The sequence below is a fragment of the Peromyscus californicus genome, unplaced genomic scaffold, assembly GCF_007827085.1.
Source record: "Peromyscus californicus insignis strain IS unplaced genomic scaffold, ASM782708v3 Scaffold_9__1_contigs__length_137607984, whole genome shotgun sequence".
Taxonomy (NCBI): Eukaryota; Metazoa; Chordata; class Mammalia; order Rodentia; family Cricetidae; genus Peromyscus; species Peromyscus californicus.
The window spans coordinates 47,476,520-48,038,934 of record NW_026294617.1 but is presented as its reverse complement, the minus strand read 5'-3'; the positions used below and the strand labels follow the sequence as shown (position 1 = coordinate 48,038,934).

General features: G+C 42.9%; 3 protein-coding genes and 2 pseudogenes across 7 annotated transcripts; 3 read left to right on the top strand and 2 right to left on the bottom strand.

Moving 5' to 3' along the window:
* Positions 1-54,032: 54,032 nt before the first annotated feature.
* Positions 54,033-85,154, bottom strand: Nmd3 (NMD3 ribosome export adaptor). 3 transcript variants are annotated; one of them, XM_052729873.1, is made up of 16 exons: positions 85,026-85,154; positions 84,650-84,703; positions 82,470-82,604; positions 80,182-80,278; positions 77,801-77,881; positions 76,644-76,772; positions 76,078-76,168; positions 68,728-68,806; positions 67,521-67,617; positions 64,194-64,311; positions 62,597-62,742; positions 60,426-60,538; positions 59,107-59,179; positions 57,551-57,657; positions 55,977-56,047; positions 54,033-55,485 (listed from the first exon to the last, which is right to left on the bottom strand). In XM_052729873.1, the coding sequence occupies exons 2-16, from the start codon at positions 84,691-84,693 to the stop codon at positions 55,355-55,357; spliced, it is 1,512 nt and encodes a 503-aa protein (XP_052585833.1). In that variant the 5' UTR covers positions 84,694-84,703; positions 85,026-85,154; the 3' UTR covers positions 54,033-55,354. The 3 variants fall into 3 exon arrangements, 2 of the variants coding, with proteins under 2 accessions (XP_052585833.1, XP_052585834.1); XR_008216180.1 differs by lacking the exons at positions 54,033-55,485; positions 55,977-56,047 and adding an exon at positions 58,072-58,274 and having other exon boundaries at positions 57,550-57,657; XM_052729874.1 differs by lacking the exons at positions 80,182-80,278; positions 84,650-84,703; positions 85,026-85,154 and having other exon boundaries at positions 82,470-82,583.
* Positions 85,155-168,130: 82,976 nt separating this feature from the next.
* Positions 168,131-170,242, top strand: LOC128106579 (COMM domain-containing protein 6-like; annotated as a pseudogene).
* A 49,060-nt stretch (positions 170,243-219,302) lies between these two features.
* Positions 219,303-249,000, top strand: B3galnt1 (beta-1,3-N-acetylgalactosaminyltransferase 1 (globoside blood group)). 3 transcript variants are annotated; one of them, XM_052731967.1, is made up of 4 exons: positions 219,303-219,434; positions 225,587-225,749; positions 243,965-244,030; positions 247,154-249,000. In XM_052731967.1, exon 4 carries the CDS (start codon positions 247,255-247,257, stop codon positions 248,248-248,250), a length of 996 nt encoding a protein of 331 aa, XP_052587927.1. In that variant the 5' UTR covers positions 219,303-219,434; positions 225,587-225,749; positions 243,965-244,030; positions 247,154-247,254; the 3' UTR covers positions 248,251-249,000. The 3 variants fall into 3 exon arrangements, with proteins under 3 accessions (XP_052587927.1, XP_052587926.1, XP_052587928.1); XM_052731966.1 differs by lacking the exon at positions 219,303-219,434 and adding an exon at positions 219,560-219,876; XM_052731968.1 differs by lacking the exons at positions 219,303-219,434; positions 243,965-244,030 and adding an exon at positions 219,560-219,876.
* A 4,714-nt stretch (positions 249,001-253,714) lies between these two features.
* Positions 253,715-551,046, bottom strand: Ppm1l (protein phosphatase, Mg2+/Mn2+ dependent 1L). The gene is made up of 4 exons (XM_052731965.1): positions 549,982-551,046; positions 346,132-346,306; positions 266,158-266,319; positions 253,715-261,944 (listed from the first exon to the last, which is right to left on the bottom strand). The coding sequence occupies exons 1-4, from the start codon at positions 550,378-550,380 to the stop codon at positions 261,598-261,600; spliced, it is 1,083 nt and encodes a 360-aa protein (XP_052587925.1). The 5' UTR covers positions 550,381-551,046; the 3' UTR covers positions 253,715-261,597.
* On the top strand, positions 422,743-426,625 carry LOC128105838 (NEDD8-activating enzyme E1 catalytic subunit-like; annotated as a pseudogene).
* Positions 551,047-562,415: the final 11,369 nt, after the last annotated feature.

Genomic DNA, 562,415 nt, shown 5'->3' with positions numbered 1-562,415 from the left:
ATAGTTATGAATGTGTATGGAAGAGGAAGCTGTATGGAGATTGCAGGGTAGAGCAGGGAATGGTAATTTCCCACTGGTCATAAGTATGGTATTTTGTAAGAAGTTGTTGCTTTGCATTGGATGTGGATCAGTGGGCAATTTATCCTTCAGGACCCTGTGGTGCCACTGTGGTTCTCAAGGTACACTAGTAAACCTGGTCTTTATGGTTGATCTAGTCCCTGTTGTAAGAGTAGGAAGTAAGGAAAGACACATATATTGTCATGAGAAGGGAAGACACCACTCATTTCTGAGAGAGTGGAAGAGGAGGGAAAGACAGATGTCATACTTTTAGTAGGAAATAGACTGTGGAATAAGGCCCAAGAGTTTATCCACTCTTTGTCTTCTGGGGTCCCTGTTACATTCTCATCGAAAACTGGGGGAAAGCCATGAAAAGCAGAAATGACATATACATCAGAGATATATATGCACTCAATACGAACAGCCTGGAAACATTTCACCATACCCCAATATGTGCCAACAGCTTGAACTTTACTTTTTGGCTCCTATTATTTTGCCAGAAATCCTACTAATTAAGAGATTCATTTCAGATTCTTTGCTTTGTGTTTTAAAATCACGGGTTTTTTTCTTTTAAAAGTGAAGAGATGGGGGAAGGGATAACTAACATTAAGGATGTTTGAAAAAGCCATATGGAATACTACTACTTTATAAGCCTCCTATATATATATATATATATATATATATATATATATATATATATATATATATATATTTATATATACACACACACACACACACTTAAATATATATTAAAATATTTTCTGTGATATTCATTTCACTTAAATATATACATTCATACATTTATACAAATATATAATATTCATATATTATGTTTATTTTAAGTGAACATATATATTCACTTAAAAATTTAGTTGGCGTTGCCCTACACAGGGAATGAAGCTTCCCCCAAAACTCGTAAGTTGCCAGCTGTTGTTGGTGGAAGTGCTCTTCACACTCCCCAAAACTCTGAAGACCTGGACTGTTGGCATCACACTCTTACTGGATTATTTATGTTCCACATAATGATGTCTTCAATCATTTCATCGCACGCAGGTCATTTAAGAGTAATAAAACAACACAATTTATGCTTACAGGCATGAAGCAGTACCACACACTCAGCCTGCTCCTGCTGAGCTTCGTGGGGCTTTTCACTTGCAGCTTGAGTACATGATCATGACACAATAATTCAGTTAAGTAGATATATGGAGCCATTAGGGCTGTGAGAATGAGAAACCCTGTGCATCTCACAGCAAGGGCTTGGTTTCTTGAACCCTTTCCACCTGTGACCAATTAATCTCTGCTCTACCTCAAATAGATAATAGGGCTGCAAACCAAACATCTACTGATAATAAATCATAAAGAAATGTCTTTTAAAACAATTCTTTAGTGTAGATATAATCTTGTCATTTATTAAAGAGGGAAACAAATTTGTATGCCAGTGAGATAAACATTGTTTATTTTCTACAAAGAATTAAACACTGGCTCAGCATTCAACACTGCAGGGCATGCACACAGCATCCTCAACATTTTTCAGCGTGGACAGATATCTTGATTCTGCAACTATTAATGCCAACAGTGCTACTCTACATAAATATATAGTACCAAATGACAGAAGTGTGTTTGGGGCCATTTCAGAAATCATTGGCAACTCTATCCTAATCCCAAGCTAAAATTCATTTAACAGGGTTGTTTTTTTCTTTTTTAATGAAACTCAAGTAAGCTTCTCGAAAAGCAATTTTTGAAATTAAGCATTCTACCACCATAGAATCCAAGAATATATTAATTTGATACTCACATGCTAAAGACTGACCACAGGGAGTTATTAAAAGTCCTTGTCTTCATTATTAAACTGTTATGTTTCAATAAGAGTAGAAGCTTTGTGTATGGAGGAAATAAAAAAGGCTACAGTTCATGATGTGGTAGTCTCGAGTCTGAGCCGAGGTCTTTCAGGCAGGACTCGGTGGTGCTGTGAGGGAGCCAGTATGCACCCTGCAAACTGTGCCCATTGCTTACTCAGAACCGAGGCCGCAGTGAAGTCAGAAGATGCAACACGAGCTGGCATACCAAGAACACCTTAGACTCATTATGAACTTGATCTTGAAATAATTTTTGGTTGTTGCACATTCAGAAACCCTTCCCTCTTGCCAAATTTTTCATGAACCCCATATCCAGTTACATGACCCCCAATGAGGTCCTGATGCACAGCTGTGTCACAGGCATCTTAGAGATGAATGACTGCATATTTCTTCCTTTCTGCTTATATATCATTGTAGCTAGATATCTTTGACATGATATGTATGGACACACATTAGTATAGTGTAGTGTAGTGTAATGTAGCCAACCATGATAATAAATATTATGATTTGCAATGATAGGATAGAAAAGCATTTTCATGGACTAAATCTGTAGCTTCATAATTTGCTGAATGAACCAAGAAGTCTAGAAATGGAATCACGATGTTACCAGTGTGTGATAATATATTCTAACTCAAATACGGGAAGAAGAAAAGATTGGGGCAGACTTCAGACAGCAAGGAGGCACCAAAGTCACCTGGAGGACAAATTAATTCATCTTGTCCTATTCAAACAAAAGTTTAACAGTAGTTGGAAACAGGAAATGACTGTGAGAGACATGAGTCATTATACTATATGATAATTCAGATATAACGATATAATAGTACCATCCAGGAAAAATGTGGATGTGTGATGTGTATCCACCTATGCGCTAATCAGCCTATAAAAGTTCATTACTAGAATATTACTATAATTATAAAGGTATATGGAAACAGGGGTGGGGTTTTTTTGGTTTGGGGTTGGGGGGTTGTTTTGTTTTGTTGGGGTTTTTTTGTTTCAGTATGATTTAGGCATATAGTTTCATATTACATTAATTGACCATAGGCCCCCAAAAGAGCATATTATTAGAGAAAAAATAATAATAGCACTTTTTTAAAGAGGGGCTGTTGTCCTCCAACTGAAAATGACCAAATCAACAAGTGAAAAATAAAATGTTTTCTTTTCATTAAATCAAACGTTCAATAATTTTATTTCACTAACATTCAACTGTATTTCATTAGGACCAGCAAGTTAAACTTTTCTTCTGATGCTTTATGGCCCATAACTTACTTTAGTTTTAGGGCTGTATGCCGTCTGAAAGGAACAGGGAAGTATTATACATGTAATTAAACCAGTGTATCATAAAATGTGCAAGCTCTTACAAAAATAGTGGTCTGAAGTGAAAGAAAAATTACAAGGAAAAGAAGTTAAAGAAAATCCTAAACTGAATGGCCCCACTCTCAATGAATGTCCAGCAGAAACAGGCCGTGTGCGTCAATCACCTTCTGGGAGCCTCAGTTTTACTGTTCTGTAAGGAGATGGAGCTGTGGACATCTCTACATTCCAGTCTGCAAATGCAGAGAGAAGAGCAAGCTGGAAGGCTCACGCCACTGCAGAGTGCTGAATCCTCCGCTCAAGCTAGCCTGCAGGCTGCCGGGAGATCCCACAGCCCACCCCTGAGGAACGGAGTGTTGGGAGACAAAGGCAGAAAGGACTGAGTGGGACTTTATACTCCACAACATGACTCTTCATGTAAATATACTCACCTAATAAAGCAAAATATGAAGGAGATTGTGTAAATAAAAAGATCATGGAGGTGAGGCTGTATGTGGCTCAGTTGTATAACAGTCTTTTAGGGCTTGAACGGCCCTGGGTTCAATCCTCAACACCAACAAAAAAAAAAAGAAAAGAAAAGAAAGAAAGAAAAGAAAAGAAAAGAAAATCAGTAGATTGCTCAAGTGGTGAAAATGACATTTTGCCTTCTGGAAACTCAAGACTAGACTCTGAGGCCAAGGCTTCTTATGAGCTATGGAACTGTGGACACATCAAGTTCTTACACCTCAGTTTTTCAAACAAAAGACAGTCATGGTATTAGCTGTGAAAATTTTTTAAAAAAGAATGTGTAATGCCCATCTTCAGAGGCATGTCTGGTGCATAAACCAACTGGTTTTGTGTTTGTTTGTTTGTTTGTTTGTTTTTGTGTTTGTTTTTGAGAAAAGGCCTTGCTATGTAGCCCAGTCTGGCCTCAACCTCTGGAGTCCTGGGATTACAAGTGTTTACCACGACATGACTATTCATATCATAATCTGCTTTGTCCCTTAGGTCCAAGCCTCCTCTACATCTCTGCCTTGGGAATGGGGCATTGATGACCTGTATCCTAGGCCTCCTGGGTTTGAGATTGTTCTTGCCAATGAGCCAGTGAGATGGTAGGAAGAAGAGGGATCAAGTAAGAGAAAGGTTGATACATACTCTCACAGCTCCCTCCTCACCAGCAAGCCATTGCTCAGCTGATCCTGGTATAAAGTCGTAGCCTGGGTCCTCTGTAGTGGGTGGCTGTTTGAGCCATGCCCTGAAGCACTGCCCCTGGTAAGGTAGCAGGTAGCTGCTACATCTGCCTATGACCTTCAGGTACACATCCTAGGGTGTGGCCGCTGGGGGACCCTTAAGACCTGGGATGCACTTACACTCTCTCTCTTCGCTACCTCATGGTTTGGGATGCTGGTACAGACCAGGGCAGAGCTCACCAGAGAACTGCGGTGGACCCTGCCTCACCCTTCCAGGATCCTGTGACAAATTCCTTTATTCTGTCTTGTGAGTTAACCCCCAAATAAATTCCCTTGATCATTAAGATGGCTCCATGGACTGCTAGTGATATAATCCCATTATCTGGTGCCCAACATGGGGCACCAATGTAGTGGTAAGTTTCTCCGGTCCGGTCCCACCCTACCAACAGACTGGTAACACCACAGCCACATGGCAAAACATAGATTAATAGAAATGGGTTAATTTAAGATGAAAGAGCTAGCTAGCAAAAGCCTGCCATAGGCCATACAGTTTGCAAATAATATTAAGCCTCTGAGTGATTGTTTTATAAGTGGCTGCAGGACCGTGGGGCCAGGCAGGACTGAAGAAACTTACCACTACAGTCCTTGGCCCAGTCTGGGTTCTGGAAGCCCTTCCTTCCATTACCCTTTCAGGTGTAGGGTCACCAGGCCTCTCTAGGGTTAGCTTCCGGGTCCTACACTTCCCCCTATTTTCCTCACTCATGAATACTGCTTAAAATCCTCTGACTCCCCAACTGGTGTTCTCATTTGTCTCCCCTCACCCGCCCCCCCCCCCCGACCAGTGCCCACTGTTAGCTAGCACCAGGTCAGTGAAAACCAGCTCTACAGAGATGACTCAATGCAGGAAATTCCGGCAGAGCTCAAGAGACCCACCTAGTGCTTCAGCAACATGGTGAGAATGTAAGGTTGTGTTATTTGAGGGACATGGGAAAAAAAAATGCTTTCTCCTGCTGGCCTAAAATTCCACCACAGATACAACTATGGCTGATTCACCCACAGTTGTAAAGACTAAAGCTTTCTAGTCACAGGGAGTAATTCCGAAGTGGCCATTCATGACTGTGGAGTCTCCATAGGTGTCAGTTGGTCACGGGTGTCAGTTGGTCACACGTGCCTCTGTGAGTTGTGCGGCAGCTGTCAGTTCGGCACACCTTGGCTCAGGGAGCATCCGGGCTGCTCGACTAGAGCAGAGCCACCAGCCCCGCTCTCTTTACAGCCTCCCCCAGATGCCACGTTTCTGTTCAAAATCCTATCGCGAATACCCACTGTATTTGATAATTACTGCTGGAGAACTGACTATGTGCTGGGTTCTGGTCTAAGACCTTTGCAAATACTGATTCTTCTGGCTGTTGCAGAGAAGCCCAGAGGCACTAGATGAAGCATACCCAGGTGACACAGCTGGAAAGAGGAAGCGCTGGCTGAAGCTCACGTAACTTTTGCCACTCCACTCTAACTTCTCACTGCCTGACTGATTCTTACTAACGTCTCACTAGAGGTTCTCATTGCCCAGTTTGGGTAGCAACCTCCCCATCCCCCCGAGATGAAATACAAACCCTGGAGAAGCTCATGAAAACCCAAGAAGTTCTAAAGGGAGGCTCTTAAGACTCAGGATGTCAACAACTCAGAAGTCCCAGGAAGTCCCCAAAACTGAGGAAGCCATAAGGCTCTTCTTTCCCCAATGTTATATGGGCTATAAAGACTGCTAAGGAGACTCAGACCATTCAGGCTGCCAGGAAGAGTCTCTCAGTGCTGGCTAGCTGTCTTCCAGCAGTGCAATGAGCTTCAGCATTCCATCTTTTGTGAGTTGTCAAACCTTTTGTGAGTTGTCACCTTGCAAGGGGAAGCTTTCAGTGATGTAGTTGCCTTTGAATCATCTATGCTTCTGTAAGTAACCTCTCACCCACACTCTTGTTTAAGTGACCCCCATAAACTAATTATGTCACTGAGTATCATAAGAGAATATATTTGTGTCTCATCTCTGTTGAAAAAGTGATACTAGATATGCTACAATATGGACCCAATTGCTTTTTAAGCATTCTCTTACATACAATGCTTTTATGAGCCCTACTCTGTAGCAGTTCACTCAACACAATATTTCAAACAACCGGGGTGAAGCCATAGACTAGATAAAGAAGTAACACTAATTTACTATTCACCAACAGTAAATTGTGGCAAGTCTGCACAGTGGAATAATAGATAACAATGAAGGGAACAAATCACAACCCCAGACAAAAGCCTGGTGCAGTCACCGAAGGCTAAGCCTGGTGCGGTCACCAAAGGCAAAGCCTGATGCAGTCACCGAAGGCTAAGCTACCAATGCAGGAATGTCAGCTGAGTGTGACACAATCTGCACAGGGCAGGGGCTGCCTTGGTGTTCCCAGAGGACTCCCAGACCCCCCCCCCCAAGGGGAGGGGATTCAGTGTCCCCATGGCTTTACTCGATTGTGTGGCCTATTACTACCTCTCTATTGGTTGAAATATTAAGGAAACTCCATGTAATTAAAAGGGAGGTTTATTTTGTGGGGTCACTTACAAGTGAAGGGATAGGTTACAGGGTCTGGGAAAGGTGAGGCGCAGTCTAGCAGTGTTCTCTGGAGAACTCTGCTAGGTCTACCTCCAGTGTTCAGGATCTAGGAACCAAGAGAGCCAGCACATCCAGATCTCGGTTCTTGTGGGCTCCTGTCTCAGCCCTGCCTTGTAGGCGTGACAGTCACCAAAGCCTCAATGGAGGTAGTACTTCCAGGTCAAAGCTGGAATGGCTATTCACTACATCTCCCCCTTTTGTCTAAATAAGAAGGTTCTAACCTAATACACGACTGTATACAACAGAAATGATTGTCAAATATTGTCCAGGAGTAATAAGGGATAATGACCTAGATAAGATGGAACTACAACCAACACAAACAATATCAAACAAGAGACACATATTAAAATCCAGAGAAGTCTGGAGCATAGATAAATGGCATGTTACAAAGATCATTCCAAAAGGTATCCTATCCTAAAGAACCTAAATCTAATACTTAATATGTTCTATCTAAGATATTATATATATACTAAGTTGTAACTGTAACTGCTAGTCTTCAATCCCATCAAAGACCTGAGAAGGAATATAATGGTACCTGAGAAATGGAAGATGGATGTAAACAATTTTTGGGAGTCTTGCAAGAGTAGACAGAGACAGCTGGCAGCCTGGACAGTCACCTAATGTTTCTCAGCATTGTTGGTGCATTCAAATTGGCTACAGGCCTAGAGTATCTGACAGACCATTTTCAGAAGCAGGAATTCTGAAAGACCATCTTACCCTGTCTTGGCAGAGTTCAGTAGTCCCTTTTCCTTGTGTCCCGCTTGTCCAGAAAGGACAGCATTTGTACTGTCAGCAGTCAAGGCAAGGGCAGTTCTTTGCCCAGTAGGCCATTTTGTGCCAAGAAGGCAAACTTCCAAATGAAAATGTCTTAGAAGACCAACATTCGCTTAGGATCAAATTGGTGCTGCCCAGAGCAATTGTGTCTCACATCAACAGAATTCTAAGTTATTTAAATGCCATATTCTCTAGGTCTATGAAGTGTTTGAAAATTACCTGTCTATCTGACCTATGTATCTGTAAATCTGGATAACCTAATTAATGTAACTATAGAGATGACAAGCATAGGTGACTATAAATCTATAAGTCTTATCTACTGAAATAACCTAAGGACTAAGGCTTCATGTAAACAAGGTAAACAGTCTATAAGCAAATGTATGGTAAAGAACAATGACTTTAAAATTGTGACAATACACAAGATATTTATAACAGAGGTAGGAATATATAGTGTAATATGCAATATGATAATAGTCTTAAATATATATATCCTAAACAGAAGTAGAACATACATAAAGTATGACAGATATAAATTTACATTTGCATCAATATACAAATATTTCAAATAAGAGTAGAAATATATGTACATTATAACAAATATAGTTCTGTATTTGTATCAATATACAAATTATCTTAAACAGGAATATAAAAATAGTTTACATTTGTATCAACATATAAGAATCCATAACAGTGTAAATTACAGTGTAAATTATCGAAGGCTGTTATTTTACTAAATTTGTTTACTAGTATATACAATAATCTACCATAATATCTTATACCTATCCATTCCATTTCTTCTTTTCTCTTTTTTTCTTTCTTTTTTTATGGCAATACTGAGTCTAATATTTTCTTCCACCCCCAACCTTTGATTATTAAATTTTTCAGAACTTAGTGTACTCTCCTGACTCTGTTCTGAGTTTAATAGATAAAATCTAAATATTTAGAACACTTCCCAAACTGTTTCTTTGAACCTGCACATCTACAAAAATGCTCTGTTAACTATACTGTTCTTCAAAAAGAAAAAAACCTTAAGCATAAAGGGATACACAGTACATTCAGGTTCCACTCTTCAGTTCCACAAACAAGCAAAATTTTTGTGGAAAATGATGAGGAGAAAGCATGAAGTCTTTAAGGGTCCTGGTGATGCTCTGTTGTTGAACTGGGTGCCAGTTACAGGAAAATGTGTCATTTCTCAAAACTCATCAAGGGATGTAGTAGAGCACTAACCCAGCAAGTGTAGGGCCCAAGCTTGATCCCCAGCACACACACACACACACACACACACACACACACACACACACACACAATCAATCAATCAATCAAGCCATACTTTTTTTTAATTTATTTTATGAGTGTTTGCCTTGCAAGGTCAAAAGAAGGCATTAGGTCCTCTGGAACCCAAGTAACAGACAGTTATGAATCACTATATGGGTGCTGAGAATTGAACCTGGGTCCTCTGCGAGAGCAGTAACTGCTCTTAACCTCTAATCCATCTCTCCAGCCACACATAAACTTTTGATTTGTGTCTTTTCCTATTTAAAGTAAAAGCTTATGTAGAAACCACAGAGTCTTCCAATTCTAAATTTTAGAATCAAATGATTTTGAGTGCCAAATGTATGCCAATCACTGCACAGAGCTCTTCACATCCATGGTCTTTACAACACCTTCCAAGGTGGGCACTGTTACAAGCATGTCTCTCCTCTCTTGCTTGTCCTCATGTTCTCTACACAGTAATGCTTATTTTCTTCCAAGGATCAACACAATAGGAAATTATTGTACTTGATTATTTTCTGTCCCTTATGAGCAAGTAACTTGATTGTTTTTACTGCAATTCTTATTTAGGGGCTGGAGAGGTGTCTTTGGTATTAAACGTACATACTGCTCTTGCGAGGGAGTGGGGTTCAGTTCCCAGCTGGCATGCCAGACCACTCACAACCACATGTGATGCCAGCTCCAAGGGAACTGACACCCTCTTCTGGTCTCCATAGGCACTGCACCACTCCTGTGCACAAACCCACACACAGACACACATATACTCTAAAAAAAAAAAAATCTTAAAAAGTATAAATTGTGAGTACTACTCAGCAGAGAAAAACAATGACATCATGAGGTTTGCAGGCAAATGTATGGAACTAGAAAATATCATCCTGAGTGAGGTAACCCAGACTCAGAAAGACAAACATGGTATGTACTCACTCATAAGTGGATACTAGATGTAAAGCAAAGGAAAACCAGACTGCAACTCACAACTCCTGGGAAGCTAGCTAGTAAAGAGGACCCTGAGAAAGACACAGGGATCGCTCAGCGATGGAAAAATGGATGAGATCTACATGAGCAAACGGGGGGGGGGGCGAGTAATGGAGGGCAAGGGTTGGGGGAAAGAGAGCTTAAGGGAGCAGGAGGTCCCAGCTGGATCAGGAGCAGAGTGGGAGAACAAGGAAAGCGATATCATGATAAATGAAGACCCCAGGGGAATAGGAAGAAGCAGAGTGCTAGAGAGGTACCCAGGAATCCACAAAGATGACTCCACTATAGACTGCTGGCAATGGTCAAGAGGATGCCTGAGCTGACCTACTCTGGTGATCGGATGGCCAAACACCCTAACTGTCATGATAGAACTCTCATCTAGTGACTGATAGAAGGGAGCATGGGACTGGGATGGGCTTGGCTCACTGAAGGAAGAAGGGTATGGAGCATGAGAACAGGGAGCCAATGTTCTATTCACTTCTGGCCCTATGTCTTTCTTCCTACCAAGCCCTCTTCCTAGAAGGAAAGCCTTTAAAAGTCTACCAAGCCTTCAAACCTCATCCCAAGTTGGCATCCTCTCACAGAAATTCTTTTGTGGACCCCAGTCATGAGCTAGGCACAATAGTGCCTACTTACTTCATGTCCATACAAAGATCCCTGAGTGACCTCACTTCTTGTGTGACATTACCTTTATTCTACTTTGTGTTGTGATCATCCATACATACAGCTAATTCTCCCATCGATAACAAGAAACCCACAGATTTTTGTTGTTGTTTTTGTTTTCTTTCTTTTTCTTCCTTCCTTCCTTTCTTTCTTTCTTTCTGTCTGTCTGTCTTTCTTTCTTTCTTTTTTTGAGACAGGGTTTTTCTGTATAGCCTTGGCTGTCTTGAAACTAGCTCTGTAGACCAGGCTGGCATTGAACTCACAGAGATCTACCTGTCTCTGTCTCCCAAGTGCTGAGATTAAAGGAGTGTGCCACTACCGCCCAGCCAGAAACTTAAAGATTTTTTAAATGTGTCTTATTCATCTTCGTGGGATTCCCAGTGCAATGTTAGCAAAATGCTTGCAAATGTTGCCCAACATGAACTGAATTAGATTCATGGCATAATTCAGCAGATGTGAATACAGAAATAGAGAGAAGCACTGCACTCGTATGAGTGGCGGTTCAGGAAGGGAAACGTCTCAGAGATGCTTTTAGCTTTAAGCAACAGAAAAGCTGAGTAGCCATGGCTTATATTAATATAATAAAGGGTTTCTTCACACACACACAAACCTTGTCATTTCTAGCAACTGATTTAGCTCCCCAACCACACCTAAGGGTCCAGATTCTTTTTTTTTGGGGGGGGGAGGGTGTTGAGACAGGGTTTCTCTGTGCAGCTTTGCGCCTTTCCTGGAACTCACTTGGTAGCCCAGGCTGGCCTCGAACTCACAGAGATCCTCCTGGCTCTGCCTCCCGAGTGCTGGGATTAAAGGCGTGCGCCACCACCGCCCGGTAGGGTCCAGATACTTAATGTGTTTCTGCTCAGTGAATTTCACAAGTTGGCTCTTGCCCTTGTGGCTGTCTCTTGGTGGCACCCAATGGCTATTGCACTTCCGGGTAACTTGTTGACTCCAAGGCATGAATACAGGTAGAACAGCCAAGGGCCAACCCAATTATACAATAGGAATTCCTCAAGTCATCTGTATGTGCTGCTGACATCTCCTTGGGTACCTGACCAGAAATGAGGGAAGCTGAGAAATGTTGGCACAACCTGTCTCTGGGCAGCTTTGAACAATAGGAATCTTCACCTGGAAGTCTGGATTTTAGGGTACGAATTATCTCAGCCTCAGGGGGATCTTTGTCTAAAGATGAGATCTAAGTAAAAATCGAACTAGAGATCTAAAATATAAAGTCTGCAAGGAATAAATGAGTAAAGCAGGCAGGTGAATTCTGTACTGATATGTTTGATGTGGGTATAAAGCACTGAATACCCTTTCCCCCTATGGAGAAATACACCTTCCCATTGTTCCTGGATGGTGAAACATCTTCCTTTACAAGTATTTTATTATCCAACATGTATGAATGTTTTGACTGCACGGATGTCTGGTATGTGCCTGAGATCAATTCTGATGCTGGTAAAGGTCAGAAGAGGGCTTTGGATCTCCTGGAACTGGAGTTACAGATGTTTGCGAGCTACTGTGTGGTCGTTGGGAATTTCCCCCCAGTCCTCTGCAAGGCAAGGGCTCTCAACTTCTGAGCCAACTCCCCTGCCCACAGTGCAGCATCTTCCACTCTTTTTATTATGTTGTTGACATACATAAAGTAGGAATAAGAAATATTCCAATATATTTTAACACTATAATACAAACATCTTGTCACCTAGCTTCTGTCTGAAGAAAACATGCGGTGAGGGCAGTAAATTAGCTTTGTTAGAAATGAGCAGCTTCTAGTCAGTTCCTACTGCTACTTGCTATGGTGGAATGTCAACAGATTTGTCAAGAGATATCAAAAACGAGGACCTTTTTTGTGACATCTCATCATTAAATGTCAGTAGTCAATTTGGGACCCTTACGATGTTGAAGAAGGAAGGACAACATGGCTTACTGGGAGAAAGTCCTTGTCTGATGACCTGAGTGCAATCCCCAGGTCCACCGTGTAGGAGGGGGAATCTACTCACATAAGTTGTTCTCCAGCCTCCACCTGAGGGCGGAGGTGTCTGAGTTCCCCTGCGCTCTGACTGCAAGCCTGAAAGCTTTTACCACAGACCAAGCAGCGTCCCCTCTGCAGCTCAGCATCTTCCATACCGTGTCCCTGTCCTGCTTTCTAAGATCCTATATTTTCCTGTCAGTCTTGGCAAACAAACAAACAAACATGTTTGTAATGAGGACATTTTTCATTCTAAAGCTGGAGATCACTGTAAGAGCGAGCTTCTGTTTGGAGATTCTTTCTGTTCTTTTTTTTCCCCCTAAAGGTCAAATAATATTTAATCACTACCATATATACCACTGAGATGGAAAGAAACAGAAGCAGGTTTTGCTGGTTACTGACTTCAGGCACACCCATTTCTTTATCCACCCTTTCATGGTGCCTTTTCATCAGGAAAGGATGGTTTGTTTCACAAGGTCTTTTCAGCTCAAGAACAAGCTGAACTTGTTACTTTCCCAGTTACCCCAATGTGTGCTGCCAAGCAGCTGGAGTTTTGCTTTCTCTTCTCTTGTCTCCCCTTTTCTCACTTCTCCCTAGCTTTTGGCCTTTGGTAAGTCCAGAGCAAAGTCAATAAATAATTTGGTAAAGAAGCTCTCAAGAGATGGCTCAGAGGTTAAGAGCACTGACTGCTCTCCCAGAGGTCCTGAGTTCAATTCCCAGCAACCACATGGTGGCTCACAACCATTTGTAATGAGATCTGGTGCCCTCTTCTGGCCTGCATGCTGTATACATAATAAATAAATAAATCTAAAAAAAAAAAAAAAGAAGAAGAAGAAGAAGCTCTCGCTTTGTAGAACAGTGTCCCTGATGGTCTGTGCCACTGCAGCCCTGGCCGCGCTCAGATCCAGCAGCACTGGCGGAGCTCAGACCCCACCCTCTGCCACCATGAGAGAGCCGTACCCTTCACCCTTCAGACTCGGCTATAAAACCTCGTTGTTACCCCGGTCTCTCATCTTGCTTTTCACTGGGCCACTGTGCTGCTTTCTCACCAGGTTTATGATATTTCCCACCACCCGCAGGAAGCCTTTGGATTTTCTTGTCCTTTTGTCTCTCTCCAGCGTATCAAAACAACAACAACAACAACAAATGACCAGATGTAAGATGAGTTTTGCCCACACTCAGTTTCCCCACTTCATATTATTCATCAGTAAACATCAGCTGTATCCACTTTCTCCATAGGAACACATCCATTTGCAGGAAGCATGGTTCATTCTGAATAATCCCTATTTGCTTTTTCTGTTCATAACCACATACATATTGCCTCCTTGTAACGCCATTGTGCCTCTCTTTTTCTTATCATAGGGTTACATTTGCCATGGTGAAAGGCACTGATTGGGTCTTTCCTCTACATGAGTCAGGGATGAGCTAAATGTTGCCAATTGTATTTGTAATTTATCCCCATGGTATTTCCAAAAAGCATTTGAGATCATTTACAGTGAGAATATGTATTCAGGTTAATTCAAAGAAAAAATAAAACAGAAACAAATACTTAGAATGGAATCAGACAGTTATTGTCACAGAGCATCGTCTGTGGCTTTGATGTTTTCTGACATGCTGGATGGGGGTGAAGAACAGTACAAAGCTATTATGATGTGATCATACAAAAAGCATCTGAGTTCTTTCAGTAAATGAGCAATTGAATCTACTTAACTGTGAAGGACTCACAATGCCGCAGAACACACATTTGTTTGTAGACACAAAGCAGCTATGAAAATGACCCAAAATGCAGTAGGACCAGTAGAGCGGGCAGGCACACCAGCAATGAGCATGAAGAGGAAGTACATCAGGGATGGGGGGGCGGGGGGGAGAAGGGAGAAGAAAATAATGGGTGAATATGATCAAACTACATTATTTACACGTATGAAGTCATGATGAAACCTATTCTTTTATAGACTTTATATATGCTAATAAAATGTCTTAATGCTTTTAAAAGCATTAAAAGCAAATAAATAATAAACACATTTTTAAAATGATGACTATGGCATGGATTTGGTTCAATAATTGCAATAGGCACAGTTTACTCTGGGAAACTTCTCTGGAGTCAGGAGGAGCAGGGACCTCTCCAGAAGTGATGGATGTGCAGACTGAACTCCTGCCTGAGGTCCCCACGCACCAGATGCTCCAGCTAGAGCACACCACATATCCAGAATACTTGGGGATTTGGGTGTTTTAGAATTAAACAAACAACTTCTATTTGTATAAAATGTTAATTATTTCCAATTTGGGACGTGGCATTCTATTTGGAAGATCCCATGTGCTAGAATCCACTGAATTCAAAACGGATGACAAATACCCAGCATAAAAATATATTCCAGGTGATGTCACAGATCACGGAGGTGGAGCCAGAGACATGAGTCAGCAGTAGCGATGGCTTGCTCTTCTTCTGGCCCCCATTTCAGGCAACTCACAGGCAGTTGGATCTCCAGCTCTAGGGGACCCAGGCCTCTACCAGGCCTTCACTTGTGTTGCCAAGCCCAAACATATATACACATAATTAAAATTAAAATATTTTTTTAATATTATAACTATGGTAGTTAATTTTGATCGTCAGCTCGGCAGATTTAGAATCACTTAGGAGGCAAACCTTGGGTGCCTCTGGGAGATTCCTGGGTGGATTGAACAGAGACGGTAACACACACCCTGAATGTGACCAGCGACACTTTGTGCCCTGGAATCCCAGGTGGAATAAAAAGCAGAAGCAGACAGCAAGCTGAGCCCCGACCAGACCAGCATTCGTCTGTGCTGGCTGACTGTGGATTCAATGTGACCAGCGGCTCACGCTCCTGCTGACATGCCCGCCCGCTGACATGCCTGCCCCACCGTGATGGACTGTGCCCTCAAACTTCCATCCCAAACAAGCCCGCCCTTCCTTATGCCGCTTTTCAGGGGTTTTGTCACTGCAGCAAGAAAGATAACTTCTTCAGTGGCCCCACTCTGCTCTGCTGCGCAGTTCTTGAGAACCATGGTTTTAAAATTTCATCATGGCTTGATGTTTGTATTAATCTCACATACCCGGGCAGTTACTCAGGAGAACTCAGCAAGCCTAGGAAGGGGCCCCTTAGGTAGTACAAATCCATTCAGTGCTAGCCTCTCCCTTGAGAAGGGTAAGCGTTAACCCACACAGAAAAAGCAGCAGGGAGTCTTTTGCCCAATTCTGTTCGGGATTTTGTTTTGTTATGTTCCCTTTGGGCAGGGTGTTTGCTTTATTTTGTTTTGATGAAGTGTTTTAAAGATCCATTTATATTTTTAAGTATGTCTGTCTATGTGGAGGTAAAACGTACGAGTGCAGTTTCCCACAGAGGTCGGAAGAGGTCCGTCAGATCCTCTGGGGCTGGAGTTACAGGTGGTTTAAGAGCCACCCAACGCAGGGCTGGAAACCAAACTTGGGTCCTCTGCAAGAGCAGGGGAGGCTCTTAAGCCCTGAGCCATCTCTCTAGTCCTGTTGTTGAGTTTTGAAACAGGGTCTTGCCAAGTAGCTCAGGCTGGTCTTGAACTCTCAGCAATCCTGCCTCAGCCTCCCTCGTACTGGGATTACTGACGGCCAGCAATTTTCAAGGGAAACCAAGATAGCCAAGCGTATACTTGTTGCTCCAGGGTGATCAGAAACTGCTGAGCACTCCTGGACACTGAGTGGTACTCTCCTCAAGGGAAGCCTGCCAAACATGGTGTTCTGAATATTTCTCCCTCCAAAATTCATGTATTGAAGTCTAATCATTTAAAGTGTTGGTTAAGAGGTTGGGACCCTTAAACATGATTACATAAGAATTCTGCTAACAAGGGTGAATCCATGCCCAATAAAGAGACAATTAAGAGGATCCTGGTGGCCGCTTCCACCACATGAAGACACAGTAGGAAGACACCAAATCTATTGGCATGATGATCTTAAATTTCCCAGCCTCCAAAATTGTCAGCGATGCATTTCTGTTGCATATAGATCACCCATTTCAAGGTATTCTGTTCTAGCAAGGCAAACTGCCCAAGACAATAGCCTTGAATGAGCTGAGAGCCAGGGGAATCCCGGTTTGCTCAGTTACTCTTCAGTCTCTAATCCCTGTGAATAAGTCACTTAATCCTCCCATAAGCCACGGGTGTTGAAATAAGGGATAATTCTAGATTATCCAGGGATGTCCAGTGTAATCACAGCGACACCTCTAAGAGGACACAGCGGGGGACGAGGGTGAAGAGAGAGCAAAGCGATGTCAGCAGCAGAGACTGGAGCGATGTGCATTAAAGGCGAGAGAAGGGACCACACGACAATGTATAGTTCCTCCCCAGGGACCCCGGGAGAAGCCGGTGCTACCAACACCAAGCTTTAGCTCTGTGATTCCCCCTGGGGATTTTGATCTTAAGATAAACTTGTATTGTTTTATGCTGCTGTGTTTGTGGAGATTTATTATAGCAACAGTGAAGAGTGTACACAGCTTCTTGTCTCCCCCTCCCCCCCCCCACCATCTCACTCTGGACCACCATATGTCCTGTGGGATAAAGGACAGGCAAGCCAGTGGGTGTGGCTTTCTGTCCTGGAACAAAACAGCTACTGTGCACCTGTGATAAGAGCTGAGCTGGGAATATAGGCTGAAGGCAGCTGGGTCCCCTGAGCCGCATCAGTGCTCAGAGCAGAGAGCCTCCTATCCAGGGCTTCATTCTGTAATCGAGAAGGCATGGGACAGACCGTGAGTGTGGAGCACAAATTCACATTGCTAGCCTCCAAAGGAAATCATTTAGTCTGCCCTTCATTCTAGCAGGAACAAAGCAATTGGACTCCCATAGTATGGGAGAGTCCTGCCAGTAGGATGTTTTCACAGAGCAGCGGTCTCAGAGATGCTCCTCCAACCCCAAGAAAAGAGGAGGGTGCACCATTCCATCACAGCCCAGAGAGGGCAACTTACGTAAGAGTAAAGCAAGCTGACGCAGAATGTGCTATCTGTGGTAATCCAACTTAATCAGAGCATGTGTAGAGCCTGGATGAATTACCAAAACTGATTCACAGACCCCAGACTCCCACCTGAAGAAACAATGGCTTTATATCTCAGAATGACAAAAGCCACTCTTGGGAGATAGCTCAGTCAGAAAACACTTGCCTTACGTGCACAAGGACCTGTGTTGTTTTTTTTTTTTTTCCCCCCTCAGGACCCATATGGACACAGGAATGGCGGTGCTCCTTTGTAACTCCAGTCTCAGGGAGGCAGACGCCAGTGTTTTCCCTGGCATTTGCTGGCTAGTAAAGCCCAGCTCCAGGCTAGTGAGAGAGCCTGTCTCAAGTAAAAGTAGACAATACCCATGAAATGGGACCCAAAGCTGTCCTCTGGCCTACACACACACAAAGTCATAGACACACACACACACAAAGACACATACTATATATTTTCTCTTATCTGTAGTTCCTAGATTTTACATAGCCACATAAAATAACGTACGGTTATGTTTGATAGAAGCAGATACGAAACTTCCAAGAGGAACAAAGGTCACTGAGGGAAGAGAAGGATGTACGTGCAAAGGAGAGCAGTGGGGAATGGGGCAGAGCTAGAGAATATGATATATGTATGTATGTATGTATGTATGTATGTATATATATATATAATATTCATACCTTGTATGACATTCTTTTTAATTTAAAAAAGCTGAAAAGAGAAAAGTTAACTTTAAAAGCCATTGCATTAGTACCAACATCTTGCAGTGGGCACATAGTTTAGTTTTTATTGTGACAGAGGAATTTCTGTAGCCCAAAGTAGCCTTAAAGCAATCTTCCTGACTCCACCTCAGTGCTGAGGTTAGCAGTATACACCACAACACCCTCTTGTGTCTGGATTTGTAACCCTAAGTAGTAAATCTCTTGAGCATAACCAAGAGATTTGAGAAGTCTCTTGGCAGTCAGTTCAAACCTCACTTTACAGAATTTACTCTACTATAGATACCACTATGTTTAGTGAGGGGATTGGGTTTTCTCGTTTGTTTGCATTAATCAGTGAGTAATTATATTTTCATACCATTTATTAATTTCTAAAATGATATACTGCAACCATGCATTTGTCCACACCCACACAGAATTACAGCAGCTTGCTTCTCTACAAAAATGGAAGAGAATTCTGATCTGTCCAGGTCTCCATCTTTAGCAGCCTCAACATCCAAGTATAAGACAAATTGCTAGACAGTCTTATTAATAATAATAATTTTTTAAAAATAACCTGAAACCAGATACCAGGGTGAAAACTGAGATCAGAAGAATAGAACAAGCCACAGCCAACCTCACCTTACCAACTCCTCAGCCTCCAGAGAGTCACTTCCTGTATACTCACGCCTATATCTTTTCTGTGCCCTGCCATCTCACTTCCTTTCTCCACCCAGCTATATCACTTCCTCTTTCCGACCATCTCTATCACTTCCTGTCTATCTGTACAGACATCCAGACCTCTATGGTTAACTAACACTGGGATTAAAGACATGTACTACCACGCCTGACTCTGTTCCCAGTGTGGCCTTGAACTCCCAGAGATCCAGATGAATCTCTGCCTCCTAAATGCTAGGATTAAAGACGTGTGTTATCACTGCCTGACCTCTATGTTTAATATAGTGGCTGGCTTTTTCCTCTGATCCTCAGATAAGCTTTATTTATTAGAGCACAAATAAAATATCACCACATCCAAGGTTCTCCTTTTACAATGCTCTAAAACTAGGGGCAGAAATGGAAGGTGACCATTGGGGCTTTAACCTCGGCCACCAGCCACGTAGAGAGTTCTTTCTAGCCACACTTCACTGAGTAACCAACTAGATCTCAATCCACAATGCAGTTGCATAAAATAGTTCATCTCTATGTGGTTTTTAATTTTTTTGTGTTACAGTCTTTAGTGTGTGTGTGTGTGTGTGTGTGTGTGTGTGTGTGTGTGTGTGTGTGTACACATTTATCTGTCTTCCTCAGTGTTATTGTTAAGTTTTTGTCCACATAACACAAGCCTAGACACACCTGGGAAGAGGGAGCCTCAAATAGTCAGTTGTATCCATCAGATTGGCCGGTGGCAAGTCTGTCAAGCATTTTCTTGATTAATGACTGATGTGGGAGGACTCAGCTCACTGTAGGTGGTGCCACCCTCGGGCAGATAGCCCTGGCCTGTATAAGAAAGATATCTGAGCAAACCAGGAGCAGCGAGCCAGTGAGCAGCACTCCTAGTTGGACTCTGCATCAGTTCCTGCCTTGATTTCCCTTGATGATGCACTGTAATCTGCAAGCCAAAGAAAGCCATTCCTTCCCAAGTTGTTTTTGGTCAGAATGTTCTATCATAGCAACAGAAACCAGACTAGACTGCTCAGTTACTCTCCATCTAATTTTTTGAGATAAGGTACCTCTGAACCTGGAGCTTGCCAGTTTGGCTAGACTGGCCACAAGCCCCAAGGATCCATCTGTCTCCATCACCCCAGCACTGGAATTACACACTGTAGTGGTTTGAATGAGAATGGCCCCAGAGGTTCACATATTTGAATGCATGGTCCCCAGTCAGTGGAACTGTTAGGGAGGCACTGGGAGCTGTGGCCTTGTTGGAGGTATCATGTCACTAAGGATGGGCTTTGAGGTTTCAAGAGCCTGCACCATTCCCAGGGTTCCCCTCTTGCCCTGCTTCCTACTTGTGGATAAGGGTGGAAGTTCTCAGCTACTGCTCCAGCACCGTGCATGCCTGCCTACCTGCCTGATGCTGTACTCTCTGCCAAGATGGTCATGTCTTCACCTTCTGGAACTGTAAGCCTCCAATAAATCCTTTCTTCTGTAAGTTGCCTTGGTCATGGTGCTTTGTCACGGCAATCAAAAAGTAACTAAGACACAGACACACACCATTAAGCTTGGCTGTTTCTGTGGGTACCGGGGATCTGAATTTGGTCCTCATACCTCAGCAGCAAGCATATCATTAACTAAGCCATCTCTCCCTTCCTCTCTATCCCTTTGATTTAACTGAATTTCTATTTTGAGATTCCATGCTCCTGGACAAATAAAAACAACCATGGGCTTTGCCCTTTCATTGAGTCTGTGGACTCCTCATCTCAGGCAAAGGCAAGTGTCAGGGCTAGATAGCTCCCAAGACACCCATCAACTCAGGTGAAGGTACCTGGAACTTGAGGGTCTGCCACTGCTCATGCAATCTACATGGCAGTCTCTGGATGCCTACCCCCACCATTCTTTCAACCTGGTGTCTGCCACCTTCCCAAAGCCCGACCTAGAAATGCAGCATAGCACAGCACAGCAGTTAAGAGACATAGAGCCGTTCTGTTCGGGTCTGCATTTTAGTTCTGCTGTTTACTACCTGTGGGATCAGAAAATTGTGGGGCCTGTCTATGGCTTACTTTCTTCAATTGTGAGCTAGCAACAGAGCACCTAACTCCAGGGGCTATTGTGAAGAAATACATGTGGTATTTTTAGAACGGCGTCTGCACGAAAGAGTTTCATGTTGCTGTCACGAAACCTTCCGTGAAGGGAGGATTTTTGTCTCTTTGTTCGCCTCACTTAAAGCCTGGTGGAAAGGGAGTCAAAGAGTGTTGAAAGATTCAGGGAGTGTTTTCTCTCTGCCCTGAGACTTTGGAGCTCTATTTATGTCCCCACCTTCTGGCTCTGGGCACTCTCTCTGATTACAAAAGAATCTTTTCTCTTTGGGTTTCTGGCCAACATGTTATTGGTGTGCTTTCTGGTCCATACCCCAACACCAATGCTCCCAAAGCCAGGAAGATGTGGAGCCCATTTCTGCCTATTCTCCTAACCAAATCACCTCATAGAAGTAAAACAAACAAACCAACAACAACAACAAAACCCTACTTTTATCTGCTTAAATGGACAGAAGGAAGGAAATACAGAAGAAATGCAAATGTTTAGGGGGAAAAATCTCAAAATAGAGGTTGGGGAGATGAGTCAGTGAATTAAGTAGTTGTTGCACAGCCATAAGGACCAGGATTTGGGTAAGGTATAAAGCTAGGTATGACCATGATGGAGCAAACCTATACATAATCCCAGCACTGTGGAGGCAGAGACAGGTGAATTCCTACAGCTCACTGGCCAGCCAGACTAGCCAGTGAATTCCAGGTTGAATAAAAGACCCCTGTCTCAAAAATGAGGTGGAGAGTAACTGAGGAAGACTCATGTCAACCTCTGGCCTACACACACATACACACACACACACACACACACACACACACACACTATAGACAAACATCTCAAGATATTATCCTATCACCCCTAGAGCTTCAGCTCATGATTATTAGAATTCTGTTTCTAGGTTTGTATTAATGAATGCTATAATTGTACAGAATTATGAATATTTTTCTCTTAATCATAATATGAAAGGCAGTTCACCTCTGCTCACCTGTCAATTGAATCTAATAAACCTGTGACTAATGACCCTACCATCATATTGGCTATGCTAGTCAGAGTTTCCTCCTGGCTCCCTTACAAGGATGGGCCTGGCCATGTCATTGGGGTCCTCTCCATGAGACATTTGCCTTTGATAAGGGCTCTGCTATTGTTCTGTAACACAGCCCACATCCAGACATACCACACCCAATTTCTGAATAGAAGTGGGACAAACAGATCTTGGAAGTGTTTCCTGTAGGTGGAAGTTTCTGTCCCTCCAGCAACTCCTAAATACACAGCAGCCACTTCCCAAATAGTTGACTTAGAGGTTTAATATTACTTAGAAATGCTCATCCTGTAGCTCATGCTTATTACTAACTAGCTCTTACACTTAAATTAACTCATAATTCTTTTTTTATTTAAGAAATTTTTTTATTTATTTTGCATACCAACCACAGATCTCCTTCTCATCCCTCCTCCCACTCCCCCAAACGGGTAGGGACTTCCATGGGGAGTCAGCAAAGCCTGGTACATTCAGTTGAGGCAGGACCAAGCCCCTCCCCACTGCATCCTACCATAGTTAATGGGCTCCAGAAAGCCAGCTCATGTACCAGGGATAGATCCTGATCCCTATGCCATCAGTCCTTCAAACAGGCCAAGCTACACAACTGTCTCCCTTATGCAGAAGGCCTAATCCCATGCAGGTTCCACATCTTTAGGTCTAAAGTTGGTGAGTTCATACGTGCTTGGTTCAGTTCTCTCTGTAGATTTCCACATCATGATCTTCCCTCTTATACTTCCTCTTCCTTCTCTTCATGCTGACAGTTAGGGTATTCACCAATCTGATTACCAGGGTAGACCAGTTAAGGCACAACCTCTTCACTATGGCTAGTAGTCTAATCTGGGGTCATCCGTGTGTATTCCTAGGAATTTCCCTAGCACCAGGTCTCTCCCTAATCCCATAATGTCTCCCTCTATCAAGTTATCTCTTTCATTGCTCTCCCACTCCATCCCTCCCCCACCTCAACCATGCCATTTCCTCATATTCTCATTCCCCATCCCCTCCCCTCTATTGCCCCCCTCTCATCCCCCATTTACTTATGGAGATCTCATCTATTTCCCCTTCCCAAGGCAATCCATGCATCCTGCTTAGGGTCCTCCTTGTTACCTAGCTTCTCTGGAGCCTGTGGCTTGTCGTCTGATTATCCACTTATGTGTGAGTACATACCATGTACTCTAAGTATCCACTTATGTGTGAGTACATACTATGTTTGTCTTTCTGAGTCTGGGTTACCTCACTCAGGATAGTATTTTCTAGTTCCATTCATTTGCCTGTAAATTTCATGATGTCATTGTTTTTTATAGCTAAGTAATACTCCATTGTATATATGGACCACATTTTCTTTATCCATTCTTGGGTTGAAGGGCATCTAGGTTGTTTCCATGTTCTGGCTATTATGAATAATGCTGCTATGAGCATAGTTGAGCAAGTGTCCTTGTGGTATGATTGAGCATCCCTTGGGTACATGCCCAAGAGTGGTTTCATTGGTCTTGAGGTAGATTGATCCCCAATTTTCTAAGAAGTCACTATACTGATTTCCAAAGTGGCTGTACAAGTTTGCACTCCCACCAACAGTGGAGGAGTGTTCCCCTTGCTCCACATCCTTTCCAACATAAGCTGTCTTCAGTGATTTTTATCTGAGCCTTTCTGGCAGGTGTTTTCAATTTACATTTCCCTGATGACTAAGGATGTTGAGCAATTCATTAAATGTCTCTCAGACATTTGAGATTCTTCTGTTGAGAATTCTCTGTTTAGCTCTGTAGCCCATTTTTAAATTGGATTATTTGGTATTTTGATGTCTGGTTTATTGAGTTCTTTATATATTTTGGAGATCAACCCTCTGTCAGATGTGGGGTTGGTGAAGATCTTTTCCCATTCTGTAGGCTGTCATTTTGTCTTATTTACCATGTCCTTTGCCTTACAGAAGCTTCTCAGTTTCTGGAGGTCCCATTTATTAATTGTTGCTCTCATTGTCTGTGCTACTGGTGTTTTATTTAGGAAGTGGTCTCCTGTGCCAATGTGTTCTAGGCTACTTCCTACTTTCTCTTCTATCAGTGTAGCTGAATTTATGTTGAGGTCTTTGATCCACTTGGACTTGAGTTTTGTGCATGGTAATAGATATGGATCTTTTTGCAATCTTCTACATATTGACATCCAGTTTTGCCAGCACAAATTGTTGAAGATGCTTTATTTTTTTCATTGTACAGTTTTGGCTTCTTTGTCAAAAATCAAATGTTCATAGGTGTGTGGATTAATGTCAGGGTCTTCAATTCAATTCCATTGGTCCACGTGTCAGTTTTTATGCCAATATCAAGCTGTTTTTATTACTATAGCTCTACAGTAAAGCTTGAAGTCAGGGATGGTGATGCCTCCAGATGTTGCTTTATTATAAAGGATTGTTTTAGCTATCCTGGGTTTTTTGTTTTTCCATATGAAGTTGAGTATTCTTCTTTGGAGATCTGTGAAGAATTGTGTTGTGATTTTGATGGGGATTGCATTGAATCTGTAGATTGATTTTGGTAAGATTACCATTTTTTTTTTTTTTTTTTGGTTTTTCGAGACAGGGTTTCTCTGTGTAGCTTTGCACCTTTTCCTGGAACTCACTTGGTAGCCCAGGCTGGCCTCAAACTCACAGAGATCCACCTGGCTCTGCCTCCTGAGTGCTGGGATTAAAAGCGTGTGCCACCACCGCCCGGCAAGATTACCATTTTTATTATGTTGATTCTACCTATCCATGAGCATGAGAGATGTTTCCATTTTCTGATATCTTCTTCAATTTCTTTCTTCAAGGACTTAAAGTTCTTGTCATACAGGTCTTTCACTTTCTTGGTTAGAGTTACCCCAGGGTATTTCATATTATTTGTGGCAATTGTAAAGAGCGATGTTTCTCTGATTTCTTTCTTGGCCCATTTGTCATTTGTATATAGGAGGGCTACTGATTTTTTTGAGTTAATCTTGTATCCTGTCACATTACTGAAGGTGTTTAACAGTTGTAGGAGTTTCCTTAACCCATAATTCTTATCTATGTTTAGCCACATGGTTTGGTACCTTTTCTCAGTATGACATTCTTATCTTGCTTCCTTTGCATCTCGCTGGTGACTCCTGACTGCCTTTCCTTTTCCCAGCATTCTTAATTTGGTCACCCCACCTATACTTCCTGCCTGGCTACTGGCCAATAAACATTTTATTAAACCAGTTCAAGTGATAAATCTTTACAATGTACAAGAGGACTATTCCACAGCATTTCCCCATTTTTGTCTAATTAAAAAGGAAGGTTGTAACTTTAACAGTTTCCTGCCAAATCAGGTCTTCTACAAACCTGCCATTCTCCACCCTCTCTTCCCTCCCAGCAATTGGCAGCCTCCTTCCAACTCATTAGCTAAAGCCTTCAGAATTTCTTAGCGAAAAGACACACATGGGAAGGACTGTTTGCTCATATCCAGTTACACCAGCCCTTTCACCTGCAGGAGGATCTTCCTCAGCCTTCACCTCCCTAAAAAGAGCCTTAAAATCTGAACACAGAAGTAACGGGGCTTCTAGGACAGCAACATCAGAGCCTACAACTTGGTACAAATGTTAATGGCAAAATGGCTGAGCATTCTATTTAAGTGAGATGCATTTTCTTGTTGTTAGTTTGCTCAGTCATGACTGAGATTAGGTTGTCATCTACCCTGTGCTACCCAAGGAGGAAGATGGTGACCTCCTGCTAGCAAAGATGCCCACCCCTCTGTTTAAATATGCCTCAGGTCACAATATTACATCACTCACATGGTATTATATGATATAATGCTGATAAAATTTCCTGGATAAAAGTGCTAATATCTACTTTCTAAATCAAGGCCCATGTGCTGTTTTCCCTTGGACAAGTCAGTGACCCTTGACTGTATCCACTTTCCAAGCTCCTCCCCCAAAGATGCCTCTCTCTCTTAAAAAAAAATCAGATTAGTTCTGTTTTGTTTTATTTTGTTTTGTTTTTAAGGCAGGTTCTCATGTATCCTGGGCTGGTCTATAAACTCCCTATGTAGTCAGTGATGCTCTTGAATTTCTCATCCTCCTGCCCCGCCCTCCTCGGTGTTGGGATTACAAGCATGTACCACCACTCTCACTTTTACACAGCAAGACAGATTAAACCCAGGGCTCCATGCATATGAGGCAAGCCCTCTACCAATGAGGCTACATCCCCAGCCCGCAACACCTCTTTTAAAGCTCCGCACTAAAGCAATAAGGTTGGAGTCGAAAATATTCCATCTACCTTTTCATAGCAATCGCACTGTGCCCACAGCTTTCCCAGTTGTATGTGTTGTGAGCTGTTCAAGTGTGCTTAGCCCATGTGGCGACATAAACGATGAAGCATTCAGGAAAGGGTCAGCTTTGGCTACTGCCTGACTACAGCCTCTGGAGACACCATGAGTGAGACTGACCACCCCGACTCATCATCACATGAGTGACACCCAGGCTCATCATCACATCTCTAAGTCGTGTGACCAACACCCTGATTTGCCTGCAGGTAGGAAGGTTCTTGAAGAGAGGGCCTTTTCCAAACACCACAGAGGCGATGCAGCCTTGCCTAGGCCAGGTTTCCTCATGCAGCATCCTTGCACCACACGGTTTCCATTGAGGAATCACAAAGCTTTGCTGATGGACAAGGGAAACGGAAAGAGTGCAACAGAATTTACAGGCTTATTTGAAAACCACCACAAAGATGAAGCTCAAGGAGTTTTATAGAAAAAGAAGGAAGGAAGGAAAGTGAATTTTCAGAAGAAAATGTGTTATTGATTACCGCCAAACTTCCCTAGGCCAATAAGATCTCAGGCGCTGGTACCAGACAGGTCAGGCTCCAAAACTTGAAAAGCTGTTGTCCCTTCTGGGAAAATGTCATAACTTAGGGTGGTATTTCATAAAAATCCTTCTGTGTAAGAACTGGGTGCCAACGGCAGAAGGTACCCAAAGGCCAAAGACAGACAGACCCAAAACTGAACCAAGTGCACTTCAGTAACAGCCTTCAGACGGAAGCACACCTTGGACAGCAGCAGGACAGTGGCTTCCCACACCCAGCGGCAGCAGGAAGAGATGCTAAGCTCACCAGAGTGTACCTGGGCTCTGCCCAAAACTGTTAATGTAAGCAGGTAAGATGACTCCGAAGTTAGGAGCACTGGCTGCTCTTCCAGAGGACCAAGTGTGCCTCCCAACACCCACATCAGGCAGCTTATAACTATACAACTCCAGCACCAAGGAATCCAACACCCTCTCCGGCCTCCTCAGACATTCACAAACATACAGTATATGTGTTCATGCACATACACACAGACTCATGCTCATAAACACACACACACACATATACACACAAATAAAAGAATAAAATAAATCTTTTTTTAAAACACTTAATATGGTCAGATGATACAGGTCAGCATGGAAAGCCATTATAGAACTTCTGACCTGAGTTTCATCCCCAGAAAGTAGCAAGAAAGAATTAACTCCTGAGAATGAACCATGGCATGCACCTGCACTCACACACAAACAAATAAATAAATAAATAAATAAATAAAGACAATTAATGTACCAAACAGTCTGGACATCAGTGGCCAGCCAGCCAGGCTCAACTCACCATCCTAACTACTTTATTTATCTATAGGGTCTGCCATGGGTACCAGGTCATCTGGTAGCTAAGATGGCAGTTACAACCAAAACGGCTGTCGTCCTTTGATGTTGGGGTGACTAATACATGACCACAGGAAACTGAAAGTGGGCAGCACAGAGTGGTCAGAGGGCCTCCTTCCATAGAACTGTGCCTGGTTATCAGGAGGCACAGAATGGATGTAGCAGTTCCCACTTGCACCATGAAGGACATGAGAAGGAAGTGTTTTTTCGGGAGGGGGTGGGGAGGAACACAGCACTGGTGAGGTCATCCTGAAGAACCTAAAGATGAAGGTATCAGAATCCCCCAGACTCAGGGAGGAAGAACAGTAGCAATATAGGAAACTGAGGGAGGCTGAGTCTCTAGGAGGGACCTCTGGACCAATTGAACCCAGAGAACAGACTGAGTGTACCCCAGAGGCAGGATGGCCAAGTGCCCGGAGTCCCAAAGCCTGCTAGACTGGGGAGCATGACCATGGAGCTAGAAAACAGTTGGACAGCTGAGTCTCTGTTCTCCCCACCACCCTGAGGTCAGGTGAGCTCCCCAGAACCTAGAGAGGAGTGGAAGAGAAATAAATCTGAACATGCTCTAAGGATCAGAAGACGAAGAGGGGGGGGCTAAAAATGAAATCAAACATATTCTAACCAGGAAAGTCTACAGAAGAACGGGTTGGGCGGGCAAAGGGGGGTAAGGAAACATTCATCGGAGAAATAAATGACCTTCAGACCCGGGAAAAATAGGAGCAAAGCCAATTTAATAGAGTAGTGAACACCTTGATCAGAGGTGACATTTAAGATAATGTCTGAGTCCAGCATGGTGACGCGTACCTCCAATCCTAGTACTTAGGAAGCTAAGGCAGGAGGATTGCCATGGGTTTGAGCTTATCTTGAGCTGCACAGTAAGAACCTGTCTCAAAATACCATTAAAATTAAAAAAAAAAAAAAAAAGAGTTGTGAAGGATACTCCCGGTAGATATTCCAGGTAGAAGAAACCACAGTTACAAGAAAGATGTAATTATGGGAAATTATTAGTTTATTGGCAAGTTTAAAGACTTCCTTCTTTCTCAGCTACTGTGAGAATAATCAGGTCAGTTTTATGTAGAGGAAAAAATCAATTTAATCAATTTTTTTTCCTACAACCTGTTGCTGGCTAGTTTTACAGACACCACCTTAAGCATCAGCTTCAAAGGGAGACCACCGTTTACTGCCCATCAAAATGACCCCACTCCTGTTTGGTTTCTGACTTCTGTAGTCTACCCCCCTCTAGACTTCCTCGGGTCATGGTATTACTCACCTTCTCAAGCCAAAACCCCCTGTCCGTCTGGCTGCACTCCCATTTGCCTCCGTCCCTACATCTAATCCAACCATAACCCTGGTACTTCCCAAACATCCTAAATCCATCCCTCCTCCTGCTCCCCTTTGCCCTATCCTAAGTCAGTGGCCCCAGAGCCACCCTCCATTTCTGTTATCTCTCTATGTGCCATTCCATGTCACAGCAAATGTGTTTTGAAATATAAATCAGATCTTTCAACTCCTCCCATTAACTCTTCAATAGACTCAGAAACCTTCCCCTGTACCCTCAGGACCTTCAGGGTTAGCTGACCACCCAATCGCACTCCTTCTCCGCTGTATGTGAGACCTGCCTGTTGCCTTCCTGACCCAGGGCTTTGCGACAGCCTTCCTCCAATCCTTAACATAGTTGTTTCCTTTTCATAAACCTCCTTCCCTCCCAACTGACTCCCTTCCCTCGTCTCCTCTTCTCTCCACCGTGTATCTCTATGATGAAATAGCTAGTCCATCTGTTTTCTTTCTATTACCCAGTACCACCTCCACACGTGTACTTAGGTAAGGCCCCTGAGAGCAGATGCATGTATTTCCAGCACTCAGAACAACATCCCGCTCCCTCCCAAAGCACCAGGCAACTGACAACCAGAGGAATAAATGAACACCACGGAATCCACCTGTTTTCTGGAAAGGAACATTTTCTTCTGCTCCCAGTTTCCTCCCCTGTGATCTGAGGCCATAGCATAAGCAATCTCTAGGGTTCCCTTCAGTCTGTAATTGAATATGCCCTCTAATAGTTGGCTTAGTCAGGAAATCTTTTCCACACAGGTACTTAGGGCCATTTGAGTCTTCTGCTGAAGTATCAATTAGTGTCTCCAAGGATGGGGTGAGACTTCGTTAGTCATCCAGTCGAACCTTGCCAATAAAGTAAGGCACAATAAAGGAAAAGATAGAATTCACTTGCTACAGCAAACCTCGGCACGAATGGCCTGTGTGCAGGGTTTATTTATAGCTGGCATTTAGTTTTTCTTTTATTTGTCTCTTCCGAGTCGGAGCACCAAAAGTAAATGCAAGAAAACAGAATGGAGACGGTTCACTTCAAATGGTTTGTTGTGTTCCTACTTGAGGCAATATTCTTTATTGTCTGCAGTACATGATTTTCAGTTTCCTTTCATTTTTCCCATTTCTTCCTGGCCCCAAACTAAAAGGGCAGAAGAAATACTCTTGATTTTGGCAGAGTTCACATCCACATGAATTCAGCTCACTGGGTCCTAGCAAATGACTGCAGGACTCTGGCTGTACAGCAGAACCCTCCTCCCCCAGTGAGAGACTGCCTTTGAAGATCTTGAAAATGAAGAGACTCTTAAGCTCTCTTTTGAGATCCATAACAGGCTTGCTCCAAACCAGGCCTGTGGTCCATTTTACTGTATGTAAACGCACTGGCTTCAGAGCCGAATGGCATGAAACATTAAGCTTTGGGAAAATGTGGAACTTTGATTAAGAAGATACTAACCAAAATGAACCCCAAAGCATTTGTGGAAATTTCCCTGACACTCCCCTACACTTGCACAATCTAGCTACCCCAGCCACTAAAATTCCCTTCTAAATGCATGCATATCCTTAGACTTGGCAAGTTCTTGTTTAGATACACTTACCTCCTGGGGGCAAACCACCTTTCCTACAACCCCAAAACACAGAGAAACTGAGTCCTTCTTACTTACCAGAATACTCAATAAAAGCTAGGCAGTGATGGCCCATGCCTTTAATCCCAGCACCGGCAGAGGTAGACATCTCTGAGTTCAAGGTTAGTCTGGTCCACAGAGCAAGTTTCCAGGGCAGCCAGGGCTACACAGAGAAATTCTGTCTGGAAAGACAAAAACAAACAAACAAAAAGAATACTCAATAAAGCCTAATATCACACTTTTTTTCAAAGTCATTATTGCTCCACGCAATGATAGATACTTTGTTTTTGTTTTTGTTTTTGAGAAAGGGTATTGCTGGGCAGCCCATGCTGGCCCTGAACTTGGCAATCCTGCTGTTTCAGACTTCCAAACTTCTAGATATTCTTAAAGAACATTTTCAGTCCCCACGTTGATTTTTTAAAAACTTTTTCATTTTGAAATAATTATAGATTCACAGGAAGTGCAAAATATCCAAATTTATTATACATATCACACAGCCCTCCTTCAATGGTAATATTGCAATACCAAAATAAAACAGTGGCTTTGAATAATGCCGTAATCATAACCCTTGGCCTTACTCGGTTTGGGGGTTTTCACAGGCACTCATATACTATCTGTGTGTTTGTAGTTTTGTGTGGTTTTATCTTGTGTGTACAGTTCTCCTTCCTGTTCCCATAACAAAGCAGATGAAACGATCAGCTCTCAAACTGAGGTTTATTTTGACTCAGGGGCTCAGTCCCCACCTAGTTGGCCCTGCTGCTTTGGAGCCTGTAGGAAGAGCGTGTGTGAGCAAAGTTGCACACCTCACGGAGAGGGGAAAGAGTCTGGGTCTCACAGTTGCCTTCAAGGCCACCTTCTCAATGGCTGGAAGAGTATGTCTCCTCAAGTTCTACTGCCCTTCACTAGTGCCCCGGGAGGGACTAAACCCTTGAAATGGGGGACATTCAAGATCCAAACGGTAGCACCGTGTGTATATTTATGCTCCCATCAGCACAATCACGGTGCTGGACCACACTGGAACCTCCACATGCCCCTTTGTGTATTCACACTCTCCTTGCGCTTGCCTCTGCCTCTTTGGAACCATTAACGGCGCCATCTTCATTTCAAGAACGCCACATAATTGAATTATACAACATATCACCTTTTGAGATCTTGTATTCCCCTCAGTATAATGCCCTGGAGAGCTATCCAGGCTGTTGCCTATGTCAACAAGTCATTCCTTTTTACTGCTAAATAGTAGCTCATGGTATAGATGTGCCAGAGTTCTGCCTATTCCGTTTTTTGGGCTATAACAGTAAAGCTGATTTCAATATCCATTTACACGTGTTTGCGAGAGCATGAATTTTTATTTTTCTGGAAGAAATGCTGAGGTGTAAAACTGTTGGCTCTCTCTGCTACGTACAAATTTAGTTACATAAGAAATTTCCAGGCTGTCTCCCTAAAGCGGCCGTGCTCCTACCTTCCCAGGAGTACCTGAGCGATCCAGTTTCTCTGCATTCTCCCCAGCATTAGGCATCCACCACCCTAGCTCATCCGACTGGTAAGTAGACTCTTACTTAGTGTGACTTTAATTAGCACCTTCTTAATGACTGTTAATAAGCATCTTTTCCTGTGTTCCTTTGCCATCTGTAGCTCTGGTGAAATAGCCTTCCGTGTCTCATGCCCGTTTTCGAATGGAGAGGCCTGGTGTTTCTCTGTTGGCTTTGAAGGGTCTTTGTCAGTCAGTTTTTGTCTGTCATGTTCTTAATGAGGTCTTCGCAGCACGGATTTGAAGTTTGATGCAGAGCCAGCCACTCGCCAGCTTTCTGATGAATGACGTCATTGGTCTCCTCTCCAGGAACTCTTCACGGCGCCTTCAGTGCAAACAAGTCTTCCTTCTGGTTTTCTCCTGGGAGATGTTCTTACATTCTTGTGCACAGCGGGCATGGGGAAAGCAGAGGACAGCAGAGTTGCCTCTCTCCTTCTACCCCGCGGGTCCGCGGAATCAAACTCGGGCCCTCAGACTCGGCTGCAGAGCCTTTACCCACTGAGCCATCTCGTCAGCCCTTCAAAGTTTGTATCGCTCTACCTGCAAGCCGGTGATCCGTCTTTGAGGAATTCAGATTTCAGGGTCAGATCATGCGAGGCCGGCTCGGTCGCTCGCTTGGCTCTGGGTGTTGCTCTGCCCCAGTGCATTTGTTGAGAACAGTCCTTTTCCGCCCTTGAACTGCTCGGCCCCTCTGTCTCATGTCAGGTGGACAGTTCTACCGGCCCGAGTTGAAGCAGATACTCCAGCAGGCACATGCGCACTGAAGTTCACAGTAGCCAAAAGGTGAGAACGGCCCAAACGCCCATCAACAGAGAATGAACACTCGTGGGCACCGCTCTGGAGGCCCAGGAAGGATAGATGAAAAGATGCAATGTCATGTGACCGTAAAAAGGAAGAAAGTATTGACTTATGACCCCCAGAAATCTATGCTTAGTGAAAGGAATCAGACACAAGGGGTGACAGGTTGTACAATTCCATTTATATGGAGTATCCACGAGACATGCTCCATGGAGACAGAACAAAGACTGCGGTCCAGTGGGCCGGAAGCAGCCTCCAGACTTCCTCCCGGATGATGAAAATTTGGAAGTAGGGACGCTCACAGCACTGTGAGTGCAGTAAGGGCCACTGGATTGTTAAATTTGAGCAAATTTCATTCCATGTGAATTTTACTTTTAAAAAACCATTTGAGTAAATGTGTAGGGAGTGACAGGGAGTGACAGGGCCTTCAGGGTGGTAGGCATGCCCTTACCATTGCGCTCTTCACACTCAGGCCCACAAAGGAGAGCTGAGTGAGTGTGAACTTACACTTCACCTGTACACTTCCTGTATGGGCAATTTTATCTGAGGCCCAGATCCCTGACACCAACACACATTCACGAGCCCCTATAACACTCTGGTGGGGTTGGCTGGACTGACACTATGGTGTACCATTGTCATCCCACTGACAGGACGATAGTGTAATGTCCAATAACTGGGGCTCAGGAAACGAAAGATTTGGCCAAAGTCAGTTCCTTTGATCACTTTTCATTTTTCTGCTTACCCCCCTTACTGTTAAAAAAATCTGCTCCATGGCCTGGCATGGTGGTGCATGCCTTTAATCCCAGCACTCAGGAGGCAGAGACAGATGGACCTCTGTGAGTTCAAGGCTAACCTGGTCTACATAGTGAATTTTAGGACAGGCAGGGCTATGTAGAGCAGTGAATTCTCAACATGTGGGTTGTGACTCCTTTGGGGCCTGAATGCCCTTTTAACAGGAGTCGCCTAAGACGACCATTGGAAAACACAGATATTTACATTATGGTTCATAACAGTAACAAAATTACAGTTATGAAGTAGCGACGAAAATAATTTCATGGTTGGGGGTCACCACAACATGAGGATCTATATTAAAAGGTTGCAGCTCAAGGAAGGTTGAGAACCACTGATGTAGAGGGACCCTGTTTCAAAAAAAAATCATCTCCTCCAAATACTAAAGGTACTGTTTGCATTATTTAAAATTGTATCCATAGGGGCTGGGTGTGGTGGCACACGCCTTTAATCCCAGCACTCGGGACATAGAGACAGGCAGACCTGTGTGAGTTTCAGGCCAGCCAGGACTACATAGCGAGACTGTATAATAATAATAATAATAATAATAATAATAATAATAATAATAACAATAATAATAATAATAATAATAATAATAATAATATCATCAAACTGTATGCCTGAAACAAGTGGGAGAGGGGAGCTTTTCATCTTCCCCTAGCTCTCTAGAGATGTTCTGATTAGGATTTCATAGCTTCCCTTCCTTCCAGTTTTGACAGTGAGGAGGAAACTTCCGGAAGGCATTACCAAGACCCGCATGAATGCTCACCATGTTGCCTCTGCAGATCTGCAGGACACATCCACAGCATACATCTGCAGCACACATCTGCAGGATACATCTGCAGGATACATCTGCAGGATACATCTGCAGCACACATCTGCAGGACACAGAAGGCTGTGCCTGTGATTTGCTTTCTTCACTAGACAGACTGGAGGCTAGCTGGGGAGGACAGCCTCATCTCGTAGCCGTTATCTGACTCAAGAGCTTCGAGCATCACACCATCAATTCGCTGATGTCATGGATCTGACGCGAGGGTTGATTTTTGCTGCCCTGTCCTTCCACTCAAACACTGACAGTGGGCCGATAAGAGAATCTGCTCATGTCAAACTCCTGCTTAGAGCCCTCCAGTGGCCTCGGGACACGTCCCCACAGCCGGTGTCACGTGAGTCCTTGGCTTGTAGCTTCCTCTGCTCCCTTCTCCAGCCCCAAGGCCCAGTCTCCCATCATTGCGGGATACTTACCTTTCATGACAAGCCCCACCCCCGCTCTTTGCATGGCGAATCTCACACGTGCTGTCCACTCCTCTTCCTTTCCCATAAGACTAAAGACAAAAATTATGTCAGGAATATGGCAGATGCTCCGATGTTGTTGTTGCTTTTAAATAATGCAATTATTAATTATTTATTTTCTAAGAAGTTTGTTGAAACTTTGCTTTACACCACCAGACACTGCTCTCAGTATGAAGGCCCAGCAATCACTAATAACGCAGTCTCTGCCCTCTTGGAGCTTATAACAGAACAAGAAAAGGGAGAGACAATGATCCTGTGTGTGTGTGTGTGTGTGTGTGTATGTGTGTGTGTGTGTGTGTTTTCAAGCGGTGCTAAAGGATACAAGGATAATAAAAGCAAATTGATGAATGAGTGAATGAACTCAGAGCTCAAAGTCAAGTAGCTCAGCCCATGCTGCCATAGAGGCCCATTGAACTGCTACAAATTCAAAACTTGAAAGTGTGTGAAAGCTGAGCCTGGTGACTCAGGCCTGTAATCCCAGATATTCAAATGGCTGAAGCAGGAAGATCATGGTTTCAAGGCTTGCTTGGGCTACAAAGTAAATGCAAGTTCCTCCTAGGAAATTTGGTAAGACCTGGTCTCAAAATTAAAAGTAAGCATAGGGTTGTGGGTGTAGTTCAGTGGTAGTGTGCTTACTCAGCATCCACAAAGCCCTGGATTTGATCCCCAGTACACACACACACACACACACACACACACACACACACACACACACACACACATATGGATTTACTTGTAACATATATAATCTATAAATACTTGTCAAGTGTTTCTAGGGCCAGCTAGTGCTGTATGTCCAGGATAGAGCAAGATCAGAAAAGAAAACTTGTCCTTGTGGAGTGTGCCTGTCAGTATGAGCAAGCGAATATGTACTATGTTAGATGGACAATAAGCAAATTAAGGGAAAATTAAACATGGAAAAGGGAGATAAAATTTTTGGATGTGTCCAAAGCAGGGAATTATTCATATCGTAACTACTCAGGAAAGAATTAACAAATAAAGAACATTCTCCCACCCCCGGCCATTCCCAGAAGGCCATTTCTTCCACCACCAGCAGCAAGATGAACCTCCCTGAGAAGGTTGGTCTAGACCGCATGGCCAGTCCTGTAAGACTTTAGGGGTTGATTTCAACTCCATCTTTCAGGAGAATGGAATGCTGACCATCCCAGAGAACTCTGCGCTGTCCCAGTCAAGGACTTGAAGTCAGCACGGAAGGATGAGCAGGAACAGGCATTTCACAAGTGACCCTCTCACGTACACACCCTCACACTTCTCCAGGCACCCGGCCCAAAAGACTCCTTTCTCTTTACCCAGGATTGGTTTAGTCAATAAATGGACAGAATTGGAAAATCACAAATGAGTAAATATTTGAGCGAGAGGTATAGGAGGTGAGAGGAAGAAATAAGCACACAGCAAACAGCACTGAAGAGGCAACAGCACGGTCCCGAGGCAGGTCGGACTTCTGATCCTGAAACCTGCTCCCAGGATGCAGCAGCACACCTGATCAAAAGCCACAGAGACCCAGGTGAGACTCAGGAACTTACTTGGTGATTGTGCGTTTCTTCTCTCCTCCCCAGCGCCACAGGAAAACCTGAACTTGAAGGACTGTGCTATGCTGTGGCCGAGAGAATGGAGAAATAGGAATCCTTGTTCTGCTCGGTTGGGCTGACCCATAGCTTTCCCCAGAACCGGGGCAGATAGTCTCTTAGTTCTAAACCACTACGTGCTCTGCATTTTCTTTTAAAGTGTATTTCTGGCTAGGTGTGGTGGCACATACTTTTAATCCCAGCACTCAGGAGGCAGAGGCAGACAGAACTTTGTGAGTTCCAGGCCAGCCTGGTCTACATAGTGAGTTCCAGGTCAGCCAGAATTATACAATGAAAGTCTGTCTAAAAATAAAATGTATTTCTATTCATTCATCTCTCCCTATTTCTAGAAGAATATGAGGGGGCTAACCTGACCTTTCAAGCACAATCATTAAAAAACAAAAGAGGGGCTGGAGAGATGCATACAATTTAAGAGCACTGGACGGTCTTTCAGAAGACCTGGGTTCAATTCCCAGCACCCATGTGGCAGCTCACAACTGTCAATAATTTCAGTTCCCTCTCTGGCCTCTGAAGTTACAACCAGACACTCATGTGGTACACAGACATAAATGCAGGCAAAATGCCCATACACATAAAATAATTTTTAAGAGAAGAGATGAGTCTTTAAATACCCAATGACCATCGTAAAGTCAAGCTCTGCAATCATTGTCCACAATCCAAAATTTATTAGGTTGAAATAAACCAGCTGCTCAAGGCAAACCCAACTACTGTCCAACTAGAGGATCAGACGAGCATTTTCCCCTAAAAGCAAAGTGGCAGCCTTTGTAACAGGATGAGCAATCTTCATCAGTTGAGATGGCAGCAGACTTTGGAGCCAGGCTGTCTCCACACCTTGTACAACCTGTCTGGCCTCAGTTTCTTCTTCTGTGAATAGGAAATGAGCAACCCTGGAGGGTTCTATGAGATAATGGAGGGCCTTTCTCACAGTGTCTGGCCAGCAGGAGGACCCTGCACACACAGGTACTGATGCTGTCATTGGCCTGCTTCTGAACAAGCCAGGCACCTCCTGCCTCAGGCCTCTGTATCCAGCATCCCACTCTCACAGCCTGGCGTGCTTTCTCCATGATATGCCCGTCTGACTCCTTCTCCTTTCTCATCACGGTTTTTCGACAGGACATTTAAAACCAAACTGCTTTGGGACTGGGGTGATAGGTCAGTACTAGAGTTCTTATCCAGCATATGTTAACCTCTCGGTTCAATCCTTCGTACTGCCAAAAAGAAAAGCACAGATGTCTTTTCCTACTCGCCTGTCCAAAGTGGCAGTGACCCTCCCCTGCCCTGGCTCACTCTTCTCTGTAGCATTTGTCATACCCCAGTAACCAATTGCTCCACTTTCTTTATCTGTAACAAGGCCCCTGACCTGAGTAGGCCCCCAGAACTAAGCACAACTGACTCCCTGACGGAAGTACCAGTCACGCCATAAAACTCAGCACGTAGACTGCATCACCTGCCAAAATGAAAGCAAAGACCTAGTCCATCAAAGTCCATAGTTCTGGGAAAGGCCCTAAATGCACTATAACCTTGCTTTTTGGCTTCTGTAGTTCTGCTTCTGGCTAACTGTTCTTGTTAACTTCAGTATGTCAACCCAGGGCGTGGTTTTTGTGCTTAAAAGCTCACCCTGAGAAAGGCTCAGGGCTACACTGAGATCCTGAACATCCAGTGTAGTAGTAGCCTAGCTAGTAAAAACTTTCTATTGGCTTAGTTCCATGTCCGAGAAGTCTTCTCTGGTGAATACCCCACACCATCATCTACCTCCGTCCATTAAATGAGAGCTATCTCTGTCTTATACACTGCTCTATTCCTAACAGCTAAAACAGCAGGGCAGAGTAGAGGCCTCATGAATGAGTGAATGAATGAGGGAGTCAGTCAACAAACTTGTTACTTTACAGCTTTCTACAGGATCCCCTTCACATACTTACAGGATTCAGTTACTCAGAAGGGGATCCAGCAAGTTTCTAGACCTTTCCATCCTGTAGTAACAACTCCAAAAGGCTTTGGAAGTCTCAGAGAATGGAATGGTGGCAAAAGTCATTATGTTGAGATTTCTGCTGGCAGATATCATTTTAGTTTTCCAGTGAGCTTAGAATTAGTGATTAGACATCACTTCCTGTGAGGGCAAGGCTGTAAGGATTACTCAGAATGAAGAGGAAACATCAGAATCAAACCACTACTGTCAATTATGCCAATTAATGTTTTTAAATTTAAACTTTCCTGTGTGTGTTTGTGCTTGTGTGTGTGTGTGTGTGTGTGTGTGTGTGTGTGTGTGTGTGTGTGTGGTGTATGTGTGTTCTTGCCCTCAGAGATCAGAAGAGGTAGTTGTGAGCTGTTCAACATGTGTGCTGGGTCCTCTGCAAAAGCAGAAAGTGTTCTTAACTGCTTTATTTTTTTATTTTATTATTATTATTTTTTTTGAGACAGGATTTTTCTGTTATGTAGTTCTGGCTGCCTTGGAACTCGCTCTATAGACTAGGCTGGCCTCCAACTCACAGAGATCCACTTACCTCAGACTCCTGAGTGCTGAGGTTAAAGGCACATGCCACCATGCCCTGCTTAAATGTATTGTTTTAACAAATACAGAAAAGCAAGAAAATTGTGGGGATTCATGAAGAGCTGCCAATTCTTTATCCAGCTGGTCTGAGTGATCACAAGCGTTGGTTTGCAGCTCTGTCATGACACCAGACAAAGGCAGGACAGCAGGTCCCTGGCATGTTGCTAGAGTTTTCCTGCCTGGCCCACAGTCAGGGCAAATCTCTCTCACCCGCTAGTCCCAAGCTGCTCAAACCCGATCAAGTAAACACAGAGACTTATATTGGTTACAAACTGTATGGCCGTGGCAGGCTTCTTGTTAACTGTTCTTACAGCTTAAATTAATCCATTTTTATTAATCTATACCTTGCCACGTGGCTTGTGGCTTACCGGTACTTTACATCTTTCTTATCCTGATGGCGGCTGGCAGTGTCTCCCCTCCCCAGCTTCCTGTTCTCTCAATTTTTCTCTCTGTTAGTCCCGCCTATACTTCCTGCCTGGCCACTGCCAATCAGTGATTTATTCATTGACCAGTCAGCAACACATTTGACATACAGACCATCCCACAGCACCTCCCCTTTTCTTTTCTTAAAAAGGAAGGTTTTAACCTTTACACATCTCCAAAGTCAGCTTGGTATATTTGGGAATTTGGGCGTAGCTTCTCTTACTACTTCCTGCTGGAGGGGGGCGCTGAATCTTCTGGGGAAACAAAGAAAATTTTAGGATCATGGAGTAGTCCGTGAGGCTGTATCATCTGAGCTAGTTGTCTTGAAACGGTTCTGGATGTTGGATCATCTGGGCCATGGTGTCATCGGAGACCTTTCAGGGGGTCTTGGCTGGTCAAACCTGATGTATCTTATTCTGGAACAAATCCATAGCCTCTTGCTTTCTGTGGAAACAAAAGAGACTCTTTTCCAAAGCAACATATCCTTACATCCAAATTTTGAAGTCAAAGTATCTTTAAAATATACGTACTGGTTTAACTCAGCTTCCTTTACAATCAAACATCTCTCTGTAGTTAAGAATCCCAAAGACAACATAATCCAGACTCTCTGTGTAATAGTCATCTCTACGTGGCTTATTTTTTATATTAATTTTATTGTCTCTTTAAAGACTTTATTTTTTAAAACCATGTATTTGTTTCTATACTGTATATATCACCTTTTTTTGTCTCTTTCAAGCCTATGTATATTTTACATACATTTTAAACTATTACATCTGAATCTGTCTTATTGTGAATCTATTGCTTTAAGCTGCAGCAGCTGTGGCTGCTGGCTCCGCCCACCGCAGCTTCCCAACATGGCCTGGTACTTTACCACCAGCTCTGGGAGCTATCGTGGGTCTATGCTTTTATCCAAGCAGCGTGTAGCCCAGAAACCTCTTTTTTTGTTTTGTACTAGCAAAGGCTAAATCCACAATGTAGCTTAATGTGCCACTTGCAGAGGCCTCATTCCTGCCATACTGCAGGTCGAGCGCGCACGCCAGCAACCCGCCAGTAGCTCAAACCGGCAGCTGCCGCTCATTTGAGAGAGACAATTAGGAAGCTGTTTTTAGCTCCGTTTTAGAATCTTTTTTTTCAGATTTTAGGTGGAAACTCTTGCCACCACGTTGGACGCCATTTGTTGCTAGAGTTTTCCTGCCTGGCCCACAGTCAGGACAAATCTCTCTCACCCGCTAGTCCCAAGCTGCTCAAACCCGATCAAGTAAACACAGAGACTTATATTGGTTACAAACTGTATGGCCGTGGCAGGCTTCTTGTTAACTGTTCTTACAGCTTAAATTAATCCATTTTTATTAATCTATACCTTGCCACGTGGCTTGTGGCTTACCGGTACTTTACATCTTTCTTATCCTGATGGCGGCTGGCAGTGTCTCCCTGACCCAGCCTTCCACTTCCCTGCCTATTCTCCTTCTCCCACCTATATTTCCTGCCTGGCCACTGCCAATCAGTGATTTATTCATTGACCAATCAGCAACACATTTGACATACAGACCATCCCACAGCACTGGCACCTTCTGTACTCTGCACCTTGGAGACACTCAGAATCCCTGGGTCCTGGGTGTGAAATGCAGGAACTCGGGAAGGCTCGTGGTCTGGAAAGGCGGCAGGAGAGGTAGGGCTCTGTTTATCAAGGAGAGGTACATGCCTGCACAGGCCACTGGTGAGAGGTCATCTTTTCAGCCAGTGAGGGGCAACCTCGCAGAACAGAAAACGTGCTCCAGAAAGAGCATCAAAGGCATTCAGAGTGAGTCAGACCGCAGGTGGAGCTGAGGGACTCGCCCAGTCACTCCCAAGGCCAGTCCATGTGGTGGAACGTGACCCTCTCAGAAGCAGCAACCATTGCGCCTCCCCCTCCCTTACCAAATAGCAGGGCTTGAGGAGCCGTGTGCTTTCCCATGTGTAAGTATTTGAGCCTGGAATATTCCCCAGATAACTACTATTTTTAAGATATTTAGAAGGAGAAAATTTAATCAAATATGAAGCTGCCTTCAACTAAAGAGTCTAGCGTCGATCATCACCTTTGTGTGAACTGTGGCCAGAACACAGGGATCCCTGTGGTGTCTGTGTACTAGGGATTGCTGGCTGGGAATCCGCGGGGATTTCTGAACTCTGCTGCTGCAAAGCCCCAAAGCCTTCACACCCTTTTAGTTTTCACGGACTCAACCCTTTCCCACAGAAGCCTTCATTCTAGTCTTCTAGTTTCTAATTAAATCCAAGTTCACCCTACTCTGTTCTTTTAAAAGATGGGATTCCTCTCATAGCTAGGCTACACGTTCTTACCAGGCAGAAGTTGGTTTTGTTGTTGTTGTTCATTTTGGGGTCTTTTGTTGTTGTTGTTATTGGTGGTGGTGGTGGTGGTGGTGGTGGTGTGTGTGTTTGAGGAGAGGGCTGAGCCACTCACAAAGAGAGCTGAGATGGACATGATGGCACAGCATGCAATTTCAGCACCCAGGAGTCGGAGGCAGGAGGATCACCAGTTAGAGGCCAGTGTGAGCTCTATAGTAAGACCCTATCTTAGCCTAGATCTTACCACTCTCCATGTGTGTCTGTCTCCCTTCCTCTCTGTTTCTCTCCCTCTCTCTATCCAAGCTTTAGCTCCATCCCTACAACCATAATTCCATCCCTGTCTGAGCTTTGAAAACTGTCCCTCATTTCCTGTCCCACTGGGTTAGAAATAAAACCAGCTTTACGATCCCCCTTCACCCTTGCTCTGTCCAACCTGGGCACTTACTCCAGGAGATCCAGTCTATGTTCCCGGGACCCATTAGGTAAGTACATAAGGCCACCACTGGGCTCATCACAATTACAAGCCATCGGGGAGAGCTAGATGTACTACAGCCATGTTGAGCGTGTCAGAGCAGGCGCCGTTCTGCTCTCTGCTGGAGCCCAGCAAGAGCACCTGTCGGGTGAGCAAGGATGAAGGTTCTGGGTCAGCTCACCATCCCCTGAGGTGACATCTGTTTTTATCAGGGACAGTGAAATGAACTGAGGAAACAAAGTATAAAAGTGGACAGGTCCGCAGGTTCCCTGAAGTTAAGAAACATGTCTTATTCATACGTCATACTTAGGGCAGACAAGTGTCTGGATAGGTGGCCCCTGAGATACTAGTTGAAATAATGAATTAGGAAAGTAGCAGTCTTTGGCCTTCATCTTGCTGACCTTTGAGGGAAGTTAATAAGCTCGTTATTCTATTCACAACAGAGAGTCTGCAAACATGGGAACAGGTGAACAGGGTACACTGGGGCTGCAGAGAGACTTCAGTCCATAGAGTGCTTGCCACTCAGGCACAAGTACCTGGGTCCCACCCACAGAACGGAAAACTTAAAGGCAGGCATGGTGATCCTGGCTTGTAATCCCAGTGCTAGACAGGCTTGCTGACCTGAGGCTTGCTGACCAGCAGCTTAGCCTACTTGGCAGACTCCCGAGCAATGAGAGACCAACCTTGTCTCAAAAAACAAGACGATGGTGCCTGACAAAAGACACTAAAAGTTGACCTCTATCACACACACACACACACACACACACACACACACACACCACTCAGAAGAGAAAAGCAACTCTTGCTCTTGATAAGCCTATAGCTCCTTTAAAGCATACAGGCAGACACATTTCAGATGCTTGTGGCTTGTTTGAGCAGATATACATATATTAAATGCTATGACACACGGACAACACAGAGTAATTTATTCTACTGAGAACCTATAGAAAAAAAATGTGACAGCTGAGCTGGGACTTGAACTAGGCAGTATTTCAAAACTGACCTCATTACTAGGACTAAGGCCAGCCCTAGATTCAGCAAGAGCGCCCGGTGCTGCTCAGATCCAGTTGCTGACTGCAGTCTTCTACCACAAAAGGTCTAAGATCCATCAGAGAAGCCCCAGCAGAACCCGAGGGACAGTGATGGGGAGCAAGTGGCCTTATGATCAGCTTTTCCCCAGGGTCTGCTGATGACACACAGCTCAGCTGAAATGTGCCTCCTTATTCTCAGGGCACCTCTAGGGATTCCCAAGCTGCTCTGAGTGAGCCCTGGGGACTTACTGTGGCTTTCTGATTTCGAATCCTGGAGTCTGGAACCTCAGGGAGGGCCTAGAACTACCTGAGGCTCTAGAGTGACCAGAGTCTCCTGCAGCATTCCCTCAAGTTCTTAGGTGACCAAGAACAAAGGTTCTAGGAAGAGCCAGGCTGGTCTGCACACATGGGTGGTAGACATAAACCAGGGGATTCTCTGACCTGCAGTCACGTGAGCAATCTGTAAGCTACAGACTAAGACAAAGCCTGTATGACAATAAGTCTATCCATGCACGATCAGGAAGAAGCTATGGGGACACAAGAAAGCCAGAAGGTCAATTCGTAGAAAAAGGTATCGACTTCCCTAAACAGTGTATTAGTTATGTAAAGTTGAAGAGGAAGGAGCTAAGGGTAGTGTTGCATTGAAAGTTTGAGACCAGCCTGGGCTAGTAAGACATTGGGAGAAGGGAAAGGGAGGAGAGGATGAGGAAGAGGAAGAGATGGGCAAAAAGGCCATCCTTGTTCAGTGTCTGTCCACTGGTCCCTAGCTACTCCAAGCACTCATACTGTACCTCAAGGCAGGCATGTGCCACCCTTCCCCACTAGGTGTTTCAGCTGTGGCGTGCTTTGTCCAAATTCCACCAATTCTCTACTATTGCATCTCGTCTCCACTACTCCACCTCGTCTCTACTCCTCCACCTCGTCTCTACTCCTCCACCTCGTCTCCACTACTCCACCTCGTCTCTACTCCTCGACCTCGTCTCTATTCTTCAGTCCAAGTTTGAAGGCACGGGCAGGCCTCCATGTTGGATGGGTAATAAATTTATATTATAGTCAAAAAGACAAATAAAAACCCAGCAAATCGCTTACCAAAACATGGCAGCAGGCATCAAATAAACATGTTCTATTACGAAATAAGTTTAGCTATGGGAGAACTCTCTAGACTTTTAAATATAGTAGCTCCCAGATTTACCAGACCCAAAGCATCCTTGTAGTAAGCCATTTTTTAACACCTTAATTACTACCTTGAAATAAAATTCAAATAAACTCTGTATCAGTCTAACTTCCAAAATAGGCAACAACAGTTTAGTTAGATCATTTCATCTGTATTATCACCACAAAGGTGACAGCTACAAATGTAAGCTAAGCTACACAGCTACGCTCAATCAGTCACTCAAATGCCAACAGCAGTGTTGACGGTGGTGAGCAATTTCAGGAAAGGTCCGAGTAAAGTAAGTCTTTACTTGATTTACATAGTCATTATATTAAGATACTCAGTGTCTATATAAAATCTCAACTACTACTCTGTATTTCAATGTAAACAGACTTAGGCAGCAGTCTTAATTATATACTGCCACGAGACTTAACAAGATGAGCCAAAATCCAAGGGGAAGGGGAGGGACACTTGCTTTTGTGAGCCTCTTTCGGGGACAGCATGCTACCCAGCATCCACCTGTGGTTTCCAGGACAAACACTCTGACAACAACTTGGGGGACTATTGCTTCACTTGTCACACTTGGAAAATGTGGGTATAATTTTTCAAAATGTAGTCAACAATGAGAGTACCAAACCAGAGGGATCTGGAGATTTCTCTTCCATGAGTGGGAAGCCATTAGTCACCTGTGCCTCTCAGTGCACCAGTAATACAGAAGATGAACTAGTTAGGAGGCTGTGGGAGCTGATGGGAACCTTCCCAGGGCAATAAAACAGACAGCCTGGCTCCCACTGGTGCCATGGACGCTCCATGGCCTTTTGATTATTATTTGGAGTGGAGGTGGAAGGTTATGTTCCTTGGACATATTAATTCATAATGAACTTATCTTTTCAAGAGCCTCATCTTTATGGTCTTTTCCCAAGAGAAAAGAGGATTTATAGGTTAGTCTAGTAAATAAGGTAAGCAATATTATCAATTCAATTTATAAAATTAAGCAATGTTTAATTCCAATTTTTCTGTGAACCTGTAAAATTTATATGAGTTCCAACAGAAACTTTTTTTTTTTTTTTTTTTAAGATTTTGTAAGTGTTCTGCCTGTAGGTATGGCTGCAGGCCAGAAGAGGGTACCAGACCTCATTATGGATAACTGTGAGCCATCATGTGGTTGCTGGGAATTGAACTCAGGACCTCTAGAAGAGCAGCCAGTGCCCTTAACCGCTGAGCCATCTCTCCAGTCCCCTCAAACACAAACTTAAATGGGAAATTCTACACTTTAAATTTTTTCTTCTAAGCCTAGCTTTAAATCATAACCCAAAAGTCACTTCAAGAAAAAAATCTAAAATGTCTCACTGTTCAAAGCCTAACCTAGTGAAACTGAACACGTTCTGCTCCTTACCTCAAGTGGTGGAGACTCATGTAAATAGAGAAATCAGGGAGTGGTGGTAGCCACAAAACCAGAGGAAAGACCCTCCCCCGCCCAGGAGCCTCACATGGAGTTTCTTGAAGAGTGGTAGCATGCCTTTCAGTATTTGTCAGGTATTAGTGCCACCTGGTGGACATTTGAACTAACCCTAAAACTACTGCCTAATCTTAAAACTTCACTTAAAAACAAAAGGTAGAAAACCTTTCTATTATCTGGTAACATACTTCATTATCATAGCTTCGGAGACTTAGTTTCAGAAGACCAAAACCCATGCCAACCACTTACCCAAAGGCTAACCCTCATTTAATCCAGCCCGTGACTGGTTCAAATTACATTATTTATAAAGCACTGGGCAGGGGTGTTGAAAATTCAGCCAAGACAGGGCTTGTTCAGGGTGGTATGTCTACAAATGAAAACAGACAAAATAATCAACCACACAAGTCATTCAACAATTTTATTTATTATTCATATTTGCATGATGTCCCAGGAATCAAATTCAGGACATTAAGCTTGATGGCAGGAGCCTTTACACCCACTGAGATTTCACACCATCCCGCCCCCCTTTTTGGTTTGTTTTGAGACAGGGTCTTACTCTGGAGCCCCAGCTGGCCTGAACTAGCTATATGGACTGTAGACCATCCTGGAACCCACAGAGACTTGTCTGCCCCTGCCTCTCCAGGGTGGATTTAAAGGCACGCACCACTGAATCTTGCTTCTCAACAACTTAAGTTTTTTATTTTATGTATATGGGTGCTTAGCTTGCACATACTTGTGTGTGCCACATGGGTGCCTGGTGCCCTCAGAGGCCAGAAGGCGGCAGCAGATCCCCTGGATCTGGAGTTCCAATGTTGTTACAGAGTTGTGAGCTGGGAATACAGCCAATTCTCCTAACCACTGAACCATCTCTCCAGCCACATTCTCACCAATATTTAATACAAAGACCACTGGATTATTTGAAAATCTGAATCTCAGATGTCAGTTGTCCTGCCTAGTAAGACACAAATCTTAAAAAAATGAATGTGGCTATAACTACGTCAACGTGAAACTTATGTGGCAAAGGACAGCAAACAAGCACACCTCAGGGCACTTTCAATATCCAAAACCACTTATATACGAAATGTCTTCTAATCAACAAGACAGAAAAATAAATATGAACACTAAGAAATGGAATCTCAAGTATCTAGTTAAATAATATGAAATGCTATTCAATATGCAATCAAATAAATGTAATTAAAATGAATACCACTGTTACCACCTACCAGGCTGGCAAAAAAAATTAAAATGGAAAAGTCTAGTATTATCAAGTGTGTGGGAAAGTCAGTAAAGAGAAACCCTTGTATAATGACAGTGAAAAAAGAACACTGTAGACCTCAAGGGTACATATAATAGTTACCTATTGTTAGCCAGCAGATAAAGCAGCTCCACCCCCATAGATATGATTAAAGTAACATTTTTCATCTTAGCTCCTGTGCCCAGACATGTCTTGCTTGAGTGCCTTCAAGTCTAAAGACTGCGGTTTACGGTTAGCTGGGGTTGCAATCTTAGGAAGGGTCAAGTGCTGTGTAAAGCCTCAGAAATCAAGTTAGGACAGTTATGACCCTCTTATATCAGGACATACATGGACTGTGACTGAACAGGATGTCTACGTTTAATGGTTGTTAAGGGTCGGAGAAATTTATCCCATTATTTAGAATGGAGTGTGTAGCTCAATGCAGGTAGGGGGCCCTAGGTTGCTAACAGGTTGCAAGGTAAATTATTTGGGTGGGTGGGTGAGTGAGTGAGTGAGAGTGAGAGAGAGACACAGAGAGAGACAGACACAGAGACAGAATGTGTGTTTGTGTGCGCGCGCGTTACACACAGATAATAGTCTTAGGATGCCAGGTGTGTTATTAAAAGAGGGGTGTGTGCATACCCAAGCCAAGTGTATTATTGTAGTAAGCATACCTATTGCCTAGATAATAATAGTTCATTGAACTTTCCCGTAAGTAGAATAAGATCTGTGGAAAATGGCCAACTCAAGGGAGGTAAAACACAAGCTGAGCATAGGCATTTAGTAATTCCAAAATGAAAACAGATGCTCAGTGCAAATGCATTATGCCAATCAAAAGAGCACAAGTGGTAACCGAATGAGTTCTCAATGGCCGAAGCTAGAATAATTCTAAGATGAAACAGTGTAAGATGATAATACAAAGTATAAAATAAATACCCATGAATCAATCCATACTGAGTTAAGTGACTGAAGAGTAAACAGGATAATTCTCCCATGCAAATGAATCAAAGAGTTTATGTACCTCACCCTCAGGGTTGAGAAAAACTCACTACCTCTTAGCTATGGGCTGTATGCTGTACACAATGATGTTCTTCTGAAGGAAGGGGAAGGGGAAGGAGTTACTTTACAGGATAAACACAGATCAGTAAGAATTTCATCTAGCATGCTTGAGGCTCTAAGTGCTATCCCTAGCAAAATACACATACACACACGCACGCAGAGAGGAACCAGATACTCAAAGTATCTGGCTATTAAGTGGAAGTAAGAGGACTCCAAACTGTTTCTTTTTCTGTCTTGTGGAAGTGGGGACTGAAGCAGAGCCTCAAGCATGTCAGACAGGGGATACACCACTGAGCTACATCCTACTCCCACACCCCAAACATGCCATTATTTCTCTATCTGCATCACAAGGCCTGCCTAGAAGAATTGCTTATTTAGCACTTCAGGAACTAATGCTAATGAATGCTATCTCAAAATATTTCCCAAGAATGCTCTAAGTGCCAACTCACAGGACACTGACAGAATCCTAACTACAGTGCTAACCCCAGCAGGTCAAATGCAAGCAGCATTGCTAGAGAAACATGTGGCTACCCAAACTACTCCTCAGAGAACAGGCATGGAGACTTAAGCCTTTCCCCTAGGAAACAGGCAGTTCATTCAAAGTCAACATCATTACAAGAATTCAAGTCAAAGAATTAAAGCTCAGTATTTTCATCACACTACTCTGCAGTAAGAAGAGATACCTAGACAGATCTCTTGCCTTCCTGGAACTGGTCGAGTTATTTGAACATGTGACAGAAAGCCAGGCATGACAGTACACACCTTTAATCCCAGGATTTGAGAGGTTTGCAAATGTGGGTCTGCACCTGAGGCCAGCCTGGTCTATATAATAAGTTCTAGTCTAGCCAAGATTACACAGTAAGACCCTGTCACAAACCAACAAAAACCCAACATGTGACAAAACTGCGCCGCTGAGAATCAACCCTTACACATATCTGACTTTTTATGAAACTCTTTCATGAGTCCTTAAAACAGATGGCTCAACAGAGCGCTGTCCTATTTCTAACTAACGGCACAGCCTCATGAAGCAAAACAAAGCAATGATATAATGGAGGACCTGATCAAAGGAAATCCAAGAGCACACCACCCTTGAACAAGATTTTATGTAGCGAAAACACAGGTATCAAAGACAGAATCTACCTTGAAGAGGCATCCACTGGTCGGTTCTGGGATGTCAGAATGAAATTTAAAAATTAACTGCTCAGCGATAAGAGCCAACAACCTTCTATGCACTGAATGCATGGTCCCCAAATGTACATGATAAAATCTAATCCTAACATTAACATTAGGCAAGGCCTTAGGGAAGTAATTAGGTTGTGAGAGCAGCACCCTTACCAAGGGATTAGTGCTCCCAGGAGGTGACTCAGAGAGAGCTTGCTCTGTGCCTCTGAGGACTCAGGGTCTTTGCAAAACTGGAAGGCCCTCCTAACCTTAATGGAACCCTAAACTTGACTTCTAGCCTCCAGAAACATCAAAGTTTATAGTGTTTATGTAGCCCAGTCTATATTATTCATAGCACCCCACACTAAGATTCAAAATCATTTTTTTAAAAAAATAGACAAAAGGAACTACAGACAACTGACCAAAACTGGGAGCTGGAGATGTGGTATTCCCCAGAGAAGGACACATCAATTGTTTGTCCAGTGCCAAACAGCCAGCCCTGAAAACATACATGCAAGTAACATTATATGGACAGAGCAGGTTGTATTTAGGAATATATGTGTATATAAATTATACATATATGCATGCAATAGCAATTACCAAAAAAAAAGCCAAGTATTTAAAGGAAAGTGGGGAGAGTATATAAGAAGGTCTGGAAGGAGGAAAGGGAGAAATGTTCTAATTATAATCTCAAAAAAAAAAAAAGGCTAAAGATTTGAATGAACATTTTATCCAGGAGACACACAAGTAACCAGCACATGAAAAGAAAGTGCTATGAAAGTGCCTATAAAATTACACTAGAAGGCTGGAGATATAGCCCAATGCTGGACTAGTTCTCTAAAGTGCACAGGCCTGGACAAGTCCTCAGCATCATATATATATATATATATATATATATATATATATATATATATATATATATATATATATATATATATATATATATATGTACACACACACACACACACACACACACACACACACTCAAAACAAGTCACAAAAGATACCACCATCACCTACCAGGCTGTCCTTAAGAACACTGACAAGGATCAGAGTAATGAAGCTCTCATCCACTGCTGGTCTGAAAACTCAATGGCACAGCCACTTTGGTGAAGCCCGGCAGATTTTTATAAGCTTAAACAAACATTCACTATAGGATGCCACAATCCCATTCTTACTTGCTATTGTTTTTCTCTAGTGTTGGGACCCAAAGCCAGGGCCTCACACATGCTAAGCAGGTACTCTACAACTGAACTATAACCACAGATTCCTCTTACCCCCAACTTCTAGTTCTTTACTAAGGTAAAATGAAAAAACTAAAAACAAAAACCTGTACAGAAATGTTCATACCAGTTTCACTTAAGAATCTAAAGCTAAAAACAAATGTGCCTCGACAGAGAAATAGATAAATCCATCTATACAGTACAGTATCAGAAATACATGGAAACTCTGGACATAAATAACTTGAGAAACTAAAGTGAATATGTCACACACACACACACACACACACACACACATACATGCTGTGGATATTTCTCTGTATAAATAAAACACTGATTGGCCAGTAGCCAGGCAAGAAGTATAGGTGGAACAAGCAGAGAGGAAAACTCTGGGAAGTGGAAGGCTGAGGCAGAGAGACACTGCCAGCCGCCACAATGAGAAGGAGATGTTAAGATACCGCTAAGCTACGAGCCACGTGGCAATTTATAGATTAATAAAAATGGGTTGATTTAAGATATAAGAACAGTTAGCAAGAAGCCTGCCATGGCCATACAGTTTGTAAGCAATATAAATCTCTGTTTACTAGGTTGGGTCTGAGTGGCTGCGGGACTGGCAGGTGAGAGAGATTTGTTCTGCCTGTGGGCCAGGGAGGACCAGGAAAACTCTAGCTACACATACATTATGTTATGTCATTCATTTACTTTAGAAGAAGCAAACTAAGTTCAGAGTCCAGATTAGATATTACCAAGGGAATATAGGTACAGCTTAAAAACAAAGAATGAGGGGATATTTAATGTGTTTGTGTGTGTGTGTGTGTGTGTGTGTGTGTGTGTGTGTGTGTATGTGTGTGCACACGCGTGCACGTGCATGCTTGCTTGCATGTGCTGACCTGCATCATGACTGTAATTACATAATCTGCACATGTAAAACTTCAGACCTATATATCAGAGAGAATTTGTCTACATGTTGAAAATGAACTTTTAAAAGAACAAGTAAGCCGGGCAGCGGTGGTGGTGCACACCTTTAATCCTAGCACTCGGGAGGCAGAGCCAGGCGGATCTCTGTGAGTTCAAGGCCAGCCTGGTCTACAGAGCGAGATTCAGGACAGCTACCAAAAACACAGAGAAACAGTCTCGAAAAACCAAAAAAAAAAGTAAAAATAATGATTGTACACAATTAAATCATACTTTATGATATAAAAAACAAATGAATAAACAAATACAGAGAATGAGAGCTCTTCCTCAGATCAGGAAGGCAAAAAAACAATGCCAGGTTTGGGAGCATCTGGACTCATGGGCAGCACATGCATCCTATGACACTGCACCAAGTTTGACATCTCTTTAGGGCAGTACCACCAAAAGGACATAACCTAAATCCAGTCACAGGAAAAGAAGACAAAGCCAAACTGAGGTCACTTTATAAAATAACTGTCTTGGACTCTCTAAAAATGTCAATTAAATAAAACCTACTCTTAAAGGACTGGTCCAGATCAAAGAGGTATGAGATGCTAATGTAACACACACTCTTACATGTTCTGTAAAGGAGTTCATGGAGACAAATGGCAAGACCTCAGTATTCTACTGACTGGGTAAAAGTTTACAATCAGTATTAATTTCTGAATGGTACATTAATTATTATTAAAGAATTACTTGTTTTAGGATGAAAATACTAATCTGTTACAGGATTGTCCAACCTTTAGATACTGCAACACAATGTTGTTGGGCCACACAGCTATCATGGGACACACACAGCACCTGGGTGCCGGCTGGGCATGCCCAATGCTTAATTAAAAAAAAAAAAAGAAAAAGCATCGCCCTTCTCATTTTTTGGTGGGGTGCAGGGTGGTAGTGGAGAGGAGTGGTGGTGCTGGGCATTTAGGGTTTGACCATGCTAAGCCAGTGCTCTCTCAAATCCCAGCCATTCTCTGAAATGGCTGAACTAAAAACTAGTAAGAAAGGAAAGACAAAGCCAACAAGGTCAATGTTTCACTCGGCCAAATCCAGGTAAAGGTTATCCAGGAAATCTCTGAACTATTCTTGTACCTTTCTATAAGTCTGAAATTAGGGGGAAATGTTATTTTTAAAAATGCCCCTTGGGCTAGAAGTAACAGACCAAGAAAGCTGGGAAAAATAAAAACAACAAAATACCAAGCCATCTAAGAATAGGAGTCAACATGCATACTGCTGTGGGATGTTCTGTATGGCAAATGTGTTGCTGATTGGTCAATAAATAAAACACTGATTGGTCATTGGCTAGGCAGGAAGTATAGGCGGGACAAGGAGAATAAAGCTGGAAAGTGGAAGGCTGAGTCAGAGAGATACTGCCAGCCACCATGATGACAAACAGCATGTGAAGATGCCGGTAAGCCACGAGCCATGTGGCAAGGTATAGATTTATGGAAATGGATTAATTTAAGCTGTAAGAACAGTTAGCAAGAAGCCTGCCACGGCCATACAGTTTGTAACCAATGTAAGTCTCTGTTTTTACTTGCTTGGGTTTGAGCAGCTGTGGGACTGGCAGGTGAGAGAGATTTGCCCTGACTGTGGGCCAGGCAGGAAAACTCTAGCTACAGCATACATTTATTAAAATTAAGAACCGTGACTCACACCACCTAAGGAAGCACACCCTGGAGTCCCTAGACTCCCGCATTCTACCGTGGCAAGGAATTCGCTTGACTCTGCTAAGCATCTCAATTGCTAAAGCAACTCTTCCCTCATCTTCTTCCTTGCTCATCAGACTTCTGACTACAAACCAGTAGCTTTCAAGTGTGTATCCCATTACATACAATGATAATCCCAGACTTTCAAAGCTGATTATAAACAACTTCTTGGGAATTGGACTAAGATTAGCTTCCCAACCACTATCAACCCTGGAACAGCACTCAGAGCACCATGGGACTCACTGGAATCCTAGACTTAGCAAGCTGCTTCACCCTGCAAGCTCTCAGATACCTTTATTCAAGAAAGACCAAGGTTAGAGGGAAACTAAATTTTTAACTGGGAAAATCACTTCAGTATTTAAATTAACAACTCCACTTGAGAAAACTGTGTAAGATACTGCCTTAAAATCTTGATAAACCAACCAGAGGCAAAACAAGTGAGAACTTGTTATGGTCATACTCATCTCTGAAGAACAGCCGTCCCCATCCGTCTACCACCAGGACGACAAATACACACAGAAATGGAGGACTGCAGGATATATGAGCCTTTATTCCTAACTTCAAAAACTAGGACAATGAATACACATACAGAAATGGAGGACTGCAGGATATATGAGCCTTTATTCCTAACTTCAAAAACTGGGACAATGAATACACATACGGAAATGGAAGACTGCAGGATATTTGGGCCTTTATTCCTAACTTCAAAAACTGAGGAGTCAAGTCTTAAAAGACAGTGTTGCACTGAGCATTTGGCTCCATCTACATATTTAATGGGTATACAAAGACCAGATAGAGTATTCAGTAAGCTGTTTAGCAAATCTTGCTTATAGAACAAGATCACAAAACTTCATTTTCAAAATGCTTAAACCCAAGCCAACTCTCTTCTTTCAGAATATGGAAGGCATTATTCTTGGTTTTATAAAAGATTTTCCTATTCCATCATCTGCAATCATATTCTTGCTGATGGTAGTGTGTTATGTTCAATGATACAAACTTACAGAAAAAGTAAGTCTTCCAAATTTAAAAACTATATCCTTGATACAAGGGGCAGACATTTTTATAATATAAGCAAACTATCACCCTAAGCTGCTGTCCAAGGTAGAATCAATACAGAACAAATTTTTATTTAACCTATAAAACAAGTCTGTGTTCCCTACAAATCTACATACATTTTAAATACATTTCATTCTACTGAAATAAAAATTAAAATAACCCTCAGTTACAAGTTTTTTTGTAGAGCTAAAGTTGTAGCTCAAAGATAGGACACCAACTTTGCAAGCACAGGGCCTTGGGTATAATCCCAGGAAGGGAGAATAGGGGTAAGGATACTACTTCTATGTAGAACTAAAATTAACTTCCCAATTGTCCAGTGATAAACTGAACCTTCACTTCCCAATCCCAAAGATATAAGTGATTTAAAGTGGACCAAAGTGCTTGGGTTTATATTAAAAGTGCTTCATATGTATTTTTATATGTTAATAAAGCAAACAATATAAAACAAATGTAAAAGGTTGGTTTATATTCTATTATTTGGTTAATAGCCAAAGAATCCTAACTTTTTCATTTGAATCCAGAACTAAAGTAGTAAAACTACTCCAGTTCCTCTGATAAAATTGCATAAAATGGCCTAAATATCAGTAACAATTACATTCCATCTAATCTCTTATTTCTTACTATCAAATTATGAAACCTTTCAATACTTTAAGTGAACAATCAAAATAGTCGTTTATTCAAGTTTAAGACCAAATTTCTCCTCTCACAAAATGAGGGAATACATGCACTATTCAATAAAGGTTCTTTGGCGGACTTCCTGAGGTGACTGGTGTGCAAACACATCTAACGTGACTCATCAGGACATCATTGACGCACCCTCTTCACCAGTAGCATCTTGAGAAATGTGAAGGTCTTCAATCATCTCAGCCAGACTAATTCGAGGCGCTCCCTCATCATCTGTGTCACTTTCCACAGGGATGGTGGAATCTAAGAAGCCGAGAGAGTTCACATACACAAATGGAAATGCACAACCACAACCCTTACCATCAGCAGTACTAAGTAACTATGCTGTAGTAAAGCTCTCAGCTCCTGTATACAGCAGGCTTCCAGATACTTACAGAATAAATTAGTAAATTAAATATGCAAGAGCTAGCAACTTAAGGAATCAGGCTCAGTTAACAACCATATGCATATAGCAAACGATATTTAGTAAATTTTACTGCTCCTTATTTATCTGTAGGTAAAAGTCTGACTACAATAGTTTATAAGACAAATAAATCACTTACAAAAAGTAAATACCAAATATCCTCACAGATATTATCTACAACATGACTTCAATACACCCAAAACACCAACCTCTGTAATATCCTCACAGATACTATCTACAACATGACTTCAATACACCCAAAACACCAACCTCTGTAATATCCTCACAAATACTATCTACAACATGACTTTAATACACCCAAAACACCAACCTCTGTAAATGTTGACATTTTTTCTAATTGCCTCATCTTCTTCAAGATCTTCAAGGAAATCTTGATATTGCCTGCAAGAAAAAGAAACTTTGAGCACTCTATCAAATATTATAATATTCACAAAGGTCAAATATGGATGCTACTTAATTAGTCAGGCTGGAAAACAAATTTCCTTGCAATAGTACATAACTGCTAAATATGAAGGTGATGATGTCAAATGCAAGACAATGAAAAGATACTTCTCACCTCCATTTTATCCATACAAGCCAATTCTTATGGACAAGTGAAATATATAGCCTTTTAAGACTACGGTTAATTTGGGTTATTCTGTTTTGTGTTTTAATGATTTACTTTTATTTATCTCTGTGTGTGTATCTATTTGAGTGTGTGTGTGTGTGTGTGTGTGTGTGTGTGTGTGCGTGTGTGTGTGTGTGTGTGTGTGTGTGTATCTATTTGAGTATATGCCAAGAGTGTGAGGGTACCCACTGAGGCCAGAAGAGGACATTGCATGCTCTGGAAATGGAGCCACCCCATATGGGTGCTGGGAACTGAACTTGAGTTCTCTGAAAGAGCAGGAAGCATTTCTTAATTACAAGAGACATCTTTGCAGCCCAAGAGGCAACACAGAAAATAATGCTGTAGAGTCAGTTCTCTCCTTCAGACTTTATGTTGGTTCTAGGGGCTGGAATTCTGGTCACAAACCTTGCACACAAGAGCCTTTGGCTGCTGAGCCATATCACCAGGCTAAGACTACAGCTGAAATAGTCAAGTATGTACTTCTAAACAGTTTAACAGGTTACATATGTATATATATTTTAAATCACACTATGAAATGCTATTGCTTCCCAATAATGTAAACTCTTCATTTTTTTTTCAATTTTTTTTTTTTTACCTTCTTCAAGAATTAAGGCCACAGACTGAAGAGATAGCTCAGCAGTTAAGAGCACTGGGTCCTCCAGAGGACCCAGGTTCATCCCCCACCACACCCACACCCACATCATGGCTCAAAACCATCTGTAACTCTAGTCCTAGAGGATCTGACACCTTCTTCTGGCCTCACAGGGACTGGATGCACATGGTACAGATATAAATTCACACAAACGCTCATACACATAAAATAAAGGTAAATAAAAATATCAAAAAAAGAATTAAAGTCACATCTTAATTCATTTAATACATATTTTTGGAAAACATTATTTTCACTTCTGCTTAAGTTATCTGAGTAACATCTAATGTCAATAAACTAATTTTGTTAAGCTTAAGACATAAGCAATCATCCATGATATCCACATGGTAATTATTCATTATATTTGAACTTTTTAATGAAATTATTTACATCAACACTGTAATTATAAAGACAATAACCCAGGCAACAATTACTGTATAATAATTGCTTATATAATGTCATTACATTCTTTCATGGATTCTCTTATGCAGATTCCATTCATAACTTCCTAATCCAAAGTTAATTTTGAGTGCAACGATCTACTGGGTAACAGTAATTTCTTTACAATGTAAGGCTGATTTCTAAGGGTTTCCCTTGAAACAACTTTAAGGCTTAAGGAAAGCAGGACCTTTCATCATCTGTGTCCATGTCTTCTCGGTCCCTCGCAAGCTCTTTCAGTTTCCAGTTTCTACGGCGCTGGCGTTTCGTCCGGTCATAGCTCTTCTTAATTAACACCTGTTACAGAAGTATCTGCAGTTACAGCACGTCAGACACACACAGGAGGAAAAAATTCAAACCTCAGGCATGCCAAGGAGTCCAACTGAGGGCAGAAGTTACTCTTCAGAAGGGTGTAGAGATCAAAAGACAGTGTCAAGAGGACTTTAAACTTTTACCATGTATTCATTAGGATGCATTAGAGCATTATGTATCTAGCTGTGAAATTTTCAAATGACTAAATGTTAAATTTTTAATCCCAAAAACTTGCACTGTTTTTCCTAAATTTTGATTTTCACTCACCATTCATACAGCACATTTTGAAACATTACAGATACTCAGTTTTTCACAGTAATAAGCACTTAGAAAATGTACATGAATTTTATAACATTTAATAACTGTGTAGTGAAAATTTTAGAAAAGAGAAATAAATACCCATCCTGCGGCTGGAGAGATGGCTCAGCAGTTAAAAGCACTTGGTGCTCTTGAGAAGACCTGGATTCAGTTCCCAGCGCCGACATGGTGGCTCACAACCATTTGTAACTCCAGTTCCAGGGGATGTGACACCAGCAGCACTGTACACACGTGGTGCACACGGATACAGGCCAGCAAGACACTCACACATTAAAGAAATAAATCTAAAAAATAAATGCCCATTCTGACTCACACCAATTTTTTCCCCTACTTTATCAACTGAAGACCAACCAGATGAAATAGGAACCTCTATTACCAGGACTTCATTTCTGCTCACAGTTAAAGCAATTCATGTTTATTCTAAAAAGATTAAGCAAGTGAGAGCAGAGTATTATATTTATTCACTGCTGTTTATGAACTTCAAACTCATCACGGTACAACTCTACGGGCTTTTCAAAAGTCAGTCTTTCTCCAAGAGGTGATACTATGAAGATTACTTTCAATTCCAATTTGTATCTAATACTGAATAATGGTCTTACTTCTAAAGGGCCTGCGAAATGGAGAAAATATATAAAACAAGCTGAGGCTAACCTGAGAGTGAGTCTGAATAAATCAGAAGTCATCATTTCCAGGTATAAACTTGGCTCCAGTCTATCAACAGTATTTTGAGTTTTGTTTGGCAGCACTGGGGCCTGAGGCTAGGCTTTATGCATGCTAGGCAAGCATTCTTCACTGAGAAACATCCTCAGTCATCTTGTCCGTGTTTGCTTTATTGAGACAGGCTCTCATTAAGTTTTCCAATCTGGTCTTAAATTCATTTACACTCACTCTCTAGCCCAGGTAGGTCTTGAACTTGTGATTGTCCAGCTCAGCCTCCTGCATACCTGAGATTGTAAACCTGTACCACCAGGTCAGGCACTATCAAGGTTTTGCTAAGAATATGAAAATTTGATTATTGGAGGTGGGAGTGCCCTGAATAAATCCTCAGAATCACACCAACCCTTTATTGTAACAGGAAAAACAACAACAACAACAACAAAAACCTTAGAACCTTACCACATCTGGAACTCTATCTGAGTTCATTTTGTTGACATGTTCATCGTTTAAATTACAGTTGGCCAAATCAAATCTGAAATATAAATAGTGAAAAGTTTAATGAGTATCCTTTTTGTATAATTCGATTTTATATATAGCATCCCTATACATGTGTGTACACACACACACACACATACACACACACACATACCCCTATCTTTCTAAGTAAAAGATTTCATATGCTCCCCATTTTAAGTTTTGAAATTTGGGGCTGGAAAGATGGCTCAGTGGTTAAGAGCACTAGTTGCTCTTTCAAAAGACTTAGGTTCAATTCTCAGCACTCACACGACAGCTCACAACCATTCTAACTCCAGTTCAAGGGGATCCAACGTCCTCTCCTAGGTTCTGTGGGCACCAGGCACATATACTCATGCAGGCAAAAGATATACATAAAGTTTAAAATTTTTAAAAATCAAAATAAATAATTAAAGGTTCTGAAATACGCTATGTGGTGCACATGCCTCTGCAAACAGGAATACACTGCACTCTAAGTTTTCACTGTCCACTGCGGACCCTCTTCCCAAAGGGCAGACTGACACAGCAGCCTTGATTTCAGAACACAACTGAATGAGTCTGCGCAGTTTATAAAACAAGCAACAACCTTTCATTCTCTTGTAAACAGAACTCAAGACTCTGGAAACAAAGTCCATGTCTAGAGCACACTGATGAGCACAGGTATAGAGACTGTTACTTTTATGGGAGCTGTCTGGCATACAGAGCTGTTGTCTTTTTAATTTTTTTTATTAATTATGTGTATGTGCCTACATGCATTTATGTATACTGTATGCATGCAAGTGGGATCAGAAGTATCAAATCCCTTAAAACTGGAGCTACTAAGACTTGTGAGCTGACTGGGAACTGAGCCTGGGTCCTCTGCAAGAGCAGTGTACACAACCTCTGAGCCATCTCTTCAGTCCTGGCTCTTTCCAAAAGGTGAAGTATTATCACAGCCATTAAACAACCCACTCCCACTAAGAAGCATAAATATCCAAACTATATAATTCAGTGTTCAATTACCAAAATCTTTGAATAAATGAATGACTCTTTCAGATGATGGCCCAAATGGAACAACTATTAGCTTCTGTCTAATACATGGGTTTATAGTTATCAATAATAAAATAAGCTAGAAGGCTTGTAAGAACTCTAAAGCTAGAAGGCTTGTAAGAACTCTGAAATCTTTTTTTGAAATTAACAAGTTTAGTATTTTAAATATTTATTGGCTCCTGAAGAAAACTTGCAATGCTACCTGGCAGGCCAAAACACAACAAAATGAAACAAACCCCAGCACCAGGTCTCCAGGATTTAAAAGATGTCCCAAGTGAGTCCGACAAAAATACTGTTTATCTGTATTCATTTCAGATGTCTTCTGGACCCAGACTTCCCCAAGGGTGTGCTTTAACAGAAATGAAAAAAGATTCAGGAACAAAACAATTCAAGAATCATTTCATGAAAAAATTAAGTACAATACTGACTTTTTTCTCATTTAATATGCATTTAAAACTGCTTACACTTTCCAGAATTCTAAAACACTGTCAAAACTAATGAATTACCAAATAAGAAATACATAAAATGACTTCAAAGGAAACCATAAAAACAATCTAAAACTTGTATGAAACATTAACATTGCCCCCTGAAAAAACAAACTCGCAACATATACATCTAGTGTTTTCAAAGGAAATGTCTTCGTAGAGACTGGTTAACTCAGAGTGAGCACAAAAGTGACCGGAAGAGTAAAAGAATCTTAGAGCAAGAAAACAGTCTAAGCAAATTCCTGTAAGACCTAAGACTTAAAAAAACAAAAACAAAACAAAAAAACTAAGACTTCAGAAAAACGGACAAATTACCCCAGCACTAACAATGAAAACACACAGCCCACATTGGACTGGAAGGATAGCTCAGTGGATAGAGATAACTGCCACCAAATCTAACGACCTGAATTTGCTCCTCAGATGCAACTCCTTCAAGGTATCCTCTGATTTCTATATTTAGACATGTGCACATGGCACAACTTCCCCCTCCCCAAATAAAATTTGAAAATACACGTCATCACCAGACGGTGGTGGCGCATGCCTTGAATCCCAGCACTCAGGAGGCAGAGCTAGGCGGATCTCTGTGAGTTCGAGGCCAGCCTGGTCTACAGAGCGAGATCCAAGACAGGCACCAAAACTACACAAAGAAACCCTGTCTCAAAAAAAACAAAACAAATACACGTCATCTCTTAAATATGTTCATAAAAAAATATTTGTTTGCCAAAATGTAGGTGCTCTTCTAATTTAGAGGAAAGACATAAAATCAAGTTAAATGGCACTAGGAAGCAAACAGTAACAGAGATCCAGAAGGCAGCATATTATTCTACAAGGTTATGTGCCCTTTCAGTTTAGGAAGTTGGTATCCTAACAACACAGGAAGGCATTACCACTAAAGAAAAGATTTAAGAATTACAATATTCACATAATTTAATGTGTGTTCCCCAACTAGATACCAGTCTGAGCAAACTCCAAGACACTTCTGAGACAAAGGAAGGAATCTGAATGTGGACCAAATGTAGTTCTCCTAGTGATAAAAAGACTGACTCAAAGGCTTCCTATGTTGTATAATAATGTATGGATGATTTCATATTCAATAATGATTTTGAAATTTAATGTCCACTGGTTCTCTTCCACCAAAATAAAGGGGGAAAATGACTTTTTAAAAATAGAGCAAATTAAGCTGGGCGGTGGTGGCGCACGCCTTTAATCCCAGCACTCGGGAGGCAGAGCCAGGCGGATCTCTGTGAGTTCGAGGCCAGTCTGGACTACCAAGTGAGTCCCAGGAAAGGCACAAAGCTACACAGAAAAACCCTGTCTCGAAAAACCAAAAAAAAAAAAAAAAAAATAGAGCAAATTAAAAAAAAAAAAAAAAAGCCTTTTCCCAATACAAAAAGAAGACAATTAACTTACCAGACTATAGTCCTGCAACCTTTATCACAATGACTCCATTCAATTTTATGGACAGGGTCTCAGTATGCAGCCCTGGTACTTGACATGTAAACCAGGCTAGCCTCAAACTCAGAGATCCAAATACTTCTGCCTCCTGAGTGCTAGGATTAAAGGGATACACTACCACACCAGCCATGACAACTCAATTTTAAAAGAATTATAGGGGTATGTGTGTGTGTGTGTGTGTGTGTGTGTGTGTGTGTGTGTGTGTGTGTGTGTGTGTGTGGATGACAGGGGATGGCGGCACATGCCACAGCACACATCTGGAGTTCAGAGGAAAACTTTGTAGTATGGATTCCAGGGATCCAACTCAAGTCATCAGACTTCACCTTTACCTGCTGAGTGATGTCGCTGACCCTCACAGCTAACCTCATGGTGTTTTTCTTTTGGGGGGGAGGACTCCACATTTTATAATTACCAACAATTGAAAACCAAAACTTTGTAAAGAGTAAGAATGGGTAGATGCTGATTACCTTTTTTGATATGACTCCAGCCCCAGCACTTCGTTTCAGATCTCGGACTATGCTGCATTCCATCACGATAAACTCTTCAAGCTGTTTAGGATGGCATAAACTATTGAAAGGGTGACTCCAGAAAGTGTTTCCATCAATATCTGCAACTAAGAATAAGCATAAAAAACAAGATAATGTGTTGACCAGAAAGATGCATATAACAAGCAGGAAGTCATCACTTATGAAGCCCATACATGAGCCCCAAACCTCCAAATGGAATAAGGGAAATATCGGGTATCAAAAATATTTACATCTTATTTAGTTACTGTTTTTTTTTTTTTTTTGGTTTTTCAAGACAGGGTTTCTCTGTGTAGCTTTACACCTTTTCCTGGAACTCACTTGGTAGCCCAGGCTGGCCTTGAACTCACAGAGATCCGCCTGGCTCTGCCTCCCAAGTACTGGGATTAAAGGCGTGCGCCACCACCGCCCGGCTTATTTAGTTACTGTTAAGCAGAATGCCACAGAACAAATTCAATCAGTTTTATGGTGATTTCACGTGCTCACATTTTATGGTAGAAACCTATTGGTCATCATAGCTACTTAAAAGTTATAAGCCATAAAGCCTACTTTTATCTGAAAAGTATCAAAATAACAGAAAGCTTATTAGAAACTTAAGAAAAAGATTAAAGAGACAATGACAAGACTTCTATCACTATTCAGTCTTCCTTTTATAAAAAATGATTTATATAAAGATATGCTAAAAATGACCCATAATAATGATAAAAAGTTAAAAATTCTTACTTAAATTAGTTGTTCCACTGGATCATAGGTCAAATATCCGAAAATTTAAAATACTTGTTTAAAAGACATATAGTTTAGCATCAGAATCTGTCTAGTAGGCAAAGGGCTCTATGTCCAATCCTCACACTGGAGCACACACACATTTGGCAAAAGACTTAGTCACCAAAATTGTATGAGTCAGAAAATTTTCAGAAAAATGAATGGAATAAAACTGAAATATCTAAAAGTTCACAGAACGGTTTCTTGGCGCACGCCTTTAATCCCAGAACTCGGGAGGCAGAGCCAGGCGGATCTTTGTGAGTTCGAGGCCAGCCTGGGCTACCAAGTGAGTTCCAGGGAAGGCGCAAAGCTACACAGAGAAACCCTGTCTCGAAAAACCAAAAAAAAAAAAAAAAAAAAAAGAATAACAAAAAGCTTTATAATTCCTGTATTTTTAAAGTACTAAACTATTAGTCTTTCAAAATAATATTATCAAGAATGACATTTGGGACTGGGGATGTAGCTCACTTAGAAGAATGCTTGCCTAGCATCCATTCAATGAGGCCTCAGGTTCAATCTCCAACAGCATGTAATTTGGTTTCATAGCACACCTCTATGATCCCAGTACTGGGGAGGTGGAGGGAAGAGGGTCAGGAATTGAAGGTCATCCTTGACCTCATGTAGAGTTCAAGGCCAGACTAGGCTACATGAGACCCTGTCTCAAAAAAACTGAAAGAAAGAAAATGAGAGTGGGGGAATAAACAATATAAAGGCAAGAGTGACTACTGTTTACCACAGAGGACAAAATTGTTAAAACAAGTGTAGTTCCAAAGCTTACCTTGTAGGGTATTTGGGTCTATGAGATGGATGGCACTAGTTACTCGAATACAAATACATATCTGGTTCATATTTCCAAGACTCTGCGCCAGTTTTGGTGACAGGCAGACAACATTATCCTAGGCAAAAACAAGTAACATCTAAAACAAGGCAAATTCTAAGTTAGCAGCCTTTGATAAACACTCATGAATAAACCTGACTAAACCATTCTTCCCCAAGCAAAACTGTCTGCCTGTCTTGTCTGAATGTGTCTATGGGCTGGTGTAGAATTATCAAGCCTCATGATTCAGCCTATAGGATGCTACCATGCCTGGCTCCACAACATTATTTTTCTTTCTTGGGCCAATAAAGGACCTGCAGATAAGAGTCACACCTTAGAGAAACCGAACACTTCGTACCTTTTAAGAAGGGTCTACTTGTCATAACTGTAGTATTTTTTAAGAATCTTTTTTATAATCAGCCCTCCACACTCATGTTTGCTAAATTCGTTTCAATTTAATTGTAACATAAATACTTATCATTCTGTATGTTAATATGGTACATAGTCTAATCAAAGTATAACACCAAGAATAGAGTAACTTTTTAAATCTCCTTGTGACTTCTGATTGCCAGAAAACCAAATTCCAATGGGAAACACATTTCTCTAAAACAGTTAAATGTTTGAGTGTGTAATCCAAGACTAAATGACTAAAAAAGTCACACCTACATGGAAGATGCTATATTAACCAACAGTGGTACTCGTCTGTTTGTTAACTGTACTAAAAGATAGAAATGGCTGGGAGGCAAAGGCAGAGAATCTCTGAGTTCCAGTCCATCCAGGATTTAAGGTTAAGACTTTACCTCAAAAAATAAATAACTAAATAAAATTAAAATTAAAAAAAAATCTGGGTCATACATAAAGCTGTACCAGAGCACAGTCACAGAATTTTTAACTGAGGTGGACACTATTCATTAGCACCTACTCCAACTTTTGGTTTTGAACTCAGGAGCTCCCAAAGACAAACAAAAATATAATCAGCCTTCTATATCCATGTGTTCCATACCCTCTAGTTCATACAATTGTGGCTCAGAAGTATTTTTTTAAGCACTACACCTATAGTGGACAGGTAGAGTCTTTTTCCTTCCCTACAAATACAGTTCAATTAACAACCATTTACATAGCATACACATCAGATTAGGTTAAAGTAATCTATAAAGGAGTAACATATACTATACAGTCTTATGAGGGATTTGTACATCTCTGGAGTTTGGTGTCACAGGGAATCCTTAATTACCTATAGGTACCACAAGACAACTACAGCCCTTCATTGTATTTAATACACAAGGCCTAATTATGTCGTTATATCTAAATTTATACTACCCAGGCTTTTAATGTATTTAATGAGGACTAGCAAAAGTGGTACTCAAAGTAACTACTTTTAGCTAGAACACAGCTATGGTCATGTGTTTTCATATTACCATCCATGGCTAACCTTGTCAACAGTAGAGTCGAACAGTTACACTAAAGTGATGGACCGAAAGCACAAAATATCTACTAACAGAAATATTGTTACAGGAAGCCTGCCGACCATATTTTAGGCTGTCCTTTCATCCCTGGTACTGTACTATTATGTAATTCACTGTTGACAACTTTAAAAGCTGTAGTCACCAACCTAGGTACAAAGGGTAGCTTATCACTTTGTGGTTACATTAACTTTGGATAAGTCATCTATCTAAACTTTCTAAGCTTCAATATCATCTTTAAAATTATATACCTCATCTCTATTAGTAAGACATAAATCTAAGGGAAAATAGTGAAATATATAGATATCAGCTTAATGTAGAACAGCCACAATAAATTATGACAGTGATAACTTTTAATTATTCAATATGAACACAAGCTTCTACATGGTAAAGAGCTATAGTTACATATTCATTAGTAAAACCTTTTCTTTCTTTTTTGAGATAGTCTCATGTAGCCTGAAACTTTATTTGTAGCTGAAACTGACCTTTAACTTCTGCTCTTCCTCTGTCTCCCCAGTGCTGGAACTGTAGATGTGTGCTAACACATCTGATTTCACATGGTTATGAAGACTGAACCCAAGGCTTCAAACACCGAGGCAAGCACTCTATCAACTGAGCTATATCCCCAGCCCAGTACAACCGTTACTACTATTTGTTCTAATTTTTTGGTTGCCTGTTTTTTTGAGACAGGGTCTAACCATGTAGCTCTGGCTGTCCGAGAACTCACTGCCTTTGCCTCCCAAATTCGGAGATTAAAGGCAGGCGCCACCACACCCAGCTATTTGTTGGGTTTTACTCATATCTTTTTCTTTTTAAATGTTTTATCTTAGTACATGTAAATGAAATGATAATGCATGCTTTAAATGTTTTATTGATATTATGTTCACAAGTAAAGATGACTCTGTGATCTCATTTCCATTAATAATGTAGTCAAAATCCTGTTGGCCAGGCTACAGACAGCACAAGCCGTACAAATTCCGAGCACTCGGGTGAAAAAGCTGGTAAGCCTAGAAGTGGGGAAGCAGAGACAGGCGGATCCCAGGGCTCATCAGCCAGCTAATCCAGCCTCATCAGTTGCTCCAGGTATAGAGAGAAACTCTCTCCAACAATAAAGCGGACAGCCATTGATGAAGACACCTAATACTGACTTCTGGCCTCCACAGGTACACATCTATGCATACATGCACTCACATGTGCATACACAAAACACTTAGCCACACATATTCTAAAGTGGCTCACTCATCTTTTTAACTACCATTTCCTATAAATGAAAGTTTCATAAAATTATTGTATGTCCATTAAGATTCCAATTTTTAATAAAATTGGATTATAAAATTTCACAATCAATTTGTTTTAATGTTATTGTTTATGTGCGTGGGTATGTGTGCACACACTCGTGCAGGTGTACATGTGTTCAAGTGTACATGTGGCTATCAGAGGACAGCTGTGTGGAACTGGTTCTCTCCTACCTTTACTTGGGCTCCAGGGACCCAACTCAAGTTGCCGAGCTTGCATGGCCAGCACTGTGTAAAAAGGCTGAGCCTTCTCACCAGCCCAAACTTTTCATCACAACACACCAAAAGGAAGGGCATTCCAATTCATAGTTTTAAACACATATTTTAAATCTTTTTTTTTTTTTTTTTTTTTGGTTTTTCGAGACAGGGTTTCTCTGTGTAGCAAAGCTGAGCATGTCAGAAATCATTGAAGGAAGTTATTCTTAATTTCTAGCCAGTATAGGAGTAGGAAACCAGGAGCAATAAATTACATACAACCAATTAATTCCTATTCTCTTACAGGCATTAATTAATTACATGAAAAGAGGTACCTTGCATATTGGAACAATTTCCACAGAAAAAGTGCTCTTGTAATTGTATGTGTTACTATGGATATCTTGAGAGATCAATCTTTGTGATGCTTTGTATCTATTAAGAAAAAAAATTAGTATTAACAGAAAGGGACAGGTCCTTCCTTATATAAAGTTGGGGGCACCAATTTTTATCAAATCCAAGTCCAATGTCTTCAAACAGCTTCCTGATGGTGTGGTTAGCTTTAATTGTCAACTTGACATAACGTAGAAGGACTGTCTTAGGACTGAGAAAAACTGTCTCAGTACTGAGAAGGACTGGGTTCTATGAACATGTCTGTGGGGGACTGTCTGAATTAAGTAAATTGATGTGGGAAGACCCAGCCCCACAGTAGCACATTCTCTAGGCCAGCAGTACTCAGTCTGTGGATCCTGCATATCAGACATTTTACATTACGATTCATAACAATAGCAAAATTAACAGTTATGAAGTAGCAATGAAATAATTTTATGGTTGGGGTCGTCACCATGAGGAACTATATTAAAGGGTCCACAGCATTAGGAAGGATGAGAACCACTGCCCTAGGCAGAGGGTCCTGAACTGTTTTAGAATAGAGAAATCTAGCTGAGACAAGCAAGCAAGTGGACAGGCATGTCCACATCCATTTCTCTCTGCTCTTGATGTGATGTGATTCACTGATTTGATTTATCCATGAAGATGAACTGTAACAACTGTAAGCCCAATAAACCCTTTCTTCTAAGCTGCTTTCTGTCAGGGTGCTTTATCACAGCAATAGACACGAAACTAGAACACAGGGCAAAGTCTAATTTTATCCACTTATATTTCAAACCTTCATCAGAATGACTCTACTCTAAGCCACACTAATGTACCTCCTGGGTCTTTGTTCCTGCTAATCTCATCTTTCAATATAAACTCAGCTTATGAAAATTTCTCCCATCCTGAAGTCCTAGTTCTTCTACCCATCTTCTATGGCTCATCATTACAGTGCTTACTGTTATGGAGTTAGGTTTAGCTATCAAAAGATTCTTCAGGACTCTTGGGCTAATATAAAATGGTAGGTCAATGTTTCATGACTGTTGAAATACTCATACTAAAATTTTAGTTTTAACAAAGTTAAGTTATCTAAGCCTGAAGACCAGATGTGACCTATATTTGGATAGCCTATTCCCAGATCCATGGACTTACACATGTAGGTTCACAACATACCTACAGGGAACCGTACCCTGAAGAAACTCCACCATCTTCTGAGCATGTTGTTTGGAAGAATAGTAGAAATCCAGACCATCTAAAAAAATAAAAATAAAAATGACCACATCACAAATTAAACCCATAAGCAAAACATATTATTAGGAATTACAGCCAAAAAAGGTTGGGGAAATCAATTAAGACCTGTTTGGCAAAAAAAACAGACAAAAATTAGATAAGAGTAGTGAAAACAAGCTTCACATTAATTCACAAGAACAAAATTCAAAGCCAAGAGAGAAAAGGAAAGGAATATTTTATGTAATAAATGGAACCATCTACCAAGATGATGGCATGAGTCCATGTAGTTAACACACATGAAAAAAATTACATGCCGAGGCTGAGCATAGTCACTAGACACCATTATCTGCCAGTATCAGTTAACACTATCAACAAATAGCCAAAAGCAAGTCTACTGCTAAGAAATATTTATGAGATACCTAATAAGAATTAAATTTACCCATAATTGCCAAGACAGTATTGAGGGAAATGAGAAAATTAAAATTCACAGGACTTACATGAAATTAAGACATTATGAGACTAGCATAAAATTATAAGTTCATGTAAACTTGAGATTGCAGAAACAGGCTACTACATTTAATCAAAAGAACTTAACAGAAAGTCATTGGCATTTAACAGATAAAAGATGAATTTAGGCACTTCACACCAATTACAGAGTTAAGACCTAACTATGAATTAAAATTATAAAGCATATAAAAAATAGGATATTTTTGTGACCTTAATTAAACAGTTCTCAAGCATAAGAAACGTATGCTTGACAAATGAAAAAATTCGATTAGATGGTGCTGTATACAGTTTCCTCAAGATTGATACATTTCATCCTGCAGGAAGGGAAACGACTCAAAAGAGCTTCAGGAGGTCCCTAAACTAACCAGATTCACTAGAGCCCTGCCTGCCACGGGTAGCAGAGGTAAGCTTCAAAAAAGACTCTGAGATGAGACCAGCTGCCTGGAAGAGGTTTAGACCAAATGAGTCACTTAAAAAGGACGCTCTCCAACCTGTTGCGCTGCCTGCAGGCTTGAGTGCAGTCTGTTCCTGGATCCCAGCTTTGTGAGCTGTCGCCCACACTGAGGTGGGCTTGGGTGATGCAGCTGTCTGAGTTATTCCTGCTCCTGTAAGCAACCTCTCACCCATACTCCTGTGGTAACCCCAATCAAATACACTGGTTTATCAAGTTGGACTTTGCTGGTGTCCATACCTTTGGTCTGTAGTGAGATCCCTATCTGGGGTGAGCAGACATGTGTGTGCTGCAAAATGCCCCCAGGAAAACTTCTGTCACCCAACAGCTGGACTTTATCAGACTTCAAAAGTTGGGGCTGGAGAGATGTCTAAGCAGTTAAGAGGCTCTTTTAGAGGACCTGGGTTCAGTTCTAGCACCAACATGGCAGCTCACAACCCTCTGTAACTCCAGTTCTGGGGGAGGGGGTCTAATGTCTTCTGGTCTCCGTGGGCACTGTATACATATGGTGTACTTATATACATGCAGGCAAGGCATTCATACATAGAAAATAAATAAATGTTTAAAAGTTAAAAAAAATTAATGTCTGCAAAGAAAGGACAACATTGAGAAAAGGAAAACAGGCTACAGTCCAGAAGACACTGCAAATCATACAGGCAGTAAGAGATTTATTTATATGTCGAACATGCCTCCTTCTCATTAGTCCTTAGTGTTCTATGTCGAACATGCCTCCTTCTCATTAGTCCTTAGTGTTCTATGTCGAACATGCCTCCTTCTCATTAGTCCTTAGTGTTCTATGTCGAACATGCCTCCTTCTCATTAGTCCTTAGTGTTATATGTCGAACATGCCTCCTTACCATTAGTCCTTAGTGAGAAGGAAATTAAAGTCACAGTGAGACACCAGCACAGACTTCCCTCTACAAAGATGGTCAGCAACTGCAGTAGAGAACTGGAACCTTTCAACATTCTGTCAGGAAAGTGAAGACCACAGCCACATACACTGTGGCTGTTTCTCAAACATAAACGCCAACCTAAATTTCCCATATAACTCAGCAGAGATGGCTGAAGATGACAGATGTTCCCTAACTTCCACACATGGCATGGCATATGCCCCAACAAACAAAATTAAATACATAAATAATGTAATGAAATGGTTCACAAGGAGAACTAGCTGAAAGAGATCAATGTCTTAAAGGGAAATGATATTGCTTATGCCCAGGAGATACCTCACTAAATGGCTTAATGGACAAGTTCTTCAAAAGCAGTTAATAAACAATGAAGAAAATGAAGGCAAACTTTGTAACTTTCTTCAGTGCTAATGTAACTGACAGCAAAATTGGTCAAAGCGCAGAAACACATTTATATATGTATGTACATACACACACCAGCACATGTATCAATCAGAAACCTCAACCACTGCTCACACATAAAATCCCAGAACTAAGGAGAATGAAACAGGAGCTCTGAGAGTCCAGACAGCCTGGGCTACGGAGACCCTGTCATTCAACACAAACTGGTCTCCGTATTTTTTATGTGTTTTGAGAGGGTTGGGGATTGGGGAGACTGGTGGTTTTTGTTTTTTTCTGAGAGAGAGAAAGAACATGAAGTTGGAAGGCAATATCTGACAGGAGTTGGGAGAGGGGAAGAATATGAATAAAATGTATAAAATTTTTTTAAAAATTTAAAAAACATGAGAAAGGGAAAAGAAAATGTAACTTCAACAAACATCATTCTTAGCACTGGAAGGTAACCACCATCCTAAAAACACATACAAAACTAGACAAACAGATACATGAGTGAAGGATAACCAACCACAGATGACTCACAAGAGAAAGAAAATGACTAAGATGCATAAGAAAACTGTTAGCCTTCATCACTCATCAAGTACAGATTAAAACAATAAGCCATTGTCATGTCTAAAATTTAGAAAGGCCAATACAGTTTTTAACCATTACCAGCAAGTGTCTGGAAAAATGAAAGCTTACTAGTGCTGGGAAAGTATACTAGCACTATTGTGGGACATCAAAATTTATATTTGGATTCTCCTGTCCAGTAATTCCAATTCTTCAAATCGATTCCCAAGAAAAACCACTACATATGCACAAAGGTGAACATAAGTATAATTATTTAGTGCCGTTTTCAGCAGCAAAAAATAAAATGTAAGTCCACTAATAAAGAAATCAATTTATATATCCACTAAGGTCTATCAGACAGCAATTAAAAATGATTAAATGAAACTATATATACATGCACTGTTGCTAAAAGTCTTCCAAATGTGTTAAAGGTGTATCAGAGTCACGGAGCACTCCATGAAAGCAACTACTGATACATACAGAGTATATTTTGTCTTAAGGAACTATACTGTCTCCAGAGATGACAGACAGATAAAGGCAAAGGAGGAGGGGCCCTTGATTTATACATGGTTTGAATTTGTAGAATTATTTTTAAATACGGACTTTATTTCTATTAAAGTGTGTGTGTTTATGTACCCATGTGCACAAGGTGCCTATAGGACAAAGAAGGCATTGGATTCCCTGGAGCTAGAATTACAGGTTGATTTTGAACCACTGAAAATGGGTGCCTGGAACTGCTGAGGGCCGCAGGAATATATTATAAGAACTCAGCTGGTTATAGCAAAGCCACTACCTGGAGGAATCAGGGAATTCCTCCAGAGTAAGCCGAAGCCAAATCCCAAGGAGTTTTTGGTGTTACTTGGCTTGTTATATATCAGCTGTATTCTGTTATGAAAATCATGTGTGCCTTCATAGTTTTCCCAATTGACTTTTCCCTAAGAAGGGCTAACAGTGTGGACTGATCACTCTCTGGACATACACATTTGGAGAACAGCCTCAGGAAAGACTTTCTCTGGAATCAGATATCTCCCTTGGCCACTTTCAAGGACTAGCAGTAATAACAGTCTACATGCAAGTCTCTTGATTTAAGATAAATTCCACAAGAAGACACCACCTAGGTCAGGTGCAATTCAGCTCGGACCCTCCTTTCTTACAGCCTTACTAACTTTATAGACCGCTAACTCCTTACCTAACCATTTCTAGGAATATTTAGATAACCTTCTGCGCTGACAGCAATGCTCAGCCAGAACCCCAGTTCAAGCCTCCCTGTAATTATCATCATTAGCAGCATCCAGCCAGGTCCATCCCCAGATGGAGGAGAATACTTTATCAGAGATACCTCTGTATTCTCTAAGAACAGACTTAACCATCCAGGCTACCTGTTTGAGAAGGCCTGGCGGATGTGCCAATTAAGCTTTACTTCCTCCTTTTCCAAACCTTACCTCTGGTTCCAGATCTCCCTTTAACTATCACCAGAGGCATCCAGCTGTACACAGGTTGCCCAGCGACTAGCACACTTTCCCCCACCCTGCAGAAAAACGGCAGATAGCTTGGACAGATAGGAGCCACAGGAAAAAAGAAGACAGTTTTATTTTCTCCCATTGACCTAGCAACTTATAGATTCTTAACATTTTCTACTAATCACGTTTAAGACTATAGTTGAGCACATAAGATTCCCTCTTCTTAGATATTACCCGAATTTAGCGTTTAGTTAATTCATTTCCCCATTGGTCACTTCCCTTTGTGGTTGTAAATGATAATTAACGGTTATTGGCTCCCTATGTGATTCTTATCACCCCTCCATTTGACCCTGGAAGCCTGGCTTTATATACCAGGACTTCCAGGGCACGAGGAGAGAGAAGAGAAAAGAGAATGGAAGAACTAGATGGGTAAGAACTTGAGAGGAACAAACTGAGATGGGGAAGAACTAGATTGAAGGGCTAAAAGAGAGGACAAGAGGAAAGAGATGGAAGATGAGGAAGAGCCAGATGGGGAAGAACAAGATGAGGAAGAGCCAGATGAGAGAGGAGACGAGAGAGGAGCTGATAGGGGAAAGAATAAGATGGATGAGGACCTAGAAGGGACAGAACTAGATGAAGGAATTAAGATAGAACCTAGAGAGGACAGTAGATAAATATAGAGAAATCAGGCAAGAAAGGAGCTAGACATGAGAGCAGACTAGAAGCTGTGTAGAGAGAGAACTATCACAGAATAATAAAGTGTATGAACTAAGGAGTTTCGTGTACATAGATTCATTTCATTTCATCAAAGATTAATTATCAGCTGGTTGTAGATTCTTCCCGGACCCTGGGAGGGGACTGTCGAGGGGCTGGACCCCCGTAGTCCCCGATATGGAACCAAACTCCAGTCCTCTAAAAGAGCAACTAGCACTCTTACCTGCTGAGTCATCACTCCAGCTCCAATTACATTTTTGTTTAAATTACTAATATACAAGCTAAGGAAAACACTCATTTAAATCAAAAATTAGTAATGAAAAAAGACTTTAGCTGGAAGAAGGGTTGTTAAATCTGCAGCATTGGGGGTTTGGCAGTAATTTTAAAATGTATCCACTCTTTTGGCAACAAAACATTCTGTGCAGATAATTTCTTCCACAGTCCTTAGCTAGAATATGTGTTCCTTGCCTCATACAACTTAAAACAACAACAAACAAACAAACAAAGCAGACTCTCATGCTGCCCAGGCAGGCTTATATAGAGGACAACCTTCAAACTCTCGCTCCTCCTGTCTCCAACTCCCAAGTACTGTGATTACAGACATGCAACAGCACACCCAGCTTTGACTTTCTTTATCAGGCCTTACTCAGCACACTTTTGCCTAGGGATTAGCCAAAAAAGGAACCTTATACACCAGTGTGGTGGTCTGGATGAAAATGGCCCCCATAGGCTCACAGGGAGTGGCACTACTAGGAGTCGTGCCCTTGTTGGAAGAAGTGTATCATTGGGGGAGGTCTTTGAGGTCTCAGATGTTCAAGCCAGACCCAGTGTTACTCTCTTCCTCCTGCCTGCTGATCCAGAAGTAGAAATCCCAGGGAGTTGGGGATTTAGCTCAGTGGTAGAGCACTTGCCTAGCAAGCATGCAAGGCCATGGGTTTGGTCCTCAGATCCGAAAGGAAAAAAAAAAGAAAAGAAATCCCAGCTATCTCTCCAGCACCATGTCTGCCTGCAAGCCACCATGCTTCCCATCATAACAATGGACTAAACTCTCAACTGTAAACTAGCCCCAATTAAATGCTTTTTTAAAAATAAGAGTTGCCATGGTCACAATGTCTCTTCACAGCAATAGAAACCCTAACAATGCATCACTAAACTGTTTCATGATATAGACCACCCTATGCCTACCAGTAATACACCCAACCTAGAGGCATAGATTAAGTTTTCATGTAACTGATATTTTCTCATTTAAGGAATTTGGCCATTTTTTTCAAGAACAGTCACCACCAAGTAAATCCGTACTTTAAAAAGTGACTTAGGAAAACAATTCGTCTAAAAATAACAAGCACCAACTAAGACCTATTACTAGCAGGAGTCTTGTGTTTGCTTCAAAACATTTGTATTTTAAATTATTAATCTCAAAACTGTGGCATCTCCATCAAACATATGTAAGCAGGCTGCCTCTACAGCGAATGCTACGGGCCTGCAGTGTCACAGAGAGGCAGAATCCTGTAACGCCCAGATGCCAATCCCTACCACCATCAAAGAAACCAAACAAACAAAAAACAGCAAACTCTGAGGCAGACTACTATGAAACTTTTTAAAACTCTATTAAGACATTTCATTATTTATTCATCCCTCTTTATTTACTGAGTTTACACTGAATTCTACTCATCACAAATACTTCTCAGTACATGAAATACAGAGAAAAAGTACAGAAGAATTTGGAGATTTTCCAATCAGAGCAATCTCTCCCATAGCAAACAAGGTTTTATGAGTTTCTTATTACAGAACTTTACACTGCATTAATGGAGTCACTGGCTTAGTCTTCAAGATGAGCAACACATAGAGGACAAGAACTAATATTAATATACCATTATATTCCAAGCACAAAGAATGGCATCAATCATAAACTAAATGGTTAATAAATGAACTAGGACAGACGAACATCACCAAAAAAAAAAAAAAAAAAACCCAAAAAAAAACAAAAAAACAGTTCTAGATTTGTACTATCCAGAGTAGCCACAAACGACATGTGAGTTTACTATCAGCTAACAGAAGAAAATTCAAAATTCAATTCCTAAATTATAGTAGCCACATTTCAATACTAGCCACATGTGGACAGTCATTACCATATTGGACAATGTAGACAGAAAATTAAGGTTGTTTTCTTTTTACACATGTACATATATGCACATGAATTTTTTAAAGAATTTTTGCAACTGCTTCAACTTCTGAGAAAGATAGGTTATTTAGGATAACAGAAAGAAAATTCTGATATTGTTTCAAATTCTTTTAAATTTGAACTTACCATGAATCTCTTTGATACGCAGTGTATTCTGATGCATTCCATATTTCAGAATCAACTGTTCCAGATAGTAGAAAGTTTTCTTGTGCAGAGTCTAGATATCCATGCATTATACAATCAATAAATTACATGCCAAAAAAGCATTAATAAATATATTACACATATATCATCTACAGACATAGCACATTGATTTTTCAAACAAAAACATTCTTTAAAAATTAACTAAAACATAGCCGGGCGGTGGTGGCGCACGCCTTTAATCCCAGCACTCGGGAGGCAGAGCCAGGCGGATCTCTGTGAGTTCGAGGCCAGCCTGGACTACCAAGTGAGTCCCAGGAAAGGCGCAAAGCTACACAGAGAAACCCTGTCTCGAAAAACCAAAAAAAAAAAAAAAAAAAAAAAAAATTAACTAAAACATAAAATAATGATGTATTTCCAAAGACGAATGTTCCAGGACCTAGATTCTGGTTATACATAAAGGACTTAGGGAACAGAGAACGTTTTATCAGCTATTTATAATGGACAATAAGTTCAAGATGCAGGATTTACTCATTATCTGTTTTCAGTACCTTCTGCCTGACTTGAATCACAGCCTTCCAGAAGTCCTTGGCTTCTACTCTATGGCAATCTCCACACATCTGGGACTGAACAACATAGTCCACCACAAACACCTGCTGAAGGATGGCACCATTCATCACCTGGGGAAGAGAGCAATCGCACTCCTTCACTCTCACAGTTCTGTTCAACAGTGAGTGCTTTCTTGATTAAAACAAGAAACTGTAATAAGGAATTTAAAACTTTGTTCTATGAATGCATTAAGGACAGCAGTAAGATAAAGTTAAAATTACAAAACTAAGTTACACTACCTCTTTTGGAAGGGGGGGGGGGCACAAACAAGGACGACTATGGAGCCTCGTGCGTGCTGGCCAAGCACTCTCACTGAGCTACTCAGCCCAGTGTAAGTTACACTGTTTACAAAAAGGTACACAAGTACCTTTCCCACAGATTAGATTACTACTTTAAGTTTACCTCTAGAAAAAGTGGTTGTCAACATATCCTTCTAAAAATCTGGGGGTAGGAAGTGGCCTGACTAGGAGTGCTTGTCTGTCACACCTGAAGCCTTGGGTTTGATTCCCACTGCCACAAAAAGCCAGGCATGCTGGCACACACCTATAATCTCAGGACTTGGGAAGTAGAGCAGGACGGTCAAAAGTTCAAGGTCTTTCACAGCTATATACTGAATTTGAGAACTCAATCTAAAAGTAAATTTTTCTAAGTTTATACACATGTACATGTTGTATATTATATACACATGTACATGTTGTGTATTACAGGCACCAACAACATATGGCTGAGAAAAAAAACTGAGGGTTGGGCAGGATGGTGCACACACCTTTAATGCCAGCACTCAGAGGCAAAGGCAGGAGGATCTCTGTGAGTTCCAGGCTAGCCTGGTCTACTCAGTAAGCTCTAGGCAAGCAAGGGCTACCTAGTGAGAACGTACCTTAGAACAAAAACAAAATCTTTAAAGAGACGACTGAATCCACTAATTTTGAGCAATGGTAGCTACTAGTGACCTAGTCACACATCAGATGATTAATAACAAGATTTAGACTGTACTCTTCCTTTTAAGCCATTTAGTCCATCAAATAATTTAACACTAGTCCCTCAGTCCCACTACTTGTATTTTAAACACATTTAGCGGGAAAAAAAATGAACAGCTTACCTCTTTCTGAACTGTCAATTTGACTTTCAGTCTCTTGGAATGGGGCTCAGTCCAAACAAAGCCTGCATCGACAAGGCGAACCTTCAATAAAACATTAAAAAAAGAAAAGAAAAAGGAAACCTAAGTCTCCAGCTGAGGGATGGAAAGATGAATGAATACCTCACTAATAAACAGACTCATAAGATCTTTGAAGGAACATGTGATGAACACCATTACATACCATTCACTACAAAAAGAGAAAAACATTTATCACTAAAGCCATGCCAACAAAAGCAGCAAATAAAAGGGCAAGCCAGTGAACCAAGAAAGAATTAAAGTATTTTTCACGGGTGAAAAAATTATTTGAAGGGAAAAAAAAAGTTACCGCTCTTCAAGCAAAAAATATACTTTTTAATAAAATGAACTGGTGACTTCATTACCCAAAAGAAACCGCACAAATAAAAGCTACTCAAGTTATTATCTTTCTATGTTGGTCTGTAGCTTCTTTTTTAATTTATATTTTCCTTTTAAGAATGGACATTCAGGGGCTGGAGAGATGGCTCAGTAGTTGGGAGCACTGTCTGCTCTTCCAGAGGACCCGAGGTCAATTCCCAGCACCCACACAGCAGCTCATACCGGTCTGTAACTCCAGTTCCAGGGCTTCTGACACCCTCACAGACATATACACTGGCAAAATACCAATGGACATAAAATAAAAATAAATTAAAAAAAAAAAAAAGAATGAATATTCATTTGAGAACTATTCGTGTCCAGGCTACATACCTGTAACACTCACTACATACCTTTAACACTCACTGATAGATAAGAACTAAAACAGTCTGCTCTTCTTGATGAACTGACTATAACGCAGAAGGCTAGAATGAGAGCTTTGGAACAAAAAGACTGAGAACAAGAACGGAAGTTTGTAATAATCGGGGAGAAACCTCAACAAGAGGTACCAGAAATAAGAAAAGCCAGAGCAGCTTCCTAGGAGAGAATTCTACAGGATTGAATACCTATATATTAGAAAGAGGAAGAGAACATACTCTAGTACAAAGCCCAAGCAGCTAGGTAATACCAATGTTTTGACACAAATAAGCAGCAGATTTAATGGATGGAGAAAGATCCCTTCATGACATCTATGACATACAGAAGTGGACAGTATGATACTGGTCTAGAGGTGCATGGAGAAATCTGTTCACAGACTGAAATGTGAGCAAGCAGATTACAATTCTATCAAAGATTGTCTGCTGAGAACAAGATAGTACTAAAGAGTAAAACTCACCTAACATGACTGGTAAGCTACAACAAATCCCAGTAGTCAAGAAATCAAGTCAGATAGAGTGATAAGCAGCTTCCTAACCAGAACCCTTCCTCTCTAAACCTCATAGTCCTCTCCCCCATCTCCTCCCAGTTTCCATCTGCAGGAGTTAGGAGGAAATGTACACAGCACTAAGTAAGTCTGTCTGCTCTTCCTAAAGCCTCTAATCTCCATCTGCAGGAATGGCGAGACCTTGACATCCACTTCAGCACTCAGAGGCTCTCCATACTTCTCCTTAGATAGGCAATTGCCAATTTTATTCAGTCCTTTGTCCTTTACCGTAATTACAGACACCTCAGTCATTCTCTCATTTCCTACAATTTCCGTATGTCTCCTGGCCCCACCTAACACTCTTTCAAATCCTAAAATCCTTTTACTATGCTCTCTATTCACAACAAAACCTTAAAAAAAAAGGGTGGGAAGGGGACAAAAATCAATGGAGCATCCCTTTCCCCTTCTAGTTATCCTGATTATATTGCTTCCCTTCGGACAATTAAAAAAAAAAACACCCAAGAACAAAATGAATCAAGAACTTGAAAGATTCCAGAACTTAAAAATATTACTGCTAGAGCTGGAGCAATGGCTCAGTGGTTAAGAGCACTTGCTGTTCTTCCAGAGGTCCTGAGTTCCACTCCCAACACCCACAAATCAGATCACAACCATATGCAACTCCAGTTCCAGGGGATCCAACAACTTCTGGCTTCCAAAAGCACTGCACACATGTAAAGCACAGACATACATGAAGGCAAAGCACCATATACATAAAATAAAATAAATCTCCCCCCATTTTTCTAATAAACAAAAAATATTACTGCTGAACAAAGGTCAATGTAAAAATTAAGTAGAGAGAGAGAGAATATGAATCAAAACATTGCAATGGGACTAGCAAAACAGCTCAGTGGTAGAATACCAGGCAAATATGGGTAAGGCCCTTGGTTCAATCTCCAGTACCAAAAAAAAAAAAAAAAAAAAACAGAAGGAAAAGAAAACAGGAAAAAAACAAATAGTCACCCAAACAAAACAAACCCCACATGGAAGGATTGTCTGAAAATGAGTGTTTTGTTTTAACTATTCCACCTACCTTACTCAGAGGTGCTTTAATTTTTTTCAAGCACAAAGCAAGAAGCTCCCTGGATTCTAAAGCACACTGTACCCAAGATGCTGGTGGCTGAAAATATCTGAAAGAAGATAACACACTAAATCTGCCACTTCTCAGGAAAAAAACCCAGCAATTCCTATTAGATATGCAGAAATTATACTGACTATTAACCAGGAGTAACCCAAAGCTACTCTGAAACCTTAGCCCAAAAAAGATTAAAAAAACCTATGAGACCACTATCTTTAGCTCAAAACTGCAATTCTGAAAAAGCCCATCTGAGCTATTATATATTTTATCACTTCATTAGTAAAAATTCCAGTTAAGAGACACTGACAATAGCTCAGAGGGTCAAAGAGCTTGCTGCCAGGCCTGACAACCTGAGCTCACACAGTGCAGGAAGAGAACCAACCCCTACAAGTCATCCTCTGACCTCCACATGTACAGCATGGCTGCCAGGCCTGACAACCTGAGCTCACACAGTGCAGGAAGAGAACCAACCCCTACAAGTCATCCTCTGACCTCCACATGTACAGCATGGCTGTCAGGCCTAACAATCTGAGCTCACACAGTGCAGGAAGAGAACCAACCCCTACAAGTCATCCTCTGACCTCCACATGTACAGCATGGCAAAGTGCACACACATACAAAATCAATCCACAATTGTTAAAAAATAAATAAAACAAAATTCCAGTGAGGAGGCTGGAGAGATGGCTCACTAGTTAAGAAGACTCTACTTGGGTTTCCAGCACTCACTATTGGCAGCTCACAAATGCCTGTAACTCTAGCTCTAAGGGGATTCAACGCCCCTGGCCTACAAGGGCACTGCACTCATGTGTACATACCCACATACACATAAATAAAATAAAAACAAGTTTTTATAAAATTCCAGTAAAAATGGCAATATGCCCAAAATTTCCTTGAAGCTATACTGTCGAACAGGTTAGAATCATCACAAAATGACACTCAAATTATTTATTTTATACTTCTAAAATGTTTGAGAAATATTTTCACACACACACACACACACACACACACACACACACACACAAAATGGAAACTTAGTACATCACAACAACACTATGTATCAACAACAGTTTGCCATCAAGTTCTGTTTCAATTTTTAAGCTGAAAAACACAATTTTCAAAATAGCCTCATTAAGCCAAGTATTGCCTTTGATCCCAGTACTCTACTCAGGAGGCAGAGACAGGCAATCTGTGAGTTCAAGGACAGCCTGGTCTACAGAGAAAGTTCCAAAACAGCTAGGGCTACAGAGAAACCCTGTCTTGAAAAGCCAAAATTAATTAATTAAACATCATTAAAGTATAAATCTTTTCTGTATATTAAAAAATTTTAACCCGGTCTTCCAAGGACTAGTACATAGTAGGTATTTATTAATAATGCTTGTTAAATACTCTCAAATGAGTTATGTAAATGCTTTCTTGCCATAGTTATTAAATGGTTAAACAATTTTGATTTTCATCCTTCAAGTTTCAATAAAAACTATTTGTTTATTAAGTACTTTCAAATGGTGTTTCAAGTATTACCTATCATCTAATAAAATTCCTTCATTCTCATAAGAAAATTCAGACTCTGACCATATCTAAGCATTACAGATAACCAGTTGATAAGAAATCCAAGATAAACTGGGGGTCCCAATTCTTTGTCTTGTAAAACCCCATCGTGTGTATAATAATAAATATTTATAATAGATCAAAAGCCCCATACTTACCAGGTTCACACGCTGTAAACTCCCCAAAATAGTACATTAAGTACATGGATTAGTATATGTGCACACAGAGATATTATTCTGGGGAGACACATTTTGAATTCTTGGGGAGGTCCAGACAACCTCCCACATACACAAAGCTAAGTGCTAAACCTACTTGGGAAATTGCAGGCATATAATTTTTTATATTCACTGGCAAGTTTTATGTCTCTCAATGGACTGATGTAAATAGCATGTGCCAACAACTGAAAGAACAAAACTAAAGAAGAAATGAAACATCAGCTCTCAGAAGGCATCTTCTACTGTCAAATTCAAACTATTTCTACAAATACGTTTACTATCTTTACCAGATTAGAAGAACAGTAGAAAGCACACTATAAAATGGCAAATTATTAAATCCTTGGTACCATCAACCTAAGTAGAAATTAAGTCTCAACTGCACATGCTTCCTTCTGTGTACTGGTATAATCTCAGCACACCACAGTGGCTCTCTGAATGATTATCAACTTAAGAAATCTAAACAAGTAATGGACTGTACTGTACCTTTGACACTGTTTGCAGAAAGAAATGGAGACCTGCTTTGGAACACCTTGGCTGATGTCAACTTTACTTCGTAAACAGGCCACACAAACATTGGCAGGATTTGGACTAATTGGGACACCACATTCACAGCACAAGCTTGAGAAAATAAAGTATAAAAATTTTCCAATTAGATTTTATAAATTCACTAGTCAAATAAAATAATATAAAAAAAAAAAAAAAAAAAAAACTACCAAACCAGAGACCCAGGATCTGTTTCTAGCACCTAAGTGGCAGCTCACAAGCATCTGTAACTCCAGTTCCGGGAGATGAATGTTTGAATCAACCATCTCCGTGGGCTCCTGCATGCACACAGTATACACACATACTCTCACAGACCACTCATGAGACAAGGTGAGCATGGTAGGAAACCCCTTTAATCCTAACAATCAGGAAGCAGGGAACATGTTTCTTTGAGTCCCGGGCCAGCCAGGACTACATAATGAGACCCTGTCTCAAATAGTGGGGGGTGGACAGGGACAGGATGGAATTCTAAGGCAGAAAAAAGCAATCTTAAAAAAAGAGTGAAGAAGAGTCCTGGGACATTGATCAAAAAACCAAGGAGGGTTACAATTCTGTGCACTGTGCCACAGGACTTCATGCAATGATAGCAATATTCTAGTCCTTCATCATCCCTTCTTTAAAATCGGAAAACTAAGAAAAAAGAGATGAACAATGCAAATAGCATAAGATCAATGGCAAAAACTGAAGCACAGTCAGGCGATGGTGACACACACCTTTAATCCCAGCACTCGGGAGGCAGAGGTAGGAGGATTTCTGTGAGTTTGAGGCCAGCCTGGGCTACAGAGCGAGATCCAGGACAGGCACCAAAGCTACACAGAGAAACCCTGTCTCAAAAAAAAAAAAAAAAAAAAAAAAAAACCAAAAAACCCTGAAGCACGTTTCACATGAACAATATGTAAGACAGCCAAGTGCGGTGGTACACACCTTTAGTCCCAGCACTTTAGGAGACAGAGGCAGGTAGATCTCTGAGTTCCAGGACGGCTGGATTTAATGCGGGGAGACTGTCTCAAAAGCAAAACTAAACAAAGAAACAACTAAAAACAAGCAAACAAAACATGCAAGAGCAGTTTCTCTTTCATCTAAACACTGACAGGTTTAGGACACATCTGGCCAGATGCCTCTCTGTTCTGAGCACTGTCTCCACATTAGGAACAGTTCATTTACTGGGACTCATATAACATGAAAACAAAAAGGAGATTCCTAGGGGCAGGAAGGGGATCAGTGAAGGGGGGCAGGGAAGCACAGCAGTAGGGTAAATACGAGCACTGTACACACTGTACAACGTTAAATCTATGGATACTCATATACATAAAAATGTCCTAATGACCCAGCACTCGGGAGGCAGAGGCCAGCCCGGTCTACAGAGTGAGTTCCAGGACAGCCAGGCCTGTTAAACAGAGAAACTCTGTCTCGAAAAACAAACCAACCAACCACACAAAAATGTCATAATGAAACACAGTAATTTTTATGTTAAAAATTAACTTTAAAAAGAAAAATAGACCAAAATACGGGACAGGAAGAGTATCTATGTCTACTGACGCTCTAAACGACAGGAGTCTAACTCTAGTGTACTGGAAGCAGAAAAATGTTGTGAACTGGGCTGGACATATCTCAGCACTTGGGAGGTTAAGGCTGGAGGAACAGGCCCTCAAGGTCAGTCTTGGCTACAGAGTGAATTTCAGGCCAGCTGGGGCTACATAGCAGGACTCTATCTGAAGCAGATTAAAAAAAGAAAAAGTTTGTGAACCACTGACATTGTTGCCCAATGTTGCCCAAAAGAAAAACATAATAAACTCCCAGTGGTAGCCACTAGCTCTATGGAGGAACTGAGTTATATACTTAAATATCCACGTGTGGCTAAAGACTACACAGCGCAGTGCCTCTCCTAGCAGGATGTCTGGTAAAAACCCTTCTCAAAGCATGCATTTTCTAGATCGAATTTAAAATGAACCGAATAAATTAAAATGAATTAGATTTCCTAGGGGACTAAGACAATTTTTTTTTTCAATTGAGAGACAGGCTTCCGCCACTAAGAGTTTTCTCAGGAGTTTTAGAAGGCTCATCTTACGATCTGTAAACTAAGGAACGAAAGTGGGGGGGGGGGGGGGCTCGCAACTCACATGTGTCCCGGGCTGCGATCCACGGCTTCTGTCATGTACTCCATCGTTCGAGACCTATTGAAGGAAGGGGAGGAGCGGGGAGATCTCAATCCCGTGGAGTCTCCCAGAGCAGGCCAGGCTCCGGGGACTCCGGAGGTGTCCGGCACCCACGACCCCGGGGCCCCGCGCGAGTCGCCGTACCCCGCGCTGCCCTTCCGCCCACCCCAGCGCCGCGGCTCCGCGTGTGGCCGGCCTCCGCCCCGCCCCGCGGCCCAGAGCCCACGCGGTCCGCTCGCGGCCGGGGTGCACCGCCCGGCCCGCTCCCTCCGCCGGCCACCTCGCTCCTCCGGCCACGGCTGGCCAGCGCCAGGAGCCAGACCTCGTCCCCAGACCCTACCAGCTCCTTCCTGCGCGACAAGCCGAAGTCCAAGCACACGCCACACTCCGGCGCCCTTCCAGTTGCCTTAGCGGCCCAACGCCACTAGGAAGATCTCGCGATAGGAGGACCGGAAGTCCCGCGAGCAGAAGGACTCCGGGGAAAGGGGCGGGTGGGCGGGTCAAAGGACGCACGTGCAGCCAGGGGCGGGGCCTATGGAAGGAGGGGATGGGGGAGGCGGGGCGAGGTGTGCCGGCCGGGAATGCTGGTTACCGCCCCTTAGCGGATATAGTCGTCCGTCCGGTTTTCACCGGTCCCATACCCTTAAAATGCGCGACGTAGGGCCTGGAGCGACGGCCCACCGGTTGAAAGCAGTTGTTCTTACAGAGGACCTGGGTTCCATTTCCAGCACCCACGCGGTGGGCTCAGCCATCTGCAGTTCCCGTTCTAGATACAGGCTCTGGCGCCCTGTTCTTAGCCACAAACGTGGTGCACATACATTCATGCGGGCCAAAAACTCATATACATAAAATGGATAAACATTTCTTTAAAATACCCAATAAATAAATATCACCATGGGCAGCCTAAGACTATCAAATCACTGTTTACTGAACAATTGATATTCAAAAAAAAAACCCTGAAAACTTTCTCCTGTATTACAAACATTGTACTTTTTTACGTGATAAGTAGAAAAAAATAAAACGTTCTTCATTAAAGAAAATTCTTCTTAAAGAAATAACCCGGACTTAGTTATCTGAGAAGTTGAAGGGCCCCAGCATACTTGCTTAGCCTAACGCCATTTTTGAGCAAGGCCTGAAAAGTAACTAGAGGTCAGAAAAACAACTTGTACCCTGGATGAGAGCCAAGTCAGCAGGCGTGTCGAGCTCGGGGGGGAAAAACCACGAGCTGTCCTGAGTTTGAACCTGGCCTCATACGAATAGTCCAATCAGAACCCTGTAAACTATACTTCCTGCTTCTGTACCCGCCCTTCCGCTGCCCAACCCTATAAAAACCCTCCACTCCAGCCCATGGGCGCGCCAGTCTCTTCAGCCTCTGGAGGGATTGTATCGCCCCGGGTACCCGTGTTCCTGAATAAAGCCTCTTGCTGTTTGCATCTGACTTGTGGTCTCGGTGTGATCTCTGGGCGAGGGTCTCTCCAGAGGGAAGACTCCAGACGGGGGTCTTTCATTTGGGGGCTCGTCCGGGATCGGAGACCCCCGCCTCGGGACCACCGACCCACTGTCAGGAGGTAAGCTGGCCGGCCACTGTCTGTCTGTATTGTCTCAGTCTGTTTATTTGTCTTTTGTTTTCGTTGGACGTCCTAAATCAGGTCTGAGTCGGTGGGGGCTGAAGGAGCTGACGAGCTCGGACTTCGCCCACCGAAACCCTGGAAGACGTTCCACGGGTATCTGAAGTCCCCTCTGGGGCACGGAAAGTCCCCTCTGGGGCACGGGAAGTCCCCTCTGGGGCACGGGAAGTCCCCTCTGGGGCACGGTTTTTCGGGGCCACCCACGCATCAGAAGGATACGTGGTACTGGCAGGGGACGGAGAATTCAAACACTCCGCGTCCCCATCTGAGTTTTTGCTTTCGGTTTTACGCCGGAGCCGCGCAGCGAAAAATTCTGTGGTCTGTCTTGTCTGTTTGTTTCTCGTTGTGTGTCTAACCCTTCTTTATTTGGAGACCATCATGGGACAGGCTATCGCCACCCCACTGAGCCTAACCACGGACCACTGGTCCGATGTTAAGGCTCGAGGAAACAATGAAGGTGTCATTGTCAGGAAGAAGAAATGGATCACCTTCTGCAAGGCCGAATGGGTCATGATGAATGTCGGCTGGCCGCGAGAGGGATCTTTTAACCTCTCTCTTATTTCGCAGGTGGAGGGTAAGGTTTTTGCCCCTAGCCCTTATGGGCATCCCGACCAGGTCCCATATATCGCCATCTGGAGATCACTGGTCGAGAACCCATTTCCATGGGTTAAGCCTTTCCTTCCCCAGCCCCCTCCAGTCTCTGGGCCTTCTGCGCCCCCCAACCCGGACTCCTCCCTTCACCCCGTGCTCCCTCACAAGGAGACTCCTAAGCCTCCAGTCCTTCCCCCAGACCCCAATACCCCCCTTATAGATCTCCTGACGGAGGACCCACCACCATATCGAGCCGGACCACCTGGAGAGCCGGCCAAAGCGGCCCCAGCCGCCGCCCCGGTGGCGACGTCCCCGGCCGTGCCCGTGGCAGATCCGGAAGTCACCTCGACTCGCAGGACCCACGGGGCTGGAGAAGAGGACGCAGCCCCGTCCCCCATTGCCGGCCGCCTCCGCGGCCACCGGGATGACCCCCCTAATGAGTCCAGGGCCTTCCCGCTCAGAGAGGGGCCGAATCGCCAGTTGCAGTACTGGCCCTTTTCAGCCTCAGACCTCTATAATTGGAAACAACATAATCCCCCTTTCTCTAGGGATCCTGTTGCCTTGACTGGCCTAATTGAGTCCATCCTAGTGACTCACAGGCCGACTTGGGACGACTGTCAGCAGCTCCTGCAGACCCTCTTAACAGTAGAGGAGAAGCAGAGAGTTTTCCTGGAGGCCCGGAAGCAGGTTCCGGGCGATGATGGGAGGCCAACCCAACTCCCAAATATCATCGATGCAGCTTTTCCCTTGACCCACCCAGACTGGGACTTCAATACACCTGAAGGTAGGGAGCATCTACGTCTCTATCGCCAGTTGCTCTTAGCGGGTCTCCGAGCGGCCGCCAGAAGGCCTACCAATTTGGCTCAGGTAAGGAATGTGATACAGGGAAAGGAAGAAACACCCGCTGCATTTTTAGAGAGGCTGAAGGAGGCTTATAGGATGTACACTCCGTATGATCCAGAAGACCCAGGGCAAGCACCAGGTGTCATCCTATCATTTATCTATCAGTCTAGCTCAGATATCAGAACCAAATTGCAGCGGCTGGAAGGTTTACAGGCGCTAGGGTTGCCAGACTTATTGAAGGAAGCAGAGAAAGTGTTCAATAAGAGAGAAACTCCTGAGGGAGCGTGAGGAAAGGAGATGGCAGAAACAAGAGGAAAGGGACAAGAAACAGCATAGGGAGATGAAAAAGGTTTTGGCCGCCGTTGTGTCTCAGGGACAGCGGAGAGAGGGAGATAGGTCGGGAGAGCGAAGGAGGCCACCCCTTGATAAAGATCAATGTGCTTACTGCAAGGAGAAGGGACACTGGGCCCGAGAGTGCCCCAAGAAGCCACAAGGACCCCGCCGGCCCAAGCCAAAGACCGTAGACCTCCTTAGTCTGGAAGACTAGGGGGGTCGAGGCCAGGAGCCCCCCCCGAGCCTAGGATAACCCTCAAGATCGGGGGGCAGCCCGTGACCTTCCTGGTTGATACTGGTGCCGAACATTCAGTCCTAACCCATGCCAGAGTGCCTCTTAGCCGGCATTCTGCACTGGTGCAGGGGGCAACTGGAAACAGGAGGTATTATTGGACTGCTGAGAGAAAAGTCCAACTGGCATCAGGGCAAGTAACTCACTCCTTTCTGCACATACCTGAATGCCCCCATCCGCTGTTAGGACGGGACCTATTAACCAAATTGAAGGCACAAATCTATTTTGATGAGAAGGGACCGAGGGTCACGGGTCCTAAAGGAGACTCTCTACAAATCCTTGCCCTCAGTTTAGAAGAAGAATACCATTTGTTTGAACCAGAACCCCCGGAGAAATCACCTGAGGAACTACAGAACTGGCTGAGAGAGTTTCCTCAGGCCTGGGCAGAGACTGGGGGCTTGGGGCTGGCACACGACCAACCACCGCTGGTGATCTCACTAAAGGCCTCCACGACTCCCGTTTCAATTAGACAATACCCAATGTCACGGGAAGCTCATGAGGGGATCAAGCCCCATATTCGAAGGCTCCTGGACCAAGGGGTGCTAAAGCCCTGCCAGTCCCCTTGGAATACCCCTCTCTTGCCTGTTAAGAAACCAGGGACAGGGGACTACAGGCCGGTCCAGGACTTGAGAGAGGTCAATAAGCGGGTGGAGGACATACACCCCACGGTGCCCAACCCCTATAACCTTCTGAGCACCCTCCCACCGACCCACGTCTGGTACACTGTGCTAGACCTGAAGGATGCCTTCTTTTGTTTGAGACTGCACCCTCAAAGTCAAATGCTATTCGCTTTTGAATGGAGGGACCCAGAAAAAGGGCTCTCGGGACAGTTAACCTGGACCCGGCTCCCTCAGGGCTTCAAAAATAGCCCAACCCTCTTTGATGAGGCCCTACATGCAGATCTGGCCGGATTCCGGGTCGAACACCCAACCCTGACTCTGCTCCAGTATGTGGATGATCTACTCCTGGCGGCCAGGAGTCGAACCGAGTGCCTGGAGGGCACTCGAGCCTTATTGGCCAGACTTGGACAAAAGGGCTATAGAGCCTCAGCCAGAAAGGCTCAAGTATGCCGAGACAAGGTTACCTACCTGGGCTACACCCTGAGCGGGGGGCAAAGATGGTTAACAAGAGCGAGGAAGGAGACGATAATCTCCATCCCCCCTCCTCGGAACCCCCGCCAAGTTTGAGAGCTCCTGGGTACGGCTGGGTACTGCCGCCTTTGGATTCCTGGCTTTGCCGAACTGGCAGCCCCATTGTACCCCCTCACTAAACCAGGGGCCATGTTCCAATGGGAGGAGAAGCATCAGAAAGCGTTCCAACAGATCAAGAAGGCCTTACTCGAGGCCCCGGCTCTGGGTCTGCCAGATCTAACCAAGCCCTTTGAGCTGTTTGTGGATGAGAACTCAGGTTTTGCCAAAGGGGTACTGGTGCAAAGACTGGGACCTTGGAGGAGACCTGTAGCGTACTTGTTCAAGAAATTGGACCCGGTGGCTACAGGATGGCCATCATGCCTCCGCATGGTGGCAGCCATTGCCGTATTACTCAAGGATGCCGGGAAGCTGACTCTGGGACAGCCGTTGACTGTGCTGGCCTCCCATGCAGTGGAGGCCTTGGTCCGACAACCACCGGACAGATGGCTTTCTAACGCCAGAATGACTTACTATCAGGCCTTACTGCTGGACTCAGACCGGGTAAATTTTGGGCCGACAGTTTCCCTTAACCCTGCCACCTTGCTGCCACTGCCTAGCCCCTCCGAGGAGCATGACTGCCTCCAGATTCTAGCTGAAGCACATGGCACCCGCCCTGATCTGACAGATCAGCCGCTTAAGAATCCAGACGCTGTCTGGTACACAGATGGGAGCAGTTTCCTGGAGGAGGGGAAATGCAGAGCCGGGGCAGCTATAACCACCGAATCGGAAGTGGTATGGGCATCGTCACTCCCGCCCGGGACATCGGCCCAGCGCGCAGAACTGATTGCGCTCACCCAAGCTCTCCGGATGGCAGAAGGTAAGAAGCTCACAGTTTATACTGACAGCAGATATGCCTTCGCTACTGCGCATGTCCACGGGGAAATCTACAGACGGAGAGGCCTGCTGACATCCGCGGGTAAGGAAATCAAAAACAAAAAAGAGATCCTAGACCTCCTAAAGGCCCTGTTCCTCCCGCTTCAACTCAGTATTGTCCACTGCCCAGGGCATCAAAAGGATGACTCTGCGGTAGCCAGAGGGAATCAGCTGGCGGATCTGACTGCCCGAACAGTGGCTTCCCAGCCAGCAGGGAGCAGCCAGTTGATGGCCATACAAGAACCACAGCCTGAGAGAGACCCCGTGCCATATAGCCCAGAAGACCATGAGCTAGCAAAGAAAATGGGGGCAGACTGGGAACAAGGAAGACAAGCATATATACTAGGGGACCGGATGGTCATGCCAACCTCCCATACCCGATACATGCTGAGATTCCTCCATGCATTGACCCATTTAAGCAAAAACAAGATGAAGACCCTATTGGACAGAGAAAACACCTGGGCAGTGCTGCTGAACCAGGATCAGGTACTCCAGCAGGTAACTTCTACCTGCCCAGCCTGTGCTCAAGTCAACGCAGGAAAGGTTCATCTAAACAAGGGGGCCCGCCAAAGAGGCCATCGTCCTGGTGTTCATTGGGAAATAGACTTTACAGAAGTAAAACCCGGACTCTACGGGTACCGGTACCTCCTGGTCTTCGTGGACACTTTTTCCGGATGGATCGAGGCATTTCCAACCAAGAATGAGACGGCTAACGTGACAACAAAGAAACTGTTGGAAGAAATCTTCCCCAGGTATGGGATGCCTCAAATATTGGGGTCAGATAACGGGCCTGCCTTCGTCTCTCAGGTAAGTCAGAAGGTGGCCAAACTATTGGGGGTTGATTGGAAACTCCATTGTGCATACCGCCCCCAGAGCTCAGGACAGGTAGAACGAGCTAATAGAACAATCAAGGAGACTTTAACCAAATTAACGCTTGCAACTGGCACTAGAGATTGGGTGCTCCTACTTCCCTTGGCTCTCTACCGAGCCCGAAATACTCCTGGCCCACACGGCCTAACCCCTTTTGAGATCATGTATGGGGCCCCACCTCCTGTTGTAGACTTTCTCCATCCTGATATTTCCTCCTTTGCTACCACCCCTACTTAAGAGGCACATCTTCAAGCCCTCCAACTGGTGCAGAGGGAGATCTGGAAGCCCCTGGCCAAGGCCTATCAGGAGCAGCTAGACAAGCCGGTGGTGCCCCACCCCTTCCAGATCGGGGACTCCGTTTGGGTCCGACGACACCAGACCAAGAATCTGGAACCACGGTGGAAGGGGCCCTACACTGTCTTGCTGACCACCCCTACTGCACTCAAGGTCGACGGGATTGCTGCATGGATCCACGCCTCGCATGTGAAGGCTGCCAGGGAACCCGACCCAGCAGGATCCAGAAAGTCAACATGGACAGTGCGCCGCACACGAAACCCCCTAAAAATAAGGTTGGCCCGCGGCTCCTCTTCCTCCCCCTCCTCTTAATCTCTGCCTACCCCCAGGGGACTAGGGCGGCAGAGAGCCCGCACCTAGTTAAGAGGCTCACTTGGCAGGTTATCTCACAAACTGGGGAGACGGTCTGGCAAACGGCCGCCCTTCACACCCCCTTCACATGGTGGCCTAACTTGCATCCAGATCTCTGCCAACTAGTAGCAGGGTCAGAGGACTGGGACATCCCTACCACTGACCCCATGAACCCCAGAGCACCAGACGTCTGTCAGGATGGTAAGGGGACTTGCAAATGTAGTAACGGGAGATATGGATGTGGTCACCCTGAAACCAGAGCAGCCCTGTCACAACTATCCTTTTACGTCTGCCCCCGGGATGGTAGGGACAGAAAGATGATTAGACAATGTGGGGGTTATGAAAGTTACTTCTGTAAAGCATGGGGATGTGAAACAACTGGTAATACCTATTGGGAGCCTTCATCCACTTGGGACCTCATTAGGGTAAAAAGAACTACCCAAAGAGAAAGCCACTCATGGCGTCCTCTTACTCAAGGACGTTGTTGGGGAACTGTCACGTCAGGAAGAGATAACACTTACTGGGAAGGGGGGGGGGGCCCTGTGTAAATTTCACCTGCAACCCCCTGAATATATCTTTTACTCAGAAGGGAAGGGAGATACACAAGACTGGATTAAAGGTAAAACATGGGGACTTAGACTTTACATGACGGGATGGGACCAGGGAGTCGTGTTTACAATTAGGCTTAAAATCACGGAGCCCTCCGCCTCCATAGGTCCCAACCAGGTTCTCTCTGACCAAAAGTGCCCCTCTTTACCCGCTCCGGCACCCCCGAGGGCTACCCCCCGACCCAATTCAGCCATTCGCCCAAGCACGGCTCCGAATGCTACTGTAACCCCAGTCACCCTCCAGCCACCCAGGCCCGGTACGGGAGACCGGCTATTGAATCTTATAGAGGGCGCTTACTCAGCCCTCAATGTTACCAACCCAAATCAGACTCAGGAATGCTGGTTATGCCTAGTCTCCACACCCCCCTATTATGAGGGGGTGGCCGTAGTCGGAAGCTTCACCAATTCTTCTTCACCCCCGTCAGGATGTGCCTCGACACCTCAGCATAAGCTCACAATCTCCGAGGTGTCAGGACAAGGACTATGTCTGGGGATAGTACCCTACACCCACCAACACCTGTGTAATCGCACCCAGGCACTTGTTCCAGGACCCCACTATCTCGTGGCTCCCAACGGAACTTATTGGGCCTGTAGCACTGGACTTACACCATGCCTCTCCTCCTCAATACTAGCCAACACGGCCGATTATTGTGTGCTCATAGAACTGTACCCCAAGATAGTCTACCATGCACCTGAAGATATCTATGCCCGATATGAAACAGGGGTCCCCCGTATAAAAAGAGAGCCAGTCTCGCTAACCCTGGCCCTGATATTAGGTGGATTAACTATGGGAGGAGTCGCTGCCGGAATAGGCACAGGTACCACTGCCCTCATGGAAACCAACCAGTTCAGACAACTCCAGGTTGCCATGCATACCGATATCCAGGCACTGGAGGAATCCGTGAGTGCCTTGGAAAAGTCACTCACCTCCCTGTCTGAAGTAGTTCTGCAGAATCGGAGGGGATTAGACCTCCTCTTCCTGCAGGAGGGGGGGTTATGTGCCGCCCTTAAAGAAGAAAGTTGCTTCTATGCGGATCATACTGGGGTGGTGAGAGATAGCATGGCTAGATTAAGAAAAAGATTAGAACAAAGACAAAAACTCTTTGAAGAACAGCAGGGATGGTTTGAAGGATGGTTCAGAAGGTCCCCCTGGCTCACCACCCTCATCTCCACCCTTATGGGACCCCTTCTGATTTTATTGCTCCTTCTGACGCTCGGGCCCTGTATCCTAAACAGACTTGTCCAATTTATCAGGGAACGCGTTTCTACTATTCAGACCTTGGTATTGACCCAACAATACCAACGACTCAACCAGGTGGAAATGGAGTCACATCCCTATTCTTCCCCATGAATGGAGGATTCCATTCCCTGAGATAAGAAAATGGGGGAATGAAGGGCCCCAGCATACTTGCTTAGCCTAACGCCATTTTTGAGCAAGGCCTGAAAAGTAACTAGAAGTCAGAAAAACAACTTGTACCCTGGATGAGAGCCAAGTCAGCAGGCGTGTCGAGCTCGGGGAAAAACCACGAGCTGTCCTGAGTTTGAACCTGGCCTCATACGAATCGTCCAATCAGAACCCTGTAAACTATACTTCCTGCTTCTGTACCCGCCCTTCCGCTGCCCAACCCTATAAAAACCCTCCACTCCAGTCCGTGGGCGCGCCAGTCTCTTCAGCCTCTGGAGGGATTGTATCGCCCCGGGTACCCGTGTTCCTGAATAAAGCCTCTTGCTGTTTGCATCTGACTTGTGGTCTCGGTGTGATCTCTGGGCGAGGGTCTCTCCAGAGGGAAGACTCCAGACGGGGGTCTTTCAAAGTGAACTCACAAAATAGATGAAAATAGGTATATCAGCAACTGTTACAGTGTGGTTTCAGAAACTGGTGTCAAAAGGAAGATCCTAACATTTTTACGAAATTTTTTTAGGTTTATTCTCCTTTGAGTGTTTCGCCTGCATGTGTGTCTGTACTAAATGCATGCCTAATGCCAGAGGAGATCAGGAGGCGGTAACTGGTTGGGAGCCACTTTGTGGGTGCTGGGAACTGAAGCCATGTCTTCTGTAAGCATAAGTGCTCTCTTAACCTCTGAGCCATCTCTCAAGCCCCAGTAAAGACATTTTCATCTAATGTACAGTGTGCTGGATAGTTTTATGTCAATTTGACAAGAGCTAAAGTCATCTGAGAGGAGGGAACCTCAGTTAAGAAAATGCTTCCTTAAGACTGAGCTGTAGGCTCCAGAGAAGCTAGGAAACAAGGAGGCCCCTAACAGGGACATAGGGATGCCCTCTTGTCAGGGTCGTGGGTGCAGGACACCTTCGGAGTTCCTGGGGCCCCACCTGCTTGGATTGAAATCTCCCTGTTCCTTCCCTTCCTTCAACAGGTCCCGAACGATGGAGTATATGACAGAAGCCGTGGATCAAGGAATGGGGGATGAGGACATGAGGGAATGGGATGATCGAGCTAGGGGAGAGACGGAGTGGGAGAGCGATGAAAGAGATATCTTGATAGAGGAAGACATTATGGGGTAGGAAAGAAACCTGGTGCTAGGGGGGTTCCCAGGAATCCACAGGATGACCCCAGATTAGACTACTAGCAACAGTGGTGAGGGTGCCTGAGCTCGCCCACCCTGGTAAGCAGATTGGTGAATACCCTGTCATCTTAGAGCCTTCATCCAGTAACCGATGGAAGCAGATGCAGAGATCCACAGCCAAACAGCAGGCCGAGCTCCAGGAGCCCAGTCGGAGAGAGGGAAGAGGGATTCTATGAGCAAGGGAGGTCAAGATCATGATGGGGAAATCTACAGAGACGACAGAACCAAGCTCGTAGGAATTCACGAACTTTAGACCAACAGCTGTGGAATCTGCATAGGCCGGACTTGACCTTCTGCATAAGTGACACAGTTGTATAGCTGGGTCCTCTTTGAGGGGCCCCTGGCAGTGTGATCAGGATCTATCTCCAGTGCATGAACTGGCTTTCTGAATCCCATTTCCTGTGGTTGGACACTTTGCTCAATCTTGATGCAGCGGGGAGGGGCTTGGTCCTGCCTCAACTGAATGTACCAGGCTTAGCTGTCCCCCTATGGGAGAACTTACCCTTTTGGAGGAGGAGATGAAGGGTGGGTTGGGGGGGAAGGGGTGCAGAGGAGGGATGAGAGGGGGATCTGTGGTTGGTATGTAAAATGAATTTAAAAATTAAAAATAAATAAATAACTAAAGACTGAGCTGAGGCGGGCCTGTGGGGCATTTTCTTAGTGATTGATGGAGGAGGGCCCAACCCATTGTGGGTGGTGCCATCCCCAGGCTGGTGGTTCTGGGTTCTACAAGAAAATAGGCTGAACAAGCCATGGTGAGCAAGCCAGTAAACAGCACTCCTCCATGGGCTCTGCATCAGCTCCTGCCTCCAAGTTCCTGCCCTGCTTGAGTTCCTGTCCTGACTTCCTTTGATGATAAGCTATAATGTGGAAGTGTAAGCAGAATAAACCCTTTCCTCCCCAACTTGCTTTTGGTCATGGTGTTTCATCACAGCAATAGTAACCCTAACAAGGACACAAAGTTACATCCTTCTGAAGATGTTGCTAAAGAAAATAAACTAAGAAAAAGGAAAACAGAAACAGTTTCTGGAAATTATCACCAGGCCATTGTAGTAATTACATGGCTGAGAGAGACTCCATCAAAGAAACAAAAATTAACATCTGTAATGTTTTGGAACAGCTTCAGAAGAAGATATATAAGCAACTGGCGAAGTTTCATATTGATGAGGGACTTCTGAAATCAATCTACACATATAAATACAACAACTTGGATGAAATAGACCAATTCCTTAAATCCACCAACTAGCAATGCTCACTTAATACAAAAGCATTTGGATCATTCATTAACTACTAAGGAAATCGAATGTGTGACTTGAAAAGTCTTCCTGCCTCCAACCCACCAGGTCCAAATCATTTCACTGGAGAACTATCCCACGTGTTTAAAGAACACATGGCACACACTCTGTGCACTGTCTGCCAGGAAAGAGCAGAGAAAGAAACACATCCCAATTCTTTACAGAGCAACCACTATCTGTATACCCAAACTGAAGATGGGATGAAGAAAGAAAACTGCACAGCAGTATATCCCATAAACATGGATGTAAGAATCATTAAAACCTGGAGGCATCAATTCACTAGAAAAACAGATGCTCAGCCTGTGTGAGGCCCTGGGTTCAATACCCAAGCACCTCCCCCTCAAAGCCCTCATGAAATACCAGTCAATGTAGTTCAGTAATATCATAAATTATATACTATGACCAACTGGGATTTATTCTAAGGGATGCAAGACTGGATTGATATTATCAGTAATAGAGAATCAACACATTAACTCCATTAGCCAACATAAGATCCTAAAATAGCACACAATCACACCAACTAACAGAGAAGCATTTGACAAATACAAAATTATTTCACAACAAAATTCTTTAAAAAAAATAAGAATAGAGGAAATTGTCCCTAATTTACTAAAGAATATGTACAACCTATACTCTCCTTTAAGACCGGAAAGAAGTAAAAATGTTTACTCCTCCCACTCTTGGTGAACATGGTAGAAGTCTAGTCCAGTGCAATAAGATAAGAAAAAGAAATTAAAAGTATGTTCATAAAAATTTAAATGAGAAAGGAAGGAAACGGCCTCTGGCAAATGGCATTATTGTTTACATGGGAAATCCCAAGAAAAGTTCCTAGAACTAACAAGTGAACTCAATAAGATATCAAGATATAAGAGAAACATACAAAAATTGCTTAGATGTATTTATATTTGTATGTATGTGTGTCTGTGTAGGTGTATTCCATATGTGTGCAGGTGCCTGTGGAGGTCAGAAGAGGGCATCAGATCCCCTGGAGCTGGACTGTCAGGTGGCTTTAAGCTGCCCAACGTGGGGGCTGAGAGAACAGCAGATGCTCTTAACTGCTGAGCCATCTCTCCAGCTCCATAAGTCATGTATACTTTATGCACTTACAATAAACATTGCAATTTAACTATGATATAAATCATAGTTACTTTTTAAAAGATATACCTAATTTCTACTAAAACAAACAAGAGAGTCTATGTTCTCCATTTTCAATATAATATTGGAAGTTTTAGCTAGAGCAGTAAGACAAGAGACCTAAAGAATACAAATAAGAAAGGAAGAAATCAAAATACTCTTATTTGCAAATGATAAGACCCTATACATAACAGACCTAAGGACTCCAACAGAAGCCTTAGAACTGGAGGCTGGGGAGATGGCCGAGTCAGTAGGGTGCTTGCCATGCGGGCATGAGGACCTGAGTTTGGATACCCAGCAATCACATAAGAAGCTGGGTGTGTGCCAGGCGTGGTGGCACACATCTTTAATCCCAGCACTCGGGAGGCAGAGCCAGGCAGATCTCTGTGAGTTCAAGGCCAGCCTGGTCTACAGAGTGAGTTCCAGGACAGGCACCAAAACTACACAGAGAAACCCTGTCTTGAAAAAAGAAAATATTAAAAAAAAAAAAAATAGGATGGTGTGGGCTGGAGAGACGATTCAGTGGCTAAGGATGCATAGTGTCCTTGGAGAGAACTGGAGTGCAGATTCAAGCACCCATGTTGGCAACTTACAATGGCTTATAATTCCAGCTCCAAGGGGATCTGATGATGCCTGTAGCTTCTGTGGAATCCTGCACTCATGTGCACATACCCACACTCAGATCCACACACATAATTAAAAATAAAAATTAATGCCGGGCGGTGGTGGCGCACGCCTTTAATCCCAGCACTCGGGAGGCAGAGGCAGGTGGATCTCTGTGAGTTCGAGGCCAGGCTGGACTACCAAGTGAGTTCCAGGAAAGGTGCAAAGCTACACAGAGAAACCCTGTCTTGAAAAACAAAAAAACAAAAAAAAAATAAATAAAAATTAAAAATATTTTTAAAGGCTGGGCGTGATGGGGTGTACCCGTAATCCCATGGTTGGGTAAGAAGAGACATGCTGGTCTCAGGGTCCTACTAGCCAGCCAATATAGGCAAATCAGTGAGCTCCAGGTTGAGCAAAAGAGCCTATCTCAGACAAGAAGGTTTGGGGTGATCGAGGAAGACATCCAAAGTCAACCTCTGACCTACACAGGAATATGTGCACCTGCACACATATACATACACACGAGCAGGTACACACACCAGGAAAAGGGATGGGGAAGCTCTTAGAATTGTTAAGCACTTTCAGCAAAGTGATGGTACAAAACTAACACATATATCACAAAATTCAGTGCCCTTTCTATATACCAATAACAAACACGCTGGAGAAGAAATTAAGAAAAAATCCCATACACAATTACCTTAAAAAAATACCTTGGAATAAATCTATCTAAAGACATGAAAGGCTGTTGCAGGAATCCTAAATTATCTTACAATTAAAAACCCAGAGCCAGATATCAGGGTTAAAGCTGAAAGATCAGAGGAAACAGGCCACAGTCACTCCTCACCTCACCAACTCCTCAGCCGAAACAAGAAGATCCTGTCTCCATAAATCCTCAGACTGAATGCCTGGGTCCTCAGCCGAAAAGCCCAAATTCCTGTCTCCTCCTGCTTTATATTCCTTTCTCTGCCCAGCCATATCACTTTCTGTTTCAACTTTCCTAGTGTTGGAATTAAAGTTATATCTCTCAAGTACTGCGATTAAAGGTATGTACTGGTTCTATTTCCCTTTTAAACTGGATTAATCTTGTGTAGTCCAGGGTGGCTTTGAACTCACAGAGATCCAGACAGATCTCTGCCTCCTGACTGCTAGAATTAAAGGTGTGTGCCACCACTGCCTGACCTCTATGGCTAACTCTATGGCTAGCTCTGTCCTCTGATCTTCAGACAAGCTTTATTTCTTAGATTACAAATATATCACCACAAAAGGCCTCTACAATGAAAACTTAAAAATATTCAAGAAAGAAATTGATGGGGAGATACCTCATTCTCATAGACTGAAAGAATCAATATTGTGAAAATGACTATATAGGCCCCATCATCCTTTTGGAGACTTCACAGGTCACTGTCAGGAATGGTCATTTGTTCAGTGCAGAAAACTTAAACATTTTAAATGCCATGTGTAGCAGATCTCAGAGAGGTTAATGAATCACAATCTACTAAATACATCTGGGGTACACAAGCTTAATTCCTAGTTACCTGCTTCAGACTCAAGCCCAAACTTGCATACAGGAAGCTAGATGAAGCCTATTTCTAGAATAAGTTAGTACTTTATATGGCCATTAATATCACAACAAAAGTTTAAATGTATATATATATATACATATATATGTTAATCTTATAAATTTTTAGATAATATTTATACCTTTCCTACATGGGTCTTAAATTATTTACTCTGTGTGGCAAAATACCCATTCTAAAATATCTTTTCTCTGCGTAAGAATTCCTATGGGAGAATGCATAGAAGATAAAATAACCTGAATACAAGCAAGCTCCGGATCCAAGCAATTCACATGTGCATCCTGTAGTCCTTATCACCTTGTAAGGTTTGAAATAAACTACTTAGCTCTTGAATTGTTAATCCAATTGTGAGCCATAGCCAGTTAATAACTCCCAGGAATTTTTGAAAATCATTAAGAGTTCATAATTGATCTTTCTTGATTTGTGCTTCCTGTGGTTGAATTTTTTGTAAACCTGTCTTATATCCTAAATAAGTAATAGACTCTCCTCTTTGTGTTTTTTCAGGAGCACCTTGGTGTGATCTAATAATGCCAAGCATTGGATGCCAGATGCAGTGTTTATATTCATTATTCTTATATCAATAAAAACTTGAGAGTCAGATATTAGGGTCAAAACCCGATAGATCCACAGAGCAGTGGAGAAACAATCAGCTGATCCTGCCTCTCCATCTTCTCAGATTGAAAAGGCTCACGAATCTTTCTAAGCCCCTCCCTATTCCTTCCTGTGTCGATCCAAATCTAGGTCCATCAAAAGCCGAGCAGCAGTGGTGCACACCTTTAATCCCAGCACTTGGGAGGCAGAGGCAGGTGGATCTCTGTGAGTTCAAGGCCAGCCTGGTCTACAGAGTGAGATCCAGGACAGGCACCAAAAACCACACAGGGAAACTCTGTCTCAAAAAACCAAAACCAAACCAAAACAAAAACAAAAACCAAAAAACAAAAAACTCTATGGCCAGCTGTACATGGACTCCACCCTCTGATTCAAGGTTTAACTTTGTCAGTCTCAGAGTGACAGTGCAAACAAATCTCCCACAACATCTATCTCCTCCTATCAGCTTTGGGTAACATTTGGGTCCAGAAAGAGAATATATAGAAAAATACTTCTAATAATGAGATTATGTTATCTTTTATTTTAAAATGTATCTCATAATATTATGGTATGTGTTCATCCTCCTTATTTCTTTATGACTGGAAAAACTATTTGGAATCAATCTGAAGGATATGTATCTTGTTCCAATTGTTCTTTATTCCTATTAATTTGAGTTCCCAGAGCATTTAGGTACTTTGAGCCCAATTTGGACTTTAGAAACCTGTACAGAGAGATCGAGCCTGGGAAGGATCTCTCTCCATGTCTGTGCTTTATCACTATTGGACTAAACGAGGAAAAAGACTAACAGAATGGTTAGACCAATTATTACCATCACTACCACTGCCGCTACTCCTGGAGTGGCCCTGCATCAAAGCAGTCAAAATGTACATTATATTTAAAAATGGAATTCTGATTCAGAAAAATTATGGAACACTCAAAGACATATGGATAGTAGGCTGGATGTTGGAATCACTGATTTAGAATCAGCTGTGGTTATGTTAGGTGATTAAGTTGTTATCTTACAAAGACAATTATCATTAAGATGTAATTGGAATGTGACTCAATTCTGTGCTCTGGAATCAGACCTTGTTCCCTTAGAATAAGGTTAGAAAACAATTATTAAATCATGGTAACATGACTCAAGAAATATTGAAATTACAGTCTGATACTAATCACATGTTTGCAGAACAATTGCGTGGACTATCTGGTGACAGAATATTGGAGGGTATTGCTGATGGCTTGGAGAAGTTAAATTCATTTTAATCAGTTTAAGATTGCAAGCTCCTCTTATGCTGCTATGTTTATAATGATTGTTTGCTTGGCTTTGGCATTTTTAATGGTCTGGGGAAAAAAAACCTCTCAATGTCAAGAAATGACAACATTGAGCAGCTGTATTCAACATTATGTCACAAAATATAGCTTAAAAAAGAGGAGGGAAATGAAGGAGGGTTGCTTATCTGATGTCAGGCCAGAATAATGCACTTGCCAGACATCCCTTGAGAGCAAAAGGATGTTTGCGGAGTTTGGGCAGAAGGGTGCCTTCACACTCCAACAAGTATTTCCTTGTCCAGGTGTCATGTTCTTCACATTTATCTCCTGGAAGAAAGGTTCAATTAGTAACATATAAAAAGCTATTCTTTGTCCAGTAAGAAAAATTTTAGCCAACATTACAGATTGGTATCTTATTTACTATGTATTTTGTAATCAAAGCTGCAACAGTATAGTATGGTTAAGAATAAGGACTCTGCACTCTGAGTCCCACATAAGCTGAGTCCTCTGCTGTTCCTTATTTCAGTGTCCATGGTCTTGACCCTGACCTTTCAGGAGAAGATCCAGATTTAAACCTACACAACGGCAGCCAAAATACATCTTTTTACAGAGATGCCCAAGATACACATTGATAAAAGACCAACTCTTTAACAATGGTGCTGGAGAAATTGAATATCACATGTAGAAGAGTGAAGCTAGATTTCTATGCTGTATCCAGCACAAAAATCAATTCCAAGTGGTTCAAAGACCTTAATGTAAAACATGAAACAGAGGAAAATGTAGTGAGTACATGAGGAGATTATAGGCATGGGTAAAGACTTTAGGAATAAGAGTCCAACTGCTCAGAATATAAGATGAGCAGTCAACAAATAGAATCTCATAAAACTAAAGTTTCCATACTGCAAAAGAGACAATTGGTCATATGAAGACACAGTCTGAAGAATAGGAGAAAATCTTTGCCAGCTATAAATCTGACAGATTAATAACTAGAACACACAAGAAATAAAAACAAGAAAACAAAAACCCAATAAATAGTCTAATGAAATGAACCAATACTTTTTTCTTTCTTTTTCTTTATCTCTTTTTTCCCACCTTCTACACAGCTCCTTTACTCACAGCCCTTTGGTTTTTCAGACAAAATTTTAGAGCCCTCATAAAGCCATAAGTATTGATTACCCCTCGATGCACCTGAAAGCAACGTTCAGTCCCTTACAAAGGCTATGTTCCATAGACTCCGTCCCTATACACTTGTCTTATGGCTCAGTGAGTGGTAAGGTGGCTGTAGAGATGAACCGATACTTAACAAAAAATGAAATAAAAATGGCCAAAATGAAAAAAAGAATGTTCAATCTCACTAGCGATGAGAGAAAGGTGAATCAAAACTCCATTGAGATTCCATCTCACCCTAGTCAGAATGTCAGTCATTAAGAAAACAAGCAGCCGGGCAGTGGTGGCGCACGCCTTTAATCCCAGCACTCGGGAGGCAGAGGCAGGTGGATCTCTGTGAGTTCGAGGCCAGCCTGATCTACAGAGCGAGATCCAGGAAAGGCACAAAGCTACACAGAGAAACCCTGTCTCAAAAAACCAAAAAAAAAAAAAAAAAAGAAAAAAAGAAAAAGAAAAAAGAAAGAAAGAAAACAAGCAAGAAGTGCTGGCTAGGACCTGGAACAAAAGGGACCCTAAATACACTGCTGGTGAGCATGTGAACTCTTCCAACTCCTACAGAAATCAGTACAAAGCGTTCTCAAAAAATTAGGTCTACCAAGTGACCCAGCTGTACCACCCTTTGGTATTTGCTTGAAGTCAACACACCACATAGCACACCACTGTTTTCTGAAGGTCCAGTCACAATAGTTAAGTTATGGAACCAATTCAAGTGTCCAACAGCAGAGAAGCAGATAAGAAAAATTTGGCTTATGTGCACAATGGAAATGCTTTTTGGCCAAAAGACGAATGAAGTTATTTGTAACAAAATGGATGCACCTGAAAGCAATTGTATTAAGCCAACTGAGCCAATTGCAGAAAGACAAATCTGAGACGTTTTCTCTCATTGAGACATGATGATCAGCAGAAAATGGCTAGAAAAAAATCATTGTGCCAGTCTTCCAGGACAGCTTTACCATTGTCACCCAAAAGGCTTAGAATTACTGAGTTTTGCTTAGACTATTCCATGTCCTTCTGATTCTTTTGAAGTCTGAAATACAAATGTGATATCCAGAGAAGCAGCAGCCATGAGACATCTATAAAGGCAAGAAGCAGTGAGAGTGAACAGCTGCATGCTAAGACATACAGCCTGAGAACTGGTGTCTTAGCAGTGTCGTTATTCCCAGGCATAAATCCTGGGCTCCCCACATTCACATTATCTCTATGTCAGGGGATAAAAGACTTTATTTCCTTAAGTCACTGTGGCCAGTCTTTCTACTTTTTTTCCCCCAAATATATTTCTAACAGATTTGGACACTCATGGGGGCTTCTCAGAAGAGTTACTGTGCTTTGCCTATATTACATCTGTCATAGGGATAAATCGCATGATACCTGCCCAATATTCTTTGTGCGTTTCAGAAACAAAATTTCAAATTGGTTTTTCCTTTAGGTCCTCTCAAGTCATTATTTTGTGTTTTTCTTCCCTTTTTAAAAAATGTGTTTGTTTTTATTTTTATGTATCTAAGTGGTTTGTCTGTATGTAAGTTACGTGTACCATGTACAGACCTATGGCCCTTAGTGGTCAGAGGAAGACATTAGATCCTCTGGAACTGGAGTTACAGATAGTTGTGAGGCACCGTGTGGGTGCTGGGAATCAGACTGTCTCCTGCAAAGAATAGCAGGTGCTCTTAAAAAACATCGAGTCATCTCTTCAGATCCTATAATAAAAATTCAAAACACTCAAGGAGAATAAGAAACACAAATGCAGGCAAAACTTTCAATTTCAACTTTTTTTTTTTTTTTTTTTTTTTTTTTTTTTTTGAGACAGGGTTTCTCTGTGTAGCTTTGCGCCTTTCCTGGAACTCACTTGGTAGTCCAGGCTGGCCTCGAACTCACAGAGATCCGCTTGGCTCTGCCTCCCGAGTGCTGGGATTAAAGGCGGGCGCCACCACCGCCCGGCAATTTCAACTTTTTTTAATCGAAAAAATGAATTTGTTATAATCAGACTTATGACAGTCACTCTCTGTCCTGCTGGTTTTATGCCAACTTGACACAAGCTGGATTTATCTGAAAGGGTGAAACCTTAATTAAGAAAATGCCTCCATAAGATCTGCTGTAAGGCATTTTCTTAGTGATCAATGGGGGAGGGCCCAGTCCATTGTGGGTTGTGCCATCCACGGTTGGTGGTCCTGGGTTATTTATAAGAAAACCAGTTGAATAAGCCATGAGGAGCAAGACAGTCATCAGCATCCCCCACCCCCACTCCCCCACCCATTGCATCTGCATCAGCTCCTGCCTCCTACTTGAGTTCCTCCTCAAGTTCCTTTGGCCATGGTGCTTCATCACAGCAATAGAAACCCTAAGACACTGCCCTAATTGAATCAACCTTTTAAAAAATGATCTTTACAAACAATTGCAGCCCACACCTCTTCAATCTCGGCAACACTTACTCTCTGCATGTACCCATTGCCAATTCAGCATGTGCTGGCTGGTGATGCTTCTCATGTGGAATAACCAACATTCAGAACTGAAATAACTCAGACATCATATATGAGCCTATGGAGATCATTCTTATTCAAACCACCAAATAATGGGTTTTATTATGACATTTTCACTCATGCGTATAATGTACTTTGATCATATCTATTTCCATTACACACCCTTCTTCTCCCTACTGGTCCCTTGTTGTCCCTAATAATCCTCCACATATGAGAAAACATTACATATTTGTCATTCTGGGTCTAGCTTATTTTACTTAACATGATAATCTCTAGTTTTCACCCATTTCCCTACAAATCACATTATTTTCTTCTAAATGGCTAAGTAATGGTCTATTGTTTATACATACATTTGCTCTATCCATTCAACCATACATGGACATCTAGACTGATTCTGTCACTTAATTTGTGGATAGTGCTACAATAAACATGGGAATGAAGGTATCAAAAAGGTATGTCAACTTTGATTCCTTCAGGTACATACTCTGGGTGATAGATCTATTTTTTGGTTTTTTTGAGGAATCTCCAAATGAGTTCCACAGTGTCCGAACTACTTTACAATCCCAGAAGTAGTGTTTTGGGTTCCTTTTTCTTCACATCCTTGCCAGCATTTTATTCTGTTTTCTTGATGAAAGCCATTCTGATTAGGAGATTGTATTTTGTTCTTGAAGTATATAAATAATCTCTTTATTATTAAAGGCATAATTCCACACTTCTCACTTTAAAAACAATTGGGTCATAATTTGAATTACATTCTTCTAATTAACGTACCTGCATCTGTCACCCTGGGGAGCATATCATTCCCTAATCTGTTTATTTATAACATCCTGATCGTACACTGCTAGACTTGAGATAATAAAGTGAATTCCAATGAAATAATAACTCCAAGGGTGTGGCAGTTAGGAATAGGTACATAAACTAATGCATAATTAAACCTCTTGGGCAGCATGAAGCTACACAGGACTTAGCCAGGTGAATTTAAATGACTTTACCTATGGACTACAAGTTGCAGGGGATGAGGGCTACACTTTATACATCTTTAAATCTAAAAGGCCCAGTGAAACACACTTGAACAGTGAATGAAGGAGTGAATGAATATACCTCTTTTAAGGGTAGTCATATGACCCATACTTCTTTGAGTATCTCTAGGTTGTTGTAAACATTTATAAACATTTGCTGATCTGTAAGAGTGTTAAAGAAGAAAAGGGAAGAGATTCCTGTCTCAGTTAGGGTTTCTATTTCTGTGAAGAGACACCATGACCACAGCAATTCTTTTTTTGTTTTGTTTTGTTTTCTTTTTTTAAATTTTATTTTATTTTATTTTACAATATAATTTAATTCTACATATCAGCCACGGATTCCCTTGTTCTCCCCCCTCCCCTTCCCCCCAGCCCACCCCCCATTCCCACGTCCTCCAGGGCAAAGACTCCCCTGAGGATTGAGATCAACCTGGTAGACTCAGTCCAGGCAGGTCCAGTCCCCTCCTCCCAGGCTGAGCCAAGTGTCCCTGCATAGGCCCCAGGTTTCAAACAGCCAACTCATGCACTGAGCACAGGACCCAGTCCCACTGCCTGGATGCCTCCCAAACAGATCAAGCCAATCAACTGTCTCACCTATTCAGAAAGCCTGATCCAGTTGGGGGCCCCTCAGCCATTGGTTCATAGTTCATGTGTTTCCATTCATTTGGCTATTTGTCCCTGTGCTTTATCCAACCTTGGTCTCAACAATTCTCGCTCATATAAACCCTCCTCTTTCTCGCTAATTGGACTCCTGGATCTCCACCCGGGGCCTGGCCATGGATCTCTGCATCCAGTTCCCTCAGTCATTGGATGGGGTTCTAGCATGACAATTAGGGTGTTTGGCCATCCCATCACCAGAGTAGGTCAGTTCAGGCTGTCTCTCGACCATTGCCAGCAGTCTATTGTGGGGGCATCTTTGTGGATTTCCGTGGGCCTTTCTAGCACTTTGCTTCTTCCTAGTCTCATGGGGTCTTCATTTACTATGGTCTCCTATTCCTTGTTCTTCCTCTCTGTTCTTGATCCAGCTGGGATCTCCCGCTCCCCCAAGCTCTCTTTCCCTCGACCCTCGCCCTTCATTACCCCCACTCACATCCAGCCTGTTCATGTAGATCTCATCCATTTCTCCATCATTGGGCGATCCCCGTGTCTTTCTTGGTGTCCTGTTTTCCAGGTAGCTTCCCTGGTGTTGTGAGTAGCAGTCCAGTCATCCTTGTTCCACATCTAGTATCCTCCTATGAGTAAGTACATACCATGTTTGTCTTTCTGAGTCTGGGTTACCTCACTCAGGTTGATTTTTTTCTAGATCCATCCTTTTGCCTGCAAACGTCATGATGTCATTGTTTTTCTCTGCTGAGTAGTGTTCCATTGTGTATATGTACCACATTTTATTTATCCATTCTTCAGTTGAATGGCATCTAGGTTGTTTCCAGGTTCTGGCTATTACAAACAATGCTGATATGAACATAGCTGAGCAAGTGCCCTTGGACCACAGCAATTCTTATAAAAGAAAATATTTAATTGAAGTGTCTTACAGTTCAGAGGTTTGGTCCATTATCATCATGGTAGGACATGACGACATGCAGGCAGACATGGTGCTAGAGAAGGAGCTGAGAGTTCTACATCTTGATCCACAGGCAATAGGAAGTGAACTCTGTACTACACTGAGTATAGCTTGAGCATAGGAGTCCTCAAAGCCCACCCCACAGTGACACACTTCCTCCAACAAGGCCACACCTCCTAATAATTTATGGGGGCCAGTTACATTTGATCTACCACAGTTTCTTTGTCTTCCTTAAAGCACCCTCTCTCCCCTCCCCCAGGCTGCACTATTATTCTCTTCATTATGGAACAAGTATTTTCCTGCCCGCTTGTCACGGGTACTGTACTGTGAAATTTACAAGATCTTAAACTAGAATTTGGAGTGGACTATATGCCTGTAAGACAGGCACTTGAGAAGTGGAGGTAAGAGAATCAGAAATTCGGGGGCATTTTGAGCTACATCTAAAACCAAAGTTGGGGAAAAGACCTTAAACTAGAAGTTGTCTGTGGACTACCTAACCCCTGCTTTCCCCCTGAATTACAGAGCATTTGTAAAACATAATGACAAAAATAAAATGCCACTTCAAAAAGACATTGCTTCAATAACTAGTGGGGGGGGGGGAGGTAGGGAGGTAGGATATAGCTGGAATGGGCTCCAGTTGTGTTTTTTCTTCCCCAGCTTTATTAATTTATCGCACAGGTCTCAATTCGATATACAACATACCAAATCTAGTTCATGAGATTTTTCTTGGTTAGACCTAACATAGGCTTTGTTGGGGGATATTCGATTGCACTATGAACCCCAAGTTTGCTTTTGTGTTAATTAAATAAAATTAAGCTTGGATCAAGAGGCTGAGTTAGCAACCAGTTGACAGGAAGTAATCATAGCGCATCAGAGGACATCCAGGAGAGAGAGAGACACACACACACAGGAAGTAGTAGGCTGGGGTTTGGAGTAGCACAGCTTTCTGTAGTTTAGCAAAGCCAAAGCACAAGTCTTCCATTGACACCAGCAAGGAGAGAAGGTCAGCTAGTTGCTATTCAGCCTCTCTGAGCTCTCAAGTTTTCACCCCAGCCTTTGAATCTCCAGTCTTATTCATAAATAGAATGATAGAGATTTAGTTAAAGCTACCTTTAGCAGCAGTAACAGGCCCGGCACCTGCGAGAGCAGAATTCCCACCAGGCTGCGGCCTGAGCAGCCAGGCCACTGCTAGAGACACAGGCTGGTACTGTGAAGTTACAATTGCTGGCTGAGATGGCAATAGACTAATGTGCAGCCACTGTGCCAAAGGTAAAACATCAAGGCTTCTTAAAACTTCAATTAGTTATTCCATCATCTAATGCTCTTATTTATAAGCAATAGAAATGGACCCTGGTTTATTTAGCAGAAAAACAAAACAGAACAAATTATGAATATAATTTTAGTGGATCCCAGAATCCAAAGAAGGAATGGGAGTGGTGGACCAGGCTTAGGGTCCTGCAACCAGGAACACTAGCCAAAATCATGCAGCTAGCCAACTCCCCACACCCAGCTCACAGTTACCATGTGTGATGGTTTGAATAGGTATGGCCCCCATGGACTCATGTGTTTGCAAGCTTGGTCCATAGAGAGTGGCACTGTTAGGAGGTGTGGCCTTGTTGGAGTAGGTGTGGCCTTGTTGGAGTAGGTGTGGCCTTGTCGGAGCAGGTGTGTATAGTGATATTTGTATTGAAATGTGATTTTATTTGTATGTTAATAAATAAAGTTGCCTGGGGGTCAGAGCTAATAGCAAGCCATAGCAGAGCTGGGCGTTCATGGTGCATGCCTTTAATCCCAGCACTTGGTAGGCAGAGCTAGGTAGACCTCTGTGTGGTCAAGGATACAGCCAGCATTGGAGCCACATGCCTTTAATCTCAATACCAACCATAGAAAATCTGGAGGTCTGTACAAACAGGCAGTGACGAGGCGGTCATGTGGTTGGGTTTACAACCAATGAGAAGGCAGAACAGAAAGTCTATATAAAGACAAACACAGGAAGTAGGTCTCTCTTGGCTGAAGAGGCTAGCTGCAGCAGGCGGGTAAGGCTCTTAGCTCTGATCTCTTAGCTTTCTTCTTTGCATTGGTTCTGTGTTTCTTATTTAATAAGATGGTTGGTTACATCTACAGGTGTGGCCTTGTTGTAGGAAGTGTGTCACTGTGGGGGCAGGCTTTGAGGCCTCATATGCTCAAGTTATGCCCAGTGTGGGACACAGGTCTCTTCTGATGTCGGCAGATCAAGATGTAGAACTCTCAGCTCCTTCACCAACACCATGTCTGCCTGCATGCTGCCAGTCCTGGCATGATGACAATGGACTAAACTGCGGAAACTGTAAGCCAGCCCCAGTTAAATGTTTTCCTTCATAAGAGTTGCCATGGTCATGATGTCTCTACACAGCACTAGAAAGCCCAACCGAGACACTGTGCTTGTGTAATCCATGGGTGATGGGGCTTACTATAGAAAACAGGCAGTGTTGCAACCCCACTCAGGGCCAACAGCACTCAGCTATAGAGCCAGCCAAGGGTTTTCTTTATAGTCACTGCTTCTTTGCATCATTTTTTTTTTCACTCGTTCGGGGGAGACAGATCTAATCTGCAGAGGGGAGACTATCTGAGCAGAGGAAGGAGGTTGGCCAGAAGAGGGTGAGTTGAGCCACCACTTCCTACTTTTCTTCCTGTCCTTTCCCTTGTTGATTTTTAAACAACTCCTGCTACTCTGACACTTCTTCCCCTTTCAAGTTTCAAGTCCCTAAGCAAGCATAGAAATTGGCACATTCACAGCCAAAATTAACACAGTCGGAAGCACTAAGTTAAGAAGTCTAATAGCTGGCTGTTCTTGGTAAATATTTATTAGTCTTCCTTTTAGATCCTGGCAATGTGTCTAATAAATATTTATGAATGTAAAATAGAGAACCCTAAATGGCCATGACTACTCTCATCAAATATTTCTTTAAAATTCAAAATTAGCTCCTGAATAGAGTCTGCAAGTGCCTTGAGAAAACCAATTAAAGCCTTAATCCTGTATGTGGAGTGATTTTCCTTTCCTGCTTTATTATGAGCTCTCCGTGTTTGCTGGTCCATCAACTGCACAGCCGACTGTGACCCCTCTCCAGTAACCCATAATCCTACAACAGTGAGCAATCAAACAGCTCAGGGAAAATGGACTGCATTCAACCAATTCTTGGGTAAACTCATTAATTTTCTCCGAAAGCTTCTAAGAGGATAAGTGGCAGCCTAGAATTTGAGGTTTATTTGTCAGTGGCTTGGCATGTAGTCACAGCTTTGATTTCATATACAAGGAAATGCTTTTAGCTGCAAGAATTATTTGTCCCTAATTCATGGCATAACAGACTTGACTTATTCTGGAATCTTAACAATTCATTTATCACAGAGATTCAGTTTTCTGCTTCTTTGAGAATAAGACTCATTCCTGGAAGGGAGGGTGGCAGAGCATAAATAATTTTTGCACATACTATATTCCAAAGGATTAAATCTACCAAATTTATACTCCATTGATGTTGACTGAACACTCACATACTTTAGACACTGAGAACTTAAATCTGTTCTCTCTGTGAAGTCCCATCTACTCTGAGCTTTGCCTTCCTCATCAATAAAGTGGGAATAAATAGTCACAGCACAGATAATGTTTGTAACATTGGTGATGGCAGGGAAGAAAATATTTGTAGCTGTAACTGCTAAGACAATGTTTATACTTGCCTGGAATAGTGCTTGAAACAGGTCACTGTTCAATAAGTAACAACTCCATTTAAACTTGGCAGATTTCATCCTTTGGAATATAGTATGGAGAACGGTTGTCTTGTTACTATACAATTAGATAATCAATTACTATTGGTTGTCTTGTTACTGTATAATTAGATAATCAATGACTAGGGAAAACATTTTTTCATTCTTTCTAATGCACTCCTCGCCAGCTTAAGTATATAGGGATTAGTTAGTGTGTTGTCATTTTGAGTTACAACTGCCTCATTAGAATCTCTGAGTAACCTTGGTCTGTTTCCCCCACATAGTGTCCTCATCACACTAAGAACACGAAAAACCCTTACAGTGGTCCAGAACTGTACGAACAGGCTTTTACCATCAGCACTGGTAATCTACCTTCATCCTTGATGTTAGCTTGAGATCAACCAGGTAAAGAGGCTTAGAGGAAATCGAACCATTATATAATAGCTTTCTCCTTCTGGCTCAAATTGCAGTAGTCCAGCTGTGTTACAACTGTCAAGACCCCTCTCCCCAGTAGATTGCACTATGGTATATTGGATTCTTCTGTTTTTCCTTCCCTTTCCCTTTTTCTCTCTCTCTCTCTCTTTTCTTTTTTAGTCTTTAATTATAGTCTCATATGGGGACTGGATTATCCCCAAACTCTAAGTCTGGACCTGTGGATTAAATTTACAGCTCTCCCAAGGGTGACCTCCAGAGCTGACAGACCCTTGCTCTAGTTCCACAACATGAAATTCAAGATGATGTCTGGTCCAAGCTCTGTTAGCTTGGAATGTTTAAGAATAAGAAACAAAGGGCCACCTCCATGGGTAAAGACACCTGTCACTAACCTGGCAATCTGAGTTCAGTCTCTGGGGCCTGCTGTGGGATGTCTTTCTGTATGCTGTGAATATGTGTTGCTTTGATTGGTTGATAAATAAAGCTGCATTGGCCTATGGCAGAGCAGGATGGAGCCAGGTGGGAAAATCCAAGAGAGATAGGAGGAAGAGAAAGGAGAAGCAGAGAGATGCCATCCCGCCGTCCAGGAAGTAGCATGTAATGGGATGCAAGTAAAGCCACAGAACATGTGGCGATACATAGATTAATAGTTATGGGTTAATTTAGGATAAAAGAGCTAGCTAGTAAGAGGTCTGCCATAGAACATACAGTTTGTAAATAATATAATTCTCTGTCTGTTTATTTTGGACCAAGCGGCTGCAGGACGTGGGTGGGAGAGATTCTTCCCTACCGCAAGGCCCAGGCAGGACCGGAGAAAACTTCCAACTACAGGGGCCCATATGACAGAAAGAGAGAGTTGATTCTTACAAGTTTTCTCTGACCTCCTACACACCCACACGCACATGCCATACATGTACATACATACATGCATTCATAATACATACACATGTGTAATAAAAACTTTAAAAGAGTAATTAACAAAAGGCTGAGAAGCTGGCTCAGTCACATGCAAGCATGAGGACCTGAGTTCCATGCCCAGCACCCATGTCAAACTGAACACATGCACTCCTGTTGTTCCAGTACTAAGGAGGCAGAGACAGCAGGAGGGGAGCTTCCTAGCTAACCAGTCTAGACAAATTGGTGAGCTGCCTGAGTGAGTGACTCTGTCCCAAAAAAATGAGATGGACAGTGACTAACAAAGACACCTGACATTGACTCCCAGTCTCCAAACTCATGTGTGCATACATGCCCAGGCACTCTCACAAAAGTGTGCACCCACCACACACATACACACATCAACACAGGCAGTTGCGTACCAACGGGCATGGGTGCTAGGAACTGAACTCAATCCTCTGGAGGAGTAAAATCCTCTCTTAGCCGCTGAGCCACCTCTTCAGCCCCATTTTCACACAGTCTTTAAGTTCTGCAAAGCAACTCAGATGGATGGAAAGTCTAGGACAAAACAGGCATTAAAATTTATGAAATGTGCTGGAGGAATAAAGCTCCTAGAGGGGCTCATGATGTAGCCATAGCAACTAACGTTTGAGTGAAATAGTTTAATATGCGGTATATGGAGGGAAAATCCCTTTGAAACTGCTGTCATGCTGATTTGAAGGCTTGGGTATAGATGCATGAGAATTAATCATCCCTGGGAAACATTTTTATCCGCAGCATATAATGTTCAATTACCTTTACTCAGCAGAAAGCCCTTTCTTTCCAGTAGACACATATACGGCTGATGGATCCTCCACTTTCCAACCACTCACTCAACCGTTTATCCAGATCCTTCTACTGAGAATCCCTTCGTTCCTCTCTGTTTTGTTAGCTTGCAACTGATAAAAATGGACAGGGATGATGTTTTATCCTTGACAACTTACAAAATGCTTACCCTATTTTCATTTTACATGTATGAGTGCATGGACCTGCATGTCAGTGCACCACATATGTGCTTCATACCCTTGGAGGTCAATAGAGGGTTCCAGAAACCACAAATTAGAGTCACCAGTTGATGGTAAGCCATCATGTGGGCGCTGGAAACTAAACAGGTCCTCTACAAAAGCAGCAGGTGCTCTTAACCTCTGTCCTTGTCCCTCCTCTCTAGTCTCTGTCTCTTTAAAACTTTTAATAGGACCACTTCTTTCTTACTAAGTCATATGGGGACAATATAGAACTCTATTTGGATATAATGCAATTGACACAATTTAGTTTCATGAAAGAGTTAGCTGTTTAAGTTTGGTACAGATACTTGGTAAGGTTTCTCTTTCAGTCTTTTGCTGATTTGTGTAGCCCACCAGCAATGCTGTTTTGTAGTAGAAAGGACCGACTCACAAAAGGAATAAAACTCTTGGTGCAAGACCCTGTGGTTGAGATGATGGGCCTCTATTACTCAACCTACTGGCGTCTATGTCCCAGCCCCTTCAGAAACAATTAAAGAAACCAATGTGTTATTATTCTGGAATCATCATTTGGGTCAATTTGCTCTTAAAATCTAAGGAATGAGTGTTGTAAATTATTAAAATTCAACACGCACCAGAGAGTGCACAGATCTTGTAAACTTTAATCAATTTTTCTCTAAGTGGAACACCACACACCCCAATCAAGCAAGAAAAAACAAAACAAAACAAAAACAAAAACAAAAACACATGGCCAAGATGCTAGATTCCCCCATTGTCCCAACCTCAGGAGGTCACCACTTCTGGGACTTTTACATTACAGATCGTTGTTGCTTGTTTTGAATTTTATGTAAATATAAACATATAAACTCAAGGATCTGGCTTCTTTCATTTAATATTTCATTTATGAGGCTGATCTATGTGGTTAAGTGTAATGATAGTTTGATCATTCTCATTAAATTCATCATGGTTTGTTTTCTTTTATTATTAATAAATTTCACACTTGTTTCCATGGTGGGCTGTTATGAACAGTGCTACTATGAACACTCATGTAATGTCTTTGGTGAATATACATGCACATTTCTGTTATGCAGAGATCTAGGAAAGGAATCATTCGTTCATGGGATTTTCTCACTATTGATCCCTTTTTCTCCTGGCAGGTTCAGTGGTATGCTGGAATTATGCCATGATACCTCTCAAGAATTTTGAAAGTTGGTGGTTAAACACAGTCATTTAAAAAAAAAAATTAAGCCACATAAACTTAAATACAGTAAGTGAAAACAAAGATAATACTCAAACACACACTGCCTACTTGCAATATTCACCTACTACCTGTGTTCTTCCCTGGGTGGTAGAAATGCAATGCAATAATGGATCACTATGCATCTCCTCAGGTGTACCATGGAGATAATGTAAATTGGTTACAGAGGATATTTATGCATGGGAACTGGGAAATGCTACCAATCAGGGTTCAGCTTGCTGCTTTCTTGGGTTACATGGACTTCAAGTGTTGGAGAATATGTCAATAATGCACATTAAACTCAAATAACAAGCCTTGTTTATTGAATGTCAGGAAAAACAAAAACTAACAAAGCTTGTTTGAATTGCCACTTTAGATATGGACACACGAGTTTAACAAAATCAACACAAACATTCTAAAACAGTCAATGAGGTATTGGAGAGTAGTGTATATTAAAATAATATAAAAATAATATTATTTACATGCTTGTGCTTCATACCTGTGCCTGAGTGGTCATTTGCATACCCTTTCCTTTCACTTCTGGGAAGTCTATTTAGCAACATGTCTAGTTGTAGTGACACAGTGATCCTCTGTACCAGCCCTGTATTGAGTGCATGGACATGTGGCTTGGGTCCTGGAACCCTGACTAGGGCATCAAGGGCATGAAGAAAGGACAGACACAAGAGATCTGGCTGGAGTTTTCCAACCCACTGCAACCTGGAACCTCAGCATGTTCATTCGGTTCAGCATAGGAGGACAGTGTCGGAGTCTGCTGACCAGTAGCATACTGCGGATTGTAGAGACAATGAAGAAGACAGAAAAGAGTCGAGAGATCTGCCAGTCAATGCCGGACAGTCCCAAGTTTATTTCACAGCCAGCTTGTATACAGTTTTGAAGGACAGAGGTAGAACAATGCACAGCACAGGCATTCAACCACTATCTATTCTGTCCTTGAGTCAAGGAGCAGGCAGTTTCATTTTCTATCTCGATGTACCTCAGCTGGCATCAGCAGCCTGTGTCTAGATAGATAGTATGTTCCTTCCTGTGGGCTTATCAGGACTTTCTCACAGCCCTTCAAGGAGACTATGTGGGCTAACCAGGACTTTCTCACAGCCCTTCAAGGAGACTCTGAGGGCTAACCAGGACTTTCTCACAGCCTTGGAGCAAGCAAGCTTAAGCTCTATTGACTCAGAATAGAAATTCAGAATCAAACTGGGAAATTGAGTCAGTTGTGGGCCCCCACAGGAGGGGTCTCAGTTGGAGTAGCAGTTTTAGTCTATAAACATCCCAGAAGAGGAAGCTATGGTGATATTTTATTTGTATTAAAATATTATTTGTATGTTAATAAATAAAGTTTCCCGGGGGTCAGAGCTATTAGCAAGCCATAGGAAAGCAGGGCAGTGGTAGCGTACGCTTGTAATTCCAGCACTTGGTAGGCAGAGCTGGGTAAGTCTCTGTGTGTTCAGGGATACAGCCATTATTGGATACACATGCCTTTAATCTTAATACCAATCATGGAAAACCTGGAGGCCTATACAGACAGGCTGTGAGGAGGCGGTCATGTGGTTGGGTTTACAACCAATGAGAAGGCAGGACAGGAACTCTATATAAAGACTTTAACACAGGGGTAGCTCTGGTTCGGAGAGGTAGGACCACTGCAGGAGGAAGGGTAAGGTTTTGGCTCTTGGCTCTGACCTCTTGGCTTTCTTCTTTGCATTGGTTCTGTGTTTATTGTTTGATGGGAAGGTTGGATACATCTACATTTGGCGCCCAACGTGACAAGAATTCATTAAAAACCGATTGGCTTGGCTTGGCGGCAGGTCCGGTTTCCAGCCTGGGCGGCCCGGCTGCCTAGCTTGGGCCCAGGCCTGACTCAGACCTGCCCCGCTGAACAGGGCCCCTGCCTGTAAAGCCAAGGCTTGACTCGGCTCAAGCGGCTACACTTTCTCTCTCTCTCTCTCTCTCTCTCTCTCTCTCTCTCTCTCTCTCTCTCTCGCTGGATTCACACCTCGAACACCAGGTGGCTGTGAAATTCCCTGGGATTCTACTGTTCTACCCAGACTTGGTAAGTCAATTAACATATCTATTTAAAAGAGAATTTTTTTCTACATTAAAAAAAAAATGGGCTTTATGTGTACATTGGAAGAAAATTGGGCTTTGTTTGAAATTTTAGGCACTCTGACAATGGAACAACTATATGAAAAGATTAATATTGATCGAATTATTCAATTTATTACTTTTCTTATCCTCATTTTACTATTTAAAAAGATCGTCAACTTAAGTGCCAGGATAACAGTCTTAGAAAAACTTGTTAAACCGGTAAAAATGAATTATAGAGAAATTCAAATTCAGACAGAAGAAATAAATAGTGAAGTTGTTTCAAAATTGGATCGTAAGGTTACAGAAAGAAAGCCAGTTTTCACACAATCACCCTTAATTTATCCAGTAGCCGTACAGCAGCTACCTGATGAAGAGAATGAACAAAATACTTGGGTTCCAGTTGAAATGTTAGACTTACGAAGATTTAAGGAGGCAATAGCATCTTATGGCATGCACTCCCCATATGTAAAGCAAATGTTAAACACCTGGTCAACTTGTAATAGGATTATACCAAAGGACTGGCGGGAATTGGCACAGGCTGTTCTTGAACCCGGACAAAATCTCCAGTGGAAAATGTGGTTCAGTAATGAGGCTAAAAATATAGAAAGACAATGGAGGGATAGCGGAATACAAGTCTGCCAGGATCAGCTTATTGGCGAAGGCCAATATGCTTCAGTACAAACACAATGTTCATATGATGTCCAAACCCTACTTCTATGTAAAACGGCAGCTTTGAATGCATGGGACAGAGTTGAAGAACCAGGAAAAAAAACTGAGTCATTTACAAAGGTTATACAGGGCCCCAAAGAATCTTTCACAGACTTCTTACAAAGATTGACTTCAGCAGTACAAAAAATGGTCCCGAATTCAGAGGCTAGTCAGATAATAATTGAATCTTTAGCCTTTGAGAATGCAAATGCAGCGTGCAAAAGAATAATTAGGCCGTTAAAGGCAAGATCTGCACCTTTGGAAGATTGGATTAGAGATACAGTTAATGTAGAGGCTTATGACCATGATGATATGTGGGTAGGAAAAGCAATTTCAAAAGGTTTGAGCAATGTTAGATGTTTTGGATGTGGAAAGCAAGGACATTTGAAAAGGGATTGTAAACAGGTCATTCCTAGAAATAATGTTTATTCAAGGAACACTGGCAACAGAATGCCCCTTCCTTCTGGAGTATGCAGAAGGTGTGGTAAGGGAAAACACTGGACCAACGAATGTAGATCAACAAGGGACAGACAGGGTAACCCTCTGCCTCGAGCTTCGGGAAACTCCCAGAGGGGCCTCAGGCAGGCCCCCACAGTAAATCCAGTTCAAACCTTTCCTGCAGTTGTAGAGGAAACCCCTACTCAAAGCAACTAAATAACCAAATGTCTATTGGAATAAATCATGTTAGTCGAGATGATGAAACAGAGAAAATAAGAAATACAGGAAAAAACATAAAGAAAATTTTTTGGCAAACTTCTATTAATGAACAAAGACCAAAACTAACAATAAAAATAAATGGTGTTTTGTTGTCTGGTCTGGTAGACACAGGTGCTGACATTACCATAATTGCACCAGAATTTTGGCATCCAACTTGGCCTCTTCAGGAGGTAAACATTCAACTCTTAGGAATTGGGACATTATCTAGAGTGAAACAAAGTGTAAGATGGCTTGAATGTATAGGTCCAGAAGGACAGAAAGGAAAATTAAAACCATATATGGCTAACATAGCTATGAACCTGTGGGGTCGAGACTTGTTACAACAGTGGAATACTCAGATTAATATCCCTCCAATCTCAGAAACAAATCATAAATTAGTACATGTTTCTGAGAGAAATATTAAAAGATATTATTCTAATGAGTGCTCACCAGCCATCCATGTCATACAAGAACAGGGCACAACAACTGATAATCTTCCAAAAACACTAACAGCTCTACCTTTAAAATGGTCAACAGACAAGCCTGTATGGGTTCAGCAATGGCCTTTAACAACAGAGAAACTCCAGGCTTTACAAGAGCTGGTGGAAGAACAGTTAAATGCTCATCATATTGAAGAATCAACCAGCCCTTGGAATTCTCCTGTATTTGTTATAAAAAAAAAAATCTGGTAAATGGAGAATGGTAACAGACCTTAGAGCAATTAACAAAGTAATTCAGCCAATGGGCTCTTTACAATCTGGAATTCCTTTACCTACTCTGTTACCAAAAGGCTGGCCTCTCATAGTTATTGATTTAAAAGACTGTTTCTTTTCAATACCCTTACAAGAAAAAGACAGAGAAAGATTTGCTTTCACAGTGCCTACTTATAATAATTCTCAACCGGTTAAAAGATTTCAATGGAGGGTTCTCCCACAGGGAATGTTGAATAGCCCAACTTTGTGCCAATATTTTGTAAAACAGCCATTAGAAGTGGTACGTAAAAAATTTCCTAAATCTATAATTTATCATTATATGGATGACATTTTATTAGCTGATTCAAATGCAGATACTTTAGAAAGAATGTTTGAAAAAGTAAAGAAAATTTTGCCTTGCTGGGGATTACAAATTGCTTTAGAAAAGGTACAAAGAGGAGATTCTATTAATTATTTAGGATATAAAATAGAACTTCAAAAAATTAGACCTCAAAAAGTGCAAATTAGGAGAGATCGACTACAGACTCTTAATGACTTTCAAAGATTATTTGGAGACATTTCTCATCTAAGAACTATTGTTGGGGTAAAAAATGATGAACTGAATAATTTGTTTAAAACCTTAGAAGGTGATAAGGACTTAAATAGTCCAAGAGAATTATCACCTGAAGCTGAGAAAGAATTGGCCTTGGTAGAAAAGAAAGTACATGAAGGGCACGTAGATCGTATTGATCCAAAGCTGGATTGCATTTTGGTTATTTTACCTTCTAGGCATTCCCCAACAGGAATATTAATGCAAAGGGAAGATATTATATTGGAATGGATATTTTTACCAAATAAACCAAATAAAAAATTAAAAACTTATGTGGAAAAAATCTCTGACTTGATTTGGAAAGGAAAATTGAGACTTCGTCAATTAGCAGGAATAGACCCAGCAGAAATTGTCGTACCTTTAACTAAGGAGGACATTGAAAAATTATGGATAGAAAATGAAGCTTGGCAAAAAGCTTGTAGTAATTTTTTGGGAGAAATTAACAGCAAATATCCCAAAAGCAATAGAATTGATCTTATAAAGAGAGCTGATTGGATCTTGCCTCAAATTGTGAGGAAAAAACCCATATCTGGAGTTCGTACATTTTATACAGATGCCAACAAACAAGGAAAGGCAGGTTACAAATCAGAAAATTTAAGTAAAGTGGTTCAAAGTCCTTATAATTCAGTTCAAAAATCAGAATTGTATGCTATTCTGTTGGTATTAATGGATTTTTCAGAACCTCTCAATATAGTAACTGACTCTCAGTATGCTGAAAGAGTAGTATTACATATTGAGACTGCAGAATTTATCCACGATGTTTCAGAATTAACTTCATTATTTATTCAATTACAAGATACAATCAGAAAAAGGAGTCATCCTTTATATATAACTCACATCCGATACTGGTCTGCCAGGCCCTCTAGCACAAGGCAATGATGAGATTGATAAATTATTGATAGGAAATGTGCTGGAGGCCTCAGAATTTCATAAAAAACATCATGTAAATAGTAAAGGTTTAAAAAAGGATTTTTCCATAACCTGGCAACAAGCCAAAGAAATAGTAAAGAAATGTCCTACTTGTTCCTTCTACAATCAAACACCATTACCAGCAGGATGTAACCCAAAGGGTACTCAGAGGAATGAAATCTGGCAGATGGACGTGTTTCACTTTGCAGAATTTGGAAAACTGAAATATGTACACCACACTATCGATACTTATTCAGGATTTCAATGGGCAACTGCTTTGAGTTCTGAAAAAGCTGATTCTGTAATCACTCATTTGCTAGAAGTTATGGCCATTATGGGTATACCTGCACAAATCAAAACTGATAATGCTCCATCATATGTCTCTGTTAAAATGAAACAGTTTTTTGCCTATTATAATATAAACCATGTTACAGGTATACCACATAATCCTACAGGTCAAGCAGTTATAGAAAGATCAAACAGAACTCTAAAGGATATGCTAAATAAACAAAAAGGAGTAACAAAAACCCCCAGAAATAGACTACATAATGCTCTATTAACTTTGAATTTTCTCAATGCCAATGAGAAAGGAACAACAGCTGCAGAGAGACATTGGATAATAGAAAAAACTACAGAATTAAATCAACCTATATACTTTAAGGATGTGCTGACCTCAGAATGGAAACCAGGGTATGTGTTACGTTGGGGACGAGGTTTTGCTTTTATTTCTACAGGAGAAGATAAGCTGTGGGTACCATCAAAATTGATAAAGGTTCGATTTGAACAAGAGAGACCTCTTAATTAGAGGAGGTGATAGTTCATCAACTATCGTAAACATCCAATTTAAACTAACTTACACCAGTAACACATGCCTTTTCATTTAATCAGATAACTTGTCAAAAAGGAACATCCCCAAAAAACCTTGGGGAAAGGTTTTTGTTTTTGTCTTTTAGGAGAATGAAGGTTAAGGAATTTGAAGAACACTGGACAAATGAGACAACTGAAGAAAAGGAACAAATCATCTATCCTAAGAAACAGAGTGAAATGGCGTATGGGTATGTTATCTAAAAAAAAAATTTATGTCTTCCTAAATGTTTGTTTCTGCTCTTCTTTAAAGATTTAACACTATTTAACTTCTAATAGTCCCAGTTCAATTAAAATTTAAAGCTGACTTTGGAGTTGGAGAATGGCTCTCTCCTTCTTTAAACTCAAGCATGTTGTTAAAAGGAAAATGCAAACTCCCTGTATCATGCCAGAGGAAAAGAGCCATCTTCTGCTATGGGACAGGAGAAAAGCCAAATTAATTAAGGGACTATTCTATTACGAATCTCAACTCTTTGATTCTATTCTGATTCTTTAAACTTTTGTTAAAGTATGAATTTTATATCAAAATTTACAAGATCAATATATATAGATATATATACATTTTAAACTTTGTTAAGATATAAATGGTCATATAGAGTACTAACTAATTCTAAAAAGTCGCATATATAGTCTTTGTGTTCGAGTCTCTTATCAGTTTTTTGCAGGAAATCACAGTCAGGCCTAACATCAACTGAAGTCTCCAGGAAGAAGATGGGGCCCCACAACAACAACAATTCCACGTGGACAATAATAACATCACTAAGCTGACAAACATCATCTACAGATCAGCTTTGAACTACAAAGTGCTCAGAGCAATTTTGAGAAGAGCTAGCTGAGATGATCCAGTCTCAAAGACTACTTGAATAAGGATTTGAGATAAACCCTGAATTTTGGCATTATACACAGACTGGATAACGAAGGATATATTTACCTTTCCTAGAATTTGACAATTAACCTAAAATTTTTCTTTCAGGATAAAGATACCTTCGCCCATACCCAGCAGGAAGCAATTTCAAGAATACGACGCCCACATTCCCAAAGAGGTGGTGTGGGGCGGTTGGTTTTTTTGGTCTTTTAATGGGTTTTGGGTCTGGGATAATTTTCATTGATTAGGGGGGTTGGTTACAAGTTGTTGTCAAGGGTTAGGAAAAAGGCTAAGCAAAGGAGATTAGATTTAAGGTTCTTATTAAAAAAAAAAAAAAAAAAAGAAAAGAAAAATGTAAATACTTTACATTGGATTGGATTGTTTTATATTGTATACAAATTATATATATTGAAATTGATATTGTTAGAAAATGTTATATATATTTTTCTAATTGTACCGTTCATCTAACAATGTAATGCAATTTTCTGATCCTTGAATGTTATTACCAACTATTAGGATATAAAGAAATGAAAGTTAGTAGTTAGATATTATAATAGAACTTGTAGTTATATTAGGTATGTTTTCAAGATTGAGTAGATATATTTTAGATAGACAGGTTATCTTCAAACCCTTCAGAGATCTACAGAATATGGCATTTAAAATGTTTTAATAACTTAGAAAATTTTTCTTTTTTGTTATGACTATGAGACATGTCGGCTCCTGGCAGTACCAATCTACTTCAGAGAAAATATGGGCATTGAAGAAACTGCATATGGAGTTAACTTTCATTGTGGCAAAAGTTAGCCACTGGACAACAAAGTATCCTCGAATCAACAGGACAAAATGGACAGACAGGACATAAAACAAAGGATTACTGATTCTTGCCAAAACAAGTGTGTTTAGGGCTTTATCAAAAGGCATCTTCAGAGGCCAGGACAATATGGCACCATCCCTGAAGTGGCCTTCGCAATTCGAAAAAGGTACAGTGCCCTTTTCTTCGAAGGCAGCTGAACAGGCAGTGGGCCGATGGCCTCTGATGTGCAATGGAACAGCAGCTGAAACAGTTATTCTTGAAGAGTAACTAAGCTCACGCCTCTCAATAGTAGACTGGCATTTGATGGAGGGATATGGAGAAGAATGGGATGCTGAGATGAAGCCATATATACACAGTCAAGAAGAATGGACAGCTGAATTAAAAAATCATCAACAATTTCCAGAATTTAAAATCCTGAATCATGACATGACACTAGTGGAATTCAGGTGTTTCTGGTACATGGACTACTCTCACTCAATGTGAGGTTGAACTGTTGACCTTGTGTACATCCTACTTCACAAATGAGTCTGTCAGATATGCTAAGCCTATAGGCTGAAGATGATGCCCCAGCACTTCGGAGAAACCTCAGGTGACTGTCCAGACAGCTGTCTGTTTCTGTCAACTCACAAATTTTTTGGAAGTTGCTTATGTGCACTTCCTGTTTTTATTTTTGTTAGTTAATATTATTTCCTTCTTGGGTCTCTGAGGGAGTTGAAGATTAGTTAGTTATAGTTGAAGTTTAGTTAGTTATAGTTGAAGATTAATTAGGATACATTTTGGACTTACAAAAATAGGATAGATAATGAAATTATTTTCTCTGAATTTGTCAAATACAAATGGACTAGACATTGTTTAGGTATTTATTACTTGTATATATTGTATATAGTTATTGTCCTTTTGTATATAGTTTTTCTTATATTAGTTATAAGCTTTTTCTTTTTTTTCCTTTTTATTAAAATAGAAAAGGGGAAATATGGTGATATTTTATTTGTATTAAAATATTATTTGTATGTTAATAAATAAAGTTTCCCGGGGGTCAGAGCTATTAGCAAGCCATAGGAAAGCAGGGCAGTGGTAGCGTACGCTTGTAATTCCAGCACTTGGTAGGCAGAGCTGGGTAAGTCTCTGTGTGTTCAGGGATACAGCCATTATTGGATACACATGCCTTTAATCTTAATACCAATCATGGAAAACCTGGAGGCCTATACAGACAGGCTGTGAGGAGGCGGTCATGTGGTTGGGTTTACAACCAATGAGAAGGCAGGACAGGAACTCTATATAAAGACTTTAACACAGGGGTAGCTCTGGTTCGGAGAGGTAGGACCACTGCAGGAGGAAGGGTAAGGTTTTGGCTCTTGGCTCTGACCTCTTGGCTTTCTTCTTTGCATTGGTTCTGTGTTTATTGTTTGATGGGAAGGTTGGATACATCTACAGGAAGCAGCAGTTGCTAGTCATTGCACACACTACTCAAGTCATTCATCAACACTCAGACTTCTGAGGAGAGCTTTGCCATGTCTCTTGGGCCTGGCCCGTATGGGGAGCCAGCTTTGTCAATGTCCTGTGGGTCTGAGGCCTTGGAGCTCTCCCATGGCTGCGCCCAGATGAACAGTACACATTCACACTCAGGACTTCACTCACTCAGGGCACTCAGGCATGGGGGAAGGAGTGCACAACACCATGGAGGGGGTGGGGGTGGAGTGATCTGAAGATTAGTTAGTTATAGTTGAAGATTAGTTAGGATAGAAAGTGAATTAGGTACATTTTGGACTTACCAAAATAGGATAGATAATGGAATTATTTTCTCTGAATTTGTCAAATACAAATGGACTAGACATTTTTTTAGGTATTTATTGCTTGTATATATGGTATATAGTTATTGTACTTTTGTATATAGTTTTTCTTGCATTAGTTATAACTTTTTTCTTTTTTTTTTTTTTTTTTTTTTTTTTTTTGGTTTTTCGAGACAGGGTTTCTCTGTGTAGTTTTGCGCCTTTTCCTGGAACTCACTTGGTAGCCCAGGCTGGCCTCGAACTCACAGAGATCCGCCTGGCTCTGCCTCCCGAGTGCTGGGATTAAAGGCGTGCGCCACCACCGCCTGGCAACTTTTTTCTTTTTATTAAAATAGAAAAGGGGAAATATGGTGATATTTTATTTGTACTGAAATGTGATTTTATTTGTATGTTAATAAATAAAGTTGTCTGGGGGTCAGAGCTAATAGCAAGCCATAGCAGAAGTCTGGCAGTGGTAGCACACGCCCTTAATCCCGAGCACATGACAGGCAGATCTCTGTATGTTCAAGGATACAGCCAGCATGGAGACACACAACTTTAATCTTAATACCAACCATAGAAGACCTGGAGGTCTGTATAGATGGGCAGTGACGAGGAGGTCATGTGATTAGGTTTACAACCAATGAGAAGGCAGAACAGAAAGTCTATATAAAGACAGATACACAGGAAGTAGCACACATGCTGAGGAGGACAGCAGAGGCAGTGAAGGGTAAGGTTTTTAGCTCTTAGCTATTGCTCTGACCTCTTGGGTTTTCATCTCTGCATTGGCTCTCTGTTTCTTACTTAACAAGACGGTTACATCTACAATGATCAGATGACAACTTTGGGGAGTTGAATTCAGGTTGTCAGGCTTGCTTGCCAACCTGAATATTAGAGAAGCTCCTAATTTTGACTTGTCCATTATTCTCTCTTGTGCTCAGTGCTCTCTGTTTCCTATTTGAGAAACATTTGCTGACCTCTAGATTGCTGTTTTTCTCTCAAAGCTTGCTATTTTACATCCCTGAAAGTTTTAAGTACTGCTCAGATCCACAAGACCAATAAATAAATGTGGTACCCAAGTAGCTTAAGCACAACAGTTCTTCATTTATGGCTACAGAAACGTCTTGCCTCATCCTCAATGACAATGTCAAGGGTCATTTGCTATGGCACACGTAACTCCATTGCAATGTTCTTCCCAAATGGCAGTAGCCCATTGTTCAGAGAATCTCTCCAAACAAGATATTATTGCGACTTCTTTGATATTTAGATCTGCAATCTTCCTGGAGGGAAGAGGCAGGATTAAAAACCAAGATTTTTTTGCGTTTGTGTCTATGGCTATTCAATTGACTCAGAGCCACTTTTTGGAAAAGAAACACTTTTGCTCTTGTGCATACTTTGTCACAACCCAAGGAGCATGGTGAGTCTTGCAGGACTACTTATAGCCAATAAAGCATAGGATTTTCAGCATTTTACAGATACTTGCCACCCTAATTATCTCAATATTTCATCCAAAGGGGATTTTCTTTCCAACAGTTAGAGAATAACAAGTTTCATCTCATATTTGCAATGCTTATTGATTCACATTGTTTCCCATTGGAAACAAGACTCTGGGTCTCTGAGGGTACACACCTCTCATCAACTGTACACAGTCTTTCTTGAGCACACTGAACCTAGAGGTCATAAAATAAACATTTCTATCTTCCTTTAAAGACATATACCATCAGATTTCCTCACGGTTTTGCAAAATATTTCTTAACATTAAAGCAATTTCATTCATAAAAGTAGATCTGGGGATTAGTTATTGGGATCAATGGTAAGAACACTTGCTACTCTTGCAGAGGGCTTGGGTATGATTCCCAGCATACATAAGGCAGCTCACAATTGTCTGTAGCTCCAATCCAAGGGTATCTGATAACCTCTTCTGGCCTCCATGGGCACCAAACAGGCATATGGTGTACATGATATAAATACATACATTCAGGTACGTCGGCAAGTAAAACAATAAATAAATCTAAAAATATTTTTAAAAAAAATTTTCAAGTAGATTCTGAAAACACTCGATTCCAATTATCCATGATACAGCAATATTTACTTGTGTAAGCATACCAGAAAGAGTAGATTGAGTGATAAATACTATTTTTTAATTATAGCATTTAAAAATTTAATATTCTTTTCTAATTTTTAAATTAAATATATTTATCTGGGAGGTGTAGTCAAACTTTCCTTTGTAGGACTGCCAGCCCACAAATAATGACATAGAGATTTATTATTAATATGAAAGCTTGGACTTTAGCTTAGGCTTGTCTCAACTAACTCATAACTTAAATTATCCCACTTATATTAATCTACATTCTTCCATGTGGCATTACCTCTCTCCATCTTGTACCCCCTGTTTCCTCTCTGTGTCTCATTGGCAAATTAGCCTTTCTTCTTCCCAGACTCCTCTCTGTCCCTGGAAGTCCCACCTAATCTCTTCCTTCCTAGCTACTGGCCATTCAGCTCTCTATTACACCAACCACAGCAATACATCTTCACACAGTATACAAATATCCCACATTTCCCCCTTTTTGTCTAAATAAAAAGGAAAGGTTTGAACTCTAACATAAAAAAAACTATATACAATAAGAACAATTATCAGGTAAGAATTACATTCATAATGTCTAGTCCATTTGTATTTGGCATATTCAGAGAAAATACTATATTATCTATCCTATCTTAGTTAGTTCAAAGTTCTACACCTAAACCATTTTCTATCATAACTTGTTTTACCATGCTAAAAATATCTTTTTAGACCTAAAAACATTTTCTTAGATAAACAACTTAAGCTTTAATGTCTCTCAACCATATCCATTTTACATTTCTTATGCAAGTTTCTTTTTTGAATTTGGTAACAAGGAAAACTATAACTATAACTATCTAGTCTTCAACCCCATCAAAGACCCAAGAAGGATATATTATTACCTGAGTAAACAGGAAATAAAGAGCAAACAACTTCTAATACTATAGAAATGACAGAGACAGCCGGTTGCCTGGACAGTCACCCAAGGTTCCTCTGCAATGTTGTGGCATCCATCTCCAACCTACAGGCCTAGAATATCTGACAGAATTTTCTCTGCGAATCAGGAGTTTTAAAGGACTGTCCTACCTTATCTTGACAAATTTTTAGCAGTTGCCTTCTTTTATGTCCTGATTGTCCAACTGGACAACATACTGTCAAGAGTTGAGGCAAGGGCAATTTCTTTCCCACTGGCTAACTTTGCCACAATGAAAGCAAACTCCATATGGAGGTTCCTTTTATGAAGTAGATGGGTGCTACCAGGAGCACATGAATCTCACTGTCATTAAAAGCCTTATGTTATTAAAACACCTTAAATGCCATATTCTGTAGATCTCTAAAGTGTTGAAGACCATGTATCTATCTAAAATATATCTCTGTTTGACCTTAAAAACATACCTAACAGGACCACAGATTTGGTTGTTAGATGACTAACTACTAACCTGCATTTCTTAATTGTCCTTGTTTGCAATAATAACTTTCAAGGACTAGAAATTTATACTACATTGTTAAAAGAGGTGCAAAGTTAATACCTTAAGCAAGAGTAGAAACATATATACAGTATAATAAAAATAATCTTAAATTTGTATCAATATACAGAAATAGCTTAAACCAGAGTAGAAACGTATATACAGTATGTATTTTCTTCTATGGCTCTCTATACCCATTTTTCTCTTTTTTCTTTGGCATCTGAGCACATTTTTAAGCAGACTCTACCTGTTCAGAGGTTTCCTTGTTCTGGACCCGACTTTCCTAAGAGTCTGCAGCTGTGTACTTGAAGTGTTCTCTGACTGTATGAGCCAAACTTTAAACTGCTAAGTGGCAGCTAGGCTACCTCTGTGGGGCTCTGGTGGCTGGCTCCACCTCCTTTGGGTCAATGAGAGCTGGGCTTCTTGCCTGCAGGGCCCAGGCCTGGAGCCAGTCTATCTGCCCCAGCTCCAGTAGGCATTTCTACCTAGTCTCCCATCACCGAGTAGCATGCTGTCCACTGCTCATAAACCCCATTCAAGTGCTCTGAGCAGAACCTCTTAAAAGAACCGCTGTGCCTCTGCAATCCATAAGCACTGAGCCTATTTGGAATGTTTTTTTCCAGCTTTTTCAGGCCCTATGTGGATTTACATGCCTCACATTGGACACCATATGTAATCGGACTTTCCTTTATGGAATTGACAGCCCGCAAAAATGACATAGAGACTTATTATTAATTATAAAAGTTTGGCCTTTAGCTTAGGCTTGTCTCAACTAGCTCTTATAACTTAAATTATCCCATGTATATTAATCTACATTCTGCCATTTGACATTACCTCTCTTCCATCTTGTACCTCCTGTTACCTCTCCATGTCTCACTGGCGAATCTGCCTTTCTTCTTCCCAGAGTCCTCTCTGTTCCTGGATGTCCTGCCTAATCTCTTCCTGCCTAACTATTGGCCTTTCAGCTCTTTATTACACCAGTCACAGCAATACATCTTCACACAGTATACAAATATCCCACAACAAGGAAACACTATGTGGCTCCCAGACATTAAACTCAGGTCCTCAATCTTGGCAGCAAGTGTCTTTACCCACTGAACCATCTTGCTACTCCACAAATACTTTTTTGAAAGCCGCAGATTTCAGTGACATGACAACTTATAAGATGTTCTTTTTGTAGAGTAATGCATCTTGGAGTAATTAAAATAAATAAAATTCTTTCAAGAATAGATAGTCTGGGGACCTGGAGGGTTGACTCAGCAGTTAAGAGCTCTTGTTGCTTTTGCAGAGAACTCAATACCCATATGGTGGCTCCTAACCTTTGTGACTCCAGTACCAGAAGATTCTGACATCACTTTTGACCTCCTCAGTACCAGGCACACAAATGGAGCCCTACATACAGGCAGCCGAAACACTCAAACACATAAAATAATAAATATATCTAAAATGATATTTTAAGAATAATCTGTGAGGACCTTAATTTCTAATTCTATTGTTGGTTCTGTTGTTCATAGCAAAGGCCACAGTTTCGCATCATAGCTGCTTTATGAAACAAGGAACAGATTCTCATTCTTCTAATTCAATTGTGAAGAGAACCCAACCTTCCACAAGGGGGCATCTTTACACCATTTGGTCTCTGGGAAAAACAATTTTTTTCTTTAGTGTCATTTTACCTTTTAACTACACCTGGATGGAACTCAGAAATAGAGGCAGTGACATAACTCAGGCTCAGAAAAACAAATAGTATACATTCTCTCCCACATGCACATCCCAGTTTCTAATTTTTTTATGGGTGTGTTTATGTGGGAAGGAGTAAAGTCATGAAACTAGAAAGGAGCCCATGAGAGGAAAGGAAAGAGCTTTCAGGAATAAGGGCAGGAGGATAACCGGACACATATGACATTAAAGTGGAAGGGGATCCTGCAGGTGGAAGAACGTAAACAGGGATGGAGGGCAGGGAGATGGGGGATGCGTCCAACAGAACAAGTATGTATGAAAATTCCACAAGGAAGCCTGTTACTCTATATGCTAGCTAGAAACAAACAAACAACAACAAAGCCCCGGCAACTACAGTGTGAACAATCCAGACAACCCCTTGACCATGGAAACAAAATTAGAGTCACAAAGGAACACAGACTGCATGCCTCTGGGTGTGATCCCTTGAGGCCAGAACATGCTGTGTGAACTCGTCTGGTCAGGACGAATGGTCTGAAAGCAGTTGTGAGAAGATACTAGACAAATGCAAGGTAAAGACTGTTCTAACTGTGTAAAAAAAAATGTTAATTTTTCAAAAATGTATGTCATAAAAGTCAATACAAGCCAAGGAAAATTTTCATATTCAGACAAAAAAGACACGATGGCTAAAGATAATACACTACTTGATCGTAGTGGGGATCTTGTGCTGGGAAGGGGAGGAGGGTAAAACTATAGAATATACATCATTGGACCAATGAACCAAGTTGGAAAATGGGTGGTAGAGTAGAAAAAAGATTAGGATCACTGGGAAGTCTAATAACGTTGAACTGCACAGTGTTTGTGTGAAAGACTCAACCCTGTTTGTAATAAATACAAACTAAAATGATTAAGAGTAAATATGGCGGGGATTGAAAACAGTTCACAAAACACATGTGTGTTCTCCAGGGACGTAAAGAAAGAGTCTAGATATACTCCCCAGAGCACGTCCCATCTCACCTGATCTTGGAAGCTAAGCAGGGCTGGGCCTGAGCTGAAGGTGCACAGGAGAGAGAGAGAGCAGCAGAGAGACTGACAGTTCCTGGGGCTCAGAGAATGATGCCTGAGAGGACAATGCTGGCCGCGACCTTCTCCTATCCCGACCACACCTCTTGCCTCTGTTCCTTTCCCGAATCACAAGAAGGTACTCTCTCTGATGTCCCCTCAGCTACTTAAATGCTGTATCTCCTACAAGATTCATTTACAAGGAGAGGGGACTTGACAACACACTGCCTAGGACCTATGTGAACTTGGTCTAAGATCATTGCCAATTCTTCAGTTCCATCTACCACCTTTAAAGGCCAGCCCTTGTCTCCAGTTGCCTACAAAGCTCACTTCTCTGCTCCCTGTACGTTGACACTTCAACCACCAGGGCCTTCTTTGAGTTTTACACTGTTTGACTCTTGTACAAATGAATAAACCTGTGTGCCTCTTTTCCTGGTAATTGTTGATTGTACTTTCGTACAGCTCGAAAGGCTGGAGCTTCAGAGGCTGGGTTACTTTAAACTGAAAGCTTCTGAGTTCCAGAGATGCAGAAGGAAATCGAATCTGACCTTCAGCTGACTGCAGCTAGCTACGTCGCGAAAGCCAAATGTCCCATGATACGGCTTCCTCAAAGAGCGTTTCCTGATTTCTTCGGGGAAGCACAAATTCAGCTGCTGTGGACCTCTAGGGGAGTTTCCAAACAGGATGGGAAACTACACATTCCCATTAGTCTCTAAGAACTTAGAACTTGCCAGACTTGCTCACTGGAGCCCTATAAATGACAACCTTGCTCCCAGCTGTCTGCTGTCTGCTGCATACTTCCAGGCATATACACAAACCCTTGTCTTTGCTTCTGTTAATTACCTGGCAGTTATACGCCAGGCCCAATCACTTAGGTTAAGCTGTGTGTGTTGTAGGTGGGGAAATGATAACATTTCTCTTTTTTTCCCTCTGGCCCCGAACATGTAGTAAGTGGGTTATTTCGTCATCGTTGTGAAATTTGCAGGCTGTACTTATGTGAGTAAGATGGCTACATCACCAGGTGACCACAGTTAGATACACCGTCTATTGTGGGCTGAAACATCATTGTGGGTTACATGATTAGACTCACAGCCCAAGATAGAAGATGTTCGTTGATATTTTAAGGAAAACAGATGAAGAAAAAAAAATGGGTCTTACCTAGCCTCTGTGAGATTCATATAGATTCGGCTCATTTCTATTTCCAAAGGAGCCTCAAGGGACCTTTCAAAAGGAAAGGGACAGACATTTTGTAGCAGCTAAGGACTTCATCTTAGGTAGGATGCCAGCCCTGTGACCAACCTGAGACTGTTAAGACAATATCAGGAATTCCAGGAATGCAAAAGGTCTGGATGTTCTCTTATGCACTCGCACTTATGCACTTAAGCACACTTAAGCAAGAATAAATTGTGGCCTTTGCCTTTAAAAAGCAGCCTTCCCTCTTTATCCAGGCGTCAGTTTCAAGTTGGGCCCTGGGAACTGAGGACAGCAGCAGCTAAAAATAAAAATTACAACTTGATAGAGTTCGGGTTGTCCCTCACTGTTTTCTAACTCCGTAACAATTTCCCTCTGTTGGCAGGCAGCATGTGCCTCAACTTTCCTGGCTACAGGGGTGATGGACGTGAAGGGTGGGACTATGCAATACCATTGCCTGGCTAACAACCAAAGCTGAGCTTTCAACAGCCTCGTTGCTAAAGTCTTGCTGTGACTCATGGGATGGATTCCCCACAGGACACCACTCTCAGTTCAGGCTCTGGCTTCTGCTAGGGTTTCTTGTTACCTTTCCAACTCCAGACTCCCCATTTTTCCTCCCTTGAACTACTGACTGTTCAGAGTACTTTCAATCCCCAGGTTCTCGGGCCACAGACACAGTCCTGCTCCTAGCCCTTTCAGAGCTATAGTTATGGCCATGATTCCAGATCCCACTCTTTCCTCGAAAAGAAAAGCCTTTGGTATTTGAGTCCTGTGTCCCCTCTTTCTTCCCCAGCACCACATGTGGAGAAGGAAGAGAGATGCTGTCACGTCACTAACGGGAGCTGTACCCACCTCCCATCTCTACCCCCCTTAGGAAGCAGAAGGGGTTATAGTCAGTTTGGGGATGATCTTGGGATTTTTTTTCTTCTCCATTCTTAAACCTTTTTCTCAGATATCTATTTTTGTTTATACTTTAACTGAAAATCAAGGTATGAGCAAGTGGTAATTACGAACACTGTTACATTAGAGGTTAACATGGGAGTTAGCACCGTGTAGCCAGAGGCATTGAAAATGCACTGTCTGTAGCTCGCTGCGTTTTAAATGGGCATTGAGAAGCACATTCGAGGTTGAGTTTTAACTTGAACGTGGGGTCCTAATTTTCTTGTTATTACCAAAAAGTATGTACCTGAGGAGTGCAGAGATAGAATTGGAGAAAGCCAATGTGTGCTTCATGAAGTAAATATTAGGCACCACAAGCAGAAGCATGTACAGAAAGCTGTCACTCTTGTTGTTATTACCATAAGTACAAAATGACTGCCTGTCACCTACCAGAAAATGCTGCCCAAATACTATACAATTATCAGATTTCTTCCCCTCTCTGTAAAAATAGATTATAGAGTTTTCAAGGCCAGGAGAGGTTGGTTCTGAGTCATTCATGGGTTATGGGACTCTATCACTAGACATTGACCATTCGGTCATAAACTTCTTAATTTTAAGAGCTTTTTATCATCCTTCAAAATGGACTTTAGTTAAGGAATACAATAAAACCCACAGAATAAGAAATAAGAAACAAACAATTTTCTTGATAAGCTGTCTACAACTGTCTGCTTAAAGGCTTCTCTTCTTGTTTCGTTGCTGCTACAACACATTATCTGAGGTTGGGGATGTCATAAAGAAATAACATTTACTTAGTTCATATTCCTGAAGGTCTAAGAAAATGACACCCTCATACTGGTGAGGGTCCCCCTGGCTGCATCGCAGCTCAGCAAAGTACCAGGGGCCTAGGCTACATGCCCACGGAGCCAAAGTCATGGGGTAGTCTCACTCTATTCCTGAGGAAGCCAGCTCACTCCATGAGGTCTCATGTTAAGGGTTCAAGGGGACAGTGAGGCAGATTCTCTCTCTCTCTCTTTTTTTTTTTTTTTTTTTGGTTTTTCGAGACAGGGTTTCTCTGTATAGCTTTGCACCTTTCCTGGAACTCACTTGGTAGCCCAGGCTGGCCTCGAACTCACAGAGATCCGCCTGGCTCTGCCTCCCGAGTGTGGGATTAAAGGCGTGTGCCACCACCGCCCGGCCAGATTCTCTTTTGTGTAAGCAGTTTATTAGAATTACTGGCACCATAGATAGTAGTGTGACAGGGCCTCTGAGAGAGCTCAGGCCCATGACGCAGAGTGGGGGTCCATTTTCAGTTTCAGAGGCAGGGAGAGCGGTCCCATGCAAGGCACTTCATGAGTAGCCCGTAGCTCTCATATGCCTGGATTGCAGCAAGAGGACAAACTTTTGATCCTTTGGTTAAATGTATGTCTATTCCTCTGGATGTGCCAACCTGCAACCCCTATGGTTTAGGATCTTGATAAACTTCCTTTGAGGAAGTAAGAATTACAGATTCACAGGTAGATGCTCTCATTAGAATACCTGTCATTTCCCAGGGTCACAGTTAGGATTTCTGTTACTGTGAAGAGACACACAGTGACCATGGCAACTCCTATAAAGGACAACATTTCATGTTTTGGGGAATCACTTACAGTTTCAGAAGTTTAGTCTGTTATCTTCCTGGTGGGAAGCATGGTGGTACACAGGTAGACATAATACTAGAGAAGGAGCTGAGACTTCTACATCCAGATCAGCAGGCAGCAGAAAGAGAGAGAGACACTGGGCCTGACTTGAGCATTTGAAACCTCAAATCCCACCCCCAGTGACACACTTCCTCCAACAGGCCACAGCTACTCCAACAAGGCTAGACCTCCTAATAGTGCTACTCCCTGGTGACCAAAACTTTCAAACACTTGAGTCTATGGCAGCCGTTCCTAATCAAACCACCACACCCAGTAACGGCGGGGAATTGCTGAGCCAGCTACGAACAACAAGTAAGCATGGCCTGAGTAGCCCTTTGCCCAAACCTACTAGCATACCCATAACCTAATTACTTTCCATTATGTTCATCCTCTCACAGATTCTACTGTCAACACTGCCAGACTAGGGGCCAAGCTTCCAAGACGCATCCAATCCACATCCCAACCATATCAGCTGCTAAAGAAATCCCTATAGGAGAACATGATTTGTTCCCCACCATGTCTGCATGATGATCTGCAGGGAGATCTTAGCATTCAAAATGTAAGAAAACGCCTGCCCTTTTCTGCCACCTTGGAGCCTACGAAGGTCTCTCCCGAGAACCGGATGCCTAAAAAGCAAGCATAAGCCAGGCATGATGGTGCACACCTTGGGTCCCAGCACTCAAGAGGTAGAGGAGGCGGGTCTCTGAGTTCAAGGCCTGCCTGGTTTACAGTTCCAGTTCCAGGACAGCCAGGGCTACATAGAGAAACCCTGCCCCAAGAAACAAAACAACAACAACAACAATAAAAAGTTAAAAAACAAGTATGTGTGAAAGACTGTGTGATGCAAAGCCATTTTAACTGACTATAAGCAGCCTGTTCAGAACCAAAGGGAGCCTACTGCATTTCTTAAAATCAAAGGTGTTTATGTCTGGAGCCAAATTCTACTTGGGCAAAGGTATGCTTATACACACACACACACACATACACACACACACACACACACACACACACACACACACACACACACACACACACACACACCACCGTAGCTCCTGGTAGTAAATTGGACAAACCAGAGGAACCTGGAGAGAGAAAGGTAATTTTAAGCCCATGAAAACTGTGGCAGGGTTCATGCCAAATTTCAAAACTGTCTTCTTGCCAGTGCCACAGGACACAGAATCTGTGTGATGCTGTACCTCTCAAGAATTTAAACTAATGAAAAGCAGGTAATTAAAACTGGGTTAGATGTGTGTTCTGGTGGAGGAAAAAAAACCATAAGGAAGTTCAGGACTCAGATTTCAATAGCAATGCTGAACAGAAAGGCCTTAGTTATATGGCTATCCTGCATTAATTTCCTGGGGCAGCCTTAGCAAAATACCACAGGTGAGGGAACTTAAGCAGAAGAACTTGATTTCCTCAGAGTTCTGAGGAATAGCAGTCCTAGGTCAAGGAGTCACCAGGCTCAGTCTGCACAGACGTCTCTCCTTGGCTTGCAGATGACCACTTCCTCAGTACGTATTCACACAGTCGTCCTTGGTATGTGCTCACACATTTCCCCTTCTCCTTCATACCTTCCCTTTCCTTCTCTCTTTCTCACTGTTAGACTCACTCCCCTACTTCTAAAGATACTAGCCATATCGAATCACAAGCAACTCTAGTGTCTCATCTCTTCAGGCATCCTCTAGACACAGTACCGTTCTGAGGTGCCAGAGGGTGGGCTTTAACACATGAATTTGAGGGGGAGGAAATTCAGCCTACAACATGCATGTATTGAAAGCTAATATGCATTCGTTATGAACTATCTCCTTCATCCCAAAGACCTTTATTAACTTATACAGACTCTGACAACACCTGGTGAATAAAGTAATAAATGTTGCCAAAATTAAAAAAAAAAAAAAAGGTTAAACATAGAATACATTGCTTCTGGACCCTCCGGTTGCTGACCTAGCTGAAGTGACAGATAACCCTTTCAACATGGACTTCCATTCAGTGTTTTCTCAGCTGGTTAAGCACTAAGTTGTCCCGGCCAGCGGGATCTTCAGCAGAGACCCTAGAAGGAGGAATGGCGAATGATGGGACAAGAGACACAAAGAATTGACAGCAAGACACTATTCTGATCAAGCTGCAAAATTTTATTTTTCTCAGGTGGGTTTTATAGTAAGCAGACCAGGAAACTTTCTTTGGGAAAAGATCAGGGCACTGTTGAGTTGCCAAGCAACCCAACCAAGCAACCTAACCACAAAACATTGTTACTAATGGTCACTATAGCAGAAAGATAAGGAAATATTAAGTTATCTTCTAATAACTCAGGACTTGTTCAGGCATGTCAAAAGTTTCTGGTTAGTGGCTCAATACTGGACAACAGAAACTTAACTCAGGCAGGCAATATGGCATGGCTCTTGAAATTGTCCTCGGCACTAAGCCATAAAGTAAGCCACTAGATTTCCACAGAAAAGTGATCACAACCCCAGTGGAGTATTTTTTCTTGGAGAAATTAAACTACAGAGACTGGAAATGTCAGTAGGTGGTTGATTGAGGCCTTGAATGTGCACAGCCTTGGCTTCAATGCCCACTCCCATCCTACCCAAAACAAACGAAATATTTACATAGCTTTGGCTGTATGACTGAAGCCACATTATAAAACTTTAAGCATGTCAAAGTACAAAATTGTCTTGATTTTTCAATTCTAGAATCAGGAAACTCTTTATTCCATAAAATATAAGATGTGCACCCAAATAATAATGATAATAATGAGGGGGGAGAAAGAAACAAAACAAAAGGAAGGAAGGAAGGAAGAAAGGAAGGGAGGGAGTGTTCCAACAAGCTGAGCCGAAGTTGGTTTCATAAATGGAAAAGGATTGAAGAAGAAAAAAAGAGCAGTCATTTCCTTGGAAGGCAGGACCAGAGATGGAGAACATTAGGAAAATGACTGATTCATTACCTCACAATAGGAAAATGACTGGTTGGTTGGTTTCCTTTTCTGCAAAAGGACAAAGCAGGAAACTTATTTATCAAGTTGAGAGAAAGTGTTTTATCATTGAAATCTGGCTGTTTTCCTAGAGGCCTGTTTCCTCAGACTGCCAAATAAATGATTTAATTCAAGTTGGTGTGTAGCTAGAGTTTTCCTGTCTTGCCCACAGTCAGGACAAATTTCTGTCACCAGCCAGTCACTTAGACCCAACCAAGTAAACACACAGAGACTTACATTGCTTACAAACTGTATGGCCGTGGCAGGCTTCTTGCTAACTGCTCTTATAGCTTAAATTAATCCATTTCCATAAATCTATACCTTGCCATGTGGCTCGTGGCTTACCGGCGTCTTCACGTGCTGCTTGTCATGGCGGCAGCTGGCAGTGTCTCCTCCCACCTTCCTGTTCTCTCAATTCTCCTCTCTGTTAGTCCTGCCTATACTTCCTGCCTGGCCACTGGCCAATCAGTGTTTTATTTATTGACCAATCAAAGTATTTGACATACAGACCATCCCACAGCATTGGTGGTTTCCAACTTTATCATGAGTGACTCCACTTTGATATTTAGCCTCCTGGTCTATTGGAGCCCCAGGAGGAACTTAATACAAAACAATGCCCTCCTGTAATTTTTATTTCCCAAACATGACGTTTGTTCATAATGCTGGCCTCCTTATAGTTACCATGCACTGGTTTATAGAACCTCTGGACATGTGCAAATAATGAACTTCTGATATGTTCTTCTCAGAGACAAAGCTTTCCCTGGAATGAGTCTCTCTCTGTTCTGCCAGCCAGCTCCCAAATAACAACACACAGAGATTTATTAATTATGAAAGCTTGGCCTTACCTTAGGCTTGTTTCTTACTAGCTCTTATAACCTAAAGTAACTCATTTCTATTAATCTATGTATTGTTACATGGCTTGTAGCTTTTACCTCTCCTGCATATCCCACTTCCTCTGAGTCTGTCTGGTGACTCCCCCTTTCTTCTTGCTAGAGCTCTCTTTGTCCAGAAGTCCCAGTTATACCTCCTGCCTAGCTATTGGCCACCAGCTTTTTATTATACCAATCTCAGTAACATATCTTTACACAGTGTAATCAAATATCTCACAGTATTTCCCCCTTTTGTCTAAATAAAAAGTAAAGGGCTTTAACTTTAACACAGTAAAACTATATACAATAAGAACAATGATCAGTTAAAAATTACAGTTACAATATCCAGTTCATTTGTATTTGGCAAATTTAGAGAAATTACTCTATTATCTATCTTATCTTGATGAGTTCCAAGTTTTATACCTAAACTATTTTTTGTCATAACTTGTATTACCAACCCAAAACTATCTTTTTAGACCTCAAAATATTTTCTTAGATAAACAATTTAAGCTTTTATGTCTCCCAATTCTATACACTTTATACCTCTTTTGTTAGTTTCTTTTTGAATTTGGTAACAAAGAAAACTGTAACTATAACTATCTCATCTTCAACTCTATCAGAGATCCAAGAAGATATAATACTACCTGAATATACAGTAAGTGCAGAGCAAGCAACTTCCAAACTAAAGAAATGACAGAAATAGCTGGCTACCTGGACAGTTACCCAAGATTCCTCTGTAATATTGGGACAACCATGTTTGGCCTGCAGGCCTCAAATATCTGACAGACTTTTCTTTGAAGCAGGAATTTTGAAGGACTGGCCTACCTTGTCTTAGCAAAGTTTGGCAGTTGCCTTCTTTTGTGTCCTGCTTATACAGTTTGGACAGCACACTGTCAGCAGTTGAGGCAAGGGCGTTTCTTGCCCAAATGGCTATCTTTGCCATATTGAAAGCCAACTCCATATGGAGGTTCTTTGATGTCCATCATCCTTTTTTGAAGTAGATTGGTGCTGCCAGGAGCAGATGAGTCTTACTGTCATGAAAAGCCTTATGCTATTAAAACATTAAAATGTCATATTCTATAGGTCTTAGAATTGTTTGAAGATCACCTATCTATCTAAAATATATCTCTGTATAACCTGAAAACATACCTAACATGACTACAAGTTTGATTGTTATAGAGGACTGGCAACTATCCTGTATTTCTTTATTATCCTAAATAGATTTCAAGGACTAGAACTTTATATTACATTGTTAAGTGAGGTGCATAGGTACAATACCTTAACCGAGAGTAGAAACATATACACAGTATAACAAAAATAACCTTAAATTTGTATCAATATACAAAAACCACACCAATGTAAAATATTTAAGACTAGTGGTTGTTCAAAAGTAGACTCAACAATCAACCCTTTTATTCCATCATTTTTATACTATATGCCCCCTTTTTCCTTCAGAAAGTGATCCATGAATCTAATCTGCTTTGTTCAGCTTTTTTCCTGACCATGACCAATGACAAATTGAAAATAACCTCCCTAAATGATGGCAAATATTCATAACCCACCAAATGACCAAAAACCACCCACCCTACCTCTTGAGAATCTGGGCTTCATGTTCTCTAAACTGATTCCTGTTGTCTGGGGGTGATGACATCTTTAGGGGATCCTAATAAAATTGGGATAATGGTCAAGTTTTGGGAGAGCAAGTTGTATTATTTTTTGTTTAGTTTCTGTATGGTGGGAAAATGTAGAGCTTATCTGATGTCTTGGCTGGATAGTCTGTGTGGCTGGACCATGTCAGCTAGCAGCTTTGAAATTGTTCTAGATGCAGAATTTTGAGGAAACTGTAAGAGAGACATTCTGAGAGACTGTGTCATTTGGGCTACTTGTCTTTATTGGTGCCTGGATCTTCTCTTTTTTTAAACACACACACACACACAAACTTTTAAAGATTATATATATATATATATATATATATATATATATATATATATATATGTGTGTGTGTGTGTGTGTGTGTGTGTGTGTGTGTATGTATTTCTGTATTAATACAAGTATGGAATGTGCAGTGTATACAAGTCAGCTAAAGATGATATTTTGTTTTATGTTTGAGCAGGTAAAAGGTATCTGTCAGCTTTATAAGTCTGTTCGGATTGTATAACCAAACTGTAATATAAATCTCTATCCATCCATATGAAAGGATGCCATGTAATAATAAGTCATGAGGACTCTGTTGCCAACAAGATTTATCATGTCTCATCCAGTCTCAGAGCTGTTCCCATGTCAGGGGATCAGCTTATACATCACCTGTCTTATGGTCTTTCTTGGCTTTTTCTCTCATGTCTGTAGCCAAGATCCTCAGGAGGTCTCCCCTGGTCAAATATGATCTCTATTAACTTTGAAGGAATCCATAGCTTTTCATTTCCTGTAGAAACAAAAGCACAACCTCTCCCCCAATGCAACACATTGTCTGACTTCCATTTTGAAACCAAGACATCCATCCAAAAGTATCTAGGTTGGTTTAATTCAGCAGTCCCTTCCACAATCCAGTGTCTCTCAGCAGGTGCCATTCTCTGTTCATTAGCATTCAAATGATTCAAAACCAACAAAGCACCATACAGGATCTAGACACCCTGTGATTTCCCATCTTTATGTGGCTTTCTTTTTATATTACTTTACTCTCTCTTTAAAGACTTTACTTACTATTTTTAAACTATTTATTTTTGTCCCTATGACTGTCTATACACATCTTATATTTTTTCTTCAGCATCTAAACACATTTTTGAACATACTGTAATATTTTAGAGGTTTTCTCTGTCTGGACCTGGCTTTACTAAGCACTGGCAGCATTCTCTGTCTGCATCAGACAAATCTTAAACTGCCATGTCAGCCTCTTCATGGTTCAGTGTAAGGCATGGTGCAGGCACATGGCAGAGGCAGCAGTTACAGCTCACAGGCAACAGCAGGGAGCCATGTCTCTATACAGCACAACCTACCTGAGAGACTGCAGACCTAGGAACCCATGTCTGGCTCCATGTTTGTGTGTTTGTAACTTTTCTTTCTCAGGTTCTATGTGAAATATGTGCCCACATCTTGGAAGCCATATGTAACTAGTCTTTTTCTGTCCACCAGCCAGCTCCCAAATGACGACACTGAGTAGACTTCTTATTAATTATGAAAGCTCGGCCTTAGCTTAGGCTTGTATCTAACTACCTCTTATAACTTAAATAAACCCATTTCTATTAATCTGCATGTTTGCCACATGGCTGTTTAGCTCTTTTATTTTCATTAAACCAATCACAGTGACCTATCTTTACACAGTGCAATCAAATAGCTCACAACATTTCCCACAAAATAATGCCTTCAGTTTAGACACACGGCTTCTTTCTTATGTTGGAACCTGCAAGATGACTGTGACCTACACATGTAATTTATTTGCTCTACAATGTTTCATTTTTAAAGACTGAAGCAGAACTAAGAGTGTAGCCTAGTTGATAGCATGCTAGCCTAGTGCTCCTGAATCCCGGGCTTGGATCCCTAGTACACACAAACCAGGAGTGGTCAGTCTCACGGGCCTCTATCCCAACATAGCACTCAGGAAGACCAGAAGCTCAAGGTCAAGATCACAGGTTGAGGCTAACCTGGGATACATGAGATCCTGTCTCTAAACAAAGTAAAACATGAAAAGTTCCCTCAAATTTCAAAAACACATACACAAAAGTCCACATTTCTAGTCTTCTCTTAAAAAAATTGAAAACTCTATCAACCCAGGATTCAAATTCCTATCTGAGAACACGGGGTTGGACTGAGGGCATGGTTAAAGATCTGGCTTCTGCACAGCTGGGTCCCTTCATTTCCCCCACCTGCCCTGCCCTAGAGTCGTTAATGGGAGGCATAGGTGCCATGGGAACTTTATTCACCAAATACGTGTCCAGGTAAAGTTACTATAAAATGCAGAGATGGTCAGGAGATCAGGCTCACGTATAAGGGACTGTAAGAGCATCAACTCTATAATCAAACCCTTACAAAGAATACACGTACTTCTGCTAAAGTAACTTGTTATCTTATCCACCACAAACCATTATTATTCTGTATTCATCTTTTCTTTGCAGTGCGGGTTCATATTTTTAAAACATTATTTATTTTTCCTATAATATCTAGGAAATTACTGTGTTTGTCAATCATGTTTCTAATGTGAATTGAAAGTTGAAATGTAATTCTCACGGGAAGAATAATGGGGGGAAAATGGAGAAACAAAACAAGAGGTGAAAGTTATCAAAACATCAAAAACTGAGTTCAACAACAGAATAATCCATATACTTTTTGGCCAAAAATTCGATAGACAAAAACTAATGATAGTTTTATTTAGCTGTTATTTGCTCTCATTTAATCCTGTGAGTAGATTATATTTTAGCTATCTTTTATTTTACAGGAAGTTACCCCAAGTTTAATGGTACAAAGCAATGAGCATAGTGTCTGATTAACTGTAAATAAGACATGGGGAATGTGGCGAAACAATAATATGGAAACATCTCATCCGTTCTAAGAGACTGGAACTTTATCTGAACCTCACAGCCAAAGTTAATAATATACCTTGAGGTCACTGAAGACTGCTCTCCTACTGTGTACTCAGACTCTTTTGCCTGCCTTTAAGGGAACAATGCAACAATCGACCTTACTTGCCTTGGATGTCCCTCAATATCTACAACCTAAGCTTATACATAGCTATAATCTTAAATCTTGGATGCCCCTTACCCAGAAAATGCAAATGTATCATTTGCTGAAAGCAGCAAATGCAGAGGTTAAAAGCAGTCTTCTAAAATGAATATCCACTTAGGGATTTTGGTTGATAAACAATGATGTTTGTAGTACAATTTGTTGTCTAGGTTAGTTGGAGTCAATGACTTAATCCACTGTAAAACTCTGTTAAAGATTTCTGTGAAGAAATGTCCCATTCCTCCCCTGTGCTTTCTATGCTATTCAATAAAGGCAGAAAGAAGCCTTCTGTGAGGGACAGACAGACACACAGACATACAGTCACATAACACATAAAAACATACAAGAACAGGAACAGATGCAGGGACAGATTCAGACTCACATAACCAACAGACAGAGGGAAGACACAGGGAACATGAAGGAGAGAATTCAAATCTGGACTCGCTCTTGGTTAAATGACTCCAAGGGGAAGTGTTTGGATTACTTTCCTTCATGTGACTCCAATGCACTGTTGGTAACTCGGAGTTAATCACTAATGAGTTTAATCAATGCAGGGAAATCTCTGTGATGACTGTTCGCAGTGAAGAGAAAAGCTCCAGGCTGTAACCCTCAGAAGCCTTGATGAGTTCTCTTAATCTCTTAGGGAACTCCTCCCAGGCCAACTCAGGATTCACGGCTTCATTCACGCAGCAAAGAACTTCAGGACCAGCCAGGATGAAGCAGAGTTGGGAAATTCTCAAAAATAGAAAGAAAGTTGCTCCGGAAGAGAATAAAAGTACCTACTCAGGTCTCTTGAGTGAGAGTGGCAGTCTATTTATTTATTTTTAATTTAATAAGAGTTTTTGGCACCAGGGTTAAGGAAAAATGGAGGTGCTCAGAAAAGAGATACACTAAAGTATGAGGGCTTCTCAAAGGGGAACCACAATTTTCTTACCATCGGCCATAGATATCATACGGTGTCTCTCAAATTACACCTCAAAGACCGCAAAGAAACGGTGTGTGTGTGTGTGTGTGTGTGTGTGTGTGTGTGTGTGTGTGTGTGTGTGTGTGTGTTCCTTTTCTCTCTTGATAGGTTGTGTACTGACTGCAGACAGAGATGCCGTGGGTAGAATTATAACCCCACTAGGGTTGCACACGGTGTTTGCTGTGTCCTTTCCCCGCAAATGTGGTTCCCGGTGAGAGTCCCAGGAAAGTGTGTTGACAGCTGGAAAGGGAGAAGATCTTAAACCGTTGATGATTGTGCTGGGATTCCTGCTTCTTATCTGATTAAAGATTTCAACTAGACTTTCAGGGTGGGAGGCCTGTTGTTCTTCTCCTGCCTCCAGAATTTTCCCACCATGCCCGTCTTAGTCAGCGTTACTATTGCTGTGATAAAACACCGTGACTAAAAGCAAGTTGGGGAGGAAAGGGTTTGTCTGGCTTACATTTCCACAATCATAGTCCATCACTGAAGGAAGTCAGGGCGGGAGCCTGGAGGAGGAGCTGATGCAGAGGCCATGGAGGGGTGCTGCTTACTGACTTGTTTGCCCTGCTCCGTCAGCCTGATTTCTTACAGAACCCAAGACTGCCAGCCCAGGGGTGGCACCACCCACAGTGGACTAGGGCCTCCCACATCAATCACTAAGAAAATGCCCTACATGCTTGCCTACAGCCCAATCTTATGGAGGCATTTTCTAATTAAGGTTCCCTCCTCTCAAATGACTTTAGCTCGTGTTAAGTTGACATAAAACTATCCTGTACACTGCCTCAATTACAAAATTTAAATACATAAAATACATATAATATATTATATATGTATATCCTGCCATTTATCCAAATCTTCTGCAAAAACCATATGAATATATGCATTAAAATGTAATATATATCTATATATAAGGTATAAATAGCACTATGCTAGAAAAAAATCATATTTTCCATGTGAACTTATTCTCCCATGCACCACAATCTTTTCTTACAGTGGGTCTTGTTCTTTGGCAAGCTGAGAACTTCATTGCTCAATTACTTCCCTCTCCTCTACCCTTTTTTGTTTCCCTCATTCCCTCTTGAGGGAAAAAAAAAACCCTCACTTAAAAATAATACTTAAATTTTATGACTCAGTTGTGTTCTTGGGGTGCCCTATATGAATTGGAAAATAAAATGCATTCAATTTTTATGCTAACATTTTGGAGGAAATTAAGACCACCATATAACAAAACTTAAATTGCTATTACAGGCTTTTCCATATTACAAATTAAATAGTTGGCTGTAGTACACATAAAACATGTGCTCACTCAAATTAAAATGAATGAGAAACTAAAGTAGAATTGCTTTTCCCATTTAATCATATAGAAGACAAAACGTATTATGAAGGAAGCATGAGCAGTGTTCTCAAGGTATTGCCATTAGTGAGCTTGGTACAGTAAACTGAAACAATCACTAAATCAGTATCCTGGGGATTCGAAGGAGTTGATGACTGTGGTTGCCTTGGTGCATAATTATCAGCTGGATAAAGCCACCAGAAAAGACCAACCCAATAAAACAACGAAAGGCGCAGAGTTGTTCGTGATCTCTACCCAATGCTGCGGGGTCCTTTACTTGAGTTGAACCATTTTCTGTTCCCTTGATTTACTCACCTTATCAACTATATTATCTCAACATGCACATAACATAGCAAGGCAATTTAAATATCATTTCTGAAATCTGGATTCGAGACTCTCTATAAGAAGGGAGAATATCCAAATAATTTTTTGAAACATCTCATTACCAAAAAGTTGAAAGCCAGAAAGGCAAAATAGAACACCAGTTCTTGTTGCTTGTGAGGAATATAGCCAACTACCACCCCTTTCCCCTCCCGTGGTTCTCCACACAGACTTTTGTAATTATCACCAAGGTGACAGTATTTGCCAAGTTTTGGTGATGTGGTCTTGCTCGTTTTGAATCATTTTGATACACTATAAAAGAAAAAAAAATCCTTCCTGCCCCTTTCAAAAACAAACAAACACACTGCTACAGTTGAGATATGAAATCTGCTCTCAAAACTCCTTGGTTCCCAAGGCAATGCTCAGAGGTTAGGATCTGGGGAAGTGATTGAACCATGGGGGCCTTTGGCTAATCAATGTGTTATCCAGTTATGGACTCACGCTTTAACAATGTTCCTAGGAGGTGGTGCCTGGTCAGCGGAAATAGATCCACCAAGGTGTGTGACTTGAAAGCTGTGTCTTGTCCCCAGTCATGTCATTGCTGTTTCTTGCCAACAATGAGCTGAGCTTTGTTCCTCCTGCTCCGTTAACCCAGCACACTGGCTGCCTTCCCACGGGCTCAGAGCGACTGCGACTGGTAACTTTTAAGTCAAAAGAACTCTTTCTTTCTTTCAAGTTTTTACATCACGTATTTTGTCACAGTAAGAAAAGCTGACGGTAGAGTAAATTGCAAATCCTGGATTATCTTCACCCTAAACCCAAAATAATACCAAAATCATCCAATGATTCCACATGTTTCATTACCAAAAATTAAAGGAATGATATATAGCGGTAAAGTTATTTTCTTTTCTTTTTTTTTTTTAATCTTTTTAGAGCTTTATTAGGATGGGGAAGAGAGAGGAAGAGAGAGAGAGAGAGAGAGAGAGAGAGAGAGAGAGAGAGAGAGAGAGAGAACAGATAGAAGGGAGGAGTGGAAAGGAAAGGAAAGAGACAAGTTATTTTCAATGACATGCATATTGATATAATTATTTACATTGTATTGGTTAATTTCTGGATTCTGCAGCACAATACCTAACTAAAAGCAATTTAAGGAAGGGTTTTTCTGGTTTACAGTTCAAAAGCATCCATCCCATTGTGGTGGAGCAGGCTCAGTAGCAGGAGTGAGAGGCTGGCTGGTCACATCGCATCGGAAGTCAGAAAACAGGGTTGAAGAGGAAACTGAGATACACAGCCTCCTATCCCGCCCTCAGTGACCTGTCTCCTCCACCAAGGCTCCGCATCTCCTAAAGGTTCTAAAGCCTTCCCGAACCGCGTCACCAGCTGGGGACCAAGTGTTCCAATGCATGAGCCTATGGGGAGACATTCCACATTCAGGACTGTCCTAGTTACATAGTTAGTATTGCTGTGGCAACCGAGGCAACTCATATAAGAAGGCATTTAATTGGGGGCTTGCTTATAGTTTCGGAGGTGAGGCCATTGTCATCATTGCAGGGAGTGTGGCAGTGGCATGGTGCTGGAGAAACAGCTGAGAGTTCATATCAAATCCACAGGCGACTGGGCCTGGTGTAGGCTTTCGAAACTCCTAAGCCCATATCCAGTGACACGCCTCCCTCCAAACAGGCCACTCCTACTCCAGCAAGACCACATGGACTCCAACAAGGCCACTCCTAATTCTCAAATAGTTCCACTAACCTGATTGGGGACCAAGCATTCAAACATTTGAGTCTATGGAGGCCATTCTCATTCCAACCACCACAAGGACATTCCATATTCAAACCACAGCAATGTTTTAAACAAACCAAAGTTACTGTCTCTTGATTCTTCAACAAGTAATCAAAGATTAGATAGCTTTCTGCTCTAACATTAGGAAAATACAGTTTTCATCTTTATGAACACTTCAGGCTACCCAAATAGATGCATCTCCTCTGACCTTGCTTCAGTATTCTAGGGAAGAATAACAATATGGAAAAGAGACCAAAGGGAGGCACTAACGTGGTGAGGTTTTTTGTTTGTTGTTGTTGTTGTTTTCTTGAGTGCTTCCTTAAACCTCCCACAGAACAGATCTCTCTATATATATATCCAGGGCTATGTCAGGTGTCACCCTCCAGCTTAACTAGGTCAGGTTTATAAGCTGTATTCATTGCCATCAAATCCAAAATGAAATTCTATTAGGAAGACAAGAGAAATTTATTCCAGAAGGCAACTACTACCATCTCCCAGCCTGGAAAACAGAAATACTTGAGGATGTCATAATGAATGTAAAGAAAGGCAGATAGGTTCAAATCACTCCAAAGAAGCTGGTAAAATGAGTAACAGATAAAGATAAGCCAACATAAATGTGGTGGTTTAAAAGAAAATGTCCCCGAAAGGGAGCGGCACTATTAGGAGGTGTGGCCTTGTTGGAGGAAGTGTGTCACTGTGTGGGTGGGCTTTGAGGTTTCCTATGCTGGGAGTACTACCCAGTGAGTCAGTCAACTTCCTGTTGCCTGCAAGATGTAAGACTCTCAGCTATTCCTCCAGCACCATGTCTGCCTGCATGCCGCCATGCTCCCCACCATGATGAGAACGGACTAAACCTCTGAAACTTTAATCAAGCCTCCCCAATTAAATGTTTTCTTTGTAAGAGTTGCTGTGGTCATGATGTCTTCTTATAGCAACAGACAATAAGTATAGCTGATATCCCAGAGGAAATATCAAGGATCAAAATAGGAAATGCATTTCAAAAACTAAATACAGGGCTTGAGAGATGGCTTAGTGGTTAAAACACTTGCTGAAAAAGTGAGATGATATGAGTCTATATTGCCATAACCCATATAAAACCAGGCATGTAGCACATGTCTGTAATCTTGGTGCTCCTATGAGGAGATGAGAGACAGGGACAGAAGACTCTTTGGAAGATAATGGGCCAGCTAACCTGGCATATGTAGCAGCAAACAAAAAGAGACCCTGCCTCAAACAAGATGGAAGGGAAGGGCTGACAGCTGACACTGTCTTCTAACCTCAGCATGTGTATCATGTCAAATGCACACACAGATTAAAAATAATTGCTTCAGTGTGCTGGCCACCAGACTAGCAGTGAAACACTGTCTCAGAGGAATGTTAGAGAATGATGGGTCAGAACACATAACATCCTCTGACCTCTACACACACATGGACTCACACATGCTTACACACACGTCTACACATAGACCATACACATATGTGCTACACACACACACACACACACACACACACACACACACACACACGGGCATGAGATGCTATAGCTTGCTTTCTACACAAGCATAGAAGTAGGCTGTGGAAAGGCAAAGCAGGACAATTGCCATTTGCAAGCAAGGAAGAGAGCTCTCCCCCCAAATCTAACCTTGGTGGCACCTTGATCTTGGGTTCTGATCTCCAGAACTATGAAAAATAAATTTCTGTTTTTAAGCTACCCAGAGTTCCCTGATTGTGTGTGTTGGTGGTGGTGGTGATGGGGTTGTGTCTGTATGTAAGTGTGCATATGTGTGAGATGATAGCTAACTTAGACTAATGGAGATATCTAAAAACTCTTTGTAAAAAGCTTCTTGATCATGAAACCTAGTCAATCCAGAAACAGATGAAGATTGTAAGTCTCAGCATTGAAAAGGCCACAATAAAAGGGGAAGTGGTAAACCTTGTCTCGATTTAAACCAAAGATGAAAGATAGTTGATGCCCTAAACAAGACATTTACACCACCCTGTGAGGCTCAGGAAACTCAGGAAGAAGGAGTAGAAAGAACCAGGTGTGAGAGGCAGAAGCAGGCAGATTTCTGTGAGTTCGAGGCCAGCCTGGTCTACAGAGAGACTGCCAGGTCAGCCAAGGATCCATAGTGAGACTTTATTTTGTTTTGTTCTGGCTTTTTTAAAAAGAGGGGTAGAAAGAATGTAGGAGCCAGAAAGTAGGGAGAAGGGCTGTGAGGTGCCATCCTCTAGACCTCACACGGCCATGGCAATCCTGAACTCACAGAAACGGCTGTGCCAGTTACTGGCACTGGCTCCCCACAAGTTAGGTCCACCCAACAGTCAGCTGTGGATGGGGAAGTTGCTTACAAGGCCCTACCACTTCCTGTTGATTTATTAGCAACTAACAGGTTACACTAGGGAGAGGTCTACTGACCAGTTGTATACCCATTAGTGAACACATCACGATAGTTCCAGACCCAAGGTTACACTGATGGCCCTGGTTAAACTCTGTGGGACACAAAACAAAACAAAAATTATGGTTATGGGAAAGAAATGTGTAAGGAAGAAGGTGAGCTGGTAGGGGCGGGAGGGGAAAGCCGAGAAAGTGGCTAACCAGAATGCATTATAAACCTGTATGAAATTGTCAGAGAACAAAATTGATGAACAAAAAGGTGAAGAATCAAATTATGAGCGTGAAGCTGGGCGGTGGTGACGCACGCCTTTAATCCCAGCACTCGGGAGGCAGAGGTAGGCGGATCTCTGTGAGTTCGAGGCCAGCCTGGACTACCAAGTGAGTTCCAGGAAAGGCGCAAAGCTACACAGAGAAACCCTGTCTTGAAACCCCCCCCCCAAAAAAAAATTATGAGTGTGAAAAGAATTTAAGCCATATGAAACGTGGAAGAGGATGAGAGGCAGCACCAGCTGGTATAAATTTAGTGCCGACATGATGTAATTGTTAAGACTTCAAACTCCTCATGGTTCTCATAATCTTCTGTCTTCTTCTAAAGGGATCTAAGATATGTCTCCATAGAAACGAAAGTTTATCCAAAATCCACTACTCTTTTGAAGTTTTGCTTTTAAAAAAGTTCTTACATGGATGTAGGTTTAGGGTCACATAAAAGATAATTCAGAGATAGTTCTGTACTTTAAAAATCAATGATCAATAATAAAAGAAATGAATAACCAATAATCAATTGACCTATGTTGTGCACAGAGGGCTGTGAGGATCATGTTTAGACAGTATGGTGTTGATAGAGATATGCAATATGGGCCAAGACGGCTAATGCTGGACATCTTGCAGGGCTCAGAGTGAGCACAAAATGGCTGACACTAGATGTTGGGGAACCTGGAAGTAAACAGTGATGCAATCTGCTGTACAACTATTTCCGATGGAATGCCACTTTTGTGTGAGTTCTGTGAAAACCTGCCCTGGGGGTCAGAGGTCTGCATCTGTGCCTTCACCATCATCCACCTCTGTGCAGCCTGTGCACTGGCCTGTCTCTCTGCCAATCTGTGTGTGGCCATGTGTGACAACGATGTGTGCCTGGGTGCCTGATGGCATCTACCTGCCTAGGAGCCTGTATGCCAATAAATAAAAAGTATGTCTTATTTGTCCACAGCTCCTCATGATCTCCAACCTCCCAGCCTCCTGTGACTCTCCTCCTTTCCTAGAATCAGAGGTTAAACACCACAATCACAATCATTGAACTGAACCATTATCAGTTCAATGGTTCTAGTTCATTTCCTCCTTGAAAACCTAAGTTCAGCTTATATTATATTATATTATATTATATTATATTATATTATATTATATATTATATTATACCCTTGTATGATGTCTAGGGCGTCAATGACAAATCAAAGAGGCAGTCATCCCCACGTCTATCTTGATGAACCAACTAAGTGACTGGGGTTAATATAGGAGTATAGATGACTCACAGGCAACCTTGACACTGAAAAGCCCACCCAGCTTTAATGATGAATCCTGAAGTCTGTAGCCCTGAAGCTCCCACACAACTTGCAGGTGGCTCCAAGGAAGATGCTTTTCCAGCAATTGGCTGCTGCTACGTAACCTTGGGGAGCAGCCTCCATAGACTCAGAGGTTTCAAGCTTTCAGTCTGTGGTAAGTTATCTGAGCTTCTGGAGTCTAATGGACCTTCCTCCTCCCTGTAAGAGGGAATATTCTAATTCTGAGGAAATGACACATTTATAAGCTGTAAATTTGAAACTGTAAATGTGAACTGTTACTCACAGAGATCCGCCGGCCTCTGCCTCCCGAGTGCTGGGATTAAAGGCGTGCGCCACCACCGCCCGGCTGAACTGTTACTTTTAATGGCCTCCAATTAATAGCTGGTTTCATTTTCAAACTGAGTTAATTAAAATGTTGTGTTTTAACCTGAATTTTCTGAATAACAAAATCTTCTTAAGTAATAAAGTCATTCTTTCTTTAGTGTGTTTATTCATTTTTTTGTGTCACGCCTTTATTTATTTATTTATTTTTTGAAATACAATGTCTTTAATCAGTAACAGATTAAGAGAACTACAAGTAATCTGTGATGAAGAATTTGGAAGGGGTTGGTAGGGTGGTGGTAAATTGAAACGATTCTCTGTTGATTTTCTACATTTGTAATTGGCTTATAACTTTTTTGTATAAAAGACAGCCAATGTCTCAGAAATTGTCCCTTCTTCTATTTTACTTATAGATTCGCTTATATTGTTTGATATCCTAACAAATCAGAGAAATTCAGAAAGATGACTGTGGTTTATAATAAGTTTTGGTTTTACTCAATTACTGGGCAAGCCTCAATGAAACATTTCACTATTAGGATAAGAATTTATACTGTATCAAGCTGATAATAGAAAAACAAATAAATAAAAATGGGAAAAAAAGAATCAGACGGACCCAAAAAAAGAATAAAAACAACAAAAAGAATGTAAAAAATAAAAATAAAATAAATAAAGTCATTCTTAAGAACTAAATTAATCTAAAGAATATGGTAAAACTCAAGGACTATTTAGGCATTCTAATACTTTATATAAACAGTAAAATTTCTACTTAAATTTATAAGTACAAATCAATCTCTCACTTCAACATTGTAAATTGGACTTAATTCAACAAACCAAACTTATATTCATATTACCAATATATGATACTAAATATTTTTTAGCAAGATAAAAATATGGATACAACAAGCATTGTTGTTCTCTTAAATACTAATTACTAATATTAATTCTATAGTTCTATGAATAATAAAATGATATATAACTGAATTTCAGATGTCTGTTTTCTCTAACAGTTCATCATAAATTTCTAAGATATTCTATTATTCCTTATGATAAATTCAAGTAAAATAAAGTATTTTTTACACACTTGGATTTCTCTTCTTCTTCTCATGAGAGTGGGTGTGTATGACATGTGTATATGTGATTTTGCTCCATGTATTGGAGGATGGTGTCTGTATATTGGCACACACTTGCGTGAGTGTGTGTCCACGTACGTATGGAGCAGCAGTAGGAGAGAATGACTCTAAATATTCTCAAGTGAACTGTGGAATAATGTTCACCAAGAATAATACCAATTATTTCAAGATGCTGGGATTTAGACATTAGGCTGCTTTACTTGAAAATATTCCCTATTATTTAAAAAGGCACATTCATTTTTAAGAGAAAATAGAAAAATCTATAAAATTAATTTTAATTACATTTATCTACTTATTTCCTTATGTATTTAGTTATATATTTGTGTGTGTGTGACAGAGAGAGATGTATGCATCTCTCCTTCTACCATTTGGGCCCTGGGGATTGAACTTGGGTCACAGGGTTTGGCATCAGGCACCCTTACCCACTGAAACCTCTTGCCAGCACTAAATGCTTAGAAAAAGTATAATGTGGTATAAACACAGATGGGTCTCAAGAGATTCACACCAATATTAAGAGTGTTGAGCTGGAGAATTAGCTCAACAGTTAAAAGCATTTGTTGCTCTTTCAGAGGACTCGGGTTCAGTTCCCAGCACCCACATGGTGGTTCACAACCATCTGTAACTCCAGTTTCAGGGATATGATGCCCTCTGCTGATCCCTAGTGGCAGATGGTGCACATATATACATGCAGACAAAACATTCAATACACATAAATAAGTCTGAAAAGTAATTTTAGCTGGGTATGATGGCGCTTCACCTTTAATCTCAGCACTGGGGAGACAGAGGCCAGAGGACCCCCATGAGTTCAAGGCCAGCCTGGTCAACATATCAAGTTCCAGGACATCAATTGCTACACAGAGATTACCCTTTGGGTGGAGCTGGGATGGGAGTCAGGACATATAATTTAGAAATGCCTATAAAAGAAAGACGAAAGGAAAATGTTTTTGCTCATAGGTCAAGCCCAAAGGAAAGCTGTCTAGAGGGGACGGGACCTAAGGGTTCCAGGGTTTCTCTAGCTTTGTTCTCCTTATGGGTGTTTTCCTTATCCAAAGTCACAGGTTGCCTTCAGGAATTCTCTCTAAATATAACCATAAAAAAAAGAGAAAGGAAAGAAGGGAGGGAGGGAGGGAGGGAGGGAGGGAGGGAGGGAGGGAGGGAGGGAGGACACATAAAAAGAAAATAATGTGGGCCTGAGGTGCCTGTCTTTTTGTCGGAAAAGAAGTAGCTCTTCCAAGAGCCCCTCTCAGCAGACTTAAATCTGTACTTCATTGACCAGAATTAGGTTGTGCAGCCACACATGGTACATGGACAGACAGATGCCCCAAAGAAGCAGCACTATTTTATGTTGAAATGACATATGGCATGTATGCTTCTCTGTATTGTTACCATTTTCTTAAGACTATCCTTATGTAACATGTACTGAAAAGAAATCTTGTGTACAGCAGATAAACAGCATTCCAGAGAGCAAATAGCTCAATTGATCTAAAACCTCTAAATAGGTGATAATATTTAAAATATAATTGTCCATAATTATATATTTAGTTTAATTAAAAATTAATTGCTAAAATGATACGAACTGTTCCATTTCCTATGTGACAGGATTCTGTTTCCAAGACGCACTGTTTAAACAAGCTTCAGGGTAGACCTCAGGCAAATCTTCATACAGGAAAAAACGGGTTGATTTCTGTTATGGCATCCACTCACCTCTAGGTAGATGAGGAATAAATTGCACAGGCTCAAATGGGAACGAGTGGAAACAACACAGGCTGGTGTTAGTTCCTTTTCTGCTGTTGAGATAAAAGACCACTATCGAGACAACTTGCAGAAGAAAGGGTTTACTTGGCTTAAGGTTCTAGGGGATACTAGTCCGTGATGGCCGAGCTCCACAGCTAATCACAGACAGGAAACAGAGAGCTCACTTAAAACGGCACGAGGCTTTTGAAACCTCAAAGCTTTGCTCTCTACCCCCTACTTCCTCCAGCAAGACCTCCTAAACATACACAGCTAGCATCACCAATTGATGATGCTAGCCTGAGAATGTGGGGAATGTGTCTCATCCAAACCACTGTGGGCTTATACTTTATTCTCAAATTGCTTTATTTGCACTTTGAACTAATGTTGCGGGAGAAGCCTCCCTTCAACAATCACTCCACAGTCATTTTTTATTTGAAAGGATTTCTGTCATGTCAGCCCCCAGTTTTCCATATAGGCTTTTTACTTCACCTGTTTGTAATCACAAATGATTTCTACATTGTGAACTAGAAACCAATAATTACCAAGGGAAAGTAATGCAAACCTTTTCCTTATTTGTGTAATCAAATAAAAAGACAGCATTGAGGTCTGAGAGAATAAATAGTGCCATGTGTTGTCTCAGAGTTGTGTTTGAAATTCCGGATTTGAGACTAACATATTTTCTAGTTTTGTTTTTAACTTTCTATATTAAAAAAGTGTGTGTGTGTGTGTGTGTGTGTGTGTGTGTGTGTGTGTGTGTGTGTGTGAGAGAGAGAGAGAGAGAGAGAGAGAGAGAGAGAGAGAGAGAGAGAGAGAGAGAGAGCGAGAGCACATCACAGTGCATGTGTTGGCGTCAGGGGACAAATGTTGGGAGTTGGTTCTCTCCTTCCTTCTACCACATGTATTCAAGGCCAGCTTGGGTTACATAGTGAATTCCAGGCCAGCCTTGGCTGCAGAGTGAGACCATTTCAGAAAGCAGCAACAAAAAGACATCTACTGCTTTCCAGCTCCAAAGAGGCCTGACCATCTTCCCGCCAGATGTTCTGCGAGACTTTTGTGCATCACTGTCCTTCATATAAGCAAATGGAGTTAAAATTGTCATCCCCTACACCTAAGAGATCTCATATGAATACACTTTGCATTGTGCTTTGCTCATTAAATGCTTATTATATTGAGCAAATATACAGTGTTATACTGAGGAGAATTTCTTTGAGCCACGCTGGGACCAAGTCCCTGGATACAGGATATCAGTGTTCCCTGAATGTCAGCTGCAAAGTTGTCACCATTGAGCTCAATGTGTATGCAAGACAATTATTTTCCTAATGTTTCATAAGTGTTCTATTAAAAAATCAAGGGTTATTTCTCCAGAGTAATATATATTTATTACCTTGGCTATTAAAAATGAATGATTCAATATTTTATATCTTTTCCCAGCTTTTCAGTAATCTTGGGGTCAACTTGTTACTGATTGATGAAATAAAAGCTACATAGAAAATATTTACCAGCAAAAGCCCGTGGACCGAATTAGTCACAGGAGATTCGATTAAGATGTATGGAACTTTGTAATGATCTTATGTAGGGCCAGCACGGAGCTCATGCTACAACCAGACCTGCATAACAGATGAGAATGAACTCATGGGAAAAGTTGGCCACTACGGAGACAGTCCATTTCTGAAAACTTTTCTGGATTAGAATGAATTACAAACTCATCAGTACTGAAACAAGAAATACTTTAAGTATGAAATTGAGTTTCCATACCCCATAGAGGCTGTAGCCAGGAACAAAACTTAAGAGCACTGTTCGTTATGACTGTCACCTTTTGGGATGTGACGTTAACTGCTCATGTGCACAGAAATGTAATATAACTGCTGTGCAGTACCGGTGCCATTAACCTCAATGAGGAAAAGTCAGAGGACAGTTTTATTGACTCTTTGAAAGATGGTATTTTCTCTTCTTCCCTCTTTCAAGTTTACTTTCTTTTTCATCTTTTTTCTTTATTAATAGTGTGTGATGTGCCTACGGACACACAAATGTCATGGTACACGTGTGAAGGTCAGAGGACAACTTTGTGGAGCTGGCTCTCTCCCTTCCATCTTGGGAGGCTTTGATGGATGGAGCCTGGGTCATCAGGCTTGCACAGTAAGTGCTTTTATACCCCGGAGCCATCTCACTGGCCCTCAACTTTATTTTTCACGTGGGCATTTGTGCAGTTACTTGTGCACAGTACATTGAAATGTCGAATCCAGGCCATTCAGGCCAATACACACACACACACACACACACACACACACCATGTTAAGGGTCAGCAAGATGGCTCAGTGGGTAAAGGCACTAGCTGCCACCTGTGCTGGCCTATGTTTGATACCACATGGAAGGAGGGAACTGACTCCTGTGAATTATCCTCTGAATTCTACAAGGGCTCCACAGCACATGTGTATACACACACACACACACACACACACACACACACACACACACACATCCATATGCATATAATGCATTTTTTTTTTTTTTTTTTTTTTTTTTTTTGGTTTTTCGAGACAGGGTTTCTCTGTGTAGCTTTGCGCCTTTCCTGGATCTCGCGCTGTAGACCAGGCTGGCCTCGAACTCACAGAGATCTGCCTGCCTCTGCCTCCCGAGTGCTGGGATTAAAGGCGTGCGCCACCACCGCCCGGCCACAATGCATTTTTTAAGAATAGAAAATGTTAGCTCTTCTCTATACCGTTCACCTCTGATGGAGAAAATGAGGAAATCGAGAAATGGTATTATATTACCTTGCAGAAGGAGATTACATAAATATGCACACATAGAGACATCATCTATGAAGAGCAATAGGGGTAAGTGGTGTGGGAGACCATTTTCAGGTTCCTCGTGGCTTTACCCATCATAGAGAGGATGATTGGACCATGGGCCTGAGTGCAGGTGTCTGAGAATGGTCTGCACTTGGCTGTCCTGCGGGAGGGGGGTCTTTTGCTCCACCCTTTGGCGTTTCTATAAATACCTTAGGGCCTAGACAGTCGGGCGTTGGAATAGGTACCTGGCCCTCTCAAAGCTATCCTGTATTTTCTATCTGTTTATCTCCTCATTCTAAATCCTTCTATCTAATATTTCCTGCTGCTCTCACTCAAGAAAACTCTGGGGGAACTGTGGGGTTGGTGGATAAACACCCCACAAAGTGGTGGGGACTTTAAAATGAAAAGAAAAAATAAATAAATGAAGCAACAATGTCCTGGTCTTTTTGAATCTTTCCCATCAGCTCATCTGCTTCAAATGAAGCAGAGCAACCAAGACTGATTCCTAAAGTGTCAAGTTCAAGCGTCAGTGAGATCACACGGGGCAGTGGAATCTGGGTCCAGGCACTGCCCTCATTTGCCAGCCAACTCTCTCCTTGCCCGTGGACTCTCCGTACACCACATCTGGTCAGAAAACTGTGTTCTGAGTAACTGAAGTGTGTGACACTTCCCATTGAGAACTCATGATGCTCTGGGCTAACGCTTCAACTAGATTCATTATAAATGAATCAGAAAAGGGATCTGGATGGTTAAGAACTGATAAAAATTATATTTAAGCTACTGTTGTGTGACTGACTTTTCCTAGGGAGATATGAATGACCCATTTATTCACTCCAGATAGGGCACCAACGACAGACCAAGAAAACATTATTGCGGGTGATTTAAAGGGGCATAGCTGATGCAAAGACAGATGTATTGTTGTGCCCTTACCGCATCTCCAAAGAGGCCACCGGAGACTATAGGTACAGAATGCAAAAGCAAGGTTTATTCTGTTTAAGTTTACAAGCAGGGAAGCTCATTCCAATGCACTCACTGGTAGCAGAGGAGCTTGCCCTTTCTTTGTGAGGCTAGTTCTTAAAGGCACAGACCACATAATTCATTCCCCACAACCCGCCTCCCTCTCCTTGATTAGTATCAGTTTCCTTTTTTCAGTCTTTCATGTTATCTTTATCTTTCGTTTGTTCAGCAACCATGTTAGGAGTTTTATGAGCTGTCTCTGGGGTTTGAGAAGTTTGGGATGTTTTATGGCCAATTAGCCCCTACCAGTTGGCTGAATATCCTGACTCTGTGATTTTAAGTCCCTGTAGCTGATATCACCACCTGGGAACTTGAAAGGGGTCTAAGTTCTTATCTATACTTAGGAATCCTGGTTTAAGCTTCTCTTTGTCTGTAGGGGATAGAGTGGGGCTTTTTACTGAGGTTTCACAGTATCACTAACAAGTACATGCTAATATGGATGACAGCTCAAGAAACCTACATCCTGGCATTCCCTGTCCAACCTACAGGCAGCTCCAAAGCAGAGTCTTCTCTTCTTAGTGTTTGCAGCTTATATAACTCTAGGAAGGAACCTCATGAGTACTGTTACTTTCTGAGCTTCCTAGACCTTATTTCCTTAGCTGTCCATCTTACAAGATTTCTCCTACTTCCAAGAGGGGATGTTTCAATTTAGAATAGCTATACAACAAGCTGCAAGAATATATTATTAGAGACTCAGTTGTATATAAGCTATACCTTGATGGACCAAGGAGTCCAAGAGGAAGCCATTTATCAAGGAATATTTGGTGTTATTTAGCTTTTAATACATATCAGCTGTCTTCTGCTATGAAATTCTTGTATGCCCATATACTACTAGGCCATATGGCAAACAGTTAAGCTTCTCAGACCTACTGCTGATCCACTGGGTAACATCCCTGTAAAGCCTAGGAGACAGGCAGGCTATAGATGCATACCTTTGTTTCTTGTGCAAATGAAGCTCAGACCATCCCTTGCCTTCAGGCTTAGTAGCATCCAGAGCTATTGACTCAGGACAATAGGGCTTTTTGCATAAACCAGGTGCAGTAAAGACTGGAGCAGAAGTCCGGGCCAGGCAGAGCTGCTTGGCTAGAGAGAAGAGAAGAAGGCAGAGTTTCTCAGAGCCAGGGGTAAGGAGCAAGGAAGGAAAGATGGAGGACGAAGGAACAGAGGACGAAGATGAGGTCGAAAGCATAGGAACTTAGTTAGGACTATTGTTGTTTTTTATGTGGCGCTGTTTACCCTGAGAGGAAAAGTCACAAGGCACAACAAAACCCACTATGAGAGTTTATTAGGAGAAGGAACAGAGGGCATCGTGCTTTTTAGGCTTATGGAAGGTTGTGCCTGGAGAGAGAGGAAGGAGAAGGGGGAAGAAGAAAGGAGAGGAGTCTGTGACCCACTTTTTATGGATTCCCCTGCACATGCACATATGGGCTCACACAGCTACACCACACATGCGCATAGATTGCATGATCATGCTGCGCACAAATTATGCAACCACACAGTACACTGGTTACACAGGATGAAAGACACTGAGATGACTAATCTCATGCATGGTCATGTAGCTGGGGGAGTGGCCAGTGACCACGAATTCCAACAACTATGACAGGGCAGGCCCAGTAGGTACTGTAGTGGGTAGCTGTTCCAGCTTTGACCTTGAAACACTGCCCCTAGAGTGACAGCAGGTAACTGCCACACCTGCCTATGACCTGCCCCTGGGGCGTGGCTGAGAGGGAGCCCCTGAAGACTCGAGGTGCATGTGTTTGGCCCTTCTGGATATCTTGTGGTCCTAGGAGCTGGATGGGACACCAAGCCAGAGTTCTCCTCTGGATGGTACCTCATCTCTTCCGGATCCTGTAACCAACCCCTATTGGCTGTAAGTTATCCCAGAAATAAACCTCTCTTGATTACCAGATAAATTACGTGGAATTGCCTTGTTAATTGCAGTAAGAAGGTACGGAGAGGAACTGAGTGTCAGGACAGAACTGAAGCTGTATAGATAGAATTTTGTCTTAAATAAATAGTGTTAATGGATGAAAGAGCATGGTATACATAGATTCTTTTCCCTCAGATACCCACCCCCACCCACCCCTGTAGCATCTTTCCCAGGACCCTGGGAGGGATTTTCTCAGGGCAGGTCCTTGGGGGAATTCTGTTATCTGGCACCTTTGAACATGGTACTCAGGACCAGGGGAAGTTGCCTAGGTTGGGCGGGGGTTGAGGTTGGCGGAAGGGGGGGGGGGGGGAGTGGACCTAGGGGTTCCAGGTTTTTTCTAGCTTTGTTCTCTATGTGGGTGTTTTCCTTACCCCAAGTCACAGGTTGCCTTCAGGAATTCTCTCCAAATCTAACCATAAAAAATGAAAGGAGAGAAGAGAGGAAGGAAGGAAGGAAGGAAGGAAATATCTTATTTCCTTAGCTGCCCGTTTTACAAGATTCCCTCCTGCTTCCAAGAGGGGGTTTTTCAATTTAGAATAGCTACATAACAATGACTAGATATCTACACTTGTAATTTTTCAATGTGTGTGTGTGTGTGTGTGTGTGTGTGTGTGTGTGTGTGTGTGTGTGTGTGTGTCTACACACACTCACGTTGTCTGTACACATGTGAGTGTGTGCATGAGTCCGTTCGGAAACTAGATAATGCCGGATGCCTGCTCTCACTTCCCGCCTTACTCTATGGAGACAGATCTCTCAGTGAAGCTGAAGCTGGAAGCCGCAAACCCAGTGGTCCTCCTGCCTTCACTTCTCAGCGCTGGAATCACAGGTACGCGTGACTATTTTTCACATGGGGACTAAGGATTCGAACTCAAGCCCTCTCGTTTGTATAACATGTGCTCTTACCCAATAAGCCAACTACCCTGTCCAGCTCTGTCTTTTTTAACGTCCACTGCTAATTTTGATCTCACTGCAAGGTCAGCTGATTCACCAAATGGGAGAGGGGGAGGCTTTTAATAACCAACCACCTGTATACGAAACTCTTTGGAAGGCAATCATCCTTTTTCCTCAGGATATTATGTGTGTTTTTAGTTCTCTGACCAGAAAAGCTCCAACGGCTGCTTGCAGAGATGGTGTATCTATGATCTCCACACAGGATTTTCTCTCGTGAAGACCAACCCTACCATGGTTAAGTACCTAAATTTTCACAGGATAGCAAACCTTTACACAGGGTGGCATCATAGCTCCGGGGTCCTAATAGGTAGTTATGTCACTAGCCTTCTTTTATGAGGCACCTTTCATCATGTAGTAGACCATCAGCAGGAATGGATGCCTACTTTCACATTTACATGGGCTTCTATTTTCCTACCTAGCTTCCGCCAGTACCAATATCATAGCTCCTGCATAGTCTGTACATCACTATGCTTTTCTTAGTATTGTCTCCAAAGAAGAGCTTATTTAATTGCAATATATTTAATAGCAATCTAGCTGTCAGCAGGTAGATAAATAGGTAGGGGAAGATGGATGACAGATGATAGGTAAGAAAGCCAGATAAAGAATGATTTAGGTCTTATGGTCCTGTTGGTCTCTGCTGCATTTACTCCAGCACGTACTCCTTCAGAATGTGATTCACAGCTCCGGCCTCCCCTACAACTATTTACGGAACTGAGCCAAGTGGACAGGAAGTAGAAGTGATGGACTTAGCTCCTGGGTTGTGCCTTCCTCATTCTTCAAACTTCTGCCTGGCCTCTTGGCACAGTGCAGCAAGGCTGAATAGTTAACTACACTCACTACCTTTAAAAAAATAATTCACATCATTTCTTTTTCTTTCTTTCTTTCTTTTTTTTTTAAGAAGAGGTCATGAATTTGAGGATGGGGTCGTGGGAAGAGTTGGAATGAGAAAAGGGAAGATGGAAATGATAAATACAGTATTTGCTTATCAAATATCCAAAAACAAAAAAAAATAAAGAATAATAAGAGGGAAACAGTATATTTTCTTTGCTGTGGTATTGCTATTCCCAGTGGTGAAAAATTAAACTTCTCCTATAAACTAAAATATTACAGTAAGACAAATAAATATTATTGCTATCATGGAAGATTTCATTAATCTTAGGACCTATTGGTCCTTTAAATGACTAAAGGAAAACATGGTTGGATTTCACCAGGTCTTAAGCCTGAGTTTGATTACTTTAGAACACTTTGTTATGAGCTGAAGCTGGTGTGGAGTCAGTTCCCACTCTTCATAGCAGAGGCAGTATTTGGATGACACATGTGGTCTCAGGATGTCACCTTGAACAGGAGTGGCAACTTCAGTCACTTGATACACCCTGTTGCCAGTCACAGCACGCCACTTAGCCTGGTTTACAGCTCCCTTTTCACTTACCAGCAGTTTTTCCTCCAATAATAACCATTGTCAAGGATGACTACCCGTGGAACTTCATTCAGAAGGAAACTCACATTACATGGTAGGTATTAAAAAGAGGACAGGGAAAGTCCATGTTTCCCCTGGTTTGCATTTTTATATAACAAGTAATATTAACACACACATCATGACTGCTATAATAAGAGAGCTATGAACCAGAAGCTATGTATGTGTCCACACACAACCAGTGATGTGATTGATCATGGCGCAAGTGTTGGTAAGGGGAAGGCCCTCAGAAGCTATCTTCAAAACAACTCCTAGATTTTATTTTATTTTATTTTGTTCTAATAACTCTTACTGCAAATAAAGTTATATTTAAGAGAAACCTGGTTACACTGTCAGATACACACCATTTTATAGTGACTTCAGAACAAATTCACTTACAATTAGTACCTTAGTGTTTCTATTTCTGTGATAAACACCATGATCAAAAGCATCTTAGGGAAGAAAGGGCTTGTTTTGTCTTGCTCTTATCAGCTCAGATCACACTTGATCACTGAGGGAAGTCAGGACAGGAACTAGAGGCCGGAACTGATACAGAGGGCACAGAGGAATGATGCTTACTGGCTTGCTCGTCATGTCTTGCTCAGCCTGCTGTTGTATACAGTTTAGGACCACCTGGCCAGGTATGGCACCACTCACAATTTCAACAAAAATACACTTTGTCAACCTTCAGATTTCTTTGCCCGGGAGTCTCCAGAAGAACTTTCAAAATATACTATATAATTTTAAGCTAACTAAAATTTTCAGCACAATTTTATGTGGCTATAATTTGTGATATGCAATAACTACCGAGAATTTAGACTAAAATGTCCTTGTTTTAGATTAATTAAATATAAATAATACAACCGCTGTTTGAAAGCTACCAGCGTCTATTAAAAATACCAGCAGATGTTTAACATTTGAAAGTTTCATATAACTTCTTTCTCCTTGAACTTATATTTGTATTCTACTTCCACTGCCAAGCTTAATTCTAGTATGTTTTATTTATATGACTGAATGTCTGCTATTGATCAATCTCTCACATTTCTGTGCCACAAAAATTATGTAAACAGATTGAAATTAACTTTTAAAACTCCGCATGTATATGACTTTAAGGTTGTACAACATCATCTATATTGATTATAACTAATAAATGAATGCAAATGGCCAAATAAACATAAAATAATTTTATAAATTTAAGAAATAAAAATACTCATTGGAAATTTATCTCTTATTAAACTACATGGGGTTTTTAAAACACCGTATTTCAGGGTTGGCAGGATAACTTAGCAGGTAAAGGCAGTGAAGTCTGATGATGATGGAATTTAATCCCCCATATCCACAAGGTGGAAGGAGAGAAACCTTCATTGAGTCACACAAGATTTCTAAGGCATCATCTATACCAAAAGTTAATTCAGAACAAATAAACTATTAGCAGTATGTGTGTGCTGAGCTGATGACAATGTGTACATGCAGGTTCCTTTTTGTCCTCTGGCACACAGATGTGTCCTTCTATTATGGAAAAGTGACCTTATCTGTCCCATCATTTTCAGACACACACAATGATGATGATGCAAAAACACAGCTGTCTTTAAAGGGAGAGAGAGAATTTATTCTGGAGCCAAATATGAATGACCCTGGCCTGGGAAACACAGATTCAGTTTGCTCCCAATACTGTGTTCCAATATGGCAAAAGTTTCATATGGTTTTTGTATTAATAGAACAAAGTCATAAAACAAGGCACATTTAAAACATATTGATCCAATTGTTGGACTTTAAATGCTACAACACTGACCTGACAGACAAGATATATCCACTGGTGTAACAGTGGCAGGAAGGTTATGAAGGTAACCACTTTCTAACCAGATTTGAGGCCTCCTCCACAGGAAAGAATTTCTGCTGTACTGTAAGCCAGGTCAAAAGCCCCTGGCTTGAGAAGGCATAGGTCCTAAGGGCATGTGTGTACGGGGCACTACCATTGTTTTGCTCAATGGACATGTTGTCTAAATGTTTTTGAAATATGCAGAGACTCCTAATGGGATAAAGTGATGAGACTACTACCCATTGAGTGCTCATCCCTCTATCAGCCCTTCCACCAAGGCTTAGGGGACATCAGGGCAGCGGAAACAGAAGGAAGGTAAGAACCGGAAGATGAGGAAATGCATTGGACATAGCTCTTGCGCTCATGAACTCACTGTGGCTGTGATTATATATACAAAGAAGCCGACAAGATCAGTCAGCATTCCAGAAGGCAGAACTAATTGAACTCTGGGTTACAAAAAAACGAAGTGGAAAATGGACTTGTGGGGAGCTATGTAGGAGGAGCATGAGGAAAAAGCTGTTGGCATGATCAGGATACATTGTACACATGTATGAAATAGCCAAAGAATATATGAAAGAGACTGTTGTTCTAAGAAAAGAACAACAAATACATTAGTGGGAACATCTGGCAGGTAGGTAGATCAAACGGGGCATCTCTGTGATGACATCTCTCGGATATTATCAGATAGATGAGGATGGAGACAGAAACCAGTCTGGGAGTTTAGGGCCAGGAACTTTTCTTTTTGTCCTTAGTTCTAGTGACAGTTCTGTCCTTGCCAGAGGCCAGAAATGCCAGGAGCGTTAAGGGGAACTTATTTGTGCTTTGGTTTCTCATTATGTTTCTTCTTTTATGCATTTGAAAGGAACTCAACTGCCTGGAAGCTAAGAGTCTGGACGGATTAGCTCACACCCACTGCTGTGTTTGTATTAGGGTTCTCTAAAGGAACAGAACTGATAGAATGGATGTATAAACAAAGGAGATTTTTAGATTGATTTAGAGGCTGTAGTCTGAGTACTCCAACAATGGCCACCTCACACTTGAGAGGCTGAGAATCCAGTAATTGTTCAATCCAGGAAGTGAGATGTCTCAGAGTCTCAATCTGGCACTGGAGGCCTGGAAGATTTTGGAGAGCTGCTGCCAGAAGGCGTGGTTCAGATGGAGGGTGAGTCATTCTGCTTCAAATAATTCCTCAGAGGAGTACCCAGTGGCACCCCACAATCAGAATTTCTAATCATTAATCAGCCTTATAGATGCTACCACAGACCCAGGTTGTTGTGGGTTTTTCCCACCCTGGGAACTGAGTTCACAATCCCTCCTGTTGGCTAAACGTCACGTTTTTGTACATATAGAGACAAAATATTGCTCTATGCCCTATTGTGCTCATTCTTATGATCTGATAAAGACGAGACAGTGGGCAAGGAAACAGTCTTCAGGAGAGAGAAAAGGCTGTTATGCCATTAAGGAATAAACCTCTGGATCAGACCAAATTCTAGTGGTCATTATTATTATCCAGGCTTGAGTTTTCATTTTCTATCCCCTGCATCTGACACACCATTTACATGTTGCATATAGAAATAATAGGAGTATTACAACAAAAGTTAAAATAATCAAAAACACAATAAGGCCTAAAGAGTTAAGGCAGCAGATGTAGGAAGCAGACACTTTAACCAACCAAACATCATTCTTTAACCAGGTTGACTAGATGTTTCCCCTTGTGTTTATAGGTACATGTATTCTATGAAATATTTTATATGATATTTATAATGTTTGAAATAATTTTTCATCTTTTAATTTTTGTTTTTCTTTCACTCGTTTTATTTTATAGTTATAACCTATTTGTGACGAATAATTTTATTTGTTCTGTTATTTGATATTCCATTATATTTTACTTTGGAAAAGTAAAAGGGAATTTAAACTAGAGAAGAAATCAGATAACAACAGAGCATCATTGTAAATTTCCTTCTAACAAAATTGTCTTTTCAGATGTTATTACTGAAAAGGACAGAAACTAAAGGTCAGACATGAGAAATCGGGTTCCATAGACTTTGTTGAGTATAATCAAGTCTTACCTACTTTTCCACAGTCAGAAAGGGAAGGATGAGTCTCTTTGTAATATTGCGCATTTACTTTTTATCAGTAGATTTTATTTGGAGTTTGTTTTAGAGTCACAGTTTTATACAGCCCAGGTTGACTTCTAACTTACTACGTACTGGGAGTAGCCTTGAAATTCTCTTGTCTCCTCCTCCCAAGTGCTGGGAATATAGGCATGTGCCACCAGGATAGATTTATGTATTGCTGGATTGAATCCATGGATTGTTCATGTGGGGTTTGCAGGCTGTGGTCCAGCTAGTCCACAATGTCTGTCTACCAATGGAAGGTCCAAGACTCTAGTAGTTGTTCAGTACACAAGGCTGAATGTCTCAGCTGGTCTTCGGTATACATCAGAATCCTGAAGAAGTAGGCTTTAATGCCAGTGAAGGAATAGGCTTGGCCATCGAGAGTGAGGGCACACATGCAAAGAGCAAGCTTCTCTTTGATGACAAATGAAAGCCTCAGGGAAGACCTATGACATTCTCATGATTCTGAATAACTTAAAGTGACTAACTCCATTGATTCTTATTAGAGATGTGTAAAGATTTGGATTGACTCTTTTTAATCCAACAACAATAAAACCAATCTCCAGTGACAACATTCATGATGCTTTACACCTTAAGAGTTCATGCTTATTGATTCAATGAATATTTAAAGTATGCTATAGTATATGGTTAGCTTAACTTTTAAAAAATAATAATCAAGGGTTAGGACTTTGTCTTTACGTAGGCTGCCAGTAGAAGGCATGGCGCAGATTAAAGGTAGATCTTCCCATCTCAGAAGATCCTGATTAAAAGTGGGTATTTTCGGAGTTCCACTCTTGCCATGGAGGAGTCTCCATTAAGGGAACCGGGGCTGGATGACAAATCGGAGATCACCTGCTGCAAGCTCATAGATTTTCAGTGGAAACTGGACATGGCTGTGAGAGCTCAGACAGCTGCAGATCCCTCAAGTCCCCGGATGTGACAGTGATGCTAAAAGTGGCAGATCATGCTGCTCAAATAAACAGCAAGTCCATCCAAATGACAATCCCACAGTCTCGGAATCTCTACAGACAGTTCAAGGAAATTGCACTGATTCCTGATTTGAAAGTAAGACTCTACCTTCCAACAAAGAACTGCATATGGATCAAAGGGTATTTACACAATGAAAATTGCACTGCCAGGCCTGGAGAGATGGCTCAGAGGTTAAGAGCACTAGTTTCTCTTCCAGAGGGCCCAGGTTCAATTCCCAGCACCCACTTAGCAGCTCACAACAGTCTGTAACTCCAGTACCAGGGAATCGTACACCCTCCCATACATGCAGGCAAAACACCAACGCACATAAAACAAAAATTATTTTTAAAAAGTGGATATTTTCACTTCAAACGATTTAATTGAGAAAAAAAAAATCCTTCACAGGTTATAGTAGTCTGAATGTAATTGGCCCCCAAAAGCTCATAGAGAGTGGCACTAGTAGGAGGTGTGGCCTTGTTGAAGTAGGTGTGGCCTTGTTGAAGTAGGTGTGGCCTTGTTGGAGGAAGTGTGTCACTGTTGGGGCAAGCTTTGAGGTCTCTTTTGCTTAAGCTTTGCTCAGTGTCCTGTTGCCTTCTGATCAAGATGTAGCCAGCGCCATGTCTGCCTGCATGCTGCCATGCTCCCCACCATGATGATAATGGGCTGAAGCTCTGAACTGTAAGCTGCCACCTCAATTAAATGTTTTTCCTTTATAAGACTTGCCGTGGTCATGGGGTCTCTTCACAGCAATAGAAGCCCTAACTAAGAAACAGGTATATCCAGCCATTTGGGGGTTTAGATAATTCCAGTCAAGTTGACAAGTAAGAATAACCATCACCTGTCCCAATCCTTGCTTATTATTTTTTAAAATTTAAGCTAACTATATAATGTAACATACTTTAAATGTTCATTAAATCAATAAGCATGAACTCTTAAGGTATAAAGCATCATGAATGTTGTCATTGGAGATTGGTTTTGTTGTTGTTGGATTAAAAAGAGTCAATCCGAATCTTTACACATCTCTAATAAGAATTAATGGAGTTAGTCACTTTAAGTGACTCGGAATTATGAGTATGTCATAGGTCTTCCCTGAGGCTTTCATTTGTCATCTGGACATTTTAAATAGCAATAGTACATTAGTAACGCAATTGGTTGGACCCAGTCACTATTCTTTTCTTAGAAGGAAGACGTTTGTTTTCAAGCACTAAGAGTTTGGACTTAAAGTAGATGTATCCAGAAATGAAGCTCTTCCTGGAAGACATAAGACAATCATTTGCCAATTTAAAAGCTCAAATTTTGTAAAGCAAGTTATACTGAATAATGCGAAAATTCTTTTATGAAGGTGGTGGAAAGCTTGGATCTTTTTAAATATGAAGACTTGACTCACATAAAGTAATGTTACAAAAGTTACTAAGGTCAAAGCATGGGCCCAGAAAGTGGTAACAACTTGGTAACAAATTTGGCCAGCCATAGTGGGTGTGAAACCAAAACAGGAGAAATATACCCTTCAGATTAAGGGTTCTGTTTGCAATTAAGACAGTTAAGAATAAGTTCCTGTCTGTCCTCTGTTTGTTTGTCCCATCTACACTGGATATGCTTGATCACATGTAGACAGGAGATAGATAAGCAGGAAATACGTCAGGACTTAATGCTTGCCACTGATTGGACCTGATGGGAAATGCGGTAAATTGTAGGTTTGCCTTTTTAAGCCCCTGCAAAAATGTGACTTGTGGCCATTTCCTGGGAACCATGGAAGGGTCCTGGCTAGAGCCCATTCTCCTGGCCAGTATTTAATTAAAGCTTGCTTCAAATATGGCTTAAGATCGAGGTGGTATTCTTGTTCTCAACTGGTGAGATCAACACTCGGAGAAAAGGCACAATTCGGATGTCAGCCACTTACAGGAAGGCGATCCTCAATAAAGAGGAAGATCCAGGAGTCTAGCACAGTTACTAAAATCATTTATTTCAGGGACTTTTTTAAAAAAAGATTTTAAAAATTTTATGAGTATTTGCTATGTACGTGCACATGTCCATGGATGCCCAAAGACAGTGCTAGATCCCCTGACCTGGAGTTACATGTGATCATGAGTCACCCCAGGTTGAGCTGGGAACCAAACTCAATCCTCTGGAGAGCAGCCAGTGCTCTTGACCCCTGAGCCGTCTCTCCAGCCCCAAAGGGCTTTTCTTATCTCCCCACTTCAATGAGTAGCCACTGCTTTGTAACTCTGTTCCATAAAGCATGGAAACATGCATGTGGACTCTGTTTTGGACCCTGGACAATGTTTGACTTTTTTATGGGTTTCTCCCTGTGTATCTTGGAGCTGTCTTCGTTGGTTCAGGACTCCTGAGAATGGCTTTAATTCTTTTTCAACTATTTTGGTCACTGTCTGGCTTTGTCTCTGGGAGTTCTTCTGAGTCATTTCCATTCAACTGTTTGGCACATGATGCTATTTATAGGACAGACTTTGCCAATCTGGAAGCCCTTCTAAGCAGAATCGGGAGTTCTGTTGAGATATTTGGTAGGACAGGGAAGGATGAAATGTATTCATCTTTTTCTTTCTCTGTTGAAACATTGGGGTTCCATTGAGATATTTGAGAAAAACAAACAAGGTTGTCAAGGATTTCTCTTTTGTGATTTGTGTAATTATGGGAAATAGTAAGTTTGCCCTATCTTGGGGCCCTTCTGCATGAGTAATTTGTGAGTTTATGATGCTTTCTAAGGCAGTATGAGGTAAAACCTGACCTACGCTTAGAGTTTCTCAAAGCAACTTAGTAACAAACCTCTGGCCCCTACACTTTTGCATTGTTTGTTGAGCTTACTATTACTTTTTTCTGTCATGGCTAATTTAGTGTGTGTGTGTGTGTCTGTGTGTGTCTGTGTGTGTGTCTGTGTGTGTGTCTGTGTCTCTGTGTGTGAACGCATGTTTGGGAGATGATTTTTGAACTACACTGATATGTAGGAGCTGATGCCTCTTTTTCCTTCTTCCTTTGAAAAGGTGGTTAACTAAAATGCAGTAATTTGATAACCATAGAATTTGAGACTGAAGAAAAACTATCTATATAAGACTTTGACTCACTCAGACCTAAATAAATATTTATTAATTGAAATTTTAATTTTGAGTTCCTTTCCTGGTTATGATGTGGGTCTGAGACCTTCAAATATTTCTTCTAGAAACTGAATCTGAAAAGCTCTTACAGCATTGACAAGAGCTACTGATCATCAAAAGCAAGCATCTTAGAGAGACAATATACATCTAAATGCTCTTTACTGGATGTCAAAACACTTCTAAGTAATGTGCATTATAACAATGTATCAAGATAAAAGCAATGTGTGGTTCAAGGTCTTGGTTCATTCAGGCAATATTTATGTTTGTAACAAAAAAAATATGCTCCTACTATAATAAGGTCAAGGAGAAGGAAAGACAGATAAGGAAATGAATTCAGGATAGAACAGGGGGTTTGATTTGTTTTTCAGAAAAAAAAAAATCTGTAAGGGGACTCTGATAAAGAATCAGCTCTCTATTTGCAGGCTAGGGTACTTACAGAGCAGAAAGTGGGATGCTATTGGTTGTTTTTACTCTTTCAGAGGGCCCACCACCCAGCTCCCAAACAAATACACACACAAGGCTTATTCTTAATTTTAAATACCCGGTCTTAGTTTGGCTTGTTTCTTGCCAGCTTTTTTAAAATTATCCCATCTACATTTTGCCTCTGGGCTTTTTCCTTTTCTTACTTCTGTGTATCTTACTTTCACTCTTACTCTGACTGGCTGGGTGGCTGGGTGACTGGCCCCTGGCCTCCTCCTCTCCTTGTTCTCTTGCTCTTCTTCTTTTCTTCCCAGAGTTCTCCTTCTATATATTCTCTCTGCCTGCCAGCCCCACCCGTCCTTTCTCTTGCCTTGCTATTGACCGCTCAGCTCTTTATTAGACCACCAGGTATTTTAAGACAAGAAAAATAACACAGCTCCACAGAGTTAAACAAATGCAACATAAACAAAAGTAACACACCTGAAAATAACATTTCACAATGGTGAGGTGGGGTGGAATGACTGAAAATTTCCCATTTGGGGCCATGGTTGGCATTGCTAGGGTTTGTCGGGTAATAGCTTCAGATCATGAGAAATTGAGTCAGGCTGTATCTGGCAATACCCCTAGACATAAGGAATTGCTTGGCGCCAGCCGGGCAGATCTGCCCTACTTGCAGAAACAATATGTCTGGGTATTGGGGTATCAAAAACAACCCACCTTGTTTCTAGTCAAACCACACACACACACACACACACACACACACACACACACACACACACACACAAAATAGCTCTAACTTCCTGGTAGCTATAGCTAGCTACCCGTGTGTGTGTGTGTGTGTGTGTGTGTGTGTGTGTGTGTGTGTGTGTGTGCCCGCCCGTCCCTCAGCCTCTCTAAATGTGCTCAACCTTCATCTCATGGAAAGGTTCCTCACTGTTCCAACAAAGCAGTCTCAACCTGTTGAAATCAAGTCTGTCTGCTTCTCTGACTCATTTTTCTTCAGGGAAACCTCAGGAGTGATGTGCTAAAGAATGTCACATGATGATAAACATCTACTGTGATCCTTTACTGGGGGTCACAGGACAGGGAAGGCAGAAAGGTAGAAAAACAAGTTGTTTTAGTTCTGGAAATGCAAATTACTTTTTTTTTTCTTTTTTGGTTTTTGAAGACTAGGTTTCTCTGTGTATCCCTGGCTATCTTGGAACTTGCTCTGTAGACCAGGCTAGCTTCAAACTCGGAGATCTGCCTGCCTCTGGATTAAAGGTGTGCCCCACCACCACCTGGCTTTTTTTTTTTTTTTTTTTTTTTTTTTTTTTTAGTGATCACCATTTAACCAAAATGGAGAGATTTACAAAATAGTGTGGCACTAGCTAACATTTCTGACATTCCTGCCTAACAATGTCATACATAGGAGGAGAAAGGGGCACAGTGGATCATCATGTTCTGTCCTTATACATAGGAGGAAAAAGGGGCTCAGTGGATCCTCATGTTCTTTCCTTATACACAGGAGGAGAAAGGGGCACAGTGGATCCTCATGTTCTTTCCTGCTGGACAAGTGTGGGATCCTCATCAGGTAGGGTCTTGGGGCAATCTCTGATACTGGAAAATTTGGAGGAAAAAGATACTGTTGACATGCCTTGCTTGTCCTGGCTAAAACAGCTTAGCCTCTGGTGTACACAATGGATTAGGTAGCTAAAAGACAGGGTGAAAAGCCATGGCCTTTAAGTGCGGGGTCGGAAAACCACCCTGATTCAATAGTGGAAAACCACCCTGATTCAATAGTGGAGGTCAGCAAGCAGTCCACAGCCGATAGTGGTGGAGCTTCAGATAGTGGTGGAGCTTCAGATAGTGGTGGAGCTTCAGATAGTGGTGGAGCTTCAGATGAGAACGAGTGAGTTCAATAGCTGAATCTAAAAGTACTTAGGAGACAGTCATTGAGTCTCCGTGGCTGTTTCCAGTTGAAGTGGGAGCATTGGAAGACTCGGGGTTACCACTCTTGTTGACTCTTATGCATTGGGGCAATCAAGGGGACCTAGACATGAGGAATTAGACGGTCACAGGACCAGCTGAGCAAAGGCCAACAATGAGATGGTGATGCTTGGCATGGTCTTAGTCTGATTTTGTAGATCTTGTAAAGTGTTTGGGCTCACTCCTGCAAGGTCCGAGAGACCCCATCTCTCTCTCTCTCTCTCTCTCTCTCTCTCTCTCTCTCTCTCTCTCTCTCTCTCTCTCTCCAATGCCCACCCTCTCAGAGAATCTCCAACAAAGAAAGGGCGCCAAAAAGCCCGGTTCTGCCTTCTTGGCAGCTGCCACAGCTCCTCCTCTGAAGTTGCCAGCAGCCCAAGTCCCCACCTAAAGCACTCAGCTTTTGACCATACTTGGGCACAAACCTAGCCTACACGTCATCACACCTAGCCTACTTTATCTATCTATCTAACCTCCCTGCTTTAGTTTGGGTGTGTGATTTCTCCAAATCTGGGACTGGAGAACCCACCCAGGACTTGCTTTGCTCAAATAAACCTGTTCTTCTACTTTTTCAATTCAGCTTGATGTTGGCTTACTGAGTCGGCAGAAAAGCCTATTGTCAGGGTTTAGAAAACCTATTTAGAAAGAGAGACATTAGAAGAATTATCAGGAATACAAAAACAGTATATTGTTGACAATTAGAAAAGACCCACCCTGAGTGTGGGCTGAGCCTTCTGGTAGCAGTCCAGGTAAAAATGACTGGGCAGGGGCTGGAGAGATGGCTCAGTGGTTTCTCTTACAGAGGACACGGGTTTGGTTTCCAGCACCCACAGGATGGTTCACAAGCATCCATAACTCCAGTTCCAGGGAAATGATTCCTTCTTTTAACCTCCATTGGCACCAGGCATACACGGGGTGCCCATACGTACATGAAAAACCCTAATACACATTACAAAGTACAAATACTTCTTTTTAAAATGTTTTTTGTTTTGTTTTGTTTTTTGTTTTTTTTCGAGACAGGGTTTCTCTGTGTAGCTTTGCGCCTTTCCTGGATCTCGCTCTCTAGACCAGGCTGGGCTCGAACTCACAAAGATCTGCCTGCCTCTGCCTCCCAAGTGCTGGGATTAAAGGCATGCGCCACCACAGCCCGGCAAAAAATGTTTTTTTTTTTATTTTTTTATTTTTTTTATTTTTTTTTTTTAAATGTTTTTAAAAGGGAAGGATAGAAGGAAAACTTTTACCTTTTGCTCAGTCACCCTCGCTCCTGCTGCTAAGTTGATTTACTGATTGCCGCTGCTGCTGATTCCTTCACGGCTGTCATAACCAGCATTTCCAGACATTTCCAGCATTGTGAACTAAGGACCAGTGACGCTCCAGGAATCTTCTAGGTTTTTTAGCACTGGATTGGGACTGCTAAGGCACCCAGCCAGCTTCACGGACTGAGCACTACCAGGTCGTCAACCTCCTCAGTGAGAGACAGACACTGTGGGACTATTCCAATGGCTGAGGCACCAGACTCAAACACGGAGCAACCACCAAGTTCCCGGCCTCCCAGCTCTGAGACAGCTATTGGTAGTATTTTAACATAAACTGATGTGATGTGTTCTCATCTATTTATTCTAGCTGATAGGTTCAATTCTGTAGATGAATTTCTAAACAGTCTTATTAAATAAGAAACACAGAGCTAAGTACAGGGGTAATAGCCGAAGAGATCAGAGAAATAGCAAATAGCCACTGACTAACCTTATCCTACCACCACGCCATAGCTTCCTAAGAGAGCCTCTTCCTGTCTAACCTGTGCTTTTTAGTGCCTTCCTGTTCTGCCTTCTCATTGGCTCTAAGCCCAGCCACATGACTTCCTTGTCACTGCCTGTCTATACAGACCTCCAGGTCTCTATGGTTAGTACTGGCATTAAAGGTGTGTGTCACCACGCTTGGCTGTGTCCTTGACCACACAGAGACTCTGCCTGCCATGTGATCGGATTAAGGGTGTGTGTCACCACTGCCTGACTTCTGTTTATGGATGACTATCTATGTCCTCTGACCTCCAGGCGAACTTTATTTATTAACGTACAAATAAAATATCACATTTCAGCTCAAATAAAATATTACCACACCATTCCTCTGAGAGAACATTGACGATGCAGTAAGATAGGGGCCTGATTGAAAAAAGCAGCATTACCACAGTGGCTTAGTACTGCTTTAACCTTAACACAATCAAGATTAGCATCATTTTTATCATTGATGAAAAGACCAGTAAAAATTTAAATATAACAGGATCTGGAAAGTTCAATCTTTTCCCTTTTGGCCAAAGGCGTCAACTAAATTAGTGAAATCATCTGGTTGTGTTTACTTTTTTTTTTTTTTTTTTTTTTTTTTTTGGTGTTTCGAGACAGGGTTTCTCTGTGTAGCTTTGCGCCTTTCCTGGAATTTGCTTTGTAGATCAGGCTGGCCTTGAACTCACGGAGATTCACCTGCCTCTGCCTCCCGAGTGCTGGGATTAAAGGCGTGCGCCACCACCGCCCGGCTGGTTGTGTTTACTTTTTAGGGGTCTGTGAGAACGTGGTCCAGGAATGGAGTCGTGGGAGGAGACTTCTGAGTGCTGTGACAACATTTCAAGAAAAAAAGACAAGAGTCTTATGACCTCAGTTTCTCCAAAACATGGAATTGTTCTAGCAATGTGTTTTCATGTTCCTCCCAGGTGTGAGGGAGTAATTTTACTTCAGATAACTCATTATTGCTTGCTGTTGTTATTATTTTTGTGTGAGTTTGAGGCCAGCTGGTCTACATACTGACCAAGTTCTAGGACAACCACGGCTACATGTTCTGGAGCCTGATTCCAAAAACAAACAAAAAAGATAATAAATATTTATATTAATCATCTTTAATTAAAAACACTCTAGCTTCATTTTTAACCAAAAATACACTTTATACTTTATATGTATAACTATTATATCTTTTAACAAACAATTGAAAACTCAGGAAGTCATATTGTATCACAAAATTTTATTATAAATACACTGTAAAATAGAAGTTATATTTAAAATATATTGATATTATCTATAAATTTTAAAGTGTCTTTATTTGTCTTTGAGTATAAACCTTTGTCTTTGAGTATGTTTGTGTGTGTGTGTGTGTGTGTGTGTGTGTTCTGTATACATCCATGTGCACACATTTGTTTCATTTTCTTCTATTTTTTTTCAGATAGGGTAATGTTTTGGGTCTGGGGTCCTTCAGAAATTCACCAGTCTGACCATGCATACATTTTAACAGAGAAGAGGCTTTATTCAGATACAGGCACCAAATACTCGTGAAGTCAGGACTGCACCTGAGAGGGCTCTTGAGATGTAGTACCGAATTACATTAGCCAGGGATTTATAAAGGCAAAACTCACAAGGCTACATCCCGCCTTCATGCAATCAGGGACAAGAACACATACTGATGTGTAATAAGGCACACATCCCCCTATATGTAATCAAGCACACATCCTGCCTACCTGCAGTCAGGAGCAAGCAAGCTTATTTACAGAATCGAAAACAAGCAGTTTGTTATCTCACATGAATGCATTTATTAGGCAATTACAAGAACAGCTCCCAGAATTCCAGGAAGTTATCTATCCTTGCACAAGTGGGGTTTATAGGTTAGAGGCATTTTTGTTTTATACTTCTCTTAAGCACAGTAATTTAAAACTTTTAAACATAATGTTCACCATTACAGTCTCACTATGTAGCCTTGGCTGGCATCACTAGGTAGATCAGGCTGTTTCTGTCTCTCAAGTGCTAGGATTAAAGTCATGCACTACCACACACACATCTTAAAATCAGGTATAGAACTATGTATAATATTAGCAATGGCCATAGGTTTTATGACATATAAAGACAGTTTGCATACATGTAGCATTTATGAACACATTGAAATAACATGATTACATTTAACCATTGACAGGAACAAAGGGCAATATTTGTGAATATTTGTATCTGGGCAGAGTCCTGTTGTCCAAAGGACTACCTTTTTTTTTTTTTAAATTTCTAGAAAAACACCTTGTCTTTTGCTGCTTGGCTAAGAGTTGTGCTGGGGCACAGGGGAGGCAGGCAAGGTAAGGTTAGATATTTAGGTCTTAGGTATATAGCTTCCTGGGGTAAGCGGAGGAAGATAAAGAGGTGTGATTGAAGGCATTTTTGCATGCTAGCGAAGCAGTCTGGAAGTCTATGGGCTGAATGAACATGATTAGCGTTTTAAAAAATGTAACTGGGTGGTGGGTGGTGGTGGTGCCGCCTGTGAGTTTGAGGCCAGTCTGGTCTATGAGAGTGAGCTCCAGAACAGCCAGGGCTACACAGAGAAACCTATCTCAGAAAAAAACCAAAACAAACGTAACTGGGAAGGCGAGTCAGCTCGGGGTTGGAGCTATGGAAGGAGGAACTCTAAGTCTCCTACTCTCACTATTGTGGTAAACTCTAAACCTGGTTTCAAGGCAGCCAACAAGGGAAGGAGCGGAGTGTGGGCAGAGGCAGGTCTGGTGGGTGAGGCCGCTGATTCTGCTTTGTAGCCCTGGAGGTGGGTCTGGGTGGAAAGTAGGTAGAAATGGGAAGTGTCAGAGAAGCTCTCAGAGGGGAAGAGGATTAGACTGGGCATCCTGGAGAGTCTGGCTGGAACTCCTCATCTGATTGGAGCAGGGATTGACTGGGCATGGGCATGGCTAGGGAGGAAGCGACCAGAGGCAGCAACTGCTCCCCAGACTGGCCAGGAGGAACCTGATGGAGCAGGATGAACAAAGAGAAGGGTAGCTGTGGGAAGAGATGAGAGCTTATATACAGGAAACTTCAGGTCGCATTCCTTTGCATTAATGGAAAATCCTTTTGAATTTGGAAGTTGTATATGTGGTGCAGTGGCCCAGGTGGACATTGTTGCTGGGGTACTGCGGCTGGACTGTATTATAGTGGATTGAGGCATTGTGTCTTAATAAAGCCTTTTAGTTCCAAAGCTGATAGATTTTTGTGTAAACATGTCAAAGGCTAATCTCCAGGCAGTTTAGATGACTGCTCACCCAAATGGCCTTGAGAAGTTATGAAGGAGATTTTCCCAACAAAAACCAGAGCAAAACGGGAATAGTGTTCTCTTTCCTTGGTAACCCTGCTTGGTCCAGCCCTGCTTGGATCCTGCTTTGGGTATCCTCCAAAAAAGGGCCGTCTTCACAGATCCTCAGGAGAGAGGGGAGATCAACAGTATGATACAGGAAAACTCTCCACCCAGGGCCAGGGTTTCTCAGGTGTCCACCTACTGGGAAGTAGAAAGGAAGAGCCTCAGAGGTTTAAAAAAAAAAAAAAAGTTCAAAAAGTATTCAAAGTCAAATCAGTGGCAATGGGGATGGCCCCTGTTGGTGACACTTGAGGGGGCAGGGTAGGTGAGAGGACTTGGAGGGGAAATGGGAGTGGAGGGGGAGTGAAGGGGACTCTATTGAACAGCCTGCCTCCTGCCTCCCTGTAGGGACCACCCAGTGGAAGAAGGAAAGACAGACAAGGCAATGATTGACTCAGAAGTAGCACAGGTTTTTACTGGGGGGTGGGGAAAGCCTGCAGAAAGGACCTATGGTATAAGAACCAGAGCCTGCTGTCTGCTTACAGGCTGGGGTACTTACAGGGCAGAAAGACAGCAGGGAGAAAATGGGAAACATTCCCTCTCTTAGCCCATGGTTTGCCGCTGCTAGGGGTAACCAGGGAGTGGTGATTTGAGAGTGTCAGATGATGACGAACATCTCCAGTGCTGCCCTTTACTGGGGGTCCTCTGGACAGGCAGGGCTGGAATCCAGGACAATAAGTTATTCTAGTTCTGTACATGTGAATTACTCCTGTACGTTGGGAATGACATCGGTTTAACCAAAATGGAGGAACTTTAGAACACTTGTATAACAATGCTTGCATAGCAAACAGGACGTTTGCAAGTGTTAGAGCTCTGAGGGGAGATGTATCCCCAGGGCAAGTGTTCAGCTCTGAGGGGAGATGTATGCCCAGGGCAAGTGTTCCAGCTCTGAAGGGAGATGTATCCCCAGGGCATCCCCAGGGCAAGTGTTCCAGCTCTGAGGGGAGATGTATCCCCAGGGCAAGTGTTCCAGCTCTGAAGGGAGATGTATCCCCAGGGTAAGTGTTCCAGCTCTGAGGGGAGATGTATCCCCAGGGCAAGTGTTCCAGCTCTGAGGGGAGATGTATCCCCAGGGCATCCCCAGGGCAAGTGTCCCAGCTCTGAAGGGAGTGGTATCCTGGTAGTCGGGAGCCAAGGAATATCACAAAGTCACACCACACAACAAACCTCACACAAGAGATTTATTGGGAAAAACACATGAGGGTGGCTGCCTCTGCTCAGGAGAGAAGCGGCAGGGAACTGAGCAGGAGGCAGGCTTATGTAGTGTGCCTTGGGGGCCGAGCTTTCCAGGGTGGGGATTGGTGGGATTTCATGTCCTGAAATTGAGCTTTGTACACAACATTGAATAAAAAATGAAGTAAAAAGAGGAGGGCCTGACCACTCCTCAAGTGTGGAGAAGAGTTTTAACGTAGATATGAGGGAGAAAGCGGGCAGAGGGAAGAGTCCAAGCTGAACATGGCTGGGGGACTCATTGACCATAGAGGAGAGAGGGGAAGGGAGAGGAAGAGAGAAGCCGAAGACCAAGGTAGCCTGGGCCAAGAGCCAAAGAGACTGGTACAGCCAAAACTGCCCAGTTATATAGGGATCAGGCTGGGGAAAGGGAAGTGGAAGCCCACACCATAGGAGCAGGAGGTTTAGGGTAGGGAGCAGGGTGAGAAGTGCTGGAAGAAACTGTGGTACTGAGTGACGCAGCAAGAGCTGGTCAGGGTTCACTTTGACATGTTAGAAAGGCACCTCAGCCATTTGCCCTGGGTTTCTGAGGTCTATCAGACATGATGAAATGGGTTTTTAAAGGCTATTTATTTATTTATTATTACATCTCAACCACAGTTTCCCCTCCCTCCTCTCCTCCTTGCCCCTCCCCCCACCTCCCTTTTGCTCCCCCCCCCCCCCCCAGCCATTCCTCCATTTCTCCTCAGGAAAGGGCAGGGCAGGCTTCCCATGGATATCAACCAAACATGGCATATCAAGTTGCAGTAATACTAGGAGCCATATAGACTGTGGCTTAGGTTAATGATTAAGAAAAACAACTGAGTCCCAGTTAGCCCAGCTAATTTAAATTCTTTGAACCTTAATGTTGGGAGACGTGTTCACAGGTTTCAGGGTGCAGCACAGCTGAAGCAAAGCTTTGAAAATAACTTAAAGTTAGACCAGGATAGCTTTGAGGTGTAATACCCAAGAAGAGAGTCTAAAGTGTTAGAAAGGCACATGGTTGAGTGAGGAACTCTTTAAGGTCAGGGAACAAGAACAGAGCAGCCCAGTTATTACGAGCTGATTCACCTTTCTTGCTAGGATTGGTTGAAGACTAAAGGTGATGATTAATTCGTCATACCCATTTTTGTCCTCAATCTCCTAATACAAAAATACTATTGATGAGTGGGTATGCACCCAAAGATTTAAAGTACAGCTGGCTGATTCTTTTTCATATATAAAAGTTTAGGTTTGTGATTCCTTTAAGATTCCTTATAAGGTTACCTTTCAAGATAAGTAGTAAAGCAATTGGCCCTTTCTGTGTAACTGTAAAATGCAGCCTGACAGTAAAAGACCTGACGGAGAAGAATATCTTGCTTGCCCACATGGTGAATCTGTAACAAGTTGCTTGGGTATGAATGTACAAGGGTTCTTGGGATAATTTGTTTTCAACTGTAATATGTAAAATGTTTAATCATGTAAGGGATATGGAAAACATGCTGTTCTTTACTGTTTGTTTTGTACTCGTAACCGTTCACTTGAAAAACAGAATGTAACCACATTGTAATTTTTATATTGCCTGAAAGATTTTGCTGGGGTATATACGCTGTAAGGGAAATAATGGAGATAGAGAGAGTTAAAATGGGCTAGAAGGAAAACATCAGGAATGAGAGAGTCAGAAGGAACTAGAAGGGAAACATCAAGAATAAAGATAGAGTTAGAAGGGAAACATCAAGAATAAAGATAGAGTTAGAAGGGAAACATCAAGAATAAAGATAGAGTTAGAAGGGAAACATCAAGAATAAAGATAGAGTTAGAAGGGAAACATCAAGAATAAAGATAGAGTTAGAAGGGAAACATCAAGAATAAAGATAGAGTTAGAAGGGAAACATCAAGAATGAGAGAAGGAAATCACCAGGAAAATAAAGAATAGAGAATGCAAAAGAAGAATAAAGAAAAGGTCTGAAGGAAACCATCAAGAGAGTGTGTGAGTATCTTTTTCCCCAACCTGAACACAAATGGAAAACACACACACACACACACACACACACACACACACACACACACACACACACACATATAGTAAACCAATACATAAAACAACCAAAAAAGAACTTGGGTAATGACATTCAGCTCCTTGCATTATGAAGGGGGAGAGGCAGGGGGAGTGGAGAGAATGGTCCGTTCCAGAAAAGAGGAAAGCAAACAGATGTGGCGTGGAGTATCTGCCTGCGGTGTTGGGGATAAGAAGTGGGTTCAAAGAGCAGGACACTGCGGAAGGCCTGAAAGATCACCTCCAACCCAGCTGCAGCAGTAGTTCCTAAAATGAGGCTAAGACCCGAAGATGAAACCATGCCTGGAGGGATGAGACGCAGCAAACCCCAAACCAAACAGAACTCAGACCTGACGGTTGAGTTTCTAGAAGGAACTGAGGAGCCTGCCCAACTCCACTTGGTTCCTGGGAACTATTTTGAATCTGTAGCTAAGTTTCTGTTCACTGCAAAAAAGTGTCTGTTTCTCAGAACTGGGCTGTTCCTACCAAGTAATCATGAAAAGTTCTGGGACAAATGCTCCAGGAAGATTTCCTTAACTGTTTTGTAAAATCCTGCCTGCTCCCTTTTCTGTAACCATACTTGCTTGAAAAGATGCCCCACCTTGGGGTTTTGCCCTCTTAAAGAGGTATGGGAAATGGGCTTGAGGCTGATCTCTTGAACACCTCCCAGGGATGCTAATAAAGCTTGCTTTGATTTGAACATATTTCAGATCAGTGGTCTTTCTCCCAGCGTCTGTGGGATTAGCAAAATATTTGCTGAGAGCTGTTATGCTACTTAAAAAAAAAAATTAGACTCTTCATAAAATCAACATGTAATGTCCTTTATCAAGTGAGCTTTTAAAATATTTTGTTTGAATGGATGTAGGTTAGCTACTGAATTGCATACAAGCAAAACAGGCCAGATAAAGCACACATAGGAGGCATATGTTTTACAAATGAAGTTACTGGCTCCTCTTGAGAACGATTGGCCATTAAAATAATCTGATCAGTGACAAATTAACTAGTTGCAATAGTGTAAAAGTTTAAATCCTCCCAACATTGATTTTTCACAGGAATACAAAACTTAGATCCTACAACCAATTTACTGTCAGCTACACTGAGATTTTTTTGGTTTATCATCTCACTATGTTATCATCTTTAACCTAAACTAGCTTTTCAAAACTAAGTTATTTGAAACTAAAACTTTAATTCTGCCATATTTTTAATAAAATCTTTCTAGAGAATACCTATAGTTACCATACATAAGAATTATAAGTAAGTATGTAATTTAAAATAAACAGAAATATTTCGTGGTTTGAAATGCACAGCTATACAGTTGTTCTGGGGTGGCTTCCTCTCCTAGGAGAAACCCTGCACAGGATGAATGGTTTTCTGTTTGGGGAATTTGCTTTGCCATCCTCAGGGACAATGAGTCTTTCTGAAGTAGATGTGTATTTAAAGACATAGAAATTGGGGTTGGAGGAATGACTCAGTGGTTACGAGTGTCTGTTAGCAGAGGATGTGAGTTTGGTTCCCAGCAATATCAGGTGGTTCACAACTGCCTGTGTCTCCACCTCCAGGGAATGAGACACCTTTAGTCTCCAGGGATACTCACACACACACACACACACACACACACACACACACACACACACGAGCATATGTATAATTAAAATTAATAACATAAAATGAGCTGGGGATCTCTTCAATGGCTCAATGATTAAGATCACTTTGCTGCTCTTCTATATGACCTGGGTTTAATTTCCATAATGTACATGGCAGCTCACAACTGTCTGTAACTCCGTTTCCAGGGTATCCAATGCCCTCTTCTGGTCTCTGAAGGCAACAGGCACCCACTTGAAGCACATGCATACATACAGTCAAAACACCCATACACATAAAATAAAAATAGTCATACATACATATATACATACACATACACACACAAATAAATAAATCAAATACCTTGATTTTTCTCTCATAGACATGGAATTTCTAACTCACTTGTCCTTGATGTGTTGACCTGTCAAAGGAGACCAGGTGTCTAGTATGTCCACCAGAAATAACAGCTAAAATAAGCAAGTACTGAGGAGAGAGCAAAGGAAACACAGGACAGAAATTTGTGATAGAGGCTGGCGTCAAAAATAGCAGAGTAAGACAACCTCCAAGGGTAGATATCCCATAGTGCAGGTGTGTGTGAGTGCTTGTGTTAATAATGGTCTTTGCCCGGCATCTAAAAGTTGGCAAAGGAGCTATTTAACCAATGGGTCTTACTGTAGCTAAGCAGAAGCATCGTGTTTCTGCGGTAAATTAAATAATAAGATCTACAAAAGTTTCAGGAGAACTCAAGTACTTTTAGAGTGTGAAGCCCCTTGTCCTTTGGACTGAGGTAAATGAAGCTCATTTGGAATCATTATTTATGTACAGCTTCATTCTGATCCCTTTCAGATACTTCTATTGAATGTGAATCAGAATTTGAGACTCCTTTGAGCTTGAGGCCAGAACAAAGGGCCCTGACCTCCTCATCTGTGACACCATTAGTTTGCACATGGTGTATTATACACACAAACACACAACCTAGAGGACAAGTGAGGGCTGGAGGTTAGCCCACAAACGCCAACCCAGGTGGGGCCGTGGTCTAGGGCCATTTCTACCAGCGGCTTGGCTTTTCTCTCCTTTACACAACATCATCATATGACCTCTTTTTGGCTCACCCTCACCTCATCCCTCAACATTTTGATTTTGTAAATATAATTTTTGGTAACACCTTTTTATTTTCCTAGGGTTCTTGCCTTATTTGCTAGTCACACAAGACAATATTATTATCTGAACTTTATACCATGAATTAAGGTTTTTTGAGGCCAAGCAGTGGACCCAAAGCTTTCTCCTGATAGTGGCAGAATTTCCTCTTAGACTGGAGTGGTACACTGTATCCCGCTGCTGAGTGTGGTTAGAGTCTCAAAAATAACAACCTAACTGAGCTCATGCTCTAGGCCTAGGATGCTTTGGAACTTCTCCAACCACACAAAGAGCTTCTGGGTTTTGTCTTCACACCCAGGTTTCTGCTGGGCTAACTTTGCTTCTTTTTCCTTGCTCCTGTGTCAAAACAGAACTGCCTCCTGCTTCAACTAGGCAAGCGGGTATGTCATTTGAAGAATCAATCTATTTTTCCAGTAACACATACACTTCATTTCTCACAGACTTTTTTTCATGCTAGAGAAGGAGATGTGTTAAAATCATGTAAAGATGACCTCATAGGTTCATAGGACTTAGGACCGCCTATTTGGAGATCAGAACTGAAGGGCACATCTGTAAACAACCCAGACCCAGTCCGTAGATCAGAACTGAAGGGCACATCTGTAGACATCCCAGACCCAGTCCGTAGATCAGAAGTGAAGGGCACATCTGTGGACATCCCAGACCCAGTCCCTAGATCAGAACTGAAGGGCACATCTGTAAGCATCCCAGACCCAGTCCCTAGATCAGAATTGAAGGGCACATCTGTAAACATCCCAGACCCAGTCCCTAGATGAGAACTGAAGCGCACATCTGTAAATCCCATCTTTGGACTGTGATTTCTGTCTTCGTTGGCGGGCAGGCAAACATGCTTCCACTGCTTTCCTAAACATTGTTTAGAAGTCAGAAGGGCATTGGGATAGTTGTTACAAATACAGTGAAAACCAAAATGGGGGAGAGTTTTCATTTGTGGGTGCCAAAAGGGAATCACGACAGTGCAGTGAAGTTGAACACCCAACTTGACTCCATTGTCTGGTGGTTATCTTTATTTTTTTTTCTTTTTGCATTTTTTGAAACAGGGTTTCTCTGTGTAACAGCCCTGGCTGTCCTAGAACTCACTCTGTAGACCAGGCTGGCCTTGAACTCAGAGATCAGCCTGCCTCTGCCTCCCGAGTGCTGGCATTAAAGGCGTGCGCCACCACAACTACCTGGCTTTGTGGTTGTCTTCAAAGTGGCCATGATTTTGTGAGATTGTGAGGGTAGCATATTTGTTCTCTATTGCTTTTTTGACATCTTTCTTGACTGTTCTAGAGTCTCAAGAATGGAACCATTATCTTGAGGTTTGTGGCACAGGACAAGCAAATCCTCAGGGTGAAAGACACTCTTATTGTCCTCTGCTGAACCTGTAGCCAGGACTGGTTCAGCAATTCTCAGTGTCCTGTGGGAACAGCTCATTTGCTATAACACAGTGTACATTTATTTAAAGAAGAGAACACAGGACCAACTCTCATGTCTATCAGAACTGAAATGATTAAATAGACCAGGGAAGTAGACATACTGTGTACAGTTATAAACAACGCAGATGATAGGAATTTGACAGGAGAACACTTCCTGGAAAGACTGTACTGGTCACCTGGCATTGCAGAACAAATTACAGGAAGACCTAGCAGGTTAAGGCAGCAGATACTGTCTCCCAGCAGGAGCCAGGAAGTGGGTGTCTCTTCTTAAGAAGCTTTTATCAAAGTGATTGTCACATCATCACCTCAAGGCTCCAGTGGGTGCGTCCGCTTCAAGCTCATCACTTCTGTGGCTGTTTGCAGACCTGAGGTCCTAACTGGCTGTCAGCCAGAGATACATGTTTCCAACCCAACACTTGCATTCTCTAGGGTAAGGACTAAAAAGGACAGAGGAGAGGGAGAGAGGGACATATCCTAGATATCTTTGTCTCTTAGCCCTGAGTTCTCCATTCCAATATTGGAGATTTATTATTATTATTATTATTATTATTATTATTATTATTATTATTATTTTTAGTTTTGGCTGTATGGTTTACTTGTTTTAAAAATATAAACAAATAAGCTCATATATTTCTAGGTTCTATTCTATTCCATTGTCCATCCATCCTTTTGCCATTGTTGACCTGCTTTAAATATGTAGCCTTGTATAGATTTTGAATCAGGTTGTATGAGACCATAAACTCTTCTTTTTCAACATTGCTTTAGCTATTTAGGGTTATTTAAAATTTTGAGTAACATGAGACTGGAAAGCTCAGCTGTTAAGAGTGCTGGCTGCTTTTGCAGAGGTCCTGGGTTCAATTCCCAGTAACCACATGGCAGCTCACAACCATCTATAATGGGATCTGGTGCCTTCTTCTGGTATGCAGGTATATATGCAGACAGAGCATTCATACACATAAAATACATACGTAAATCAATCTTTTTTAAAAGATGGGTTGGGGAGGCAGCTCTTCCAGAGGACCTGGCTTCAATTCCCAGCAACCACATGGCAGCTTACAACTGTCTGTAACTCCAGTTCCAGGGAATCTGATACCTTCACACCAATGCACACAAAATATCGTTAAATAAATTTTTAAAAAGAGAGAGATGTCTAGGACTAATGAAATATGCCATTGCCTAGGAGGGCATTTCTAGAGAGGATTAACATGTGCGATGATGGCTAGAGGGCAGGAAAGAGACAAAATCTTAATGTGAAAATTAAAATTTCTTTCTGAGAAAAATTTTTTAAAATGAAAAGATATTTTCAGTTTTCATGTTCATAAATTGAAAAATTTAAAGCTGATGTTAGTACTATTAAATCATCATCTGACTCTCAAAGATGACTTTTCCAGAAATAGAAAAATGAATCCTAAAAATCACAAAGTCACATCAATTTTTTCTTTCTTTCTCTCTGTCTTTCTCCTTTCTTTCTTTCTTTCTTTCTTTTTTTTTTTTTCAAGACATGGTTTCTCTGTGTAGACTTGGCTGCCTTGGAACTTGCTCTGTAGACCAGGCTGGGCTTGAACTCATTTTTTAAATTTATTTTTATTTTGTATAAGTTGGTGTTTTGCCTGTATGGATGTCTTATGAAGTCCACCCTCTTATCAATTTGAGACCCAACCACAACTTATGTCACACTTAATTTTCAAATAAAGAGATTAGCAAGGTTGTAATCCCACCTAGCACAATGTATTTACCTATCATAGAACAAAAACACATAATCTTTCCTCAGAGTAGATGGCCAAGTCTCTTGAGAAATGCTTACTACACTTAAGATCCCATAGTTTAACATGGTAATATAAATTTAGCACTTAAAATTGATGTCAACTCATTCCATGTTATAGTAAACAGTACAGGAAAAGGAGAAGGAAGAAAACAAGGATATCTGATTAACATATGTGTGCATTCAACAGGGCACCTATGGTCACAAATAATATTTATGGTTACTGTCTTCTACTATGTATTTTGCTTAACCTGAAGGGGTTATATAAACTTTCATTCCTGAAGCGTCTGGGCCACTTATCATCTGGTCTTGACCTCATGGTACTAGACCCTGTGGGACCTCCTGCATTACAGACACACACATCTTCCTTAACTCTATTGTGGAGTGACAGTCCTACCTGGGATTTTGCCTCAAGCATCCCCCACAAACAATGCAACTCCTTTCTTGGCCTGTTGACTCAAAGGCATGGAGAGCCCAAAGTGGCCAGGGAATGTCTTAGCTTTTTTCTCAATGGAATGATTGCTTTGCCTCCTATTAGAAGCATTATTTTCCCTGGAACCAAGACCCCTAGGCCAACAGAGCACAAGGTTGTGTGAACAGGTTCTCTAATGGAAGCCAGGGTTGGACACACTGTCCATTAGTCACTCCTTGTCAAGGTGAGAGGATACTATCTCCTCAGATATGAACAGTATGAGATGGAACAGGTTCTCTAACGGAAATCAGAGTTGGAAACACTGTTCATTAGTTACTCCTTGTCAAGGTGAGAGGACACCGGACATAAACAACTTAAGGTTTTATTTGGGTTCCCGGTTCCAGAGGTTCACTCCATGGTCACTTAGCCCCATGCACTTGGGCAGAACATCATGGCTGTAGGAGCATGTGGTAGAGAACAGTAGTTACTTCATGATGGCAACAGAAAAAGAGGGTCTAAAGAAGGAGCCAGGGACAGCCTCCAAGGGCATTCCCCATTGACCTACTTCTTCTAAATCCATTTCTTACCTTTCACCAACTCCTAATAATGAATACCTTCATACGATGAATCCAGCGAGGAATTAATCCATTGACTAGGTCAGAACCCTTGTGATCTAACCACCTCCAAATATGTCATCACAGAAATACACAAATATGTATACCACAGGGTGCTTCATTAACCTCCTTGGCATTTCTTTTTTTTTTAAAGACTTATTATTGTTTAGTATGCATATGTGTCTGTCTGTGTGGTGGGGTATGTGCACATAAGTACTGCAGAGACCAGAGGGGTTGCATTGCTCAAGAGCTAGAATTACAGGAGGTTGTGCATCATCCCAGTGTGAGTGCTGGGTACTGAACTTGGATCCTCTACAAGAGCATCAGACACTCTTCACCACCGAGCCACTGCTCCAGGACTGGCTCCGAGGCATTTCATAGTGTAATTAAAATGACAACCAGAATTCGTCATTGTCCTCTCCTTTTCCCCTTTTGTGAAAAGCTTAGGGAACTAAGACTAGATTTCCCCTTCCATCCTCCAAATGGGGGCCTAGAAGCAACCGAAGTTTGGTGTTTCCCTCCCTGACGTCCATCAGTTTCTCATAAAGTCCCTGCAGATTAGAGTCTCAATCAATAGTCTGTCCTAAGAGCAGATCTGTTTTAGAAACATCCAGGCTCTGAGGTATTTTAAATTGGTTCTTTTTCCTCTTCTGCTGCCAGACGTACCATGGGAGTATTCTCTGCTAAATACTATGAATATGTAATAGGATTCCTGGGTCAAAACTCACAAAAGTACAGGATCTGCCTCCATGACTGGGTTCCTTTGCCTCCATGATTGGGTTCCTTGGCACTTTTAACTCTCAGACTTGCCCACAATGAGCAATCTTCTATAACTCCAGATGCCCTCTTCTAACCAGGCACCAGGCATGCAAGTGGTACATAGACATTCATGTACGCAAAACATATGTATATGAAGAAGCATGGCTGGGTTTCCAGTTTGTTTAGATTTTCATTTATTAGAATAGACTGGTAACTTCAAAGATTTTTATACACAGGAAACTGGGTGTCTGAGCCATGTTTCAAAGGCTGAAAAATCATTCCTTTGGATATGTATCATTCAACATCTCTCTTCTCTTTCTTTCCCCTTCTCTGTGTCTTTCCTCTCTATCAAGGCACTAAAACTTTATATTTAAATAATGTTTTAGCGTGTATTCATTGTAGTTATGGGTTTAATAAAGACATAACACTTTATCTCTAATCCCCCCAGGATGTTCATTCTCCCCTTTCCTCTCCCACTATCTCACTTCATTCCTCCAGTCTCATTTTTACTCTCATGGCATGTGTGTTTAATTTTATGTATCTACATAAATCCTAGGATCTGCAAATGAGAGAAAGCATGTTATTTGTCTTTTTGAGTCCAACTTGTTTTGGTTAATATGATCTCCAGTTTTTAGAAACAACATGACTTTGATCTTCATTGTGCTATGCATACACTACATTTTCTTTATTTGCTCATCTGGTGAAGGAGACTTAAGCCCATTCCGTAGCTTGACTACTTGTGAAAAGTTGTTTTAAAAACACTGATATGCAAATATCTCTGCGACAGGTTGATGCAGAGTCCTTTGGGTGTATACCTAGGAGTGATATAGGTGGGTCCCAACCTAGTTCTACTTTTATTTTTGTTGAGAATCTCCGTGATGATTTTCATAGTGTCAGGGCTAATTTACACTCCCACCTGCAGTGTGTAATCACCAGTCTTTCCTGATATCCTCACCATCCTGTTTGTTAATGATCCATAGCTTTCACTTCAGTTTTAATCCATGACCCTAACTCATGCACTGCGCTTCACCTAATTTTATTTGAACACTCCAACAAACATAATTTTAGCCTTAAAGCAAACAATTTAAATCTAAATCCTTAGTAAGAATAGTTCATTTGGGTGCTACTTGTTTGTGTCATCATTTTTAAATTTAATCTTTTAAAAGATAATTTTATACATGAGTGCTGTATTTATGTCATTTCCACCTTCCCCCATATCCAGCTCCTCCTGTGTCCCCCAACTCTCTCTCCAATTCATCAATTCATGACCTCTTCTTTAGTTATTATTACACACACACACACACACACACACACACACACACACACACACACACACACTCAGCCCACCAAACTTACTTAGAGATGCTGTTTACGACAAGATAGGGTCTTCCATATATGACAGGGCATCTGCATCTATGAAATCTCAAAAACACAGTCATTCAACAGGACCGGAACAATGACAACACCAGTTACATGTCGTGTCCGCCTCGACCAGCAAGGAAGACGCAACACCAGGCTCTTCTCCAAGCAGTTTATTCAGGAACCTTGAACAATCTTCTGACCCCGGCGAAAGCCATCTCCTTCTCCTTCTCCTCCCTCTCGGGGAAAGCCAGCCCACGCCCTTTATAGCCACTGGGCAATCAACCCCGTAGTGCCACGTGGACAATGCCGATAGGGTCAGACAGACGCAAGCAAGCCAGATTAGGTCCAGGTGCGCAGAAGCAAGCCAGATCCTAGCCTTAGCCAAATAAGGAGCACCTGCCATCGGGAAGGCGGAAGCTCTCTACAGTTACATGTTGATACTCATGAAGGAGATTTCAAAAGGCTCCTAGACAAATAGCTATATACAGGCAATTAATGGCGGCTGAGAGGAGAGTCCACCTTCTTCAGGGACAAGCCCCTTGGTAGGTTATCCAACCCCAAGCAATCAGCCCTAAACACATACACATAAGAGCAACATTAAATGGACTCAGCAGGCTGTTATTTTTTCTTAAGGATGGCCGTTCTGACTGGAGTGAGATGGAATTTCAATATTTACTGCTGTTATTTCTTTCAAAGTTTTAATTTGCATTTCCCTGATGGCTCAAAATGCTGAACATCTTTTTCATATGTCTATTTGATAGTTATATTTCATCTTTTGAGAATTGTCTGTTGATTTCATTACCCCATCTACTGATTGGATTCTTTCACTTCAGAGTTCTTAGGTTTTTTTGGTTTTTCGAGACAGGGTTTCTCTGTGTAGCTTTGTGCCTTTCATGGAATTCCCTCTGTAGTCCAGGCTGGCCTTGAACTCACAGAGATCAGCCTGGCTCTGCCTCCTGAGTGCTGGAATTAAAGGCGTGTGCCACCACTGCCCAGGGTGTTCTTTATATATTCTCCTACTTGTTGGGTTTGGGATCTTGCAATAATGGGGAACAGACCACCAAAGTCTATTAAACCAGAAGCAAACTTTATTCCAGAAAAAAATTAAAATTAAAAACTAAAAAAACAAAACACTGTAGGGCACAAATGCTTATCAGCTAGCTGAGACCACAGCCAATGTTGGAATTCTGAGGCTGTGGCAATGGAGGCGGGTACTGGTCCCCTTTGATAGTATCAGGCACGGGGTGCATGCTAGAAGTCACGTAGAAACAGCTATTAAAAGTTAACTAACTTTGGTCCAGGCAGTTGTTGGCTACAAGGGGCAAGGGGGTTAAAAGTTAACCCCTGGCTGTTGACAGAGGAGCTGGCTGTGAGCAGAGAGCCATTGTTAGCAGTTAACCTTTAGAGCTGATGATTGTCAGTTTTCATCTCTTAAGCTTATAATTTTATATTCTATATTCCTGGACCCTTCAGTACACAGATGTATAAATAGCAAATATTTTCTCTCATTCTCTAGCTGTTTTTTCTCTTGATTCCTTTGCTCTGCAGAAGTTGTGGACTTGCACACAGTCCCATTTTCAACCCTTGGTTTTGTTTCTTGGGTGAGTGTACTCCTTTTCAGAAAGTCCTCATTTTCTATATTTTGAAGCATTTTTCCCTATAGACCCAGAGTTTCAAGTCTCACAGGAAGGCCTTTGATCTATTTTTGAATAGACTTTTGCACAGGGTGAGAGATAGGGATCTAGTCTCGTTCTTGTCCATACAGATAGCCATTATTTTCAGCACCATCTTTTGAAGAGGTTGTGGGGGCCACAGAGACCCCGACTTGTGGCTTCTTTTCATCTTGACTCAAGGTCAGAGAGTCTGAGCTTGTTTTCCCCTGCAAGGCTACATGATAGGATGTTTTGGCCAAAGGCGTGGTTACCAGATATCTTATACCTCAAGGCCTATTTTCAGGATGCTTTGCCATAAGGTGTAGATGTCTTGAGTACTAAGGAGGTGTTTACACTTGACTGTACTTTGCACCTTGAACCGTGATGTCCTTGAAAGTGGAAGGTTTTTTGCCCCCCTGGCTTTTGGGTACTCAAAGGCTGTGAGCAATAAAGTCGGTGTCTGTGGTATTGACTCAGAGCCCTCCCAAAGCTATCCTGTGCCTCTGTCTTTTTCTTCATCTATGTCTATATTTCATAGCTACCATTTCCCAATTCCACACTCCCCCCTTCAGAACCATTCAACAGGTCAAGCGGGACTCGACAAGAGGTTATGTGTTCTCCAATGTGTAGGATATTTTATGTTTACATCCTTGTCAAAAAATTAGGAGGCTGTAGCAGGCTATTTGGAGTAGAATAAGTCCTCTATTCTACTCCACGGATGTACAAGTCTGTTTCTGTGTCAGTACCACGCTATTTGTGTTACTTTGGCTCTGTAGTATAAACTGAAACCAGGCATGGTGATACCTCAAGACTTTTTCTTTTTGTTCAGAACTGCTTTGGATATGCAAGGTCTTTGTGATTCCCTGTGAATTTTAGAATTGTGTTTTTCTATTTCTGTGAAGATTGTCATTGGAATTTTGACTGACGCAATATTTAGATGGCTTTTGAAAATATACAGAGCCATTTTCACAGTATTAATATGTAGAGGGCAAAAAGTTCTTGTCCACACAGATAAGCACTGGAGAAGTCAGGAAAGTTAAACACAGACATCCTTCAAAGGAAGAAAATGTTTATTCTGTTTCTCCTGGAGTTTGGGAATGGATGCACAACTTGGTGATTCTTTGCTCCCTGTTGAGCCAAGCTTCACCCACATCCCCCAGATATTATGTTTGTTAATCCTGGACTTCCCCACCCCCCAAAACCTTGAGCATTACTTCTAGGCCATAAAAGTCATCCTTTTGAGAGAAGTCATTGGTACCTTTGAAGTAGCCTAAGTGAGTTCTACTCTATCTTAGAGCCAGGCCAAATCCTGACTGTGAAGGACCTCAAAACAGCTTGACCACACAGCAGCCATGACAGGCTTAGGGGTCTAGACACAGCTTCTGTGACAGGCTTACTGGCAGGTAACACCCAGATCTGGGAAAAGCCTTAAGCTGATACCACCCAGGGATCCACCCAGGGATGAGGAAGTACCTGACATCCCAAACATTCCAACCATTAGATAAGGTGACCAGATGTCCCTGAGTCTAGCACACACCTATCTTTTGTTTTACAGATACCCCTAGACAATTGTCAGCCAATCAGGGTCCTGGACCCTGGAAATCCCTTTGCCCCAACCTCTGCTATGATAAAAACTCTGCCCCACCTGAGCTCAGGTCTCTCCACCATGTGGAACAGACAGAGGGACCAAGCTCTGGAGCTTGAAATAAAGGCTCTTTGCTTTTATATGCGGGATTCGGTCTCCGTGGTGGTCCCCGCAATCTGGACATAACACTGACTACCACAGGGATTGTGTTTACCTAAGTCATTCTCCCTAGACCTCATCTTGAGCATTATTTCTAAGTCAACAAGACCCCATCTTATGGAGGAAGCCATATGTACTTTGCAAAGAGCTTCAGTGTAAACATGCCTTAAGCTTTGCTGTACTTGTGGGGTTGAGTTGTTATCAGAAAACTTTTTCCAAAATTGTGCTGTGTTTAAATACAACTAAAATTGATGAGCTGGTCATCAAATTCTTGATGTCTTGGCCTAGAACTGTCCCCTAAATTAGGCAGAACCAAGTTCATTCTTCTCTCACCCAGACCGTCCACATTAATGCTGACAATCGGTAAGTATGGTAGATCTTTCCGTCGTTTAGTACAGGCTTCAATCTCTCTCTTTGGTGTGCTTTCATTGTAGAGATCATTCATTTCCTTATATTTATTCAAAAGTATGACTTTTTAAAATTATTTTTTTATGTATTTTGCAAGCATGTATGTAAGTCTTGACATGTGTGTGCCTGGTGCCCATGGAGGCCAGAAAAGGGTGTCCTATCCTGTGGAGCTGGAGATCAAACAGTCGTGAGCCATCCTGTGGGTGCCGGGAGTCGAGCCTAGGTCCTCTGGAAGAACAGCCTGTGTTCATAACCATGGAGCTGAGAGGTTTTTGCAGCCCGTAGACCTCTCTGCTGACACAGCGATCCAAATCAGACCGAATTAGGAAAAGCTCTGGTTTAACGGGTAAAGCATTCCTGGGTGATTCTCCAGCCTGCCAGAGAGGGACCAGAGACTGGAAAACCATGTGTCTATTTTCTGGGATGCAGTTTCAATACCCTATGGGCGTGGTCTTAAGTATCTCTGGGGGAGGAGCCATGTTTGGCAGGCTTTGAGGGGGCGGGTTTGGGGAAAGAAATGGGGGAGGGGAGTTGAGGTGCACCTTTCACCAGAACATTCGGGGTTCTTTGGGTATATGGATGCCAGGGTGCCAGGGGCTGAGGTGAAGCTCCCACCAGAACAGGAACCATCCCTCCAGATCCTGGTATTCCTTTGCCAAAAGCTATTATGACTTCTTTCTTACCATGTTTGTTACTGGTATATAGGAAAGTCACTGATCTTTAAGTGCTGATTTTGTGTCCTGCCACTTTACTGGGTGCTTATTGAGTTTTAAGAGGTTTTGTGGAGTCTATAGGGTCTCCCATGCAAAGGATCAAATCATCTATAAATTTGACGTCTTTTTTTTTCTTATTTTTGCTCTTTTGTCTTTTATTTCTTTTTTGTTCTAATAACATTTGACGCAGGAAATTATATGAGTGGAGAAGGTAGACACTCTTATCTCATTCCTGATTTTAGCAGAACTGCTTTGAGTTTCTCCACTTTTAGCAGTGTTTCCTGTAGGTCTGTGTTATGCAGCCTTTCTCATGTTCAGATATGTCCTTCTATTCTATTTTACTCAGTGTTTTTAGCATGAAGGGATGTTGAACTTTGTCAAAGACTTTGTCTGCACCTATTGATAAAACCATTTAATTTCTATTTATGATGTATTATATTTGCTGATTTTTCTATTTTTATAGCATTCTTTTTTTTTTTTTTTTTTTTTTTTTGGTTTTTCGAGACAGGGTTTCTCTGTGTAGCTTTGCGTCTTTCCTGGAACTCACTTGGTAGCCCAGGCTGGCCTCGAACTCACAGAGATCCTCCTGGCTCTGCCTCCCAAGTGCTGGGATTAAAGGCGTGCGCCACCACCGCCCGGCTTTTATAGCATTCTTACACTCAAGGAATGAAGACAACTTAATCATAGTGAATGATCTTTTTTAAAAACATTATTGAAAATAGATTTTTTCCCTACAATGTATTCTAATTACACTTTTTCCTCCCTTGACTCCTCCCAGTTCCTCCGTACCTCCCCTCCCATCTGGATCCACTCCCTTTCTGTTTCTTGTTAGAAAAAGAATAGGCATCTAAGGGACAATAAGAAAATAATACAGAAGCAAACCAATCGGAATAGGACAAAGCAAACAGAAGGAAAAGGGCCAAAGAAAAAGCACAAGAAACACATACTGATGCAGAGTCACGCATTCACACCCGTAAGAATCCCATAAAACATAAAATCTGAAGCCATAATATATTTGCAAAGGAGCTGTAATGGAAAAAAAAATGCCCTGACACATTATGAGACCAAAAAACCCTCCAAAGATGCTACTAAGTTGGATTTCTATTGGCCATCTACTGCTGGGCATAGGGCCTACCCTTAAGAGTAGTTTGTTTCCCCAGGTAGAATCCCTCATAGAATACTATTTTTTTTCCATTTGCAAATTGCTATCGATTGGAGACAGCATCTGGGTTAGGGATAGGGGCTATGCTCACTTCTCCTTTCAGCTCGGGGATTCTATCTGGTGCAGACCCATGCTGGCCTTGTGCATGCTGCCACAGTCTCTGGGACTTCATATATGCATCAGTCCTGTTGATTTAGAGACTTTTGTTTCCTTGATGTCCTCCATTCCCTCTTGTTCTTATATTCTTTATGCCGCCTCTTCTGCAGAGTCCCTTGAGTTCTGAGGGGAGGGATTTGATGGAGACATCCTGTTTAGTGCTGAGTGTTCCAAGGTTTTTCACTCCCTGAATATTGTCTGGCCGTGGGTCTCTGTATTTATTCCCACCTGCTGCAGAAGCAGGCTTTTCTGATGATAACTGAACAAGGCTGAACATCATTAGGAGTCATTTTCTTAATACTTTTTTTTAAAAGAGCTTTGGTACCTTTGGTCCCTGGGTTATCTAGTGTCAAGTTCTCGGTCACTCAAGCAGTGTTAGGTAAGGGTTCCATGTCTTGGAGTGGGTCTTAAAACAGATAGTGATCAGTTACTACCACAAGCTTTATGCCACCATTGCATTAGCATATCTTGCAGGCAGGAAACCATTGTAGATCAAAGGGTCTCTAGGGGGGTTTGCATTTACCTTTCTCCTTTAGTAGTATATAGAGTGCCATCTGGTACCCAGAACACTGTAGGAGTGAAGGCTCTATGCAGGCATCAGATCAATTTCTCAATGTTCAATGAGTTGTGTAGGTGTTGTCTTCAGCCTTACCATCAGTTTGTGGAGAGCAACCTATGGTTTTGACAACAGCCTACATTGTTTGGAGGTTCCCATAGGACCCCTTTAGCCAACAACTCAATTAGATGTAACTCATTCCCCGCACTGGAAGCTTCATTTGTTGATGAGAGATGTCCAACTGGGGCTCTGTCTCCCCCATTATTTGGTGATTTCATTTAGACTGCCTTCCTACATGTATAAATATTAGGAAGCTTCTACTGTATTAGGTTTCTAAACAACCCCTCAAATGGCCCTTAATTTTAGTTGCCTATCCCCATGTTCCCTCCTTTATCTCCCTCCAAATCCCTGTATGATCTTCCCATTCCAACCCAACCCCCTTATCCATCCATAACTATCTATTCCATTTCCCCTTCTTAGGGAAAAATGTCCTTCCACCTAGACACTCACTCTCTACATGACCTCTGTGTTTTTATGGATTATAGCTTGCTTATCAATCACTTAACAGCTAGCATCCACATGTAAGTGGCTGCATATCATATTTGTCTTTGGGGATCTGAATTACCTGACTTAGGATAATTTTTCTGTAGTTCTATCCATTTACCTGTGAATTTAATGATTTCATTATTTTAACAGCTGAGTAATACTCCATTGTGTAAATAAATGTACCACATTTTCTTTATCCATTTATCTATTCAGGGATATAGAGGTTGTTTCCAGTTACTGGCTACTATGAGCAGAGCAGCAGTGAACATGGTTGAGCAAGTGTCTCTGTAATAGGATGCAGCATCCTTTGGGTACATGCTCAACAGTGGTATAGCTGGATCTTGAGGTAGATCAATTCCCATCTTCCTGAGGAACCACCACACTGATTTCCATAGTGGCTGTATAAGTTTGCACTCCCACCAGCAATGGATGAGTGTTCTCCTTACTAAACATCCTCACCAGCATGAGCTCCTATTTGTTTTATTGATCTTAGATGTTCTGATGGATGTAAGAGAAAAATCTTCAAGTAGTTTTAATATGCATTCCCCTGATGACTAAGGATATTGTATATTTTCTTTAAGTGTTTCTCAGCCTTTTGAGTTTCTTCTTTTGAGAATTCTCTGTTTAGATGTGTACCCCATTTTTAATTGGGTTGTTTTCTTGATGTCCAGTGTTTTTAGTTCCTTATATATTTTGGATGTTAGCCCTCTATCAGATGTGTAGTTGGCAAAAATCTTTCCCCATTCTGTAGGCTGATGCTTTGTCAGAATGATGGTGTCTTTTGCTATGTAGAAGGTTTTCAGTTTCATGAGGTCCCATTGATTAAGTGTTGATCCCAGTGCCTGTCCTAACAGTGTCCTGTTCAAAAAGTGTCTTTTCTTGTGCCAATGAGTTCAAGACTATTCTCCACTTTGTCTTCTATCAGGTTCAGTGTGTCTGGTTTCATGTTGAGGTCTTTAATCCATCTGGAGTTAAGTTTTGGGCAGGATGGTGACTATGGATCTATTTGTATCCTACATGCAGCCATCCTGTTTGATTAGCACCATTTGTTGAAGATGCTGTGTTTTTTCCAGTGTGTATTTCTGGCTTCTTTATCAAAAATCAGATAAAGATAGGTGTGTGGATTTATTTCTTGGTCTTCAATTCAATTCCATTGATCAACATGTCTGTTTTTGTGTCAATACCATGCTGTTTTTATTATTATAACTCTGTAATACAGTTTAAGATCAGAGATGGTGATACCTCCAGCAATTCTTTTATTATTCAGGATTTTTTTAAGGTATCCTGATTTTTATTTTATTTATTTATTAGTGTGTGTGTGTGTGTGTGTGTGTGTGTGTGTGTGTGTGTGTGTGTGTTTACATATGAAGCTGAAAACTGTCTTTTCAAGATCTGTGAAGAATTGTGTTGGAATTTTGATGAGGGCAAATCCCATTGAATCTGTAGATTGCTTTTGGTAGGATGGCCATTTTTACTATATTAATCCTACTGATCCATGAGCATGGGAGATGTCTCCATCTTCTGTTATCTTCTTCAGTGTCTTAAAGTTTTTATCATACAGGTCTTTCATTTGTTTGGCTAAGGTATTTTATATTATTTGAGGCTATTGTGAAATGTGTTTTTTCCCTGATTTTTTTTCTCAACCCATTTATCCTTAAAGGGCTACTGATTTTTTTTTCAGTTAATTTTGTATCCAGCTACTTTGCTGAAAGTTTTTATCAGCTGTAGGAGTTTCCTGGTAAAATTTTTAGGATCATTTATATATAGTATCACATCATCTGTAAATAAAGATACTTTGATTTTTCCTCTTTTACTTGTACCCCCTTGAGCTCCTTCAGTTGACTTATTTATTACTTAACCTAAGACTTCAAGTACTACATTGAATAGGTGTGGAGGGAGTAGACAACCTTGTCTTGTTTCTGATTTTGGTGGAATTTCTTTGAGTTTCTCTCATTCAAGTTGATGTTGGCTATGTGGTTACAATTTTAACATATTGTTGAATTTTGTTTGATAATATTTTATTGACAAATTTTACATCTATGCTCACTGAAGAAATTGGCCTAAGATTTTCTTTTTTGCTTTTTCAAGGCAGGGTTTCTCTGTGTAGTTTTGGTGTCTGTTCTGTATCTCACTCTGTAGACCAGGCTGGCCTTGAACTCATAGAGATCCATCTGGCTCTGTCTCCCAAGTGCTGGCATTAAAGGTGTGTGCTACCACTGCCCAGCTAGGATTTTCCTTTCTTGTGTTTTTATCTGGTTTTTGCATCAGAGTAAAATTGATTTTTAAGGTTAGGGTGTTAGCGTGACTTCCTTTTTATTTTATGAAATAGTTTGAGGAACATCAGCACTAACTCCTCTTTGAAGGTCTTGTAGACATCATTTGTGAATACAGATGGACCCTGGTTTCTTCTTGTTGTCACAAAACATTACTAGTTCATGTCGTTGCTTATTACATATCTCTTTAAGGTGTTTATATCTTCTTGGTTTCTTATGGTATATTGTATGTGTCCAGAAACCTAACCACTTTGTTTTCTTTTTCTTTTTTTCTTTTTCTTTTTCTTTTTTTGTTTTTTCGAGACAGGGTTTCTCTGTGTAGCTTTGTGCCTTTCCTGGATCTCATTCTGTAGACCAGACTGGCCTCGAACTCACAAAGATCCACCTGCCTCTGCCTCCCAAGTGCTGGGATTAAAGGCATACGCCACCACTGCCTGGCGCACTTTGTTTTCTTAAGTAGCCAATGGAAGGCAAAGGTCAAAGCCTATGAGTACCAGAAAGTCAGATCTAGCAGTAAACAGCAAGCCACAGTGTGGCTGTGTTCCCCCTTGGGCCTGAGGTGGGCCAAGCAGCATAAACTGGCCTCACTATGACAATCTGGGATGGGGAGATGTGCAATGACTCTGTGGTGTCAGCAACATCTCAGAATGAGGAGGCAAGATGGCTCATGGAAAATGACAGAGGACTTCTGAGGGATAGAGTATTATGTCTCCTCCACATAGTTGTAATAACAGAGCTCTTTCAACAAACAATTGGTATAAGTGACAGAATCTCTTCATGCTGCATTGGACTTTGTTAACATTTCTTTTTTAATACTCTTTAGCTGCCCAAGACTTCTCAGATTGGATGATAGTGGCCTTCAGAAGTCTTGCTCATCTGCTGTTAAAAAAAAGTCTCATTATATAATGTTAATCTTGAGTGTTTTACATATTTTTGAAAATCACTGGGAAGGATAGAAAACAAACAAACAAACAAACAAACCCAGAGGCTAAAGAGTTTCACTGAAGGTACCCTGACTAGATGGAAATGGCTTTCCTTGGAGCCAAAAGATTGTTGAATGAAAATCCTCGTGCCTGGGATTGGCCTATGCCCCTATAAGTTATTTTCCAGGAAGATACCCTAGGCCTCAAAGGCTATTGCCGATACTTTTGGTGTCATACCAGAAGTAGATGGTTAGTGTCTGTTTCTGAAACAGTGAGAAACCTCACACTTTGCCTGCAGAACAGGTAGAAATGAAGTTGGAAACTCCCTCCATGATGACTGGCTTTTGAAATACTCACAGGCAATTTGCAGGCTGCAGGATGAGAACCGCCACTGATAGTCCTGCTTGCTTATGGGTCCTATGGGCTGTGCTACCAAAACGCTGGGCAAGATGGACCAAGTGGGATAATAGTGGCATGACTGTTCCAAGTGCAACCAACTGCTTTCTGATTGGATTTAACGTTGGCTCCAGGGGAGGGAAGTCATGTCTTCTACTGTAAGCCAAGCAAAGACCTGTGCCTTGGGAGAATACAGGCTCCAGAAGGCAGACCACTATCTGCTATTGTCTTGTTAAAATGAGCATCAAACTGCCTTCTGAACATTGGTATTCTCCATCCATCGGTTACTGGGGCTGTCACATGAGGTTGTGGAGGGAAAATTCCTTTTTGAAATGAATGGTGGTTACTGGCAGCAATTCATAACCTGTCAGGTTGCTGAGAATAAGAGATTACTGCTGTGGTAGAGCCCGATTCTCAGCCATACACTGAGGGAAATAATCAGATACCTTCATCATCCCCACCAAGGTCCAGGGACCATTTCAAAAGACTCTCAGATATTTTCTCGAAATTGAAACATTTCCTCCTATAAAGGAGGAAGGAAGCTCACAGATTCAAGAAGCTGATGCAACTTTTAAGACTCAGGAAACTAGCAAAACTTAGAAGGCTAGGGAGGCTCAGAAAGTGAGGAGATTCCCAGGGACCTTCCCAAAGAGTAAAACGTATCCCTTCCCAAAGGTTCTGGAGTTTGCGATCTCCAGGAAAAGATCCCTAAACAAAACAAAATTTAAAAGATAAAAAAAAAAGGTTATTTTACTCATAGCAATGTTGTGGCAAGCAGCCTCCTTTGCCAATCTGAGAGCTGCTGAAAAAGGGGAAGACAGTGGCTGGAGATTTTAAAGGGACGAACCACAGTGTCTTAATTCTGGGGATTTTGGGTACGTGAGACATTATCACTTTTTTTTTTCTTTTTCTGAGCAAGCAGAAGTTAAACGAGATTACAGACACAGAATGAACATCTGGTTAATAATTTAGATAGCAATTATACAATAAGGGGAAATGAGCCAGGTGCCTCTGAGATCAGTCTCTCCTCTAGACTGCTGTCAAGGCTCAACTGCTGATGAGGCTGACCTTAGTTTAGGCTGGTGGTCTAGACATCCTGGGGTTAACTATAGCTAGAGTTTTCTTGGTCCTGCCTGGCCCACAGTCAGGACAAATCACTCTCACCAGCCAGTCCCACGGCCGCTCAGACTCAACCGAGTAAACAAACAGAGACTTACATTGCTTAAAACTGTATGGCCATGGCAGGCTTCTTGCTATCTAATTCTTTTATCTTTTTTTTTTTTTTTTTTTTTTGGTTTTTCCGAGACAGGGTTTCTCTGTGTAGTTTCTTTTATCTTAAATTAACCCATGTCTATTAGGCTATAAGTTGCCACATGGCTCATGGCCTTCCAGTACCTTACATCTTGCTTGTCATGGTGGCAGCTGGCAGCGTCTCTCTGACTCAGCCTTCCACTTCCCAGAATTCTCCTCTTTCCTTGTCCCGCCTATACTTCCTGCCTGGCTACTGGCCAATCAGTGTTTCATTTATTAACCAATCAGAGCAACACATTTAACATACAGAACATCCACAGCAGTTAACAGTTCCTAGGCTAAGAATTAAGGTCATGTCTACACCTAGGTTTTTCTTTTTTACACAGTAACTTGGTTTGAAACTCAGTTTGAAATAGAGCTAGTTTTAACCATTATATTCCCCCACTGACTTGAGGAGAATAAGTGGAATCTGAGGAATTTCATTTCAAGGTCCCCGGATTCCATGGAGTTTGACATTGATGCCCATGAATGAGCATTAGGATGCACACACAGGACACTGCAGAAAAGCATCTGCTCTACCTAGGTAAAATTTGATAACCAGAAAGCAAGCCATCCAACCAGAACCTAGCCTCCCAAACCTGAGTAGCCCTTTCTGTAAGTTTTTTAACTCTTGGATTTTTAACAGGTATTTGTGATACTGAAGGGGCCTGGAGGCCAGCATGGGCCCTGTGCCAATAAGCACCACAGGTAGCCATTTGTCCCTTTTGTCAGAGAGAAGGGAAACAATTACCTGTTATGGAGGAGAACTGGGTTCCTTTGGACCTAACAGCCCAGCACTTTGTGGAGAATGAGGGATGACCTCTGTACCTGCCTCTCAGCTGAATTAGGATGTTATTGTCAGCGCCCAGTAAGGCTGGAATGCTGGTCAAAGGCTGGGAAAGGCCAGAGCCTCAGGTTCACTGCCCAGGTTCCGGGTGGGGCTAGAGAAATGGAAGCAGCTTTGGAGCAGTCTGGAATGCGAGCCCAAAGCAGAGGCCGAGGCTGGTAGGAAATTCTGTCAGAAGTATCTTGTTCGCTGACGAAGCCTGGAGAGATAACGAGCCATCACATAGGCTGGACTGGTTTAAATCTGCTTTCAGCAAGTTCAGGGCTTGTGGCTGTTTTGGAATAGTTTGTAATCTGCAGCTGATTCCTAGATGGTGTCTGTCAGCTGAGTGGAGATCTGCTGGGACAGATGTAGTTAGGGACAGAAGCCAAAGTCTAGGAACTAAAAGGAAAAATCTTACATTCGAAATATTCCCCTCAGGCAATGGGTGGGGAGGCTTAGGTTGTTGACTGACTTGATAGGAATACTCCTCTGGAATCCATTTGACCTGTGGCAGGTGGCTCCCAGAGTCGTCACTCCCTGAAGCTTACATGGATTATTTTTTTAAGTTACAAGATTATTGCCATTGTTTGTAATGTACTGAAATCTGCATTGTAGCAAAAGCAGTTAACACGTGTCTGTAGACAACTGGAGCAGACTCATGCCTTTGAACCACAGCAAAAGCTTGGGGACCCCAAAATGATTCTGGGTTAAAAGCATTAATACTCTTTTCCCTGTCCAGAGAGCTGGCTTTATAGATGGGGCAGAGATGTTTTTAGCACCATGAGACATATTTTTAAATCATTTTCTTAGACCATTTGTCCTAATCAGGGTTACTATTGTTGTGATAAACACCATGACCAAATCAACTTGGGGAGGAAAGGGTTTATTCCACCTTATGATTCCAGGTAACAGTCCATCACTGAGGGAAGTCAGGACAGGAACTCAAACCTGGAGCTGATGCAGAGGCTGTGAAGGAGTGCTGTTTACTGGCTTGTTTACCTGCTTTCTTATAGATTCCAGGACCACCAGCCCTGGGATGGCACCAACCGTAATGGGTTGGCCCTTCTCTCATCAATCATTAACTAAGAAAATGCCTTACAACCAGAGCTTATGAATGCATTTTCTCAATTGAGGTTTTTCCCCTTTTAGAAAACTCTAGCTTGTGTCAATGTCTCAGTTAGGGTTTCTACTGCTGTGACGAGACATCATGACCATGGCAACTCTTATAAAGGAAAAACATTGAATTGGGGTGGCCTACGTTTTCAGAGATTTAGTCCATTATCATCATGATGCAACATGGTGGCATGCAGGCAGACATGGTGCTGTAGAAGTAGTCGAATGTCCTACATCTTGACTTGCAGGCAATAGAAAGTGGTCTGGAACACTAGGCATGGCTTGAGCACATATGAGACCTCAAAGCCTGCCTCCACAGTGACATACTTCCTCCAACAAACCACACCTCCTCCAACAAGGCCACACCTCCTAATAGTGCCACTCCCTTTGGTGGCCATTTTCTTTCAAATCACCACAGTCAAGTTGACATAAAACTAACCAGCATATTTTTAAAATCTGCATATATTTATTTTAAACCTTTTGTATTTAATCATTTACCTTGAGATGTAAGTTACTGAGAACAGTCATTGTAAAGCAAGTTCTTCTTCTTTTTTTTTTCTTTTTCAGGACTGAGGACCGAACTGAGGGCCTTGTGCTTGCTAGGCAAGCGCTCTACCTCTGAGCTAAATCTCCAACCTGCAAGTTCTTTTAAATAAAAGAATAATAAAAAGTTACACTGAAACCTGCTCATCCTTTATTGTGAAACCTGTCAGCAAGGTAAACCTGTCTGTGAGTTTGCAGTTTTCACCAGGAGACCTAGTCGTTCTAAAAAAGCAAGCCAGATTTTCATATATGAAAGAGAGTAACCAGGCAGCTGCTGTTAACCTTTTGATAAAGCTACAGTTAGCACCAACACCACCTGATATCCAGGAAGGATAGTTATAACAGAAAGTATAAACCAAATGGCCTTTGGATAAACTAAAATAACAGACCTACTGGCTGCCTGGATGGTTTCCCTAGGTTTCTCCATGGAGAGCCCAGTGGTTTTGTTGGAGGCATTAGCCTTCAGCTTCCACAGAGAATGGCATTAACTTTTTGACTGACATAGAGGGTAGCATCAGCCTTTGGCTGCTAGACCCAGAAGATCAGAGAGACTTTCCTGTGGGTGAGGAACTTGAGAGACTGGCCTACCTTGGCAAGGCAAAGAGGGGCAGTCAATTCTCCAATGCCCTGCTTGTCTACAGTTTAGGCAGGGTCCTGGCAGTGGCCAAGGCTTGGAGCAGTTTTCCCCAGTGGTTAGTGTTACTATAATCCAGGTGGAGTTGTCTTTCTTGGAGGAGACCTTAGGAGCCTTCAGGAGCTGGCATTTTGTCTATCACAGAAACTTCTATTACTAAACAATTTAAAATTCCATATTTAGTAGATCTTTTTTGAGGGTCATCTATTAAGTATATCTGATTTCAAACAAACTACTTGTGTTTAGTTACATGTTTCAGGCTTAACCTGAAAACACACAGAAGGCTAAAGGTTGTCCTTATAAATGAATTACATTTGTACTTAGCAGTAAAGAATTTGATCATTTATAAGGTGACTGATCATAATTTTCATATCTTAATTATCTTTTACACTTTACAAGTTAGTAGCTTTTTCTTTTTCTTCTTCTTCTTCTTCTTCTTCTTCTTCTTCTTCTTCTTCTTCTTCTTCTTCTTCTTCTTCTTCTTCTTCTTTTCTGAGACAGGGTTTCTTTGTGTAGCCTTGGCTGTTTTGGAACTAGCTCTGTAGATCAAGCTGGCCTCAAACTCACAGAGATCCACCTGCCTTAGCCTCCCCAGTGCTGGGATTAAAGGCATGTGCCATCACCACTCAGCTCAAGTTAGTAGGTTTTTTTTTTTATAAGATTAGGATTTTACAGTTTTATTCCTGTTAAGTTTAAGCCTTAAAAAAAATCACAATTCTTGAATCAAAGTTCTTTTAGTGTCAAAATAGAACCCTAAATCATAAATGCAGCCCACAGAGAAACTGGAAACCTTATTTTCTTAATCCTTTCACGGTGCACTATTATAGAATTATGACTCAGTTTTTCCAAATAACTTACGCTTAAGACAAAGATGACATACATTTTCAAGGCACTTTCTGTTAGCCTGAATAGACCTTAGATAGTCTACAGGCTCTTTCCCAGATTGCCTGGGCCATTGTCTTGCCGCATCATAAGATAGAAATAGTTCAGTTTCTGGTGCTTATAGCTATGGCCCTAATTCTTTAGCTTCTCATCTTTCCCCTCACATTTCTTATTCTTCTTTTATCCCTTTCATCCTAGGTCATTCACCTATTGAACTTTTGTTATCCTTTATCTGGAATTCTAAAGATCTCTGCCATCTTAGTCTATTCAAAACCCTGGCCAGATCCTATCTCATGACATTAAACTTCTGTTGCTCTTTCCTAAGTTACATTTTTCAACCAGAAGACCCGACTAGGGATGCTGGTCCCTGATAGTGACTGTCAGGATGGCATGAAAACCTGGCCGGGAGCAAGCAGCCCTAAGCCAGGAGGTGACCCAGATGGATTGATTCCATTGAACAACGTCTTTCATCTCCTTTCCAACTTGATTCTGCTTCTGGCTGTATTATCTGCCTTGACTTTTCTAAATGGATTCCTCAGGCTTAGTCCTAAGCTGATATATTCTATTAGGTCAGGCATGTGTCAAGCCATAGCCCTTTATTTAAAGTGAAAACGAGAATTGGCAAAATTACTAGAAGAATCTCTGCATATGTCAAGTCAGTGAACTTCGCAGACTCAGTGAATGTTGAGGCTATTCACGGACAAACATTTTGGTACAGTCTGTGGCATTATTTTGAGATAATGCAGACACCCAGAAGACCTGTTATTTAGTCTTTTTAGAAAAAAAAAGAGCAAATCATTACTGAATATAGTGAACAAAATGTCACTTATGTTGCCTTGAGTAATAAAAATTATTAAAGGCTTTTATTTACATCTCTAATTATCTAGCCCCTTTCATGTCATTTCCCAAGTTTTTCTGGTTGCTCAAGTATTATACGAAAGAACATTACAAAGGTAAAAGAGAAAATTGACTATATTTTCCCATCTATAAAGATTTTTTAATCCTTGCATATACAGCCTTAGTATCTTTTTTTTTTTTTTTTTTTTTTTTTTTTTTTTTTTTTTTTTTGGTTTTTCGAGACAGGGTTTCTCTGTGTAGCTTTGCGCCTTTCCTGGGACTCACTTGGTAGTCCAGGCTGGCCTCGAACTCACAGAGATCCGCCTGGCTCTGCCTCCCGAGTGCTGGGATTAAAGGCGTGTGCCACCACCGCCCGGCCAGCCTTAGTATCTTATTTATCGAACATTTGCTGTTTTCAGTCCTATTTTTCATAAACCTTGTTTTTATGATTTTTGTCCTCATCTGTTATTTTTATTCTAGGGACAAGAATTATCATACAAAAATCCATCTTGATCCAAAATATCCTGGAGACCTGTTGTTGCCTCTGTAGTTGGTGAATACACCACGTGCTCATCTTAACCAAGATGCTGGTGACGTCACACGGCTGTTGTCTACAAACATCTGTTTTTTTTTTTTCATGCAGTAGCCAACTCTATTCAGCGTTTCAGACGATTTGTACTCTGAGGGTTGAGAAGAGTCACAGAAAAGTGTACAGGGACAAGGACAAGTCACACACGGCGAAACCATGTTTCTCCACAGGACAGACAACCAAACAATGGCCAGTTGTAATGAGTAATCTGAACAATCTGCCACACCTGGGAGGAGCAGGAACACACATTCCAAGAACAATTCCATGTTCTGAAGAAACTGAGATCACAAAAATTCTTTTGTGTTCTTGAAGGTTTCTCACAAGCACTCAGAATTCCTCTCACATGACTTCATTCTTGGACCATGTGCTGACATCTCCCTTATTATAATATTTAAAACTTTTATTGAACATAGATTCTTTTCTCATACAACTTATCCTGATTATAGTTTCCCCTCCCTCTACTCCTGCCAGCTCCCCCCCACCTCCCCTCCCCTCTGGATCCACTCCCTTTCTGTCTCTCATTAGAAAAGACCAGGCTTCTAAGAGATAAGGACCAAACATGACAAAATAAAATATAATAAAACAAAAACCATCATATTGAAGTTAGACAAGGCGACCCAACAGAAAAAAGAGTTCCAAGAGCATGCAGAGACCCACTTGTTGTCACACTCAGGAGACCCATAAAAACACTAAGCTAAAAGCTCTAATACACGTGCAGGGGACCTGGTGCAGACATGTCATCCCTGTGTTTGCTGCTTCAGTCTCTGTGAGTTCATACGCACCCTGCTTAGTTGATTCAGAGGGCTCCCTCTCTCTCAAGTAATATCTAGATGTGGGCCTTTGTATCTGCTTCCATCTGCTGCTGAAGGAAACTTCTCTGATGATGATAGGGTAAAGCATTCATCTATGAGTATAGCAGAATGTCATGAGGAGTCATTTTATTAACTTTTTTTTTAAGACCAAAAGTATTTTTAAGACCAGAAGTCTCTGTTTCTTATTTACCCAAGCAGTGTTGGGTATGGGTTCTGTCTCGTAGAATAGGCCTTAAGTCAATCCAACACTGGTTGGCAACTCCCACAAGTTCTGCACCACGTTGCCCTAGCATATTTTACAGGCAGGACAGATTGTAGGTCAAAGGTTTTGTGGTTGAGCTGATGTTTATGTTTCTCTTTTGGTAGCTTGCAGAGTAACTTCCCATATCAAAGAAACTAGAATGTAGGGGTGAAGGCTCCATGCAAGCACCAGCTGGTATTCTCCATGTTCAATGAGCTGTGTGGGTGTTGTCCTTGGCAATGGGGACCCCACTGTCTGTTTGCAGAGAGCAACCCATGTTCTTAGCAATAGCCTGGGTTGTTTGGGGATTTCCATGGGACCCCTCTTGGCCAACAACTCAATTGAATGAAAGCCAATCCCACTATTAGAAGCCTTGTTTGGTAACAAGAGGTAACCAGTTGCGATTCTGTATCTTCCATTATTAAGAAACCTCATTAGAATCACCTTCACATAGTTTAGGAAGTTTCCACTGCACTAGGTTTCCATATCATTCCTCAAATGTCCCCTCAATTCCAGATGTCTCTCCCTGCATTCTCTCTTTCTACCTTATCTCCCCTTTCCCTCCTCATCTGATCCTCCCATTCCTGTCCCCACCCCCAGCCCCAGTCCATCTGTAAAATCTGTTCTATTTTCCCCTCCAGGGAGATCCATTTGTCCCCCTAGAACTTTCCTCTATACCTAACCTCTCTGAGTCTACAGATTGTAGCTTGGTTACCATTTATTTAACAGCTAATATTCACATATGAGGTAATACCATATTACCTTTCTGAGACTGGGCTACCTTACTCAGGATATTTTTAGTTCCATCCATTTGCCTGCAAATTTCATGATGTCATTGTTTTTAATAGCTGAGTAGTACTCCATTGTGTAAATGCACCACACCTTCTTTATCCATTCTCCAGTTCAGGGATATGTAGGTTATTTACACATAGAGCAGCAGTGAACACAGTTGAACAGTCATCCCTGTGGTAGGACGGGGCGTCCTTTGGGTGTACGCCTAAGATCTTGGGTATAGCTAGATCTTGAGGTGGATCGATTCTCAACTTTCTTAGGAACTGCCATATTGATTTCCATACTGGCTGTAAAGTCTGCACTCCCACCAGCAATGGATGAGTGTTCCCCTTGCTCCACATCTTCACCAGCATGAGCTGTTGTTTGTGTTATTGATCTAAACCATTCTGACAGGTATGGATGGAATCTCAAAGCAATTTTGATTTGCATTTCCCTGACGGCTAAGGATATTGAACATTTCTTTAAATGAAAAACATTTATTTTTCAAACAAGAGTTGAATCCCAGTTGTATACACAGTATGCTGTAGCAAATTAAGATTACCTACATATGGATTTTCAATTATCAACCCTTTTGCTTTTTGTTTTTTCAGTTTTTTGAGACATGGTTTCTCTATATAACAGCCCTAGCTGTCCTGGAGCTAGCTCTGTAGACCAGGCTGACCTCGAACTCACAGAGATCTGCCTGCCTCTGCCTCCCAAGTGCTGGGATTAAAGGCACACACCACTGTAGCCAGAAGTTTTCTCCATCCTGCCTGGTCCTGCCAGGCCCCACATTCCTCTAGCCTGGCTGTCCCACAGCTGCTTATAAAATAATCACTCAGAAGCTTATATTAATTATAACTGCTCAGCCATTAGCCCAGGCTTATTATTGACTAGCTCTTACATCTTAAATTAACCCATTTCTATAAATCTATACTTTGCCACATGGCTCGTGGCTTACTGGTACTTTACATCTTGCTTCTCATGGCAGTGGCTGGCAGCGTCTCTGCTGCTCTGTCTTTCTCCTCTCTATCTGTTTGGATTTTCTGCCTGCCTCTACGCTGTCTTGCCATAGGTTAAATGGCTTTATTTACCCACCAATCAGAGCAACATATTTTCATAGCATACAGAAAGACATTCCCCCACCACGCCACCACTGCCTGGCTTGTTATAAATTTTAAGCTTTTTTTTTTTTTTTTGCTGTTGTTACAGATTTTACAGGTTTTTGACCATACCCAATAAACTTGAAGTACAGAAAGTTTACATAACAGCCTTACAAATCTTAAGATAAAGTTTATGCTTAGCAAAAGTTTTAGAGAGTTAAATAAAATGAAAAAGAGCATGAGATGAGTGGCAATAAGCCCCATTGGGAATAGTCCACTTTTGGGCTATTCGATTTTGTTTTTCCTTTCTATGTCATAGGTTAGGTGGCCATAACCCAACTCCAGAACCAGCTTTTAATACAGTAGAACAGCATAAAACAATGTTTTAGTAGTATCCACACTCAAAAGATGGTTGTGGACTTGGGCCCCTTGGCCCCAATGAGGTGGGAGTGCACCAGGTCATTTGGAGATGGGGGCTTTGGTACCCACAGGGTGGCATGCTGGGGGTGCTTGCATTGCCCCGGCCTGGAACCACAGGGAGGACAGCAGCCAGAGTTCTAGAGAGAGCCTTGGGGAGAGACTGGGGAGTGTGCAGGAGCAAGCTGAGAGACACACTAGCAAGGAGCTCACACTGCAGCTGAGCCCGCTCTCTCATTCTCTCCCTCACTTGCTTGGCCCGGCTTTCACACCTGCAATTTATGGGCACACCAGAAAATACAGATCCATCACACAGCAACTTAAAAAACAACAACCAGAATGTTTACGCAGTCAGACAAACAGACATGTGTGCAATGGCCGCTTTCACTGCTGTTTCTGCTTTTGTAATCAAACTTATACTCTGCCCCAAAAGACAACTGCAAGACCCCAAATTGTGACTTTGTGGTTGTTTTCTCCTTGATAAGCCCTGGGCTGATATGGCTAGATGACGCATCTTGGGAGGACTTTCAGGCACAGTCCTGGTGCCAGGTGCCAGGTGCCAGGTGCCTGGTGCCGGTATCGAAATAAAAAGCCTCTGCTTATTAAAATCTATTCGTGGTCATGGTGAATCTCTGCGCAATCCCAGACTCACAACAAAATGAGATTACAGAAGCCTTAATATTTTAGATAACAATTACACAACAAGGAGGAAAGAGCCGGGAGGCTCTGGGATCAGTCTCCTCTTCAGACTGCTGTCAATAACGAACAGCTGAGGAGGCTGAACTTAGGGTCAGGGTCTAGCCACGCCGTGGTTAACAGTTCTTAGACTAAGAATAAGGTCCTGCAGACTCCTGGGTTTGTTTATTTATTTAACACAGTGACTTAGTCTGAAACTCAGTTTGAAATGGAGGTAATTCTTAACCATTACAATGAGAGCGGTCAGCAATTGCTGAGGAGAAGATTCTTCCGCGGAACTGACTACAAGCTGGGTAGCGAACTCCAGGGATCTAGCTTTGATCTCTCCCCCATGCCAAGGTGAGCATTTCAGTGACACAGCTGCCTTGAACTCACCCATGCTCCTCTAACCCCTCAACCACGTTCCTGTAGGTGTGGGGAGGGAGTTAGGGGTAGAGGTGCATAGATGTTTGTTTATATTTCCCTGGGAAGCATGTAAAATGTGGCTTTCCTGGTGGGGGGCGGGGAAGGACAGTGGGAAAGGATATATTTATTTATTTTATTTTATTTTTTAAGGCAGGGCTTCGTGTAGTCCAGGCTGGTTTGGAATTTTTAGTATAGCCCAGGAGGACCTTGAATTCCTGATCCTCCTGTCTCTACCTCTTGAGTGCTGAGAGATTACAGGTTTGTGCCATCATACCTGGATTTTTATGGTACTAGAGATGGAATCCAAAGTTTCATGCATGTTAGGCAAGCATTCTACCTACCATAGCTACAGCCTCAACTCTGAGACTCCCTGACCTGACATGCTGGATTAAGGAGGAAGATGAATCAAGAAACAAATTTGGATACCTGATAAATGGTGCTACTTTAATAAAATGAGGATCCAGGACAATCGTCAAGGTTTATGGGAAACTACTGAGATTGGCTTTTGCGTGTAAATCTTCGGATGACCTGGTAAATGTCCACAGGAGAGAGAAAATGCAGGTGTGACCTGGCGGCCAGACTACTTGGTTCCTCACACTTCTAAATAAGGAGAGTGGCACACCGTGCCCCAGAAGTCAGAAGAGTGAATTCTGAAGTAGCAAGAGTAGCCAGTAGCTGGCCTGCAGACAAATCTGTGCTCTCCACTCTCCTTTAACGTGCTGCTTCTGCAGAGAGACCCCAGAGGTATCAGCACTCACTATTCAATTGGAAGTAATGTGCTAACCAATCACAGTTGATAGCTTCCACTGTATAAGCGGTTGCTCATGTGCTATAAAGCAGATGCTGTTCCCTAAAATCATCTCCAGAGCGGTTTATCTCCATGCCCTTTACTGACACATGGGCATCATGGTCTTGCCAGGAGACACCCCAGTAATGATGGCAAATGTCTTCATCTACCAAACGGCAAGGATATAATATCTATCAAATCAGGTCGACTCATTAATAATCGACTGATTACATGTGAATACATTTTGATAATGGATCAGTGTCAGGTTCGTGCTAGTATCACTCCTGCATGCATTTTGTGACCTACAAGAAGGAGGTAGAGGAGAGACTGAAGACACTGTCCGCACTTGCATGGAACAGCACCATCCATCAGTTCAGCCAGACGGGAGGCGCTGGAGGAAAATGCTCCCGAGAATGAAAGATGTAGATAGTCAAGGAAGAAATGTAAGACAGCAGATCATCAATTAGGAGTACATCGCAGCTGCTTCTAGGAATAATAAATTGTCCAAGTGTTCCATCAAGTGAAGCAGCAAGACAGGGGTACAATGAGATTTTTGAAAAACACTTGTTGAATAATTCAACTAAACAATTAGCCGCAGCATTCACTGTAGATTAGAAATCATCTCCAGAACCCATCCTGGCATGGAACACGCACTGCATAGATTCAAATTTTCTGTTACATTTTGATTTTCATCTACAGACAAACCTAAGGTTAAAATATAATCTTTTCTTATAAAGGCAATTACTAGTTCAAACTTACAAATAGTAGCACATGGCTACTAAAGTCTTGATCATGTGTGTGGAAAACTGCTGGTATATTTAACCATCTGACTGACACAATGATATCTGGGCATAAAAGGTGACTTCTCGGTGCATTCTTTCCTTCTGGAATTGGTAGGCAATGGTGGATTGTTCATTTGTTTTGCCTCTGGGAACTAAGCAAATAACCTGTCTTTAAACCTCATTAAGGCTTAGTGAAATCCATACATATCTATGAAATATGTTCTAAGTGGTGGCAGAATGGTAGCTCCTGGTCTCTTTCCTATGATAGACATGACAGAAACCTGTAAGCAAGTTCTCCGAAAAGTGAACAAGTGCTCAGAATTATTACAGGCAAGGTCAGCATGGGGAAGGGGCCTAAGAACAATAGGTAGCAGTAGAATTAAGATGTGGAGATTCATGTCACAGTTTGAAGTTATTTAAATCTGGCAAATCTGATAGTGAAGTCACCATCACCTCTTAAAAAGCACCTTGGTTGAACATATGGTAGAAATCTTCCCCTTGGTTGTCTTGTGGCCATAATATTGTAACTCTGCCTACTGAGAGGCAGGGTCTATTTCTGTCTCTGGTGTGCAGAGAGATCTCATAACTTGCTTTGGTATATAAAATGTTGTATATATGACCTTATGTGACTCCCGTGGCTATAGCTTAAGACATCCAACTGCTTCTGCCTGTACCCTCTTGGATGTGCCCCATAGCTAGGCAACTTAGCCCAATGGAGGATGAGAGGCTTCACAGTGCTCATAGATGTGTGGGTGAGGCTACCTGTGACCTTCAGCTCACCTGATTCTCCAGTTGAGGGAATTACAACCTACTACAGGACAAATTTCCGAGATGTATCAATGTTTAAAGATACAGGCTTATGTTAGCTCACAGTTTTGGGACTCTCCATATATGGTCAACTGGTCCCATTGCCTTGGTGCCCATGTCAAGGCAGTAGTACATCACATTGCATTGGGGAAGAGAAAAATCATTCACATCATGACTTGGAAAAAAAAATCACTATTGGTACAGGCTGGGGAGCAAGCCTTTAACATACATTGCAGATCCAAACCATAGCAGAAACAAAGCCTAAAACATTTACTATCTAGTCCTTTAGAGAAAACTTTCCCAACTATAATTCAAATTTCAAAAGGTTTTATTAATAAAAAAAATTTGGGGCCAGATATTGGGGTGAGTGCTGAAAGATCAGAGAAGCAGAACAAGCCACAGCTAACCTCACCTTGCCAACTTCTCAGCTGATCTTGTTTCTGCAAACTGGAAACCTCTGAATCCTCATCTGAATGGATCTCAGCTGAACTGCTGCTAAAAGCCTAAAAATTTAAAGGCCTCTAGTTCCTGGTCCTCATGCCTTATATACCTTTCTGCTTCCTACTATCACTTTCTGGGATTAAAGGCGTGTATTTTTCCCAAACAAGACACAAGATCTCAAGTGCTGGGATTAAAGGTGTGTGTCACCGTGACTGGCTGTTCCCAGTGTCGCCTTGAACTCACAGAGATCTGAATAGATCTCTGCCTCGGAATGCTAGGATTAAAGGGATGTGCTACCACTGCCTAACCTCTATATAGTGGCTGTTCTGTTCTCTGATCCCCAGATAAATTTATTGGGATGCATAACAGACCAACCACATTTCCCCTTTTTTTGTTTAAAATAAAAAGTTATAACTAATATAAGAAAAAGTATATACAATAAGTATATATAATATACACAGTCAAGAATTATATTAACAGTGTCTAGTCCATTAACATTTGACAGATTCAGACAAAAAACCCCTCCATTATATACATTAACAATGTCCAGTCCATTAACATTTGACAAATTCAGACAAAAATTTTCATTACTTATCCTATTTAAAACAAATATCTCCAAAGAAAAAGACTTCAATTTATAAAAAGAACCAATTGGGTCTTTCCTTGTATTGTATGGGGAACACCAATATCTGGGACCCCTACATTCTATACTGATGCACATAAATCAGGAAAGGCAGGTTATAAATCAGGAAATTTAAGTAAAGTGGCTCAAAGCCCTAATAATTCTGCTCAAAAGTAAGAATTATACGGTATTCTCATGGTACTATTAGATTTTTCAGAACCTCTTTATATAGTTACTGACTCTCAATATGCAGAAAGAGTTGTTTTACATATTGAAACCGCTGAACTTACTCATGATAATTCAGAATTAATTTCATTATTTATACAATTATGGGAAATAGTCAGGAATAGGAATCATCCCACACATATATGGATATAACATATCAGATCCCATATGGTTCTATCAGGCCCTCTTGCACAAGGTAATGATGAAACTGATGAGCTATTAGTAGGAAATGTGCTGAAAGCCTCAGAATTTCATAAGAAACATCCTGTTAATAGCAAGGGTTTGAAAAAGGAATTTTCGATCACTTGGCAACAAGCCAAGGAACTGATAAGGAAATGTCCTACTTGTTCTTTGTAAAACCAAACTCCACTACCTGCAGGAATTAGCTCAAAGGGTACTCAAAGAAATGAAATTTGGCAAATGTATGTGTTTCATTTTGTGGAGTTCGGAAAATTGAAATATGTACACCATACCATAGATATATATTCAGGATTTCAATGGGAAACTACTTTGAGTTCTGAAAAGGCTGATTCTGTAATTACACATCTATTAGAAGTTATGGCCATCATGGGAACACTTACACAAATTAAGACTGACAATGCTCCAGCATGTGTCTCTAGTAAAACCAAACAGTTTTTTACTTATTACAACATAAAACATATTGCAAGTATATCACATAATCCTACAGGTCAAGCAGTTATAGAAAGATCTAGTTGCACTTTAAAAGAAATGTCTAGTAAACAAAAAGGGATAATAATGATCCCCAGAGATAGATTACACAATGCTTTATTACCTTTCAATTTTTAAATGCTAACGAGAAAGGAACAGCAGCTATGGAGGGGACACTGGAGAGCAGGAAAACCTTCTGAACTAAACTAGCTGGTATTTAAAGCTGTGCTGACCTCAGAATGGAAACCAGGATATGTGTTACATTGGGGAAGAGGTCTTGCTTTTGTTTCCACAGGAGAAGAAAAGCTATGGATAGCATCAAACTTGATAAAGATTAGATTTGAACAGGACAGACCTCATGATAAGGAAAGGCGATAAAAGAGAAAACGCACCAATTAGGGTCGGGGCAGGGTTTTGTTTTTGTCTTTCCAGGAAAATAAAAACATCTAAAGACCTTTGGACAAATGAAGCACCAAAAAAAGAAGAGAGAACCATCCAGAAAAAATTATCAAGAAAAGGTGTAATCTGGCCTAATGGAGTAAAATACTTCCTACAGGGTAAAATTTCATAAACCTTCCAAAATGTCTCTTTTTTTCTGGTTTCTACAGACATGTGAAAGTCTTTATGTAGTCCTTATCTACACATTGGTCTTAAGTACTGTCTTTTATTGAAGGAATTTAAAACACTGTCCTCCAAAGAATTTTTAAAATCTTCGTTTGACGTATTACCTATTAACCACTAAAGAGAAATACTCTCCATCCTTGTTTATAATGGAAAAAAATGGAGAACACTTCTCCTTACTTCAGTGGTATTAGTTTTGAGACAACTGAGATTGTGTTTAAAATTTCATATTCTCCCCCATGGGAACCACCATGGAATGCACGAAGGAGTCCTACCATTGCATCAAACCTCTGGTTCAAGAACCTTCCAGCTTAAATTCTAGACCTAAAGGTAAGTTAAATCATGCTGGGGGTGGGGGTGGGGCAAAACATGAGACAAACTGAGCAACTTCCAAAAGTACTGCTACGATAGGAAAACAGGTTGTGCTGTGTCAATATTCTACACAGATTCATAGAGGCAACATTCCAACCTTTATTAGATCACCTTTCTAGGAAATCAGTGTGACTTTCTGACAACTGGGAAAACTTGAATATGGTGTCCATACTAGATGACGTTATAGAATTCTAGTTTCTCAAAAGTTATAACGCCAATCTGCTTGTGTAGAAGTCATTGGTGTAGGAAATGTAATCTGAAGTATCTAGGAAAAAGTAGGAAAGCCATTCTTGTAGATTGCTAAATTGTTGAATTTTGCATGCATGTATGTAGGTGTGCACTGAAGGATTCTTCCCTTTGGGTGGAGTGAGGCCAAGCTGTTTACAGTCCGAATCCCAAGAGACCAGAACAAGACTTTGTTTTCAGATGACACTCTTGACAGGGGCCTTTGGTTAAAACAAACAAACGAAAAAAAAAAACCAACAGGGAATTTTATTTTGGAATGGAACTACCTCCACCCAAAGTCCGGGATAAGCAGGGCCAGTATAGTAACACCCAGCTATCATGACCCCTCCCTTCTCCTCCTCTCCCCTTCCCTCCCCTTCTCTCCCCCAGGGAAGCACCATTTGGGCGGGGCTGGCCAAGTGTCCACAGGAATGGACTGATTCTAGAAGCAGTTGGGGGTGAAGGGGTGCGGGTCGGGTGCCAGCGACTGACACCCTGAGCCTGCCACCCACACAGACCTAAGGAACCTTTCAGTCCCTGCACCCGGGTCGGGAGACCCGGCCCTCGGGAGCGAGCGAGGCACTCCTGCCCAGACTTCCTTCTCTCCCGGCGAGCCCTGTGCTGAAATCCTGCCCCTGGGGCTAGGCATGGAGGCGGCTTGTGGCAGAGGGCACGTGCGCGGCGAAGAGCAGGGGAATCTTAAGCAGCCCTGCCCTTGAGGCCGGAGGAGCCTGCGGCGGGAGATGCCAGCGCCCGGGGCCGAGGCCGACGGGCACAGCAAGGCCAGCGTTGGGCTGCGGGGGCCGGCGGGGACCCCGCACGCGCGTGCGTGAGGGAAGGCAGCGCGCACCGGGCGTGCGTGCGGCTGCGGGGCGCCCGCGTGCGCGCGCGCAGGAAGCCAGCGCCGTCAGCATCGCAGCGGGTGCCGGCGCGCCGGAGGTGAGTGCGGGGCGGGCGGGGCGGGGAGACGGTTGGGCGGCGGCGGAGCGGCCCTGCCCGGGGCGCAGCCTTCCAGGGACGCGGGGGTCCCCGGCTCCGAGGCCCAAGGCTCCGCTCCCCGGCCGCTGGTCTGCGGAGCGCCTCCCCGCGAGCTGCCACGCCCTGGGCCCCGGGCCTCCGCGGCTGCTCCCGGCCGGCTCTCGAGGCTCCGGGCGAGGGACCCGGGCCGCTTGGAGGGACGCCCGGTGCGCGTGGCGGGCCAGGTCGCCGCCCCTGCGATCCATTCTGTCCTGCCCCCGGGCGCTGTACGCCTCGGGGGTGGCCTGGTTGTCACCGTGCGCCAAGGAGAAGCTGGGACTAGCGTCAGCGCGCTGGTGGACCCGCAGCAGGCCCGGAGGCTCGCACAGTCCTGGCGGGAAAAGGGCCGGTGGTGGTCCCCTGGGTAGGAGAATGCTTTATGGGGAGGGATGGCGGGGAAGATGGACCCGAGGAAGGGAATGGGAGATTTGGAAAGTGGAAGGAGAAAACTCCCAAGGATTAAGGCTCCGAGGGAACATGCAAAGCCATTTAAAGGAAATCTTAGATGGAGGGAACCTCACTTTTTCCAGGATGGAAAGGATGGTGCCAGCAGCCAGCACGGATAGCGGTAGTCGGTGTTTGTGAGTGCATGTAGGACTACAAGGCCGGGTTTGATTTTGAGCCGAGTAGATTGTATTTTTCACATTGCCAGCCTTTGGGAGAAGCGGTTTCTTTGTTAGGAAACGGGACTGCCAAGGAAGAGATTGCCCAACCGTTCGTTTTGGGAGGTAGGACCACTGGAGTTTGCAGTCTTCACCCAGAACACATTTGTGTTTTAGCTCTGGGTGTTTGAAGTAGAAGCAGGGAGTTCGTGCCCTCTGAAGTGTTGACACCTCATACCGAACTTCCATTTCTCCAAAAAAGGGACCTACCTACTGAGAGAATGAGTGTGGTGTTTTCTCTTTCGCGTTCAAAGGTTTGTTTAAAATGAATGGCCATTGGGGAACTGCAGCATTGAAAATAGTCCGTTATCAAGAGTGTTCAAATACGATTCTCAGTTAGCTCATGAGGCAAACAGAGAACAGAGACTTGAGGAAAGCATCAAGGCCTATCCAGAAACGAGGAGCCTGCGGAGGACTAATAACATATCCTAAAGCAGTTTGCCGGGGATAGAACACCGGTTTTAGCTGTCATAACGCTGCTGTTTTGATATAATACTTATTTTTAAAAAAGATTTTCTTAAAAAGTTTTTATGTGTGTTCTGCCTGCATGTATGTACGTGTACCAGAGGCATGTCTGGTACCTCCTGAGGTCAGAAGTGGGGCGTTTCATCCGGCAGAATTGGAGTTACAGATGGGTGTTGATCCACCACCACATGAGCACAGGGAACTGGACTCCAGTCTCTTGCAAGAGCAAGTGCTCTTAACTACCAAGTCATTTCTCCAGCTCCGAGAGACAGTGTCTTCTTACATTCGGTTGTTTGCAGTAATTCTGCTTTACTAAAGCACAGGGTACAGAAATATTACCCCCCCTCTCATATACACACACACACACACACACACACACACACACACACACACACACACACATTTATCTATTGTTTAATCTGAAACTGTATACATGGATTTAATGCGTTTTTAATTTGAATTGAGAATTTATCCAGATTAGTTGGAAATGCCCATTAGGGTACCCTGTCTGGCTTTTGGGTATCATTGACATAAGCTGCCAACTTGAGTATATTCTGGTGTGCTTCTTTCCCCAGAAGGGTTGAAGAGGTGCAGGATTTAGGCTTTACTAAATCATTTTGGATAATAATGTTTTCCCCAAAAGTTGAATTTTTCTTATGTACTGTGGTACTTTAGGAAAACTCGATAACTTGGCAGATCATATTCAACCTCAAGTTTAGCGTAAATTCTTTATTCTTCACCAGATGCTTTACTTTTCCTCTGGGTGGGGTGGGTGACATACCTCCCCAGCCTCCAGCTCTCCTCTGTCATAGTGAAGGTGGGAATCTCATTTCAGAACAGGCCTTTATCCTGTTTATCTCTGTATCATACAGGCGAAGTACACTTGCCTGGTGCAGCTTGCTGTGTGATAGGAACTACTGTATGGTAAAGAGCCCCATGGTACCATCTCATGGGTAAGGTCAACTGAACAAGATACTCTTAAATGAACATACCCAGATGTTTTCAGAATTATAATTCAGCAGTCTGTTGGGCAACATCTCCATGGGGGGTGTGGAAAATGATTTTATTTTAATAAAAGTTGTATAAGCATTGATTTGCTTTTAGTAGCAGGATTCTTGCCTTATTGTGAATTAGAGGAAAGGAGAGGTAAAGGGGTGAACTAGGGCTAGCCCCAAGAGCTGTAGAAGATTTCTGCTTCTTGAAGCCCTGTGATATTAAGGAGTAAATACCAGAAAGCCAAATCAGATTATAAATGTCCTCTGTCATGTGTCTCTGACCCTGAACATAGTTAACTAGGAAGTCAGGCCTTTTGCCGTCTTGTTGTATACACAGCTGAGGTAACAGTACCCAGCTAGGTCTGCCCACCCCAGAACCATTTCATGTAGGGAACATGTGACTGGTTAGTCTAGGGACTCCTTTTCAGCTGTATGACTCCTTTGGGTTATGAAGGAAAAAAGACAAGGCAAATCTCTGGAGATTTTATTAATGCTTTGAGGTATGAATTTCATGAATCTAGCTAGGGCAAATATTTCTGAACTGATATCTATTTGATAAATATAGTTAGTCTTTTGGGTGCGTAGGTTCTATATTCATAGATTCTGCCAACCATGGAATAGAAATATTTAGAAAAAAATTGTGTGTCCTAAAAATGTACAGGTTGTAAATGTTGCAGCTCTGAGGGGAAAGGGTTCTCCAACCACGGAATAGAAATATTTAGAAAAAAACTGTATGTCCTAAAATGTACAGGTTGTGTTACAGCTCGGAGGGGAAAAGGTGTCCTGGCAGTCAGGAGCCAATACCACAATGCCACACTGCACAATAAACCTCATACCAGAGATTTATTGGCACAGACACAAGAGGGTGGCTGCCACTGTGCAGACAACAAGCAGCAGGGAGCTGAGCAGGAGGCAGGCTTCATGTGGGGCAGTGGTTCTCAACCCGTGGCTCACTCCTTGGAGTTGAACAACACTTTCACAGGGGTCACCTAAGAATATCAGAAAACATGGACGTTTACATTGAAAGTCATAACAGTAGCAAAATTACAGCAGTGAAAATGATTTTATTTTCATTGGGTTCACCACAACATATTAAAGGGGGAACTATATTAAAGGGTCACAACATTAGGAAGGTGAAGAACCCCTGATAGTGGGTTTCTTGGAGCAGAGCTTTCCAGGGTGGGGATTTCCAGGGTGGGGATTGGTGGGATTTCAAGCCCAGAATTGAGCTCAGTCTTTTTACTCTGTAGGGCAGAGTTTGGCCACCTGAGTCTGGAGAGGCTGGGTCCAACCTTCGCAGCTTTACAGTGTTCTGTGGATGGGGCCTGACTGTTAAGAGTTCCTCAGGGGCAGGGCATGGCCACTCAGGTGCTCATTCGAGGGGCTTCCACAGACATTCCTTTCTTATCATTTTCTAAACAATATGTAGAACCGCTGTGCACATCACATTTACATTGTGGACTCAGTGGTTAAGAGCATTGGCTGCTCTTCTAGAAGACAGGGGTTCAATTCCCAGCACCCACATGGCAGCTTACAACTGTAATTAACTCCAGTTCCAGGGAGGTCTGATGCTTTCTTCTGGCCTCCATGGGCACTGCTCATATGTGGTACACTTACATGTAGGCAAGACACTCCTACACATAAAATAAAAATCAAATCTCAAAATAATACAGGATCTGTATAAATTATATGCAAATATGGCACTATGTTTTTATAAGGCACCTGAGCATCCTTGGGTTTTGTTGTCTGTGGGGAACCTTGCTGCATCCCTTTGCTTAGGGTTGCCTGTGGTTCCATTGTTTTAACCCAAACCAAGAGTCCAGTAGCCAAGATAGACATACGACCTGCAAAGAAAATATTTACTATCTTGCTTTTTGAGGCAAAGAAAGTTTTTGCCACTCCTTGGACAGAACATAGGATTCTGAAAAATTCCCAAGCTGTACACTTTGAATATACTCGTACAAGTTAGAATAAAGACATACCATTGCCTTTAAAACATTTCTTCAGTCTGCAGCCACCTAACCCACCATGAATCTGGAGCTTCTAACAGTGTTCTCGGATCTGGAACTATATTTGGCTACTGGCTTAGTTATAGACTTTGGTTTTGAAATACAGTTACCCAGTTACTTTTTATTGTGCATATATGTGTGAGTGTGTGTGTGTGTGTGTGTGTGTGTGTGTGTGTGTGTGTGTGTGTGTAGGCGCTATCTCGATTCCTTGTTTGCTCTTCACTTTTCTTTTTTGGAGACTGGGCTTTTCTGTGTAGCCTTGGATGTCCTGGAACTCACTCTGCTGATCAGGTTGGCCTTCAATTCATAGAGCTCTGCATACCTTTGTCTCCCAAGTGCTGGAATTAAAGTTTGCCACACTACCACCGGTGTGGGCACCCACATGTCATGGTGTATATATGGATGTTAGTAGACAACTTGCAGGATAAGTCAGTCCTCCCTGTGTAGATTGAAATCAGGTTGTTACATCTGGTTTGGTGGCAAGCATCTTTACCCACTGTTCCATCTTACCAGCTCTCACCTTACTTATTTGAGACAGTCTTGCACTGAATCTAGAGCACACTGGTTTGGTCAGACTGATTGGCCAGAAGTCCCAGGGTTCCCCTTGCCTCCCAGTGCTGGGATTACAGGTACTGCTGAACCTAGGTCTTTACATGAGTGCTGAGACCAAAGCACAGGTCTTCATGCTTGCTGCAACTGAGCCATCTTCCCAGGCCCCCCACCCCAAGAAAAAAATTACCATAGTATTAAAATAGTACCAGTTTCTTTGTCTTGGTATAGCTGTGTAATATGCACCTTTATTGGGCGTCAACACAGGCTGAGAGCACAAACTTGGCTCCCTGCCCTTCACGCCGATTGCTAATTTGAAGACATTTGAACTAGAGACCTTTCCAATTTTCTCTAGATGGGTTTCACTCATGAGGTGCAGGTTAAACTTGAAGTCATAAATCTTACGCTGTGTTGAGTGGCAGCAATTTGAGGGGTGTGCTTGTCTTCCACATTGCTATCTTAGCCTCTAACACAGGATAGCCTGTGAGATGCATGGATGAATTAGTGAATGAAAGATTTACAGGTAACAAAGGACAGACAATGGCTTAGCCTGATGGAGAAGATGGATGACAGATCTGCGCCAGTCCTGATGCAGGGTAAAGATGGGATGTTAGCTGGAGCAGCTCTCGTGTGCCCTTCGGGTGGGTAAAGCTTTACCCAGCTTTCAGATGTGTTTTGCTGTAACCTGCTTGATTTGTGAGCTCTTTGCTCCTGTTTCCAGTCTTGCTGCCCTGGCAGCCTGCTCCCTTTTCCCCTGGCTGCTCTGCCATATGTCACTCTCAGTCTGTCCACCCTGAATGCAGAGGTGTACCCTCTCTAGCTCCTCTGGTCCCTCCCCAGGAATCTAGAGGCTCAGGGACCTGGGTGTGAGGTCTGACTCCCAAGCAGGCACCTTGCTTTGGGAAAATGGGCACAGTATTTGGAGTTGAAAAGCTTCAGGTTGTAGGTCCATCTCTTCGTGAGCTGTTCTGGTCTTTGAAAACCTAGTGTTGCAAAATGTTACTTTATAAATTGCCATAGACTCCCGAGTGCTATAGACTTCTACAGAGTCACTTTGCTTTAAAAGCAAAGCAAAACAAACAACAATAAGAACAAAATAAGAACATCACTCCCCCCAACATAAAACCCTAACCTCACAAATGATCAAGAGTGGGTGGAGTCTTTGTTAATGAGTAACATTATGCGTAAAGGTGGGCAGAAGCAAAATGAAAATTGCACGTGAATGTTAGTTCCTGCTGCTTTTGATTCTGTCTGCTTCTTAGCCAAGGACCTGCACAAACCAAGCCCCGCTTCTAGAATAAACCCTTGGGTACTATCTTCAGGGTTGCTTTAACTACATGAAAACATTCTTGGTAAACAGTACATAATGCTTGAAAACTTTTTTTCTTTAACAGCCCACTCATCTTCTACCCAGCACGTAGAGGCAGCAGGCTTCCATTCCCATCAGGCTTGGATGAAAGTCCTTCTCCCTGATGTCTCAGAACACACCTGACTCTGGTGCAGCAGCAGCCAGCTGGGACTTCAGGCGCAGAGCTGAGACACGGCAGCGAAATGACGGTATTTAAACTCACTACTTACTGAAATGTGCAGCAGTCTCAGGGAAGGGTGCTCAGTGTGGGTGGTTCCTTAAAGTCAATGGATATTTCAGGTTCATTGTTAACAAGTAAGCAGGTTAGGAGCTGGAGAGATGGCTCAGAGTGAGAAAGAGTACTGTTCGTGTAGAGGGCCCGTGTTTGGTTCCCAGCACCCCCGTCAGGTGGCTCGCCACCACCTGTAACTCCAGTTCCAGGGAATCCAGTGCCTTTGGCATCTGCAGGTATCTGCACTCAAGTGCGCGCACACACACACACACACACACACACACACACACACAGTTAAAGGTAAAATCTCTTTAAAAATTGAGCAATTAAAACTTTATATAAACACGAAGCCACATTCCGAGCTATCCAGCGTCTGTCTTTGGATGTGCAATTTTCTATTTTGTTCATAAGGACCTTTAAGCACCTAGCTCTCATCATGGAATCTAATTTTTGTGTTCTCTCGGGTTTCTCTGGACCTTCTCTGGAGGAACCCTAATAAAGTGGGATGAGGTCAGTCAGATGGGTTGGACAGTCTTAGTGAGTGTCTGCTGCTTTCTGATGGTCACTACTCCTGTCCTTTGTCCTTAATGCCTGTGTACATAGTGCTCAGCAACATTTTCAGGGTTGCTTGGGATATAGATTCATTAACATTATTCCTTAGCAATTTCCCCTTGGCTGGGGAAAGGTTGTTGGATGGGAAGGTTTTTGGAAACTGTCTGGGTTAAGAATTTGGAAGAGCTGAATGTGATTTCATGGAAAGAGAATGCGTCTGTATCCAGATATTCCTTTGAAGGTCTGGTTCAACGCTGACCACTTTCCATCACCAAGGAAGAATAAAGGGGCGGCCCCACTGGAGGAAAGCAGGAGGCTAGCAGGCCAGGGGATAAGGGTGCTGCAGGGTAGTAGTTACAGATTCCACTGGGACAGGCAGAGCACTCGGAGCTCCAGACCAGCACTGCCTGCTCTGAGTCCCTGAGTTACTGGGCACGAACCCCAGGCCCCTTACCTAGAAGTGAACTGTTCCAGTCTTAGTGACTGATGCACATGGTTACCACGACATCACACAAATAGAAACATGAAGAAAGCTTACCTGCTGCAGTGTTAGACCAAGCTGTTGGTAAAATGATAGAGAGGGGAAAATGTAAAGACGGGAAATAGAGAAGAGAGGAAGTCTTTAATGTGAAGCCTTTCTTTGCTCGGACAGAGTAAAATGTATTTCATTTTTCAGCATTACTAAATTCACTAAATATACCAGTTGCTCTCTTGAGTAAATAAAAGTCAGTTTCCCATGGATGCCCAACTGTGCTTCAATGAGGAAACAAATATAAACTTACCAAATGTGCATAGCAGGCTGGCGAGATGGCTCAGTGTTGGACATCAGGACCCACACGGTGGGGTGAGGGGACTGACTCTGACAGGTTGTCCTCTGACATCTACATGTGTGCACTGGTGTGCGTGCATGCATGCACACGTGAGCGCGCGCGCACACACACACACACACACACACACACACACACACACACACACACAAATTGTAAAAATAAAACATATGCATATCTCTCAAAGTGTCTCAGTGCTCACTGCTGTCCTGGGTGGCATTGGGTGGCAAAGGCTCTTGTATTTCAGTGTCGCTGCAGATGGCTAAGGGAGGGCTTGTAGCGGTACAAGTCATGCCTGGAAAAGAAGAACGGAACTTCAGTGCACAGTGACTGTGGGGTAGAAGAAGGCTTGTAGAGAGCAGAGCATGTGGGGAAAGGAACCAGAGTTCACCTGCAGCAGCTGGATCTCTTCCAGGAACGCCTGGGACAGCAGGCACTTGACCTTCTAGAGAAACCAGAGACCTTGGCCTAGACGGCAGGCTAATTGGAGGGTGAAGGTAGACCCCTCGGGAGCAGCTACAAATTTTGTAAACAGAACAAATACAGGCAGAGAAGAGCTAGAAGCATTGAGTGTGGGTGCTGATAGCAGCAGTACACCGACTTAGCTCTTGTGTACCAGTCCCACTTAGATATTGGCTGTGTTCTGTTCACGTGGTTTCCACAGAAGACCCACACAGAAGGCGTTGTTGTTGCCATTTCATAGAAAAATTAAACAGTGCTTCAAAGGTTAAAAGGTTTGTACAAGTTGGTAATTGAAGCTTCTCAAATTTCTAAGTCCATGAGTCACTTGGGGATAGTGTTTAAAAATCCCAAATCAGGAAATCTGGTAAGGTGACTGGAGCTCTGTGGTTCTCACATCCCAGGTAGTGCCGGCCTCTGATGACTCACTAGGGTCATCTGGGAGTTAAAAACAGTGCCAGTGCTGTCCCTCCACCCTCAGAAACTGATCTGGTTGGTTTGGGGTGTAGCCTGGTTCCTGTTTACACAGCAGCGTGAGCCCTGGGTTCAAGGAGAGGGAGGACAGTGGTGGTCAGGTGGCAGAGGAGTCCATCAGAAACAGCGCAGCGCTGTGCTGTGACGATGACCAGTGTTTAACTGAAGCTGAGGAGTAGAGTTTTATAGTGTTTCTTTATGAATTAGTGCGATAGCTTAAGATGACTCCTATGGGATTTCCCTCAGTTACTGCTGTGTGGGGACCCCCTCTTTATAAATAATAGACACGACTGATATGTGTAATGGTGATTTTCACTAAACCTAATATGTGTGGGATACTGTACAGTTAAGATTTCTGCCCCCCACAACAGTAGTGTGTCTTTGCACACACAAAGTTGAAAAGCTCATCAGCAGAGCTCACTAATTATCTGTAATAGTCCACACACACACACACACACACACACACACACCCCTTTGGATGACCCTGAATATAGCATGCTTAGGTTTACATTTTAGTTGAGTTTGTTTTTTGCTTTTTTACTCTCTGTTCCTTTCAGACTGGTCATGTAGCCTCTTGGAATAAGGTGGTGGTTAGGAGAGTGAGCACACGTCAGCAAATCCAGTCTACTTCTGATCCAGCTTGTTCTGGAAATGTGTATTTATTCATGGTCAAGTGGCCAACATTTACACAGTATTACCTTGCACTGAGTGCATACTATGTGCTAGACACTTCAGGGCCATGTCTTTTCCCCTACCAGACTCCACTTTCTCTTGAAGAGAACAGAAAATAAAATCACAAAAGTGTTTTTTTTTTTTAATTTTTTATCTATTTGTGTGTGTGGCCATATGCAAGTTCATATGCATGCATGTGGAGGCCGGAAATCATCATCATTGGGTGTTTTCCTCAGTCATTCAGACCCAGAGTCATGCAGTATAAATGCATTGTTGATAGTACTGCTCTTCTACAGTGTATTTGGGATAATAACTAACTTCTGTGAGATAATGTGACTTCCTGAGTTTCCCTTTATTAAATATAAGAGTTATATATATATATATATATATAAATAAATAAAAGATTTATATATATTTATATATATATAAAAGATTTATATATATATATATAAATCTTTGGTTAAAAAAATTAATATGATTTCTGGTAAAAATTTGTATAAACATCTCTAACAGATCATTATTCTTACCAAAAATTGACTTTAGGGAAAAAACAGATGATTTTGTTTTATCCTGTTACTAAATGAGATATATAAAACCTGTGATTAGATTTCTTCAAATGCTGTTGGTATTTCCCACTGGGTGAAGCCATCACTTGCTGGATGGACACTTACTGTAACACTAAAAAAAAAAAAAAGTTATAGAAATTATTTCTACTTGGGACATGCCTGCTAAATTACAGAATAATTGTTAAAGTTATTTTACTGGTCAGAGTCTTCTATCTGTTTATAAATCGGGCCTGTTATACAAAATTAGGTTGTGTCTGTTGTGCTGGACAGTTTTGTGTTAGCTTGACACAGGCTAGCATCATCTGGGACATGGGAACCTCAATTGAGAAAATGCCTCCACAAGATCTGGCTGCAAGCAGCATGGCATTGTCTTAATTAATGATTGATAGAGGAGGACCCAGCACATTGTGGGTGGGGCCACCCCTGAGCTGGTGGTCTTGGGTTCTATAAGAAAGCAGGCTGAGCAAGCCATGAGCAACAAGCCAGTAAGCAGCACTTCTTTGGCCTCTGCATCAGCCCCTGCCTCCAGGTTCCTGCCCTGCTTGAGCTCCTGTCCTGACTTCCTTCAGTGATGAGCAGTGCTGTGGAAGTATAAGCCAAATCAACCCTTTCCTCCCCACCTTGTTTTTGGTCATGGTGTTTTATCACAGCGGTAGTAATCCTAACTAGAATACCTGTCATCCCCAGCCCTCCAGATTGATAGAGAAACATTGGTATCATTAATAAATCTATTTACTATCATTAATAAATTAGAAACTTTTCATAGTAAGTGTCTGGGAAGTAAAGACAACCAGCTGATTTCATAATTTTTTTTTTTTAAGGACAAGACTGTACTTTATATTTCTCAAATCCTGCTGTTTTTGAGAGATGTTTAAAAGGTTGCTAGGTATATTTCTCAAAGAGAAAATGATGTTGACATTTGGTAGGACTGCAGATAAAGACAGTTTTAGGTCCTTCAAGTCTCCCCAGACCTACCTTACTTGAACTATTTGGAGGTAGCTGTATCTAAACTCTTCTAGTCTCAATGAGAATACCTGCTGTCTTCCTTCATCTGCTATCACGAGCTTCTGTCAAACAGGATGGTTTTGATTATTAAATCTAACACTGCTGTGTAGTGCCTGTGTTAGAACTAAAGTGGGTCTGTATCTTTGTTGTCGGAATTTCAGTGGTAAGTGTGGTGGTTTGAAGAACACTTTAGGCTCATATATTTGAATGCACAGTCTCTAGAGAATGGCAGTATTTGAGGATTAGGAGTTGTGGCCTTGTTGGAGAAGATACGTCACTGGGAGTGGGCTTTGAAGTTTCAGTGTCCATCTGTCTCTGTGTCCCTCTGTGTCTCTCTGCCTACCTACAGAGGAGGGTGTCGCTCTCAGCTCTCAGCTACTTCTCCAACACCACACCTTCCTGCTGCCATGCTGTCTGCCATGGTATCATGGACTAACCTCTGAAGCTGTAAACAAGTCCCCAGTCAAGTGCTTTCTCATACAGGAGTAGCCTTGGTCATGGTGTCTCTTCACAGAAATAGCGTAGTAACTAAGACAGCAGGTATACTGAGGAAAACTGTTCAAGTCCAAAGTTAAAATGATCTTGGGCTGTCTTAGTTTTTTTTTTATAGCCCATCTCTTTCTTCTATATGTGACTTAACACTTTGGTGATCCAAACTCAAAACTATGTAATGGGATTAACTTTCAGGAGATCTACAGCAACCCTGTTAAAACCTGCTTTTGCTTTCTGATGTCTTCCCTATGTCTTCCTTAAAAGTAAAAAGTTAGCCTCTTATAAATGCACTTTGCTCTGGCACCTGTCCTGTCATTTACTATCCTATTTAGAATCTCTGTCACCTCAGAGATGCTCAGGCCATGGCCATTTGTAGCTGGGTCTCCCCACCATCATGTTCCTCTCTTAGGTTCTTGGTAGCCACTCAGGCTTTGCCCTATTTGTTAGATTTCTGGGGGACTCTTGGCTTTGTCCTACTGTGTAAATTCTTGAGGCCACATTACCATACTGTTAAGAGTCCTAGTGGCCCTCCTCCATACTGGGCTCTTGGCTTCCCCCTGGGGTGCTGGTCCCTCCTTCCTGGACATGCTCTTACTGAAACTTCTGCATCTCATTCCATTCCCTTGGTAAGCCCCTCCCTTCTCCAGGACCCCTGCTGACTGTGCCAGAATTCTTGGCATTAAGTTGGGGTTCCTTACTATGCTTAGATCTGAGTCCATTGCCCTACTCACTGATTTCTTAAGACTGCAGGATAAGTGGTAATCTCTGAGTTTAGTCATTTACAAAAGTGTGACCAGGCTCACAAAGATGCTTGTGTGATCTCTCTGCCTTGTCCTGGTCCTGTTGACTTACCAAACAAAACTTCCCTCCCCACTGAGCACTCAGTCTTCTTATTCATGGACTCTGTGCTTAGATGACTTGTTCACAGTCTCATCTATTTGGTGGGTGAGATCAAATAACAAAGTAATTCTCTTTGTAATACCATTTGGACAAATACTCTTGATAATAAAGACAGCAAGCCAGAGACCCTGGGCACACTTCCTCAACCCTCATGGTTTTTTCACAGACTTCTACCACATCAGAGGCTTATAAAACCAAGGACCTGGAAGCTGAGGAAAGACTGAGTTATTTTGGTGTTCCCAGTTAGAGTGGACTTTCTTCTTCCTTGTGGTTAAGATATACACTCACCTTCTTTGGGAGAGATTATATAGTTCTTTGCTTTTTTTTTGCCTACAACTCCGCTCCATGAATGCACTTCTGTGCCTTCTTGGGAAATTGTTTCCAGACTGCATGCCTCAGGTCACCTTTTCTTGTTCCATATCTATTTGTCTCCTGCTACCTCTAGTGCACTTAAAAAAAAATTACACTCACATAATGTTTTCTGAGTATCTCTAGTGTGATGAGGTCATGTGTTATGGTGATAAGGTCAGTGTGTTTCCAGTAATCAAACCAAGGGGGAGGTACTACTAGACCTCCACGGAGGGTTCCTTTGGTTTGGGAGGCAGTTGTTTTGGATAAATGTCCCTACTGTGTTCTAAAGGAGGGAGCTTAAGTTCTGCAGCTGTGTGTCTCTAATACTAGGAGCTTGCTCTTGGAGATAGCAGGACTTGGTGGGCCCACAAAAAGTCACAGGGACCCAGAGTTGAGACAGGGAAAAACACAGATGCTGAGTCCTGACACTAAGGTGTTCTCGGGTGCTGGCCAGGCCACCACCAGTGGGAAGTGAGCTGCCACAGGCCATTTGAGATTGCTATACCCCATGTGTCTTAATGCCCCTTCTCTCTACCTGACATCCAGGCTTGCTTTTCTTCGCCTTAGGCTAAGTGCTCTTTGCCCCACCTTTTCTCTGCTTTTGCTCAAGGTCCTGGGTCTAGTCTGACTTCTCTGAACTCAACATTAAGTCTTGAAAAGGGTGTAGGAATAAACATATTTTTAATAAAAATGATTTCTGTATGATTATGCTTTGTTCCAAGTTGAGATGGGAAACCTAGGCAAACTATGAAAGGAATAAATTACATAAGATATGTAAGGGAAGCGATTTAGAGATGATAAGTGTATGATAATTAAAGGTTATTAAAATTTTAAAGGCCAAAGTTCAATCAAGTCTCTAAATAGAGTTCTCATAAGATACTGATCTACTCTAGGTAGCATTTATAAGGACTAGCTTAAAGGAACACAAATATATGTCTAATCAAGATTATTTTAAAATGTTCGGATTTTGTTTAAGTTTTATTGAAATGTTACACAAAAGTTAAAATGACCAGACTGGCATAACTGACCTGGGTGCTCAGTAGCCATGTTTGGACCCGTGCCTATGTGCACAGCAGAAAAGGATTAATGCTTTTGACCATTGCCCTTCAAAGTCACCTAGGTCCCAGGTGACTTTGGACCATCTCTCAAAGGATCCTGCAGCTTTGACAAGTTACCTTTTCTCTTGTTCAGAGAAGCCATGGAGACTCTGAACTTTGGGTCCTAAGCAGTGAACATTCTGCCAAGAGGAGAGTTCATACAGCAGATGCCTGCATGGTTTCCAGGAAAAGCCCCAGTCAGCAAGGCCTCAACTCATCCCTAGCAGATGATAAAACTGGTTTTCAAAAAAAAGGGCTAGAGACCGCCACCCTTTGCCAAGGGGAGAGTTGGTATAGGCATAATGGATCTGCGTTGAGGAGGCACATTTGCAACCAGTACTAGGTGGCTAACCCTTTGCAGGGCCTGGCACATGTGCCCTTTTCTTTCTGAGCTAGGGCTCCTTTCAAGCCCAAGTGACCCCTGGAGATCGATATCCAACTGGTCGTAACAGTGAAAGAAAGGAAGGAAAGAAGGAAGGAAGGAAGGAAGGAAAGAAAAATTTTATATATGTTTTATAATTTAAACATCCAGCAGGAAAGTATAACCAAAGATTAAAATAATTGATTATGTATGTATGTATGTATATATATATGTGTGTGTGTGTGTGTGTGTGTGTGTGTGTGTGTGTGTGTGTGTGTGTGTGTAAAATACACTTTAATATAGACAAATGATCCATGCCTTAAAGGCCTCCCTATTAAATAAACCTGAGAATGGCCCACTAACATGCCAGATAGAATAATACATCCTCTTTGGGTGTAATCAGATTATAGGACTCTGATACTTTTCCTAATTGCAAACAAAGTATTTTTAAAATATTTACATATTTTAGACACACACACAAAAACAAAACAAAACAAAACAAAAGACTCCCTCTTTGTATATTCTTGATATTTCTGCCAATGTGTCTCTTGCTTACACAAAATCAGACTAAGACCATGTCAGACACCACATCTCAGAGTTGATCCTGCATCAGTCAAATTCCATATATCTCTGTCCTGTTGATCACTCCTCCAATGCATAAAAGTCAGCAAGAGTAGAGACCTTGACCCTTCTGTGCTCCCATGTCAGGTAGAGATAGCCACCGTGACCTGATGTCCATCTCCTAAATGATTTTAGAGTCTCAAGTATCAAAGGAAAGATGTTAGGTAGCTGGCTTGAAGGAAACCTTCTTTCAAAATTTCTGATACCAAAGATGCCTCAAGTCCTCCTGGTTAGGATACTACCCTTGTCCAGCAAAAGGTAATTACAAAAATGACAGCTATACCCTCTTTTTCACCTATCTAATAAAAATAAAGGAGGGAATGCCATATGGTTTGTAAACCTCCATTTTGGTTGAACTATGACAATTACCAAAACTAAAGTAGTTTGGTTTTCAGAACCAGTCACGTGTTTCCCTCGATTCCTGCCCTGTCTACGCTGTGGACTGCAAGAGGTGTTCATCACCTAACATTCTTGAACTGACTTACTGGCTGCCCCGGCAGTGGCCAACCATGGGCCCCCAAAGGAAACCTTTCAATCTCCCTGACCTCCTCTTACCTGTAATTACTCTAGCCTGGAAGTCGATGCTGGACCCTGATTCTTACGCAGCTTTTTTTCTGCACAAAAGCCTGTACTATGGTTTAGTTGTTCATTCCCTTCCCTGTCTTCCTCCCTGTCAGCCTTACAGGGCTCAGGATGTTGGATGTGAAATAAAATATATTATGAAATAAAATATATCTATACAAATTAGTTATTGTTAATAACTCACTTCAGGTTGGGAGTGGAAACCTTCAGTCTTCATGCATAAAGGCTGTAAGGCTGCTTATTGTGTGTGCCATGGCTGGCTGACTTTAAGAAATGCAGAACCCTGTCCCACAGTTGCTCTGGTCACAAGGGCCTCTGTAGGGTAGGAAACAGTGGTCTGACAGCAGACTCCTGAGGTCTACTGTCCCCGAAATGGGACATGCAGAGTCCTATTTGAATTTTTCCACCTCGTGTGAGCCTGTGGCTCTGCCTGAGCCCTGTTTCCTCACCAGTTGAGATGGGAGGAAAGCTCATCCGTTGATGAGGCTCTCATGATGGGAACTGGTTGGAACAACTTGGCGCTCCTGTTACCAAAGCTGGGCCCTGAGCTAGCTGGTTTGTGGAGACATCTGCCTACACTGACTGTGACAGTGACTGCTAGGTTCTCAGGTGTGACTTACAAAAAAGGACACGAGTTCTAAGAAGAAATAATGGACAGGACACTCATGTAGCTCCACAGAGATGAAAAACCAGAGCATGAGCAGAACACTAGAGCATCCCCTCAGCCCTCTCACATCTGTTTCTTCCCCTGGGGCACCAGAAGTCTGTGTTCTGCCACTGTCTGCTTTTCAGCCTTGTGTGACTGGGAAGCACAGTGTCTGCTCTTCTTGGTCCCTGGGACAGCACGCCAGGTAGCAGTTGGTTCCTTGTGAGTAACAATGCTATTGGTGTTTATCTCCAACTGCAAGAGGGTATTTGGGTGGTTTCCCTGTTGGAGTTGGCCTAAATAGAGTGTTGTTAGGAGCCTTGTTTATTTTGGGAGGATCCTTCAATCATGAGGACTTGGACCCTGCTTACACATTACTTGGTGGTGTTTTGTACACACACATTAATGTAAGTGTTCTACTAGAAGGGACTTGCTGTGTCACAGGGAAAATAAATGTTTAATTTTTATTGAAACACATCAAAGTAATTGAGCTAATTTGTATTTACTTCAAACTATTACTTAAAATAATTAATAGAAACCATTTCAAAGGGATGTCTATAAAGGTTTTCCAGGACCAGATTTCTCTGAACTGTTTCCTCCCTGCCAGAGACACTGACAGCTAAAATAGATTCTTTGTGTAAATAATTTGATAAACATTGCATATTATATCATTAGAGAATGCATGTTGAAATCTCAGAGAAACCTCCATTGAAAAAAAGTAGTTTAGGTTTGTTTGAATTACTTCCAGATGTTTTTGTCCCAGGCACTAAGACTGCTTGCTACATCTGTGGATTAGAGGCAGCTGCATCTGAGAATGAGCAGAAAGTGGAAGAGGGTAGACATTTTGGGCTCAGTAACTGAGATGCCAATTCCTTCTGTGAGGATGGTGATTGAGACACTGACATGCATTATGGAAGAGGGCAGGAAGGTTGTAAGAGCTGAAGGCTAGGTATAAGGGACATGGCACCTGTCATGAACATATGCTATAGATGCCTGCACATCAGGCCCTTGAACATTCCATCATGGATGGGAGAGGGTCTCATGAAGCCCTACCCTTCCAGGAAGAGCTTTTGGCAGTTAATATTACTGCAGGAAGGGGAGCGGGTGTTATTTTCTTAAGTGGTGTAACCACCGGCTAAGTTGCTCACATTCCAGTAAATAACACCCTACCCATGTTCATAATGTGGCCCTAATTAAACTCAGTGGGTTAAAAAGAAGGAAGAGGAAGGAGGTAGACTAGTTGGGAAGAAGAGGGAGTCAGCAGAAGTGGGAGGGGGTAACAGGGTAATAGGGTGTGAGCATGATCATAGTACATTGGATAAATATCTAAAGTTATAGCCAAGCCTAGTGGCACATGCCTTTAATCTCAGCACTTGGGAGGCAGAGGTAGATGCGTCTCTATGAGTTCATGGCCAACCTGGTCTACATAGTGAGTTCCAGGACAGCCAGAGCTACAAGGTGAGACCCTGTTCCAAAACAAAACAAGACACAACCAACCAAACAGTATATATATTTATAAAGAATAAGTAAAGCAATTTATTAAAGCATTTACAGCTTGTGACATTAGAAAGTATTGCTTTCACCTCTCTTCTGATCTACCCTGTTCTCCCATCTACCACATGTATCTTTCTGTTACTTTTCTAATATACACTGTCTTAGGGTTTCTATCGCTGTGAAGAGACATTGTGACCACGGCAACTCTTATAAGGAAAGCATTTAATTGAGACTTGCTCACAGTTCAGAAGTTTAGTCCATTATCATCATAGAAGGAAGCATGGCAGTGCACAGAAGACATGTTGCTGGAGAAGGAGCTGAGATTTCTCCATCCAGATCAGCAGGCAGCAGGAAGAGAAAGACACTGGGCCTGGCTGGAGTGTCTGAAACCTCAAAGCCTGCCCCCAGTGACACACTCCCTCCAACAAGGCCATACTTACTCTAACAAGGGCACACTTCTTAATAGTGACACTCCCTATGAGGGCCATTTTCATTTAAACCACCACACACACATAAATATATTTTTAAAATTCTGTTCCTTTCTACTACAAAAGTTGGTATGATAGGGTCAATGAGATGGCTCAGCAGATAAGAGCCCTTACCACCAAGCCTGACAAACCAGACCTACATGATAGGAGAGAAATGACCCCCACAAATTGTCCTCTGACTTCCATGTGTATGTGAGCACATGAACACACACAACACATGCATGCAGCAGAAATAAATGTAAAAAGTGTTAGTATTATTTATTCCACCTCTAATTTCTTTACTTCATATTGTCTAGAAGTCTTTTCATACCCATATACACAGGGTATCTTTGCTATTTTCTTTCCCTTTTTAATAGCTGTGTAATACTCCACATTTGGATTTATGTGTCATACACCCTCATTGGTGCTAACCTGGGTTTTTATAATTATTTTTTCTAGCAGTGTTGCAATGGATTGTGTTGTAAAAACACATCATTTCAGACACACACAATTGTGTGTGAAATAAATTTGACCATCAACAAAAAGGTACATTTTGTAGTCATAGAGGTCTTACCATTTTGTACTCCATCAGAAAAGTATGCAGAAGGGAATTTAACTCTTTAATTGCCTTATTACTGAACTACTTAAAAATAAACACAGGTATCCTGGCACTCTTAAGTACATCAATGTATGGCTTTTAAAAACAGGAAACTTGAGATTTTAACAGCCTTATTGGTGTGTAATTCATACAGTCATAAGTTATTTCGGGTATACAATGCGGTGGTGTGGCTAAGTTTAATGGTGTGGAACCGTCTCCACTATCAAATTCTGAAACTGTCATCATCTCTCCCTCCCCTCAGGCCCCTCTCAGGTTAGTCTCTGACCCCTTACCCACTGCTACTGTGCTGGCTCGTCTGTGTCAACTGGACACAAACTAAAGTCATCTGAGAGGAGGGAACCTCAACTGAGAAAATGTCTCCATAAGGTCCAGCTGTAAGGCATTTTCGTAATTAGTGATTGATAGGGAGGGCCCAGCCCATTGTGAGTGTTTCCATCCCTGGGCTGGTGGTCCTGAGTTCTATAAGAGAGCAGACTGAGCAAGCCAGTAAGCAGCACTCCTCCATGGCCTCTGCATCAGTTCCTGCCTTCAGGATCCTGGCCTGTTTGAGTTCCTGTCCTGACTTCCTTCAATAGTGAACAGTGCTGTGGAACTGTAAGCTGAATAAACTCTTTCCTCCTCAACTTGCTTTTTGGTCATGGTGTTTTGATGCAGCAATAGAAACCCAAAGTATGGCAGTTACTTACCCTACTGCTATAGCATTTTCCCTTGCTGGATAGTTCATGAAAACGCAGTAATACAATATGTGTGCTTGGTATCTGGTTGCTTTTAATTGACATTTTTGATTTCATGCATGTCAAGAACTCTTCCAGCTAACGTATGTAGCAATGCTCCACTTTATAGCTGAGTAATACCCCATCACACGGCTGTTACTACATTGTCTTTATCAAAGGACATTTCCTTCTGTTCTAGTTAATGTTATCATGCTTAAAAAAGAATTATACTTCTTGAAAATCTCTTGCCTAGATTGTCTTCAGATTTCCCTAGGACTCAAACTAGAATCACACATCACAGTTCTGTGTCCTTATTCTCTTACAGTCTAGAGTCTTAGATTATCTGGGGTCATGGCAGTCTCAGTAGGGACCATACTGGTTGTTTCATAGTCCCACTGTTTGTATGATTACTTGCACGTGGTGTTCATTAGCTTGCTCTGTCATCTGAGCTCTTCTAACATTGGATCAGACTACTTTTAGACAGTTTTGGCTAGGTTGCATCAGAAATAACACTGGACACTTTCCCTTCTCTCATAAGGAGACAGGCGCTCTCCTGTCACTTACAAGGTTGCCATAGTTGGTCAGGTCAGGGTGGTGACATCTTCACCCTCATTGCCCAACATGAGCTTTGTAGTAGTTCAGTGCTTGCACAAAAGAAGAATTTTGTGGAATTCTTTACACCATATGCCCACTCCCTCAGCCAGCCTTCCATCCGATGAACAAAATGCTGCTTCCTATCAGCACTTGAATCAGTTTTGTGAGATGTTGCAAAATGATAGTTTTGTAATTCTGTGATTTCAAATATGTCTAACTTTAGTTTTTCTATAAATAAGGCCACCTCCTTATCAACTAGAATTGTTTCCTTAAACTATGCATCATTCTTTAAAGCAGAAAAACATACTTCCTGCCCCTACACCAGGAAATAATTTTCAAAATGAGACTTGGTGAAGCACTAAGTTGTTGAAATGTACTACATTGCTGATGTACAGTTACAGATTAAAAAAATAATTTACAATGTGATCGAGACTCTCTAAGTTTATGGGTTGTATTTGTAAGTGTGTGTGTGTGTGTGTGTGTGTGTGTGTTTTGCTGGAAGTTGAGCTGAGCAATCACACACACTAGGCAAGCTTTCTACCACTGAACCATATCTCCAGTCCTAAATAGATTTTTTAAAACATGTGTTTTTCAAGTTATACTTCTGGAGTTAATAACATTGGAATTAATGTTGTGGGTAAAGAATGTAGCCTGGCTGGGCAGTGGTGGCACATGCCTTTAATCCCAGCACTTGGGAGGCAGAGCCAGGCGGATCTCTCTGAGTTTGAGGCCAGCCTGGTCTCCAAAGCAAGTTCCAGGAAAGGTGCAAAGCTACACAGAGAAACCCTGTCTCAAAAAAAAAAAAAAAAAAAGAAAAATGTAGCCTGTATTGGGTGTTTTAGGATTGCCAAGTGGCATATGTGTCTCAGTTAGGGTTACTATTGCTGTGATGAAACACTATGTCCAAAAGTGACTTGGGGAGGAAAGGGTCTGTTTATTTGGCTTACATATACTGAATCACAAGAAGAGAAGCCAGGGCAGGAACTCAAACCCAGCAGGAGCCTGGAGACCAGAGCTGTTACAGTAGCGGTAGGGGGTGCTGCTTACTGGCTTGCTCTCCATGATGTGTTCAGCCTGCTTTCTTTTTTCTTTTCTTTTTATTTATTTATTTTTATTTTTCGAGACAAGGTTTCTCTGTGTAACAGTCCTAGCTGTCCTGGAACTCACTGTGTAGACCAGGCTGGCTTCGGACTCACAGAGATCCGCCTGCCTCTGTCTCCTGAGTGCTGGGATTACAGGCGTGTGCCACCACCGTCCTGGACCACAAGCCCAGGGTTGGTGACACCCAGAATGGTCTGAGTCCTCCCACATCATCACAGATTAAGAAAATGTCCTACAAGCTTGCCTCCACCCCAGTCTTAGGCAGGCATTTTGCCAATTGAGGTTATTTCCTCTGAGATGACTCCAGCTCCGATCAAGTTGACATAAAACTAGCCAGCACAATATGTAACTTAGTATCAGTTTCTTTTTTTAAAATAAACGTTTGATACAGTCTTAAAAACAAGAAGGGCCCCGCTCAGTGCATGTAGGAGATGATTTCAGGACTCCTGTGGGCACCAAGGTTCTCTCAGGCTCAAATCCCTTATGTGCAATGGTGTAATGTTTGTATGCAATCTGTGCACAAATTAAAGAACCCAATGCAGTGTTTTACAACATGAATATATAGCTGTTTCTCAATATTTCTTAGGGAATAATGACAGAAAATAAGTCTGTGCATGTTTTATACAGAAGTACAGACATATCTTAGGGGTAGTGGTAGTTTTTGTTTTGTTTGTTTTCAAAGTATGGTGGTTTGAAAGAAAATGGCCTCCAAAAGGAGTGGCACTATGAGGAGGTATGACTTTGTTAGAGTAGGTGTGGCCTCGTTGGAGGAAGTGTGTCACTGTAGAGGCGGGCTTTGAGGTCTCATATGCTCAAGATACTGCCTAGTGTCTTAGTTCTCTTCCTGTTGCCTGGGTAAGATGTAGAATTCTCAGCTACTTCTCCAGCACCATGTCGGCCTGCACACTACCATGTTCCACCATGATGATAATGGACTGACCTCTGAACTATAAGGTGCCCAATCAAATGTTTTCCTTTAGAAGAGTTGCTGTGGTCATGGTATCTCTTCACAGCAATAAAAACCCTAACTAAGGCAACAAGGGGAGAATTGTTTGGACTGGGTTCTGACCTTAAATTCACTATATAGCTGAGGATTGTTTCAACTCTCAATTCTCCTGCCTCTGCCTCTCGAATAATGAATTTTCAGGTACTTGTTGCCACGCTCAGCATTTTCTTTTTTTATGCACTTGTTTGAATTTGTAGATGCTGAAGGCCAACTGTATTTCTTCTCATTTTTATTGGGGAAAAAAGGTGCTAATTTTTTTTTTATCAAATCAGAATTATTGATATATTTACAATGCAGCCTTTATACTGAAGGATCAGAATGTTGCAGAAGAAGGAAAGATAAGAGTCAGAGGGCCAGAATGTCTGCTGCGAGACACTGTCTGCTATACATGACAGGGAAGTTATACCCATGAAATCCCAGTGTAATCTCCTGAACATGACCTACATAATGCCAACAGCAGCTGACCTGCCAGCACAGATACAGGAACTCTCACAAGGCCCCACCCTGATACGAAGGGCTATAGGCAATTAATTTCTGCTAAGAGAATCAGACTTCTCCAAGGACAAGCCCCCTGAAAGGCTATCTAAATCGTAAGTGGTTAGCCCTAAATATATACACATATAAACAACACTAAAATGGATTTAACAGGATAAACTCACATACATACATACATATGTGTGTGTGTGTGTGTGTGTGTGTGTGTGTGTGTGTGTGTGTACATAAATAAAAGGTCAGTTTGAGAGGGAGTGATGAGACAAGGAAGGAGTAGAGGGGAGAGGAAGAGCTGGAAATGTTGTAAATACAATACTCATGTATGAAATTCTCAAAAAAAAAAAAAAAAAAAAACGATTACTGGCCAGTGAGGAAGCCCAGTGGGTAACCATTTGTCACCTGATGGCTTGAGCGCCATCCCCAAGACCACTTCTCTACCAACTCCTGGAAGTTGTTCTCCAGTTCCCAGCCATGTATGTGCCAAAACAAACAAATATAATTTTAAGATAAAAAAAAAAGGTATTCATCCGATCTGCAACACTCATCCTTACTTTTCATTGCTGGATATATCTGTTAGTGTCTTTGGCTGTTTTCTGTTGCTAGAACGAACTGCTGTGGCTAGGTCATGTTTAGGAAACAGATCGATTTAGCTCATGGGTCTAGAAACCAGAAAGCATGATGCCAGCATGAGTTTTACATAAAGCACAAGGAAATAGTATGTGTTCGGGAACACGTGGGCAAGAGGGGCTGAGGGAGCTGACAGGCCACTTTGTAACAGCTAACTTGAGATGACTAATTCATTTCATTAGGAACTATATAAGTTCCTTTGTGAGGATGGAGCCCCTTCCTCTGTTATCTCTTAAACTCTATTACATTGGGGACCAAGCCCCAACATGGGTTTTGGTGGAGACAGACTTCAGATATAGCACTTCGAGAGATCCAGGGAAAATCTTGACGACCAGAGCGACACCCACTTGTCAACCCAGCACTTGCCAGGCTGGATGGTGTGGGATTGGATTCATAAACAGATGTTTCAGGCTTTGCTTCCTATACTGTAGTGTCCCACACCAGCAGGAATAAGGATCCCGAACAATGAGGTGTTGAGTGGGAGCAGCAGGGATGAGAAACAGAGAAAATGAGAACTAAAGAAGACAAGCAATAGCCGGGACCAGGGGGTCTTGCAGAAGCTGATGACTTATGGCAAACAAGCTTTTGCTGTTTTTCTTTTTGTTTTTTAAGACAGGGTTTCTCTGTGTAGCCCTGGCTGTCCTAGAACTTGCTCTGTAGACCAGGGTGGCCTCGAACTCACAGAGATCCACATGCCTCTGCCTCCCGAGTGCTGGGATTAAAGGTGTGCGCCACCATACCTGGCCCAAGAAGGTTTATTGAGTACATACCTGGCCCAAGAAGGTTTATTGAGTACAGCTTCTTAGATCATTATATACTGTGTGCAGGAGGAAAAATGGCAAGGTCAGCAGAGAGCTAAGGTAGACAGTGTCGGGAGAGAACGTGGACTACCTCAGACAGCTGCCCAAGGACTGGTAACCACAATCCAGGGGAAGCGTCGGGTATCCAGAAGTCTCAACCTTGACTCCTTTGAAGCACTGGCTCCAGCCTGAGACCAGCTTTGCCAAACTGGCTCCCGGTCCTTTCCTCGGGACCGCTAAGGAAGTCTTGGGCCGGTCTGGCTCCCCACACTGACGCTTTGTGTGTGTGTGTGTGTGTGTGTGTGTGATGTAGCTTTATGATTAAGTTATGTTTTCTTTGGGTGCTTTTGTTGAACTCTGGCCTTTACACACTTAGATGCACACGTGCAGTCACATCCACATCCACACACACACACACACACACACACATACACACAGACTCACACACACATACATACACACACACACACACAAAACAGAGTGGCTATAAAGAGATATTTCAAATAGATACTTTGTTAGCAACAAATTTTCTTGGTTTCTTTTAAATGCTACTCGTGTAGAGTACATGATGTGGATGGTTAGCTGTGGACTCTAGACCTAGTTTGTTGATTGGCATTTTCCTGGTGCAGACTTTCCTGTTTCTTAAGTTTTAAACACTTTGTGTTTTGTTTTAGGTGTGAGCCTTGTAAGTAGCATATGGCAGAAATTTAGGCCAAGCCGTGAAAGCCCCTGTGGTTAAGGTGAGCTATTGCCCCACTCCGATGTCCGTTTACATTTCCAGTCTTGTGTGTCTTCCGTTTCCCATTTCTAGTCTTGTGTGTCTTCCGTTTCCCATACATTTCTCTGCTTCCCCCCCCTCCTTTTCATCTTCCCGTTAATAGGTGGCTTACTTTGCTTGTTTGTTTTTCTCTCATTCAACTCAGAAGGTATATGTCCCATAGCTAGTCTACTGGTTGTGCTGAAGGTTTATATGTATTCTGTTTAAATTTGTATTTATAGTTTAAATGTTTTATTTAGTATTTTTATCTTAGGGACATAAGTGTTTGCTTGCGAGTATGAAAGTATACCGCATGTCTGTCCCCACAGAGACCAGAAGAGGACATAAGATCCTCTGAAACTCGAGTTACAAGTGGTTGTGAGTCATGTGGTGGTGGGAACCAAACCTGGGTCCTCTGCAAAAGTAGCAAGTGCTTTTAATCACTATGCCATCTCTCCTAGGCCAGTGTGTGTGTGTGTGTGTGTGTGTGTGTGTGTGTGTGTGTGTGTGTGTGTGTGTGTGCGCGCGCGCGCGCGCGCGCAGATGTGTGGAAACTAGAGGTCAACTTCAGGACTTTCCCTCAGTTTCTCGCCACAGTTTTTGAGACCGGCTCCCTCACTGAACCTGGAGCTCACCGGTTTGGTTAGACTGGGTGGCTGGGGAGCTCAAGGAATCTACTTGTCTCTACTTAGCCATCCCCCACCCCAGTGAGGTTACAAACATGTGACACCGGGCCTGCCATTTCTGTGAGTGGTGGAAATCTACACTCGGTCTTCATGCTTCCTGCCAAGCATCTCACCAACTGAGTCATCTCCCCAGCCCACCACTGTGTCCTTTTTACCTGGGGTTTTCATTTTACTTTGTGTATGTGGACTAGTTTACTGAATGTATGGGGGGGAGCCTGGGGTTAGGGTGTAACTGTTTGAAGCTAAGAGGTTGACATCAGATGTCTTCCTCAGTCATTTTCTACTTTATTTTTTTTCCCAGAGATTTTGTTTGCTTTTAATTTTGTAGGTCTGGGGATTGAACTGAGGGCCCTGTATTGAGCTCAGCAAGCGATCTACCACTGAACTACAGCATTGCCCTTTCGCCCTTCTTCTTGAGACTGTCCCCACTGAATCTGGAGCTCACTGATGGGGCTAGCCTGCCTGGCCAAGCTCCAGGGCTCCTCCTGGCCCTGCCTCCTCAGAGACAGGAGGATAGGAATGTGTTGCTGTATTTCTGTCATCCTGTCACCGAGGAGGCAGTTTTCGTGTGTAAGCGCTTAGTCAACTGAACCAGCAGCTTTCCGTAGCCCTGTGGGTCTCAACCTTCCTGATGCTGTGACTCTTTAATCCAGTACCTCATGCTGTAGTGACCCCCAACCATAAAATTATTGCTGCTTCATAACTGTAATTTTGCTGCTGTTACGAATCATAATGTAAATATCTGTGTTTTCCGGTGGTCTTAAGTGACCCCCATGAAAGGGCCGTTCAGCCCCCAAGATGTCAGATCTCACAGGTTGAGAACCACTGCTCTGGGTTCATCCTTTTTTCACTACATGGAAAAATTTGTTTTCTTCTTCCTTGTCTCTTCCCTTTCTTAGAGCTGTGACTACAGTCTTTAGTATCTTTTAATAACCTCTTGCTTTACCTTTGCTTCTTGCATTCTGTTTCTTAAATTTAGTTTTCTTCATATTAAAAGAGGTCTTTTAATAGTCAGGCGTGATTGTGCATGCTTTGAATTTCTGGAACTCTGGAGGTGAAGGCAGAGGTGAGGCAGATGCGGGTAGATCTCTGGGAGTTGAGTCCTAGTGTTTTTGAAAATATTCTTTGTATTTCATGTGAATACTCCAAAATTCACTTACAAAATAGGTACAATAAAACCCATCTCTCTCAACAAGGTGTGATGGTGAGTGTGAGATCTGTGTATATCCAAATGAGCTTTTCAAAGCATTCCCTGGATCAAAATGTTATGTATTACAATAATAGAAAACAGTAATTGATAGAAATGCCCTGAATTGTACATGGTCACACCTCTGGAGGGGAGCTAGGACAGGGCAACACTCAGGCTCCCACAGGGTCAGTACACTTAGTGGAACTTGATGCCATGCAGGCACAAAATCTAGCTTTTTGGCTTTGTTTTTATTTACAGTACTAACACAGGAAATCCAAAGCAATATATGTATAATCCAATGTAGGTATAATCCAATAATACAGAAAGGAAGAGAGAGATCTCCCAGGACCCCAAAGACAAGACCATTGACTTGGTGGCCATATCCTTGCAGATACCTTGCTCTGTATATGTGCACATAGAATTCTAGGTGTTTATCACTCTGTCCTTTCAAGGGAAGTATACATCATGTATATTGCTCCATATTTCAGTCAATGACATGAAGGAATTATGGGAAACAAAATTACAAGTAATGAGTGAAGATATCCTGTTGAATGATGGAGCCATAATTTCACTTCAAAGGTTTCCTAGTGATAGACTTTTAAATCATATTTTTCTGTATTATAAAGGACCCACACAGTTTTCTGATTAATTTTTGAGGATAAATTGGTAGCAGTGGTATTGCTTGAATTGGACATAGTCTAGAAATCCTGCTTAAAATGCATTCAAAAGACAAGCAAGACCAGCTTACTTATTGCAGCATCATAGCCAAGCTATGGGATCAGTTGGAGAGTCCAGTGATGGATTAGTGATAAAAACAGTGTGGTAATCTACAAGATGGAATATTATTCAGCTATAAAAGGTTAGAATCCTGGCATTTGAAGCAACATAGAGTAAAATGAGCCAAGAACAGAAAGACAGATATTTCTAGCTCTTAATTGTTTGTGGAATATTTTTAGCTTCCATCTTTCTTTTGACTATTATTTTTGAGTCACCTAGGTTGGCCTTGAACTTGTGATTTTTCTTGTCTCATCCTCCCAAGTAACTGGGATTACAACTATTTGAACTAAATGAGAGGTGTTGTTTGAAAATGATTCCTAGGTCTATTTTAACCTGGGTCTTGATGTGCCCCTCTGGGTGGTGGTTCATTTGTGTGTTGAATGCCAGGCAGCCTTAGGCCAGGCTGTCTACTTTTGATTGGAATTTTCTTTCTCCATTCTTTCTTCTTGACTAGATGACATCAACTGAAGTGTGTTGAAGTGGTGGACACTCACCCAGCCTTTGCTCCCTCCATCTTGTTGAACCTGTGCCTTCCATACTTCTGAGCTGCTGTGGATGGCCCCGGCTGGCTTGACTACTCTTCCCAATAGGATGTCACTGAGATCGCTCAAATGGAGCCTCCTGCTGCTGTCCCTGCTGAGCTTCCTGGTGATGTGGTACCTCAGTCTTCCCCACTACAATGTCATTGAGCGTGTGAACTGGATGTACTTTTATGAGTACGAGCCAATTTACAGACAAGACTTTCGCTTCACACTGCGGGAACATTCCAACTGCTCTCATCAGAACCCATTCCTGGTCATCCTGGTGACCTCGCGTCCCTCAGATGTGAAAGCCAGACAAGCAATTAGAGTTACTTGGGGTGAAAAAAAGTCCTGGTGGGGATATGAGGTTCTTACTTTTTTCTTATTAGGCCAGCAGGCTGAAAGGGAAGACAAAATGTTAGCGCTGTCTTTAGAAGATGAGCACCTTCTCTATGGCGATATTATACGGCAGGATTTTTTAGACACATACAATAACTTGACCTTGAAAACCATTATGGCTTTCAGGTGGGTGATTGAATTTTGCCCCAATGCCAGGTATGTCATGAAAACAGACACTGACGTTTTCATCAACACCGGCAATTTAGTCAAGTATCTTTTGAACCTAAACCACTCAGAGCAGTTTTTCACAGGTTATCCCCTAATTGATAACTACTCCTATAGAGGATTTTTCCAGAAAAACCATATTTCGTATCAGGAGTACCCTTTCAAGGTGTTTCCCCCCTACTGTAGTGGGCTGGGCTACATTATGTCCGGTGACCTAGTGCCAAGGATCTATGAAATGATGAGTCACGTGAAACCCATCAAGTTTGAAGATGTTTATGTGGGGATCTGTTTGAATTTGTTAAAAGTGGACATTCATATTCCGGAAGACACAAATCTTTTCTTTCTTTATAGAATCCACTTGGATGTGTGTCAGCTCAGACGGGTGATTGCAGCCCATGGCTTTTCTTCCAAGGAGATCATCACATTTTGGCAGGTTATGCTGAGGAACACTACATGCCATTACTAAGGCTGTACTTTGTACTTCTAGGGAAGGGAGGATGCTTTGGAGAGCGGGTCAGAATTCAGTGTGCTGGATTCCTAACTGAGACTCATAGAACATACCGAGTCTGGAGCTCCAAGGCATAAACTTACAAGTGATTTGTTTTCACAAAATTTAACTTGATCCTTTAAAAGTGATAGAGGGGTTCAACATACAGCAGACAAAGGGTTCTGCTGGTAAAGTCAAAGGAATAAACAGTCTGGATGACTCAGTTTATAGATTAGAATTTCGTAAGATTTCCCTGAAAGAAAAGCTAACTAACCCACAGCAACAAAACAGTATGGAGTTGTATTTATTAGATAGTCTAGTCACATAATGGTTCAGTGTGTATCTTAGGTGGTTGTTATTAAGATAGATAGATATATATACACATACACATATATTTGTTGTAGAAAGCTTTAAAGAAGTTATACTGAAGAAAATTTTATTTGTATTGTTTTCATTCACAAAATACTTGACAATGTGGTATTTCAGAGTTATCAAATAGTATTTAATGTTACTTCAATTTTCTAAGTGTTTAAAGGTTATGGTGGTTTCAGTATTATATAGTGAATCACCTTTCATATTTGAGTTTTGTTTTATTTTCCCCACTGATCAGTTTAACTTTGAAAGTCCCATTAATGTGACATCATAGCTTATTCCTGACTGTCAGTAATCTGTTGAACTTTTTGCATATTTTATTGTAGAAATATGGAGAATTAAAGCAAGAGAATTCGAGCTTTTGTACTGTTTTTAAAATGTAGTCAGTGTTCCTAGATGTCACTTCCTTTTTCCTCCGTAGAACCTGGGAATAATTCAGAACTCCAGGCCGCATTTCCTACAGGCACGAGAGGCTAAGACAGTATTAGACCTAACGGTGTTAGATGTTGTCATGTCAGTGGAAAGGGAAGGGGGAAGAGCCACGGTGCACTGTTCACTCACCCCGTGCGTGTTCTACCCGGTAATCAAGTTGTGAATAAAGAGTTAAAAACAAGAAAAGCCACTTCTGTTGTTGTTAGCTCACCACTGAATGTTGGAAGTGGAGTGGGATTTCAATTCCTGGGCTGGCATTTCCTTGTTGGACCTGTTACTACAGGAGGAAAGAGGACTCCTTGTCCCCAGCTTCCAGGATTCTGCAGCTTTCTCTTGGAGCTGATGAAGGTCAGGTAACTCTTTCTTACTAATTATCTGGTACTGAGAGTTCAAACCTTCCTCAGAGAACATAACCTTAAAAACTACAGTCAGCTTCTGTGGTGGTTGATTGATAATTCTGCGTGGAGACTGCTATGCTGTGTGGTTCCCTGTAGTGGGCCTGTGACCATCTCCCGGAGTCATCAGTCTGTGCCCCATGTCCACATAGGAGTGACTTTCATTAGGACTGATGGAGGAAGTGATTTTATTTATATGAATGTATTGATCAGTTTTGTAGATTATATTAAGGTTTGTGATGTTAAGAGATCAAAATTTTTTTAGGGAGAACTTTTTTTTTTTTTTTTTTTTTGGTTTTTCGAGACAGGGTTTCTCTGTGTAGCTTTGCACCTTTCCTGGAACTCGCTTTGGAGACCAGGCTGGCCTCTAACTCACAGAGATCCGCCTGGCTCTGCCTCCCAAGTGCTGGGATTAAAGGCGTGCGCCACCACCGCCCAGCCGGGAGAACTTTTAAAATAAAATAATGTGTTCTGCAATCTAAGTTTCAGAAAAGCCAGACCCAGAGTTGAGATGATTGTTCCTTCCAAACTAAAGATTTTTTTCCCCTCAAGATCTGTAAAATGATTATGAAAAATGATTGAACCTATTACACTTATTTTTATTTATTTATTTATTATGTATACAGTGTTTTACCCTCACGTATATCTGTATGCCAGAAGAGGGCACCAGATCTCATTAAAGATGGTTGTGAGCCACCATGTGGTTGCTGGGAATTGAACTCAGGACCCCTGGAAGAGCAGTCAGTGCTCTTAACTTCTGATCTTAACCTCTGAGCCATTTCTCCAGGGCCCCTACACTTATTTTGACTGCATGTTTCATAACCTTAAGCTTTTTGCCTGGTAAATATTAGTTGTAGTATTAGAACCACCACCTCTGGGTTGGTGAGCTGGCTCCACGGGTAATAAAGATGCTGGCCATTGAGCCTGATGACCTTATTTGATCCCTGGGACCCACATGCTGAAGGGAGAGAACTGATTCCAGCGAGTTGTTTATTGACCCTCCCATTGTACCATGGCACACACATTCCCTCTCACGCCCTCAATAAATAGATGAATGTTTATCAACTTAAAAAGACCACAGCCTCTGCCTGTTAGCTAAACCAACAGTTCCTAAACCCTTGGCCATAGCAAAGCTTAATGCTGGAGCCTGTCATTTGGCCGGGTCTGTCTAGGCTGTAGCAACCCTACCGTTCATGCTTCTGTCCACACCTGCTTTTCTGTCCACTCTGCTTCTCTTCCGGCACCGAGCCTGGGACTCCTGGCTCCTGGTAAGTTTGTGTGTGATTATGCTGCCGTAACCCCCCAAGTCTCAGAAGACCCCCAAGTATATGAAGACCACTATGTGTTCTTTAAGCTCACATTGCTTGCCGGTGGTTGCCTAGTACCCTGCACCAAGTGTCTCCTCCTACCAGGGCACAGATTCACGGGCAGTGTCCATCTAGAACACACCATTCTTACAGAGAGAAGGGAAAAAACACTGGTGGAAACTGTAAGCTGGGGCTCAGTAAAGAAACCACCATCAAGGCAGCTCCAGGGTTAGGAGGAAGGTTTTTATCATGGAAAAGAGAGAATACCAAGAGCCATCTGGGGGAGACTGCCATGGCTGCCTCTCGGGGAAGAGGCAGGAAGAGGAGCAGACTGGGTTTCTGTTTGCCAGGAAAAGCCATTACTTTTTTTAAAAATCAGCTTTCACAGTCCTCCAGCCTCCAGAGAGGGCCTCTAGTTCTCTGTGACCTCAAGCAAGCCCCCCGACAGATCAGAGCCCCACGCTAGTTCCCAGGCTGTCCCACCACCCTGCCCTCCTCCCTCCGCAACATAACCATCATAACCTGCAGGCCGCTGCCACCAGTTTGGCTGTCTTCTCTGCTCCTGTACCCCTGGCAGCTGCCGTCTCCCCCAGATGGCTTTTGGTATTCTCTCTTATCCACGATAAAAACCTTCCTCCTAACCATGGAGCTGCCTCCATGGTGGTTTCTTTACTGGTCCCCTCGCTTATACTCGTGACTGCTGCCCTTTATCATTTATTGGTTCTGATGAACAGAGCAAGCACATTTTTTATTTCAGTTATTTATTTCTGTGCTTATTGTGTTTTATATTCTAACATTTAAAGTTTGTTTGCTTGAGGCAGGGTCTCTCTATTTAACCCTGGCCGGCCTGGACCTTCCTCTGTAGACCAGCCTGGCTTCGAACTCACAGAGATTCACCTGCCTCTGCCTCCTTAGTGCTGGGATTAAAGGTGTGCACCACTACAGCCAGCTTACAATGTTTTAATATTTACTATTCCATCTTTCTGCTGATACCCTGTTTTCTCATTAGAACCATAGTTTCTTGTAACTCTCAACAACATTTACAGCTATTCTAAGGCCTCCAAAGTGCACCTTGTGGGCTGAGAGGAATTGGTTGCTACTGACTACTGTTTTTCTCGACTCTTACATTTCCTTGCTTCCTTCCATGTGGTAATTTATGAATGGGAGCTAGGCTTGAACAGTGGGAGTGATGTCATAAACAGGCAACTACCCTGGATTGTTTTCTTCCTCTGAGTAGTGCTGAGTTTCAAGTTCTAGGCAGTAGCTTAGTCATTCACTGAACTTGGGTTGTTTGTTGGCTTGTTTTGCTTTTTTGTTTTTTGTAGAGGAGAGTTTTGAGGATTACTTAAGCCAGTCAGTGAGAGCCTAAGAGACTTCCCATGCTCCTAATTGTCGGCTCAGTTTTCCAGCTCTGTCTCGCTTGTAGCGCTTATCAGCAGTTCGTTTTAAGCTCGTGTAGACTAAGTCTGTAGTGGGTCTTAGCCCAGAGTGTGGTTTTTACTTCTGAAGCATGGTATCTCGGTGTTAGCAATGTTTTAATGAGGTTTCTCCATTCATGTGGTCGGAACTTGATAATCCTTAGCAATGCGTAACCTCTGTATTTCTCTTCTGCTCTCACCTCTGCAGCAGGCACTTCAGTTAAGTCTTCTATTGTTTCCCCTCAACCCCAACCCTGAGTAGTAAAGCCCTCAGCTGAAGACTCAGGAGGGACCTTAGTGAACTTTTGAACCCCTCCTCCATCTCTGCAGATTCTAATCTCCTTGCTTGCCCCGATCTACATGTCTGCAATTGCATCCTCTCCACGTGGACTCCAGCCTGCTGCCCCGAACTGTGATGATCATGGGACAGCTTGTGAGCCCGCCCTTCCACCCAGGATTGCTGCCTTGGACTTCCTGCAAACAGATGCCCCGTGTGTTTTGCCTGATTTCCCAGTTGCTTATGGAGCTCACCTTAGTGAGTGACCAGCAAGTCCATCAGAGTTGGGCGAGGAAACTTCTCCCATGTGTTCTAACCAAGTGACAACGATACCGTAGCATAGTTTTCAATTCTGTTAGAAAAATCCTCCCTGGAGAAAGTGGTAGGCCAGAATTGGGGGTGCAGTTTTCACTGTGTACTGTCTATTACTAATACTGAGAAAATTTGCTAGGCAGCCGATTTGCCTTGAGTTTATGATTCTTTGCGCCCAATTTCTTGAGTGCTAAGATTACAAGTGTGAACTCCTGTGTCTGGCTCATGATGTCTTTAATGAAAAAGAAGAAAACAATCAAAGGCTACATTCCTATGCTTTCTATACTCAATTTGTAATACTCAAGTCTAAATTCAGCAATCCAGTGGCTGAGATTTATTTAGATGCCAGGTTCTGTTCATGTTGAGCATTTAATCTTCAGAATCCTTACAAATAGCATCACATGTACATGTACACACACCAAACTCCACAGTGCTCCTGTGCATCTTGTGAAAATCTTTGCAGATGGATATTCAGCTCTGAAACTTTCTAGGCTACGGTATGCCATGCTGCCCAATCTACATGTATCTGTAATTCATCTAACACTACCTAATATTGGTTATTAGATGAAGCTGTGTTAAGAATAAGTACTTACATTGCATACATTTGTATGCATTTAAAAACTTGCTTCTGGGCGCTGGAGAGATGGCTCAGTGGTTAAGAGCACGGGCAGCTCTTCCAGAGGTCCTGAGTTCAATTCCCAGCAACCACATGGTGGCTCACAACCATCTGTAATGAGATCTGGCGCCCTCTTCTGGCCTGCAGGCAGAACAGTGTGTACACAATAATGCTTCTGTTATGTTTAGGTGTCCTCCACCCATGGAGTGATTTTCTGCTATTTCAGTAGAACCCCAAGCCAGCAAAACCCCAAACCATGTATTTTCCAAACAGACATTAGGACAGAAAATGAGTTTAGTCCAAGGAAAAGAATAGTAGGTGCACACAGTTTAATAGCTTTAATGTGTTTACTTTTTCTCTTTTAGCCGTTCACTTTGTATACAACATAGAATTAGTGATTGCATGAAGACAGCAATCTCTACAATGCCAGCTGTGCCTAGCACACCAAAGGGACCAATGACACGCCATGCATCTTGAGTGACGACATTGCCACCTGCTCTGAGCTCCACCCAACCCCCTGCAGCCTCGTTTCTCACGTCTCAGAGACAAGTGTAAACCCTAGAAATGAAGAGGTCTAAGTAGCTCCAGGCGCACCAAGGTTTCAGCAAGGTTTTGATGTACAGATGGATTTTAGGGACTAACTTCAGAAAGCCTAGTTGATCCAGCTCTCATACTGACCCGTGAGTTCATCATTAAACATAATGTCAAGAGTTTTTAAACATGGCTGTTACATTATGGATCTTGGTACCTTCTGATAAACAACCCCTTCTGATGTTTCACGTAGCAAGGAAATGCTGCCAATGCAAATAATTTCATGATGTCAGATGGATATAAAGAACAGCTCATACAAAGCCAGCATTTCCAGAGTCTGCACAGGACAGGCTCAGAACTGCTGAGCTGTGGTACCACTCACAGAAACTACTACTCAGTTAATACAGTGTTCCCTTCCCTCTCTCTTCCTCCTTTCTTTATTAAAAACTGGGCCCCACCTACGGTCTTAATCTTAGGAGAAATTGGTGCAGTTTCTTCTGCAGGTGCTCATGATTAAAAACAAAACCATCCAAAGCTGACTTCATACTACAGTGAGATGCTGTTTCTTATCAGTCTGCTCTGCATAGGGAAAGTACTGTAACTCAGCGGCTCAGATAGCTTAGGGAAAGGATGGGGCTGGCATACGTTCAAAGTGATTACTTCTTTGGTTAAAAAAAGTCTGATTTTTTTTTGTCTCCCCCATACAGATTTTGCTATTCTTGTTCAAGATACTAAACTTAAAATCATGTTTAGAACTTGGAATGTGTAATGCTAAGAGACCATTTATGTTGTTATTGTTTAAAAATCTGGCATTTAGTGTTTGTTTGCATTTGAAGTTAAGAAGTAATTGTACTCCTGAAATATGCTAGCTTTCCAAATCACAAATTCGCAATCTATGTAGTCAGGAAGACTGATGATAAACACTCTCAGTTCTCTTTTGGGGCATGAGGTCATTACAGTTTATAGTCTCTTGGGGACCAAAATAGAAAAAGCACATGGCACAGTGTTCTCATTCTCTCTGCAGGACAGGCAGCCTGGCTTCTACCATACCACTCCTGAGGCCACCTACCACTGTCCCTCACGGGTCCGAGGACTAGTCAGCCATGTTCTCTTACCTTCTGTGGTAAGGCAGTTCAGATGCTAAGTGTGATGTCATGCGTTATCACAGAGTATTTCTATTCTAGACAACCCATAGTCTAAATGGTGTTCATATAGAAACAGAGGTAGGACACTAGTCAAGGAACCTGGGGAGGGACGGCGCTCAACACAACCAGACAGTAAACACGTAGAAGTCAGTTCTCAGAAATGTGGATTATCAGACTTGAACCAAACGCAGGTTCTGTTGTCCTCCATGGGATAGTCTTGCCCCTCCTCCTGGTCCCTGTATGCTCCACATCCTAACTTTCCCCTCCGCCCTTAGGGGGACATAGGCAAGAAAGTCCCAATCTCTATCATAAAGCCACAGTTTTAAAATAATGTGGTAAGAGTTAAGCATTTAGGAGCTCTGAAACAGTTATGGCATTTTTTCAACTTTCTGAATGTGTGTCTTAAGATAAAAGGATCCAGATGAAAAACACAGAGACTGGGAGCCCGTAGGAGAGTATTGTATTCTTTCTGTTTTGTTTTCTTTTTTTCTATACAGGGTTTCTCTGTGTAGACCTGGTTGCCCTGGAACTCACTCTGTAGACCAGGCTGACCTCGAACTTACAGAGATCTGCCTGCCTCTGCCGCCCAAGTACTGGGATCAAAGGTGTGTGCCACCACTGCCCGAGTATTATGTTCTTGCTTAATGTCCCAGGGTTTAGGTTCTCCCACGTGATAGAATTCTTTGCATTGTTCTAATCAGTCCCTATTTCTCCTTACATAGGTTGAGGCACATTTAAAATTTACATGGGATATCATCTTCCCAATTTAAAGATGTCTAATGCATGGTTTCTATTGGGCTAATTTTTTTTTTTTTTTGGTTTTTTGAGACAGGGTTTCTCTGTGTAGCTTTGCGCCTTTCCTGGGACTCACTTGGTAGTCCAGGCTGGCCTTGAACTCGCAGAGATCCGCCTGGCTCTGCCTCCCAAGTGCTGGGATTAAAGGCGTGTGCCACCACTGCCCGGCCCTATTGGGCTAATTAAAAATTATGAGAACAGTGTAACTTTGTATTACATGAAGAATGCCAAATTGTGCCCCCCCCCCATTTATTTCTGTGAAACTAGGTGTTATGGACCAGGTAGTCACTGTTTTCCCTGGTGACAACTGGCATCTGGAGATTACCAACATGTTCAAACTATTTCATCTGTTAGGATTTTTAAAAGTATAAAAAGGGACATTACTTTGAAAATGTGAATCTAAGAAAAACCACATCCAGGGTTTGGATAGGAATAGAACAAGATGGTGACGTGCTTAGGGTAGCCCTGAGTGAGACCACATCTACCAAATTCCACTGGGACACAAGGGAGTTGGGACTCTGTTTACACTTTTCACTGTTGGAAAACCAGGCTTCATTTCTAAAGTATCAGCTGATGTCTTCAAGAACAGCACCTCCTGCCTCCGCCATGCTTCGTACAGGAGCCAAGTCACTACCCCAAACCGCAGGTGCACAGGCATCTCGAACCCACAGCTGAGATGAGTCGCTTTCAGTTTCTCTGAACTCACCCCCTCCCCCCCCCCACCGCTCCACTCCTGGACCATGGCTTCTCCCTTTGCTTCTCCATGAACACACTTTAAATTATGAAAGAGCTCATTAAATTGCCCTAAGGATGCATGCTCTCCCATTTAACATCTGGATTGTCTGTAGAGTGTTGAGAGAATGTGTGGCTGATATAGTTCCTCACGGGCTGAGACACCTAGAGGATCGGGTAGGTTTGCCTGCTCCTCCTGCAACATGCCTATGATGGTTTGTCAAAATGAATAGCACATATTCTTCTCAATGATTGTAACTCAGATGGTACATACGATGTGTAGTTATTACCAAATGTATAAAATGATTGTAACACCTGGCTTACCCGTATGCAGCTTAGCAGTGGTAAACCAAAAAAAAATCATGGGCAAAGCCCAAGAATTACTAAGAATCTGCAAAAGCTTACGTATTAGGGAGCATTTAGAAACGTACCTATAGGCACCACCTTACCAGCTGACCCTTGCCCTTTACGGTCTGCACCCTAGCCAAAGGGATGCAGTTTTCAGTTTTAGTTTTTACTATTTTATATTATGTAGGTGGCATATCCCTAAAAACGTTGGATACAATTTTAAATTAGTGACTTTGCCCCAGATTTACTGTGCTCTGTTTCACCCATTGTTTTGGGATCACCTGTCACAGCTTCCCAAGCATATTGACCCGGCTGAGGATAATGGCTAGGGAAATATGGCCAAGCCTTATACGTTGTCAGACTTAATGGCGTGTGTGTGTGTAATGTGAAAAATAGGGTATGAATTTCAGGATGTATAAGCTCTACATTTGCAAATTATTCCACAGAATCTGGAGTGAACAGAGGAACGATAGTAATATGTGTTAATATTAACAGTTGACATTTCTATTATACATTTTTAAAAATAGTTAAAATATCAAAAGTGATTAAAATCAGGTATGTATTTTTTCCTGTTATATTCCCCCCCCCCCTTTTTTTAACTGTCAATGATGAGACAAGAATATTTGGGTTTAATCTGGAAATCAAAGACAGCTGCAGAGAAACAACGGAAGGTTGTGGTATCGTGGCTGAGAACCACCCTGCATGGCAAAGCCCTTGCTCCCACTCCCAGGCGGGAGACCGTAGCTCTAGCGTAAGTATAGTGAAGTGTGAGGGCTTCCTCTGTCAAAGGAGACTCTTGGGGGGCGTATTAAACCATAGTGTTCCAGCCCTGCTTCTAGCCAGCCTTGCAGGTGAAAGGCTCAGGGCTTCAGACTTCCGAACTGTACCGTCACCAATTCCAAAGTGGAATTAGGAGTCCATTGAAATGTCACGAGGGGTTACTCAGAATTCTCTGTGTTCAAGTTACTCTGGAAAACAAGAAGCTCGCAGACACGGTATTGGGACTCTATATGCATTTTCTCCCCTCCTGTATGACATTTAGTCATGAGTTTATTCTGGACTACAAACTATGGTTCCCCGACTCCTGTGACAGTGAAACCATGTATTTAGAAAAACGTCTTTAGAATGTGTTTTCTCTTGTGTTGAGGGCCATTAGATTCCTCTGTTCCTGCAAGGTGCATCCAACTAGCCCAAAGGCCTACATACAAAGGATTTAGCCAGAGGCAGCTCTCAGTTCACAGCCCACCACGGGGCTTCTGACTGGTGTCTTTGCCAGAACTAAATCAGGAGTGCTGCTGTGACAGACGAAGGCATTCTGGGAGACTGCTCTAGGAAGATCTGTGTAATGATGGTGGGAAAACGGTTTCTGAAATCAAGAAGAGGAGGAGGAGAAAAAACAGACATACAGGAAAACCAAATATACCTGGTAAAGAGGTCACTCCTTTGGTGAACCTTCCTGCATTTCCAGATACCCCAGTCAACGGCAGAACCAGTCCCCTGGGGCCACTTCAGAGAGGGTCAAAACGGCAACACGAGCACTCTCGTGTGAGCTAGCACTCTCATGTGAGCATTTGCACTTGTGCGAAATATCCGCATCACTACACTTGCGTGACACAAAGCGTGCTTGAGTTTTCTAGCCTGGGGAAGCTCTATACTGGAACCTTCTCTTGGTAATGTCCCTCCGGTCCACAGCAAGGAACAGGGAACACTGGCCACGGGGAATGAGTACATGGAGTCACGTGGTACAGCAGTGATCTAGATTGGCTGGGGCAAGTTGGTCACACTAAAAAAAATACATGTCTTGGGAACAAGCTTTGGATTGTTCTAGGTTAGTATAGTTTATTTTTATGATTAACTGCAAATGCAGTGAATTCTTAAAAAACCCTTCCCTGCCCTCCCACCCCTACCCCACTGAAGAGTACAAAGTGCTGGGGGAGGAGCCGAGCAAGGGAGGAGCCGAGCAGGGGCTGATGGGGGCTGGGATTGGCATCAGCTGTACTTCTAAAACACTGTAAAACCCTCCCCAGATTTGGCACTGTGGGGACTATTGGCAATTGGAACTCAGGCTAGGTAGGGAGTCTGGACAGCCTTGGGGACGGTCCCAAAGCCTTGGCAGTGCTGTTTACGGAAGCTTCACGTGGACTCCCTCCAGTCCAGTTCTCTGGAAGCTGGACTCGCCCTTCCAGAGCCGCCAGAGGAGGCGGGTGGCTGGTGTGCCCAGCCACATCCAAGGCAGACTCCCTACAGCCGGACACAGGTGAGGACAGGAGCATTCCAGGAGGACATGGGGAAGGGGATGGTACTCTGGTTTAATGTGTGACTACTCATCAAACTGCTACTATTTTGTCTAGAATTTCTATCTTTAAAGATAGTCTACAAGCCATGGGGGAGGGGGAAGAGGCAAGAAAGGAGTATGATATATATGTATATGTACATATACATATATATATATTCTATTTGGTTACAGTTAGAAATAAGTTACTTCTCCAAAGCAAAATTTACAAGGTGTCCATAAACCTCAGTTAGAAGATTTTGTGACTAGCGCAGGCAGTTAAGAAACCCCACTTGCTCAAGGAATAACCAAAGGGCTAATTTGGTGTCTTTCCTTTTTTTCTTCACCAAAACATCATTTCATTATTTGTTCTTTATAATAAAAATGTTTCTCAAATTATTATTTTTTCCTCTTGTTTATACACTTTTGCATTAAGCAAATACAAAAAAGAGAAGTTGACTATATGGACTGTCAAATCTGGACCCTTAGAAGAAGGGTTGTGGGAACTCTAAGAACATCCTAAATCCACAAGTGTATCTCCATCACTGATTGAACCCACATCTGTCTCCTCTGTTCCCCTCCCACTTGACCCATAATACAGACCCATGTGTCCATGTCTCTCCACAGGCCAGTGCTTCTGTCTAACACAACAGAATGTGTTCTGTACTAAACCATTCTGAAAAGCAGTAACTAAGACCCTAATTCCATGTCGAAAACACAGGGTACGAAAGTAAGCAAATTTCCTGGGAAACCATTATTCTCGACGCAGTCAAAGAAAAGCAAGTTCCTGGAGGAGTCGAAGACAGTTTGCAGTCCTCAGAGTCCAAGATAATCTTTTGTTCTCCACACTGGGCTTTGGGCAAGCTCTGCAGCTGAAGGACAGAGGGCTGGACAAGGCGGGGGGGGGGGGGGGGGGGGGGGGGGAGGGCTAAGAAGCGGGCCTTGAGAGGCCATGCTGACAAACACCCACTCTGAGAAAGAACGAAAGAAGGCAGGCTCTGGGTGTGGGTCTGCAATGAAAATCTTGATTGTTTGGGGCTGGTTCAATCAGTCAAAAAGGACAACCTAGTATGTTCTGTAAATTAACTTATAAAGTACAGAGACTGGAAAAACCCCACGGCTTTGGTGTTAGGAAGGGGAGAGCAGCAATCCAGGCCCCCAAGTAACTGTGCTGCTTATCTCTCAGGGTTCTTGCTTGAATTCCCAGGCAGCTCTGCGGCCAGTGCACACAGGTTCCCCCAGGAGTCAGTCTACTATTTCCCTCCAGGTTACAGCAGGCAGTTTGTGTTTGCCTGGGGAATGCTACCGGGTATGGACAGAGATTTGCAACCAAAGATGAAAGACCTTTCTCTTGGCCAGGAAGCATGTCTCGGTGGTTTGTCACCAATTTGTGGTGGCTGGGAACAGCACTCTTGGGTGATCCTAGGCTGCTGTTTCTCCCAACACTGTTTGAAAGACGTGAAAGCTGCTAAGATGGGCTGGGGAAGGCTGTGTAGAAGGCAGTAGCTGGTGAGCATGAGGTGGTGGTGACCTCCCTCACTGAGACAGACAGCGAGTCTCATCCCAGCCTCATTCCTCCTTGGAGATGGAAAGTTGTCCTGTACTGTGCTGTGCTTCCCACCCGCTTCATCCCCTTTCTGAGGGTTGTTGGTGAGACAAAAACTCATGGTGAAGTCAGCGGCTACCCTTGATGCATTTCATTGTAAGGTGTAAGCAAATGGTAAAGTTGTGCTCCATGAGGAGAGGCATAGGGCTGGATAACTGCATCCTGAATCTGCTACACTAAGGAAGGGGAAGGGGTGCTGTCTGGTGTGCAGGAAGCTGCCACCAACTCTCTGTCTTCTCTGCATCCCTCAGTCTCCAAGAGCAGGCAACAAATAAAGTGTTGCAAGTCTCCTTTGCAGGCTGCTGGAGTACCGAAGGTGCACGCTCAGAAGCTGCTGGACCGAGGGCACCACCAGCACATCATCAGATGATGCTGGCATGTTGCCTGCAGTTACAGGCCTGCCCTGCCCCAGGTTCTCGAGAGGACACCAAGGAGGCTGTCTGAAGGACCACAGAAGAGATCATGAAAAGAACAGGAAGGAGAATACATGGCCTGTCTTCCTTTTGCCTCATATGTGGGATTGATAGCTACCTATGGATGCATTTCAAACACTGACTAAGGGCTGGGGAACACAAACTCTTTCCAGCCCCTCAACAGTGTCAGCCAGGGAACCCTCTGCTCATCACTTGATAGGGATTCGAGGTCACCAGGGAAGGGGTTCTGTGTTGGGGCACATGATCCTAATTATAATTCCCACACCTTTTATTACATTAAGAGAACAGTATGTTGAGAGTCCTCTAGTCTGGGGCAGCTGAGACCCTGCAGGACTCACTGCTCTTCTGTTTTGCTACTATTCCTGAACTTCACCACCATGACTGTAATATTGTCAGGGCAGCCTCTGTAGAAGGACTGCAGGACGATGCTCTTGGCCCCGAAGTGAGGTTCATCCAAGCGCTCCTTGATGAATCGCACTGCTTCTTCATTGCTAAAAGCATCCCACAGACCGTCTGATGCCAAGATCATGAACTCGGGCTGCAGCTTGTCCAGGTCAAACGTCAGGATATCTGGGTCTGGGATGACCACATTGAGATTTTTCAGTGGGTAATCTCCCAGGGATCGAGACATGGCTAGGATGCCCTGGACCCTCCAGGAGCCATTGAAACTGATGAATCCACCTGGAAAGACAGCGAGGGAGCCTGTTAGCTTGTGCGGCTGATATCTCTCACACTTGGTACAGTCCAGGTGTGTGCACCATAAGCTGGTCCGCTACATGTGAGCGGGCCACAGGTGGTACCCCCCTACACGTTTTCACTGCCAAAGCCAACAGCATCTTGCTGCAGGGCCTGGGATGGAACTTCATGCTCTCATCCTGGGCACTGCTACTGCTGGCAGGAACGTTTAGGGTAGAGTATGGGTGAAGACAGAGCATCAGTTTTAACGACACAGTGTGGCAGCTCGGCGACTGACAGCATGGGGACTTGAGGGTGGCGAAGAAGTAAGCGGACAGGCAGGGAGACATCCCTGAAGCAGCCACTTAGTGAGATCACTCGGGTGTACTGATGTGGGTCCCATCAGAACAGGGATTAAGGAAAAACCCATTTGAGGCATATTTAGTGATCCTGAATGAGAGATCCTCCCTTCTTGCTGCTTTATCTTCCTAGCTGCTACATGTGTATAATGTCCATCTCATTGTCTAGTGAGAAGTTATTCCACACACATCTGGAAGCATGCTGCCCGACGGAATTCACTCAGTGTTTCCCAGTCTCCCGCACCCTTGCTTTTTTTCTTTGAGAGGGGACTAAAGTCTCTTAAGAGTCCACAGCAGCCTTGAACTCACTATATGGCTGAGGCTGGCCTGAATTTCTGATTCCTCTGTCTCTACCGCCTAAGCACTAGGATTAAAGATTTTCACCACCATCCCTGGCTTCCCTGATGCTTTCTTTAAAGGAGCTAGAACCTTGTTCATTCACGTATCTGTCAGGTAGTTATTACATGTCTATGCTGTAGAAGGGGATTTTTTTTTCAGGATATGCAAATTATATAAGACCTAGACCTTTTTTGTCCCTGACACCCTGGAAGAGACAGAAGCCACGTTTGTTAAAAGTCACCAGGACCACGTAGTACTCTCCCGGGAGAGGTTGGTGTCTGTTAACCACTGAAGTAAGGGAGGATGGGGGAGCGACTGTGGGGTTGACCACCACAGAGGAGTGAGCTGTAAGGGGATGGTCGGCAGAACACCGGACAGTTCCAGCAAGTGTGGTGTAGTGGGCAAGCACACTCCGGTGACGCTCTGGAGCCAGTCATGGTTTTAACTCTGGCCTCGTCACTCACTAGCTGTATGTCTGTGGACACAAGCCTCTCTGCGGTTCCAGTTTACTGTCTATGAAGTGATTATAACATTATCATCTTCACAGAATGTATAAAAATGCACGTAGTGTACCAGGCGCGGCTCTTAGCACAGGGAGCACAATGGACAGCAGCCGAGACGCTGTTAGTGTACTGCAGAGACGGAAAGGTCAGCATACATAATATCCAGCTTCCTGTCATGCTAAGCAGGAGCAAGAGAGATGTCCTGAAGTCTAGGGTCCTAATAAACCTCATCACCATCCCTTAAGCCCTCCTAGGGTGACCGAAACGGAGATTCACAGCTGGGCCAGGCACACGGATTATGAGACTGCCGAGTGTCCCGCCCTAAATGGAACATCTATATCATGTCCCCTCTGCCCGGGGTTCAGAGTTCATTGAGGCAGAGGGGGCAGAAGGAGTATAGGAGCCAGAGGTGGTGGATGACTAGCCGGGAACTGGTTTTTTGTTTCTGGTTGATTTTCTTTTGCACACAGCAGGACAGCTGCACATATGAACTCATGACAGTTGTGACAATGTGCACAGTGCCCGTGGAAGCTCAAGTCAGACAAAATTCAAGTCTGGAGGTGAGACGTGGCCATGATGTCTCACCCCTACCTGAGAAGCTATTGGCAACTGATAGCTGCTAGGAGGAAGTGAGTCAATTTCTGTAAGGGTGTGGCCCTTGGTAGTTAGACTGTGGTCCCAATGGATGACCTCACATCTAAGAGAATATGAGCAGCAGAAACTGGACTTGATGGGCATGGGGGGAGGGGAGCACAAGGTTGGGTAGGTAAGGTGATGGTTAATCTTGGCTGTCAACCTAACTATATCTGAGATATATACCCCAAACAGCTGGGCATGTGTGTGAGGGATTTTCTTGACTGGATTGTTTGAGGTGGGTAGACTCACCCTAAATCTAGGCCACACCTTCTGGTGACAGCCTTCACATATAAAAGGACATGGAAGAAGGAAGATTTTGCTTTTTGCCTACTTGCCTTCACTCTTGCTGGCAAGCTTATCTCTCCTGCTGCGGAGGCACTTCTTTGCTGGTATTAGAACCTATTTCTTTGGAAGACAATATAGACTGAAGACCACCTGGGACATCTAGCCTTGTAGACTGTACAGCTGATGGATTCTTGGCCTTTTCATTGGGAGATAGCCACTGTTGGACTAGCTGGACCACAGCTTTTAAGCCAGTCAAATAAATCATGTATGTATGTATATATGTATATATGCATATTCCCAATCAGTTCTGTTCCTCTAGAGAACTCTAACATATGCAGGATATCTGGGAGAGGTTGGGGGAGGAGATGAATATGATCAAAATATGCTGCATGAAATTCTCAAAGAATAAAAATATTTTAAAAAACACACCTTTGCCTAATTTTTGTAAATGAACAGAGTAAGTCAATTAATCTTAGAGATGGTGTGCACATTTGCTCGCAGAAAGAAGTGTGGTAGAGTGGGAGTGTGTGTGTCAGGTGTGAAGGAGGGGACAGAGGATAAGGTGATAGTGAAATTTCAAGAACACACGCTGGATACTAAGGTGGAGGTTCCGGGTGTATGTGTGTCCTGCCAGATTTAGCTATTGGGATTTTCAGTTTGGACTTAGTGTGGACTCTCAGGAGGAGATGAGGCCTACATAAATGAATGTCAGAGTGTTTCACTCATCTTGCCTGGAGCTCTCCAAAGCTTGATGGATGCTCCGAAAACATTGCTCCATTTCATCATCAGAAAACCCGGGCAACACTCATTTGAAACTGTTCTGCATCCCAGCAGGAACTGAAGTGAGGGGCTAGAATCCAGTCCCTTTGGTCTCAGCCATACAGCTTCCTGCTGTGTGACTCTAGTGTTCATTAGGCTGTCTCATTTTCCCATTGGGCAGAAGCTAAGCTGCAGTGAGCAAGGGTCACTCTGCAGATTCGAACACACAGCAGGGGTCCAGGCTGCTCAGCACACCACTGGGCCCTGAGGTAAGACAGTGAAGGCATTCTTGCCTTCCATAGGTAGGAAACTCTCAGATCTGATCCTCCTCCTCCTCAGAGTTTTGTCTCAGTATCACCTTACTGAACTACACGTGGTAACCCATGCCTGTAATTGAAGGACTTGGGAGGCAGAGGCAGGAGAATTGGGCCAGCCTGGGTTACCTGAAACTCCATCTCAAAAATGAATGAATTATTCACCTTAGTGGTTTCACATAGACCGCCCCACTTAAAGACACCCCCATTTCCTCATCTGCTTTATGCACCAACACAGTAGTCACCACCTTATGATTTACCACAGAACTCATTCATCTTTGATTGGTGCCTATTTACTCTATCTTCACCTCAACCAATTTCAGACTGTAAATTTCGTAAGGGTTTTGTGTGTGTGTGTGTGTGTGTGTGTGTGTGTGTGTGTACGGGGAGGGGAATAGGGTTTGTTGAATAAATAGCAGGCTCTTTTCCATCTCCACTTAGGATGGCCACTGAGTTGGGTGCTGAGGTATGGAAATAACCAGGACCAAGTTCTTGCCTCCGAACAGCTCACAGACAAGAAGGCAAGACAGGCAAGAGTCAGCTGTGTGCACTCATTTCACAGGGCGCCTGAAGAGACGTACTGAGGGTGCCTTTGCCCCAGTGGGACATGGAAGGCTTCCAACAGGACACGCCACGGTTGGATTTGAAAGGACACTACTTTTCACCCACTCCAGTGGAAATGACACTTGCAGAGGCACCAATATATCACTGGAGTTCACACTGGAGTGTTGGGAGTCTGGTAATGGCTGTAAGGGAGCAGAGGTCCAGTGATCAAATTGGACTTGAAACCAAAGAGGGCTGTCTTTGGTCCTTCTGGAATCTTTGGCCATTAAGAGTGGCAAATTAAGTCATCATCAATTAATAAGAAATGTACAGTCTAGGAATACAGACTAGGTAACAGTCATGTCACAGTGACCCCATGTGCTGCTGGGTAAGTGAATTTGCTCCCTAAAAACTCTCCAAGAAAGCACCTAGATCACTAAACAAGATGGTAGACTTCCTCCAAGAGGGCTCCCCGACTCACCAGCTCTCTTTATTCTCTTCCTCTCCTTGAGTTGGTAAGGCTTGTGATCATGAGACAAGGGAATGGCGTTCCCATCTTTGTCACACAAGACTCCTCGAGAATCACCAACATTGGCCACAGTCAGGTCCTTATCTGACAGGAGGGCAATCAAACACGTTGTGCCTGCAGGACAGAAGAGAGAGGCAGCGTGGGCAGGGGCAAGGTGCTGATGTTCCCTTGTTCCTCCTGATCACCAGACTCTTCCACCATTACAGCCTCTCTTGCTAGGAAGGAGATTTACTTCAGCTACTCCGGGAATGATCACGGTTCATTTCAACAACACTGATCAAATCTGACAGTCCATTTTCCTAACCGTGTTACACTGTCACTGAAATAGGCTAGAAGAACAGTATCATTTTCCTAAACCACTTTGCTTCTGCTACCCTTCATTTTAAAACACCACATTCAGAAGGATCAGGGGAGAATCAAAATCAGTTTGCAGCCCTAGACAATTGGTACCCGTTGTCAATTCTCATAGGGGCTCAGTGTCCGAGATGTCCCAGTGACAAGTGTGACGATGTTGAGACTGGGGATGGGGGACGGCTCCTGAGATAGAGGCAGATGTCAACAACCTATCCTGTGGCACTATGACAGAACCATTGGTGTCAGGAAAGGTCAAGCCCGAACACCACAGAAAGTCCCAGAGCAGAGACTGGACTTAGAAAAGGGCAGCCAGCCCCAGGTGAGAAGGGGCGGGCTATGAAGGTAGAAGCAGAGAAATCTCCAGGGAAGCTACAGGTGGGATAGAGGTGGTCAGAGCCACCAGCTTGCCTGAAGCCCACGCAAGACACACAAAGACATGCTTTCCTCCGTTGTTCTCTTTGAAATGAAAAAGAATAACAAAGAGAACGGAGCAATCTTTTGCCTCTTCCGCCCTGCCTGCCACTGTCCATGGTCAAGTGTCTGCTGAAATGCACGGCTCACACTCATTCCGCTCGGGCCTCAGATCGTCACTCCTTTACTTTTGAAAAGCACTCCCTGGTCGCCCTTAACAGTTCTTTCTCATTAGGAAAGTCATACTCCATAATAAAAATGTAAACTGCATCTAAATAACCTTTCATAGAACTACAACACAAGAGAGGACCCCATTCTTCAACAGAAAGAACAAACACAGGTTGATGAGAACAGGTTAGCTATGATAGTTAGCATATTCAGTTATGATTGTTTGACACCCTATTCTTTTTAAACTAAAGAAAATGATTGGGTGTGACTGGAGATGGTGGGGAGTGCAAGCAGTGTGGGTGCCCACAGAGGCTCCCCAGTAAGGCCTTACACAATCAAGGTCAGAGAATTTGAGCTTGCTTTACCCAGCAGGGCTGCATAATGGAATGATTTGGCCAGGTGCGTGGTTTGGAAGGGTCTGCACTTGCCTGTACGTTGTGCTTAGATCTCGAAAGGGGGGCGTCTTTTGTCTCTTCCTTTGGTAGTGTATAAAAAGTCCATTAAAATAAATCTCGAGGTGGTGACTGGGTATTGACTCAGGGCCCTCCCAAAGCTATGCTGTGTCTTTGTCTTTCTCTGTGTCTATATCTATATTTCTATCTAATACTTCCTCATTCCTCTCTTCTCACCCCAAGAACCCTTCGACAGATCGGAGCTGGACTCCAACAAAGCAGGTGCCAGTGCCCACCACAGCTCATGTGTGCAGGTCAGAGGGTAACTTTTGAGAGTGGGTTCTCTCCTTCCACCTTGCTGATTCAAGAGTGCTCTTGTTTCTGCTGGACTACTGACCTCTAAACTTCTGGCCAACTGGCCTCTGCCTTTCACTGTGTTGTACGAGTGCCAGTGTTATAGATATGTGCCACCATATCCTGCCTTTTCTGTGGGATCTGGGGATGTGACTCCGCTCACCAGTTGTGCATGGGAGGCCATCTCCCTGGCCACTAGAATTCTAAACACTACTTAACACAAAACTGGCTTGATTAAAAATGGCAGCCCATGAAAGCTGGGTTACTTTAGGATTACAATATTAAAAAATGTTATTAAAATGAGAGGGAGGGGGAGACTGAGTGAGAATATGACTAAATATGACTAATCCTAATCTCAGATGTTACCAAAGCAAACTTTTAAAAAACTGATTGTTTTATGTGCACGGGTGTTTTGCCTGCCTATATGGTGATGATGTGCCAGGTTTGTGCCTGGTGCCTGTGGAAGCCAAAAGAGGGCACCAGATGCCCTGGAACTGGAGTTACAGACAGTTGTGAACCACCATGTGGGTGCTGGGAATCGAACCCCAGTCCTCTGAAAGAGCAGCCAGTGTGACTGCTAAGTTATCTCTCCAACCCATCAAAAAAAAAATTTTTCCCTTTTACTGGAAACAGATTTTTTTCTCATATGATATATCCGTTTATGATCTCTCCCCCTGCTCATCCCAGCTCCTCCCCACCTCCCATCCCATAGAGATCCACTCCCTCTCTGCCTCTCGTAAGAAAACAAACAGGTTTCTATGGGAAAATAACAAAATAAAATACAATAAAACAAAACTAACACATCAGAGTAGGACAGAACAAGCAGAGAGAAAAGAGCCCAAGACAAGACACAAGAAACAGACACAGACACAGAGAGCCACTCATAAATATACACACATATATCATATATACACACATATATCTATCATATATACAGTTATACAATAAGACAAATTAACAAAACAAAACTAAAAAGCCTTGACACGATATCATGAGACAAGAAACCTCCAAAGATTGGGTTAAGATTGTTTTCTGGCATCTAGCTGGGCATGCAGCCTACCCTTAAGAGTAAGTAGTTTGTTTCCCCAGTGAGACTCCCTGGGGGAAAACTCAGTTTTCATCTGCCAGGGGTTATCAACTGGAGATAACTTCTGGGTTAGGGGTGGGGTGTGTGTCCACTTCTCCTTTCGGCTCCAGGACCCCAGCAGGTGCAGTCCTGTGCAGTCCTGTGCATGCCGCCTCAGTCTCTGTGAGTCCATATGTGCATAGATCTTGATTTCGAGGGCCTTGTTTCCTTGGTGTCCTCCATCCCCTCTGGCTCTTACACTCTTTTCTCCCCCTCTTCCGCAGGCAGGGTTCCTTGAGCCCTGAGGGAAGAGATTTAATGGGGACATTCTATTCAGGGCTGAGTGTCTCAAGGCCTCTCACTCTGCATAGTGTCTGGCGGTGGATTTCTGTATTTGTTTGCATCTACTGTGGAGGAAGCTTCTATGATAATGGCTGGAAAAGGCAGAATGTCATTAGGAGTCATTTTACTGCTACAATCTTTTAGTAGAACAGAAGTATTTGGTTTTTCCCAGGCCCCTGGGCTATCTAGTCTCAGGTTCTTGGTCCCCCAAGCAGTGTTGGGTTTGGGTTCCATCTCATGGAGTGGGCCTGAGGTCACATTGATTGGTTACCACGATAAGCTTGTCTCACCGTTACATTAGCATATCTTGCAGGTGGGAAACCCTTGTAGATCAAAGGGTCTCTAGCTAGGTTGGTGTTTACCTTTCTCCTTTGGTAGTATGCAGAGTACCTTCCAGTACCAAGAACAGTAGACCCTAGAGGTAAAGGCTCTAGATAGGCATCAGCTGGATTCCTCCAAGTTCAATAAATTGTGTACCTTTTGCCTTCAACTATATATGTCTTGCCATTAGTTTGTAGAGAATAATCTATAGCCTTGGCAAGAGATTGGGTTGTTTGGGGGGGGGGGTTCCCATGAGACCCTTTTGGCCAACAACTCAATTAGATGTTGTAGCTGAAGTTTTCTCCAGTCCTGCCTGGCCCATGATCAGGACAAATGTCTCTCACCCACCAGTCCTGCAGCCGCTCAGACCCAACCGAGTAAACACACAGAGACTTATATTGCTTATAAATTGTATGGGCATGGCAGGCTTCTTGCTATCTAGTTCTTCTATCTTAAATTAACCCATTTCTATTAATCTATAAGTTGGCACATGGCTCATGGCCTTCAGGTACCTTACATCTCACTTTTCATGGCGGTGGCTGGCAGCGTCTCTCTGCCTCAGCCTTCCACTTCCCAGAATTCTCCTCTCTCCTTGTCCCACCTATACTTCCTGCCTGGCTACTGGCAAATCAGTGTTTTATTTATTAACCAATCAGAGCAACACATTTAACATACAGAACATCCCACAGCAAGATGTAACCTATTCCCCATATTAGAAACTTTATTTAGTGACAAGAGATGTCCAGCTGGTGATCTGTCTCCCCTACATTTTGATGATTTCATTTAGTGACATACCTCAACATAATAAAGGCAGTTTACAGCAAGCCCATAACCAACATCAAATTAAATGGAGAGAAATTCAAAGCAATTCCACTAAAATCAAGAACAAGACAAGGTTGTCCACTCTTTCCATACCTATTCAATATAGTACTTGAAGTCTTAGCTAGAGCCATAAGATAACCGAAGGAGACCAAAAAGATACAAATTAGAAAGGAAGAAATCAAATATCTTTATTTGTAGATTATATGATAGTATATATAAGTGACCCAAAAGTTTCACTGGAGTACTCCTACAGCTGATAAACACATTCCACAAAGTAGCTGGATACAAAATTAACTCACAAAAATCAGTAGCCTTCCTATATACAAATGACAAATGGACTGAGAAAGAAATCAGGAAAGCAACACCTTTCCCAAAAGCCTCAAATAATATAAAATATCTTGGGGTAACTCTAACCAAGCAAGTGAAAGAACTTACATGATAAAAACTTTCAAACATTGAAGAAAGAACTTAAAGAAGATATCAGAAAATAGAAAGCATGCCCATGCTCATTGATTGGTAGGATTAATGTAATAAAAATGGTCATCCTACCAAAAGCAATCTACAGATTCAATGGAATCCCCATCAAAATTTCAACACAATTCTTCATAGATCCTGAAAGGAGAATTTTCAGTTTCATATGGAAACAGACAGACAAACAGACAGACAGACAGACAGACAGACAGACAGACAGACACACACACACACACACACACACACACACACACACACACACACACACCAAAATAGCTAAATCAATTCTGAATAATAAAAGAACTGCTGGAGGTATCACCACCTCTGATCTTAAATTGTACTACAGAGCTATAGTAATAAAACAGCATGGTACTGGCACAGAAACAGACATGATAAATGGGATTGAATGGAAGACCCAGACTCAAGTCCATACACCTATGTCCACGTGTTGTGTGTGTGTGTGTGTGTGTGTGTGTGTGTGTGTGTGTGTGTAAAGAGGTCAGAAATACACCCTGAAAAAAGAAAATATCTTCAACATATGGTGCTGGTCAAACTGGATGGCTGCACATACAAGAATCCAAATAGATCCCTACTTACCACCCTGCATAAAACTCAACTCCAAATGTATCAAAGACCTTAACATAAAATCAGATACACGGAACTTTCCAGAAGAGAAAGTGGAGAATAGCCTGGACTCGTTGGCACAGGAGAAGCCTTTCGGACCAGGGCCCTGTAGCACAGGCAGTAAGATCAACAATTAATAAAGGAGACCTCATGAAACTGAAGGGCTTCTGCATGGCAAAGGACACCCTCATTCAGACAAGGCAGCAGCCTACAGTGTGGGCAAGATTCTTACCAACTACACATCTGACAGATGGCTAACATAAAAAATATATATAAAGAACTCAAAAAAACTAGATATCAAGAAAACAAATAACCCAATTTAAAAACGGGGTGCAGACTGAAACGGAGATTCCTCAAAAGAGGAAACCCAAATGACTGTGGAACACTTAAAACAATGTCCAACATCTCTCTTTGTTAGGGATGGGGATACTGTGTCTGTGATGAAACATCATGACCTAAAGCAAGTGGGAGGAAAGGGTTTATTGGCTTCTGTTTCCACATCATTGTTCACCATAGAAGGAAGCCAGGACAGGAACTCAAACAGCACAGGAATCTGGATGCAGGAGCTGATGCAGAGGCTATGGAGGCGTATGCTTACTGGTTTGCTCCTTATGGCTTGCTCAGCCTGCTTTCTCATAGAACCTAGGACCACCAGCCCAGGGATGGCCACCACATTGACACTCCCCCATCAATCACTCATTACAAAAATACCCTACAGGGTTGTCTCCATCCAGTCTTATGGAAGCGTTTTCTCAACTGCAGCTCCTTCCTCTCAGATGCCTTTAGCTCGTGTCAAGTTGATATAAAATAAAACTATCCAGCATAACATCCTTAGCCATAGGAAAATGCAAATCAAAACTATTTTGAGATTTCATCTTACACCTGTCAGGATGGCCAAGATCAATAAAACAAATGACAGTTCATGCTGGTGAGACTGTGGAACAAGGGGAACACTCATCCATTGCTGCTGGGAGTGCAAACTTGTACAGCCACTGTGGAAAGCAGAGTGGCAGTTCCTCGGGAAGATGAGAATTGATCTGCTTCAAGATCCAGCTATACCACTCTTGGGCCTATACCCAAAGGATGCTTCATCCTACCTCAGGGACACTTGCTCAACCATGTTCACTGCTGTTCTATTCATTGGAAACAACCTAGATATCCATCAACAGATGAATGGATAAAGGAAATGTGGTGTGTTTATACAATAGAATATTACTCAGCCATTAAAGGGTAAAATAATGAAATTCACAGGTAAATGGATAGGACTAGAAAAAATCCTGGGTGACATAATCCAAACCCAGAAACATAAATATGGTATGGATCCACTTATACGTGGATGTTAGATGATAAATCTACGATGACCAAGCTACAATCAGTGGAACCACAGAAGGTAGGCACAGAGTAAGGAACTAGGGAGACAGCCAGATCTCTCTAAGGAAATAGAATAGATATATATGGATAGATGCAGGGGACTGGAATGGAAAGATCTAGTGTGGAGGGGAGGGTAGAGGGGTATGAGGGAAGGAATATGGGGAGAGACAGATAAAATTAAGGGCCATTTTAGGGGTAATATGGAAACTTAATACAATAGAAGCTTCCTAAAATATATACACATATGAAAATGAGCTAAATGAAACCACTGAAACAATTTTTAACATCCTATAAATCAACTCTCAGAAATCATTGCCCTTGAGTTTTTATATTGGTTGAATTTTATCTGTGACTACTTTTACTTTGTTCTAAGTGTCTGCTTGACTAAACTTATCCAATACAATCAGAGCAGAAACTCTTCTATGTGGCACATTAGAGTCTGAAAGGTAAAACAGAAGCATTTCTTTCCCGGATGCCACATGGCATGTGGACACATGTAATAGAACTTAGGGACCTATCTGCCCTTCTCCATGCTCAGGACAAGGATGTCCCCACTAATGGCTTCTACACTATTTAAATATATGCCATTAGCCTAGTTGACTTTCAGGTTCATCCCAGCTTCTTAGTCAGCAATTCCTTCCGCTGGTTTTACAGGGATCCAGGGAAGGGGGTCTACCTGGCAGGGGTCTGGGCCCTTTCCCAACCCCACTCCAGCCAGTACAGCTCTATATCTGTTTATCAGATTATTGAGCCATCAGATAAAGAGAAGAGTCAGCACTGCAGCTACGAAACAACCTGAGATTTTAGCCTGTCAATGATGGGTTTTCGGTAGTAGAGTATCATGTTGAGGAGTATTTGTTTAACAAGGCAAAGATGTGTTACATTTGTTTATGTTGAGGAGTATTACTTTAACTATGTGAAGGTATGTTACATTTGTTTGTGCTGCAATTGTTTAACTATGTAAAGATGTGTTGCATTTGTTTATGTTGCATTTGTTTAACTATGTAAAGATGTGTTGCTATTTCACCTTGCCTGCCTAAGGCGACTGATTGGTCTAACAGAAAGCTGACCAGCCACTAGCTAGGCAGAAAAGAGATAGGTGGGGCTGGTGGGCAGAGGATGAGAGGAGAAGAAAGAGAGAAGAGAATGGTTTAGAAGGAGAGAGACACACCTAGGGCCAGAAGCCTGGCAGCCGCCAGCCAGCCAGACAGGAGAAGCAGGAAAGCAGGACATAAAGAAAGAAGGATAAAAAGTCCAGAAGCAAGACATAGATGAAGAGAAACAGATTAAAATAAGAGCTGAGATAAGGCCACACATTCATAACTAACAGTAAGTCTCCGTATCATGGTTGGGAGCTGGTTGGTGGCCAAAAGAGAAGGCCTGCTACAGTGCCACAATGAGGCTTCTGTTTTGTAAGGTCACTCTGGTGACCACAGAAAAATAACCAGAAGCAGTGAGGACCGGCTGAGTTAATGAGGATCAGAATTAATATGGTAACCACTGGGACGGAGATGGCACACGGAGTTTAAACCAGATAGGGTAGGCCCATCAGGGAGGGAGGAAGGAAGAATGGGGCGTGGTTTAGAATAATGTCTCTATCTCCAGGCAGGAAACTGGGTGCTCCCTGGCACTCAGGGATGTTTACCGTGAGCTTCTGGGAAAGGCTTTTCGTTCACTGGCACATACAGAGCAGAGAAGGACCATTTCTTTGGCTCAGTGTTGTTGTGTGAGTGTTACTGAACAGAGACAGCTATCTTGCAACTGAGGGGACAATCTCAGCATGGAAGAGGAGTGGTCATTTCAGCCAGTGTGAGACTCAACAGTGGCGGATCTGCACCATCTGGCCCCATCCCAGACTGCACCAGTCTGTTCCGGCATGTGTTTGTTCTGTGAGATAATACAGGTCTTTTCTGTTTGCGTCACTTGACTCAGGTTCAAGATCTACCTGAGGGTGCAGGTTTCAGCAAGAGAGCAAGCTGCCTGCATCAGCAAGACAACCTTAGGCTTGGCCACAGATGGTTGTTTGCAGGTGGCAGAAACAGGGTTATAGGTGGAGCTCTGGATAACCAGAACGTGTTCAGTGTCCTCTCTACAGAAAAACACCACCACCACAAACCTGCCCACATCCTACACAGGGCCCGTGTGGATCTGGAGAAATGATCTGTGTAAACCAATGCAGAATGATCAGAAAGAAGTCAGGATGCTGCAGCACAAACAACATATTGTTCGGCCTTTGCAGTCTTCACCCAGAGTTACAAAATCATTTATAATATAATATTACTCAATAGGACAAACTACTCTGTTGCCAAGAAACTCCAGGAAAACACTTCCCAGGAGAAAATGCTTGCAACTGCACTTTCTTTGCTATGCTGGAAAAAATAACCTCTAATTTCTTGGTTATTAGTTTTGAGATAAATTGATTTATTCCATTTTGATACTATTTATCAAAACATCAGGGCATAACACTATTCTTTAATTTTGAACCTCAGGATATTTTCACATTAGCAATTTTGTTCTTCAAGAGATGGTTAATTGGGAGGGGATCTTTGAAACTTAATAACCTCACCTTATAGATTAAAAAAAAAATCTGAACCTGGATATAGTGGTACATCAGTGTAATTTCAGCATTCTAGAGGTAGAGGGAGGATAAACAGGAGTTCAAGGGCAACCTGAGCTACACAGTGAATTGGAGAGCAGCCTGCACTATAGAAGGCCCTGTCTCAAAGAATGGTAACAACAAAAACAGCAACACACATCTGGAAAAGCGAGTTTGCACAGTGTAGACTTCAAATCGTATACTGAGTGAAACCTGGTGAGCCACCTGACCTTTCTATTTGAGAAAATGGCACTAGCCAGAAGCCTGGGCAGCATGCTTGCTTTTCTCTGTTCCCCAATCGAGCTGTTTAGGGAGTCACTAAGTGCTCTTACCTCTAAAAAAAACCTACGCCTCCAGCTCTCTTGTGCTCACAGTACTGAGGCCGGTGGAGGCCGCTGTCACTTCAGTCGGCAGGCTACGCCAGGAGTCCAAGTGAGAAACAACAGTGACAGATCCTGCGTGATCTGGCCCATCCCAACCGTCTCATCATCACCTTCTCCCTTGTTCGGGGCTTGCCTTTGGTTGCTCACATCTGCCAAGCCTTTTGTCACTTGGGGCCTTTATACACACCGTGTTCCCTCTGCTGTTCCGTCCTTGACACTGGCTCTTGTTTGAGCTCAAGAAGGAGGTTTTCAGAGAGCCCTTTTCTGGTGGATTTATCACCTCTTTATTTATTGCTCTCTAACACAGCATTATGCAGATATCTTGTTTATTTATGTAAAGCACTGAATATCATTCTTGCCCTACAGAATATAAGCTTCCCAAGGATAAGGGATACTGCTTGTTTCCCTTAATCTGATGCTGCCTAGACTACTACAGGCACTCAATATTTGCTAAATAAACTAATTAAAAGACGGATGAATAAACAATCACCTAATATTGTGCTTATCATCTGATATCTTGTTCTGACAGGTTCGTCTAGTTCAATACCATACCGTACATGGCCTTGTAGACACTATCATTCAAGAAACCGCTCAGGCTCTTCCTTTGTTTGCTTGATTTGTTTTTACCCACTGCTCAAAACATGATCCCTCTCCTGTGTAGCTATGGCCCATGGTCCCATGCACGCTCTGATAGGTGGAGAGAACGTTCAATCCAGGTGTGGCCTCCATTCTTTCCTTTGGCCCAGGATCCTGGTTTCATGCAAAGGAACACAGATGGGACTCTTATTCTCCCCACGTGTTCCAAAGACACACATTCCAATCGAATGGTACAAGTGCATCACAGTGGATGTCACATGAACAATCTGTGTCCACTTTTGCAGTTCAACAAACCAGGGCTACTTTGTGTGTGGGGGACTAGTCTCCACCTTTATGACCAGGGTACTGTTGAGCAGGGAGAAGTGGGAAATGTTTAGACAATGAGAAGAAAGACAGAAACACAGGATAGCCTCAGGAGGGCCTGGGTCCAAACCCACCAGCCCCTTCTGTCTCTACTAAAGGGTTTTTAAAGGAATGCTAAGGGGTGGAGCAAAGGCCTCCCCCAACACAGCCAAGTGTAGACCATCCCAAACACCTGGTGACCATGCACGTGGTCAAGCCATCCCCTAATGCAGCCCTGCTGGGTAAAGTAAGCTCAGATCTCACTAGGCAACCTCTGTGGACCCCAACACCTGTGTTGTCCTAATTCTTCAAGTTTTCCTGCAGGAAAACACCAGTGCAAGCTACTCATGGTCTCCTCCTCCAAACTTGCATTCTCTCTCCTGAATTAACGCCTGGGACCCTGAAACACGGAGGCTTTTCAACACACGGATAAATGTTTCAGTTGGGTGATGGTAGGCACTTACTTTATCCAATGAATTGAGTTTCAAAATGTAATCCCAGTGATGTTTAAGCCCCTGACTATAAAGACTGTTTAGTTAGAAGTTTCTAAGTGAAATTCTAAGTGAAAGTCTGTGAGAGGCTCACAAACACATTGCTGCTGGTTTTCATGCCGGGCAGTGAGGGGACTCTTCTTCCCTTTATGCAGACTAGGATGGGAGAGAGCAGTGTCTTCTCCATCATCACATTGCGAGCTGATTAAATGATTATGTGCTCAATGATTAAACAGCCCAAACCGAGCAATCCCGAATATTTAGTCCACTTCTAACAGAAGAGTTTTGAAAACAGGAAGAGTTAACTAGGTGAGGGGAGTTTTGAAAACAGAGTTAACCAGGTGAGGGGATTTGACCCATTTGGTTTGCTCCTTTCAAACTTTGCTGTATTTAAGGCAAATTTTATACGCTATATAAAAGGACAGTTTAGCCGGGCGGTGGTGGCGCACGCCTTTAATCCCAGCACTCGGGAGGCAGAGCCAGGCGGATCTCTGTGAGTTCGAGGCTAGCCTGGGCTACCAAGTGAGTTCCAGGAAAGGCACAAAGCTACACAGAGAAACCCTGTCTCGAAAAACCAAAAAAAAAGGGACAGTTTATTCACAACAACAGTTCAGGAGGATATTTTCTGCGTAAACAAGGGAGTCGATACATAAAATGGGGGAGGAGGGAAGAGCCGATAGTTTGGGCTACAGAGAACGGTACGGCACAGATGGAAAAGGCCACAGCAATATCAGTGACAACGATAGTTCAAGTTCAGATTCAGACCCAACCGCCAGTGCCGAGCCACTGGCATCTCAGGGGTGGACGCACCCACCACCTGCGGCTTTCCGTGTCTCTGGGCAGGACGCCTAATCTCCACAAAGGGAACACTAGGTTTTGTGTGCCAGCCAGGTCATTTCCCCTCCACTTCCTGGAAGGTCCCTGTACTCTGTTAGGCACATATCCATAGTTTAAAAACTGAGGTTATGAGAACCCATAGAAATTCATCTTCAACATTTCTTCCTAGGTGAATGATTCCAGGGTTGTGTTGCTATGTCAGGGGTTGCTGTCTTATTCGGTTGAAGAAAGTTCAGTGCGAGGCTGGAGAGCTGGCCTGGTGGTTAAGAACGCTTGCTGCTGCTGCAGAGGACTGGAGTTCATCTCCCAGCACCCACATCAGGGGGTTTACAACTGCCTGTAACTCCAGCTCCAGGGGATCTGATACCCTCTTCTAGCCTGTGGGCACCTGCAAATGTGTGTGTATGTTAACACACACACACACACACACACACACACACACACACACACACACACACACAGAAATACTTTTTCCAATCTCTGTGACATTAAGTATGAAGAACAAGGAAAACTGGCATTTTGTTTTCTTTTGGAAAGAGGAAGAAACTGGGGAGTGTGGGAAAGGAGTGGCAAGGGGTAGGAAGCGGGTGTGCAAGGAGAAAGGGAGAGACACAAAATCAGAGACATCACATTTCAAGGACTTCAGCAATGTTTGTGATAGCCAAAGGGCCGTTCTTTAGACCCAGTATAGGAGAACTCAGACATTTCTATGATCAAGATATATTACTCTCTTTCTCCCTCCCCATTTTATGTATCAAATACCTTGCATCGTGTAGTAAATATTCTCCCGAAATGTTGTGAGTAAACTGTGTTTTTATATAGCATATAAAATTTATCTTAATACCGAAAGTATACAGGAAGCAAACCAAATGGGCCGACATATTTATAAGACATTAAGTTTATCTGGTGGAGGTCTGACAGTGAATATTAGCTCAAGAACACAATTTCGGGGCCTCGATCCATCGGGCCTAATGATGAACAGAAACCATACTGGCATGAGCATACGGGGAACGGCAGAGGAAGCAGGTCATTAGTGAACATATCGCCCAGGAATGTTAACATCACTCCGAGCAGAACTTTCCAGCCGTGCCTCTCACAGTCGACACTGTGGCCACTTTGAAGCACAGATGTCTCGCTAGGTTGCTCTCAGATAAGAGCCTGCCTCTACCCTCATCAGTATAATAGTTAGGTTAAAGCTTAGAGCTTTTCTAACAATTAATGCTGTGGCACAGACAGACCTATCAGGACAGTATCTGGAACATTCTGGAAAATGAAGCAGCACGTTCTGATCTTTTTCACTCGGCTCCCTCTTGTGTATTTCCAGAGTCCTTGCCACCCTGCTCCAGGTTTCCCCACGGGCAGGCCCCTTCTGCTACATTATGTTGGCTCTGCCGAGATAATCACCTGATACAGTAAGATTGTAAAATTAATAATGATGAGTGGTTCACACCACAGATCCCCTGAAATGAGCCTGAGAGTTATCAGTGTGAAAGTCATTTTCTGTTAAGGGAGTTTGATTGAAAGTGGCTGAAGACAGATCGACCTGTGTGGAAAGACACACGCGTGGGCACAGGAGCGGCTTAGGCTGAGCATTCACAGTGTCAGGCCACATGCCCGGTTCCTGGAGTCTACCACCCTGAGAGCCCAGGGGGCACTACTGCTATCCTTATTTTACAGACAATGATACTGAAATTTGGCAACTGATCAGTCTAGCCAGAGGCACAAAATACATTGCTTTCATCCATGAGACAGCTCCGGCTAGACCTCATTTAAGGGAATATGCTTACAAACCCTCACCACCAACAGACAGACATCTCTCCTTTAAGACACTTTCCTATGAGCTTTATAAGATGGACCATACTCATATTCAAAGAGGCAACAGCCATGTTAAGAACTGTGCCTTTAGCCGGGCGGTGGTGGCGCACGCCTTTAATCCCAGCACTCGGGAGGCAGAGGCCGGCGGATCTCTGTGAGTTCGAGGCCAGCCTGGGCTACCAAGTGAGTTCCAGGAAAGGCGCAAAGCTACACAGAGAAACCCTGTCTCGAAAAACCAAAAAAAAAAAAAGAACTGTGCCTTCATGTACCAGACATGTGTGACGGTGTGGTACATGTCTGCTTACAGGCCGTGTCCCGCTCCATTAACTCCAAAAAGAAAAACATCACAGGACAAAAATAGCTCAAAAGAATTTCAGCAGAACGCCATTACTAGAGGGCTCTAGTTCATACCAAGCCTGGTCACCCAAAAGGTTATCATTAAGAACACATTCGAATTTCTGCCAAAAAGACCCGACGTGCCAAGATGACTGACTCTGTGATTTCCCCAGCACAGAGGCATGGTACACCTATATTTGTTGGGAAGCTTGTAAGTTCCCTGGGCTGGGCAAGGACTGAAGCCCCCCAGGATGGCAACTCTTTGGGTCTTCCTTTGCAACAGCAGCTGCCACTGCTTCCTCTCACCCAACAGTAGAAACAGCCTGGCTGGAATGAGGTTTTGTGTGAAACAAGTCAATTGCAAATGAGAATTTTCATCTCTGAACTTTGATGTAAGCTAAAACCTCAAGTACTGGATCTGACACGGGCTGGATTTGAGGTAGTCAGTTTTGTGACCAATTCTGTTGTTTTAAACCCTCGTAGGATAGATAGCATTTGGTTCTAAGTGTGGGTATATTTGGACTCTTCCCTCGGTAACCGTAGTCATCAATAAGGTGACAGGAAGTTAGAAGCAGTACATATTTGCCAGAAAGAGCATTTCCACAAATGAGGGAGGGCACCATAAATATGGGAAAATAAATAAATAAATAACCCCTTTAGTGGGCAGGAGAGTCACAGTCCTGGAGTCTACCATAGAACTGATTCAGTCTTCTCCAGAACTAAAGTACAGCTGTGTTATCCGTTATCTGTGTTAATCTCACGCACACTGTTTTGAATCCGAAATGTCCTTCAGCGGTACATTTCAACTCTGGTAACCAATGTTTAGTTCACCGTTGGATGTAGTGTGTGAGCTTCTGGACCTTCCTTTTTAGTTACATATGAACTGGTCATTAGAGTAGTATCTGAGAAAATGACATCAAACCCTTGTGCTGCAGGAGCCTTCAACTACAGCCTCCTGGTCATGCTCTTTAGTGAAGCAGACAGGTGCTAATACTAATCATTAACAGTTATCATAACTATTGCTGGCACTTAGTTAGGATTCTAGCATGTAACTAAAATTAATTTATAGTTACACAATCACAACCTGAATGCTAAGTCCAGTACCATTTCATGGTTAAAAAAGACTAATTTCATGGTTGCTTTGATTCTTCTGACAGAAGCAGCAGTTACTACGCTTTTCTTATCCTAACGTTATTTAAGAATTCCTCATTGAAATGTCTCGATTCTCTGCAGAGGTCCTAGCTACAAGTTCTGTCTCCACTGCTTGATGAATGCGGTGTGAGCGACAGTGTGTCACTAACTTCTTAAGAAGGGTATTAGCCTTTTAATAAAAAGAGGGGGAGGTGCCGAGAGGGGAATGGGGAAGAACGCGGCTGGGGAATTAGAGGCACAACCTAAATCCACCTGGTTCTCAACAGAAAATTATACTTTGACTGTTATTTAGTGTGGAATCAACCCTTCTTATAATGTCAACTAAAAACAAGCCTGGCCTTGGGTTATCAACTTCCCTCATTTACGTTCACACATACCTACATCCCACTGCATATGCACATGTTGGTAGGATGTTATTTAGCGGTATTAATGCAAGTTCCTGCCTTTTCCTTTACATGACTTCCCTTTTCTCAATCTAAAGCAGTTACTGTCCTGAGCTTAGAATTCCTATGGCTGAAACGGAAAGAGAAGGAAATAGATCTGCTTAACTTTTAGGTTTCGGAGAAACTGTGGAAACTCTCAAAGACACAATGTTCTCAAGAAATCTCTGTGACTATCCATTCGCCAGTGAAGGGGAGGGAGGCATCAAGGTTTCCTGCTCCAGTATGGCTGCTGCCAGGATGGAGACTGTGGGGAAGGAGAGAGGAGGTAGACAAAGAGGACAGCCAGAGGGACCTCCTGACCCTTGGCATCGAAAACCTGTGTGGTGCAAGGCGCCGACTTCAGCTCTGTACAGGCACCCATGGTAAGAACCCTGAGCCAGTATGGACCCGCCTTGGCTGAATGAAAAGCCAGTTCAGGGAGCCCAGAGTAAAGCCTGAGAACACTGCACGCCCCTGAGGAGGAATGGCCACTCAAAACCTTCACAGCTCCAAGGAGTCCCTTCAACTACAGATCATGGGGACCCTGGCTCATCCTAGCAGATACCAGACCAGCAACAATATAGTGACACTGAGGTCCCCCCAGGAAAGAAGGCAACAAATATGAATTCAGTGTGGATGTTACATAAAAGGATCTGAAAAATACCAGAAGGAAGTGAACTGAATATTTTCGAATCAATTACAGGGATGGAAAGGCTAAGTTATGCTCAGGTCTGGAGAGAGAAATCAACTTAAATCTCTACATGTTTATTCTATAACTCTGAAATGTGCCTTGGCCTGGAAATCATGAAATTAATCCTTAAAATGTTGTGGTAAGTACAGTTGGCCAAACAAATGCTGACTCCCCTGGCCACTGGGTTCCCTGGCACAGAGCCACCACTGAAGACTTTCAGCTGAAAGGCAAAAGGGTGTTCAGAGCTGAGTGTTCTAAAACATGCCACTGGCAGGTTCTAAAGTTACATAATTATTTCAGATGATCCTTTCCGTCCAAACGAAGCATAGCCATCTATGTCTCCATTTAAATGAACAAGATAAAGATTGTGTAATTATGTGCACTCAAGATAAATACCTATAATCGGACTTAGGGCAATTATATGGAGTAATTATTAACCATCTGCTTGTTTTAGGATCAGTGATTACAGAAGTCACTCTAAAGCTTTGTCTTGAGACACAGGAAGGCCACTGTCGCACTGACTTGCTCAAATTCTGAGTTTGATTCCATCTGCCTATTTGGATAGAACCTATACCCATTTCTCATGGAGGAAAAAAAAAAGTAGCCCGTTACTTCTCTCCTTTCTCATTCATGTATTTCTTGTACACCGTATTAAGGGACTCCCCCTGTGTGTGTTGACACGTACTAACTAAATATTTTTATGATCCTTGTCCCTTCAGTGCCTATTTAGAATAAAGCACAGTCGTGGTGCTAGAACAATAAAAACGAATGAGATATAGACAGCCCTCACCACCATGGTGCCTACGGCCTATTATCAACATCAAGCCAGACACTTAGAGCCAGGTATGGAAGACCAGGGCACTGCCGTGACAGCCTGGGTGTGCGGTTGGTGTTACGGCAGAGATGAGGACTTGGCTTAGTCTGGGGGGAGGTGATGGGCAGGAGGAGAATTACAGGGGGCATCAGTGAGGAAGTGAGACCTGACTTTCTCTCCAAAATGCAATAGTGTAAGGAATTTATTCAGCTAATGTGGCTCTTGGCGCAACGAATGAGGAAGAGAAAGCATCTGTTGAATAAAAATGAAAGACAAGAGCGGCTTTTAAAGGAGGATTTCTTGGTTTGTCACTTCTCAAATAAATAACAGCACACCCTGGCTTATATAACCCTGAGCCACACATGCCAACTCTTGGATTCTATGCTAAGAAAACAGGCAGGGGTGTGAGCAGGGCTTTACAAACAAGCATTGACCTCACAGAATTGTTTATAGCAGAAGAAAATAGCTAAAATGAGTACATAAAAGATGACGGAGTGCATTATAAAGACAGTGCGTGTAGCATTCTGAAGAATATGCACTACCATTTTGTCCACAGGGCTCATGGACAAAAATAAAAAATGTCTATATAATGAGTTCCAGGACAGCCAAGGCTACATGATGAGATGCTTGCCTCAGAAAAAAAAAAAAAGAAAATCTTTTTTAAAAAAGAAATCGCTGAAGAATGTTGGCATCTTCATAATTCTTCATAATTTGATGGCATTATTGGGTGGTGACAGAAACTAGAGGTAGTGCTTGTAGGGAAAAGGGGCTGGCTAAAGAAACCTGTCCTGACCCTGGAGCCCAGAACTAGGGAAAGATGGCTCAGATAAGGCCAGTGAAAGAAACACAGTTTGGCTCAGGTCAGAGCCATCTCTGCTCCTGGCCAACTGACTTGTGAAACCTAGCAATCACAGAGCAGGACAGTAGAACCCTGGGCCCCAAGTCAACCCTTGACTGACTCCATCCCCAAGACATACTATATAAACCACCCTGCCTGGTCAGTTGTGGACTGTTCTGTCTACCCTGGTAGAGGCAGCTACTCTCCTGGACACCCCCTTCCCAAATAAATCTCTTTCTCAAAAGAGTTTTGGGTGTGAAGATCTTCATTCATTGGTGTAGAGAAGATCCTTGCTAAGACATCCCTCAGTGGACAGAGCAAGGAGAAGCTGAACAGAAGATCCTTGCTGAGATGTCCCTCAGTGGATAGAGCAAGGAGGAGCTGAACAGAAGATCCTTGCTGAGATGTCCCTCAGTGGACAGAGCAAGGAGGAGCTGAAAAGAAGATCCTTGCTGAGACATCCCTCAGTGGACAGAACAAGGGAGAGCTGCAAGAGCTGAAAAAGTACCATTCCCCCCAACCCCCCCACCCCAGAGTCCGAGGAGAAAAAGTAACACTTTTTTTCTGGAGCCAGAGGAAACTGCTACATTTCAGCAGGGGGTTCCCCTTTTGCATAGTGAAGCAAAAGAAGCAGCATCTTAGGCTGGAGAAGCAGAGCTCTGCTAGGAAGCCCTCTTAAGTGGGGGCTGAGCAAAGCCCAGCTGTATTGGCTCTCCAGGAGAGGAGCAGGATTGCTATATCCTGCAGGGAGACCATCCCCCATCACACCAGGTATAGCCTGACTCCTGATATCCTGAACAGTCAGGATATCCTTCCCTGCAGAGCTCCTGGCAGCACCAGGCCTGATTTCCTGAACAATGAGGATACCCTTCCCTGCTGAAGCAGTTCCAGGCCTGACTCTCCTGAGCAGTCAGAAAAACTTCCCCTCCAGGGATAAGCTGTCTCTTTGCAGCTCCAGCTGTCAGAGCTGTCCTAAGCAGTTCCAAGTGTCTGGGACACCTCCAGGGCTGAGCTGTTGTTCTGAGCAGCTTGAGGTGTCTGGGATATCTCACCCTCCAGGGCTGAGCTCTTTGCATCTCCAGCTGTCAGAGCTGTCCTAAGCAGCTCAAGGTGTTGCCTGACTCCCCAAGTAGTCAGGATACCTTTCCCCAGAGTTGCAAAACTCACATTTTGTTGCCAAAACCTGGGACCAAACCCACAGAGTTGCAACAAATTTACTTACAGTGCTAGCTGAGGGAAGTCCATCAGCAGGGATTGGGAGTGCTGCATTTAAAGAGTGTACCTTGTACTCGGTCACTTCCTCTCCCTGTTTCCTGGCCACAATCAGGTGTGCAGCTCTGAGCCTTTCTACCTCATCATAGGTCAGAATCAACGAAGCCAGGGACAGAGGATTGAAACTATGAAGGCAAATCGATCTTTATGTTGTTTATCTTAGCAAGAAAACAAAAATCAAACCCCCCAAACCCCAGCTAAGCCAGAATAGTGGTCCCGAGGGTGGGATTTTGATGTGACTACACATAATTATATGGCCAAAGCGCTTTGGGACTTCCTTCTGAAATGACAGTTCTGACTCATCAAATGAGGCAATGGGTTCAGGGAGCAAGAAACCGGCTCTAGATCCGGGGAGCTTACCTGCACTTCTGCTGTTGGTGCAATCCTGTGACCCTCCCAAGACTCCAGCATACTCCAAACTGCTAACTTGAATGTCTACTGAGTAAAACCTGAAGGCTCTACTTTCTAAGTGTAAGAAGAAAATCTCAGCAGTTACAAGCCCCAACACTTTACATAGGGCTTGGTCTATGTGACTGCAGCAGAGAGGAGCTGATGGGGAGAGTTCAGACATTATGCTTGATGTTAATGGTTCTCAATCTGTGGGTCTTGACCCCTTGGGGTTAAACAACCCTTTCACAGGGTCACCCATGACCATCAGAAAACAAAGATATTTACATTATGATTCATAACAGTAGCAAAATTACAGTTGTGAAGTAGCCATGAAAATAATTTTATGGTTGGGGTCACTACAACAAAAGGAACTGTTTTAAAGTGTTGAAGCATTAGGAAGGTTGAGAACCACTGCTTTATGTGGATCTAAATCTCTTCTTGGTTGGTCCCACTGCTTTACTTGTGGACTGCAGGGGACATCTTTTGAACTTACAAAAAAAAAGACTGTTTCAAGGGCATAAACTCCATTTATCTAAAGCCCACTTCCTGGGTTCTGGGGAAGTCCTGGACCTGGCTGACAGCTGAGAAACAAGGCTTCTTACAGCCCCTATGTACCCCCTCCATCCTTCCCTTTACAGATCCACTCTTGTATTGAACAGGCTTCTGCAAGTAATTTTTTCACTCATTACCCCCGGTATATTTTCCAAGCAAGAGTAGTCAACGGACTTGAGTGAAAAATGTTTTTAACCGTTAAGCATGACTCATGCCATTGAATTTTGTTTAAGATTCCACAGGGAAAATATGGCTCTCAGAATTTTTTTTTTTTTTTTTGAGTTCTTAAAATAAGCCAAAGGTCTTTGGGAGAGGTCTCTCAGACTGAATTGGCCCAGACCCACAGAGAACACAAAAGTGTTAAGCAGCGGGGAACTGGGGAGGGAGGGCTTTCCAGTATGCTGTTGCCAAGTTGCTTTGGTCCTGTGCAGCCTCTTAAGGAATTATAAGCCCTAGGGTGGCATTGTTCCCAACTGTCAAGGTTTCTGTAGCTCTAGCTACAACACGGTTCTTGCTGAGCTTATGAATAGTGTTTATACAGCCTCTGAACTCAACAGTCTCCAGCTGAAGTTACTCATTCACTCACTGGGCAAGCATTTAACAAATACTCTGTGTCAAGCGTTCTGGTAGGTGCTGGGGGATCAGAAACAACACCAAAAATGTGGGCCTTAGATGGTATGAGGGTGGGAGTCGGGAATACGCAGAGGGGATGGAGAATAGAAAAACAACAATCCTCTTATGGGTTGAAATTGACAGAGAAAGCACAGAAACCAGCCTGACATCACTGCTGGGGAGGAAGCTTGTGTGACGGTGAATGAATAAGAGAATATGAGCGAATTATCATTTCTTACACACTTGAGAACGATTTTGATAATAAAAACGATGGCTAGGACAACTGACAGCCGGGAGTCCCAACACCTGCCGAATCTCACTCTGCAAGGGTCTGACATCAGACATGTCACAGCTCTTAAGCATTGCTGACTTGCAAATGTTAACAGAGTCCTACGCAAAAACTCCAGAGAGCTATGTGAAAAAGAAGCAAGTCTCCAATGAAGCAAGTCCCCAGACAGACCTCAGATTGTCACAAGTCACCCGCGTCCGTGTTCTGTGATCGCTGAATTAACAGTAGAGAGCTGGACCGTGCATCGTGCCCAATGATAGCACCGTAGAAAGAAAACCACCATGCGTTTGTTTCCTCTCACTCTGCGTTCAGTTCACACATCCAATCTTTTGATATTTTTCCTTCCTGTTGCTGGGGAAACGAACTCAGGTAAGTGCTCTACCCATAGAGCCATACTCCCAGTCCTACATTTAATACATAGTCAGGGAAATACATTAGTTTACATTTACGACGAGGATTCTTGGCTCTAAGAATCTTAAGGTCTACATCAGCCTCTGAATACAATGGTTGACTGATGTCTAGCTAAGAGCTCTTACAAAGAGAAGGCAAGGTCTTAGCAATACTTGAGACAAATAAATTAGACCATAACTTAGGAATAATTATCAAACAATATATTGAGCTTACAATTTTAAAAACAGATTTACTGTTTTGATGTGTGTTTGTCTACATGTATATCTGTGTACCATGTGTGTGTGGTGTAAATAGAGGCCAGAAGAGGGTATTGGATACCCTGGAACTGGAGTTACAGAAGGTTGTGAGCCATCATGTAGCTGCTGGGAACTGAACCTGGGTCCTCTGCAAGAGCAGTCAGTGCTTTTAACTGCTGAGCCATCTCTTTGGTTCTGTAATTCCATTTTTTTAAGTTAAAAAAGTTGGCGTGTCAGTTACTGAAAGACTTATTTAAAGAAGAAAGCAAATACTTTACCCAAATATTTCACTAAGTACCAGCAATTCTTCAGCTAGGGTGTCTTCTAAACAATGGGGAAGTGTGAATTCTCATAGCCTACAGAGAATGCATGAACAGAACAAACATCTTAGATCCAAAGCTCTCAGACTTCTTAATTTTGTTTTTTAAATTTACTTAGATGTATGAGTCTTTTGCCTAATGTACACCATATGCATGCCTGGTGCCTGTGGATACAGCAGAGGGCATCAGATCTCAGGAAACTGGAGTTAGAGATTGTTGTGAGTCCCATGTGGGTGCTAGAAGCTGAATCTGGGACCTCTGGAAGAGCAGCCAGTGCTCTCAACCACTGAGCCATCTCTCCAGCCCCTGTGCTTCGGGATTTATATCTACTTTTCAAAATGAATAAATGTTGCTTGAGATCCCAGGCATCCTCAGAAGCCAACTTTTAAAGATTCAAAAGCTTTCAGAAATGACATTGTTGCATTTACACTAGAGAAATTTGTTTGACCCAGGTTCCAATTATTTCAGCAGATGGCAAACAGGCTCCTTGTTTTCTATGTGAATTTGCCAAATGGCATGTTATTTACTATAATTTAAAATATGGTGAAGTATGAGCTTCATAAAATTCCCAGAGAAACTGAACCTTGGAAGTTCTCTACAGGAAAAGCTCTGGACGAACAGGCATATACCCTGCCTTACTGCTCCCACACTCAGCCACCCTCCTTGCAAGCAGGGCCGAACAAGAACCTAGATCATTATCCATAAAGAGACTCTTTAGTTTTTAATTTCTTAGAGGCAGTCCACTCAAAGGAACAGTAGACAGTAGAGCAAGGTCTGGGAGGAGTCACTTTTGCTCTTCAAATGGACACAGACACTTCCAGCTACATGCCCTCTCCTGTAATCTCTCTGAAGCAGTAAGACTGAGTCTTGCTGAGGAAATGGATACAAGACAGATTCACTCCTCAAAACTGCATCCTGGAACAGCAAGTATTTATTTCATGGCAGTTTCTGAGGGCCAAGAATCCTGGGCTTCCTCAGGGTGGCTGAGCCTCTGGGTCTCTCATGAGGTTGCAGTTAAGCTGCCAGCCACCTCGTAGCTACTAAGGAAGAATACACTTCAGACTCATTCATATGGCTTCTGGCCGGCTCGCTTCCTCACTGTGTGGGACACTCCACTAGCTGTCTAAGTGTCCTTAAGAAATGGCAGCTCAGGGGTTGGGGAGATGGCTCAGGGGTTTAGAGCACTGGCTGCTCTTCCAGAGGACCTGAGTTCAATTCCCAGCACCCACAGGACAGCTCACAACTGTCTATAATTCTAGTTTCAGAGGATCTGGCACCTTCACACAGACATATATGTAGGCAAAACACCGATGCACATAAAACAAAAATAAATTATTTTTAAAAATGGCAGCTCATACCCCAGAGGAAGTGACTCTAGGAACAGACAAGAGCAAGAGCGCACATCTAAGTCAAAAGCCACAACTCTTAAAAAGAAAATAAACCTGATATCAGAAGTGTCCTCCCACCACTTCATTCACACTCATTTACTGTAAGGGAGGGACTCAGCCCAGCCCACACTCAAGTAGAGAACAGTTGAGCCCCACTTCTTGAGGGGAGACAAAGAATCTTTAGACAGCTCTAAAACCATGCTCATGTTTACCACAGAACCAACTAATAAAAATCTGAGTTAGGAAGGATTTAAGAAGATTTTTGCTTTGCATACTGGCTTCCTTTAAAATCCCCAAATGATGGGCTCCTTAGAGAAGTCAGCCTCACCAATCCAACAAATATAAGGGATGTCAAGGCGGGCACTTTCAGGTTGGTAGGGAATATGGACTTGTCACATCACTTTCTGGCCTTAATGGGAACACCCCAAATCATACTAGCTGTTTTGACTCAGCAAGTTTTTCATCCCTATGACACTTATCTCAATTAGGTCACCAAGTCTAGCTTTTCCATAGAACAACATCGGTGGGTCCTTAAGAGGATAAACGGGAACAGCTAATGTCAAACTTCTGTCACTCCGAACAGCCAATAAATGCTATTTCCTGTGTGTTCCACTTGAGCCTACACTTCGTCGTGTTGTGTATGAGCGGCCGCCAGTCTACCCACTCAGGTGTTTTGGTTTGCACACGGGCAGGCTCAGGCTCCCGCAGTAGAGTGGGGGTGAAAGGACAATCAATATTATCACTTTACTCTTCACGGGCACTGGGGGTGTAGTCAAAAAGCACACGTAAATAAGAAAGCCTTCTATTGATATGGACGGCCTTCCGGAATCCATCCTGACCACAGTTCATCAGGATTCATGCTATTACACCAAGTTGCGTGCTAAGGAGACAATCTTACTAATTAAAATTGCAAAGGGCACACACATTGCCGTTCTGTCAGCATCCTGATAAGCTTGAATTAGTGACTTCATTAGGTCTAGGGTAACCTCTTGTAACATCCTGCCATCTGCAAGAATACTGCCCTTGGTATCACGTGTCCTTGCTTACTCAGCGGGAGAGGTGGTAGAAAGGATGGCAATGAAATCCCACACCTTTGCAGCCGATTCTTACCAAGAGCCAAGTCTGGTCCAGCCCCTTTTGAACTGATTTTCTTCTGAATTCCTGGGCTCCTGTGTACCCTTTTCTCTCTTGCCTACCACTGCCCACTGTACAATTTCATTTACAGAAGCGTCTTCCTCCATCTGTCCTCAAGTTCTGTTCTTGGACCCTTTTTTTCTGCTGCTACATAATGTGGTCTAGGATAGCCCGTGCATGTCTATATCTTCACCCACAACAACCTATGCCTTTGCCTAACAAATCTATACTTCCAGCCTCGGTGTCCAACCTATCCTGTAAAACAATATACCTTGCCTTACGGCTAACAATTCAGAAATCTGTGAGTTCTATATCTTATAGGAACATCAAACATATACATTCTATATCTGTCTGTCTCTTTGTCTCTCTCTCCCTCCCTTTCTCTCTTACACACACACACACACACACACACACACACACACACATGCACACACACACACAGTTTTCTTTAAACTTACATCTTCATATGTTCTGTATGTTGCTGTGGATATCGCTATATGTAAATAAACACTGATTGGCCAGTAGCCAGCCAGGAAGTATAGGCAGGACTAACAGAGAGGAGAATTGAGAAAACAGGAAGGAAAGGGAGAGACTGCCTGGAGAAGGAAGATGTAAAGTACCGGCAAACCACGAGCCACCTGGCAAAGTATACATTAATAGAAATGGGCTAAATATAAGAGTAAGAGCTAGACAATGATAGGCCTGAGCTAATGGCCAAGCAGTTTAAATAACGTAAGCGTCTGTGTGTTTATTTTATAAGTGGGTTCCGGGACTGGAGGCAGGAGCTGGAGAGAAATTCTCCCGCAACAGTATGTATCAGAGAATGTGTTATGCCCAGATTGTGACCCCAAAGATACCACTGAAGACCTTAGGTACAGAATGCAAAAGCAAGGTTTATTTCTGTTTGTTTACAAGCCACGGGCAGGGAAGCTCCATCCAAAGCACGCACTCGTAGTAACCATGAGGCCAGGAGGAGCTTGCTTTTTCTTTGTGTGGCTAGCTTTTTAAAGGCAAAAACCACAAGCCCTTCAGGGGGGTTGGGGGAGTTTTGCACGGGTGTAACTCAGATTGGTTTACTTTTATCTCTGTCCTCTTTTAATTGGGTGAGGGTATGTGACCTTTGAATTTACTGGTTGGTAATTATCACTTTGGGGGAAGTCCAGCACAAGTCCCAGGCTTTGTCCTTGAGCCACCATGGGGGCTGGCTGGCCAAGCACGTACTACACATAACTCTAAGTTGATGAGGGGCCCCAGAGAGTAAACATCTGGCTGAACTTTGAGCAGTCAGAGTGCATGCAGAAAGGGAGCTACTGCAAGGACTATGTCTTTTGTTCATGGCCCTCCCAGAAACTGCTTGCTCAAGTCTCAGGAAACTGAAATTGAGACCTGATCTCTGAGAGAAGACTGAGCAGCCTGTTATGGCATCTGCTTGGTCCTTTCAAATGATGCCAATGGTATAAAAATCTAGGGGCCTGAGAGTCAACATTGGCAGCATTCTCAAGGCCCATTGCTAATCAAGCAGTAAGTCTTGCTAATTCTATCAATTTATGCCTTCTGGGGAGAAAAGTGACTAAGAGCTTTTTCTCTTAGTCACGTTGTAGCTATGAGATGAGCAGAGTGGCGGACAACACAGGCTTCAGTGCCATCTCAGTGTGACTACATCCCAGCTGAGTAACGGAGCGAGGACTTGAAGTCAGAAAAAACACATTTGCTGACTTCCTGACTGGCCACAGGCTAAAACTGAGGTCATCTTGATCCTCAGGCATGTATGGTGCTAACTTGCATTGTTTGGCTTCTGTAACCACAATTCTGATCCACAATCAAACAGAAACACCATGGTAACACAACTGTGCCCTATTCTCATTAAAGGTTCATATCCTGTCATGCTTGCTAAGAGCCATCACAGCCACATCAACAGGATGTACCAAACTTGTGGTTTTTACCTTTAGAAACCCCCTACTCACTCAGCTTGGTGCTGCCTCTTTGGACTTGTAGTCAAGAAAGTGTGTGCCCTGACTGGGTCTGTGAGGGTCAATAAAAACTTCAAATTCATAAAGAGCTCATCCTCATTCTCTTGGGTGAGAACAGCCTGACAACAACAGACTCACCTCTTAATACCATTACAATGGCAACATCTGGATTTGGGGAGTGGGGGATGGCAAATCACAGGGCTATGACGTAAGATGTCCAGAGTGGCCGAGCAAGGACCCCAAAGACACACTCACTATAAAGCAATTAGAAAGCTCAAAAAACTTTCAGAATCAGATTTTTTTCATAATTATTTTTTAGAAATATTTAAAGCTTTCCTCTATCCAAGTGGTTTATTCAGGGAGAGAAGAAAGGCAAAATCTTAGCACAAGCATGACATTTGTGGTACTTCAGCTCCCCCAGCATCCATTACTCTCTAGGCAGCTAGCTAGTCTGCAGCAGTCTTGAAGGCAAGCAGCCTTGCAATCACATTGGCTACCAGGAGTCACACCCTACCAGCCATCAGAAAGGCAGAGTCCTTTTGGAACTCTTCCAGAGGGGTCCACCCCGTCCCCCGCCCCCCTACCCCCCTCTCCTCTGGAAAACTGTAGCTGTCTGATCTGCTAGGAGCGCCTAGAAAAGCCTCATTTTATTCTAAGGTTATTTAATTCAGAGCTGTCTGAGGAGGAAACTGCTATGCCCAGAGCACTGGCTAAAAATAACAGCAGAATTACTAACAGCACACACTGGACGGTAAAGGAGAAAACAAAGCTAGGCAGAAGATCCGGAGAACAAGTCCTCCATGCTTGGTGTCTTAGTCTCTTCCTGGTCCCGTGATAAGACACGCTGGCAAAAGCAGCTTGAGGGAGAAGGGTTCATTCCGGCTCCCGGTTCCGGGCGGTCTGTTACGGTGGGGAAGTCTGCTAGCAGGAGTTCGAAGCAGCTGGTCACTGCATTCACAGTAAAGTTTCAGGGAGCAATGAGTGCCTTATTAGCTAGTGCTCAGCTCCCTTGCTCCATTTTATACAGCCCACGGTCCCCTGTCCAGAAAATAATCCCACCCACAATCAGTATAGGTCTTCCCACATATAATTAACATTATAAAGTTAGTCCATAGAGGAATGCCCAGAGGCCAATCTCCCAGGTGATTCTAGGGTCTGTCAAACTGACAACATAACTATCACAATGGGCCTGCAAAAGCTTGAACATATTCCTGCAGATTTAGAAAGTCAGATAAGCCACAGATTGCCTTCATGCCTAGGAAAGCCAATGAAAACGCTCTAGTTTATTACCTTAGCTGACCTGGTGGGCTTGTATAAGCAACAGAGGAGAAAAATATTACAAAATATTTAAAGCACCAACAAAACCCAAACCAAACTGTCCTGGCTAGTTCTGTGTGTCAAGTTGACACAAGCTAGAGTTATCAGAAAGGAAGGAACCTCAGTTGAGAAAATGCCTCCATAAAATCTGGTTGTAAGGCATTTTCTTAATTACTGATTAATAGGGGAGGGCCCAGCTCAGGTGGGGTGCCTTCCCTGGGTTGGAGGCCCTGGGTTCTACAAGAAAGCAGGCTGAACAAGCCATAGGGAGCAAGTCAGTAAGCAGCACCCCTCCATGGCCTCTGCATCAGGTTCTGCTGCCAGGTCCCCACCCTGTTTGAGTTCCTGTCCTGACTTCCTGTGACAATGAACTGTGTTTTGGCCATGGTGTTTAATTGCAACAATAGAAACACTAACTAAGACACAAACCAATAAAGAAACAAAACAAAAATAAAAACAACCCCAAACCAATCCACTAACTGAATGAACAAGTAAGAAACAGCAAAAAAGAAGGACCCTTCTGTGGGGGCCCAAATTACTCAAGGTCAGAGAATCTGAGCTTGCTTTACCCCACAGGGCCAAATAGGATGATTTGGCCACAGGAATGGTTACAAGGTATTTGGAAGAGTCTACACTTGGCGGTACATTTGTGCTTTGATCTTGCAAGGAGGAGGTCTCTTTCCTCTCCCCTTGGCATATTATAAAAAGCCCTTTTGAATAAAGCTCTGGGCGGTGACTGGGTATTGTCCCAGGGCTCTCCTGAAACTAATCTGTATCTCTGTCTTTCTTATCATCTCTTTCTATCTTTCTACCTAATATTTCCTCATTCCTCTCTCCTCCACCCAGGAACCCTTCGAGATGGGAGCAGGTCAGAGCTGGACTCCAGACCCCCACACCCTTCCACAGGAGGAAGAGCAAGTGAACAGAAACTATGTCTGAGGAAGCACAGATGTTGGACTTTCTGGGAAAAGACTTGAAATATACTATCCTAATTATCCTGTTTTAAAACCCTCCACCCAAAAAATTAAAGTATGAGTGTAATACTTCATTAAACAGAGACTGTCAAGAGAAACAAATATTTTTCTTAATGATATGACCACATGTACATTCTGGTTTCTATTTGCACAGTTAATGAAACCAAATTTTTCAAAAAAGGGGTCACTAGCATATTAGAGGACTCAGAAAAAGAATCAGCAAACAGAAAGATGGGCGTGTTGAGATTATCCTGAGAAGCAGAAAGGAGAAAGAATGAATCTATACCTCTTAGAAGCTTAGTGATCTCTGTAGGGTGAACTCAGAGAGCTGCACTAAGACATCTCATATCAAATGTTAAAAACCAAAAGCTGAAGTTGGGCATGGTGGTGCATGCCTTTAATCCCAGCACTCCTGAGGCAGAGGAAGGTGGATCTCTGTGAGTTCAAGGCCAGCCTGGTCTACAGAGCAAGTTCCAGGACATCTAGGGCTACAAGGAAAAATCCTGTCTCAAAAAAAAAACCACATCAAAAGCGGAATAGGAAATGATTAATCATGTATAAGGAATGCTCAGAAAAAAATAATAGTCAGTTTATCACCAGAAGCCACAGAGGTCAGAGGTGGTGAGGTAACAGACCCAACAAGCTGAAGCAAGAGTATTAACAAGAACTCTTGGCCATCAACATCATTCTTACAATCACTTTGGAAAACAATCTGGCATTTCCTCAAAAGTTTTAGTTAACATAAGATTAAGCAATTTCAGTCTTAGATCTATAACCAAGAGTATAATATACCTATATACATATGGATATAAAACCAAGAGAATATAACAATAAAATATATGTCCACATACAACCCACACCTTCTGCAATACTGTATATCATCACAAAAGCCCCAAATAGAAACAGTTCAAATGTCTATCAGTTGATAAAGCAGATAAACAAAATGTGGTATTCAGTACAATGGGACATGTGTGGCTGTTCCAAGAAATGGAGTAGTTACACTCAACACAACATGGAGAAACCTGGAAGACATTGTGTCAAATGAAAGGAATGAGCTACAATAGGTCACACACCTTTTCATCACACTTACATTAAAACAGTGGCCAGCCCAGGCAATCAACAGAAAAAAGGAACAGAATGGTGGCCACCTGGATCTTGGAGTACAAGGCTGAGAAAAGTGCTCAGGAGCACATGGTTTCTTTGGCAAGTGGAGATATTTTATAATTAAGTAGTGATGACAATTGTTCAACTTTGGAAATATACAACAAACCACTGACTGTATTTGTTAAAGGCATAAATGCTACAATCTGTGAACTATATATTTTTAAAAACATATACCTGTCCATCTACCTACTTACCTATCATCTATCTACCTATAGACCTCTCTACCTATTTGTAATTTATTTATAGTTTTCCCCATCTCTTGTCCTCTGTGTTGTTAAGTGACATAAAGCATAATAACATTCCTGGAGCTCTTCTTGTGTTGTGCTCTGGGGAAGGGAGATGAGATTGTAAACTCTAGAATATGTTTCTGCTACTCAAGGTGGTTCAGAGACCCCTGGAGGAAGCCAGCTTCACCATGGTCTTCCCAGGAGGCAGAACTTTCAATGAGGACTTGGGGGTCACGGAAGGAAGAATAGATTAAGCTCAAAGTCATTGGACAGGATAGCAGTGAGATTAACACCAACGTAAAAAGGAAGACACATTTAACACAACTCAAAGAATCATGCTGCCAGGGATGGCGATGCCAGGGAATCCATTCAGTTTCTCTTGAAGGTCAGAGAACTGCTGATAAGCATAGTACAGCAAAACTGGGAACAGACAGGTGTGCCTGCAGTGCATCAGGAACAGATGGGGAGCCATTCAAGAGTTCACTTTTTCCTCCTTTTCTCTCAAGACTTAAAAAAAAAAAAGAATTCTAAGCAGCTCTTTCTAATGTGAGGGTCACATGAACTTGAATCCCAAAAGACCATCTCTTTAAGTCATCTGGTAATTTGAATTCTAGGACCCAATATTAATACCCAATTGTTTATTTTTATTGTGCTTATTTTTGGTACTCAGACTTCAGTGTGCCCTCTTCATAGTGCCCTCCCTTAAAAAAAAAAAATCACATGTGTGCACAGAGAGGCCACCCTTTTCAGGGGTCAATAAATTGTGAGTTTCAGGTTTGTGCTGATAAATGGTATAAATCTCAAAAGGGACCTGAGCAGCAGCTTGCATTTGGTCCCTTTGCTTCCCAACTGTGGATGCGATGTGGCCAGGTGCATTAAGCTTCTGGTGCCCTGAATGCCTGCTATGATGGACAATACCCTTGAACTGTGAGCTGAAATAAACCCCTTTTCCCTTTTCGCCAGGCTACTGTAGCATAGCAACAGGAAATAAACTAAGACCCCAGTTTTGGAGTCAAGATAACAGACATGAGAGAGGCTAGTATTCTATTTTTACTTGAAAAAAATCTAAGCACCATAAACAAGTTCTTTTTGATGGCTACAACTCATTTTCATCAAATTCATTTAATTTTATCCTTGGTAAAAGTGGCTCAGGTGTGCAAGAGCTCACACATAGGCTCATTTGAGTCTAACTCCAAAGGTACTGTCTAAAGAGGAAGCCCTTAAAGACCATCATAGTCAGTGTTCTACTGTTGTCAAGAGACACCATGACCATGGCAGCTTTTCCTATAAAAGAAAGCATTTAATTGAGGCTCGCTTACAGTTTCGGAGGTTCAGCTCATTATCCTCATGGTGGGGAGCATGGTGGCACACAGGCAGACATGGTGCTGGAGAAGTAGCTGCGAGTTCTACATCCAGATGCACAGGCAGCAGGAAGAGAGACCCTGGGCCTGGCTTGAGCTTCTGAAACCCCAAGTCCACCCCCAGTGACACACATCCTCTGACAAAGTCACACCTACTCCAACAAGGCCACACCTCCTAATCCCTCTCAAGTAGTGCCACTCCCTAATGACCAAGCACTAAAACATATGAGCCTGAGGGGCCATGCTCATTTAAACCACCAGAAATATAAACAGCCACAATCTGTGAGAAGATTCCAGAAAGATTCTAAATTTCACTAGCAGTTAAGAAAGTTGTTTGTGCAGAAGTATACACAAAGATCAATATTTCTTTTTATTTTTGTTTGCTTTTTTTTTTTTTGGTCTTGGACATAGGTTTTAAATGGACAATGTCTGCACCAGTTTCATTAAAATAATCATTCTATCAATACCCCCTAAAGATCCACTAAACCCTATTTGTACATGTGATCACCCAAGCATGTGACTTCTTATTATTCTAATATCTCTTGAAACTAAACAATCCTTCCTAGGAAGCACAAGTCAGACATCTACATGTTCCTTTAGGAAAGGAGATGTGCTGAGTAGAACAATCTTGTCCATGAGAAGTTGAGTACTCCAGCTGTGAGTCTGTGAGCTTTCATTACAGTATCCTTCTTCCCACAGGCCATGTAAACAGTCACCCTTAATGTCACCAGTCCTTGTACAGAGGCTGCATCTCCCTGCCCTCCATTCTGGTCTTTGCATGTGTAGTAGGGCATGACCACATCTATCCAGTTCTAGTTGAATGGAGAAGACTGCAGCAATATCACGATTGGAGTACTGCAGTGGAAGCTGGGGTGGCAAAATGACCCATGTGAAATGAAGTGAAAAGGCCCCATATTAGAAGCCCTTTATAGGAAGTCTCATATAGCAGTCAGGAGAGTAACTTTGTTGATGTTGTTTTGTTTTGTTTTTCGATACAGGGTTTCTCTATGTAACAGAGCTCTGGCTGTCCTGGAACTCACTTTGTAGACCCGGCTGGTCTCGAACTCACAGAGATCTGCCTGCCTCTGCCTCCTCAGTGCTGAGATTAAAGGTGTGCGCCACCGAGCCCAGCTATGAGGGTAACTCTTGAACACAACATCCTGGGAGGATTTTAACCTTTTGATTGTTTACTCCACAAAAGCATCAAACATTCCTAACATTCATTTCTTAACACTGGTAAAGGGGCAGTGATAAAAAAACCTGTCCTAAATTCAAAAGCCAACATGAAGTTTCCCCCACAGCTTACACACACACACACACACACACACACACACACACACACACACACACACACACACACATTTTGTTTTTGTTTCCAACTGAAGTTTTAAGTCAATGACTTTAGTACTGGGACTTAGAAGAGCAGAGAGAGATTCAATACTTCTTGGCCCACATTTCTTCAGCTGTGACTGATGGATTTGGCTAGTACTCTGTTTTTATTTGAAAAATCTAAGCACCATAAACAAATTCTTTTTGATGGCTACATCTAATTTTATCCTTGGTAAAAGTGGCCAGGTGTGCAAGGGCTCACTGCAGAATCAAACCCATCATGAGAGCAGATTATTAGCATTCTGCTTAACACGGCCATTTTCAGACAAGGGCTGCGGTACAAGCGTAAAATGCTCTAATTACAGAACTCTGGAAGCATCAGCCGCGGGAACAGCTGCAGGCATCAGGCACAAACAGTTGTTTTGTACCCCCGCCACTTTGGATGTTTCAGGATGGTGGTTCTGAAGTCATTTTCAACAGCTATCAGGACAAATAAATGGTACACAGAAGAAATCAATGTCAGCCTGACTCAAACTTACAGAGAAATTAAGATTTAAAACGAGAATTGGTTTCCTTGCTTTTTCTTTCTAAGGACTGATTCGATTCATAAGTCAGTTAAAAAGAAGTATGTCATTTCCAAATGGTAATTTCATCTTTTTACATAGAGGATCCACCTGACCGTAACCAAAGATCTTATCTACACATGGTTATTAATGAGCGTGCATAGAACAGTGGAAAGAGTGGGTGTGTGGCCACAGGAAAAGGAAGTTCTGCTTTCTCCCACAATTCAGCTGCTTGTCCAGACAGCAGAGTAGTCAATGTGCCAAGTTTGTACCCACAGTTAAGTAGAGAGCACCTCAAAGGCAGAAGCTTGCATCTTATCTCTGGAGTTGTGCAGTACAGCACAGTTACAGTTCAATATCAAAGGAAAGGGGAGCGCAGTCGTATTTTATATTGTCTACGGTTACAATTTCAGTGACCTATCCCTGCCCTACGGTGAGGGCTTTTCTTGGGAAGAAGTGGGAAGAGACATTTTGGAGTGTAGATTTAAACTATCTGAAGCATCTTTCTTTTTATTATCCAAGGGTATCAATACCAGTCAGGACCCAGAAAAGGATAATGCTAGGGAAATTCATGGCAATTTGTGGAGAGCGGAGAGAGGCTAGGCCAGGCCAGGCTGGCAGCAGAGTTGTTTAGCACTGACATACAATAAGCGTAACCAATTCTGTTGTGTAACACCTTCCTACAAAAGTAGCAGCTTCCAACAATCCAAATGTATTAATTAGCCCTTGAGCGCTGGGAGGCTAGACCCAGCTGTGCTAGGGCCTCTGCTTAGCCTTCCAAAGGTACAGTCAGTGTCAGCAGAGCTGGGGGTCCGACCTGGAGTCTCTGGGCCTCTTCCAAGTTCCCTCAGGGTGCTGGCAGAATTGAGTGTCTTGGATTGAAGGGTCCCATTTCCTTGATGGCTTTTGGCTGGGGACCTCTCCCAGCTCCTAGCAGTTACTGTCTTCTAGTCCCACGCAATGGCAGCAGCTTCAAAGCCACCTCGAGTAGGAGCCCCACAAGACGAAACACCATCCCGAGACTCCTGCCCCATCACTACGCTCAGACAGCATAGTCTAATCAAGGGAGTGCAACCCAACATATTCCCAGATCCCTCACCCTGCTACATGGGTTACGGACAGGGACAGGAAGGGGCGGGCTATAATCTTTGGTACCGTTTTAGAATCTAGCTACTGTAGGGGGGTTGAGGAAAGGCTAAAAGGAAGCTGCATCCTTCACTACTTTAGTGGGAAGCCTGTAGATGTTTCTTTTGTAGTTACTTCAGACTGTTTTTAATCGTTGAAAGGGTGTTTCTCAGGACCACCAGTAAAATAGCTCAAGGAATAATGGAGCTGACGGCACCTGCCCCTTAACCTGAGGAGCGGAGTCCAATCCTTGGAAACCACGTGGTACAGGGAAAGACCTGACTCCTGCAACTTGTTTTCTGACCCCCAAACATGCACTGTAATGCATGTGGCCACAGTGAATGAAAGTAAAAAAGGAATATTTCTCTGTCTGCAGGTCAGGATTACAGAAGATCAGGGCGTGGTACTGCATGCTTTTAATTCAGCACTTGGGAGTCTGAGGCAGGTCTGTAAATTCAAGGTCAGCCTGATGTACATAGTGAGTTCCAGAAGAGCCAGGGCTATGTAAAGAGACCCTGTCTCAAAGGAAAAATAAATAAATAAAAAATAGCAGCCCTCAAGTGGGAACCTAGGGCTGTGGAACTCTAGAGACTGTGGGTGTGAAATTCCTCCATAAATTTCCTATGTATTTTCCTATTAAGAATACTGAAGTCCGACAAAAACCTCCAGTTTCAAAATGGAAAAAACCACCTCCCTACGGCATGAAGCCAGGGCAGTTCACCAGCCTCATGACACTGCATGGCAATAGAAATGTGCAGCCTTGGCGTGCTCTTCCTTGCCTTTCTTTATAGTTTAATCAATACGGTAGGGTGGTGGATTTATCTGTGTTGATGTGTGAAGCTGCAACTGATTCACTTTCGATTCTTTTCTTGCTGGTAAATACTTTTTGTTGTTTCTAGGTTTTCAAGCTAAAAATAAGTGGCCACAAATGTTCTTATAGATGTTCTCTGGTGCAAATATGTAAGTCTCTCTAAGAAACACATATTATGGGGATGAAAATGGTAAGCCATCCTGGGTACCTAGGGCTCTAGTTTCATTTCTGCTGCTTTGATACAACACTCTGATTGAAAAACAAAAACAAAGAGGGCTGGAGAGATGGCTCAGTGGTTAAGGGCACTGGCTGTTCTTCCAGAGGTCCTGAGTTCAATTCCCAGCACCCATATGGTGCTCACAACCATCTATGGTGGGATCTGATGCCCTCTTCTGACATAAAGTCAAGAGAGCACTCATATACATATAAAATAAATGAACCTTTAAACAACAACAAAACAACCAAACGAAAACCAACAACTTTTGGGTACAGGCCTGGAGAGATGGCTCTGCTGTAAGAGCATGGGCTACTCTTCCAGAGGACCCAGGTTTGGTTCCCAGCACTCTCATGGTAGCTAACAACCATTTGCAATTCCAACTCCAGAGAATCTGACACCTTCTTCTGCTCTCTGCAGGCAAATCCCGTATTTGTGACCTGCCACGGAAAAGTTTCTTATAAAGGCCACCATTCATAAAGAGACCCTACACTGATGTGGTAGATTCCAAAGAAACTACACATCACAAAGAGTTGGAATGCAACTGATTGCCATATAATCTGATCAGTTTAATACTTACAGCTCAACTAACTGTCCAGCTGGAGCCCCAATTTCTGATTCTTTTAAAAACACTTGAATAAAATTCATTACTCAAAATATTCTTGCAAATATAATACACCAAAATTAACCAGACCCCATGTCTACAGATTTCAGTGAACGTCTGTACTGTTAGAAATAGCCATTCTTTCAGTACCAAACATATTTTATGCACTTATCCATCATCCAAAATGAAAATTCCATGACAGAATTAGAACTAAAGAAGCAATTAGCTCCATGCTCACTTTCATAATAATTTCTTCTTATTATTATTTTTAAAGATCCATTAGCTTATTTTAATTAATTTTAAGCTTAACTTGGTAAAGGTGGTAGGGAAAATTTTCTAAGACTTCTTATGTAAAGTCAGATATGGGAGAGTTGAAATATAACAGACTCTCCATTGTTATTGGTCATTTATGCTTTGCAAAAATTCTCCATTTCCTCCCCATGTGTTTTCTATTTAACCTTGGCTTCCAGAATCGAAATCATTTTTTTTAATTCTGTTTTTCATCAGCAGTGGAAACCTTAGCAGCAGACAGCAATTGCCCTAGGTCGGGCGAGGAGATACAAGCCATGATGCTGTTTGTCTTTATACAGTCAGGTTAGCATCTTTATATCAAGGACAGACTAGGACAGAAGAAAATACAAGCAAACGGCCCTTTACCACTGAAATTTTCAGTGGCACATCCCAGTCCAGGTTTAGTAGAGCTGTAATGCAATCTGCACGAGACACTCACTTCTGAGGTTAGAACAATGTGGGCCTTCAGAAAAGCACCAAAATGTCAGCTGCTCTTCCAGCTAGGTACTAAAAACTTGGAGATCTTTGGAATATAGGAAATTGGGTGAGGAAGTAAATACAGTACTAACTCGGCACCACCAGTTGACAAGCTCAGAGTCTGAGTTCTGAAAAGAAATAGGTGATACTTCTCTATCATCTTCCTCAAAGTTTTAGAGTTTTGATCATTTCTTATTTTTTGTATTCTGTGACATTTTATTTTTTCTTCAGTTTCACCATGGCAACAATGTTAAGATGTTCCTTCCTTCCTTCCTTTATTTTTTTTCCTTCCTTCTTTTCTTCCCCCCCCCCCCCCCCCCAAAGCCTCACTATGTAGGCAATGCGGGCTTCAGGCCTCAGATCCCTGCTTCAGCTTCCTGAATGCTGGGATTCCAAGTGTGCTGGTTTGAATGAGATGACCCCCCCATAGCCCCAGGCATTTAAATACATGGTCCCAGTATTAGTGTTCGAGTGCTGTGAAGAGACACCATCACCATGACAACACTTATAAAGGAAAGCATTTAACTGGGGCTTGTTTACAGTTTCAGGAGTTTACTACCATCATGGCGGGGAGCATGGCAGCAACCAGGCAGACATGGTGCTAAAGAAGGAACTGACAGTTCTACATCCGGGTCCACAGCGGGATGAGATCAACACTGGGCCTGGCTTGGGCTTTTGGAAATCATTACACCCACCCCCAGTAACACATGACCTCCATCAGGGCCACACCTCCTAATCCTTCTCAAGCAGTGCCACTCCCTGAGACTAAGCATTCAAATATATGCGCCTCTGGGGGCCACTCTTATTCAGACCACCACAGTCCCCAATTGATTGTGCTGTTTTAGGGAAGTTCAGGAGATGTGGTCTTGTTGGAGGAGGCATATCACTGGAGGAGGGCTTTGAGAATTTAAAGGCTCATGCTGTTTTTCAGTTTGCTCTCTCTGCTTCCTATTTGTTGTTCAAAATAGAAGCTCTTAGCTTCCAGGTCTAGTCCTCATGCCTCTGCTCTGCCATCATGGACTCTAACTTCCTGGTACCACAATCTCAAATAAACTCCTCCGATAAGTTGCCTTGGTAATCGTGTTTTATCACAGCAATAGAAAACCAACTAACACAACAAGCATGTACCACTAGGCCCAGTTTAAAATCGTCTTTAATTTGCAATCACGTGGGAAAGAAGTTCAGCCTTAAGATGAATGAAAATGTCCTCTCAACTCTTCCTTTCCACGCAGTGACCTGCCAAAATGAAGACTCTGAGTCACCTCCACTTTGAAATGAGACGTTTCACAAGCTTGTTCCCAGCAAGAAGCTGCAGTGAAGTGTTTTAGACAGGCTGTTTCCAGATCTTTAAGACAACTATAAACAAGAGAAAAACCAGAGTGTACTGTGGTTAGTTCCAGCAGCATTCCAAATATCCTCTTCCCAGAGGATAGAAGGCAGAGTCCTCTGAATGATGACCAGTCCACAGGCCAGTGGTCTCTTAATGGCTGTCTGGTTAATCTCTGAGAAAGTTTCCCAACCCTGGATGCAGTTCTAGTCGGAGCCACTGGGAAACAGGAAGGAGTGAAGGCGCTCTCTGAAGGCTAACCTGCCCAGATCTGTGAGCTGGGCATAGTGGCCGCTTCCTGGTGTTTACACAGCCCTTCCCCCAGAGCCTGCTTGTAGTCTACTCTGCCCTCTAGTAAGGACACCCCAAAATAATATTCTTCTGCCAGAAGCAATTCCTCTTCTGCCTGAGGGTCTCTGTCTGGAACTGCCTTTTAGGTACGACGTTCCAGGTGCCCCGAGAGCACCTGAAATCCAGGTGAGCATCCTCTTCTATCTCTCTTCCTCACGCTACCTGTTCTTTCTTCAGCATCCTGCATCTTGGTTAGAACATCGTCATCCACCCGCTGTCCTAATTTCGAAACGTGACAGACAACTTATCACATTAGAGTAGAATTACTTGTTTGAATATCTGCTTCATCCACAAGACTAAGAGTTTCTTAGGGAACTATGATGGACCTCTCCTATAATATAATACCATATCAAATATTTAAAGTGGAGGCCACAGTCTAAAGCAGTTAGGTAGCTGGGATAACACCATTGCTTTTTTAATCAGTCACCCAGAGTTCTTCAGTCAAAGAAATGATAGCGCCGGCAAAGCTTCCAGAACTCATTATCCACTTTGCACAAAGTCTTGATTTAAAAAAAAAAAAAAAAGCAGGATAGTGATTTAGAATGGATTTCATGAGGCCAAATGTCATATTGATAGAAGTGCTTCTCTTGGTGGCCTGCCATCAATTAAAGTGACAGTAGAAGGGTTTTCAGATGACAAGTCCCTTCATAGGACTTCCCCTAAACTGGGGATTGTGGGTATTCCATACTCTGCAAGGCAGGATCTGTTTCCACAAGACATACAATCAAAAGGCAAGGTTCAGCCTGGTTGGCTGTCTCAATGGTGTTCTAATGGATGAAACTGTCACGTGTTTATCTAAGTTCTATGCAGGACCGCGGTTGGCCTGGAGACCTCCTGCACACTTAGATGCTGTTAACTGGCCAGTCCAAACAAGGGCTAGTTTGGTAAATTGGCCTGTGCTGAGAAGTCAAAGCATGACAGCGGGAAAACTGGAGAATCCGGTTGTGCAAAAAGCCTCAGCAGGAGCTGAAATGTCCACTCTGCTTTGAACAGGAAGGCCTTGAGCTGGCTCAGCTGGGCCAGAAGAGAGCCTCTGTGTAGACACGGGTCCCAGGTGGTCGGTGTTTGAGCTAATGCAGGGGATTTAATCAGTGAGCCAGCTGGGGCAGGCACGCTATGACCAGCTTAGAGATGCAGCGAGCATCTTCAGATCAACTGTCAGCACAGGACGGGAGGGGAGCCATCTGCTGGGAAATCCTCTTTAGGATTTCCGATCACATCTGACAAATGGTTTTCATTACAACCGGACTACGTCTAGGCCCTGGTCTGAGGAAGGCCTTGCACACCCCAGTAGCACACTCGCATGTCAGAACGCTGACCTCACTGAGGTGCCTGTAAATAACTGCTCAGCTTTCTAGCTGGTTGGTGGAGGAATGATCCCAGCACTATCCTGCACAGAAGACCGGGCCTGCAGAAGCCCAGCAGGGCCAAACTGCCAAAACCTGGGAAGCAGAACCTAGTATGACTCCATGCGCAACTAAAACGTGCATACGCTGCTTTTAATATATGTCTACGGGAAGGTGTTCAAGAATTCACTTAAATATGTTCCCATTCCACTCTCTCCTCTTTATTACTCCTGCTAACTGCACTCGAAACACACACCCAGACTAATGGCTTCCTAATTTATAACCGTGACCTTTCACACGTCATAGTTCTCTTTTCTGGCCGCTCCAGTGTATAGAAGTGAAGGTATCGGTGCACCAAAGAAAGCTGGGCAGACTGATTTCCTCCCTGAGGAATGGAGTCATTCCAGCTGCCTGGAAGGTAGCGCATATAAACATCACAATCCAGACACAGCCCGCAGACATCGTGACCAGACGGCCAAGGCAGGATCAGCGAGAAGAAGGGAGAGGCAATGCTTAACATTCGTTTCTACCATTATTAAAAGTCTTGACTTCAAAGAGGAAAATGGCAGCTGGCTGTATGAGCTGACAGTATTGATTGGCTCCCTAAATTAGAGAACACAGACATAAAAACAACAGACGAGAATATTTTCCATTTGGGAGTTGATGTTAGAAGCAATTACTCCTGGAAAATGTCATACTGAACTTGAACATTTTCCATAATATACTTTCAGGAAATCATGAGTCGCAGAAAGCATTGCTTCCTGAGTGAGACAAAATGGTTTCAGAGAATCAAGGGTTTCAGTGTAGGACACGCATCTTGCAGCTGCTCCTAGGCTTTGTTTTTATCACCTTCTAGTTTTAAAAAAAAAAAAAAACCTTCTAGGCTCTTCGGAAGGGATAGAAAAGGGCAGTCTATATATAGCCTGATTCTCTGACTCAAGACTAATTTATGGTGAGTGGCTATGGGCTGTGCTGTAGGGAGCAAAATCAATAGGTTCACCTGCATCCAGCAGGTTCATCTGCATTTCAGAGGAGGCCGAAGAAAAGGCGATTATTCACTACGGGGGGTGGGGGAGTGGGGGGTGAGGGACGAACAAAAGCAGGGCAAGGTCATAAATTCAGTAGGATTGAAAGTCGACACACTACTTTCCCTGGGCTGAAGTAGAAAGTTGGTTGGCATCCTATTGAAAAACAAAGACTGTATTTCTAGTTGGTGTGGGCTAACATGTGGTCACACATTTGGAGGTATATTTATCTTATTTTTAGACTTTGCATATGAAACCTTACACAGTAGTTTTGGGACCTTTCCAAAAGGAGGAAGAATACTGAAAACGTCTGTGGAGAAAACACCGTGGGGCAAGCTATTAGCTCAGTGGTCTTAGCACTCACAAGTCCAAGATCACCAGCATCAGTGACCAGGAGGAAAAACACCCTGGCAGCTGCCTAGAGACTATGGAAAAACTATTAACACTGACTCACCAAAGTGTCACTTGATAATCTAAGATTCAATTGCCAATGCATTTTTTTACATTTATTGCATAAGTTTTACATTATTGTATACGTGTGCATGTGTTCTATAGCATGTATGTGGGAGTCAGAGGACAATTTGTGAACATCATTCTCTCCTACCATGTAGGTCCTGGGGATCAAATCTGGCAAGCCTGGGTCATCAGGCTTGGCAGCAAGTGCCTTTACCTGCTGACCCGTCTTGCTGAACCAAATGAATATTTTCTGAGACCACAGTCTCCTATACAACTAGCACTGGCTACTTCTTAACTATGTGGCTTCTTCTGTGTTATTCCACCTTTGTGTGGCATCCTAGGGTTCAGTCCACAGAACCTTTGTCAATTACACTTACTATGGGGCTAGTGACATCCATTCCACTGACTTTAAATATCATCTATCTATACACAGACGATTTCCAAACTTTCAGCCTTGGTTTTTCTGCTGAGCTTCAGATTCATCTGTCACACTACCGACTGACATTACATCATCTCAGATGTAGCACACAGAAGACTGAACTCTCTTTATAGCACTAGATAGCTGCTTTGGTGGAAAACCTGCCGTCAACAGCCTCTTAATAAAGTGTTCAGAAAAGTGGATATTCACATGTACAAGAATGAAGCTATATCCCTCCCCCATATCTTACCCTTCATGAAAATTGATTCAAAATGTACCAATGATTTTAACCTAAGACCTGGCATTCTAAAACTGTTAGACTAAAGCATAGGGAAAGCTCTTCAAGACACAGGCACAGGCAAGGACTTCTGAAAAGGACTCTCATAGCTAAAGGAAGTAAGAGCACGAATTGATATACATGATTCCATGAAATTAAAACCTCCTGCCCAACAAAGGAAACAGTGAAGAATGAGCCTATAGAATGGGAGGAAATCTTTGCCAAGTATCGATTTGACTGGGGATTAATATCTAGAACATGTAAAGAACTAAAAAATTCGGGCGGTGGCAGCGGCGCATGCCTTTGTTCCCAGCACTTGGGAGGCAGAGGCACGCTATCTCTGAGTTCAAGGCCAGCCTGGTTTACAAAGTGAGTTCCAGGACAGCCAGGCAACACAGAGAAACCCTGTCTTGAAAAAACATAAACAAACAAACAAACGAAAGAACTAAAAAATTAAATATGCACAAATATTAATCATCCAAAAAATTCATAAAGAAGTCTTCATCATCCACAAAATCAGGAAAAGGCAAATTTAAAAGTACGTTGAGGGCTGGAGAGATGACTCAGTGGTTAAGAGTACTAACTGCTCTTCCAGAGGTCCTGAGTTCAATTCCCAGCAACCACATGGTGGCTCACAACCATCTGTAATGAGATCTGATGCCCTCTTCTGGTCTGCAGGGACACATGCAGGCAGAATACTGTATACATAATAAATAAATAAAGAAATCTTTAAAAAAAGTACATTGAGACCCTCTCTCACCCAGTCAGAATGGTCAGCATGGAGAAAGCTAACAATTGTTGGTGGGGGTGTGCTCACACACTTCGGGGGAGAATGTAAACTGCGGAATCACTAATAGAAGTCAGCATGGAAGTTCTTCAAACATCTGCAAACGACTACAATGTGATACAGCCATGTCATTTCTGACTACACACAGTCTCGGCACACCACACGGATGCCTGCACATCCATGTTTAGTGCTGACTATTCACAAGAGCCAAGCCACACAATCAGCTAGGTGCTCATCAACAGGTGAGTGGATAAGAAAACGTGCTATTTAAACACAATGGAGTTTCAGTCAGTCACGAAGAACAAATAATGCCTCTGCAGGCTGGAAGTGGGTATCAATGTGCTCAATGAGATAACTCAGAACAACAAATGTCGCCTGCTTCATTTCATATGGGGAACATAAGTCATGTGTATATGATACATACCTGGCATGCACAGGACACCAAAACAGAAAGGGGTCTGTTAGAGGGAGGAGAGGAAGTAGCAGAAGCAATGAACGGGAGGAGGTGGGAATGAATGTGAGCAAACTACCAGACATGAATGTATGAAGATGTCACAATGAAACTCAGTATTTCATAAGCTCATTTAAGAAAAAGGGAAAAAGAACGCCCCCCTTCTTTCTCCCACACTTGCTATCCAACCCACCAGACACGCCTTTCACAATGAACTTAGACTCGGAACACATCTCACGCTGCTGGTTTCTGCCACTACCCCTGCTCTCCCGGATTGTCCACATTTACTTTTTTTTTTTTAAATTTTTATTTTGTTTATTTATTTTTAGCTAGGGTCTCTATGCAGTCCTGGCTGTCCTGGAACTCACTATGTAGACCAGGCTGTCCTCAGACTCACAGAGATCCACCTGGCTCTCGAGGGATCAAACGGAGAAGCTAATCTCAAAGAGATAAGAATGAAAACCCGGTGCAGACTGGCAAAGACTTTGTGGAGTCTAATGCCAGGCGGTTCATCGTCAGCATATTTATCAAAACACAGCACATTTTGGGAAAAGGTTTCCAGGCAACAATCAGTCCAATCAGCCCAATTCCAGGTGCACAGTAAAGCTTATGGTGTGACTCAGAAACTCCTTTACAAGGTACCTGTGACCATGAGGGTGGTTTCTACAGCTAAAAGGCCTAGAGTCTAGTGTGACATGTGACATCACCCCTAAGGATGGGTAATGGTCTAAGGAGGGAAGAGTCTGGAATAACCATTCTGGGGGAATTGGGTAAACTCTGCTCTATAGCAAAGTGAGTAAGGTCTGGCTTTATAGCAAAGGTGGGTGAAGTCTGCCTCCACAGATAGCAAAAATCACTAGGTCGTTAACAACCTCCAGTCTGCTTTCTGGATGGAATGTAGGTATTTTTATCTCCGTCACTGAGGAGACACCCCTGCGTGATTAACAATCCTGGTTCTCTTGGTGCTTCTGTGTGAGGACAAGGACCTCTGTGCCCGCAACACTCTGATTCCCAACTGCTAGGGTTAAGGGTGTGTGCTACCAGCCTGGCTCTTTAAACATTTTAAATTACATTTATTTATTTACTATGTGGGGCACACATGTGAACACATTCAGGTCAGAGGACAACTTCCAGGGGTCATCTCTCTCCTCCCACTGTGTGGATTCTGGGGATCAAACTCAAACCATGGGATTTGGCAGCTAGCTTCTTTACCTGCCCAACATATCTCACCAACCCTTGTCCTCAGGTTTGTTTGTTTGTTTTTGTTTTTCGAGACAGGGTTTCTCTGTGTAGCTTTGCGCCTTTCCTGCTCATTTTTTTTTATTTTCTTCAGCAAATGTCACTTCCACGCATGTGTCCTCTGGTGGCTTTTATTATGTGCACAGTCAAAAATCTAAGCCCATGCTCTGCTTCCTACTGTGCGCTAACTCATCTCCTGTTAGGGGATATTTAACTATGTAAAGATGTGTTACTTTTGTTTATGCTGCAGAATATTACTTTAACTATGTGAAGGTGTGTTACATTTGTTTCTGCTGCCTTTGTTAATGATATAAAGATGTGTTACATTTGTTTGTGCTGCATTTGCTTAATTATGTGAAGATGTGTTACATGTGTTTCACCTTGCCTGCCTAAGGCACCTAATAAAGAGCTAATAGAAAGGATAGGCAGGGTTGGTGGGCAGAGAGAATAAGTAGGAGGAGAAATCTAGGGTGTGTGTGTGTGTGTGTGTGTGTGTGTGTGTGTGTGTGTGTGTGTGTATGTATGTATGTAAGAGAGGGGGAGGGGGGAGGGGAGGAGAGGGGAGAGGGGAGGAGAGGGGAGAGGGGAGGAGAGGGGAGAGGGTGAGGGTCACGCCCAGGGCCAGAAACCAGGCAGCTGCCAGACAGATAGACACGGAATAGAAAAGAAAAGAAGAGAGAGAGAGGGAGAGGGAGGGAGAGGGAGGGAGGGGGAGGGAGGGGGAGGGAGGGAGGGAGGAAGGAAGGAAGGAAGGCAAAAAGCCCCAAGGCAGAACAAAGATGATGAGGAACAGGACAATTTAAGTCATAAGAGCTAAGCTAAGGCCAAGCATTGTAGCTAGAGTTTTCCTGCCTGGCCCACAGTCAGGACAAATCTCTGACACCCGCCAGTCCCACAGCCATTCAGACCCGACCAAGTAAACACAGAGACTTATATTGGTTATAAACTGTATGGCCATACCAGGCTTCTTGCTAACTGTTCTTACAGCTTAAATTAATCCATTTCCATTAATCTATACCTTGCCACGTGGCTTGTGGCTTACCGGTACTTTACATCTTCCTTGTCCTGATGGCAGCTGGCAGTGTCTCCCCGACTCAGCCTTCCACTTCCCAGTTTTTTCTCCTCCTTGTCCTGCCTATACTTCCTGCCTGGCCACTGACCAATCAGTGATTTATTCATTGACCAATCAGCAACACATTTGACATACAGACCATCCCACAGCACTTCCCCTTTTCTTTTCTTAAAAAGGAAGGTTTTAACCTTTACACATCTCCAAAGTCAGCTTGGTATATTTGGGAATTTGGGCTCTTCTCTTACTACTTCCTGCTGGAGGGGGGCGCTGTATCTTATGGGGACATAAAGAATATTTTAGGGTTATGGAGTAGTCCATGAGGGTGTATCGTCTGAGCCAGTTGGATCATCTGGGCCATGGTGTCATCGGAGACCTTTCAGGTGGTCTTGGCTGGTCAAACCTGATGTGTCTTAATCTGGAACAAATCCATAGCCTCTGGCTTTCTGTGGAAACAAAAGCAGAGCCTCCTTTCCAAAGCAACATATCCTTACATCCAAATTTTGAAGTCAAGGTAACTTTAAAATATACATTTTGGCATAACTCAACAGCTTTTGTAATCAAATGTTTTTCTTTAGTTACGAATATCAAAGAGAACATAATCCAGATTCTCTGTGTGGTAGCCATCTTTACGTGGCTTATTTTTTTATATTAGCTTGAGCCTATTGCTTTGAACTGTAGCCTTCTAAACCTGAAACGGCACTGGTGCTGCTGGCTCCGCCCACTTTAGCTTCCCAACATGGCGGTGATACGTTTTCCGCCAGCTCTGGGAGCCATCAACTCTCAGAAATAGTGGGTCTATGTTTCTATCAAAGCAGCGTGTAGCCCAGAAACCTCTTTTTTTTTTTTTTTTTTTTTTTTTGTACTAGCAAAGGCTAAATCCACCACACAGCTTAATGTGCCACTTGCAGAGGCCTCATTCCCACCATACTGCAGGTCGAGCATGCACGCACGCTAGGAACCCGCCAGTAGCTCAAACTGTCAAACCGGCAGCTGCCGCTCATTTGAGAGAGACAATTAGGAACTGTTTTTAGCTCCATTTTAGAATCTTTTTTTTTAGGTTTTAGGTGGAAACTCTTGCCACCACGTTGGACGCCATTTGTAGCTTGAGTTTTCCTGCCTGGCCCACAGTCAGGATAAATCTCTGCCACCCGCCAGTCCCACAACCGCTCAGACCCGACCAAGTAAACACAGAGACTTATATTGGTTTCAAACTGTATGGCCGTGGCAGGCTTCTTGCTAACTGTTCTTACAGCTTAAATTAATCCATTTCTATTAATCTATACCTTGCCACGTGGCTTGTGGCTTACCGGTACTTTACATCTTCCTTGTCCTGATGGCGGCTGGCAGTGTCTCTCTCACCCAGCTTCCTGTTCTCTCAATTCTCCTCTCTGTTAGTCTCGCCTATACTTCCTGCCTGGCCACTGACCAATCAGTGATTTATTCATTGACCAATCAGCAACACATTTGACATACAGACCATCCCACAGCAAAGCATTCGTAACTAATAAGCAGTCTCCGTGTCATGATTTGAGAGCCGGTTGGTGGCCCAAAAGAAAAAACCTGCTACAGTCTCCCACTTCTTCCACATGGTCCACTCTTTCTAACTACACTGGCCTTGCCCTTCCTCAAATCCATCAAGCTGTTCCTGAATCCAGGCCTTTGCCTCTTAGATATGGACACCCATCATTCACGTCCCTCACTGTCTTCAGATACCAGCCTAGCTTCAACTACGAGCAGGCATTCCTCTTCCTTGCTCTTTTTTTTTCTTAAGGGCCCTTAGCACCATTTGACCTGTGTATGCATTTGCTAATATCTATCTTCCCTCGTTACAATATGCTATGGTGTGAAGATTTTGTTCTTTCCACTGCTCAGTAACTAAAGACTAGACTGGAACCCAGCACACAATGTGCGTGTACTAAATATGAAGTGACTGGTTGGATTTGTTTGAAAAGTGGCTAGAAATGGCACACTAGCAGCCGAAGGGAAGGGTCCTGACAGAAAGGGCAGATTTCTAGATGTCATTTGATGCACAAAAGCTGTACTCAAGTAAAGGGTGAAAGAATGTAATTCTGAGAAACCTTTTAAAATGTCATTGCCTTCCATCAGGTACCCACTGATGACCTCACCAGGCTCCAATAGACAGATCCAAGTGTCACACACATGGTCCTGGTTAACCTGAATGAGTCACAGAACAAACCCCAAAGCTACCAATCATGTAAAGAGACTGGTAGGGATGGAGGGGAACTGACAGAGATAGGAGGGAAAGTAATCAGACTCTATTATATATGTGTATGAAATTGTCAAATAACAAAATTAATCAAAAAAGTGTATTATAAAAGTATACCCTTTCAATCATTTTTAAGCATACAGTTTAAGGAGTTAGACTACATTCAGATTGCAGTATAACTAATCTTCAGGACTTTTTTATCTTGCGAAACTAAAATTCTATTCACAGCAATTCCCTATCCTTTCAGCCCCTAACACACACACACACACAGAGCCATTGAGCTTTCTCTTTCCATGATTTTGACTCAGGTAAGCAAAAACATACACCATTTGTAACTGGTTTATTGCAATTGCAACATAACATCAAGGTTCATCCCCGTTGAGCATGTGATGTGGTTTCTTTATTTCTAAAGGCCAATCTTGTATTATAGGTAGAGCAATATTTCCTTTATTCTGCCATCTGTCAATGGAAATGACCCATTTCCATCTCTTGGCTATTGTACATAACATTGAAATGAACAGAGGTGTGCAAATACCTCTTCAAGGCCCAACTTTTGATTCCTTTGGCTATATGCTTGGAAGCAGGATTGTTGGCTGACAGGATGCTTCTATTATTTGAGGGACTTCCAGAGTATTTTCAGTAACATTCGCACTATTTTGCTAATGTTGTATGTGGGGTCTGGTTCCTCCACATCCTTACCAATCCCATTTTCTGCTTTTATGGATAGTGGGGGTCCTAACGTATGAGGTGACTGTAGTTCCATTTGCATTCTCGATAGTGACTAGAGATGCTAAGCATCCTCTCAAGATCCATTACCTATAATAAAGTTGGATTATATGTTGGTTGTTTTAGTTCAAATGGTTCTTTCTCTGGAATTAACCCCTCACCAGCCATGAGTGGCATCAGTTTCGTCTACCTTGGGAGTTGCCTTTTCTCTGATTGTTTGCTTGGATGGGCAGAAGCCAAAGCCTGATGGGATCCCATCTGCTTGTCTTGCATCTGCAGCTTGTGCTTTTGATGTCCCGTCAGCCAAGCATCACCAGCTCCAGTTCTTTTCTTCTAGTAGTTTTATAATCAACATTTCTGTTTTGTTCTGTTTGGATGGTGGGGCTGGGGATTGAAGCCAGGCCACTGCATATGCTAGACAAACACTTCTATCATGGAGCTACATCCCCAGTCTTCAAAACACATTTAAACAAAACGAAACAAAAAAACCAGTCACGTAAACAGTTAGGATTTAGGCGTATCTTCATCGATCAGTTTATAGGAATGGATTTGCTATTAGTTCTTTTCTGTTGCTGTGATAAAATACTATGGAAGAAGCAACTTCAGTAAAAATCATCTGCTTGGTTTGTGAGTTCGGGAGGATGGAGTCCAGCACGGCAGGGGAGGCATGGCAGTGTTCAGGAAAGGAAGGAGGCAGGAGCAGGAAGCTGGTTGATTACACTTCCTGAACACAAAGGCAGGAAGGATGGGAAGTGGAATCAACATCTGCCACACTTCTAGCAAGACTCCAACTTTCATAACCTCTGCAAACAGCTCCACCAACTGGAGACTGTTCAAATACCTAGGCCTCTGGGGACATTTTTCATTTAAACATCACAGATGTGGTCTTATTTGAAATAGTCAGGTTCAAAGGAAAAGAATTTTGAAGAGAGTTCAAAAGACCGTTCAAAGGACAGTTCAGAGTCTGAGGATGAAGCCAACAGCATTGCCCAAGAATTCAGCTTCCTAATTCAGAAAGTAGGAAATAAAAGACTGAAGTTTTGGATGGTTTGAGAAGGTAAAAAAGAAAGAAAAAAAAAAGGGAAAGAAACAGTGAATTGAGAAAGACATACCTCCTAATTCTGTGAAAAGGCTGTGGTTCACTCGCTAGTCTGCATCCAAGTACCAACAGTGCCTTTCTGTGTTAACTTGTTACTCTATTTGAGCAAAGAAGGACTCATGAATCTGGCGTCACCAAACAGGACATACTTAGAGAGCCTGATTCTGCAGTGAGGACCGTGTGCTTTTATACCTGCAGAGGGAAATACTGAAGTAACTTAACGCACTCCACTAGGCATTTTTGTCTTCTAAGGACTTGCTCTGCTCAGCTTGGTGGCCTGTGACTGGATGAAACTCAGCTGTTTGTGGGAAACCTGCCACCAAAATACACTCTGACATTGGGTTTCAGCTTGTGTGTGTACAGAGTCAGGGTTCAGACACAACCTCAGGACAATGCCCTCTTCCCTATTTAATGCGTTAAAAAAGGATTTTATTTTTCATTACGTGTGTGTCGATGTGCAGGAATATGCACATGAATACAGGTGCCCACAGAGGCCAGAGGAGGAAGGGCATTGGATCTGCGGGACAGGCAACTACAGGCAACTGTGAGCTGCACATGGGGTGCTGTGACCCAGACTTGGGGCTTCTACTAGAGCAGGAAGTGCTCTGAACTGCTAAGCCATCTCTAGCCCCTGCCTAGAGAAACCAGTTAGTTTTTGAAAACTGAAGATTTCCCCAGGGTAGACTAATCTTTGCTCTAAAGCTAAACAGTGAACAACGCTTAACTTTGTGGCTAGATGAATGTAAAGTGCCTGGGAGACATAAAAATCCTCGTGCTCAAAATTCAGTGGTGCAGACAGCCTAAATAATGACCCAGTTAACTCCAATAAATAGATAAGTATCAATACAAAAACGTCATAAATGTTAAAAAAAACCCAACAATTATTCCACCAAATACGTAATTTTAAGAGCCCATAGAGGGTGGGTGTGGTGGTGCATCCCTTTAATCTCTGCTGTCAGGAGGCAGAGGCCAGTGCAACTCCGAGTCCCAGACCAGTGAGGACTACCTAGTGAGAACCTGTCTCCAAACCAAACCAAACCAAACCAAACCACATAATAACACCCCTCCCCCCAATTCACTGCCTTTCTTCCTTATTTTCGTTGGCCTCTCGCTCGACCAGTCCTGTGTTTTGTTTGTAATTTTAGTAGTACCTTTTAAAACTGCACTTTCGTCTCTGTTCCCAGTACACTGCAGAATTGCTTCCCGAGCCCCGCTCTGCTCTCCTTAGCTGAAGCACATTCTCGTGCCTCGTGTGCGTCCTTCAAGGCTCATGCTTTTCTTCTGTCTTTCAATGATGCTTCTCTTTAAGATCTATCTTGAATTACAGTTTCAACTTTGAATTCTTCACTGGAGATAAGCTGCTGTAGATCCGAGCTCCAGTTTCTGACTGTTGACCTCGCATTCAGTACTTCAAGCACATGTGTCCTTGAATGTTTCTCCATCATCATAAAATGGTGGAGTCCAAAGAGAACTTGCAGAAAGCTATTCCTTTCTGTGACCTATTTATTCAGCCATCTGTTCAGAGAGCAAGCATTTGCTGGATGTGTGGAATGTGCCAGAACCTTGGTGCAAAGGAGCATGGCAGTTCATGTTTTGGAATATTTTCATCTTGGCAGGAAAAATACCCGTAAACTGGTCCATAAATACAAATAGGCAAGATGTGGAAGGCATCATACACCATCACTGGACTCAGGGAAGGGTACCTCTGGGGAGCCAAAGGCATGTGTTTCTGTTTATTTTTGACGCTGAACACAGCAAAATGATTCAAGTTACATCTGCTTCTGCTGGAGACGTTAGTATTGTTGCCGGGCCTGTGAAGGTCACTACGTGATTTCAGCTGAACTCAGGGAATTATGGGCAGGTATCTCGGTTGTAATCAGAGTTGGAACATTAGGGTAGATGCATCTAAAGCCCTCCACAGCAGCATCTCCACAGAGGGAGTGGTGGAGGCCGTGGAAGCAGCAAAGTGAAGAGGCTAAAAAGCAAAGTCCCAACACAGATGTAGCTGGGGGTGTCAGGGGTCCTCATCTTCTCATGGTTCAGGTATGTGGATTCTGGGGAGCAGAGGCTGTTTCAGGGTCCTCATTTCCCTCATGGTTCAGTTATGTGGGTTCTGGGGAGCCGGGACTGGGCTTCGGGGGTCTTTTTTCTCTTCATGGTTCAGTTAAGCGCATTCACAAACACACGAGTCCAAGACAAATTAGGACAGTGAGCTGTGGTTTACTAAGCATAATCACAAAGGGCTTTTTAGCCTTGGTAGATTACAAACTCCAGAATCAGGCAGACTGTTGTGGAAACCGGTTCGGCCACATATCATGGCCTTGAAAGAGTCTCGAAACTTTCCAGGCCCCAGTCTCCTCAGCTACAAAAACGGACCTGCCATTCCTCCTTCTCCATAGGGTGGTCAAGGACTCAATCAGTTACTACAGACAGAACACATGGAAGACAGCAGGGACTTGAGACGTGCTAGAAAACAAACCGCCAGTAGTGTTTCTACACTTCACTGCACAGTCAGCCTAAACTGCATCTGTTCGCATTACAGACACAGCAACTGCGTCCAACTTGGTGTGCCCTTTCCTGAGAACCACGGCTGCTTTCACAAGCAGCCTTTCCAACTTACAACAATGGAAACTGGTGGGTTGACAGGGTGGCGCTGTGGGTTGACAGGGTGGCGCTGTGGGCAAAGCGCTTGGCAATCACCTGGTGACCCGAATTAAATCTCTAGGCCCCACGTGGTGCAAAGAGAAAAGCAACGCCCACAAGTTGCCCTCTGACCTCCACGTGTGTGCTGGGGCACGTGTGCCCCCCACGTGCAATTAATACCATGTACGAGAACTGATAAAAACTGGAATTCATTGATTTGCTGGTTGAGTTCTTTATTTAGAAGCTCTTCATCTTCCTAACTCGATATTTACATACACAGCTGTGAAATGACTCCCAGTCAGTCCCAGCAGAGGTAGCTACGCTAGGATCGTATTCACTTCTTTCCTATTACTTACAAACAGCATCTGCATTGTAGTGTGGTCACTTAATGGCCAATGCTTATTCTTTTTTTTTTGTTTTTTGTTTTTTGTTTTTTGAGATAGGGTTTCTCTGTGTAGCTTTGTGCCTTTCCTGGAACTCACCTGGTAGCCCAGGCTGGCCTAGAACTCACAGAGATCCGCCTGGCTCTGCCTCCCGAGTGCTGGGATTAAAGGCGTGCACCACCGCCGCCTGGCCAATGCTTATTCTTGCTTCACAAACATTGACATTAAGGAAATGACTTTGAACAGACTTTCTCATACTGTTAATACATTTATTTATCTATGCTCAATTTCCTGAACTGTCATCCTGGGGCTCCGAGTCTCCCCAGACATCTCTTTAAAGAAGCCTGTCAAAAATCTCCCTCAAAAAAGTTTCTTTTGAATTCAATGGCCCCGATGAAGGTGAAGATAAAGTCATCTTTATGATTTGCTACCAAAGGGAAAGAGGGAGCCAAGAGGAAGAGAGACAGGAATGACAAGGGCCCCCGAGAGTGAGTCACTTCTGTGTTTTCGTGCCGGCTCCACTACCTTGAACATACTTCTTGATATCTGGCAAATAAATACACGGCCTAGTTGGGGTGATAATAAAAACAATAGCAACTAGCAAGGCACAGATGCTGAGTAATTAGAACAGATGTTAGCTGTGAACAACACACAGATGTTAGTGTGTCTCCGGTGAAAATTGATCTGCGCTCGCCCACGGTGTCGGGCCATTGGAAGCATTCTCCTCAGTGCTGTTTTCAGGGTGGAAATTGTAATGTGAAAATGTTTTATGACAGAGACATTTTTCCGATAACTGTTACTTGTTTTGAATGCAAGAACTACAAAGGAATTTGTATAACTGGGCCTTTTAGCCACAGATTACTTTCCTTCTATTCTTCACATGTGTTCTGTAAGACACTTCTAAAGAATGGCAAGGCTCTCAGCTGCTCCAAGAGCTGATAGGCTCTTCACAGCACACACAATTTTGTTTGGAGATTGTCAACAACAGGCTATTCTTAGTAGCCTAGAAGAAAGCAAGCAATATAAAATACTAGAAGAAGAAAACTGCAAAAATACATCTTCCTGCTCATCCAACAGACTTTTTCCCGTCAAAAGAATTTTAGAGCCAGAATGAACTCAGCACCAACATCCAGAATTCTTTGTTTTGTTCAGGCCTGAGGTTACCTTTATGAAGATAGTAAGTCATGAAGCTAGCCCACTTGGTATCTGACAACTAGAAACAGCAGCATTCCTTATGACATGCTGGTACAGCTGTATCCAGCATAGGCCAAGAACCCAACACATGGTTTTCCAAGTTACAGTCCACATTCTTTCTCAGAGCATTTCCAGCACCCTCCACTCAATGTAAAAATCCTGAACGTCCTCTCCAGATAACACACCGGGGACAGTTCTCATCATTTTAATAACTAGGAGGAGGCACAATATGCCTCCTACGACAGACACCCAAAGTCTATAGCCTCACTTTCCCAGCTTCCCTTGCCAGCTAGGCTGTGGGATACGACCTCACTAATTAGGTCACCGTGCCCTAAATTCCAAATCCAGAGAAAATGGCAGAAAGTTCTAGGGATGCTAAAGAATTCTTCGAAGGACTGGTTTTACAAGCCATTTTCCTGGAATGACAGTGCAAGCAAGCCTAGCCCTCAGTATCGTTGATGTAAGAGACAGAGAGAGTGTCCTCGTGTTAGGTGTGTGTGTGTGTGTGTGTGTGTGTGTGTGTGTGTGTGTGTGTGTGTGTGTGTGGCAAGGGGGAACAGGGGTTGGAATGATTCAGGTCTGTGGCCTCCACTATTCCTGTACACTTTTCCAAACTTGCTTCTTTGGCCTCCCTAGCAGATTGCTGAACTACCCATTGCCTTCTTAAATTTTTATTTTTTATTTTAATTATCTAGAGACTGTTTTTGTTGCTTAGAACAAAACCCACCAAGAAGAACCTATAATTCCCAAGCCTTCCCAGACCACAGCATCATGTTACTTTCACAAACTAAGTACAATGGAGTCTAGCACTTTGTGAATACCCAGGTTTATGGTCTATGATTATCTTTTTTGCTTAAACCATGCCTGTCAGGGATAGTACTCTTCCAAGTGTGAACCTTCACCAGCAGCCCATTCTGAACTTCCTGAATCAGAAACTCCATCAGGGTCCCTGAGAGAACAGCATGTTAACACCCGTGAAAGCTTGGACTATGTCTGATGCTACCGAGGTTCCACTTACAGCTCTCACTACTGGTTACTGTGTAAGAGTGAAGAAGGCTGGCTGGCCATGAGCAGCAGAGAACCAAGCAAGCAGGCACATGGGTATAGTCCTCTCTCTCTGTTCTTCATTGCAGGTAAGAAGTAATGAGCTGCCTGAGTGCCTGCCTTGACTTCTTCCAAATGGTGGACGGTGACCTGGAATTGCAAGCCAAATAAAGTCTTTCTTCCCTAAGTCATTTCCTGTCCAGATAGTTTACCACGGAACTGGAACGAAACTCAGCAGCTCAGAGAGATTGACATCTCTTTCGTGGACTTGTCCCTGAAACCTGTTTCAGACTCTCGAGCAGTGCTTTTGCATGGGGATGTTTAGATCTGGGGGAGGGGATTACTGGTTGTCACAATTACAGTGAGTGTCCATGAGATTTAATTGGAAGGGGCCATGGGTGCTCAGGATTCTGCAATGTGATGGACAGTCCTACAAAACAGTAACTTTTCCATATCCCACACAACTATCAGACAGCAGAGTGAGAAACTGTTTATAATCACATCCGCCTTTGGTTTTGCATGTCCATAGAGTGCTTCTGGAAAGGCATTACTATACGCTGAGTTTTTCAGGAATGTAACTACTGTCGTAATTAAGTTGCGCTTTCGCCTTAGAACTTAAAGTCATTTGCACCTCAGAAAAATCCCTTCACTGATACCATCACCACTCAGTGCACCTGAGCTGTCAAAAATCCGTCAGCTGTCAGTCTGCATTTGTGGCTGTCACTCTTGTGGAGCCACAGTTAGTATCAAGAATAAGAATGTGACACGTCCATTAGGAGGCCGAAAGTCCTGGTGGTGGCTGAGTATTTCCACATCAAAATACCTACAGATCATTATGCATTACCTTCCATTTATATTGTTAGGACACTCTGTTGAATTTGAAAAACATTATACATAAAGTTGGAGCATGTACTCTGAGAAGTTTATGTCAGGATATCATGTTAAAAGTATGTTGTTATTAAATGGAAAGTGTTGGTTATATAAAAGTAAGAATTATAATTTTAGAGCGGAGAGAAGCATCATGGTAATTTTTCCTGACGATTTCCCAGTGCAGAGGAAGTTAATATAGGGCAAGTGTGCCATGCGTTTTCATAGGACCTGCTACTGTAAAAATGAAAGATGAGAAAGAAGACACGGGCAGGTGTTAGAAGGGAAGGTAGGACACATCCTTGCACTCTGGTTGCCAGATTCTCCCAGGGACTACTGGGTTTGTTTCAGTCAGTTTCCTCTTTTCTTTCTCCTATCAGGGGGGTAGCAACGTTTACTTTGATCAAGACACTGGGTTTTATATCAGATGGCTATAGTTGAGTCTTTTCCTGCCTTGACAGCAATGTTTTCTAGTTGAAGGTCCTGATTGCTGAAGTGTCACAGCTCTCAAGCTCTGTTGCTCATGAGTGACACATGCACAACCTGCTTATGAGGTCACCCACTCCCTGGCCTCTTCTCAGGCATAAAGAATCATACAGACATCGTTAACTAACTGTAATACCCGAGCAGAGCAAGCAGGCTCCTGGAGCATAGAGTGCCCAGGAAAATTTTGATAGTTAAAGGCAAGCTATTCTATTCCAGTAAGTTTTTTCTCGGACCCCAAGAAAGTCACTTAACTTCACCATGAATTAGTGCCCCCAAGTAAAAAGGAAGATTACAAGACATTCTCTCTCTTTCTTTCTTTCTTTCTTTCTTTCTTTCTTTCTTTCTTTCTTTCTTTCTTCCTTCCTTCCTTCCTTCCTTCCTTCCTTCCTTTCTTTCTTTCGTTCTGTCTTTCTTTCTTTCTTTTCTTTCTTGTCTTTGCTCTAGTAGCAGGCCACTCCCACCAGAACTGTGGTTCCCCGTTGCTTACTGCCTCAGGGTGCTCAGCAAAGCTAAGCGGATCAGTTAAGCAGCTGGAGATCTCAGAGGAGAGATGCTTCATTTGATGTGGCTCTTTATTGACCAGGACTGACAGACTAGAGGCCAAGGAAAGCTGTTATTTAACATCTGTTTCGAAAGGTGTAAATCTCTAACAGCTGTCCAGGGGCTCCATCATTTTTTGATTTTGCTCAAGGTCAGAATGGATTTCATTTTTAAAAACAAGGTTTCTGTTCTGGTAGGATTTGCCAGCTCCCTCACCTGGGCACTCCTGCGTCTCTGTGGACGTCCTCACTTCCTGTGGACGATGATACAGAAACATCAGTAACAAATGCCAGGCGCTCGGCAGCATCGGGGCTTGTACCCAGCTCCTGTGTTTCTACCTCGCCCTGAATCCGGCCCCGCTCTCTTGCTCAAGCTGTTCTCAGAACCACTTGTGGAAGACAGTAACCTAGATGCCCCTCTTGGCAGTGTCTACACTGGTGGTCGCATTCATTCTTCTTCACACATGAACTCTAAGGATTTGGATTTTCCAGAGGGAAGACAGGAACATTCTACAGAGTTTGACATCTTTTCCTTTGACATGACTGATAGGACCAGAGGGACCAATCCATGGAGTAAGCTGAGCCAGCTAGACTCAGCTCTAAGAATTGAAGGGAAGTGGACAGTCCAGTGTAATCATTTTTAAAAAGTGGCTAGAAATACTTTGACATTCCTCCTTCAAGGAGCTGCCACCTCAGTTCCCTCTCCTCGACTCCAGGCAGGACGGTGACTGTTTGTAACAGACGGCCCCTCAGTTCAGGTCTGAAAATGTCATGTGATTTTCACCTGCTAGGAGTGGCATGCTTTGGTTACCACCTCTTAGGACAGAGTTTCTCAAAACACTGTTTTCCCATGTAAAGCATCTATCACTTGGTTCCTGTGCTAACAGGCCCACGTGCAGGTAGCTCTGGCTGAGAGACACTGTGGTGTCCAAACTGTTTCAGCATTCTAGCCAAGGTGCTAGAAATAAGCAAAGTCTTCCCAGATGAGACCTGGGAAAGATAAAGCTTTCCATTTGCCTTGACCCACACAATCCACACGCATGAGAAAACGACTACACCCCGAAATCTGGAGTGGCTCAAGCCAGGGTAGTAACTGAAACATCAAATCATATAAACGGCAGATTGAAGACCTTACAGTTTTATATGTTTCCAGAGATGATCTGATTACATTCTTCTCAAGTTCAGTTCTTTGAATCCTAAATACTCAGCTCTTCCAAAACACTCTGGAGATAATTTGATAGATTTCTTCCCTATAACCAAGTATATTCTAAGAGACCATCCATCACGTGACTCTACACAAGGGTGCTATTTCCTAATGCAACCAAACCTGCCAGCTCTTAAGTTGCCTAAGGGATGCCAGGGCAGTGGTGTGAAATTGGTCCTATCCCAGACTTCAGTGCCTCAGTCCTACAGCAGAAACAGCCATGGGAGAGCTTCACACAGTCAGCTATTAACAGAGATACATTAACTTCTTTGAAATTCTTACCCAAATCTCTTTCCACTGGGGCTCAGATTCATTCTAGGAATTATGTGGGGGGAACAAATGATATATGTAGTTGCAAGGACAAGATTATAGAAAGTGACACTGAGGGTTCATGATGACTATGGGGACAATGGACTACTGGGGATTAAGGATTCTCCCAGGTGCAGAGCTTGACTCAGACAACTGTAGGTGGCCTTGTCAGAGGGGCAGCAGGTGGCAACTGAAGTTCATGGTGTCAGCCCATCAAAAGGAAACTCTGACGGGTGAATCTCAGTTAGGCAAGGCCATGAGACCACAGACCCTGGAGTGTCTTTTGCTTCTGTTGTGCCTTTACATATTAGCTGCTGCCATCTTTCTCTTGTATCTGGCATAGTGTGAATGGATGTGGGGAGATCCCCACTGCCTGTAATGTAGTGTATTTATCTCATGGAAATATCCCATTCTACTGGGCATTTTTACCTGTGGATTATTATGAAGATGATTTCTTCCTAAACTGTACTGTCTAATTGATAACAATAATGTTAGTTTTAATAGATTTTGATGATTAAAAATATATACAAGGAATTGTCACACAGTTATGGCCTATGAGTTTCACCTAAAGAGATGCATAATCGCAGTTCACGTTCATGATTAAGGAAAACAATTGAGTCCCCAGGAGCCAGGCTGGTTTGAATTCTTTTAATCTTAATGTTGGGAGATGTGTTCATAGGTTTCAGAGTGCATCACAGCTGAAACAAAGCCTTAGAATGATCTCAGGTTAGATTAAGATATTTTGATAATAGCTTTGAGGTTGGGGATCAAAAAACAAAGTAGCCCAATTATTGCTAGCTGACATACTTTCCTTGTGAGGATTGGTTGGAGACCAAAGATGATTAATTCCTTATACCCATTTCTGCCCTAAATCTCCTGATATAAAAACTACTGATGAGTGGGTATGCACCCTAAAGAGTTAAAGTAGAGCTGACTGATTGTTTTTCATATATTAAAGTTTAGATTTGTGATTCCTTTAAGATTCCTTATAAGATTACCTTTCAAGATAAATAATAAAATGATTGGTCCTTTCTTTGTAACCACAAAATGTAGCCTGCCAGAAAAAGAACTATCTGAGGAAAATACCCTGCTTCCTTACACTCTGTTAATTTATAACACGTTACTTAGATGTAAATGTATGTGGGTTCTTGGGATGACTTTGTTTTAATCATGTAAGGGAGATGAAAAACATTTTACCTGTATTCATTATAATCATTCACTTGAAAAATAGAATGTAACCACATTGTAATTTCTATATTTCCTGAAAGATTTTGTTGGGATATATAAGCTGTAGAGGAAAAATAAAGAGGGAGAATACAGAAGAAGGAGGAGGAGGAGGAGGAGGAGGAGGGGGGAGGAGGAGGAGGAGGAAGGAGGAGGAGGATGGAGGAGGAGGAAGGAGGAGGATGGAGGGGGAGGAGGAGGAGGAGGAGGAGGAGGAGGAGGAAACCATCAAGAGAGTGTGTGTTTTTTCCCTTACCCCCTCAAATAAAAAAGTTGCAATACTCTTCCCTTAGAGCCCTGTGCTGGTGGAGGCTGGTCCCCAGGCAACAAAAGACCACATTCTCTGAACTTTCCTGCTCAGAAGCTACAACTTCTCAAGGTCCAAGATCTCTGGGGGCCAGAAAGCCAGCATTCAAAGCTGATGATGGGCAGTTTCCGTCCTCAAATCCTTGCCTTCTGTAGAGGAAAATAAAGTCAGTTTTATGAAGGCCTGCTTCCTCTGCAGAACACAGACACCATGGTGTGTTTGATTGAGTGTTCTGGCCACGGACACACCTCCCTGCAGGGTTCTGGAGTACGAGGAAGTAAACCCGGCCTTGTGAAGACTCCCTTCCCTCACAAAGCTGCACATTGTCTATCTCACGTGGAGGAACTTCCCCTACACTCCGCAATACTCCAGGCTCGACTGCACTTGGAGCTTTCCCATTCCCTCAGTTCTCTCTCCATCACATGACCATGAATTTTATTCCTTCCTTTAATGAAAAACAGTAAGAGAGTCTCCTTAGCTTCCACAGGGACTTCCTAGATGGCATGGGGGCAGAATTGGAATGAAATCGATCCCCAGATTTTATTCCCTAGACCTTCTTCCCTTTGTAATTTGGGTATGCTTGGGCTGACCCTTCGGCCGGGTTTTCTACTTTCGCTTTCATGGCTGTCCTTTTATCCACATTACAGAAGAGTAACATCCCTCACAGCTATGTAGCATTAGACAGACTAAAAAGAGCTACTAGAGGCCAAAGGGACAATTTGAAAGTATACCCACAAAAATATAAAACAGGTAATTGATCTGAGATATCCTGGGTTCTCTTTGTCAATATTGCCTGATTTGGCTTTCTGCTGACCTTGGCCATTTTCCCTCCACTAACAGTATATATGACACTGTACTCCATAATAAACTTGCTTGACACAAATTATCTGCTTATGCAAGACCTCCTGGTCCCAATTATTGCTTTCCTCAATTTATTTCTCATCCTGGGTCTTCCCACATGACACCTCATTCTTAGGACCTTTATTCCTGCGGGTTTGGGCCATGTTTTCAAAACTCTTTTGGGGGTATGCAAATATTTTATGGATAACATGGCTGAGCCCTCTGGGTGCCATGTCTATCTGGATAACATCCAGGGGAACTTGGTACTGGTTATAAAGGATCCTCATTTCTCTGGAGTCTGCTCCAGGTTAGAGCCCCATTCCTTAGATCTGAGTCTGGCTCCGAAACCACCTCTGCCTCACTCAGGTGCTCTCCCTCCTCAGCATCCCAGCTCCTGAGGAGCCCCCAGCCGGCTGGCTGGGCCCTGTCTAATTGCAGCAGATGTTCAAACAGGCATATACCAGAGAGACTTAGGATCAAACACTGGAGCCCAGATTCCGGGTTGCCATCAGCTTTCTGTTTCTATTAACCTGCTTCTCCGACAAATCTCAATACCAACCTGCTTCATCCTGACATATTTGTCACACTGTAGACTTCTGTCTCATCAGCTCTCATGTTTGGTTTTCAGGAGCTATGTCTGTAAAGCAATCTCTTGGTTCTAGATTCTGGCCATCTTACATTGTCAAGAATTATCATCTCACTGTTGGTCTCATCTTGAAATCTGACATTTATGTTTTTTTTTTTAATGACTTAGTCTAAAATGTAATTAGTGTATATCTTTTCTTATATATCTATTTTTTTAATTAAAAATTTTTTTTTTCAAGACAGGGTTTTTCTGTGTAGCTTTGTGCCTTTCCTAGAACTCCTTCTGTAGCCCAGGCTGGCCTCGAACTCACAGAGATCCGCCTGGCTCTGCCTCCCGAGTGCTGGGATTAAAGGCGTGCGCCACCACTGCCCAGCCATAAACTGCCTGTTGCACTGATACCCAGCTGTTTGATCACAGAATTATATAGGAAGGGAAGAATAAGGCTGAGGCCAGAAGTGGAGTTATTTGAAGGGAATGAAACGTAAACTTGTGCTCCCTTTCCAAGGCCCGGACTCTGTGTTTTTGGAAAGTGTGAAGAGATTTGGAGAAGGAGGGCATCATTAGGTGAGAGCATCTTCACCTTCTTTGACCATATTTTTCCTGGTATACAGACCGTTGTCAGACTGGCCTCCTGCTGGGATCCAGCTAAGAACTTGAGTCAAGGATATATTAAATTTGGGCATAGTGAAACGTATTTATATGGCTTACCATTACTTTCACATATAATCAAGTTCTTGTTGACACAATTTCAAAGGTCAAGGACTGGGAAGAGGGAAGATAGTAAGCAAATCAGAATGTGGCTGATTCTAAGGTCAATAACGTTACTACCGCACTATGTTGCCTTTCATAAGCTTGCCAGTCCAAAAAGCTCTTGGGCTTCTTAAAGATGGAACAGATAATCCAGCTTAAGCTGCTTAACAACTTTCCCCACTTGTTTATCTCATTCCACTGCACCCTCCCAGCTCCACTCCCCATGCCTGAAAAACTCCATTATTTCATCTACACTGGATACTGGGCCTTTGCTGAAACACCCTGCGTTGCCTCTGCATCGGAGACCGCCTTGTCACATCGGCAGGGATACTCTGACAGCCAGTGACGATAGCAGAGTCAATTATCTTCCAGTAAGCCCCACCTAAGGTTCTACCACTTTAACACAGTCACACTGGAAAGCAAGCTTTCAGGACGGGGACCTTTGTAGGACCAGCTCCACCTAAACCATGACATCTCCAGTCATGCCTGGGGGGCACTAGCAATGTGAGCAGGTTGATGAGCCCAACAGCATACGTGCTCCAGGAGTCACACTCACTCAATGTCTTCAAAGAATTGCGTGGTCTGAGATGGGGACAACTTGGTTTGCACTGATGCTTTGAGGCAAACTCAAGGGAGGGTAGTTCACTGTGTAAAACAGGCATGTGCTGGTTTTATAGAGGGAAGGATTTTCAATAAGCATTGTTCATTTTACCCCATCAAGAGGTTTGAGATACGTCATGGGACATCTGTGCTCCCTGAGAACCTGTGCCATCCACATGATCATCTAGAATAAAATTAAAATGACACAATAATAACATGTGGAGAATTTGTGGTTCAGATTGACTATGAATTTTAAGATTTACTTTTTGGTGTGAGTAAATAGTTTATAAAGGAACTTATGGGAAAAACCTTGAGTAAAATCTTAGTAAAAATATGTTAGGCTTTTTGCAGGTAAGTAAACAGATAATGACACTATCATCAAGTGATAATGATACTTTATAAGCCTTCACGGAAAACAAATTATCAGTGCTCCAACACCCCAAACATTATGTGGGAGAACTTTACTAAAGAAAGCTACTAACAAATGCTTGCTATCTTTACTTACAGGAGGGAGAAAGCACTGGCTAGAAAGAACCAAGGGGAACGAACTCTCAGCTCAGCATCAAGACAGGCTCTTTTAGAGCTGTGAGCACTGCCTTCTAAGGCAGAAACAGCTCTTACAATCATTTGATTTCACCATAGTGATGGGATGCCTCCCAAAAGGTCAAGCCACACTGTAGTGAGTTCTTCCATGTGTTTTAGTAGGAAAAACTATTTATGGTGATGTCTAAACTAGTCCTTTCTTTAAGACAAAAAAGATGTCTTAAAGTAGCATATGTGGATCTTGGCTGAGGACTGGAGTCACTTGGGAAGACTTAAAAATATAGCTGTTTGGGTCTCACTGCTCAGAAATGATTTAGCTGTTCTGAATGCTGCCTAGGATCAGCACCCCACACTCCTCTAGGGTGATCTGATACATCACAAAGATTGGGAACTGTTGCTCTAAAGTAGGTTTCCTTCCTTCCTTTCCTCTTCCCCCCTCCTCCTTTTTTTTTGGTTTTTCCAGATAGGGTTTCTTTGTGTAGTCCTGGCTATCCTGGAACTCATCCTGTAGACCAGGTTGGCCTTGAACTCAGGGACCCACCTGCTTCTGCCTCCCGAGTGCTGGGATTAAAGGTGTGCGACCTCACAGCACTAAAGCAGGTTTTCAATATTAGTGACAATGGCATTTTTGGCCAGATAAATTTTGCTGGGGGAAGGTGAGGGAGGAGCTGACCTGTGCATTTTAGAATGGTCAGTGGCATCCTAAAATTCTGCCTGTTGGATACCACCCGCCCCTCTCCTGCTTCCACAACACAGATTGCCTCAGATACTGTGAAATGTCCTGTGAGGCTGGGGGCAGAAATCTCCCTTGCTAGAGCAGCCATATTATAAAGAAAAGGCTGTTATATAGTAAATATACTTTATTATTAGTGGGCAGAAAACAATTCCTAACCAAAAACAAAACAAAATTAAGGCAAACAGATCCTCTGGTGAGTGGGAGACAGTGAGCACCAGCAGAGAATGACTCACCAACCCACAGAATGCACCGAGCACCCCTAATACTTAGAGATAGGAAAAGGTCCCAAGTTCAGCACAGCTTCAAAGCATCCATTTAAAGATCAGCACAACTGAACCAGTCAGACTTTTTTTTCCCAGAGAGGAGGAGGATTTGACCACATCTGTCATATCTGACCTCATTTCATTTTATGTAACTTTCATATTCCCCCCAAAAGAATAATCTGCTAAAACCTTGTCAAAAGGCAACTATTTTTAGCTAAACCCATCTTCTTTGGTGGCTGCGCAATACTGATTTCCTCCAGGGGCTGGCTTCTAAGGAAGTAGAGTCAACCAGAGGCCTGAAGTTACAAGCATTCCAGAAAGAAAGGGAAACTAACACATCTAATTGTACTCTGAGGATGACCTCAGAACTGTGTGCACTCTATTTGCAAATGCAATTATATCTGGCCCATAGTCCTTCAGATGTGACTTTTCAAATTTTATTTATTATTTATTCTTTCACAATTCCATACATAAAGATTGGATCCTATTTACCCTCATCCTCAGCCCCCTGTACTCCCACTGAACTCCTTCTACCCATCATATCTCCTCCAGTTTTCATATCTGTCTTTTTTCTTTCTTCACCTTGTGTGTGTGTGTGTGTGTGTATGTGTGCACGAGCACGCACGTGCACATGTGTACACATGTGCATGCTCCGCTGCATTTAATTAAGATTGCTTGACATAAAGAAATTAAGTTGGAATTTCTTCCAGCTTGGAGCTTCCTCCCTGTTGACTAGCTTTCATAGTTCTGGGGAGCAGGGTCAACTGTCTTAAGTCTTACCCAGCTGTGGACCCACAATACCAGCCTAACAGCCAGGCTGGGCCCATTGGTTCAAAAGTAGAGCAATTGTCACGGGATGACCAACCACTTTTCAATTGGACTTGAGGCCAGTCCCATGAGAGGGAAATCAGGCCTTGTAGCATAAACTTGGTCAAAAGACCGTGGCTAGGGAGGTCATGGGCCCTGGGGTAGGGACCAAGTGGAGCAGACTCTGATGTTTTGCTACATGGACATGCTGTCAATTTGCTTTCTGGTATTTCCACTCACACCTAGGGTTAGTGGTATGCTCCACTTTGATTAGGGAGGCTTCTTTTGGCAGCATATGGCAATGAACACAGAGACTCACAATGGGTCAAGGAGATGAGAATAAATGGTTGTTCAGAGCTGAGTCCTATAGGAGACATTTGTATCATTCCCCACAAGCCTCAAGGAAAATGAAGGAGGCGGGTTTGGGAAGAATGTAAGAAGAGGAAGTATGCCGTGAAGAGGCATGCAATTTCATGAAATAACTGTTGCAGTCATGAACTTGGCAGCTGTGATTACCTTCACAAGCTTATCTATCACTTTGGCCAACAATCCTTCCGGGATGGGGAAGGCCTACCAAGGTTCCACCCCTCCCTGAGGAACTACAGGCAGAATTACCGTGGAAGGGGGGGTCAGTCACATTCCTCAATGATTTAGCCACAGATAAACTGCCCTTGGCTCAAGAACCTTACCCCCCAGCCCCCATGCTCAGGTGTGATTTTAAGACACAACCTTGTCTGCAAAGACACAGCGATGAGCTTCTGTTTAATGTGGGTCACTATTTTCATAAGCTGAGCACTGGGCACAAAATTCAAGTCTCTAACTGCGAAGCCATTTGCATTTCCTTTTGCTCCTTAGTGCCAAATCTCAGGTTGGATTTCTTCAGAACGTTCAGAAAGCAAATTCTAAAAGTAAAATAAATATGCATCCTCTCAAATGTCTTCCTCAAAACAACTGTTTAAACCTAACAACAACCAAGTCGTTGCTAAAAGCAAAGGAAGGCTACAAGCTCCCCCCAGCTGTACTGTCCTTTCACTGTGGCTCCCACAGGGAAAACAAGCAGACAAGCCAAGACAGGTAAACCACACAAAGTGGAGGACTTCACTTTTCAACCCGCTCCCTATAAAACAGCCAAAGGAGCCCAGAAATTAAAAAAACTTTTCCACTGGGGGCCACTGCTGGGTCAAATATGGAAAGTTACACACAGAGTTCACGGAGTCATTCTCCGGATCTGTTTTAAAAATCAAAAGAACAAATCATCAGACTTAATAAAAGCATAATAAATCTTATATAAAGGAAAGAAAAATAAAGGAGTGGGAAGAAGAGAGAAAGAAGTTAGAGACCTGACCTCCAGAGAAAAGTGTCTTACTCTGGAAGCATTAAATACAGTGCCCGGGAAAACCTATCCTTCATGGGGCTGCAGTGCCTCCTTGGTTAAGAGCACTTGCTGCTCCTGCAGAGGACCCAAGTTGGGTTCCCAGCACACAGGGTGGCTCACAAACTGCCTGTAACTCCAGTTCCAGGAGATTTTACTCCCTCTGCTGGCCTCTGCAAACACTAGGCACACACACACAGGATGCACATCTATCCATCCATGCAAAAGACACATACTCAAAATAAAATAAATAAATCTTTCAAAGAAAAAAAAAACACTTAAGATCCCGTTCAGCTCTTCAGACACTGGCCTGGCTAACAGCTTGATTGCAACCTCAAGGGGAACAAACCCAGACTCAGACCTCGGAAGCTGTGAAGTCCTAAGATGCTACGTCTTAGTGCAATTTGTGGTGGAACAAACAAATTATCATCTGGTACTAAAAAGGGTAAAAGCAAACAAAATGAAAACATGGAAACAAGACAAAGACGCTTAACTTAAAGAACAGTTTTCCCACCTAGGAAGAATAAGGAAGGACAATAAAATAGGTAAGAACCAGTATTTGTTGGTCTCCTTGTGCCCTGGGCAGGAAGTTAATTTACTTCTCGTAAAATATAAGTAATCTGATCTACTGTGAAGAGAATGACTAAAAAAAAAAAAAAAAAAAAAAAAAAACCAACCTTGTGTATTATGCTGTGACATCATGCAGCGCTAAGTGAAAGATGCTCAGTATTTATAGTACATAGCCACTATTTTCTAAACATTATCTTTACTTCTCATCAAAAGCTCTTTAAGGTTTTATATCATAAGGAATCATTACAAAGCTAGCCTGAACTTCAAATCCATTTTTTATTTCATTTTATTTGCTTTTACTGCACTGCCTGGCTTCACTACGAAAACACTGAGGGTCCGTCCGGCTGTAGCTCAGGAGAGAGCCCTGAGAAGAACAGGTCAGGGAATGAAGAAAGACAGACACACAGACAATGGTACGGTGAAGCTGGGATCTGGTGTGGTTCCCTCATCAATACCACCCCAACCTGCCATCTCCGGTGTTTGTCGGGTGCAGTCCAGGGGAGGGGTTGGCCAGGAGAAGTCTCCGTGGGTGAGCAGGCTCACTCAGTCTGTGAACATCCTGGAGGAGGAGGCCACAGTTGCTGTCTTTGCTCACATTGATCAGTCATTCATAAGCACTCATCCGGACTCCCAAGGAAGTTCCTCTTGAGCCTGGCACATATGGGCAACAGATCTGCTCCTTTACCATGGGCTAACTCATCTTGGAGTCCTCAAAAGGCTGTGCTCATGTTAAGATACACCTTCACTCAGAACTTAATCACTCAAGGCTTTCTCTACTCCCTATCCACCAGGAAGATTTTGTTAACTTTCATTTAAAACAAAACAAAGGACAGAAAATATACATAATGAAGTTAAGCAATATACTGTCATCAAAAAGAAAAGCTAATCTTTTCATAGTTCTCCCATCTAGAGTGGCTTCTAAGAATTTCTGATAGGGGACCACTTCTTTTTCACACACATATGAGAACACATGCCTAAGCTGTAAGCCACAGCTCACTGTGTCATTAAGATGGAAGAGCCCAGCTACCTGAATTCATTGATCATAGAAGTGATTAGCCAAGTGTTTTTGGTTTGAGCTGGTAGCTGCCCTGCCGAGCTGTTACATCAAACAAAAAAACACCTGCCTCTTTCGCATTCTGCTGTATGTAAGATTTTCTATAGATGTATTTGAGCACCTTTTAAAAAATAGTTTATTGCAGGGACATGTCATACATGGAAAGGACCTTAAGGAGCAGGTGGAGCAGAGAGAGGGGAGGGCCAGCCACACCACTTGATAGGAGTTCAGCAAGGCAGACAAGCCACTGTACAGCAAAAACAGGGGCAAAGGGCTTCAGAGAAACAGTAAGAAGCCCACAGCACGAGGAGAAGAATACTTAGGCTCTGGCTAGCACCTGAAAGAGCCAGAGGAGAAGAAAGACAAAGAAGAAATGTCACATAGTCCTCAGTCGAGAATCAGAAAGGCAGACAGACCCAGCAGAACTTCCCGGAGGCTTGTGGCAGCTACATGAGGGCATGAGAATTCTGGGAAAGAAAAGTGCATTATCTCAATAAAGGACACTTATTCCTTCTCTTTAGCATGGCTTATGGTTAATCTGCCTTTGTAGGGGTGGTCCAACTGGGCTAACCCATATTTTGGGTCGCTTGGAATGCTACCCTCACCTACCAAGGCCAGAGAAATAACTTTCCCTAATGGAACTCCGTAGAGTCCTGATCAAAGCTGCTATAACATTCCCCCCTCTAAAGAGGGAACCCTAAAATCATTTAGGAACCTGACCAGGAATTATAGTGAAGAACCAGTCTGCCTCCACTTAGGCTTAAAAGCCATCTTATAGTAAAGACAAACTAGGTTCATTCCTGTTTATGATTAAACCTCTGTTTCTGAAGGATTGGGGTGTGCCCCACCTGTAACCTGAACTACAAATGGTTCTGTACTGCCTGTTCCAGGAAACAGCAACCATGTCTTGTTTCAATAAGTTATTATAGTCATCATGCAACCCTACCTTTGTTTCAAAAGGTTGTTATGACTACCTATTGTTATGACTACCTCATTATGACCACTTTGCAATCATGCCTTTGTTTCAGGAGGTCTTTATGACTAACTTGTTAAGCTTTTGATCTGCTCCTGTAACCCAACTATTTTGTCTGCCAAATCCTCCACTTGGAAACCCCCTAACCCTGAACTTTAAAAACCTTGTCTTCCTCACATCCAATGCTGGCCTCTTGAACCATGACTTAGGGGGAGGCGGCCTGTGTACATAAATAAAAAAGCTTGCTTTAATTAATTGCTTGCTTCAGCCAGGCATGGTGGCACACACTTTTAATCCCAGCACTCTGGAGGCAGAGGCAGGAGGATCTCTGTGAGTTTGAGGTCAGCCTGATCTACAGAGTGAATTCCAGGATAGGCTCCAAAGCTACATAGAGAAACCCTGTCTCAAAAAAAAAAAAAAAAAAAAAAAAAAACATTAAAAAATTTAATTGCTTGCTCCAATTAATTTGGTCATGATGACTTGGGTTGGTGGTCTTTCTCCTCAAATCTTTGGGATTAACAATAGCTCCCAAATATTTCTGGCTATCAGCCAGGACAGGACTTAGGGCATTTCTGGTTTATGGTCAAGGACATAAATTGAGACCCCTATCTCCAAATTGCCTATTGTGTTTCTACCTAGGGTTTTTTATCATTCCTGCTTCTGGAGAGGTGGCCCCAACTACCATTAGGAAGTAGGTTCAACAGTCTATCTGGCTTGTTTAGGCTGAGTTAGACCATCATATGGGGCAGCTGGGATAATCCTTCAGTGAGCACTTTATTGTGCATGTCTACAGGTTGTGCAGAAAATATAAAAAACCCAGCAAGTCATCCAAGCCTTTATAGATGGCTAAAGCAGGAAATGACCATAAGATGAACTCACGTGCATTTGGTAAAAGATTCCACCTTCTGTGCTGGTCTGGGACACTGCCTATCCATTGTCTCCCATTCTCCTGGTCTTACCTTTTAATTAACTGCTAGCAAGGGGACCACCTGAGCCTAGACGCAGCCTTGGTCTAGAACCCTTTATCATTTGCTTTTTGCCCAGGAATTACTCGGACACCCACGGAACCATGCAGCACATGAGCAGAGCCAAACCAAGAGTAAAGGGACATGAGTGACGTGTGGCCCTGGCCAATGTGGGGATGGGAAAGTGGCTCAGTGACTCCGGGTGTGATCCATAAGCTTCCTAAGAATGTAGTCCTACTTAAGCAGCAGCTGCCAAGGGAACCCAACTAACTCCACAAGTGTTCCCCAGTTCCTGCTTCAGATCCAATACCGCCCCCCTCCCCAGTTCCTGTTCCCCAGGATCACACTCCTGAGTCAACTCTAAAGCTATTTGTTTCAGGTTCTGCTTCTGGGGAACCCAGGTGAAATCCCAGCACTCAGGAGGCAGAGGCAGGTGGATCTCTGTGAGTTCAAAGCCAGCCTGGTCTATAAAGTGAGTTCCAGGACAGCCAGGGCTACACAGAGAAATCCTGTCTCAAAATTTTAAAAGAAAAAAAAAAGAAAAAGAAAAAAGAAGCAGCTCCATTCTGCTTCTTAAACAGAATTGTGTAATTTGTTAAGTTCCTCCTTTTGCCCGAGCCGTCAAAGAGCTGAGGAGAAATTCGGTGACTCATTACAGTGCATTATGTATGACATTTGTGCTGCATTTGCATTGTTCTTTGCGGTTAGCACATTTACTTGGTTTTTTATGGCTCTGATTTTCTGTTTTACAATATCATTATTATTAACTGTGGGAAAATCATACTTTTAGGAAACACATCAGTTATACATAATAAAAAAGGTAATTTGTGCTACTTCTTTCTATAATGAAATGAACTGAGCTCTGGCAGGGAGGAAGCACATTGTAAAGAATGGTTCATACCGACAGCAAAGATTAGCACTAAATTCAGACAAATTCTTCTAGCTCACCTGTCCTTCCCCCACTCAGACCCAGCACCTGGCTAGAACCTGGTACACAGTAAATGTCAGTATGAGCGAACAGTGGTTCCCAGCAATTTCTCTGGTGTTTGTCAGCTCCCCTTGGATCGATGACTACAGGATTATAAAAGCGCATTCAGCAGCTTCTCAAGGGTACACACGACAAAAACTCTCCATCACACCAGCCTCATCAGAAATGGCCTAAGCCACACAGTAGAGACAGGACATTAATTAATGAAATAAACATAATGAATTCCTCCTGAATTTCAAGATGGCGGCTGGAAAACAATGTATCTCACAGGGCAATTTGCCAAGTGAGATCCCGAGTGTTCAGTAGATCCCAGAGACCGAACTCAACACCTCACAAATGACTTCACTGGCAGCACAGTTACAGATGTTCAAAGTCAAAAAGTCAGGCTGAGGATGCATTTGTTTGCCTCTCATACAGTAAGGACAGTCCATATATGAGACATCCTATCATTTCAAAAATCACCTTATTTTTCTCTATAAAGTAAAGGGCTCATTATTAACTTGGATCACTTTAATATGTGTAATAGGCCTTGCAGTAAGCCCACAGACTGTTCGCTAGAGACGCCTAGGAGCACAGAAAGAGAGAGACGGAGAGGAAAGCATTCTGCTGTAGATGGCACCAGCCATGCTGTGGGAATCAGCTGGTCTGAGTATTTGCTTTGATGTGTATACGTTTTCCTTAGTCCTCATCATCAAATACGACTCCAGAGACAGGTAGCAGCTCTACTTCTCTTGTGGCAAACAATGACACTTGATTAGGAAGATAAACACAGCTCTAGCCCAAGTGTCGTAATCACCAGAGGTGACATCTCCTGATAGTCTAAATTTGAGTCTTAACCTGTGGCAGTTTACTCGGCAGAATCTGTTGAAATTTTAAATTCTCATTTTGCTCTACGTAAAAACTGCACTAATATATCTTCAGAGTGGATTGAAGCCTTCTATTTTAAAGACCACGAAGCAATTGAAAACATGTAAATTGATTTTCTTCTTTCCATAACTGCCTAATCAGACCACTTTTGCAAGATTCAGCTGGAATTATAATTTTTCTATGTTGGGAATTTCATAAGCGAACAGGCAATGCTGATCACATATTAATGCAATCTAATCAAACTCATTAAAATTAGTTAGAGAGCAACACTTAGAACGTGGTTGGTGGCGACATGGCAGAGGATAAGAACAGATCTATAAGGCAATGGCTCAGCACCACAGAAGTAACGAGGAAGAAAACATCACCAAAGCCTGCCTTTAAAATGCAGCCGACAAGCCGGGCAGTGGTGGCGCAAGCCTTTAATCCCAGCACTCGGGAGGCAGAGGCAGGTGGATCTCTGTGAGTTCGAGGCCAGCCTGGGCTACCAAGTGAGTCCCAGGAAAGGCGCAAAGCTACACAGAGAAACCCTGTCTCGAAAAACAAAAAAAAACAAAACAAACAAAAAAAAATGCAGCCGACACTAAAGTTCAGACTGAACTGTTCAAATGCTTTTCTGATTTATTGACTCAGACCTTCCCAAACCCAATTCTTCCTCCTCCACCCATTTACTGGCCCCTGGAGTACCAGTTCCACGGTGCTTTCTTTCCTGTTTCTGCCAACTGTTGTTCTGGGGCTTCCTACCACCACATGTGTATAAAAGCATGTGTGTGTGTGTGTGAGTGCACACACACCAAACACACACAGCACACACACACTCAGGCAAATACTCTTTATCCCGAGTGAAGGACCATATGGTCATCTGGATGTTTCTCTCGTGGTCTGTCATGCCCTGACTCAGGTGCTCATGTGGTCAGTGTTTACGGGGGAGACACAGTCACCCATTGTTAAGGCTGGAAGAGTCTTAAGAAACCAAGACTGCAGTTTCACAGCGGAGGAGCCAAGCACAGACTCAATGTCTCACCATGGAATCACCTGTGTAGGTACTTTCCTACACAGTTCCTATTTCATAGGTAGGAAAGTTTAGCTATTGTTCCACACCACCACCACCAAAAAAGAAAAAAAGAAAAGATTCAGTTGTTTAAAATCCTTGATATAAAGAAAAAATGAAACAAACAAAAACAAAAACAAATTGGCTGTGCTTAAAAACTGGAATTAGGTGCCTGATACATAGCTCAACTGGTAAAGTACTTGCCTTGTAAGCTTGAGGCCCTGGGTCTGGTCCTTAGCACTTGGGCAGAGGGGTGGGGGTGGGGGTAAGAAGTATTGGCCAGAAAGTTCTTGGTTTATAAGTGAATAATGGCTACCTATTTTCCCCATTCCTTTCATATGGCTAATAATCAGTGTGGTGGTGGTTTGAAAGAAAATGGCCCCCATAGGGAGTGGCACTATAAGGAGGTGTGGCCTTGTTGGAGGAAGTGTGTCACTATGGGGGTGGGCTTTGAGGTCTCCTTTTCTCAAGCTTCCCTCAGTGTGACACTCAGTCAACTTCCTGTTGCCTGCAAGACGCAGCACCCTCAGCTCCAGCACCATGTCTGCCTGCACGCTGCCATGCTCCCTGTCATGATCATAATAGACTGAAGATCTGAAACTGTAAATGAGCCACCCCAATTAAATGTTTTTTGTTTGTTTTTTTTTGTTTTTTTGTTTTAATAAGAGTTGCTGTGGTCATGGTGTCTCTTCACAGCAATAAAAACCTAACTAAGACATCTGGTTACAATAAAAAGTCTTTATGTATCTGTCAATCATACTACCATTCATATTTTCTTCTGGATAAAAGATAACTGCTGTGGATGATTGATTGATAAATAAAGTGCTGATTGGCCAGTAGCAAGGCAGGAAGTATAGGTTGGACAAGGAGAGAGGAGAATTCTGGAAAGTGGGAAGCTGAGGCAGAGAGACGCTACTAGCCGCCATGAGGAGAAGCATGATGTAAGTTAACGGTAAGCCACAAGCCACATGGCAAGGTATAGATTTATAGAAATGGGTTAATTTAAGATATAAGAACAGATAGCAAGCAACCTGCCACGGCCATAGAGTTTATAAGTAATATAAGTCTCTGTGTGTTTACTTGGGGGACGCGAGTGGGAGAGATTTGTCCTGACTGCTGGCAGGCCGGGACACAGGAAAACTTCAGCTACAGATAACCAAATTCAGGTGTTCTATATGGGGATGAGAATTGAAATATGAATTAAGAAAAAAACACTAAAGAGACACAGGCATAGTGCCTGTGATATAGTTACCCAACAGGATACCAACAATTATTGGCAGTTTATAAGTGCAGGATGAAATAAGTTCAGTGTTAAATTTTGTGAAAAGATGTAAAATCAGGCATAAGTAACTAAAACTCAGCAGAGAAAGATGACTAGAAGGAAATGCACTAAAGGTATTAAATGGTAAGATTAAAACATTTTCTTCTTCTCCTCCATTTTCCCTATTTTAAGAATGTCCCAAAATGTATTCCTATTACTCTTAGAATAGAAAAGTAGGTCAGATTTTGAACCTTGGACAGAACCAGAAGCTGGTAGCCCAGTCAGGACCGAGCCTCCCTTTCAAAGTCCCTTTTGGGTCCCAGTTTCTCTCTTCCTTCCAGACCCTCCAGTTCCTGTCAGGGAGTCCCTGAGAAGACAGCTTTTCAACCCTAGAAAGACTGATGGGAGATAAACGCAAGGAAGTCTCAGTGTTCCCTCCTCCCTCAGGGCCTGCTGGAGAAACACACGGAGAAAGTCGGTCTGTCAGAGTGAAGGACTTCTTGCAAAGGGCTGTCACTGCACTTTCTAAGATGCTCTTAGAAAACCTGGAAGGCCCTAAATAATTCACACTCTCCTTCAGGGTTCGGGTTTCTGGGTGTGCAGTTTTTCCCTGTGACAGGAAATGGCTTTCCTTCTCGACCACTGATTACTCTGACACTAATGGCTCAGTTAAAACAGCTGTAGCTCTCAGGTATCATCTGTCTCTAGGGGAATAAGGTGATCTCAATGGGGGGACCTTCAGCTACTCCAGTTGCTAATGGCATGTTTCTCTTCCCCTTTAAAAGCACACCCGCGGCATCTGGAGTGTCTCCTCTGGAGTCTCACTCAGGCCCTGCCCCAGGCATTTCTAAAGTAAAGCTGCACCAGGAATCACAGGGCAAAGACGGAAACATTGCTGCTGCTTCCCCGTCCTCCCCTCTTCCGGGGAAGCTGTGTGACTGCCTGGTACCTGTAAAGGAATCTGCGGGCGGCCGCTTTACGGGAGGGCTCAGGTTAACACAACCCGCAGCTGCCAGAACTCCCTCCTTTCCCAAGCGTTCTCTCTACATGGCCGATTCCGCACTCAATGTGAAGCTGAGTTTCCAGGGAACTGTAAGACTAGAAATAAAGACCCTTGCTGGTCTGAGAAGAGAGCTCAGAAGTGGAGAGCTTAGCAGCAGTCCAGGAAGCTGCTGTCTCAAGGCAATGTGGGGTAAGATGCAACCACTGGGCATCCTGCTAGATGAAAGAAAATCTCACATCTCTGCTCCCATTTTTCGAGACTCCCGCTCCAGGCTTAGGGCTCTTGAGCCCATAACAGGCTCAGTCACCCCACTCTCCTCACAAATCCTCCCACACAGAGAACGATAAACCATACTACTATATCTTTAGCAAAAAAAAAAAAAAAAAACCATAAGTTATTCATTCATGCACAAGCACACAAGACAATTAAAAACAGAATGTAAGGTCACTTATAGAAGCATTAATAATACATTAGTCTAAGAGCAACGCGCAGAAAGCTTCTCTCCTGCCCACTGTGGCAGTGAACAGCAGGTCAGGGGTGCTTCCTCAGATAGTGAAATGCCATTTCAGTTGTTTTCACAAATCAGGTCATTGCTTTCCCACCTTGGAAATTTCTCTATGCTAACTCCAATATGTTGAAATGTGCGAACATGTACTTCAATTTAAACAAAAGCAGTAACAGATAAAAAACAAACCATATCTCACTTCTTACTCTGGATTTTGTTTAGCATTGATAAATGCTAATGATACCATCTAAACCACCTCAATGAGAACCCATGAATGGACAGATCTCAGACTGTTTTCTTCCAAAAGCCCGGTGGCTTTCCTATGTTTGATTTGGGATTTTTTTGAGACAGAGTCTCTAGCAGTCCAGGCTGGCCCTCTGATCCTCCTGCTCCATCTCCTAATTGGTGGATTGTGGCCATGGATCGACATGCAAAGCTGCAAAATCTGCTTTTGTTTGAATCATAAAGTCAGTCTCACTCCCCATCCATCACCAATTGTTTGCGTGTTCATGGGCAACTACAGGAAACACTGTGGGGTTGTCTCCTTTTACTCGGGTATGAGACACAAATGACACTGGCAGTGAGAGAGGTTTGTATCCACGTGTAGCCTTCAGAAATCACAGCTCCCCAAACTCTCCAGCCTCAGGATTCCAGAAGCATCATTTCAGAACTAAAGGGTATCTATGAGATTATATTCATGCTCTCAACTTATAGGAAAATGGGCTTCAGTTACTTGAAGGCACAAATCTGGTTGGCCGCAGATTTAGGAACAGAATCTGTATCTTTTGTTTCTAATCTCAGTGCCAACTTATCCTAGAACTTTGTTATTCCTATAGTCATCAAAATCTACGCCATTCAAATGACAATCCTAACCCAGTGCTACAGTCCATATGTTATTTTTTCATCCCCATGTTGAATCCTGTGATGACCTGGATACGAAGACTCCCCTCCCTGCAAAGCTTTATGGGTTGAAGGCCTGGTCCTCAGCTGATGGTTCTGATAGTTGTAACTGGGCCATGATGGCTCTGATCCAACAATGTGTTGACCCATCAATGGGTTCATGGCATTATTAGAAAGAAGGTAAGGGAAACGGTCCCCAGGGCCCTTCTCATCTCTGTCTGCTTCCTAGACACCATGAAGTGAGCAACTCCACTCCGCCGTGTGCTTTTGCTGTCAGGATATCTGCCCTATGGCAGGCCCCCAGCCACGGCCAAAGTCAACCACGCAGAAGCCTCTGCAAAGGAAGCTAAAGCTCACCCATTTGGAAAGGGCTGCTCTCATGTGACAGCCATGGAAGTCTGAGTAACTTAGTAAAACCTTGTTCCCACAGGGATGCCACTCGAAAGGCGAGTGGGCCAGGAGGGCAGGACCCTCTGGAGGAAGGCTGGTGTCCTTATAACAGGGGCTTCAGGAAGATTCACTCAGCCCTTCCAGCACGGCAAGTTACAGGCAACGAACGACTGTTTTACAATGACGCAATTCCTGACCCTGAGTCTGCTGACACCTTCATCTTGGACCTGTCATTGTCCAGTATGCTAGGAAATGACTTCAGCGCTCCATCAAATAACAGCGTGTAGGTTCCAGGTGAGACTGGAACCTCTGCTGTCCTTGTCGTGTCTGTAAGTTCTGTGACGTGGTCTGGAAGCAGCTTCATTTGTTTCCCCTGGTTTTGAGACAAGGTCTCTTATAGCTCAGGCTAGCCTCAAATTCACTACGTTGCAGAGGGTCACCTTGAGTTTCCGCTCTCCTGCCCCCACTTCTAGAGTACTGGGATTATAGGTCGTTCTACCAAGCCTGGCTTTGCACACATAGTTCTTGCTTATTTCCCATTTCTTTGATGAATGTCAGGTTGCTGGATATTGGATATTTGGACTGTGAGTAAACAAGGTTTTAAGTTTCTTGTATTTAAAGGAAAAGAGAGGAAAACAGTTTTGTTTTTTGTTTTTTAAAGGCAGGAGCAAGGGAGGAGAAAAGGTTCTGAGCCAATGCTGTAGACAATGTTGAAGGATCCCCATCCCCCACCCCCATTAATTATATTTTACACACTTGGAAGCCACAGATGGTGATAACCGCCATCAAGTCACTCAGGCTGACACTGCAGTGGATGAGCAGTAGGGACAAACTGACCTCTCCAGACACCAGGCCATTCTTAACCAACAGCCCACTCCTTCCTAACACTGGGATAGTGGAATTTAAAATGTGAGAAAGCAGAAGCAAAGACAGCACGGGAAGAGGCCAAATACCGAAGCCAATGAGGATCTTAGTGTGGGGTGGTTATCTCCCAGTACTGGACGCTGTTCGCTTCTAGCCTGGACCCTTCTTTTACGACGTAATAGCTTTCTTCTGATTAGCAATACCTTTTCCTATTTGTCTCGTCTTACTTTAGTTAAATCAGTAGAGCATGAGCTACAGAGGAGGAGGCAGGGACCTTGTGGTTTACAGCAAAGAGTGTCATTTATTCATCTGCCTGTATCCAGCCTCCACCAGTCCTGCCATCCTGCTCGGACAGACAGCAATGACCGAAGGCAGGCAGAGCTCACGCTGTGAGTTCCACAGATGCTGCTTAGTTTCTCAGAGCTTCCAAAAACTTTCTGTCTCCCAAGCAAAAGGGCCCTAAGAACACCTTAACATGGTCTGAGAGATTGGCAAGATCCAAATCTGTCCCTATGCAGCATTAGTGTCATTAATCAGCCATATGATTTCTAAGGACCTCATGATCCAACATCATATCCTTTATTATGAGAACAACCGAAGGGAATATCAGCTCAATTATATGAAATGAAAAACAGAGGTGCTAAGAGATTAATGTTGTAAAGATCTCATCAGCACTAAGCCTAGAAACTTGGACCCTTGAACTCTCAAGCCTGTGTTTATTTATTTCCACTGCTCACTGATGAATTCTGCACTGAAGGATTTGTCTCTAAAGGACAAGGTCAAGCGTATGCACATGTCTGAACATGCCACAGGCCTGTCTGATGCACAAGGCTCTGAGTTGATGTGGTGCAGGGGATCAAACCCAGAGTCAGGTGCATGCTGGGTGTGCTGGTCTGTCAGCCTGACTCAAACTAGAGTCACCTGGAAAGAGGAAACCTTAAATGAGGATCTGCCTCCTTCAGATTGGCCAGCGGCATGTTTGTGGCACTTTATTTTTTAATTAATTTATGGTTGATGTGTCTGTGTGTGTGTGTGTGTGTGTGTGTGTGTGTGTGTGTACTCAGCACATGGTACCACCCCTGACAAGGTCCTGGGTTGGACAAGAAAGCAGGTTGAGCAAGCCATGGGGAGCAAGCCAGTAAGCAGTATTCTTCTACGGTCTCTGTTTCAGTTCCTGCCTTGAGTTTCTGCCTAGACATCCCTCAGTGATGGGCGCGACCTGGGAGTGTAAGATGAAATAAACCTTCTCCTTCCCAAGTCGTTTCTGGTCAGTATTTTATCACACCAATGGGAAACAAATTAGGATACTAGGCAAGCACTCTACTAACAGAGCCACACCCCAGCCTTAAATTCCATTTTACTAAAGGTTTCAACAAGTCTAAATAATATTGCACTCGGTTTCCATAAAACTAGCTTATAGACTATATAGTGATAAAAAAATGGCATGATTAGGGAGTCTGTCCATGGCTTTACTGGTAAGTTCCAATGGAGGGGATAAAGGGTATACAGTCAACTAAACGTCTGCTGTGGGATCAGAGAACAGATAACATTTGAATGGTTGAAGAAAAGAAAGCCGAATCCAGCTGAAACACAGAAGGGGTTAATCAAGTACCCCTTGGGAAAACACAATCTCTGATATTAAAAGGAAATCACCCAGATGAAATAGAGCCGTCCGATTACTGACGTAAAGGGTTCCCCCTGCTATCCAAGACCGAAGCGACCGCACAAGATTAGGATGACAGCAGGACAGCTGGTAAACAGCCAGAAACACGCCACTTACAGGGAGCAAAAGCTACGGGGACTTGACATGTGAGCGCCACCGCCCGGAACGGTTTTGACACTAGAACAGCGGAGAAGAAACTCGCCAGTAACTGGTATAGCACGAGTCCAGTTTGCCCTTCATCACCTACTTCAGAAAAACAGCCAGATTTAGTCCAGGTCTAGGAGTTCTGTGGGGTGTGTGTGTGTGTGTGTGTGTGTGTATTAATAACCAACATACCTGCTTCATCATAGGACACCGTCAACTTTTCCAGCATTTCTCGGTCAATTGACAAGATCTGCTGCTCCAGGATGGTCTGGTAAGACAGAACACTGTTTTCTTTGTCCTTCTCATAATCCTGAAGATGCTGCTTGAGGGCCTCCGGGAGTCGGGATTTTACATATTCCGCTGCAGTCTGTAGATAAACAGAGAACTCCATTATACTTCTCATCTTAGGCTTTTCATTTACCCTCAGGTGACAGAGAGAACTCTGTGGATCCAAGCTCCAGACACACACGCCCTTGTCACTGTGACTTTTGCAGTAAGATGGATCTTCACACTGTCAGACCCCAGACCACTATGAGGGTTCTATCTAGTTTAAAGGCACGAAAGATGATGGGTTGCATGTTCACAGGGTTAGTACTTAGACTTTCAATTCCAACAAATTCAGAAAGGCTGCGTCATGATCATTTTTCTGGCACACATCTGCAAAAGACATGTGCATCCTCTGTAGTGCACATCTCCATTGTACACTGCGGGTCTCCACCTACAGAAGACACTTCCCTCCTGTGCGGTCCATACGTCACTACTGTGTGTTGCTGGTCTCCACCCACAGAAGACACTTCCCTCTTGTGCGGTCCATATGTCACTACTGTGTGTTGCTGGTCTCCACCCACAGAAGACACTTCCCTCCTGTGCGGTCCATACGTCACTACTGTGTGTTGTCTCCACCCATAGAAGACACTTCCCTCCTGTGCGGTCCATACGTCACTACTGTGTGTTGCGGGTCTCCACCCACCAATGCTCAGAAGAACTCTTAGGAAGTGAGTAGAAAGAAGAAACTTCTGCTAAGACTCAAGATGAAGTACTGGGATACATAAAAAGAGGGATCTAGGCTGGCAATGCAACTCAGTGGTAGAGTACTTGCTCTCTGGGTCTTAGGTTTAATCCTCACACTAAATAAGTGATAGATAGATAGATAGATAGATAGATAGATAGATAGATAGATAGATAGATAAAGCAAGCAAAAACATAAAAGCTTACTTAGAAAATAAAAAGAGACTAAAAAAAAATGCCCCTTACCCTAAAAAAGGCAACTGTTTGCTACTTACTTGTTGTAACCTTTATATATACTATTATTATTATTATTATTATTATTATTATTATTATGTCAATTTGCTCCTTTTGTCTGTTTGCTTCTACATCTGCTGCATAACACTTCTCCACTAGTAACATAATAAATTACATGCAGAGAGTCTCAACCAGCTAGGCACACTCCCGCTGGGGACTGGAGGGAAGACACACTTTGAAGAAGGCCTTCCTGAAGATTCTGATGGGTTCTTTTGGTAGAATGAGTGATTGAACACTCTTTCTCCCTCCCAGTTGAGAATCATTATGATGGTTAAGCCTTACTTTATGGGAGACATTAAATGGCACAGTGATATGTATGAACCAGAGGAATGCTGTAATTCCTAAATCGTATCTCTGGAGAGAGTCAAGTCCGACATCTCCTTATATTTCACTCCTGTTTCATCCACATAATGTCTGAAGTTAATAATCCAATAAATGAAGGTCAAAACTAGGATGTGCTTGGTGGTTCACACCTGAAAATCCAGTACAAGGTCATCCTGCTATAACAGTAAGTTCAAGGCCATTGTGGGCTACATGAAACTGAGTCAAAAACAAACAGATACACCAAAAAAAAAATTGTATCTGTAGCCACTAAGGAATTTCAAAGATCTTGTTAATAATGATCAATCTGGTTTGGGCTAAGAATAAAGCAAAGACCTGTCTACATAGTTTATATTCTAAGTCCTGTACAACTATTAATTGTGAAATATTCTAAAGTATGGACCAAAAAATAAATGAAAATCCCTCACATTCCTGAACTAGAAGAATATTATTATTAGACAAAGCCATCCATAGATTCAACATAATCCCTACCCAAAGTGATCTATGTAGTCAATGCAACCCCTACCTAAAGTACCAAAGACATTTCTCATAGCCATAGAAAAATATCCTAAAAATCTTAAATATGTAACATTAAGAAGTTGATTTCTGGATTGTAGTAGCCAGAGGGGTCAAGGGACACCATATGAAAACTCACAGAATCAACTAACCTGTGTTCACAGGGGCTCACAGGGACTGAACTGACAACCAGGGAGCCTGCATGGGACTAGCCAAGGCACTGTGCCTATGTGTTACAGTTGTGTAGCTTGGTCCTCTTGTGGGACGCCTAACAGCAGGAGTAGGGGCTGTCTCCGACTCTTTTACTGGCTTTTGGGACCCCACTCCTCAAACTGGGTCACCTTGTCCAGCCTTAACACATGGGGAGGTGTTTAGTCTTACTGCAACTTGATAGGCCATGTTTTGTTGATCTCATGGGAGACCTGCCCTGTCCTGAACAGAAACGGAGAAGGAGGAAGGGATTTGAGGGTGGGAAAAAGGGGGTATGGGGGTGAGGAACTGGGAGGAGAGGAGAGAGAGGAAACTGTGGCCAGGATGTAAAATAAATAATTTTTTAAAAATAAAATAAAGAAAAAAGAAAAAAAAAACCAAGAAGTTGATTTCCTAGAACTAGAACACATGGTGGTTATCCGGGGCTGGTAGTGAGGGATGGAGTGGGAGGTATCATTTTGGTTTGGTTTGGTTTGGTTTTTGAGACAGGGTTTCTCTGTGTAGTTTTGGTGCCAGTCCTGAATCTCCCTCTGTAGAACAGGCTAGCCTCAAACTCAAAGAGATCCGCCTTGCTCTGCCTCCCGAGTGCTGGGGTTAAAGGTGTAAGCCACCACCACCACCCGGTGAGATATTGTTTTTTTAAAGAGTATCTTCTCATTAGATTGGAGGAGTAAGTTTCAATAGTTCAATAAAGAGGGGTGACCATAACTAATAATGACACATTATATTCTGTCAAGTGCAGAGCATGGCTGCTGTGTGTGATGTGATCATCACTAAAAGGAAAACCATGTGAGGTAATTTTTGCTCATTTGTTTGGTTTCATTTTGAGACAGGGTCTTCCTCGGTATCCCCGGCTGGCCTGGGACTTGCTGTGTAGACAAGTTCAGCCTTAAACTCACAGAGATCTGCCTGCCTCTGCCTCCCAAGCACTGGGATCAAAGGTGTGTGCACCACCACACCCAGCTGGTAATGCGTTTTCAGTTACTTAGGTTTAACCATTGCACAGTGGATATAATTTCTGTCAATAGAAAACAAAAACAAAATATGTGTACTTTAAAATATAAATACACGTACATACATGTTTCCTGTGAATCAATAGAAGGTCAGGGTGCTTCTTCATTTACAGAATAAGATGATCTATATTCTTTTGGGAAAAACGCAACAGGTGCTATGTACTGGCCAGGAAGAAATCATGAAGTGCTGATGTAGTTAAAAGCAAAGCTATTAAGCACCAGCTGTGGCACATCCTTTCCATGTGAAGCACACACACCTGCACATAGGTATGAGGGGACAGGGCATGATACATCCTAACTGTAGAAGGCATTTTTTACTGTCTGGATTTCAGGAATGTTCTCATGGTTCCACTGTTGCCATTTAAAATGAATCTCCTTGTAGTCTTCATAGCTTTCCTCTTAAATGTCACCACAACTTACTGTGGAAGGAAACTGGCTGGAAAGGGACACTGGCTTCCCAGGAGGTACACTGGGAAGTGGTGGGCAAACTATGTTTGGACCACAGAGTCACTGACGATAGCGTCCAACACTTATTTCCAGATTTACAGTTGAATTTCTCTAAATCAGATGCTGAGGATGTTACAGCTTCAAAATATCACCAAACAGTGCTCACTTTCTCTGCCAGCCAGCAAGTGCAGAACAAATAAAATTATTCCATAAAATGTAAATGGACTCAGCAGTACATTAGCATAACACATTGAATTCTAGAGTTTAATAACACGTTTCTCCTGACATTAGAAAACAGCATCCCAACACCGCAGAATAACTATATTTAAACACACTACCCTGCTAGTCAGTGCAACATCTGTCTTTAACAACTGTGTTTGCTGGAATATTTATGAGGCACAGGAAAGGACTCTATAATTTATCACATTTTAAAATATTGATCTATTCTTTATTACTGAAAGCACACCGCATTATTTCTTCCTGGTTGTGCCTCCTGATAGTGTTTAAAATGAAATTTACTTTCCTAATTACAATCATGCTGCAGGTCTCGAAAGAGTCTCTGTAGCTCATGGTATTAGGGCTACACTTTGGCACTTCAACTCTGTAACTTTACACGCAAAGCTCTTGCTAAAGATTCATAAGAGGAACAGAAGGAGACAACTCTCGGTAAATATTAGATTGCAGTACGATATTTCAAGAACCCGCTTTACACTGAGTGACACTTTAAATGGATTCAAATGGCAGCTAACCCTTATGTTCAAGCAGGAGCTTATGTTCAAAGCATATTTTTAAATGAGACAGGAATGATCTCATAAATAAAAGAAAATTCAAAGAATAGTTTCAATTCAAAATTTTTACTGACATTCTAAAAATGAACGGAAAAAAATAAAAATTGGAATTACTTATCTATTCTTTATTTCATTTTAGATTTATTTGTTTTCTGTGTATGGGTGTTTGGTCTGCCTGTATGTATGTGCACCACAGGAGTGCTTGGTGCCTGAGGAGGTCAGAAGAAAGCAGAGAGGCCCTAGAACTGAGTTATGGATGGTTGTGAGCCACCACATGGGTGCTGAGCATAGAAACTGGGTCCTCTACAAGAGAAGGAAGTACTCTTAACCCCTGAGCCATCTCTCTAGTCCCCACTTACCTATTCTTTCATCAATGACAGATGCCCTTGGAAGTCCAAATCCTAATTTGCCTATTCTTAGGACTTTAACCATTTCAGAGGCAATAAAATAATCAGTATTACCAGTTTCTCTCATTTATGCAGTACTCTCCCAAGCAATCCATGCATTCATCATCTTTTCTTCATAAAAAACACTGAGTGCAAGGAGACAGTCATTGGTTTGGTGCCTTCCTGGCCTTCTGTTTGGCTCAATGCTCTACAATGTTAGTATTGCCCACTCTATCTTCTATGAACACCTCTCAGGGTACCCACCAGCTTTCCAACTATTTATACAGGTATAGGGAACTCAGCCACTGAGTATGGTGGAAAACAGGTGTGGGTCTTACACATCACCATGTTCTAACAGTTTCAGACTTTGTACCACAAAAGCTTAATACCTTGACAATATGCACGCAATAGGTACTTTGGGATAGCTTTCGGAGAAAACTCTTTGACGGTTCACAATTCACTGCCCACATTCTTTCCCTCACAGTTCTAGATACAGAAGAAGAGTCTGGTCTTCTGTTGGGAACTAGAGCTACACTTGGTCTTCAAATACTGTTAACAACCTTTGTTTTAGGAAAGTAACAGTTCAACTCCAAGTCCCACCCTGTACAAGCAGCAGATAAAGCTTCACTCAAAGCTGTGTGGGATACTTTATTTCATGCCTTCCTCTCCATAACCATTTGATCTCTATTCTTTAATGTCCTTATTCAATTTCCTGCTAGGGACCCTTTTTTAGAATTAGAATGTGCCTCAGAACTGTACATCTCAGTGATAGTTGTCTTTGGAGCACCTCCTAGGCATTCAGGGTTGTGCTGATCTAAGGCTCTGAGTAGGTTGTCAAACTTACTCTGGGTGGTGGTGGTGAAGGCCCGGTGATGCAAGTGGGAGAGAGGTCATAGATTCCCTCCAGTAAGATTTGAGCAGACGGTGGCTTCTAGAAGAACTGGAGTGAAAGGACCTAAAACCTTAGGGCAGCTCAGGAAAGGTGCGCTTCCTCACAGAACCCACATGGGCTGTTCTGTACCACCCAGGCCACCTGGAGTCCTCCAGAGAACAAAGGGCTAGGGCAGAGCTTATAAAAGGAACCCTGTGAGGGGAAAAATAACAACAGAAGAGGTGTAGAATGACTAAGGAGCTGAATTCTGGGAACCCAGCAGGTAGAATGCTGATGCTATTCACTGGGTGAAAATCTACTCACTATTACAGTGGTGTGTTCTTTAAGAAACAATTGATGCAGATGAAAGATCTGGGGGTGTAAAGTGTGTTTTCTGATGGAAGGAATTCCCCTTACAAAGGAGACCTGCCAGTCAGCCAGCTCCAGTTCATTAGCTGTCTGAAGAGGAAGGCACATGGCACTAGTCACTGCTAGGAGACACAGCAAACTCTCCCAGAGAGGAGCCTGCAATTCTGATGTGGGGGCCAACTGCATATGAAATACTGGAAGAAAAAACAAACACTTAAAAAGCAATATAAAAACAGCAGGAAACTGAGATAAATTAATAAACTGATTTAGTACCTGAGGCATGTTCACTGTTGAACAGGCTCTAGGGAGAGGTATGAAGATGGGGGAGGGAATGTGGAAAAAGTAACCAGAGGTTGGTCTGCTGGACTCTTCAAGTCAAGGCACTTGAGGTAAGAGGCACTTACTGGAGGATGGAAAAGCAGTCCAGCAGATGGGAACCGCAAGGATAGGATAGGAGGAAATGAAGGTGAACGTACAATCACCAAACCGTGAAGGATGATGGGAAGACCAGTCGGCCACACTGGCTGGAGAATAATAAACCAGACTGGAGAATAATAAACCAGACAGCGCTTACAGACAGAAAATAAACAGACGAGGCATGAAAATCGGAAAACTATTCACACCTTTTATCCAGTCGTCATTTTTTTCCTAGGAATTTAAATAAAATTAACATCCAAAGATGAGTGTAAAGACCTGTGTGTGAACACATTTACTGAAGTTCAACTGTTCATCACAACAGAAGAGACTGGGGGTCGAAGGAGCACAAGTTGGGGGAAAGAGGACAGAGAAGCAGGATTCAAAAACAATTTTTGTTTAGGAAATGCCATAATCAGACCAATACTTTGTGCAGTGATATTTTTTTTTAAAAAATTAATGTTATCTTAAAATTACTTAAATATAAGTTCAATAAAATCATGACAAATGTACTTTGAAAACTTATGTGTGTGTGTGTGTGTGTGTGTGTGTGTGTGCCACATCTAGCATGGCTTGGTCCTGAGTAGGGGCAGCAAGGACATGAAGAAAGGTCAGACGTATGTACCAATTTATTATGTACAGTCACGGTGTGTGTGTGTGTGTGTGTGTGTGTGTGTGTAGCTAGTCTCGGTAGGAGATCTCTGTGGGTGAGCAGGCTCAGGCTCAAATATCCAGGAGGAAGCTGCAGCTGCTAGTTTTTACACACATGCGTAGCTCATGTCAAACAACACACATTGACTCAGAACTTCACTTGCTCGGGACTTCACTCTCGCCCTACACATGCCTGCTTGTCTGTGTGAGTACAACATGTGTTTGGGTGGCCAGGAGGTGAGAAGAGGGGACCGGATCCCCTGGAACATGAATTAGAGGCAGTTGCAAGCTGCTGTGTGGGTGGCTAGAGAGACTAAGAGTCTGGCACTGCTCTTGCAGAGGACTGGGGATCAGGTCCCAGCACCCACATGGTGGCTCAAACTGTTGTCTGTAACTCCAGATTCAAGGAATCTGATGCCCTCCTATGGACCTCAGCAACCATGTACATATGTGATGTAAGCATGTACACTCAGGCCAAGCACTCATAGAAGTAAAATAAATCTGAGGGGGGGGGGAGGGAGGGAGGGAGGGAGGGAGGGAGGGAGGGAGGGAGAGAGAGAGAGAGAGAGAGAGAGAGAGAGAGAGAGAGAGAGAGAGAGAGAACCAAGTGCTTTTAATGCCCAAGCCTCTCTCTAACCCCACAGAAGAACCTTTTAAAAGGTTTCATTTATGATCCAAGTCACAGCACCAATGTTAAAAATGATAAGTGGCATTGGTTACCATGCAGAAACGTCATGAGGCAGGAGCCACGACAGAACTCAGTATCAGAGCTTTATGTTTTGGGGGGGAGGGGGTGGGTGGGACAAAAGAACCAGGCCTAGGGAAGAAGCACGTTCAGAGAGAGAGAGAGAGAGAGAGAGAGAGAGAGAGAGAGAGAGAGAGAGAGAGAGAGAGAGAGAGAGAGAGAGAGAGAGGTGATGTGGGGGAAGAGAGAACAGAATGGAGAGGAAGAAGGAGGAGTCTGTGTCTGGCTTTTTAAGGTGCAGGTGGGCTTACGGAGCTACGCCATGCATGTACTGATTGCATGACCATGCCATGCACCCGTAGCCATCAGCGCACACTGATGACGGAAGACGCAAGACCCCTTGCTTAGCTGCTGAACTGTGCATGTGCGGTCATGCAGCTGGAGTGGGCGCAGAATCCTAACACAGGTCTGTCTAGAAAAAAACTGACTCAGTTGCTGGACACTTACACAGTAGGGTATAAGGAGCTGTTAAAATGTTAGGAAGAATCATATGAGAAAATGTTTAAAATGGTTTATTTACTATATCTGTGAGGGGGGATTGGTTGGGTTACGTTAACATTAGTTATCTCAGTAGTAAGAGGTCAGGTGACACTTAAAAAATATTTTTCTTTATTTACTTTTCTGCACATTCCAGATCCTATAAGACTATTTCTTTGCTGGCATTAATCTGAATATTTTAAATGTATTAGGTTACTTAATTCTTACAACAACTGTAATGAGTTTTAAAGATAGGCTTACAGAGTACAAAATTAGTTTATACTTGGTTATACAGTAAGTAGGGAGCTGCTGAAACTAGATTCTACACACACACACACCCCATTTTTTAAAAACAGAAAACAATGTCTATTTGGCCATCATGTTGTAAGGTAAAACAAGCCCAGAACAGGGTCAAGTCCATGAGGACACATGAGCAAAGTACGGTGGGTGGCAGTCGGGAAAGAGAAATATTCAAACTAAGTTTCATTTTTCAAAACTGGATGCTGAAGTGAAGGAGAGTATGATGAAAAAGCAGAGTGAAAATACACTTTACGGCTGGGCGGTGGTAGCGCATGCCTTTAATCCCAGCACTTGGGAGGCAGAGGCAGGCAGATCTCTGTGAGTTCGAGGCCAGCCTGGTCTACAGAGTGAGTTCCAGGAAAGACACCAAAACTACACAGAGAAACCCTGTCTTGAAAAAACAAAACAAAACAAAACAAAAAAACAAAATAAAATACACTTTACACCTGCTTTTCAGCATTTTACAGCAAGTCTCGAAGCACCCCCCACCCCCCATCTCAGTTAATGCCTACTGCTTGCTACCACTTGCAAACCCCACCCCAAAATCTCCACAAGCAAAGGGTGTTTGACCAAAGTTAAACTTTGAGGGGAAATGTCAGATCAGTGATTCTCGCTACCGTTTCCAGGACGGCAAAGCTGCTTTCAAGTGACATGGAATAAAATCCTGATAATGCAGAGTCCCCATTAGCAAGAAATTCTCCAGTGAGGAGACCTGTCTTTAGACCACTTAGTATTTTCTCCCTTGGAATTCACAAAGATCAAGTAGTGCCTATTCTCATCCTTTGTGGACTTAAACAGAACTAAACAGGCTTCAGATATTTTTAACTGAAGTATGAAAATACATGCCATCTGTCGGGTCCAAAGGAAACTCCATTTCCCAAAATTAAAAGAGGCAGTCCAGATATCCAGAAATGGGCTCAACCAGGACTATAGGAGGACTTCTGATGGTAAGATAAAAGCCAGCAATCCTCAGGAACTTGTGAAGCTGCCAGTTCCCTCTACCGAAAGGAGTCATTCCCCTTAGCACTGGCTGAAGGGACAATGACTATCAGTGGTGCCTGTGAGCACACCAAAGCTCATGTTGACCTCCAGGCTCCCTCAGGATCACAAGTGCCTGTTACACATTTCTAAGCTCATACCATCCTCCTAGCCCTTCACACCTCCTCCACCCTAAACTCAGCACACTGGCTTCCTTCCCCCAGCTACTCATTCTCCTTATAACCCTGCTATTTTCTATACGTTGGCTCTCCTCTCGCCGCCCTCTCTTTCTCTCTCTCCCACCTCTCTCTGTGTTTGTGTGTCTGTCTGTGTGTCTGTCTGTCTCTCTCTGTGTCCCCTTCCCTCTCTCTCAATTTGTGTGTTGCCCACCTCCTCTCAACCCCAAGACACTGCTCCTGCTTCTCTTGTGATTAGGTCTAGGGTGCTGGCCATGTTCAGCCGGCTTCTTTCTCTCTCTGCTATGAACTCTCCCAGATGCCTCTGGGTGTTCTCTCTGTCACATCTACAATAAAAACCTTCCTCTTAACCACGAGGAAAGAGTCTTGTCATCAGTTTGTACACCCACCACTGTAATTTTAAAGATCAGGAAGCCCTTAAGCACCATCAACAGACTGTGACAAATAACCGACAGCAGTCCTCTCCATTTATATTTAGGCTGCAGAGACTCCCAAGCTCAAACACACAGCACCGTAGCTTCTGTTATATGCTGTAAATGCACATAAAACCTAAATCTGCACCAAAACGAGGCTGCTATAGTTAGTGTTAGCTGTTACCTTGACACAGCCTAGAGTCATCTGAGAGACTCACCGGATAAGATGTAGGTGTATATGTGAGGATTTGTTTTGATTGTAGGTGGCATTATTCTCTGGGCAGACGGTCCTGGATGCATCACAAAGCTACGGAAGGGGCTGGAGAGATGACCCAGCAGTTAAGAGCACTGGCTGCTCTTCCAGAGGACCTGGGTTCAATTCCAAGCACCTGCATGGCAGCTCATACTGTCTTCTATCTCCAGTCCCAGGGAATCCCATGACTTCTGGCTTCTACCGGCACTGCACACATGTGATGCACAGACACACATGCACACAAAACACCATATACATGGAAAAATCAAATAAATAAAAAGCTAGGTAAGCATTAGCCTACGAGTGAGTCAGCAAGCAGCTTCCTCCTGTGTCTTTTGCTTCAAGTTCCTGCTTTAGTTCCTGGCCTGGCTTCCCTTAATGGTGGACCACCAACCTTCAGCTGCCACGAGCCTTCTCTTCTGCTAAGGTGCTTTTGGTCAGAGTGTCTTCATCACATAAACAGAAAGGAAACTAGAACAGAGACTGAAGCAAAGGGGCCGATCTCTGCAGGACATTTAACACTGTTCTCCCACACAAATGTTAGATCTGGCCCTCAGGCCCTCGGATCAATGAGACTTTCATAAGAAAAACACAGGAGGATAAGAGGGGAAATCGGTCCTGAAAATATCGAGCTGCAAAAGGGCTGGGTTTGGGGAAGTGACAACCTGGGGAGGGTGGCCAGGTATGCACAGGGTAAAGCAGAGAACGACCTGGAAATTCCTCAAATTCTGTGCCCAAACAAGGCAGAAAACAGGAAAGGGTTTTGCATCTGGCAATGGTCCAAGACAGACCTGACTGGGGACGTCGAGGAAATGAAGAAAAAGACAAACACACAGACAGACACCAAAAAGCTGAGGTTGGGCAGACTGGACTCCCCGAGAAAGCACAGCACCCCCAGAAGTTCAGCATATTATTATATGCAGTCGAACAGGGAGGCGGGTTGTTGCTTACAGCCAAGCAAGGAGGCAGGGTTCACGGCGTACAGCTGGATCAAGGAGGCAGGGGTAGCTAATCTTGGTAGGAGTCGTTTCTGGAGGGGAGAAGTCTTCAGGCCATAAACGGGGAGGAGGTTGGGGTGGGGAGAAAGCGATGATAAACATTTACTGCATACACCATCAAAATTTGCACCCAGACCAGGGGATGAGGCTTTGCAATCTCCCCGCTCTTGGGAGAGGTTTGCCGTTTCCCACTGGGTCTGACGCTTTGGGGGTCTTTCACACGGTTGGGTCATGTCAGTAGCACACATCCACCCAGGATTTCTTGCACTTGCCTACACTCCCTACAAAGGAGCAATATTTCGTCGCAGGCAAGGTTTCCCTGCCCTTGAAGGGAAGCGGATGTGTGTGTGCCGATCTGGCAGCAGCCAGCCCGTAGCCCACACATTAATTCTCTGAGGTCCACACTGGAATCCATCTTTCTTATGGTAACATATCATTAACTTGTGACAGGTGTTCTTTGGCTCCAGGCACTTTAAACAAAGTCAGAGAGAATGTCCTTGCCCATCAGGGACAAGGACAGAAAGGAAGAGTGATTTCTCTTTTCTGCCTGCCAAGACTGTCACTTTTGCCATTTTTTTTTGTCTTTGCTACTTCTAACCTGGAGAGGTTATTTAAGGAAAGAATCTTTGAAATTCTACCTCAAGAAAACCGGGTATCTTCAAGAGAAGGCACCCAGGTGTTCACCAGAAGCACAACGATGAAATCCCAAGCCTCTGGCGATTTAAGATGGCTCTGGAAAACCAAGGCTGCCGACAAGACAATGCTGGTTGAAGGGACCAGGGCCAGTTGTTTTCCCCCAGGGGCCAGTTTGCCAAGACCTCTGCCCAATATTACCCCACCATCCTATGCTGACTCATGTCTGGCTTCAACCAGACCCTCGGGAAGCATGTCCAGTCTGGTAGGTAATCAGTGTCCTACCCGACCACAAGCAGGAACTGTTCTTGCTATTTTCAGTCAGACAGACCCCTGACACAGCAGACAGACCCCTGACAACACAACCACAGTTGCTGGCCAGATGTCGTGAGCCAATCATAAAATGATTCCTGTATCCGTAAGGGTCTATACCCAATCACTTGAAAGTACACTTAACCACAGCTGGAATTCCCCTAAGCAGGCTTAAAAGGGGCTGCCTTACCCTCCCCCGGGGTTGACACCATTTTGGGCAGGCCTCAGCATGCCAGTTTTTCTAGAGAACAAAGCTGCTTTCTGCAATTGCATATCGGGTGTCTTCTGGTCATTTGGAGGCATCTAAGGACCCTACACTAGTCAACAGTTGTGATGGAGGGAGCCCAGCATGTGGAGGGCTGGAAATTACATAAAATAGTTAATATGGAAATTACTTTAAGCATTAAAGTGATGACCACTATGTTATACATCACTTGGGGCAATACCCTGGGATTCCTCATGAAGCAAACTTTTAACAACTTTATCAGTCCGCTAACTCACACTTCCCTATGAGGTCAGGTTCATGTGGTAGAGAGCATGAAGCATGCCAGGGCATGTATATATAATTCTAATCCCACGCACTAGAGTGTGGCTTCCTAGCTCCAGATGGCAAATCTTATCTATAAAAACTACACTACCCCACTTTCCAGATTTCTGGTCTCTAATTATTCTAAGATATAATTAGCCAATGTATCAAACATTACCCAGCATGAGTTAGCTCCTCTTATTATTTTGATCAAAACCTACATTTAAATACTTTGGCTTATTTCTTAAAACCTCTTTACAGATAAAAAGTTGAGGTTATTTCTCGACTACCAAGGTTACCAAGAATGAATTATTTGCTCTCCAGTTACCACACAGACTCCAGGGAAAGGTCAGAAAATCAGCAGTAAAGGTCAAAGTAGTTTGATGTTTCTTCCCTTAATTTTGTTTTGAGAGCACACACACACTTTTAAATTGTAAGAGATGGCAGCAGCAGAAAACCAGCCACCCTACCAACCCAGCTCTCACCAATGTACTGAGCAATGAGGCGGCACTCAGCCAACCTCGATGGGGCTACGATTTTTGTGATGGGCAAGTTCCTATCTTCTCAGCAGCCATACAGAAGTCTTAAAGAAGAAACTGCTTCACATTTACACACTGGAGATCTATAGAAGAAAAATCCAAAGGAATATTTATTGATCGAGAAATAGGTTTCATATTTCCAAAATTATGTGCTTTATTTCTTACTAAATTCCCTTCCATTTCTGAATCTTGGACTACAAAGCTTGGGGAAATATTAACTTCCATAAGTGCTACTCAAATGTATTCCAGAAAGTTCCAAGCGTAATTCTTACTGAAAATGCCCTTGAGGATCGAGAAAGCCAATGGGACTGTTACAGATGAATTATAAAATACTCATGAGTTATTAATCAAAACAATAGCATTCCAAGGCTATGACAGTAGAGCAGCCCCTGGAGGTCTTAGTCAGAACATAAAACAGTCTCAGCTTGCAACAGCTATTTATACAGGAACAATTCCAGAGGCCTCCTACTGGGTCTCACTTGGCTGCTACTACTCATAGCTACCTCCAGGAAGCAAGGGTGGCCAGGGTGGCAGGGAAGCCCAGATGGGATGGGCTGATGTCCCCAAACTGATGTGGCTATAAAAAGCGTTTTCAAAACCAGTACTAGATTTGGGGTCCTTTTATTTGGAATGGAGTAAGAAGGGTTAGACTTTCCGTCCAGGGAGCTGGTGACAATTTAGTGTCTCATGACTAATTCAAACAGAATCCCCAGCCCCAATCATTTTCCTTTTTAGCTTTCTCTGATGCCTGAAATTCTGTCCTTATTGCTTCCGTTTTCTTTATGGCTAAACTCTCCTCTAGCAACAATGAAATGTTTTTCTAATCTTCAGGGAGATGTTTCAGGGGTCAAGGCACTTGCCACAAGCCTGATGACCCGAATTCCACCCGTGGGACTGACAGAACCAGAGAACTGACTTCTGCAAACCGTCCACCAGGAAGGCTGCCCTCCTAAGAAGTCAGTACATGGGACAACAACAACAGATTTTTTTTTTAAAAAGTTAAGTATTTTAAGGAGCAGCTGTGAGTTGAAGTAATGTTCAGTTTCAGCGTGGGTAAGGTGGTGAGCATCTTTTTACTGAAGGTAGACCACAGAGCAGAACAATGCTCTGGGAAAGTCCCAGGAACAGGATATGAAGGGGAGCATGAAGATCAAGAAGGAAACATTGTCTACTCTGACATCCAAGGTTGAGCAGCTCAGCTCCACCTCTCGCCCTGGGCACCGATCAGAGCTTGTTTGAAGATATATTACCCAAGTACATGTGGTAAGTGTGGTTGTTGTACCTCACGCCTGGGTGAGCATGCACTCAGATGTTGTGAAATCATCAAGCTTTTCCTAGACAGCAAAGAGCTACCTCTTGGGTTGCAAACGTAGGATCCTCACAGAGGTCACTGCTCCCTCACCTTCATGACCATAGCACCTTCCTCTGTCTGAACTTCCAATTCGGCATCAGCCTCTTTGGCCTGTATGGGCTTCCCTAACCATCCAAGTAGGCATGCCGGAAGCACAGGGAAGGGGTACTTTGAAAAACTCACAGCATTGTGAGTGGTAATTTGAGTGACCACATGGGAAGAGTTAAAAAGAACAGGCCACAGTGTATCTTCCTTTCACTGATACTGTTTGATGCCTCCTGAACACTGAGTACTAAAGTGCTACAGAAACTGCCGATTTGCAGAGTCCATTGGATCTCATACTAACAATGTTTCCAAATAGTTTAAAATTATTTGTTTATAATGTTGAACCTTGTTTAGAAGCTTGGTGAATAGTACCTTTCTTCCCAGAACACCATACACACACACACACACACACACACACACACACACACACACACACACACACACACACCAAAAACAAACAAACAAAAAAACCAAAAAAATGCTAAGGCCTCATTTTCAGAACCCAGGTAGCAAGGTCACCAAAGGGTCACAGGGAAGCTTTAATAGATGCACACATAGTTGTAAATGGATGTTTCTTGTCCTGACTACCTGCTCCCAAATCACCACACAGAGGCTTATCTTAATTATAGATGCTTCGCAGATAGCTCAGGCTTATTACTGACTAGCTCTTACATTTGAATTAACCCATAATTCTTATCTATGTTTAGCCATGTAGTTGGCACCTTTTCTCAGTATGGTATTCTCATCTTGCTTCTCTGTGTTTGCTGGTGACTTTCTGACTCTGCCTTTCCTCTTCCCAGAATTCTCCTAGTCTGGCTCTTAACACTCCATCTCTTTCTGCCCAGCTATTGGTCAATCAGCTTTTTATTAGCCAATGAGAGTAATATATATTCACAGTGTACAGAAGGATTATCCCTCAGCACATAGGCCTCAGCTTTCTTTGCAGATCAGGGAACTGGCCTTGATTAGCATCTTGGTGGGATGGTACTCCAACTGTCAGTCTGCTGGGGTAGGGAGGGGCAACTTCCTTTAAAAAGTCAGTCATGGGTTTTGCTCCATACTTGATTCAAATCTGCCTTAACTTAGGCTATATTTTGAGAGGTTCACAAAAGGTAAAGCTCTGACCCCACCTGCTCGGGTTGAAATTGATTCGATCTAGCATGGGTTTCTACCAAGCTTTCTAACAAGTTCTGAAAGATTCGGGGTCTACCAGATCCTGCGCAACATCATCCTGCTGCATCTCCCAGGACTCAGGGTGGCTTTAAAGATTTATTTTATTATTTTTATTTTATTAATCTATTTTTACTAAATTACACATGTTCACTTATTTGTGTATGTGCGAGTAAGTGTGCCAGATGCCCAGGGAGCAACTTCCAAGCATTGTTTCTCTCCTTCTACCATGTGGGAGCTGGACTCAAACTTGGGTCATCAGGCTTTGCCTGACTAAGGCTTTGCCTTAACCCACTGAGCCATCCTGCCAGCCCATAATATTTTTAATTCTTATAAAGCCCCCAATTGTATATGCATTGACATTGCTGCAGGGCCTCAGTGCCCCAGGCTCCTTTGTTCCGTCATTTAAAACTGCCAGTTTGCTGAGCCTCAGAAAGCCTGAGCCCTTCCCCCTCTGAAGCAAAGGGACTATCCTAGAAGATTCCAGGCAGCAGAGAAATGCCTTCACAGCAACTCGTGGGCAATCAAGCGATCCTTAGAAAGCTGTTGTGAAACAGGTCACAAAATGACCTCCAGCAAAGCACCTTGACTTCACCCTTGCATGAAGAACCCCGCCTGACCTCTGCCAGGGTCAGCCAGAGCGCTGCAGCGCGGTGCAGGCAAAGGGAAAGGACGTTGGGATCACCAGCAATAACGTGTGACTTTACACACAGGACTTGAAAGGACATCTTATTTTAGGGAAAAGAAAAGAAAAGAAAAGAAAAAGGATACCTAATTGCATGGAAAGGCTGTGATTTCAGCAGTGAATGCACCTGCTTATGCAAATAGACAGTGGCACATCCTTAGCTCTGAACAGGCAAGTCGTTTGTAGACCTTAGAGAGAAAAGATACCCATTGCCATCCAAAAGACCATAGCTGGATAGATCGGTGCACAGTCAAGAGCTAAGACTGCAGCCTTGCAGTTCGTTTTTACTGTATGTACCGGACAACACTGTGCTGGATGCTGGGGATAAGTGGTGTGTGTGTGTGTGTGTGGGGGGGGGGGGGGGGGGGGGGGTTGCTGTGCCCGCTGGCAGAGTGCCTGTGGGCTGGTGGGGAGACAAGAAACCACATGCGAACCGAAGTAAGGACATTCTTTCAGGGGAAACAACCAAGAAACCCGACAGCCTGGAGTGGCATAAGGCTTCCCGAGAGAGCCAGGCTTGTGCCAAGATCTAAATATGGTGAGGAGATCACAGGCAGAGGGAGTGTGAGGGTAGGAGATAACAAAAGCGGGGTGACAGCCTGCTACATCGATGTGATTTTAAAATGGAAGTCAGCTGGCGTCACCAGGAAACAAAGTGGGTAATGTTACAGGTGGGAAGTGTTGGAGAGCAGCCATCAGGCCCGGAGACCACGCCAGGGGAGGGGAGGGGAGGGGTGGCCCTGGTATGTGCTACACCTCCCAAATAAAACCAGCTACTTTCTATTAGGAGAAAAGAGTAGTTCCTGACCTTGTCATTAACATGGATTGACTGTAAGGAACCTGAATTGAAAACAAAATTAGACCCCCCAACAAGCGCTTGTCTTCCCATTTCTACAACTGGTTTTCATTGTCTTCCTCTGCTCACGGCCGCTGTCCCTCAGCCTTAGCCTCCTTCCGTGTTTCTCCGGAATGCTGAATTTACACCATCTACCATTTTGCCACAACATACAGACTCATGATACATCTGTTAAAGCAATTGCTTTTGAAAGTCAGAAACATTATTTTCTGAAAGAAACTGGGCTTAAAAAAAAAACAACTGGTAAGCATCAACAAATTTGAGATACTCAATTTTTAAATTTCTCACTTGAAATGACAGTACAATTGGGCTAAAACGAACTTTGCTCTATCAAGAAATGTGTGGGCACTCCCCCCAGCAGGGTAAGAAAGCGGCATTATCACTTGTGCGGGACCGAGGCCCCGCGGGCTCCCCTCTCCAAACCCCCACCTCATTATCCTCTCATGCGAGTCCCATTTAACGAAGACAGTTCCCCATCACAGAGAATTTGAGAAAGACAGACAGATAGACTCAAACATAGGATGGCCTCGTATTTCCCACTGTGAGAGACTCAGTTTCCATGAGGAACTGCAGTGGGAGCATTTACAGTGACGGAGATGGGAGGAGGTGGGGGGCAGGGGGAGGCACCCACCTATCTGCCTGCCTGAGAGGAGAGCTGGGAAACCAGAAGCAAATTCATTCACCCTTCTGGGCGGGCCAGCCTTGCGACAGTCAGCTGGTGTACTGAGTGCCATGCTAGAGGGTCTCTGCTTGGTGCTCAACAATTTAACCCTCTCTACAACCCCGCCAGGCCATGCCCAGCCACGTCCCACTGGGGCGCCCTCACACACTCTGGCAATCCTTTCCTCTTCAGCAAAATCTAGACTATCGTAAATATTTTGCGTAGGCAAACCTCAGGCTGAAAAACATGACAGGAACAGTGACTGAAGCTCGGGGTAAAGCGGACACACAGAACATGTGTGTTAAGATTCCTTTTCTTTGTTAGAGATGAATCACAAACAGACTGAGTTCCTTGGCATTCAATACAAAGAAATAAAAGCTACCATCTGCATAAATCACAGTATCGTTAAAATAAATTACAGGGAGGATGAAAACAATGCCCATGGCAGACATTATTTATCAATCAAAGAACATGCTGTGTGAAACCATCAACAAATGGTTTCATCTCCAAGACAAAGTGTACACCCACATTGAAGAAAAAAGACCATTAAACAGCTCTTAATAGGCCAACCTGAGAACTCTGAAATATTTCCTTCAAGTGCAGAAAAAAAATTTCATATGCACACATCACATTTAAAAATACAGTATTTTAATGTCTTCTTCTGAAGAACTAGATAAATCTTCAAAGTCTTTTCTAGTTCTTCAGTTAAAAAGAACATCACGTTTGGATGAATGTGGAAGTCCTATGACATTTTTCAAACGACGTCTATAAATGGTAGCTGGCCTGCATAATACCCCATCGTACACAAGGCATCGGGCCAAGAAGACTTCTGTATTAGTATATCACTTATGATGAAAATGACTTTTGACTGAAGGAAAACATATATCCCCTCAGTTTAAGAAAGCAAGCCTCTCCTTGATACTGTAAGGTCGTCAGTGGAACACTCAGGGGGGCAGTGGCATGCATAGCTCCTGCAGCCAAGTTTGGTTCCCATATCACCCTGATCTCTCTGTGAGAAGCTGCACTCTCCATCCGTGGGAAATCGGGCTTTGAAGAGGCTATTCTGTGCACATTATCTACCCTCAAGAGTTGGGGAAAGTTTGACTTTTTTATTCCAGCACATAGACTGTGGCTGCTATTCTAAAAATGTACATCCTGTTTTTTAGGTTTAGGTTTCTGTTGTTTGTTTGTTGGTAAGGTCTCACTATATAGCCTTGGCTGGCCTGGTATTCGCTATATAGACCAGGCTGGCCTCAGACTCATGGAGATCCTCCTAACTCTGCCTCTTGAATGCTGGGATTAAAGATATTGCCTCACCATGCCAACTTCTGGTGATTTTAAAATGCTCCAGATTTGTAAGCACTCACCTCTCAGATAAATGGAACATAAAAAGAAATGTGAATTTCGAATGCATGTACATGTTTATCAAAACTAAGAGTTTCCCTTCAGTTTCACACACTCTAAAAAAATCTACCCAAATGACTTGAATAAAACTGTTAACTTTCTCACTCTGGTCTAGTGGACATAAATGGGTTATGAACATAAGGAATTTCTATAAAATCTAACTGCGTGCTTTCTTTTCTAACCTAAATATTCTTAGAACAAGACTGCTACCTTGTCTTTCCTGGTCTTTTAACATTTTATAAAAGTACCAGGCATTTAGTAGATGATCAATAAATGTTTTCTGAATGCATGGATCAAAATTCAGTGTAACAGATACATGAATATCTAGAAACTCAATTAGTTTACCTTAGATCACATAAACTAGTAAACTATGAGTAATACACAATAAGGTATGTGTTCCTGGGCAAATTAATGTTTTTAAACAGTGTTCATAGTTAGCCAACTCCCTAATATATTAAGAAGTCATACACAAATGTGAAATTACCACAAAGTTTTGCCTTAGAAAACTTCTGAAATATGCCAAGACACAGGAAAAACTTCCATATTCTCGAGCAGTCAGTCTTCCACATGGTTTGAGTTAGGCATGTGCCTGGAGTTACCCTTTTATCCACCAGATGGCACTAAAGAGTCAGACAAATGGTCTAACTTCTGAGCTCCTCTGGATGGAAACCGAAAGCATGTGATGGTGGTCCTTTGGTTGACTAACCCAACAGCTGCCAACATCTTAAACTATGACAAGCAGGAGACTGGCTGAACTTGGTTATAAAGCAAGCCTTATCATTTGTTCACATATTCATTTTGTATTTCTTGAATGTTTATGATGTTCCAAGGATGATAGTGAATACAGAGAGCTAAAGAGTCCTCCTCACCTTCAAAGAACTTGCAATTTAAGGAAGCAGATAACCTGTAAACAGATAAATACAAAAAAGTATAATCAAGTATCTAACTGAGACGCTTGAGAAACACTTGCCTAGTGGGACCTGTGAGCCAACTCTTGAGGAAGGAACGGTGTTTGCTAGGCAGGACAACTGACTAGTGCTGTGGCCTGGATATGAGGGGTCCCCAAATGGCCCAATGTGTTGAGGGTTTGGTTCTCAGCTGGTGGGCAATCTCTGGGAGGTAAGGGTCACGGGAATGCAAGGTTCATTGGAGGTGTTGCAATTCACGCGCAGCCGATGAGCTGCTGACAGGTGGTAGGTGACAAAAAGCTAACCATCACAACTGGGCAGCCTCCACGGCAGAATTCACACAGGCATAGAGCTAATGGGGTTGTAGGTAGGGGGGTTACAGGGCCAAAGTCAAGCGGATGTAGGAGTGTTTTGAGGGAGAGCTAAAGGTGAGGGGAATGGGACATGAGGAACTACCAGCAGGTTAGTTAGTACCAGGTAAAAATGTTCGGGAATTTTAACTAGGCTAATATTAGTAACAGCTGCTATTTATTGACACTTTCAATATGCAGACCACTAGACAAACCACTTATATATCCTGACTTCTCTCCTCCTCCTTCTGAGTCCTAAAAATACATAGTATTTTTCATACCCACTTTTCAGGGCCTGGCCCACTCTGTTCTTGAGATCCTACCTTGTATATGCTCAAACAAGTCTCTCCAACATCCACCCACCTTAAAAAAATCTTAGAGGGAAGCCTGGTGTGCTATCACCGGGCACCATTCTATTCCAAAATAAATCATGGGAGTCCTGAACAAGACTAGGAAACCTGGGTTCTAAGTCGCATTGTGACTGGCCAGTTCTGCGGGTGGAGGCACTTGAACATAATCCTCAAGCTGGAGGCCCTTGATCCCTTCCCATTCAACAGTGGAGTGAGCTGCTGGGGAAACAGTGGATTAAGAAGATTTTCAGAATCCCCTCCCAACTTAAGTTCTATTATATGAAATTTCTCTTCCTCTACCATCTATTCAACGTTGGAGGCGCTGGTGATGTGGGGCAGGTTGCAAACAATCTGTAAAACCTATACACCTGGAGATTTAGGATTTAGCCAGAGGACTGACAGGTAAATTGCAGAGGAAAAACAAGGCCTTTCAGGCCCTGGTGTGACTGCCTTGCTTGTATCATGCTAAGTGACAATCCCTCCAAGTTCAAGTTAAATGCTGTATATGAGCCTAACAAACAGAAGGCACGCTGATTATCCCGAAGGCTAAAAACACGTCCATACTTTCATGTATCTCTAAACAGAAGTTTCTCCAAAGCATCTACATTAACTGCAGTGACTTAGCAGCCATCGACTGGCACTCTGAAGCCATTAGTGAATTAACAGAGCCAGTGGAAAAGTCACATTAGTGACAACGAACCAAGCCCCTGATTGAGTAATAGAGACGCTTTCCCAGCCTTCACCGGGGTAGAAGAAATGACAGCCGGTGTGACCGATTCTCAACATCACAGACTGTTGTGGCAACAAGCAGCCAGGGCAGAAAAGAGAAGCAGGGACTTCGTGTGCAGAAGTCTTGTCAAAATCTTAACACACTTAATATTTTAGGACAAGCACTTGATGCCAGTCCTTTTAAAAAAGATTCAAAGAAACCACACACTCGGAATTTCATACAGACCAGACCTATGGAAAACCATGTTGAACTACAGTCTGAACATTAAAATAACCTTGGAAAGTGCTCTGAAGTTGGAGTATTATAGCTCCTACTGTCTGGTAACCATGCTAATTGGTGACACTTGGGGGCACAAAACACTTGGGACTGTGAGGGAGACCAGCTTCCACCCACCCCACCCCCACCCCCACCCTGGCCCCCAGGGTACTCTTGAGCAGGGAGAAATGGGGAATATGTAGACAGAAATATAGAGGAGAGAGTCAGAAAACACAGGATCGCCTCGGGAGGGCCTGGGTCCAAACCCACCGGCCCCTTCTGTCTCTACTAAAGGGCTTTTAAAGGAATGCCAAGGGGTGGAGCAAAAGACCTCCCTCAGCACGGCCAAGTGCAGACCCTTCCAGACACCTGGTGACCATGCACGTGGTCAAGCCATCCCCTAATGCAGCCCTGCTGGGTAGAGCAAAGTCAGATCTAACTAGAAAGCTTTTGTGGGCCCCCACAGGACTGCAAGTTTTTCAATGGTAGGAAGTGTAGAAACGGTGAGTGGGCTAGGCACCTCACTCCTGCTGCAGCAGAGAAGGTCCTCATGTGCTCCTGCCTTTATCACTTCTCCAGAGGTCATGGGTGACAGTGAGAAGGACTTCAGTCGGAGAGGACTATGAAGTGAATTTATACTATTTGTTCGCTCCTGAGAAACATTTTATTTAAACTTATTTTAAAACTGTAGCTATCTTTTAGTTCCATGAGCTTGTATAAATAAATTCTCAGAGACTTAATTAGTTCAAATAGTTCAAACAAAAACATGCTGGCTACTACTAGAGGTGAAAAACAATATTTTAATGAAGATGATTAAAAAATGTTCCTTAGCCGGGCGGTGGTGGCGCACGCCTTTAATCCCAGCACTCGGGAGGCAGAGCCAGGCGGATCTCTGTGAGTTCGAGGCCAGTCTGGGCTACCAAGTGAGTTCCAGGAAAAGGCGCAAAGCTACACAGAGAAACCCTGTCTCGAAAAACCAAAAAAAAAAAAAAAATGTTCCTAAGTACTAACACTTCTCTACATCAACTCTAGGCCAGGCACTAAATCAAAAACTATGTGTGCGTGTCCTCTAAAATCAGGAGAGACCGTGTGTGCGTGCGTGCGTGTGTGTGTGTGTGTGTGTGTGTGTGTGTGCATGTGTGTGTGCGCATGTGTGTGTGTGTGTGTGTGTACGTGTACATGCCCTCTAAAATCAGGAGAGATCGTGTGTGTGCATGTGTGTGTGTGTGTGTGTGTGTACATGCCCTCTAAAATCAGGAGAGATCGTGTGTGTGCATGTGTGTGTGTGTGTGTGTGTGTGTGCATGTGTGTGCGCGTGCCCTCTAAAATCAGGGGAGACCATGTGTGCATGCGTGTGTGTGTGTGTGTGTGTGTGTGTGTGTGTGTGTGTGTGTGTGCACGCGCGCATGTGTGTGTGCGTGCCCTCTAAAATCAGGGGGGGGAAGATGAAGGATGCAGCTCAAGGGGCCGAGTGTTTATTTAGTGTGCACAGCCCCTATGCTCAGTCCCTAGAACCAGAACCACACACACACACACACACACACACACACATGCACAAGCACACGCATGCACGCACGCACAGAGTGTTAACCTGGAAGGGGAAACCCACTTGGCCCGCACAAAAGACATTCGATGTATTCATCAACAACAATTCACTCTATCAAACACTACACAGCTAGCAGCACACACAGGGCAGGGGCCTCCTCTGTGAAATGATAAAACAAAGTAAGAGAGAAATTAAAATAATAACATCGAGTGACAAATGAACTGAATTATCCTAAAAGGGAAACAGAATGGCATCTATCTTGTTATTTATTAAGTCCATTTGGGAAAGATTAACCTAATTATTTTTAATGCTTCATATTTTGTGTTTTGTTATTATAACACCATTAACTAACTGGCACAGTTACTCAAGCCTACATCCAGTAGGTTAAATGATTTTGTGGATGCTGAAGCCATATTTTAGAAGACACCCATAGGAATACCAAAGGAATGCCGAACATCTGAAAAACTATCTACCTAGCTGTTTGGAAAGACACTGCATAACTTTTCCACATGTCATTAGCCTGATACCTAAGGTTTAATGAGTTTTGAGCTGTTAAAATAATGCCAAAAATTCAATTAAAAAATGCTTCCCAATGCCCCACACAACATGGTTAACTGTAATAAAGAAGGTGGGAACTTGGGGGGGGGGGGGCAGATGGAAAAACACTTAAATGACTCGCTTCAAAGCCACAGGTTTGACTCAGGTCAGCCTTCTCACGGCCTAGGCTCTCCTGTGTGTTCTGCAGGGCCTGCCCGATGTGGGGCACACTGGGGAGCAGTGGTGGCCGGGGTCACAGCGGCTGCTCTAGCAGCTTTGCCAGACTGTCAAACGTTTCCCTGATTTTTTCACAGTACAAGAAACAAGAAACAAGACCCACTGAAAGGGAAAAGGCACTCTTCGGAGCAGATTTAGTCCATGGGCCCGGTGACATTTACTGGCAGTAGAGCAGCCGGTAATTAAATATCACGGAGTTAAAGACCTGGCTGACTCAATGAGCATTGATTTGATGCACTTAAGGCTCCATCACGGAGGCTCACTCTCTTCTGGGGTTCCTGAGGTGCACAGCTTTGTGCCCCAGGACAAGTCAGCTGGTCAAAATAAACAAGGGAGCTGCAGCATGCAACCTCGGCTTTCTCAGGCCTAGCTCGGTGTTACTTAAGCATGTGCTGCCTTTGCATTTTCTACCATCTCTGCAGCCATGCAGCATTCCTGCACCCCCCAACTGAGGGAACACTGCTTCCTAAACTATACTAAAGAAAAGGAGGCAGGTAAGCACAGACAGACAGACAGACAGACACACACACACACACACACACACACACACACACACACACACACACACACCAGTCAAGCACAGACACACACCAGTCAAAACACACACACACACCCCAGTCGCTCTCAGCTTCCACCCTTCTGAAAGTTTACTCTGGCTGTTGCAGGTCGCCCATTCTTTACAGAAGATGAAAATAGACTGGGGGGCCCATAATGGATCAGAATCTCAACTCCATCCTGCAGAAAGAGATGAGATGATTGCCAATATAAAGTTCACAGGAGCCACTATCATTAAAAGGAGCTGTGCAGTCCCTGCAGACTATCTGTTCTTGTGGCTTGGATAGAAAATGAATTTCTCTATCAATTCTCTTATTCTCTTTGAGCAATAAGAGCTGAGAGCACTTCCCCAAGGCTTTGTCTGTTCACCTAAAGAGTGAAACCGACCTTGTGAAAAGGAGGAGGCCATGGAGGGCTCTACAATTCTGCGTGGTCCTAGCGGTCCCTCTGGAGAACAATACACAGACCTTCTGGTGCCTGGGTTATATGGTGTTGCCTTACACACATGGTTTGGGAGCATCGAGGCTTTTGAAATCAGATAACTCCATTTCGATCTTGTCCCTCTCTCCCTGCATTCACATGGCATCTTCAGCCACTAAAAGGGAGAATGCAGGAGACATTTTAATGACATGAAACACTGACAGGATCCTGGGGAGGGAAGACGTGCAGTGTGCTATGCAGAACACCAGCAATGGTGCTTTCCAGGGCAGGAGAATTACGTGATAATATTGTTTCCTCCTCCAAGTTTTTGTGTTTTTAGGATTTCTACAATGATTGTAAACTACTTCTCTAATAACATAATGCTGGACAGAAAGAAAAGAACAATCGGCCATACCAGCTTTTCCTCTCAGAGAAGAAGAAATGGGGAAAAGACTAAACATGTAATCTTCTCCTACATTAGCCATTTAAATGCATTAACCTTCCCTCTGCCAATCTTTTTTTTTTTTTTTTTTTTTTACCCTCTCCGCTTTGGTCACAGCAGGAAACTTACCTTAAAAAAAAAAAAAAAAAAAAAAAAAAGGACCGCACTGAAAATGGAAGTCTCAAAATGAACCGTGCAACAAGCTTTACAGCAGAATAACAGGGGACGCCGGGAGGCGTCCCTTTAGAATGGGACTTAATGGTTTTCACTTTAAGAAATGCTGGCGGGCTGACCAACCCCGCAACTACCCAGGCCCAGAACCAGGATTATGTGTTGGCCCACCCCAACATCCACCCCATCTGTGATCTGCTGGAGCTTGTGAAGGGGCTGGTCCTGCAGACCCAAAGCTGAAGGATCTCCATGACACAGGACAACAACAGGATGTCCAAGAGGAGTCCCAGGGAGGGCCCAGTATTGTTAGTGTAGCAGAAGTCAGAGGCCTCGAACCAGACCAAGGACTCTGCAGTGAACACTTGCATGTAAAGATGTATGGATAAGAGGGTTGACTGTGTGACTCACTGTGCCACACTACAGCTTCCATGACGAGACTGATTTTTCCTTTTCCTTTTTCCTCTTTTCTTCTTTTTTTTCCCTCTTAAATTTTATTTATTTGTTTTTATTTTGGGGGGAGGTTGTAAGGACAGAGGGCAGATACGGAGGGATGGGGAAATGAATGGGTGAAGATGCATGATGTGGAAGACATAAAGAATAAATACAAAGAAAGTTAAAAAATTAAGAAATGTTCATCTAGATTTCTTATTTTTCATATCCTTAACCTGTCAACATATATTTAAAGTGAATAATGTGCTGAAGTAGAAAACATTTGCTCTCGTTACACTCTAGCTTTAAAAGGAAAAAGAATGGACTCTGTAGGAACAGGATTGATGGCATATGGTAATTACGCGATTAGGTTGAAGGATCCATAATAACATAAGCTTCCATTAAACACATTCCTCAAGAGGCACATTTACTAAGAGAAATTAGGTCATTTACAATTCATAAACAAAAAGTCATGCATCAAAATCTTTTTTATATAGACTGTCTGAAGTCATTTTTCTAACCACTCCTGGCTTGGGACCATTTCAGAGGAAGAGAGAAAGAAAGTTGGGGGACACCCCCAAAGAAGCCGAGGGTCTGCAGCTGGGAGGGCGGAGCTTCCCGTGCAGGAGCAGCTGTCCAGGCAGCAGAGGGAACGCTCACTGCCTTTCTGCACACTGAAGAAATGGGTCAGCTGTGGCTCACTTCCAAGCAGCCACCCAAACCTCTCGGTCCTCCAAGCACAGAGAAGATGGTGCCACCGAAAGACAGACGGTGAGGAATGGTGGCAGAAGGTGAAGAAGTCGGCAAAGGGGCAGGGGCACCTCTCTTCCCTCGGCGGTGTGTCCCGCCCTTCCCATCTCCATCACTTAGGGTCAGACACCCGGAGACATGCACCTGTTCATGTCCCTTCTGCCTCAACTTCACTTGAATTGCCTTGCTTTCTACTGGGCTTTATTTCTTTAACCATTTAAAAGCTTTTCTAGGGTCAAGTAGGTCGAAGTCTGACATAAACATCAAGAATGATCTACTCAAGCTATGGCATTTCAAATAAACTAAAGAAAAACATGTTTCCTGTACTACTTCTATCACAGAACAGCTAGACTCAGTTCTCTGTAAAAGCTGGTATTTGGTACAAACACTAAAATATTTTTAAGATATGGTTTTATTAGAAAATAGGTGCAGATGTGATGTGCTTTCACCACTGTAGAAAGAGGTGAACAGAAACGGGATTCCACCCACAAAGAAAGCAATCTTTTAAAATAAACACTAGGTTTCATTCTGCCTGTTTACAGAGTGAAGAGAACTAACACTTTAAGGTCTACTATAATAGTCAGCAAGTAGTAATCACATCTGCAGTTTTTACTATTTTATCTTCACAGCCATTTCACAGATGAGGAGACTGAAGAACAAAATAATTACATTCCCCAAAGTTATTGAGTGGTGGATGGTGGAGCAGAAACTCAAACCCAGGTCTCTCATGCTTCAAAAGACATGTTTTCCTAATATATATGGCAGTCTAGAATGTCTGTGTTAGTTTGAGTCCCATCATAAATTTTTATCTAACCTTAGGTTGGGGATGTAGCTCAGTGGTAGAATGATCAAAGTCTTGAGTTCAAACCCTACTCGAACCATAAAGCAAGGGTACACTACACTACACTACACTACACACACACACACACACACACACACACACACACACACACACACACACCAACTTAACCTAGCCAGATACTCTGATAAGATGTGAGTCTGGATCTAGACACAATTAATTGATGGAAAATAGTTTAATAGACTAAAATGACTCACAAATGTCAATACTCAAAATCAAATGACAAAAATCATCATTTTATCACATGTAAAGGTTCATGCTTTATAAAAGCAGTAATTATATAAGAATACTTCATTTATTCCCCCAGTAAGGTAGATAGATAGGCTTAATACCCTTACCTTGTAGCTAAGGAAACTGAGGCATAAAATGACACCCCCGGGGAAGCAAGAAGCCAAGGCTCCCTTGTGGGCACTACTTTTATGTCATGCAGAATCCAGAAAACATTCTTTTTCATTTGTTCTTTATTTTCAATACATTCCTACCACAGTCCCCCTCCCTTCTCTTCTCCCAGCCTCCCCCACTTCCACCTTCCTCCAGGTCCACTCCTCCCCAATTTCCCTTCAGAAAACAGCAGGCCTCCCAGATACATCACCTGAACACACCATAACAAGTTACAATAAGACGAGGCACAAACCCTCATATGAAGGCTGGATAAGGCAACCCAATAGGAGGAAGAGGGTCCCAAGAGCAGGCAAGAGTCAGAGACACCCCTACTCCCACAGTTAGGAGTCCCACAAAAACACCGAGATAACAACCATAACATACACGCAGAGGACCAGGTGTAGACCCATGCAGGTTCTGTGATGAGCCCTATAAACCCTATTTAGTTGATGTCTGTGCGCCGTGTTCTTGTGTCCTCGACCCCTCTGGCTCCTACAGTTCTTCCTCTCCCTCTTCTACAGGGTTCCCTGAGCTCCAGGGGAAGGGACCTAATGTTTGGTTGGTCTCTGCATCTGCTCCCATAAGCTGCCAGCGGAAGCCTCTCTGATGACAATTGGGCTAGGCATCAACCTATGAGTCTATAAGAATATCATTAGGAATCATTTTATTATTTTTTTCTCTATCATAGGCCTCTGGGCCATCCAGCCTCTGGTCAGGAAAACATTTCTATCAAACTAAAACTAGAAATCATGGCTCAACAGATACGAAGCATACCTTGTAGAGTGTCCTTCAAAGAAATACTGTAGTACAGTGGAAATGCACTTTTTCTCAACCTGTCCCTCTTCACTGAACCTATTATGCCATATTCACAACAGGCTCTCAACTATATTCATCTTCTTGTTTTCTGGAAAACATCTTGGGTGATTTTTTGGAGAAAACATTCTTAGCACATTCTTAGTATATTATCTATCTTTGCAAAAATAATTTTTTTCCCAAAAAACTTTGCTCAGTATTCTAGTCACTGTTCTGTTGCTGTAAAGAGACCCCATGACCAAGGCAACTCTTATAAAACAGAACACCTAACTGGGGCTGGCTTACAGTTCAGGGGTTTAGTCTACGATCATCATGGTGGGGAACGTGGAGACATTCATGGTGCTGAAGCAGTAGCTGAGAACTACATCCTGATCCACTACCAAGAGAGACACTTGGCTTGGCATGGGCTTTTGAAACCTCAAAGCTCACCCCCAGTGACACACCTCCTTCAACAAGGCCACACCCCCTAATCTTTTCAATCCTTTCAAATAGTGCCACTCTCTCCTGGCTAAACATTGAAATATATAAGCCCATGGGGACCATTCTTACCGAAACCACCACATTCATCCTTCTGTTCAACATGCTCTGAAACAGAACAAAGGGACCGAGCAGAGGAGAAAAGCAAAAAACAAAAGACAAACCCCCCTTCGAGAGCATTTTAGATTTGACAACAAAAAGCTCTGAAGGGGCAGAGAGGACCACTGGAGAACAGCATTTAGAGATTTATATCCCAACAAGCAGAACTGTTCCCGGCACAGTACTTGTCAAGAAATCTTGAGTTCTGCTTGAGGAAAGGGTCAGACACCATCTCAAGGAGGAAAGGCTTGGGAAGTACTAGAAAAATCTCACACCTAAGGTACTTCATTTACATATCAACTAATGCTTTCAGCTAGGAATGCATGTGATCTGCAAACAAGTGATGGAACCACTACTTTAGGGCTCTCTCCGAGAATGCCTTTCCAAAGCGAGGCTGGGAGACCACCATACTCCCCACCCCATTCTTTTCCTTGTTAGTTAGCACAACAGAACTGGATGTGTGTCAGGTATCTGTTTGCCCCCATGAGACTAGAAGCTCTGCTTCTCTATAGGCAAGCATACACACACACACACACACACACACACACACACACACACACACACACACACACACACAGGCTTCTCTATAGGTTCATCTCCATAGGACTAGTGGCCAGAACAGTACTTACAAAAAACAGGTGTGCAAGAGATAATTCTTACTGAACTAAAAGGATGAACAAGGACATGTGGATTCTAGGTGACAGATGGAGCTTCCCATTTACTTCTCCCCTCTTCTGTCAATTCCTCCAACTCTTGAGTGAAGAGAAACATTTCTTTGGGTATAGGATGGTAAATCAGTTTGTGCATGTGGCTAAGTAGCACAACTGTAGAAACCGACTTTAAGAATGTGGACACACTATGTCTCCATGTAAACTGCAGGCTGTCTCAACTAATAGTGAGAGAAATGCTGATTCCAGGGCAACTCTCTCTCTCTCTTTTTTTTTCTTTCAATTCAAGTGTATGTCTTTACTGTACCAATTATTGCCATTTATAAATTCGGTTGAGAACAGTGCAAATGGGAAGCTGTGTATTAACAATTCCACCTTAACTAAGCAATAAAGAGTGCCTTAACTAGACACAAAACAAAGTCACCTCGGTGAGCCTACACCAAGCTCTTGCAGCCTCTGCTCCATGAACTGCAGCTGGATTTTATGTCCTGTTCCATCTCATTGGGTCCTTCTGCCTCTTCAGGACAAAAAAATCTAATTCCCTGCATCTCTGGAGCACTTCACATCTACAGAGCACTTCTTCAAAGATCTGTTATGTTGACAGTTCACCTGAGGTACCAAGACAGTGTCAGGAAATGCTAACTTGAAGTTCCAGACCCACGTACAAATCTGAAAAATAAAACTTTTGGCCGAACACTATGTGACTGTAAAAAGCCCTGTGACAGTCAAAAAGTCATAAATATGGCACTTAAGAGAGAGTGCAGGAGGAAGGCTTCCTGGGAACACAGTGTGCTGTGGATCCCTTTCCCATGGAACTGAGGGAGAAGAGAAAGAGATACCGGCAAGTTAGGAGAGGGGCCTTCAAAAAGACAGAAGCCTGTCATACGCCCCTACCTTAGGAGAACATGATGGGTATGTGTCTGACTCTGTCCTAGAAAAGGCAGAAGGAGAGCTGGGAGGTGAGGTGATGGCTGAGCTGGCCCGCCCACCCCAAACCTGTCTGGCCAAGGACCACAGGACTTCCTGGGTTGGAGGCAGGCCACCCGAGGGAGGGAGCTGTTTGGACACCTCATAGGTGCTGCTCAGGAGGACAGGCTAGAGGTGAAAAGACCCTGACCCAGAGTCTGCGGAACTAACAGCTGAAAACCCCGGAAACAAGGAAAGTGCATTGCTTACAAGTAAACAAAGGAAGCAAATATGAGAGAAGCTCTCCCAGGATGCTCTACTTTAACCACGAGCCACGACGAGCAGGAAGCCACCGTGGCAGCATCAGTAAGAGAGCACTTTTCTGCCCTCTTCTCCTTCCTTGTCCAGCACAGGCTCTGGCAGGCCAGAATCTGGCTAGCTGGTAGAAACTTATGGTAGGCTTTTCAACTGGCAAAGACCTTCCTTACCTGGGAAGGGGAAGGCGGAAGATCTAACTTCATGCCTCACGTCTTGATTACCCTTGGACCCTTGGTGTGCCACTCTATTTGCAATTTAAACTTTATTCCAGTGAAGAATATTACTTTAACTTACAGAGATTGCCCGAGTTTTCATCCTGCGCTGGGAAATACTTGCTCTACTGAATATATTCTGGGTAGATGTCAGGAAACAGAAATAAAGATCTTCTCGGGTGAGAGCCTATGAATTCTATCTGTTCTAGAACAGCAGAAGAAACTATTTTTAATAATCGACTCATTGAACCCAACACACTGCCTTAGCCTACACAGGGATTTGGGTTGCAAACAATGAAAACCACAGTAAGAATAGTAGTTCGACCTGCCTCGGTATGGATCGAGATGAGAAACTTCGGCTCCATCTGCCTTGCGTCTGCTCACAGCTGCTATTGTAGTTTGTTCCTGCCATTGTAACAAAATCCTTAGACAGTGTCTTAGTTAGGCTTATTACTGCTGTGATGAAACACCATGATCAAAAGCAAGTTGGGGAGGAAAGGGTTTATTCAGCTTACACTTCCATATCACAGTGACTCCTCAAAGAAAGTCAGGACAGGAACCCAAGCAGGGCAGGAACCAGGGGCAGGAGCTGATGCAGAGGCCATGGAGGAGTGCTGATGACTGGCTTGCTCCCCGTGGCTTGCTCAGACTGCTTTCTTATAGAACCCAGGACCGCCATCCCAGGGATGGCCCCACCCACAAAGGGCTGGGCCCTCCCCTATGATTACTAATTAAGAAAATGCCTCAGCTGGATCTTATGGAGGCAGATTTTACAACTAAGGTTCCCTCATTTCAGATAACTCCAGCTTGTGTCAAGTTGACATAAAACGAGCCAGGACGGCAGGGTAACTCATAAAGAGACATTCCCTTTCGTGTAGTTCCAGAAGAAGAAAACTTCAAGGCCAAGGCTTGTCCCTTACAGGGAGTGCTATGTAGGTGCCCTCACAAGGCAAACGTGATAGAAGAACAAAAGAGAGCTAGCTATTTGCCTCCAGCTCGTCAAAGGTCACTAGTCCCATTTGGGAGGGTCTCCCATCACGACTTCCTCACCTCCTACAGGCCCACTCCCTAGTACCATACACTGGGGACTAAGATCCAGGGTAAACCTGGGAAAAAGGCCAGAATCATCAAAACACAGCTCCACTACTCTTTATATATCACCATTTTCTTTTCAACAATGGAGAAGTTGATGGGGACCAGCCTTTCCAGAGTCAGAGCCTTAACACTAGTCAGGTACGGTTTGAAGAACACACCACAGACAGTTCCTCATTGGCCCTGCTTCAATCAGGTCCCACTCCTGAACCAATCACTGTTCAAATGAGGTGAGGTAGCAGCCCTCCAGCCCGACGGTCAGGAGAGGTAAGTGTTGTTTGAAGTTAAGAAGGCAGAAGGGTAGTGAGATTCGAAATTCTACAGCCATGGTCCTATTGTGGAGGACAGAAACCTAGTCACACATCCAAAGTCACACACGAAGCAGTCAATTCGCTGGCTGTGGAGCCCTGATCCTCTACCTGAAATCTGTGCCGTCTCTGATGCTCTAAACTTCTCTTTTGCACTTATTATTTGTGGTGTGTGTGTGTGTGTGTGTGTGTGTGTGTGTGTGTGTGCATGGGCACATGCCCACACATGCATATGGAGGTGAGGACACGCTGTGACACCCTTCCTCCATGGGGGCTCCAGGGTTGACACTCAGGTAGTCAGGCTTGGCAGACACCATCTTTACCAGCTCCATCACCTCACCAGCCCTGACCCTCTCTGTTAAAAGATTCCCTAGACCAAAGATGTGATTCATTTGCTGTGAGATGACCTCTGGTGTCATATGATAGCTTCCCACAGGAGCCATTCATTCTCCTGTTAAAGTCATTCCACACGTATTCACTGAGTACTGCTATCTAGGACAGCCTGGCACTCCTCTCTTAAGGTATTGCTACTCATCTATGAGCCCCAAATCAAACAAATCCCCTGAGCCACAGGGTAACTGACTGACAAAAGGGAAAATTAGCATAATCAATTCACATAATCCCCAACTCAGACTAACCATGAATGACTAGTTTCATTTGATTGGCTGCAGGAGGAGACAAATAGTTTTTTCTTACAGACATGCTAATCACTAACACATGCATGGTAGAAATAACAGATGCTACAAACCCAAGAGACTTTATGGTATAAAAAAACATATAGCTTCTGAGAGTTTCACTGCCAAAAAATCTGTTTTGAATTTGCCAAGCAAAGCCATCAGCGTGGAAACACAGCCACAGCCATAACGTAAGGAATGGTGTCAGACAGCGAAGAAGGGCGGCTCATGGCAAAGGAGGGTAGCAGGCAGCAGACGGAGGGCGACACCCAAAAAGGAGGGTGACAAGAATTCTACAGAGGCTAAATTTAGGCTTTAAACACAGCTACACAAACAGTTAGTTGCTTTACATTATCACTCTACTGCTCCCTGCTTTAAAACTCTCCACAGCCCGAGTTAACACCCATCGGAGCAGACCACACAACTTCAAAGGCACAAGGAGAAACTCCTGGGCTTTTCTGACACTACTTCCTTGAGAGAGCTTCTGCTCAGAAGAGATAACGCGGCCCAGCTTTGATTATGGGCCTCTGCCAGTGTGGGTGTATTAAAGTAACACAGGTCAGGGGTTCTTATCTTCGCTTTCAGTCCTGGGATGCTCCTTGTGCATGGAGCTTCTGGCAAAGGCAGAGATACAAGGAAAAAGGTCCCCTGTCCCATCATCAGCTTTTAGAGCATCTACTTGCACACCCCTGACCTTAGGTAGACAACATAATGGCTCTTGCTTTCTTGATTCATTTGCAGACAGAAATAGTATGCGCTGTGAGGCATCCTGGGAGGGTCCATGATTATTTATAGGGCTACACCATGCTCCTTGGGATATATTTGAAATAAAAACAAGTGTAAGCGCATTGCCTCTTTGGGGACTCCCTCCAGCGGTCCAGGCTCTCCATATCTAATAAGCCGAGCACGTTAAGAGGGCTTAAGAGACGGCTATCACAATGACCCTGCTTCTGGGTCAGAATGCCATCCGATGGCAGTTCCTTGACTGCATCTACCACTCACACCCTCCAGAGAGGGGGTGATGAGTCTGCAGAAGAGAAGCAAGGAGGCAGGTGAGAACAGGGCCTGACAGGACAGTGGGGGAGACCCTCAATTGAGGCCCCGCCTCAGAGTCCCTTGCTCCAGGACATGCCTGTCGAACCCCACTCCCCTCACCTCTGCCACCATTCCCTATGCTCTTCATCCGGAAGTTTGTGCTCATGAGATCAGCTTTCTAAACAGCTCAAACAGACCCAGCCAAGCACCACCATCGCCTAGAGAAGGGCAACGGATGGTCCTCCGGTGGGTTCCGTCTTCTCTCCCCACCAAACATCTCCCCCCCCCCCCTCCAGGAGCAGACACCTCCCTGCACTTCATTTTCCTCACCCCAACTACCTGCTTCCCTCTCATTGCTAATTACATCTGAGGCTGTCACATGACTAACAGGTGGTACGGAATCCCAGGGTCCTCTAAAAACCTAGGGCGGGGGGGGGGGGGGGGGCATTTCTATCTCATTAAGGTACAGACCTGAGGACCTGATTGACATGATGGAGTTAAGGTATTCCGCTTCCAGTCATGACAGATTCTTTTCCAACAAAATGAGCACACGAAGAATCATTTACTAAATGCCTTATAGCTAGTGTGGAAATGAAAGCCCACGAGTGCTACTGTTAAGGACCAAATTAGAGCAATATGCCAAACTCCAATTGTTGTCTTGATCACTCAAATGGATAACTTAAAGTAAAAATAATTTTATTTCCATCTCTTTATTCAGTAACATGCCAATGTTACACACACACACACACACACACACACACACACACACACACACACACACGCAAAAGCTTCATGATCCCCATTTCCAAAACTCGACAGCAATGTGACTGTGAACTGGAATGCAGAAATTCGGAGTTCAATTTTCTGTATGTAAATGTGACACTTTTAAGGAGAGGTTTTAGTGACTGGTAAATTGTATTTGCAGAGAAGCCACTGTAAAAATGGTCAGGACTCCTTCTCATTAGATAATAGCATGTGGTTTTCATACTCAGAACTGGAAGAGCTGATTTCAATGACCAGGGATGGCTTCTTGATTTCTTCCATCTCCCAAGCTGAGTTTGTTTAGATAGATGCAGTTTGCTATGAAAGGGAGCATGATGCAAACAGTCACTTTACAGAATTTTTGCTCAGCTAGGTAAAATGAGGCTCTGTCCCTTCCTCAGTGAGGTTTTAAGCCAGGAAAGAGCTGACAGGACAACACACCCAAAAGGAAGTCTAAATGTGACATTCTTCCCATCATCTGTCGTAAGTCAGAATTTAGGCTCACTCGGCAAACCTCTCACACCTGACCTGTGTGACCCCTACAGCAACCCCACCCTATTATAATAGATAGTCCACAAGTTGCTGTGTGTTGCATGTAACTGAAGGCATATGCCAGCACCTCTATCAAACCTTGGAATAGTGTGTTTTCAAGAACTCACTAACCTGAGAACGCTGCATTTTTGTACCATGTAAGCTTCATATAAACTCTATGTTTTCCTAGCAAAACATGGGCAGTACACAGTGACTTCCACATCTGGAAGTTGCCCTATCATTACCAGGATGGATTTGGCTGGCTCTGCTTCATTCTCCCTATTCCAGACCCTTCAAACTCGCTGTAGGAATGACCTCATTTCTGGGCTACATTCCCTTTCCATCCTGAGATTTTTCACAACAGAAAGAGACCAAGAACATCTAAAAGTTCTTATTGCCTTTATCAAATATGACATTGCCCACACTACTTCTGAACCTCCCAAGAATATTACATTACTTGATGGCTACAAAATTTCCAGGCTTCAAACTGTTACACCTTGGCTTTGCTCACAGCTTACAGTCAAGCTCTGCAGGAACAAAGTGTGGGTTCCAAAATGCATGCTTAACCCTAAAGTAGACATCATCTTTCATCATTTGAGAGTGGGCAAAGCGTACCTACTTTCTAGAAGAATCAAACAAAATCCAGGCTCTAAATGAAGACTTTCAATGGGACACTCCATTTGCCTCTTCTGCTACAGTTGCTACAGTAGCTGTCTTTGTGGGTAGTAGGCACACAGGCCACTCACATGATACATTCTGTCTGCTTTCTCCACGTGAAGGAGTCAGGAAGGACCCAGAGGACCTTCTGCTCTCAATGTTTCAATGCATTCCCATGGATTCTGAAAGAAAAGACTCTTTGGCCACCTGAGAACTATTCTGGGGTCTTATTTGACGCCATCCTGTTCCCCAGGTCTGAATTTGTAGCCCAGCCTCATACATTTGAAAGTGAGGGGCCACTGAGGAAAAACCACTGTCTTCCCAGGTGATTGCTTTGCTACCTTGTGTCTTTATTTTCCCAGCTGACTGCTTTGCTACCTTGTGTCATAGCACCATTTCCGCATTCTCTGATGTCAGGTGACTTGGAGCGGTAGTGAAGGAAGAGTAAAGCGTTGCTGGAAGTGAGTGAGCCCACGTAAGAACCCAACCCCAAATGCAGTAGTCAGAAAACATGCTAAAATAAAGCCACATTTTCTAAGTCATCTTGAGTGACTAGAACTTCCAAACCCCTTCACTGGAACAGCTTCTGAATCACCCGAGAATCATGAAATAAAGTATGACTTTTAGGAAGCTCATTTAGAATAAAATATTCAGAAAACATCTTCAGTGGAAATAAGGCAAGAAGGACGCACCCCAATGGCTTCTGTACTGTGTGAGTCAGGTTCCTGGCTGGCTTTATGGGAGTTGCCAAACTCTCACGATCAAGTGTTACTTCGAGTGTAGGTGAGGTCTTAGAAGGCACAGTTGCCTTCAATAAAATAAACATCCAGTGGACAGAGGATGAATATGTTGCTTGTAGCTGAACTTTTTCTTTTTGAATTAATTAATTAATTTTTGTTTTATGTGTGTGGATGTTTTACTAGCATGTATATATGAGCACCATGTGCATGGTTAGCACCCATGGAGGCCAGAAGACGGTGATGAGCTCCTGGAACTGGAGTTATTGGACAGTTGTGGGCTGCTGTGTAGGTGTTAGGAACCAAAGCAGGTCCTCTGCAAGAGCAGCAAGTGATCTTGACAAATCAACCATCATCCCAGACCCCAATAAGCTGAATACCAACAATCTCTAGGTTAACTCTATAGCAACTTTTGAATGGCATTAATTTAGACCTAGAAGAGAAGAAAATTAGTACAGTTAGTAGTTTACTCAACAGAAATCAAGCCCAATATTTAGGTGCCTGATTACATAACCCTAAATTTCGCTGGTAAGTTTTGTTCAACCTCACTTCATCATATGCTTTACGAAGAGAAAGCTCATGTCTTTTAAAGCTAAAATTGCCTTCCTTTTGTCTTGCACAGTGCCTGACATATGGATAGTTCTAAAAATACAATTACATAATTCTACTTGCTATCAATGCCAAAAATACATAAATCCTTTCAATTGTCTGCTGTGGGAACCATGAACATGGCCAAGTTCAAAGTGTTGGGGTTGTGCCGCCCCAGGGATGTGAAAGCGCGTTAAGAGCTCATCAAGTTCAAACTCTTTAGGCCTAGAGGGACCTCAGTGATATAAGTGAGGACCCAGAAGATAAAGCTCAATGGATAGTGCAGATTTTTGTGGTTGTTCAGCTGTCCTGGCTAGTTTTATGTCAATCTGACACAAGCTAGAGTCATATGAAAGGAGGGACCCTCAATTGAGAAAATGTCTCCCTAAGATATGGCTGTAGGGCATCTTCTTAATTAGTGATTGATGGGGGAGGACCCAGTCCATTGTGGGTGGTGCCATCCCTGGGCTGGTCTTCCTGGGTTCTGTAAGAAGGTGGGCTGAGCAAACCATGGGAAGTAAGCCAGTAAGTGGCTGTCCTCCATGACCTCTGCATCAGCTCCTGCCTCCAGGTTCCAGCCCTGTTTGGATTCCTGTAATGACTTCCTTCAATGATGGACTATGTCAAATAAATCTTTTCCTCCCCAATTTGCTTTTTGGTCATGGTATTTCATCAGAGCAATAGCAACTCTAAGACAGCAGAACTTTATTATGTGGAAAAATCTAAGTCCAGGGACTTAGGACATACAAGATTAGGTGTCTGTTTCAAAGTCCTCGAGAGAACACTACAAAATGGGTTATAGCTAAGAATCTAACTGACATCAGATGGAAATCTCTGGTCATGAGTAACTTCTATATACTAAAAAATAGCTGTGAACTAGATGGCATTTGATAACTTCTTCCGAAGGTGGTTTGCCATACTCTGGGTCTTTGCAACTCTAAGACTCTACCTGACTGAATTGCCTAGTCACAAGTACTCTTAATTAACAGATATAACAACTGCCTTCCTTAAATGTTTTTTTTTTAATTTTCTAGATCCTCAAAAAGTTTTACAATATGATAAACATTTTTTAAAATAAAATAATTTCCCATTCAGGAATGTATTCACTTTTGACATTTTATGTTCTTTAAAACAAAAGCTTAAAAATGAAGCTCATTGTTATTTATTAGATTTGAATGTATTATTATTTACAAAGCATTGACATTTAAAACCAGACAATTTAAATAAAAAGGGGAAAGGAGATTTGTTACATTTAACAAAGCTATAATGTTTTATTAACTTTGTAAATAAGATCAAACAGAGACAGATTAAAATTAATATTAAAATTGGGGGCTGGAGGGGTGGATGGCACAGTGGTTAAGAGCACTTGCTGCTCTTGTAGAAGAGCCTGGTTTGATTCCCAGTATCCACACAGTGGCTCACACAGTATCCACACACACAATGGCTCACACAGTATCTACACACACAGTGGCTCCACATGGTATCCACACACACAATGGCTCACACAGTATCCACACACACAGTGGCTCACACAGTATCCACACAGTGGCTCACACAGTATCCACACACACAGTGGCTCACACAGTATCCACACAGTGGCTCACTGGCTGTAACTCCAGTCCCAGAGGATAAGGCACCCTCTTCAGGCCTTTGTGGGTACTGCACACACAGTGCACTGGCAGGCAAAACATGTATACATATAAAATAAATGTAAAAGTATTAAATTTTACCTAGTTATAAATAAAGGAGAAAAAAATTAGAATTTGGAATTTTTTTAAAAGAAAATAGCTTAAAGGAAAAGGCTTTGAAGACTACAACGAAAGCCCCCCCCACCCCAAAATGTAAAGATCTTTTAAAATAAAAGTTTCGTATTCTCCCTCCCCCACCTCTAAGTCCGTCATGCCCGTGTTTAGCCTGCTGACTGCCTAGGCATTCGGGTTGGAATGAAGACAGGAGGTTCCTCCAGCGATTTACCAGCATAACTGCAGGCCCTACCATAATTATGCTGGAGGGAAGATTAAAGGTTAATTGGTTTTTACTGCTTTTGTTTTTTGACATTCTCAGAAACATACTATAGTGAAGCACAGGGACTGTCTAAATATCAGGAATTTCAATAAATTTTGCTTAGTGAGATCCGATATGATTTTCTGTGTCTAGCAAAACTGGAAAAAGAAAATAGTGTTTCATAAATTTTGGATCCAGACTAAGCAAGATACAGCTGGAAAGATGGATAAACACACAATAAGATCACAGTCAGCACCATGCTGCTGTCCCACAGGTGTGGCCATCTTCCAGGTTGCCATAGGGGACCCAGAATGTGCACTTTTATCCGGTAACTGGAGCATGCTATAGTCAGTTTCTAGCATGTGAGGAAAGTCTGGGCACAAGGACAGTAACTTTAGAACACTAGCATTCTGTGCTAGAGACTCGCCAACTGCATCCTTCTACTGTTAAAAGGGGTGACCCATACAAATAATCTCAGGTCGTGTGTGTGTGTGTGTGTGTGTGTGTGTGTGTGTGTGTGTGTGAGAGAGAGAGAGAGAGAGAGAGAGAGAGAGAGAGAGAGAGAGAGAGAGAGAGAGAGAGAACAGATTGAGAGGGATAGGAGATAAGGAAGAGAAACATTTTTTGTGAAGTCTCTGGGTCAGGGTACACAGAACCCTAAATCCTTAAGCTGAAGAACATGTCATGATAGATTTTGGAAAACAATACAGGTGACAGAGGATTTAATGCAGCAGGATACAGAGATCAAATCCATAAATGCATCTGGTGAGTCTCAGCTGTCTGGAGGAAGCATGCAGCCCATCCATGGGGAATAAGGAATCTTACACTGTCCCCTAAAGCCAAGTGCTTTCGAGCAGGAACAGCAACCAGGCTTTGGGCTCGAGCTTTCTCCATTTAGTTCCCATCGTTAAAACCCACTGCGAAGGCAAAGGCACTGGGAGGAGGGGTGAGAGCCTGGGAAGAGAAAGAGATGGGCTGAGGGTACAACCGGGACCTTGCACTTGGGGCCCTGGTCCTTACTTGCCACAGAACTTCAGAGACTGTAGGCTCCTGAAAAGGACAGTCACCAGTGGATGCGCTGACCGTCTGGCTCGAGAGCACGCTGCATGAGTCTGGTGCTGTGGGATACACCTACGGGGACAAGAACTGTGGGGCAGGCAGGCACTTGGGGAAGCTGCCACCTTCACGGAGAGCAGTGCCATTTTGACCTTGTCCAAGAGTTGGGCGTTGCAATAACTGATAGTGGCTTTCTCCCCAAATTCCCACAACCCACTTAAGCCCTGGCAGGTGTTACCAGTGGGAGGTCGGTGATGGAGATCTCGATAATGAATGACATTATATTTTCAGGAGCAAGAAGGGCTCAGAAATTGATTTAACCCGAGTAACAAAAATAAAGACAAGTGATAAGCACAGAGCAAATTGGAGTTGCCACCTGCTACCTTTCTCCTGCAAAGTGGGGTGAGGGCCAGTGCGTGGTCCCTCCCACTCTTTTAAGATAGGCTCTCATGGTATTCCTCCTACCTCAGCCTCCCTTGAGCTGGGATTACAGAGATGAGCCACCATGCCCAGCTCATAATCTACATGAGTTTGATGCATTTATTTCTTTTGTTTTGTTTTGGTTTTGGTTTTGGTTTTGGTTTTTCAAGACAGGGTTTCTCTGTGCCCCACGTTGGGCGCCAAATGTAGATGTATCCAACCTTCTTATTAAATAATAAACACAGAACCAATGCAAAGAAGAAAGCCAAGAGGTCAGAGCTAAGAGCTAAAACCTTACCCTTCCTCCTGCGGTGGTCCTACCTCTCCGAACCAGAGCTACCCCTGTGTTAAAGTCTTTATATAGAGTTCCTGTCCTGCCTTCTCATTGGTTGTAAACCCAACCACATGACCGCCTCCTCACAGCCTGTCTGTATAGGCCTCCAGGTTTTCCATGATTGGTATTAAGATTAAAAGCATGTGTATCCAATAATGGCTGTATCCCTGAACACACAGAGACTTACCCAGCTCTGCCTACCAAGTGCTGGAATTACAAGCGTATGCTACCACTGCCCTGCTTTCCTATGGCTTGCTAATAGCTCTGACCCCCGGGCAACTTTATTTATTAACATACAAATAATATTTTAATACAAATAAAATATCACCATACTGTGTAGCTTTGGTGCCTTTCCTGGATCTCACTATGTAGACCAGGCTGGCCTTGAACTCACAAAGATCCGCCTATCTCTGCCTCCCAGTGCTGGGATTAAAGATGTGCGCCACCACCGCCCGGCTGATGCATTTATTTCTAACAGGTATTTTTCACCAGTCTAAATGAAAAAAAAAAAAAAACGTGAACTTGAGATACCTGTGCAACAGGTATCCTTCCCTTTCCAAGGGTCTCCCTCCAATGAGGAACAAGGTAAGGACAAGCAGATCCACAATGCCTACCGGTAATTTAGGGAAGGGTATGTGTGTCTTTTTATCTTTAAAGCAGTGGTTCTCAACCTTCCTAATGCTGGGACCCTTTAATACAGTCCCTCATGTTGTAGTGACCCCCAACCATAAAATTATTTTCATTGCTACTTCATAACTGTAATTTTGCTACTCTTATGAATCATAATGTATGCATATGGTCTTAGGTGACCCTTGTGAAAGTTTCATTTGACCCCCCCAAAGAGGTCATGACCCTCAGGTTGAGAACCACTGATTTAAGGCAATGCTACTAAAATGTTCACAATCAAATAACACACTCTGGAAGAAAAGACCAGCTCTTAAGTGGCCCAATTATAAGCTCAGATGAAGAAGCAGGAAAGCACAGTGGACATACAATGAGATCAGATAGAGAAAGAAGGGACAAGTAAGCGCTTAGAGAAGCTTTGCTGTGACAAAGGGTTCACTGAAAATCCGAAAAGAAATTGTCTCTATCCGACTCTTTACGGAGCGTTTAGTATTAATGGCATGATTCACACTCATGCAAATAAGGGAATTCAAAGTTGTCCTAGTCTGAGGTCTTGCAAGTGTTTCCATTAACCATCCCAGTGTTTAACAGCCCTCCCTTTAATTTGCTTTACTCCCTGTTCTCAACACTGAACGCAGTCTCCTTGCATCTGTATGTGTTTCCAAGGCTGACGACGTGAGTCCAATGCCGTTCCCTCATGTCGCCTTCCATCTCAGATTTTATCATCACCAAATGTGTCAGCACTGAACTATCTCCCTTTTCTGGATTCAAATTTTTCTGTGCAACACTATCTTATTAGTTATTAGATCAGTTAAAAACATACACTGTTAGAATTAAATTGGTAGTGAGTTATTAATGGTTCCTAAGACATTTTCCAAGAGAGAGTCTCACATAGCCCAGGCTGGATTTGGACTCACTATGTAGCTCATGTCAGCCTTGAACTCCTTATGCCTCCGCCTCTTGAGTGCTGATATTATAGGCACGAACCACACTGGGTTTATGCGGAGCGAGGGATTTGAATTCAGAGCTCCATGCACTCCAGACGAGTACTCTACCAACCGAGCTACATCCCCAGCCTTCCAAAACATTTTTTTTAGGCTACAAGAATATAGTCTATCTAATTCTACATTTGCTGTGAATATTTTTATACAAAACGAGAATGCATAAGGAAAGATACATTTAATCCATTATTTTTCTATTATGTTAGAAAACATGTTTTCAAAACTTTTCAGTTTGTTCTGTTTTTCAAACCTTAAAGACATCCCTGACCCTACTTGGAACTCATACTTACCATGATGCCTTATAATATAAACTTCTATACAGAGCGGAGCACGGAATTTTGAGGTTTTGGCAGGCTACGTTTTCTAAAGTATTGCACAATAGTGGCTTCCCACGAGCTACTCTGGATCTAGTTTAAATCACCAAATAACTGTGAGTGCCACGTAATGCAAGCAGTGGGTACCCAAAGGAGGGGCGGCTGAGCCGGCGGTTCTTAGAGGAAATGCCCTTCAGCAGGTGAAAAGGGGGCAAATCAGGCACCCGGGGCATTCGGGACAAGCAGGAAAATGTCCCAGATGGTCCAAACATTCAAGGCCTAACAGATTAGGTTCAACTGTTTTGGTTTGAGATGTACCTAGAATTTTATCATAAGCGAAGGACAGAAGGAACAAGGATGAGGTATTTGTATTTCAGGCCCATCACCCTGCTGGAATGTGCGGCTTCAGGCACGCCCTCAGCATCCACTGGGCTTGCTGCCCCTCTAGGAAATGGTCTAAGATTGGCCTCACTGAGAAATAGCATCATTTTTCATGCAGGCTCCTGTAGCCTGCTGTCAATGCTTGTGTGTCTAAGGGTCCCTCTCCACCTGCCTCCACTGTTTCATAACTATCGGCACAGAAAAAAGATCATAAAGGTTATGGGAATCGTGCTTAATATAAGACCACATAAGCTCTGGATGAGGCTGGTAGACTCCTCCTGGGTCTCAAGCAGATGAGAGGAAGGAAAAGCTGTTTGTTGTCTACTTTAGTCATTCAGAGATCACCTCACCTCATGTCCATTGATTTGTTATATTCAAGGTAATTAAGGCCAAAATGCAAAGTCAGGTAAGGCCAATAGTTTCTAAAAGTAGAAACACTTGCCCTGACACATCACTCTACAGGGTACATAGTAATTTAACTCTAGGTAGATCCATCCGTACAACCGTCAGAACAGGCTATTTATAATGCTACTCGATTGGGATTCCTTTAATACTTTTAATACCTTCAAGCCACAGTGGAACGTGAAACCAGATCTGTCCCACTAAGCCATTTGCCGGTGTGTGCGCCCGACTCCATGATGTTGTCCAAGACCTGGGACAAATGGCAGCACAGACACTCGACAGTCCTAGCTTTGTCCACTTACTTCAGCAGCTGCTCTCCAAGCTTCTCTGCCTGCCTTCTTCCCCAGGAACTCCAGCTGGGAACAATGCACAAAGATGGCACTGCCTTCCCTCTGTCCCCACCCAGGCCTACACCCTGGCCAAAAGAGAAAAAAACAAACCCAGCTGAAGTGTAAGCCCCGTGTGTGGTTTTGCTTTATATAACTCCTCATTGTTTGTTCATAATGCTGAGGATTAAACTCAAGAGCTTCCTGCATGCTGGGCAAGTGTTCTACCACTGATGTAGCCCTACAGCCTGAAGAGCAAGTTGTGTACACAGCTTAAAAATTAGAGCTGGGCTGGGGCGCTGGCTTAGTGGGTGAAGCACTTGAGACTCGGGCATGAGGACCTGATATCGGATCCCTGGAGCCCACATGCAACCGGATCCAACAGTGAGCATCTGTAACCCTGGCACTCCTAGAAGACAGGAGGGGACTGGATCCAACAGTGCGCATCTGTAACCCCGGCACTCCTAGAAGACAGGAGGCAGACCGGGGATCCAACAGTGAGTATCTGTAACCCCGGCACTCCTAGAAGACAGGAGGTAGACTGGGGATACAACAGTGAGCATCTGTAACCCTGGCACTCCTAGAAGACAGGAGGTAGACCAGATCCAACAGTGAGTATCTGTAACCCCGGCACTCCTAGAAGACAGGAGGGGACTGGATCCAACAGTGCGCATCTGTAACCCCGGCACTCCTAGAAGACAGGAGGCAGACCGGGGATCCAACAGTGAGTATCTGTAACCCCGGCACTCCTAGAAGACAGGAGGTAGACTGGGGATACAACAGTGAGCATCTGTAACCCTGGCACTCCTAGAAGACAGGAGGTAGACCAGATCCAACAGTGAGTATCTGTAACCCCGGCACTCCTAGAAGACAGGAGGCAGAAAGAGGAAAATCTCTGCAGGCCTCCAGCAGCACCAAGAGGCTGTCCCAAAGTGAAAATCAGGCCAGATACCCAGGACTGCCCTCTGACCCACTCCTGGCAAATGGCAGGTATACACTTGCACTAACACAAAGGATCCCCCATCTCATTTTTTTCTTAATTAAAGTTGCTTTTAGAAAAGGACTTGGTGCGATGTATTTCAAAGTGACTTTGAAACTGACTGATGATGGTCTCTTTCTCGCCTATGAAAAGGAGAGAAGGCCTGACCCTCAGAACTCGGCTGTCTTGACCATGCACATATTCAACCCCAAAGTCTTCCTGATGCCTAGAAATGGAGCAAGATGCATATGGAAGTAAAAGCAGTAACTAAAGTTAGGAACACATGTTTCTCAAGGGGGTTGCAAAGGGAAAATTTAGAATCTAAAACTGGTTCTCTACTGGCAGATGTCTAAAACAAGCAAACAAAACCCAAAGAATTTAGAGCAGACTGCAGAGTGAATGGAAGAGCTAAGTCGTCAGGCATCAAGACTAAAACTGGAGATGTGAACATTAGAGATGACAACAGGAATATTTTAATCTGTTTTTTTCTATTACATTTGTCAGTCGGCATCGACATCCCCACAGTAACTGCAGCAGTTCCCTGAACTTCATAATCTTGTAATAAATGTTTCAGGAATTTGTACATAAAACTACCAGTCCACTGTAACTATCGCTTCCTCTCCAGTTCTAAGTGACACACGTCAGTACTTGCAACCATCTCCCAGCACGGATCTTCATAGCCGAGGAGAAGGCCTAGGAGACTCAGGAGTGATGTCTCGGCATTGGTGAGATTCCAGGCCTTCCTAGAGGAAAAAGAATGCCTTCAAAATTCCTCGACAGTGTCCTCTTGGGGTGTTTATTCTTACTTTTAAGGAGTTTTCTCTATATACACAGAATCCTTGTAGCAGAAGTCAGCCAAGTAGGTACCGAAAAAGAGCACTATAAACCAGGCAAATCAGTTCTGAAATCTCAGCACTGAGGAGGCTGAGGCAAGAGGATCCTAAGTTCAAAGCCAACCTGAGCTACATGGCAAGCCTCTATTTCACAGAGAGAGAGAGAGACAGACAGACAGAGACAGACAGGCAGACAGAGACAGAGAGAGAGACAGACTCAGAGAGACAGAGAGTTGAGGAGATGGCTTACTGGGTAAAGTGCCTGCTGTACAAGCAAGAGGTCCTGAGTTTGGGTCTCCAGCACCTATCCAAAATTAAACCAGCTGTAGAGGTACATGCTTGCAATCCTAGCACTGGCAGGCAGAGGCAGGAAGGTCCCAGACTCACTGGCCACCCAGTCGACCTAACAGGTGAGGTTCGGGTTCAGTGAGAGAATCTGCACCACCACCACCCCCAAAAAAGGCAGCATGTGATAGAAGACACCTGATATTGACCTGGTGCCTCCACATGGACAGGTGCACACCCCTACACACACACGGACACAGACACACACACACACACAGACACACACACACACACAGACACACACACACACATACATACATACAGACAGACAGACAGACAGACACACACAGACTTGGACCAACCCTGAGGACAGGATTTACTCAAAGAACACATTAATGTATTCCCCTGTGATGGTGGGTAGGGTTAGACACGGCAGTGGATGTGCAAGGCTGTGTAAATGCAGCACCTACGTGCCTAATGGATTATTTCCTGATCTGTAAGAGGCAAGGAGCCATGAAGCCATGAATTTGCTCAGGATGGCAGACGGAGGTCATCTGTGGAACAACTTGCCTGAATCACTGCATTAGGAAGCGCTGAGACAGGGGTTTGGCCTGGGCCCTGGAAGGAAGGGACTCAGAACACTGAATACCCCAGATAACTTCAGAATTTCAGTTCAACCTTTGTGATCATTATTAAATCCACACATCTTACTGCTCTGCCATGCCATTAGCATCATCATCCAGGGTTTCCAACTCACTGCTGTTTCTTATTTAACACAGATTAATTTAATCAACCAGAAAAAAAAAAAAAAAAACCCTTTCCTATTAGCTTCTCTGCTCTCTTAACCACACAGATACAAAAACTGCTCCCAGACACTCAAGACTTCCCTCCAGTAGCAGAATTGTCTCTGGTACGGGATCAGTGACACATTCCACATGTTAGGAAAAGACTGGTTAGAGATCTTAGGTCCGCTCTACACTCACCTTCTGGTTTCTATGGGAGTTGACGCGGGTGCTAATTAACCTTTGGAATGTTCCTCCGACAGACGACAAGTCTTCCTGTTGCTTACCCTGTGAAGGCTAGAAAGCAAAGCTAAAGGTCTGGCAGGAATTCAAGGATAAAAAGTGGAGGGTCTGAACAAGAGGGGTCCAAGGACACTTAAGTGTGGGAGCCCATTTTCAGGTTCCTCGTGGCTTTACCCAGCATGTCCGCATAGAGGATGTCCGCATAGAGGCCTGAGTGCAGGTGTCTGAGATGGTCTGCACTTGGCTGTGCTGGGGGGGAGGTCTTTTGCTCCACCCTTGGCATCTCTGTAAATACCCTGGGTCAGAGACAGTCGGGGCTCCTTGGAAAAGGTTCCAGGCCCTCTCGAGGCTATCCTTTATTTTCTATCTGTTTATCTCCACAATCTAAATCCTTTTATCTAATATTTCCTGCTGCTCGCACTCAAGAAAACTCTGGGGAGCTGTGGAGGTGGTGGGTAAACGCCCCGCACCTAAATGTGCCCTGTCAATCAAAAGGATGAAAAACAGACTTACAAGTAATTCAGATCAGGCCGGGAGGGCTAGATCTTCCACAGAGGATTTTAGGGTCAGTCCAACAACCACAAGAATGTGCATTTAGTAAGAAGGTCAGTCTACAGAATTATCTGCAAAACCCTTGGCAGTGGTAGATAGTAATGGCTAAGGTTTGCGGTTCTGCCTGGTCATTTTTCAAACTCTACATTAGACACATAATACACAACCTCTCCCAGGTATCATCACTCTGACGGCAGTATCCACTCTAGAATATTAATCTCTAGTAAAATTTCTTACTTGTAGTCTTACAAATCTGACACCTAGGATGAGGCCGCTGGAATTAGAAGAGCATGGCTCTGCTAATGTTAATACCTTCCTAAGTTCACAAAGCGAGGTGAGGACCAGGTTTTTGGTCATCACAGGAAAGTGAATGCTAACTTGTTCTTTTATAGGGTATAAAAAAGCCACAATGTTGAAGGGACTTAGGTGTTTTGGGTTGAATGTGAAATGTCCACATCAATTTGTGGGTTTGAGTATCTTGCCCCAGTCGGCTGTGTTGTTTGGAAAGAGATGGGTCATCGGGGTAGGCCTCTGAGGGTAAGAGCTCAGCCCTGCCTTCTGGTAGTCTCTGCTTCCCGATTTACAGGTTCCCATGGCCCTGAGTCCAGCCACTCCACCCACCATGCCTTGATGGACAGCACCCCAACACAGAGCCCAAACGCCTCCCTCAAGCTGCTTCTAAGTGTTCTGCCCCACTGACAAGTAACTCATACAAAGGAGCAGTTTAAATCTCAGTTCTTGAATTCCTGAGTTCAAGAAAGGTCTTTTAGTTTCAAAAGAACTAGCTTGCCACAGTATATATTAACTTAATGACCAGTTACACCCTGAAAACTGCCACATTTAAAAATACCTCTTTTCCAGTTGAAGAGAGAACCCAGCAGTTACAAGCACTTGCTACTGTTGCAGAGGACTGAGGTTCAATTCCCAGCATCCACATTAGGAGGCTCGAAAGTGTCTATAACTCCAGCTCTAGGGGATCCAATACATTCTTCTGGCTTCTGTAGGCACTTATATTCATGTGGTACACATGCAGGTGAGAACACACACACACAGTAAAAATAAACACCTCAATTTTTTCTGAAAACATAGAATCAGAAAAATTACTTCATAAAAACCCACTTAGCAGATGCAGTAGAAGCTTTTTAAACATAGAAATACAGGTAAGATTTAGAAAATAATTGACTTTAAAAAATAACAAAAACCATAAAAATAAAAGAATTAATGGAATAAAAATGAAAAATTAAGTCTCAACCCTGAATATATTTTTAAATTGGGGAATCATAATAGTGCACATTGTTGTGGCCACATGGTCAATGGCTCTTTTCATTGCTCATTTTGGTGGTACCAGGGATCAAACCCACCTCTTTGTGTACGCTAGGTGAGTACTCAACCACTGAGCAACTCCCCTGCCTCACACGTTCAGTGTTTTGAAAGAATAGCCGGGCTCTTTCATCACTTTGACTTGAAGAGACAAATGGTTACTATTCCTGACAAGCTTTGACACACTATGACGACAAGAAACAGATCCTTCAGGGGCAGCAGGACTATGGAGCATCGCCTCAGCTCCATAAATTTCCCTTCAGATTCTCGGTAGACGCAGAGTCACTCCTATGAACGCTGTGGCCTCTCCAACCCACTCACAAGAACAGAATTTAACGTTCCTGCAGGGGGACTAATTTACAAGTTGCTATAAACACAGCTCTTAAGTTGCTTAAACACAGCTCTACTGTTGACTCTAAAAACCTTTCCTCTTTAGCTTCTAGACAACTACAGTCCCGACTTTCCTCTTAGCCCTTTGATCTCTATTTTCTTTATGGCCTTCTTTTATGCAACTTCCCCTTAAATGGTTCTCACTTTGGCCTTCTTTTTCACTCTGAACTCCCTCCACGGAAAAGGGCTCATTTATCCTCATGGCTTTAAAAATTACCTTCGGTTCAGTACGCCATGGTGGCAAACAGCAGCCTTCTCTGTGGGGAGTATGCAGCCTGTTCCGTGTGTGCATTTCCTGAGTGGCTCTGAAGATGGCTTTTCCAACAGCTGTTCATGTCTGCAATCTCTCGCAGTTTACAAGTTCGTCTCTAGATAGGTATGTGTGGGTAATGCCTTTGGGAAACCCCAGTGCATTGTGGTTGGGGCTCAAGTTGGCCAAGCCATTATGTCTAACCACACAAGCTGCAGAGCAAAGATCATGTGACTGAGGCCCTACACAGGTTGACAGAAGATCCATATTTCAAAGCAGTACTGCATCAAGTTTACCATGGATGAACTTGAAGCCATGGTGGCTGGGGGAAGTCCATCGCAGAGGACTATGGAGTCAATACATCCCCAACTGTGGTCCCCTGGACAAGTGGTGGGCTCTGAGATCATAATAGCTTTTCCTGTGCTTTCCCTTCCTGGAGGTACATGCACCAGCAAATCCTACTTCCTGTCTTAAAAAAAATGCATCCAGGTTGATGTGTCCAGTTTAGATTCCTGTTCTTAGCCCAGACAATGTCTTGCTTCCCTAATTAAAGTAATCATCTGGACAAATATTCTAATAACCTCAAATTCTATTAATTTAAAAATGAACTTTTAAACTTTCTTCCAAGGTCAGATCTTCCCTTTCTATTGTCTTGTAGTTAATGGCAGCACCTCCCAACAGTTACCATCCCCCCCAAATTTTATCTCCCCTACAATATTGCCAAAGACCCCCCTCCACCATTCTCTCCATCCCCAGTTTATCCCTTACTTTACAAGTATTTTTTCTCCCCTTCTCAAAAGAATCTTTGTAAGCCATGTAGAAAAACAAAGTTCTTCACCAACTAACTACTCAGGAGCTTGGCTGACAGCTGAGCCCTGCTCTCCAAGCCAGTCTTACACCTGGTCATTCACACCACCTCCCTACACCTGGTCATTCACACCACCTCCCTACACCTGGTCATTCACACCACCTCCCTACACCTGGTCATTCACACCACCTCCCTACACCTGGTCATTCACACCACCTCCCTACACCTGGTCATTCACACCACCTCCCTACACCTGGTCATTCACACCACCTCCCTATCACCTGGTCATTCACACCACCTCCCTACACCTGGTCATTCACACCACCTCCCTACACCTGGTCGTTCACACCACCTCCCTACACCTGGTCGTTCACACCACCTCCCTACACCTGGTCGTTCACACCACCTCCCTACACCTGGTCGTTCACACCACCTCCCTATCACCTGGTCGTTCACACCACCTCCCTACACCTGGTCGTTCACACCACCTCCCTACACCTGGTCGTTCACACCACCTCCCTACACCTGGTCGTTCACACCACCTCCCTACACCTGGTCGTTCACACCACCTCCCTACACCTGGTCGTTCACATCACCTCCCTACACCTGGTCATTCACACCACCCCCCTACACCTGATCATTCACATCACCTCCTGACACCTGGTCATTCACACCACCTCTCGACACCTGGTCATTCACACCACCTCCCTACACCTGGTCATTCACGCCAGGGTTCGCTTTTACCCATCCTCTGCCCTCTCTTTGTGTTTGTATTTTAACTCAGCTGTGCTGTGTTTCCAACACTCCCTAAACCTAAAAAGGATTTCTCCTCTCTTTACCAACAATGTGGTAGTCAAAACGCAAGGCTCACCTGGAACACAAGTATCTCTCAGGTCACTGCATCCCTATGCTATTGCCGGAACCACAGCAGATCCCAAGATGCTGCCTACTGTTACATGTTTATGTGTTAACTGACCTCAGTGCATAAGCCTATGCTGTTCATCTCTGTGCAGTCACGTTAAGTAGAGGAACCTCCATAAATATTTGGGGAATCTGTAACAAACTTTCCTCTGTACAATGTTTCTAAATATAACATGTGCCTTAAAAAAAAAAAATCGATGACGCAGATTAGTCTTCTCCCATGCAGACTTTTCCCTTCAAGTTTATGAGTATTTATAAACAGGATCCAAGGAAACAGGTAAATAATTATCCAACAAAATTGCTTGTATGGTCGATATTGCCTCCATTTCTTCTCACTGCAAATGTAACAGACCCATATTCCTCTGTAGGTCAAGGACTCACAGTAAAGGGGGCTCTTAGCCTGCAGTCACTTCCCACCAGGCCCACGAGCTAGAGACCTTCAACACAGGAGTCTCTGGAGCACATTTATCAGAGGGGCATCTATAGTTGGTTTGTTTTTGTTTTTACTCTTTGGGGAACCACCACCCAGCTCCCAAATAAATACACGGAGACTTATTCTTACTTATGAATGCCTGGCCTTAGCTTGGCTTATTTCTAGCCAGCTTTCCTAACTTAAATTATTCCGTTTCTCTGTAACTTTATTTTGCCTCTGGGCTTTTTACCTTTCTTTATTCTGTATAACTTTCTTTCCTTCTCACTCCAGGGCTGGCTGCGTGGCTGGCCCTAGTGTTTTCCTCTCCTTCTCCTTTTCTTGCTACTCTTTTTCTTCTTCTTTAGCCTAGATTCCTCCTCCCATTTATTCTCTCTGCCCGCCAGCCCTGCCTATCCTTTCTCCTGCCCAGCTATTGGCCCTTCAGCTCTTGATTAGCCCAATCAGGTGTTTTAGACAGGCAAAGTAACACAGCTTCACAGAGTTAAACAAGTGCAGCATAAAAGAATGCAACACATCTTTGCATCATTGAACAAATGTTCCACAGCATAAAGGAATGTAACATATCTTAAACTAATATTTCACAACAGGCATCATCCAGCAGCTGATGGGAGCAGATGCAGAGACCCATAGCCAAACAGTAGGTGGAACTTGGGGAACCCCTCAGAAGAAGGGAAGGAAGGATTGTGGGAGGTATCAAGGACACCATGAGAACATGGCCCACAGAATCAACTAAGCAGGGCTCAGAGGGGCTCACAGAGACTAATGCAACAAACACAGACCCTGTGTGGGTCTAAGCTAAGTCTTCTGCATATACATTATGGTTGTTAGCTTGGTGTTCTTACGGGTCTCCTAACATTGGGAGTGAGGGATGTCTCTGACTCTTTTCCCTGAACTTGGGATCCTTTTCTTCCTACTGGGTTGCCACATTCAGCTGTGATATGAGGCTTTGTGCCTGGTCTTATTGTATCTTGCTAAGCCATTCTCAATGTATATCCCTGTTTGGGGTGGGAGGGTTGGCTTCCTCTTTTATTTTTTGGAAGGGAAACAAAGGAGGAGTGGATCTGTGGAAGAAGGGAGAGAGGAGAAGGGACTGAGAGGAGCAGAGGGAAGGGAAACTGTAGTCAGGATGTAATGTATGAGAGAAGAATACAAGTTAAAAAAAAAAAAAGCAACAACAACAACAAAAAGACCCAAGTCACAGTCACAGTGGGCACATTTGCACAGACTCATACAGACAACACAAAGATTCCTTCCTTTATGAATACTCTTTTGCCCTCCTTAAAATTATTCTCTCTCCGCCTCTGCTATCTCATACGCTGAGTGTCTGACCAGCAGCAAGTTCTCTGTCTTCTGGACTCAGGGCACTGAGTTTGGCAATAACCACACAAGGCAAGAGATGAGAGGAGGGAGGAAGGACAAGTCTGAAGCTCCTCTTCTCCACAGATGTGCCCTGTCCCTGCTCCACTTGAGCTGGCCACCTCTCCTCTCTTCAGCTCATCCCGGTTTCTAGTAACTAACACAATTCCCTCCCTTCCCACTGACTTCTTCAGCCTTGAGCTAGTGACAGTTTCCCATGGTTACTAGCCCAGCAGTGCATTACTATTTACCCTTTATTCTGCCACATATTCGTAAAGTCATTCATCAAACACAGTGATAATAACTGAGCAAGGAGTTTAGTATGGTAGTTTATGATGAGGATGCTAGGTCTTTGCAACTTAAAGTAGTAGTCTTATAGCAAGAGACGAAACTGCTAGATTGTCATTCAAGAGAAATGAGGTACATTAAAATCATAAACATAAAAAAGCACATAGGTTTGAAATGGTGTTACAATCAATTCTTGAACATAGAATGCTTCATTATTCTTGGATTTTTGTAATTGTCTTTACTTGAAAAAATCTAGTAACAGCAATGAAGAGTTCATTAAATGAAGGTAAATAGAGTGAAGTTAATAATAATGTGTTTTCCCCAATCTTCACCTGCTTATCTCTCATTGCCACATTTTACAAAGCCCCAGAAGCCTGGTGTTTGGCTGTGGGTCTCTGCATTTGCTCCTATCAGTTGCTGGATAATGCCCCTCTGATAAATGTGCCCCAGAGACTTGTGTGCTGAAAGCCCTGCTCTGAATGTCAGGAGAACCAGATGAGCGCCACCTACCGGGTATGTAAACAAGAACAGATTCAGTAACTTCTCTTTTTAAGGATGTGAGCACATACTCCACAGTAATCCCTCAGGTCATTTTAAGCTCTGCACATAGTTTCACACTCCATCAGGTTTGTTTGTTTGACTATTTTAGGGCACCACAATGAATCTCTTGAAGTGTCACATGATGCTTAAAAGCCTGGGTTCTCATCTATCAGACCTAGGTTTAAACTAGAGCGGTCTTTTCCTAACAGTGACAACATGCAAGTTACTCATCTCTCTGTGCTTCTCTTTCCCATCGAAAATGATATCCTTGTTACAATAGTACTGCCATGAAGACAGACAGACAGACAGACAGACAGAAAGATACTCTGCATGTGTGTTTGTGCGTTACATGTACGTATTGCTGCAAAGGCCAGAAGAAGGGGTTGTAACACTGGGAACTGGAGTTGCAGATGTTGTCAGCCAGCATATGGGGGTGCTGGAACCTGGGTCCTCTGGAAGAGCAGCCAGTGCTTTTAACCACTGAGCCAACACTCCAGCCTTCAAGCTCTGAATAAATGATACTGACAATGTTACTGGCATAGAATGTATTACACATCTTATTATCACCAAGTCACAGGCCTTACCTGTAACAGAACAAAAGTACAGGAAGCAAATGGTTCCTAAAATACCAACCGAACACACTGCTCAACATCTTGTGCCAATTCATGAAATTCTCTAGATCAGTGGTTCTCAACTTTCCTAATACAGCAATCCTTTAATACAGTTCCTCATGTTATGGCGACACCCCCCCAACCATAAAATTATTTCGTTGCTACTTCATAACTGTAATTTTGCTACTGTTTTCAATTGTAATGTAAATATCTGATATTGAAGATATCTGATATATGCCCTCTAAAGGGGTTGTGACCCACTGCTCTAAATGAATCCTGTTTAAACAATCACATGGTTTCTAGGCTTCATGGTCTAGGACAAAATTTCAAAGAATGAACAGTGGACTAAACTTATACAAAAATAGAAAACCTGTATAAAACAGATTATTTACTATTATCAAAAAAGGATTGCCTGGGGCTTTTGTTGTTCTTGTTGTTAAAACACCCAGCTTACAGCCAGGCATGGTGGCACACACCTGTAAATCCAGGACTCAGAAGCTGAGGCCAAAGGATGGTAAGGAGTTTGAAGGCAGCCTGGGCTGTAGAATGTGTTCTAAACCAGCCTGAGCTACACAATGAGACCCTGAATTAAAGAAAAGAAAAAACTCTCCATATCCTATTTTAATGAAATTACTTACAAACAAAGTTTTAAAGGTAGACTTAAAGGCAAAATAAGAGTTAAAAAAATAAGAAAAGGTTAGAATTAAAATTCTTCTTAAAGAAAGGTTAGGGACCAGAATTTATATGTCAAATAAGAGTTAGAGATAAATTAGTTGAAAATGTGTGACAATTAAAATATAAATAGCACATTTATTTTCATCAGCCTCTGTCCTTCAGAGAGCAACTCAGTTCTAAGACACAGAACCATTTGAAATTTAAATAAAACATACCTTGGTGATATTATAATGAGCCTGTTCTGCTCTTATTAAGTCCATTCTCCTGGAGGTTAGCTCCCCCAAAACAAGGTCATTTGTTTTGTTTTGAGACAGAGTCTCCCTGTGTAGCCCAGGCTGACCTTGAACTCACACAGAGATCCACCTGCTTCTGCTTCCCATGTGCTGGGATCAAAGGTGTGCGCCACCACACCTGGGAAAACCTTGTTCCTACTTAGTATGTACTATTATGTTCATTTTGTACAAGAAAATGGATTTAGCTGATAAAGGGCTTCAATTGATGAGTTGTCCGTCATTTCAATTTCTAGACAGTCTTAGTTTGCCTTGTTCCAGCTTAGCCGTGTTAAGACTATAAGTTACTTTGGTATTTTTATTCACTTAACATGCTGTGCTCAATCTCAATTGTTTTGTTTCCAAATACCACGTTTTTTATTTTTTTTGCCCACTGTCACTCGACCCACAGAGTCAATAAATAAATGTAATTTTTAAAGAAATGAAAATAAAATCTTCAAATACCTCAAAACAACTCCTCTTAGGCTTTCTGAAGGTTAAAACAAGGTTTTCTTCAAAAGCAGCTATGAGATGGCCCTGGTTTCCTACACTCACTGTAAGAGCCCTAAGTTGTTGCATGACAGAGTACTAGAACCAAATATGAACTGCAACAAGACGTAAAATTATGAACTACAGATTTAGAAAGCTCGGTGCAGTGGCTCAGAGAGCAAAGGTACTTGGTGCCAAGTCCGTCAACCCTAGTTCTAGCCCTGAGACCTACAAAGACAGAATCTTTGTATCACTCCCACTTTCTCCTCCGACTGCACATGTGTATCCACACACTAAGTAAATACAATAAACAAATTTACAGTTTATATAAATCAAGGCATGGTGCCTGGCTGTCTCTTCTGAATGAAGGAATGTTGATGATACAGGAATTCAATGCTAAGATGTTGCGTAAATATGAGAAGCTTTTATGTTACTTTACAGAAACCTATATTTTGCTTATGAGTATACAATGTCTAAGAAACTTACTGCTGCTGTTCAATCCCGTGTGTTTCTTTCCTGATATAAAAGTTATACGTGTTAATATTGGAAAACATAAATACAGAAACATACTAAAAAGTCAGTCAAAAGCAACTATAATCCTTCTGCCCCCAAACAGCTATGAAACTTCTAATGTATTTTCTTCTAGTCTTTGTCAGTACATATAAAGATCACGTTCATTTTCCCCTCGCTAAAAAGTTGTAAGAATATCAAATATTCTTGTAAAGTTACTTTGCAGCTTATTAATATTTTACTGTACAGATGAGCCACAGTTTAGTGCTACATATCACCCAGAATAACCTCACAAAACCTATGTGGTGCAGAGCTTCAGCCTATCTTCATCCACTCATTTGCTTCTGAAGAGAGTCTTAGCAACACCCTTCTAAAACAGAAAAGCAGCCTGGCCCACAACAGTCCCAGATGTTCATCTGCCCAGTGACATCAACCGAAGCTCACCTACAGCAGGCCCATCTAGGTGACTGTTGTATTCCCTTCAACCTGAGGCAAAGATGGAAACAAGGCTCTACTGGGGTGGGTGGGTAGATGGATGGATGATTGGATGGATGGATGGGTAGATATATAGATAGATAGACAGAAAGACAGATATAACAGATATGATAGATGATTGATAGATAATAGAACTGAGATATGAATATATCAGTACCACCCACATATATTTCATAATATTATATACTTATTGATTCATGGTATGTAATGATTTCTGTTGATGTGTTGTCTCTCTCATTGTAAGATTAAGTAAATCCTTGCAGGGCTGGAGAGATGGCTTAGCAGTTAAGAATACTTTCTGCTCTTCCAGAGGACCTGGGTTCAATTCCCAGCACCCACATGGTGGCTCACAACTGTCTGTAACCCCAATTCTAGGTGATTCCATTCTCTCTTTGGCCTCTGTGGGCACCAGGCACATATGTGGTATACAGTCATACATGCAGGCAAGCACTCATACCCATAATATTTAAAAACAGAAAAAGGGCAGGGTGGTGGTGGCACATGCCTTTAATCCCAGCACATGGGAGGCAGAGGCAGGCAGATCTCTGTGAGTTCGAGGCCAGCCTGGGCTACAGAGTGAGTTCCAGGAAAGGTGCCAAAGCTACACAGAGAAACCTTGTCTCAAAAAACCAAATACACACACACACACACACACACACACACACACACACACACACACACACACTCACACTCACACTCCTTGGTCATAGGCGCTAGATGGGAACTGAACATTATTTAGACTATTTAGTTACATTGACATAGTAATAAAGAGTCTTCTAAATACTTATGTTTATGCTCAAAGACAGTGGCCACCTCAGCTTTAATCAGAATAGCTTCTCTTTGCAGGAATGTGGTGAATACAGACACTTGTGGTTGTATGAGGTACTGAGACTAAGTGATAGCTTGGTGTCAGCACCGAACAAGATAATTATACCATCTCCTCTAAGGCTCAGGGAATGCTGCAGAAGATAGAGTGGAAAGAAAATAAGATAAGGCAAAGAGCCGTGAAATGCTAGCCTCTGGACAAGACACATCATGGCAACCACAAGCTCACAGCAGCCCCAGATGCCTCAACTGGCTCTGCACGAAGATGAGCCAATCATCAGCCAGGCATGGACAGGGAAGGGGCTCTGGGACCCCATCTCACCACTCAGCTGCTCGTTACTGATGGATTCTGGGAGTGGGAGAATCACTGTCTTAAGTTGACATGCACTGGTCACCCTACCAGGCTCCAGGGGATAATTCCAACCCAATGGTCACACAGATGGCCCTGGCTGAACTAAACTGGCCACAAAACCCCCAAATTCCTTAATCTGGGAAAGGATTGAGGAAGTACTGATAGAGATAGGAGGGAGATAAGAGAAAATAAGGGAGAAGAGTAATCAGGATGGACTACATACATGTATGAAACTGTCCAAGAGCAAACTTAATAAAAAAGAACATTAACTCCTAAAGAGTAAATCGTGTATCTTATGCTATTCTGTTTTTCCCTTTCCTTGCACAAAAACACACACCTAACAAAGTACCTAGAACATAACAGATCCTTAATAAATGTCCACTGAATAGAAATTACAATCAAGAGTAATAGAAAAATAACATCTAAAAGTAAATGATACCACTTTGAATATACCTACTATAATGGCTGTATTTCATTTGCCCACTTGGGTAGATGCCATTATCAGTTCTTTGTCAAACCATAGTCTAGTCTTATAAACTTTTAATTTTTTTGACATGATCAACATCACAATCAGGTGACTTGAAGTAAAAGCTATGTTTCTATAATCAAATATTATTCTCTCAATGGCCTCACAGTCATTTGAAGGCATAAAAAACAACACAGAGTTTTCCCAAAGAAGAAGGACTTCCTCCTCAACACTATACAAACAGATTCTATTTGAGTTTCTGGTCTACTGATCTTCCTCATGGTTTTGGGCTTTCAAACTCCCACAATCACATATGCCAATATGCTGAAATAAATCTACACACACACACACACACACACACACACACACACACTTGTATACACACTCACCTAGAGTGCCCTATTTGCTCTATTTCTCTAGAGAGTTTGACAGTTCTTTCTCATCTAAGCAATTTCATCCCATCGTCTCTAAAGCTAATATTCTAACAAAGTAAGTTACTGCTTTTACAGAAATGTAAGCAAGGGTTTCAGAGATGAACTAACTTGTCCAGTGTCGCACAAGTAAATTCATAGGTAGCTAGCTTGTCTGCTTCTAGAATCTATGCCTTTCATTTCATGTTTCCTTTCAGAATACTGAGATATAAGCTAAGGCTTAATTTTGGAATTGCAGACTCTGAAATGCAATCTAGCTACACAAACATCTAATTAGATATATGTATGGGGTAGTGATACATGCAGCTCAAAGTTACCCACACATATGCAGAAAGTTCAAATGGGAACTGTCTGGAAATCGAGTCCATGGAAAACACTGGCCTTGATTTGACAACTAAAAGAGGAAAGTAAAAGCAATGTGATGAAGAAGCACAGCTCTCATTCAACCAGACTCTTTACCGCTCCTCCACAGTGGGCCGCAAGTGAGAGACATCAGAATCTTCATAACAGCCTGGCAGAACAAACTCCCCTTTCTTCTCCTTCAATTGTGTTTCTTTACCTAGATTTTTCTAAGATGCCACCACGTAGTGACCTAAGATGCTTTTCAAATGTGAATCAAGAAGACTGGGTTCCTGTGGATGAAAATGGATCACACCCTACCCCTGTACAGACACAGAAATAATTTGTAACAACTATGTTTTTGCCTGCATGTTCAGAGCAAAATCTCCCAAATCCAGGCTATGAAACCACAGTAAGAGTTCTAAAGGCCTTATGCAGCACCAGGCACTGTCATTGGATTTAATGAAACAAACACATGTGCAGATGAATGGTTAATTTTTCAAGTAGATAGGTATGATTGTGAATGATCAAATCCATATATTTGTGTATGATTGTTTTACAGATTAAGAACTGAGCTACACATTTACCACCTCAATCTACAGAAGTGGTTAAAATAATCTACAAACTAGAGCAGGAGATACAACATTGGAATTGATTGCAAATAGATCTGTAGTTTTAAATTATTTGAACAAATGAGATCAACCTATGCCCAAAACAGGTTTGTTGTAGAATATTATTTTAAGATGTGTTACTTTTGTTTATGTTGCATTTGTTTAACTCTGTGAAGCTGTGTTACCGTGCCTGTCTAAAACACCTGAGGGTCTAATAAAGCACTGAATGGCCAACAGTGAGGCAGGAGAAAGGATAGGTGGGGCTGGCAGGCAGAGAGAATATATAGAAGGAAAAATCTGGGGAGAAAAAAGAAGGAGCGAGAGAAGGAGGAGGACACCAGGGCTCAGCCACCCAGCTACACAACCAGCCATGGAGTAAGGAAGAAAAGATACACAGAAATAGAGAAAGGTAGAAGCCCAAAGGCAGAAGTTAGATGGGATAGTTTAAAGTGAAGAAAAGCTGGCTAGAAATAAGCCAAGCTAAGGCCGGGCATTTATAATTAAGAATAAGCCTCTGTGTGTGATTTATTTGGAAGCTGGGTGGCAGGCCCCCCAAAAGAGTAGAAAAAACAACCAACAACATAGGTTAAAACAAGGTTGTCTACAAGTAAAAGAAGCACAGAAGAGCATTCTCTCACTGGACAAGGTAAAATGGAGAGTTTTCCTCAAAAGATAGTTAATTCATCTGTTCAGTGTTTTAATAAACATAGGGGACGGGGTTAGGAAATCAAACTCTATACCTCAACATGAAAAAAGGCATTTTCAGCTATGCACAGAAATCAATTATATATATTATATGTAATATAATATAGTATTTATTATTATATATTATTTATATATAAAACTTTGTGTGAGGTATACTCAGGCACTGCAGCTATGGCCACCTATGAACAGAGTCCTTGTATTTGTGACTTTTCTATTGCTGTGATAAAACGCCATGACCAAAGATAGCTCAGGGAAGAGATCGTTTATTTTGGCTGTGGTTCTAAGAGTGAAGAGTTCATCGTGGGAGGGCAAAGGAACGGCAGCAAGGGGCAAGCCAGCGGAGAGAGCACATCACCTAACCACAAACCCCACACAGAGTGCAGGGGAGTAGGGAGAAACTGTAAAGGCTCGGTCTGCCCCCAGTGAGGTACTAACTAGGGACCGTGTTCAAACGCCTGAGCCTATGAGGAACATTTTGTCTTTCAAACTACACAGTCCTGAAGGAAGTGAGACAGCCACACAGAAAGCTGGCCATGAAAGAAATGCCTACTGTGGAGGAAGAACAAGGAACCCAAAACAGTTAAATAAAACGGGGTGAGGACGAGTCGAGAGGAAGATGGGGGCGGGCCTGAGCATAACAGACTTTCAGTGACGTGGAGACAACCGGCCTCTCTATTGGCTGGAAAGGGCCAAAGGGAGAAAACCAGAAAGGAAGGGATGTAACGGCAGTGTCAAAACAGAAACAAAGCAGGGGAGACGACAGAAACGTGGTCCAAATCTAGACATTCCTTTGAAAGGCAGAACGTACGAGACTTTCTAACGAATTTAATAGCCCTAGGTTTTATTTCTGACTGATGAACAGAGGAACTGCAGACATGGCTGGAGCCACCACTTAGTGAGAGAATAACTTAGGAGAATTCAGGTTTGGTGAGACACACACCAGGACTTCAGTTTTGGGCATGTGAAATCTGATAAATAACATAATTAACTATGACAATATAATTTTAAAAACCAAAAGGAATAAATATGGGTATTTTATGTACATAAGAAGCACAAATTTATATATACTAAAACACACTGTCAATTAAATGAAATACAAACTAAGGCCTGAGATGTACCTTAGTGGTAGAATGTCTGCCCAATATGTGTAGACCTTACGCTCACCCTAGTACCATTAAAGACAAAACATAAATATGCACGACCTAGATTTTAAAGAAATTTTAATGGGAAAGAAATATTAAAGTATAAAGGGGGACTAATTAAGAAGGGATCCGTAAGAGGAAGAAATGCAAGACAGGAAAAGGAGGGTGAATTATGATCAAAACACATGTATGAAAAAGTACTGAAATGCATTCTTTTATACAATTTAAAAATAAAATTTTCAAACGAATAAAGTAAGTCTTAAAATGCTAAAGATATGCCGGGCGGTGGTGGCGCACGCCTTTAATCCCAGCACTCGGGAGGCAGAGCCAGGCGGATCTCTGTGAGTTCGAGGCCAGCCTGGACTACCAAGTGAGTTCCAGGAAAGGCGCAAAGCTACACAGAGAAACCCTGTCTCGAAAAACCAAAAAAAAAAAAAAAAAATGCTAAAGATATAAACATCAGTATAATTTCATTAGTAAACAAAGCTATACCTTTGAACTCTTTGGAAAATCATCTACATTTAAATACTCATTTTAAATGTGTATACATTATTTATAAAAATCGATCAGTCCACATAGCAAATCTTAATAAACTCATCAACTAAGAATGGTTCAGGTATTTTTCTGTATCACAAGTCAGTACAAATAAAGAGTAACTTATAAATAACAAATCTAATGAATTCAAAATTATGATAACTAAGGCCTGAGTCAATAAGAAAATTAAAGCTAAAGCTACAAATTACTTGAAATTTTAAAAGAACTATAATCCAAAGCTAAACAATGCACTCAAAGCCGTACATGAGAGAAAACGAGCTCCTCACTCTGAAATGTTCTCTCTCATTCTTTATACTTGGTATGTTACTAATCAAGTTGGCTCCATGTTGGCACAACCGTTCTGTATCTTCTACCTGGCATTCGTCCTCTGCGTCAACTCCACCAGCACCTTTATAAAAGCACTTCACTTGGGGGCCAGCGAGATGGCTCACTGGTTAAAGGCACTTGCTGCCAGGCCTGTTGACCTGAGTAGTAAATGTGTGGAAGGCCGAGTAGGTCCAGCAGTGGGTTCTAGCTCAGGCAGATTCTAACTGGAGTTGGGGCCGGCTGTTTACTGCTCTACCCTCTCCTTTCTCATTTATAAATAGGACTGGGGTTATCTATTAAATAGGTTCGCACAGGAAAACCCCAAGCACAGCATCAGGAGCATGGTACTGGATCAAGGGCGAGCCTCATAAATACTGCAAAGTCAGATGAGTAAAGAAAACAGCCTAGGATTGCTAGAGTAGAAAATTGCGGACTTGGGATCCTAACTAACTCATCATATCCTGGTTCTGGCCCATTATTTAATATAACCTGGAGCGAGTTAATTAATGTCTCTGAGTCTCCCTCTCCACACCTGTAATTCCATAAACTTGTTAAACTAGAAATTGAGAGAGCCCAGTACAGAGTAAGTACTCACAGACAGCAGCTAACAGCACACTCCCAACTCTGCTTCAAATGCAGGTCTTCATGAGGTGTGCTGAGGTGGGAGCCAGACAGGGAGGCACTACACAGACTGAGGCAGAAGAATCACAAGTTCAACGCCATCCTGGCCTCCACAGCAAGCAATTTCACCCAGGCCACACCGACCACAAGTTATCAAGACAGTAAGGCGAGCTCTCAAAACATCCCGATGTGTGACCGTGGTTTGGCAGGGGGCAGAGTAACCAAAGCCTCACAATTAATAAGCAGTATCTCATCAGGTTTTCTTTCTGGATAACTCATTTAAAATCCTCTTCATGAAGTAAGATCATTAAAATCTGACACCAGAGAAATCGCTAAGAAAGCCCTAAGCAGGTCCCACTTCTCATTAATATAAATTAAATCCCTCAAGAGATGCATGACTCTCCATTTGACACTGTTGGTATTTATTGGATTTTCCCTTGACCTCCAAACACCAGCTATGAATACATAAGCTACTGTTTTGATTCTGACTTTGCAGCTACCTTTGAGAACAATCCACTTTGCCTTGCTTCCTTTTCAGAACGGCCCTCATTTAACAGGTCATTCTGCATTTCATTCTTGGGGTCACCTAAGATTCTGCATTGTAAAAGAGGAGTAGGTGTGAAGGAAGTCACAGGTCTGGTACATTAGTCACTGAAGATTTTTGTTCTTCCATTAAATGAAACAGGAGATTTGTTTTTCTTCCTTCAAAAGTCAAGGCTAAAAGCTAAAATTCTTCACATGGACCGCCAACACTCGGAATTGTTAAGGGATGCCCTGTGTACTAAAACATCACTGCTAGTCCATCTTATGGGCACTGATGGGTCTCAATAAATTACGCCCCAGGGCAAGAAACTTGGTTTTCTTAGTGGGGCCATATATAAACTAAAGAAGTAGTTACAAGAATTAAAAAAAAAGAAAAAAAAAGAGCCCCCAAACTAGTCTAAATTAAGTTGTGAGAGTATAACGCTGGAGAGTTTCAGAGTTTCAGTGTCGTGTTTAAAAAAGTTGCAGAAGTATTTGTCACGTGGCTGGTAGGATGGCTCAGAAGGTAAAGACACCGGTTGCCAATCCTGATGATCTGAGGTCAATTCCAGGGACCCACGTGGTTGAAGAGAACCAAGTCCCACAAGTTGTCCCTCTGATCTTCACTGTCACACTGTGACACGTGGGTACCCTACATATCGCACATATACAAAATAATGTTAAAAAAATCTGTTAATGATTAGCCATAGCTCCTCATTGTAATCTGAAAAATTAATTATAGAAGCAAATTACATAACTCACTTAAAATGGTCTTTAAAGCTAGCAGTTTTTATTTGGTTTTGCTTAAAGAGCAATGAAAGTTGAAAATGATTTAGAAACTCACAAAGTCAGGTTTGTACTTTGGGACCACAGACAATCTAACTGGGCCATGGAGGAGGGGTAACCTTGGTCTTCTTGACTTAGGCACTCTGATAGAAAAATAGCATTGACTTTCACCTTCATATTTTGACATCTAGAGACTGGTTTGTGGAATGAGGAAAATGACAGGTGAGACTAAACAGCAAGTTGTTTGCTCATGTCCCCAGGATATTACTGAATAAAAATGCTGAGTGGGCAGTTCCAAATCCTCGCTGGAGGAAAGGCACGCACTGTCTGTGTTTAGGAATATCTCAGAGGTAGACATTTAACAGCCTATGCACATTCCTGTAGACATTGCCCCACACTGCCTGTCTAGTCTATGCACATTCCCATAGGCAGACATTGTCCTACACTGCCTATCTAGTCTATGCACACTCCTGTAGACATTGCCCTACATTGCCTGTCTAGTCTATGCACATTCCTATAGGGCAGACATTGCCCCACACTGCCTGTCTAGTCTATGCACATTCCTGTAGACATTGCCCCACACTGCCTGTCTAGTCTATGCACATTCCTATAGGCAGACATTGACTCACACTGGCTGTCTAGTCTATGCACATTCCTGTAGACATTGCCCCACACTGCCTGTCTAGTCTATGCACATTCCTGTAGGCACTGCCCCACACTGCCTGTCTAGCCTATGCACATTCCTGTAGACATTGCCCCACACTGCCTGTCTAGTCTATGCACATTCCCATAGGCATTGCCCTACACTGCCTGTCTAGTCTATGCACATTCCTGTAGACATTGCCCCACACTGCCTGTCTAGCCTATGCACATTCCTATAGGCAGACATTGCCCTACACTGCCTGTCTAGTCTATGCACATTCCTGTAGACATTGCCCCACACTGCCTGTCTAGTCTATGCACATTCCCATAGGCATTGCCCTACACTGCCTGTCTAACCTATGCACATTCCTATAGGCAGACATTGCCCCACACTGGCTGTCTAGTCTATGCACACTCCTGTAGACATTGCCCCACGCTGCCTGTCTAGTCTATGCATATTCCTATAGGCCTTGCCCCACACTGCCTGTCTAGCCTATGCACATTCCCATAGGCAGACATTGCCCTACACTGCCTGTCTAGCCTATGAACATTCCTATAGGCACTGCCCCACATTGGCTGTCTTGTCTATGCACATTCCTATAGGCAGACATTGCCCCACACTTGCTGTCTAGTCTATGCACACTCCTGTAGACATTGCCCTACACTGTCCATCTTCTATAGAGATAAAATATTGGTCCTTCAAGAACCTAAGGGAAGAGGTTATTTCTAACCAGAAGTACATGGATCTTGATGAGAAGAATGCAAGCTCACTATTCTGAGGGTCTTGGCCAGGAAATTAGGATGTCTTGCTTCTGACGTTAGTTACCACAGTTAGCGTTCTCTGTCTATAATACTATGATGTTACATTTAATGTGCAGCAATTGGATAAACCTATTTTTATGGCAATGATATGATATGATACATACCACAGAGACACGAGATGCCACTGTATCACTCTATCTGAAAACTAGAAAATCAACACCAAGCACTCGGACTTTTAAAAGAAATACAGTTATGTCTAATCAGGTATGGTGGTGCATGCCTTTAAGCCCAGCCCTTGGGAGGCAGAGACAGGAGGATCCCTCTGAGTTCAAGGCCAGCTTGATCTAGGGAATGAGCTCCAGGATAGGCAGGGTTACACAGACAAACCCTGTCTCAAAAAAGAGAAAGGAAGGAAGGAAGGGGGGAGGGAGAGAGAGAGAGAGAGAGAGAGAGAGAGAGAGAGAAAGAAAGAAAGAAAGAAAGTTATGTCTAAAACAATAATGATTTCTACCCTTTCCAATGAACTGCAGGAATCCAATGACTAATTACAATCCTCCTTACCCCTAGAGAAGACAATGTGTAAAAACGTGACTTTTATCTTGTCTCTCATCCCTTAAGGGTTGAGTCTGAGAAACACACATATGCAGTGAGATATACTATCAGTCACACAGCAGATCCTTCCTAACACTGAGCCAAACTCCAAAACCCATACCCTACTTTCCCTCTGCTAACACGTTTTGATGTACATTTTTCTTCACAGCTTTTTATAGAATCTTTTCCTAACAAAAATTTAGCCATTGGGGAATAGGAGAGAGGACCTTAATTAACTGTACACACAACTGATGAACAGGGATTTCTACTACCTTAGGTCAGGACAGCGAAGGAGTTGGGACAGGAAGTAGGAAGCTGGAGAAGGACACAGGAGGGGTCCTGGCAATCCTGTAGTCCACCAGAATTGCCAGAGCCCACACTACTGCCACCCTCGCCAGTAACTGCCCTCCACAGCCCCCACACCCCCGCAGCGCACCTACAGGATGATACGAAGGAAGAAGGTGAAGGGGAAGGAGAGGAACAGACCACCAGCACCCTGGTCATGGGAAGACAGTGTCTTCCGGAAGGTGTCAACAAGAGCTCTGGAAGCTGAGGTCCAGAAATCTCAGGAAATGTCACACCTGAACTGCCCTCTGTGAGACTTAACACTAGTTTTTAGCTGTGTAAACTTTCTGGGAAGTTTTAAGTAAAGAGGCCTGGTTTTTACTTGATTTAATGGCATTAAAAATCTTATCTATTATGCTTTCCTTCAATAGTATTTCAGGAAACCCTAAAATATTCATGAAAATGGCCCTATTCATCTGTAGGAAGGCTCTGGGCCAGATTAAATCATTCAAACCTTGGTGTGGCTGCTAATCAGCTTTTAATGACCATCCAGATAAAGCTTGACTGCTCAAGTTCATGGTTGTTTACTGGGGAATGGCTTCACAGTGATTATGCAACGAATTAGTCACTAGGAACAATGTTACCATCATCAGCTCCACAGGGTCCCTCACATCACAGGGACAGAGCTCAAACATCATCTGGTTAATCTCTACTGTCTATGGAGAAGAAATGAGGCCACCTGTCATTTCTTAAATGCCTTTGCTTTCCAATCTCCGTTCCTTTGTAGTGAGTTTCAGGCATGTCCATCATGCACCCCAGGTCCAGGGATAGCTGTGGGTTCAGCCCACTACATCTGTAGACCACAGCATCATGTTGCAATGTCAGCAGGTTTACCATCTACTCCTGTCTACCGGAAGTTGTGACCCACTGTGAAGATTTCAATTGTAAAGTCTAATTAATCACACAGACCTCCCCCACTACTGAACTGCCTGCTTTTCTACACAGCCTTTTCATTGTCCACAACTGTCTGGCTTCTCCCTCTCTTGAACCCCCCAGTCCCTCTGTATGTCTCTTCAGACAATAGTCACTCTTTTTCCTTCTCCACTGATCTTCCATTTCTATCCTTCACTTGGAAAGCAAATTCTTGAGGAGTCAGAATCGCATCATCCCTCTACTTAGATGACAAAATGGAGGCTTTAGAAAGTGGAGCGACTTGTCTAGGGTCAAATGATGAAAGTGGCAATGTTGGGACTCACACCAGATCTGACCCAGGCTCTTTCCTTCCCTTAGCCTCATCCCTGACCCCTTGCTTAGACAAGAAGTTGGCAGTTCCTAAGCAAAAAAGGAACACAGGCCACTGACTATTGGAGGTGGGAACCATAAACGTTCTGTTATTCTACTAATAGGTCATCATTCCTCAAACCATACTCTGGGGGACAATAGCCACGCTACATGTAACTGAGTTTGGAGGCTATTTTTATATTTTTAAGATGTATTAGATTGGGATGTAACTCAGTTGATAGAGTACTTGCCTAGCATGTACAAAGCTCTGGGTTCAATCCCAGGCACTTTGTAAGCCAGGCATGGTAGTAGACACCTGTACTCCCAGCCCTTAGGAGGTGGAAGCAAGAGATCACAACTCCTGGTCATCCTTGTCTACACAATGAGTTCAGGTCCAGCTTGGGATACATAAAACCCTGTCTCAAAAAAAAATTTTTTTTTTTAATGGGAAAGGAAAGGAAACTTGAAAAAGTTAAATAGATACTGGCAGCTTATTCAGGACCCATAAGATCATTTAACACAGCACTATACAACAATACATATAGTTCTGTGTGTGTATGTATATTTCATATTTTAAAAGACATAGGGAATGAACACATCTTGTTCCATATCATGAAATACAACTGTCCTTCATGAATTTCAGCTAATTCAGTAGAGAGATGTCATGTAACAAGGAGCTTTAACAGTAGCATTTCACAATATAACAGTAACAAACTCACCTCAAAGCCATTAAGAAAAAACCAAAACGTGTTTATTGCCAGCATTTCTTTCCCAGTCAATCTCCTGCAATCCCTTCTGATATCTCGCTTGTGGCAGTGAATAAATGTATCTACCAGAACTCATGGAACTTGTCAAACGTTTGCCCTTTATTGTATGTAAATTATAATTCAATAAAGTTGATCAAAATTCTAAAGCATGCATTTAAATAAAGTCCCAAACCAAATGCTCTGAGAAGTAATATTACTAGACTCGAGCCAGCAACAGCCTCCTCTGAGCCAGCACATGAGTGATTAAGTGCCACAGCCCACACACCGTCTGACATTTAATGAGGAAGCCACAGGAAAGTAGAATGTGTTTCACACCATGATTAATATAGGATCACTATATTTAGTTTCTATTTGAACATGTCCCCTCCTTTCCCCCCACCCCTGAACCCTGCTGAGGACATGGTATCAATCTGAAAGCTAAAAATCACAAAGTTTTGATGAATGAACTAGACGGGAACAAGACAGACTCTTCCAGGACAAGATGAGCGTCCCTCCCCCATTGTCCTTTTTAAACCAGTTGTAGTTATTTAAAGTAAAATGACACAAGTAACCTCTGAGAGTGGCAATGATGTCGCCTCTTCATTTACACACTTTTATCGACAGTACCTGGAACCATGCTCCTCCAGGGAGGAATGCTCAAATCCTACTGCTACAGTGATGCGTGAGCATGTGTGACATGACCATATTTGGAAACTGAGTATTTGGAGATGTAATTAAGTAACATCAGGCCATAGAAGACTGTGGTGGACTTAATTACAGCAGCCCTGGAAAACTAATACAATGCTTTCAAATTCTTATACAGTGTAATTACACCACCTACTCAAAAAGCAATCAAATTAAAGGAAACAAGTTCTGCTTTTTTAAAAAAATTACAGTTTAACAACTACCTTGAACCTATGACATAAATATACATATTTTTCCTTAAAGCTTTACCTATTCCTTCATCTGTTCATTCACTCAAACTCAACTAAGGCTCTTCTTAGTGCTGAATTCTGTAGTCTAGGCAAGATTCTGAAGAGTCCATGGCAGATACTTTCTGTCTTTCAGGGTGATGTCTACACTAAAAATAAACTCCCAGGAAACAGATGATAGCAACCAATACTAAATGCTTAAGTCCTGGGGAATTAAAATCAACCTTTCAAGTGGCCCTTGGCCATGTCTACAAGGTAGATGACCTTTGTCCTTCCCTTTACTCAAAGATTAATGATGTGGAATTCATGTCTATCACTTGACAGGTATGAGGATACATGAGACACAAGTCACAAGAGAGTACAGTCATTAAGTGTGCACCACGGTTTAAAATTCTATCACAAATACTGAAAATAAGACTTAAAAAAAAGCAATAGAGAATACTTGAAAGATATGCAATTTCTGCAAATGAGAGAGCAAGACAGACTTCATTTTTACAAAAGAACTCATTTTAAACAGGATTTGACCAGGGGCTGAACCTGGTTCCAGTAAAAACTAGAGTTCCAAGAAAAAAATCCCAAACTGCCAGGTCCCTGGTCAAGTCAACCCCACCACGGTGGGCTGGCCAATGAGGAACTTTGGTAAACAACATCTTCGGGCTCCAAATGTCCTTGTGGTTTTCTGATAACCATTGTTGAAAATTCCTTCAGACCCCAACCAGTGAACTCAAAGGTTATATATCCTCACCAATCCTGTGATACCAAGGCTTGTACCTCCCTGCTTGTGGTTTTTCCCTTTAAAAACCCCAAACTCCAAGAGCTCAAGGCCATTCTCCTCTACCCAATGCATCGGAGTGCTGGACAACAAGTCCGAGCTCGAACCTGTAATCAATAAACCCCTGTGGGTTTGAATTGGCTATCAGCTCTGCGGTGGTCTTGTTGGGGTGGGGGGAGTTTCGTGATGCGGGCACTACACAATGACTGTGAGAATGAGAACAAGACATGAGTGAGTCACACTGGAGAGTCCCTCCAGCTTAAGAAGGGAAGGGCATCTTAAAGTTAGTTGTGAAAATACTGTCCAAAACAGTGCCGTGCACAGATCAGGCTCAGCACACTTCCTCATACTGTCCTCTCTCCTAACCTTCTGAATTAAGGGGGGGAAAAGGCCATGGGGCTGGAGCTGGAGCTCAGTTGTAGAGTATTCGTCTAGCTGCACAAAGCCTTGGACTCCACCCTCAGATCTACGTGAACAAAGGGTGGTGATGAACACCTGTGATTCTAGCACGTGGGAAGTGGAGGCAGGAGGATCATAAATTCAAGGTCATTTTTAGCTACATGGCACATCTGGGGCTGCCGGGAACACAAGATCAGGAGCAAGAGAGGGAAGTGGGGTGGGGGGAGTACAGAACTTCAGTGTCGAGAAATTAGCAGCATAATTCAATTGTTCCCCTAGCTTAATGAAGGAACAAAGGGAGGGAGGGGAGAGAAAAGGAGATGGAGGGAGGTAGGGAAGGAGGGGCAGAAGGAGGGCATGTGGGTCCCAGGGTTACTGTTGCTGTGATGAAACACCATGACCAAAAGCAAGCTGAGGAAGGGTTTATTTGGCTCACACTTTTACATCATAGGCCATTACTGAAGGAAGTCAGGACAGGGACTCAAAAAGGGTAGGAATCTGGAAGCAGGAGCTTATGCAGAAGCCATGGAGGGGTGCCGCTTACTGGCTTGCTTCTCATGGCTTGCTCAGCATGCATTTTTATAGAACCCAGGACTACCAGCCCAGAGGTGGCCCCACCCACAATGGACTGGGCTCTCCACCATCAATTACTAATTTTTTTTTTTTTTTTAAAAATGCTCTATAGGCTTGCCTACAGCCCAAGATTGTGGAGACATTTTCTCAGTTGAGGTTCCTTCCTCTCATGTGACTCTAGCTGTGTCAAGCTGACATAAAACCAGCCAGGACAGGGAGGAAGAGAGAGATCAGGGGAGGGAGGAGGGAGGAAGAAAGAAGAAAAAAAAATGATAAAGAAAAAACAGTGCCATCTCTGGAACCAGGGCCTCTTATTAGAAGAAAAACATGCCAAAAGTAGCAGATATCATTTAAGGTGTATCTTCACATTAAAAATAAAACATTTGTTGTCTCATTCCCATAATTTGCAGCATAATAGCACAGTAATCTTCAACACCTAATTATGAATATGCATTGATATTTTAAGACAGAAAACATTACCTTACAGAAGCCTATTTTTAAATGCTTCAGAAAAGTGGGAGAAATAATAAGTTGCTCTCTTTATTAAGAATTAGATGCAATCAAGTGCTTCAGAAATTACCAGGAAGTAAGACAAAGACTTACTGTCCTACTATGAAATAACACTGCATTTTACTACATCCACAGCCCTCCTGTCAATGGATTGGAAAGGAGGTTGGATATGAATAACTAAGAAAACAGAGAAAAGGATGGCAGGCAAGATCTGAGGCAGTGGGGCTGGGGGAAGGCAGGACTAGAACAAGGAAGGAACAGAAAACATTCCTCCCTGCTCAAAATGCCCAAAGTCAATTTGACTGAGTCAACAGTTGATATTGGCACACTGGGAATTGGTTTCAGCTAAAAACGGAGGCGCTTTAGGAGAAGTTTTTATATGGCTCAAAGGGGTGTTTGATAGAAACTTTAAATAACATGAATCTAAGTACAGATTCTGTGCTTTGGGGGAAAAAAACCCACAAGACACTATTTCCCCAGCAATATAGAGCAGTGGGAAGACATATTTGGGAGTAGAACAGTTTGGACTATTGCTAATGTAATAGCAATGAAACCTCCCACTCCACTGCAGTACAACTTTATGATAAAGCTCCGCCCAGAGGATCAAAAAAAAAAAAAAAAAGGTGCTGCATTTACTTTCCAGAAACATGCACACACAATCGGCACACGTTCTTCTCCAAAGCACATAACAGCCCCTTCCCAAGAAGCTTGCTCACGGAAACCTTCACCTTTAGTAATTTCCGAATAGCTCTCATTCCCATTTTTCTGGCTTTCCTGTATTCAGCCATAAATCTGAAAATTCACATTTACTATTTGCTTCCGGATACAGACAACTAATACATATCATGGAACACAGGGAAGAAGAATGGCAACAAGCAAAGAATTAGTCAGAGCAAAACCAAGACCATTGATCCTCTCCTGCTGCTGCAAGACAGCACAAACCTCCTCTCCACACAGGGAATCGCCTAATTGTAGAAAAAAGCATGCTCCCTGCCTTTTACATCAAGGGGATATTTCAGGGGGTACGGCACACTGTCCCCTGAAAATGGGAGCCCTACAGAGGAGTGAGGGCTAACTTCAACCGATGGATGCTGGCAGAAGCCCCACCTCTGTGCACGGCATCTTCTTGTCCTCTCTCCTCCTCTCAAGCCTCAGAGCTCTACTTCCCAAACTGGGGTCACCAGAATAGTATCATCACCATCATTTGAGAATTTATTAGAGATCTGAATAACCTTTGACCTTCAGAATCCAAAACTGTGGATGAAGGACTTGGGAGCCTAAGTCTTCACAGGAATTCCATGGGATTCTGGTCTGAATATACTATCTGTCCATTCATTCTGCCTTCGAACCATATAACATTCAAGGTAAATTGTTGCTAAGCATTTGCATGAGTATACATGTATTAGTCAGGGTTCTCTAGAGGAAAAGAACTAGTCCTCTAATCTGTAGTCTCTGGGGGTCCCTCAAGAAGAGCTCCCCTCTTCAGAGATGGAACTGTTCAGCTTTGGAACACAAGTAACCCAAAAGAAAACAAAATGTGTAAAAGTTATTTTTCCCAAAGGCTTGGAGATCTTAAATGGGGAGGTGAGGAGGGGCAATACTGCCTCTCAGAAGCAGACAGTGGGGGGCGGGTGACAACCAAGAACAGCCATCACAATACTTTTCTGACTAATTATAAGATCCTTGGGGACAAAAACATTCTCTTCCCTTGTCTTGTCCTGTATCCAGGAGTCCCTTGCCTTCATAGAACTAACAAGCAAAAGGAAATATAATGAGCATGCATTCACATTAATGGGAACTTGAGAGGAAACCTTGGGTAGAGCTCTTGCTGAAGCATGACTCTCCCGTTCACCTAGGCTTCCATTCTCCATAACTGTGATCTAAGATTCAGACTCGGGTCCTCTAATCTGTAGTCTCTGGGGGTCCCTCAAGAAGAGCTCCTCTCTTCAGGGATGGAACACAAATCATCCAACAGAAAACAAAATGTGTAAAAATTATTTCCTCAGTTTTTTTTTTGGAGATCTTAAATGGGGAGGTGAGGAGGGGGCAACACTCCCCTCTCAGAAGCAGACAATTGGGGGGGATCACATGAGATGCTTCCTTCGCTACCCTGTGGCTATATATAATGTGGATATAACTTTGCCAATTCTTTTAATAAGAAAATGTTTTTTTTGTTTGTTTGTTTGTTTTTTTTTGCCTTCTGCTTGTTCCATTCATGGAATAAAAGCAAATATTTCCCCTCACACAGAATGACCTCACTGTCCTTGAGCAATGTATAACCAGTTCCTTGGCTAATGATTCCAGTTCTGAGTTTCCTGTTTGAGGCTGGGTGATGGGTCCTGGGGAGGCCTTAATCACAGGGGTATTCCTCAGTGCAGCATAAATAAGCTAAATATGTTCTGTTGGCACGGAGTACAATCCCTACTAAACTGAAAGATCACCCGGGCCTCTGTCTCCTGAACCTGGTGCTTAAAGAAAGAAAAGAAGGAAAAAAAGGAAGGAAGGAAGGAAGGAAGGAAGGAAGGAAGGAAGGAAGGAAGGGAGGGAGGGAGGGAGGGAGGGAGGGAGGGAGGGAGGGAGGGGAGGATGGGAGGGGAGGGGGAGGGGAGGAAAAGGGAGGGGGAGGGGAGGAAAGGGGAGGGGGGGAGGAAAGGGGAGGGGGAAGGGAGGAAAGGGGAGGGGGAGGGGAGGGAAGGGGAGGAGGAGGGGAGGGGAAGGGGAAGGGGAGGGGAAGGGGAAGGGGAGGGAAGAGGAGGAAGGGCAAAAAAGAAAATCACTGCGCACATATGAATGAGGCTCCCTCTAGGTTTCTGTGTTGTTGATTATTTCTCTAATATACAAATCTGCAAGTTTGAAAGTCAGTCTGAGAAGGGCAGGCTCTCCCCAAAAGCATATGGGAACCCTTAAGCCCCTGTGAGATGGTGCATAGGAAAGCGCTCTCTCTCTCTCTCTCTCTCTCTCTCTCTCTCTCTCTCTCTCTCTCTCTCTCTCTCTCCCTCCCTCCCTCCCTCCCCCCCCTTCCTCTCTTCAACAGATAACACAGACAGAAGATGGCCAACTGGTGATCCAGTACTTGACCCTACACTTCCTAGCTTCTACAACTTTGGAAAATAAATACCACCACCAGTGCATGGTATTTCGTTACAGCAGTCCAAGCAGACAAATAGAAGTCTCCATCCTGAACTTTTCAACAACGCTCTCTCACTCGGCCCAAATACTTGCTGAAGGTAAGTCTTTGGTTTGTGTGTGTCAACACATGTATGAATGGAATCACCTGTATGCAGTCTACTAGGACCAGTGGTGGCCTACAGAAGTCAACACCCAAAAGCAGAGGTCCTTTTCATGAAGCAGACATCTTGGAAAGCAAGCGAAAACTGCTAGGTTGGATGAGATGAGGTATGTTCAGGATGACATGGCCAGAGACAGGCAGCTGCTGGACGGGAAATGCACACACTGACACAAAAGACTCCTCAGCTGAAATAAATGTCACCTCCAGCTTGCCGTGAGCTCGGAAGTGAGAAAAAACTCTGAAGATGGCAAATATTAGATTTCTTTCTGACCTAGTGAGAATGGAGAAGGTTCTCTGTTGGAAATTAAGCCATCCAAATGGCTTTTAATTGTAAACAATTTTACAGACCTGTGTGAGGACATGTTTATACCACTGACCCACGGGCTAATGATAACTTTGGGAACATTACCTAAATCTAGGTCTCTGCCACAAACTTCCAGAAAACTTTCAGATTGACAAGGAAGAAGCAGGTTCCTGCCGAGCTCGAAGTTCCAGAAAGTGGCAGTGGTGCCTTTCTCTGTGGCCAGTGAGGCGAAACCATCCCTTTCCTCTGTGGTTCTCGGCCTATGATTAGTTGCCTAAGTGCAGAAGTCATTCCTGAACCGTACAAAAATAGCAGTGGCTTTTTGTCACAGCCAGGCCGAGGCCGCTGCCCTCCAAAGCAGTGTAAAGTCTTGTCTCATTCCCTTCAGTGTCATTAGGGAAAATGGGACCGCACCCTCCCAACAAGGCGCTCCAACCACCATCGCCGCGCCCACAGAGAGCCTCTGCAGTTAAGTGGACTTCTGGTAACTTGATGCAAGGTTGCCAAGTTTTCAGAGGCCCTGCTGTTTGCTAGGAAATCAATTCACCTAAATAAAAGATTCAGTGGTACCCGCATAGAGGAATAATACAGCGTCTGCAGTCATGTGCAGAGCACTTTCGGAGAACAGCTTCGGGCGCTGGTGAGAAGCACAGAGAGATGGAATTCTCCTCACATTTTATTTGCCAATGTTCCACAGTAAATCACCTAAGCTCATGAACAAAAGGCATGATGCACACACAGAACACTGAAGTAATCAGGCTCTCACTAAGTACCAATACAACCTTCCTGTTCTCAATCAACCCGCGGCCAGCACAGTTTGCCCTCATTCCAAGTGTGACAGGGAAAATGCACACATCAACATACTCAAAACCAGAATGGCTCCACATCCTTCCCTCAGAAGCCCTCAAACTCTTGACTTACTTTTACAAGTCATCTGAATATGAAGCACTAAAAGTGAGAATGTTAACTTGAAATGCTCAATAATTGGCATTAAAATTATTTTATGTCATTTGGGTACAATGTATGTGCTTCCAAAAACTTCAAAGCCGGGGGATGCTCAAGCCAGTGTTGAGAACCAGACTTCGGACCCCTAGAACCTAGGTAATATGCTTGACAGGTGTAGCAGGCTGCCTGGAATCCCAGCACTTAGAAGTGTGAGACAGAGCAGGCTGGCTAGCCAAGAGAGCTGTATCCACAAAGTTTTGATTCGAGGGAGAGACTGCCTCAGTGAGTAAGGTGGAATAATAGAGGAAGCTCCCTGATGCAAATCTCATCTACAAGCACATGAATACACCAACATACATGTGAACCTGCATACACACATATACACACCATATATATATATATATATATATATATATATATGCAATAAACACATTTGAATAAAAGTAAATATCACCAATCAAACATGTCCCCATAAAACTTACATTTTCACACTTTCCCTAACAAGGTGAACAATACACCTTAACAATACTTCAGGACTAGGTCTCATGCCAAACGGGAGGTGTAGAAAGCGTATTCTTCCTGATTCAAAGTGAAAGTGCAATGTGTAGAAAGGGATAGTTAATGTGAAGAACGCTTTTTTAAAATAAAGAGCGTCAAGAAAGAAGGAAGTAGGAAAAGAAATGCGGAAACCTCAGCCATTATGCATACACAGCATGACCCTTACAAACACACAGACCCTGGATTGATGCTGAGTCCTGGATTTGAATCCCAGTCACTAACTACATGACCCAGACAAGTCTCACTTTGTAGGGAGCAGAGGAACCTTTAACTCCATGCCAGGCACTAGGCTAGTGCATGCAGTCCTTCTCATTAAACACTTAGCCTAGTGCCTGGCGTGGAGTTGGATTAGTTGGCCCTCATATAGATTTCATTCTTTCAGTCCTGTTCCTCTTGAGAACCCCAACTAATACAAATAGTAAAACTCGGTAACATTACTCCCAACAAATAATTTTATAATATTGGTAGAAGGGGTGTTAAATCATAAAATGGAAATGGGAGAACAAAATCAATTAAGTCCATCCCATATCAATAATTCTGTCTCTAAATAGAAGGCCTGACTCTAATAAAGAGTGTGATTTAGGTATTCTAGTTTGAATATTTATAACAGTCATCATTCTGGATACAGAATACTACATCATAAATCCAAAGTGATAATATAGCGGATGGCGAGGAGCCAGAGACGAAAAGGACAATAGGGAACTGCTGGCTGAGAAAATGGCTGTTGATGGTGGGTGTGGGGACACTGGGGGCTGAAAGGGCTGCTGGGACCATGAAAAGAAGTTCCTTGAGTGATCTGGATCCTTCACACACCCTGATTTCAAACCAAGCACTGAATCACTTCAGTTTTTGCTAGATCCATGTACAGTTCTAGCCATTGGAGCTGGTGACTCAGAATGTGAACTCCTGTGACACCTGGCATCGTCTGGTTTTAGATAAAGACCCAGGCTGAAGTTGCTATGGGATTCCTAAATGACAGAGTTCCTAAGTGCAACATCATCCCACATTTCAACAAAGATTCAAGATTTTAACAACACTTTCTACCGACAATTTCATATTATTGTACGTGGCCTAGACTCTGCCATAGTCAGAAGATGGATCAATGGAATGCAAATATCGCTTCTAAATTATGAAGATGGTATGTTAGATCCCGGCTCCACTGTCCCTTTGATAGATGGGGACAGAAGGCTTTAAAGGAAATGCCCGGGTGATTTTACCTGGACGACTGATTGTACTGAATGCACACTGGAACTTTATCCAACACATGCATACCACTGCATCCATGCCCAGGCTACTAGAGTGCTGTACCAAGGATGTAAGCATGTTGCAGTGGCCTCAAGAGCTGCCTTTTGGAGATGGGGGTCCATTAGATGGAGGTGACCCTTAACATATTCAGTGGGTTTTCCAAAAGGCTGAAAGAAAGTGTCACAATGCAATATTAGAGGTGTTACCTACAGACTCATTCAAGGGGCAGTAAGCGAATCCTTCCTATAGTACATAGACAGCTTCTACAAATGCAGTCATTGCAACTGAGGGTTTTAAGATAGCCACAAGTACATGCATCTCCCTTAATAGTTAGTTTGTATCCAATGATGTAAATGGACACATACATATTTGAAGCAGAGAAAAAGAAAAATGCCCTGCTTGTAAGTGGCTTCAAGGTTACATTCCGTATTCCCTGGCAGCTAAACTACAAGAGGTTTTGACTATCTAAACAATAGTGCTTCTCTGCAAATGAAGTCTCCAGCAATCACAGCCACATTAGAGGAGAAACACAGGACACTTTACTTACAGCCAGTAACATCTATTGAAGAACAAACAGGGCCAAATCTTTGCAAGTCCTTAAAAGAATTGGGACTCACTGATGGATAAGTACTGGCTGTTGCTGATAGTCACTACACCAGACTGTACTATTAGTTAGGGTTTCTATTACTGCGAGGAAACACCATGACCAAAAGGCAAGTTGGGGAGGAAAGGGTTTATTTGGTTTATACTTTCACATGGCTGTTCATCACTGAAGAAGTCAGGACAGGAACTCAAACAGGGCAGAAGTTACAGAGGAGTGCTGTTTACTGGCTTGCTTCCCATGGCTTGCTCAACCCACCTTCTTATAGAACCCAGGACCAGTAGCCCAGGGATGGCACCACCCACCATGCGTTGGGTCCTCCCCCAATGATCACTAAATGAGAAAACGCCTTACAGCTGAATCTCAAGGAGGCATTTCCTCAAACGAGGCTCCTTCCTCTGAGAACTCTGGTTGTGTCAAATTGACACACAAAACCAGGCAGACAGGAACTCTTCTTTAAGTTTATAAATTTCTCTTGAACACTAAACTCTGAGGTTGGGCTGGAGAGCATGTTCATTAGTAATATGGAGAATGATGCCTGGAGAGAAAGGAGACTGTGAGCAAACTCACTGCTTCATTAAAGCAGGACAAGCACTGTCCTTCGTGTGAGCGTGTTCTTACGGTCAAGAACGGACTCCTCAGCTTGCATTTGAGTGACCACATGTGTAGACATGTATCCTTGAATGGAAAGGAAGAATTAAGTTTTAAGAACATTAAGTATTACAACATGACATCTAGAGTGTATCAAACATAGGCTGTTTATTCATTAGTACTCATATATTTTTGGCTATCCAAATGTGTATGAATTATTGCAGAGTTTAACTTGTCCATAGTAATTTGTAAACAGTATTACTGATTAATACCTCTGTATGAAAACAGAAAATATCTCATGTATTTATCTGCAATGCTACAGAGGCCAATATGCACAATTTTAAATCATTGCTGTTTTAAGAAGTTAATGTTTGAACAGTTACCACTATTTTGCATAATTTATTAGTAAAATTGTACATTGTCAAAAATAAATAAATAAATCCAAAATGGCTTAAAATAATGACAGTGTTTATTGTGTCCATGAATCTACAGTCTGGACAAGGACTCAAGATAGTTTACGTCTGTTCCACTCAATGTCAGCTGGGCCTGCTCTTGAGCTGCAGCTGGGAAATCATGTGATAGCCTGCTCATTCACAAATGTGTCCTGTCACCGAAGCCAGGAAAGCAGCTGGGGGCTGGAACAGCTGGGGCTCCTCTGGCATTGCCCTCTGTCATCTTTCCCTATGACCTCTCCTACACGCAGACTCAGAGTATCTGGACTCAGGACTCCGTCATCAGTTTTCCATTGTTGTCAAAAGTACCCAAGACACATTAAAAATTATGGCAGGAGCCCAGTGAGATGGCTCAGTGGGTAAAAGGGCATGCCACCATGCCTGAAGACCTGAATCCAATCCTGGAGACCTACCTAGAAGAAGAGAACTAGCTCTGTTGAGCTGTATGCTCTGTGCTAAGAGCGCCCCTCCCACTATGAAATAAATGAATGTAATTTTTTTTCCCCCAAAGGAAAGTTTCGTTTTTGTTCGTGGAGCTTTCAGCCCATGATCAGCAGAACTGATGCTTTGGACCTGTGCCAGAGCTTATCATGAAGGGCATGATGACAGAGGGAGCTATTTACTTCATAGAATCGGGGAGCGGGGAGCAAGGAAGAAGCTGGGGTCCTCAGAGCCCCTGAAAGTGCACACTGCTAGTGATGATGACGGCTTGTTCTCATCACCACCTCAACACAGCCGAGCCCCAGGTGGGCAAAAGGTCCGTATGGTATGGCTCTTTAGGGGGCACTTGTTTTTAAAATCCATTGAGGGAATGAGGCCCGAGAGGAAGTGGCATTGCCTTTTATGGCGTAGCCTGAGAACTTACACGGTTTCCATCCCACTACATTCTATTGATGTACCTGGGTTTGAGGAACGGGAACACAAACTCCCACTTCCCAATGGAGGCGTGTAAAGCCACACTGCAAGACCTTACAGGATAAACAGGATGTATGGGTGGGACCGCTGTTGGAAAATATCATCTGCCACAGTTACCTAACTCTTCACACAGTATACTGTTGAGGTTTGTGATTAAATGCCGTAGGAACCAAATTTGGCAGGCTAACGGGGATTTGTTTTTTTAAAGTATTGAGGACTCTAAAACTTGAAAGAAAAGGTGGAAGACTGACCTGGAAATGAACCAGAACTGTGAGAGGCTGGGAGGAAGCTGGGAACAGAAGTCAAGAGGCCTTTGTCATCACTGCTGTGACTAAACAGCGGTGTCCCTGGACTCTCGATGTCACTAACAATGAAGACTGAGGTCACTCCGTCTTTGAGCCATTTCCTCACACTCTGAGGTCTCAAGTCATGTATCTGAGCTCTAGATTCCAGGGACACAGTCTGACCCCTTCAGAAAACGAGGCCTGCCTTCCACAAAAGCTCACAGAGCAAAGGTTTCACTTCAAATAAAAACAGAGATGGGGGAGGGAGGGGGACAGCAGCCCAGTAAATGTCCAATACATACAACTAACCAATAATTCATCTTTTTTCTATGAAAGACGCCATTTCCTGGCAACCCAGGGCAATAACAGAACCTGAGTAGTGAGCAGGCTTTAACCTGGAATATAAGTCTTCAATATATCCTTAATCTGTGATGCAAGTTCATGTCTTGAAAGTGACATTTATTAACCTCACTACGACAAGAATTCTACTGGAACAAGGTCCAATTCTAAGCCTATGGACTCCCCCAAACACAGTGTGCTTGCTGTCTTCACTGAGAATGGGGTGCAGAGAACAGGTGAAGGATGGGTGGCAGCCAGGATCTGCCTCCAGCTGTTTTGGATTAGGAAGAAAATCTCCCAAGTGATGACTCAATTGCCAGTTGTCACACAGCATCTGAAGTATTGAATCATTGATGTGGCTGACTGCAGCAGTAAACAGCTCACTGAACAGAACTGGTCATTCTAACATGGGGACAGACACCCCACCAGACCTTACAGCACTCTGACGCTGGCAACAGACTCTCCTGTCCTGCTTTCTTTGGTAGCCAGAAGGGAAGGACTAAGGATTGGTGGGAAGTAAAGACTCACATAAAAGGTAGCTGGGTGGAAGGAAATGCCACTCTGATTTTCTCTTTAAAAAAAAAAAAAAAATCACTGCAAATAACGTCAACACCTTAGGATAAAGACACCATGTAAATCCTTCATAAAAATTTTCAATGTAAATGCTGATAGACAATTAATCCCAAAGCAAGCCCTACAACTAAATACCTTTATACAAATTTTTAAATGTGTAAACTAGTAGCAAATTTAGTGATCTTCTTATATTAAGAATAAATTAAAAGCAGTCAATTTTTTTTCTGTTGCTACTTCTCAGCATTCATTCTGATTCTGTGCCTTGTCATATAAGGGAGCACAAAAGGTCAGATAAATGTAACTTTGGTGAGATCAGGGGACTTGGCTGGAGTGTCATGTTCACGGCTGTAGCCCCTGTTGCTGGTAGAAAGGATACAGCAGGAACTCAATATACATTAATGATAGTAATAATCAACTGGTTAGGATTTGTTTTATTTTCTATTATGTATACAGGAGTGTAGTACCAAGGGAGCCCAGAGCTGTCAGATCCTTAGAGCTGCCCCATGGAGGTACGGGAAATTGAACTCAGGTTCTCTGGAAGAGCATTCTTAACCAGTGAGCCATCTCTCCAACCCCTGGAGAAAAAAAAAATAGAAAAAATAGGCAGCTAATGCCTATAACCCCAGTACTTGGAAGGTTGAGGCCAGACGAGAGGTCAAGGTCAGCCTCGGTTATATGTCAAGTTGGTGGGTACCCTGGGCTATATGAGACTGTCTCAAAAAATATTTTTCTAAACTTAAAAATAATGTAATATAATTTCAGGAGAAAACAACAACAACACATGAATCAATAATATGCAAAGACTTTTACTCTGGGTGTCTGAATGCTATCAATATACTCCCTAAATCTCTCTCTAAAATATAGATGCTTTAATATTTGCTCCCTAAGCCTGACAGCAAATGGCCAAGACACAACACTTCTTAAATCACCGAGTGCTTGCTGGCTGCTGGCTTCGGTGCACACTAAAAGCCCTTATCATCTTTCAGCACTGAAGGAGTGTCTCAGTGTGGGCAATGACTTATTTCTCCAGGAATACTGTACTGAGTCTGAGGAGAAAAGACCTGCATTGCACAGAATAGAGCTTCAGTATTAAATACCAGATGGAAACAACAGATAGCAGAGAGAAGAGATGCTCTAACTCACACACAAAAGTAGATGTTTCCTAACCAGTAGTCATGGTCTAACTTTGCTATTGAATCTACAAGAATCACAGGGAAGGAAACACTTCAATAAAAAGATTCTGAATGACAAATAAATGTAAAATACTCTTCAATATTATAAGGGAAGTGGGGGGTTGGGAAGGAAGGAGACAAGAAAAGAAACACCTTAGGGCCACAGAGCCTGTTAAAACAAAGTGAATCACTCCATTTCAGAACCAGAAGTAACCTTAAAGTAGAAAGAACCAACTCAAAAACCATCCCGAAAGGGTTAAAGAACCTGCAACCCTTTCTGAGTAGTGCTACATACAAACAGAAAGGTAGGTAGGAAAGAAGGAAGGAAGGGGCAGAGGGAGAAGGGGAACACTGTCCACTCAGCCAGTTCCCCATCTGTACGCACGAGGATGAAACAAGAGTGAATATGGAAAGATAAAGACCAAACTGTGCCCAGCTTAAAACAGACATCTGCAAGCCACTCTAACAGGGTAGAGTTATTAGTATATTTAGTCTGTAGCTGGAGAGTTCTTAGTTCACCCACCAAATATGCTTTAAAGACCCCTTCTCTACCTCTGTCTCGACTGTTCAGGCTCAGCTCTGCCACCCTTCGTCAGAGTGGAGAACGGCTCATCCCCAGGCGAGAACAGAAGACTTCGTATGCAGGAAGACCTCCGTGAACGGGCTCACCTTTCCACTCCTGTTCTTCCACAATCCTCAGCTATGTCCCTTCACTCTCTGTGGGTTTTCATTTTGCGGTCCTGTGGTTACGTGATTCTTGATTCTTCCAAACTAGATTCTCTTCCTACTCACGTTCAAAACCTACCCAAAATAGATTCAAGCAGTGCCAAATATAAGAAAATTATTTGTAAAGGTATAACAGCAGACGCTAAAAATGAATATATATGTATGTAATGAATAATAAAAATGAATATATATATATATATATATATATATATATATATATATATATATATGCATGTGCTGGACTAGAACCGGAATAAAATTTTCAAAGCCTCCTAAAATGGGTCTTTGAATTTCAAGCCAACTACTTTGAAGTTTGTGTATTTAAATTTTCAGATTTTTGGATCCAATCAAAGGGTCAAACTATTTAATTTCTGAGAAATTACAGATACACACTCAGTAGACTAGGAAGGTCCCACTTCTCTACCAAGATTTAAAATGAAATCTTTCCCTCGGCCGAGCTCGCTTTTAAAATTATTAATTCAGGATTTGCCAAAGGCTAAAACCATGCTTCCACATTTAAGTGAAATGTTACAGAAGACGAATTTAAATAATCCTCTATTAATTGCTCTGTCTTCAAAAATTATATGTACAGACCTCTCTTATGTGGGAGGCCTTGAGTAAGTCTAATTATTAGCTTCAGAATAGCTAGTGATAATTACAAGGCTTCAGATTTGATGTTGTTAAAGCCATCTGTACCTGCCAAAGCAAAGAAATGACCGCGAACCATTCAAGTTCATGGCTGACCACAGAGGCACAGTAATGTTCCCACCACCTCGTCTGGGCCTTAGCTCACTGTGACATCTTCAATTCTTGATTTACTAGAGATGACTATGCTCTACAATTCCCAGAGCAAGTAACTCTTAATATAATGGCTTTTTTTTAAACGTACAGTAAAATAAAACCCAGTGTCTCTACTGTGAACTAAACAGTCTTGTAATGGTGGTGTTATATTCCCAGAGGCCATTTGGGGGTCAATTGTTTCCTTCATTCTTTTGGAAAGGAAGGGGGTCTGAGTTTTCTAGGGCAAAAGTGTTGCTGCTGCTCCCACCACCTTACAAGATCTGGCCTCATCCCTGATCTAGACGGAGAGGCAGGAGGTGCCAGAAAAAAATATAAGCCCTCTCCTCAAGGCAATGCTAAATTGTGCTGCCACAGATAGATAACAATAGGGACTGCTGCTGTGGATATCTGTATCCTGTGAATGTGTTTCTCTGATTGGTTAATAAATAAAGTGCTGATTGGCCAGTAGCCAGGCAGGAAGTATAGGTGGGACAAAGAGAGAGAGGAATGCTGGGAAGTGGAAGGCTGAGTCAGGAGACATTGCCAGCCGCCGCCATGAGAAGCAAGATATAAAGTATCGGTAAGCCACAAGCCACGTGGCAACTTATAGATTAATAGAAATGGGTTAATTGAAAATGTAAGATCTAGCTAACAAGAAGCCTGCCACAGCCATACAGTTTATAAGTAATATAAGTCTCTGTGTGTTTAATTGGGTCTGAGTGGTTGTGGGCCTGAGCGGGACTGGAGAAAACTCCAGCTGCAGACTGCACTAACAGCAGGTGGTGGACAGGGACAGTAGTCAGGACAGCATGGGATTCCCAGACCAACGGACAAGCCAAGCCCCTCCAGCAGCAATGCCTGCAGCACAGGTCAGGCTTCTAAGACCTAAGCAACTACATTCTTCGACAGTTGTCGTAGGACAAAGCATTTCCACAGCCAGTCATGTTTACAATTATTTGAATTTGATTCATTTATCTTTATTAATTTTTGACACAGGAGCTGATGTATCCCCAGCTGGCCTCCAATTGGCTATATAGCAGTGGAAGACCTTAAACTTCTGATCCTCCTGCCTCAGTATCCTAAATGCAGGGTTTATTGGTGTGTGCCACCAGGCCTAGTTTAAACATCTTTCTTTTGAGTGCAGAAAATGAGCCCAATTTATAAATACACACACACACACACACACACACACACACACACACACACACACACACGGCAGGAATTATGAGAAACTGTAAGTGAAACTATGAGAACTATCAGAAAATAAATTCTATTTTCATGACCCTAACACTGTTTCTTCACATTCTCCTGTCTCTGAGATCACAGGCCATATAACCAATAGGTCCAATAGTCTAAGAAAACACAGTAGGTGTGATGACTTGAAAATGAAATTTGAAACTTCGATAAGACACAAAACAGCATAGATACCGTTAAAAGACAAGGCTGAAAAAGTGTTTAAATGGGCCCAACATACAGTTTCTATCCTTAACAACTAGAAGTTTTTACAAATCAGGCCAAAGCTGAACAGACGGGAACAATAGGCAAGATATGTGAATATGAAATTCACAAAAGAGAATGTCTGTTTATAGTTGTTATTATTACAACTGTAATTTTACAGTCCTGCTTCTCCCTAACGGTCCTGATAATGCACTGACTGGCTGAGGCCGAAGGAAAAGTTAAACAGAAAGCATCGTCGACCCACACCCACCCGTCTACAGGTTCCCAGCACGAGCTTGTTAAAAGCCTCTCACGCACTCGGTCCTATTTGATGAGGAATCAAGGACACACACAGGTGGTCCGGAACAGCTGAAGGCGGCCCACACAAACCACAAAATTCCCGAAAATACAGTTGCTGCCTGTGCTGTTTGAAACTTGCTGGTGTTGGCAGGTGCTGTCCTCCTGCAACGTCAAAAAGGACGGGCCTGCGAAAGAGTGAATAAGCAACTGAGATAAAACCCAGGTTCCAAGCGTAAGGCTCTCTTGTGTGGCTTCTGATCAAAACACATTTCTAGAACCAGTCAGATAAAAGACATACCCCAAGAACCGGGAGATAAGCCATGACGTTCTAAACCCACGGAGGCACCTTACGGGTGAGAAAGTGGGACATCCTTTCATTGAGGCACTGGTGTTTGTCTCCAGCTCCTCGGGAGATTTCTGTGTTGAGTGGCAAGTTTCTCTTCTGGAAAAGCAACCATCAACTATCACATTCAATACATTTGACTCAAAGTACAGAGAGCGTGGTACTACCGGTGAAACATGACTAAAAAGCAAAAATCTGTGTTCTAAAATATGCAGCCAAGCTTTGCCCGCTTTCCTGAAACAGCATTTGCATCAAAAATAAGAAAATCCCTCTTCTCCCAAATTTCAGGTGAGGCCCTGAAATCTGACCCCAATCCTTGGGTTTCCCTGAAATCTTGGCAGGGTATCTTTTTTTTTTTTTTGGTTTTTTCGAGACAGGGTTTCTCTGTGTAGCTTTGCGCCTTTCCTGGAACTCACTTGGTAGTCCAGGCTGGCCTCGAACTCACAGAGATCCGCCTGGCTCTGCCTGCCGAGTGCTGGGATTAAAGGCGTGCGCCACCACCGCCCGGCCCTTGGCAGGGTATCTTGAAGACAAGCCACAGTCCTGGAAGTTGGGTTGCATCTGCTACCAGACGCCTCCCTCACCACAGGATAAACACCAGGACCTTCCTTCTTCAACGCTGGGACCAAAGAATAGACAACAGGCATCACCTGCATATTTGTATGAAGAAAACAGGTCTCCAGCCCCCTTTTAAAGTGTCAGATTAAGCATGCTCACTTTGCTGCGTAGTTTGGTGTTAACTTGACACAAGCTGGAGTCATCTGAGAGGAAGGACCCTCAGTTGAGAAAATGCCCCCATGGGATCAGGCTGTAGGCAAGCCTGTGGGGCAATTTCTTAATTGGTGATTGATGGGGAGGGCTCAGCCCATTATGGGTGGTGCCATCTCTAGACTTTGTGGTTCTGAGTTCTATAAGAAAGCAGGCTGCGCAAGCCAGGGGAAGCAAGGCAGTAAGCAGGACCCCTCCACAGCCTCTGTATCAGCTCCTGCCTCCAGGTTCCTTCCCCGCTTGAGTTCCTGTCCTGGCTTCCTTCAATGATGAACAGTGCTGTGGAAGTGTAAGCTGAATAATTCCTTCCCTCCCCAAGTTGCTTTTTTGGTCATGGAGTTTCATCACAGCAACAGAAACTCTAACTAGGACACTCTGACACTCATGGCTAGGTTACAGAGGACTAAAACAGCATGCCTCCTCCAGTTCCTCAGTACTGGAAGTGTTCTACAGTACCACAGCTTAGATCACGCTTCTCAGCTGCCATCAAATGCACACGCTTCCTCATGGCCTGTTCACAGACCAGCCTGCTCTTTTAAAATTGCCCTTTTTCCCCCTCAATGAGCAAATTGTGATCCAGTATGAGGTCAAATGGTTTAGGTTATTTAAGCTGAATTTTGATAATTTTTATACTATATGTAATATATAGTATATAATTATTAATACAATATATAATTTATATGTATAAATTATGTAATTATATAAGCAAGCCAGGACAGGAACTCAAGCTGGGCAGGAGCACGGAGGCAGGAGATGATGCAGAGGCCATGGAGGAGTGCTGCTTACTGACCTTCTTCTCCTGGCTTGCTCAGGCTACTTTCTTATAGAAGCCAGGACCACCAGCCTAGGAATGGCACTGCCCATAATGGGCTGGGCCTTCCCCCATCAAGTTATATAATACGTACATATATATATAGTTTATATATATGTATATAAAAAATTACACACAAATATGTGTGGGTTGGTTTTTTGTTTTTTGGGTTTTTTTGTGTTTTTTTTTTTTTGGTTTTCTTCCCCCCACTCCCAGGACAAAATTTTCACAACTCATAAGAAAGATGGAAGGGGAAAAGATGAGAAATATCAAGAAAAGTTATCTGCAGAGTAATAATATTTTAGTAGCATCCTAACAGTACAGGAGGGAGAAGAAAACCCAGATGAGCCCTTATGTATTTGCCTCTTAAATCTGAGATAAAGTAATAGAAATAAAAACAGCTTAGCAAGTCTGTTTGCTCTGATGCAAAGACAGAATATAGACCTGATTTTAGGCCAAAGTATCAGATGAGAATCTGACTTTAAAATTCCTGCTATGTCAATTATAAGATTATGGGTACTTTTAAGTGTTCATTAAAAATGCAAAACAACCAGTTTCCAGTAACTGCATATTATTTGCTGATTGCTTTTCTTCTCAGTTCGTTAAGAAGCTGTAAATTGATTCTAAAGAATATAAAAGGCACTAAAAGAAGGCTTTTGTTTGAGTCTCAAAATTACTCTGAGTGACTATGAATTAGAAACAGAGAGGTAATCAAGTGTCATATTAATTGTTCAGAATATCTCGCAAATAAAGATGCAGAACCTAGAACATAAAGGGGGTGAATTATTGGCTTTGAGAAAAAGACTTCCTACTGTTACAGCTTGTTAACAAGGTATCATAAAAACCACATTCCATTTTGTAAGAGACCTTTAAAATTATTCTAGGCTGCAAAACACAAAATTCAAAGGCATCTGATGCCTCTATTACATGATACATATTATCATCTGAAATAGTAAGAATTAAGTAGGAAATATCAGCTGTTCTGAAGGAAATATACAGATGTAATAAAACACAGATATTGTAAAGTTCTGTCCTATTTTTCTAAAGCCAGGCTCCGGTAGGTACAGTAGAGCAAATAGCTCCAGGGCCCTTTTAATTTATAAACCTAGCATGTGCAACCAGCCCACCAGGATTAAAGGCCCAGGATATATCTTCACAGCCATTCTATTTACTGTCAAAGACAGAGAGGAGATTTTATAAGCAGGGAGGCTTGCTGTCTTGAAATTCAGATGAGTTTTAGCCAGGTATCTTTCTAAGCATGGCAGGGTAGGGGTGGGGTGGGAGGTGAATCTCATTTTTTGAATGAAGGAAAAAAAAGTTACCAGCTGTTTCCACTCACGACAAGCTTACTGAGTCTGTAAGTCGATCTTAGATAAACTGGCAAGTGGGTATTCTATGTATAAAAAAAACACCAAAACACATTTTTTTAGGGAGAAAAATGCCATTGTCCTCCATTAACTCCGGATACCAAGATACAAGATTACATATTTGTTTAGTAATTCACTATGAATCTACCATCCAATGTTTAATAGGTATCCATGATCAGTATTAATAAGTCTGTATAACTCACTGAAATAAGGAATTAACGAAAGTGTATTAATTTGATAAATCTATATCATTTACTCAAAGAATTGGCTATTTAAATCTGGAAATCTGATAGAGGACACATTTGACCTAAGTTCCAATGGGGTGCCACAATTTTAGAACTAACCGAAGGGTACTGGTGACTACAGCAGCCACGGGTATTAAAATGGCTTCAGACGAGGCAATCTTGTAATGCTGTCCTTAAGGTCACTACTTCAAAGCTTCAAAGCATCCTCTAGGGCGGGCAGCAGAAGCTCGGGTGTCCCCTGTATAACACACTTCATGATCTCATCAAGCGAGTCAGACTTTGTGGGACTGTCTTTCTACAGAAGAGTCTCCTTCATCAGTCATTATGCTGAAGCCACTTTAGAGCCTGGCAGTGGCCTTTGCAGAGGAGCTCAATTCCTGCTTTCTGATCCTTGGCATCAAGGCTGGATATATCAGAACAAATAATACCGATAAGGAGCATGAGAAAACTTTTAAAAATTGTTTTTGAAAACCCTTCCTTGATTGGCTAGTTTTTTTTTTTTTTTTTGGCTAGTATCAACTTCATTCATGAGCTGTCTCCATCTGCAGACGCTACCTGATAGATCAGAGTGTTGGCTTAGTTCTTCTACAATGACACCAGGGACTAAGGCCACAGATGACAGAGGTACTCTACCACTGAGGTACATCACAGCTGCTGGGCTCTTACCTCAAGTCTGGGCACCTGCTCTGTTCAAGCTCAGTTATTCATTCGTTTGTTTGCATATGTGTGTTGGGTGCGGAGGCCCACAGTTGACATCTGGTGTCTTCTTCAATCACTCTCAACTTTATGTGTACTGAGGCAGGCTCTCTCGGAATCAGAGCTCTTCAATTCCCCCTAGTCTTGCTAGCCACTCAAATCCATATCTTTGAATTCACTGCCCATTTTTCTACCTTCTCATAAAGTCTACATTCCTATTTCTATGGGCCATGTTGTGAAACATGCAACATAGACCCAGCACTCAGGAGACTGAGGTAGAACAGCAAGACTGAAGTCACACTGGGTTAAACAACAAGAAAAAAACTAAACTAAAAAAAAAAAATTGATTCTTTAAGGATTTCTACAACCTTGTGTGCTTTATTTCCTGTTGCAAATAATGCACTCTGTCTAGTACCCCATAAAAATCAAGCCTTAGCTCTTCTGGGGAGATGTAATTATCTATAGGAATATTCTTTTTTATCTTACTTGTCCATATATGCTGAGGACCTGACCAAAAGTAGATACTCAAAAAACACATCTGCCGAAAGAACTGACAGGTTTGGAACCAACTGTGCCTAAATGGAGATAAAGGGATTGCTGTGGAATTCTACCTCTGCTTTAAATATCCTTTCACAGAGTGGTCAGAAAGACAAATGAGAATGAGATTCCAAGCTCTCTTTGGGACTTGAATATTTAAAGAGAGTCTACAGGACCCTGGCAGTTCAAGGAGAATGGTAGCATATCTAATAAGATGTTCTGAATTAGGGAAGAGATTCTCTGGTGTTCTTCAGAGATCTCTGGGCACTGCCGGAACAAGTTTCCTTAACTACCCAAGGGTCCTTCATCTACCTGTATTCTCCCAGCTAATCCATCCCTCTAGCTAATCGGTTGGATTAGTTAACTTGCTCTTGAAGAGGTGTTCTTAGCCAGGTTCACAGATCCAAAAGAGGGTTTGCAGAGGAACATGTTAACATCTGGAATTGCATGCTTAACATCTGGAATAGAGGTATCCAAAATGGTGAGACGTGAGGGTCTTGGGCAGGACAGTTAAAAGAGGCTTGAACTGGGGAGATGACTCCTGGGTAAAGCACTTGCTGTGCCAACAGGAAGACCTGGGTTTGATCCTCAGCACCCATGTAAACAGTCCTGCCCAATAGCACTTGCCTGCAATTGTAGTACTAGGAAGTCAAGACAGAAGGATTCTGGGAATTCACTAGCTAGTACATCTAGCCAACTGGTGAGCTCCTTGTCTCAAAAACTAACGTTAAGAGTGATAGAAGAACCCCAAATTGATCTCTATTCTCAGGCATGCAAACACTCACAAAGTGCACACACACACACACACACACACACACACACACACACACACACACATACACACATACATACATCACTTTAGTGTGTAGTGTTTATTTAAGACACTCATAAATTGACAAAACACTCAATGCGTGAAAAGATGACAGGAAAGTGGAAAGATAAAAATCACTAAGGTATCTTAGTGGGGGAGAGTGTCTAAGAAAAGCTAGCAAGTGGATATATCAAGTGCCTATCAAACTTAGCTGCGGGTCCTCCTGCTGTGTAACAATCTGTCTGATAAGTGCTTCTAAGAAAGCAGCAGCCTGTCCTCCTTTTTCTGGTAGGCAGACCTATCATCTGTAGTAGATTGGAAGGAAAATTAAAGCAAGAGGTCTTTTTTTCCAATAGTGTTTTTAAAGCTGACATACACACACACACACACACACACACACACACACATACCTTCACACAGCCACAGGAACACATACATACACATACTCACACCTCACACACACACACACACATACACAACACACACACACAAAAACACACACACACAGGAACACATACATACATATGCCCACCCCCCCCACCCCCACCCCCACACACACTTAGTCAGTTGGAGAATGTAAGCTATGAAGTTTAGACCACAAGGCCAACTTCATCTCCCACTACAACAGCAGTTATTCCTTCAGAATGGAATTATTTGTCTCACGTCTGCCTCTCCAAAAGCTTTATCGTCTTTAAGGTCAGGGACCACACCTTGCATTTCTCTATGCTAAGACCGGTATGGAGGAGTGAGCCACTGGTACCATATAAACGACTGGAACCCACACAGGAGAACGACAGCCACACAAACAAGGTTCAGAAAAACACGTGGTCCAGCTGTTACACAAAAGGCAGGAGATGGCTGGGTCGTTCTGTTTATTTGTATTTATTTATTTATTTTGAGACAGCCGCTTTTCGAATGATGTCTGAAGAGAGGCATGACAGTTCCACCAATGAGTCACAGAGTGTGGCCTGGTTGATCTAACCAGCAACACAACCAAAACAATTTCAGTTGCATGCCAAAGCAGAATTCTGGGGTTTTTAATCCTAAGCCTGTGGGCCTTTGTGGTTTTTATTTATTCTTCGAGAATTTCATACACTGTATTTTGATCATACTCACCTGACTCCTCTAGATTCCTCCTTCCTCCTAACCCCCCCCAACTTCCTGTCAATTTTTTTCTTTATTTAATAGCGCACCGACTCCAATTTGTGCTGTTCATTACTCTAGCGCATGGTCCACCTACCAGGGGCCAGGCCCTTATGGAAAACTGGCTCTCCCTGTCCTAGAAGAGACCAGCTGGCCACAGTTCATCAGTTAGGAAGAGGTTCCTCTCCCCTCCACGCTGGGATGCTGCCTGCCCTGCTCTGTGCAGGTCTTCTGCAGGGAACCACAGCATCTGGGAGCTCCTAACTGCATGGTCCTGTCATGTCCAGAAAACACTGTATTGCTCATTCCGCCCCAACCTCTGGCTCTTACAATCTTTCCTTCCCCTTTGCCCTGATGGTCCCTAGATGTCCTGTTTGTGGCTGAGCAGGCCATGGACACTTGTTGTCTGCATCTTGCTGCTTTCTGAGTCTGTGTTTACCACCACCCAAGGCACAGAGACTTTTCTGGTAAGGACTGCAAGGCACACTAATCTACAGAGAAATGTGTCTATAGTTTTTTATCAGTGACACTGAAGTCCTTAATTCTATTCAGGCCAAAGATGTAACGTGTCAAATTTCAAGAAAAGTGCCTTGAAGAGTGGGGTGGCTCACGTTTCAGGCCCACACTCCAAAGAATAGAATTAGAAAACAAGAAAGCATGACCTTTCCGAAACATTTCCATATTCTGCCTGGAAACAAAAGGCACTTTCAGAAAGACATGTAGCAGGAATACAGCCTCTTTCTCTAAAGTGGTAGAGACTTAAACACAAAACCTTAGTGCTTTGTGTTTGCTGCTTTGGGCAAAAGAAAGGATAGAGAATATAAAATAAAGTGTCAAGCTACAGTTTTCGAAGCTTCACAGAATACTATTGGACAGCCAACTGTAAAAACACTCAGAGTAACTCCACTGTCATCTAAGGAGAAAAAAGCAGAGAGAAAAACTATAATGAAAGAAGAAAACCCAGTGTCCCCAGCCCAAGCTTCAAGTCCTACCAGGATGGGATTCCAGGAATTGTCCATACATTTCAGAGCAGAAGGCAGTGCCTGGGGAACACCCAAGTGGGCCCATCCTAACAATACCTTGTCCTGGACACTCTCTCTTCTACCTCTCTCCAGGATGGGGAAACCGCTTTCCAATCAACAGCCCCAGGAGAGGCTGCAGGAATGTGCCAACTGGCTCTGGCCCCTTGAGCAGTGTTCTGAGGAAAGCACGGGCAACCCAGGCTCCAGGCTTCTCTTCAACTGACTGAGCCACTTAAGGGGGTCAAGACATCCACGCGCCTTGCATGTCTGCCATCAAGGTCTCTCCCAGTAACCCAGCACCATCAGCCTGGCACAGCAGCACTACCCAGCAAACCAAGCAATCTCAGAGGGCAGTGCAGACTCCCTGCACCCTCTGCTGCAGCTGGCACGTGGGATCTGTAGTTGGAAGTATTATAGTTTGACAGTGCATGTTCCCTTCTTTCTCAACACTGTGAAAAGGGGAAATACTGTGTTGGCCTCTATAAAAATGAAATTAGAAACAAATCTACTAAAACAATCTTTAGTTCCACAAATACTCTGTAGACATGCTCATAACATATGTGCCTTATGGATTGTGTCACTGACCAGATTTCAATCTCGAATAATTTATTTTCAATTATGTCAATGATTTTCAATTATTTTCAACATCTATTCAACATAACCCAAAGGTATCCTAATCACTCAGTAGTTTCTAGGTGTAAAAATGATGGTAAAATCATTTTTAATGTTTGATGGATTTTAATATCTTTAATTTAATATCTTTAATCTTTTATGGATATTTAATATGTCAATGGTTGACTGAAGTCAACTAGACATGACACTGTGATTACGCTCTTTTTCATGTTTTCTGCTTTTTTATTTAAGGGCATAATCACAGCATGAATAAATCAAAATTGGGTTTGTTACTAAGGAAGATTAAGGTTATATTTTTATTTTCATCTTCATTTAAATTATGATTTTAGAATGATATATTCTTAGTAAATACAGACTAGGCATACTGAACACATAATAAAAATTATGGGTCAATAAAAATGGGTAAAATACCTGTACTAAATGAAGGTAGTCCTCAAGAGGATCCACCCTATGCCCCAGAACCTATTCCTATGACTTACCTAGGGAAAACATGTGACTGAAGTAAAACTCTAGAGAAGCCGGGCGGTGGTGGTGCACGCCTTTAATCCCAGCACTCGGGAGGCAGAGCCAGGCGGATCTCTGTGAGTTCGAGGCCAGCCTGGGCTACCAAGTGAGTTCCAGGAAAAGGCGCAAAGCTACACAGAGAAACCCTGTCTCGAAAAACCAAAAAAAAAAAAAAAAAAAAAAAAAAAAAAAAACCTCTAGAGAAAAGGCGCTTGCCCTGGATTATCCTAGTAGACCCCATGTGCAACCAGAGAATGTTCAGACAGCAAGAGATGGAGGCTGGAGTCGGGCAACCACAGACAAAGATGCCAGGAGACACCAAAAGCTGAAACAAGAACACACGCCCTCCTTGAGATTTCAAAGACAGCCAACCCCTTTGTTTCATGCATCTAGCCTCCAAAACTAGGAGAGAATGCATTTCTACTGTTCTAAGCTCCGAGTTGACGGAGATTTGTAACGGCAGCATCAAGAGGATACAGCACCTTGATGGAAATCCGTTTTCAATTAGCCAGAGAAACCACATTGCTTCTGTGAACTCCGAAGGACATAAAGCCTGGGTAGTGTTGTATTAGAAACAGAATTCTGCGGTAAATCACCTGAAGCACAGGCGACCAACTTCCCATAGAATCCCACTGGAAAAGCACAATATGAATCCCTTGTTGCTGACTCTACAGTCACTGAAGGGCTGGGGCGCTTCCAGCTGGCTTTCCGAAGGGACCAGTGCTGGGTAAAGCACCTCCTCATTCAACATAGGGGCCTGTCTGCCTTCACTTAAATGAGGTTGAGAAGAAATTATCAACCCACCCCATCCTGAATCAGTGACTGAAATGTGTAGATTTGATGTGGGGAGCGGGTAAGTAAGGCAAGAGTGGAGAAACTTTTCAGTAACCTCCTTCTGCCAGGAGTCAACATGTTTCAGTAAGTAAATGGTGCTTTCATGACTATCCTTCGGTTTCATGGGTAGTGATGGGCATTAATTTCCTGTAAATCGTGGCACAGTACAGGAAAAACTCAGGTGACCTGGATGCTCAGCTGCCCGCAATTCTCTAGCTCCCCGATGGCCTCATAAATCTAACTGCTCCAAACGGTTTCTTATCAACAGTTTCCTTCTGGGGAGGGATAATGGCTGGCATCTTCCTTTATGAAGCGCTGGTCATGAACATTAAATTCAGAGTTCAATACATTCTAATCTTCATTTTCCCTGAAAACTGAAGCTGAATTACACTTGATGGTTCAGAAAATGACTTTTATCTATAGAACAGATAGGACCTTTTCTTCATCAGAGAGCTCTAATCATCTATCCCTTAAGGGGGAAAGGAGGCATGATGTTAAAAACGTAGGCTGTGGATCTTGCTCCGGACGTCCCTTTTGGAACACTCGTGAGTACCCTTCCTTGCCCCAGACCCCATCCCTGGGCACCAGCCACTCCAGGGAAGACCTGCCCAACTCGGCCCCAGGTTCTGGCCACCGGGCAGGTTCCCTGCTAGCCCCACCGGGAAGGATCCCCTTCTCCAAGACCCCTGGCAGACCCTGCAGTCTCCACGCCCTGCCCCCACGCCCATCTGCCTGAGCCCCAAGCCTCTTCCTGAGACTTAGAGGCCGGCCCCCAGCTCCCATCTTGCTCCAGACTTCCCTTTTACAACACTGGTGAGTGCCCGTCCTTGCCCCAGACCCCATCCCTGGGCACCAGCCACTCCAGGGAAGACCTGCCCAACTCGGCCCCAGGTTCTGGCCACCGGGCAGGTTCCCTGCTAGCCCCACCGGGAAGGATTCCCTTCTCCAAGACCCCTGGCAGACCCTGCAGTCTCCACGCCCTGCCCCCACGCCCATCCGCCTGAGCCCCAAGCCTCTTCCTGAGACTTAGAGGCCGGCCCCCAGCTCCCATCTTGCTCCAGACTTCCCTTTTACAACACTGGTGAGTGCCCGTCCTTGCCCCAGACCCCATCCCTGGGCACCAGCCACTCCAGGGAAGACCTGCCCAACTCGGCCCCAGGTTCTGGCCACCGGGCAGGTTCCCTGCTAGCCCCACCGGGAAGGATCCCCTTCTCCAAGACCCCTGGCAGACCCTGCAGTCTCCACGCCCTGCCCCCACGCCCATCCGCCTGAGCCCCAAGCCTCTTCCTGAGACTTAGAGGCCGGCCCCCAGCTCCCATCTTGCTCCGGACTTCCCTTTTGGAACACTGACTTCCCTTTTGGAACACTGGTCTGTCTGAACCAAGTGTGCGGATAAGGCCAAGAACGAACCACAAGGAGATGGGCAGACGTCAAGGCAGAAACATATACAACAAAATGAATAGCAATACAGCATCACCAGGCCCTAGCCCTCCTCCAACACCTAGACCTGAACATCAGAAATTGGAAGAAGCAGAAGAAAACAGCCTTATGAATGACATCATGAAGAAGCTAGAGGCTTGTGTAGAGGAAAAGACAAAAAAATGTGAAGAACGCTGTAAACAACTAGAGGAAAGGGCAAACAAATTAGAAGAAATCAATAAAGTCCTGGAAGAAAACAATAAAATACTGAGAGAAAATCAAGAAAAATCAATGAAACAAATGAAGGAAACAGTCCAAGACCTGAAAAGGGAAATAGAAAAAATGAAGAAGACACAAACAGAGGGAATGCTGGAAATAGAAAATCTGAGAAAACGATCGGGAACTTCAGATGCAAGTATAATCAACAGAATGCAAGAGATGGAAGAGAGGATCTCTAGCGTTGAAGATACAGTAGAAGAAATACATTCATCAGTCAAAGAAAACACTAAAGCCAACAAAGTCATGAACCAAAATGTCCAAGAAATTTGGGACACCATGAAAAGACCAAACCTAAGAATAATAGGGGTCGAAGAAGGAGAAGAATACCAACTCAAGGGCACAGAAAATATATTCAACAAGATCATAGAAGAAAACTTTCCCAACTTAAAGAAGGAAATGCCTATGAAGATACAAGAAGCTTATAGAACACCAAACAGACTAGACCCCCAAAAAAAGTCCCCTCGCCACATAATAGTTAAACAACTAAACGTACAGAATAAAGAAAGAATATTAAGAGCAGCAAAGGAAAAAGGCCAAGGGACATATAAAGGCAAACCCATCAGAATAACACCCGATTTCTCAATGGAGACTTTGAAAGCCAGAAGAACCTGGACAGATGTAATGCAGACACTAAGAGACCATGGATGTCAACCTAGACTAATATACCCAGCAAAACTTTCAATCACCATAGATGGAGTGAACAAGACATTCCATGACAAAGCCAGATTTAAACAATACTTATCCACAAACCCAGCCCTACAGAAAGCACTAGAAGGAAAATTCCAATCTAAGGAAGTCAGATACACCCTCGAAAACACAGGCAACAGATAAAGCCACAGCAGTAAACCCCAACGTATAGAAGTACCCACACATCACCACCAAAAAAATAACAGGAATGAACAATCACTGGTCATTAATTTCCCTCAATATCAATGGACTTAATTCACCTATAAAAAGACATAGGCTTACAGAATGGATACAAAAGCAGGACCCATCTTTCTGCTGCATACAAGAAACACATCTCAAATTCAAAGATAAACACTACCTAAAAATAAAAGGCTGGGAAAAGACTTTCCAATCAAACGGTCTTAAGAAACAAGCGGGTGTAGCCATCCTGATATCCAGCAAAATAGACTTCAAACTAAAATCAATCAAAAGAGATCAAGAAGGGCATTACATACTCATCACAGGAAAGATCCACCAAGATGAAGTCTCAATTCTGAATATTTATGCCCCAAACACAAGGGCACCCACATATGTAAAAGAAACATTACTAAAGCTTAAATCACATATAAAACCCCACACATTAATAGTGGGAGACCTCAACACCCCACTTTCACCACTGGACAGATCTCCCAAATTGAAACTTAACAGAGAAATAAAGGACTTAACTGATGTCATGACTCAAATGGACTTAATCGATATCTACAGAACATTCCATCCTAACAAAAAAGAATATACCTTCTTCTCAGCACCCCATGGAACCTTCTCTAAAATTGACCACATACTTGGCCACAAAACAAATCTAAACAGATACAAAACAATTGGAATAACCTCCTGTGTTCTATCAGACCACCATGGTCTAAAGTTGGATTTCAACAACAACAAAAACTACAGAAAACCTGCAATCTCATGGAAACTGATAATACCCAACTGAATCACCAATGGGTTAAGGAAGAAATAAAGAAAGAAATTAAAGACTTCCTAGAGATCAATGAAAATGAAGACACCACATATCCAAATTTATGGGACACTATGAAAGCAGTACTAAGAGGGAAATTCATAGCACTAAATGCCCACATAAATAAGTTGGAGAAATCTCACACTAGAGACTTAACAGCATACCTGAAAGCTCTAGAACAAGAAGAAGCACAGTCTCCCAGGAAAAATAGACGCCAGGAAATTATCAAAGTGAGAGCTGAAATCAATAAAATAGAAACAAAGAGAACAATACAAAAAATTAATGAAACAAAGAGTTGGTTCTTTGAGAAAATCAACAAGATAGACAAGCCCTTATCCAAACTAACCGAAAGACAGAGAGAGAGCATCCAAATCAACAAAATCAGAAATGAAAAGGGGGACATAACAACAGACATTGAGGAAATCCAGAGAATCATCAGGTCATACTTCAAAAACCTCTATTCGACAAAACTGGAAAACCTAAAAGAAATGGATAACTTTCTGGATAGGTACCACATACCTAAGTTAAATCAAGACCAGATAAACTATTTAAATAGTCCAATAACCCCTAATGAAATAGAAACAGTCATTAAAAGTCTCCCAACCAAAAAAAGCCCAGGACCAGATGGTTTCAGCGCAGAATTCTACCAGATCTTCAAAGAAGAGTTAATACCAATACTCTCTAAATTGTTCCACACAATAGAAACAGAAGGAACATTACCAAACTCCTTCTACGAGGCTACAATTACCCTAATTCCTAAACCAAACAAGGATACAACAAAGAAAGAGAACTACAGACCGATCTCCCTCATGAACATTGATGCAAAAATACTCAATAAAATACTGGCAAACAGACTCCAAGAACACATCAAAACAATTATCCACCATGATCAAGTAGGATTCATTCCAGGGATGCAAGGGTGGTTCAACATACGAAAGTCCGTCAATGTAATACACCATATAAACAAACTCAAAGAAAAAAACCATATGATCATCTCACTGGATGCAGAAAAGGCATTTGACAAAATCCAACACCCCTTCATGATAAAGGTATTGGAGCGATCAGGAATACAGGGAACATACCTAAACATAATAAAGGCAATTTACAGCAAGCCAACAGCCAACATCAAATTAAATGGAGAGAAACTCAAAGCAATTCCACTAAAATCAGGAACAAGGCAAGGCTGTCCACTCTCCCCATACTTATTCAATATAGTACTTGAAGTTCTAGCCAGAGCAATAAGACAACATAAGGAGATTAAGGGGATACAAATTGGAAAGGAAGAAGTCAAGCTTTCCCTATTTGCAGATGACATGATAGTATACTTGAGCGACCCCAAAGATTCCACCAAGGAACTGATACAGCTTATAAACACCTTCAGCAACATAGCAGGATACAAGATCAACTCAAAAAAATCAGTAGCCCTCCTATATACAATGGACAAAGAAGCGGAGAAGGAAATCAGAGATACATCACCCTTTACTATAGCCACAAATGACATAAAATACCTTGGGGTAACACTAACCAAGCAAGTGAAGGACCTATATGACAAGAACTTTAAGTCCCTGAAAAAAGAAATTGAAGAAGATGTCAGAAAATGGAAAGATCTCCCATGCTCATGGATAGGCAGGACTAACATAGTAAAAATGGCAATCTTACCAAAAGCAATCTACAGATTCAATGCAATCCCCATCAAAATACCAACACAATTCTTCACAGACCTGGAAAAAATAATACTCAACTTCATATGGAAAAACAAAAAACCCAGGATAGCCAAAGGAATCCTGTACAATAACACAACTTCTGGAGGCATCACGATCCCTGACTTCAAGCTCTACTATAGAGCTACAGTAATAAAAACAGCTTGGAGCCGGGCGGTGGTGGCGCACGCCTTTAATCCCAGCACTCGGGAGGCAGAGCCAGGCGGATCTCTGTGAGTTCGAGGCCAGCCTGGGCTACCAAGTGAGTTCCAGGAGAGGCGCAAAGCTACACAGAGAAACCCTGTCTCGAAAAAGCCAAAAAAAAAAAAAACAGCTTGGTACTGGCATAAAAACCGACATGTGGACCAATGGAATCGAATTGAAGACCCTGACATTAATCCGCACACCTATGAACATATAATTTTTGACAAAGAAGCCAAAAGTGCACAATGGAAAAAAGAAAGCATCTTCAACAAATGGTGCTGGCAAAACTGGATATCAACATGTAGAAGGCTACAAATAGATCCATATCTATCACCGTGCACAAAACTTAAGTCCAAGTGGATCAAGGACCTCAACATAAATCCAGCTACTCTGAACCTGCTAGAAGAGAAAGTAGGAAGTAGTCTTGAACGCATTGGCATAGGAGACTACTTCCTAAATAGAACACCACTAGCACAGACTCTGAGAGAAACAATCAATCAATGGGACCTCTTGAAACTGAGAAGCTTTTGTAGAGCAAAGGATACGGTCAACAAGGCAAAGCGACAGCCTACAGAATGGGAAAAGATCTTCACCAACCCCACATCTGACAGAGGACTGATATCCAGAATATATAAGGAATTCAAGAAATTAGACATCAAAATGCCCAACAGTCCAATTAAGAAATGGGCTATAGAACTAAACAGAGAATTCTCAACAGAGGAAACTCAAATGGCCGAAAGACATTTAAGGAACTGCTCAACATCCCTAATCATCAGGGAAATGCAAATCAAAACAACTCTGAGATACCACCTTACGCCTGTCAGAATGGCTAAGATCAAAAACACTGAAGACACCTTATGCTGGAGAGGATGTGGAGCTAGGGGAACTCTCCTCCACTGCTGGTGGGAATGCAAGCTTGTACAACCACTTTGGAAATCAATATGGCGCTTTCTTAGAAAATTGGGAATCAATCTCCCCCAAGATCCAGCTATACCACTCTTGGGCATATACCCAAGAAATGCTCAACCACACCATAAGAGCACTTGTTCAGTTATGTTCATATCAGCATTGTTTGTAATAGCCAGAACATGGAAACAACCCAGATGCCCTTCAACTGAAGAATGGATAAACAAAATGTGGTACATATACACAATGGAATACTACTCAGCAGAGAAAAACAATGGCATCATGAGGTTTGCAGACAAATGGATGGATCTAGAAAAAATCATCCTGAGTGAGGTAACCCAGACTCAGAAAGACAAACATGGTATGTACTCACTCATAGCAGGATACTAGACATGAAACAAGGATGACTTGTCTGCTACTCACATCACCAGGGAGGCTACCTGGAAAACAGGACCCCAAGAAAGACACAGGGATCACCCAATGACAGAGAAATGGAATGAGATCTACATGAACAGCCTGGACATGAGTGGGGGTAATGAAAGGCGAGGGTTGAGGGAAAGAGAGCTTGGGGGAGCGGGAGATCCCAGCTGGATCAACAACAGAGAGGGAGAACAAGGAATAGGAGACCATGGTAAATAAAGACCACATGAGAATAGGAAGAAGCGAAGTGCTAGAGAGGCCCACAGAAATCCACAAAGATACCCACACAACAGACTGCTGGCAGTGGTCGAGAGACAGCCCGAACTGACCTACTCTGGTGATGGGATGGCCAAACACCCTAATTGTTGTGCTAGAAACCTCATCCAACTACTGAGGGATCTGGATGCAGAGATCCATGACTAGGCCCCGGGTGGATCTCTGGGAGTCCAATTAGCGAGAATGAGGAGGGTTTATATGAGCGAGAATTGTTGAGACCAAGGTTGGATAAAGCACAGGGACAAATAGCCAAATGAATGGAAACACATGAACTATGAACCAATGGCTGAGGGGTCCCCACTGGATCAGGCCCTCTGAATGGATGAGACAGTTGATTGGCTTGATCTGTTTGGGAGGCATCCAGGCAGTGGGACCTGATCTTGTGCTCATTGCATGAGTTGGCTGTTTGAAACCTGGGGCCTATGCAGGATCGCTTGGCTCGGCCTGGGAGGAGGGGACTAGACCTACCTGGACTGAGTCTACCAGGTTGACCTCAGTCTGTGGGGAAGGCTTTGCCCTGGAGGAGATGGGAATGGGGGGGGGGGGGTTGGGGGGAAGGTGAGGGGGACGGGAGGGGGGAGAACAAGGGAATCCGTGGCTGATATGTAGAACTGAATTGTATTGCAAAATAAATTAAAAAAAAAATCAAAAAAAAAAAAAAAAACAAAAACAAAAAAAAAAAAAAAAAAACGTAGGCTGTGGAAAGCAAACCCAGGACTTCATTTGAAAGAGAACAGAAAGTCTTGGCTCAGACTCCAAGCTCCAGCCAGAGCAGTTCCGGGCAGAAGAGTCTTGGAATAACTGCCCACCTTCCTCTGCCCTTCTGCTTCCTGATTTGCACTTCCTGGTTTGTCAAGGACAGGACCCTTTCCCACTGCCAGCATGCATTCTCTTCGCAAAAGTTCCCTCTCTACGGTGCATCGCCATGCTTCCCACCTGTTAAGACACTGAACAGAAAAAACGCTTTCAATATTTGACTAAATGTTTACTTCTTCTAGGAAGATCTAATTTCCCAAGGAATAATTTACCTCAGTTTGGAAACCACTGTCCTGGTAAATGACCTCTGCCAAACAACCTTTGAATCTATTGGCAAAGTTAACTTTTTTTAAAGGACTCATTCAGATTAGCTACTTTCACCTTATTTGGCCTCAAGTTTGGACATAGCCCTTGATTTTCAAAGGAATAGAACAAAGGCTTTGATGTCCCTTTTTAGCCCTAGATAGATAATCAAAAAAATGCATCTGTATAAATAACTACAGATTAACCAGAGAAAATACTGTCTTTAATTTTTAATCATCTCTCATGGAAGAAGCTGCCCCTGTGTTTTCTGAACAATGAGGTCTTATTACCCTACCTTCCCATCTGGAAAAAAAAAAAACAAAACAACAACAACAAAAACCTGTCTACAAAACAAGAGAAATTTAATCTCTACAGGTGCTGACTGTTTCAGGTGCAGATCTATGACCTGGAGGCTTCTGCTGAAACCTCCAGATTGTTATGTCTCCAGGTACTTAGTTAGCTAAGGGCTAGCGTGCCCAGGAAAAAAAACTGTAACTGCAGCCATAACATGATAAGAACAATATACTTGCTCACTCTCTGCCCCAGTTGCCTAGCACAAAGCTTTTACCCCTTTGGAATCCCCAAGAATTATGAGTTTCTTTTGGCATGCTAATTAAATGACTGGTGGCCTAGGGGTCCTGCACAGCCTCTGTGTGTGTGGAGGGGGGGGGGGGGGGCACTGGTTGTCAAGGCAGCCAGCCCTGATTGGCAAACCGGGACTTTCAATCTTTGCTAGCTCCCAAAGTCAGGGGAGTGGGGATGGAAGATTCTAGATGCTGACCTAACTGTTCTAGTTTGTGTCTGTTGCTGTGACCAAAGCAACTTAGGGGAGCAAGGTTTGATTTGGATTTCAGTTCCAGGTTACAGTCCATCATTGCAGGGAACTCAAGCCGCTAGTCACATCATCGTATCTCCATCAGTCACATCGTATCTCTGTCAGTCACATCGTATCTCCGTCAAGAGCCGAGAGAACGAATGAATGCACCCCCACTGCCTGCTTGCCGACAGCTTTGGCTCTCATCTAGTTTTCTCCTGTCCTGGATGGCTTAGGGTCCACTGGGTCTTCCTACATCAACTAATAATCAAGATGATTCCCCATAAATCTTAGCTCTCTTCCCACGTGATTCCAGGCTGTGGCAAGTTGACACTTAAAATCGGCCAGTGCAATCACCAAGGGCTAATGATTTAATATACCATGCCTATATAATAAGACCCCTCCAAAAAATTTCCAAAAGGACAGATTAGAGAGCATCCACACTGAAGAACACATGGAGAGCGTCTGGAAAGCTCAGGAGACCCCCTCCCCTGCCCGAGACCTTACCCTAAAAGCTTCTTCCATTTGGGTGCTCTTAAACTCTATACTTTATAATAAATAAGTAAACCTGTGTAAAATGATCCCTGAGTTCTGTGACCCACTCTAGCAAATAATCAAACTGAAGAGGGGTCACATGAGCCTGTGATTTATACAGCCAGACAGTTAGAAGACAGTTGACAGCCTGAACTTAGGATCAGTGTCCCAAGAGCAGGTGCATGAACTGAAACCTTACTCTCTGGGATCCGATGCTATCTGTAGGAAGATAGTGTCTGAACTGATTAACATTACAAGACACCTACTGACGTCAGAGAATCGGTCGCTGTGGAGAAAATACCACATACTCTGGTGTCCATGGGGACTCAGTGGTCAAAGCGCTGAGAAAGGCTGTAGACACAAAAAGAAAGTGCTCTCTGTCATCAGTCCCCGATTCCAGCCCAAGTTTACTTCTGGGACAAGGCAGAGAATGTATGTCTACACACATCATAACCCTCTGCCTGTTACATGCAGGATATCCTTAACATCAGAAAAGCCACACTTCCCTCCTGTGGCTCTAAAAAGAGCCCAAGCCTTTCTGGGTATAAGGCAATCCAAACAAACCGGTGGAGAACTCAGGCCAGCAGGGATGCTAGGAAGCATTAACACAACAGTACATGTGTGGATAAGAAAAACATGGTCCTGGAGATGGTAGGTTCGGAAAGAAAAACCAAGCAGATTTAATGTTTGATACGTACCTATGTAAATCTAAGTCCTGAATTAGGGACTCCAAACGAGGTGCCTAGGCTTGACAGAGTCATCTCTCCACTCCCACGAAGCACTTTTTTTCCCCCCTGAAACAAACAGTACTAAGGAAAGAAGGCAGTGGGCTTTGGAAAAATAATATTAAGTGCAGAAAAAAACCTAAGATCTTCGTGGTAAATTTGAAGGGAAAAGTAAGGAAGAAAGATCCCAGGACAGACTTGTAAACCTTCCAGTCGGGACCCCTTCCTTGCCTGAGAGATTTTTACACAACCCTGAATATATGTCTGTTAAATATGTGGACAAATCAAATATTACTGATGATAAATTATAATTTAATTTTAAAACAATTATTTGATTACAAATTCATTGAATATGAAATAAATTTTCACACTAAAGAGATGATGTGCTCATTTATTATTTTTTTCATTTATTCGTATATAAAGAATTAACTCTTGGCTGGATATTTGATACTACACAATACATAGTATCTTCAAAATTCATCAGAGTAGATCAACATTTTAATTTCATAATAGTCAATCCTAAGAAAACTAATTTGCATAAATCCATAGAACAAAATGGAAGAGGTATGTTTTGGGCCATTTCAAAAATATTCTATCCTAATCCCAAGTCAAAATTCATTTGATGATTTTTTTTTAATGAAGGTCAAGTCAGCAACTCAAACAGTATTTTTTTTTTAAATTCAAACATTCTAATACAATACAATTCAAAGATACACTAATTTGACACATCCCAGGAATAACAATATGGAAATATTAAAAATCTGTTTTCTCAACACAAGTTGCTGTTATTACACCTGGCTGTCCATTATAATCAGGTGGTAAGACCCCACTGCCAAAGACACCACAAACTTTGGTTGCAGGACATAGAGAAGTCAAGATGAAACTGATCCAGAAACTTCCTGGTGAGCTTTCACCTTGCCAAAAACTGCCATCCAGGCTGCTGGGGACGAAAACAGCAGTGGTCCTACCCAGCACGGACCGTGCATGGCACAGGACCGACCCGCCAAGCAAGACGTGTTCATGGCTGCAATGTTGTGGGGGTAACCAACAACTTTTTTGAAAAATGGATCTGAGGTCTGCTCCACAGCAGGAACTACATTCCTGGTAACGTAAATCTGGTCAAAAGCCATGGCTGGCTGGTGAGGAAACAGGATGGCGGAGGGTGGACCTATCACTGCTTTGCTAAATGGGCACAATGTCAAGCTGCCATCTGAGTATTTATGCTTACACTCATAGATTTATGCTGCTCTCAATCTTGCTCCAAAGAAGCTTCATTTTGCAGTGGACAGTGGTAAGTGCAGAGACTCTTAACAGGTTAAAAATGCAGAGAATAAGGGACTATGGGTCCTCAGCCCTGCATACACACACACACAGGAAGGGGCTCTCAAGGAACACTGCAGATGAGGAGGCAGAAAAGAATGTAGAGCTAGATAATGGGGGGTTGTAAAATGCTGTCTTTCTTATACATGATCACTGCACTCACGAATTCACATCAGCGATGATGACCTCAGGGGTCCTGTATAAAAGATCATAAAGGGAGGAGAGGTTCACGGGGTCTCATCTCTGACTGAGGAACTATTGGCAGTCAACGGTTGGTGGGGAAGGGAGAGTCAGTTTTTCAAGAGTCTGGCCACTTTTGGGTTATAAGTGGTTATTAGGTATATGGTTATTAGGTATATACTCATGTATATACAGGAAGTGCTAATTGGATTCAGTGGTTTATTTCTTTAAAAAAAAAAAAAAAGGAAGATGAGGAGGAGATGAAGTTGGGAAAGGGATGTATTGGGAGAGAGGTCCAAAGGAAACTGGAGTGGTTAAATGGAAGCAGATATGAAAATACACTGTGTAAATGTATGAAATTCTCAAAAAATAAATAAGGTAGATTTTAAAGTCTGTTTTTCATAATTAAAGCATTAGGCTTCTATAAGAACACTTTCTATGTGCACATAATATATTGTATTCTCAAATCTGAGCCAAGGTGTTTCAAGTCATGTTTGTTGGCAGTATGTAGCTCTTCCCAAGTGCAGTGCAAACCCAAGAGATGCTGTGTGCTCGGACCCGAGACTATACGAAAATTCCATGATGCCACACAAATAATCACTGCTTCAAACACCCTGGATGCGTTACTCATTTGAGTAAGTTTTGTTCATTGCCCATTCAGAAACCTTTTTCCATTGCCAAGGTTTCTGCAACCTCTCCACTCACTTAGGTGAGCTAACATGGGTTGACTTTTCATGACAAAAAAATGTAGCCAGGCAGTGGTGGTGCCTGCCTTTAATCCCAGCACTCGGGAGCCAGAGGCAGGCAGATCTCTCTGTGTTTGAGGCCAGCCAGGGATGTTGCAGAGCAGCCCTGTGGTGGTGGTGGTGGTGGTGGTGGTGGTGGCGGCGGCGGCGGCGGCGGCAGCGGTGGTGGTGGTGGTGGTGGTGGTGGTGGTAGTGGTACATGTCTTTCATCCCAGCACTCAGGAAGCAGAAGCAGGCGGATCTCTGGAAGTTCAAGTCCAGCCAGGGATGTTACACAAAGAAACCCTGTCTCAAGAAAACAAAACAAAACAAACAAAAAACCAAACAACAAAAACTGTGTTTTTACCTTCAAACTTTATTTATTGCAAGAATCCTATTAGATGCTATTCTGTTCAAAATCTTCTAACAGTACTGTGAGACAGTTTTCTGTCAAGAATCATTCTGTTTCTTTTGTCCGTGGGTGCTGAGGACTAAGCCCAGGGTCTCACACCTGCTAACCCTGTCCTTCTGAGGTACACACACACACACCACCAGGGGAGAAAATGGCAATTTGATTTACAACAGTCATATTTGTATTCTGGCAAGAAGGGTTCTCTGCTTTCTGTAGTGGGGAAAATAAAGGTGTTACACATTCTTCAGAGCTCAGGCTCTCTCTCTCTTCTGTGTTTATTTTTCTTCTTTAAAAGCTAATGAAGTAGAAGATAGCTTCTCAAATGTAATTCCTACCCAGAAGGCAAACTAGCTCAAAGCCTAACTACTGCATCCGTGGCACTTAGATTTTAGCCTACGAGTTTTTTATTTAATTATTGAATCAAAGTTCAGCAACTTTTATCGGCACTTCTGGCACCTTTTACAGAAACCAACTCAAAGTGGATCACAGAAATAAATGCAAAGTGTACAGCAAAAAACGTTGTGGGGTTTAAGAAATCTTTATAATCGCCTAAGAAACCACTTCAAAATGGATCACAAACCTAAATGCAAGAGCAAAAAGTGCTTCATAAGGTAGTGCTAGACACCGAGGCGGGGGGCTGCATGCATACTCTGCCCCTGGGCTACACACTTATGCCCCAAATTCTTACAATAAACACTGAAATAAATTTGCAGCTGTAGGCTAGACAGTAATTCCTAGATATACCATCAAATGCATATGAACCAAAAATAATTTAATCAGTAGACAACAAATTGGGTCTGCTGAAATTATAAATATTACAAATGTCACTAACCAGGAAGTAGAAAACGCCTCAAGGAATGAGAGAAAAATGTTGGCAAAGAATATATCTAACAAAAGATTTACATCTAGAATATGTTTTATAAAATCCCTCTTACAACACAATAATAAAGAGATTAAAAGTCAATTTAGGGCCAAGGAGGTGACTTGGTGGTAAAGGCACAAGCCTGCAAATATGAGTTCAACCAGCAGACACACACACACACACACACACACACACACACACACACACGCACACGCACACGCACACGCACACGCACACGCACAGACACTCACACACAGACACACACACACACACACAGACACACACACAGACACTCACACAGACACACACACAGAGACACACACACAGACACTCACACACAGACACACACAGAGACACACACACACACAGACACTCACACACAGACACACACACACACAGAGACACACACACACACACACATACACACGAGTGTGGGGGTGCACTGGACATGCAGTGGCAAGCACCTAGAATCCCTGTAATCCCACAGCAACATGGAGGCAGAGACAGGAGAACCACCCAGAAGCCCAGAAGTCAGCCTGGCATCAGTCTGGACATCAGCAGAAACAAAACAGAACCTGCCTCATCAAGGTAAAAAAAAGCAAAAACCATTTTCAGAAGTGGTATCCTACCTCCCCAAATGCAAATTACACACACACACACACACCAAATAAATCTTCAATTATTAAAATAGGCAAAGGAGGCAAGCATTTCTCCAAAGATTATGTACAGCATTAGTTATTTCCATGTGCTCATTCAATATAGAGAATGCATGCATGCTTACATGAACTGTGCATAAATACCCATAGCATGTGATTAAATCAGATGGCTACCAAGAAATAACAAAACAAACCTTGGCCTAGCCAGACCACAGAACATTACTCTGCCCTGAAAAGGAAAGCTACAACATGGGTGAACCCTGAAAACACACACAAGTACAAGAAGCCAGTCACAAAGACTGCATGGTGTGTGATCCCATTACATAAAATGCACAAAATCAGCAAGCCAATATGCACCACGGACTAGCAAGTTGCTTATGTAGGAAGAAATGGAAAAGGGCCAATAATGGGCTCCAGGGCTCCTTCACAGATGATACAAATGTTCAAGTTAATATAAGTGACAGCTGTACAATTCCAAGAACCACTGTGCTGTGTATTTTACACGAGTGCTGTATCTGTATTCTATTTCAACAACGCCACTCTTGAAAACCACAGGAGGAAATCTTCATGAGCTAGAAGGTTCTCAGAGCTGACACTAAGGCACGACTCATGGGGAAGGACTGAAACCAGACCTCAGAAAAATTAAAGCCTTTTTCTTTGGAAAAGACCATGTAAAGAGAATGTAAGACCAACCTGTAAACTAAAAGGAATGATTTGCAATACCCAACAAAGGACAAGTACTTACAATACTGTTCTTAAGTTCTCAAGCACTACAGTGGCCTACAACAGCTGAAACTCTAGTTCCCAGGGATCTGACGCCCTCTTCTGGCTCCCTTGGGCACTGTATGCATGCGGTGTACACAAATACATGTAAGCAAAAATATGCCAGCACACAATAATTAAATTAAAAATAAATAAATAAATCCTAAAAAAAAAAAAAACCACATCAATCATGCAAGTCAGGTATGTGTGTCTCATAACTCCTCTATGACGCAGGACAGCATCCAGAGCCTGGCTGTCTGTGATGAATGACTAGGCCTTACAAACTGCTTCCTAGGCCCAAATGTTTACCAAAAAGAAAGGTAGGGAAGAGAAGAGAGGGAAAGACAGACGAGAGAGAAGAGGAGAGGAGGAGGGGCACAGAGGGAAAAGGAGAGGGAAGAAGAACAGAGGGTAAATCCTGCCAAAACACTGATAGAACATTCTTAAAATGACAAAGGTAGAGGTTAGTACTTGCCCGGGTTAGGGAAGCGAAAAGATCAGAAGCAGCTATGGCTAAAAGGGGTCATACATAGGAACCATCTGTAGACAGAACTATTCTAAATCTGGACTGTGGAAGCAGTCTACGTGACTAAACTGTAGTAGTCATAAGCAGTCATGAGTCTACACATGACTAAGTTGCTTAAACACACACACACACACACACACACACACACACACACACACACACACATGCGCACTAAAAACTCATGAAATCTCACTAAGGGCTGTGGATTGTGCTGCAGTTACTTTTCTGACCCTATGGTTATTCGAGATGTTACCATCGGGGGGAATAGGAAGAGAGCTTGGGATCTCTGTGTTATCCATCACAAATACATGTGAAACCATAATTATATCAAAATGAATTTTCAAAAGTGTAATTCAGTTTAAGGACCCGAACAAAACAAAAATTTAAATGGGGCAGCGGGGGTTGGCAGGGAGCAAGGTCTTTTCCAACAGTGAGTTAAATACACAGAGAGTATTCTCACATATGTGGTCACTGTCTTTACATTTCTGCTGCTCCTGTGGCTGGAGGACAGATTTGACTGTTATCCTCAGAGTTCCAGAGCAGCAGCAGGTGACCTGGGAGCCAATCAGTCAACCTGACTGAACTGAGGAATGTCCATCTGTAAGGTGCGGGCTGAGGTGTGTTGTGACAGCCCTGCAGAGTGCTAGTGAAGGAGCTGGCACCACCGGTGGGCTGAGGGCCCAGGAAAGGGAAAGGAGACAGAACCCAACAATGTAGGCTTCCTCCTCCCTCAAGCCTCCCTGCTGTCTTCACAGACCCAGGGACAAGGAAGCCAGCCAACCAGGGACTAGATCACCTGAACTGTGAGTCAGAATAAACGCTCCCCTTATTCTACTTGTCTATGTCACACATTTCGTCACCGCCACTGAAAAGCAACTACAGTCAGGTGGTGGAGGCGCACACCATTGTCCCGGCACTCAGGAGAGAGATAGGCGGATCTCTGTGAGTTCAAGGCCAGCCTGGTCTATACAGTGAGTTCAAGAACAACCAGGGCTACACAGAGAAACTCAGTCTTGACAAAAAAAAAACCTAAAAAACAAACAAACAAAACAAAAAGCAAAAAAAGCAACTGCATACACCATGAAAAGGAATAATGGTAATACTAGACCGAATGATTATAAGCTAAATCTAAATCTCTTTAACTGGAAAGCAAAAACTGTTTTACAGTTCTTTCAAGACAGTTATAAAATATGAAACACCAAGAAAATATTTAAGATGACCGCATATCCTCGAGGAAAGGTATCATAAGAGGTTGAGTTCCCACAGGGTCACGAGCCTGCATCACAGAACCATATTAAAGGGTTTGGCAGAGACCATCAGTTATCCATTAATATCTGATTTTCTTCTCTTCTGCAGAGGAGGCTGTTCTTTCCCAGCCTCCCCTGCAGTCATGTGACTGACTGGACCACAGAGCAAGCAACCAGAGAGCAGTTTCTAGGACCTATGGTGATATATTGTGTATCCTAATAAATCTGCTTGAAGATCAGAGGACAGAACAAGCCACTAGATTAAACATGGATGCCAGGCAGTGGTGGCACACACCTTAAGTCCTAGCACTCAGGAGGCAGAGATCCATCTGGATCTCTGTGAGTTCAAAGCCACCCTGGACTACATGAGATTGACTCATTCTAAGAGAGAAACAGAGTCAGGCAGTGGTGGGACACACCTTTAATCCCAGTACTTGGGAGTCACACGCCTTTAATGGCTGGGTGGAGAAAGGTACATTAGGCATGAGGATGCAGGAACTCGAAGCCTTTTTGGCTGAGAAAGCTCATTCCCTAGAGGCCCATCGGCTGAGGCTTTTTAGCTGAGGAACCCCTTTCAGCTAGAAAGCCTTTTCAGGCTGAGGAGTTGGTGAGGTAAGAGGTGGTGGCTGTGTCTTGTTCCTTTGTCTCTCTGATCTTTCAGCATCTACCTCAAAATCTGGCCTGGATTTTTTTAATAAAAGACCTTTTAAAATTCAAGCAACAAGGGCCCCTATGTAACACTTTATTTTAGGTATTCTTTTCTCTATGTCTTAAAGATCCTGAGTTCAGTGGAAAGGAGTTCATGATGATGCCCTACCTAACCCTGAGGAATTCTGGGTAATTAACGGTTGCTGGAGAAGGGGCAGACATTCTCTTCAGTGAAACAGCCTCTGATGAGCGGCCCATGGCCCTGCAAATAACCCCTCACCCATGCTCACATGAGCCACCCTACCGTAATCTCTTGCTGACAAAAACAAAACACTAACTTAAAAATACGTGAAGGTGGAGGGGGACAAGTGAGGAAGAGCCCAGGATGCGGGGGTGGGGGTGGGGGGGTGACAAGACAAGGTGATGTAGTGTAAATAGGACCAAAATACATTATATACATGGAAATGTCATAACGAAATCCAATACTGTTTGTAATTACTATATGCTAATAAAACCAATCTCTACTGTGGTAGGAAAAGAAATCCAAGACAGAAAGAAACACAACTTTAAGAAAAGGAGTCCCACCGGGTGGTGGTTGGCGCACGCCTTTAATCCCAGCATTTGGGAGGCAGAGGTAGGTGGATCTCTGTGAGTTCGAGGCCAGCCTGGGCTACAGCACGAGATCCAGGAAAGGCTCCAAAGCTACACAAAGAAATCCTGTCTCGAAAAACCAAAAAAAAAAAAAAAAAAAAAAGAAAAGAAAAAGATTCCCAATCTCCCCACCTAAAGGCAACAACCACAGTTCTACAGACTGCCCAGTTAAGAGGCTTCCTGCTGTGCTGAGTTCCCTGTTTTTATATTTCTAATAATCCTACCTGTAAATATAACCCTCTAAATGAGAGGTGAAGAAGTCAAGGTCAGACACGGGAAGAACCAAGGTCTGAGGCACCACCGCTCTCGATGACTCCCTACCGCCTCTGTCCCTCAACAGGTCTCAAAAGGTCTACACACTAAAGGATACCCTTGAAAGTCTATCTGTAATTTTCTACGATTTGTATTATTTTAATTACGTGTAAGTGACTGTGTGAGGATATGCCCATGAGTGCACTACCTGCAGAGGCTGCAGAAGTAGGACCTCCCTGGAGCTAAAGTTTCAGGAGGTTGTGAGCTGCCCAGTGTGGGTGATGGGAACTGAACTTGGAGACTGCAAAGGCAGCATGCCCTCTTAACTGTGGCAAGCACCTCTGCAGTCCGGTCTACCTGTACTGTCACCTGGACTCTACCACTCTAAGTCTCAAAGTTTACTGACATGAAGAGAACTAACCTACTGCAGGGTCTACCCATGGGACTCAAAACATGTGTGAGTAGTCCACAATGTGCTCATGTCACCCAAGGAGTAAGGGCAGAGGGAGCTTTTGGAACCAGGTTCTTCTGGCCCTAAAGCTTGTACTATGTATATTCTGTTTACCTGTAGGCACAGCTCCTGCTAATGCATGCAGTATTGCTTAGAATTTACAGGCTCTGGGGCTTGGAGAGATGGCTTAGCAGTTAAGGGCACTTGCTGCTTTGAGAGGAACTGAGTTCATTCCCAGAATCCATACTGGATGGATCACAACCACCTGTAACTCCAGCCTGAGCAATCTAGTGCCCTCTTCTGGCCTCCAAGGGCACCAGCCACAAGTGGCACACACTCACACAGACATATATACACACATAATAAAATAAAAATAAATCTTTTTTAAGAGGTCTAAGTCATATCAAGAGCTTTTTTTTAAAATTAATACCATTTTGATCATTTGTAAGATAGGAAGTAGGCCAGAAATTTAAAACAAATTTTAAAAAATTACAGTACCAGGTATTTGGAGAAATTCCTTTGTAGTCTGACTTTTTAAAGCATGTAGCAAGCCAAAAACTACTCAGGAAAAACAGAAAGGAGAGCAGAGGCATCCAGACATTCCTGATGCTCAGTTACATGCCTTTTGGTCTAAAAGAGCCAGACAGATACGTATTTAAGCAAAGAGGGAAAACATATATAGCTAACTGGTGAGTTAGAACTAGGCCACATCTCAGCTCTGTCCCCAAGTGCTTAATTTAGAACTCAACTTGAAACCAATTCTCCATAGGCCAGGTCTGGCCCTTCCAGGTGGCACCTGGACATCAAACTTCTGAGACAATCTGGAACAAATGAAAATAGCTTTGGGTATTCAAACTCTCACGCAGTAAGGAAGGTCATCTTTGAATTAATGCATGTGGGGACCAAAGAAAACTCCAGTCTGAAAAGAGGAACAGAAAAGGAGAATGAACATAAACGGTGACTCACTCCTCAGTCACAGAGGAGGATAGCTTGTGTGAGTTCATTTCCTCATCATCTGCTTCCAAAGGCTCTTGGGTCCTGAGCTGTGGGCTGCTTCTGCTCTAACTAAACTGCTAAAGCCATTAAATTGTCTACTGATCCTTTGTTCAAGAACTTTCACTGCTAATCCACGGATGACAGGGAAAAAATTCTGAATAGCCTTGTTTAGCATAATTTGATTATCCACTTGGCATGGTCTAGAGTCCTTGGAGACAAAGCTCCATCGTGTCTAGGAGGGATTATGTAGACTGGTTAACTGGGGTACGAAAACCCACACTAAACGTGAGCAACACTCTTCACTGGGCTGAGGTCCTGGACTGAATTGAAAGGACACCAATGTGTATCATTCCAGACTACAGGTGTCACGTGACTAGCCACCTGCTCCTCCTGAGGAGACTTCTCCACCTTGACGGACTGTACTCTCCAACCGCAAACCAAAGCAAGCCTTTCCTTCCTCCAGTGGCTTTTTTTTTTTTTTTTTTGTCAAGTTATCTGTCACAGCAACGAGAAGAGTAATGCGCCGCTACCTCTGTGGGTTCATTTTCCGTTATTCTCCATGCTCCTTCATTAGTCTCTATGACAGTCGAGGGGAGAAATCCATGTGGAAACACACATTTTGGTCTAGCCACCAATATGCATGCCACCAGCACCCGACTCCACCCCTCCATCTTCCAAGTCCTTCCCATCTCTAGGGACCAGCCGAAGTCTCTGCCTCGACATGAGCACAAGTATCTCAGAAATCGCGTGCCAGTTACTTAAGATCCTAAGGCACGATGCTAGCTGTCTCTCTCGTCACTGCCACAAAACACCTGATAAAACTTCCTTAAGGGAGAGAGGCTTTACTGTGGCTCAGGGCTCAGGAGATACAGTCCACCTGGCTTAAAAGGCATGGTGGCTTCAGTGGGCCTGCGCCATCACAACCCGGAAGTAGAGAGCTTGGCCAATCAGAGCTAGCCTATAACCTGCAAGGCCCACCCTGGGGCCCTACTCCTGCCGGCTAAGCCGCACATCCAGAAGGGTACCACCACCTTCTGGAGATGAAGCGTTCAGACACGAGTCTGTGCTGGATATTGTACACTGAAACCTGAACAACCTTTCATCATATAACTCTCATATTAAAACTCACTTCCATGTCTCTCCTGAAACGGATAACGTCCCCGAGGGCAAGGACCTCCATATTCTTTATCCATATACATTACAAAACACCCAGCCAGGGACAAACTATTGTTACCTGAGCTTCAAGTAATAGGATTTTAAAGGTCTCCTACCTTTAAAATGGTTTTGGGAGGGGGTATATGTCCTCAGAGAATCTGAGCATTTTATTAATATATAATACAAGAGTCTCTTGTATCTCTTTAATCAAAATACAACACGAGGAGGCTGGCTGTCAGAAGGCCAGGGAAGTGTAACTACAGAAGACAGCGCTGTCTGCACCTGCTGAAATCAGCAACAATAAGCTGAATAGCAGTAAGATTTCCTTACCTGACTACATAAAGTGTGACGGTGCTGCACCCTGCAGCCAGGGGAAGAAAGAATTTCCAGAAAGCCCGTTCAAAGACAAATCAGTGTCTGGGCAGAAATAATTTCCCTACTGTTTTAAGAATACTAATCCATTTTCCTCTCAACGTTGCCACTGTGTACTGAAAACACAAAGTTGGCTACGCGGGCAAAAAGCATTTCTTGTTCGGAAACACAGTTCTACGTGTATCCTCCTTTGTTCTCAGGCCAAGTGTGAGTGTTTATAAAGTCCTGGTACCCTGTTGCTGACCTTTGATCTTCTGAGGAAAATCCCTACAAGGTGGAGACTTAACTCCGGCGTTCACAGAGTTCTACCTGTGGAAACAGAGAAGGGCTCTAGACTGGGTCCATCCGTTCCCCAACTGAGCAAGCCGGACTTAAGCCCAACATTCCCCTGCTTCAGCATCTCAAGTACTGGGATTTCAGGTGTGCACCATCACATGCAGCTTCCAAATTCCCTCTTAAGTGAGAAGTGAGCTATCAGAAGAAAAGAATAGGGAGATAATTAAAGAAATCTTAGATCCTGGCAATTGTAGACTGACTCACAATAAGTAATCCAAAATACCAAAATGAAATTCCTAAAGTTCCATCTCTGCCTGGACAGACTCAGGCTCTATGGCGGTTAACCTCGGGCATCAGCGTGACTGGAATAGTGTGCTCAGGTAGCAAGTCAGAGCATGAACTCTCAGTATTTCTTTCATAGCACTTTAGGGAAATGTTCATATTCAAACCAATGGACCAAGAAACAGAAGAGCTTCCCTCCCCCTACGTGTGCATGCCCTACAATTGACTATGGGCCCAGACAAAACAAAATTGCAGAGGATGGTGACTCCCTATCTTTCTTCTGGAGTTAGGACATTTGTCTTCTTTTCTTTTTTCTTTTTTTTTTTTTTCTTTTTTTTTTTTTTTTGGTTTTTCGAGACAGGGTTTCTCTGTGTAGCTTTGCGCCTCTCCTGGAACTCACTTGGTAGCCCAGGCTGGCCTCGAACTCACAGAGATCCGCCTGGCTCTGCCTCCCGAGTGCTGGGATTAAAGGCGTGCGCCACCACTGCCCGGCCTTGTCTTCTTTTCATAGAGGAACCCCAAGTTCTCCTGCCCTTGGACTCCAGGATGTACAAGAGAAACCCCTCTCCCAGGTCCTTAGTCATCAGACACTGCCTGAGAGAAAGCCCATAGCTCCCCTGATTCTGAGGCCTTTAGAACTGAACCAAGTCATGACTGTCTTGTTCTTGAACTTAGAGATGGTGCGATACATAATCTCTCAGCCTCTGTAATTATGTAAGCCAGTTCCTTAATAAATCTAGCCAGCTCCTAGCAGTCTGTGTCTCAGGAGAAATCTACTACACTAACTGTAGGACTTGGCTTTCTGTGGACTCAAGAACAGTTAGGTAAGTGTTATGAAACCCAAGGCAAACTGAGATTGAACGAAAATTTCCCAAAACTAAGTACATATCTCTTCCCCAGGAGAATGCCACAAATGCCTCAATTGCAGTCTTACCACAGACTGTGATTTGCAAATACATCATAGCATTTCCCAAAGGCATTAAGAGAAAATAGTTTAAGGGTGCCATCAGCCAGTGAAGTGGAGAATCCTCCTTACCATGTGTTTTTCCTGGATCCCTCCTTCCAAAACTAAAGGTTCTGGGAAAGTTTTAAAAAGAAATTAAGTTTGCTTTTACATAAGCCAGCGTTTCCCAGACTTTTCCAAAATCCTATTTCCACAGGAGTGTCCCTGCCCCCACCCCCACAGTATATGTTTCAGTTATTGGGGTTACAGGTGGCTCAGGTACATGGGTGCTTGGGATCCGAACTCAGTCCTCCTACCTATTAGGTAGCAAGCAGTTTACCCATCGGGCACCTTCCCCAGGCCCCCTCCCTGCCATTTAACCAAGGTCCCCCTCATCTGTTACACCTGCCAGCTCCAAGGATCCTGCCCTTCCCTGGGCAATCTAAAGCTGACCTCACTGCTCCTCCCTCTGCTTTGAACTTCCTACAGCAAGGACAGGCCATCCTTTCCCAGACACAAAGACGAGCCCTCCCGATAAGATGCATGGCAGAACATTTCTATCTAGCTGGGGCTACTGGCCCAGTGCCATTCAATGAAGCAGAAAAAGAGAAAGTAGCGAAAGTATTTAAACACCAAAATGCAATAGTGTGTGTTTAGATTTCCTTCTTTCCACGGATAGTTCTGCTTTGACAGTAACAGGGGCAGAGGGCCAAGGAAACTCATTTATTTGTCTTTACAAACTCATGTATCTATTCTCATTTATTACTTGTCTAGTACATAGGCTTGTAACAGCGTCCTTTCTGTTGCTTGTTTTTGTTTTTTTTTATTCCTCTCTTCTCTAGACATTCAATCAATCAATCCAGCTGGTCTCAAGGCTCCCCAGACAATCACACAGGAGAAGGTTCAGATGGAACAAGGCAACTCTTTCCTATTTATGGTTACTTTACTTTGAAACGAATTGGTAATAACATAGATCAACTTACCAATTCAGTTACTAACTTATAAAGCATGAAGTAAAATGAAGGGAATTGCAAGAACATTATTAAGAATTATTATAGAGGAAAACTATGTCCAGATAGGACTTCAATAATTTAATGCAGAAAACACTACTTCTGACCTTTTATTGTTTGTTTGTTTGTTTGTCTGTTTGTTTGAGACAGAGTTTCTGGCTGTCCTGGAACTCACTCTGTAGACCAGGCTGGCCTCGAACTCACAGAGATCCTCCTGCCTCTGCCTCCTGAGTGCTGGGATTAAAAGTGGGCACCACCATTGCCAGGTGCTTCTGACTTTTAAGATGAAATAAACATTTATAACTTTTTCCTCCAAAGCAACTAATGTTTCTTTAACAAGCAGAATGCCAACCTGCACTGAGTTTTACAGTGTTCTAGGGCTCCCACAATTCTCATCACATGAAACTGGGTTTGGTTTTGTTTTTTCTTTGTAAAGCCACTAACAGGTCAAAAGGCCTTTAAATGTTTAGCATGTCGATGGTAAGGTAAAAGCTCTCGTTAACTATAGATAGATTAGTGAGTCTACTCAGAAACACAGAAAGTGTCCATCCAACCTACACTCCATGCATAGGGTGAATATAACAGGGACCCTGATCAAGGAAGAGACGGGACATTCTGGATTCAGGGGCTGGCTCTGTAGTGGGAGAATCATTTAGATTTTCTACATCTGTGGAGCAGACACTGGACTTCTTTTAATGTGAAACCATTCAGCACAGTCCACACATTTCACAGATGACAATCAGGTAGAAGGATTTGCTCAAAGGCAAAGGCTTCTTAATGGAAAACTGCAAGCCAGTTCCCAGTGCAGAATGAGGCTAAGTTCCCTGCCCAGCACTCAGGCAGCTGAATCGTCTTTTCATTTCTTTCCAAAGACAAGCAATACATTCAGATGCAGCTTCCTACTTTCCAAGAACACATCTGGAACCATTCAGGGCTTGCTTTCTTTGGGATGACTGCCTGTGAGCAACAGACTTCCCACCTGTCGGAATGAGAGCCAACTGAGTATTTCTAAGTAATGAGCTATCAGGAGAGAGATGGGAGGCCTCAGGCAGTGGCTGCCCCAGAAAAGACAGACACATTGATTTCTGGCCCAAACAGAGAAGAATAAGAAGCCAAGGGATGTACTTAAAAAAGCCACTTTGAGTCTTTCACTGGACCTCCCGGGATACTATCACAGTAATTCCGAGTAAAGCCAGAGACGCTCCAAACAGCGGGAACGTTTGAAAAGCTTGCCTCTGGAAAATGACTTCAGTTTTTATTTTGTTGTTTGCTTTGTTTTTCCCTCTCTTAACTTTGTTTTGATACAACATCTCACTGTGTAATTGTGATTGGCCTGGAACTTGCTGCCATCCTCCTGCCTCTGCCTCCCCAGTGCTGAGATTAGAGCTGTGCACTACCATACCTGGCTTACACAGTGCTACAGATAGAAGCCAGGGTTTTATGTATGTTACTAAAGCACTCTGCCAACTCAGCTACATCCTGAGCCCCTAAATGACGGCCTGGAAAGAAACTACAAAATTCCTAACCAAGCCAGGCTCAGTGGCCCACACCTTTAATACCAGCACCAGATATTTAGATCTCTGTGAGTTCAAGGCCAGCCTGGTCTACATACAGAGTTCCAGACTAACCTGGGCATTGAAACCTTGTTTCAAAGAAACAAACAAAAACAAACTCCTAACCATAAATATTTTAAAATATAATTTAAAACTTTTATTTTCTCTTGTCAGAACCGAAATCCATAGAACACACTAGAAATGTTGGTATGACCTGTTGTTCGGTGTCTCACAAAGTGAGGTATTCCTTTGTTGTGCAACAGCTCTGAGGAAGTCCTTGGAGATCAAAGGAGACAGCAGTGACTCCTGCACCTGCTTTAATAGAAGCTCCCCAGTGAGCTGTCCCCACCGTCCTCAACAAGATGTGTTTGTGAGGAACACCTCCTTTCCTGAGTCCTGACATAGGACAGCTCACCACTCAGACTGGGGCAATGGAAGCGAGAAAGGCCATCTCCCTCACAGACCAAGTTTCACAGCCGGGCCACCTGGCTCACCAGACTGCTCAGTGGATACCTCATTCGGGATGATGTTTTTTTCTAGTTCCATCCATTTACCTGTGAATTTCATGATGTCATTTTTTTTTTCATCTGAGGATTACACCATTGTGTAAATGTACTACATTTTCTTTACCCATTCTTCTGTTGAGAGACATCTAGGTTGTTTCCAATTTCTGGCTATTATGGATAGAGCAGCAATGAACATGGCTGATCAAGTGTCTCTGTGGTAGGATGAAGCATCCTTTAGGTATATGCTGGATCTTGAGGTAGCTGGTTCCCATCTTGCTTAAGAACCACCACACTGACTTCCATAGTGGCCACACTGATTTCCATAGTGGCCACACTGACTTCCATAGTGGCCACACTGATTTCCATAGTGGCCACACTGATTTCCACAGTGGCCACACTGACTTCCATAGTGGCCACACTGATTTTCATAGTGGCCACACTGACTTCCTTAGTGGCCACACTGACTTCCATAGTGGCCACACTGACTTCCATAGTGGCCACACTGACTTCCATAGTGGCCACACTGATTTCCTTAGTGGCCACACTGACTTCCATAGTGGCCACACTGATTTCCATAGTGGCCACACTGACTTCCATAGTGGTCACACTGATTTCCATAGTGGCCACACTGACTTCCATAGTGGCCACACTGATTTCCATAGTGGCCACACTGATTTCCACAGTGGCCACACTGACTTCCACAGTGGCCACACTGACTTCCACAGTGGCCACACTGACTTCCATAGTGGCCACACTGATTTCCATAGTGGCCACATTGACTTCCACAGTGGCCACACTGATTTCCATAGTGGCCACACTGACTTCCATAGTGGCCACACTGACTTCCATAGTGGCCACACTGACTTCCATATGGCCACACTGATTTCCATATGGCTGTACAAATTTCCACTCCTACTAGGAATGGCTGAGTATTACTCCACATCCTCATCAGCATGAGCTGTCACCTGTTCTATTGATCTCAACCATTCTAATGGGGTAAGATGAAATCTCAAAGTAGTTTTGATTTGCGTTTCCCTGATAGCTAAGGGTGTTGAACATTTCTTTGTTTCTTGGCCATTTGAGTTTCCTTTTTTAAGAATTCTGTGTAGCTCTGAACTTCATTTTTAAATTGGATTGTTTGTTTTCTGGATATCTAGTTTTTTAGAGTTCTTTATGTATATATTGGCCATTAGCCATCTATTGGATGTATAGTTAGTTAAAATCTTTTCCCATTCTGTAGGTTGATGATTTGTCCCAACAATGGTGACCTTAGCCTTACAGAAGCTTCTCGGTTTCATGAGGACCCATTGTTGATCACAGTGCCTGTGCTAATAGTGTTCTATTCAAAAAGGCTTCTCCTGTGCCAATGAGGTCAAGGCTATTCTCCACTTTCTCTTCTACAGGTTCAGTGTGACGGGTTTTATGTTGAGGTCTTTGATCCATCAGGAACTGAGTTTTCTGTGGTGTGATAAATATGGATCTATTTGGATTTTTCTACATGCAGATATCCAGTTTGACCAGCACCATTTGTTGATAACACTGTCTTTTTTTCTAGTGTAATTCTCACTTCTTTATTAAAAATCAGACATTTATAGGTGTGTGAATTTATATCTGTGTCTTCAATTTGATTTCATCGATCAATGTGCCTGTTTTTGTGCCAATACCATACTGTTTCTATTACTATAGCTCTGTAATATGACTTGAAAGCAGGAATAGTGATACCTCCCAGAGTTCTTTTATTATTCAAGATTGTTTTAGCTATCCTGAGTAAAGGTGTTTTCATATATGAAGCTGAAAATTGTCCTTTCAAGATCTGTTAAGAATTGTGTTGGAATTTTGCACTGAATCTGTAGATTGCTTTTGGAAGAATGAACATTTTTACTATATTACTCCTATCGATCCATTAGTATGGGAGATTCTTTCCATCTTCTGATATTGTCTTCAATTTCTCTCTTCAGTGATTTGAAGTTTTTAATCACCCAAGCCTTTCACTTGTTTGATTTAGAGTTATCTAAGGTATTTAATATTATTTGAGACTACTGTGAAAGGTGTTATCTCCCTATTTCTTTCTCAGTCCACTTGTCATTTGCATATAGGAGGGCTACTGGTTCTTGCCAGTTAATATTGTAGCCAGACACATTTCTCAAAGTGTTTATCGGCTGTAGACGTTTACTGGTGGAGTTAGTAGGTCATTTATGTATACTATCATATCATCTGAAAATAAAGATACTTTGATTTCTTCCTTTACACTTTCTATCCCCTTGATCTCCTTTAGTTGTCTTATTGCTCTAGCTAGAACTTCAAGTACTATATTGAGTAGATATGGAGAGAGCAGACAGCCTTGTCTTGTTCTTGATTTTAGTGGAATTGCTTTGAGTTTCTCTCCATTTAGTTTGTTGTTGACCATAGGCTTGCTATATATTGCCTTTATTATGTTTAGGTATGTCCCTTGTATCCCTGATCTCTCCAGGAATTTTATCATGTAGGGTGCTGGAGTTTGTCAAACGCCTTTTCTGCATGTAATGAGATGATCATGTGGCTTTTCTTTTTCAGTTTGTTTATATGGCAGATTACACTTATTGATTTAGGTATACTGAACCATTCCTGCATATCTGGGATGAAGCCTACTTGATCATGGTAGATGATCTATTTGGCATGTTCTTGGATTCAGTTTGCAAATATTTTATTGAGAATTTTTGCATCTATGTTCATAGGGGAAATTGGTTCGTAATTCACTTTTTTGTTGAGTCTTTATGTGGTTTGGGTATCAGGGTAACTGTGACCACATAAAATGAACTGGGAAAGTCCTTCTCTTTCTATTTTCTGGAATTGTTTGAGGAGTACTGACATTAACTCTTCTTTGAAAGTCTGGTAGAATTCTGGGCTAAAACCATCTGGCCCTGGGTTTTTTTGTTTGTTTGGCTTTTTTTTTTTTTTTTGGTTGGGAGACTTTTAATGACTGCTTCTATTTCACTAGGGGTTATAGGTTTGTTTAAATTGCATGTCTGATCTTGATTTAACTTTGGTAAGTGGTATGTATCTAGAAAATTATCAATTTCTTTTAGATTTTCCAATTTGTTGGAGTATAGGTTTTTAAAGTATGTCCTTATGATTCTCTGGATTTCCTGGGTATCTATTATGTTTGCCTTTTCATTTTTAATTTTGTTAATTTGGATCTTCTCTCTCCAGCTTTTAATTAATTTAGATAAGGGTTTGTCAATTCTATTGATTTTCTCAAAGAACCACTGTTTGTTACATTGATTCTTTGTACTGTTTGTTCTATTTTATTGACTTCAGCCCTGCATTTGATTATTTCTTGCTGTCTACTCCTTTTGGATGTGAGTTCTTCTTTTTGTTCTAGACCTTTCAGGTGTGCTAAGCTGGTAGCATAAGATGACTCCAATTTTTTATGTAGGCATTTAGTGCTATGAATTAGTGCTTGCCTCTTAGAACTGGTTTTATAAGTTTGGGTGTGTTGTATATTCATTTTCATTCAGTTCTTTAATTTCTTAATTTCTATCTTAACTCATTTTTCATTCAGTAGTGATGTGTTCAGTTTCCATGAGTTTGTAAGCTTTCTATTGTTTCTGCTGTTGTTGAAATCCAGCTTTAATCTGTGATGGTCAGATAAAATTCAGGGTGCTATTTCAATTTTCTCATATCTGTTGAGACTTGGTTTGTGTCCAGGTATATGGTCAATTTTAGAGAAAGTTCTATGAGGTGCAGAGAAGAAGGTACACTTTGTGTTTGGGTGAAATGTTCTGTAAATATCTGTTAGGTCCATTTGGTTTATAACATCTGTTAGCTCCAGTATTTTTCTGTTTAGTTTTTATCTGGATGATCTGTCTATTAGCAAGAGTGTGGTAACGATGTCTCCCCTTATCAGTATGTGATAGTCAATATGCAATTTAAAGTGTAGTAGTGTTTTTACAAACTTGGGTGCCCTTATATTTGGTCTATAGATACTAAGAATTGAAATGTCCTCTTGGTGGATTTGTCCTTTGATGAGTATGTAGTGAATTCCCCATCGCTTCTGATTACTTTTGGTTTGAAGTCTATTTTGCCTGATATTAAAATGGATACACTACCTTGCTTCCTAGGTCTGTCTGCTTTGAATACTTTTTTCCAACCGTTTACCCTGAAGCAATGTCTGTCCTGACACTAAGGTGTGTTTCTTGGATGCAGTAGATGGACAGATGTTGATTTGCAGCCATTCTGTTAGTCATATCTTTTTACTGGGGAACTGAGACCACCGATGTTGAGAGATATTGATGGGCAGTGTTCGTTAATTTCTGTTATTTTGTTGTTGATTTTGCTGTTGTTGTATGTATGTATGTGTGTGTTTCCCTTCTTTTGATTTGCTAGTCTGAGATTATTTATTCCCTATGTTCTTTTGGGTGTAGTAAACCTCTTTTGGTTGGAGTTTTCCTTCTAGCACCTTCTGTGGGGCTGGATTTGTACATAGATATTACTTAATGGCTATATTATGGAATATCTTATTTTCTCCACCAATGAGCATTGAAAGTTGTGTTAAGTATAGTAGCATGGGTTGGTATCTGTGGTCTCTTTGAGTTTATAGGACATCTGTCCAGGCTGTTCTAGCTTTGAGAGTCTCCATTTAAAAGTCAGATGTAATTCTACTAGGTCTCCCTTTATATGTTACTTGGTCTTTTAAAGCTCTTTCTTCTATATGTTTAGTGTTTTGATTATTATGTGGCAAGGGGACTTACTTTTCTGATCCAGTCTATTTGATTTTCTGTGAGCTTCTTGTATCTTGATAGGCATCTCCTTCCTCCGGTTAGTGAAGTTCTGTCCCATGATTTTGTTTAAAATATTTTCTGTGCCTTTGATCTGTGTTTCTTCTCCATCTATTCCTATTATTTTTAGATTCAGTCTTATCCTAGTGTCCCAGATTTCTTGGACGTTTTGTGCCAGGAGTTTTTAGATTTAACATTTACTTTGACCAAGTTATCCATTTCTTCTATAGTGTCTTCAATGCCCGAGACTCTCTCTTCTATCTCTTGTATGTTTTGGGTGAAGCTTGCCTTTGTGGTGTCTGTCCAAGTTCCTAAATGTTTCATTTCCAGATCTCCCTGAGTTTGGGTTTTCTTTATCGATTCTATCTCCACTTTCAGGTCTTGAACTGTTTATTCATTTCCTCCCACCACTCGTGTTTTCATGAATGTCTTTAAGGGATCTATTCATTTCCTCTTTAAGGACCTCTATCATATCTATCAAGGCTGCTTTAAGTAAGGTCTTTTTCTTGTGCTTCAGCTATTTTGGAATTCTCAGGGCCTGCTGGGGTAGGGTTGCTGGGCTCTATGGAAACATGCTGTCCTGGCTGTTATTGTGTATTTACACTGGTGTCTAAGCATCTTGGACTGGGAAGATCGTAATTCTAAGTGCCGATATCTGGTCTTGTGTTTTTTGGGTGGTTGTTTAGTTCCTTGGTTTCTGTTTCCTCTCTGGTTCTTAGGAGAGTGTGGTAGCTGTGTGGCGCCTGGTAGACATTCTCCTGGGGTCCTGACAGGTGTGGTCACTAGAGGTTCCAGGTAAAATGTATTGGGAGCTGACACTTCAGAGTGGGGATGTGTTGGAATGGAGCTGAGGAGGTTCACAGGAGGGAGGAAAGCAGGGTACTCCACCAAGATCTGCTGAGTTAGTTCCCTGGTGATGGGGTCAGAGAGTGAGGAGAGGCCACAGCAGAAGGTCTACTACAGAGCTTTGGATGGGACTGTGGGATTGGACTGGGAGGAGCAGAGGGAGAGGTGAAGATCTACAGTTAGCAGACCTACTTCCCAGGCAGGAGTGGCCTGTAGGTTCCCAGAGATGCTTGCTAGATTGGGGGTCTGGGATAAAGCACTATTGAGGGGAAGGAGGTTAAGAGGGCAAGATCTGTGTGGTCCACTGGAGATGGGGTGAGGGGCTCAGTAGGTGGTCTGCTGCTGAGCTAGGGATGGGACTGGGGGATTAGATTTGGAGAAGGGGGAGAGGTAAAGATCTGCAGTCAGCCTACCTGTTTCCTTGGTCAGAATCATAAATGACTTTTTAATCATGCAGCTAATGACAAGAGTTGCCATGGGTTCTCCAGGGCAACATATGGAGCTCATTTAAGAAGAACTTTCCAAGGCACCCCACATTAAACTAACTTGGGTGCGGTCCAAGGTAGGTGCAGGCGGCAGTAGGTATAGTGTAGCTGAGTGCTGCCCCAACACCTAACACCACTCCTGGCGAGGAACAGGAATTCAGAAAGTGCTTATTTATAATCTATGCTAAAGTGGGCAATGAGAAAGGTGTTTCAAATGGCTCTTAAATACTCAAGTCTACTGCTACTGCAGTCATATGCACGCTTAAAAGTAGGAAATTTAGTGGCTATTTTTAAACTATTTAAAATAGTCAGAATTTCATGAGAAAAATAAAATACCTAGCTCCATCATGGGAAAAAATGGAAGGAGGAAAGGAAGGGAGGGAGGGAGGGAGGGAGGGAGGGAGGGAGGGAGGAGGGAGGACGAGGTAAAAGGCTTATAACTCAATTTTAATGTCTTAATGTTCCTGACTGCAGCATGTACAATTATAGAATGGGATAGAATCTGCCCCAGCAGTTCATGTGGATGTCCATAACATTTACCAGTTAGTACGAATTCCTCAGAATCTAATTTTTAGAGCAACAAAGTACAATTGTGGCTCAACTCATTTCTCTTCTGTGTGGATTCCAACTTCTCTAATCCGTCTAGAAACGTACAACTTGGTCTGCAGATGTAGCTCAGTTAACAGAGGACCTGCCCCTTGCACCAAATGAGAAGGGCCTGTGGCTCATGCCTGTAATCCCAGCATTTAGGAGGTGAAGGAGAGAGGATTGGAAAGTCAAGGTCATCTTCAATTACACAGGCGGGCTGAGGTCAGCCTAAGATATGTTAGACCCTGCCTTTAGAAAAACAGTTTAAACACTGCAAACTATTTAGGACGGAATGGGAAGAACATAAAACATTGCCTTTTACAAATGGCTTCCTTTCACAGGGTTATACTACCTCAAAGTTTAGGCTTCCACTAGGAAAATTTGTAATTTTTCTAAATTAGCTTAGGCCATCTCTTTCTTGGTAATCACACTGAGGGATTAAACGTGCTAACAAACATAAAGAATCATAGAACAAAGTGGCTTGGAGAAACAGCAGACGTAACGACTTTAAGGCCACTAAGAACGTTAGTGGCGAGGCCAGGAAATGCTTAGGTCTTGTTTGTCTTTTGTTTTTAACCCAGAATAAGAGCCATGGCATGAAAATACATACCTAACAGAGAACCAAGTTAGCTCACAAAGCCAAAACTTATTGTGCCAGGCGTTGGGGATTTCTTCTTGTTTTCTCAACTGCCAGGAGGATTTCGGCCCGTTTACGTGACAGGCCAAAGCGTTTGGAAGCGTTTGTGTTTTCTGGGCTGAGAAGGAGCTGCCAGGCTCTACCTCTGCAGGTGAAGTTGCAGTGGATGCGAAGGAAACTGATTGGGTGAGGGCAGGAAGGGCATGCTAACGGGACCAAAGCGTTCTCTAATGAACTGGAAAATGTCTGTGTATTCAGCCCACACTTCATACCCTTATAAACCAAAGCGGCTTCTCACTTAATAATTCTCCCAGATGACCAGGCAAGCTGACAGGCTACAAATGAAATCCTGTTCCCGTCTGTCCACCTGCAAGATGAGAAGGGAGCTGGTGAGGCAAGAAGGAGACAGAAAGCCCTGAAGGGGACAGCAGCAGTTTAAAAACAAACAAACAAACAAACAAAAAAGTAAATGGATACTCCAGCAGGAGAGAGAAAGCCCTCCTCTTTGGCGTGATGACTGGGTCTGTCTGCTAGCCTCTTTACCCACAAGGCCACTCTGTTTTAATCAGAGGAATGTCAAAAGGGGAGCACCTATGATACTTGCAGATGGGACAAAGCCTGGACAATTTCTACACAGAAAAGTGAAGATGTATGCCAGCTGAGACTTCCTACTTCCATCCCATTCACTCATTTGTGAATCACACATTCATTGAGCATTTAGGGGTGCCAGACAGAGAAATAAAAGCTTGGGGACTCCAGGACTAGAGCATTTCAAATCAAAGAAACCCAAACAGTAGGTAGAAGAAACCACACGGGCGTCAAGGACACGTCACAATCTAGAAAAGGAACGGGGCCTTCCGTTGCTTTTCCTGAGTCAGTGAATGACATGCCACACGTCTCCAGAGTAACTTCTCTGCTCTGGCTCTACTGCTGCTTCTAACCAGCATCCTTGTCTATGTTGAAAACGACAGTCCTCAGGGCACAGAGATCCAGAATCAGTTAGAGATCAGGAGCTCGCTCCGCCTTATTTAATTAGGCATTTTTCTCGGGGTCTCTGATGACTGGCTCCTTGGTTATGTCCGTTGATGTCTGGAGACCTACTACGACCAAAGGTATGTGGGGTGTTTGGGTGTGGTTCAGTTTTCAGTGATTCTATCCACCCCATATGCTGAAGTTTCCTTTTTTTTTAAGGTCAGGGCAGGTTATGGAAGCTAAGGAAACAGTGCAGAGGATTCAGGAACTGGTATAGCCTGTGTGTCTCCGATATCAATATGGTTCGCTCCTTATCAAAAACTATACTCTCTACTCCGCAGAAATGCTTGCTGACTCCTCCCCATGCTTTGCTTCCTCCCTAGTACCCATAACCATCAACCCTACCTCACCTGTCTATCATCTACTGTCTATCTTCCCTATCAAGGAACAAGACTGTTTTTTAAATTTTGTCACCGCTGCCCCCTCCCTATTTATAGTAATATCTGGCATACAGTAGAATTCTATAAGGGCTATTAGAATTCATGCTGATGTCTGAATTATAGGCGATAGTCCGAAATCTAAATACTCCACTGCACTGTCCCCATAAACAGTCCCCTAATTAGATCATGTGTCGTGACTTACAGTATCACAGTCAGAAAAATAGTCAAGCAAAGCACAGAATACATGCGTAGGTGGGCAAAATGGCTTACGGTATCGAGGCTTGAGAGGTACCTGAGTGCCATACTTATTTTGTACCAAGAAGCATTAACTGATTAGGCAGTTTCTGTACACATCTCTTTCAGGCCTTCGTCAACTGGATGGAGTGTGCAGAGGTCTGTGTGAGAACATGATCTAACTGCTATCCCTTTACGGGCATTGTGACTTAACACATAATTTTACACTTTCTAAGTTACTTTCAAAATACGTCTTCCTGGATATGAAGGCACACATTTTCCCCAGTGCTTCAACACCTATCTTTGGGATGTAAAAGACACAGAAGCCAGCTGTACTCAGGAGCTGAGACAGAAAGACCACAAGTCTGAGGCTAGCCTGGGCTACACTGGGATTTCCAGCTTGAATGTCATAGGGAGATCCTGTTTCAAAACCAACCAACCAAATAAATGAAGCATACGCAAATTTAAACCCTTATCCTAAAATACTCCCTCAGTGTTCATTTTTTTTCAAGACATGCACATCCCTAAAAGAGAGACTATTTACTAACATTATTTACATTATTTACTAACGAATATTAGTAAAATAATCCAGAAAATAAATAATCCAGAAGGAATACTAGTAATGTACCCAGAGAAGCCTATTTAAACATTACACTTTTTTTTTTCCCCAAAAACTAGTTCGTGATAACGGACAGCAGAAAGAATTCTTCTGGAAGCCAGTGTGCAAAGGCGGACTACATTTGCAGTTGCAGAATTAACTCCCCCAACAACCTCAGCGAAAGCAGCAGTCTATGGTCAAGAACCAAAATGGGAGGGAGAAGAGCTAACGCCTGAGGAAGTCAGGCAGCCAAGCCACAGACTGCGAGGAAGAACAACGGGCCCTGGTGAGAAGACCTGCTCAGCAGCCGCCTCTGGATTGCACTTTGTCCCCCAAGCCCAGGGCTCTTCCTCCATGCTCCTTTCCTCCCCGCTTCCAGCTCTTCTCAGCTCTACTCACTGTTACTGTCATCTCGTGCGAGTTTTTTTAAACCATGATGTATTTGTTCAATTATCTATAGACCTACAGGCTCTTCATCAAATTAGCTGATCTCTATTTATAGCTGAGAATTCTGGACAGGAGATCTAATGAAAATTCCTGAGAGTGATAAAACTAAGTCAAATTATCCAGTGCTGTTTCCCACCCAATGATGCTGCCACTACTGGATACATTTGTTTCAATGAGTGTTATAAATACACATTCTTTTAAAATGATGCTTTAAATTTTAAAAAAAAGGCTGAGTAGTATCCAGAGATAATGGATCCACAGTTTGTTTCAAGATCTTATTTTCATCCGATTCCAAGATCTTATTTCAAAAAAGGGAAAAACTCTGAGTGGCAAAATAATAGAATAAATCTAAATAATGATTCTATCAAAAGAGAATTCATCTGTACCTAGTAAATGCAATCACATAAAATTTGCTTATCTATTTTTAGCAATTAATATACACAATTACCAAGAAATTCATCCATAACTAAGACTCAAGCATAATTTTTATTATTAATACATCTCTATAGTCATCGATTTCACATCTTATTTCATTTGCTAGACTCAATTTACCAATTGTTTTGATGGCTTCTAAAGATGTCAAATATATACGTAAATAATAGAAACAATAAAATAAATAGCATCATTAAACCAGGATTAAAGACCCAAATCATATTCCAAACTATGACCAAATGCCATATTAAGGCCCAAGACACAAATCATCATTCTTTAAATAATAACAGTGTGGACATCCAAATGCCCATGCACTGAAATGTCTTTTACAAGAGGCTTCTCGATTCACTCATCTCAAAGGTAAACCTTTCCTGTGGTGGGGCTGTGCCAAAAAACAGTTATGCCCGACAGTCATGCCAAAGTATGGACAGTCTGGTAAACCAAAAAGGATGAGCTTACAGAGGGGCCTGGCAGGTGTCACAAGTCTAGGAGAGAGGAAAAAAACACATGAAAATGAGCTAAATAGTTCTGAGCACCCCGTGAGTCAAAAGTCAAAGCAGGAAGACACGCTCTTCCCTTAAAAAAATAAAATAAGGTGTCTTCAGTGTTTTTGATCTTAGCCATTCTGACAGGCGTAAGGTGGTATCTCAGAGTTGTTTTGATTTGCATTTCCCTGATGATTAGGGATGTTGAGCAATTCCTTAAATGTCTTTCGGCCATTTGAGTTTCCTCTGTTGAGAATTCTCTGTTTAGTTCTATAGCCCATTTCTTAATTGGACTGTTGGGCATTTTGATGTCTAATTTCTTGAATTCCTTATATATTCTGGATATCAGTCCTCTGTCAGATGTGGGGTTGGTGAAGACCTTTTCCCATTCTGTAGGCTGTCGCTTTGCCTTGTTGACTGTATCCTTTGCTCTACAAAAGCTTCTCAGTTTCAAGAGGTCCCATTGATTGATTGTTTCTCTCAGAGTCTGTGCTACTGGTGTTCTATTTAGGAAGTAGTCTCCTATGCCAATGTGTTCAAGACTACTTCCTACTTTCTCTTCTAGCAGGTTCAACACATGAACTATGAACCAATGGCTGAGGGGTCCCCACTGGATCAGGCCCTCCGAATGGGTGAGACAGTTGATTGGCTTGATCTGTTTGGGAGGCATCCAGGCAGTGGGACCAGATCTTGTGCTCATTGCATGAGTTGGCTGTTTGAAACCTGGGGCCTATGCAGGATCGCTTGGCTCGGCCTGGGAGGAGGGGACTAGACCTACCTGGACTGAGTCTACCAGGTTGACCTCAGTCTGTGGGGAAGGCTTTGCCCTGGAGGAGGTGGGAATGGGGGGGGGGGGGGGTTGGGGGGAAGGTGAGGGGGACGGGAGGGGGGAGAACAAGGGAATCCGTGGCTGATATGTAGAACTGAATTGTATTGCAAAATAAATTAAAATAAATTAAAAAAAATAAAAAATAAGAATAAATTGACAGTTGCCAGCTACAACCAAAATAAGAAGGGATAACAATCTCTATTCACACTGTAGGAACTGGCTCCACCCTACCCTGTTTAGAGCAATTACTGGGCAAAGCCAAAACCTTTGTGAATTTCTCTTCTGGTGATAAGATGACGTCACAAAACCACAGCTCCAAAAGTGCCAACAGTGAAATGTCCCTCCTCCTCATCTCATCAGGTTCTATTGACTTGACCAGCACTGCTGGGCAAACAAGAGTGTTATACAGTAGGTGGACTTGTGCTCTAAGTGACTGCAGAAAAAATACCTTCTTCTCTAATGTCTACCATTACCAAGAACACCAAGGAAGTACCAGTGTCTGCCTTGTGAGGTTAGAGAGTGCAATAATGCCTGAACTCATCCGCCACGGTCCAGGCACATGGTAAACAATACAAGTGGGCTTTAACAGTATAACCACTCTAAGGTAAAATGTAAGAAAACAGCATTTTATAAGTCATACTGCTCCAATGTTGGCAATTTCACAAAGTTCAACTAAGATTTGCATCAACCATCATGATCAATTTATTAACACTCTTAGTAGCAATATTATTGTGTGCAGATTTACAAGCTTTACACCATTGTTTTGGCTCCTAAATGCTTTGATTTCAACTCAAAAATGCTGACAGGAACAAATGACTCCATTGTAAGAGCCTACATCTTTGTCTGCCTACTGTGTATCCTCCTACAAGGTGTGTGGAGGGGGCTAGGGAGATACCTCATTGGCTGAAGCAAGGAGACCCGAGTTTGGATTCCCAGCCCCCCCACAAAAGCCTGGCATAACAGCACAGGTCTGTAAGTCCATCACTGACATGCTGGGATGTCTGTAAGTCCATCGCTGACATGCTGTAAGCCCATTGGGGATGTCTGTAAGCCAATCGCTGACACGCTGGGATGTCTGTAAGCCCATTGGGGATGTCTGTAAGCCAATCGCTGACATGGTGCAGTGGAAATAAGCAGATCCCTGGAGCTCACTGGCAAACCACTCTAGTCAAAGCAGTGAGTTCCATATTCAGAGAGAGACCCCCATCTCAAAAACTGAAGAAGACAGCACACACAGGCATGCACGTACGCACACATACACACCTGCACAGGCACCCACAAAAATATATACCAATCAAGGAAACAAAGTTTTCAAGATGTGTTAGGGATAGGGAAAGCCAGCCTATAACATCAGGACACAAGAATGTCACAAACAGATGAGCTGACCACAAGGGGTCGTGTGTGTGTGTGTGTGTGTGTGTGTGTGTGTGTGTGTGTGTGTGTGTGTGTGTATTGTGTGGGTAGGTGTTTACCACACAGTTAACAAGCTGAGCCTTTTCCATATTTAAGATGTTGTTCTAGCTGTGGAACATAGAATGGAATTCCAAATAAAGAAGAGTTAAATTAAAATATGGATGTTTACATATTCCATAAGGAAGAATTTTAAAAATAAAAGGCTATACTTGAAATAAAATGAGTCTCAAAACAGAATGAAAAATATGAGATCAACCTTAAAAGCACAGGAAACCAGAGTAAAAATTGACAAATGGGATTACATCAAACTAAGACGCTTCTAGAACACAAAGTCAACACTGGAAGGAAAGGGCAGAGACAATCCACAGAATGAGAGAAAACAGGCTGCAACATACAGATTCTAGTAGCTACCCCAAATGTGCAAAATACCTCCAAATCTTAACAGCAAAAATTAAATAACCCAGTTAAAAAAAAAAAACTGGCAAAATACCCCCCCCCCCAAAAAAAAGGTATTTCCTAAAAGAAGACAGAAATTCGAACAGGACTATGAAAAAATGTTCACTACCACTATCATGGAAATGCACATCAAAACCACAGTGACACGTGGCTAATATTCAAAAGACTAAAGATACCCATGGTAGCTGGGCATAGCAGCGCGGGCCTTTAATCCCAGCACTCAGGAGGCAGAGGCAGGTGGATGTCTGTGTGTTCAAGGCCAGCCTGGTCTACAGAGTGAGTTCTAGGACAGTCAGAGCTACATAGTGAGATTCTGTCCCAAACAAACAAAAAAGATAAATGCTGGTGAGGATGTGGAGAAAAGGTACCCTGGTGATGGGAATATAAATCATATAGCCATTATAGAAAACAGTATGGAATTCCTCAAAAATTGAAAGACCTCCATAAGATCCAACTATCCAGCACTGGTTATATCCATAGGAAATGAAATCAGTTTGTCAAAGAGTCAACTGTACTATTCACAATAGGAAAAAATGGACTCAACCAAGTGCCCATCAACTGATAAATACAAGATACATATTTATAATTCTATTCAGTCATAAAAAATTAATAGAGTCTATGGTGATATTTTATTTGTGCTGAAATGTGATTTTATTTGTATGTCAATAAAGTTGCCTGGGGATCAGAGCTAAGAGCAAGCCATTTAGCAGAAGTCTGGCGATGGTGGCACACACCCTTAATCCGATCACATGGCAGGCAGAATCTCTGTGTGTTCAAGGACACAGAACACAGCCAAGCGTGACCCGAACCTTTAATCTCAGTACGAACCATAGAGACCTGGAGGTCTGTATAGACAGGCAGTGACGAGGAAGTCATGTGGTTGGGTTTAGAGCCAATGAGAAGGCAGAACAGAAAGGCAATAAAAAGACAGGACACAGGAAGAAGGTCTCTCTCTCAGGGGAAGGACAGCAGCGAGTGGTAAAATAAGGTGGTCTTAGCTCTTGGCTGCTGCTCAATCTCTGGGCTTTTAACTCTTTATTTGGCTCTGTGTTTCTTATTTAATAAGATTGTTTAGAATTACATCAAGAGTCCTGTAATTTGCAGCAAAACAGGTGGAATTGGTATCATTGTGTTAAAAGAAATGCCAAGTATACAAAGCCAAGTGCCATGTGGCCTCAGTCATGGGTAGACTTCTTTGTTTTTTGAGACAAGGTTTCTCTGTGAAATAGTCCTGGCTGTCCTAGAACTCATTCTGCAGACCAGGATGGCCTCAAACTCATAGAGATCCTCATGCCCCTGCCTCCCAAGTGCTGGGATTAAAGGTGTGCACCACCACCACCCAGCCTATAGGTAGACATTTTAAAAACTTGAACTCAAGGAAGTTGAGAATGTGAACAGTAGGGCAATGGAGGAGTATGGGGAAAGGTTGGTCAGTGGGCACTAAATTACATTTGAAGACAAGAAATTCTGGTGTGCTAACACACAGCACAAAGAACAAGGGTAAAAATAATGTCATGTCCATTTCAAAAACTACAATATGATGGAAGTTTTCACTACAAAAACGTAAGTGCTTAAGAAAATGCATTACACAGTGTGTACATATATTAGCCATTATGGTGGCATTACTGTGTACAACTTTCATGTTTTATGTAAGGTTATAAAGGAAAAATAGAAAAATACATGTTCAAAAAGATGAGCTCTGCCGAGTCCTGAAGTGGACGGAGTTTAAAGGGCTTGTCTCGGCACTGGAACAGAACCGTCTGCTCTCCTCTTCGTTCGGTTTTTCCAGGGCCCCAACACACTAGGCAAGCGCTCCTCCACCACGCTGTCCTCCCAACCCCCTGGGTCCTCTCTGAAGGATGGAGCTCCGGATACATAGCATATACAGATACAGGACTTCTGCAACTCCTCAGGGAGCCGCCAATGAGACTGTCAGTGACGGAGCCTGATTTGTGGCCATAATCCCAGTGGTGGAGTTACACTGGTCCATCCACAGTTTCATCAAGAACTCCAAACATCAAAGGGTTCACTTTTGACAGGTGAGGAGCGGGGGGGGGGGGTTTAAACCCTGCTCTGGAAGACTGGCTATGAAATGAACAAGCTGACATCTATAACATTCCAATCCATGACCTTTCCCTTATAAAAGAATTTCTTGGCTAGGGAGATGAATCAGTCAGTTAATGTTTGCCTTGTACACATGGAGACTGGAGTTCAGTTTCCAGAAACCACGTGAAAGAGCTGGGCATCATGGCATGAGCTTGGGCCGGAAAGACAAATGCAAACAGATCCCTGGTCTCAGGTCTCACTGGCCAGCCATCCTAGCCTAATCAGTGAGCCCCAGATCAAGGAGAGATCCTGCCTCAAAAAAAAAAAAAAAAAAAAAAAAACTTGGGGCTGGAGAGATGGCTCAGCACTTAGAGGTTGCTCTTCCAAAAAGACCTGTGTTCAGTTCCCAACATCTACACAGTGGCTCACAGCCATCTGTAACTGATGCCCTCTTCTGGCTTCCACAGGCACCAGGCATGCATGTGGTACACAGATATACATGCAGCCACAACATCCATACATATTTTTTTAAAAAGAAATCAACAAAACAGAAAATGATTGGTAGGCAGAGTTGACAAGGGTGAGAATAAAACATGTCATATACATAAATAAAGTTGTCAAAGAACAAATTTAATTTAAAAAGGAGGGGGGAGACCAATGACACCCACTGTTCTTCTCTAACCTCTGTATACACACACACACACACACACACACACACACACACACACACACACACACACACACACAGAGACAGAGAGACAGAGTTTCCTGTCCCAACACACTAATGCTGATTTTTTTAAATGAATTACAAATACCATCAGCTGTACAATTGAGTACTTTTAAACATTCTCTCAGTTTGCAGTTGCTGCATCAAATACCACAGACTGAATAGTTTTCAAAACTAGAAATGTGTTTCCCGTTGTTCCAGAAGGAAAAGACTGGTGGGCACCAGCCTGGTCAGGTTCCCGTTCTTCCGTGCTGCAGACCACCCATCTCTCTCACCATATTCTGCCATGGCAGAAGAAGCTAACCAGCTCGGTCCTCTCTCACTGTGTACCTGTGTATCACCTCCACAACCTAATCACCTCCATCTCCAAATACCACAGCACTGGACAGTAAAGTACAATCGTTTACAGTTTGCACGGTCATCTACGAGCCTGAACTTCACTTTGCACTAACATCACAGAAAACCGAACTTTGAGAATTCCCTCACTGCTCCAGCCACCTGTAATCAAGACCAACATTAAGAAAAACCAAAGGAAGCAAAGAAGTGAAACAGAAAACAACAGTCACTGATGTCTTGTAAATGAGAACTCCCAGGAATTTCATCTCACCAAAAGCTATTCTGGCAACCTTCCAGGAGTCCAGGGCCTGCACAAATTATGCATGCTAATTTATGCAAAGCGGGCTCTCCTTTTCTCTGGAGACAACAGAAGATGGTTCCATCTTACTTTATGAGTGTGACTTTTTACTTTGTCTTCTAAGATTCGTTTTGTTCATGTTCCTTTCCTATCTCATTTTTTTCCTTTTGTTTTCTTTAAATATAATACTTTTAAAAATCCTTCTTCTTGCCGGGCGGTGGTGGCACACGCCTTTAATCCCAGCACTCGGCAGGCAGAGCCAGGTGGATCTCTGTGAGTTCGAGGCCAGCCTGGTCTACAAAGTGAGTTCCAGGAGAGGCACAAAGCTACACAGAGAAACCCTGTCTCGAAAAACCAAAAAAAAAAAAAAAAAAAAAAATTCCTTCTTTAGCTTTTCTTAACTCTGCACTAATTTTACGTGCTAGGACCTAGGACGGTGCCTTGGAAACAACAGACTCTCAGCTGTCTAATCGCAGCAAAGCCTGAGTGGTCAGCTCAGTGGTTTGGATTCTGCTGGGATACAAGCTAGGTTTCATATCTAGAAATATACTCTCATCACCATCAGATTTTATATATTGTCAGTATAATGCAGCAATTTCTATCTCACAACACTTCAAAACTGAAAAACACTTTCTAATCTATAGTGCTCATAGATAACAAGTATCAATATGTCCAATAAAGTTAGGAAGTTTACTTATAAATAGGTATATTTTTAAAGACACAAGCTTTGAAAAAAACCTAAGACATGGTATACTATTAAATACTAAATGTACAAATCAAAATTATATTTTTGGTTTTATATATATATACATATACATATACATATATATATATATATATTAGTTATATTTTTTGATTTAAGTACATAGAATACCCCCAAAAGGTTTGTCTCTGAGGATCCTAATCACGGCAGGTGTGCTGTGGGGAACAGCAGTAGCAAAGGGCAAGGAGGAGAGAAAATAAAAAATTTGCTTTATTCAAAGATGGATCTCTTAGGTCTTTCTTTAGCATCAACATTCTGGAATCTCATATTTTCATTTAAAGAACACTTTGTTTTTTTAGAAGCTTGATAAATGGCTCAGCAGTGAAAGCCAATGGCTGCTCTTCCAAAGGACCTGGGTTTGATCCCCAACACTCATATGGTGGTGCACAAGCATCTGTAACTCGAGTTCTGATGCCTTCTTCTGGCCTCTGAGAGCACAAGGCACACACATAGTGGACAGACATACATTCAGGCAAAACATCCATACACATAAAACAAAACCAATACATTTTAAAAAAGAACCCATTTCTTCATACAAGGTACATCTTATTTGATTATTTGCTTTTAGAAAGAGAATCCAAAAGATACAGATTTCAAACAATGACAGTTGTGTTGGATGATTTATCTTTAATCATAATTAGCTTACAAATAAATAGTGCCACACAAAGTAAAATAAAAAACACAACAATAGAAAAAGTCTCTCTCTTGGTTTTTGTTTTGTTTTCTTTCTTTCGTGTGTTAGTTGAGACAGGGTACCTCTAAACTTGGTCGTAGACTGGTGATCCTCAGCTTCTGCCTCCTGAGCACTGGGACTATATGCACAGGCCGCCATGCCACCCCAAATTGTTTAAAATCCTCTATAGGGCTATTGTACAGTGTGGAGAAAACAGTCATTGCAGCCAGAAGACATAGATTCCGACGCTGCCCTTGTCTCCAACTCCTAAGTCTCTGATAAAAGAATTAAATGAAACCAGGTAGGTAATATATTTAGTGCAGTACTTCACTAATAAGATCTCAATGAAGATCATATTGCTCTGGACAGAAAGAATATTAAATACGCAAAAGTCTGCTGGAATGCAATGAGATTCCAGACAGAGAAACCCACAAATACAATGAAAAGTCAAGTCGGGAACAAAATTTTGAGACGTGGAAAACAGATGGAAGAGTCATAAGTAACTGGGCACAGCCGAGAGTCACTAACCCTGGGTCCAGAACAGGACTCGAGGCTGCACTGTTGCAGACTAAACGTTCCCAGAGGAACCTACTCACTTTCTGCAGTTTTATTGCAAGGCACCCCCACCTTTAACATGACACAGAGCAACTTTTAGTTACATATGAAATTGCAATTTATCGCTTCTGACAATACAAGGACACTGTCGACAAGGATTTCCGTTTGTTGGGTTTTTTCTTTTATATCTGCATTTATTTATTTATTTTTAGCTGTAACAATAAAGAAAAAATAAATAATTCGGACTGGGTTGAATGAGCAACAAAACAAATCAAGGGGAGGACTGAAGGATTTCAGGAACAGCAGCAATACGCCATTAAGCCAGCTCATCACTGAGTGGTAGGTTCTCAGAGAACAAGCCCGACTCACCAGCTAAGACCTCCTGTAATTAAATTCCCAGTTCCCAGGACTAACCACACTTACATACCAAGGGATCCTTAGAGAGAAACAATGGAATGGTCTGTGCTTGGGCTAGGGGGACTGTCACCTCTCACACAGTACCTCAGCCCGAGAAGCACTAGCTGGAGACCTCTGGAACGTGTGGTACACTGCAATGGGATGATTTTTAATTCAATCAAATTAGAGAGCAATTTAGTAATATCTAGTTAAGCTGAAAGTGTGCATATCTTACTGCCTGGCACCTTCATTCATACAAATATATCCTTTAAAAATATCTTGCATTTATACACAAGAAGCCAATACCAAAAATTACTCATAGCAGCATCAGCTGTAGCAACAAATGTTAAAAAGACTGGCATGTCCGTTATCAGAAAAACAGATAAATCCATCATTCTAAGCCTACAATGAAGACTTGAGATTTGAAATTCTCTAGCTGTGTGTCACTTAATGTTAAAAACAAAGATTATTTTGTAAACATGTCCTTTATCTAAATCCATGTGAAGTGCTGGTGAATAAGACTCTGCCATAATGATAGCACAGAACAGTAAACCCCCACCCTTATCCAGGAGTCTACAACCAGGTGCAACAACTTGCCCTATGTATACTGTGTATTGTTCTCAATACAAAAATGTATGAGAAAGCATAATTTATAAGCTAGGTACAAACACTGACAGTAACTAATAAGAATGTATAAAAATAATAAAATAGGATTACTATTATTATTAAAATGCTATAAATTATTTTAAAATTATAAATTGTTATTTCTGGAATTTTCCATTTAATATTTTTCAAGCCATAGTTGAGAACAATTAACTAAAATCTCAAATAATGACATACTATTTTTAGTATATATTCCTTTGTGAGAAAGTAAACATGGTGGCTCACACAGGAAATGCTATCACTGGAGAGACTGAGGCAGGAGGAAAGCCATGAGTACAAGGCCAGTGTGGGCTACATAGTAATGTCCAGGCCAAACTAGAGATGAGTGAGCCCTTACCTTCAAAAGAAAATTAAATGACCTAAGAGAAAGACAAACACAGCACGTTCCTAGACCTTTGGAGACAGTGATGTTAATCTTATAAACGTACAGAATGGAACTCAGCAGCCGCCTGAGAGGGCAGCAAGATACACACTTTGATAATGGGCACCAAAACAGAGGGGAAAAATTAAGTTTGGTTCTGTGTCAGTGTAGTCAACTACAGGTTAAAATAATCTATGAAAAGTGTGACATGACACTGTCAACATATAAAAATGATTGTTTGAAGATACAGAAATATTTATTACCCTGATTTTATTATTACATTATATATAATATATATTACTAAAATACCATAATGTACCTCTATAGATGTATATTTTGAGAAATAAATTTTTTAAAAATATCTAAAATTACTAGATTCAGAAAACTATCTTAAGTTCACCACCTGCCATCTACTGCAGCTATGACAATTAACTTATACTGTTTCATTTCTTTTCATCCACTGTTCAGCTTCAGCACCAAGTCACCTAAACAGGAATCGGATTTTCCCTTTGGTTGAGGCTGTAAGTGTTAAAACAAGACTTCTGGCAGCTCACCCAAAAATAATCATTATAATAATAATTAATAGTAATAATAATAGGCAGAAGTCAGACTGTGCACAAGCAAAACAAAGGCTTGCTTTAGTTTGTCCCAAAATGTATCAGCAGTTACCACAGAACAAGCAGGACCAAGAAAAGTACACATGAAATCAGGTCATAACACATAACTCTATTTTTCTGTAGTCTGTAGTCGGAAGGTTTCTCTGGTCCCACCCAGCCCCGCAGCCACTCAGACCCAAGTAAACACACAGAGGCTTTTATTAATTATGAACTGGATGGCCTATGGCTCAAGCTTCTTGCTAGCTAGCTCTTATAACTTAACCCATTTCTATTCATCTATATGTCGCCACATGGCCGTGGCTTACCAGTACTCTCACATCTTGCTTCTCCTGGTGCGGCTAGCAGCGATTCTTCCATCTCCCTTTTCCTCCTCCTCTGTCTCCAGTGGAATGTCCTGCCTAACCTTATTCTGCCTCACCATTGGCCAAACAGCTTTATTAATCAACCAATCAGAGCAACACGTATTCACAGCATACAGAAAGACATCCCACAGCAGTAGTTTATACTGCTTTTTAGTTCATAAACTATAAATTGGTTATTTCAGCCATTTAATTGAAAGAAATACACAGCAATGAGCTCAGTACTTCAGTGAACACCAGACAGAAGGCATCCCAGTTCATGAGAACTTCCCAACACTACACAAAGGTTTCAAACAACTGCACTGCCCCATCTGACCAGCGCGCTAACTTCACATAAACCATGCCCCAGACTGTTCTTTTCACAGGTTTATATGGGCTTCATATTCAATGCTAACCCTTCTTAAAATGCAGTGTTGTCTCTAATCCATTACCTTTGCTTTGTGTCTGATCCTGCTCTTAAAATGTTCAAACTTCTTGACAAATCCAGTGTCTTTACTTCACTTTGTTATCTTCCTAGCATCTGGCACTATTAAACTAATTATTTCCTCTGTGAACATTCCCGGCATCTACACTTCTGCTTTCCCCATACTACGATCCCTTCCCTCTTTAAATACCTTTCTTTGGAGCTTAAGAGGTGGCTCTGCAGTTCAGAGTATATACTGACCCTGCAGAAAACCTGTGGTAGTCTGCATGTAACTGGCCTCCATAAGCTCATAGGGAGTGGTACTATTAGGAGGTGTGGCTTTGCTGGAGCAGCTATGGCCTTGTTGGACGAAGTGTGTCACAATGGGAGCAGGCTTTGAGATTTCTTATGTTCAATATCGCCCAGTATCACAATTCACTTCCTGTTGCCTTCTGATCAAGATGTAGCCAGCCAGCACCATGTCTGCCTGCACACCACCATGCTCCTGCCATGATGATAATGGACTGAACCTCTGAACTGTAAGCCACCACCGCAATTAAATGTTTTCCTCTATAAGAGTGGCCGTGGTCATGGTGTCTCTTCACAGCAATAGAAACCCTAAGACAAAATTCAAGTTCGGCTCCCAGCACCCATGTCTGATGGCTCACAACCATCTGTAACTACAGTTCTAGAAGATCTGGCACCCTCTTCTGGCCTCTGTGACCACCTGCAGTCACATGTACATACTCACACATATGACATAATTAAAAAATTTTTTTAAATGTATCTTTAAATCCCTTTCTTTCCATCTGCTAACTGCAGTTCTACACAATACAGTGATGGATAAACTACATTCTCTGTATTAAACAAGTCTCATGGTTCATTCTCGAGTCTCCACTTCAGTCTCTGTTTCTACTGTCTACTCCAGGCTTCAATCAAGAAGAGATATTCACTGGTCATTATCTCTTCCATCAAAATATATCCACAACTGAATTTCTATAAGCCATCTTGCCACAATCAGATCAAACTCCCTTTCTCAAGTTCTGTCTCTCTTCAACGATATGTCAGCTCTCTTAGTTAAAGTACTCAATTATGAGATCAAGAGATAAAAAGCCATCTCATATTATGTATACCTATGTACGTATATTCTGTTTAAAATCTTTCTCTTATAATCATCCTTTCACAATTTTTCTACCAGATTATGGTCTTTCTACATTTTTCTCTATGCCAATGTCACCAACATGAATTTATAATCACTAGTAACTCTAACGATTTTACTGATAAATACTCTACTCTAAAATAAAAACAAAAAGACTTGGACATAACAGAATGAGGAGTAAAAGGAAGAAAAACTTAGCTGTGGAATAACTGTGTAGCCAAGGTTCTCACTACAAGTCCAAAATAAGGTCAAAAGAGAAGCCAAGCCCGCTCTCAGATCTGATATCGGGGCCTCATGGGAGGACAAAGCTAACTTGTGCCCACTGAGGAGGCATGACATCACCCGAGCTCCCCCCACCCCCATCCACCTCCGCCATCCCATCAGAAGCTAGATTGGGCCTTGGATTTTCCTCCAGACAGAAGAGAACTCTGTTCTTGATATAAAATTAAAGAATTTGGGGACATTTTTAACACAAACCAAAAATATCCCATCATTACAGAACCTGTATTTAGTCTGTCTAAAAAAAAAAATTAGATTCTGTGACTTCCTTAAGTCTCACATTTTAACTATATTTTCTTAGGCTACATTTACGTCTTCAAAAGAAAATGAATTTTCTTTCATATTTCATTACATGGCTCTGATGTCTCAAAGGGGGAAAAAAGGGGTGTAGCAAGTAATTCTCACCATTCTCACAAAGACCTCAGCTGAACAATCACCACCAAAATCGCTGTAAATCATTGATACACTCAGGCTTGCCCACAACCCATCCTCCCATCCCCCAAGATCCCTTAGTCTTAAAAGGAAGAGCCCAGAACTTAGAGCAGAGGCAGGGAAAGCTTAAGACACAGGCCAGCCTGAGCTCCCGAGCAAGACAGCAGTCATTTTATGGAAATCAAGGTACTTCAAAACAACTCTGGCTCTTGGGCTGAAGCAAAAACTGGGAGCTCTATGCAAATTAGAGGCTCTGTGCACTCCCACAGCACAGTTTTTGGAGGACACAAAAGGCAGAGAGGTGATGTGAGAAAGATGGTCTTCGCTACCTGAATGACGGATTTCTCTAAGATGTCTCATCCTTTCAGTGTGGGGCATCCGACTGAAACACATGATCCTGCTAGGGAGAAATAAGCCAGGACATTTTGTTTTCACTACCCTGGTCTCTATCCACAGAATTGACGAGCACCCTTATTCAGAGCCCTGCCTTAGGCAACATGTAAAATGGTTAGTTTTAGCAAATAACACTTTCTCTTTATTTCTTCTTCACACTTCCCCTTCTCTGCAACCATATCCCAGAAATCTGACGCTCCGCACGCTCCTCACAGCTGCGGGGAAGCACTTCTCCCTGCGGAATGTCGGATATTTTGAGCCAATAAGAACAGTTATGCCCTGCAAGAGTATTTACTGAACAAAAATGTGTTAGCCCTGGCTGGAGCAGGTTTCCCACAGCTCTTCCTTCACATGCCAGGGAGGGCCCGGGGCTCTGAAAGGCAGCTGCAACGCACAGGCATCCCCCAGTCTTATTTGACCAGGAAAAATTTTATGTTCTGCTGGAATGAAAGAATGAGACGTAACCCCATGGAAGATTTGAGTCAGATCTTTAAGGCTAAGAAAATCGGACTGGGAATAACAAGGAGGGTTCAGAGGCTGCTGCTGTCTGTGGTAGGCCCCAGAAAGAGTCTTCACTCTCTGGCACATCCTCCCCCTAGTTCACAGCCGAAGCCGGTCCACCAGGGCCTGTCTACCTGGTCTGTGCAGAATCCACTGTTCAGACCCCAGCAGGACCCAGCTGCCCAGCTAGACACGAAGACACAGCCCTGCAGAGGGGAACCCGGGAAATGAGGTCTAGTGGGAGGAAAGAGGCAGCCCCCAGAGCAAGAAGGCTGAGCTCCACCGGCAGCAGCTTTTGGTTACTGTTTGGTTTTCTTGTTTTGTTCTGCGTGTGTGTGTGTGTGTGTGTGTGTGTGTGTGTGTGTGTGTGTGTGTGTGTGTGTGTGTGTTGCTGGGGATCCAGTTCAGAGCACTGTACATATGAAGCACCTGCTCCTCTACCAAGCTACAACCACAGCCCTGGGCCTTCCTTCTGAACGGTGCCTTTATCTTACTTTTGTGATCTTAGCAAGTTAAAACATGTTTCCAGTTGCTATGCAGAAAAACAAAATGCCCTTGAAAATCAGAAACCTCCCCTTTCCTTTATCTTTAAGTTCCTCAAATCTGGGATGAATCCTGCCTCCCAGTTCACGTGCTTTAGATGAGGCAGCTGCATGCAGGCAAGCTGTCAAAAGGACTGCTTCCCGGGGAAAGCAGACACACAGTGTGTGCCTAGTGCCCCTACTGTCTCAGGGTCTCCCCCTCTGCTTCCCACTCACTGAGGCAAAGGTGTGAGAACATAATATTTGGGGGTTTGAAATCTAAATCTGTGGCTTAAATACCCATCTGAAGCTAAATCAATAGCTTAGTTTGCTCTAGATTTATGAGAGAATGCAGAATATTATTTCTGCCTGTGGAACAATGCTAAAAATGTATTTATTTCAGTTTACAAGCAGAATGACGGCCAAGACAACTGCTGCTTAATAACTTCTTTAAAGCTGCAAGTCTGTTGCTGCTCCATGATTTGGAGAACTTTAAAAGCTGAGTATTTGGGGGCCAGTGAGATAGCTCCGTGGGAAAAGGTGCTCGCCGCCAAGGCTGATGACCCAAGTTCAGTCCCCAGAATCTACATGATGGAAGGAGAGAACAGACTCATTTTCTGACCACACACACATCATGGCACATACACCCACCCATACACACACACACACACACACACACACACACACACACACACACACACACAAAATGAAAAAAAATTCCAATAGAATATTTTAATCATGATGAAATACAATATCATAAAACTTGTCACATTAGCATTTCTAAGTCTCAATGGCATCAATAAGAGACAGCTCTTATACAGCAAACTCCAGTTTTTCAAAACAATTCAGAAAAAAATGCCATTTTTGCCCTTCAACAACATAAACCATTGACTAATAGTATGTAAACTGTTTATTAACAGTAGCTAAAAGGACAAAAGAAAAAACAATCCTTACCAAACATATACATAACATATTAACAGAGACAAACTATCCTGGGAGCGGTGCTGCAGACATAACCCTGATCTACACTCCCTCTCAACAGCTCTGCACACCCGCTCAAGCCTCGTCTACTGATACTGCTCTAAAGGAACAAAGGAGCCAAACGTGTCCTGAGAAGCCAGGCAGAGTATAACTACAGAGAGAGCGAACTTCCGGCCACAGATGTCCAAGCAGCGAGCAGAAGGGCTTTTCCCTGAAATCCCACCCACAGCCTCAGCCTCCACGGAACAGAACCCAGAAGTTCTCATCCCAAATGTCAGGCTTTTGAGACATCTAGGTACAAGGAAGAAACACCGCCAACTGCACTCTACACAGAAATAAAGAAGTACATCCCTTACCTGAAGTCACTTGAAATGACAGGGACAACCTACGAGAGGAGCTCTTGAAGAAGGAGTAGCTCAGCAGAGCACAGAGGCTCCCACAAGGAATCGCAGCTCTGTGGGAGGCTAAGGACAGGAGCACTGCTGAGTCCAGTCAAAGGCAGGGAGAGCCTATCCCCAAAAGAAGGACCAAATTATTTTTTACCTAATAAATTACACACATTATCTCTTAAAAAGAAAAGGGGGGAGGCATGAAGAGATAACAGTTTTGACTGCAAATCACCATCAAGGGCCCAAATGCCTATATACACTAAGTATAAGTGTAAGTATACCATAAGACAGTCCAAAGACATGAGCAACTGCAGATGGCTAAGAGGAATGGAAGGCATTGGGATAGTGAGCAGAGAGAGACATGCCCCTGTCGAGGTCTGAAGCGAGCACCAGCTTTGGAAGAGGACCAGCAACACCATTACTGAAATTGTTTGGGGATTGAGGCATTAAGAAAGATGGTGACTTAGTGCCCACAGCAAGTGTGCTGGTTTGAAAGAAATGGCCCCCAAAGGGTGTGGCTTTGTTGGAGTAGGTATGGCCTTGTTGGAGAAAGTGTGTCACTGTGGAGGCAGGCTTTGAGGTCTTATATGTACTCAAGATACCACCCAGTGTCTCAGACCACTTCCTGTTGCTTGCCGATCAAGATGTAGGACTCTCAACTCCAGCACCATGTCTGCCTGCACGTCACCATGTCCCATCATGATGATAATGGATTGAACCTCTGAACTGTAAGTGAGCCACTGTATTAAATGTTTTCCTTTACAAGAGTTGCCATGGTCATGGTGTCTCTTCATAGCAATAGAAAATCCTAACTAAGACACTGAGCACCCAGCAAGTTCTGGGACTCACAAAAGTCCACTGACAGACAAATGAGGTATAATCTTTTCACAGCTATCCATGTAGTATGGGCTTTATAGGTGGCTTACTACTTTTGAATAAATATTTTTTACATATATTATATATATTACTATATATATATATATATATATATATATATATATATATATAGAGAGAGAGAGAGAGAGAGAGAGAGAGAGAGAGAGAGAGAGAGAGAGAGCCTCCTAAATGCTGGGATGAATTTTTATGAGGTTTTATGTGGTTCTGGGAACAAAATCCAGTGCTTTTGTGCAGGCTAGGCAAGCACACTATTGACTTAACATATACATCCCCATCCCTGGCTTACTAATTTTTGACTGAAAATTATCTGCTCATACAAAGCACAAGTAACTGGGTCATAACAACCCAAAGAAGCTGGCATCTGGAGGATGTAAGTTAATCCCCTGGGTTCTCCAGAGAGAAGTCAGGGAGGTCAGCTGGAGAAGCTGGACTACCCAGCTCTGAAACCCACAGCTGTTCTGTGTTTCCACTGTGCTGAGCTTAATAGACAGAATTTGTAATGGTCAAACTAAGCTCGCCGAGGGAAACAGCTCATGCACAATATACTAATACATCTCTTTTTTTCCTTTAAAAAACCAAATAGTAAATATCTGGGGCTTCTATAAGTGATACAGGCTTATTCTGTTGAATGTCCAGTATTTGTCCCTTAAAAACATAAAAACCACTCTTGGCTCCTAAGGCTGCACCAAAGCTGGCTGCAGACCACAGCTCCTGACCTCTGTGTTGGAAACATGGCCCAAGCAAGGCTCAATGGTTCTGATCTGACGAGACCCGTAGCACCGATTCAACGTTGTAACTTATTACTGCTTTACATTTAGGGATGGGGGCTAGAAGCTCAGCATTTCACCAGTATGGGGAAGGGGCCAGGAAGATCAACCTTCCACTTAAGACATTCAGCTCCATTATTAAGTATGGTGTGAGGAACAGAGGCCAATCACTCAGATCCCTTCATTAGAATTGTTCCTGAAACTATCAGGCACTTCTTTCCTTTATTTCCATCCTTTGCATATTCCAACTTGGAATATTAATATTAATGTGTCAATGAAAATCAATGCCTCTCTCAATCTAATTAAGACTAACTATTTCAGAGGGCTGTAACATAATGAACAGAAACCTGGGGCGATTTAAGCTGACCAGAGGCTCTTTCAGTAAGATCAAAAGCCCCTAGAGAGCTATTATTTGAAATTATAGAAAGAGTTTCCATTCACTTTATGACATCTGTAAAACTGTCTTTGAACACTCCTTGAAACCTGTAAGAACCATCAAGTCCACCAGCAGATCCAGTTCATCAACACCAAAATGCATATAAGATTCATTTTCAATGGCATTCAAATACTACTCCAGAGGGCAAAATCATCCACCATGTATCATATTATCTCCTTAATCTTCTCTTTGGATACTGAACTTGCACCCGGGATTTGCATGTGGACCATCCATAAGCAAGCATTTGTCATGTGACCTGTCGCTTGGCATGGTCTGGATTAAACAACTTTGGTGCCAGGTCTAAGAATTTCTGGTTAAAAACACGTTCAGCTCTGCTGATTTTTTCCTAGCTGCTTCGTAGCTGCACAATGGAAAAAGAAGACAGCCCCCAGGGACCAATTTAATAGCAACAAATGTTATTTTCACTGCTGAGCTAAACAAATTGGAAACAGAAGACTCTGAATTCCAAAGGCCACTAACTTATTTCACAAGGCTACACATGAAACCATATGGCCCATAGGTTTAGTCACAAGAGAAGCTAGAAAATTGGGACAAAGGAACAATAGCAACTATTATTGGATTTCTATGCTTTTGTCCAATATTATAATCCCCTCTTGAAGCAACTGGCTAGTTAGGAAGGCCTGGCCCAAGACCCACTAACCCACATTGAAGAGAGACTGCAGAAAGTGACCAAATGCAGAAGCCAATTAGAAATGGGTGGTTGACAAGGAAAGTCGTTGTTGTTTTTCCTGTGTACGAAGGACATGGTGAGCTTAGTCACAATGTAAGAGACCAAGCAAAGAAAGGAAAGAAGGTGACTTGGAAATATGCTAGAGATTTTACATACAGTGGATCGTATAGTCATTATAAGCTTATAAAACCAGAAATAGCACCCCTATCTTACAGATGAAGAACTAAGGCTCAGGATAAAACCACTTCCAAAATCACATGTAAGAAGTTACCAGATTTAGCATTTGATCATGAGCAGTTTTAGATCAAGCCTGCCCTATTCACTCCATCAGATTGCATCCTTCAAAAAAAAAAAAAAATGCAGCATGGAGCCGTCAACATTCGGGAGTCAGATAGGCAGGTAGTGTTGGTAAACAAAAGGACTCTAGGCTCAGACCAGGACTCTACTGTCTCATGAAAAGAGTGACCAGACCCAGATGCTATACTTGCTAAAGATGTCATACTTGTCAGCAACAGCCTTCACAAGGTCAGCCCTCAAGGTCTTCTCTTGTCAATATGCTGCTAGACATCTGCGCACACAGTAGGGCCTAGGGAGAGCTGAGACTCAGTTTGCAAGGCAGGAGTCTAGGAAGTCAGCTGTCTGAATGTCAATATGCTGCTAGACATCTGCGCACACAGTAGGGCCTAGGGAGAGCTGAGACTCAGTTTGCAAGGCAGGAGTCTAGGAAGTCAGCTGTCTGAATGTCAATATGATGCTAGACATCTGAGCACACAGTAGGGCCTAGGGAGAGCTGAGGCTCAGTTTGCAAGGCAGGAGTCTAGGAGGTCAGCTGTCTGAAAAGGAAGCCCAGATACCCCTAGTGAAAGGGCTGAAGCTGGTCAAATACTACTTGTTTGGGCTCCAGATGGGCCCCAAAACTCAAGCTGGCCCAGCCTTCAGGTGAGAAACTCAATGTGGGGAAGAAGAGGGAATTAGAGGTGAGGGTGATGAGTCTTTTTATACTGCCGGGATATGACAAACACGATCAACTTTTATTTCCAAGTCTCCATCTACCAAACTGCATCGTTAATGACCTTCCCAGAAGGTCAAATCTCGACAATCAGAACAGATGGAATCAGAAGAGCAATCCAAATAATTCAAGAAAAGACAGAAAGGAGCGTGCCACAATTAGATCAGAACTTCATATTTCCAAACAGCAGCCTCAAGCTAGCAGAGATGAGAGCCATGAGAGCAGATTGGGGAAGAGTGCTGGTGCCTGGCACACGGACGACGCTGGCAGCTGGCACCCCTCCCTCCCTTCCTGCCAGCACTCTCCCCCCTTCTGTAGGCGACTGCCACTTCTTTACCTAGGTCATCTGATCGGATGCCAGTGTCCTGATCATTTTAGGGTGAAGGGAAGGGAGCTGGCAGCAGAGGCAGTAAGCAAGAAAACAGATGTCCAGAAGGACCGAATGGCCCACTGGCAACCTTCCTCTCCAATCCAGAAAGGGGCTGCTGTACAGCTATGAGAGAGGAACAGACATCCAAAACCAAGCCCTAATTCAGTAGGGAGATCCAGCTGGGCGCACCAGACTGCCTGATTAATCAAGTCCCTTCTCCACTCTGTGATGGAAGCCACCATCTCAAAAGCCACATAATCGCACCCTGGGTGTCCGCAGGTGACTGAAGGTGACAGCCAGGCCTGGCAGAGATTCAAATCTGGTTCTTCCGGGCTGAGTGCTTCTCCTTCCTGGTCACATGATGTCACTGAATCCAGCCTGGGAATAAGCCAGATGGGGCCAGGGGCCACTAAAAGGACTGAATGATAAGGCTGAACAAGTTCTGAAGCTCCTTCTTCCCACGAGGAGAATTCTGCTTAGAGAGGATGGAGTTAGCAGATGCCACCCGCCTAGCCTCAGTTAGCACAGAGAGGGAAAGGGAGCGGAGTGAGCAGACAAATTCTTAGAAAATCTAGATTACATTAGGCAACTGCTGTTGGATTTGATGCAGATAAAGCACTTTGATTGGTGAGACAAACAGGCACTGTGGAAAGATCGTTTGCTTCAGATACAAAGATTAATTGGATGAGATTTTCCAATCACGGAGATAAAAGGAAGCTCAAGGCATTTTTCAGTCACCAGTCTTCAATGCTCTTCATAAAGCTCTCAGGGAGAAATCACAGTTAATACCACTACGAAACAGTCTTTATGAATAAGAAATGACTTTCTTCAGTTCTAAGTCTCCAAAACTCTTCATTTTAAACCAAATGCTTACTACTGCATTCTCAGTGGAAACAAAATTAAGTTACCACCCACAAAGGGTGTGGGAAGGAGGCTAGAGATGTAGCTCAGTTGGGAGAGTGCTTGCCTAGTATTGGAGAGGCTGGTTTGACAGCCGGCATGGGCAAGGAAGTTCAAGGTCATCCTAGGCTACAGTAACAAAATGGAAGTTAACCTGGGCAGTGGAGACCCTGCCTCAAAGATGGATGGATAGATGAGAGAGACAGACAGACAGACAGACAGACAGAAGGTGCTTGTCACGCAAGTCTGACGACCTGGGTTCAATCCCCAGAAGCCCTATAAAGGTAGAAGGAAAGAATCGACCCCCATAAAGCTGTCCTCTGACCTACCCATACACACCACAGCTCATGTACCCATCCCACAGAGGCAGGGCACACACAGAACCTTTTTCACCTCAGTCTACTTCAAAATAAAGGCAACCCCAGCTCATAAATGTATTTTAGAATCACTTTTCCCCTCCTGAACCTTCTCCAATCAAATCATGAGGTTGGGACTGATCATTTAGTTATTAGACAATGTAGCTGGAGATAGCTTTCACCAAGTTAAAATGACTTTATCCCCAGTGTGCGCCACACCACACAGAGCTAATGTTTATTTTTATTCATCTTTATTCTAACTAGCAGTCCCAATATAAAACAAGGAAGGATATGCACATACAAAAAAGTAATTAGTGTTGGAAAGTCAATAAATGCCTTAGCTAATTTGTAGAGTGCCTGGAAAATAATTCACTTGAAATTTAAATCAAAATGCAGAACAGCAGAAAATGGCACGTGGCTACACCTCATAAACCAGCCACATTACAAAAAGCTGTGGCTGTGCAGCACAGAACACTGCTGATGAGCTATCTGTGACCAACAGCCCATGCAGAATCACTGGGCTAACCTGATCTCTTTAAGATACTTGTCTAAATATCCATGTGCTGCCAGGGGTAAGCAAAATGTTCATCCGAGGTTTATTTTTCCTAAAATAATAAGCAAATGTTTTAATCCTTTTATTTGCTTCTCTGTGGTGATAAAAACTGACCAAAAGCAACTTTGGAGGAGAGTGTTTATTTGGCTCACAGCTTATAGTCCATCGTGGGAAACCCACGCATCAACTCCAGTTATGAACCTGGAGGAAGGAACTGAAGTAAAGGCTACAAGACAATACTGCCTCTGGAGTGCTTAGCTTCCTTCTACAACCTTCTTCCTACAAGCCAGGTCCCCCCGCCCAAGAATGGCATTGCCTGGAGTGGCCTGCGCCCTCCCATCTCAGTTAGCAACCAAGAAAAAGTCCCATGGGACAATCTGATGGAGGCAATTCTTCACCTGAGGTTCCCTCTTCCCACAGCCAAAGCTAACTATGACAAACCCTAAGTAAAATCGTGGTCATTTAGCCAGGTGTGGTGCACTTGGGAGGAGGCTGAAGGAGGATCAAGAGTTCAAAGTCATCCTCCACTACATAGGTTGAGGCTAGCCTGGGCTACATAAGATCCTGTCTCAATAAAATGAAGCAAACAAAATAAATCACAGACAGCTGCCTTTCTTTCGATTGCTCTACGTCAAAGACTCACAATCTTGGGTACACACAGCAGAATCCCTGGAGATTTTTAAGGCCCCAATTCCTAAGCACTACCATCAAAGGATATGCTATAACTGGCCCCAGCAGGTGCCCAGGTGATTCTCACATATAGCTAAAGCAGAAAATTACTGCCTTTGGCAAATATGTCGATTAAAATAATACATTGCAATCCTATTATGCAGCAAGAATTGTGAGAACTTGCATAAATCAAAGTGTAGGAAGGCAGGCCTCGTCTTCAAAGGTCCCCGATCTAAAGGGGGAAAGGACATGTACCGCAACACAAGCATGCAGCCTAGGCAGTGGCGGCCACTTTGCAGAGGTCATCTAGCAGAACAGAGAAGAGGCGGAGCTGTGCCTGGGGTGTTCTGAAATTAACCCTCTACTCTTTGATCTGCCAAACTTAGCACAGGGCCTTCTTACTTAAAACTATAGGAAGAAAGAATTTCAAGCATCACAAATATCCAGATGCAAGGAACGATCACACTTATTAGACTCCAAGGTGATGTAAATTACAGTGGGTTCTGAATTACATGTGCTGGTGGAATACAGAGGTAGTAATCAAAATCCCAGATGATCTGCCAAGCAGGGCAAGAGCAATCGTCTCTGTGGGAACAGAGCCAACAGTCCCACAGGGCAGTCTGACAGCGAGGTGGGGGAGGGGAGAGAACCCAGGTGCCACAAGAAAGTCACCCTGTGCCCAAAGTGGACTTTGCTTCAGAGTCGGATGCAGTCTTTTTTTTTTTTTGTGGAACCCGAGGGAAGAGGTAGATTCCTTTCACATGATGGCCTACTGCCAAATACTGCTGGGGCCAACTGTAAATGTGAATTCCTTCATGCTTGGAAGTGAAAGTGTGTTTTTAAAGTCACAAAGGAAATAGAGCTGGAGAGGTAAACAGAGCACTTGCAAAAGACACTCCAAATATATATATATATAAAATCTAAAAATATACTTGTCTTAAACTTGACAAAAGGTCTATTTTACAAACACAGCTATCTACATACAAAATTGGGGGTTGAGAATATTTATGTAAGTTCATAGATTTGATTAAGGAAAAAATAAAATTCAAAGTGAAAAAAATAAATCCCATCTATTTATGAAAAACATCCAAATGGGCAGTCTCAGAAGATCCATCAGGGACACCTGGCTACAACTGATCCTCAAGTCAAATAAGTAGACCCGAGTACTGCCCAAAAAAGGACGGACATATAGAATATTTAGTAAGGAGGGGATAGCTCAAAGTTTTCTCAAAAAGATAAAGCCTGTAATTACCATGTCTGGTAAAATGCCTGCAGTCTGTGCATGTCATATCTAATTCTAGGTGTGGAAGAGGGATTTCTCTCGGGCATTCTTACTTCCAAGCTGGACTGTTGAACTTGAGATTACACAGTAACATTTATAGTCTGTCAACTGGAATGGTCCTTTAAGAAAGGAGGGCTTTCTAAAAACAGCCTTCTAGTATTTTTTGAAGATTAAATGCTACCTAGAAATGTTTTAAGACGGCTAAAGGCAGAGGAGGGAAACTTTACTTGAATATGAAAGCTCATAGCCTAACATGAGAAACGGTTTGTTCTCCATCTATCAGCTGTCATTCACAATTAATTAGCCAACCCCAAAATAACAGCGGTAAAAATCACTCAGAAAGATTGCTCTCCAGCAAGAACCCAGGCACCACAGAGCACATGCATGTATCAGGCCATCTACATGCAAACATGTCAGTTTTCATTAGATCTTATCTAAACTTGCCTGACAGATCACTGTGATTTTGCTTGGTTTTAGGGTTGACATGGTCTCACTGTCTGGCTCAAGTCTCCCTCAAGCTCACGTTCCTCCTGCCTCCCCTCTAGAATGATGGAATTACAGACCTGTGCCATGCTAGCTTAGAATTGTTTTTTTTTTTTTTAATTTATTAGTGGTTTCTTTAAAACACGGGATGAGTTCTGAGTCTGGAGCTGTTACTCAGGATGGACACAGTTCTGGTTAAATGAATGCTCAGAAGTTAGAATGGAGATGATCCTGCCAACAGGGGGCCAGATTGATGACTTCACCTAGTGAAGTCACACCAGAACTCAGTACTCAGGACAGCCTAGAGGGGAGATACCCCTTCACCTAGTGAAGTCACACCAGAACTCAGTACTCAGGACAGCCTAGAGGGGAGATACCCCTTCACCTAGTGAAGTCACACCAGAACTCTGTACTTAGGACAGCCTAGAGGAGAGAAAACCCCTTTGCCTAGTGGAATCACACCAGGACTCTATACTTAGGACAGCCTGGAGGGGAGAACACCCCTTCACCTAGTGGAGTCACACCCTACCCCTCCCCCCACACTTCAAGCTCAAGTATCAGGTTATCCTCAGAGTTCTCTTAAATGCAGCCACAGCAGCTGACCAGCATTACCGCTTCACCTCCCTCAGCTTCTCAGGGAACTCAGGAATCTTACAGCAAACCCATAAGGGAATTTTCCCATTCTCCATCTTGAGGCTGTGTTTTTGTGTTCTCCTTCCAATGAGTCTGGAGTACCCACACCAATGGTATGAGTAGCTAGGTTTTTAATTTCTTTTTTTAATTCAACCATAGTGGTACATGCTATAATCCCAGCACAGGAAATTAATGCAGGAAGGTTATGAATCTGAGGCCAGGCTGGGTGACAGTGTGAGATTCTGTTTTGCCTAATTTTTATGCCTTACTATGTTTTATTTCCTTCTTCTAGGAAATACACTTCCTGGAGCTGGGGAAATGCCTCAGCAGTTAAGAGCACACATTGCTCTCCCAGGAGATCTGGGCTCCATTCCAGCACCTACATCAGGTGGCTCACCTGTACACTCTATTCTATACCACCTATACTCTAGCTCCCAAGGGCTAGAGTTCCCAATAGCTGGCCTCTGTGGGCATTCAAACACACATGCCCAAGCTTACACACAGACAAACACATAATTAAAGATAATACAAAATAGAATAAAATCTTAAAAATAAAATACACTGCCTCAAGGGAACTACTGCTTTTTCCATAGCAAAAATATTGAAACTCAGGTCTCTGTTTTGATGGAAAGTCTACATTCTTTCCATCATACCACATTGTCTTCTAATGTAACTTTATTGAAGATGTTTATAGTATAATTAATGTGTGCATGTATTTGTGCCCATATGCATGTTTTTCTGAACACACCTGCTTGGCATGTACTTGCTCTACCACAGGAAAGCTCTGAGAGCTTAATAAGGACAGAAGACAAGCTGGTCATTGCTGTGGGATGTTCTGTATGTTAAATGTGTTGCTCTGATTGGTTAATAAATAAAACATTGATTGGCCAGTAGCCAGGCAGGAAGTATAGGCGGGACAAGGAGAGAGGAGAATTCTGGGAAGTGGAAGGCTGAGGCAGAGAGACACTGCCAGCCGCCATGACAAGTGAGATGTAAGGTATCGGTAAGCCACAAGCCACGCGGCAACTTATAGATTAATAGAAATGGGTTAATTTAAGATGTAAGAACAGTTAGCAAGAAGCCTGCCACGGCCATACAGTTTGTAAATAATATAAGCATCTGTGTGTTTATTTTATAAGTGGGCTGTCGGACTGCCGAGGCTTGGTGGGACCGGAGAGAAAACTCCAGCTACAGGTCACGACAGCACATGCCTTTAATCCTAGCACTCAGTTAGCAGAGACAGATAGATCACTATTGAGTTCAAGACCAGCATGGTCTGCAGAGTTCATCGAGTTCAAGGCCAGCATGGTCTGCATTGCACACTGAGTTCAAGGCCAGCATGGTCTGCAGAGCTCATTGAGTTCAAGGCCAGCATGGTCTGTAGAACTCATTGAGTTCAAGGCCAGCATGGTCTGCAGAGCTCATTGAGTTCAAGGCCAGCATGGTCTGCACTACATACTGAGTTCAAGGCCAGCATGGTCTGCATTGCACATTGAGTTCAAGGCCAGCATGGTCTGCAGAGCACATTTGAGGCCAGCCAGTGCTACATAGTGAGAGCCTGTTGGGGTAAGTGGGGGCGGGGGAGGGGGAGAATATGAGAGAATGAATAAATGCAAAGTAAGTGCCTAACACAGGGCCCTGCTGGCAAACACTAGTGCTCTCCCTAATGACCACATGAGAACCTCTTCCTTATTTTAGAAGAATTAAAGAAATCCTACTATCAGTGTAGGGTCACGCCAACATCCCGAAATCTCAGTTCTGAACAATAACCTATGGATTTCTACCACTTGCTCAGCCACATAATGACTAGGCCCCTCCCTCCTAACCAGAAATGCACTGCCAAAGACCCCCACCCCCAAGACACCTGGTGCTGGTGGTGCTGGTGGCAGTGCTGGTGACAGTGTTGGTGCTGGTGGTGAAAGTCAAGGGTGAGAGGTCAAGGGTGAGAGAGGAGGGTGCAATTAAGAGAACACTCTCTGGAACGGGGTAGGACACTAGAGTGAGGATGAGAGGAGACTTGACCTGCAGAAAGTTGTTCAGAGAGTTTCACAGCATTCATTCCTAGGACAAGGTGCCTGAGGAAAGGCTGCCGGGCGGGCACCTGGGAAGCTAAGGATGGGAGAAGCCTTTGGCTGGGACAACTGATGGAAATAGCTGTAACAAGTCAAGAGAAGCTGGCAGGAGAGCTGGCAATGACTCTGTAAGCTAAGGCTAGGTATGAAACCAAACCTGAAATGAGGAACATAAACTATAAACACAGACCATCTGTAGATAATAACAGAAACCCCAAAATGCCCGGTCATGACACAGAGTCAAATTAGCTCAAGCTCAAAAAGTGGGAAAGAGAATTGAAAAAGAGAAATATAATACAGGCAGGGACACAGAAGGAAAAGCAAACGGCTACCAGCTGTCCCCTGAGTATCATTAAGAAAGCACAGGTTACCTAGGCACAAACATCCAGGCAGCACTCCTCTGGAGGTCAGAGCTACACCAAGACTCATCAAACCAACGTGAGAACACCTCACACACAGGAAAAGACATCATGTGACTCACCCACTGATGGGGATGGAGAGGGCTGCCGTAAATGCTCTGTGTCACAGGACTGGACATGGACTAGTGGTGTTAAATTGGACAGTCTCTACTCCACATTGCCAGAAATGAAGTATTACTATCTCTGCAACCCTGCAATTTATAAACTCCATGTAGTCAAAAAGGTTTTCTTAGCACCAAGTGCAATATGTCACTGAAAGCAAAGGTTTAGTGATCATATTCATTAAGGGTTGAGTTTAGCCCTGAAATTTTATGTTCTATCTTTTAAAGGGCTATTTAACAAATATGGAAATTTAGCAACATACCTTTTTGTTGTATATCCACTGTACGAAGTGATGGGTTTCATGAAATCATTTTCATTCAAGTATATCACATATTCACCTCTATTCCCTCCCTGCCCTCCAAGCCCCCTTGTTCCCATGGACAGTCCATGTATACTTTGACGAATGTGTAGGAATGATTTCATGAATCCATAGACAAACGAGAAAAAAATACAGCATTTGACTTTACGTGCCTGACTTACTTCAGTTACCATAATGACCTCCAGTTGCCATAATGACCTCCAGTTGCGGCCATTCCCCTCAAATGACGATTTCATCCTTCTCTGCCGCTGAATAAAAGCATCCCGTTTTCTCTATCCCATGTCACCTAGGCTAGCTTCATAGCTTAGCTATGTGAACACTGCCACAGTGATCATAAGTTGTGAGAGTATCTCTCTAACAATCTGCTTTTAAACAACCAATGAACAAGGAAGAGATGCTTAAGTAAATTCTTAAGTCCTTAAATGAAAATGGAGATGGGACAAATCAAAACCTCTGGAAGTCAGCAAAGCCGGCCGGTAGGTACCACAGGGTATCAAAGTCCAGGGCGAGGACCAGCAACCCACATCTGCATCAAAAAAGCAGGAACAGCTCAGATAACAGCCCACTGCTGCATCTCAAGGAACCAAAAAAATTAGAAGGGAAAAAAAACAACAAAATTGGAACAGAAAAAAAGTGAAACAGAGACTTCAAAAAAACAAAAGATCCTGAAACAATGAGCTACTTCTTTTAAAGATTAAAAGGGGGAAAAAAAACCTCTTAATTAGACTAAAAGAAAGGGAAGAAAGACTCAGATAGGTAAAAATCAGACACGAAAAGAGAGAGGTTACAATCCGCACCACAAAGTACAAAAGATCACTAGAGATTATTATGCACTACCGTTCGCCAACAAATGAGAAAAACTGGAAGAAATGGCCTCACAGACCTAATCACATCCGCAAGCTCCAACAGCGAAGAAACAAATCTGGAAAGGCCAGTAACATGGAAGCAGGCTGAAGCAGTAGCACTGTCGCCCACTGGGAAAAGTCCAGCACAAGACCGCGCACTACTGAGCTCTAACAAACTTGTACTGCCACATGCGTCTCAAGAGCAAGAACAAAAGCAAAGAGCAGCCAGGTGTGGCACACAGCTGCTATGTCTGTGCTCAGGAGGCTGAGGCAGGAGAATGGAAAGTTTGGGGCTAGTTTGGGCTACACAGTGAGAGCCTATCTCAAAGGAGAAGGAGGAGGAAGAGAGGAGAGAAAGCAGGACTAGTAATATCAATTCTCCCTAAAGTATCCCAAGGATAGACCAGGAAAGAATTCTAAATGCTTGCATGAGACCAGCATCATTTAAACACCAAAACCAGAGAAGAACAGAACAAAAGACAAACTCACAGGTCAGTATTACTGATGAACATGGAAGCAAAAATCCTCAACAAAGTAATCCAAAGGTGCATTAAAAACATGATTCGCTGTGGTGAATGTTGATGGTTCAACACATACGAATCAGTCAATTCTTTCTTTCTTCCCTCCCCCCACCCCACCCCACCCTCCACCCCGGGGCCAGAGTTTCTCTGTGTAGCTTTGGTAACTGTCCTGGATCTCACTCTGTAGACCAGGCTGGCCTCGAACTCACAGAGAACCGCCTGGCTCTGCCTCCCGAGGGCTGGGATTAAAGGCTGCGCCACCACCACCCAGCTGCATCACCACTACCACCCAGCCTCAGCATTCTTTTTTGATTTAAAAAGAACAAAACTGAACAAATTAGGTCTAAAAAATAGATAACTGAAAGTTGAGGAGGAAGTGTTTATGAGCCAGCAGCTAACGAAATACGGAAGGGAAGGAGGGTGCCAACCGTTTTCCTTGTTAGATTTAGAATAAGACAAGGGTACTAACTTTTCATTTTATTCAGTTTTGCCCTGGACCTCCTAGCAAAAGCAACCAGGCAAGAGAAGGAACAAGGTGTCTAAACTGGGAAAGAGGAAGATAAAGCGTTGACATTAGCAAATGACATACACAACCCCAATGTGCACCAAAAAAACTATTTGAATGGATAAAATTAGCAAAGTTGTAGGACGCAAAAGCAATATACAAAACTCAGGATCTTAAAAAAAATAATAATATGCTAAGTGTGAGCCGCGTGAACTACAAATCAACAACGCATTTTCCTTTACAGTAGGTACAAAACACATAAATAAAATACATAAGAATAAAACAAAAAAAGAGAAAGAACCCACAATGAAACTAAAGAATTCTCATGAAAGACACTGAAAAGGTCACAACATTAAAAAAAGACCTCTCGTGTGCATTTCTGAATCAATATAATTAAAGTATCTATGTTACCCAAAGTAATTAACAAATTTAATACAGTCTTATGAAATACCAATGACATTCTCCACAGAACTGGAAAAAAACACCCCAGCCTTATCCATCCCAGTAAGAATGGCTGAAATCAGAAAGGCAAGAGAAAACAAAAGAAATACAGATGTGAAGAAAATGGACCCTTAACACTGTTGGTGAAGGCAGGAATTAGAGCAGCCTATGGAAACAGTATGTGATTCATTATAAAATATAAAAATGGGCCCACCTTATGGTCCAGCTATTCCATTACTGGGTACATTCTAAAGGATGAAATCAGTATGTCAGAGACACCTGTGAACTGGCTTCTGTGTTTCTTTAAAAATCTATCCTATCAAAGTTGTTTTAAACCGTTAATCATTGCTCACATAAAAAAAATTACAGGAAATATGTGTAAGATACAAAATTAAAGGATACTAGACCTTCTGGTTTTGGTACTGGTGTGTGTGTGTGTGTGTGTGTGTGTGTGTGTGTGTGTGTATTCTGCACATGTGTGCATGCATGTGTATGTATGTTTGCATGAATGTGCATTTGAGAGTGTGTGTTTGTATGTGTGTGATTGTGTACGTGCGCGCACATGTGTGTGTGTCTGTGTATGCACAGGCCAGAGAAACTTCAGACGTTGTTCCTCGGGAGCCATCCTTTTTGGGTCTTATTTTGCTTTGATTTAATTTTTAAATTATTTTAGATTTGTTTATTTTATCTTACGTGTGTGTTTCGTACATGTATGTCTGTGCATTACATGCATACCTGGTGCCGACAGAGGTCAGAAAAGGACATCAGATCCCCTGGAACTGGAGTTATGGGTGGTTGTGAGCGACCATGTGGGTGCTGGAAATTAACCCAGATCCTTTGTAAGAGTTACAAGTGCTCTTAAGTGCTGAGCCATCTCTCCAGCCCCCTTCTGGTTTTTAAGACAAAATTCCACTGGCCTGGAATTCACCTCATAAGCCAGGCTGGTTGACCAGTGGGTCCCAAGCATCCACCTGTCACCACCTCCCCAGGGATGGGATTACAATCACCCTGCAGCACACACAGCTTTGTGTGTGGGTACTGGGGATCTAGCTCCACCCACACGCTTACAAATATTTTTACTGAGCTTTCTCCCTAGCCCCTGGTGCTTGATACTCTCAGCACTTCGTTAAGCCACTGTCTGATCAGGTGAGAACAGGTAAGGCAGGATAAAACAGCATCCATATGAGCGCTTTAAAGACGCTAACGAAGTGTAATTATCATTGAAACCGCTAAAGTAAAAAAGACCGGGGACCATGAGAGGACTCAGCTAGTAAAGGTGCCTGCCACCAACCAAGCCTGACAAGCTGAGTTCCGTCCTCGGAACCCACGTGGTAGAGGGAGAAAGACCAACTCCTGCAAGTTGTCTCCTGACCTCCACCTAGCTGGCACACACACACACACACACACACACACACACACACACACACACACACACGCACGCACGCACATACACACAACACACACACAACACACGACACACCACACACACACCACACAACACAACACAACACACACACGACAACACACACACACAACACAACACACACAACACATACACACACAACACACACAACACATACACACACACAACACACACACATACACAACACACACAACACATACACACACACAACACACACAACACACACACACACAACACACACACATACACAACACACACACACACGCACATACACAACACACAACACACACATACACAACACACACACAACACACACAACACACAACACACACAACACACAACACAACACACACACAACACAACACACACACAACACACAACACAACACATACACACACAACACGCACACATACACAACACACACACAACACACACACACCAGAGTAAATAGATATAATCTATTTTTAATGACCACAACTCTTGACTGCTAGATGCTGAATGCTATTCCTTTCAAATAAAAATAATTTTTCATTAAAAATGAAAATGACACCACTTGGGAAGAGTTTTCCCATATCAGTCAACTAATAATCAGCTGTGAAATATAGATTGACACTGTATTAGGTTATTAAGGGAATCTACCTAATGGATAAATAAACAAACCTACTGTGCATTTTCCATTCCTCTACTGAGAAGGGTACTAAGGACTTTGACAACCAGCTGAAGGTCACAGAGAATTGATATAGAGCACAGGTCTGTTTTCCCAATCCACCACACAACAGTGACCTACAGGCAGGAATGTTAACGATGCAATTAAAAGTTCTCTAAAATTAAAATTGCATAAAGGAAAAAAAGCCTCAGAAAAAAATGTATTTTCATATGAAACACTGAAGACCAAAGTGGTCACCTATAAATCATCTAGGACTATTTAAATAATGGTTATTAAAATCAATACATGCATCTTTTTCTTGAAAAACTCAAGGAAAATGTGTCGTGACTAGCAAATAACATTCATTCGCTCACGTATCTGAGCAGTGTGTACTGGGTGCCATGTGCAGGTCAAGTGCTCTACAGACGCTGAAGATGTAGTAACTAATGGAGTCCCTGTCCTTGTCAGGCTCACATGCTGGTGGACAGTGATAAACAGCACGCACATATATAATGGGCCAACAAGCTACTCAACTATGAAATAAGCAATGTCACTGAGGCAGGAGAATGAGACATGCCAGCAAATAAAGGGCAGATCCTACTGTATATTCAGTGGCCACACAGCCTATCTTAAGAGTGATACACGAGAAGTACCTAGAGGAGCAAGCCATGTGGACATCTGCCTGAACCAGCAAACAGGTCAGCCCAGGCAAAGTCCCCAGAGCACAAACATGCTGAGACACTACAAGAGGCAGTAGGGAGAGGGAGCCCCCGAAAGCCCGGAGAGGACCTCAAGGGTTAATCCTAGACTGTCCATGGTATGTGCAACTGACTGGCTTCAGTGAGTGAATGGTAAGAAAAGCAGAGAGTGAAAGAATGGAAACAGCCTTGCACTAGGTTCCTGTTACATACCCAAGTACCCAACAAAGGACATTATCTAATTTAATCGCTCTCCGTCCTAAAAATGGGGGAGAGGCATCATATAGACGACCTCTTTTACAGATGAGGCACCAGCCAGTAAAAGGGCAGCACCAAATTTAAATGCAGGTCCTTCCAACTCTAAAGTTCAAGGCTGCTTCTCCAAAAATGTCAGCTACAAAAGAAAGAATATTCATTCCCACACAGGAACTCAAAAGAAGGCAATGGAGGCGAGAGATGTTCGCAGGTCCCCTTCACCCTCACATCATTTTCATGCAGAGGCGAAGAGACGCTGTACACCTTTGCCGACAACACACAGAAAACGTTCAGGGAAAGGAAGCAGCCATTTCAGTGTTCCCAAACCTGGGTTCCCCTACGCTCTCAGTCTGGAGTTGAGGGAGGAGGTTAAGAGCAGTCCCTGGAGCTGGCTGCTCCCCTGCTTGGAAAGAAAGTTACATCCTTTCTCCAAGAAAAGTTCAGGGTTCGGACCTAGATCTTTCTCTGGGGTGATAACTCAGATCTGAAGCACCACTTAGCTAAACTTCTGGGAGATCCAAGAACTGCACATGAAAACCCCCATGAGGGGAATCCTGTGACACTCGGTGGAGAGATGAGTGGGCAAATGTCTGCAGTTCCCGAAAACTAACAAGATAAGCAAGAATAAAATTAGGCAGTGCTGAGCTATTTAGCCTCTGCTTAACTTGTAAATTGTATAACGCGGCACCAAGATAGATTTGCTACACAGCCATTCGTTAATGTGTTATTTTAAACTAGATCTAGAAATATGATCCAGGGGCATACACAATTACCTTGTTTTATAGCCAGAAAAAGAAAACAAAACAAAACAAACAAATAAAAAAAACATGACATTGGTGATGATGTACACCAATGCCAAGTTACAGTCAAAACAGGGTCCTCCAGGCAATGCTAACCCAAGAGAACCCAGGAGTTCCGCCTGCCGTGCACTAAAGTGGCCGTGTCTGGAAAAAATCTGCTTGCTACAGCCCAGAGCAGGTGAAGGCCACTACTAAAACCTAGTAGTTGAGGCCAGGGTTGTGCCCCAAACCCTACAGTACACAGGACAACTCCACAATGAAGAACCAGAACTAGGCACGGGAGACACATTGCCTAGCTTCTGTCCCCACATCACAAAATATAAGGAAGAGAGATGGAGTAAGAGAGGGAGAGAGGAAGGAGAGAAGGAGGAAGGAAAGGAGGGAGAGGAGGAAGGAAAGGAGGGAGGGAGGAAGGAAAGGAGGGAGGGAGGAAGGGAAGGAGGGAGGGAGAGAGAGAAGGAGAAAGGGAGGGAAAAACCTCAGCCCCATGTCAATAGAGTTAAGGCTGGGAAACCCTAGTCTGGTTACTGAGAAAGGGGGTACTATCTTTGAAAATAAACTGGGAGAGTCACTAGGGGAAAAAAATACTGACAGATGAGAATTTTTTTAAAAAGATAAGAAAATGCATTGCCCAAACTGCCCTGTAGGTGTTACTTTGCCATTTTTATCTGATTTTCAAGTCCATAAGTAGTATTTCTGCCTCCATAGAAGTCTGTTTAACCTGCAAGCCAGTGAATTCACCTGCCAGTGCTGAACAAGTAAACTTTCTTTTCCTTCAGACAGATGCACCCAGCAGAGCCAACCCAGGCGAATCTCCCAAGCTCTCCACTGCCTCAAGTCAGAGTGTTTCACCATTACACTCTAGATCTCCATACAGTGAAGAGCATCCTGCGGCCAGAGGATGCCGCTTGGACTAACCAACCCACCAAGAACTTCAGGCTTCATAATGAGGACAACGGGGCTGTGTTTTTAGATGTTACAAACTGCCTCCTCCCTGCGTGGAGCACTGGATGGATTAAGCCACCTTTCCCCTTATGCTAGCTGCTGTCCAGTGAATATTCAGACCCAAAGTTTCAAAGAATTTGCATGTGGCTATCAGGAGAGCCACTGGAGATGGGACAGCCATCACAGCAGGATGACACTAACTCAGAATGCACTATCCCCAGGTTGACTCTATCGAAATGGCAAAATTCTTCCCTCACAGGCACAGGGAGCAGAGTTCAATCCCCAGGACTACCCACGAAAAGCACTTTCACCCGCTTACCAACTGTAAGATTTGATACAGTGATATATTTTCTCGAAGTATTCCATACGTAATTTGATAACCCAGACCATACATAAAACCTGAATATACATACATACATCTTTTAAGAGTCAATCCATGGAAGAATTATATTTCACATAACTGAACATTACAGAATTTTTCTGAGCTGAATAAATAAATGCATATGCCACTTCATACACAGAGGACTTCTCGATACATTTCCTTTCCTAAAACATATGGAGGAAAAGGCCTCTGCTTGTAACTCAACAGGATCACTGGAAGTCACCACCTTCCATGCCCCAGAACAGGAGACCCTGAAAGACAAAGGCATAGACACAGCCCTTCATCAAAGTCCCTCCCTCCAACAGTAAGCTCCGCCTGCCTCTAACTGCAGGGCCCCTCTGAGTTTACCCATCTGAAGAAAGGCTCCATCCCTCTGTAATTCCATTTTTCTAATACTTGAAACTTTCTAGTATCTGCTGTGGATGAGTGATTGATAAAGCGCTGATTGGCCAGTAGGCAGGCAGGAAGTATAGGTGGGACAAGGAGAGAGGAAAATTCTGGGAAGTGGGGGGCTGAGGCAGAGAGATGCTGCCAGCTGCCATGATGAGAAGCAGATATTAAGATGCCGGTAAGCCACGAGCCACGTGGCAACTTATAGATTAATAGAAATGAGTTAGTTTAAGATATAAGAACAGTTAGCAAGAAGCCTGCCATGGCCATACAGTTTATAAGTAATATAAGTCTCTGTGTGTTTACTCGGTTGGGTCTAAGCGGCTGCGGGACTGGCAGTTGAGAGAGATTTGTCCTGACCATGGGCCAGGCAGGACCAGGGAAACTCTGGCAACAAGTATCTGATTTTATTTTTCTAACAGAGTCTTACAATCATTCTGTTCCCCTATATCAAAAATGCCTTTATCCAACCCAGGGATACAGATGAGGGTAGCATGCGCTAACATGCAGAGCACCCTGGATTCAAACCACAGCACTCCATCCAAAAGCAAAGCAGAAAGAAGAAAACACTTGGTTATTACACCCTCCAGAAGGCAGACCACACCTCCCTGCTCCTTAAGTGTGCTCTGTACCTAGTGACTTCCATCAAAATAACACAGTATGGGGCCAGCGAGATGGTTCAGCGATTAAGGCACTTGTCACCAAGCCTCAAGAGGTGAGTTTGATTACATGGACGGAAGGAGAACCAACTCCCAAAAGTTGCCCTCAGCCCTCCACAGGCAGGCCAAACACCCCTTTGCTCACTCACAAACACACACCTAAATTAGTAAAAGAAACAAATAAATGTGATAGTTAAAAATGCTAAGAGCGTGAAATGGAGGGGGCACGGGGCGGGGGGGGTGGGGTGGGGGGGGCAACTTTACAGTGGAGAAAGCTGCCCAGGACTAGCTCATCCGGGTGCTCATGGCTACCATCAGCAGTTTGAGCTCACCTTGGCTAAGTACCTTTGATACGCTCTTGGGAAAAAAAAAAAAAAAAAAAAGCATCAAACAATCGCAAACTGAGGTACATTCTACGATGAACTTTCCTAGTCGGCAGAACTGGAGGCATGTGCTGGGAGGCCGCTGCATCCTTGGGACATGGAAGCTGTACCTATGAGATTCTCCCAGACTCAATTGGCTGGTCCTGATTTGCATCCTATACACAAAGCTGTAAGCCTAAGGATAGTGCTTTCCCACTTTCTGTGGGTTATTCAAGTGAATTCCTGAACCAAATGGCTAGAAACCCCTATCAGAAACAGGGGTAACCAAGAAACTCTAAGAATTTGCAGCTGGTATCTGAAATAAGAAGAGACTTTTAGAAAAACGGTGCCATCAACCTATGAAATCTATATTAACATGAGGTAGTTAACACCAAAATTGCATTGCAAATATGGACTTCTGTTTTAAAAATACTGTATATATAGTGGTTCATTAGTTTTGACAAATGTATCATACAAACGCATAAGATTTTAACAGAAAAAGCTGGGTATACACTACAATCAGAACTCTACTACGTTCCTAACTTCCCTCCAAATCCAAAACTATTCTAAAATTAGAAGTGAGGGCTGGAAAGATATCTCAGAGGTTAAGAGCACTGGTTGATTTTCCAAAGGACCAGGGTTTGATTCCCATGACCCACAAGGCAGCTCACATCCATCTGTAACTCCAATCCCAAGGGTTCAGTATCGTCTTCTGGTCTCTGAAGGCACCCGGCGCACACACAGTGCACAGACATACATACATACAAAACATCCATACGCATAAAATAAATAAAATTTAAAACAGCTTTTTAAATATATACTCTTCATTCTAATCTTCGTCAAATGAGTGGTATTTAGTAAAAACCTGTTAGTCTTTCCCTCTTCTGCTATGCTACAATATTTGAAGAAGAATTATCATAAACTAAATGGCACTAAGGAAAATAATTAAAAGTTAATTATATAAGCATATTACTTTAATCACCTCTCATTAGCTAACACAAAAATGAGTTATGTGCAGTCGGCCACCTACACCTTGGTTTTTAAGCCATTTACCTCACTCTGCTAAGAGAAGAGATTGCTTTTACTTTTGTTCTCTCCAAAGGTTAGTATAATGAATGTGGTCCAGTGCATGCTGACACTGGACTATTACACAGTAGTTCACAGTCACAGTCGTGGAATAACTCGGACCCACACATCTCAGCAGGGGACGTTCCAAGCGCAACGACTGAACACCGAACTCCAGAAGCTGACCCACAAGTGAAATCCCTCAGGACCAGGCCTCTGTTGACAGAGCCATCCTTCTCTTTCTAGAATAAAACAAGCTTACTGCCACCTCTGCACTAGCTCGCCCCTACTCCAGGAATGTTCTTCCTCCAGATCTTAATATAGTTAAGCCCTTGTAATTCCAGTCTCAGTAAAATGTCGCTTTATCCAAGAAGTCCTTCTTGTTTATCCAACCTAAAGAAGTATACTTAATGTCCTACATCTCCTATTTATACTTTTAATTACATTGCTAATCACCACTTGATATCTTCTATTTTTTAAAAAATATCTATCTTCCTACTAGAATGCAAATTTCATGGTCTGGACATGATATGTGAACACCCATAAATCCCAGCACTCAGAAGACTGAGGCAGGAGGACAGCTAGTTTCAGACTGGCCAGGGTTACATGATGAGACCATGTCTCAAAAGAAAATAAGCCAACAAACAAAAACCAAAAAGCAGCCCATGCCTACCCTGGGGGCTATTCTAATTCCAGCTCCTCGAATGGTGTCTGACATAAAGTAGTGTTTAATGAAAAGGTCTGGAAGGAATGACTAAAAGGATGAAGGATGGATGGATGATGGATGGATGGATTATGGATGAACAAAACATAATTGTACAATAAGACTAAAACGCAAGCTTTTAAGGGAAAATTTAAGAAAAGAAACTGGCATGCAGGGGATTGAACCATCAATAAGAAATCCGGTAAGTCCTAATTAGGTTCCAGGTTATTTGAATACATAATCTCATTTAAACCTTCACAAAACTCTACAAGGTACTTATTATGTCTATTTATTATTTACAGATGGGATTGGGAGAGGTCTTATAAGTAGTTCAATGGCAAAATTACATGGCTTCACATCCCACTGATGCTGTAACTATCCTTTTCCACTCCTTCTTCTATATATAAATTTGACTGTTTGTTACACACACACACACACTTGGGTGGTGGGTTTGCTTTATTCTGTTGTCATTACTGCTGTTTGGGTGGTACTGTGGGTTGAACCCAGAGCCTTTTTTTGTGCACGCTAGGCGAGCACTCCACCCCTGAGCTATACCTGCAGCTGTCACGTGTTCACTATATCTTTAGTAGTTGAGCTTTTGTTTATATTTGGCTTTCGGTTACATAATCGGTTTCTGTTTGGCTTTGGGTTTGCAGTGCCCGGGATCAGAGAACACCACACATGTAGGCAAGCACTCTACCACAGAACTACACCTGCAGCTCCCATTCGTACAATTTATGGTTGTCTTTAAACGACCTCAGATAATTGGGAGTCTAACACAGAGCCAAAGCTGTGTAGCTTTGTGACTGTAGCCTGAAGTCCAGAAGACAGTTGTGCTAATGGATAAAAAGTTGTTGGTGCGGGATGTCTAGTCAGGAAACATGAAAGAAACCGAAGTAGGGCAATCCTCAGTCTTCTTCTTCCGATCACCACCTTTCAGTGGCTGATGTCCAAGAATTTACACATAACCATCGAGGTCACCTACAGAAAGACCTTACTCTCATTTCTAAGAACCATCACAAGGAGACTGTCAAAACGGCTGTGAACTATGTCGTACATTTAAGGAAGGATCCCTTTTCGTCAGTCATCTCTTCTAGTACCCCCTTGTCTACCTGCTTCTCTCCCAGGAAACGTTCTCTGAGTAAGAACAATACGTCTACCATCGCATACCTTCCCTAATATCTAAACACTGCTGCAGTAATTAAGTCGCTTCCAAGCCAGGAAACTGGTCGCACAGCTACTGTTCTTAATACTGCTCAATCAATGAACTCACTAACCCCGCTTCCCTCTGAGCTGAGGGAACGCTCTTCTGTGGCCTCTGAGGCTCTGTGGGGACACCTCAGGCTGCCCTGTTGGCATTTCGGGATGTTTACAAGGTCAAAGCCTTTAAGCCTCTGTACTGGCCAAAGCATTTAGTTCTAATGAAAATGAAACAGGACTTCAAAGAAACCACCTAGAGCCCTCCCTCTCTGAACATTCTACAAAGACTGCCTAAAAATAACTCAGCAGAGTGGCTTCAACCTGAGTAACATCATCCTACACGATTTCCTCTCCAGCTCGGATGAGAAAATATGCAAGCTGTTATATATAGAAATCTAAATGCTGACCCTTGAGGGAGCCAGATTCAGCTGGTCTCCCAAGAATAGCATCCGCCATTCCTCTGTGCCCTCCCGCATCTTGACTCTGCCATTCTAAAATGCAGAACCAACTGTACAGAATACTCACGAGTAATAAAACCCTCACCAAGTTTTCCTGGGAGTAATACCTCTTACCTCAGAACACATCCACCACGTCACAGGCACTCCCTCCGGTGTCCATGCTTTCCAAAGTCTGTGCTCCCCAAAAGGGACCCTCTAACCCAGTGTTTCTCAACCTTTGGGTCGTGACCCCTTTGGGAGTCCCATATCAGATATTTACATTATGATTCATAGCAAAATTACAGTTATGAAGTAGAAATGAAATAATTTCATGGTTGGGGGTCACCACAACACAAAGAACTGTATTTAACAGCTGAAGCATTAGGAAGGTTGGGAAACACTGCTCTGAGACCCCGAAAGTGCTCAGATACCCACACTCACTGCTCCTCAAACAGGTCAATTTCCCCTCCCAACTTACTTCCTCTTGTTATATATTTAAATAAGACATATTTGCAGGCCGGGCGGTGGTAGCGTCCACCTTTAATCCCAGCACTTGGGAGGTAGAGCCAGGTGGATCTCTGTGAGTTCAAGGCCAGCCTGGTCTACAGAGTGAGATCTAGGACAGGCACCAAAACTACACAGAGAAACCATGTCTCACCAAAAAAAAAAAAAAAAAAAAAAAAAAAAAAAAAAAAAAAAAAAAAAATTGCAAAGATCTGTGCTACATTTTTACCCAGCTGAAATATTTACAGGCTACAGTTAAAGAAGCACGTTTGATTCCTATGGTGCTCAATGGGATTAGTAACACTTGGAATGCTAAAACGGATCATCTAAACTCACACAAACAAAAGGAATATCAAACATACAAACAGCCCATCACTCATGAGTGTAAACGTCATCAAAATACAGTGATAACAGCTGGTGTGATTAAACAGGCATCAAAGCCCTGCCTCACAAAACGTCTCGGCCAGGAAGCTGAACAGGTGGACACCACCACACTGTACAGAACTGGGCAGTTCCACCGACTGGGAACAGCCCGGGGGTACGGGGATTCAAAATCAGACTGCTTATGCTGGGTGCAGGAAATGCAGTCGGAGAAGACACCCAGGCACCGACCGACCGACGGTGTCATACTTCAGAGGTGGGAAACGGGGCTAGTAAACTAGTCAACTGGGGAGTAAGACTAACCTAGCTCACATTCATACTTCTGATGGGTCAAAGGTAAAAATAATGAATACATCAAAATACTAGAAAAGTAGTAGGTCATCATTATCTCTAAATATGAAACTGCTTTCTAAGTAAGATATAACATCTCAAAACAATAAATTGCTAAATTGGATGGCTTGAGCTTTTTTAGTCACAAAGAAAGGAAAAACAATGTTGAAGCCAAAATATGAATAACAAGCAGCAAAATGCACTAACACATATAACAAAGAGTAATTATCTTTACATGGAAAGAATCCTTATAGAAAAAAAAAACCAACTATGCTATAGAAATATGGGTCCTACAGGCTACTGGCTACTCACAAGATAGAAATGCTAGCAAGGGACTTTTAGCCCATAAGAAGATACTCAGGTTCGCTCACAGCTTAAGGGAAAAAAATTAAAGACAGACCATTACTTATCCAACCAGCAAAAATCAAAAGTTAAAACGTACAGTGCTCTGCCAAAGTATGATGGCCATCTACTAATGTCCAGTACATGGGAGGTAGAAACAGAAGGATTGGCTATGTGGGGAGTTTGAGACCAGCCTGGACCACATAAGACCTGTCACAAAAGCCAAAAATAACAAATAAAAACTACAGTACTCCAGCAAGAGTAAGAAGGTAGCATTCGAGAACTTTCTTTTTCAGGACAAGCTCTCTATCACGAAGCTCGCTCAGCTACACCACCAGACACTGTGTTTTGTTTGCTTGTCTGTTTGTCTGTTTTTTGAGATGGGGTCTCATATACCTAAGGCTGGTCTCGAACTAGATGTATAACCCAGACTGTCCTCAAACTCCCGATGCTAAAAAAAAACTGAATTATGATTTGTTATCATCATTGCTCTTGTTTTGTGGTACAAAGGCTCAAACCCATCTGAGGCAAGCACTCTACCACAGAGCTACATGTCCAGATCTTTTGAGACCAGCAGTAATGGAAGTATAAATCGGTTACCCTCCATGGAACTCCATTTGGCAAAAAGCATCAAAACTGGAACTATACATACTCTTAACACAGTAATTAAACTTCTAGGAATTTATACTGACAAGATCCATGTGGAAAAGGCATATATAAAGAGTACTGTGTATATAGCACTATCTGTAAAAGCAAATAACCTGGGAAAATGTCAATGTCCATCAGCAAACAAGTAGTTAAGTAATAGTTCATCTATGTAATGAAATACTGTGGTGGTTTGAAAGAAAATGGCCCCCAAAGGGAGTGGCACTATCAAGAGGTGTGGCCATGTTGGAGTAGGTGTGGTCTTATTGGAGGAAGGGTGTCACTGTGAAGGTGGGCTTTGAGGTCTCATACATGCTCACGCTGTGCTCAGTGTTTGAAACCACTTCCCGTTGCCTGCAAGTCAAGCTGTAGGACACTGGGCTACTTCTCCAGCGCCATGTCTGCCTGCACGCCACCATGCCACACCATGATGATAATGGACTAAACCTCTGAAAATGTTAGCCACCCCAATTAAATGTTTGTCCTTTATAAGAGTTGCTGTGGTCATGGTGTCTCTTCACAGCAGTAGAAACTCAACTAAGACAAATAGTGAACAGCCAGTAAGAAGAACTCAGCAGATCCCCAGAACATACTGAGTGAGAAACACAAGGCACAGAAGCTTCCGTGCTGCTGTTTATTTAAAAGGAGAACCAGATTCAAACAGACATGTTTGCATACACTTAAAATATCATCCAAGAAACAAATGAAAGTCGATAATGGTGGTCCCACTAAGGAGTCTGGAGATCTGGAGTATGGGTGTTTTGCTTGCATGTATATCTATGCCCCACTTTGGGGAGGCCAGAAGAGGGCATTGGATCCCCTGGAACTAGAGTGACAGACAGCTGTGAGGTGCCACATGGGTGCTCGGCGCTGAACCCAGGTCCTCTGGAACAGCAGCAGCCACTGCTCTTACCCACTCAACCATCTCTCCAGCCCCAAGAATTTCATTTCTTTTATTGAGCATACTCACATATTCACATTGTCTAAAATTTTTAGCCCGAGTGTTTTATGTTATATAAAGTGATACATCTTTCAAGTTACCCTCAGACTTACAAGGTTAGCAAATTACAAACTTTTCTTTAAAAGTGATTGTTTACTTAGGCTGGGAAGATGGTTCCACTGGTCAAGGGCTTGCCGCACAAGTGTGAGCCTGCATTACATGGCCAGAGCCCACACACAACAGGGTAAGATAGTACAGGGCTGGAATACTAGTGCTCCTGAGGCAAGATGGGAAGTGGAGACGGCAATCTCCAGAATCTCACAGACCAACTAACCCAAGGTACACAGCAATGAACAAAAAAGCCTGGCTCAAACCAGGTAGAAGGCAAGAACCCACATCCAAGGTCGCCCTCCGACCTCCACACACATGCAATGGCACCCCACAAATGCCATGGCACATACCCACCCCCACTAACATACACATACATACTTCCACACACATAAATAAATATATATACTTATATACATATAAACATTGTTTTACAAATATATAAAATAAATATTATTTCTTATACAAATCTTAAAATTTTACAGAACCTTCAAGGTGTTCCCAGAAGCAAATTTTCCAAATGTTTTTCCTCTAAAACTGTGAATAATTAGACAATTAAACACAATAATTTAGCCACAGGCTTTATTTTTTTAAATAATTTATTTAATTTTATTTTATGTGCATTGGTGTAAGGGTATCAGATACCCTGGAACCAGAGTCAAAGACAGTTGTGGGCTGCCGTGTGGGTGCTGGGAATTGAACCCGGGTCCTCTGAAAGAGCAGCTAGTGCTCTTAACCTCTGAGCCATCTCTCCAGCCCCCTAGCCACAGGCTTTAAATACCCAACCTGCTAGAATAAACACACACTTTATAATAATCCTTGTTGGATAAAATAAAGAATAAATGAACTGGGTAAAAAAGAGCTCATGCCCCAGAACTAAGTCTTCAGCTATGAGAGACAACTTAGCAGTGTGCCAAAGGCTGAGAGAGTTTCCAGTGACCATGAGAACAATCACAGAGCCAGACAAGCTGGTCACAGGGGACCCTTGATGGCCACTTTCCCGAACAATCACCGTTCTGTCTTTCCACTCCCGGAGTGTTGATGAGCACCCCTTTCGCTCACCCTCCACATTCAGTCTTGAGATAAGGCTCCTCAGAGGCAAACACACGTTAGTACTGTAAACTAACCAACCGACCCCAGATGTACAGTCAGCGTTTACCACAGACCACGAACATGACACGGTCCTGCTAAGATAAACCGCTCAGGTGGTTCTATAAGGAAATGAATTTGCCCTTGGGAAATGAGAAGGGGAAAAAAATACTTTTCAGAAAAGGTACTGTTTATTCTCAACCATCATTATTTTTGAAAGCAAAATATTTTCAGCCCTCCACCAGTTATAAACAGGGTTCTATTACTGACTACCACACTTCAGTAAGCAAGCATTTCTGAAGTACAGAATTAACTACGGGGTCAGCAGATGATTTAGGATGAGGCGTAAAGACCCTTGAATGGTGGATTAGAAGTGAGGGACAGAGGACAAGGAATGCTAACCTGACAAGTCCTCTAAACTCTGTGTTTTGAAATTTTCTTCAAATAATATGTTACTTTCAAAAATAATAAAAATACAGATTCGAAATCTTTTTAACATCTAAATGTGATTTGTTAAAAGCCAATTACTTCAGTTTAGAAACAACTCTGGTGCTTTAGAAATCAATTAAATAAAAGCATAGTTTATACATGCTTTTCAACAGATAGTCTAACAGAGAAATGAGTATAAGCCTGAGGGACCCGACCTCTCCACCCTGAAATGCTCTGAATGCACAAGCCACCTCTGACACACGGTCAGAGTTCTGTGCAAGCCACACTGGTGCCTTACGTACTGGGAATGACCTAACTGTGACCGATACGCCACCTTTACATGTCTATAACGTCGGTCTGTGGTGATGCTAAAAACACACACCCCAGCTAACTTTCAACATGTGCTGGCTGGGACAAATGTCTCTGCAAAAGGCCAGAACAACAGCTGTGACAGTGAAACAAAGATGTCCCCTAACAGTGAATGAGGAGAGTGACTGCCCATGGGCACCAGGGTTTTTGCGAGAGGAAGATGCTCCGGGATGAGGCAACGGTTCCCGTGGTGCAACCGCAGGAACGCATTAAACTCTCAACTGTATACTGTGAAGGTGGGTTTTACGCTGTGTGAATTGCACCCTAATACTCTTTTTCAATAATCAATACTAACTCTAGCTCTGTTGTCGTTGTTGTTGTTTTGGTTTTTCGAGACAGGGTTTCTCTGGGTAACAGCCCTGGCTGTCCTGGAACTCGCTATGAAGACCAAGCTGGCCTCGAACTCACAGAGATCTGCCCGCCTCTGCCTCCCAAGTGCTGGGATTAAAGGAGTGCACCACCACCACCCAGCCCTCAATACTAACTCTTAAAATCATTTTATTTCATTTGTGTATGTGATGTATGAAATGCACACATTTTCGTTTGGGCACGTAATGTGTGCCGGCGTGTGAGCACACGAGTGTGGAGGCCTGAAGTTGACATCAGGTGTCTCCCTCGGTCACTCCCCATCTTACTTTCTGAGACAGTCTCTAACACATTGATCCCGCTAGGCTGGTTAGCCAATGCGCTCCAGGGATCCGCCTGCCTCGGCCTTCCGGCCCCCAACACCAGGGTTTACACGCCCCCACACTCAGCTTTCGTGTGGGTGCTGGTAATGGTGAACTTGGGTTCTCACGCTTGCACAACAAGTACTTCAGCATCTCAGCCAACCTCCCACCCCCCCCCCCCCACCCCCGCGGCCAGAATCTTCAGTTATCTGAAAAACTAACTAAACCGCAGCAGAATGCTCACACCTGCAATCCCGGTGCTCAGGAGGCTGAGGTGCGAGAATTATTGAGTTTGGGGCAGCTTGGAGGACATAGTGAGTTTCAGACTAACCCGGCCTATGCAGTGAGACCCTGTCTTGGGGGCAAAAATACAAAATAAAACAACAACAACAAAAAAAAACTCCTAGATAAATAAACCCCAATAAATAAAGTAATAGCCAAAAATGAGCAAGGGCATCCTGGAAGACACATGTGGAAATTTAGCACAGCCAAACTGAGCACAGAAAGGTAGAAGAGACATCCACAGGTGAGCAAGTTGCCAGGGTTTTCAGAATTTGTATGTTCTCTGCTTTGATTCCAAAAGGAAAATACATAAAGGGCCTTAAATTCAACTCCCAATCTGTATTCTTCCCCTGAGAAGCTGCCTTTTGAAAACTTTCCTCCGGTGTTCTGAACATGCCCAGACAGAAACTGGGTAAACACAATGCGGCCGTGCCTTCTAGAAGGTGCCTGTGCTTAGGCCTAATCACCTCCTTGTACCCAGGAGATGAGTCACCCTGCCATGTAGCCCCCTCGCTTCTCCTTGTGCCTTGGGCTCCTTTGAATGTTAAGTGCTTTGTAGAGAGGACAGCTAAGAGGCCTGTGCAGCTGGGCCATTTACTTCCCTTTTCTTTTAGTACAATAGACAGACAACTCTGTGTTCAGCGGACCTCTGTAGTTTGGATAAATAAAAGCAGAGAACACATTACCTATTTGTAGACGAACTGCAGGATCGCTCAGCCTCTCCATGTCCAATTTAACAGCCCTAGGAAATTCCTTTCCAAGTGACACGCTTTTGAAAGCAAAAGGGGAAAAAAGCATCTAATAAGGGCATCCATAATGCTCTACCTGTCTGCTATAGCTGTTAAGGGTTTACACAAAGCATGAGGCATTCCACACGACACTAGAGGAAAACACTTTTTTTTCCTCCGAAAAAACAACATAGTTTGAAAAAGAGGACAAGAACAGAAGTTGGGGAGAGTGGTCATGTTCTGCTTCTTGAGTTTAATGTTGAGTGAGTTCACTGTGTAAAATTCATCGAGCTGTAGAAAGTAAAGAGCTGAACATAATGGCCATGTCTTTAATCTCAGCACTCAGGAGGCAGACGCAGGCAGAGCTCTGTGAGTCTGGGACCAGTGTGGTCTACACCGTGAGTTCTAGGCCAGCCAGGGCTATATAATGGGACTCTGCCTCAGAAAGGAAGAGAGACAGAAAGAGAGACAGAGACAGAGAGATGGAGACAGAGACAGAGAGACAGAGACAGAGAGAGACAGAGACAGAGAGAGAGAGAGAGAGAAGGGTGGGAAGAAAATGGATTGATAATTCAGTAGTTAAGAGAACTGGCTGCCCTGTCGGGGGCCCAGGTTCAGCTCCCAGCACCCCAAGGCGGCTCACAACCCTCTGTAACTCCAGTTCTAGGTATCTGATGCCCTCTTCTGACCTCTGTGGGCACCAGGCATGCAAGCGATGTACATATCTACATGCAAGCAAGCACTCATACACATAAAATAAAAATAAATAAAACCTTTTCTAAAAAGTAAATAAATAAATGGAATTTGAATGGAAAACTAATTTTATTAGTTTCTTCACTAAACTAAACTAAAACAAATTTAAGAATGATGATAATAGCACTGAAGAACATTTGCTGTTCTCACAAAGGACCTGGGTTCACTTCCCAGCATCCACATGGTGGCTCACAATAGTCTGTAACTCCAGTTCCAGGGGGGAATCCGACCCCTCTTCTGGACTTTGAGGGCAGCTAGCTAAAAATTAGCACACCTAAGTCCATGTAGGCAAACACTCATATACATACATAAAATAAAAATAAATAAATCTTCTTTAATAATTTTAAAGAAGGATGGTGATGATGATGATGATGATGATGATGATGATAGCAAACAGTTAAAGCTCTATGTACCAGGCACTATACTGAAAACTTTTACATTTTCTTTTCTTAAGATTACATAGTATGCCCTTACACTTCAAGAAAGGACTGGACCATGTGTGTCCTATACGTACATCTGTCTACAGTAGCGTTGGTGACTCATACCTAACATCACAGCACTTACATGGCTGAGGAAGCCTGTCTCCACACAGCACAGTCTGTGTGTACTCCAGTTCCTCACAGGAGCTGGTACAACCCCTGTCCCCTGGGGCTGAGTCTAAATCCTCTACGCTGTCAAGACAAGGACAAAGAAAGGAAAGAAGAGGTCCCAATCAACCTGGGCTGCTAGAATAGCTCAGTGGTCAAGCACTTACCCAGCATGCCCCGTGCAGGTTCTGATCTCCAGCTCCGCAAAACGGAGAAAGAAAATGGACACAGGAAGGAGGGAGGAGGAGGAAGAAGAAAAAGGAAGAAGAGGGACTCGGCAAGAATGGAGACCTGACTCCAGAGACCACAGGTGAATGTACAGCCTGCACTGCCCTCACCACGCACAGGAGCGGGTGTTCGCCCATGGCAGAGAAGATGCTGCTGTGTGCACCGTGCATCAGGGGCTTTCCCAAGGTCAGACAGCTGTGAACGGGCCTGGATTCAAAACTAGGTCTCCAGAGCGTCAAAGGCCGTGCCGTCTCCAGTCCCTTCCCAGGCTCCCGGGTTGACTGATACTTAGCCTCGCTACTGAGGACTGAGACTTGAAAGGAAGCCCTTAAGTCATCTTCACCCCAAACCGCCTTTCTCCCTCTAGGCTTCAAGAGCTTTCCTATAATAACAGTTGCTTTTTTCAGGGTTTGGGGGATTTTGTTTTAAGTGGAAAGTAGCTAAGAAGATAATGTAAAAACAGGAACACGCTAGCTATAAGTGACTGTAACACAGAAGAACACTGGGAGAGCATTTTCAAGTATCTCATTACAGAAGATTCATAGTACTCAAAGCCAAGTCAATTCATTAGGGAGAATGCTTGCCTACTGTGTATGAGGCCCTGGGTTCCATCACCAGCACCCCATAAACGGGGCATGGTGGTCCATGTCCATACTCTCAGAATTTGGTAAATAGAGACAAAAGGATCAAAAATTCAAAGCTATCCTACGCAACATGTAGTGAGCTTGAGGCTAAACTGGGCTACTTATACTTATTCTTTAAACTATGTGTGTTTGCACACATGTGTAGGTATAGATGTATGTCCATGGAAGTCAAGTGTCATGCCTCAGATGCTATCCACCATGTCTGAACAGGTCTCTCACTAGCCTGGAGCTCTCACAGTAGTCTAGGCTGTGAGTTCTGGGACTGCATGTAGGGCCTCACGCATGTAGAGCAAACTCTTTATCCACTAAGCCATAGCCCCAGTCACCCCTTTAAGCCCTTTCAATGAGTTTGAAGAACTTCTGGTTCCAATGCCTTTAAGGTGCTCAAGACATGCTTCTTGCAACATCTAATTCTTAGGATAGGACAACATTTCTCAGTCTCCACTCTACTGAAATGTGGAAATACTCGGTTGTCCTGGCCATGAAGAATGTTTGATCAGCATATCTGGCTCTTTTCCCTGGGAAACACTAAGAAAGCATTCCCTCACAGTTCCCACAGTTCTGACAATCAGTACCTTCCCAAACACTGCCAAGAGAATCCTGGGGTGGGGTACCGCCCCGGTCAGAACACTGGAACAAGTCTCCAATTCCAAAAGACTCCAACCCTCTCCTCACCTTTGACCTCCTCTCACACCGTCCCCACCTGCGCCACCCTCAGCTGTACTCACCATTTTAGAAGCAGTATTTGCTTTACATATCCAACAGGTGCCATGTTCTTATTTTTATCTCTCCCCAAACCTCAACTAATTCACTGTATTTGGATTGGCTCAACACAAGGTCGAGTAACGCAAATGCTCCCTAGAAGAACAGGGGGGGGTCTGATAACAAGCACAGGGGCGTTTTCGTTTACGCAGGCTGCACATCCCCAGTCTGAACACCCACAGCCCTAACAGCAGTGGCACGATGTGGAAGTGAAGTCGAGCTGAGACTTCCAGATTAAAGACGCTTAATTGGCAGAGCCTGTAAAAATATCTCAAAATCAGAAATACTTCTGTCTGAAGTACTCTGAATGAGGGATTATCTGCCTATATGTTCATATAACTTCTCTGTAAATTTGGAATTATGATTTCAATTTTTATGGCTATAAAATAAATATTAGAAATATGGGAGCATTTGCATATTACTATTATCTATGTGGCTAAAATCTAAAATACATAAAGAACCTTAAAACTCAACTATCAAGACAAATACCCCAATTTAAAAATGGGCAAAGAATTTGACAGAGGGATGTGGAGAAGAACGGGATGCTAAGATGAAGCCATATATACACACCCAAGAAGAATGGACAGCTGAATTAAAAAATCAACAACAATTTCCAGAATTTAAAATCCTGAATCATGACATGACACTAGTGGAATTCAGGTGTTTCTGGTACATGGACTGCTCTCACCCAATGTGAGGTTAAACTGTCGACCTTGTGTACATCCTACTTCACAAATGAGTCTGTCAGATATGCTAAGCCTATAGGCTGAAGATGATGCCCCAACACTGTGGAGAAACCTCAGGTGACTGTCCAGGCAGCTGACTGTTTCTGTCAACTCACAAATTTTTTGGAAGTTGCTTGCATGCACTTTCTGTTTTTATTTTTGTTAGCTAATATTATTTCCTTCTTGGGTCTCTGAGGGAGTTGAAGATTAGTTAGTTATAGTTGAAGGTTAGTTAGTTATAGTTGAAGATTAATTAGGATAGAAAGTGAATTAGATACATTTTGGACTTAACAAAATAGGATAGATAATGAAATTATTTTCTCTGAATTTGTCAAATACAAATGGACTAGACATTGTTTAGACATTTATTACTTGTATATATTGTATATAGTCATTGTACTTTTGTATATAGTTTTTCTTTTGTTAGTTATAACCTTTTTCTTTTTTTTCCTTTTTATTAAAATAGAAAAGGGGAAAAAAAAAAATGGGCAAAGAATGCCAGACATGGAGGTACTTGCCTTTAATCCCATCACCTGAGAGGTAGGAGGACCAGGAGTTCAAAATCGGCCTAGTCTACATGAGACGCTGCCTCCAAAAATTAATAAATAAAAATAAGACTGAGGATGTGGTCCAATGGGTTGAGTGGTTGCTTAGCATGCATGGCCAAGGTTCGCTCCCCAGCACTGTATAAATCCCAAACAGCGCTGTACTCTGTCTGTCTGGAATCCCAGCACTTGGGAGACAGCAGCACACTGGAGAAGATTAGCTATGGCATCCAAGAAGAGTTACTCTGTTTTCGAGATGATTCACAAGTGGAGCACAACCCATTTTAAACCTGTAAATTATACAAATTATGCATTTTGAAATTTTTCTAAATATGCTATTCCTTTAATTAAAAAATTAACATGGGTGAGAGAAGAAAAAGAGAGCGTGGTTAGGTAAAGGAAAGTTTTATTCTCTGCCACACGACCACACTCCACTCCACACTCCCAATCAGCTGTTTTCTGTCCTATCATGTAATTTATCTGACGAGTGTCTCCTTTTTGAATATAATCCAAAAATGTTTAAGTTGTAAACCGGGCTCAGCAGCTTCCACCTAGAATCCCAGCACTCACAGAGCTGAATAGGAGAACTGGATCCCAAGCCTGAGGACAGCCTGAGCTAAAGTACACAGTGGATGTTGCCAGCCTGGGTAACACAGTGAGATCTGTCAAAAAAAAAAATAAAAACAAAAAACTTTGAGTTCCAAATCTCAAGTGTATGAGCTAAAAATCAGAAAGTCAGGTCTTTCAGAAAAAAGTCACAGAAGATAATGGGGAGACAAAAAGAGCTTTCAAACCCCCAGGTTGAAAACTGTCACATGAGAAGACACTTTGTTAGGCAGGAAGAGGCAGCACAAAGCACCAGTGTGCGGCCAGGCCACTGCCCCAGGGCAGCCTCACTTGGATTCTAACCTAGAATACCAGAACATAGAGTTGTAAGAAACCAAGTCTTCAATGCTGTGGGCCTTGGTCTCCTCCTCTACCCCCTGGTTCCATCTGACTTCCTAGCTCCCATGCACATTCCTCTAGGCTGACTTCTAGGGTGTCTCTCTGGGTCTCTCGCCTTTCAACAGGACAGAGAAAGGACTGCCTTTAGCTCAAAGCCTAAAACAGATCCAAGGGTGAGATTCCTTTGCTATACTGATGGCAGTGATGGTTCCAGATGCCTGTACAAGCTGACCAAACTGCATACATTAAATAGGGAACCCGCTGTAGGTCCCCCACGCCTCAGTGACGCCGGACACTCTGGAATGTGTACTAGAACTAAATGATATCAACGTCAGTGTTTTTAATAAAGAAAATGATTGTCTCTACTCCTACTTGTGCCAGCGGTGAGGGCTTCTCTCTGGCAAAGCAGGAACACTACTCTTATCCTATTTTGGTTTTCAGGACAGGATTTCTCTACACAGAGGAACCCTTTTTCAGAGGGGACCAAAAAAAAAAAATCATTTGTCTTTTCAAAGAATTTCCTCTTAAGCAATATTCCAAAATACATGCTGCCTACAATTTTTCATGTCTAAATCTGTTTGTATTACAACAGCCTTGGGGCTAAACATTTTCTGTCTCTATGTGGCTCTAACAGGAGGGTGGCCATCAGGCTCTCGGGTCTTTGCCCTTAGGAGTCCCTTTGGATCCCTCTGCTAAAAACAACAGCTTCCATACCCAGAATTATCAGCTGATTTTTGAGTCTCACACAAACCCAGAATAAGACTTTTACCAAAACAGGTTAGGCCTGAATGTACCATACCAACGCTCAGCGGAGATGCCAGGAAGGCACAGGAAAGGACAGAATGCCTACTGCTCTCCCTTCTGAAAACACTGGAGAATAAATCCCCCTGGGGCCTCAACCACAGGGAGGAGAGAAAGGCAAACATAAACTTCCACGCACTGAGTCTAGACGACCAGGCTGGTGCCCATCTCTATACTCCCCTCTGGCATCAAAGTGATGTCTGGTTAAAGATGATGCTTCTACTATGGCATTATCATTATCTTCCCAAAACTGACTTTTAAAACCATTGGACAAATTCATCTCACTTCTAACTCCAAAAGCTCATATTTATTCTGCTTTGCATCTTTGAAACTTTCAGAATAAATTTCCTCAAAGTGATCATACACAGAAAGGCATAAGACATTCTTCTTTTTTTTTAAGAAATTGTTTTTATTTATTTTACATACCAATCAAAAATCCTCCTCTTCCCTCCTCCCACCCCTCCAGCCTCCCCCTTCCAACCCACCCCCCATTCCCTCCTACAAGAAGGTAAGGTCTCTCATGGGGAGGTACATTTAGTAGAGGCAAGTCCAAGCCCCTCCCCCTGACTCAAGGCTGTGTGAGGTGTCCCATCATAGGTAGTGGATTCCAAAAAGCCTGCTCATGCACCAGGGATGGATTCTGATCCTACTGCCCGGGGGCCCCTTAAGCAGATCAAGCTACACAACTGTCTTACTTATGCAGAGGGCCTAGTCCAGTCCCATGCAGGCTCCACAGCTGCTGATCTAAATTTCATGAGTTTCAACTAGCTTGGTTTAGACTACTAGCAATAGTGGAAAGGGTGCCTGAACTGGCTTACCCCAGTAATCAGATCATCACAGAGCTTTTCTCCAGTAACTGATGGAAGCAGATGCAGAGATCCACAGCCAAACACCAGGCTGAGCTCCAGGAGTCCAGTCGAAGAGAGAGAAGAGGGATTCTATGAGCAAGGGCATCAAGATCATGATGGGGAAACCTACAGAGACACTCTTCTTTAAAAAAAAAAAAATGCCTATTGGTGACGAAAACCTCAGACGATTCCTCATTTACTCTATTATACTGAAGGTACAGAGAAGCAGAGCCATTGGCCAACCTACAGAAGTTCAAGATACTCCTTTTTATCATTTAAAACACTATAAAGTTATATTTTACATATAATTTATTCTTTACTAGACATTACTTTGGATAATATGCATTTATAACTATTATATAAACTATATATATATATATATATATATATATATATAAATCATGTATGCTATTCTTTATGGGCAATTTGACAAATCTTTCAAGAGAACTTGTTTTATTTTTGAGACAAGGTCTCACTATGCAGACCTCAAACTCAGAGATCTATCTGCCTCTGTCTGTCAAATGCTTGGATTAAAGCTGTGTGCCACCACAACCAATAACTAGAGAAATAATTTTTTAAATAGCAGGTTTCAGATCAACACCTTTGCTGTCTAAGTGTGATACTAAATATAGTCTCCCCTATTATTAAAAGTAAAGTGAACTATTAAGACATATTGCTACAGTGCACTAAATGCCCACTGACCTTTGTAATGACCGAATTCTAGAATATTAACATTGAAAAGCACACGCACAAGTCCTAGATTTTCTGACTTGGTGCGCAATGCACAGCTGGTCTCTGACCCAGCCACGGAGACATACAATGTACATCACACAAAAGCAGGCTGGGAAGGGTATGAATGTGGACAACGTAGTCCGGAAAAGGACTGAATCTCTGAACAAGCTAGCGATCTGTAGATGCTTAGCTGGGGGCAGATGGTTTTCATGCCGTTAGCGAATGGGACTCCAACTGGTGCTGCTGTGCAGTGTGGGTGACCCACAATGGCCTCAAACACCTTCAGGAGCCCTGTGCCCAGTAACTCCCTTGTCCTCTGGGAAAGGAGGAAAATAAGTCTCTTTCTTAACATGTTCAACTACCAAAGGCCCCTCTCACCCTAGAAAAGGCAGAGGCAGCTAGGATTTCATTTGGTTGTCTTCTATTTCCAAGACAGAGAAATGGAAAAATATTGTTCCAGTTAGGTTTCTATCACTGTGGTAACACTCCACGACCAAAATCAACTTGGGGAAGAGTTTGTTCAGCTTATAGTTTCTAATCAATCATGCGTTTCTTTCAGCTTACAGATGATAGTCATGGATGGAGGTCACAGCAGGAAGTCAGGGCAGGGACCTGGATGCAGACACTGAAGCAGAGGCCATGACGGAGTGCTGCTTACTGGCTTCCTTCTCCTGGCTCGCTCAGTTTGCTTTCTTATAGACTCTAGGATCACCTGCCCAGGGGTGGCACCACCCACAGTGAGCTAAACCCTCCCACACCAATATTTATCAAGAAAAATGCCCCACAGCCTATGACAAAGGCAAGAATCTTCTCAGTGTGAGCTTCCTCTTTCCAGATGACCCTAGTTTGTGTCCAGTTGACAGAAACAAACAAAAAACAACTAACCAGCACAAATATAAACTATTTTCAGAAAAATAAAGTCTTTGAGATTCATTTACGTCAAGTAAAATCTTATCTTTTCATCTCTCAAACCCAACTTTGTCACAGCACAGACTTCTACTTCATGGAAAACTATCAGTTTATCAAAATATATAAATGTTATCTTCATGAATATTTAAAAATGCTTTGTGCTTTGCCAAGGAGAAATGCTATGCAAGGAGCTACAGCTATTGTTGTTATGATGTGTGTATGAGATGGGAAATATACTGCAAAGGTCAAAATGCAACTTTGTGTCTCAGTGCTCCCTCCCCCTTACATGGGTCTCAAAGACTGAGACCGATTTGGAAGGTTTCTAATAAATAAGAATAATAAATAAGATTCATCTGCCGAGGTCTGCAAGAACGCATGTCACAAGAACACCACAATCAGAGGAGAACTCTGGAGTCCTATTGAGCAAAGCAAGAAGACACAGGCAATAATGTCTACATACCAACAACTGCCTGTGTCCTACTGCCCTGGAGAGCTTCAACCAGAAACCAACAGCACAGGCTTTGGGGACACAAACATCCGGGCAGCAAGCCCCCTTACCCACTGAGCCATCTCTCCAGCCCTAGGAGACACAAGAGCTTGAAGCTCGGCTCCAAATTCTAGTTCCACCGCTTAAGTCTATGAGGAAATATGAGTAAATGACTAATCGACCCGTTTCTTAATGTCTACTTCCATAAAATGGGAGTGATTTAGTAACTATCTGACACATTCTTATGAAAATTAAAATTAGAGAACACGTAAGAGTATTTTGAACACCACTGTCCCAGTTTGCTGTCACTGTGATAAAACACTGACCAAAAGCAACTTAGGGTAGGAAGGATTTCCTCAGCTTATAGGTCACAGCCATCACTGGAGGAAGCCAAGACGGGAACTCAAGGCAGGAGGAATTTGGAGCAGAAACCACGGGGTAACGCTTACTGGCTTGTTTCCCAAGGCTTACTTAGCCAGATTCCTCTTCAACAAATGGTGCTGGGGAAACTGGACATCCACATGCAGAGGAATGAACGCAGACCCTCTGGCTCACTCGGCACAAAAATAACTGAAACTGATAAAAGACCGTACTACATGTCCTGAAATTCTGAAAGTTCTCTAAGAAAACTCTACAAGATACAAGCAGAGGCTTTCTGCAAAGGACTTCAGTGGTTCTGGAAATCCTACCAAGAACTGAGAAATGGGATCACATGAAGATAAAAGGCGCCTGCCTGCGCAGCTAACTGAGCAATGTTAGATGTAACGAGATGGCTTACAGGCTGGGAGAAAAACCTTTGCTAGCTACATCTGGTAGTGACTTAACATCCAGAACATATGAGGAACTCCAAAAAGCAAATACCAAATATCCAACTACTCAATCAATAAACGGACTAAAGAAATGACCAGACAGTTTTCAAAGGATAAAGTACAATGTATGGTAAAGATATGAAAAATGTTGAACAGCTATAGACATCAGGGCAATAAAAATTAAAACTACATTTAAAGTCTATCTAACATAGAAAGGCTACCATGAAGAGGGAAAAAAAAGATGTCAGACAAAAACTGGCAATAATGCAAGGTGAGGAGCCCCTTATATACTGCTGGGGGGACATAAACCATGTACAGCCATTATGGAGGCCTCTCAAAAAAACAAAAACAGAGCTACCTTGTGACTCAGTTATACCAAGTGGGTTTATACTTCTGGGTTCATAGCTGAAGGGCTCTCAGCATCACAATCACACTTGCACACCCGTGCTGACTGCAGCCCTCAGGGCTCTCAGCATCACAGTCACACTTGCACACCCGTGCTGACTGCAGCCCTCAGGGCTCTCAGCATCACAATCACACTTGCACACCCGTGTTGACTGCAGCCCTCAGGGCTCTCAGCATCACAATCACACTTTCACGCCCGTGTTGACTGCAGCCCTCAGGGCTCTCAGAATCACAATTGCACTTGCACACTCGTGTTGACTGCAGCCCTCAGGGCTCTCAGCATCACAATCACACTTGCACACCCGTGCTGACTCCAGCCTCAGGGCTCTCAGCATCACAATCGCACTTGCACGCCCATGTTGACTGCAGCCCTCAGGGCTCTCAGAATCACAATTGCACTTGCACACCCGTGCTGACTGCAGCCCTCAGGGCTCTCAGCATCACAATCACACTTGCACACCCATGCTGACTGCAGCCCTCAGGGCTCTCAGCATCACAATCACACTTGCACACCCGTGCTGACTGCAGCCCTCAGGGCTCTCAGCATCACAATCACACTTGCACACCCGTGTTGACTGCAGCCCTCAGGGCTCTCAGCATCACAATCACACTTGCACGCCCGTGTTGACTGCAGCCCTCAGGGCTCTCAGAATCATAATCGCACTTGCACACCTGTGTTGACTGCAGCCCTCAGGGCTCTCAGAATCACAATTGCACTTGCACACCCATGTTGACTGCAGCCCTCAGGGCTCTCAGAATCACAATTGCACTTGCACACTCGTGTTGACTGCAGCCCTCAGGGCTCTCAGCATCACAATCACACTTGCACACCCGTGCTGACTGCAGCCTCAGGGCTCTCAGCATCACAATCGCACTTGCACGCCCGTGTTGACTGCAGCCCTCAGGGCTCTCAGAATCACAATTGCACTTGCACACCCGTGCTGACTGCAGCCCTCAGGGCTCTCAGCATCACAATCACACTTGCACACCCGTGCTGACTGCAGCCCTCAGGGCTCTCAGCATCACAATCACACTTGCACACCCGTGTTGACTGCAGCCCTCAGGGCTCTCAGCATCACAATCACACTTGCACGCCCGTGTTGACTGCAGCCCTCAGGGCTCTCAGAATCATAATCGCACTTGCACACCTGTGTTGACTGCAGCCCTCAGGGCTCTCAGAATCACAATTGCACTTGCACACCCATGTTGACTGCAGCCCTCAGGGCTCTCAGAATCATAATCGCACTTGCACACTCGTGTTGACTGCAGCCCTCAGGGCTCTCAGCATCACAATCACACTTGCACACCCGTGCTGACTGCAGCCTCAGGGCTCTCAGCATCACAATCGCACTTGCACGCCCGTGTTGACTGCAGCCCTCAGGGCTCTCAGAATCACAATTGCACTTGCACACCCGTGCTGACTGCAGCCCTCAGGGCTCTCAGCATCACAATCACACTTGCACACCCATGCTGACTGCAGCCCTCAGGGCTCTCAGAATCACAATTGCACTTGCACACCCATGTTGACTGCAGCCCTCAGGGCTCTCAGAATCACAATTGCACTTGCACACTCGTGTTGACTGCAGCCCTCAGGGCTCTCAGCATCACAATCACACTTGCACACCCGTGCTGACTGCAGCCTCAGGGCTCTCAGCATCACAATCACACTTGCACGCCCATGTTGACTGCAGCCCTCAGGGCTCTCAGCATCACAATCGCACTTGCACGCCCATGTTGACTGCAGCCCTCAGGGCTCTCAGCATCACAATCACACTTGCACACCCATGTTGACTGCAGCCCTCAGGGCTCTCAGCATCACAAATGCACTTGCACACCCATGTTGACTGCAGCACTCTTTGTAACAGTCAAGCTACCTAATCAATTTAGGTGTGTGTCCATCAGGAGATAAATGGATAAAGAAAATGGAATACATATGCATAACAGGGTTTATTATGTCATTAGCTAGAAAATAGAAGCAACTAGAGATCATCACCTTAAATGAAATAAACTAAACTCAGAAAGACAAATATCGCATCTTATCACTCATTTGTGTATCCTAAATTTTATATAAATACCTAAAACCATATACGTGTGTGTGTGTGTGTGTGTGTGTGTGTGTGTGTGTGTGTGTGAAATATATAGGATGTGACGGTCCAAGGGTTACTACAGTAAGAAGGGAGATTCCTGGCTCATGGGATGGGGGAGGGGAAAGGAGTGTATGCCGGGTAATACAGTCAAAGTTGTACTTGAAAGAAATTATCCCTTTCTTTTCTACTTAATTTTATGCGTATGTATGTACACCACATGCACGCAGGAGCCCTCAGAGATCAAACAAACAACAACAAAAAAAGGAGCCAGGTCCCCCGGAACTGGAGTTACGGGGGTTGTGAGCAGCCACGTGGGTGCTAGGAACCGAATCTGGGTCCTCTGCAAGAGCAGTAAGGACTTTTGACCACTGAGTCGTCACTTCAGTCCCAAAATACACGCTAATAAAGGTAACAGAAAACAAAAACTGGTTTTAAAAAACCAATTCCAAACTACAGTGGAAGCACTAAAATATTTATCACATTAGCTACAATGGTGAAAAGTCAGAAGAAACTAAATGGGTCAGGAAACAGCTGTGTCCTTTACCAGCTATTAACCAAATAAAATATTACCTATCACTGAAAACTGTTAGAAATAAAAACGCAGGGGCTGACAACACAGCTCAGTGGATCGTGACGCTTGCTGCCAAGCCCAATGACAGGAGTTCAACCCCCAGGACCCACATGGCAGCAGGACAGAATCACCTGCTGCAGGTTGTCTCCCGACCTCCACGTATGTGACCCCATCACATACCTCTATAACAAATAAATGAGAAACAAAAACATAAAGAATTACAGAGTAAACTAGCAGCCCATCTAGTATACTTCTAAGAGGGCATAGAGTTGAGAAATGCAAGCTGGGAAAACTGTATGTACACTGCTGTGACTCTGCAAAACCATATTTGAACTGCCCACAAAAACACCAATGAGCAGCAGACCAATCAGCAATGAATGTGCCACAGTGAGGTCTGAAGTGGCTTTCATTTCTACACTACCATGCAGTTACATTACTATACCCTAGTAATTTCAAAATTAATTTATTTTCAATGTTTTACTTGTAGCTTTATTTTAACATTTCATGTTGCTTAATATTTATATTAATATTTAATATTAAGATCATTGTAATATTATAAGTTAAAGCTCTTAGTAAAGCAATATTAAAGTTACAGCACAAAATTGTATCCTTAAAGTAGCTAAAATACAAAATAAAAAATAAGAATAAAATAAATCGGATATTAACTTCTAGTTAAAAACTACTTTTAAAAAAAGAAAACCTGAGTTCCTAACCTCAGAATCACTGAAATCTGAGATGGAATGATCACTTCCAATAAAATGAAATCACTTTTTAAAAACTAAAGACAGCTAGGTCTAGTGGCGCACACTAATCCCAGCACTGGGGAAACAGGGCAGGCAGATCTCCCTTGAGTACAAGGCCAGCCTGGTCTACATAAAGTGTTCCAGGCCAGCCAGCACTACACAGCTGAGACCTTGTCTCAAAAAATAAAATAAAAAAATAAAATAAAATAAAGACATTGTGCAGTTCCTGAATCCTGAAAAGGCTGTACTTTGTAACAAAATCTAAGTCCTCTGGAGAAACAAAATGCTAACCAAGGTGGAGCTGAGGGCACTGTCTGGGTTCTCCGCAGCACTGGGAGCTAGAGCAGGGGAATAGATGACGTCCTGACCAGCCTGGGCTTCATAGCAAGACCTTGTCTCCAGGAAACAAGGGCCTTCCCATTAGAATAAGCCAGATGTTTTAAGTAATACGTATTTTCACTATTTTAAAATGCATCCACATAGGAACATAACAGGAATAATACTCTGCAAGTTTAGAGAGCCACATGGTCAGCACATGTTTTACGGATTCCAGAAAGGACAGATGAAGCAAATTCACAGGCAGACTCACTGTTGTCTGAGTGATGCTCTTCCATCCACTCAGGTAAGGCACTCAGGGAAGCCTGCAGCTTTCCTACAGCATGGTTCTTCTCTCCAGGCTCCTCTTTCAGCAACAGCCTGAACCCGTGCATTTTGTCTCCACGGCACGGGCCCAGGTACCTGACTCTCCCACCTCACCCTTCCATCATCACTAAAATCACATCTGCACAGGTGAGGAACAGGACTGCTAAAGCAAGGAATTTTCACTGTCCCTTTGCTGGACGGCATCCAGTGTCCTCAGTAACCACAGAAGACAGCCCAGGATCCAGTCAGTTTCCAACGTAATGCCAGCAACACTTCAGCAGTGACTCCCGTCCTCCTTGTTTGTTACACTCTAACCCCCAAGCCTTGACTCCTCGGCCTAGGGTCTCAACACCCTGGGTGTATTTTGTCACTGTATGTCACAAGCAACTGTGACCAATAATAGTCTGAATACCAAAATGGGCTATTCACTTTTAAAATCAAACTAGCAGGGCTGGACAAATGGCGCAGTAATTCAGAGCACTAGCGCTCTTGCAGAGGGTCTGAGTTCAATTCCCAGAACCCACACAGTAGCTCACAGCACACTAACTCCAGTTCCAAGGGATCCAATGCCCTCTTCTGGCCTCTAAGGGAACCAGGCATGTACACGGTGCACATATACACATGTAGTCAAAACATTCATACACATAAAAATAAATAAACCTTAAAAAGGAAAGAATAACTAAACTAGCTAAGTCTAGCTACGTGCGGTGATTTGTGTCTATAACCTCCTCTTCTGGAGAGGCTGAGACAGGAGGATCACTTGAATCCCCAAGGTCAAGGTCATTGTCAAAGCATGTAAGTAAGCAAAGATCCACCCTCAAAGAACTAAACAAAGATACAACAACAACAAAAGTAACAACAAAAACCTGAGAAGGACTTCTGATAATGTCCACATACTTGCATTAGAAATTGGGGAGAGGGAGCCTGGCATGGTAGTCCATGCCTTTAATCCCAGCACTCAGGAGGCAATGGCAGGTGGATCTGTGAGTTCAATGCCAGCCTGGGCTACAGATCGAAGATCCAGGACAGCCAGGGCTACACAGTGAGACTCTGTCTCAAAACAAACAAACAAAAAAAGAAGGTGGAAGAGGAAGAAGAGGAGGAGGAGGAGGAGAGAAACTGGTTTTCAATATGAAATGTCCCCTGAAGGCTCATGTGTTGATGGCTTAGTCCCCACTTGGTGTGGAGATGACGAAGTGACCGGACCATGAAGGTGCTGATTAACCCATCAATGAGTTCACAGATGAATGGCCTAGTCTGAAGCAGAATCCAGTGGAGGAAGGAGGTGAACAACGGCATGCCTTTGGAGGGTATATCCTGACTCAGTATCCGCCTCTCACATATGCCACTTATTGGCTGCCATGAAGATCACGGGGGTCTTCCACCTGGTCCTTCCTCCATGACAGTCCCTGGGTCGTGACATTTCTACTTTGCCACAGACGTAAAGCAATGAAGCCAGGCTGAGACATAGCTGAGACCTGTGAAACACGAACCAAAATAGATCTTTCTTCCTTTAAGGAGGTCTTGGATTTTTTCAGAGATTCCTGTCACGGTGCCAGGAAAGTGACTAACACCCCCATCCAGGGTCTTTTCAAAGCAGCATCACTACAGTACCCTCCCCCTGCAAAGCAGCATCACTACAGTACCCTCCCCCTGCAAAGCAGCATCACTACAGTACCCTCCCCCTGCAAAGCAGCATCACTACAGTACCCTCCCCCTGCAAAGCAGCTTGCCTTGCTTCAAACTATGCACGGCAATTAAATTTTCTAAGCCACTTTCTGAGCTTAAAAAGCAGAAGAGCCGGGCGGTGGTGGCGCACACCTTTAACCCCAGCACCAGGGAGGCAGAACCAGGTGGATCTCTGTGAGTTCGAGGCCAGCCTGGTCTACAGAGTGAGTTCCAGGAAAGGCGCAAAGCTACACAGAGAAACCCTGTCTCGGGGGGAAAAAAAAGCAAAAGAGGCTGAAACAGGGGGATCTTGAATGCAGGGCCAGCCTGGACCATACAGCGATACACTATCACCAAAAGAAAGAAATCAAATAAAATAAGGGGGAGGGGGAACAAGGAGACTCCGGAAGAACCAGAAACTGAGGGAGCCTTCGTAGAACCATTCTGCTCCATCAGGACGGTGACAGCTCCATAGAAAGTTGAAGGCCAAGCGTTTTATTTGATGGATTACCTGCTCCCAGTGCTGAGGAGAAGTTTACTTTCCAAATAAATGCACTTAACATAAAATAGGTAACCTAAAACCATCAGGCATATCGAAATGCACCGTATTCAAGTGTGGAGAATACAGTGAATGGGTTCCAGGATGACGGCTGTTGACGGAAGTCTGATCTAAGCAAGGAGGCCACCTACTTGTCTTTCATCTAAATGTGCATTTTGCTCCCTCTGAACCATTTACACACTTTTCCTTCTACACAAAATGTCATCTTCCTCTTCCCCTCCACCCAGCCGCTACTAAAATGCTAGGATACCATGGAATGTCAGTGTCTTCTCGCAAGTATCCCAGATTCCACAAGCTCTCTCAGACAGGCCGCCACATACTTAGGCTGATGGATACCCTATATCTCTCAGATTCTAAAATATTTCACCTCCCCAGAGTTAGACAGAGCTTCCTGAAGAGCTGCGGAAATAGCTCTACAGACAAAGCGCTTCTCACATAGGTCTGTGACCAGACTCTGGATTCCCAGCACCCACAAGAAAACCAGGTAGGTGTGGTGGCCCATCTACAACCTCAGCACTCGGGAGGCAGATACAGGGAGTCCTGGGGCAAGCTGGCTGGCTAGCTAGATAGCCAGATTAGCAAGGCCCAGGATCAGTGAGAGACCCTGTCTCAGCAATTCAAGTGAAGAATGGTTCACCTGACATCAACTTCTAGCCTTAAGATACATATACACACACATGTAAGTACAAGCATATGAACACACACACATACACACACATTTGAAAATATACATGCACAACACACACACACACACACACACACACACACACACACACACACACACAAATGCTTCCTGGGGGCAGAGAATGCATTGACTCATCTTTGGACATCATAAGCTTAACCCTGATTTCCACATGTGACAGACCACACAGATAACGGCTGCTGGTGCCATTGAACTGGCTTTCTTATCGATATGTTAAGAAGATGCACAAGGTCACAGCCAGTCTCCCACATTCACTTGCTAAGATGTTCCTAGGAACGGAGAAACGATCTCATTGAGGGGGGGGGGGACCTTTTTTTGTTTTGTTTTTGAGAAATGTTAATGTACCATTTTAAGCCAAAAAAAAAAAAAAATCGTATTTTCTCTTAAGGCCTAATGCATTTCTCCCTGGTAAACCCCTAGGTCTCTTGCACACTATAATGTGAGAGTTAAACATTTACTAGCCTCGGTAGTAATGGCTGAAAAGCAGATCACTGACTGTATCATTTGTAATTTAGTTAGTTAGAACTACATCTTATTTCAGAGGGAGCCAATGAAACTTAACATAAATACATACAATACCACACGATAATGAAATGATGTATGTAAAGGGAGACAGAGAAATGGGACAAAAGGAAATTGTAGAAAAGATAAGCTATCCTGGGAGGAAGGTTAGCACGCCAAATGAATGTGTTCTTTGAAGTTCTACACATTTCCTAGAGAACAGGTTTGGCTCTCAGTACTTTTAGAGCAAAAAAAAAAAAAAAAATACAGGATGACTCGGTTATATGATTCAACACCCATAAGATGTAAACAAAAAGGTACTAGGGTACCATCTCTCCCTTGGTCTTCATAGAAAGGATACTGTATAATGCTCCAAAATTCTCAATAATTCTCATCCTCGCAGCCGATTTGTCAGGGATTTGGAAAACCTTTCCCCATAACAACCCGCACAGACAAAATGACAGCACCCAAGCAGACAAGCACACACATTGCAGAAGAAAGAGACATGCCAGCAGGCGTTCAAGAGACCCAGGAAGGGAGGCTCCTGTGGGTCTAGATTTCATTCTGACTAAACTAACCTGAAACACAGAGGCTCCATACACCACTTGCCTTTGAACATCAAGTTTAATGTTCATGCCTGTGATATGTCTGGGGTTCTGTGACATTCTCAGAGGAAAGGCTGGCTCAAAACAAGTATGACTACTGATCAGAATTAAGAACCTGCAGGGCGGTGGTGGCGCACACCTTTGATCCCAGCACCAGGGAGGCAGAGCCAGGAGGATCTCTGAGTTCGAGGCCAGCCTGGTCTCCAAAGTGAATTCCAGGAAAGGCGCAAAGCTACACAGAGAAACCCTGTCTCAAACCCCGCCCCCCCAAAAAAAGACTTAAGAACCTGGACTCCTGGATCCTTCAGGTAAGCCTACATGGCTTCTCATCTGAGCCTCAAGACTGAAGCTCCTGATAAGCACTTAAGCAAATTCTTCTCTGATATGAAATATGAACTTTTCAAGCTATGTGTCGAGATATATACGACCTTTAAAACAGGAATGCTTAATAGCATGTGAGCATAAAACAATCTAATCACCTAGATAGATTTTAGCTAAAATTGCATCAAAGGATTGGTAGGTTTTCTTCTATACAGTACTTAAAAGAAAAACAAAACAAAACAAAAAAACAGAATGTCTTTTGCCTAAGGATAAAATTATAAGTAAGTGCACTACCAATCATTTTCCTAGATGATATGTTTTATGTTTTTATTTATTTGTTTGGTTGATTTGGTTTGTTTTTTGTTTGTTTGTTCATTTGTTTGTTTTGAGATAGGGTCTTACTAAGTAGCTGGCTGTCCTGGAACTCATTCTGTAGACCTTACTGGCCTTGAACTCACAGAAATCCACCTGCCTCTGCCTCCCATGTGCTTGAAACTAAAGGCTTGGGCCACCACGCTTAGCCCTTAGCTGTTATTTTTGAAGTTTAAAAATAGCAATCTCTCTATCTACTGACACAAGCTGAGCTTCATTTGTAACCTTTGGTGGTTTTAATCTTATGTTACACAAGAAAATCATTGCCATAGCTTCAGATACATGCACAAGCAGTCAACCATCTGCCCATAATGTGGTGGATAGGATGTTTCAAGGGTCCAAGAGAATAAAACTAAGAACCTGGTCCATTGGATCACAGAGATGATGCTCTTTTAGACCTTATGCATCTAAATGAAGTCAGAACCATCCTGTCTAGTCTTCAGCACAGGTCCAGAGATGCGTTTGTGCTCATTCAACTTATAGGGAGCCTGAAGTACAAATCAAACTATCAATTTATTAATTTTTCATAGGGAATATTCCTTTTCACTAATCAGAAATCATGAGCCTGATACCAGAGTGCTATTTTCTCAATGTTCATAGAATCCTTAATTAATACTCGGAAGTTTACCAGACCAGATATTAGAAAGAAGACACAGAGAATTTGGGGAATGCCTAATAAGTTAGTTATGGGTACCCAACAAGGTTCTTAGTGACGAAAGTTGTGATTCCCACAGGTAAACCATCTCTCCCTTGGTTATCACTGCCTCAACATGGCAGACTTCCAGCTGCTTCTCTCCACTGAGTACTTCCAACTAAGACACAGTACTAATGAAGAGGATTCACCTTACGTTCATTATTAGCCTCCTTTTTTTTTTTTTTATTAAAATACCTCTAGATAAAGCTGCTTAAGCAACTGGCCCACGGTCACAGCTGTTACTAAGTCACAGAGATTCAGATCTTAAGTCAACGCACATAGGCTGTAGTGGCACGGGCCTGTACGCTCAGCCCTGGAAAGCTGAGCAGGAGGGCTGGTTTAAACGATTGTTCCTGTGTTCCCAGAACACCATAAACACACCACACTGTCATTTTTTGTCTAAGAGTCTATCTCTCTTATTAGGCTGAAACTTCTGGAGAACAGAAGTGATGTTCAGTCACCTTTGTATCCCTAGAGTACCATATATATATATATATATATATATATACCATATATCTAGATAAACATGCGAGCTTATTTGTCCGGTGAAAAGACAGCAAACCCACAGCCCGAAACTAGCCATATAGCCTTAGGAAGGTCATAATGTCTCTGGCCATCAGCACCTCATCTAAAAAACAGGATGAAATCAATACATTAGGAGGAAATATAGAAGGACAAGTCAGTTCCCCTCTGACTCTCAACAGCACTTTTATGGCTTATCTTATCAGTATGAATTATCACAAATAAAATTCAACTCCTTTACCCTCTGTGCTATGTGTGTGTGTGTGTGTGTGTGTGTGTGTGTGTACGTGTGCATGCGTGTGCATGCGTGTGTGTGTGTGTGTGTGTGTGTGTGTGTGCGCGCGCGCGCGCGCGCTGCGCGCGCGCGCATTCATATACACACAACTAATAGTTCAGGGAAGGCACCTTTTCTGAAAGGATGTAACTATCATCCAAAAAGTCAAACAGTGGCACCCTCCTCTGGTGAATGTTAAAGGAGCCAAGGACACAAGCAATAATAACTAGATGGTGGGCTTTTCTTCAAATGATGTAACAAGAGAATGAAAAAGCAAGAGAGAAGTCACCCAGTAGTAGTATCTGCTATTATCACAACCCCAATAGCAACCTAATAGCTCATTTACAGCAGCACTTCCTAGTTTACTTTTTTAAGGTAAAACAAAGCCAAAGAGAATTAACTGACGGCATGTCATAGGAGGAGATAAAACAATCGCTCTGTTTTTGTGAGAACTGATAATGTTAGCTATTTTGCAAACAGCAAGCATTTTAACATAAGGTGCAATAGAAAGCATTTCACGGTTTGGCTAACGGTGGTCATCTTTTCACTTAATACTTTTTCAAATGCAATGAAAGCTGAGTACATGTAAAACACTGAGTTAAAGGAAAGCCTCCATCACACCCTTTTCTGGGTGGTGTATCTACCCCAGACACTGCTAGAAACTTCTCATCCGAAACTGCTGGATCTGCAGCTTCCAGGTCTTAAAAGACTCCAGTGAAAAGATTTTAATCATCCAACCACAAGTGCGAGCCCAAATCATGCCAACATGTCCCATCTAGACAACCACAGGCCAGTGTTCTACAGCACTGACAGTCCATCAAAACTTCAAGGGGTGTGCTTTCAAAACCCAGATACAGATTATCAGCAACTGTCTTGCTATAGATATATAATAAACAGGTTTATGAAATTATTGACAGGGGAGAAAATCAGTGTCCTTCACCCCACTGAGTTCAGGCACATAAAATGGCATTATGACTCAGTCATTACACGGTCACCCCTGTCATTCAGCTATCTTTTCGCTCAGTATGCAGGGTCTCCTATCCAATTAGCATCCTGTGGTCAGGCGGAATAGAACTGCAAACCACCTCGAGACTATAAAAGTACAATGAACAAGAAACTTTCATTCTGAAGGGCGCATTAGAAACAGGCAGAGGGGGTGGGAAAAAAAATGTTTAAACACTAATCCCAGTCTTATCAGCTAAGCTTCCCAACTGTTTGGCATTCTCTGCAAAGTTGGCAAGTAGTCACCATACCTGGGCAAGATTTGCAAATGGTGAGTGGAGAATGCAGGTAAGATAACCAATCAAAAGCTTCCTCGGTGTTTACCGAAACAAACGAAATCAAAAAGCCACTGGACCAAAGAAGAAGCAAAAGCCCCAGGAGAAGAGCAGTCCTACAGCTCCCTGGAGCCCACTGGGAGGAGGAAGATGGGGAAGGGTGCGGTGGAAGGAAGAAGAGGCAGAGAAGGAATAGGTGATAAGGAATGCTGCCAAGAAAGACGTGGGGGAGCATGATGCAATCAAACTGTTACAAGTGTCCAACTGAGGCAGACATAGGCTCGGGAGCTTAGCTCCGGAGCCACATTTTAACACTCACAGTCTGGGCACTGGCCCACGGGCAGGACCTCCAGGAAACCTGAGACTCCGCACTCTCCAGTGTCAAATGTCGCAGAAATTTACGAGAAAGACCTAAAGCGGGCTTTGGCCCATTTCCTGCTCCCAGATAAACCCCTAACAAAGGCTTATAGAAGGAAAGAGACGTCAGTATTCCGAAGCTGGCCACTGCACAGAGGTCAGGTGTGGCCACCGCCTGCTCTGTGCACAGCCACCTCTGCAAAGGCCAGGCAGCCAAAACCCACGACCAGTGAGGCAGCCCTGGCCCCCGTCCGTCCCATTGCACCAGCAAAGTTGACAGACTAGGGAAGAAGCTCAGCGTTGCCGCTGGGGGTCCTTCCCTAGAGCAAAGGTAGTGGGAGAAGTCACAGCTTCCTTCACCTTCACTGAGTCTATCCAACAGATGCAGGCTTCCTCCCTTTAGGGGTGCACCGAAGACACAAGTCTTCCTTCGCAGCTAATTCGCCTCAAACTCTAGAATCGGGACACTGAGGCCCGGGGACAAAGTTCACTGCATATACTATTAATTCCCGGAAAACTACCAGTCATTTACTGGCTTCTGACCTTGGGAACTTCGTATTAAAAAGGCACGGAATATCCAGTGCCTATCTCTTGGCTAAACTAAACGCTCGGATGCATAGCAGGGTCCCGGCAACTTGAATGCCATCTGTCATCACCAGGTCATCACCACGCCCCTCTCACCCAGATCCGACCCCGCCACGCACGCGACGCCCGGTTTTTTTACACAGACCCAGAGAACTCCTACCTCACCGCCGTGCCCATCGAAGATCCCGAAGATGGACGGGTGCGTCTTGTTGGCCAAATCGGTGAGAACTTCGAAGCGATCTTCCATGTGGTCTCTCCGGCCCTGGATGGAGTACACCGCCACATTATGGCTCTTGAACTCCCAGGTCTTGGAAAACTCGGCCTCCAACACATCAAGTCCTCCAAGGCGATCGTTCTGCATAATCTCGGCCACCTTGCCCTTCACCATCTTCACCGCGTCCCGGCTGGACTTGACGATGGTCTTCACTTCGTCCGTGTGGAAGAAGTAACTCCACAGAGCCAAGCTGATGCACAGCAGAAAAAGCGTCTCGGGTCTCAGCAAGAAGTAGCGCATGATGCGACCCAGCAGAGACAGCAAAGTCATTGTATCCTCTATCATTTATTATCCCTAGAGCCCCGACCAGCAGCAGCGACGCGCGCCCCGCGGCTCGCGGGGTCCGAGCACTGCGGGCACAGCCCGCGGGGGACCGAGGCGAAGAGGCAGCCCGGGCCGGTAGGATGAACCCACGGCGGGTCGGAACAGGAGCCCAGAGCGATGGCAGTTTCCCTTTTGTCTAGGCAGCCCCGAGGCCCGTGCCCGCCGCCCGCGCCGCCTTCCCTCCCCGCGCTCTTTGTGAGACCGCAGCGGCAGCGGCGGCGGCGGCGGCCGCCGCGGGTGCCCTGGGTGGGCGACAAGAATCAAGTTAAAGTTGCGCCGCGCCGGTCCGGTGAACAGGATTTCGGGGTGCCGAGGCGCCCGCGCGGTCCCTTTGGGGGTCCCCCCCCCCCACTTCGCGGTTCCCGGGAGCGATCGGCAGGTGAGGAAGCGCAGAGAGCGCAAGAAGAGCCCGGCGGCGGCGGGCGAGGGTTGCACGTCCCCTCGGTCGCCGCTGCAGGCGAGCGTGGAGACAGCGGAGCGCTGCGATTTCGTCACACAGCCCGGGGGAGCCCGAGACAATAAAAGTTTTGCGGGCGCCGGGGCAAAGGCAAGGAGACACCGAGCCGGGAACACGCAGCACGGAGGGTGCGGAGCGGCGGGCAGGTTCTGCCTGCCTCTCCCCGGCACCTCGCGGCTCGGCTCGGCTCGGCTCTGCTCGGCAGCTCCCGGCTCCGCTCGTGCTCGCCCCGCCCCGGCTCGCACACGTCCGCCCCGCCCCGCCCCGCCCCTGGAGTGGAGCTTCCAGACCGCGTCGCGCTCTCACCCGACTAGGGGGCCCGAAGGAGCTCGCGGTGGCGGACGCGCGTGGGCAGCAAGCAGGTCGAGGCAACCGCGGGGTTTGGGGGGGAGCCCCACGTCCAGCCGCCCGGCTCGAGCGGATGGTCGGTTCTGCCCTGGGGGGGCCGGCTCCCGGAGACAGTGTGATAGTGACGCCACTGCCCTGATGGTTGGTTTCTCGGGCTGCGCGGCTGCCAGCTGGGGAGCCGGGAAGCTGTGCAGGAGCGCTTCCCCCTCCGGCACGCTGCACAGTGGTGCCGTCCACGCCTACCCCTTCCTAAGGCTAGCAAGATAGGACACATTTCTCCCGGCTCGAAACGGAGTGATTGGTTTGGCCACACGAGGCGGTCGCCCACGAGGCCCGCGTGGATCTCCCGAGAGGCAGGACGCAGTCCCGGGCCCCAGCGGCTTTGTCCCACGGACGGCAAACCCAGGACCTCAGAGCCCGACATTAGGCTTGTAGAGCAACCTCGGGGGGTCCAGGAAGGGCTGGCCTCTAAAGACTGGGACTGTCCTGGTCGCCACGCTCTCACGGGGAGACACGGAGTGTCCTCCGCGAGCGACTCTGCCTGCGGTTCAGGTTAGAAGTCTTCTGGAGGCTCCGAAGTGACAGCTACCTCCTCCGTCCTCACAGAAGATGGATCTCGGCAGGATAACTTGAAATGTGGGCAAGGGCTGGTCGCCTAGAGTATGAAGAAGTGCCCTTTAAAGGAAAAATTTCACTCTCTCTACCCATGTCCGCGAAAAACGGTGCTGATCCACTGGACTGGCCTTCAGGCCTCTCGATACCCTTCCGGCCAGTGTGTCCCCCAAACACTTCATCCTTCTTTTGATCCCAATTACGTTTTAAGCTATAAACTATAAGCCTCTCTGTGGTGACGCACGCCTTTAATCCCTGCATTTGGGAGGCAGAGGCAAGTGGATCTTTGTGAGATCAAGGCCAGCCTGGTCTACAGAGCTAGTTCCAGGACAGCCGGGATTATTACACAGAGAAACTGTCTCGAAAAACCGTGTGTGTGACTGGAAAGAAATATAACAAAATGTTCAATCAGTAAAGTAGTAACTATAGCAATTCACATTTTCTCCTTCAGATTTTTGTCTATTTTCCACAACTGCCAAAGTTTCTACAAAAACCTAGACTTCCCTCACAACCAGAAAGAAAAGAATAGTTAATAATTTAAATGGCACATATAATATGATCCCAACAATACAAATATAAATAGAAGTGGCAAGAAGCAAATATGAGGAACTGTTACAAACATATTTTTGAAAACTAGGGCACAGTCTTCAATATGATTATAAGCTATGGCTTTCAATATTGTCCACTTGAGCAAGAAGATGAAAGTTCAAAACAAACTGGGTCAATTGTTCAGTATTCAAGAAGTTCCAAAATCAGATAATAAATTAAAAATCCTTTAAGAACTGTAGCTCAAGAAACCCTGTCTCAAAAAACCGTATGTGTATGTGTGTATATTTAGGAAAACAAATTATTTCTTACTGTAAATTACCAGATTTGAGGTATATTAGTACTTTTGTCCATAAACGGTGTCTCTTAGAGCAAACACAATTTGTAGATAAACATAATGAATCTCTATAATATATTCTTGTGTCCCGCAAGACTGGGGCATCTGCCTGGACTCTGCGTTCCAAGTGCAAGGACTAGAGAACACACCTCTAGACAAGTGACTTGTTCCCTGAAGCCCCACAAGTAAGATTACCGTACTGGCTTCACATAATGAATTAAGTACTAAACCTAGACATCTTTAAATTCTGTGAGGCTGTGCTGTGACATTTCCATCCAAGGGGTTCATCTGTAAAAATCAAGAACATTTTCAAGAAGACCCTCTGGGCATTTTCCTATTTCTGTTGAGAAATTTCATATAACTTTCAATTTTTAAATGCCTGAATAAGCATTTTGTTATACTTTACCATAATTTGAATATGCTAGAAAAACAAGACACTTTCCACTAGTGCCAAATTGACTTTTGCTCATTCTGATTACAAAGGTTTGGTCTTGTTCTTTTTTTGAGACAAAGTCTCTCCTTAGCCTTGGCTGGCCTTGAAGTCACTGTGTGGACTAGGCTGTCTTTGAACTCATATATCTTCTGCCTTTGCCTCCCTAGTGGGTGGACAAGAGGTGTGTTCCACCACACCCGTCTGCAAGAGTTTTTAGATGGATATGTATTTGTTTCCATCCATCCAGCAATCTTCTAATGAAGACAGAGTGCTGTCATCTGTGTTTATGACATGAGGAAGTTAAGGCCCAAAGATGTTAAATATCATAATACAGAAAATAAGAAATTGAACCCAATTCTGATTATACAGTACTCTAACATCCATTGATTGCCAGTGATACAGAGATGACTATAAAAACTATAATTTTTATACTTATCTAATGACATTTCCATAAATCTTTGTTACAGAAATCAAAACAAAAATTACATGAATTCTTATGACACACATTTGGGACAAGGACTGCACTGTTAGCATCTGACACAAATACAAATAAATTATTCTTCACCTATACAGTAAAAACCCTGTCGCTCAAGTGAAATGTTTTCTAAACTTCACAGGAAAGAAATAGGTAGTGTAAAATGCGTACTGTGCAAGTACTTTATCGGTACAAGGAACTTGGTAATGAGCACTGAGCTAATGGCAATCCTGGGTTCTCATGAGATAGAACAGTGACAATAACTAGGTAAGGACTGGAAAGATGGCTCTGTTGGTGACATGCCTGCCACTCAAGCCCACTCAGGGATGAGAACATGAGTTCAGATCCTGTCTTAGGGTTTCTGTTGCTGTGAAGAGGCACCATGACCACAGCAACCCTTATAAAGGAAAGGATTAACTGGGGCAGCTTACAGTTCGGAGGTTTAGTCCATCATCATCGTGGTGGGCAGACATGGTGCTAGAGAGGTAGCTGAGAGTTCTACATCAGCATCGACAGGCAGCAGGAAGTGACAGTGATCCTGGGCCTGTCTTGGGCTTCTGAAACCCAAAAGCCTACACCCAGTGATGCACTTCCTCCAACAAGGCCACACCTCCCAATAGTGCCACTCCCTGTGAGCCTATGGGGGCCATTTTCTTTCAAATCACCATAGATCCCAAGCAGCTGTGTGAAAAGCTGGGTCCCATTGCTGGGGAAGTGGAGACAGGGGCATCCCTGGGACTTGTTGGCCAGTCAAATGGGTAAGCTCTACATTTAGGGTGAGGCCTTGTCTCAAAAAATAACCAGTCGATGTATTGACTAGTATGATGTTTCATTATGTCCTCATCTCTTTTTGTTTTTTCTACCTTGTACAAAGTTATAAACATCTAATATGGTTTATCTTCTAAGCCTTTGGAGAATGAATGTAGAGATTGAAGAGATGGCTCAGTGATTAAGAACACTTGCTCTTGCAGAGGACCCAGGTTCAGTTCTCAGCACCCACATAGGGGCTCAAACCATCCATAACTCCAGTTCCAGGGAATTTGATGCCCTCTTCTGACCTCCAAGGGCACCAGGCATGCACATAGTGCCCATATTGACAGGCAGCCAAAACACTCAAGACACATAAAAGTAAATAAACCTAAAAACAAATTTTGAAAAGAAAACCTGTGAAGGAAATTCCAAATCATGTAGAAATTCTCTGCACATCTTAAACTTGTCAATTATCACTTTGAGTCATGCTCTTAAGTATTTGTCATTTCTATACAAATATGTGCTTTGTGTTGAATAGGAGTGTGTTGATTACTTTTTCTGGCATTCTGCAGTATACACCTCTATATGTATAACCTTTTCAACGATACATACGAAAGGGTGCCTTAAAGTGTTGTTTTGAAGCACGACCGTAAGTACTACAGACATAAAACAATGGCCTGGTTGAAAAGGACGGTACCAACCAGGAAGATTTCTCCTGAGCTCCCTTCCCACTGTCCTCCATTGCTATTGTACTGAGCAATATGTCGACATCCAGAATTATTTATGCTCAAGTTTCTGCCTGGGTTAGTTTTCAAGGTTTTGTTTTGCTTTTCTTTTTCTTACATAAAAATCACATATTGCAATGAACTTACAAATAACATCACGCAGCTAGATTAATGAAGCCACTCAAACACAGCCTGGCCCGGTCCCAAACCCTATACATCTCGGTGAACTGCTGTAGAGTTAGACAGGCCATTCTGAAGCCCTGGAGCCTCACTCAGGCCTCTATACACTTTCACCATCAATTCTGTTTGATGCAGTTATCTACCACATAAAGAAAGGAGGAAGGAAAGAAAGACAAGACAGAGTTGAAACAAGAAAAACAATTAGCTTTTGTTCTCTTTCATGGAGTTTTGGAGTTTTGAAATGCTACCTTGCTGTCCATAATCCTCTAACACTTGCCTGTTCACCCAGCTGCGTTTCCACACCCTCACACATTGTTACACAGAGCCAAAATTCCATCATTGTGCTGATGTACCATATTCCATAACTAATATACTTGTCCTCCTTACAGAATCGTCTGGTTGCTAAGTTTTGGAAATTTTTGTTTTGTTTTGGTGAATGATCTCATGATATGTGTTTACCTCATGGTGTGCACGTGTAGAAGTCTATCCAGGGTACAGACATGGAAGTGAAACAGCTAACGTAGTAGGAAATGAAAACGTTCAGCTGTATAGTGTATAATTCAAAATGTTACTTCCACCTGCAGTCCTAGCAACAGTGTGACCGAAGCTCCTTAATGCGAGGGACCGTGTGCCTTCTGTCATAAAAGTGGTTTTCAGTATTGGTTCTTTCAGTAAATAGCTGACATGCCTGTAATAGTTAAGCCATATAAATCCTCCGTGCGTCTTCTAAAACATTTCCAGATGCAAAGTTTGATAGTAAATCCTAGTTTTGAATGGTGTTAAGCGGGGAGATGAATGTTTTACAACTAGGTAAAGAAATTTAGTTGTGCCGCTAGGAAAAGAAGTTCATCATTTTAAGTAAATGTAATAGTATATCAATTTGGACTTATTTTAATACCCCAGGTGTTCTGTCAACCAATGAAGAATTAATGTGAAACACACAAATGTTCAGGTACAACATACATTTATTTCCCTGTCCTCAAGAAGCATAAGATTATTTTCTATAGCCCCAGTCTTTATATCAACTACAGAAATAACGAGCTCACGGGTACCTGTTTTCTGATTAAAACTTAACCAGTGCACCAAATCTGTTTATGTAAGCCACTTTTCTTAAGAAACCTTCATCCAATGTGTCTAGTCTTCCTTCTAATAATCTTCTAAAAGTTTGCTAAACACTCATGTTAACTTGAAGCATTTCTTAACTTATCCTAGTTAACGCATATTAGTGTTCTACCCAACTTAGAATTTGAAGAATTGTGAATAATTAATTGTTTGGCAGTGCATCCCCTGGGAATGAGAATAGCATGGAAGGGGAGACAAAATATACCTCCTTCCCTATATGTAGCAGGTGGAATTTTTTTCTTTTGATCAATACAAAAGAAAAATGTAGCTTCACGAACAAAACTAACTGCTGGGTAGTCTAGCAGAAAGAGGGGAAACTAACTCTTGAGAGTTATTGATCCTGGGACTGGAGGAATGCCTCACTGGTTAGGAGCAGTGCTACTCCTCCACAGGACCCTCCTTTAGCTCCCAGCACCCACACTGGGTAGCTCACAACTGCCTGAAATGAGCTCCAGAGTATCCTACACCTTCTGGTATCAGGACCCACACATGTACACACATATATGCAAACACACATGCACATACATAGAAAATAAAATGATCAGTTTAGAACACTGCTGCTATTTGGATGGGGACATGCCTAGCAGGCATGAAGCCCCAACCACAAAAGCACTGTGATTTATCCTATGAGATGGCTCAGTGGACAAAGGCACTTCTGCACAGCCTGAGTTCGAGCCCCAGGAACCACAGGGTGGAAGGAGAGTCAGTTCTCTCACCTTCACACATGTGCCATGGCAGCACACACACACACACACACGCACGCACGCACGCACGCACGCACGCACGCACGCACACACACACACACACGCACGCACACACACACGCACTGGAAATATTGCAAGTTAAATGTATTAACTTGCTCAGGACAAACAAAAGTTAAATGAAGGAATATTTGGGAAAAACACATAGGTCACCACAAATTAGTTCAAGATGGATATCTGCTTGTACCATAACAAAATAGATTATTATTAATATTCCCCTTTGGGGAGAGGTGCCAGGGATTGATGCCAGGCCTCACTAAAGTTAGTCAAGTACTTTACCACACATACCCAGCAATATTCCATCCTTATACCTAATTCTTCTGAAGGCCTCTCTGCATACCCTGAGAATAATCGGATTGCCTTCAGGTTTCCTGTGTTCCATAAATAGTCTCTATTGAAAACATATGTTTTATGTCGCGGGCTCTGGTAGATGAAATTGGAGCATCTGACTGGTTTAAATATAAGACTTTTTTTTTCTTGTGTGTATATATGTGGTGTGGGTGTGTGTGAAGGCCCAAGGTTGATGTTGGTCATCTTCAATTACTCTCCACTTTATTCACTGAGATCACGTTTCCAGATTGAACCCAAAGCTCCCTGATACACCTGGCCTGGCTACCCACTTTGACCCAGGGATTCTCTGTCTCTACCTTCTAAGCACTGGAATTACAGGCAGGCCACCACACCCACTTGGATTTTTGTGGGACCTGGGGATCCAAACTCCAGTCCTCAAGGCTTGCTGCTTGCATAGTACGTGTTCTAACTGCTGGACCATCTCTCCAGCCCCCAGATTATTTGGTGCACAAATGATAAGAACTGTAATGTCCTCTTGGTAGAGTTTTCCTTCGATGAGTGTGTAGTGTCCTTCCCTATCTCTTCTGGTTAGTTTTGGGTTGGCTATTTTGTCAGATATTGAAATAGTTACACCAGCTTGCTTCTTAGGTCCATTTGCTTGGAATATCTTTTCCCACCCTTTTAACCTGAGGTGATTTATATCCTTAATGTTAAGGTGTATTTCTTGGGTGGAGCAGAAGAATGTTTTCACATCCATTCTGTTAGTCTGTCTTTTTATTGGGGAATTGAGATGATGGAGATATCAGTAAGTGGTGTTTGTTGATTTCTATTATTTTGTTGTTGTGGCGGCGGCGGCGGTGGTGGTGGTGGTGGTGGTGGTGTTATGTGTGTATGTGTGTATGTTTCCTCTCTTGATTTGCTGGTCTGGGATCATTTATTCCTCGTATTTTCTTGAGTGTGCTTAATCACTTATGTTGGAGTTTTCTATCTAGAGTCTTCTTTAGTTCTGGACTTGTAGATAGAGATTGCTTAAATTTGGTTATATTATGGAATATCTTGTTTTCTTCCTCTGTTGTGATTGAAAGTTTTGCTGTATAGTAGTCTGGGCTGGCATCTGTAGTCTCAAAGTACGCAGCCCATCTGCCCAGGCCTTTCTGGATTTTAAGTGTCCACTGAGAATTCAGGTGTAATTTTTAAAATTTTATATGCATTGGCACTTTGCCACCATGGATGTCTGTGTGAGGGTGTCAGATCCCCTGGAACTGGAGTTACAGGCAGTTGTCAGTTGTCATGTGGGTGTTGAGAATCAAACCCAGGTCCTCTGGAAGAGCAGCCAGTGCTCTTAACTGCTGAGCCATCTCTCCAGCCCCTCAGTGTAATTTTAATAAGTCTGCCTTTGTAAGTTGCTTGGTCTTTTTCTCTTGCAGCTTTTAATATTCTTTCTTTGTTCTGTACATTTAGTGTTTTGATTATGTGCCAAAGGGACTTTCTTTTCTGGGCCAGTCTACTCAGTGTTCTGTAAGCTTCTTGTATCTTGATAGGCATCTCCTTCCTCAGGTTAGTGAAGTTCTGTTCTATGATTTTGTTTTAAATATTTTCTATGCCTTAGACCTATCTTTCTTTTTCTTCCTCTATTCCTATTATTCTTGGATTTGGTCTTGTCATAGTGTCCCAGATTTCTTGGATGTTTTGTGCCAGAAGTTTTTAAATTTGTGGTAGTTTGAAAGAAAATGAATGCTGTGGAATAATCCTCTGTACACTGTAAAGATTTCACTCAAATTGGCTTAATAAAACACTGATTGACCAGTAGCCAGGCAGAAAGTATAGGTGGGGTGACTATACTAAGGATGATGGGAAGGAGAAGGGGGGAGTCAGGAGAGCAAGTCAGGCAAGCAGGACATGTAGAAAATGAGGTAACACGCCATGAGCCATGTGGCAAAGCATAAATAAAAATATGGGTTAATTTAAGTGTAAGAGTTAGCTAGTAACAAGCCTGAGCTATCGGCTGATCATTTATAAGCCTGAGTCAATTATTTGGCTGCCAGGTATTTGGAAACAGGTGGGTGGGAAAGAAATGTCCAACTACAAATGGCCCCCAAATAGAGTGGCACTATTAGAGGGTGTGGCTTTGCTGGAGTAAGTATGGCCTTGTTGGAGGAAGTGTGTCACTGTGGAGGCAGGCTTAGAGGTCTCATATGTGCTCAAAATACCACCTAGTGTCTCAGACCACTTCCTGTTGCCTGTGAGTCAAGATGTAGAACTCTTAGCTCCGTATCTAGCACCATGTCTGCCTGCATGATGCCATGCCTCCCGCCATGACGATAATGGACTAAACCTCTGAAACTGTAAGCGAGCCCCAATTAAATGTTTTTCTTTATAAGAGTTGTCATGGTCATGGTATCTCTTCACATCAGTAGAAACCCTAACACAAGATTTAACATTCTCTTTGGTCAAAGTATTCATTTCTTCTATTTTGTCTTAAATTTCTGAGATTCTTTCTTCCATCTCTTGTATTCTGTTGGGGGGCTTGCCTCTGTTCAAGTTCCTGCATTTTTCATTTCCATATTTCCTTCAGTTTGGGTTTTCTTTATTGATTTATTTCCACATTCAGATCTTGAATTGTTTCATTCATTTCCTTCCATATTTGTGTTTTCATAGATTTCTTTAAGGAATTTATACATTTCCTTTTTAAGGACCTCTATCATATTCATAAAGGCAGTTTTAAAGTCTTCGTGTGTGTGTGTGTGTGTGTGTGTGTGTGTGTGTGTGTGTGTGTGTTTAAGCTATGTTGCAATACTCAAGACCTGCCATAATAGAGTTGCTGGGTTCTAGTGGAGACATATTTTCTTGGTTGTAATTGATTGTTTTTTGTTTTTTGGTTTTTTTTAATGTGCTTACTTGCTTGCTTGTTTTGCTTTGCTTTGCTTTGCTGGTGTTTAGGCATCTGGGTTTGGGAAGATTATAATTCTAGGAGTTGATAACCTGTCTTTGTTGGGTGGGTATTTTGTTCTTTGGTTTCTGTTTCCTGTCTGGTTCTTAGGAGAGTGTGGTGGCTGTGTGTTACCTGGTAGAAATTCTTCTGAGGTCCTGATAGGTGTGGCCACTGGGGGTTCCAAGTAAAATGTGTTTCTAGTATTGGGAGCTGACACATAAGGAATGGGGATTAGCTATGAGGGGCCGAGGGGTTTCACAAGAGGGGAGAAAATAGAGTGTTCCACCAGGATCTGCTTAGTCCCCCAGAGGAGAGCTGAGAGTGAGGAGAGGCTGCAGTAGGTGGTCTGCTACAGAGCTGGGGATAGGACTGGAGGATCAGACTTGGAGGAATGGAGGGAGAGATGAAGATCTGCTGTTAGTTCATCTGCTTGTTGGAGTGGCCTGTGGGTTCCCAGAGAGTGCCTATTAGATTTGGGGGCTGGGATAAAGCAATGAGCAGGGGAAGGAAGCTTGGAGGAATAGACCTGTGTGATCCACTGGAGATGGGGGCAGGGCGGGGACAGGGAAGCTGCAGCAAGTGGTCTGCTACAGAGCTGGGGCTGAGACTGGGGGATTGGATTTATAGGAATGGAGGGAGAGGTGAAGATTTGCTATTAGCCTACCTTCTTCCCTGGCCTGAGTGAATACTATAATCTCTAAAGTTCCAGATGACAGGCGTTAATCCAAGTTAAATTAAGGAATATTTGGAATTGTGAGCCATGATTACCAGTGTCCATCACCTACTTCTAGCTACCTGAACATCCTGTCTTGTTCTTCTCTTTGTTACACAGCTCTTCCAACATAGTCAACCAGTGCAACAGTTCGTGTTTAACTCTGTGTTCTCCAAGGAGTATCGGAAGGACTCAGGACTTGGGTGTGCTCACACATTTCTGTGGTGTATATTCTCCCATCCTATCTTATCTCACGCTTACCTCTGCACATGAAGTTGGGAGTTGTTCAGTAATCCAGTCTTATGGTATTTTCACCAAACACACATAAATATCTTCAAGAAAATACATACTAGTAAAATATAGTCAAATTAGCAAATGGTGTGTTGAGTATTTTGTTTTTAATACAGTCTACTTAATTGTAAGTTTATACAAGTCAACTTGTCTGCATGGTGTGTATGTATGCACATGTGGGTGTGGGTGTGCGTGGACATGTGTGCTGGTGTGCCAGCTGGTTTTATGTCAAGCTGACACAAGCTGGAATCATCAGAGAGGAGGGAGCTCTAATTGAGTAAATGCCTCCATCAGATCAGGCTGTGGACAAGCCTGCAGGCATTTTCTTAATTAGTGGTTGATGTGGAAGGGCCTAGCCCAGTGTGGGTAGGGTAGCTAGTCTTTAGTTCTATGAGAAAGCAGGCTGAGGAACCCACCAGAAGCAAGCCAGTAAGCATCAGTCGTCCATGGCCTCTGCATCAGCTCCCGCCTCCAGGTTCCTGCTCTGCTTGAGTTCCTGTCCTCACTGTTTTTGATGATGAACTGTTTTATGGAACTGTGAGGGAAATAAACCCTTTCCTCCCCAAGTTGCTTTTGGCCATGGTGTTTCATCACAGCAATAGTAATCCTAAGACAGTTAGGTACCTTCTACTATAACTCTCCTCAGTTTTTATGACAGGGTCTCTCCCTGAACCTGGAGCTCACCAATTGAGTACACTGGCTGACCAGTGAGCTCCAGGGACTCTCCTGTCTCCATCTCATAGAGGCTATGGTTACAGCCACAGGCCTCCATGCCTGTCTTTTTATACAGGTGCTAGGGATCTGAACTCAGGTCAGCATGCTTTCAAGGCAAGCACTGGACCAACTGATTCATCTCCCCCAGTTTAAATTAGGCTCCCCTAATTTAAATTTTAATAGTGACTGCCTTAGTCACTGTTATATTCCAGTGAAGGCTGCCTAATGCTTCAGAGGATTCTGACACCTCAACCCCAAAAGGAAATAAAGTAGAAAGTCACTCGGTCTGCCACCTCCAGAGATAAGTCTG

Bases quoted from the DNA above. Each gene is read 5' to 3' on its own strand.
- Nmd3 (XM_052729873.1), bottom strand. From the start codon at position 84,693: ATGGAGTACATGACAGAAGCCGTGGATCGCAGCCCGGGACACAT. The intron at 67,618-68,727 runs GTATGTTGTGAA...TTTTCTTAATAG, and splicing joins CAGGGTACGGTTCCCTGTAG to ATACAAAGCATCACAAAGAT. The intron at 60,539-62,596 runs GTAATCAGCATC...TTTCTGTTAAAG, and splicing joins CTGGAGTCATATCAAAAAAG to CACACCCTTGGGGAAGTCTG.
- B3galnt1 (XM_052731967.1), top strand. From the start codon at position 247,255: ATGGCCCCGGCTGGCTTGACTACTCTTCCCAATAGGATGTCACTGAGA.
- Ppm1l (XM_052731965.1), bottom strand. From the start codon at position 550,380: ATGATAGAGGATACAATGACTTTGCTGTCTCTGCTGGGTCGCATCATG. The intron at 266,320-346,131 runs GTATGTTGGTTA...TCTGTCCTGCAG, and splicing joins GGTGTCCTATGATGAAGCAG to GCACAACGTGTTTGATTGCC. The intron at 261,945-266,157 runs GTGAGTCGGGGA...CTGTCTTTCCAG, and splicing joins GAAGAGAATAAAGAGAGCTG to GTGGATTCATCAGTTTCAAT.